General features: G+C 41.6%; 1 protein-coding gene across 4 annotated transcripts; it reads right to left on the minus strand.

Moving 5' to 3' along the window:
• Positions 1 to 22,732: 22,732 nt before the first annotated feature.
• SGCD (sarcoglycan delta) lies at positions 22,733 to 345,544 on the minus strand. Of its 4 annotated transcripts, none has more exons than XM_032702866.1 (9): positions 345,510 to 345,544; positions 223,657 to 223,842; positions 147,663 to 147,848; positions 93,955 to 94,056; positions 73,563 to 73,650; positions 71,199 to 71,318; positions 56,349 to 56,421; positions 27,567 to 27,690; positions 22,733 to 25,935 (listed from the first exon to the last, which is right to left on the minus strand). In XM_032702866.1, exons 3-9 carry the CDS (start codon positions 147,846 to 147,848, stop codon positions 25,762 to 25,764), a joined length of 867 nt encoding a protein of 288 aa, XP_032558757.1. In that variant the 5' UTR covers positions 223,657 to 223,842; positions 345,510 to 345,544; the 3' UTR covers positions 22,733 to 25,761. The 4 variants fall into 4 exon arrangements, with proteins under 4 accessions (XP_032558757.1, XP_032558758.1, XP_032558756.1 ...); XM_032702867.1 differs by lacking the exon at positions 345,510 to 345,544 and adding an exon at positions 338,091 to 338,208; XM_032702865.1 differs by lacking the exon at positions 345,510 to 345,544 and adding an exon at positions 297,515 to 297,736.
• Between the last annotated feature and the right edge of the window lie 195,786 nt (positions 345,545 to 541,330).

Here is a 541,330-nt window from a genome sequence, read left to right on the forward strand (position 1 = left end):
ACCACTTTCTAAGAATTGGCAGGGTGCTTTCCAGGCATTTATCATTAGATTTCTAGGTATTCCCAGCAAACCCACTAAAAACTTCCCCATTGTTTTCTAGGAATTTTCTGCTGTTTCAAAAGGCTTCATCAGTTGCTCTCCAGAAGTTTGAGTGGTGCTTTGGGGGAATTGCCCTGTGCTTTCTAGGAATTTTCTTAAGACTTTCAAGGATTTCCTCTACTGCTTTCTAGGCATTTTCCCACTACTTTCTAGGAATTTGCTCTGCTGCCTCAATTAATATTTGAGGTGAAAACTTTGTAAGCCACTTTCTGCTCTGGTAGCACATCCTGGTGATAATGGGGCCCAAATTAACAGCACATACCACCTGTGGCCAGGTAACACAGACCAACGAGGCAGGGCAATGGTGTGGAGAGAAAAACAGGGCAAGCTTTGCACCTTCACCCATGACTATAACTTGCTTCTGTTATTGCAATTTCTGCCTGTATTACGTCAAAGCTGAGATTTGAGAAGGAAATTCTATGGTTTTGAAAAGAGGATTTTTTTTTTCCCATAGAGTAGCACTTAAAAGAGTTTTGCAATTAAAATTGTTAATGTTCAAGTGTGGTAACAGCCAAGCATGATGCAGCTTTTCTGTTTGGCATAGAAGTGATGAATTGTTAGAAACAGGAACAGATTCACTTTACTAAACTAGAACTGGTGCCACAGGCACTATGAATGTTAACATCCATGTAATTATGCAAAATATTTGTACTTTTATCTGCATTAAGTATGGTACAAGTGTACAAGACATAGAGGCTGTCAGAAAAAACACCCATAACTTACCCAAAAGGAAAGTTTCTTATCACCTACAAAAAAAAAAAAAGGAAAAGAAAGGTGTGGTGACACACTCTTAAAGAGTAAAGCTGCTTTCTATAGTGCATAAAATAAAGCAGAATTCAGGGTTTGTGTTCTTGTTCCACTCATATTCACATACCTGTGGTGATGACACAAACCTTTGCAGCTCTGTAATGCCATTGGTTTTATATTTTTTTTTCTATTTGGGGAAAAAAGTTAAATCTGAGTAGTTTAAAAACTAAATCATCCCACATGTTCAGAGCTGCCAAAGGAACTGTAGAAATAACGAAAATATATGATTTCTCTTTCAGCTGTTTAAAGTTTTAATCGGAATTTAATTACAGCTGAGGGAGTGGAGGTGGTGGTGGTGATGTTACTACAGAACATTGGAGCTTCTGTGATTGCCAGTTTGAAGGTGACTTCTCAAAGGAGAAACTTTCTTAAGAAGGGTTTCAAGGTCAGTCACGCTTATTTTTAACCAAAAAGGCAGCTGTTGAAAAAGATTCTTAGCAGCAAACCCCTTGATCCTTTGCTTTGGTTTCACAGATTCATTTTAGAAGTTTTTGTCATTTTTTTCCTGCTCATTATTTATTGAAGAAGCTTCATACCTATGAGAGATATTTGACCTTTGTATGTTAAAAGTTGTTTAGGTAGCAAGTTCTTTAATAGAACAGGCACTTTCCTTCAACAAGGCAAACCTTGGCTGATGTATGTGTGAAACCATCACTGTCTGGACAGCAAAATCCCCCAGTCCTGTGAGGGATGCTATTTGTCCATCAGGTTTGAGGAATAAATGACTTTTCGTCAATATTAACATATTTATTGACAGCAATAAATTTATTGACAGGCAGTCAATACCCAATACCTGTGCTTACACTCAGGGAGATGGTTTGAGACAGCAGAATATCCCAAGGAAATTCCTCCATGGGTCCACGGTATAAAAACCTGAGCAGTTTGTTCTCCTTTGTACTTTTCTGAGAGCCGTTGGAGAGGGTTGTTATTAGTGAGTCAAAATGACTTAGTTAACCTCAAAATATCTTGAGAGCTCTGTAGGCTGTGAGGTTCTGGGCTGGATCTTGCTGTAGAAAGGGGGTTGCTCTTTCCTTCAGCACAGATTGGGTTTTAATAATATTATTATCTGCAAAATAAGTATCAACACAGTGTTGCACAGGTCAGTCCAGATTCTGCCTTACCAGGTGAGACTTAAGGGGAAGGGATGTCTGCTGCTGCCTGTGACAGAATCAGGATTTAGCTCTCACACATTCTGAGTTTGTTGTTTGTTTGTTTGTTTTTAAAAAGAGAAAGCAAAAAGTCGTGGTTCTGAAGTGCCAGACTGTTGTAAGCCATTAAAGCTGCATCCAGCACATCTCCTAATCCATCTCATTCACAAAACCCATCAGCTAATCCTTTCTATTGCTTGTGATGATCTACAAAGCTTCAAAGCAGTTTCTTTTTCAGATGGCACATTACACAGAATTGGTTCTGCTGTAGGTACTTTACTGCTCAGCAGAAACAGTCATTTTTAAGTGAGAAACTGCAGTAAGGGGGGTGTAACAGTAACAGCCATAGAACATCAGTGGTGTTTGCTGTCTCCCCTCATGAGTGATGGTCTCAGAGCAGGCATTCCCATGGCCATGGTTAATGCCTGAGGCTCTGCAAGTGCAGCTCATGCTGTTAGCAGAATTAACTCTTCTTTTCCTGATATCATCTTTATCATCTTATATGTTATATGAGGGTTTATGATGTGGGACTACTGATAAGTGCTGCCCCAAAGAAGGCACTGAGAACCTGGATTGTGGGATGGTCAGGGATGGATTTTAAATGAGCTCTGTTACAGCAGGAATCATGATTGTACTCTTCCCTGATACTGTCCAGACAACTCACAGTGATCAGCATGAATCTTATGGATTTTATTTGCTGTTCTGCTGAGAGTCTGACTGGAAAACTCTGCAAGCGGTTTCTCATAGGTGGATCTCAGTCCTAGAGGTCCAGTACCAATGTGTGTTTGTGCACATGCATGTACAAAATGCTGGTTTGTCATGGAAAGGCATTTTAATCCTTGGAGAGAGGGAAAAACCTTTTCTTAAAAAAACCCAACCAACCTATGGTTGGTTAGTGGTAATTGCTTGACACAGACCTTTAGCACTTTTACACCTTGTCTTCATAGTCAGGTTACTTTAAGATGCCTTGAATTATGTTCCCCAGATCACATCCATGCCTCACTTGGAGCACTGGTGGAGCATGGGGGAGGCAGCAATGTGTGCTCACCATCAGACAGGGTGTGAGTCAAGGAGAAAGTCTGGTTGCTGCTGGGTGAGGCATTGCTCCTCAGACCTGTTACCTCCTTGTTGGTTCATTTTCTGGAAAACAAGAGCTGAAATGGAACAAGGTGTTTTCCAGCTGCTGCTTTCAAGCTTGACAAGTAACTGCAACTGCTGGTGGGATAGGAGGGTCCACAGTGAAAAGCCTGAAGTGCTGATTAACCCAACCTTAAGCAAGATATCTGATTTTTAAGCTAGAAGATACACCAAGATTTAGCTTGGGAACAGCCTCTGAAGTTGTTTATAATTCTTTCTTGTGCTGTGTCTGGATGAAATATTTTGTCAGTCATGAAATGTATTCCCAATCCCTGAGAACTGCTGGGAAAGAAGCAGTTTGTACGTGATCACAAAACAGCAGTTTCTTCAGACTTGCTGTATATTTACAGCTCTCCTTCTCAGGAGTTTTCAGTTTCAATTAGAAGTCAGGATGCATAAGAAATTGCTTTCTCTGGCTCTTGCATAGATTGGGTCAGCACAGGAGAAGCAAGAAATTCAGCTGAGCAGTGGCTACTGTACATAGGAGGTATTTGATTAGTATTGACTATCATAAATAGCTTGAGCTCTGAGATGTGATTCAGACTGGGGATTGCCAGACTTCTGTGCCAACATCACAGAGGCAACAATAAGAGAAAGGAGGAGAAATAACCACAGGGAGCAAGCTCTGGAAACAATCCTTCACGGTGTAACTTTCTGCGTTGTTAGACAAAGAAGGAGCAATTAATTGGAGCATTATTTTCCTAACAGAAGCTCACGGTTACATGTCAGCAGCTACACTAAAATAATTGGAATAACACCTCCAGCAGCAGTAGTTCAGGTACCATGGTGATGAGAGCTAATAGAGAGACTGGTTAGATAAAGCAGGATGCACAGATGACAGATTGGTTCAGTTAAACGTATTTTACAAGTCAGGAGGATTTGCACCCATGGCTTTCTTTGGAACCAAAAGCTAAACCAGATAGCTTTAGAAGTCTTCTGCCCAGAGAGCTGCTCGTTTGCAGGAATTTTGCATTTGCTGTACTAATGCTTCAGAGATCTGAATTCTGTTTTCTTTGAAGTCAACAGAAATTTTGCAGCTATAAATTGTGATCCTCATTATGAAATCTCACTTATTACTGGAAATCCAGACAATATACATTTCTACCACATCCGCTATATGATTTGAAAGAATTTTTTATATGATACTTCTAAAGATGTGCAGGTCATGAGTTTTCAGAGTAGCCTAATGAGACCTGGATACTAGTTCTGAAACATGGCTAGAAAATCTGTAGGTAAACTGTGCAGCATGTCTATAAATGTTTCATTGCTATGAATATTTGCTGAAGATCTGTTCCCCAGGCATTAATTATAGAGGACAGAAACTGATTTTTAAAATTCCCGTCTATATTTTTACCCAGCTAACAATCAAGTAAGATTAACAAAACCGTTCTTGACTATGATTTTTCTTTTCTTTTTTTTAAATCATCTGAAGGCAGTGATTAGGGAGTTTAAATGATTAAACCTATGATCATTCTATGACAGGCCAAAGTCAATATTAACTTTATTCTCTGAGCTGTATCTCAGGTAAATTACTGTGTCCGTGAGGGAACTGGGCTGACGTGCCCAAAGATGAAATCAAAGTGGTTTTGCAGTAAAGGCAGTCACTCTCTGCCTACCAAAATCTAGATAATCCCCTCAGACTGGGACTTAGACAGTATTCCCAGACAGTCTGTGTGAATCTCTCTTGACAGTTTAAAGGGAGCCAATTTGCACCTCAGACTGCAACATTTCTTCACTGGTGTCCTCAGAAAAAAGGCAGCTCAGCTATCTAGGACAACAACTTCTCAACCTCCTCCCTTCACTCCTACTCTCAGAACCGGGATCTTCCATCTATTATTTACTCAGCACCACCTAAAGCGGCTGACAAAGGTTTGCAGCTTTCACTAACGGGTTACTCCACAGAACAGAGCCTACAAAACTGATGCTTGTGAGAGCATTTGCATACAACTGCTTTTAAGCTGTTCAGCCATTAAAATGCCATTTGCACTGAAATGCAACAGCGTATTGAATTGTGATGATCTTCAGCTGCATTTGTTTAGGAACCTCTGGAGGGAATAATGAAGTGCTTTGGTTTCATAGATCTGCACAGGAGATCAGAAGCTTCGTTCAGTGCAGAGATACTGATGTTCCCGAAAACGGAAGCATTGACCTGTACAATAAAGCAACCTGCATGAGTTTTTAGAAATCAAAGTTCACCTTTATAAGAGGGATCATCTTTTTCTTTTTAGCAGTGTATAGAAGTTAAAGTCACTGCTTGACAATGAAAATGGTATGGTCTGATGAGGTCAGCTTCCATGGTATCAGGAATCATTCCTTTTATAATTGTTCTAGGTAAATATAGGTTTCTTTTGTAAGTTTCAGTGAGACTATAGTATAAAAGCCTGTAGAAAGACATGGTGGGAAGCAGATTGTCACTTCATAGGTGTCTCAAAACTCAATACAAGCTACAAGAATTCAGCAGAAGATAACTGCTACAGGTATCTTCTAGTGATACCATGTGGGCTCTTTTTTATTTCTTCTCTTCTTCAATTTCTGCTTTTCTCACATTTTGTATAAGACTTTTAGATAAACAACTTCTGCATTATGTAGTGCTCAGATAGGATGCAAATGGAAGGGTTCTGTGTTGACCCCTGCAAAAGGGCTGAAAATGTGCATTTCTCCTAATATGACAGATACTGGATTAGAATTAGGAAAGGATTCAGTATTCAGGCTATCTGAAGCTTCTTTGTGCTAATTATTTCATTAAGTGTAAGAGAAGAATCTCCCGAGAATTTTATTAATCCCAGAACAGACATACTAAATGGCTTATATGGAATTGTTCTAAGCACAAGGTTTCCTGGATCCTCGCCTCATGCATTTATCTCCAAGTCAATCTTCCTCAAATAGTTTGCTCTGCCTAATTTTATCCAAAGACTGAAAATTTGCAAGTTTGGCCTGAGTTCCACTTTGCAGTGAGAAGCCAGAAGTAATGGCACTTTGCTGAATATTAATATTTCCCCCTACAAGGAAGCTCCTCCAGGTCTGTGCCAGCCAGTGGCTGCTCTGACAGACGAGTGTGAGGTATTGGCACAGACAGGCAGTTTCAGAGCCCTGAATGGAGAAGTTCAGCTCTTTTGTCCTACCTAACTATATGTCAGATGTTAATTCTGCCTTGGAGGTAACTCAGATCTCTCTAAATTCTTGGGCTAGAGCAAGGTGAACTCACTCAGATGAGCCTCAGGATTAGTATCTGTACAACCAGACGTCATCTCTCTCTGTTGCTCTTCACAGTGGTTTCATGTCTAGCCAGGGGGTGGAAAAATGCTGTTTCCACATTGAATTCATGTTGCTTGCCTTTATCATTTTGGAGAGCAACTGCTTGCATCTCAGAGGTGTCTGACCTGATGGCTGCAGAATCTACTGCAGGGAATGTCAAATCGACATTTCCAAACTTCTGCCAGTTGGAGGGAAAATGATCAGAGGAATACATCTGTCAGTCTTGTGCCAGCTGAACATCTAGGAAATAAAATGTGGCTCCAGAAAAGTTGGTGCACTGAGACATTTTAACAGCTATTTGCTAAGCAAACATTGGTAATTAACAGAGACCTTGAGAACGCTGCCTGTCAGGTGTTCCCTGTGCCTGGCATCTCATTACCCAGTGCAAGGCACAACTGTGTTTGTTACTCAGTGTCAGGCTCCACAACAGGAGGTGCTCCAGGGAGAAACCAGAAGTAGTACAGTAACGTTTGATAAAGAAAGGCGGAACAAAGCATGAGCATCTTCTGCACCAATGATTTCGGACTCATCTCCCCAGACTGTCTTTCTTCTGGGGAAAGTAACAAGTTTCTTGGACACAGGAGCTAAATTCAAACTTGTGTTCAATTCTTCCCAAGAACCATACTAAAAATAGCTGGTTTGTCCTACTGCTGCTCCATTGTGAAGTTATTTTCCTTCCTTTGGAATGAGCCAAGTCGGAATGATGGAGGCCTCCAGCTCTCATTTCTTGAGAGTTGTTATCGCAGGGACAGAACTGTGGTTGATTCTGCTTCCTCACTTCTCCCCAACACAAGGGCACAGGGAATCCTCCATCTGGCCAGAAAGGGAAAGGAAATGAGAGCTAGAGATGGATTGAGGCTTGATGTTGTTCCAACACAGTATTCTATATGTGTTTTGTCTGCTGTGTTCAACTCTTGACTCTCAGTATTAATGAGGAAGGGAAGGAATTGTCTTTTCAGGGAGCCATCCCATACAATTTATCTTTCTGTGCATGAAGGAAGATGGACTAGCCAGACAAAATACCAATTCTCATCACAATGATGATATTTGCTTGTCTTCTAACCCTATTGTCCCATTTTGACACCGTCTTCACATCTGCCATGCAGCAGCAGATGTCCTGGGCTTCAGAGATCAATAATTAGCAGCAGTCAGAGTGTTTCTTCCAAAGGCTCAAAACTGGCTTATCTACAAAGATAAATTCCTGGAAGGCCAGGTCTCCAAGCACTGCCTGTGGCTTTTCCTGTCACAGGACTGAGCCAAGTACCTGGGGTTCACTGAGTGCACGGATGATGAATACCACAAGGCGAGAGAGAAGTTGTGTGAGAATTGTCTTCGTAGCACAGTCTTGCTGTAGTCAGTCTCCCATCCTGGTATTTTTTTACATGAGTGGGAAGTATTCCTGGTCCCCTGGAGATTTGCTCCCTTCAGTGGAGGACACAGATGTCCTTGGCTTTCCAACCCCCTCCCCCTTCCTCCGCAGAATTTACTGCAAGTCCATCAGTTTAGGCTCTGTAAAGCCTTAAATGGACTTTAAATGCAGCATGTGCATAAGGGTTGCTTCAGTCTGCTTTAGCCTCTCGCTTTGCACCTAATCAGCCCTCTCACCTTGAGGGAAACCATTGCAGAGAGATGTCAGGATGTTAGAGGCTTGCTCTGCCAGCTCCCCTGTCCAGCAGAGCCAGAACTAGCTTCCCCTCTCAGGCAAACTGGGACACAATCCATCCCATTTTCCACAATAACTGTAATCCTAGCACTATTTATTCAAGCATGGCCATGCTACAATTAGAGCCAAGGGCTTTAAACATCCAAATGATGCCATTGGCAGAGCTTGTGCTCCAGTGAGTGAATTACCAGCACCTCCTCTATGATTTGTGCAGCCTTTTCCCAACCAATAACTGAAGTGCCTAAGTATGGTCTTGAATCTAAGTGGAAGAAAGGGCTTTTCCAATCTCATCTCTGACTTCCATATGCAACCCTGACTCCTCCAGCATACCTTGTCTTTAAAATAACTGGCATGCCTGAAGGGACCTTCTTTTTCTTCTGACATTTTTAAACTCTCACTCGAGGCAGAACAATCTTCTGTCTGAAAACTGGGTGAAGTCCTGAACAGCAGCTCCAGGGCCAGAAAAGGAAAAGCTTTAATTCCTCCAGGAATTCCTCTCTGTGCAGTGTGTTTAAAATCCACCTCCAAATCTATCCCTTGCTGGTGAACAGAAAACCCATCCTGCTGGCACGGCTGTGTCCCCTGAGAGGGAGCCAGCTGGCAGCCTGCCAGTGGCCGCTGCAGAAGCATCTGCCTCTCCTCAGGTACGTGGATGTTCCCGCTGAAATCAGTCCTATCCTTGGCATTTCTGGACCAGGAAATAAGATTTCATCGCTATTCTTTCAGCCGTCTTTTTCCTTAAGCCTTCCCGTTTGAAGGGATTTTTGCTGAAGTTGTCAGCTTCCTAAGAGGCTCAGACTGAAATGGTGTTCCCTGGAAAATGCAAGTTAAAGCTAGTTGTTAGCAGTCTAACACAGACAGGCCTTTTTTGTTGTCACAACAAACTTCTAGTGCCTGTTAGTTGACCTGTTGTTATATTAAAGACTTGTAGTTCCCTACCCTGGCTCCGAGTTTTCATTACTCACACGGAGGAACAGGGCAGGGCAGGGGTGTCTGTGAGCATCAGCCCAGGGGTGCTGCTGCCTGAGCAAGGCCATGCCAAGAGGGTGCATGTGCCTGAATCACAGCCTGACTTGTGCTGAGCAAGAGGTTTGTCTGCTGGTATTTGAGTGGAGGATGACTGTCTTTCCTGTGCTGTGTTCCTGTGTTTCTGTGCACTTTGTGTAAGCAAGGGATTGTGTTAAACTTCATCCAAGTTTGATGTGTGTGGTTTTTTTTTTTGTTGTTGTTGTTGGTTTTTTGTTTTTTTTTTTTTTTTTTTTGGTAGTGAAAACCATCAGCTTTTAAGTAAACTACCCCAGAAGACTCCACTTGGCTTCTGGGGTTGAGGGAAGCCAGAGAAATTGCCACTAGACCAATGCACCGTGTTTAATTTCTCATGGATATGATTAATTCCAAGAATGAGAAATCTTGAGTCGTGTAGAAAATTCCAAGGTGAGAAATCACTGCCTGCTAGACTTTGTAGTTCAGCAAGGATCATTTAGAATTGGCTATTTATCTAACTGCAACCAACTGAGCATTTTACAACATCATTACATGTTGTAATCTCTGCATAGAACAAACCCAAATAAACCAGGACAGTTCCAGTGTCACTCCATCATGATATCCTCCAAGGACTGTATTCTTTTCTAGATTTGACCAAAGAAGAGTTGCTTCTAGATTTGCCAGAATGTTTCTGGATTTGCAGCCTAGGTATTGACATCATGGTGTCGAATGTTTTTGTTCAGGTGTAGATGTCAACACTCAAATAACAATACCCTGAAGTCCTGACTGCTCTCATAAATTAAGTGAGTAATTATGGTCAGGTCAGATAAAGCTATTTGCTGGAGTCCACGTAATTTTATAACAGCTTGGCAGTGACTTCTGGTGCGCATGACACCGGAGTCATTGCAGCATCAGATCAGCTCTGCATTTGATGGAGGAACTCAGTTTCCCAGTGGTCCCAAGCCTGCTGCATTTTTTTCCTGTTGCATCCAGTTTTCTGCTGCTTTTCCAAAGGGCTGGAAGATGTGCATGACAGCTCTCAGCCTGCTGCCTGCTGGGCTGGTCCGGGCCGTGTGCTCCTCGCTTAATTATTTTTTATGTGGTGAGATGAAAACATAAAAAGACAGGTCCTTCTTTAATATGCAATTAGAGGTCACTTTATATAGGCCATCCAATGTTAATGAAATTTATCAGCTTATAAATGTTCTTTAATTGCGAATAACTCACTGTAATTTATTGAATTGTTTACCCTGAATTGCCTGACATCTCCATTCCTGCACCTTCTAAGGCTTATCTTAAAGTCCTTCTGGCAGTTCTCATACAAAGCAGGAATGGAAATACTATTCTGAGGGCAGTAGCTCTCAGATGGTGATGATACTTATTGTTATTAATAATTCATTTATTTATTTTTAGCCTTCCTCTTTTGGCCCTGGTGGCTGTTTTAGCCTTGTATTTCTCAGGAAGGGATTAGCCCACATCAATTCTCCTGAGCCAAACTGGCCTACAGTTTGGATGACTTTGGATCCGAACTGTCATTCATATCATGCCAAACTTTGGCCCTTTCATTTTAAGGTGGCTGTTCCATCTCTTAGAAATGTGAGTGAAAATCTATATGTTGACAGAACACCTACTGATTTCAGTTGAAATTTCTTGAACTTTCTCTAGAGTTGGAGTGCTTTCAATATTTCTGCTGTCATTTTTGCTCTCTTCCATCATCATCTTGAAGAAAGGAAGAGGTATGGCAGTGAGTATGTCTTAAAATGTCATGGCTAACAGAGGCAGCTCTTACATCAGTAATAAATGACATCCCCAAACCCCAGACAGACACTTGTTAGGTGCTACAAATGTCTTCTTGTGTGAGAGGGGAAAAAGTGACAATTAAGATCCATCAGTCACTGCAGGAAGCTGGTACCTGTGTCTACCTACCTCTCACCTCTGGGACCTGTGAGCCCCATGAGCTTCCATCTGGCTAACCATGTTCCTACCTCTTTGTGATACAAGTTCTATGTGCAGTGTCCTTGTTCTGCAAAATGCAAAAACCCATGTTTTTCCTTGGCACATTGTGCTTATCAGGCTTGTCCCACTCAGTGCTTGATTTAATGGATGTGGAAAAGGATTTGGGTCTAGAAGTCAATAGAGGAAAGAGAAAGGAAGAAAAAGGCAAAATTCAGGAAAATAATTTCATGACTCTGCTGTTCTTGGCTACTCTGCCTGGTCTGCTCACTTTGTGAGGGAAAGATTGACCATCCTCCCAACAGGCAAAGTCTGAGCAGAGTCTGAACTGTGAAGGTGTCTTAAATGTTTCACATGGTTCCTAAGCTCAGATGATGTCAACTTTATCACAGCATCTTTTTGCTTTTGTCTTCAGTCTTGCTGGTGGGAGACAGGACAAAGGGCAGCTTTCCACTTAAGATATCATGGCTTCACCTCATCGTGCAGAGCCTGCACAAGTGAGTCAGACTTACCAGGGAATGTGATGCTGCTCTTCCCACAGAAAAACTGGCTGCCTGGACACAGGGTTTCTGTCATGGCACTGCCAAAAAACCCCCATTCCTCATCTGGCTGGCAGGACTGTGCACTGCCACACTGTGCTTCTGGACAGGGGCACAGCCAAGGCAGCTGAGATTCACATAACTTAGAAAAGTGACCATTACCAAAGTCAGTGTGGGAAGTGAGCTAAACCATGCTCAGAAGAACATGTTTTAAGAGGAGCAGCAATCTCATCCCCTCTCCTGGAACCAGGCAGGACTCTGGTGTTGCTCTGGAAATTAATGAAAAAGAAAAAAGCATTTTAAGCTCTTCAAACTGCAGCAGCCAGAAGCTGTGCTGAGAATTGCCTGCTGCTCTATTTGCACAAGTAACTGTGACCCAGCACAGCTTGTGCCTGGCAATGCCACAGGAGCTGCAGCAGGCTCAGAACAGCCCAGTCCAGGCCAACCTGTCCACTCTGCTTTTGGGTTCTCCCAAGCCTCTCCTAATTCTGTTCTCCTATTGGCTCCAACACGTCCCCTGTCCCAGGAGCTACTGAATGCAATTCAGGAATCCACCCATGTTTGTTTGTGTCAATGTGTTACAGAGGGAAGGTGCACAGCAGTGTGTTAGCCTGAGAGCCTGGCACACAGCACAGTGCCCAGCAGCAGGACTGCACCTTGGCTGCAGCTGCAGACAAATGAGGGATCTCAGCATAGGAGAAGAAAAAAGACCCACAAAGGCATTAACTTAATGCCACTCTAAAGGCCACTGCTGGTGTGGAGCCCTCAGTGCAGAGCCCATTCCAGCATTAGGCAGGGACAGCCCGTTTTACAGCCTGCCTATAAAAAATTAATTTAATAAATGCAGGATATGGCCTTTATATCTCCTGATTTTGTTGTTCCATCATTAACCTTAAGCAGCAGCTGACTGTACTTGTATTTTAGGTTAGCAGAAAACCAGTGTGGTAGGGACAAATTGCCTGTGACCCAGCACTGCCTGAGCGATGGCATGTGCCACTGCAGTGTGCAACTGGGGTCACAGGCTGTGCTGGGATATTAGTGCACCAGTTTGGCGTTTGCAAGGAATTGAATTCTTGTCTTAAACTTTATTAGTGTGCAACTCATCATGCACACTGCTAAATGTCTTCTTGCCACAGGAACAGCACTCCCGTGTCCCCTGCCATCACCCCAGGCAGGGCTGCGCTGCCTGTTTGTGTTTCCTTTGACTGCTAAACTGTTCATTGGAAATTAATTCATAAATAATTCATTGGACGTTGCACTCTGTGCTTAAAAGTTCATCGTGTAGGTGGTAGGTTGTGGGTTTTCTTGGAAGTGCTTTTCTCCTTTCTTTTTTCTGTGTTAATCATGTGTGTGTGTGCAGAGCTTCCACAGCATTTACAGCCTGATGGTTCCACTATAGATGCTTTAATGTCTTTCTAGCAGATAACAGTTATTTTCAAATTTAGTTATTATTGTTCAGGATTATTGTGTTGCAAAAACTCTTTTGAGATTGTAATATCGTAATACCCAAATGTTTTTGGGAGTTGTTACAACTGACACAAAACCAATACATTATTTAGAAATGCGTCTCCTCCCAGAGGAGGATACACACACACACACACACACACACACACAAACACACATTTCACACACTCTCACACTTCCCAGTCAGTCACTTATTATTCCTAAGCTGGGTGATACTGGAAAGCAATGAGAAGTTTTCCATCATCTTGGTTTTCAAAGGCAGGTTATGTTTTTTGGGTGGGTATTACAGTAAACATGGTCCTCTCTGGAATGAGGGTCAGCTTTAACACTGCTTATTTTAGCTCTGGGACCTCTTTGATTTGTTCCCCAAAGAGCATTAAATGTTGTATAAATATGTAAAATACGTAAAAGGGCTTTGTTGTTTCTTTTTTTTTTTTTTTTTGTGTCTTATCTTAGTTGGTTTTCTTGTCTCCCCAGTCTGGCAAAGCAGATGTAACACATGTAAGACCCATATTCAGCAAGTAAAATCCCATCTCAGTTGTGTTCAGCATCCTCTGGCTGACTTGGAGCTCTCAGCTGCTCCATTCGTTGTAGGTAGAGTTTAGGCCAGGTAATATGGATATATTTTTTGTCTGAAAAGGTGCTGAATTGCTGAGCAGCACTGTGGTCTTACTGTCCCCTATGTACTTGTGGGTTATGTTTCACAGTCTGAATCAGGGGGTGGCATGGGAATAGGGCTGTCACAGAATCATTAAGGTTGGAAAAGACCTCTGAAACTGAGTCCAACCATTAACCCAGCGCTGCTGAGTCAAGGCAGTGTGGAGGAAGGAGTGGTGGGAATGGGGGCTCCAAGGGGGAGCCTGGGCTGCTGACAGCTCTACCCTGAAGCTGTGTGCTATGGTGGTGGGAATAGAAAACAAGCTAAAGGAGGTTATTCCAGACATATCAGAGGTGTTTTGTGCCTTCCTGCTCCCTACATGCACCCACTGAATGGAGCAGAGCAGATGGTCATGTGCATTCCTCAGCGAGGAGGCAGCGGGTGCTTTGTGCCTGCATTGCTGTGCTGCTTAGGAGACTGAAAGCAAAGCCTAGAAATAGGGTAAAAAAAATGCCCACGTAGGTGTGAAAGGGAAAATACCAGAGCTGATGATACACAGGCCTGGCTGTGTGATGGCCTGAAGCAGAGCTGTTATGTGAAGGGCTATTCACAAGCCCCAATTTTAATAAGTGCAGATCATATCAGTAATGTATATTACAATAACCTGATAGTGTGAATCAAATATTTAAAGACTACTTACATTCTGCTTTTTATCCTAAAATGACTGCAGAAAAGAGCCAGGTTCTAGCTGCTGCCCTGACTTCTTGCTTTTTCTCTATTAAATGAGGCCATATAATTTTCCTCTGGGATACATTTGGCACTGGAGCTATTTAGGTCTGAATCTTCATCACTAAATTGAGGAGGATTTTTCTGTTCAGCTTAAGGAGAGAAGAATCAAGGTCATAGCACTGGAGAAAAACTGTTAAAAACAGATACTTCTCACTGATTTCTGGTCACTGTTCGTAAAAATAAAAATAATCACCCTGATTTAACAACTGAACTTCAGCAGCAGCAACTTGTCAGTACTGGACTCAGATGAAAAATATGAAAACACAGCTGCACATAAAATTTTACACTGTTGAAGTTGTTTTCATTTTACAGAGTATGAAACGGACTCATTTTATCTTAGTGATTCTTTTCTTGGTAATTCTTCTTTTGCTTGGTTCATCTTTCCTATTTTCTATTTAGGATGAAAAAAAGAAACCATTACCTGTCAGGGTAGAAAGGAAAGCAAGAAAAAATTTGGAATTACTTCTTAAAAAGTGAAAGGGAAGAAATTACATTTTGATAATTCTCCCAGGAGTTGATTTCAAAAGACAATTTTTAATTTTTTTTTAAATTTTTTTATTTTTAAACTACATATTCCCAGGCTTTTAAAATAGTGAGTACCACACTTAGCATTTCCAGCATGGGGGCACTGCAAGTATGTTCCTGTTCAGGCTGTTACAGAACTACTCACTGCTTAAATCACGTCACATTCAGAGGTAGGTGACGAGGAGTTTTCCTGTGCTGGGGAAGGACCTGGGCAGTGGCTGCCATGGCAGTGCTGGTGCTGCCCGTGCAGCTACACAGAGCTGCAGCTCATGTGGATGCTGGGAAGTTCCTGCCAACATGCTTCTTAATGGGGGTTAATTCATGAATTATTTCATTGTCAGTTTACTAGAAATTCCAAATTCAGGCCAAGAACTGCAGCTGATGTTCAGCTGAAAGATGTCTTTTTTATAAAGTGCAAACAGTCCAAAACCCAGTGAGCAACAAAAAGACTGTGCATGTCCACCCAACAGTACTGAGGGAACTTATTTGGAGCCTGGTAAACAGTAGCCCCTGCAAACTGGTAAACAAGCCTGGATTCTGGCTGTGTCCCAGCAGCAAGGACTGGGCTCGTTCTCTCCGTGCACTCGGAAGGCACGCACATCTTTCCAGCAGGACTGAATTCTTGCTGTTTGTTCAGATAATGAGCCTCAATCAATGCTCTCATTTACTGACAAAATCCAGGGCGAACAAATTCAGATTTTAAACCCAGCTCCCGCAAAACACCCTCAGAAGTGATTGTCTGGCATGTGCAGAGTCACCCACGAGCAGCTGATTAGTTGGCCAATTAAAATAAAACTGATGGATCGTTAAAGCAGCCAGAGGTTTCCAAGAGGCTTTCTGTGAATTTGCCCAGGCTGCTAGATTTTTTTTTTTAATAATTATATTTAATATAATTATTATTTTTTTGCAGGCAGACTTGAGCTTGTGCTCCCTACACTGTGTACAGGTGGGGGCTCATTCCCAGATGGGTGCACCTGCACTCTGGTCCCTTCTAGGCTGGAAAACCTTGAGTTCCTGCTGGTTTGGAGCACAAGCAGTACCAGATCCCTTCCACCAGCAAGTGAAGCTCTTTGAGAGGTCTGTGATGCTCAGGTAGGACCTCAATGCCTGCAATGTCTGGGCTCTGAGTCTCTAATGCCAGGATAATTTCTGCAAAACTAAGCAAGACTCAACTTCCCCCAAAGGCAAGATCTTTTGTTTTGTTGTTGACAGGTTTTCCTCAGACAGCCATTCAGAGAGATTCTCATTCCATCCTCTACATCATTTTTGGCATGAATATCCATTTACTTGATCCTGTGAAATGGATTGCTATCGTGATCCAGTCTGTATATCCTATGGATATATAGAACAGATCCTATCCATATCTTACAGACATATGAAAGTTAGAGGTCTAACTCATGTTTGCCACATTAAAACAAACAAACAAAACACCCTCAACAACTCTTTCCTTCTTAACAATCATTATTTTATTAATATATTTTACAAGATTGCAGTTGAAATCATTTAAATACAAACTTTTTTTTTATACAGAAAGTGTAATAAAGTTAAAATAGTTCCTTGTGTAATTCATAGCATTATTGCAATGCTTACAAAATTTTGCATAGAGTGTGCAAGGATTGATGTTATTGATACAAAAAAGCTTTATATTTTCCCACACAACCACACACATACATAAATTAAAAAGAAAAAAGCCAAACAAATCCAAATTTCTTAATGAGAACTGTGATAAGACTTTAAATTCATTTTGTCCTGTTTACATGATCAAGGTCATTGGTGGTTTTCAGAGTAGAGGTCAGACAAAGTGTTTTACCATCACAGATGAAAACTGCTACAGCTTATGGGTCATGCCTTTTATGCTACTGCTGTAGATGAACAGGGGTTTGGTTCAACTCACACTGAATCTTGTTCCTCTGTTGGCTCTACCTACATGGAGCATTTTTTGTGTGAATATTGACAACTCTATTGGCATTTACTCACAAGGAAACTAATTCAAATAAGGGGTGGGCAAAAAAAAAGAAAACCCTAAACCAAAACCTAAATGGATCTGAATCAGATCCAGCATGTCAATCCCTTCCCTGCTCCCAGACTACTGCACAGTGAAGATCCAGACCAAGACCTGGGTCACAGCTCAGGAAAAGCTCTGACCTAGGGAGGAATCCAGGTGTGAATGCTGTCAACTTAACCCATCTCCAATAAGCACAGGGGACAATAATTGCTCAGATCTGCCCTTTATGAGGTTTCTGGCACATTCTTACTTGGCTGAGCAAGGGTAAGATTTGTTCATCCTAACTTCTGTTCTTGCTCTGACAACCCACAAAAAGGGACAAGAAAGTGAATTCCTCCAGCAGCTCCCACCCTGTGGAAGCCACTCTGCAACCACTGCAACCAGCAGACCCTCAGTGCTTGCCCAGAGAGACCTTCTGCTTCACACATGATCCACCAAATAACCAGCTGAAATCCTGCATGGTTCGTAGTGGTGCCTGGAAGGAAGCTGGGTGACCATGCCTCTGTTGTCAGCCAGCATCTTGAGCTGGCAGTGATGGCAAGACTTGCCACGGCTGTTTATCAGCACCTGTGTGATAAGGAAATCCCAAAGGTACCTGTGTCCCATGCTGCCACCAGGAACACCCAGGCTGTAGGTTAGACAGAGCAGCCACCTTTTCTTTTTGATCTCCCAAAAGGTGCTAAACCCTTAGGTCCAAACCCTCGGGCAGTGTAGGCTACTAGGGAGTTAAATGGAGCCAAATCCACGTGGCATCCCCTTGGATGCTGTACACGTATTCATGGGACAAAGCAGAGGTGGCTTTAAGAGCTACTCGGCTTCACCTTCAGGAGTTACTGCTCTCAGGGTGGCCAAAGGCTTGTTAGAACAGCACCCAATGACTACCAGTGTTATTTATACCTCTCAGACTGCAGACACACATCATTTGTATCATCTCTAAAATCACTAAAAATGCCGAAGTGTTTTATTATCTGTTACATCCATGACAGCACTGATATCAAGCGCACAAGCCCAGAGGAAGACCTAGATGAAGAAAAAAATATCAGGCTGTGGCTTAGTGTAGGAGCTAACTCCCTGCCCTAAGGCAGCCACCCTAGAGAGATCTAGCCATGGTGCTGGGGGGTGGTGGTGTTTGCAGCTAAGTACGTGTGGGAGAAACTCTGATAGCGACATTTTTTTCAACTACAATCCAAGCTTCAACAAAAATAGCACCACCCACAAATAATTATTCTTTTGCTCTCCAGCATGAGCCTGCCTCAAGATATTTCAAGGACTCCATTATGAGGAAATTTTTAAAACACCAAGGAAACTACATTGCTTTAGAAAGCGATAATGCAAATAGCAGTAGCATGTTTCGGAGTGCTTTATCTCCTACTGGCATTTAAGCCTTTGAATGGGGGAAAAATGTGAGAACAATGCAATTTAAAATTCCTGTTACATGCAAAGTTGCACATGGCCTGTGCTTTGCAATGGGCTTGTTCCTATAACGGCAAATATGTTAGAAATGGTAAGACTTTCCATTTGGGTAGGACCCGATGAGAGACTCCAAGGAGTCCTTTTTAATCTCAGAAGAAAAGACTGTTTAACTAAAGCTGCCTGTTTTTATCTGAAGCATTTCGTAGCACAATGTAAATGTAACATTTTCACACAAATTTCTCCTTCTGATATTTTCTCTTCCTGGCAGAAAGTTTTAAACAACTAAATGTGAGGCCACCATACAATCACGTCACTTCACAGTGGACGTATCCTTCCTATTTTTTGCTAGCACTTAAAAGCTAACAAAAGCTCAATCCATGGAGGGGATTTGCCTCAATTGAAATCTGGCTTCCTCTGAACAGGCAGCCCATTACTACTGAATGGTGGCAGAAAATCCCAGCCACCCCGTGGCTTCCAGCTGCAGTAAGGTATTTCCTGGGAGTGGCACCAGTGCTAACTTTCCCACAGGAATTACACTTGTAGCAAATTAATTTTTAAGGGACTTGCACCTAGTTTACAGTGACTTAGATGGGAAATCTCAGTGGTGCACCAAGATTATATTTTCATCTCATTTTGGATAAAAATCCTGCAGCTTTTCCTGTATTCTTTATACAGTGTGTTGCTTTTCACAAGGGCACAATACAATTCAAGTGGCAGGACAGGAGAGGATGAAATGATAAACCCTCAGGGCTGTATGTGCATAACCACGGGCTTCTCAACCCCAGCAGACTTAAAAGCTCTCTAAATACAAGCTATTTGCAATAATTTCCATCCAAGCCCCAAGCCACTGTGGTTATTGTGGACGGAAAAAACACTCCAGCAACCCTGAACAGCCCAAGCTGAAGTGGTTTCAGTGATAGCAATTCCAGCTGTGCATATGATCAAGCATAATTGCTACTGTATTTAGTAAAGTGGATGTTATTAATTTAAAGTATAATAGTGCAAAGAGACAGAGAAGTTGGCTGCATTACTGTATTAGGATGATGTCTCACCATTTCTTCCCTTTCACTCCTACCTGCCTTTGTTTAATTCACTCCACTCTCAGTTGAATAACATCAGCACCACATCAGTGTTTTTAACCTTGCTCCACTCACAGCCGTAAACTTGGCTACATCAGCTATGAAAACAGCAACTGCCACACAGAATTGACCTAAAAGTCCTGAATTTCACCACAGTGCCACCGCTACACACAGGTTTTGGGGTTCTGTGGGACTGAGATGTGACATGATGCGGATTCGGGGACTGCTGGTCACTGCACCCGGGTGCAGGTACAGCAGGACACCAGCTACCAACACATTACACAGCGATTTCAGAACTGAGGAAAAAAGGTTAAAATGGAACTCTTGCCAGGATCATGCTCCTCAACAGCAAGGGCAATAAAAAGGCTGCTATTTTCACGTTCAAAAAGCACCAAAGCAGGGCTTGGCAAAGCTTGGCAGGAACACACCCTGTGCTTGCTGGGGTTGAATTCTGGATGATGACATTTCAAAATTTAAAATGTCAGCCATAAAAAAGAGTACAGCCTCTGACTTTGTTTTTTTTTTTTTTTTTTTTTTTTTTTGGTTTTTTTTTGTTTGGGTTTTTTTTGTTGTTTTTGTTTTGTTTTGTTTTTTTTTGTTTTTACTGTATGTACTTCTAAAATGAAATCATTACAGCAGTTACTCTTCTTCACTGAGCAGCCACTGGAGCTCCTGATCTGCTAATGCTCAAGTGGAGGTAAGTGAACAGCCAGCACCATTTACTCAGTTTATGTATACTTTCAGCCCAGGATTATGTCTTTTGGTTCTGGGCTATTTCTTCACATTTCAGATAACCTTGTTCTCTGAACACATTTCAAGATTTTTCACATTATTTCCTCCTCTCTCCATTAACCAAGTTAGAGACTTCCTGCCACTTTACTCTCTCAAATGCAGCTTTATAATACACCTGTATTTCTCCTGCCCAGTTCAAAAAAAAGCACCATTAAAGTTAATGCATTTCAGGTGTGAGGGCAATCAGAGAGGGATGGATTTCTTGAAATCTTTGGTCTTTGTTTACTCTCTTTTGCAATGTGAAACTTAAAGCCAACAAATATAAAGAAAATTGGCTTTTGTTGTAAACAACTGGATATGAGCGTGTGTGTATTTGTGTGCATATGTGAACATCTTATGCCTACAAAAGCTAACTTTCATTAAAAGCATTTGCATTTGCAAACTAAGTATGATGTGAACTAACCTGACATCTCCCCAAGTTCCACTGGAATCTCTAACCTTGGAGCAATTTCTAGGGAGGGTTTTTTATTGGCCATCACTTTGCCATACTGTATATTGCAGACAGTATTTTTAGTCTTATGCCTTCAACTTTTTTGTTTGTGCAATTTAAAAAGGAGAAAAAGAAACCCTCTTAAAATACAGTTGTTTGACAGCACATGACTGAGATAACCAAATACAAACCACTCTTCCACATACGTAGTTTTTAAAAAATGAATACTTAGGAGAGGCCTCACACATATTCTAGTAGTTACTGGCTTCCTCTTTTTATGACTTCCTTTACTGTTAACAGTTCTTTGTACTCTTTAGCTACCCATTTCACTGACAACTGGGTAATACACCTCAAAAAGCATAAAAACTCCAAACAAACCAACAACCAAAAAAACTCCACAAAGAAACTCGGAGAATGGATACAGATGTATAGTCATTATTAGAACCTCTGCTTTTGCTAATGGCAAAGTCTTTTTGCTTTAGAAGAACCATCCTAACTCAGCTGTGACAGCAGAATGGTCATACACTACATATGGATAAGGTACCAGTCATGGGTGAGTACTCACTGTCATTCTTCTGACCCTTTACATAAAGTGTCACATTTATAGCAAATTGGACAAGGTCCTGAAGTCCTATGAATTTAAGAGCTACAATACATAAATGCATTTATGAATACTGCATGGTTGCCTAAGGTACATTGATATTAGTGTCACAGTCCCTTGATTAGCATTTCGACGGGGTTTTAGTGCTCACAGCTGCAGTGCAGGGTTTGGTTTGGACCTAGAGCAGCCCCAAGGGCTGGCAGTGTTCCCACCGCCCTCAGTGCCCTCAGTTGTCACCTACCCAGCTCCTGTCCCAGCTCAGGCCATGAAGTCATTGACTCAGCCACCAATCTCAGCAGAAATGAATTCACATCCAGCCTTCCCTTAGCACTGGGAGGTAAAATTAAACCAGTTTTGAGATAACCCCTTTCCCAAATAGCTGCAGGCCTCATTCACAACAAAACACTCAAACCCTTGTTTGGTTTTGGCATTTTATCAATGGTAGGTAGAGCATATGGATGAAATTCCAGCAGGGAAGCTCTGATTTAAATGGATTCAGGGAAAAATCAATCCATACAGGTACAGCAACTGTGAGGGATTTCTGGGCAAGGCAGGAGGAAAAGGGACTCATGCATTTGCCTTGTCCAACAGGTGAGTCGGTCACTCCACAACAACCCCCAACAACAAACTGTGGAGCGTGAGATATCTGGGTGTGTTTGAGTGCTGCTTTTTAAACAAAATACCTGTTTTTTCCCTTGGGATCTGAGACAGACAGTCCTGTTTGCTCTGGTTTCATAGAATCATAGAATGGTTTGGATTGGAAGGGACCTTAAAGATCATCTTATTCCAACTCCCTGCCATGGGCAGGGACACCTTCCACTAGATCAGGCTGCTCCAAGCCCCATCCAACCTGGCCTTGAACACTTCCAGGAATGGGGCATACACAACCTGTACCAGGGCTTCAGCACCCTCACAATAAAGAATTCCTTCCTGATATTTAATATAAACATGTCCTCTCTCAGTTTGAAGCCTCCTTGTCCTATTACTCCCCACCCTTTTAAAAGTCCCCCCTCCAGCTCTCTTGTAGCCCCTTTAGACACTGAAAAGAGCTCTAAAATCTTCTCCAGGCTGAACACCCTCAGGTCTCTCAGCCTGTCTCCACAGCAGAGGTGCTTCAGCCCTCTGAGCATCTTTGTAGCCTCCTCTGGACTCGCTCCAGCAGGTCCATGTCCTTCTCATGTTGGGGGGCCCAGAGCTGGGCACAGCACTCCAGCTGGGGTCAAGCAAGAGCTGAGAATCCCCTCCCTTGACCTGCTGGCCTAACACCTTTTGATGCAGCCCAGGACACAGTTGGCTTTCTGGGCTGTGAGTGCACATTGCAGGTCACGTTGAGCTTCCCGTCAACCAAGAACCCAAGTCCTTCTCCTCAGGGCTGCTCTTGATCTATTCTCTGCCCAGCCTGTATTTGAGTTTGCCACTCACTGAAGAGTAGAGACTAATCATGTGGCCAACCCAAGCACAGGCAGCATCACCCAAACCACAGTCTTAAAACTCGATTCAGTCATTCAGTGAGGGTTCAAATGATCTACAGGTCTCTACAAAGGTTCAATCTTTCCAGCAACAACTCCTCATCTGTCAATGCAAAATATAATTTTATGTCTTTTAAGATGAAATGATTTTAAAATATATTGAAACAACTGGAATTCCTTTGAGTAGACATAATTAAGGTACCCTTTGTTCACCTCAGAGAAGCATCTGCAGTGATGGTACAGACGTTAAGGTCGTTTCCTAACAGCTCCCCAGCAGAGATTCATACCACAATAGATGGCTGAGTGTCCTTAGCAGTTTCATGTCCTTTGTGACACGAGAAGGTGATAACCTCATCCAAGAGCCCCAGTTGAGAAAACCAGGCACTCAAAATTAATTTGTTGGGATGTAAATCCTCATCAGAGCAGCCAGAGGGTGCATGGAGATGAGGATTGAGCCAGCGGTGTCTCCGGAATGGAGCACAGAAATCAGGATGCAGCATCCCTGCTGGGTCAGTCCCTGTGCTCAGCCCTGCCTTCCTCACCACCACGAATACTCTCAGGGATGGGAAAGTTAATGCCACTCGTTTTCTGTACAGGGAACTCTTCCTGCAACACATGTCTTCACAACTGCTCACACAGGATTTGTTTATGAATTGGGCCATGCTTGCTATGAGGTTTGTGATCAGTAATGAATGAAATTCTACAGTAAATGTAGGACTATGAATGGGACTTCAGTCGTGGTCCCAGAGGTAACATACACAGTCTTCTGCTATATTTAACATGATAAAAAAAAAAGTCTGTATCATTCTAGGTGCCCCTACAATCTTAATGTATTTCATCAATATCTGTTTTAAGTTGCACAACCAGTTCCCAAGACACCCTCCTGTCCCTCCCCCCCAAATAAACTAGTTTTAACAACAAGATAAATATGATGTGCTTCTCCTTGCTGAGTGCATTGACTTAAGGCATAGGCACAATTCCCCTCTTTGAACAGAGATGGTATAGTCCTGTGTCCCAATACAATTGTTATCCTGGGTGACCCTTTGCATTCAAATGTTGACTCAAGACAAAAGAATTACAGGAATCATTCATTAAAAAATAGTTTGAATTCATTAAGTCATTGGAAAGCATTACTGAAATAAAAGTAAATTATTCAATCCTCTTTTGGGAATAAATTTTACAGGAGTGCTGCTTGGTTAGGCAGCAACATATCTAATCTAAACTCCATAGAAATCTTCTCTTTGAGTCCAATCAGTTTTGGATTAAGCCAGAATTGTTAATTTAAAAAAAAAAAAAATCAAACCCTGGTACTCTCCAGACCACAAGAAACTATGTGAAAAGCTGTAAAAAAGGAATGGGCTAAATTAGTTCTAAAGATTTCTGTCAGCTACATTTTATGTTGGAGATCACTTGAAGAATACCAGCTTTGGTTAGATATCACTAGGGATGGGCACAGATCTGTCTTATTTGCACATGAGGTAATATTTCAAAAGCATCTCAGTGGCTTAGAAACCTTGCTGTCCTCGAGAGATTTACTGCAACTTGGAAATTCTTGCCATAATTAGTATATTTGTTTTTCAAAGATTTTTACATGCTTGTGGATGCAATTATGGGTCAGAATTCAATGATCTGGGCTCTTATTATTTTCTGAAATTTGAACAGTGGAAAGAATGTTACCAGATCAGATTTCATGTTTTATGCTGCCTGTGACTCCTAGACTTATAAAATAAGGAAAAATGCAAACATGAAAAAAATCACAGTTTTGGGGGATCAAATTCTAGAGGAACCAGTATCCAGAGCCCTTGATTTTCAGTCATCTGGCTTTGTCAAAATCTTTATAAGTTCTTTAAAAAAGTCTGTTTCATTCTCAACATCTCTGATATTTGCAGTCTCCACCAAATCTAAGTGGCCTTGGACTGTATATCCTGAAAAGAAAGATGGAAAAAATTCTGGCATATCATCTACATTATACACCTAATTTGTATGATTTTTCTCAGTTTCTAAGGGTAGGATAGGTAACTTTTTCTGTTTCTATAGGTATTTAGGCAATGTCCAAATCTTAAATCTTCACGCCTTCACACCATATATGTTCAGAATTAAAAGTGCTAATGCAGTGTGTGTAGGATGATCCAGGACTGTTAACTAAAGAGGTTCAGGATTTTTCTATGTAGTCCAACTTTCACAATTTTTTTTCTTCCAGTGGCTAAATACAACAGCAGTTTTCTTAGCACAGAGATGACTTTAGGTTTGTGTTTGAGCTGATGCATCACATCTGAATAGCACAAGGCATCCTTGGCCATGCACAGGCAAGTGTTGAACCTCTTCAGAAAATCACATGGATTATTCCAGCAAGATCTGGACTGTCCTACTGGCCAAATGCATCCATCTCTCCCAACAGGAAGCCATGTTTTGGTTGATAATTAAAGAGTGTAATTTAACCTCGTAATTTAACCTCAGGTATCTTGGATCACTGTAGGTGATCAGTACAGCACATCTGCCTATTTTGTTGTTTGGTTTTTAGTTTATTTTTTTCCATGCCACTGATTTAATGGTGCAAAAATAATCAGAGATGCTTCTCTTCCCTTTGTATGTTGGTGGGTCTACATGGGTTCCAGGGTCTTGACCAGCCAGCAATCCCATTGCTCTGAGAACAAGATCAAAAACGAGGGGTGATGATGACACTGCATTAATACAGAAGGGTCCAGGGGAGCATCAGATCCAATTCGGCAGATTGTACCAGTAAATTTTGGTGTGGGGAAGAGAAATGCTACACAAATGTAACAGGGTCACCCTGGGATTCCTTGTAGTGAAACATCATTTTACACAGAGGATATATATATATATATTTTATATATATATTTTTATATATATATTCACACACACGCGCGCGCACACACAAAAAAAGTCTTTGATAGGCTTTCTGTGTTCTAGTAAAAATAGTTGGCAGCTGAGATCTGTGAGACCAGAACTGGCTTTTGTGCTGCCTGCGATGCCCCGCTGCAAATTGTCTCTCAAAGGCAGACGCTTGTATTTATCTGGCAGGTCGAGCTACTGCCTGCCTGAGACAGGAATAACCTCCCATTGGGACACACACAGAGCTCGTAGATTTTTTGCCTGGACCCTGCAGAAGAGGAAGATCCTTGAGGCAAGTTAGGTAGTTTGATTTTTGCAGAATTCAACGTTATCTGAAGCCAGAGGGGGGGAGAGAGAGAGAAAAAGAGAGAGAATTAGCGGAGACCTGTTATTTTTGATGTTGTGTTCAAAGACGCTTCCTTCAGTCAACTCGGCTGCTACAAAATCTTGGTAGGCAAGTGTATTAAGATGGGGAAGTCTGATATAAATCTGAGTAAGCACATCATCTGCCTTTACCATGAGTCACCTGCGACCTCCAGTTTGTTTCTGCTAATCTACCCACTGTGTTTTCTTGGCTTCTGGCTTCCCAGGGCACCTCCACATTTGGGTTCCCCAGCCAGAGGGTGGGGTAACGCCCACTGCAAGGTGGTGAGTGTGTATGGTTCACCTCCAACGACCCCTGCTCCTCCACCAGCATTTCTGTCACTGTGATCCCACCGCCAGTTATGCTTGCACTGACTTTTATGCATATTTTACATTTATGTATATTTAACACTTTTGTGTATATTAAAAATAAATGCTGTAACAGACCTGAATTGCTCCTTATAAAACAACATGAGGTGAATAAGTGGCATGTTTTAGATACATGGCAGCTACAGGGAATTGCTCTGACATCAGCAAGAACACCTGCACACCAGAATAATATAGGGCAACTAACAGTATTTACAATTACAGTTGAATCTCTAGTTCTAATATCCAATCATCTAATCTCCTGAAAGAGACAGGTCAATTTATGTATTCTGAAAGCAACTTAGGGTTAAAAACATTAAGGCAACTGCTTGCAGTTGTGAAATGCCTTGGGTTTCACTTGCAGTGTATTGGATAGTTTGTTTTTTTATATTTTTGAGAGGTTTTTTTGTTAACACATGGTCTGGATTTGGAATGTCTTAAAATGCAAATGTTTAGAAATAACAGCAACCAAAATCCCATTCTATTTTTTCCCCCTGACACTAAGATAGGAAGACATTAGCTTATGTTGGAGCCCTCTTGGTGGGGTTTCCATTTCATGGGTAGCTCCTCCTCATGAGGCTCTCGGTGGGTTCTCCTGTGGGAGCTCCTTAGCCACATACTTTGGTGTCTTCCATCATTGTGGTAGAAGGAGGGAATGACAACCATATGCCCACGTATATTTGTGACACCAGAAGAGTCTTAACTCCACAGCTATTTTACTTTTGCTCTGTGTTATCAGTTTTAGTTTTCTCTTCCCCTTTGGAATTTTCCCCGGTGTAACAACCTGTGTTTCCTAATGTGTCCTTTCTTTCCAAAATGAAACGTCTACTACAAAAGCTTTTCAGATCAATACCAGTGAATTAAGGTCTTCTTATAGAAAAATGTATGATAAAAGATTTAATTATGTTGGCAAAGTAAATCTTGTTTTAAAGTGACAAGGAAACAAAGAATTTAGGTGCACTGTGTATATTACAGCTGCATAAATCTGCTGGAACAACAGATGCTATTATACACGCACTTTAAAAATAATGAATCAGCCCTTGCCACAGAGCGAGTCTCATTTGCATGTGATGTGTTCAATCACAGCAGAAATGAAGTTAGGAAAGCCTGCTGCACCTGGGCTTTCACACCAGCATTTCAAACACAGCGGCTCAGTAACCTAGAAGGCTACAGACACGCAGGACATCTGTGGCTTGGTCTGGTTTTGCTGCAGGGCTTGATGTGCTTTGCTTACCTCTCCATCTTTGGATTCCAGCCTGAGCTCTGTCCTGCACGTGGCTTTCAAGCTGCCGGCCTCGGCGTTGATCTCGATGCCTTTCGGAGCCTCCATCACCAGCGCGCGCGTGGGCGACTCCAGCCTGGAACAGAAAGGGGTTACAGAGCCCGGTGGGTTGAACATTCACGCTCAATCTCAGGCTGTTGCCTCGCAGATCCCGACTGCTGCCGTGCACTACACGGCATCCTAGGATCCACTGGTGTTCAGATCCACGCCTGCTTTAGTCAGAGGAAAGAATTCATGCACGGTGTGGTAAAATACATCACAAATCTGACCTACTCATGTTTTATGTCAACTTTCCTGTGCTGGGTCAAGACGCCAGGTGCAATAAAGCTGCCACCATGATCAGCTTGCTCTTATTTCTGGTGGAGATTTCTAACTAATCAGTGCTAATGGGGGATATCAGCAAAGCTGTCTACACAGAGAGTACAGGTGCTTCTCTTCCTCAAACACCTGTTCAAGCAGGAATAAATTAGTTCTCCTGACTTCCTGTAATGTGAGATTTGAAAGGGTTTAAAGACACAAGGAAATAGATGAAAACAACCAGGCTGAAGACCCTAAATTTTGTGGTGTCCAGTCCTAGGCTCATGACCACGTGCTCTGCAGTGCTTCAGCCCCTCCTAACCATTGATACACTACACAGGGATCTGACAACCCTGTTACAGCACTGTAACACAGCCAAGCCTTTTACTTCAGGCAATTGGGGTTAATGCTATAAGATGAAGAAGTGCAAGGTTCAGTCTTCCTTGTTGATTATCCATTGTTGGGTCTTTTATCATACTTGTCTCTTCTCTTCTTTATAATATAGTCTCATTACTTTCTGTATTGAAAATGATAATAAAAAAACAATTCTCCCTCTTTGGGAATAGCCTCTTAGTTGATTTTATCACCATTTATGTACTGTACCATCACAGACTATGATCTCCTCAGGTGAAGCAGGAACAGAAGCTGCTCTGCTTTGCCTGCTTTGGGTCGCCAGCAGCGACCAAGGCAAAGTAGGGGGCAGCCCACCACCCCCGCCACTTCACTAGGGCAGCTCTCAGGGTTTGCTTGCATCAGCTGTTTCTCTGCTCTTCCTATATATATAATCATTTGTGCAAGTAAGTGTATTCTTAAATGGACTCCTGCTGGTACTGAGACAACATTATGGGAGACTGAGGGAATTCAGCTGTATTTATTGCAGCCAACAGTTCAATAAAGCAAAGGCACACAGTTCCCTCTCTGTGGCACTTTTCAAGTTACAACTTTCCCTCTTTTAGGTGTTTTCATATTGCTGCTTTTTGAACACCTTTCCTCAAGACCCCCAAACTCATGCATAATTTCCTGTCTGACTTAACTAAATCTAAATTTCAGGGAACAACTGAGGCATACACAGCTTAAGGAAAGAGCACGGTCTCATGGTTATCAGCCTCTGCACAATCCTTCTAAGCTGCTTTTTGTTCTCTGCAAGGAAGCTACTTTTTACATAAACCTTCTTCTGATTCCTTCCAGTGGTATCACCCCTTGGCTGGTTCCTGTATGAGGAACTCAAAGTTAAGACCGCTGTTACTTTTTTTCCTGCCTCACTGAATTGCAGATTGCGTGGAGGAGAAAAAGCTTGCAAAGAGTGATTGCCATTAAATAGTGCTACCTGGGATATGATTCCCTCTGACCTCCCAATTGCAATAGCTGCCTTTCCAATATCAGTTAGAATTTCCTCATGGTGAAGAGTCACAGTGCACAGCTGCAGGGCTCTGGCACATGAACTCTGGTGGCTTTTGTTAGGGTGGCTTAACACACTGTCTGACCCACGTTTTCCCTGGAGATTTCTGCCCAGGGGTACAGTATGCTCTCACCCTTAACAGAGAGACACCTCACAGACTGGTGCTTACCCTGAAAAATGAAAGACCCTCTGCTTGCACTAAGCCCCTGGATCTGTGCTGCAGTGGCTGGGATGCAGGCAAACATTCCCTCCTGCCTCCTCTGCCCCACAGCAGGATCCTTAAAAGGAGCAGCAGAGAGCTGGGGCCAGTTATGTCTTAAGTCACTGTAGCTAAATTCACCAGAGGATGTGTCCAAACCCCAAGACAGCTGAGCTAATCTGAGGATAAAATAATTCCTAAGAACACGGCCAGGTGACTCTTCAGCACTCCAACATCTTAGTGATTCTCCAATTTCTTTGATGTCCTGGCTGTCTCAATGTATTTGTTCATGTGTTAATCTTGTAGCTCTTCTACCAACTGAAAAATAAATCTTGTAAGTGCAAAACAGTCAGGCACCACAGCAAAAACACACTCCCTTGCAGCAGCAGCAGCAGCACTCAATTCCTGCTCGTATTGGAGCAGCCTCTCAGTCCTACACCTCCACTGGAGAGTGTGGAGAGCTGGGAAACTGGTGAATGTCTTCCCATGGTGGGGGAGGATAGAAAGACAACCTTCCTATGCATCTTTCCTTATGCACACAGGTCCCCCAAACCTCAAACTGAGTTAAACTTGTGCTTTGAATAAGCTACCAAAGATATGGAGTGTACTAGATAACATCGTCCCAAAGTTTATCCTCTTGTCACATCTAACAAAGTGACAGAGTTATCCTCCCTCCTCCACCCGATGAAAACCCACAGGCAGAATAACAGCACTGATGAAAGCCCATTGATTTCAGACACATTCTAATCTGTGCAGAGCTTCTTGGCTCATGGAGGCACAAAGGACCCTCTCAAGCACCTCTCCACAGTCCATGGTGTGACATGGGACAAATACACAGCTCTGGGTCTTTGCTGCTGCTCCATCACCCACCTCGCTGAGCTGACCCCCACTCCATCATCCTAAATCACTAGCTCAGACAGCTGCAATCTTGCTGACATACTGAATCAACCCAAGCCCAACTCTTTAATATTAAAAACATAATTTTGAAGCTCAAGGAATTTTTTAGAACCTTAAAACTACAGAAACGAGTGCAAGTACTGTAACAGCAAAGTGCAGCTCTTCCAATAATGAAAAATATGGGCTGCAGCCCACATGGTTTTGTATTTGTTTGGGGTGTAAGTCCATCTGTTTGCACGGGACTTTTGTGCCAATTTACACTACTGTAAAGGAGGATGGAAAGGTCTTAAAAATGTGTTTCCTTGGCATTTGAGGGGCATATGATTGTAAGGAATTTAATTTGATTATTTTCTGATATCCCAAATGAATCCCTGAAACACCTGTCCCCAAAACAGGAGCTGCAAAATCTATGCAAAGCCAGAGAAAGCAGCTGAGGAGTTTATGCTCTGGGGCTTTGAGTAATGTTTACCGAATACTTTCATTTGAAGCAAGTGTTTAAGACACATTCTGCTTTTAAACCTAATTCTGCCTTCCAGAGCAGAACCAATTTGGAGACTAATAATGAAAGAAAATGATTTAGCGATGAACAGATAATTTGTTCAAAATCAGCATTTGTTTTCCAGTGTGATCCTCTGGAGCTTTTAGTAGGATTCCCATCTCCCAGTTAGATGTAAGCCCATACTTAGAGCAGTAGGCTGGAAAGGTGGCTGCATGAATATAGATTGTTTCATTATTTGCTCCTGCTCTTGAATTTTCCATCCCAGCAATTGGCACATAAGCCCTTTTTATTGACCATGGGTGCTGCTTATTTTTGCTCCAGTATTTGCAGGACTGGATTTTGACCTCTCGCACAGAGCTGGGCAAGAAGGGTAAATGCACTGTCTATGCACAGACTTACAGCTTCTGGAATTCAGGACTGAGATAAGGTACTGCCATAAAATTTCTCATGTCCCATCTACAGTCTCCTAGTAGGTGGATGAAGAGACATTCCACGGTCTGGGTGACTACTCACAACATAGGGACCACTCCTATGTATCCCAGGGTGCCATGAAAGTCCAAACTTTTAAAAGAAAAGACACAAGTAACAGGATTTTCGGAACTACCAAAGTTCCCAGGTTCCAATTATTACAATGGGTGTTAAGTACTCTTGAAAATCTCACTGAGCACCTAAATGCTATAACAAATCTGACCCTTAATCTCAGTTCTTAGTTCTGCAACAGAGGAAATGGCACTTTCCAACTCCATAGGGAGGGTGAAAAGATAAATATATTATCAGTTGTGAAGCAGTTACGTACTGTAACTGCTGCGGCCAGGGAAGTACCATTGCCAGAGACAGATGGTTGGCATGTGGATAACTGATCTTTTCAAATCTGCAGTATTAGGCTCATACCTTCATGGAAAATACCGTTAGTCCTGTTCCTCCCACTGAGCACATTCAATGAGGGGATGATGTATGCAGGGGAAGCCTTGCTCCAGCTCACCAGGCTTGGTGGACAGTGCTACACATGCCTCTGAAGGCCTTCTACTCAAACCTATCACCAAAGCATCTCACATTTTAAAGAGAGGTGATGGCATGTGTGCACCTTGCAATGAACCCTCTCCTGCTATTCCCTGATAATCTTTGCTCCTGGGAATCAACAAGGGAGAAAAATTTTCAGTGTCATCCCCGCTTTGCTTTGGAAACTTAAGCAGTAATTTAAAGCAGATCAGCACATGAGTTTGTATTGTGGTTCCAGTGGAAGTTATTCACTTGGAAAGACCATTATTTACCCAGACTTCTAGTTTTCATTTCGTTCATCATAAACAGTCACATTAATCACTCCAGTACCGTGGGATCTATTTCCTTCTTGCCCTTCCTCTCACCCCCTCCAGGATAATGCAGCATTTTCCTTATTGTTATGAACAGCCCTTTGAATTTGGGGAGAAAAAAGGGTATTAAAGATGTGAAGGCAATATCAGCAGCTGGGGGCTGCTGATGTGCTTCCAGTAAAGTGGGTATAATTTTGTTAAAAAGTAAAATTTATTGCAAATAAATTTTATTTTATATTTACATTGCAAATAAATTTTATTTTATATTTATATTGCAAATATAAAACATATAATATAATGATAAATATAAAATAAAATATTATATATATATAAATATAATATAAAATTTATATTGCAAATATTTATATTGCAAATACTTCAAGGGGAAAAATTTGCCCAAGTCCAGCATTGATGCAAACTGTGGTTGCAAACTGTACCAAAGGCTGCAGCAGAGGAGGGAGAAGATCCTCAACATGTGAAAGCAGTTAGTGTGCTCAGAATTTCTTGAGCTCACTGGGGGATTTTTCTGTATGGGACACAAACATTGCTCGCAGTATGGAAATAGGTAGAGAAATTTACACTCAGGAGGTGAGGAGCATATGATGCAACAGTGTGGTAACAGGAGCTAATTTAATTTTGCTTAGAAACCTCTGGACTGAGAATAGAGCATGTATTACTGCAGCTGTAGCCCATTACTTCTAATGACTCTAATTATTTCTTATGGTATCCATCTGACCAGCTATAAGATTCACCTTGAGCATAAAATTAACCAATGTTACCACTGTGCCTGCTTACATCTCATACAATTGGTAAATTACGCTGGCAAGTAAACATGGAGCTCCATCAATTTGCTGGTAATGAACCAGTATCTCGGGTTGAAATTTGTTTTCAGATTTAACTCCCTTGTTTCAATGAAATCAATGGGATCGGCCACTCACAGTGACTTACACTTCTGACTTCATTATTTGTGTGTTATCTTATATATGTCTACTCATAGGTAAAAAACACAATGCTTTTCTCACTATTAACTGTAAGTTAATTAGGTTTTACTGAATTGCAAAGAAAGTATGCTTAGTTTCTATTTCTGAAATGCTTTTAAACCTTTTTTTTTTTTTTCCCCAATTTATCTTACCTTTGCTTGTATTGGAACAGAAAAAAGTTTGGGAGGTGGAACAACAGGTTGAGCCTGGACTCATCTGGTAAAAACCTCAGCTAAACATAAGTTCAAGCAAAGTCTTGTCACCTCCCAAAGACCAAAAGGCTCTGTCCTGAGCTCTGCCCTTCATCATTAGATTTTCTTCCTACTGGTACTGCCATTTCATGACAACAACAGAGACTAAAATATGGCAAGAACAGTGAGTCTAATATAAAATAGGAAAAAGAAAAAATAGAGTTGGCCTTGGTACATCAGAATGAGAGGTTAAAATGCTCAATGTCTTTTCCTGAGACACCATGATTTTGAGAAAATATGACCTAAATGGCACAATAAAAAAGCAGCAAGTACTCTGAGAGCTTACAGAAGAGACCATCACTAATAAGAAAATATGTATCCCTGTTATTTATTGCTTAGCACTGACATAAATCTTGTTTTCAATTACATGTTAATGAAGCACGCCAATTACTGTTTGAATTGGGACATCTGATTACAGTCTCAATCAACAGAAATAAATCTTGCTTATGGAAGCTTTCCAGGGTATTTTTTTTAGGAACATTAATTACAGAAGTAAACAAGAATATATTATCATGTCATCCAATTGTAAATCCTGCCTATTGCTGTAAATACTGGTTAGTTTGACACCGTGTATCACCATTCAGTTTCCAGTGTTTATTCTGCAAATCTAATAAGTGACAATTCCTGTGCAGCCATACTCTGAAACAGATTGTTATGGCTGGGGGTCCAAAGCCTCACGTAATTCCCAATTGTGAACAATGAATGAAAATTCTTTCAGCTATCATCCACAAATGATGGTTAATTCCTAAGTAAAATCCAGTTAAATGTGTTAGAGAGCTGACAGGTGCAGAGGTCTAATGATGCTTTATTGGAAATCACAGTTTTCTAATTGAGCTAGAGATAAGTCTGGTTCAAATGCCAAGGGGTTCAACGACTTTTCTTCTCTGCATTTGGGCAGCACAGATGCTGAAGAGATTTTATACAAAGCTTAGTCAAAACAAGGTTAAAAAGGAATTGAGAAAGTAATATGAATAACCCTTGAGAGGGTCTAGATACATGAGGAACCAGAGGAGTTTGTAGGTATGGTACTGGCTTGCAGTACCAAGCAGGTGGGAACCAGCTCTCACTTTACCTCCAAAAAAATGCCATTCCTCAGCAAGAGGAAAAGATCCAACATACGGTTCCTCCCACCACACTGCAAACCCCGTTGTAGACTTCCAGCACCCTTTGCACTAGCTGAGCTTATTCAGAGCACTAAAAAGCACCAAAACTAGGAAAACACAGAAAAGTCAAAATACAATTGATTGCCTACCATGCTATAGCAAGGGAATTACTGAACATGAGGTAATTTGGTAAAGTTGTCCTAAATGTTTGTTTGAGATCAAACAGAAGATATCAAATTAATCTAGGGAGAAAAATGACTGTGTAATACTATTGAGATCTAGTTTCATTATGAACTGGAGGACTGATGAAGGGCAGAGACTGTCTAAGAAAAAGGTACAAGATTAATGTTTAACAAAGTGGAGCTATGGCTGAGAAAATGAAAATCATCTTCATAATTAAAAAATTCTGTTGCTTATAAATCAAGGAAGGAAATTATCATAGAAATTGGGAGATAGTTGAACACTATGTGTGGCAAATACACATGTGGTTAAAGAAGATAATGAGTTTAAGTGCCCAGGGCAGGGATTCAGGGATGCTAAAAGCATGATTCCTATTTCAAGTGTAGAGATGACTGCAACTTCACTCGCCTCAGACCTGGTGGATTGTGAGTAGATTGGTCTTGCTCCAAAACCCTACTGTGCCTGAGACACCTGAGCAGTGAGCTGGTTACAGGATTACCTCCATCCTGAGGTGCTCCATCTTTCAGCCTTAACTTCCCTTCTAACCCAAACCATTCCAGGATGATCTCTGACAGTAAACAGCCATATGAGACACTATATAGGAGCAAAGTAAGCTCTGGCTGGAGGAAACCAAAGGACAGATGCCCCCTCTCTTAGCATGGTCAGAAGTGGGACAGTAAATGACATTATCACAGAGCAGGCTGAGCTCCAGCTTAGTGCTGCTATTGATGCCACTGGCTGGCACTTAAAAGCCAGTAATTAATTTTATTACAGAAACCTCACCACTAAACGTCTCCTATCACCAGTTACATAGTCTGGGGCAAAACTGCTTAAGTAATGGTCTGGAAATTCCCTCATGGCTAAACAGAGAGCTTGGGGCTGCAGAGTGGTTCTGCCTCTGATCCCACCAACCACAGCTTCCCTACACTCCCAACATGGCAAACAAACAGACTTGGAGTAAGACATGCCTGATCTGCTACCTAAATCACCTATTCTTTTGCTTGTCTGATATACTTCGTTATGTGACTTATTGCAATAAATTAAAATAAACAGAGACAAAATAAAATCCTCCTCCTGTTGGGTGCATTAATGACCATCTTCATTTCGCATGTAGTGGTAAATAATTACTTTTCATGTTACCATAACTGCCTAAGCCACAAATGCATTTTTTAAGAAGCAGAGGTTGGGCTGGTGTAAGTTTCTAATTATAGGCTGAAAGCTTCTAATTAAAAGGCATAAATTGGAAGAAACCCTTTCAAGCAGAATTACAGGAGAGGCCGCTAAGATTGGGTATTATCTTGATGCACTGTCACTGTGCCAAGGAGGAGAAGAAGAAATAGAAATCAAGTGTTGCAGCTCTTCCTCGGGGCCACTGACACCATTTGCTAACGAAGTGCTGCTATCGTGAACATGGAGGAGAATAACACAACCCAAGGGAGGTCTGTAGGGCCACCAAATCTAAAGGCAACTCTGAGCCACTGGAGCAGGGAGAGCAATGCTGTCCTGCAGGGAACAGTTCAGGCTTAAATGGGCTTTTTCCTGAAGTTTTACTGGCTTCTGGGTGGTGGCAGGAGGACAAAAGCCACCTGTGTTGGCCTAAAATTATAAAACCCAATGTAAAGATGGATACTTGAGTTAGCTAAAACTTGTTGTATTAACTCATACAGTATTTATTAACTGAGACATTATATGGTGCTCTACCTTGGGGTGAGTGTCATATGCAGTCAGTGGCTGACCACTGGGTCAGTTTGGACCAACTCTCCACTACCTTCATGGTTTGATCTACTGCTCTACTTTGGAAGAAGGCAGAATGATGTAATTTTTTTATCTTATTCTTCTGTTTTTCAGAGTGTTAAATAATCCTGAGGAGCAGACCAGCATGTCATCACTGACAGAGAAATCACTTTCCTGTGATAACCCAGCGTACTTGAATGAGAGGATTACTGGCAGGGGTGCAGTGCTATGCAAATACTGCAGTCATTATCATCAGTACTTTGCATGCAGTCTTCTGCATCAGAACTGCTTGATGAAGAGAAGAAATGTTGGTCTAGATTTTCCTTTTAAAATTCTTTTTGAAGTTTGTCTGTCATGGGATTTTTACCTGCTGTTTGGTCAGCCATAAAGGAAAAGGATCAGGTGGATTAAAATCTCATGTGGATAGCTCACAAGTTCAGCTTACAGCACTATCTGCAGTGATGATTTACTCTTCTCCTGTGATTTATTCTATTCCTTCTAAAAAGACTGGAGTTAATAGTAAATCACTTACAACGAGAAATATAGAGATAACAAAGCTAAAAAGGATTTGAAATGGTAGAATTAAAAACCTGCTGGAAAAAAAAGGTGTGCCTGTATGCATCATATACTCAGTGGTGATACCCTTCAGAAACATGTACACACTTGCCTAAGTGGATTTGAAGAGCTTATTTAGCATGACAAATTGGCTACAACCTGATGGCTATTTCTGAAAACCCATTTATAGACCTTCAGACACTCACACTCCTGTGGCACATCCATTCATTGTACAGTCAATTTATAATGATGCCACCAAATTAAATCTTTATTAACAAACTTATTGACTCTGGCTTTGACTTATTGTCCCCCCTTTTAATTAACTGCAGTAATGAGACAAGCAACATCCAATATAACAACTGACCAAACATTTTGTTTAAAACCTGCCGTTTATTTCAAGCAGCTTCACAAAAAATGAAGGCTGAATTGTTATTTGCTAAATGTCAATTTTCACACTCTGTTGAACCTTTTCTGAAACCTGTCAACCACAAATCTGTAGTCATTTTTCCCCCTCTGATCAGAGCTATATAGACCATATAACAGGTTTGCAGTTATTTTTCATTCTTATGCAGAAGATGTACCATTTTATGTCCCCAGTATACTTTAAGGAATGGTAAATATGCATAAATTGTAAATGTAGAGGGATGCATATGCCGAAGTTGTGGCCTCTTTCACAGTCACAATTTACATCAGCAATATGGTTATATGTCTGCATATGTAAGGTCACAGAAATGATCCAAACCCCTCAAATCCAGCCCATTATCATGCAAAAATACTGCACCATCTTCTTTTCAAATGTGCTGGCTCCTGCTCAGAGTTAGGGATGTGTTTCACCCTACAGGCCATTTGTTCACAGCCTTGCTTTTGGAGTAACACTAAGACAAAGCCAAGGACTGGGCAAGGCCACCAAGGACAGAGACTGTGAGAGGGGCCCAGTGCTACTCCTTGTGACTGGTTACTGTTACTTTTTCAGCATAGAGGAGTTTGAAAGGGCAATGGGAGGGAGGAGGAGTATTTGAAGAAGTCAGACTCAAAGTTCTTTGATAGCGTAGAAATGAAAATCTTACAGCTATTTGAGATTTTCAACTAATTTCTTGCTTTCAAATATGCAAAAGAAAATAGGTTGGGAAATGGTGCAGAGAAGAAAATAAAGGAATTGTGTGGGTGGGTGGAGAGAGGAAAGGAGCAGAGAGAGAGATCAGGAAAAAAAAAAGCCCAACTTGCTGAAAAAGAGAGTATAGAGATGTCTCTCCAAAGGGACTTCTTTAATTCATGGAATAGGATATTTTCAAATTCTTAGCATCAATATATCTTCATCTAAAAACAAAACTGTTTTCTGTTTATCTTTTGCATATAATCACTCCTGAGTAAAACACGCATTTTAAGGTAAGGTTTGGCAATCTTTCGAGAGAGATATGCTAGATGATGTTTTCCTTAACTACAAGAGAGACTGAACCTGGTGTTGACAATTCACCATATGCTGGGAGATGACCCTATTGGCATGAACCCACCTTTACTTAGGTGAGGAACATTCCTGTCCTGTTCACCTGGTGAGAACTGGGAGCTATGAAACGCTGTTGCTCAGAGGTGCATGTCTCAGGAAGCTCTGATTCCCTCATTTGGCTCTCCTTATGCTATTTAACATGTGCCCAGATGCTATTGCTGGCATCCGTGCTGTAGGTGGTTGACCTTAGTTGTTTGAAGGTATAGAAATCAGCTCTCCTGCTCCTTGGGCCAACGACAGTAAAGTGAGAATATGTTCAACATTTCTTGACTTCCATAAGGTTCCTTCCGTTTTTCCTTGGGCAAATCTGTGTTTTGACTGTAATATGTTGACTTTATATGTTTTTTTTAGCAGGTAAGAAAGAGACAATTCTAGTTACTAACGTAAGAAGTCAAATGGAGGTGAAATGAAATGGATTAAAAAAACCCCTGATGTCAGAAATGCCTCTGTACCACTCAGTGGCATAACTCCTTCCTAGAAACAGTTTTTTGCCTGGGATTTTCATTTCATTTTTCTCTATTTTATTTTGATTTCAAAAAGTCAGGCAGGTAGAAGAACTGGCTTTGTGTCTGAAGCACCGGAATTGAATTTCCAGCCACAGGATGAACAGCCTTTGTGACCACAGGTGAGTGCATTCAGTGGTCCCTGGGTTTGTTGCAGTGTAGCAGTGGTGGAGATAGCTCAACACAGCCCAGGAGGAGTAATTCTCCCCAACACAGCAAAGTGACAAAGGCAAAGCTGCAAGGTATATTTTTTTCCCTAGAATTCCTAGCTTTTTCTGAATTGCCTGCACCCCCATGGTATGTCTCAGCAGTCACATTAACACTATTGATTGTCTGCTTGGTAGGTAACAGGAGGAAAAATAAAATAGGCAAGAACTTAACTCTGTTTAGGTTTCTCCAGTGCATGTGGAATCCGGACAATTTTCTATGGACGACCACCACATCTAAATTTCCAGTGAAAATTACTACCATGATCTTCCTCTGTGTCAGTAACCAAAGCCACCATGGAGCTGGGCAGGGAGGGAGTCAGGAGTGTGTGTCTTCCCTGCTCTTTAAAATGCTGGTGTGTTTCTGTTCTTTGAAGCAGAGCGTGAGAGATGTCCTGATTTCTACCATTCAAATCTGCCAACCTGCCAGGTTTGCAAATGTCACCTGCTCCCCATAGCAGAGAAGTGCTGCGTGCCAAGGCTGGCCTGTCACCCCCTAGTACAGAGAACACCAGTCTCAGCATTCCCTGTAACACCCCTGTGTCCCAGCAGCCAGGAGTGGTTAATTCCAGTTCCAGAACAGTGAATCCAGCCCTCACTCTGTGGCTCCAAGGAAATGAGAACATCTGAGTCACCCCCACACACCACACTGAGGAGCCACATTCAACACTGGACGTTCCAGTTCAACCAGTACCACCACCCACTTGCCAGTGTTACCCAGTGCCACTGCTGGGATAAAACAGAGCAATGAGTCAGCCTAACAGATCTCGTTTTGACACTGAATATCAAGCCAACCATATAGAGCTCAGAAAATCTACATATCCGTAGCAGAGAAATACAGCAGAAAATTTCCTTCAGAGAAATTTCCTCAGTAGGGAGGGCCATGTGAAGTGGTTTACTTCCTGTTCCCCCTTTCCAGCATTAATGATACAAATGTTTCCCATGTTTTCTTTCATTTTTCACGATCAGAATTTAAGGTTGTCCAGACATCAAAATTCAACTTTTCAAGTTGGATCCAAACTTGAAGAGTGAAAGGCGAAGAACCCACAACCCCAACGCATGGCTGTACATCAACCTGCCAGGGAACTGTTTAATCCTGCCAGACCAAAGCTTCAAAATGGAAACTGCAGTATTTTTTCAGCTGTTGTTCTAAAACACATTCCCATGCTCATGCATCATTCCAGCATCCCAACGTTTTGTGGCAGTGAATATTTGTATTTCAATGTAATTTAGAGGTGGCAGAGAGGCAGTGGCCTGGGAGTCCACCTGGGTTTTCTCCTGCCTCAGCCCCTGCCCCAATGCACACCACCAGAGAGTCCATTTCAGCACATGGTGCCTGCTCCCCTTTGATTTTCTTGTTTGCTTGGGACACAGGTTTGTCTACACAGCATTATACACAGCAAGAACTTGTTTCATCCATAGCATTTTGGAACTAAGCCTATGTAAGAAAACATCAGCCAAACATACCCTGGTTACCCAAACTCAATTAGCAGTGAATTGGAAGGAACTATATTTAATATAAAAAGACCATTTAAAAAGCCTGGGGTTTGTAAAGATATTTACATGCCTGCTCGCCTGTTTCTAAATTTCTGGTGTTGCATCTTTCTGTGCCCATTGCATGTAAAGGAGGTAACTCACTCTCACTTTCTTGTGGTATCTGCTGCTAGATCTTCTGGCCTAAATGATTTTCATTCCTATGTAACAAACCACATTAACACTCAAGGGAAGGAACCTATTTCATCCCTAGACTCAATAAAACACGGACAATGGGATCATGAGTCCCATCACATAGGTTCCTCAATAGAACATGACCCTGGCTTAGAAAGGAAGAGACAGCTGCCTCTTACAAAACCTAGAAATTGCCAAAGAATTACTTCTCTGTTCCTCAGATATTAAGTTCACTGCAGATCTTCCCTCCATCTCATTTCAATTATTTCTGTGGTCCTCTTTTTTTCCCCTGTGTTCTGCTGTAGAGTGAGTAACCAGGTACAAAAAACACTTGCTGCTACCCTAAAAATGCACATTTGCAATTTTTAGTGTATAGGTGACGACAGTAAAGGAGCACCCAGGGCAAAACCACACAACCCCCCAAACCAGAATAAACATATTCTGCCACTTCAGAAGAGTTCAAACAACTTCATCCCAGCAGCATCCATGGTGGATGAGGTAGGAGCTGCCTTCCTGCAGCCTGCAGAGAGATGGGCTGCTCCAGTGGGCATTTCTGCCCAAGGCTGCTGGGCATGACTGGCTGTGGCAGGGCACAGCTCTGCCAGTTGGAATGAGGATTCAAATCTGGGGTCAGGTTTTATCCAGCGATGCTGACTTCACTCCTAGTATGCTTCCACAGTATCCCGAGTATCTTTACCTCTCTAAAGGACATCTTCTATAAAGCAGCTACGTCCTGCCAGTCATGCTGCTTTAACTTTACTGCTCTAGTTAGAGGTGTAATGTGGGGAGAGCTTAAAGAGATATAACTGGACAGGTCTGTTTTAATTGTTCCCACTAGACCTGTGCTCTGTGACCTTGGACATCTACAGAGCCATAAATATGAGCTTTGATTGCTGTTCCCATAGTGACTGGCAGGAGGAACACAGTGGAGGGTGGTCTAGGTCCGCTTCAAGCAGGCAAGCAGCAACTGGAAATGATTAAGTTCAGAAGCTCTGGGGACACTAATGTCACTGCAGGCCAGCCAACTTGGAAGATAAACATTGCTGGGCACTGCGAAAATGATTTTTCTATTTGCTTTCCACTGAGAGAGCGAACTAGGCTGCACTTTAGGCACCAGGCTTGGCAAGTGAGACCGTGAGCTCTTCTGAGGCAATTTTACCAGTCCTTTCTGCTGCTGGAGATGTCAAAGCTACTACTGGGGCCTGTCACACTTGTGCTGTGAACACTTACTGCTGAGGAGCAGAAATCCAGTCCTTGAGTTCAGTCATACCTGCACAGCTGATTCATGGGGAATGTTTCTACCTGGAGCAACACACAACGTGGGAGGGTAAATCATCCCATGCAAAGCTGCCCATTACCTGGGATGTCCCCCTTCAGTGTCAAAGCCAGTGTTTTCATTTCTATACTGCTCTGTGTTGTTCACCAAGGGGTCTCACAGGGCATAGTGCAGAAATGGGACACCTTTGGCATCCCACTCCAAAAGGGTAAGGACCTGGTGAATGGACTCAGGGAGAGGAACACAGCTTGTCCTGGGACTGTGACATCCAGCTCTCGCTCTCACTGTGCTGTGAATACAGAAATAGAATTCAAATAATTCTCTAAACTCTCCTATTTTGGTAAAAAAAAAAAAAAAAGCAGCATTTCAGGAAAAACGTAGAGACACATGCTAGTGGCCTGAGTATATATAATAGATGAATATATATAATAGCAGCTCCGGAATACTTATATTGGCAGAGGGCAGTACAGGAAAAGCTGGGCTGTGCTAATGGCAAAACTGCCAGAGTGTTTCTGAGCTCAATAGCATGGTGTGGTAGGTGCTCTGCCTGCCCAGTCACATGGAGCTTCATTAACTCCCCAGTAATGAGGGCCTCCCACATCACAAGAGAATGGAATTTACACATGGTCAAATCCAGCATCTCCAAGAGATCACTCAAAGTTATAACCCTCAGAAACACAACAGCTTCACCATCTCCATCAGTATATTCAGGTTTGGAATGGAAAATAGCTCTTCTACCATCCACTGAATCTACCCATCTATACAATTTGTACAGTCTCCAAAGTCTCCAATTTACATAAACTAAACTCTTCAGACTTTGGCATCATGGTAACTTTAATGCCAAAAGAAGGCAGATAAGCCCATCAAAGAACAAGTTCAAGGCATCACTTCTCTTTTACTACATACAGAACTTATGCATATTTGCATAAGTCTGTTAAAAAACCAGGGTAATGCTGACATATCTTGAAGCCAAGATTACATGGTCTTTTATAAGAATTTCAGTGGCACGCCACAGGGAGACACTGCACTATTCTCATGGGATAAATGATTATCCCAGTCTCTTCTCCATGCCTCAGCCTTTCACTGAAAGTAGATCCCATCATTTTTCAAGTAGTTGAGTCAGATTTGCAAAGTCTGCACATTCTTATAGTGACCACAAGTACTTAAAGCATCAGCTATTTTACTTTTTTCTAAGTTTGGTTCCTCTATTTTTCTTTTTCCAATCAAGTAGAAAATGCCAGAATTGTCCAACATTCTGTTTAAAAATGACCAGCTTGTGAACCGCTGATATTTATACAGTATGGACCATCCTACTTCTGAAAAGTCAAGCATTTTAAAAAAAAATATCTCAGGTACTCAAATGTCTTCAGTTACTTTTGGAAATATAGACTAATAATAATTATTGCCTGCTCTGCTTCACTGTTAATCTCTCTTTCAGAAAATGCATTTCTTGAACTGTTGAAAATGACACTTTTAAGAATAATTTTGCATTCTGCAGCAAACCATATGGAGAGTGGCTGACGGGTCCTGATGGATAACACATATACTAGCAGCTTCCCAGAATACTTATCTCTGAAAAGAAAGAAGCTCTGCAGAAGTGGCCTGGATAGCTCCATAAATCAATGCCACACTGTTAATTCCTGACATATACTAAAAATTAAGGGATGGTCAGTTTTAAGTACTGGTCCTACAAAAGTCCTGCAATTGTTCTTTCAAGAGAGCCATAATCTCCATTTGAGGAGCAAGACAACCATTATACCTAAGTATTCAGTGGCTCTGCTGAAATTTCACTCTGGCTCTTGAAGGCTAATTTTGCTATTCATCACTCTTAAGTAAAAGTTCAGCCAGAGATATTGCTTTTGTTTATATCAATATTTTTTTTCCCCCTGGAAATTCAAACCAAAAAAAGCATTTATTTTGCTGTAGAACTGTTTATTGCAGAACAGTCCCACTGGCAGGTCAGTCGGGGCTGTAACCTACCACAGCCTGGCCTAGGAAAGCCAGACTCTGAGGGGATTGAAGGTTCTTTGCTTCACTTAGGGAACTGGCATCCAGCTAGAGGAAATCTTCCTCAAAGAGATGATTATGAAACCAACAATCTCTTTGGTATTTCAGGGACATTTAGACATATTGCATGAGTCAGAGAAACACCTTTAGTGTGTATCTGAGCACCTTTGCCTGCAGAGCTCCCATTCCACTGACAGCGATTCCCTTTCAAGTCACATCAGCTCACAAGGTATGATGCAACATCATTGAAAATGTGCATGTATTTATTAGAGGTTACAGCATAAAATATGCAGGCACCTTGAAATATATTTCAGACGGTGACAGCAAGCAGAGTGACTGAATATATGTCAGAGGTTTATGATGAACTCTGAAGTGTCTTCATTTGAAAGGCAGCATCCTTTTTTTATAGGCATCCTCTATTGCTTGATTTATTCTTTCTATCTGTAAGTAACCTCTAGACTCATAGATTTAGACTCCTGGTGTGATGTTGTTTGAATGCTCTGTACCTCAGAGCTCTGCAAAATGTTCTGACAAATTCATTGCTTGGTCCTCTCTCACTGTTCAGCATAATGCCAATGGATGGAGAGATTAAATGGTGCCCTACTGTTCAACTGAGAACCCATAAAATCAACCTATTTAGTGGGTGTTTTAGAAAATTTGTCACACGCTAAGCAGGAAAGAACAGGAAAGTACTAGGAGAGGTTTAGTGTTCCATTTTTCACCTCTTTAGCAGTATTGTCCTTGATGTTTTCAGTAAGTTTGTTGGTTTTTTTGCAAAGGCTTAGGCATGAACTAATGGTGGGGATGAGGAACTAAGCCTAAGTAAATGACAAATTACTCTCTTCTTCATACAATCAGTTTGATCCCATATAGATAAAACTGAGCATTTATGGAAACATACAGGGCACAAATGGGCCAAGGCCCACTCTAAGGCAGCTGCCAGAACCCGGGGCTGAATTCAGGACCTGGGTTGTATCCAGATGTGCAGTTCCTGCAGAAACATATACAGTGTGATTATGTACATTGAGGTTACCAGTGTGTGTGGTTACAAGCACACATTTTCAATCATTAATTGAGTCATAAGAGAGAGAATTTAATTTCAGAAACCTTAGGAAGCAATAATAATCTTTAATCTCTGGCATTGCAGGAGAAGATACTGCATATTTTCTATCAAAATGAATAGCTTTAATAACCTTCCATTAATATCCATTTATGTTGAAGTGAGTTATACAGTAGTGACCAAGGGACACAATGTGCTGTGTGAGGCCATCGTTATCTTATGACTTCGTGGGATCTGCTCTTGGAATAAAGGCAAAGCACTGCCTGCAGAATTTAGCCTATTAATAGTAACACCAATACCATAATGGTTATCCCACATGGCCAACGTTTCTGTTCTTCAAAAGGTATTAGTGAATTAAGCCACTGCCTGTGGTGGGATATTCACCTACGGGCTCGGATTTGGTGAGAAGCAGAGATGCATTTCCCAAATCTCCTGGCACCATATGGTTGGGGTTGGCTTTTTCCCCTGTGCACAGATCCTTCTGCTGCAGGGGAACAAGAATTGATTATCTGGTAGTGTGAGATTTGGAGGCTTTAGAAAGAAACAAACAGCAGTTACGAAGGACTTAATTTATGTACCCTAAAAGACTCTGTCAGAAATGTCATTTGTAATTAATTAGAAATGCATAAATCAGAAAAAAGTCTGTTAAAGTCAACTAGTTTTTAACCCAGGGAACCATGGGTTTCAACCTCGGGCTGCAAGCTCAGAACCTTTTCAGAAATTGCTGTGTGCTTTCCGGGTGATCCTCCTGGCAGCATTTGAGTTTCCAGAATGGCTTATAAAAAAGCTTCCCCCCTTAGACAGAGTTCCTCATCTGATTCTTGTAAGATATCCTGTTTTTCTAAAGAGACTTTTATTGCAATATGAATTTATTACATACCATTTCACATGCACACATTTTCAATCATACCTTTTGGTTCATAAGAGAAAGAATTTAATTTCAGAAACCTTAGGAGGCAATAATAATCTTTAACCTCTGGCATTGCAGGAGAAGATACTGCATATTTTCTATCAAAATGAACAGCTTTAATAACCTTCCATTAATATCCATTTTTATTTATTACTCCTTCATTAAAGTTAAGACAGCAAATCCTTAATATAAAAAACCCCTAAACTGACATTTTATTTTACTTCTTTCTCTATGTTTTAAAATGTTAACACTTAAGGAAGTGGACAGGACATGACATATTTTTATCACTGCCACACAGTTCAGCACTAGCAGCGCAAACCCTTTGTGTCTTGCTTTTTGCCCTTATTATATCAAATATAAGCAGATTTTCACTGAGTTCACTGGCAGGGAACATCTCCTTAGAGCAGCACATCCCCTCATTATCCAGTCCTCTCAGCTGTTCTCAAACTCACCAGGAGGCCATTTCCCCTCTGCTTTACAACCTCTTTTATGATCCTTGATGGCCTAACTTCGGAGTTTTTTAGTTTACTTTCTTGCCTGATTCTCCTGTGCCACTTTATAACATGTCCTCAGCCAGCTTTCCAACAGCCTTCCTTAATGACATGAAACCAGGCAAAGAGGGAGAAAATGTGTTTTTCTTTCTGTATTGTGAAAAGCAAGAGATAACTCATGAACTGAGGTCTACTCAACATGAGAAACACAGACTGGCAGCTGAGTTTCAGTTGGAGGAACAAGTGCCAGGAGGGTCTCAAGATCCTGACACCCATTCCTGTGACCCTAACCCAGGGCAAAGCTCCTCTCCTTCTGCACCTACTGCCCACACCCTGGGGGATTTTCTCCTCCTCTCTGGAGATCTGAGCTGTATTTCTAGTGTGTTTTTTCGAATTTTCTTGAGGCCACTCACCTGCTTTTGACTATTACTGGGTTAAAATTTCTGGTTCCTCATCTACTTCATGGCCCTGAAGCCACAAGACACCACGTGAAATACATGATTTTAAGTTTGTTTTCTTTCATCCAAGGACACGATGTCCTTGCACAGCTGAAGTGAATCAGGGCATTATTTTACTTGCCAGCAAAGCTGTGTGTATGTACTGGGGTATGTATTTATAGCAGCCACCTCTGCTGACGGATGAAATGGTGGCTGGTATTCAAACCAGCAATGCTTCACCTTTAATACAGTGATTTCACACGTCAGGCCTCAAAAAAATGCTTCTTTTTTTTTAGAGTGAGTCACTCCAATGCCAATTCAGCTGGGAAGCAGAGCAGGGGACTGCCAGCTTCAGAGTGTCAGCAGAACCTGGAAATGAGGCGGTGAAGTCTCAACTTTCCTAAGATGGAGACGAGAAACAGGAACGACCTGCCAGCTTCTGCCTGTGCTGCCAGCACAAGTAGCTTCTGCATTTCTATTTCCTCCCTTCCTGGGACACGAGTGTTCACAAGGTGCAAGATGGGTCACTGACCTTCCCCAGTCCAGCACTGCTGAGACAACTCACTGCTGAGCCCAGAAGGTGCACAGCAGCACACAGCTAATGCTCACACTCTGAGAATATATTCTTATCATTCTAGATGAACTAGAGACTGAGGGACAACTATGGGTTGTGCAGGGGTCTGACTGATGAGTCATTTTTATTAAGGGGCTGTCATGAGCCACGTGCAGAGCTGAGGCCAAACACCACTTGAGAGCTGGGAGTGACATTCCTTTAGTATGAACTCAGTAATGTTACTTGCTCAGAAATTATTACAATTCAAAACACCCAGAGGTGCCACAATAATCCATGGGATAAATTCATACTGCAGAATACAAGAGGAGCAGAGCAGCAGCAATAGCAGCCACCACACATTAAAAAGATGAAATCAATTCATGATGAAAGGACACAGATACTCCTGTTTGGCCTAAGGAAACAACTCTATTCCACATGAAACAAATTCAGAATAAAAATTCCATAGTCACAGTGAATATTTATGATTTCTCTTAATAAGCATACAAAACACTGCTTTCAAAATTAAGGATCCCACTGTAGTTATGAACACATTTTTCTCCTCTCTTTAATAAGGTTATGCAACAGCTATTGATTCCTGACTACAGTCTAAAGTACCATTAATGTATTTGTAAAAATGTCCTTTTTAATCGCAGTGGACTTGTATAGCTCCAAGTACCTCATTCAAACTAACAAATAAGTATTATTGCTGTCATCCAGCCAAACCCTCTGGCACCAGCACAGGGCAGTAGGAAACAAAGCCCTGAGGAATTCCTCACTTGGGCAGGAAAGCATCTAAACTGTCCTTCTCTGTTTTGAACCAGGTTAATGAGAAGTCCATGTTAAATCCTGGGTTTGAAGGAAGCTGGTTTTCTGGGTTTTAACTGCTGCAGTTCAGCAGGAGAAACCCCAGCTGTGGTTCCTGTGCCGGGCTCTGCACGGCGGGAATGTGGAGCTCAGTTTGCCAGACAGTTCCCAGGCTCATGGGTGAAGTCTTAGCAGGGAGATAGTCCTTCTTAAAAGTGGGTATTGAGTGCTGAATAAGGCAAGGATTTTTATTTTGCCTGCTTTGCTCTTCACTTGAGGTTTTAGAAATGTGATACACAGCTGGAGAGACGGATGGAGAGAAATATTAAAGAAAACCACGTATTTTTCTACCAAAAAGCAAACACGGTGCTCAGTGGATTATATTCGTCTCATTTCTTTAAGATAAGAACAGTGTTCAAAGGAAAATCTCCTTCGCTTCGGAGCTATTCAGTCATTTTGAACATGATTACATCCTAAACATCACAGTATTTGCAAAGGATTGGGATCACAGTGATAGGTGGGTAAGGTACTTTCCTTGCCAACTTTCTATTTACTTCTGTATTTCATGCTCAATATCCTTGGTACAAATAGCTCTATCTCAAGTACAAATGTTATGATAAAATAATAGTTTTTGCACCTCTCACAGAGCATGATAAGTGCTGCATCCCAGAGCAGCACAGCAACTTATTCCTGGTGCAGCATCTCCCGACTGCCCTGTGGAACAGCAGCATCAGCCAGACTCTGCAGCAAGGGAAATATGTTGCCCAAGTTGCACTTACTACACCCCCTCAAAACGGTTTGCCTGCCCACCTTTCTGGATAGCTGTGTAATGACTGCTCTTAGGGCACTTACGGTTGCAGTCAGTCAATAACCTGCAGACCTTATTACAGCTGACACCTCAAAAACAGTCCTTAGAGCCTGCAGACCAGGTATTCCTGCCAGGGCACAAGCTGTAAGGTATGTCACTCTGGAACATGGCAGTCCTCCTTAATCATTATCAAAATGTAAATGAAAAGCAACATTTTCTATAAGGCTAAAGGGTACTTTCATCATTTTCTATAAGACCTTCCAAAAATACCATCTCAGACTAACCCACTAGACAGATACATCATGTTAGAGGTGTTACCACATCCTTTTAAGCAGTGCATAGTCAATACTCTGTAGTATATGAATAACTAATTAGTTTCACAACTTATTTCCACAGATGTCATTGCAAAATCTATCTGAGGAATGTCATCTGCACTTGAGAGAAGGACAAGCATCGTAATTAAGTATTAAGCCATTTCACCAATGTGAGTCAGCTGTGGAGTGTGAAATGGCTATAATTCACGTTTTTAAGACCTCACATTTATTAGCATCTATTTTCTACTCAAGGTTAGCGGTGTGCTGCACAGAGAGTTAAAAAAAACAAAACAAGCTCACTTTTTTGTTATTCAAATGGATACATGTGCACGTCTGACTGTACAGATTGGTCACACTGATGGGGTTTCTCTCAGGTCCCAGAGGACTTCTGGCTCACACACCTTTGTGAGCAGCACTCGAAGGTTAGATGAATGCTCTGATTGTGGAGCAAGTGATGTTCTGCCGTTGAAAGCTAATGACAAACCCAGGCACAATGTACCTGGGCAGGATACAGATCTTGTATACAAGAGAGGTATTCAATCTGAGATAACAGCCAGGATTGACGATTAATATCTCCCAGGAAAAGATTTTGTTTGCGTTAGGAAACCCCTACAGAATGAATGCAGAGAGAGAATAATGAACCTGGCTGTTGGGTTTTATTCAGGGCTCAGAAAAAGTTAAACTGGTTTCTGTCTGGAGCCATTGCTCCAGTTGCAATTATGCAGCTTAATTATATGCAGAAGAAGAGGAATCTTGTCTATCTTCCTACATCATGTGGTGTATCAACTAGGAAATGAGAGGGATATTTTCACTGCTCTCTACCTCATAAGCAGTGCTGTTTGGCAGCATTGCCTTTAGAAATCTGTCCTTTTCTTCCCTATTCCTACTCCTGTTCTCACTTGAAGGACCACATAGCTTTGATTGAATATGTAGGCTCTTGCAACCACCCATGCCAGGAGCATAGGGGACAGGAGGGCCTCTGGGAAGACCCACACACACCCTGCAGGCTGCTTGACCACCAATTCCAACTGCTTTGCCTCTTTTCCCAAGCTTGAGACTATCTCATTTTTCACTTCAGCAATATACTGTGTTCAAAACAGCTTCCTGCCAAGCTCCCCTTCCTGCCAAGCTTGCCTTCACTGTCCATTAGTCCTCTGTGAAGAGGATCTGCCTGTCTATGGACAGATGCTATTAGCAGCACTGTGGACAGGGAAGGGCCATGATTTATCCATCTGGGATAAATCAGCAAAGCTCTGTCAACACCTCTACCACTTCCCAGGTGTGTGCCTCCTGAGCAGCTCATCCAAATCTAGGCTTCACTTTCTAAAAACAGGGAAGAAAAGGACACCAAGAGCTAAATCCCCCCTATCTGGTGCTGGGTATGAAAGAGATGAAGGCCATTAAGAGATTTGCTGGAGTAAGAAAAGGGAACGACAATCCCTTCTCTCCTCCTTTTTGCAACAGAAATACCGTAACAAATGTAATGATCCAGCAATCAACTGCCTCCTTAACTCCAAGTCTTACATCCAATAGTGAAATATGTCTTAATGCACCATGAACAAGAAGCCCATAAAAGACTGCCCTTGATTTGGGAGGGCTGTGGCTTGTCTATGTAAGAGGATAGGTAGCAGCTTTGGAGGGATGTGAACAGGATGAAAGACTGAAGCAAGGTGGCTGTAGTGTGCCTTCTGCTGTGAGAAAGTCTCATTCAACAGCAAGAGTTTCAGGAAGTGTTAACTCTCATGGGAAAAGTGTTAGATCAGATGTGGTGTCCTCGATAAGAAAATGGAGTGATGAGGAGCTCTGCCAAACAAAGAAACTTATGACTCATAAGGCCACCCAAATTAGCTTGAAGTTTAGAAACCAGGAGCCTGGTCTCTCATTTTAGTTGTATATAAATAGATATGTGTTGACTTTAATGGAGATAGTTGTATAAATCCAACTCATCTGTATCATATGATAACAGTGCTACAATGTGGGAGGTAAAGCTCGTCCCAAGAAAAAAAGTCTCTTGTTTTTTAAGCTGGTAAGGACTACCAAAATTACTGTGATTGCACTGGTATAACAAAGAAAAAAAATTGCATCCTTCGTGGCAAATCAATCGGAAAATAACACCAGCTAAATACAAAGGTACATTGGTTATTTCCCCCTTGCTGACACCTCACAGGAATCCACAAGTGTTTGTTGTGAACTAAACAGTGTTTCAGTATCACACACTAGTCTTTATAAATTACTTTCATTTCTCACCAATAACTTCCTCTTTCATACCATTCATTTTTTGCATTTGCTCTAATTTTTATTCTCTTAATCTTTATTAATGTAATGGGTTTTAGACAGAAACATTATATATGTTCCTACTTATCTATGCTGCCTTGTGAAACACAGCTGAGAGAAACCTTAATCTGACAAGAATTATTGTTTTTCGAAATGAGTATTGTTACGTTAGCCGAGCACTGTATTTAAATTGTTTTTTGTTTTAATAGGTCTCTCTTGGACTATTTGGGTAGTTCAGTTCTGTACATTGTAAGGTAGAATTGCTCTAATAAAACCAAGCTGCAAGCACATTTCATCTGCCATTTCGTACTTCCAGTGCTTCATAATTAACTTTGGTCAAGAATTACCCCTTTAAGCCCAAGGGATTAATTCTCCCTTAAATGTATTTGTGCATTACAGAAAAAACAGTCATCCCTTGGTTTCCTGGCCTTGGATGAGTGATTTACTGCATTTTTAACCTACGATATCTGTGGATGAATTCCAGGTGTGTGCTTGCCCCCTCATGGAGTGAATTTCACGCTGTCTGATTTCTTTTTATTTAACTCTGGGAACAGAAATACTCTAAAGCAACTTTCTATGCTGTGGGTGCCCCTGCCCAGCATGACCTGGACACTGGGGAGGTGCTTAACACTGGCTCTGAGCTGAGGGATGGGGGTGGATACTCAAACACAGCACTCCTCCCCTCCTTTTAATCCTCTCTCCTCAAACTATTTCCCTTCTTCCTTATTCATTGTCCAGCCTTTATCCCTCACCTTGGAAGAGTGCTGATCTTGTGTTTGATGGACAACTTCTGTTGGCACATATTTGCTTTTTTTGGAAGAAGATAAATAGAAAAAGGCAGGTGATTCCTGCCAGTGTCAAGGAGAGGCTCTCAAGACAGGCTCTTGACAAGTTACTTGGATGCTACTAAAATAATCCAGTGAGAAAAGGTCATATTGAATTCGACTTTTATACACAAGCAATCACATTAACATATGCCGAAGGCACCAACCTGCTTTAAAAAGAGTCAATGCAGATGAGTACAAATATTTCAATGTCCAAACAAATCTCCCAAGCCCTCCCCTTAAACTATTTTGGGATGATACAGGATGGCAAAGTTAAACATTCCAAGCATTTGAAAATAATTTGAAATTGTTCGCTTTCCTTTTTACTGTTTTTGACCAGTTTAGAACCCAATGAACAACAACCAAAACATCTGGGTGTCTAAAATTACTTTAAATAAGTAAAAACATAGAAATGTTCGCAGAAGTATATAAAATAATTTGTCAGCCATCTCTAGTTTTCCGGTCATTATTAAAGAATATTCTAGAGCATGGGTAGGAAAGTTAATTACACCCTCCACTAAACAAGACATTTATGAGCTCTGGCACTTCTACCACAGGGCACACTGAACAGGATTGTTTTAGGACACATTGGTCTGTCTGCAGCAAGGGACAGAACCTCCTGAGAAGACTCAGCAGCAAAGTCCAGACCTGGCTCAAATGAAGCACCAAATCAATTCTTGCAGCCTTGTAATGGGCTTAGCATGCAAGGAAAAGGCTACACACATTTATCCACCAGAACTGTCTCCATCTAATCCACTGCAGTATTTTGAAAAGGACACTGAGAAAAGAGGCCCACCAGGACAGTGACCACCTTCTAGAGCCACTGACTCACTAACAGCTGAATTATGAACCGAAGACCATTTGTCAGCTAAACGAGGACAAAGTCTGCTGAGAACAAGAACTTGGGCTGTGTCAGTTATGGTACATGGGCACAGATGAAGGCCTTTGGGATATGGGAGGAAAAGAAGGAAAGAAACAGAAATGACTGGCACAATAGCATACTGCCTGTCTTGGGAAATTCAGACTGTTAAGGAGAGAGGAGGAAGGGAAGGAAGACATTCAGGTGTCCTGACTCTCAGTGGTGACAGGAGCAGTTGGTCTCCTCACTTTACCATAGCAACAGTGGCTGCCACCTCACTTTGGAGTCTAACAAAAAAGCAGGAATCCGTATGGAGGTGAGAAGAGCGAACGGATAAATCACGTAACTAATCACAACTGTTTGGTCCAGGAAGAGAGAGGGAGGCTGCTGGTGCCTGAAGCAGCTGAATGTGCACTTTCCACCTGAGAACTTCAGCCTAAGGAGTAAAGAAAGTTTGCACTATTTATTACAGAAAAAGGTCTTTTAGAGTCAAGCCAGCTACTGAGTGTGTGTTTTCAATGCTGCTTTCCCAGCACCTTGGGACCCATAGGCTGCCATCTCATCCAGTCCCATGTCACTGCAGCTTCTTTATAAATAGGCAAAAAGGACACCTTATGCACATGCTCTGCTATCAAAATAGGAAGGAACCAAAAAATCTCCCCTCAGAGTAAGATTATTTTCGCTATTAACTCTGTACTGCCCCCAAAAGGCACCACTTTGTCTAAGAAGCAGCCAATGATCCAACATGTTGAGACAGATGGATAGTTCTTGGTTCGGGGAGGAACAGAGGATTTGTTCTTGGGAAAACTTGCTTTCCCAATACAGTGCAACCACTGGCTTTTTCCTTCTCAGGATGGTGGAGAAAACATTTATTTTTGCCAAGATAAAATTGTCAGAAGCACACAAAATATTTTAGGACCCTGTGGGACTTTTTTCCCCAAGGTAAATGTTATTCAATAATTTTCCTTAAAAAACCCCCAAAAAAACCAAAACAAAAACCAAACCAAGATAATCCAATAGATTTTTACAGGACTTTTTTCACCGAGTCCACTAATTTCAAATGAAGTTGGTTACCTAACAGCTCTCTACATAGTGAAATAAAAACATTTTTTAAAGTAGATCAAATATACTGAATCAATCTCTTGCATGGATACTACCATTAATTCATCTCAATTTCATTTAGCTTAATTTTCTTTGGAACAGAAGTATACTCAATAAGATTAAGACCATTTTAATTCACATTTGTCCCCTCTAATATGACACCCTACACTTATTTGTATTATTTTCCCCTCCTATCTTTAGAAAAGTCCTAAGTAACCACAAACTTGGACCTAAATTTTGCATCTCTTTTGCACTACTCAAAATAGGACCTGGTTACAGAGATGCTGCTGGATATTTTAACCACGATCTTGCATTTATTTATTTATTTATTCATTTTCTGAAATTGTCAGTAAACATGGGCTATGCCAAAAAGCCCTTGTCACCCAGACTTCACCTAGAAATCCACCCACTCACTGATGCCTTCATTTGCTTGGTTCTGCCCAGAGAAATGGAGGGTGCATGTGCCCTGTCCCACTGCTCCCTGCCCTCACGGGGCTCCTTCCACCACTTGGAGCTGACCTGGCAGCTGCAGGTCAGGCTGAGCAAAGACCATGTTTCCCCTTTCTTTAAAGGAAGTGTACCAAAACTGGGAAAACCACAAGGCAGGGTTAAAGCCAGTGCATGGAGAAAGAGAACAAACTTTCATATCAAACCGAATCACACCACCCTCGCTCTTGCTGTCGGACCTATGAGCCCCAGAGTGCAAAATGGGAACAATTAGAGGGTTTCCTGAGAGAAACTGAAAGACAGAGATAGACCCAAGGAAAGGCAGATGGGATATTCTTTGTCTTCCACAGTGATCTAGCTGGGCCACAACTATCCCTGGTATCACAGCAGCGAGAGTTCATGAGAGGTGCTCTCCCACCTCTGTGCATCCACAGCAAATCTGCAGCACTCGTGCACAACTTCAGCTGCCTGAAGATTGCTTCATCCCCAGCAGTTTCCAGCAAAGGAGAGTTTGCAACCTAAGATCTAAGGACAAGATGTCCTTCTGGAGAGTTTTTTTCATGTTTCTCTCTCTTTCTTTTTCTAAGGAAGGATAATTAGAGTATTGAGGCAAACCCCTACAGCCCTCTTGGTCAGGAAATATCAGGAGATTCAGTCAATAATTTATTAGGCCATATGGTTAGTCTCTTTTCAGAGACTAGCCATCTAGTCATCCAAACTAGCCTCTAGTGCCACACTTTTTTCTTTTTTTTAATAAAATAAATATAGCACCCAGCATTAGTTTGAGGGCAGAGCTGGTTCCCAAGGGCTGTGCTGTTTATTCCCTCCTGGCACATTGCAAGTGGCACCTCTGCAAGTGTCAGCAGCTTCATACATGCCCAGCTATACCCTGTGTAGGTCAGGGAGGGTTTGCAATTCTGCAAGGCAGATAATACTGGAGAACATTATCCTTTTGCCTGCTGCTATTCCCTGTGATCCAGCACAGATTCCAGTATCTCCCTGCAAAAGCAGGAAAAGATCTGGTTTTTTTCCAAATGCTGAGCCCATGGTACACAGAGCACGTTACAGAGAGGAAACGATGCTCTCATGACCTGTGATTGCCTTTAGCTTGGTCATATCACATGTAAATATGGCAGGTCCCTTCTCTTCCATGGCATCCTCTTCATGATGCCTTTCAAAGCAAATCCCCGAGCGCTTATGCAAAAGCAGAAATGATGCCCAGCAAAATGCACAACTCCAACAAGGCTCCACTGAGTTACCATTAAACCATATTCCAAAGTTTACCTTAGTTCCTTGAAGGGGTCTGCCCTGACATTGGGAGTTTCTATAGATTTAGGGAACACTGTGCCTTCTGCTCCTGAAATCACAAAACAAAACAGAAGACAAATTGTAAACATTATAAGCTGTTATCAGGGGAGTGATTGTCAAATCATACCTACGTGCAATTTAACCCATTACCTGACCCCATTTCTCTCTTGCACATCCCTTCTGTCCCCAGAAAATCCAGACCTTGATCATCTGCAACTGGTTGTCTTGATTACAACTGGGATTTGCCTGTAAGCTGCACTTCTGGCTGGAGAAGCAGCTGCTTGCACCCCGACTGTGGGAAGAGTTTGCTGACCCAAGTGATGCAGGGAGCTTGGAAAAGATACTCCTTGGTAACCAGGCATCTAATCCAGTTACATCCCTCATTAATGAACCTGGATGCATGTCACAACATTATTTCTTTTGCTGGGCTCTTAAAGATACTCAAAGGAGAAAAGAAAATTTTTGGCTCTATTACTGCAGATGCCTCTCGGGTCAGGCTGTGATCCTGCCTGGGCAAAAGGAGGAATGTGTCCACCTGACACAGTGCAGCACAAGCAGACTCTGCTCCAGTCCCAGTCTGGCCACCAGTTTAATGTGTGACCCAGAAGTCATTTAACTTCTGCTCATTTCCCTCTTCTCTCAGAGATGGCAGGGAAGAAGCACTCCCCCCATTTGCTGACTGGCTTTAGATCATGAGCTGTAAACTGCTGGGTACTGTGAACAGCTTGCCTAAGTTTCAGGCCACTGCAATCCTCTGCATGGCCACCTGCATAGCCCAGTTGGGCCATTTCACCAGTCATCCCTGAACTGGATCTGTATTTTGTGATCAAGCCATGCTGTCTTCACTAGAAGGATGTGCTCTCATATCATTGTCTCAAGCCAAAGGCAGCCCCTGCCATCCTCTCATAAGCCTTTCCACTAACTGTTCTCATTTAAAATGTGCATCTAATCTGAACTGGTCTCACTTCATGTTTCAGCCAGTAAATCTTCTCGTGTGTGCCAGCCAATCGACCCCACATGAGCAGAATCTCCACCCTCTGTAGCCAGATACTGCCAGTGACCCAACCGCCCCAACCTGCTCTGGTTCTCTGAAAAGTTTGGGCTTTCTGAATCAATTACTGTGAAGCAAATTCTCTGGAATTCTCATTGCTCTTTTCTGAAGCTGCTCCACTTTTAAAATACTCTGTTGGAACACAGGAGTCCCCAAGTGCTGTCACCAGCACTCTGTGCTGCAGAACATCACGTTCCCGCTCCCACTGAAACTTCCAGCTAAAACACAGCTAAGAATGGTACTAACTGCTTTACACACAGAGTGCACCAGAAATTAATGTTCATGTTCTCCAATATATAGTTGTCAGCCCAGTCAGCAACTATGACCTGTCTTCTTAAATTTAAACCTGTGGTCTTGTCTTCAGATTCATTGTGAACAATTAGTCACTCATTATCTACAGTCATCACAGCCATCTCAGTGTCAGCATGCAGACAGAACCAGTGGCATTTCTTTATTTCTTTAATTCTTTTTTTTCTTGATAAAGCTATTTATGCAAACTACAGATCCCAATGAGAACTTCTACAAATACAATTTGAGACATCTTATAACATGTGCTATTACAACGGTTACCTATGACCAGTCTGGAAGTCACCACTACAGAATAACAAATGTTCTGAGACTATGCAAAACATGTTAAGAAAACATCCTGCTGTAACTCTGCTATAAGTGAGAAACACCTATGGCTCCAATAAGACTACACTTTCTTTGCACTGAAATAAATTAAATAAGCTGTCCCACAGGGTTAAAGAAAAAAAACAACCCAGAATGAAAACAAGCACTCTAACATTTATTAAAGAACTCCAACTCTTGTCAATCTAGAGAAAAACAAAGTAAACTCAAAGATGATAAAAGTTGGAATCTTTATACTTGGAGATTGAAGTTGATCCTGTGGCACAATAGAGATATTTAGCTCTTAACTTTACTATAAACCTTCATCGTTACAAGTTGTCACAAACAGCTGTAACTTGCCAGCCATGAAGGTTATTACTATCAGATCTGTCCTCTCTCAACAGTTTCCAAATGATTTAAGTCTCTGCTTATCCACTCGATCGCCTTGGCTCTTGGCTTTGCACTGAAACGTAGCAAAAGATGGAACCTGCACATTTCTGCATAATAAAACAGTGATTTTTGGGGGAAGGAAGATGAGGAGGTGCAGCTGGAGAGATGCACATAGATATTCTTGTACCCTTTCCACCCATATGGTGACTTTATCACGGGAATTTTAATTCATTTTTACACACCTTAAGTCAGCTACTTAAGTCATGCAAAGCCCAAAATAACGAACTGCATATAACCAGAAGTGCCTGCCAAATAAGGAGAACCTTTAGCTTATTTCTAAACTTGGGGTTTTCCAGGCTTTCATTTTAGTTTAAATGCAGGAAGCAACATTAGAAACAAGGTTAGTGAAACTTCAATGCAGTCATTTCAGCAAGGCTGAAAATAAAAGAGCTGGCTATTCCTTTCCCCCATTTCCTTGTTTTCCTTTCCCTACACAGTTCTTAAACTCCCTTTCCCTGCCTCCTTTATTCCCAGATCCATGAAAGAGTCCCTTATGCGTTGGGAAAAGGAATGAGATTTCCAAACCCTTCTGTTTCTCTGTTTTGATCAGAATTAGAAGTGAACCTGCCTTGATAAGGCTTCCTGCCCTGACAATATAATTTCTTATTATTCTCCTTTAAGAACACAGACTCTCCCAAAGGGCCACCTGTCCCTGTCAAGGAGTAGGACATCAGCTGTGAGGGGATGCTGAGGGACTAGGACTGAGACATCCCTCCCCTGACTCTGGCTGTCAGCAGCTGAGGGACTCCTTGAATTGGCTGTGTCATCCATCCACTGCAGAGACACTGATAAACTCTCCTCACTCCCCTAATTCTCATTTTAAGCATCCCCATTTCCGTAGCAGGGGGCTGATAGATGAATTAAATATTCCGGAGTTCTTCCCTTGGTTTCAACCTGCTGCCTGAGGATTTCAGTAAAGAACCATCCTCTTCTTTTGGTGCTACTGGAAATTTATATTATAGACTTCAAATGTGCCCCCTCCCATCAGACCCCCTTCTCTTCTGTGCTGGAGAATCTTGGTCTCTGCCTGGGGGATTGGTAGCTCCTGAGGGAAACAACTGCCTTGGACTAATTCAATTCCACTGGACATTTGTGTCAAAGTCTGGCTTTTGGCCACTGTGGAAGTCCCCAGCCAGGCTGGGATAACATCAGTGCTGGATGGAGTTGAAAGTGAAGGCTGGAGGAAGTGACCTCGTTTAGTGGTTTTAGAATCATAGAGTCATTTATGTTGGAAAAGACATTTAAGATCATTGAGTCCAACTGTTACTAAAGGCTTTGGCAAAAAAAGAAGGAAAGTTTGAGGGAAATGTGCTGTTGACACTGAATTGGGCTATTCTGTCTCTGCTGAGGAGAACTGGAATGTCATGGAGAAACAAATGACTGAAAATACGAAGTCCAAAGTTATGTGCTTAGAAGTAGTAAAAATTTCTTCTACATGCTTCCAGGATGGGAATATCCCTGGATAAAAGCTGAATGCTACTCATGATTCATGGCAGTGGGACAGAGCCAAAGGGATGGCAAACATGACATTAAATTGAAAGGCGTGAGGAAAGTCTAACGCGAAAAGGAAAAGAAAAGCACATTATTTTAAGAATCATCAGTGAATCCTTGAACTGGGGGTCCTTGTGGCCTTCCAGCTCATTCCTAGGGAAGAAATGACTGCACTAACAGGAAAAGTCTATCCTCCAAAAGAAGCCCGGAAGGACTTTTCTTTGTAGCTTAGCAGCATGATGGCTAGGGAAGGATACTCATGCTGTGTATTAATACATTAGGAGGATAAATAACATGAAGGAAAAAGAGCTACTGGCTCTAGGCCAATGCTGATATGAGAGCAAGTGGCAATAAACTGGTCCCAAATATATTTTGGAAGAAAAGTGTTTTATAGCCTAAAGAGGAGCAAAATGGGAGCAGCTTTTCAGTTAGATGGGACAGACAAGCTAACAGATTTGACAAATTCCTGACTGTAAGATGTGGTGTCTCAAAACTAAGGGACAATATTTGCAGGACCGGCAACTGCCTTCTAGTCTTGCACTCCTGTAGTTTTATTTTCCCTGTCCTCTACCCCAGGTTTTGGCAAGCAGTATTAAAGCACAGCTTCAACAGTTCAAGAATCAGCTGCTACGATCTCCCTTTCCAATCAAAGTACTACCTCCTCCTTTCACTTTTACTGAGTATAAAGCAAATGTAAATTGCATTTATTATTGTACAACACAGCTTCTGCTTCCTGAATTATCTGTTATTAAAATATTTGCTATCTACCATGAAAAATGCCTAACAGAAAATTTCTATTTCTTTGCAAATACTGAAAATATTTTCTCATCATATGAGACTCTCTGCTGTTGCTAAGGGTAACTTATCTGCAAACAGCTGAAGACAGAAGAAAACAATACTATCATTAGTATTTAAACATACTGTACTGGACATCCCTAGGCAATAAATTATTCTTTCTTACAGTGTTATATCAGAGGGACTTCTATTAAAGCCATACCTACTGATTCCCTCTTCTGACACTGTGTAATTTACCACCGATAAATGTTCATAAACAGTTTGACTGAAAAATCCATAAAGCCATTTCAGCTTTATTTTAAGTTCCATTTAATGTCCCTCAAAAATCATTTCATCAATGTGTTTCCATTAGCTGGTTCTCTGCCCAATAACTTAATTCCACACAATCAGTCAGGAACTTACAAAGCATATGATAGGATCTACCTAAAGTATTTTGAATCACCATAAAGATTCACGCAAAGAGTGTTTGGCTTTTGGGCTTTTTTCCCCCCTTTCTAGGGCAAAAGGTGTGGGGGTACAAATGGCAGAGACCTCTGCATGTGTTCACTTCATTCAAGAACAAAAATCAAGAGTCCCATGGCAAGAGAACATTTACAGTTCAATTTCAGGGTTTGGAGATTTCTTTTTTGTTTCTTTCTCTTCTGACATTTGAGATTCAGAACAAACGCTGTGAGAACAGGTCTGTTTGTATTTTCTCTGGCTCTAGTCATTTCCTAGAGCTCTTCTGCCACATCCAGGAGACAAGCCTGGTTGTGGTTGGGATCACTGCAAGTGATCTGCTGGAGCAACATCCAGCTTCTTGATCTTCTCTCTTCCCCTTCTGTTCCCACCACAGGAGCCTCCAGTGCCACTGGTCTGTTGCATCTTATGAACAGCTCCAGCTCTTGCAGAGGAAGACACCATCCTTTCTTCTGTAAAGCTTCTGCCTGGCACAGCAGTCTGCTCTCGCTGCTCCCAACATGGAAGAGCCAACAAAAAGAGCCAGTGGGCTGGGCTTTTGACAATCATCTTGTTCTATAACATGAACCCAAGACGTGGCATAAAATAATGTGGGGTTTTTTATCCCAGTTTTGCATTGAAACAAAGCACAAGCATTATGTTCTGTATGTGTATATTGGTCTGCCAGCCTCCTGTCATAGAGTGCCTTTGGAAGCACCAGCCATTCTTGTCGAAATGTAGAGTTGGTTGATCACTCTCATGAGCTTTGTGAGAAAAGACTGAGAAATTGCTTACACCCCACCAAGGTAAAGGTGATAGTGTGAACTCAATGCTGCCTAGACGCCAGCAACTCCATAGGGAATGGAGGAGCTACAAATGCCACAAGAAGGGAATAAATCTCAGCTGGAATGTGCATCCTAACCAGTAGCAGATCCAACCAGAGGAATGTGGGCATCACATCAATATTTCAGCTTTTCAAAATGCCTCTTGCTTTCCCTGTGTGCTGCATGGCACTGTCCTGGCACCTTCCCTGGTGCAAAGGCAAGGGCCATCCCTGCTCCCTCTGGCCAGAACTGAGCTCCAGCCATCATGGCAGGACACTGTTTACATACCACTCCCTCTGCACAAAACTTGCTTTAGGTTTCCCCTGCTATCAGCTGGAAGAGGGAGAAGAAGAGCTCAAATGCAATGTGATGAGAAGTATTTTTAGACTAATGATTGATGCTCCTGCTGTCAAGGGTAGGTGGCAATCAGCTGAACAGCACTTGGGGGTGAACAGAATGTGAAGAGAAATCAGGTTTCCGCTCAGGTGCAGATGCACCTGGTTGGCTATTCCCCACTTTCCTTTTTCTTTCCAGACAACACATTTTTTTCCAACTCAGTGTATTATTTTAGTAATAATTCCAGACCCACACTACACCTTTAGTGTTGTATATCACCGCTTTCTAATGGAATTGAAGACTCAGAGCCCTGTGACAAACTTGGAGATAAAGTAGGTGTATCTTATGTAGTACTGTGCAAATGAGGGGGGAGGAGAAGGATTTGCTGTGATTTTTTTTCCAGCTCAAGTCAAGAGGCACTGTATAGTGCGGTGGTGATCTCCATAAACTACCTCTATTCCCACTATTATTGATCAGGACACATTCAGAAATTTGTTCATGAAGACACCCATCTGATGAGGTTCTCTCCTCTGTAGGTCTCATCAGGATAATATGTAACACACTCAGAAGGCTGTGTGCAAACAAATGCCCAGGAAGTAAATCCAATCCAATTCAATACAGGTAGAAATTATTTGTGACTGCCTCTTTTAATTCCTCACTTTAAAAGCCTTATTCATCCTTAATTTATGTTTTTAAATGGGTGAACATAGTAATTGCTGTTTCTCCCCTTGAAACCCATCAAATCCGAAATCGATAAGAGCTCCATCTCAGGGCCCAACAGTAATAGCCTGGTTAGGTTAAGCCAGTGAACTGAACAAAAGCCATAAACCTTCATTCATGTTTCTTTCTAAGATTCTATAAAAACAGTTCATTGCAAAGGTCTGTCTGTTTGCCTTTGTTGTCTAAGTGTCAGGGAGTTGTTCTTTTATGGGCAACCAAGAAATCATGAATAATAATGGCAATAATGAAACCATCAACAAAGTGTTTGTAATAAAAATGCAATATAAATTATTTTAAATCTTTCAGATGTTGGTCTTGGCACTGTGTGCACATGGGGAGTGACCCAGCCCGTCAGCTCAACTGGGCTGTGGCTGAGTTAGGCCAGATGGGAAATCCTTGTGACTCCAGTCCCACCAGCCCTGCTGGGTGGAGGAGAAACAATTCTCTGACTCATAGTCCCAAGAAATCGATGGAGCCTGGTTTTAGGCTAGAAAAGTTGCAAACAATAAGATGAGCTGCAAGCTCTAAGGTGAGCATGTGGGTCATTAGTGATGTATGTGCCTGTAGAGACACCATCTTCAGCAGCCTCGCCTCAGAGGTTGAATGTCTGAGAAATATAAAGAGAATAACAGAAAAGAACAGGCAGGTTCACATCCAGACTGAGAAAAGATACATGAAGAAAGGTTCTACAACTTATGCTGACCTCTAGATATTTCCTTCTTGACTAGTTTTTGGGGTCCTTCAACACTTTTTCTGCAGCTCAACAATAGCAATGTCATCCCTGAATTCCTTTGAACCTGTTCTTGGCATTCTTGTACAAAGTTGCAAAGAAACTCAGGAGAGCACCTGAAGTAGGAATACACAGTGGAAATTTATCAAGGAGAATATTATGTGAGCTTCAAACAGATCAGCTGGGGAAGACACTTAGGAAATAAAATATAAATCTGCCACACTTTTAAACTTGATTTCAGTGTTTGGTAAGTGTACAGTATGTTTCTTTCATAATCCTTGTGACATTTAATCAATATTAATCTGATGGTGGATGATTCTTCTTTTTCCTTAAACAGGATTAAGGTAACGCAATATGAACACACATTTCAGCCTGGACTCAAAGCCTATACACTTTACATAAATGCTATCCTTTTTGCTTGGAATGTACTTTGAAGTAAAAGCAAACACCAGGAAAATTCCTCAGTATATCTCCCTCCCAACACAAATTGTTCTCACCAAGAAAAGACAAGTTTGCAATCTGGGTGACTGGATTTTGAAAAAGAGCTTTGTTGGACTTGCCACTAAAAGGAATGGACAAGAGTGTCTACACCTATTTTCCTCAAGGCAGCAGAGCCATCAGAAATATTAATTCAAGAATTGGTAATTTTAATTTCTTCCCTTGCAGAATACGAGGAAAACTTTATTTGGAAGAAAACATCCAAAAAACCCATCTCAACCTCTGGGAAAAAAACCCCCAAACCCACCCAATAAAACCAAATCAGGGGTTTTTTTCTATATAGCTTTTTAGTTATTTGTCACTGCTGATTATAGGCTAAATCACTTTGTGGCACTTGACTTCTATGTGGATGCAGCAATAGCACGATTACTAACTGAGAGCAAAAAAAGAATTTTCTTGTTGCTTTAACCACTGATGAGAAACATATGTTTTTGCCCCCCCTCCCCCAACTCCTTAGTTTTGCTAAACATAATTTTTTTCCATCATCACAGCTCTGCAAGGAGTGCAAAGAAATCTGACAGAACTCTGCTGCCACGACTGAACGCTACAGACAGTGGAGGCTGTTTCCAGTCTTGTTAGTGACAGAGCTAAAACCTGGTATCTTCATTTGTCAGCACATTTCCCTACTTTCCTCGTTTTGTTCCCTGTCCCTTTTGCACAGGACCAATGACTACACGACAGCTTGGCAATTGCTCCGGGACTGCGTTGCTGTTACTGCCTAATTACCCACGGGCACCGCGCGCTGAATATTCGTAGCTGCTTCCTAGAGAAGTTCATACATCTTCAGCTAAAGGTCAAATGCCTGTCCAAGCCTGGCAAGCAGCCGGCTGTGGCACGCTCTTTTCTCTGGCTGAGAGCACAGAAGGGAGCTCTAAAGCACCTGATACCTTTGAAGCAGACTAAGCAAGCAGGAGCTCGTTTGCAGCTGGGTGAACTGGGAAAGGCCGGTGGCCCCCGGCTGATGGAACAGTGTTTGCTTCCAGAAGCAGAGTAAGGTATCCCAGTGAGGTACCCCATACACACTTCAGCAGCACTGAGCCAGCTTTGGGCTAGAGGCACCTTCCCCTCTCCTGCCTTTGTAAAGGAAAAGGATCACAGTAGGAAAATGTCTCACATTCCTAAGCAACAGGTATTGTAGCATCATTTCTCCTTCGAAAAAGCTACGCACAGACCTGTAGTAAGGACATGTTTTTCAGGAAAGCACACAAACCCCACACTACAGAGATTCAAGCTTGGCATTTATCCTCAGGCATAAAGTTGCTGCAGACTCACTGGTGAGACCAGAAAGCTCGGTTTCCTCTCTGGGTCAGGCCTGATTTCAACACCTGGCTACCAAAGTTGTTCCCTCTGCCACAAACACATCAGCAAAATGCCATTTTGAAATTGTAATGGCTGCTGTAAAGGGCAACAGTGCATGTCCTGACTCATAAATAATGGCTTCTGAAGAAGGGTGCATGCTGTAAAAATGGGTGGTAATTCCAGGCAACTGTTAAATTTCTAGCTTACACCACCCTCTGAAATGATCGATATCAGTCAAACAACTTTGGTGGATTATTTTAATGAAATATAACTACTCTTACTGTCATTAAAGTTACTCTTCTGTAACTACTGCAGCAAGCATAAGCTGGAAAGGACATGCCAAGAAGCCACTAAAACTGTAATATGGAGGAAATGTGAGCACAACCCTTTAACCAGGCTGGCACTGCAGCCACAGGGCTCCTCCCAAATCAAGCTAATACAAGGCTCACTGAAAATGTTTGTAGATGTGAAACTTTAGAGACAGGTGGGCCAGCTTACACAGTAGTATTAGTTCAGCACATTCACAAAAAAAATGTTCTCCTCTTGTCCAAAGTGAAGGACACTGCAAATGCTTTTTTAACCCTTCCATGGGTAAGGAAGCCCAGCACTTTGCATTCTGCAAGTGCAGAGCAGGTTACCCCCTCTGCCTCCAACAACAGAAAACTCCAGCCACAACCCTCCCATTTAAAAGAGCTCTCTACAAGACAGTCACAGGATCATAGGAAGATTTGGGTTGGTAGGAACCTTAAAGATCATCTTGTTCCACCCCCCCTCCATGGGCGGGGACATCTTCCACCAGACCAGGTTGCTCAGAGCCCCATTCGGCCTGGCCTTGAACACTTCCAGGGATGGGGCAGCCACAGCTTCTCAGGGCAACCTGTGCCAGGGCCTCATCACACTCACAGGGAAGAATTTCTTCCTAATATCTGATCTAAATCTACTGTCTTCCAGTTTAAAGCCACTCCCCCTTGCCATGTCTACATGCAGCAATCTCATTGATTATAAGCTTGGGCTACGTTGCTTTTATCATTGGTGTTCCCCTACTAAACCCTCTAAAGTCCTTAGTATACAGCTCATAAATAAAATGCTGGAAATGTGCCTTGAATTTAATTACTCCAAACTTATTCATAAATTTGCAATAACATTTCAACAGCTGACTCCTCTTTCCAGGTGCGTTCCCAGGCAGCTGGAGAGAAACTAGAAGAAAAAAATGTTCCCAATCTAACATTCCAGAAAGTCTAACTTGTGGTCAGCATTGACATGCTCCACACGGTTCATTGCCCAGAGGGAACAGGCTACAGTGGAAAAAAGCTACAAGGTAGAAACAGAGCTACTGGCTAATTATTTGAAGGCAGGGCATGGAAGGGTTGGTGAGATCAAAGGTACATTTTAATCAGCCATGGTGCTGGGGAGGGCTGCCATGCCTGGCAGGTGGGTCATGCTGCTCCAGCAGTCTTTATTCTGGGAGATGAAAGGCATCCTACCCCACTCTAAATACAGCTATTTCAGTTAGGGTTTGCCACAGGGAAACACTTCAGCCAAATTTTTATCATTAGGCTCCATTAGCAGAAAAGCTTCTGCTGTGCTAATCTAAATGTCCAAGTGAGAGGCACATTTTCTAGGGACACAGAGTGGGAGCAATCCCTCTATTGTTCTATTACAGAGAAGGGACTTAGTGGGTTTGTGATTAATCCTATCCTTATTGCAAAGCAAAAGGGTAATCTTAATAGTGGCTAAAAAGTGTGGTTGATTTGTAATGGGACACCATCCAGCCCATGCAATCCTACTTCCCACACACACCTTTCTCCACACTAAAACCCAGGGACTTCCATAGCCTGTAAGCTGCAGGGACACACCTTTTGTGGTTTTATCTCAGCTCACTGCAATGCATGTGGATTTCCATCAGTATTTAGTCTTTAAAAATATTGGTTAAATCCATCATAAATATTAAACACCAGAGTATACTGGTAAGTTTCCCTGAAAACAAACTTCAAAAAATAATCTCCAAAAAAGATGTCAAGGCCCTTGGGAGAACTGACACTGGCATGTCATCAGATGTTGTCTTATAAGGCTAAATTAAGCATCTGACCAGAGTTTAATTTCTGTAAAAACTCATGCTAATTTAAATTGCTTTAGATTTAATTAAAAGTGGCTTTCTATAGAGATAATAATGTAACTCTGTTAATTAGTATCAAGTGGCATCTAGAGGGCATATTTAAAAACTAATCTGGAGAATAGAGTTAATTAACAGTCAGAATAATGCTTTATGATTGTCTTTTATTTATAAATGCTATAATGTTCAATAAGCTATTAAATGAAATTGTAATTAATATATATCAAAGTTATTTTTTAATACTCTTTTAACTAAAGAGTATTTCTTACACACCATTTTTCAGGCGATCTGAACATGTTTCGTTTCTGGAGGGAGGAAGGAGGGGGAAGGAGAACTGCTGAACGATGTACATACAAATTCAATTAGCAGCAGCTCATTTATCTGCCCTGTGCAGAATGTCTGTGTTTGTGAGCCCACAGGGCCATCCTGTGAAGCACTGGTTTTGTCTCTGTGGTGTCTGCAGAAGTGCACTGCTGACCATGGCACCGTGGGGCCATGTAGTGGGCAGAGAAGTGGCAGATTTTGCCTTCAAAATCTAAGCCTTACAAAACCATGGCCAAAGGGCTCAAAGGGCTGCCCTTCTCCTCAGATAGAAGTTCCCATTATCTTCCAGTCTCCCCTACAATGACAGGTTGGACTGAATTCACTACATCAAATAAAATCACTGAAGTACTCTAAACTACATCATGTATGAAAATCAGAGGCAACCAACTCTGTCTTTTGTGTCCTTTAATGCTTATAAATCAGAAATAATTCCCCCAAATACAAATCAAATAAAAAACACTTTCATTTGTTATTCTGCACTGTCCATGCTGAGCAATTTTTTGAAGCACCATCAATGGCAGCACACGTACTACTTGCATTTGTTTTTAATCCATAATTCTGTGTATTCCTCCCTTTTTTTATCCCTTGCTAGTGTTGAAAAATCCTCTAGCTACCCACTTCTTTTCTCAGACAAGGATTCAGCATTAGTTTGTAGCACAAACTTTCAGAAGAAACTTTGAAGACCATACAAAGAAAAAAGTTACTGTCACTAGCAAGATTCAAAGCCAACCACAAGAACTGCTGCTCTGACCTGCGTGAGATGACTTTCGTGCCAGATTGCTGACATGCACTTCCCTCTACAACAAATACGTGTTCAGCAACAACGAGAACAAGCTGAGATTATTTACATGGTGTAGGTGGGTGCCAGCAGACACACACCAGCAGCACCTGAGATCCCAAACACCAGAAAAATGATCAAAGGAATTTGTCCGTGTACTACGAGTCGGACTGGCCTCCAGTGCAGACAAAAGCACTGGAAGAAATATGAACATATGGTATAACACTTCCCAGCATGGCAAACAGCCATGGCAAACACTTTTGGAGATAAAATTAGATTGTGGAAGCAAAGCTGGAGAAAAACAAAGCCAAGTATGAACTCCGAAAGCATTTCAGCTCAAGGTCATTGGAATACTTGCCATGTAACATCACCAGTGCTGTTATTCTACCTTTTCTTTTCTGACAGATTTGCAAAAGCCAAAGAAACCTCGAGAAACACTCAGTTGGAGATAAAAATGAAAGTGCACTACAGTGATCAGCAGTATTTTTGATGCTGTTTATTCTGGAGACTAAAACAAGGTAGAAACTCAAAATAGCTATTAAAATTAACTCCTAGTTTCTCAAAAGCACAAAGTAACTAAAAAGCAACATTTTTGTAAGTATGTAATCTGCAAAGCACCTGGTAAGGAAAAGTTTCTGCTTTGGTTTTATTTTTCTTTGTTTGGCTTCTTGTTTGTTTGCTTGTTTGTTGTTTGGTTTTGGTTTTTTTTTGTAAAACAATGATGTAAATCTCTCTTATTTAAAGGTCTCCAAGAAAACACTTAAAAACTGTTCCTTACTGACTCCATCTACCCTGCAGAAAAATTGCACCATGAATTAGCTCTGAATGGTGCAGTGTGAAGGGAGATTTGTGGTAGAACATGGATTGTGACAAATGTCTCTCAGCTCTGTAACCTTGCAAGAATTTTGAATGGACCTTTTCAAAGCTTTAAGCTAAAAAAGATACTGTTAATTTTGTGAAGCTCAACATTTATCCCGTAAAACTCACCCAACTTTTTACATCTGGTGAGTGAACGTGTCCAGTGTGTAATAACAGTGACCTGCAAAGAGCTACAACTGCCCTGTCTATAAACAGGAACCATCCAGAATAACAGGACATCAGGTAACATAAATGTTAAGGATTAGATGCAAAGTCATGTTTAGATTATGCACAGAACACTAATAATATAGTAGTAATAATGTAGAAATAATAATAATTAAAAATACTATATAGATAGTTCTAAGTTCCTTTCTTGATCTGTCTGGTTTTAGGAGCTTACTAGAGAAGTAAGGAACAGTTTGAAATGAACAGATGCATCCAAATCAAGCCACTAGAAAACAGTTATTGGTGCATCCACAGAGACCAGTGGCACTGCTGTGTGACTAACTGCCAGCAACACTAAGATACTCAGTCTAGTCCTATGTGAAAACCTTCCTGAGCAAATCTTAGACAAACCAAAGAGCATGGATTGAACTGAAAAGCATGAAAATTTAAGTTCCAGACAGGTAATTTCATATAACTATCAAATAAGTTTTAAAATTTACAATTACCACAACTGTTTCATTTCTCCAATTAAAAAAAAAAATCCAAACAAACAAGAAAGAACCCCCATGCCCCAAACCCAAAGTGTATTCCCAGTTTTCATTAGGAAATACCTATGTAAAGCCTGGCAGGCAGGACAGCTGGGGAGTCAGATCCTGCACAGGCAAAAGGAGAGCTCAAGCTGCCCTGTGTGTCTGGAAAGGCAGGTAGGGAAGTGGTGGCAGTGGTAACATTGGCCTTTTCTCCTGTGCACAGAACACTTATCCCTTCCCACAACACCTCAGAGACGCACAGTGTGCTCTTGCAGGGGGCTAAGGAAAGACGGCTAATGGAAAGGCCACCAAACTCTTCAGAGAACTAATGTGGGATCCTAATTAATTTTGACCTTTTCACTGCAGGTTTCCCTCTTGGTGTTCATTTCAGAATGAAGGAGGAGCTGGTGACAGTGATGGAACTGAAAACATCAGTTTTCAGTTTTCAGGAAACTGAGGTTTCCCTGTGCACAGTAACTGCAGACATGGACACACCCTTAGAGCCATCCCTCACCCAAGAGATAAAGTTGTTCAGTTTCCAAAACTGGTTTTAAAGCTACTTTGTTGTGCAAGACAAACCACTTCCAGGGGAGTTTTTTTTTCTGGAGGGGAAATAACATATTGTGAAAGTTAAGAAACCCCTCAGATAGAAACTCCTGGCCACTGTCTGCTTGGAGAAGATTCACAGCAATAAAGACAGCACAAGGTTTTATCTCCAAAAGTAGCTTTCAGTAAGTATGAAGGAAAGTCAGGCAAAACTATACTAAAATTTGAAGAGGTGCATATTAAAACTGTGATTTAATGAACAAACTCTTACCTAAAACTCTCAATCTCTCTGCTCCAACCACCACTTCGTTGTCATCTGCAGAAAACAGCAATTTTCCAGAGAGGGTTTTCACCTCAAATTTTTGGCTGTGTGCTTCCACTGCTTGGGGACCTAAGAGGAGGATCACAACCTTTTAGTGAAAAATACAAGAAAATAATACATTTCACAAACCCACTTGCTGAGACTGTCCTAATAGCTCTGCAGATACAACTTGCATTTGAGACACTAAACAGGAGGTCTGTGCTTTTATATCTCATTAGAAAAGGGCAGTTTTCTACCCAAATAAGAACCTCTCAACTATTTCTATCTGTGAGGGTTTTTTTTAATGCTTATGTGTGCCATAAAATCATCATTAAAACTCGATACAGCTGGGAAATTTTTACAAAAGGACAGCAATGTGAAACAGTAATGAATATACCCAGCCTTGCTTTGAGAGTATTGGTGCAGCAGTAAGAGGCATCAAAAGCTTCAGAGTCCATTTTGCTTAGACTGATACTGCAGCGTAAAAGATTCCTATTTTTCTGCCTGTTAAATATATCTGGTTTAAAATTCTATCAGTGTCATGCACAGCCCAATTAAAAAAAAAAAAAAAAAGAAAAAAGACAAAGACAAACGCCACCACAGGAGCAAATGTTTTCTTTTAGAACACTTCAATCATGTGCAGGCCAAGAAAAATGGCAGCCTCTCACATTGCACAAAGTTTTTAGACAAGTAAAACTTTCCTTCGTAGATCTTATTTCAATTCTGGTGCTTTTCCTGGGAGCTGCTGTGCCCTGCAGTGCTGGAAAGCCTCTGGCAATACATTTTGTTGTGGAGTCTAATAAACATCAGCTGCCTGAACAGCAATTCTGTGCAGGTTTGTGGCTCAAAGGCTGCAAAGAGCAGAGCCCTCAGTTACTGACCTAGGCTAAACTTCGGACAAATCACCTTCTAAAAGCCCAGCCAACTCTATTCAAGCCACAGCCTCCCTGGAATATTACCCTGCACCACTGAGCTTTGCATTAATTCTGGCCATTTTCATGACTAGTCTCATTTCTCAAAAGACAAGAGAAAGGAGACCTGAAAGCCAGTATTTTCTTATAGGCAGCTTCAAAGTCCATCTCTACCCAGCGTTTCCCTGCACAGGCCATCTGTGTTGGCATCAGGGCACACAGAATCATGCACATGGTTCTGACAACAGAGAAGTGTGGTCATGCTGAGATCCCTGGAAACACTCAAGAACTGTTGCAGCCTTTTTGAGAAAATCCATTACTTTAAGTTTGTACTCGTATCTTGCTTATTAACCACCTCCCTGCTCATCACTGAAGCAGGAGCTACATGGGACATCTTTGCTTCACTCCAAAACCAAACCTGCTGCCAAATGCAGAAAAAGATCAATAACCAGAACATCACACCAGGAAATATCACTGAGTGTGTCCTCCCAAGCGCTCATGACATGGAGGTGCTTTATATGAACCAAACAGCCTCTTGAAAATATATGGAGAAACAACAAACTCAACATGTTCATTCTGAATGTGAGAATCAGGGAGCTTGGGGTTGAATTTATTTCCTTCCTCCAGGCAATTTTCACGCATTCTGCCTAAATAATTGCTCACTGAAGTTGCATATTTAATTATTTAATACTGTGACTAGAGGCCAAGATGTTATATAAGCAAACCAAACAACCCAGCCTCAATGTAGAAACATGTTTATGAATTACTGGCTCTGCCATTCAGCAATACTTCTCCCAGTCCATGGATAAATCTCAATAAATATATACCTATCCTTTATCATATATATATTATATTACCAAATATAATGCATTAGTCTCTTTCAACCCAAATTACACATGCAATCATTCAAAGGCTGCTGTGCATTGGCGATTTATGAAACACCCATTCTTCTATCAAAGATATTCATGTTTGGGAGCACAAGGGAATTCTTCATCAGCAGAAGGACTCTAAATTGCAAAGCGTCACAACTCAGCCACAGATGATCTCCAGAGTCCCCAAGATTTCAGGCAAGTTGTAAGTGTCTTAGGAAAAACCTGTGCTTGTTACAGAAATGTCAGCCTGCATATGTTCTTCTTGACCCTGAAGTCGTACAACTAACATTTCTGTCTCTGCATTGGCTTTCAAATGAAAACAATGGTCTGCTTCGTTATCAGACAGCACCAGCCAGTTGCCTCTCCAGCACAGCTTTCATGTCTCCAGCTTTGTTTCCACAAAGTAGAGCGAAGTTTTCATTTGTACTTCACAAGACACCTGGGCTCCCCTCCTGAGCGCTGTCTGAAGCCTGCACAGCATCCCACAACACATCCGCTTTCATCCCTCCTTAATCCTTCCAAGCAGGAATCCTTCCTTTTCCCCTCCTTACCTGTTACAAGGCGAGTGAGGACTTTCGTCTTCTCATTGAGGATGTTCACTGTCACATTTCTGGCGGACTGGAAGTACAGTGGGTTGCCCTGGAACAAGACCACGAGAACAAGGATGTGAGATGGAAATGGTTGCCCGGGACCAGGTTGCTTGAGACACCTGGAGCTTTGCCCAGCACTGGGGTAATGGCCCCAAGGTTGGGTGTGTGGCTGGGGTGCAGTATTTCAGGTTACCCTGCAGTAATTCTTATTGTCCAGGATAAAACCAGAGTGCACAACCACACCTTTGGCCCAGGCAGTGTCCAAGAGACCAGCCTTGTTTTAGGGATTGTTGGCTTTATTGCTGGTATAACCCAACCAATCTGCTCTTTTAAAATGTGCAGATGATATGGGGACCTGACCTAAGCTTCGTTTTGGGAGGGTGGCTGAGTGCAGCAGTGCATTTCAGAGTCAAACCTGCAATATTACTTCTGATGACTCCAGTGGGTGACTCTGTCTACCACAGGGCCACATGAGCAGGCCATGCCCAAGAGCTGGGAAGGAGAAAACCTGGTGAACTTGTAGAGAGTGCTTTTCATCTCAAAGCACTTATGAACCATCTGGCATCAATCACCATCAGACTGGGGTGGGATGCCAGCTTTGAACCAGACCCATCCCACTGGGTCTAACAGAACACAAGACATGAAGTCTTCCCCAGTCCCCACTTGACCATAGAGATTTCTACCAATTTTTCATTTTTATGCTTTCAATACACCTCTGAGAGAAGAGACAAAGCAGCTGTAAACACACAGGAGCCACACAGCTACCTGGCCACATCCATCTCAGGTATTTCTCCTGCAGAGCAAAGCCAAAGAAAACCCACAGCTATAACCATCTGGCTCCTTCTGTGTGCAAACACATCCAAGACACCGGGGAACTCGTGTTTTCTTCAGGCAGCTCCAGTCTGCACAGCTGGTTTCTCAGGGGCTATTAGCCACCTACAGCACTAGCACAGGGTGACCCCAACTTAAATCAGCCAAAAATCTGACGTGCGAGGTGGAAATTCACTGCCAGTATCTCTTTGCAATGTCTAAAGCAGGCAGTTGATCAAATTCATCAACTGACTAAGCCACAGGATAGGTAGAGGGGATAAAATAGCAAGAAAATCAGCAAGGAGTTGAAAATTTTATGTCTGTGTGCTTCTTCGACCAATGTCTTTTTTCAGCGTTTCAAAATCTTTCCACTAGGAACGAACAATCAGGATGGGGACAGGGAATCGTGTAGGTCAGGCATGTTCTCCTTGCCTCCTGGATTTGTAAGAAACACAGTTAATATTTTCTTAGATGCCATTTTTGGGGGATCATGGTAGAAGGTTGTTTGCATATAAAACAGAACAGGAGCATGGAAATTACTTATAGGAGTCCTATGATGGACTGGAGCTTCAAGCAACACTCTAGTGACAGACAAATGATTCCCAGTGGTGTTTGTAGAAGACAAACACCAAAAAACTAAAGTAAAACTGGCCCCACGTATTCACAACAACTACATTTCCTGCTTTAACTTTTTTTGCAGCACGTGCCCATGGGATCAGCCCTTCAGTAAGAAAGGGGGGAAATGGGATTTATTTGATCAGTTATAACTAGACCCTTATGACTACATTCAGACTATTTACAACTAAATAAAAATAACAAAAGGAAAGAATTCCACTTAATCATTTCCAGACCTTGGAGAAGTTTCAGAAGCTCTTGTTGTCTCTGTGTCCTCATACACTAAATGAGGACAATTCATCCTTCTACACCTCTCCAATGTTTTTGATAACTTAAGTAATATAGTATATGAAATTGAATTATGATTAATAAGTTAGAAGCCAGGATCACTGGTAATGACTTGTAATGATTTTCCTCTTCTTTAATTTTTATTTGTGATCTTCTACAATTCCTAGAAATTAATGCCGATTTTTATTATTTTATGGTTAACAGCATAGGAAAAAAGGATGGTTTCACTTGAATATCCATTGCACAGGATTTGAACACCCCTAGTGATAGCAGTTTACTGCTACATATTCATTTCAGTTTTAAAGGTAGGTAGCTAAAATCTGCATAATGTATAGTCATAGGTGAGACTATAACTACTATAAACATGCCATATGAAGCACAGAAAGTCTCACTTTTGACTTGCACTATTTGACTTTTGTTTATGGAGTTATGCAAATAGCTACAGCGTTTTGAAAAGGCCAGGAAACCTTCTAGTCCAAATTCAGGCAGGAAAAATCATTCAATCCCCATGGCTTTGAAACTGTTACTGCTCTGCATAAGAGGAGATTGCACTACAGAAGTATTACAAGATAAGTCAAGTGGTTAACAGGAAGAGAGTCATAGAGAAAGTTGCTCTAAAGAAGACTTACAAGACAAGAGCTGGTATCCACCTACAAAAGACTTAAAATACATCATCAGACCTTGAAATGCTTACCCCAGCATAGTCATCTCATTCACTGATTCAGAATTCAGATTCATGCAGCCTTCAAAAAACTAAATTTCCCTAATGGAAGAGTTATGTTTTTATTGGTCTGCAGGGAAGGAACATTTCAAGCACTTAACGCAATGCCTGGTCTCATTTCCATAATTCTTTTCCCATTAAGGAATGAAAAAGAATTGAAAAAATTACTCCCTTTTGCTAAAAATTCTGCAGATTTTCTGTCCATCATATTCTGTTTACAAAGGAAATAACACTGACATCTTTTAAATACTGAACATTAAAAAAAATGTTTCCTCTGTTGCAAGCTTGAGGATGATGCAGCTTCTTTCAATCACACAGAAAAAAAATAATTAAAACATTAAAAACCAGTTAGGAATCAAAACTGAAAAGACAAAACCTTTCCCTTCTCTTATACTTTAATCTTATCATGACACAAAATGAAATATTCTAACGCACACGAGCAAGTGGAAAACTAGATCAGTATGGCTTCATCACCACAATGAAAATAGTTATGCAGTGAAGCAATATTTTCATAAACTGCCATAACCCTTGACAGACCTACAGTTAGAATATCAGCAGGAAATAAACAAGTACATCTTTTAAGAACTCTTCAGGCTGGTTACCTACTTCCAGCCCCCCATGAACCTACTATTCATGTCTGCAGGAAATCCTACAGAGTAAATACATCACTTTGCTTCTTACTTGAGTCCCTCATTACCAGACGCAATGCCTTAACAATAATGCAAATGTTTGTAGAGACAGAAAGGCATTTGCCACAGCTACTCAATACATTAAAACACTGGACACATGCTGCAGAATAAAGACTATGAAAAGTGCGAAAATATGTCAAAACTGTATAGCTTGGTTCCTCACTAAGCAGTGAGGTATCCAGTAAAACATGGAAGACTTCACAAAAGGTATCAACTCACTGTTTGCTAGGTTAAACTCATGGCAACACAAGCCTAAACAGCTCACTAGCTGTCTTTCTTTGGCTCACTTTGGAAGAGATGCTAAAATCTCCCAGATCCGAGACCGAAACAGAAAAAAAGCATTTTGACTGACAACCTTAATTTGCAGCTGAAGCAATCCCAACCAGTGCTGACTTTAGGAAAATTCAGTACTTTAACAGATGTCCTTAAGACTGTTATAGGGAATTATTAAAGATATTTGGAAATCCTTTTAAATTTTAACAGGCAATTTAAAAATAATGCTTCACAGTCAGCGTGTTTGCAATTTGGATGGTCAAAAGGAGTAGCTTTGATTTGAGCCTATGAATTCAAAGACTTCACAGAGTGCAAGTGAAGCTTGTGGTAATAATGGAAATGGTGAATTTCCTGCAGGCTGACAAAGTAATGGGAAAAATAAAATATTAAAGCATAATCCAGGTTGGCAAGGAGCAGTCTACGGAGAAGTCACTCAGAGCACCATTTTCCTGCTCAATTCTACTTCTCACTGACATTACAGAAAGCAAACACTGCTCTATACACAGGTGGACTGTCAGAGGGTAAAAGCTTGTTTTCTGTAAAGCAAACAGCCAGCAAAAGCTCTCCCTCACTTGGCCTACTGCCACATTCACCTGCCTGCACCCCTGAGTGTCGTTCTAAGGAGCAGCAAAAAGAGGGGAAGTATTTATGTGGGTTATAACAAATATATTCCTTTCTTTGAGTCCAACCAATCCTACTATACCACCAGCTAAATGTGATGACAGTAATACAGCAGTGATACTCCCCTGAAATGCATTTTTCATTGGTAGGGACAACTCAGAGCTGCACAAGGTAACGTCTCAGTTTTGTCTAGTTTGGAGTGGCAAGTAATCCTCGCCCAATAACCGAGAGACAAAGCAATAATTTTAGGGTAGCTGAAATGTTCTTCATCAAGACTGATAAACCTCTAATGAAAAGCCACAAAGGCATCACCTCTTAGTCCTTTCTCAGCATCACACACTGCTGGGGACAAAGCACTGTACGTTGCCTGGTAGCGCAAGTGTCAGGCATGTCCCCTCACCTACAAGAAAAGCTGACTTGGTAACCTTTACTGTGTCATTTTTTTGTCTGTTGACACAGATATGCTTAAATTAGTATCCCTGACCCAGTTTTGCATGTTCCCATATGACTTGTTCATCTTTCAAAGGGAAGCACCAGTAATACCTCACTCAGTGAGGTTTCCTAACCACAAAGGTCTCCAGAAGATGCTGTGAGCACATGTCAAAAAAACCAAGACCTGACCCTGAGTGTGCATTTCTTCCCCTCAATTCCTGCCTTAAGAATAGAAACTCCTCTGGAGAGTTGTCTGATGCTGGAAAAGCTCAGAGCTGCCCCATAAAATGGAGAGTTGTGAGGAAAAAAATGAGTAAAACCCCTTCAGAATTGATAACAGATGCTGCAGGGATCAAGCAACTGGCACCACCACGAATTTCAGCAAACCTCACCAGAACATTGTACAGACATCCTGAAGAGCAAACATGAACCACTGGACAGCATCTACCTTTGTCTGTGAAGAAGACAAACTTGGGAGTATCTAGAGAACTCCCAGCCTTAAGATCGTGCTTGGATTCTGGTCTTCAGCTACATTAACAGAAAAATCTTGACTTCAGGCTTGCAAGCCAAGCATTACTGTTTCCGATCAAGCTCCCCACAGCAAGAACAGGATTCTGCCCAGAAGCCTCCTGGCACAAAAATTTAAGGCATGTAGCTAAATCCCTAGGTGTTAGATCGAAAATAGCCCTTAATATGATTTAAACATACTTTTTGTTGTTTAATCCCTGAGTCTCTTTTGATCTTGATTTTGTCCTTCAAACAGTTGAACATAATGTTCATGTAACTAAATCCCTTTTCTAGTAAAACTTCTGATTTGACAGTGTAAGCTTTTCACAGCAGAATGAAAGCCAACTGTGAATGGAATTGGTAACAAACAGATTAAAACAAATGCTACAAAATGCCCCAGCTATATTTGTGTCTATAAATGGTTGCTTTTATGAAGGAGGCAATAGGTCCAGTGCAGATATAACAAAATGTAGTCTGCATCCTCTTCTTCCAGGAAACAAACTCTTGTCATACTGGTAATGAGACCAGGTCATGTAACCTAGATCAGTAACAGAGCTGATACAGCCCTGACCTGCCACGGGCATTCAAAGGCATAAATGTAGTAATATGAGTGTTCTGACTTCTGATGCTTTATTAAGCTTTCAAATGCTTAAAAAAAATAAATTCAAGTTTCTTCTTGTATGCAAACAAGGTACAGTCACCTTCACAGAACGATACCTTTTACAGTACAGTGAAGATGAGAAAATATTGTGGTCCCACCCACTGTGACATATTTTAATAGCATAGATTGAGCATGTTGGAGTTTTATGTCCAATACCACAGACCCCCCTCTTTAACAGCACTTCTTGAAGTTCATTTTAATAACAACAGAAACAAAAGATAAATTTCCCTTTGCTCCATTAAAGCAATTATATCTCTGACTCTTCTTTTTAAAGTGCAAAGAAGGCAGGTTTGTGATGTGAGACATAAATGACTGGGTTCTGCTTTTGCAAGGCTACCCAAGGGGGTTTGTATCCTTCAAAGTGATTTATTTCTGGCAATCTAGGGGTTTCTCTCTTTAGAAGAATACCTGTCATAATCTCATGAACACAGCGCTTTGAGAGAGTGGCTCCTTCTTCAAGATGCCCAATCAGCTGCTTTGCAACTGAGACTCTTCTGAAAATAAATTACACTGTGACTGCTGACATTAAAAACAACACTGAAAAAATCTCCAAGACATTACATCTGCCTTGACTTTTTTGCTGTTTTTTTTTTTTCTTTTTTACTTCATTGACTTATAATACAAGGAAAATCACAGATGACATGATGAAACCGACAGACATACACATAAAAATAACATGCAGTTGTGCATGCTGGAGTTCCATTCAGCATCCATGGGAGTGGGAAATCTGGATTTGTAACATTTGAAGGCTGCTGCACATTCACAAAACTTTCTCTGTTGGTAGGACTGAACTAATCATTACTGGCTTTGGAAAAAAGTCCAACGCATTAAAGCATTCTCAGCTCCAGCAGTCCTCTCACAAGACACCCTCAGACAGCTGAAATGAAGAGAACAGCACAACTTGTAAAATGACCAAATAATTCCAAAAATGCTTCAAGCACTTCACTGCACTCAGAGTTCACCCAAAGGTGTTACACCAGAGTCAATCAAATGTGTGCTGATGATTAACTCAGCATCAGTGGGGAACAGCTCTCCCTTGCACAAACAAAGCTGGACTCAAGCAACTCTAATAGCTCTAAAACAGGAGAAGAGCAGTTCTGGGTTCACAGCACATTGATCACCCCTTCCAGTATAAAATCAACCAAGCATTCACTAACCATTTCAGTTTACTCAAACTCTTCTGCAGAAATGCCAAACTGCAGCTGCTGCTCAGTGGCAGCTCGCTCCAGTCTGATCCTCGTCTACAGGAGGTGTTGTAGCAGCGGGACTATGGATTTGTGCTAAGTTATAGCCTATTTTCTGCCTTGGGCTGTCCTAGTTATGATCACAGTCCAGTGGTGACAAATCTCCTGTTGAAGTAAACACACTGTAGGCAGGCACAGGAGAGAGGGAGAGAACAGAAGAGAGGTCTGCTGAGGCTTCAAGTATTCTAAATCATCCAACTATATAGCTACTCCACTGCTCGTAACTTTTACTCCAGTCAAGCGTGGAAACCTCCATTTGTGTGTTTTCATTTTTATGGCCTTTCTGGTACCCCTACTGCTGCTTTAAACATCTTTTAAAACTGCTGGTAAATCATACTTCACTATCTACAAAAGACATTAGAAGACAATATCATAATTATACAGAAGGACTAATTTCTGAGTAACTTTCCCTTATGATCAGCTTTACTTGGACCATACTACAACCACAAACAACTAGGATCTTTGTCAGTCAGTGAGGTGAATACACATTTCAGAGCACATACTGTTAAAATTAAGAAGAGCACACCAATACATTCCAGAAGTCGGATTCAGCAGAGACACTTGGGTTCTGCAATGTTCACAGCTCCTTTTAGGCATTCTGTTACTGCACTGCATAACACCAACTTATATATCCAGATATTTTTCTCCAAGAAGACTAATAACATGGCTATCTCTGAACATCGCTTTGAAATTATAGCTTTCCTTTGCTGCATGTCATGGATCGCTTACTTCTTGTATTAGATTATAAATGGCCGTGCCAACTTACGTATGCATGTACAGCACAAAACACAGGCAAAGATCCCAGCAGAGGCCCCTGGTGTTACTGAAATTCAGCTGCTGCTAATAAGAAGAAGGGAAAACATTTCCATATGTCTGGATTGGGAAAAAGAATTCACGAGTCTCTGATTCATCTGCATCCATATGCTGATATGTAGACAATACTTATGGACACATAGACATATGTGAGGTAGCCAGCAACAGGAATCAAATCAATCACAGATCACAGCATGTGATTTGCCTAATTATGAGTAACACCTCACATTTTTTATCTACGCAAAAAGCACTTTGTGAGCGAGCAGATGGCACTGCTATGGGATGGCACCAGCCTCGACAGTTGCAGATGCAGAGCATTTACACAGTATGCTGAAAAAATGACACAACACAAGCTGCTTCCTGGGAAAAAGATTCAAATTGAACAAGTGTCACCAAACAAAATACACGTATTTATTGATGTTCTGAACTTATCTGATCCAGCCTCTCTTTTCCAATCAAATATATATGTGCAGGCCAGGGAGTGATGCTATCCAGACATCACTGAAGTCTCTCAGAACTGCCACGTGAGCTGCCTAGTACAGAGGAGAGGAGTTGCAGACCAACTTGAGTCTAGTTACAACCCGTAAACCATTTAAATCCACACAAGCAGAATCAATAGGAAGAAGCCCTGCAGAGAAAGCAATTACACTGCAAAGGCAACTATATTACAGCACGGTGAGGGATGGAGGCAGGACGCAGGCAGCCATCCTCACTTCTGTGATTACCCAGTGGAGTTCTCTCCAAAGCATCTGGCCTGTGAAATGACAAGGTTCAGCCCGGACATGTTCTTGAAATCAAAGAGTCTCTGTTTCTGGGCTCCTGTTGCAATTATAAGCCTCTTCTTTACGAGCCCTATCCTTCAGGTTTGCTGTGCACCGTAGGCAAATGCAGGGCTGTGCATCAGGAAGCAGGTTTGAAGGGCACAGAGTGCTCTCCTTTCCAACAGCTTCATGGGAGTAATAATCTCATTTCCTGGATCTGTAGTTATTTATTCATTGGAGACTGAGCACTTGCCACTGTACAAGACACAAAGAAAGATCATCTGACCATTCCTGGTGACAGAAAATTCAGCTTTTCTATTCCAATTCTTGGTTTTATTTGTGGTTTTTCTGCTTTTTTTTTTTTTTTTCCTGAGCTGCTGTAAATGCATGACAGGTTTGAACCAGCTATAAAATGATTGATGAAAACCATATTTAGGCCTTGTTGTGGGAATATTTATTGTAGAAATATACTCAGTTAACCTTGCAGGGGGATATCTGGGAAAACGGGAAGGATGGAAAAGAAAGGCTGGGCCCATGACTGTACCTCTGATACCAAAGTAACTTGATCTGCTTTAATTATGATACAGGGTTATGGGGTCACAGAAACATTAGCACAAACTGGTTTTGAATTGCTCTTATCTAACCACTCTGTTTCTTCTGCTGAAAGGATCAATACTTTAAGAAGGATGCTCTGTTGGTCTACATGACTAGACAGAGTCTTCCTTACAAGAACAAGCAGACGAGCCAAGCTCTGACCTGCAGTGACGGAAGAGTTCATGTGTGAGTTACTGTCAGACAGGAACTGTCTCAAAGAGGGAGACAACTCAACTGTGCACCAACTGCAAACCCCCCTGTGCCTCAGAGAGGCTGAATGTCCAACAGCCAAGGCGATGGCACACTTGAACAGGTAAAATGACAGATGCAGCTAAGCGTGTGACATGGAATTGGACCGATCCAGAGCTAAATCATGCTGGACTTCGCTACACTGAACACACACACCTACAGAGAGAGCACAGGAGCAAAGTTCTGATCAGCGGGACAACTGCAGGAGCAGGATGTTTTGTGTTGGGATTTGATTGTATCTTGCAGCTGCCAGTCAACAGACACTCCTGAGTATCTGCTTCAGGGTGAAGAGAGGAGAGAACACAGAGTATTGCTGTGGTACAGGGCTGATGAGCAAAAAACACATCTCTAACCAACATCACCGGGGAGCCAGGGAGGGGTATTTCAAGAGATGTCAGGCTCACAGAAAAAGCAGCAGATGCTTTTTTCCATGCCTGGAAGAAGACAGGAAAGTTGTTTGGGGAAATGGTGAGTAATGGCAAAAGCAGCCAAAGAGACTGGGATGTGTGAAGGTAACACAGAGCACAGGGAGGCATGCAAAAGCCAAGGACCCAAATTACTCGAGCAGGGCAGCTCGTCCTCTTGTGGTTGTCTCCTGTTTTTAACAGAAGGCATTTGCCTCCCGGTGTTTTTATTCCTGAAGTTCTTTCAAAACTCTGGAGGAACAAAACTGATCAGTGAAAACACCCATTGAGTGGTTCCTACTAGCAAAGGGTACAGGAAGGGTCCTGCCTGCATCTTCCTTTTCCTTCTACTTCACCTAAGCTATGCTTCCAAGAGTGCTGCATAATAGATAATGTTGCAGACAGAAACAAAAAGCCTCCTTCTTTGCCAGCTTGTACCAACATCAGGGCTCATAATTTATAAATAACAGTCGGGATCTTGAGAAAACATATAGCAAAGGTCAGTTTGCAGTAGGAGTTGGGGATTTCAAGAGGTAGCAGAATACAGATAGAATATTTTGGCATGAAGCAACAGTGCAATCAAAGGTGCTTCTCAAGCCAGCACCAGTGACAACATACATGCCATTGCCCAATGTGGCCTTTACTTCATCTAAAGAGTGAAGGATGTTCTGTAAAAAACTGGAGGATACAGGCTCTGAACATGCAACCACAGAAAGCATCAGAGGAAACGTGGTCAGGCTCATGCCACCAACTTGCTGCCTTCCAGTTATGGACACCAAGACCCTAAATCAGCTTCAACTGAACACATACTGTTGACCTTTTACAGCAATTAGTGTGTGTTTGGATTATGGATTATTTGGCGATTCATTGCATGGCTTCACCTGTGTGTACAACACGACAGTGAATCTGCCTAAAGGAAAATATCAACTGCTCTAGGGTAATGAACAGCTGTGCCCACTTGGTACTTCTAACCTGCAATATATACTTAGAAAAAAATCAAGATTTCAACAAAAATAATGAAATGTTCACACTCTTACTGATCAACCCAATCAAAAGAAAGAAAACAGCTTTTGGCTAAAGAACTGAAAGCCTTGCTGGAGATCGATGCTTGTTCTGTCAGACAAGTGACCTCTCTTCTCCCCTCAATGAACCCACTGTCTGAAATTTTATTTGTTTCTCTGCTTTTAAATACTGATATCCTACAAAGCTTCTCATTGGAAAAACACATATTACTGTTCAGCTGTGCTGCCTTGGGCTGCAGTACTATCAGATTACATCCAAGAAGGCTCAGTTTGCACTAGTACTTGGAAAAGAAGACTTTCCAGGCACTGTGAAGAGGAATATGAATAATTCAGTGAACAGCAAGCCTCTCCCTGAATCCATAACCACCCATTCATGGGGCCACAGGTAATCTTTTGCAGCTGCTGCTGGTTTCTTAGAAGAGAAACAGAACTCAGACGTTCATCACTTTTATTCATTAGATGCCCCATGACAAATCAACCCCTTGTCTAAATCAATAGAGAAACAAGAATATCAAGCTGCAGCTGAAAAGAAAAAGAGAGGAAAAATCCTAGGTCAAAAAAGCAATTTTAATTGCCTAGTTTTAGATTACTAATTAAGAATCCAACAAAGTAACCCCCCACCGACTAAGAAGATACTGTGAAAATCTTGGCATGTATTTACTCACCATTTTCATAAACAGACAATGATTTAGAAATCAAATTTTAGCACTGCTGCATTTGAAATAAATGTTAAATGAAACCTTCCCTTGTAGACCATAAAGAATAACTTTCCAAAGGAAGATGTGTCTCTGTCCTTAGGAGGGATGTTTCTGGGGGAAGTTGGATGAAAGCAGCACTGTAAAGATGATGCACTTTGGGGAACCTCAGAGGTGTGAAGGCAAAAGCCATGGAGGCTTCAGCTCCACTCCTGCTCGGGAAAAAAAATTAGGGCTTGAAAGTGAGGAATCTCCTGCTGTTTTATGTAAGGATGGCAAACAAGGATTGTGCTTTAAGGATGAACAAGGAAGACATACTGTGAGCTGAAACACCTTGAGTTTTCTTTCTGTTCCATGTTTGTACAGAGATGAGCAGGATGAACTCCCACCAGTGGCTTTGCTCTGCCACACACATGCACTACATGTAGACATATAGACATGCAGACATTATAGACATATGCAGCAAAGAACCAACTCTAGGCATGGGAATAGCCTTACTCATGTCAGTGAAACTACTTATGTCTAAATTAGGCACATAATTAAATATCTGGTTGAACAGTCAATGCCAATCAATGATTTACTGACAAGTCAGAATGCCTAACTCTGTGACTAGTTATAGCCATTTTTATCACACATGGACAGCAGCGTTCTGCACTCCAACACTGTGCCACTAACATTGGTGTGGGACTGCCCCTTCCTGCACCTGGGAGTTGATGGCCAAACAGAAACAGAGATAAGAAACAAAGATGTTGCAACCAGGAAGATGTTAACAGCTAAAGAAACAATAATTTTTTCTTTCAAAAGCAGCAAGTCAGTTTTCCCAAGACTCTCAACCAACTTGTCCTAAAAGAAAAAGGAGCAAATTTAGAGTTGTCCTGGTTTTTCCCTGTGATCTTCTTTCTCCAAAGACAACATCTGTCATTTAGAAACCAAACAGTCAGAGAAACTCTTATTACTGGCATAGCAACTGGCAAATGAAACCTGGAAATCCTTACTTTCCTTTCGTATTGCAAATCAAAGAACACACAACCTGAGCCGTCTGTAAAACCGGTTGTGTGCCTGCACTTGCTAATGACAGCACAGCTTGTCTTGTCAACTCATGCCTCATAAAATACATAACTTTCCTGCCAAATTAATTTTGATCAGTAGAAGAGTTGCAGAAGTGTTTGCTGTCCTGTAGTAAAAAGACACAAAGCTCTGCTTTGAGGCTTCTTGGAAACATGAGAAAAACATTCTTTTTCTTTATAATTGGATCATTCTATTTGTGTTTTAGTGTTTCCTTTGTCCACTTGCCTCTATCTTCCCTCTACCCATACTGTATAAAGTTTCATTTCTTTTTCATTTTTAGTATTAGCAAGTTGCTTTTGTATTTCAGATTTTCCAAAGCAGCCAGAATCCTGATTGTCAGAAGCAATGTTTAGAAATGGTAAATCCTTAAACTTTGAACTTGAGGGAGACAAATTCAGCCTACACAATCACACGTTTTTCGTGCCCCACTGTCCTCCTTTTCACAGCTGAAATACAAGCAATTTCTGGGATCATGGCAAAAATGCAATGCAAAAGCTTAGAGCCCACAAAGCCCCCAGCCCTAACCCAGAGCTCACTTTGAGCTGTGATGCTCATCACTTGTTTTTAATGACCACAGAGTCCAGCTGCAAAAGTTTAAAATGGAGAGGAGGTGGGAATCAGATCAAAACAGCAAAACAAACACATGATCTGGGCAGTTTCCCTTTCCATACACAACCAGTTCAAGCAGAGAAATTCTACCTGTCAAAGGGAAAAAGTAAAACACATTGAGAGACCATTTTAGCTCAGGAGCTGTTAACTCGTCCACCTCCATGGCCCAAACTCCCTCAACAAGAAGGTGAAAACTGCTGACTATAACGTGGTTATTCAGCTTATGGGTTCAGATAGTTCTGCAATGACCATATGGGGTTTTCTGGACACAAAATCTCCACTGATGTCAGGATAAGAAAGCATAAACATGTTGCTTCCAGGGTTAGTTCAGAGATGTAGCCATAATGCAAATATAGACAAAAGCTGAGGTAGGTAGCCCACTTGGCACAGCTGATTGGCTTTAATAGGTGTTGATTACACTGTTCATATTGCATGAAATTAAAAAGCTTACAAATGTTATAAGCCATTACCCTTCCATTTAAGAGAGCTTATGACAAGTTAGCAACATTTAATGAAATCCTTTTTTAAATGCCATAGGCAGCCTCCATGAGATTTTACTTTGAAATGCAACTTGTGGAGTTATTTCAGAAAGTTTACAGCAGAGCTTCCTTTCTTGAACTTCTTTGGGATACTCTGATTTGGCAGCCAGTGGGATACTTCAGTTCCCTGTTGCAGTCTCAGTGTGTGGCTCCTTGCACAACCAACCAGGAAGAAGCACAGCAAGGTTTAACTCTGGTGTTATTGGACACACCCCTTCAGCCAGCCTACACAATTCCCTTCAAACGCTGAGACTTCTGACCAATTTCACTACGAAGGTAAAGGGAAATGTTTTCACAGTTGCTGTAAAATTTACTTAACTTCCACCTTTTCAGCACACTGGAAATATCACAGAGCCACTAACTGCCCCCAAAGTGCTGGGGCAGCCAAAGTTCAGTCTGAAGTAGGCTCCCTGGATTTCATTGCTTAGGAATGAAATTTATTATAGGAGAGTGTATCAATTTTATAAACCCCACTGGACCCTCACAGCCTACTGCTGTATGCAGAGTCCAATCTGCTTTGGATGGTGATGGCAAAAATATCTGTACATGAGGTGAGGACACTTCTGCCAAAATGATGCCTTTTGCAACTTGCTCTTTCACTGCATCCCCCTCTGACTGCCAGGTCTCCTCTCTGCTGATCACTGTCAGGCAAGCAAGACTCAAACTGACCAAACTGAGACACATCTATAGCAAAAGCACACTGGCATGGAATCTAACAAGCTATCTGGAGTGGTGCCACAAGGAATGCTCAACAAACCTTACAGGGAATAGAGGAGATGGCCAGGCATGGCTGCAAGAAACTTGTTTCTGTTGGCTCTGCCATCACGAGAAACCTTGTTCTTCCCCCCCCCCCCAACCCCCCCAGGTTATTAGGGCAATATCTTAACATCTGAACCAAAAGTCAATCAAGAAGGAGCAAGCTATGAAGATTCAGTCAGGATCTATCCTGACTGCAGCTATTGTGCTTCAGGGGTCGACCTCAGGTAGTGAGAGATTTTCTACCTGAAGCTACAGTGGCAGCTGAACTGCCCCAGAGGCCAATGCCAGGAGACCAACACCTCCATGAGCTGACAGGAGATCTCCCTGGCTTGTATGCAGCATAATATGCAAAGAAGATTCCTCTCTTCTATAAGATCCATTCTCTAAGGGAATAGTGAAATGCTGGGAGGAACAATGGCCTAAGAGGGGGTGGGAGCACCCAGGGACTGCTGACTGATGGCAGCATGGTGAGACAAACTTCATTTCCACCCTGTGATGGTTTCAGTGAGCATGCTGAAACACTTAAGCACTTTGCTAGACCAAATCATCAGGAACTAATTCAATATCCATTTATTTCCCTGTAAACTTTGACAAAGGAAGGAAAGAAATTATTCTGTCTTCTTTTACAAAAAAATAGCAGCCTTCTTTCATGCTATCTATCTGAAAGCTACATTTCTACTACACAGTTTGAACCTCATACAAAGTTGCAATTATCTTGCCATCTGCATTGCCTTTTTATCTAAATTAGTATGTTATATTGCTTATAAATATGTATTTATGGCTATGAGGCAGGTATGCCCCACTGTGGGCACATGTCATTGTTTAATCCAAATACATGGTTTATTGTTTTTCAGGGCGTATTTTTAGCTTGGAGGCAGGCAGACCTGCAGAGCAAATAATACAAAAGAATAGGTCCATTACAGAAGTGCTTCTGTGCTTTAAAATTATAGCATGCTTCCTCCAGATCCGAACATAGTGAGGCAAAATACATTGGCAAAATAATTACTTATCACTCTTAAAAGCTTCCTTTAAATTTTCTATCATTCAAATACTGGCTAGGGAAAATGTAAAGGACAGAGAAGCATATTTTATGCACTCGCTAGTCTAGCTTGTACGCTGATGAGAACTTACTAAACACCAGTAAAGGGAATAGCAGCTATCAGCCCTAATTCACAACTGTGAATTTTTTAGACCAAACAGATGCCCTTGCAGAATCCCAGCCAAGTGTTAATGACAGCCCCAGTTCCACTGGAGTCACTAGTTATTTTGTATGGCTTCAAATGAGGGCAGGTTTGCTCCAGTGATCTGAGCAAGCATGCTGCTTTCAGAGAGACACTCACTGCTACAGTGAGTAGGACAGGGTCCTCTAACATTACCCAAAGAAAGGAAAATAACCAAAAGACATAGTCCTTTGCCTCAGGGTTTTTTTTTTCCTTTGACGTATAGGATTTTTCTTCTAAACTCTTTTTTTTCCCCAGTTGATTAAAAATAACGGGGAGCAGGCCTTCAGCATGAGACCATCTAAATACAATAAGAGATCTCTTCTAAAACACACTTAAAGATCTCCTCAAAATCTGTTCAGTGAATTTTGCCATCTCTCTGTTCAACAACAGAGCTTGGAACTCCCCCAGGTAGAAGAGACCAAACAGGAAAGGTTGGTGCCCACGTTTAGTTCTGTGTTCCCAGAGCCATCAATAGAAGAGCCTGCAAGAGAGCTGAACAGGGAGGACCTCAGTCAAGTGCTTTCTTCAGAAGCAAAGTCAAAGTTGTCAGGGAAATCCATATTCTTGTCTTTAAAAGGACTCGGGATAAGAAAAATTAAGTCCAGGTGTAAACATTTGCAAACCGAGGTTTATTTTTTTCTATCTATGCACTTGAAATGAACATTGAAAGGGCAAACCCTTCCTAATCCTATCATGGCAATGTCTTTCTCTGCTTCCTAAAGCTGAGATTATCATCTCATTGGTTGTCACACAGCTCCTGAGAGAAGTAATTCACTGGATTTTCCTGTGTTATCACAGCACAGGATTTTATTTCTCTTGTTATCGGAATGGAAAATGCACATAGCTTGTTCTCTGTCTTGCTCCTTTTAAGTTACTTGCAGACCTGGATGTGGCAAGCTTCCAAACACCCCAACTGCACTAAGAAAGCTAAATCTGGGCAACCTGCTTCTTAGCAGCTCATCTCAACACAGGCAGGAAAATTTCCAGTTTTAAATTTCTATTCCAATTAAGGCAATGAAGACTGAAGACCCCTAAACCGTTGCCATTGCTTTCCAGCACATAAAATTAACAATTTGTGCTGCTGTGTGCAACTTTCAGTCAAAGTTGGTCTGATTTATAAGCAAGCAGATGGTTCACACGATAGTCTACAATAAATTACCACAGTTAGAAAGACAGCTACATTTTGAGAGTGACAGTGCAGCTGAGCTACAGATGGGTTTATAGATGACCCTTCCAATTTTTAATAATCTCCATAATTTATCTGCAAGCAAAGAAATGTGAGAATTCCTAATGCACCTTCTTGACTAAGTACAAATCACTTTTATTTACACAAGTAATACTTCATGGTCCAGTTAACTTCTTAATTAAAGGCAGCAAGATGCTCATGTTCCATGCAAGTGGCATGGAAAATACTGTTCAGTGTACAATATGTTCTGCTGGGAGTTTAAGATGCTCTGAACACTCCTGGAAAAGGGAACTCATCTATCTCATTTCTTTAAAACTAAGCATTAAGATTACAAGGGTGCAAACACTGCTACCACCAGTTACTTTTCATTAACCTCCAGATAAACTTTAGGCTCATGCAAAGCCTTAAGTTTATCTAAAGGTTATCTGCAAGATCTGATTCTTGAAAACAGACTTCTAATCCATACCATAAACCCAGTATTACTGAGCCAGGACTAGGATGGGGAAACAGCAGGAGCAGAGCCCCTCATCTCTGTGTAGAGACAGAGGGGTTTGGAGAGATCACTCTTGAGTGGGTGAGGGAAAATGAAAGCAAGCCTGGGGGGTGTCAGCTGTGGCGCAGAAAGAATTTAAAAGCCAGTTCATCTCAGTGATTTCAATGGCCACTTCTCTGGCCTGGAACCAAACCACATCAGTCCAATCCTTCTGCTAATCCTTCTTCCCCTTTTGAAGGGACTTACAGAAAGATACCTTTGTTGGGTTGTTATTGATTGCATGTCATGGTACAACAGATTCAGTCCTTCATGGCTGCAGTCTCAGTTGCAATGAGAAGCAGATCTAAGTGCAAGTACTCTGTCTGTAGGGTGGTGAAAGCAGCAGAACCTACTAGGGCTCTTTAAGGCACGAACTACAGAAATTCAGAGGGTTTTCCACAGCCAGTCTCATGGAATGACATTTAAGGGCTTTTCCTCCTCTCTAAACCTTGATCTTCCCTTCCAGCCAAATTAATTTGAAAAGGGATCCACTTTTAAGAGGAAATCCAAACCCATTGTTAAAACAGAAGGCACGGCTCCCAGGAAAGCAAGCCTGTGTATTATTGTAATTACTGCCTTCCTGGGAATTCAGAGATGCAGCAGAGAACAGGTAGCAGTGACAAATTCAGGCCTTCAATAATAATCAATATTCACGTTTTGCAGATATTTTGGCAGGGATTGCCCAGCTCTGCCCACAGCAGGGCAGCGTGGGGAGCAGCACCACAGAGACACACGAGTGGGAAAACTCACTGCACAGAGGTGATGGGACTTCAGCCATTAATACAAAAAGTGATTCTTCTGCTTCCCTTCCCTGGCAGCACCAACACCCCTCCATCCACAACACAGAAAAATACTGAGTTAAATCTGTTGTGTTTTTTTAAAAAAATTAAAATTAAATTCTTCTATAAATAACCAGCGTCTGAAAGTCTTTGGAACTTATATGAAACCATTATTTATTACTGTACACAACTCTTAGGTTGTTTCATCAAACATATGAAAAATTGTCTATGTCAGATTATTTCTGGGATGCTCTTTGCTGTTATTTGTCATGTTGTTTCTGTTATGCTTCACATATTTAAAGCTGCATTATGCACTTCTGAAAACCCAGAGAAGATCACTATGGAATTAGTATGGATGTTCAGCTGTTACTGAGTGCTGAGTTTGGCACTTTATTTTAACAATATTCATCAGGTTCAGGAGCTGCAGGCACACTTCCCTCCAAGACAACACTGGGTCATACTACTGTTCTTTGAAAAAATATAGTGTTGAATATTTAATAGTATTTTAAAATATTCTATAACTACAATACTTCGATTGACTGCAACACTTTGCTTTCAGAAAGCTAAATTCACATACAGCACAATAAATCAGTTGTCTGAAAGCAAGAGGATCACTCTTGTTGCCCCCAGCCCAACAGTAATTCCAGAGTTATCACGAGCAGCCGGAAAGCCAGCACAGGCTAATCCAGTTTATTCCAGTGAAAAGTCAGAGAAACTATACATATGGTTTGTGTAACTATATAATTAATACAGTTCCCAGGACTCATCCACTGAAGCCTGCAGGGATGCTCCAGCTCACTAGACTGTAGATCAAACCTTCTCCACTAACAGTAAAAATAATCCTGGATAGGGGATAAAGCAAGGAACACACACAGGCATTACCTTCTACTTCTTGTTCCATGTATTCAGTAATCTGTCAGTGGTGTGGAAATTATTTTCACAACCTTAGGAACGGGGCACCTTTTGTACTGCCTGATGTATGAAAATGCAGATCAATATGGTAATAAGAAAACAGTAAACTCCCCAGTAGCAAGTAGTTCTCAGTTCTCCTAATAATCAAATATTATTTCCATCAACATAAGTAGAGAAAAAGAAATGTAAGTAGCAATTTGTCAGTCTATTTATCAAACCAAGTGCTGCACCTGGTTCCCACACATTGTATGTTGAAAAGCATCTGACATGTAAGGTTTTATGGTTCAGTTTTAATTCAGGGATGAAAACATTTAGAGATAGGAAGGTTTTCTTACTAAGTTTTCTTCCTAAATGATTATGCTTGTTCAAATCAATTCCTAGCCATCATGCAGAGGTTACAACCTTCAATAATTAAATCAGATATTGTATTGGCTGTTGTGTTCATTATGCTACAAGTTCCAATTTCTACAAGAGCACTGAAATGCTAAGATAAAAGGATGTTAAGTTTATTTAATTAGCTATCTGCCATTGTTATCAAAATGGAAGGTTGGTATCTGACTCAACACTTTAGATCAGGAAATAAGACAGATGATATCTTCTGAAGAAGATCCTGGAAACTCTCTGTAGTCATTTCAGTTATTTTAAAGCTGCTCAGGACAAACAGGATTGCACTAGAAAGAGCAAAAGTCACCGACAGTAAATGAAGTGCTGCTATGAAAATGCCATTTCAATCACACTTGGTTTTTTTCTCATTTTCAGTTGTTAACATTCTTGCCACTTTTGTCGCACAGTCACTTCTAAGCAGCACTGAATTTTAACTGCACATAATTTTAAAACAACATGAAATAGGACTGAGCACATAATACAGGTTCATTGAGTCAACAAACAACAGGTCAGGCCCTTGTGCCAAGGCATCAGCTCTCTGCTCTCTGCAGAAAAGGCATAACTAGTAAAAAGAGAGCTGGATTTCAAAACTACCTGCCAGCCCTCTGCCTCTAATATCTCCTTTCTTACCTAATAGAAATATTAGGTCCTTCAGTGGAGGTTTGTTTATGATATATCTCAAAAGAAGGCAAAAGACAGTGTGAAACCTCAGAGGTCCTAGAAATGTTTAAACTGTGGCTTACACAAACCAAACCCATGAGTATCAACTTTGCAACTGCCCAGAGGATACAGTACCTGAATGAAATCTTCAAAGGACACCCACTGCCTCACTCCCCAAATTGCATTTGTATAAAGTGGCCAGTGGCCAAAGTAATTTATCCAATAATGACATCACCCTGCCACTTCTTGGTTTCTTTCTGTTAGGGCTACAGAAACATGCTGATTCCCTTCCCAAAAACTTACTGGTCTTGACCGGATTTCTTTGGCGTAAAGAGGTTTCAAGAATTCTGAATCTCCTTCAAGCTTCAGACCCTTTTCCGTGATTCTCAGGTTCCCCATTCCATCCTAAAAGACAGACAAAAAGAAACAACCCCATTAGTTACAATTACTAAATTCACCAGGTTGCCAATAGCTGATTTTTTTCCATAGAAGATAACACATATAGCACTGGAAGGCACTAGAGAATGCAATTACTTCTGTTATCCTTGTCGCTCGGTTTCTGTGAAAAAAAAAATAAATTCTATTCAGAGCAATCTGCAGTGCCCCCCAGTAAACCATTTACACAGATGAAAGATGTTCCTTTAAGCTAAATCATTCTCTACTCACAGAGATACAGCAATGCTCTGTGTTAACAGGAAACTATTCACTGTAATATCCACCATCTGCCTGTATATTAATATACCTTCTCATTCATAGCAAATCATATAAAGACTGTGTGATTAATTCTGCCAAACTCCATACAGAGAATATGTGATTCCACTGAATCAAGAAAATAAGGTTTGGCTGCATAGCAGTATTGCAATAAAATGTGGTAGGGAACTTGACCCCTGTTATTTGGGGAAATCTATGCAAAACATGGAATCTTTGGTGAGATTTCTTTAGGGCTATCAGCCTTTACAATAAAAAGATGTGGAATCACACTGATTATTTTCAAGTGTCACAGTCTTTTCTGTGCTTTCAATACTGTTAAGATGCTGCACAGCTTTACTGGAATATACATTTATGCAAATATTCCCTCTGGAAGAAGTAATGATACAAAAGGAATAAGGCTGCTCTCCTGTCTTGGGCTAATTTCTGGCTTTTCTCTCCCTCAGTGATCAGCTCAGGATGGGAGCCCTCACTTTGCTCCTTGCACATCCCAAGTACATCCCAGCAATCTGAACCTCTGCATTCAAATATTTGGGTCTTCTGAGTCATTCCCATGCCCTTCAACCAACCACTGCAAAGACCATTGGCCAGGCATTAAGTGACTGATGGTTTCTGTTGAGTCCTAGTTCCACAGTTGTAGCTCTCAGTCCCCACCCTCTCCCCAGCCCTCCCAGGCTCCACATTCTACTGCATCCTGTACTTCCATGGCAAAAATCTTCTTGGCCTCCAAGAGATGACTGCAAATGGCCCCTTTAGAAATTGTTTAGCTATGTTTGTGCAAGATGTAATGAAAGATCTGAAAAAACATAAGAGCAAAGAAAATATGTCAAATTTTTATGAGTTTTTCTTATTTTGTTGTTGTTTTTGTTGTTGTTGTTTGGTTGTTTTTTTTTTTTTAGTGCAATAAGACAGGTATATGGATACACTGGCACAGAGCAGAACTGTACCAAAATATATTTTACCTTTGACACATAAAAGCTCTAACTTCTACTAAGATGATGGATTTAGCTACATTTAGGCTATAATTGCTTAGAAAGGGGTGTGTGTGACAGAAGCATGGTGTGGGTAGAGAATTGCACAGGTACATCCATAATCAAAACCACATCAAATGCAACGTACTGTTTCTAAGATTCAGGGTGATTTTCAAAGTTTGCAAGGATTGAGGTAAATTGGTTGTTTTTCTGAGAAAAAGATGGTCTGAAGAATACCTTTTAGCACAAAAATTGCCTGAAGTCACTAGGATTGGAGAGTAACACTAGCACCTCAGTTGTTTCAGGGATTTTTTAGGAAAGAGGAATGCACTTGAGTAGAAGCCCTAAGAAGACCAAGAGGAGACCTGGAAAATCCAGGGAAACTGCATGTATTTGGATATACATCTTGCATGCTTTCTAATTCACCTGCCAAACCCCTTCCCACCTCTCTACTCCCTCTCCCTCCCATTGCGAGTGCACCTCCAGCACTAGAAGAGGAATCACCGTCATTACAAGTGAATGGAGAACCCAGAAAGACTTCCATGAACTACTGCCAAAAGGCATGAATTTGGAGGGATAAAAATCAAAGACATGTCACAGCTCAGCAGTGACACTGGTCACTTGCCAGAGGTTCTCCTGTTCCAAGAAGTACCATTCTCCCAGGTAGTTCTCTGCCAAGTTAAAATCCTTCTTGCCAGAGCGTGGTGTCTTATGAACAAAGGTGATGCTGGGTGATAAAGTGACCGCTGTCATCTGCTTTTGAACTGAAAGCTGTAGGCAAACTTGAGAGACATATGCTGAAAATGCTACGGATCATTGAAGGGAGGGGATGAGAGATGCCTCATAAAACACCACTTGCTACATTCCTTGGCCTGGGTGGAAAATATTGGCTCGTGAATTCTGGGTTGGTGGTGGCACAGAAGGGGTTCATTTATTTCAAACAAAAGGATGGAGAAAAATGAGTGAAATGTGATTATGCACCAAAAACCTCAGATTAAATTTTAATAGCAGTGTGCTTTGCGATTCGAGTGAGCAGGAATTATTACAGCTATCTGCAGACCCTCACATGTTTTGGGCTGCTAAAAAGAAACCTATTTTTTTTTTCTCAAGACAGACATTTCAGTAAGGTTACAAGCTTTGAGGGCTTCTTTCACATAGCAGTGTCTTCTCTCGTTTTATTAAGAAAAGTTGCAGGTCAGGCGAGCTGGTATGTGCCACATACAGCTGCAAGAATGACCACCTGTGTGGATATGCAATGCTGACCATTTCCAGGGCTTGCTCCTGAGCTGAAGTGGGGCAATACTTTACCAGTAATGTGGACCTATGGCCAAAAAGGGACTTGTCAAGTCACCACCAAGCTGTGGCAAACCAGAAATTTTGATGGCTCACAACTATGTTCTATCATAATGATACATATGATTATATTAAAAACACACATTTAGCTCACAGCCAGCAGGTCCTATATATCCCAAAGGAGGTATCAGGCCTATGGGATAACATACTACAACCAAAACATCACAAACACATTTGATTAATTAAAGCAGGTGTATTCTCTTACAAAGCCACTGGGTTGGAGAAAAAGAGGTGCTTCCCCATGTTTTCTTCTCAATCTCCAATCCCCACTCACCTTTCCTTCCTCCAGTGGTTGCCAGAATCAATAAAAGCTACCCCCACCAGATGTCCTGTCTTGACCTCCCTGGTGTTTGGGAGCAGATGCAATGCTTAGCACTGACTTATGACTAACTCGCTGCTGCTCAAGTTTCTCATGATTAAAGCTGACAGTCTGGGTCAGCAGGTGAAAAAACAAGGAAAGGTTGTAACCTGAGTTTAACAAGTATCGTGGCCTCTTATCGTATAGTCATTATAAAATAATATACATCTATTATTTCCCATTAAAAAAAATAAGAAGAAGCTTGCAGAATTATATAAAGGTCCCAAAATACAGACACATTAGAGAGATATCACTGTGTGAAAGACTACTTCACAAGTTGTTTTGGATAAAGTATCTTCATCCTCCCTAAATTATATGGTTTAATAACAAATAAATGTCATATTCTGCTACAGAGAATATATATGAAAGTTCCTATGAAATTTCATGGACTGTGACCTATAAAATGTAGCAGAAAACTGCCTAGAGTGACAAAGACCAAAATGTTTTATTAAACATTGTGTCTGTGATTGGTATATATCCTTTTCTGCCACTCTACTGCTTGTGAATAAGGATAAAAAACCACCAGTATTGATTATTTGATACTCTAACATCTGACAATCATTGTTTCTCTCCTTTTTATTAATAGACTCCTCGGCAGAGTGAATTACTTTATTGTGCAGGCACAAGCCAGCTTTGTAGGAGCTCCTAGGAGGAAAGCTCCAAACAGGAAGCACAGAGTCAGGAACTTTACATTACCACCTTGTCTGAATTATTCCGCTTCTTGGTAGGACATGGCAAAAACTTTCACATCAATTATATCATCTATGCCCTCTCTCTTTTTATGCAATGCCTTGCCTTGGACAACCATAAAAATGTATGTGCTATTGCTGACTGCTCTGGGTTGAAAGTGGAGAACAATCCTGAATAACATAAATGTCATTTTGGTGATGCTCAATGAGAAGGGAATTTGTTTTTTTTTTTAGTAGCCTGAGAAGCAATTCAATTTTACAGCCAATTATGAATGACGGTATAAGTGTTAGGGGAACAGCCCAGCATTGATGCCATCTGATCACCAAGGCTCCTCTCTGCCTTTTGGGTAGCAATGTGGCCATACAAGTGGCTAAAACCCCGTTTGGTTTACTTTTTAACAGTTGTGGGTTACTTTAATTTTTTTTTTAAGTGTATGGCTGGTAGCAGGGAGATTCAGTTATCAGAATAAGAAAAAACAGCCAACCTAACCAAAGAGATGTAACTGCTGTGGTAGAGTCTTTAAACTGAGAGATATTAGGTTTAGATTAGATTTTAGGAAGACATTCTTCCCTGTGAGGCAGTGAGGCCCTGGCACATATTGTCCAGAGAAGCTGTGGCTGCTCCAACCCTGGAAGTGTTCAAGGTCATCTTTGAGCAACCTGGTCTAGTGGAAGGTGTCCCTGCCCATGGCATGGGGGGTTGGAATTAGATGATCTTTAAGGTCCCTCCCAACCCAAACATTTCTACAATTCTATGATAAATACCTGGAAGTGGGACTGACCACACCAACCTGTACTGCTTACACATAGGGACGGGGGTAACTTTCGGTGCTCTCTGCCATTCATGGGCAGCTTTATTAGACCAGGCTGGACTCACACTGCAGCCTAACCCAGTCAAGAACCAAGGTGGTGGTGACACGTATTCACTGTGTCCCAGGATGCTTTGTCTGTCACAAACAATAAATTCAGCCTCAAACTCTTCCGTGCTTCCTCTGTTGTCCTGAAATTTCTGAACATCGAGGCAAATTTGCTGTTTATTGAGGTCTTTGTCAGGATTTTAAGGACACCAGTGATGGGGAACAGAGATTGCTCCAGCTGCCTGCTGGCCACCACCAGCACCAGCAGGTGTTTCCCCATGGTTTTTCCTGCACCTCCATTCCTTTCCAGTTTTCAGGAGGAAAAATGTTGTCAAGGTTTCTCTGCACAGCAGGTAAGCATTCACTTTTTTGCTAGGAATAAACTGAAGTTATGTTCAGCAATGTCCTGTGGGAGAGAATTATCTTTGGAGACTGCTCATGTCAGATGGCTGAAACACCTGATTATCGTTGCTTGTATTATTGATTGCTGTGCTCTGCATTGCTTCCAGATATGTGCAAGTTATTACACAGCTCAATACATCCAAAGTTAGGAAAAAAACCCCAGCAAATGCAAGTGACCTGGTTTTTCTCTTCCCTTCCTAGGAAGATTTCTGAGCTGTTGTTCTCTCTCTGACTTGACATTAAATGTTTCCAGATTCCACGGATTGAAGGAAGGTCTGTACAGAACGCATTGTTGCCAGTGCTTCAGAGCTATACCTCAGCTCGAACACCTACTTGCTCTAATTGGATCTTCCCTCCCTCCTTCTCATTTGCTTCAGTTAATTTGCCATCTTTATAAGAATCCCAGCATCCAGCTGTGGACTGGCAGCAATATTTTCCTGTGGAAGCCAGAAGAGCCTAACCCCCTAACAGCAGCACCAGTACTATACAGTTAAATCTGGTTACACAGCACAGTCCAGAGCAACATACACTCCAACATAAGGAGACAACGTGTGACAGCTTCTTCCTCTGGCATAAGACCTTGCTTTGAGACCTCATGTACGGACTCAGGTTTGTGTGGACAGCAGAGAGAAAAACAAGCCAACGTAGTTTTACACAGCCTATATGATCATATCCCTGTGTGCACAGATCCAGGCTTATGCTGTGAATTGCACTATGAGGTCTCACATCCACAACTGGCATTCATCTCCCTCTTCCTCTGCTTATTGACCTGAGATGTCCCTGTCAGATATCTTACCGGTAGCATTTGAATTTAAAGGTGACAGGCACAGCGCAGGATCACTGTGCTGAGACCTTGGTGGGTGAGGGAAGGTGACCCCAAGCGCTTTGCATCACTGTGAGACAGTATATATACCCTCTCCAGGGAAGGAGGGGGACACAGATGAAGCACAGCTAAAATCTTTGCAGCTACTCGGTGCACTAAAACAACATTATAAATTGCAAGATTAGCAAGCAGCTCCCTGCTGAAGGCTCCATCCAGAACCTTGAGAACAGCCTGTGAGAAGACACCTCTAAATAATCTCTAGTGCTGCAGTTATCAGTCACAGGGAGACATGGAGTTGAATGAACAAAAACCAGCTGTGGGAGTCACCCAATGGAAAAAGACCTCTGGTGTATAAGTTATGTAGGCACGTTTAAGTTCCTTCCACAGGTATGAAGTCATTTGTGACAGCCACAGGAGAGTCAGGTGGCTTCTAGCTTATGAAGGAATTTTGTGCAAGTGGAGGAAATGCAGACCATTATGGTTTATGTGAAATGCAGCCCAAACGAAGCCCATGAGAAGCTCAGAGCCCTTCCTTTCCAGTGGTAACTTCTGGTTTTGTGAGTTCCTCTGCACAACTGCACAAGAGGCAGATGATGAGGATACAATGAGAAGAGGACAAGAACTAAAAATACATCCATTTACAGCAATAAACTGTGATACAGAAGATCCTGACTTTATTCCCATTGGGCTTGCATGCTATGTTGGCATTAGGGATGTCTTCCAGGTGCATGTTCCTGTAGCACCTTTTCCCTCTATCTGTTCCTTCCACAATGACCGTGTGCTCACCAGAGCCAACACCACTCATGATGAAGGTTACTCAAAGAGCCCTATGAAATTCTCATGAAAGGCAAAAGCCACTGATGAATTCGCTTTAGTGGAAGTTAAGGAGAAAACTCTTAATGGGCAGAAAGAACAGAATCAAATGTGGTTTTCCAATTACTGTTTCAAATAAGTTACAACTGACCAAAGCAACTAAATGTCATCCCTTGAAACAATTCCAAACTAGTCTTGGAACAATTTCTAAACAAATCCTTCCGCCAAAGCTTGAAGAAAGCTCTGCTCTGGATTTACTGCATATTGCTGAAATTACTTTAGGCAGGAGGTATTTCTTTCCAAAGCAAAGTGCTGGTGAGTTTACTCAAAGTATGATCACGTGTGACACAACAAAAGCAGGATTTCTATGAAATAAGCACCCCTCTGAGAATATATATATTTTTTGCAGGGAAAAAGATTAGCAGACCTTTTGGGGAGATGATTATGAATGCCAGTATTGTTACTACAACTCAACCATCACATGCAGAATTCCTCTCTAGGGTAACAATTTCCCTCTCCATCGGTACAGCAGGGAAGAGATCGAAACTTGGCTTTCACGCCTCCAGCTCCTTGTTACAGAGCACTTTGGCACTGAAGCATTATAAAATGAGCCGTGTTCTCTTGAGCACTTTTCCGCTTTTTTGCTCCAATGCAAATAGTAAGGTTTCACATCTTATCATCAACATATATTCCAAACGTGTCCCTCGAATTCTCCATCTTTTTTAGTCTACCTCATTACCATAATTATGCTAACTAGAAGGGAAAAGTCCCATCCTGCAGAAATTTGTGCTCATTCAGAAGTGGAAAAAAAGATTCTTATACTCATAGGAACAAGTAGTCTTCTAATGCAGTGATTTAATAATAAAATCAGCACATAAATCCACTGATGCAGAGGTTGCAGAAACAGGTTTTATAAATTATGGCCTAATACTCCTTAATTATGATAGTCTGTCAATCACCAAATGAAGGATAGAACAAACACTTCTATTTTCAAACTACAAGGATCTTGGACACAATGTCCTCTGTGGCATCACTTCTCCAAATTACACCAGGGCTGATTGGACTCGTTCAGCCTGACAGTGATGGAAGAAATTTTGAGGGAGAAGGAGGTATTTTTTTTTCTTTTCTCTGTCTTAGTGGATCCCTTCTGTGTTCTGTACTTACTCTGAAGTAAGATTTTTCTGACTAATCCAGTATTTAGCAGTTCCCCCAGCCAGCAATGAAGTTGCAGCTTAAGGCCTGACACTGTGAAAAGGAAAGTACCAAGTCTCCCGTGGCATTTCTGAAGGTGAGCTCTTGAAAATGGGGCCAATTATTGGGTCATTTGTGTCTGATGTGAACATGCCAAAAGAACTCAAGGGCATTATTAATTAGAGTGTAACACCAGGTCTGTGCCAAGAAATAGGGCTCACGCAAACATGATCTTGTTTCAGTCCTGGTCAAGATCCACATCAACACTCAACATAACACAAAGCACAGGAGGAAAGAGACCCAGCAGGGCTGTGACCCCTCTCCCAAGTCCCATCCTTTAGGCACATATGATGATTCCATCTCAGCAGATGGATTTACAGCCTATGGGGAAACTCAGGGGAGGCACCTGTTGCACTGACCTTCTCCAAACCCACCGCACCCGTGAGACAAACTCGCTGCTATGGCAACATCAGCCTCTGAAGGCAGGGGAGTCACGATGCGAATCTGTATTTTAGCTGGTTCATTCACGCTCCCCCACTATTCTCTCCTCTACTTCCAAAAGCCAGGAGAAAACAGAGTGGACGGGGAGAAATATTTTCAATGCACCTCAATTAATCACTTCTGAGCCCCGACTCAGCTGATCCCAGGCATTTAACTGATGAGCCTGCACTTGAAGATAATCACCCCGTGCTACTTTTGCAGTCAGGGGAGAGAAAATGGCAACAGAGTCCACAGAGCATCCAAATCATTCCCTGGAAGTGCTTCTTACCAGCTGCTGTGGAGCTCCTCCAAGGTGACAGGCACCTTTTCTGGCTGCCTATAGATTGTTGCAATAAACCTAGGCTTCAGTGGTGTGCAACAGGATTCAAACAGAAAACAAACGGGTTTCCAAGCAAACCAATAAAAGGATACCATGAAATAAAGTATGCCTAAATAATGTGATTCCAACTATATCCACACAGAGTGACTTCAGGGATTATTTTAATGATTTCTTTTTTGTTTTAATCAAGACTCATACTTTCAATATGAAATAGGAGATTGAACACATTCAATTTATTTGCACAGGTAGGTAAAAAGAAATTTACTTTAAAATCAAATTCTCTGTGCTAAGAGGAATCCATAGTCCCATTGTTAAGAAACTGCCCTCATGGCCAAAGAACCACCACTGAATTTTTATAGCTGTATTTGTCGCAAAAATATATGATTTTGCTCTTTCACTATCAGAACATACTGAAAAATAATTTAAACTGTCTTCCAGACTTATCTACAGTGTGTCTATGACATTGTTGTTAGGAAGGGAGGCTCTGGGGATGGCAAAGAAATGAGAGAACTGAAAGCGCTGCTCCCAGAGAGGCTGAAATAAGTATATTGCTTCTATTGCTTTTTGAACAATTGGCAGCAAATAATTATTCATAGAGGAAAATATATGGGTATGTTCAGGATCTCTTGCCATCACAAATGGTGGGCAAAGAATGAGATCTGATCTGTGGAGTACATCTATTTATGTGAAATAGCTCCATCAATTTACACCTACCTGGTACTTGGTCCTGGAGCAGGGGGAGGAAAACACAGAATAAAATAATGGTTTGGGCTGGAAGGGATCTTAAAGATCATCTCATTTCAGGGACACATCCCACTAGACCAGGTTGCTCTCACATCTATACAAGACAGGTGCTGCACTGTGTGCACAGTCACACGCACAAACACCCTCAAAGGGGAAACTGAGGCACAAAGGCAGACATCCACCAGCAGTCACATGAGAAAGCTGTACTGAGGGAAGGACTACCAATTCTCTCTAGCACCCTGTTGCGTCACAGCACTGCTTCAGAAACTATAAATATCCTGCTCATAAGAAACAACAGGTTAATTTTAGTAACTTTCAATTGCCAACAATTCAGACTCCAGATACTCTCTCATCTCCCTGCAGTTTGCATTCCTCTGCCTCCTTGCCAGAAGGTGCATTATGCTTAATGCCCCTTGTCTTCCTCACAACCTTTTAATGCAAATTCAAAAGTGTTTACCAGAATAAAAACAATGATGATTATACAGCAAGGGAAGTAGGAGCTTGCTGGTCATCAACCCAAATCCAGAAGCCTCCTGCAAGACAGCGTTTCCTGATGCAATATCCAGAATTATCATCATGGTAGTTTATACATTTGAGCTCAAAGTAACTGGAAAACATTGAGATAATCTTCCTACTGTTTAGTTTTTGAGAAAAATAAAGGTAATAAGGCATTTTTTTTTTGTATCCAGTACTCATGCGTGGGGTGTTTTCAATTTCAAATTATTTATTGAGTGGGTGTTTACTGAGTCATAAGGGACTTTTGCCAGATGCCAAGAGATTCTCTTGGAAGTCAGGAGTACAATATTATGCATGTGAAAGTCAGGCAGTTACCTGAAATAGAGACGAATCGCATGCAAAAATATACAGCTGGCATCAGCAAGTGACAACAGAGCAAGACACAGCAGCTTTTTAAAATACTTTTTAAAACAGAGTCTCAAATCCACAGGGAAGTGATTGCTCCTACCATGCTTTGGCCTTTAGAGAACACAGCTCTGTGTGTCCCTTCATTACAGAAATATGCCTTATTTGGGGATATTAGCATTTCTTTCTTCTTCTGCTCCTTTTTAAAACATGACACCAGCTGAAATCAGTGACTCACAACCTGCACAGTTATTTATTTATTTATCTGCTGTGTGTAACCTCAAGTCAGCTTTTTAAATTTTTTTCACTAGCACCAAGGTCATCTAAATAATGAAATCTTTCAAAATAAATACTAAGTGTCTCAGATCTGAATTTCCTTTGTCATGAAACACCTTTGAACCTTCTTCCAGGCCACATGCATTTCAGATGTGAGCTGCTCCTGGGCACAGTTTTGCAGCTACACCAGCATGAGTCAGAGGCGATGCTCACTCCCTCCAGGCCTGGCACACCAAGCAAGGGGTGAGCAGAGCATGTGATGCTGTCAGTTTAAACATGTTATATTCTCAAGGGAGTGTCTGCAAGCTTTGGCAGAAGCCCCAGTTTATGCTCCCTAGGACCTTTGCAAAGAAAATAAACAAACCAGTCACAGGAGGAGGATGCAACTCTTGCAGGGAGCAGCTGCCTGGTCCCACAGGGCAGCCCTGGCTGGCTCTCAGCACACTTACAGGGAGGGAGATGGGAGAAACATCAGGCTACATTAAAATAATATAAAAATAATATTAAAATAACGAACTTGGTGAAATTATTTCCACCAGTGAGTGCCAGTGTCTGGGAGTGCACTGGGATTCTTCTCCACACAGCTCTCTGCAGGCAGAGTCGGGCTGGCTCAGAGGCAGCAAGAGGCAACTCAGCTCTTCACCATGATCCAGACAGGGCTCTAAGGACAACCTAGACTTTTCTTACAGCTTTTTGGCCATTTTGGCAGTCTGTGCTTGTTACTGCCTGGATAAGATTTTTCTTTCCAAAAAGAGAACTGCTAGGGGATAACGACACGCAGTCGCCAACAGTTGCACTTGGTTAGTGACCAAAATTGCCAGAGAAGGAATTTCTGTTCATTAAAAGAACAAAAAGCACAGAGAAAAAACTGCCAAGGCTAACATTTATGTTTCCTTTTGTCTGTCCTTTGGTGAGCATCCAGATCCTGCCTTCAGTCTGAAGCCACGAGATTTCGGTCCCTCCCTGCACTGAGGCCGCGCATCAGCAGCTTTGTCTGGGACACGGCTGTGACAACAGGGTAGGAGCTCTGCAGCACTGTTACTTCCTCCCCTTCCCATCCACCTGAATCCTAAACAAGATTTCTCTCTCTTGTTTTGGCTTTCATCACTGACCTACTTGACAACATTAGTAAATTTAATCTCAAAACACTCAGGGATATAGGGCAAAAAATATTTTTCCCAGGCTACTGATAAAGAATGTAGTTCCTGGGAGCTTAAATGGCTCAATAGGACATTTTGGTGACCAAAGGAAATTTAGAACCTTATGATAAATTTGGGGTATTAATGTAAGAATAAACTCAAACTGCTAGAAGCAATATCTTATTGATAAAACTGCTAGAAAGTTGCAAAGGTAATAAACCAGGAATTGAGATGGATTACTAGGGATATGCTTTTGAATGCATTACTCAATGCCAGCTGTCAGATACCTTGTGAAGTCCTTGTGTACTTGAGTAAAATACTGCACCTACAAATATCTCCCTTGATTGGGACTACTGATGAGAATAACTATGCTAAGTGTGGTCAGTGACTTGTTATCAAGGCAGAGGTACTAGTGCAAGTGTTACAGTTAATTATTTTAATTGGTTATTTCAAGTCTGTCTTTGCTGACACTGTAAGAAATTTATATCTATGGCTACATATCATGGCTAATTAAAGGTTTAATAAAGAAAAAAAATCCAATTTCTTCCTTTCAGTTATTGGTGGGGCCCTAAAGACTTGAGCAGTATTGGCAATCAGTGCAATACACTGCGTATCTCTAGGAAATACTGGAAAAATATCTAAAATTCTAACATGGGGAATGGGACCACCTCACCATGGCTGCTGCTTTATCAAACAATTTCTAAGTCATGAAATATCTGACAAAAATTTCTTACTTTAACTAGTGTTCCAAGTTTCTGTAGGCTGTAGGAGACATTCCTGAGAAAACCATGTTTATTCCTCAAATGCTTACAGATTATGTCATAATGTTTATTTCCAACATTTGCTACCAAATGCAAGCAGCAAATGCTGCAGGTCAAAATGTTGCATGACTTTGTCAGAAGTCCCAGAATTTGTTAAAATAAAAAACATTGCCTAAGTACAGGATATTTTTATTAAATGAAAAACTATTTAAGTATTTCCTCATGGTCAAAAACATCCTTTCCAAAATAAAAAAAAAAAAAAAAAGAAGAAAAAACTCCCACAGTTCTTATGAAGTAGCAGTAAAGTCTTTTAACTTTACAGACCTTTTTTAAGAGTAAGCTTGAAAAGATCTGTTTGGAAGCTGAAAATCCTCTGTATATAACTTATGGATAGTTTGAGTTATTCTGGGTAGAATTTTAATTTCTGTGAAATGATGAAAGAACTAAAAGAATATCTCAAAAGGCAGACTCAACTGAAAGAAAACAAACATTAAAACACTAATTATATAAACACAGGGAGTATTTCTGCTACTCAAAAAAACAAATAAAAAGAAAACTGGGATTCAGCTGCAAACTCATTAACAACCTGTACTTTCAAAGCTTCCTGATATGTCTGGGGCAAATATTCCATAGACGTATTGAAATTTATAGTAAAGCTACGGAAAGGCAAAAATAAAATCTCTCTGACTCAAACCCATCCCTCAATCAGCATTTCTCTGATCTCAATATTTTTGTTTTGTCTCAGCTTGGTCAACTCTTCCACATCTACTAAGAAACTCTGCAATGAGTTTGTTAAAGTCCTGCTAAAGGCTTGTGGTTCTTTTGTCTGGTTTTTTTTTTTCCATCCTCCTCAATCTCAACAATGGAGGAGGAAAATCTTATGTAATTTAAGATAATAATAGCTTCATTTGTTAAATATCAGACTTAAGTATTTCTGGAAAAGTGATGGAAAGTAACATTAGTAAATAGAGAAAATAGCAGGGTATAAAATTCTAATTAGTAATTAATGTGTCTCTTTCAAGACAGCTCCCTGAGTGATGTGCCGGTAGCTGATACGAAACACATTAATTGCATTAATTTATTGCAGAATTTCATTCGGAGCCTTTGCCTTTGCCTGTTTTTAACAGGTTAAAATACTAAGGGTATGCAAAGAGGACCCAAGTCACCTTCAGCAGAACTTTGTCACCTCCAAACTGCTTTGTTTACTCTGACACAAAAGAGGGCTGCTAATACATTTTTTTCCCCCCACCATAATTCATTGCTCAAGATGAAGAGAGTCCAAACTTCTGGACTTTTGGATGGATCCTTGTGTCTGGAATTTGTCACAGCAGCTCTGCAGAGGTGTTGAAAGGTGTGTGCCCAAGATGGTCCTCTCATGGACCACAGGCACACCTGCCCTACAGCCCCGCAGGACTCTCAGCTATCCAGGATGTATTTGGAGGACACATCCCAAGGGCTTGGGCAACGGGCATTGGAGGGTGGGATAGGGCCCAGTGCCACACACAGATACGCAGAGTACAGGAGCTGGCAGAGGCAGCACTGAAACTCCATTACTGCCACACTTCACTGAGCTCTAAATAAGTGACCTTGTGGCTCCCTACACAAAACTGCATCGTACAGTACAAATTTACCCATATGAGCCTTCAGCTATTTCATTTCCCACAGGTCTCTTGTCATCGTTTCATTACCCGCCGTCCTTTTCCAGTGAAACTACATTTTACTTAAAAAAGGCTATGAAGGGTAAATGCAGCTGCCATTGAACAAACAAGCCCGGTCTCTGGGTGCACCTGACTTTCAGAGGAATCTTGTGGCAGTTTCTCATTTACACTAAACCAATTGAACTCTACTATATCATCAAAAGTAATTTTTTTTGCCTGCATGGCATCTAATTTTTAAAATTTCTTTTTTTTTTCTGTTGGATCTTATGCTGGTTTCTAAAAAACTTCTTGTTTGTTAGAGTAAGGCAGAGATTCTGAAATCACTGAAAAATACAATACAAAAATACAAGTACAATTTACTTAACTTTTGGATAGTGCAAACAACTTACTTATACATTTACTTTTTAAGTTTTCCTCTCAATTTGTATACTATTAGTGTCTTTTTAAGCTTTCTATAAATCTTTCAAAAAAGTCACTTAAATCTGTAAGCTCTCCATGTTTTGGCTCCTAGCTGCATTTGGGACCACATTCAAATATTTGTGTTCTTCAAGTTCCAAGAAACATCTTATCTGTCCTTACAATCACTCAAGGAATTTTGGCATAAAACTGGCTTTTATTTTCTGAACAAAGAGAAAATATCTGACAACCAAGTTCTCTTTCAGCCATTAAAGGCACTGACTTAGTGGTTAGTTGCTGCTTGTATCCAAGTATTCACCTCTGGAACAAGCTGACACCATGGGAAAGGTGAGCACAGGCATGGCATTGCTGAAATGGCCTTTCTCCTCCATTGCCTGCAATTTTGGTGAAAGTCAGTCTCCACAACAGTTCAGTTGGTTCCCTAATGTAACATGAATTCCAGCTCACTGACTTCCAAGTCCTGTTTATTGCTCACATTGTTTTAAGGACCCGTAGTTAACAAAAGCTTGTGCCATGGTTAATAGGGGCAATATCTGTAATAGGCAGAGCCATGAAACATCAACAGCTGTCCTTGGATTATCTGCAGAATCTTTCAGTTGGAATGGGAGTAGAGATGAATGCCTCTTAATTCAAATTAATTAATGGCCTTATGTATGTGTGGACATTCAGTAGATGCTTGTTCAGCAAAACAAACGGGTGTGTGTTTAATTGTGGTTCATTTCAGGCTGATCCATTAACTGTTGTATGTCTTCCCAAGAATGCATGTTCATTAACTCAAGTTAATTGCTATTCAATTACCTTGAGTTATAGTATGTCCCTGAACACCAGTGCAGACAGACCCCCTAGAGATTTCATGTGCTTCAGCCCTTAATTAAGCTGTACTGAGTATTGTTGGTAACTGATTACATCTAGTTTTCAAATAATAACTTCACAGCTACACTTAAATTGTTTTCTATTAGGATTTTTGCAAATCTCCTATATGGGTAATTGGAGTGATAACATTTCCTCCTTGCAATAAAGCACACTTGGTTATTATTATTATTATTGTTATTATTATTATTATTGTTATTATTATTAATATCATTATTACTACTACTGCACTTGGCCAAAGGTGTTCCGTGTCATCTTCTTTTTTATATAACCTCTTTGTTTAAATGGAAAGAACAGCCTATATTTGACCTGATTATCTCAGAATGATGCTCATCAAAACAGATGTTTTGTAAATTTTAGGGTTCTTTCTCTTCTAACTTTTGAAGTTGTTATATCCAACCAACACTCTAAATCTTCTGCTGTGAGCAGGGGATGTGAGGAGGGAATCCCACCCCCGCAGTTCCCCATCGAACATTCACCCCATGAAAAGCTCTTCGCCCCAGAGGAGAACTTCATCACACCACCACCAAAGCAGAGATATCATAAGCACCGATTTCCTCCCAATATTCTTTAGTCCATGCTAAGAGAGAAGCTTTGCAAATTTTGCAAACCTGTTAAAGGTCTCAGCTTCTAAGAAAGTGAAACTGGGTTTTGGATGTGTATGTGTGGAAGTAAACCCAACTTCTGGTAGAGCAGCTTGCAGAACTCCTGGTTTGGTTCTTGTCAATCTGAGAAAAAACCCACATTCTAGTTGTGGTCTCCTCTATGTTAACTGGGACATGGGCAGAGGTGGCACTACTGGCTCTGAATGCACCTCAGCAGACCAAGGGTTGTCTGATGGGCAATGGGAATAGAGGAGTCAGAAGAAAAACAAGCGAAGGATAAAGGAAGCATTAGAATACACAGTTTTGCTGGGAGTATATTTAAAACAAAACATATATAAATGTAGCAGTAGATTTCTTTGTTTCTGAATCACAGACTCACAGAACCGTTAGATCAGTTGCTCTGATAACAGTCATTAAACCATGGAAAAATGAACTCTCTGCTTCTGCTCACTGGAGAGACAGAAATCACAAGAAAAGCACTGCTCTTCCCTTCCCTGGGCCATGGTGCAGAGAAGCTGTAGAGAGGTGGGGTAGGACTGCAGGAACGAGATGAAGACACTGAGGCAGAAGATAACCCTGAACTCTGCAGAATGGGCTCTAGCCCCTGCTAGTCTGCCTCCCTTGCAGGGCATCTCTCTGCAGGGAGCACAGAGAGATGCTTCAGTGAGCTCCAGGGGCTGGAGAAGTCCTGATTTAGAGCTGGGATGAGCATCAGTCATGAAGGCCATGTTTTATCCTTTACATGCACTGACTTCCCGATGTCATTGATCCCTTTTGCCGACATACTTTCTTCCCCCCAGTACAGTAATGAATTATGGCACCTCCAGTGCCAAGTGGAAGAGCCAGGCCAAGGAGTGGCTGTAACAGGGCTGTGCTGAGCTGCAGAACATCTGACTAGCATTACTGAAGCAGCCAAAAAGCAATAGCAACTCACTGTGAATCTAACACAAGACTCCCATCACGATCAGATCTTGCCAAGCTCTAATATCAGCATAAAAGAAAGGAAAAATTTCCAGCTGTACATGGCCAATGAGCACCCTCTGTGCTCCATGACAGAACCTTGGAAAGCAGGTGCTAAGTGACATCTGTCTTCTGAAAATCTTTTCAACGTCTCTGATCCCCTAAAACAGAAAGGAAAACCCAATCCCCTCTGCCAGAGCCCCAGAGCCATTCATTACACATCTTCCCCCACAGTGTAGAAGACCTCCTGGTGCAGTTCCCAGAGGAACAAATTTCCATTAACTTCCCCCAGGTGAGACAGAGGAGTTTGTCCCAATACCACAGACTCAGCTCCCACGTGCGACATATGGCATGTAGATGAACCTTCAAAGCATCAGGAGATACAGCCAAGTTCTTTAGGTGCCTTTAGCTAAAAATCCAATAATTATTTAATATTCCCTTTCTCAAAATGATGCTTCTTATTAATCTGAAAAGGCCCACATGCCACGGTCAGTTCAAAACATTTCTATATTCCACTATATGAAGCAAGAACCCAGTTTGGATTCCTTCAGACATCTCTTCAGGACTGCTTTGCCCACATGTTGCAATTACATGGGCTCTGTTAACACCTCACAGTACAGCTGCAGAATTTATTCACAATAATTAAAAAAAAAAAAAAATTTCCAAAGTCACACATGCTGCTGATTCCCTCATCTCAAATTAAAAAGCTTCATCTTCATTTCTCTTTCCCAAATTTAACTTTCAGCATTTTAATTGTGTCTTCCTTCATTGTTAGATCAGTATCAATCATCATCTTCAGTTACCAGAACTTGCACGCTCCTGAAAATTATGTTAAATTTAGATGCTAATGAAAACTGTTTATGCTGTTTAACCACAGAAATGAAACCTCTATTGCAATCCATAAAAACTGTTAGTGATAACAAGAAACCTTAATTTGTACCTCAATCTCCTTTCTACCATCTGCTGTCCTAGAAGACCAATCCCAGAAACCACGGACTAAACAAACAAACAAACAATAAAACAGATAATTGTTAACTTGCCTTCACAGCACAACAGACATTAAAAGAATTAAAATAGTCCCATTAACCATTATATTGAATATTATGATATAAAGAAAACTAACCCATGAATGCCAGCACGTGCTGATATTCCTTCTCTGCAGACATTTTCCCAACCAACCAACCAACAAATCAACCACACATTCTATGCAGAAATATATAATTGACCCATAACACCCACTGAACAGTCTCCATTCTTTTAGAAGGAATAAGACGAAAAACTTCCAGCCATTAAAAGAAATACCACAAATACAACCTACCACAGTAATAGGTGATAATTATTCTTTCATTTAAAGCACTATACAGTTAATTATATAAAATAATTTTAAATATGTATGTCTTAAATAATATTTGCTCTGGCTGATCCATCAGAACTGTCTGTGTGAAACGCTGAGACTGCACCTACATCTGTTGTTCCCAGATGTTTTCCTCATGGGTCATCATGTGTCGTTGTACAATTACAGACACTATCATGTTCTGGGAAATGCTGCATCAATCAGCATCAACTTCTCTGCGTGGTGGGATGGAGAGAGCTAAAGGCAGACAGTGGGTTTCAGGATAAGGACCATATTCAAAAGGCACCAAAATGGTCTAAATCTCCAAACATGCACTGTCATTCATATTTCTTATCTAAATCCAAAATCTAAATAGTGCGTGGGGTGGGAGAAGGTTAAAATATAAAAACACTCTAACAAAATATTTTAATTATTTTCTGTGCTGCAGTATCCAAGCAATCTTAGGGAGTCATCTTTACTTTTTTATTGGATTTAGATGAGATACAATCTGATAAGGAAAGACACTCTGCACTGTATTTTACTTCTTAATGGTTGAAAATCTTTATTTCTTCCTTTTTCATTATTTGCCCCAAGAGAACACTCAACACACCTCCCTCAGGGTTACAGTATGAACAAAATTGTTCCATTTGTGACTTGCACATCAGTCACGTTCCAAGGAAGACCAAGCAAAATCAAACACAGCCACACTACACAACTTCTCAATATGTCCCGTGAAGTAAGAAGGCAATGATCTCATTTGAGCAATAATGTGACAGTGTGTTTTATGCCATCTGGAATGCACAATGAACATCTCATGCACTCCCTGCTTTCTCTTTCTGAGTCCTAAACTACCCGCCCGCTTCCCCTGCCCAAGATACATGACTACAGGGTGATAGTTTTGATTCCTGGTGTAAATCCACTGACATAGAGGAAAAAAAGCATGCATTTGTACCTTTTTTTTTAAAGAAAATAAAAGAAATAAATTGTACATAAATACATAATTCTTTTTATAATCTGGACAATTCAGTCAGGAGCTACAGTCTACCTCTTGACTGAGCTAATTCTCCACTTCAGTTATCTTCTGCACCTTCTTTAATGAATACCTGTTCCTTTGATTAAATTAACATTTTTGTGTACCTAATTAGCCCGAAAAACCTGTGCTGAACCAATCTAAAAGTGACTTCATTAATGCTCATTGGTGCATGTTTGCTACCCATCACTGTCAACTCAACAGGCGAAGGATTAGGAGAACATTAACTCTGGCTTATTTGGCTTTCCACAGCAATCGTCGCGCTCGGAGCGCGGAGCCAATCCAAGCTTTCAATCGACCCGACAGGACAGTGACAGATGTTTTAATTATGTGGCTTCATTCATTAATGCTCATTTGCCTGGTTGGCCAGGTTTGTGGTTCTGAGAGACAGTTGAAACAAAAAATAATTAAAGTAACCAGTTTAATTACCTTCTTACATTTATCCTTCAGCTGGTACTGCTCACCAAGTAATGACAAACTGAAAACGTACATAAAAACCAGTTTATCCAGACCAATGAGCAGTAAGTGTGCTCACCAGAAGATGCATCACTGCTTGTCTAGGAACATAAGCACAAGTCGCTTAACAGGCACTTAATGTGCATCAGTTAATGAAACCATAGCAGAGCTAATGAATATATATAATTGGGTAGGCAGCTGCCACTAAAAAACCAAAAACGCAGTGAAACCATCTTGCTAATTCAGTTTGCAGAGATAATTAGAGAAGGCCCTTGAAGACAATTCAATAGACCCTGCTAATACTGTGACTACTATTGATTATTTGCATGATGATATCACATTGCTTCTTTCCTGTCTGGCCGCTCATACAGACAACCCCCATCCACCTCTAAAATACTAAGTAAATAAATAAATTCAAATAATTTTTAAAGAAAAAATGAAATAATTTTAAAATATACTATACTAAAAAACATCTAAACCAGTGACTGACACAATTCAATTAACTTGCCAAAATTGCACTCGTCAATCATCAGTTCTGATTCCACCTAATGTAGAGGTAAAAATGTGACTGAAATAATTTTTTTACTGAATAAGCCCAAGGAAGATCTACAGCTCAAATCTTTGGTGATAATTATTGAAGTCTGCACTGCAAATCTGGTATGTGAGACCTTGGGAAACCTGTGCCACTGAAGACACTATAAAACAATATTTATTACAAACTCTCCAGCTGTTTTAACTTTTTGATTTCATCTGCTTTGTTCTCTCACTATTAGAACTTGCATCACTAAATGTCATTCTTCAATGAAAATGTCTCTTCCTCTATCCTTTTCTAGAAACCCTTCAAAATATTAAAAAGCTTCCACATTATTTTATGTTTTGCATTATAAGAAATCCAACATCTGCAGAGGGTCAGAAAGTGCCTCTGAGGATTTTTATTAAAGGTTCATTTGATTTTTTCAGCATCACCACAGAATATTTTTTTCCCCCAGCTCCCAGTAACTGAATGAATATGAGAGAGAACTGAGGCAGAAAGGTTAGAGCACCTTTTTTCAAGGCCACCCTTGACTAAATCAAGACAGGATACTCCAGCAAGCAGGACTTGTCTCTCTGGCATGGCTGACAGCCCAAGACAGGGTCTGTGAGGTGAAGCAGAGGCAGTCCCATGGACATCCCCAGCCAGACATCACCCCCCTGCAGCAGACAAGAAACACTCCCCTCCAAACCCGCAAGAAATCAGGAGATGCAAAAGCATGATAACATGGTCTTCCCTCCCATCATTTATCCTTCTGACTACCGAAGAACCTAAAGTAAAATTCGAGGCTTCTGCAGCAAAATTTAGCAGTCTACAACTACTTGATTTTTTAGAAAGTTCTGGATAAATAATAAATATCAATAGTTGCATTTTATCCCAGTCATGGTTTGTTCTTACCCTTTCAAAGAGATTTTTTTCACAAAATATCCTGTGGAGACCATTTGGAGTTTGTTTTCATTTTCAGGCTCTGCTGAGCTAAGCATTTGATTCAGAGAAAATAACAGGTTTGAAAGAAAGGCTTTGGGAAACTTAAATGTAACAGATGCTTATTTGCAGACATCTGATTTAACTGAACTGAAAACCACAGCCTAAATCCTGAAACCCATAAATGTCAGCCAGCTAGAACAGAATAATAACCACTTATCGATATGGATGCACCTAGCAGATAACAGAGTTCCGGGATCATAATATTCATATAACTGTGTTCAGTTTGCTGCTTCCGAGCTCTCAAATTACAACTGGCAATCCCATAGTTCATTTCTCAGGGCTGTGCAAATGGTTCATGGTGAAGGGATCAGTTTGCTACCAGCTGGTAGGGGTTTTTTCCAAATCAGGTGTAAATTATTTAATCTGGAATTAATGTCCAAGGAAGCTCATCCGGGACATTCCCAGCAATATAAATGGCCAACTGTAGGCACCTCCGTGGTTTTCAGAAGAGCCCATTGAATGCAAGCTGACAACTCCCACCTCATAAATCTAAATCTCTTAATCTTTGAAATCACAGAATCTGTGTGATCAAAGTAAAGTCACTGGCAAAACCACTGTGAAGAGTCAAAGCAGCCTGGATTGGGATTTGGCTTTTCTGTGTGTCCATAATGAGGTAAAACTAAACACTCAAATAGCACTGAAGTTTGCAAAAATTTGTTGAAAATCTGAAAATTTAGGACTGTTTGAAACACAGCTCTTGGCATCATAAATCAACCTGAATGCACAGAGCAGAGAAGACACCAGCATTTTAATGACGATTGTGAAATTTCAGCTTAGAAACCAGGTTTCTATTGAGTACTTTCTTATGCTTTACTCTTTACCTGGGTAAGGAATAGGACACTCACAGCCCAAATCACTTGGATGGCATTTTGCCCTTAGCCTGGGAGTTACATTTTGTTTCCTGTGCTCTTATCCTTTCAAACTCAGAACCACGTTATACCTTCATGAGTCACTGAAGCATTAGGTGCACCACCCTGGTGAGGTGCTCAAGTTAAATCTCTAGCCAAGGAAAACAGAAAGCAGTTACCAAAGAGCAATTCATCCTGCCAAAACCAGATGCCTATTGTGGGATGTGGTAACTGAACCCTCTCTTTGGATACCTGAAAATTGGCAAAGGAAATTTCTCATCAGATGTGTAATGTTCTTGATTCTTAAGCCAATGGTCTATCCCAGCAGTCATAATACCACTGCATTTTCTGTTTGTACCTCTAATTATTTGTCATTATATCTTTCAACTTGTCTGAGACATATTTTGAGAAATGTTGGCAGTTTGATTCCCCCATGACTTCTTAAAATAACAGCTAAAAGCCGGATATGACATTAATATATTTTAATTAAATTCATTAAACTGTTAATTCAAAGTAATCTGAGGCGGTCTAGAACATTGTTGCAGATCTCAGTGGGAATTTGGGTGAACATCTTTGACACATATGAGCTGACAGACACGGGGGTGGCTGGGTAAGGTTGACTGGAGATACAGTTTATGTTAGGGGCTGTGGTTTTGGGTGGTATATATGCACCACATCTATTTTGTTGGGCAATGAAGTGTTCTCCAAAATCTGATGAACGTATACAGTAGCCTCACTGAGACTTTATGCAAATCTCTCAAGAGGAAAAATGGATGCTGCATGTCATTAAAAATGAGTACAAACTTTGTTTATTAAATACTCTGTGATCGCTGAGGTGACCAGCTCCAGTTCAGGTGTGTTCTGTAGTGGAATAGGGGATTGTGGTGTATGGGGGAGTTTCCTCAGCAGAGGGAACTCCAGAGGGGCATTGAGAACCTCCAGGAGCCATCATCTCACACAAGAGCAGCTGAGGAGATGTGGGGGCTGGGCAAGAGTTACAGAGACCACCCCCATTCCCACAAAGGGCCCAGGGAATATGGGCCATCTAAGGAACCTGAAGGTGCACAAGGCCATGTAAATGTTAAATCTGGGAAAAGCTAAGACTCCAGCATCAGTCACCAGAAAGAGAAAAATCAATTTTGTATAAAAAGTAGCTTATTCAAGTTAGTTTTGAAACAAGAATTTAATTTCATCGCTACATATTGTGAAAGGGTTGTTCTATTGTGTTGATTTTGGCAGGTCAGGCCACCATGAAGAGAGGGAGTTATGGAATGAGACAACAGTAAGAAAAAAAAGGAAGGACAGTAACATGAAAAGAAAAAGATAGGGAGACAAGGAGCTAATAATAACACGCTCTGCGAGTGGTCAGGAAAGCAAGAGAAGACAAATCACTGTATGGTCAGAGAAGTCAAGAGAAGAGATCAATAATATATACCATGGGGCATAAGTCAAGCTGAAATGTAATGTATAATGAAGGGAAGCATCGTTAAAAACTTGGGTCAGGACTCACTGGGTGCTGTAAACTCTCAGACCTGCTCTGGCAGCCTGGAGGGATTTAAGCTGTCAGTGGGATGCAGCTGTGCCAACACAGCTGATTCTTGGCCTGGGGCAACATGTCCCTGAAAGTCACTGTGGAGCTGCCCACAGCCAACTGAACACAGCTCAGACTGATGCTCCAGTCAAGCCTGGCCAAGGGTATTTACTGCCAAATGCAAAGCAGAGAAAAGCAGGGAGCAGCAATGGAAAGGGGCCCTGGGCAGCACAGCTCAGTCATGAGCCCTGCAGGAGGTGCAGGATTTCGCCACGTTCTTGATGGGGCTCAATGTTATCTTCACTCAAGTATGTTCATAAAGAACAGAAGGCAAAAAAGGTCACATGAATGCAATATGAAAATGAACTCACAGCTTAAATATTACATGCACTGCTGCAACTACAATAATGTCACTGCATCTAACACAGCTTTCTCTCGCATCCATGCTCCTCCTGAGTACACAAAAATCATTATTCTTCTTTCTCCAATGGCCTTTAGCAGAAAAAAAACCCCTCACATCCCTAACAGAGCTGAGCACTCCAGCACACACCATTTCTGGCAGTGCCACCCCACTGAACACAAAGCCTTATGCTCTATGCTCATAGCTGATAAGCAACTGTGCTTGAGAGCAACAGGGCAAAGCCCCACGTGCACAGCTGATGTGCTGGCTTCCTTGTATCAAGGCATGTATCAGAAATGTAGGGCTAAAAAAGCACTTCAATATTATTTTGGCTGTTCTGTGACATTGATATTCATTTTTCCTCGCATTATAGCCACACTTCTGAAGTTAAGAGTAGTAAAAGTAATATCTCTTTGCCACAGGGCAAAAACTTTCATTACACACTTATGTAATGTACATTTCTATAGCAAAGAAAGTTAGTGAAAAACGAGCTTGTAGAAGGGACTCCTCTTAAAGTTAATGTTCCAAACTTTTTTTAATATGATGTGTATAAGTGAAATTTTACATCCAGAATTTATTAAGTAAGAGGAGCTGGGCCTTAAACGTACTGTCAAAACCCTGAGGACACTGCAAGAACATAGTCCAACCTTTTAAATTAGATACTATCTTTTCTTCTTTCTTTCTTATTCATGGACTGCTTGAGGTAAATGGCTATGTGAAGAGTAAAAAGGAGAGGCTGACAGATATCACTGAAAAACACATCCAAATATTTCACTACCAATACTGACATGGGGAAGAGCTAAATCTCACGTCATCTGGAGAGTCCATTTAATCTGCCAAAACTCCATTAGTAATTACTTTCATTATTATCCCTGTCCCCAAAAGGCTTTTATCTTTATTAAATAATTGATAGTTCTGACTGTCCCTTTTCAAAGGTTGCAGTCTAAAATTTTTGAGAGGAAATCAGACAGGAAGCCTAAGTGCTGGGTGTTTGCAACCAGATAAATCCATGTCTATGTCTGTGCAATAAAGACCTGGGCACACAGGTAGGTCACGACAGCCAAATGCACTGGTGAGGGTCTACTGAGCCATTTTATCATGCCTGTTCACATTTGTAATGTGTAGTAATAGTTGGGTAACTATAACAAGTATTCTGCATTTAAACAGGGTTAACATAACAGGAATTATCTTGTATTTGTGGCGGACAAGTGCTATCCAGCTGCACAGCCTATTGTTTGGGCTTGGTAACTCTTGAAGATACGTCTGAAGGCTTTGCTGAGACTTGTCTCAGCTGGGCTTTACCAGCAGTGGGGCACCAAAAGAAAGTATTGCCTTCACCCTTCACTAGTTCACCATAATTCACAGTGGCTGGGAAGAGACTCATTCACCCACGCCCAATCTCTGACAAGAGGAATGTTAAATATGTTGTAAATATGCCCATTTCTCCTCTCTTTTCACAACCAACCAAAACCATTTCACCTTGGAATTCACTTGCTTTTATGCTGTACACTGCAAAAATGTTCCTGTGTTTACAGTTGATCTGGATGACCAACAGTAATAGTTATGTTTTGTTTCAGCACTTGCACCTAGGCAGCAGTGATAACATCACAAAACCCACCAAAAAGATGGCAACACTGAACTTTTAAAGATATTTAAACTGAGGATCTACTTTTGCTCCTGGTTGAAGTTTCAGAAACAAGTACAATTTATGACTAGGTAGTCCCAAATCTGCCTGGGCCCTCTGAATGCAACATCTGCAACTCTGGGGAGGGATGCTGTGACCTGCAAGCAGAGCCTGGGGCAGGCAGGCTGGGGAAGGGGACACATGGACACTGTTGCCTTGCTGAGAGCCTCAAATTGCCCAAAGTCTTATTGCCAAATCCACCAAATGTGTAAGCCATATTTTACAGTTCAAAATGTTGAGTCCTTAATCAAGTTCAGTCATAAACACACTTATTTAGAATAGGGTTTTGCTGGGCTAGATTTTGACTCCTATCGTATAAAAGAAGATCTCCTAGGCTACACAAAAGCACAGTGTTGCACACTAGACTGCAGTTCTTCCTTTAAGGCTACTTAACAAAGAAGTCTGTCCTCCTTCCTTTCTGAAAGAAAAATCTTTCATAGTTTTCAAAAAGCAGTTGAGGGTATTCAACAATTACCCATCTCCAAAGGCATGTTTAAGTTCCCTCGTTTATAAAGCTGCTGGATAATATTTAGATGTTCTCAGCTCTCACGGGTGACCTCTCCTTCCCCACTACCAGTACTCCTCAGTTCCCATACTTCCAAAAGTAAATATTTTTACTTTCTTTCTTTATAAGCACATTGGAGCCATTAATCCCTTTAGAATTTAGTGTATTCATATCTCTGGGTATAAAAGATCTCATCTTCAGCTCTACAGAATATTTTCAATTCACTCTGAATTGCAGGAAGGCTCAGAGTTTGCAGAAAGCATTCAGCACCAAAGTGTGCCTGGCCCTTCCCTCGCCTCTTCCTCCTGCTGTTTGCAATTCAAGCTTCTCCCTTTTGTGCTTCCCACAATAGTCAGAGAGATCAGACAATTTGTGGGACTAACTAATAATCCCTCAACATGGTGATGGGTCATATAATAGAGACACATGTTTTTGGAACCTGATAATGAATCCTTTTGTGATTCACACAGAGAGATGAGCACTTAAACACAGGGACCACACGTATAAAACGAGAAAGATCCACGTCCAAACTTGTATCATACATTTTAACAAACAATTAGAAAGAAAAGATGTCTAAGATTGAAAAAAAAAATAAAGAAAAAAATGGGCACAAGAGTGCAAAATTGTGATTTGTTCTCAAGTTTCACTTCAGGTACTTAAGATTGCACCAAAGGATGATGACTATTTTTGCCTGTTTTTTAACATTGCTAAGCTCATTTAACGTGGCAGAACATTTCCTAAAGGCTGCCAAAATCTCAAATCAACATGTGGAAGAAACAATAATCAGCCATTAATTGATTTTTGATTCCCTATACATCCCAATCAAATTCATCGATGTGCTCTTATAAATCCATGACTACTTATCAGAGTCACTTTATCATCTTTCGCCTTCCTTGCAGGATGGAGCACAGAAACCTGTCAAGGAAAAGCCACTGTAACTCTATGGGATGCCACCAGCCAGATACTACATGAACTGACACCCCATGGGGTTTCCTTTTATTTTTGCATGCAGTTTGATTTAAGGATTTCACAACAAAAATGTGCATATCTGTTCAAAGCTGTGTCTGTAACTGGAGCTGCTGTATTTGCATGCTTGGCTGCAGATGAGGCAAACTTACCCCCTTCTTGAAAGTCACAGTTCAAAATCTAAGGAACAAGTAAACCCAATGTTGACCTTAGACAGGAATACAACACATACAAAACACCCCACACATACATTAATTTTACTTTCTTCCTTAGCAACCTCTGTAAGGTAAATTTTCATGTTTTGGTTGCAATATTAAAAAAAAACAAACCAAAACAACTCCCCAAAAAAGCTTAGACTGTGCCTTCCTTCAAGTATTTTTCTGATAAAAATTCATCAAACCTCATTTTCATGTCACTAGCTGAAAAACTGAACTCATACATCTTTTTCATACCTGATGTTTAACTCACTCCATTTAAAAAATACACAAATCAAGAAAGAAAAGCATTTCAGAGACAGCAGCGGAGCAAGAAGAACGATTTCAGCAGTGAGATTCACTCTGCAGTCCAGATTTGAGCATAAACCAGGATCTCTTGTGCTCAGACCCACAATTTGGCTGTGCTCTGGTGGAGAATAACCCATAGCCATAACCAAAGTCCAGCTTGTCACAGTTCAGTGCATGCCATGATTCCCAAACATGTTCTGCTGCATGCTGTGTGCAGGGGGAGATGGGACAGACTCACTCTCAGAAAGATAAGAACCATTTGACTTTTTTTTTTTTTTAATTTGACATAGGCAATGGTTTGACAAGATGTTCTGCAAAGGGTCCATGGTTTGCTCAGGAGCCAACTCCTGGTTAGCATTCAGAACAGTATATTCACTTAGGAGTATTTCTCCAGAGCCACTCACTCTTTGGTCATTAGAAGGGTCTGAGCTGCTGCCACATTTGCAGGGGAAGCTCATTCAATGTCTTCCCAATAACTAACCAAACCTACCTGAAATATAAGCTTCAGTCTCAAGCACTGCTGAGGCTGTGGGCAGCACAACACCCAGCACTGCCAAGAAAAAGAAAGAAAATCCTATTTCAAACCCTTCAACCATATCATATTCTTTTCCTTTCTCTAGTTCATAATGAACTATTACATTTACTTTCATTCTGCTCTGGAAGCCTTTCGGAGTTTACACAAATAAAAAACCCCAAACCCACTTTTCTGAAGAAATACTAAGCACCAAATTCTAATTCTTCATCTGTTTAAAGAGAGTTAGAAAAGAGATTTTACAGCTTCAGCAGGGCTACATCTATATTTCACGACTGCTTTGAGGGGCAAGTATATCATGTTGGAGGGCCCCTTGGCACACTGTAACCTCCCATGCATATATAGCTTGAGTTAGAAAGGCAAAGACATATTTATACTACAATTAAAAGCATGTTTAGCATTCCCTCAAGGAAAACCACCTTTTCTAATTATTTTCTGCTAAAGGTGCGTTAACCTGCCATCACAGCCCACCACGATGAAGACAACAGTTGTTCTCGTTGCTGAAGTTTAAATACTGAGTGTGAAAACCAATTCTGGATTTTCATAACCTTGAAATGTCACCACACATGGATTATACTTATGCTTAACCACAGCCTGCTCTTTTAAATAGAGCCTTTAGAAGTCCTCACACACAAACAGGGCTTCATGCTCTTTGACAGAAACACACTTCACCGAGAAGTGTGTGATTCCATTTGCTGTGGGAATGCAATAAACAAAAGGCAAATGTGTAATCATGCAGCCAGGAGAAAAAGTAATACAAAGGCAAGGAAAAGAAAACCCAAACAAACAAAAACAGCAGGGACAAGGAGGAAGGAGCAAAGCAAAACAGATAAAGTCCTTTCACGCTCATCTTTTTATTATACTAAAAGAAATTACATAAAATAAGTTCTGCTGCACTGCAGCGAGGCCATTTCAACTCACTTCTGCCCTGGACAACTTTTCTCCAAACTCTGCTACAGCACAGATCCCACACCACCACAGGTGAGCAGCCAGCTGCTGGAGTACCCACCAAGCATCCCAGACCAGGGACCACGTATTCCTGACATGTTCTGGAATCTGCAGCATCCATAAATCACACTTCTGCAGAAACTAACGTTGCCTTTTGCAGCTTTTCTGCATGGAGTGCCTAACACTTTCCAAAGGTATAACAAGGCTCCAGACCAAGGCATGATGACAACTCGCTACATCACTCTGAAGTTGGTTTCTGTGTGCAGCTATTACTATTATCTTGTACCAAACTACAACAGCTCAGCCGATATTTGAGAGCGAACAGAAGCTGCACAATGACAGCTTGGCTGGTGATCTGCTCCACAAATTGCTCCGACTGGCTCGAGCTTATCGAAATCCGTCTTCTCCAGAACAACCTCCAAAACATGACTAATAGGCTGATTCTCCTCCAACAATATCTATCTTGGTTCCTGCTGTAAAATAATCAATTACACTAAATGGAATTATTTATACAGAATACGAAAGCAGTTCAGCTTTGGTGGAAGTAATATGCTTATCAGATGGATTAAGATCTAATAGGCTTTTCTCTCTCAAAGTATTGCCGTTCCCGATAGTCTATCAACCCTCTTATGTAAATTACTTTGCTCTTGACAACATAAATTAGATAAAAGAACTGCATTTTGTTTACAGATCTCAAGTAACAGGATTTTAAATGTATTTTAAAGCCGTGCCAATAGAATCAAAAACTGTGTTTATTAATTAAAATTGCCTTAGCTTGTTACAACTAATGAAACAGAAGTGAACTCCGCATCATTTCTGTTAATATGGTGACTCCATGAAAATCAAATATTTATGTCTTTGGTCTAGACAAATTAATATACAATTTCTCTATCACAGGAAAAAGAAGCCAATGGCTTCCTTAATGTGTTCTTTAATGGAGTATCTTATTTCTCTAGGATCAGCTCAGAAGAGCTGAGGGCTGCACAACGGGGTTCAGGGCGATGGCTGAGGAAAGCAAGAGATGATGACCGAAGCCAGCCCAGGGAACAGCACCAGCACATCAGGATGACAAATGTTGCCTGTTCTCAGATTTCTAGAGGCTGTGCTTTGACTTTTCTTACCACTTCCCTTCAGGAAGATGGTAGAGGAGCCCCTGTACTGCAGTTGGAATAAGAGGAAACGTGTTTCTCCTGTCTTTGGAGTTGCGTTAAAAGTCCTAAAAGCATTCTTTGTAATACCTTTATTATACATAGGACTAAAAAAAATTTCTTAAAATGTATGCAATAAGTAAAGGCAATGGCTAAATTAATATACTTAGTATATTTAGCAATAAGGAAATGATATACAAAACTTTGGACTTGGATTAACCTGAAATACAAGACAAGAGAGATATTTGGGCATTTCTAGATTAATTTTTTAAAACTGGGTAATACAGCACAAAAGCAGTTTGGCTCAGTATGCCGATTTCACAGCTCTGGACTAATTAATATCAAGTAAATTACACTTGGCCCAGAGCTTGGATAAGCAAAACATAACAACACACGCTAAAACAAGTCTTAAATAATTTCTCCAAAGCCCAGATGATTTTCGCTATGAGATGCAAATAAGCATTTTTGCCAAAAGAGAACAAATAATTTATGATGCTGTATAAAAGCTGGTAACTGCTTCTCTTACCTGAAAAAAAATAATAAAAAAAAAGGTAAAAAATGAGTCTCTGGCTTGATTGTGATTCACTGTGTATGTCAGTCCTCTGCATCATGGGACTAGAGCGGCCTTTTATCTGTGTTATTCGTCAGGACAGATTGAATAATGACAAGTGGAGTGCCGAGCCGGAGTTTACTCACAGATTGGTTAACACCATTTTGTTCCCAGAACAAGTCTCATCGGCCCTTATCAGGAGTCTCCCAGAATTGTTTGAAAGTTACAGGCAGCACACCAAGAAAATTAATTTCCCTGTCTCCCTCCCAGTGTTGTCCAAATCCCGTTACCCTTATTCACACACTAATTCAACGATCTGAGCACGCAGTGCCTCTGCATTTTTGCTTAGTTTTACAAAACCCAGTAACATATAATTTCTAGGGACCCATGCAGGGTTCATTTTCCATTAGGTTTGCAGATGAAATTTTCTTTTATACACACATATTTTATTGCTGTTTACTCTAAGTTTACTTGCATCAATTATGAACTTTGCTCACCAACAAACTACAACATTAGGAGGGTCTTAAGAGGAACAAGGTTCATCCTGCAACTGCTGTTTGGACCCAAGAGTGGAGCCCACTCCACCACCAAAGAAACCACACCAGCACAGAGATGCCACTTCTGATTTACAGCAAGATACACACCAGGGATGTTTTTATGCCTCAGGAAACCCAACGCTCTGTATTTTCAAAGAATATAGATTTTCTGAGCTCGCTACCAGAATTAGGAAAAATATATGCGAATCAGGCTATGTATTATTCTTTCAAGTCTACCCTGAGATTTCAGCTTTATGAATGAATCCAATAGAAATGACACAATAGGAAGCTGCTTGTACAATGGACTGACTAGGAAGATGAATTCAGGGAGCAAGTTTATGGATAAAAAAACCCCACCAAGATCTTCTAATTCAAACAAGGATGGATGCAACTTTTAGTGCTCGTTTCCTACAACAAATATAGGCTGTCTGATTGCACTCTGCATGTCTGCATGAGCAACTGTGGGTCTGTGCTATGAATTTTTAAACATATATTACCTTTTTAATCAAATTCAGCAGAGATTATGTTGATGGTTTCATTTACCTTCTGCTTTTGTGGAGACTTCAGCATGCAGCAATGTACTAAAGAAAACAAATCTATGGTTTGAGCTTTACGCTTGTTTTCAAACAAATTTCTAGTGTTTTATCTCATCACATCAACATCTGTGGAAGATGCCCAAAACTATTCACAGCAGCATGTATGAAAGTGAGAGGTGCTTCCCACCCATCTAAGTAGTCTTAGTCCTGGGATTTGTTTAGAGATCCTGCCTGTGGCTGTTTCTAGCCATTTTAATCCTCAGGGAAGTTCTGCACTGAAGCTTTACATTTCAAGTGACCGTGTTCTGATTCAGACACACAGGTACTGTTGCACGGGGAGTCACAGGGCAATCGCTAGATTAGGTTTCTGTTTCAAGCCCAGCAAACCCAAATATATTCCTCAAGCAGGCACCGTGGTCAGATGTGCTGCTCTGCACAAAGCCGAGCGACTGCGAAGTCGTCACCTCACACCCACACCCTGCAGTTCCCGAGTCCACCCCCACGCAGGGTACCCAGCCAGCCCTCGACCCAGTTCTGTCAAACCAGCCAGGATTTCCAAAGCCTGCTATTCAAAGTGGTCGAGCCAGTTTGGGTCTTCACGACGGAACCGAGAGAAGGGAGCTTGATGTGTACATTTATGCCAGTGGGTGAGAGACAAGCAAGAAATCTTCAAAGGATGAACTTCTCCCAAATCTGCTCATCACTCCTGACCACTGTGCACCCTCTTCCCTAGGACCAGTCTCCTTGTGGATCCATGCTCCACATCAGCCCACAGCTTATCATGAACTAATTCAATCCTCAGTTTTACCTTCATCACGTTTGAAGACCTGCTTTTTTTTTTAATTTATAGGCTGGAGGCAGTCATATTAAATAAAATTTACAGTACTTTACTGAGGACAAGGGAAAAACACTGAGGTTGCAGACCTCTCCAGTACTGATGTTAAACAGATGTTTTCAATGTCTATTTGCATTTTGAACTGAAATTACAGGGCACAAATCTCAATGGCTTTAAGATCTCTGCCAGCAACTCGTGAATACCAACAAATGGCACCTAATGATGCATCGAAATGGGTGATTTTTCTAATTCTCCTTTCTGGGAAGTAAAGATTTAACCAACTAATCAAAATAAAAAAGAGAGAAGTGAAAAAATATCAAATAATAAAATCAAGAACTTAAAACAGGATCTTAAAGCCCCAGCTACAAAGCCTGACAGCCATGCAGAAGTCTGACAGCAGAGATAGGGTTTAATATTCTCTTATGTGAGAGAGCTTTGAATCTCATTTAATTTTATCAGATTTAGAATCATTTGCTAGGGTCCAGACAGCCAACTAGTGTAAATCAGTTGAGGTCCATTAACTTCTACGGAATTACAGTTTCCAATTTACATCAGCTGAGAACCTTGCTGTTATGCTACTATTATTAGCTGCTATTTATAATGCAATAATACCTAAAGCACTCATCTTAAACATGTGGCTCAACAGGCTCTCTGACATCGCCTGCAGACACTGGAAGGCTCTGTTACTCCAGGCCACGTTGCCCAGAAGAGTAAAGTTTTCTGTATTGCATTACTTGTTCCACAGCCAGTCAATAGTCTACCAAGGATGAAGTCCACTGTTTAATATTGAAGTCTGAGCCTAGGCTTGCTATGATATATAAATATTACAACTCATAAAATAATGTGGATTATTACACAAAAGCTGTCCCTTCCAAAAAGATCTCACAGTGGCAATCTGCAAGGGATTAGGAAGGAGAAAAAAGGGTCAGAGAATGACATGAGGTTACACAAAAGGACAGCTGTGGAGCTGCAGGGAGAACAGGAAGCCCAGCACTATCCAGTGTGATAGCTGGGCCACTTGCTTCTCAGGGAGTCAAAAATCATCCACATAAAAGCCGTAGAGTACGAGGATTACAGAGGTCCAAATCTCTCATTTCCTAGTTTTAAACAGAAGTTTCTGAAGTTGATGCATTGGCAATATTCACACTAACTAAATTCAGGACCTAACTTATGTGCTTGAATTAGGTGGCTAGAGACATTCTACCCTCTGCCATTCAGTACAGAAGCTTAACTTAGATGCCCTGAATTATTTTCTGAAGGATCTTAATTCTCTCTCTTGGCTATTCAGAAGACACTAAGGAACTCCCCTCCTCCTTGCTATTAGACATGAAAACAGATCAGTAACAGAAACAGCTCCCCCACATCCATCTTGGGAACACAGACAGGTTTGATACCTTCTTGTGTCTCACTCTTGAGTGTTCATTTATTATGGCTGTACATCCTACACTGCCACTGTCCAAAGAAAGACCTATCTGTGCCCACAAAGCCCACTCAAGTCACAGTCCTTCACAATATGTCAGGAATGTTTTCTCCCTGACTCTGTAGAGCAGACAGAATCAAAGGAGGACAAGTCATGGTTTTGATCCACTTCCACCATTTGCTTACTTGACCTTCACACAAAATTGGGAAGAGCTTTCCCTCACACCTGCTAGATTACTTGCAGATCCTGTTTCATGCTCAGATTAATTTGTCTCCTCTTCTGCAACACAAAGTGAAGGCAGACCCCAAACACAAAGCTGAAACCCCCTTCAGAGACAAACCAGGTTTTTCTCTGAGGTTTGGCACTGTCCTGTTCCAACATCCAGGCAATGTGGGAGGATGGAAACTGAGATGCACAGATCTGCTGGGACTAGGAGGAGATAGAGAAAAGACATCAAAGAAATGATCATTCCCATTACAAAATGCAGCATGAGGCCCATATCTCATGGGACGATCAAAACTTAGCAGCATTCTTAAAGTAGCCTGTGTTCATTCCCTGGTTGGCTCCCTGTTTTGAAGCTGAACCTCCCTTAAGTTCAAGGGCTCTGAAAGAGAAATCTACTGCAGATCTTTCTCTTTTTATTTATGAACTCCTACTCAGTAGACTTCAGTCTCACAAAGTGCTTAAGATTATGCAAAGTCTCTCTGAAGCAAAATGGGAGTGTTCACTGTCCTGAAGTGCAGCCCTTTGCTGGAGCAGTGTGGCAGCTCACTCCTTGTCAGTGTTCTGAGCTCTAAGGGTTACTGTTAAATATAGCAAGTCCTCTGTTCTGTGGGGGTTTTTTTCCAAGACCGTCACTCGCTGCTGGGTGCTACAGCAGCGCTGTCCACAGCTCTGCAGGCATAAAGCTGCCACTGCTTGTCCCCCATGAGGGAAATGATGGGTGCTGGGAGAGTAATATAGATCATCTCTGAACTTATAAATATTAAGAGAAAGTTTTCCATTGGCACCCAATAACTGTTACTTGCTTATAGTAAATACCACATTAGAACATCTTATTCTGCCCTTGTCAATAATTTGTCTGACCACAAATCCTGAGCTGTTTGCTGGGTTTGTGCTGCTCTCTAGGAGGATGATTGAGAGCTCTGTATAGGCTGATCAAGCAACCCATTAATATTTCACAGTTGGGCTCGGACTGAGTGGCAGCAATTATTCCACAGATTACTTTTTCATTTGAAGTGCAGCTGGTCATCCATTACTTTCTCCATGGCTTTGAAGGTCCAATAATTCCAATTATTTTTATCAACAGGAGACAGGTAAACTGGCTCTATGGAAATCTTCCCTGACACGGGCACTGAGTAGGTGACGCAGCCCACCTCCATTACAAATCCATTCCTGAGAGCTGAGATGTTTCTGTACACTGGCAAACTCCCTGATTTTCCAATCTAGAACACAGTATGTATTACTGCTGTAAAAGCCTGTAGCTTTGGCTTATGCTTAAAGTTGGCAGTCACTAAGCTCTCCTTGTGTGCTCAATTACCTTAAATGGGGCTGGGCCATCAGCTGGTTTCCATTAATGAAGATACTGGCCAAATCTGTGAGATTCAAAAATAAAGCCTTGCAGTGCCACGGGTCACCAACAGCCAAACTCATCCCTGAAGGCCATGTAGGGTTGTCTTCACTAATCAGCTGCCCGCAAAACATAGGTCTGGTAGGACCACTGGGCTTGGGATGCTGGAGAGCTGGATGTGGCTGAAGGGGCACAAAGGCAACTGTCTCACCTTGAGGGCATCTGGCTTTCACCAGGCATCACAGTGGGAATTGTCTGCATTGCTCAGAACAAGGGACTTTCAAGCTCTCCCACATTTCTTGCCAGTTTTCTCTTTGCATACACCACCATAACAGGGAGCTCGAAACCTGCAGCAGCCTAAGCACTGAGAATTGTAAGGACAGAAAGGGTTCACCACAAAATTGGCCATCAGATCTAGTCTGCAAGCAAGAATTTAATCTTGGAAACATTAGCTGGATTGGACCTGACTGCTGATGAGTTATTCTCCCTTGCTTGACTGGAAGGTCATAAACATCCCTGATATTAACAGCCTGGCAGAAGTCAAGGCTCCACACGGATGGACTGTTCTCTCCCCATTCCTCATCTGCTGAGAACTTTCTGCTCCACTTGCTCAGCAAGTGGGCACTTTGAATAATGTGGGAAAATGCCACTTATCTATTCATAGGGTTCCTCTGTCTCACTGCTGCAGTGCTGCCAACTTTGCTTCAGGACAGAATTTTATTCTGCACCTATTTTTCTTAATCTGAAGGTCCGTTTAAGAGGTCTGCTCTACAAAATGATAGTTCTGGTGTTCACTGCTCTGCTCTAATAGCATCTACATTTATTTCATTTCAGTGGGAGTGAGATTGCTGCTCTTTGACTCAGTAGGAGGGAAACTTGTGTGATTTTTTCATGCCATTACTTGAGCATGTGCATTGCAGCAGCTTGTCTTACACCAGGACCAGGTCAATAGGATTAACAAAGTGAAGCTGCAGGGCTTTTCCTTTCCCCATTATTCTGATCAAGGTCTTTCTTCTCTCCAGTGCCACCCACCAGCAAACTGACTGAAATGTGTGTGAAGTGCATGCTACTATCTGCGTTTCTTGGTGTTCCTCTGTACACTACTCCTAACACAACCCCATGCTGCACTAGAAACACAGAGGCAGTGAGACTTCAGAGGAACAGCAAGCCCAAAGGCAGATGTAGAGAGGTACATTTGGGATATTCTCCTCCACAGACTGCACTGCAGCTACTGCCTCAAGCCTACACTGCTGACAATCCTCAAGACTGTTCATGCTTTGCCACAATGTGAGACTCTGCACACTCCTACGCAGCACCGTGTGGAGCGATACCTCCCCAAAGCGTGGAGGCATCGACAACCAGCAAGTCCCAGCTTTCCACGAGCATTTATTGCATGTTTGTGAATGCTGAACTGGATTTCTCCTCTCAAGGAGCCACCTTCAAGGCTGAAGACCCAACTCTGCCCAGGGGCTATGCCAGGAACAGCCTCACCTGGAAGCCAGGCTTCCTTATGCAAGACACAGAGGTAGTCCCTATATGGTGCATTCATCTAAAATACTTGGAAAACACTATTAAAAGTGCCCTTATTTCAGCTCACTGAGTATGAAATACATGCATAATATTCAGGATAGATACCAGAAGATAATTTTATTGCCATAATAGCCCATCTTACTGAGTCCCTGAAGGCACACTCCACAATCCAGCAAGCACAGGAGTATCCCAGTGGGTATGTCTACATTGCTTCTTTAAAAGAAGAGGGAAAAAAGAGTTCTGGGAGCAGCTGAGAGCAGAGCTTACAGCCACACTTGCCTCCTGGCCATGCAGGGGCCTCCCAGATGACGTGCAGAATCTCCTGCAGCAAGTCTTGCCATTCCAAACTGCCTCCCAGCAGCCTGAGCCACCTGGCCTGCTTGGATCCCTGTGGCCCCTCCAGGCTCCAGACAATGCTTCCCAGGCATGTCCTCAGGCTGAGCTCCCAAGCTCACAGTCTGGAAGGGCAGCAGGCTTTGTGTCGGGAGTTGTAAATCCCTCCTGTGTGCCCTGCTCTATCTGGAGACCTGGGGCAATCAAATATTTAACCTACTGAATAAGAGAACTCCCTGCTAAGAGGAACAGCAATTAAAGACCTGCTGACTCATCAAAGGGGAAGCAACACAATGGGGAATAGAAACATTCTGAAGGGGCCAGAAATCTGCAATGCACTGGGCCAGGAATTCCCTTTAACAGCATCCCAAACAAGCTGGGAACAACATTTGTTTAAAATCCCCGGTGAGGAGCTGCATCATCAAGAGAGAAAAAAACAAAGGAAAAAAGGGTATTTTGAAATTTATGAAAAATATGTCCTTTATTCTACAATAAAAATGACGGAAGATGGCAGTGGATGCCCGGAAGCTGACTGTACAGCCAAGGAGCAGCGTAGATATTTTGGAAAACACAGCTTTTTCTGCAAGCCCACTTGCATGTGCATGGACATATGTTTTATTATGGGGCCAATCCTGTTATTTCTGCTTGGTATCTCCTCCTGTTTGTGCTGCTTTTTGGCCCTGAAACAATGCCTTGGCTGAAAGAAGGTGTGTGTGATCACAGGTACTGCATCATCAGGTCACATCTGATTTTGCCTGAGCAGAAGGCAGTGTGTGTAATTGCTGAATCTGTGTGCCAATAACACTTAAGGAAAAGGATTAGAAGGCAAACCTCAATTCCAATAACTCATCCATGAGCCTAATGAAAGCCAAACTGGACCTACAGACACTAACAGCCACCTGAGCATGGCTGCTGTGAGTACCCAGGTCCCATAAAGGCCAATACTATGTGAAGTGACTTGGAATCTTCTGTGATTTACTGTCAGGAGACATTAAAAATCTAGGAAATTGAGAAATTCCTACAGCTGACAAAGCTGAAGGGATATTTACGACATAATTCCACACCCTTACAGATAAGCATGTGGCATCACTTACTGGTCAGCAGCACAGCACTGGAGTCCAAACCTTTTTGATTACTAGACAGACTTGAGCACCTTCATTGCTGCAAAATCATGCTTAAAACCAAGTAACTGCACAAGTCATTACAGGATTGGTGACTTACAACCTGCCAGCTGTTCCTTTGGGAAAACACCCTTGATATCACCATATGGTTTACTTCCCCAAATGTCATAACGAAAGACAAATAAACTTTCTCTCTGCAATATCAGAAGTGCAATTTAAAAGCCACCAGGGCAAGCCAAAGCTGCTGTTTCTCTCCACTCCAAAATGTTCCTCTGCTTCCTTTTCCACACACCTTGCTGGTGTCCTGCAAATATTCCCACAAAATTACCCACTTGTGGAGACAATATTCTATTCCTCCACCTGAAGGTCACTCAAGCAAATTCTGTATACCTCAGTTCAGGTGCTCAGTTTGGCTAACCTTAAGGCAAAGTGTCCTTTAAGTGCATATCACTTTGGCCCTAAAACACTTAATCATTAACAATTTAAAGCCAAAAGGAATTTAAGTGAGTTAGACATCCTGTAATAGGCCTTTTGACTAGGGCCATTAGGAACATTTTGGTTCAGTTCAGACATAATTTATCATCCTGAGTGGAATTTACCTGAAAGGCAGGCAGTGCCTTCTGCTCTTGGAGCTATTCTTTTAAAAAAGAAAAAAAAAAAAAAAGGAAGAAGAAAAAAAAGAAAAAAATCCATTCAGCTTTTCTGATTTTCTAAATACCTTAAGGTTATGAATACCAGATAGCTTCCAGCTAGGCATTTACTGTGTTTGTAATAGCCAAAACCTATCCGAAATCTCCTGAGGCTAAATACAGAGGAGAGAGGAAAAAAGTAATAATTTTATATTCCAATCCCTGGTAGGAGAAACCTGCTGAAATAAGGTTAAAGCAGTGTAAATTGATTGGTCTCTGCTTACCTCCCCAGTTAATTATCACAGTTTGGCCAGTTCCTGAGCCAACATACAGCTTTGCTGATCAGGGTACCCACAAAAGCAGCAGAGCTACCCCAGGACCTCTGCGGCAGCATCCCCTGACAACAAGGTACTTCTGGATAGCAACAGTAAATTAAGAAAAGGGCACAGCTTAGCTATTAAATAGCAACAGGGCCATAAAATAAGACATTTCAGCAACTATGCGTGATTTTTAGGCTGGTGTCAACTTACAGTGATGCTCCAGTTATTCTGTGGAATAGAAAGTCTGACAGCCTCTATAAGAATGGCTCATTTTTATATGGGAAACATATAAAAATGCTGATGTGTTATTCTGTTGTATATAAACATGAAAAATAGCAAGGGTAAGCCAGAAAAGGTTTAAGTCCTTCAGAATTTAATAGAAAAAATATCCAGCCATCTTTCTGAGTGATTACAGAAATTTACATCCCTATCACAGAACTGTGAGAGATAACAGAAAACTGCTGGGATGAACATGTTCTCTGCTTAATTTAGTAGATTTTGAATGTCATTTCTACCAAACCATAGTGATTTCATTACTGTTAAGTTTTAAAGATTTCTTTTTCTATACAGACAAGACTAGAAAGGATATGAAATACCTGAAATACATATCAAAATACCAGAATATAAAAATACCATATTCTCATCTTACACTGCTAATAATGACATGTGTTACCTCTCTCTGCTCCCCATAATTTGAAAATAGCCATGCCATCACATTTCTTTATGGTATGGACCATCCTGACACCTCAGCTGTAGAAATTTGGGTACAGCTGGGCTGGCAGGTGTCAGCACAGAAAAAAAGACTGTACTGAACAGAAAGGTTCATTCCTTTGATTATAACAAGATGATGCTGGATGCCTGACTTGGCATGGTTTTTAATGGGACTAAGGTCAAGAAAGATGGGAACTTATTAAAAATAAATACATCATATTGCTTGTTGCTTTTAGTAGCAAATATGGATGGGTGATGAGGAAGGGAATATGTACACTCTGACACTACCTTCGACTGCAGATTTTAAAAAAAAAATAATTTTCTCATTAAATCTCAATGGAGACACCTCTGATTGGACTCCTTATCCACAGGATAAAAAGGATGTGCAGAAAAACAGTGATGGAGCAAGTCTACAGTAAGGAAGACCACATCACATCCATCAAAGTCATCTGTCCCTCATCCCCACGACACAGACACAGTGACTGGTTACTGCCATGTGACTGCAGCCTGAAAGTGTGGGCAACTGCTCTGCTTCCACCCTCCATCGTTTTAAAGGATTTTCACAGGAAGCTGGCAGCTTTGGTAACTGATTAGTGTATATTACTAAGACAATTTGCAGGGATTCTATAAGCCAGAAGGAGCCATGCTGGGAGATCTGCTTTCTGTCCTAAATATAGCAGCACGAGAAACGAAATGCAAGTGCCAGATTTCAGTGGGATTTCCCAGGGTGAAATGCATTGCACACATGGCTCATTAGAGACCTTTAAAACAGAAACAAGAACTACAGATTGCACCAGTGTATTCCCTTCCCAGTGCTGTTACTGAAAACATTTTGGATGAATGGTGGTCATTTCCCCACCATGGATCTCATCATCTCTCTACACTTGTTCTCAGTGAGCATTTCAACCAGCTCCTCCAATATGAGCATCTCTGACAATTGTGACTGAGCAGTGAGTTCACCCATTGAACTTCACATTTCTTACTGGATGGAATAATTTTAAGAACCGGAAAACATGCATTGAGGAAAAGGAAGGAAAGAAATGAGTACAACAGATCAGTTTACTCTCATTTACTGGGGTATAATTATCCACTATTTCCAGGTTCCTGTGTCATGTTTCCCAAGCTGGAAGCCTGCTTCAGCAAGACTTCAGAGCATGGATTTGTAGTTGTTTCCAGCTATTTCTGTCCACAGAGCTCTCTTGGGTCCTTGAATGTGTTTTGTACTGCATAAATCCTCACAGCACCTATGTATTTGTTTTAAACTGACAAACTTAATAGGTGAGTGAAATCCATTTAACATGTCACCCTGCAGATTATTACCAACCTGAAGCAAGAGTCTCTTCTGCTGCTTATGAGGGGGGAAAAAAAAATCCAAAAAAACTTCAAACCAGGACAGACTCTTCCTTCCAATTGCCCAGATATTGTCTGTATCTCAGAGTTTACAGCCCTGTCCTTTGCAGCCTGCCTTCTGGAGCTGTACACTGCCAACCTGTTCTCTCCTCTATATCTGTGTAATCCCAAAGCGATGCCACACATTTACATCCCTGTAAGAGGAGAACTGAGTCATGCATTAAATGACAGGCTCCATGTCTGTTCAGCATACTCTACAGGCAAAAGTGGAATTAACTACCTTCCCAACCTCAGGTTTTGACCCCACCTGCAGCACAGATTTCTGCCCTCAAGTGGGAAGCCGTTCCTTCGTGCAGACTGCCCCTGTAGGGAAATCTCTTAATGCCATTTTGGTGAGTTCAAGTTTGTTATGAGTTACAGTGAGCTGCTCTCGCTGGTATCTGGGAGGATGGGAAATGACTGTGGTGGCTGGTGCTCCTGTGAGAAGGGAGCAGAGGATGCCCCAGCTCCTGTTGCTTTGCAGGAGTTCCAACACTGCAAGAACAACAGGGTCTTTACTGGCCTCAGCCTCCCTATACACAGAATTGTTATTCTAGCCCTGAATATGTAAAAGCTCCTCATTCTCAGGTCAATATAAAAAGGGCTGACAAGGCAAACTCTTCTGCAGAAAAGCTTCCTAATTGAAGAAAGGTGTAACAGCAGCAAATGCAGCTCCACTGGGAAGAAGAAAAGAATTACATCAGCCTTCTAACATACAGCCTTCCTCTTGGGTCACAAAACTGAATCCTGTATCATACTAACAAATATCTTTGGTCAGTAGGTCTTGAAATGCAACTTCAAATAAAGATGAATTTTGTCTTTTAATCTATACCTGCTGGTGAACTGAATCATTCTCCCTTCCAGACAAAGCAGTTTTCTGTAAAACCACAGCAGAACTGCTGGGATCCATCTGATCTTCCCATAACCCAGCCATCAGCTGCTCAGGCTGAAGTTCCTCCCCTTCACAAAGCTCAAGGTTTTGCTGCAAACCTTCCATCAGTCTCTGTTGATATCTCCCTGTAAATAAGTGCTTGATTCAGAAGTGGTGTGTGTGTACAAATATGTAATTAGCAGGAATTCCCTTTCCAGTATACAGAGAAAATTCAGATTAGAAAAGGCATTTGATCTTCTAGTTTCCTAGAAAAAAATTCCTTAATGTGTTGTTTTGAAAGATTAAATATTTGTTGTCAGAAACAATACCACCCTACTAAATAATCTGAATCAAAATCAGCACCTACACACGTCTTCATATATGACTTGCACCTACACGAAGTACAAAAGTGCTTCAGGACTCTGCATAAGGAATCAAAGCAATTTTTTTCTTTTTTTTTTTTTTTTTTTCCCCAAAATGAAGATGTGCACTTTTCCAAGAATCTTTGCTTGCTAAGAATTAACAGAGGCAGGTCACAAGTGTTTTCGTGTTTTTACCTGCAGCTGCAACTTCAAAAAATATAAGAAATCTACTGCTGATGAACAACGATGTTTCCATTTCTGACAATTCACCCATAGCCCTTTCGGAGGTCACTCTGAAATATTTCAGTCCATCTAGAGATTTTATGTGTTTCAGTGTACATTAAAGAGAACCTTCAGGATAATAAAGAGCAGAATCAGATGCACATTCCTGCTAACTTGTGTGACACAAGGCGGTAACAAACATGGTAAGAACACAGGAAAGCAGAACACTCTCATGTTTTTCAACATTGGTATCTTCAGTGCAAAGAATGAACAGCAGAAAATGGCCATGTCTGCTGCCACAACATACACCCTTTTATTTTTGTCATGCCTGTGTTCAGATCTGTAATACAAGGAGGGATTTTAACAGACCCGAAGGGTGCAAGCAGAGAGACATCACTTGCAGAAGCTGCACAGAAATGCTGACAGTTGTAATTAGGCAAAACGTGTAACTAAGCTGCCACACGCTGGAGTTGGAGGTGGTGTCTTTATCATGAGGTGCCACACTCCTCCCCATGTCACTCCAGACCTCTCCAGCATCACTCAGCTCTGCACCACCTGGGCACCGCGGCCCCTCGGTCAGAGGAACAGGGCTGGTTCCAAACACCTGTGCCATGGATGGGTGGTTCATAAAATGTCACCCCTGCTGTAGGAACGCACTCCATGCACTGGGATTACTGGGAATGGTGCTGGCATGACAAGGATACATTTTTTGCAGCAACAAAACTGTTGCCTTGAAGCCTGGACAGGTAGAGGTGCAGGGAGATATCTGAGGTGTTCCCAACCCCAGAGGCTGTACTGCTGCTCAACCCCAAACACCTCCAGCTGGCAAAGCTCCTCTCCTGTGTTTCACAGAACACACTAAGCCAAAGGTTTAGCTAATAATAAGCAAAATACCATTGGAGGTCAAGAAGAACTGTACAAAACCAGAAACCTGTGAATGGAAATGAAACCATCAGGAGGACTTAGGCACCTGCACCCCTGCATCCATCTGTGAGGGACAGTGCCACACAGCACAGCAGCTCAGGAGTATGGGATGTGCCCCTGGACTTCTCCTAAATACACCACAAACCAGTAATTAAACTTTAATTTTAGCTGGTTAACCCACACTGAAGAATCATTAGTGAGGACCCTCAGTCACCTTAATTGTATGAGGATAAAATAATTTTCAGGGACCCTCTGTGTGGGAGTAAACTTTTCAGGTTTGGCTTTTTTTTTTTCCTTTTCCTGTGGTGGGGTAGATACTCTAAAGACCTCAATTAGAAGCAATTACTGGAGCTGTAGAGGCTTCTCTGAGGTTAAGCTGCCCTTCATTTTCCCAAGAGAAGCCTTTAATTAAATGCAAATAATCACAAACTTCATATAGCAGATTGCCATAATTTCTCAGTTAGTTACTGGATCTCATTTAAAAAGCAAAGAGGTGGGCAGTAGTGCCGGGCGGATGCGAAGTAATGAGAACTCAAGAGGTCAAGGCTGAATTACCTGCATAAATCTGTTCCTCTTCTTTAAGTCTGTCTGCAACCACATCATTTCAGTGTTAACAGGTTGTCCTTCATGCAAGTGCACTGGAGTGTAATCCCATAGAAAGTCAGGCCTCAATACAAATAATTACCTCCGTTCATCTTGCTGTTGACCATGGTAGCAGCAGCAGGATGGGTAATGGGGAAGGCGCAATTGAAGTGGAAATGACCAGAACTAAAACTCAAGCTATGATGAATTCAAATGATATATTCAAGTTCATCTCCACTGCAGAGCTCTGGAAGAACAGGCACAGGAAATGGCAGCATGTATTTTAAATACATCTGTCAAATCAGGCATAGCAGTGGATGAGTGGGGAAGGGATAATACAGTGTCTGCAGGAGGGGAAAGACAGACCCCACACAAAACCTCAAAACTCTCAGTCATCACAGCAGGTTCTGACAGTTGCAGAAGGTAAACAGAGTAAATGCACAAGTGTGGGGAGAATAGGGCACTTCTCTCTTATTCTTTTTATTTAGCCAAACACGAGCTCATCCCAGCAAACAGGCAGCACTGGGGCTTCACCCAAGGCAGATGAAGGTTTCTGCTGCTCAGCACTTCACAGTTTCCTCAGTAATTTACAGTTTAAGAGAGAGCCACCTCCTTCCCCTTTCCACGGATCGTGCTCCAACGCAGGGTGCAAACAGCAGGGGTTTGGGACCAAATGCCAGGAAACATTTTCTGAAAAGCTGATGGCTTTGCAGTTCCAGGACAAGTGGAAGGAGACATGGAGGCTACTCCAAACAGCACCTCAGCCTGAAGGCAACCACGCAGAAGAGGTGCTTCAGAAGAATTATATTTTTGTTACAGCAACGGCTGCTGGGTTTTGAAAGCCTAGAAGGTCATTGCTCTCTGCTGTGCAGAGAGTTCAGGAGGGATGTTGGGAAGCTTAGAAGGAAAAAAGGAGCTTAAGGAACAAGAGAAGCAGCAGCGGAAAACTTACTCTGTGGCTCAGCATGGCATGTCATTTCTGTGTGGATTCCCAAATTAAATCATTTCTCCTACTGTACTGTGAGAATATGGGGAGGGATCAGTTTGTAAGCTATTCAGAGGAGTCACTGATTATCGACATTTTAGAAGCAAGCTTGTTTTTGTTCTTTCGCACATTTATAATAATACCTTTTACATGTTCTCTAAGAGACAAATCTATCTCTGCTTCAGAACTGCTAGTCTGAAGATCTTTTGTTGGCACTGAGATGAATGTTAATAGGAAATATCTTATTTCTTTAGATGAGAGAGAAGCTGAGAACAATCCCCTCTGGAGGGAGGTGACAGGAGGCAGGATGTGGGATCAAGAGTTTATGACTCACCCGTTGCACAGCCCACCAATGCCCTCATTGCTGTTCCCTATCACCCTGTGAGCAGCGTTAACCTCTCCTGGGCTGTTAACCCTTCCCATCATGCTCCCCACATCACAGGATGTGGGGCCCCAGCAGACAGGACCCTCTCTGCTCACAGGCAGAAATGCCTGGAAACGAAACATTATGCCAGAGACCAAATGATTAACCTCACATTGCAAACCACCCAAATCCCTGCCACTCTCCCCCCTTCTCCATCTTTTTGTATCCCTCTGTTCTTGGACAGATCAAAGCAAGCCATCTTGTATTTTGAATGCAATGAGGTGTTTTCCTGCTGTGGATATACACAAGACCAGTTATTGAGGCTCAAGAGTCTGGCCCATACAGCATCTGCCAGATGGTGGTTTGCCTGTACTCATGCACTGAACTGCAAGTATGAGGAGATGGGTATTGCTGAGTTTTCAAAAGCTTCCTTCAAATCAGAAGTAGTAATAACCAAGAGATGCTGGATCCTGAGGTACCTGGATGTCAGGGCTAAATTCTCTGATGTCCAGTAGGAAAATAGCACCGATAAAAACTTTTTCTGGAATGGGGACATTTATAATCTCTCTCACTTCTGATGAGTAGTAAGTACAGAGCTTATGCAGCAGCTTCTTTCACAGTAGAGATACTAATAAATAAGACTGCTTTGTTCTGCCTCTGAAAAATTCAGAAACTAAGTATGTTTGAGATACTCCTTTCTCCTGGATGCATAGTTCTGTTCAGATGGCTATGAACAGTGGCAGAAACATCTTAGAACTGAGAGCTGGAAGCCTGTCCATTGAGATGGAAGCACATGAAACTCAGCCCAAAATGTTTGAGGGGAAAGGGCCATCTGCCATCATAACACTGTACAACACAGACTGCCTTCTGCCACTGTCAAAGAAAAAAACCAAAGAATTACCTACGTGATTGCAGTGCAGCATATGCAGCTCGATTTAGTGGTACTAGTACAAGACTTACTTTTTTTTTTTTGCCCCCATGGCATAATCTGTCAGTGTATCCCATGCCATGGCAGGCCTCTGAAAAACTCAATGGTTCAGCAGAGAGTAGAGACAATGAGGTAAAAATATGGGGAGCTTTCATCACTTTTCATTAACAAGGAAGAAGAAAGTTTATGTGCTTGTGCTGGCTGAGGAAATGTGGTTATTAGGATAATAAAAATGAAATATTACCAGAGACTGAGGTTTCAAAGGTGTAGCACTAGAAGAAACTGATGCACTATAACTCAACAAGTCACCAGTACCAAATGATTAACAGCATGGGGGATGCAGCAATGCACGGGTCAAACTTCTAATAGCTTCACACAATAACCTATTTAAATGACTATAATATGACTATATTATTCTAAACTCCAAATGAGTGAAGGCAAAAACAGTACTATATGTATCTTTAAAAAAAGATAAGTAATCCCAGTTGCTTTTCATGCAGAAACACAAAACCCACCGGGAATGAAATTCGGATCTCTAAAAAAGAGTAAAAGAAAAGCATAACACTTTTTTCCCCTGAATCTAGAGGAAAGAAATTAGAAATTACTGTAAAAAACCCTGCAACTAAAAAGCATTACAGTGAAGAGCTTAATCCACTGATGTCAGTGCCAAGATTCCAGCTAAATTCCAGTCAGTAAGGATTTCACCTGTAGGAACTTCCTCACTTGATAGTACAATCACTCATAGTATTGCTGGTGTTGTCAGACCACTACAAGATTAACATCTTTATATCAGAAGATGCAGTCCATGTGAATGAGGAAAGAAGGGAAATACACAAAGCTCTTGGGTCATGCAGGCAGTCCCAGAACAATTACTTGCTTTACAGAAAGAGCAACATGAATTAGGATGGGAAAGTGCACAATTTTGTATGTGTGTGTGTGTGTGTGTGTGCGAGGGGGAGAGTGAGAGAGAGAAGAGCTTCACTCTTAATAAAGATATAGTAATATTAATTCTAACTCAAACCAGTTTTAGCTGACTGATTACAGTTGCCCTGCAAAGCTTGAAAAGCCGAAAAGATTTCTTTCCCATGTTGGTCTTACCATTGCAACTAAAGAGACCCCAGAGAAATCATGTAAAGGGAATATAAACAGCACGGCCTTTTTCTTCTGAGGCAATCTCTAATTTAAAAAAAAAAAAATAAATTAGAAGAAAGTCTACTCCTTTAAATCTTTAATAGAAGAATCCTGCCTGTTAGGGCAATGAGCTTTCCTAACTCTAATCCATCTTTACTGCTGTGTTATTACCCCACTGTTTTCCTGTAATTGAAATGTGGCAGGTAGTTTACACACAAGAGGGAGTAATTGTACTGGAAATAACCGTTCATAACCAAATTTTAAAAGCTCATTTTTCATATAAACTTTTAATAAAGAATGCAAGATAATAATGATATTTAGCATTTGTGCCACCTACAGCAGCATTTTGTCTCTCTAAATTGCCAACATTTCATTCAACAATGCTAAAACAGACCCCTTCAGCAATGAACACAGCCTGAGGCAAAAAAAGGAAAAATCTGAACAATTGCAGTCATTTGTTCCCGTTCAATTAAAATAATAAAATATGGCTCAACCTCATGCTGAAGTGTGTAAACCTTCAAAAAAACCTCGTGTGGTTATGGAAGGAGAACACAGAGTTGGCACATGCTGTGGTTTGGGACTCTCCAGCCTCAGCCTGACTAGGCCAGGGGGAAAAGATTCCCCTCTCTACACCCAAAGGAGAGTGGAATGAGAGGGGGTCATTGCCTGCCCATTTCCACTCTGCATTTCCTTGAACACACACACACAGATGGCACAAGCCGTCTGTACAGACTTGCACAGACCTGGAAGCAGCACATGGAGTTACAGAATCATTTAGGTCAGTAAGACCTCTAAGATCACTGAGTCCAACTGTTACCCCAGCACTGCCAAGTCCACCCTAAACCCTGTCTGTAAATACCACATTTACATGTCTTGTAAATACCCCCAGGGATGGTGCTCTCCCAGTCTGGAGGAAGATGTTAAGTTTGGCTCACAAAGGGACTCCTGAATACCAAGTTGCAGAATATTTTCCTTACAAAAACTAATCTGAAGCCTTCACTTTATATGATCCTTAGAAGACAGTTCTCCAGGAATTTCAAGCCTTGCAGGCTGATTAGGGGGAAAATATTATTTTTCCATTTATTACAGTTAACAGTCTAGTAGAACCTGCCACTATATAGGACTACAGGACGCCATATGCAAACAGCTTCTGTCCCAAAACAATACAATCCAAAACAGGCTAACAGGAGTTATGGATAGAAATACCAGCAAAGGGCAAAGGAAAAGCAAAGGGTCTGAAGTAGTTTGATGGGTGACAAGTAGGTGGGTGTCTGACATTTAAATACAGCCACAACAGGACACAGTTTTCATCTCTCCTGTTTAGAGCTCTGCCTGCTGCCTAACAGACTATAAAGGAGTACTAATGGATAGTGCTTCAGATTCCTAACACCATTTAAAATACCAAGCATTGTGTGCTACCCTTGTGGAAAGAGGTCAGTGAACTGTCATTGCCCATTATCTGAGCTTTCTAGCCTCGTACTGCTTAAAATAAGGATATTGGTTTGCTGTGTTTATGTAAGCACATCTTTTCTCGTGATATTCAGAAGCTAATACAAGAGAAAGCTTTCAAAAAATGTTTTAAGCTCACTAGTAACAGCTGAAACAGATCCCCAGCACATCATCAGTGGGCAGCATAAAATATGCCTGTGCTAATATGCACAGTTATGGGCAATCCCGCTGCTAAGGAGCTACATTACGATTAAGAGGAAGGGTTTTAAGAGCTCTGGTTCGAGCCTTAGAATTATGTTGGCACATAAGAACCCTTGTAGGGGCTGTGCCCACCTCAGCTGAGCTCTGTCGAGCTCGAGGTTGAGCCCACCACAGCTGGAGGTTGACACAGCTGGAGGCTGAGCCCTCCACCCCACCAGTGGCACAGCAGGACACAGTCACAGCCTTCAGACTTAGTAGCTCAGTCACACACACAGCCCACAGGCATTAACATATTCTCCCCAAAACCAATATATGCAAACCATGCAGTACTCCCAGGCTTGTCCAAGACCTGAATGGAGTTCTTTCTACCAATATATCATCGGAAAGTTGAGCACTGGATGGTGGTTTCTACCTCAATTAGGTTAGGCCACCTTCGTGGTACATTTGGGTTTCAACCCAAATCGGTGGTTCTAATCCAGATTCATTCCGTGGTTTGGCTTAAAATCCAAGCAAGGTTTAGAGGTAGCAGCCTTCCCAGAGCTTCCCACAGTCCCAGAGCAGCACAGCCAAGATGTAAACGAACAGGGTAAATGGAACTGTGTGTGGGAACCAGCTGTGGGACAGGCAGATGACATCTGAGGTCCCCTCTAGGCCTGTTTTTCATAGGGCCTGAGACTGATAAGGGCATTTAAAACAAATTGAGTATCAAATAACACAGGAGAAATGAAGGATTGTGCCAGAGGACAGAGCAGGCAGTGACCAGCTGTCCCCACACAAGCATGATACTGCCTTGACAGCATCATGTAAAAGGCAATAGCCACACATAAATTTATTTAAGCCTTGAATGTTCAGATAAAAGCAAAACCTAGAATAAATAGTGATGTCTTGCTTGTTAAAAGCCACTGACTGGAAGCTTATAGCTTGATTTCACAGGAGTTGTCTCCTGAACCACAAGCCAGTGGGGCACATAGAGGACAGAGAAGTCAGGGCTGGACCGGGAAGTGGAGTGCATGGATACTGCTAGAACATGCATGAGAAGGTTTGGTTTTTTTCCCTGAGATTGTCTTGCTTCATCTCCTCCCCCCTTCTCTACTCCCCACTATCAGCATTTAAAACACCCCCGAGTTTTCTTGAGCAGGTTTGCTGTGCTCATTAAAATACTGTGAGCACTTATTGGCTATAATGAGCATTATTAAATTCTGGTAAGTGCCAGGACTGTTCTGTGGAGTTGAACAGACTCAGATTCTGGAAGGAGAGGTGGGAAGATACTGGAAACACTATATTTTCTAGAAGAATAGAAACACAAATTTTCCCCTTCTTTTTGCTCTGCAAGCACTGGGGTAACTCAGACCTCTTAAGCAGCAGCTATTGCTTACTCACTGCTCAGATCATTTCCCTGCCTCAGAAGGACTCTCAGCTCCTCTTATCAGAACAGGAACAAATTAAAGATTTTTCCATATTTGCATCTGCTCATTTGATAATTCTGCTACATTTGTTACTTAGAGATAAAAGTCTGCCTCTAAAAATTCACTTAGCAAAGTGCTTTTCTCAGCCTTAGGGAACGGTGCAGGACGGATTGGAGAGCAGGATCCAAAGCAGCTGGCGAGGCTGCGGGAGCAGCAGGAGATCAGGAGATGAATGGATGCATACTGGGGCAAGGATCACATTTTACATGCCCAGTTCTTATATTTATTTCCAATTGGCTGTGTCAGAGACACGCACCCTGACTAGTGTGGCCTTGCCTACAGCCATAAAGCTGTTCCCACTGCAGGACTCAGCATGACTGTCTGTGTTTTACCACCAAAGGCCATCACCTACCAACATTAGTAGACATGAATTAACTAAAACCATATACAAATATACTTTACCCTGGAATAATCCCCAGTAATCAGAGGACAACTAAGGAAACAGAATCAGACAAGAAATTGAAGATCAGTGCATCCCCTAAAAAGCCAGTGTAAATCCTAGTAGGGTGGAGAGAGCTGCTGGAAGTGGGAGGTCTCTGTACACATCCCTGGGAGATGGCACTTCAGCACGTGGCCTGCAAAATGAAATGCATCACGAGAGGGCAGTGAGGGAGAAAACAGCAGCAAAGTTCACCTGATTTCCCAAGCAATCTGCAGAGAGCTGACTGACCACCAACACAGAGCAAAAAAAGCACAGGACTGACATACTGAAGTTACATTATTACAAATAAATAAACTTGTATTCCTGAAAAGTGATAACTTGAAATTCTGTTATTTTGCTCTTGGGTTGATACCTACACCACTCCTGTGTGACAAGCATATGACCAACTCTTCCATCACCTCAGAAGTACCTATTTTTCAAATACAATAATCTAAAGACCACAGTTCAGCATGAAATGGGTATCAAAATCAATTTCACAAGATTAAATAACTGGTTTGGTTAAGTATTAATTGCTCCAGTTTGGTCACTCTTTGCCCACTCACAGGAGCTTTTTGTGGATTACTGCTTTAAATTGCTTGCTCCCTAAGCACACATGCATTGCAATTTTCTGCACACCTTGACAGCTTCCTGGTTACAGAAAATGAATGCTACATGTTCCCCTGACACAGCATTTTATCTGCTGGATACAGTAAACCAGAGATTGTTTATTCAACTTCTCATGGCCCATTAATGACATAATGTAGGACACAGCTGTTCAGGACTGCACAAGACCAAGGCAGAGAAGGAAATGCTGTGAGACTCCAAACATGCTGCTCAAACTAGAGCTTGACTGGGAAGGTCCTTGGAAATTATCTAGGGGAATTTAGCCTTACAGCTCTCGCATGAAGTAAATCCAGGATTAAATCTGAAAACTTAGTTTCTCCTGAAGACTCAAATAATCTTAAGATATCCCCATCTGGGCAAGGTGGCAATGACTGCTTTGAAGAAGGGACCAACCATTTCATTTTCACTCTCCTTGGCCAAATTATCTACTGAAAAACTAAGACTTGTCATACATAAAGGCTCACAAGCCCTGGAAGTGGGGTGTGCCTGGTTTGTCATGTCCTGACTTTCAGTGTGTGTGAGCAGGAGAGGTAAAGCTCACTCTGTAAAAACACAATTCAAGGTCAAGGCACGTCTTGAGATCTCAAAAGGAGTTTGAACAGACCTCAAGTGATGCACAGAGTGCTCTGGGCCCGGAAGGCACCATCTGCCCCACTGCAATCTACCTCCCAGTACAGCTGCCCAACATTTTACCAGGGACTTCTGGAAGGCTAACCCTGGCCAAGGAGCAGGAGGCAGCAAGGTAGAGCTGCTGGCAGGACTGATGTGCACCGAGCACAGCATGGCAAGGACAAAGACAAGGACGTGTTCCAGCTAAGTACCACACCTAGGCAGCTACCCTGTGAATTTTATTTCTCTTCATGAAGCTTCCAGAAGCACACCATTATGGAACAACATGAATTTTCCCCCAAAAAACGCAAATCCAGTTTCTAATCTTCCCAGTCATGGAGAAAAGCAGGAAAAGTCTGAGAGAAATCCATCCTGGTTTCCACACCCCAGTTCAAAATAACCAATTTCAATAATCTTAAAACACTTTATGATTGAAATTTAGGTAGGGTTGGTATACTGTTTACATATATGCATATATAGCAAGTAAGAGGAATGTGATTTTCAATGCTGAACTGATTCCTAGGCTTGGCAATACTGCAGACATTTCCAGCAGAAAGAGAGGATCACTGGGTAAATTTGCTCTTCCCTGTAATAAGGATTATCCATGGCTAATAAACACCCCATAATGGAAGCTGTGTCTGAAGTCATGCTCAGAGAAAAGACCATCACCCCCCCTCATCGTCCCCAGACCTTTCAGGGTAACCCCTACTTACAATTGTGAAGTTCATAACCTTCAGAATCCAGATGGTCATAGCAAGGTTCACCAGGATTAAAATCATTAGGAGCAGCACAAAGAAATAGAGGCATCTCTTCCTCCAGCCATAAATCCCCACTTTGTATACCTGGGGTCCTTCTGAGGTCTGCATGGTGCTCCGGTGCGCGTACTGTTCCTGAGGCATCTGAAACGATCACAGAGAAATCACCACGTGTATTCAGTGGCAAGAGAAAGTTGATGATAAAAGCTGCTTGTGTCTGTGCCTCCTAGAGGGTTTTGTTTTTTCTTTTTCAGAGTTTACCGGCTGGGCAGCAGCTCTTTGGATACCTTGGTTCTGCGTTATTTTTCCTTCTGCTTGCTGCATGCAGAAACATAACCAAAGAGAATTTTATGTGTGAAATGTGTATATCTATATTTATAAATACACATAAGCACGCTGTCTAAAGGTATCCTACAGAAATCACTCTGGAGTGACTCTGTTCACTGCCCCAGGTTTTGCAAGGCAGGCACTCCAGGGCCTCTAAGGATCCTGAGGGGAAAATTTTGCACGCGTTTTGTAAAAGCAGTTGAGTTCAGCAGTTTGTTTGGAAGATGCAATATGACTTCTCAGAGGTTTAATTTAAAAAAAAAAATCATCTCAAGCAAAATCATTCCTTCCAGCCAAAGAAAAAAGTCAAAGGGGAAATGTCTGCCTTTCCCCTTACTGCACTCTAACTTTGCCTAAACAAGTTAACATGAAGCACCAGTTTCTCCAGTTGCCACATCCCTAACAAATTATCCCCAAGTATCTATGCTGGTTTAACAAGGACTCTGATATCCTGAGAGGGTGAGCCTGCTTAGACAACATCAGAGGCCAGAACTATGGAAAGAAGGAAAGAAGGAAAGCCGGTGCTGAGGAAAGCAGTGCCGCAGCATCCCCAGGAAGAACTGCTTTACAGCTCCCCATGGTGAACAACCTCCCCCTCCTACAGCCTGGTACCTGGCTGGCTCCAGGCAGTCAGGGATCTGGCTGCCCTCACCAAGGATGCAAAAATATGGATGCTTTTAAAGGGCATCACAACGAGCTGGGACAGGGGCCCAGATCACAGCCACCTCCCAGTGGCTCTGTGCCACCAGCTGTGTGTGCACGGGAGGGGGTCATGGAGGTATTTGGTGCCACTTGAATGAAAGTATTCATGTTCTCACCCTTCACATTGAGGTTCTGGAAAGCCACTTTCACAGCCTTCACCAGGGATTGGTTTCTTATGTTTTCAGACTTTTTTTGATGCACAGGCTGAGGATATAATCTCTAGTAACACACAGCTTGCTGAATTTTTTGCATTTTAGACTCTAGACAGATAAGAACCCTCCAAAGACGTTCTTGCACTACTAATTCCACACCATGAGCACCTTCCTCAGTATCTGGCAGTCACATTTCTAAGCAGTGAGTTACAAAATTTACATCACAGGAGGGAACAAGGTGAGTTCCTCTGTGGGAGTGTGATCTGTGAGGTGAGAATGAGGCAATGGTAGAAATGAGATGCTCATGGGGGAGAGGAGCCGGGTCACCAACAAACACACAGACTTGGAGAGAAACAGACCTTTTTACACTGCTACAGCCACTCTGATCTGTACAAAGGGAAAACTTACACAACAATAAATTACAGAGTTTCCACTACCTGGGGGAAATTATAACTGCAACTACTGTACAGTCGAGGATTTTATTGCCTAATATTTTAACAGGGTATCCTGGAGAGCACATATTAAATGCAGCTTCTCCCTCGGAGAAAATGAATAAATTGCATTGCTAACCCTCTCAAACCATGGAAGAGGTTTGACCAAGGAGAAACAATATGAAATATCCAGCTAAAAATACCTCTTTATTGCAAAACTTGTTTATTCACTTTATCTCTTGCCTGCTCTCGCTCCTTTTTTTCCTTAGTTGCAGTCTCTAGGACGGAGAAAATAGCATATCCAGCTGGGGCAAAACTTTACAGACATCAAAAGAATTTACAGCAACAGAACACAACCACAAAGAGCAACTTGCATCCATGCAGAAGCCTGGTGTTGAGAATTTCTCCAGTTCTGATAAAATATTTAGCTCACAGCTGCCCTAGCAGAGACAGAGCAACTAAAGTACTACAACACTCATGACGAGCAAGACTTAGTAACACAGAATCAATTTAAAACAAGAAAATAACTCAGCAATTGTAGATACCACGTTCTTTCTATACAGACTCTCACATAGCCACATTTAAAGCAATATATGATTTCTAGCTAGTGTTTCCTCCCTGAATTGTAACTGCTACCAAAAAAAAAAAAAAAGCTCATGTCTGTAGTTTTTCCAGGAAGACAAAATGATGGACACAGAGTGCTGAGGTGTGTTAAACCAACGAGGAGAATAAGAAGGTCTGCAAGGCAACTACACGTGGAACCAGCTATATCGGCTATCAATAATCTGTGCTGCGTGGGAGGGAGAAGTATGCTAGTCATAATTTACATTTTGGCAACTTTTCCTGACTCAAACACTAAAAAGAATTAAGGCAGCAGAAGAAAACAGTATTGCTGTGAAAGAATATCCAGTGTCTGCACTCTGCACTTGCTAGGTGATATTCCCCCTTTCAATTACTGAATTAAGGGGAAAGGTGGCAGCTGCTGCTCACTAGGATTCTTTTCTTCTTCTTCAGGAAAATACTAGGAACCACCACTTAATTATGTAACAGGAGAGAAAAGATAATACTGAAATAAATATACAAATTGGAAAGGAGAATGACATCTTCCAGAAGTCAAACCTAAAAGTGTCTGCTTGATCTGAGAGGGGTTAAAGACACACGTGCACACCACTGGACCACTACCAGTGCACGGACAATCCCATCTACAATACAAAAAATGTAGTATGCCAAATCTTTGCAATTTAGCCACAGACAACACAGCTATGACTACAGAAGTGTAGCCTGGAACCTGGGTAATTTTCCAAAGTGTTCTTGGTGCTGCACAAAAAAAAGTAAAATAAAAAGGTTTTGTACAAGAGCTGTACTCTGAGTCCTTATATATGAACGCCGCAAACAGGGCCTGAGATAAAATCCAGTCCACTTAGAAAAACTATTCATCCTTTTGCTTTAGGATACCTTAGAGATATGGCCCACGACAAGACAGATATATATGGTTTTTTAAGGCCACTGCAAGTGTCTCGTCACCACATATGCTGATCTGCACAGGCTGCTTGCCGAGTACTTCTGCAGAGAAGCTTCAGCACTTTCCTTCAGTAAAGTTGAAACCAGGCTCAGTCAGCTGAGGCACCAGAAACCAGAACTGGCACTGAGCTTCCAAAAATCCCACCTGCCCTCACCAGTTAAGACAAATCTTTGTTCCATGCCTCTCTCCCTCCTCCCACCATGTCCTCCTGCCCTGGCAGAAAGTTTCTCACTCAGGATGTGCAACCCACAGTAATGATTCACCAGGCAGAAAAGTGTTTTACATGCCCAGGAATGAATAAATACCTTTCCCATACAAACACCGGTGCTGTAACATTCCCTGGGCATGATGGCTCTGCAGGCTTAGTGAGGGCCATGAGCAAGGTGACGTACAGCACAGAGAATCAATAACGTTTCTCTGCCATGGGGGTTTCTTTGATCAGCACTTAAATGATGTATGTTTAGTAACAGAACAATTTTAAGCTTAAAGGGGATGCAATCTGGGAAGGTGGCTTTTCTCTTACGAACCCTCTTGAAATTTGCTGCTGAAAATGTCCTAGAGCTCATGGGAACAGCTCACTGCAGCAGGGACTGAACACCCCTGAGCCTTGCACAGCCGACAGTCTCCCCTCCCGCCTGCTTGCATATAACTGAGGTGTAACACCTTCATCAGAAAAATGAAGAGCATCTGACCCCAGGTTAACCTGAAGCATGGTGATAGGAACATGTTTCTAGAGATGAGAGAAGGGTTCAAATTCCCTCAGGTCTTGGACCTACATCTCCCACATTCGCCCTCTCTTTGTGTCCGTATCACCAACATCCTCTTCTCTTTCTCTTTGTTTTCTGAAACAGAAACCTTTTCTTTTGGGTTGAAATAAGCTAAAAAAAAAAACCCCTAAAAACCTTCAGAGGTGCTCTCTGTCATATCACCGGAAGGCAATGTACTTGTATTCACTAGCTGTAAATGCTCCACAGATTCATCCTCTTTAATTTCTCTGTCTTTTAAGTGCACAGTATCCACCAGGTTCAAAAGAACAGACATTTCTGGAGTGTGACTGAGAACAAAACGTGGCATGAAGAAGAGTGTTTTGAGCCATCTATCAACGAGACATTTTGCGTCTCTGCTCCCCATAAAACTCTCTCAAGTTTGACACCCTCAGGTCTCTTAATCCACCAGTTTCATGGCTCAAATTTGATTTATGGCCCTGCACGTGGGTCAGACCACAGACCAGATCTCCATATAAAAGACCAGGCTTTGGAAAATCACGTCTAACTTGCAGCTTGGCCAGCAAGGGCTGAGTACTGCAGAACAGCCCAAGGGATGAAACATTTGCTGGGAAAGTGTAATCTCACAGCACTTTTCTCCAGGACCATCTAAGCCATGAAACTGGCCTCTTCTACACTGATAGGTGTGCCAGTGTGGACTCTGTCACTGCCATTGGTGCCTCCAAAGCTGAAATCTTCATTCTCTGCTTGTCCCTCTGCTTCTGTCAACAATTCCCATCCCTCCACATGGGGAGCAGTTCTTCCATGAGTTGGGAAGACCATCATCACTCAATGCCCACTTCTCAGGTATCACCGCTATGTGATATGTGTCCAGAGAGACAAAAAGTAAAAGGAAAGATCCTAAGGAATGATCTCATCTTTTATAACTTGTCTCTATCAGTGGGGTACATCACACGTAGTGTTCTTCAAATATCCAGATTCTGGCAAACATAAGCATATGAACAAGCTCTTTCTGGTCTGCACAGTCCATTGGGGCATGCTCTGTCTAGTCCACTGGAAAATACCTCTTTTCCCATCTCCACCCCTTGTATCTTATGGAAGTTGGACTCACTCAGCACAGGCAGCTGGGGAGACCTTGGGGATTCATCTCCTGGTACAGTATTTCTCATCCAGATCCCTCAGTGCTCCAGGCTACCCCCTACCTCTAACATCTTGAAAGCTCATGTGATTTCCCCACTTGCCAAGGCTGACAGCATTTCAGCAACAAATGTGCTTGAGGATAAGTGCAGTGCAAAAACCTCAGCTTATAAACCAGTAGCTCTGAGCAGATGGACTAAACCAATAAGCTGAACATAGGACTTCTGCTCTGCCCTGTCACTTCTCTGCATTCAAGGAGCACTTACAGTAAAACTCTAAACCTATTAGTTTGCCAGCACAAACCAAAGCAACAGGCAGCTCCATCCCTGAATAATATTCCCTAAACCAAAAGTGGTATTTTATTATGCTGCAAGAGTCTGTGAGCAATGTGATGTTACTTTTGCTTCTCTTCTCTGAGAAGGAGAGAAACATGTCTGCTTTCTTATTTATGAGTCTCTTCCAAATTTTAGACTTTCTTCTTGATAGTTACCCTGTCTCAATACTTTTTCAGAATTAAGAAGAAAATGGAAAGTTAGCAAGGAAGAAAAAAATTTCTGCCGTGAGTTCTTTTATGTATCAAGCCAGTCAACAGGGAATGTCTTTCACAGGATGCCCCACAATTTGTCACGATACGTTCACGCCGCATGCAAACACCACAGCAGCCTTGCTGCATTCACACGCCGGTTCCTCTGCACCACTCAGAGCATGTGAAGCAATCACAAGCCTCTGTCCATCGTGCCAAGTTTACAAAAGCTCTTTCCCACTGGAGTGTCTCAAAGCAGGGTGAACAAATATGAGAACTACACAAAAATAGCCAGCAGCAGGTGTGACTGCAGGAGGCTCTGTGAACAGAAAGAGGAATATAATCAACTGAGAATCTCGAATCACAGAGCAAGCTACAGGAGGTGATACTTTGCAGACTTCTGCCCCAACACACTCACCCCAAGTACCAAGAAAAAAGTTATGGCTTGTAGAAATGTGCAAAGCAGGATCATAATATGGATTTATATGGTTGGAATCCAACCAGCATGGCACAAATTGAGAGCCGTGGGCTTGAGCATGTACCAGGATCCAGAGTACAGTCTCTGCAGTGATCCTATTCACACAAGTTAAAACTTGTTCTGTGTATCTTCCCTCCAGCATCTTCCCTTCACATGATGTACCTTCCGTGCTTATCTGTTTGTTCTTTTGCATAGACACATTTGCTTCCTGGTTTTCTCCTGGGAAGAACCAGGAGAAGGAATACATGTATTAGGGTGGGCTAATGGCTCTCTTATCTACACGCTTCCAAGATCAAGAGACTCTCTGCACTCTGTCCACACATGCACACACCCTTCAGTCCTCCCAGATTCAAAGCAAAGCTTGAATAATTGACCCAGGTGGAGCTGCAGAAAGGTCACTTCTGGCAGGGGGAGGCTCAGGAGCAGCTGCCAGATTTAGGGAGGAAACACCAACTCCCTTGATCAAACCCAGCCCAGGGCATTGCAAAGAGCCTCTCCTGCCCTTCCCAGACTCACACCCACACACCAGTATCTCCACTGGGATTCCATCAGGAATGTGTACAGCAAACAGCTCAGCTGGACAATTGGGACATCCCATGATCCAGACTGATCCCATACCTGATGAAAATCTGCACTGTGTGTCTCATACACATGTGGGTCTGGAGCACCTCCACAGCCAGGCACATCAGTGCAGCCCTGGCTGCTGCTGGCTAAAACAGACATATTCCAGTCTTTTCATCTCTCTGGCTCTTCAGTGCTGATGATCAGATCTGGGAGGTGAGATGCTGCACGATCAGAGGCAGGAACCTGAATTTTATCTTTTTTTAAAGAAGCTTACAACTAACTTCTTTTTTAAAGAAGAAGATAATAGGCTGACTGGGTGCCTAAATTAACAGCTGTTGAGAAAACCAATAAAGCTCCAAATCTGCACGGTAAGATGGCAGCCTGCGAAGGCTAAAGTAGTCCAGATCATATGAAACCTTCATTTAACACAGCATTTTCACTGCAGGTTTATTTTATGCAAAGCAAACTTTGAGCTTATCAAGCCTCTTAGTTTTCATCATATGCCTACCCCTTCCACAGCTCATGTCTGTCCTTCCTCTCATTCCCTTTGCCCCCGTCAGCTTTCAGGAAGCCATAGTACATTCATGTCTCTTGTAGGATGCCCTTTCTGCACTCCAAACCCACGAAGTCCTCACTTGGTTCAAACCAACTTAACACATTTCAGCAGCGTTACTGGGAGAAAGCTCTGGCCCTGCCACATACTCAGTCTGATGCCTTTTGGTGGAGAACCTCTCCTTGTCGCTAAAGTTTTTGGATTGCCAAGATGAATGACTGCTTGAGCCCTGTAGGTGCAGTCCTGCTGGATGCAGGAAAAGTAAACCGTGGGTCTACTCCCATGAACCAACCAGAAACGCTTCGCACTGTCCCACTGTATAATTTAATGTCCTTAATTCATTCCTTGTTGAAAGGAAAAATCTCAACTCCACCAAAAAACATAGCTGAAAAGCAATTTCAACACATCAAAAAACATTGCTCTGAAAATCCAAGGAAGAGGCACTAGCAGAGGCAAGGAAGTTTGTGAAGTGACGCGAGGCGGACTCCTCCTGACACCTCCATCCCCTGACGAACGCACGTTCCCAAACTCCCGAGCCCAAGCCTGCCATATAAGGTGCTGATATCTCTGCAAAGGCAAGACAAGCTTTAATGCTGCAACTAAAAGGATGAGAGAACATTGCCTAAATCTGGCAGGCTTCTAAAGAGAGAGCTTTTCATCATAAATGTTTCTTAAGTTATTTGGGGAAAGAAACGCAAATCAGAAGAGAAGTTGCAGATAGAAGAGTCCCTAAATTAATGTTTTCCCGTCTAATCTGCTCTATGTGGTTTCTGACCGTGCTGTCTGTTGCAGTTTGCTCATGCTTTATAAAATACAGGAAAGAAATATGCAGAGAAATCACAAGGCAATGATTATTACTGAGTTACTGCCTCTCTTCACAAGCTCACTGTACTAGGAATTGCCAAACAACCCCCAGACAAACATGCTTTCAACTCATTAAACAACTACAGTCCAATGTACTTATAAATGTATTTACCGTGGCCAAATCACATTTTTCATCCAAATCTATGAGTGACACATGATACAGAGCCAACCTTTCGGTGGCTTCAGGTTATATACACACTTATTGCCCAAAATGAAAAAGTTTGGGATTATTTGGGTGTAGCGTTCCTTCAGTCAGAGACGCAGCGCGGGCGTTGCTTTGCCTGCAGCATTACTATCGACACAAATTTAGCCAGAAACCACCACCCAACCTCAAGCTGCTCCCAACCCTTCACAATCATGCCACAGCTTCCCGTTCTTGACTTTTTTTTTTGCTCTGAACAGCAGTCTGAAAGCGAGAAGCCTCTCTGCACGAGCACAAAAGAACGGCAAAATCCCCCCAGCCGCAGCAGGACGGAGCACTGCAGCTCTTACCTCTCCCTCGGTGGTGGATGAACACACGGAGGGTGCGGGAGGCTGGTGAAGATGCAGCGCAGCGTTCGGAGCAGCACGAGGCCTGGCCTGTGCTCATGAGCTGCCCCTGTCAGATTTTCCAACTGCAGAATTGCAGCCAAGTCCCTGCCCATGCCTGAAGAATTTCCTGAACAGCATTCCCGTTCTTTTTGCAACTGCTTTGAAACCACACTGTCTGTACTTCAATAAGGCTTTGTCAGGCCAAGTTACAGCTACTGGGCTGGCTCCAGAGAGCAATTGAAAACACATGTGTTTTGCATTAAAAGCCCCCTTCTCTGCGCACACAGTCAGACACAGACACCCACACCCCCGTCCGCACTCAGCCCCAGAGTCTGCCTGTCTTGCCTTCACAGCTATAGAGCCAGCCATTTCAGTCAAAAAGAATAAAAGGATTATGTCGGTGGAGATTTTCTTTGGGAAAAGGAAAAAGGGGGTGGGAGGGATCCCATTCCCATGGATAACACCTTGCCCTGCCTCCTGTGTTTTGCTGGGATCAGTGGGTCACGGGTGCCCAGGTTAACAGCCGACTTCACCGAACCCCAACAAGCAACGAAGCAGAGGATTAAAATTTCAGTTCACCACTACTCTCCTCTTACCTTTGCCTCTGTCTCTTCTTAAACTATGAGAAAAGAAAGCATATTTTTAGCATCTCTAGACTCAGTTCAGCACATCAGAACTGTATCCTAATCTTGACACATACTCCTGTATCTGCTTATACTAAAAATAATACAACTATTTTTGAGTACTTTCATCCCTCTCTGCTTTCCAGCTGTCCAAACCCTTAAAAATATTTTAAGCACCTTGCATCTCTTTCTGAAGAGCATTAACATTGCTCTGGCATTGGTTTATGGAAAAGAAATAGAAGATATAATGTTATACCTTTAATCAGAACGGGTCCCAGTTCTTAAAATCTGTAATCATTTCCAGACAGCACCATGGGTCAAGGCAGCGAACGAGGGCTCTGCAGCTCGGGATGCCCTGCCTGTGGCATGTGCCCGGGAAGCGGAGCTGGAGTAGATGTGGAAACGCACATGGATGTCCCCCTTATTCCACCACGGCTAAGTCCCACCAAAGATGAAACACAGCAGCAGAGTTGTCAAGGTAACAATATAGAAAAGAGACAGTTTAAAGAGAGAGAGAGATATTTTTCCCTCCTAACATTCCTTTTCAAAACTGTGTACTCCACTTCTCTCGGATTATTCTGTTCTGTGATTTACAGAGGTGTGGTGGCCAGGTGAAGTGTTCACAAGGGATAAACGCAGTGGTGATTAGAAGTAACTGAGAGCCCTAAGATCCAGCACTCTTTGAAGGCAGTAGGAATCCTGCTGCCTTCCATGGGCTGTGGGTTTGGTCCATAGCAAGGACTCATTTACCCACAGGAAGGTGAGATCTGCCTTTCACCCACCAGCAACGAGAACTTACAAAACCCACATGGGTTTCCTGTATTGAAAGCCTGCAGTTTTCATCCATCCAACCTGTTTTGAGGGCTGCTGTGGTTACATCACACGTGGCTCTCTCCTGCACTCTGCCCTACTACTGACATGCCCTTTTCTTACTCCTGCCCAGAGCCACACGCTGGTCAGCAATACTGCCCATGTGTCCTGGCAGAGTGCACAGGCCAGATGTGGGCAACCTGGACCAGCCCCCCAGCTGGCCTCAGTGGGGATAGATGTGGACTATGATGTTATTTTGCAGAAGACAGGATGGTATGAAACCACATGGTTATTTTGCCTCAGTTTTCCAGACTGTCAAAGAAAAAGCACGCACACAAGCCGCACACACAAAAACCAGTGGTGATAGCATTTCGCATATATTTGCACAGCTTGTGAGGAGTCAGTTTGTGCCAGAACAGAAACCACAGACTTTTGGATTACAAATCAGGACAGCTATGCATGCAGCTAAGAGAGAGTCTCCTAAACGAGCTGCCACATCAGTGATATTACTCTTTGGGTTGGCAACCGGTAACGGCTGAAACCACAACGGTGCCTAAAACCTTTGGAGTCTCTTGGTATAAATAAACTGAAACAGAAAAATATGAACTGCAGATTCACATAATTAGATTTTCAGTTGTACAAGACAATCAGGCATCTGCAGAGCTGTTTGCAAGATGATAGCAGTCCATGCCTTCTGTCTTAAATTTCCCCATGGTCTTTATTCAGCAAAGCAGTTACATATGAGATAGGCAGTTAACTTCAGTGGATTGACGTGTGTTTTGAGTTAAGCACATGCTTTAGTGCTTTGTGGGCCAGGACTTCTCATGGCAGCCTGGCTGCAGCAGGACCAGTAGTCAAATGATTTAAAACATGGCAGTACAGTACTTTGAAATTACTCAGTTCTTTACACAAATATGGTAAATCAGTGGTTTTCCAATTTTTCTCACTGTGTGAACCCCTAAATATTTGACAAAGGTGGTGCCTACCCCTGTGATCATTTCATAGAGAGATTTCTATGTACCTTACAAAAAACTGTCTTTACCTGTCATTTTTCACAGTTCCCTTGGGAATAGTCCCCAGGCCTCCTGTACGTCTGTGGACCACAGGCTGGAAACCGCCACTGGAGATAACTTAATCCTTTATTAAAAATCTAAGTGATCTCTTCTGTTTATGTGATGTACTTTCTATCTTCAGAATATTCATGTGAGCTAGTAGCATGCTGGCAGGTAGAGACATGAGGAGGTGACAGCATTAATATTGCATTTTTTCCATTGGCATAATTACTAGGCCAAGTCTATAAATATTTACATTAAATCTGTCAGGCATCACACCAACCTCACTGATAACTTCAGGGGTGTCTTCCTGTAAACTGCATTAATGCCTCACTATTTTGTCATCAAGTAACACATAAAATGCTCCTTCAAGCTAAGCCACTTTGTGAAGGTTGTTTTTATCTCTTTCTCATTTGGGTACAGGGTTTAAAGATGCTTCAAGCATCAGAACTGTGGCTCAGGGACTGTTCTATTTTTCTGTTATTGAGTTATCATTCATATTAGTGCCAGTATGACCAAAAATATATGAACCTTGCAAGCATAAACCTTAAGTTGATGTGGACATAACTATCTGCGTAACTGCTATTATTTCTCAGAACTGGCAGGGTTATGAGGATTAAAAAAACCTAGTAGAGCTCTTTAGGAAGATGAAAACAAATTAACCCCCCTCAAAGCCTCAATATCTTTGCAGCTGGAGATTGCAACATGTAGGGACTTCCATTTTGTGCAGGAGATCCAACCCACCTGGATCCATGAATTTCTACAAAAGATAGCAAAGTTGTTCCTTCTTTACCATTTATACCTGTCCTACATTTTGACATCCAGCATTTTCTAGAAGCAGCTCCAATTTATTTGGTATTCACTACTGAATTATCAATATTCATAACTAATTCCATTTAACAAACAATATCTATTTGCATAAAAATGCAACTTGGGAATTTTATGCTGTGCAGATTTCCAGGGACTCATTCAAATATTCCCCAAACCTTCCTAAAGAAATCAGCACAAACCAAATATGCAGAAAGAATCAGCATGTAAATGGAGGTGTGTGTGCACCTGGAGTGGAGGAAGAAGTCAAAATGAAAATTTTAATATCTGAATGAGATAATTAAGCAATTCCTTGTTTGAGCCTTCCCTCCAAATGACTTTTTGTAAATTGCTTGAAATATCACAACAGAATACATATAAATGTTTAAGTATTTTTAAAATCTCAACTGAAAGAAATCATCTGCCTAATTATTATTATTTTAAATCTCTCCCAGACTTGGACTCTTTTAAGAGATCTCTCGAGTACCCACGTGTAAAGAGAGAAGTCAAGATTCATTTCAGCTCCATCTCCTTAAATACAGAATTAAGGGAGCTGATAGATTAGAAAGTTAAGTATTTTGGGTCAGGAACAGCAAGTGGAGAGAAGGCAGCTACTGGCATTCCTGATGGATTCACACAGCCTTGAGCATCCAGAGAGGATAGAGGGCAATGTAATGAGAAAAGGAGGAGAGGAGGGATTCCCCAAACTCGGGGAGCTAGTGACAGCAGTTGTAGGAGTGGAATGCTTCACCAAAGGGAGAAAACCCATCCCTCTGTGTGTGTGTGTGTGTGTGTGTGCAGGGAGCAAAGGCCTGATTTGATGGCAGGGAGCAAAATCCTATTTAAGTGCTGCAGCTGCAAATGCTGAAGGCACACAGGTCATCAGGTAATCACACACAGGGCTGAGATGGGCTTGTTGGACAAGTGAAAAGGAAATGGGAGAAAATGAAAAAGAACGTGTATGTGTGTTTGTGTGTGTGTACACGACCATGTGCTGAAAGCAGCCAGACCTGCAGTGCTTACATCTTCACCCACTGCTCTAGTTTCTCCAGAAGAGATAAATATGGCTACACTTTAGTAAGCATAAATATAGGCCTGGTTATGAGATGCAAGATCTGCTAATGCTTGGAAACTAAAGAGAAAGAGGGGCAGAGCTAACGCTGTTGTGGCTGCTCTCACAGACGGGCATCCAAGGATGCTCTGAATTTCATGCAGATGAGAAGCTCCACTAACAGCAGAGGTGACCCTGAAGTGGAGGCCTCGAATCACGTGACACTGAGTTATTTAGATCTGAATACTAAATTTCCCCTTTTATTCATCTGGAGTTAGCAAATAGTATGACAGCATAAACAAATCAACAGAAACACATCAAAAAATCCTGGTTTCATGGCAATGGTACAGATCAGCTGGGCAATGGCAGGTCATGGCAGGTGTCGGTGTCACTTGCACAAGGCTGAAAACACAGTGTGAGGTGAAGGACTGATCTTTTATGAGAGACCAGAGCCAGAGAGCTGCTGCTCAGGGTCTGGACTTCAGAAACATCCACATCTCTGCTGCTGCTATGAGACGAGGATCAAAGTGGTAAAAAGTCATCACCAAAGGCAGAGACCTTCCATTGCACAGGCTCAGGAGAGCTGGAGACAAGGAAGGGTGGAGGATGGAAGTATTCAGCATGTGAGAACAACAACAGGCTCATGCTTAACTTTGCACACATCAATGTCTAACACCTACATTCAGAGCAACCTTCTCCTAATGGTTCTTTTCTCCTTAGGGTCCAAACCTGCAGACTCCCTGAGCCCTTTTGCAGACTGCAGTGTTTCTAATCTGAAAGTTCTGTGCCATGCTCCTTTTCCCACAAAAGCTGCAGTAGTATTTACCCATCAGCCAAAGAGCCACAGCTAAGACTTAATCCAGCCCACCCCTCCACCCCAGCCACTGCTTTGTAATTACTCTGATGATTTCAGCCATTTTCAAGCTCTTCTCAGAAATAATTTAAGGCCAGCAGAGCTTGTTAATAGGTAAAATGGAAAGTGTTCCTTTTCATTTCTCCAGCAACATTAATGTAATTATCCTGAATAATTCTCAAACTACGTGGGCTGTAATTTCAAGGCAATATTACTATTACAGAGCCCTGTTCTTCCAGCCAGCACATATCATACTCCCCATCCAGAGGTTATTTATCAATAATCGGAAAGGTCTTCATTTGCAAACAGCAGAGCCTCTTCATCTGCAGCATGACAAGGGAGCAGGATGGGTGTCATCAGGCAAAGATGTGCCACATCCCTGGCTTCTAATCCTCTGGCATGAGAAATGCAAGAAAATAAAAATAACTGTGAAGACTAATTCTACATGGATATAAGAGCAAATATTCAGTTGGCCAGGCCAATAATTGTTCTTCTATTAAAGACTCAATGGTATCCAAATTTATTACTCTTATCTGAGCAGCTCCACCCTTTGTTCTTTCGGAAATCAGGTTCAAGGCACAGAGCTGCTCTCTAAACTTCAGTTAGATATATACCCCAGCACACAGACATCATCACCTCAGCCTGCAATAATCATCTTCTGGGAAAGCATTTCAGTTTCTGTGCTAGGTCTGTTGTGGTGGAGATTCTTTGAGTACAGATATACCACGCTGCTCACATCTGATGCAGAGCACAGTCGCTGGTCAGGCAGAGCTGTTCAGCAGCCTGTGTTCATCACAGCCTTTCGCTTTCCACTCCCAGCTATTTTTATTCTGCCAAGAAAGAAGCTCTGCTTGTTCTTACACTTAGGTATCCTATTATATCACAAAGTTTAACACCACTCGATGCACCCAAATCTGGCTCCACAGAACAATTTTCGTGGGCAGCAGATCTGTGTTTTCACAAAGCAATTAGCAGGACTCTTGCAGAACACTAACAAGGCAGACTGTCAGTCCATCAGCAGTCCCGGACACTGCCATCTGTTTTAACAAGCTCTGGACAGTAAGACTTTTGCATGATCCTGTTAAGACTCCTGAGATGAGCAGCAGTGACCTTCATCCATAATATCTGATCCAAAGGAGAACTGTTGCCCTCCTCTTCCCATGACAACACTAGCTGCTCACCATCAGGCTACAACTAGATATACCTAGATCAGGCTAGATATAGTTGAAGACATTTTTACAGTGAGGGTGGAGAGGCACTGGAACAGCTTGCCCAGTGAGGTGGTGGAATGGAAACACTTAAGGCCAGGTTGGACAGGGCTTTGAGCAACCTGATATAGCTGAAGATGTCCCTGATCATTGCAGGGGTGTTGGACCAGATGACCTTTAAAGGTCTCTCCCAATGCAAAAGATTCAGTGATTTTAAAACCTGATGTACAAATCTGCTCAAGAACAAGCAGCAAGGAGACAGCAGTTCTGGTAATCAGAATGGTGAGCAATCTTTGGCCAAATTTTGCAAATTCCTTCTCTCTGGTTATATTCTGCAAGAGGTGGTGAGATACATGCTGTTCATAAAGCAGCTCCTCCTGACAGTATGCAGACACTTGGAGCTGTATCAGAATAAAGAATGATTATGCTTATATATAAACAAATGCATACATGCACAGATACTCACATATTTTCAGTTTCAACAGAGAATGAGGGGGAAGGATTAAAAAGCAAGTTGATAGGAAAATTAAGCTACACTGAGATTGTGTGAGCCAGAGGGAAGGGAAAAAGATGCAATGGTTTGAAAAAGAAATACGTGTTTGTATGTCAGCAGTCACGCCTGACCTTTGCTAGAGAACTCAATATGGCACAGGCATATTGGTGAGGATATTTACTCCAAGGACCATGAAAAGGCCATTGTGCAAAAATTCCAGACTTGGATTTATCTGCAGGGATATACTCAAGGGCCTCTCAATCTCAGCATCTCTGCTTATTTTATTGGCCGGATGTCGCAAAGGGTAAAAAACTCTTTATTTGGGAAACCCCTTTATTTCTGTAGCTGTTACCCCTCCATTTCTGAGAGGATTCCTTGTGCTTTCCCATATCTAACCAGTTTTTGGAGCCTGGGCTAGAGGGTTTTCCTGTGTGTTTAACAGCATCCATAAGGGCTACAATGTCCAAGAAAGCTGATGAGACCATTTGCACTTGGTCTGCTGTCCTCTTCCAAATACTCACCTCATTCAGCAGCTGGTAAGGCTTACCCTCACTGCACTGTCAGAGAAGGCTGCTGCTGCTTTCAAATCTCTCTATGAGCCAAAGATTCATGCTAAAGATTTCTGTAAAAATGTTTGGTCCCATAAGAGTATGAAAGAAAGAAACAAATGTCCTGTCCCTTCCTCCACAGAATGGAGAGCCAACATGCTATTTGGTTCTTGGCACCATGTTTTTATCCTATAACCTTATAGTTATGTTCTTGAATTACTTGTGAGCACCGTGACCCCAACAGCCTCCACTAGCACTACACTGCAGGAATCTTCACTGCAGAATTAGAGGAATGGACTTAAGTTTTGGCAGTATTTGTTTCTACATGGCAGAAAAATGAGAGGCTCATTGCACGACTCCTCTGTGTGAGCGAACATATCCTGTGGTTTGGCAGCCACAGGATCTTTTCTTCATTAGTAGGACACAGGGAAAACCTTGCCACATTTGTATATTTTGAAGTGAAATTTCATCACTGCGTGATTAATGTTAACGTCATTTCTGCCCTAAATTCTCCACTCGCTCAGGCTAAAAATAACCTCCTGGATTTCCTGATATTGTCCAATGAGAATCACAAAGGGAGAGAGGGCAAGGAGAGGAAAGGAGAGAGAGGTGCTCTGTGTCTTTTCATCCAGACTTTCTTTTTGAGCACAGTAGCGGTCGGGAAGGTAAGAGAGATGTTCCATTCTAAAATGTGAGGGATTTTACCTGCCCACTTTTCTCTCCTAATGACAACAAAAGTTTATGTGCATGATTTTCAAAGAGTAGCACAGTTTTCATATATTTTCAATTACAGTTTAATTCTATGAAATCACTAGCTGGTAATTAAATTAATTAAAGAAAGGTTATTTACTTTTTCTTTTTTTTTCTGAAGTGCCCATGTGGCTTATTCTCATCATCCAGACCAGACCTGCCTTCTCCGTTTCTGTGGATTAGGGGCAATCTAATCCTACTCAAGCTCGAGTAAATTCTCCTTCCACAATAGCAGAACACATGCAAAGTGAAAAATTAAATCCTTTTCCCACAAAACTTGTTTTCAAATGCAAAGATGAGGGTCTAGAGGGGAAGCCATACAAGGGGAGGTTGAGGTCACTTGGTTCAGCCTGGAGAAGAGGAGACTGAGGTGAGACCTCATCACAGTCTATAGCTTCCTCAGGAAGGGAAGAGGAGGGGTTCTTATCTCTTCTCCCTGGTGACCAGTGACAGGATTCAAGGGAATGGCCTGAAGTTCTCTCAGGGGAGGTTTAGGTTGGATACTGGAAAAAAAGTTCTTTACCCAGAGGGTGGTTGGACCCTGGAACAGGCTCCCCAGGGTTTGTAGTCATGGCACCAAGCCTGACAGAGCTCAAGAAGTATTTAGACAACACTCTCAGGCACATGGTGGGATTCTTGGGGATGTCCTTTGCAGGGCCAGGATTTGGACCTCAATGATCTTTGTGGGTCATCCAATTCAGGATACTCTAGGATTCTATGGTTCTAATAAACAGCTTGGTGTCTTTCTAACCCCCTGCCTTAGAGAAGATCAGCATGAGAGAAATCAATGCAGAGCATTTACTCTCAATTGTCTGTGAAAACTTACATATATATTGAAGCAGAGTGCTATTTAAGTAAGAAGGAATGTCTTGTAACAGTGGGATTAGGTGTGAATTCTATAGCAACTGTTTCTCAACATGCTGCTCTACCGGAGCAGCTCTGCGCTGTGTTTGCATCACCCTCCTCCTCTCACCCCTGCAGCTATTTATCATCATCACAGAAAACTGGGAGGAACTTAGCAAGGTGGTACAGAAGTTTCCATCCTGACTACCACACAGAGGTTAAACAGATCTCTCTGCAGCACAACAGCAAAGTCAGTGCCTTTCTTTTAACCTAAATCACCCAGGCAGTTATTAGGCTTTAAAGGGGAGCAGGTGTGGGAACACGTGTTGGGAGCGGAGTCTGGAACAGTCCCAGGGTTTTATGGGTTCATCATCCCAACACATAAACTTTCTCCCAGTAGGGCTCCATTTTACTTACCTGTTTTTATTATTGTACAGCAAGATCTCCATAGCAAATCTCTCAAAGGTTAACAGGCCTGTCCAGAAAGTGCAAGAAACAGCCAGGCTACAGTCTATGAATTTTAATCCTCTACATTATAACGACATCCTATTTTTATACTGGATAGCAGTCCACAATCAGCACTATTTTGCTAACTGTAAGGTATGACAGAGGCCAAGGAAGGGTGCAATAACAGTTTTAAGACAACTCCAAATAATAGTGGAAGACCACCATAAAGATGGAACAGAGGAGAGAAGGGAAATAACGCACCAAGAAGACTCAGAGAAACCTCCATCTGCTACAGTCTGGGAAACCAAGGAAATGTTGCTGTGCTACAGCAGGTCAGAATGTGTTTCAGACAGATGGAGATCCCGATGTGAAATTAGTCCATCTTTGAGAGGTTTCAGAAGCCCTGCTGCTGTCTGCCTAAGAGAAATGACACCTTAATGCTCAAAGTTACAGGTTGTCGCGGGCAAAAGGACAGAAATACACCCACACAATTTCCCCATCTGCTGTACACTCAAGCTGGCCATGTGTTTTGCAGCAAGGAATGCTTGCAGACACTGAAACATCTCTCAGACACGTGCTCTCCAAACCAACATGCTTTAAAAACCATTTAAAAAAAAAAAAAGAAGAAAGCTGGCTACCAGAATACATGTGTTCATCTCTTCAGTCACTGCAGTGCAGTGAGCAGCAAATCTTTAACTGATACTTAAGCTTCACACATCTCTGTAAAGGATTTCTGAGCCACTTATGATGAGAGATTGTCACTGGGCCATAAACAGGCCCCATCAATTCTCTGGTAGTGCAGTGAGCCCTGAACTTGCTTCAGCACTGGGGAAAAGGTACTTGCCATACCAACCTTATAAAGGTTGAGCAAATCTTGACCCTTGCCAAGGGGCAGATGACCACATCAGCCTGTGCAGGATCAGTGCAGCTCTGGTTGGGATGCCCAGCTGCACTGAGCTGCTGAAGATGTAACAAGAGGGTTCAGGGTCTGAGGATACACCCAGCAGGCTGCAGACCTCCTCATGTAAACAAAGCACTTGAGCACAGGTCATGTTTTAAGTATTTTCTGTAATAGATGCTTACATGAGCATCTGACATAACTCAAATTACATCCAATTCTATCCACAGACAACTGGAGTAACCCATGAATAAAATATTTCAATAAAATCCTGCTTCGGTGACTTCATGAAATGAGCACCAGGAGCACATCAGTCTTGTAATTTCTCCTTCTTTTTATCGACTTTCAAAACTAAGTAAGCCAGGTTGCCCATTAATCTTCTTCCAGCCTCAAATCCATGAGAGTAAGGACCAGACCCTTTAGCTGGAGAACACAGCACAAGGTGTGAACAGTCAGTCCAGGGATAAAGTCTGTAATCATGCTTGGAGAGTAAGGACAGGCAAATCTGCACCACAATAAAGCCTCTTACACCAGGACCCAGAGAGAGCTCATCCCTGTCTATCCTAAAATATTTGCATTTTTATATAAAGACAAACCCAAGGATTCATTAAAGATAAAATTTATCACAATTACGTGTTGGCATGTCTTTATAATTGCCTTAAATACTTCAATCTGAAGAAAAAGTGGTTGAAAATGCAAGAAAATTATGCTGATCATTTGCTCATAATTACACAGATTCAATAAAACCTGGTGCTTAACATGTTTTGCATCTGTATACTCTTTATACAAAATTAATCTCAAGATATCTCTATCACTTTTTAATCCTTTGCCTTCAAGCACATCTGATCTGGAAAGGATGATCTTCATAAACAGAAATCTCTTGAGGATTATTTAAAATCATTACTTTGCCCACAAAACTGTTCCCTAGCACTCCACTTTTCCCTTCCGCTACTGTAATGCAAAGCTTGGAGAACTATGGGCTTTGGCTTGTTCTGAGAAGAAACCAATTATGAAACTGGTGATTTTTGTTGGAAGCCTGGTTATTTATGAAGGAAATAAGTCTTGTTTCCATGGTGGGAAGAAAGTCTGGGGGGGGGAGGAAAGTAGTAGCCCACTGCTCCAAATGTCTTTCAATCAGCATTCAGCCAAATGTTTGCTCAAAATGTTATCTGCTTTTTGAAGCTAAAAGCAAGGATGAATATGTACATCTCAGCACAAAAGATGTCTTACCCGGGGAACACTGATGAAGCTAAAGCTACTGGTAGACTCATAAATTCTGCTGCCAAAGTTTACTTGTGGCTGAAACTTCCATCTCCTGGTCCAGATAAACAAAACCCCTAGGAGCTGATAAGCAATTGATTGTTTTCCTATGCAAAATGGCTCCTGTGTCATGGAAGTTCTATTAATTTTCTTGAGAGCAGATAAAATTAGCTAAAAATGCTTATGTGTACTAAAAAAGATAAAAGATATTTATGGAGCTCCTTTCTACCATCTCTCCAGAGCAGTTCAATATGTCTTCAGCCCTATATATAAGCACCTCTATTCACTACTCTGAGTATCTGATCATCTTTTCTCTCTGTGTGAGAAATTTTCTTCTTCTTCAGAATACTGTCCTCACTTCTAAGCCTGAAGAATATGAAATAAATATGGTACTGCATATAAACAGTGCATAATATAACTGAGCTTCTAAATTCAGAATCAGCTGAAGATATTAAGTTTTTCTTTCTCAGTGATTGATGCCCTCTAGAAGAAATAATAATTATATGGCACAAGGAAGAGGAAAAAAGGCATGTTGAATAATATAAGCATTTAGTCAAAACATAACTGAAACATTGAGGGGAAAAAATGCTTTAAAACTGCTTAGCCAGAAAAAGACAGCATTATAGAAATAGATGAAAAATAAACCCCCTCCAATAAGAAAAGAACTTCAGAAATTTGTTATACACTAATGCCATCTACCAGACATCAGTGGAAGTAGCAGAAAGAACTGTCAAAGAAACAACAAACACAATAAGGATTCAGTAAACAGGTATGCACAGCCCTAAGTCTTTATTTTTTTAACAAGTAGTGAATTCAAAATCTTGTTCTGCCTTTTTTTTTTCTCAAAGAAAGGATTTCAGGGCATCCATGAATGCAAATATTTATCACTCCTTTTAATTGGCAAGGCTGCAGAAAAGTCTTTTAAATTCCCCCTCCAACACAACTTTGAGGCACAACATTGAACTATCATTATTCTTCTCCTGCAAGCTGATGCTCTCTTATGCAAGGAATAAAACCCCTTATTGTGTGTCAAATTCCACATTGTCTCAGGGCCTCTTCAATCTGCCCTGACTCTTGATCAGAGTCCAAACTCAGTGAGCTTTGCAAGTGGCTACACTGTCAACTTTACCCCCGCCCTTACCTGTTATATGGAGACCAGTTTCCAAGATTCCCTGATAACTGTAAAGGGGTTGCTACTTTTCTTCTTGTCTCAAGTGGCCCCAGATTTATAGCCAGCTTCAAAACACACCCAGAGGACTTGGTGCCGAGCCTTAACAACACAGTTGCTTTTCTAGGAGAGAGATTTCCATTGCCACTGTGGATGAGCTCCCTGAGTTCCCTCCTCCTAGAGCTCTTTCTCCCTTACGTCTTCCCAACTGTGCCTTTTGTGCTAAGACACAGAACTGAAACAAATGAACCCCAAAGGCAGCATTGAGAGCGTTTCTGTGTTATTTCAGAGAACCAAGAACATCTGTGTATTGTCATCTTTTGAATACTGCAAATGGGAGAGAAAACTACTACTGCATCCTGTCACATCAAGACTTGCATGGCCAGCACTGCTTTGATTTCTCTCTGTGCCCTTCCCCTGGCAGTTCACCTTTGTTATCCCCAGGGCACTCAGGCTTGGAGTCACACTCCACCTTCATCTTGCAAATACAGATCATTGCAGCAGGACCACTTTGACAAAACCTCTTAAATTGCCGATTCAACCTTTGCTTCATTCTTTAACTCCTGCAAGGAAGTTTCTAAATGTGATCTGAATTCTGTCCTGCAATTACCAGTTGTTGTCTCAGAGTTCATTTCCTTTTGCAAAGTTCACAGCCTCTTGGAATACTATTTTCAGTCTGCTTGTGAAGGTTGTGTAGATTTTTGTGGATTCCCAAACACCCTTTATGTGGAAGCAGAAAGTCATGAAATAGGTGGGACATCATGCACATGAAATTCTATTTGTGCTGTAGCCTGGGCATAACAAAATACACAAAAATAAATGAAGGTATCATTTTACAGCAGAAGTCTACAAGCAGCTGAGGACCCTAAAACTTGTGTCACTGAGACAAGAAAGAGGAAACAGTGGCCATGACTCTGTCCTTAGCCCGTGCACTTAACAACCCCAAAGCTAGGTTGTTCCTGGCATCCTTCAATGTTCCTTTGGGACACCCACCAGAAATAAATGGCAGATGCCTGTTCAGTCTCAAAACAGTGAGAAATAGATGCAGCTGCAAAATCTGCCACTGTTGTGCCATGGACACAGTGCCCATCTGCTGATGCAGAAAGGGGGAGACAGACAAAGCAATATCTGAAATCAGCAGAGCACAATGTAGACCTGAATCATGTTGAGGGCCTAGAGAATACTTCCATTTCAAAAGGAACATCATATATCAATGTGTTTGTCCTTTCAGACACAACCTCATTTCTTCCAATAACTAAATTTACCCCAAACTAACAAAATCTGTTAGACTTTTAGTCCCTAAAAGTTCCCTTTGGGAAAATATTCCAGAAATTCTCACCATTGGAAAGAATCTAATTTTCCATATAAATGTATTCAGATCAACAACACCTCTTTACACCAACTTTACCTTTTCCCCCCCCTCAAAACAATCCCATGGCTTTCAGAATTATTTACAGATACCAACTAAGAGAGGCACTCTCCAAAAATTCTGCCAGTATTTGTCTCTTTCTGTTCTTCCAGAAGGACGGAAACAAAACCTATTTAGCTGCCACACTGTCTGTCTCTACAATGGAAAAGTTCAAATGATGAAGCCAAACTGAATAGCCACTGATTAAGAAATTGCAGCAGTGCTGGGAGCTGCTGTTGATTCAAGGTGAGAGGAATTGCACTGAGCTGGAGTTAGTTGGCAATGCACAAAGAGAAATTTCCATGTTGTCAAAAATCTTCTGCTGTGTCTGATTCTGGCATTATTTCCTACTGCCTCGTTAAGAAAAAAAGAGCCCTCATCACGCTCCCCTGGTGCTACCTTTGCTCCTTGGATGAATATTCTGTGAGTGCAAATAAAATGTTCAACAGCAGTAATTTATTTTCGTTTCTCACAAAAAGGATTGCAGGCAGCCAGGCTTTTGTAGCAGGAGTTGGAAGTAAGAGTGTTAAAGCAAACCCTCCCTGCCATCCCCGAGTTCCCCTCCTTCTGTCCTTTGCTTTCTGTGAGACAACAGCCATAAGGTACCACAAGGGCCACACTAATGTGGTGCTGGTTCTCAGTCTCATTTCTATTGCTCCAAGTCACAGTCTGATACTAGCAGGATGTAGCCACTCATGGAATTTAGTCATGAAGATCCAAAAACACGTTCTTGAACTGCAGAGAGAGGATGCACAGGCAGTCCCAAACTGGGCAGAGAATCAATATCAGGGAGGAATATCTTATTATTACTGCAGTACAAGTCTAGGACTTAAATAGCCCAGGTGAGAAGAGCTGAGACATGGCATCACAGAATTTTGATTAGCTATCCATTAGTTTCCAGCTTCCCAGAGCAACAGCTATGCTTCAAACTGTAAACTTTTTTTTCCTCTGCCTCCAAAATTGCAAACACACCATGCAACAATGCTTAAACCTGTTGGCTCTCCTCTCTTTTACAGAACAGTCACTGCCTCTGTTTTGCTTCTATTTTCTTTCTCAGGGTTCTGGCAGCACACGGGTTAATGAGACAGGCATTTCCAATAAATCAGGAGATAGCAAAAGGGAAATAGCACTAGAGTAATTTCTCCTGCTCACAATTTCATTATGCTCTTGGCTTTGAGCCATTATAAGGTAAATCAGTCAAGTCATGTTGCACAGACATTTCTGAAAGAACAGTTATTTAAATCACTTTGTAAGCTATAGTCCTTGTTTTGAATGGAGAATCCCGCTTATTTTGTATGGCATTTTGTGCCCATTTAAAAGTTTTAAAAAGGAGAGCTGCAGTCAAAGCTAGAGCTGTAATTTGGCTGCAAAGAGTACCTCACGGCACTGGCCTCAGGTGTGTCCCTATAGCTCACATTCTCCTTTCCCTGATGCACCAGACCTGATGACAGCATCCCAACAAATAGACTTACAGCCCCCCTCCTATTCCCTTTTAGCAATAAACCTCAGAGTAATGCTGACCAAAGAAGGGATCACTGCTTGTATTACCTTGGCCTGGGAAAGTCCACTGAGCTGGAGACACTCACTAAACCTCTCCCCAAGTTTTCACATCCATCAGTCTCTGGTATTCTCTCACCAGCCCTCAGCAAACATGGAAAACTGTAAAAATGTCCCGCTTTCACCACTAGGAAGACTGTCCTGGAATGAGACTCCCAGAGAAAGGAAATGGCGACTGCTGGCAAAAATATTTCAGTTCTGACAGTCTCTTCGTTCTGCTTCTCCCTCACAACACTGGTGAGATCAAGAGGAGACAGAACAGTGATGCAACAGCAGAATATTGTGGACAAAGAAGATGGAAGATGAAGACAGGGCAAATACCACATTGCTGCACATGGCCTTGAAAGCAACAGCTTGTCCCTGCTCAAAGTGTTTCCCAGTCATTTTTAATGGCTTCTAGCTTCACACACTATCATTAATGTTCAGTATTTTTCTTTTTATAGCTCATAGCTTTCAACTAAATGTGTTCATCGTTCTTCCCCCCCTTCTCCAACCATCCCCACCCCCCTGAAGTCCCTGAAAGTGCCTTTATCTTCATGATTTGGAGTCTTGCACAATTTACAGAAATACTGAGCATCAGTTATAAAAGCTACACATAAAAGCCAAAGACACGATGAGAATCTCAACACAGTAAAAGCATCCTCACAGGCACTCCAGCAGAGAGAAATCCCAATTAATGCCTTACACAGAAACACAAGCTCTTCATGCTTAACCCTCAGATTTTGAGTAGAAGCCTGGTGTTTGCTGAAAGTAGCTGTGGCACTGTTTAAACATCTGATTTCTGACTATTCAATACAGGGTGATGGCTGCCTGCTTTTGCTCTCCATCCATCTACCAACCTCTCACGTGGTCTGGGTTAGCACAGCAAGCAGCTACTACAGGAGGCAGAGATTCCTCACCAGTTTCTGAACTAGCTGACAGATATTTCCAGCTGATTTTCAATGCACATTCCACTGTCAGTCAAAATTACAGGGTATAATTAAGCAGCCAACAGCTAAGCAATGTCTGTCTTCTACCCAAGAACCCAATGAACAGATTACTTTACAAGTGAAATAGACTAAGATGAATTCCTCTAAATATAAAACCCTGGCAGAGTTAAGGACCCATCAATTTATTTCCTGTCTAGTAGCAGGTTAAATATTGTTTTTTTCAGCAAAGTAGAGTTTTAAAAGTTGCCAAGAACTCAAAGTTTTCTGTATCATTCCATATTAATACTGGTGATCTCAGTTCAACTTGCAAATTCAGCTCCTGAAGACATCAGTGTGTCCTTTGGCCTCATAACCAGGATAACAATATTTTCTACCAGATAAGTTCCACTTTGGTGTCCCATGAAAATGGCATTTTCTGCTCTGCACAGGGAACCCACCAACACTGGTCATGCCAAACATGGAGCAGTGCTGTGTCCCACTACCCAGAATCATCTCCCAGAGCCAAGACACAGAACTGACCCAGGGAAATGACCCAGAAAGATTAAATCACCTTCATCTCCCTCTTTTCCTTTCTGTGCCCCTCTGTCCCTCCAGCACACTCCCACTGTGCACCTTCATACAGACCTGCAGAAGCATTTTGGGGACCACAGACCTCACCAGGCACCCCCTGTGCCGCCTTACAGCTATTCATAAATGGTATCAGATATCAGAAGGATGATGAGGTGACACACAAACCATTGTAGGGTTGACAGAACCTGCCCCAAGATGTTGTAGGCTCCTGAGACCTTCTAAATACCTCGCCCTATCTGACATTTCTTTGTGCAGTATCTATTATATTCACTTTGCATCACTGAACTTTAATTACTTTAACAACTTGCAGGGGACTTTTTAAATAATATTTTATTTAATCAACAGGTTTTTTTCCATTGTAATGTTCAGTAGCAGCACGAGATCGTGCTAAGATAATGAAAAGCATTGGAGCAGCTGAAACTTAATTAAAACACGTAAAAATTAATTATACTGCTCATCATTGATTTTGTCTGAAAAAGCTGATATTGCAAATAGGAAATCAAAAGCAAGGAGGTCATGTAGAGAATCGCTGATGCAAAAGTGATATATTACAGACAAAACACGTTCACGCTGAGAGGAACCATTCACTCCCGGTCGACGATCCAGTGCTGAGCTAAATTCCATCCCACATCACAAAATTGCCAATCAAGCACCAATAAGGAGCCTGATTGGGGTGAAGCAGGAAGAACAGAGTACATAGAATACAACTATTATGTAGACAATTTTATGTGAGATTAGAATCACACGATTAATAAAGTCAGCTTTTACAGAACCTTTTTCTGCCTTTGTACAGAAAAAAAAGGAGTTTAGTAGCGTAACCATGAAATGTCATTTCCTCACACTCTCCAGATATGTCTGGATAGGACTACACTACTTGGTATTGCAAAAAGGGATTATAACATCATTTAATGCCCATAACTAACCAGGATCCTGCTCATGCTTGCATTCAACCCCAGTGTTAGGCAGGTAAAGGGAGCAGAGAGATGTTCTTACCCTTTCTGCTTTATCCTGGAAAAAAATTAGGTACTGCCTTCTAGTTTAAATAATAATTTTCTCTCCCTCCTGTCAGTTCCTGAACTTGTATATCAAGCACATTAATCCTATTTTAACTTGGAATCAGTAGAGCCAGTTAATACATCCTTTGAATAAAATACCACAGTACAGAGAGGCCAAACTTGTATCAGCATAAATTTTATCCAGAGCTCTACTACAGACTCCTTTGGGCAAGTCACTTAACTACCCCAGGCCTGAAGTGTGGGATGAAGGAAATATTGTTTTATCAAATTCAGCAGAAAGATTATTTAATACTATCTAATATTTATAAAGCACTTTCAGATCCTCAAGTAAAGACCATGGAAATGTAAAGAAGTACTGACCCAGATAAGGGTGAAGAGCAAAATCTTTTTCCCAGTGAGAGCTCTCAAAATGACCTTGTAATGTTAGGATTTACTTTCAAGGCAAAGGAAGATCTGTCAGGTCTAGGAGCCATGTTTTGCTCTAACTGCAGATGACTTGCTATCAACAAGAAACAAGTTTAGTCACTGATCCAAATGTCAAGAGCTGCCAAATCAGTGCTTTGATGAAATGTCAGGAATACTAACATGGTTTCAGGGCTGCACTGATTTAACAGCCAAAATGGAATCTGGTCACACTCTTTTATTTCCCCCAGGAAAATAACAAATAACCAGCAATATATACATTATATACACTGCTTCAATTTCTTTGAAGCAAAGTTGAACAAGCTCAAAAAAACACCTAAACCCATAAATATCTAAATCCATAAATATTTCCACTTCTGTGTTTTAAAGGAGTCTGATCTCCACATGCTGCAACTTCAGGAGTACAAAGATCCCATTTAATGAGAGAATTGAAAAATTCAAGGATTTTTCCACACCTGTCACTGTACCTTGTACAGAAAGATACCCTGCAAAGGGAGTCTACCAGACATAAGGCTGCTCACAGGAATCAAAACACAGTATTTTACATGAATGAATGTTCAAAAGACAGAAAGCACAAAGCAGGCACATTCACAAAAGATGATTGTATACTTTAAGACTATTTTCTTAGCCAACAAAAAACCAAAACCAAAACACTACAGCTAATAGCTTTTACTTAAATTAATGAAACTAATCCCAAAGGGATGCCTCTTTTGTTTACAATAAAATGTTTCTAAATAAAATATTTTAAATATTCTTATGCCGTTGTCAGAAAAGCTCTGTGGGAAAAGAATGGCCATCAAATGCTTGTAATAGCAAGAAAAGCACTGAAGAATTTCAGTACTGGGAGAAACTGCAGATGTCTCACATTCTGGGCAACTGTAAGAAGTTCTGTCCCAACTATTAAACACAACCTTACAAAAACCTGTATAAGAACAATTTCACACTTAATACTCCTGCTCATCTCATTGACCACACAGAAATCATAACTAAAAAGAAACAAAACCATCTCCTTTGCTAAGAAAGAAGTGTGCTGCACTTTCCCTTTCTGCATCCAATGACTGGTAAGGAGACACCTGTAAAGGAGCAGCACGTGCAGCCAGGGGGTTGCACTAGCAGGGGGTTCCCCCACTTTACCTGAGCAGCAGAGAGGTTTGCTGCTGAGGAACAGGGATGATATTTCCCATGGGATATGTGATGATAAAAGCTGGCTGAGTTCTTGCAAAAATACAGCTCTCACAACTGACACTACGACTCATGAGCTCCAGACGATACCCTGCAATACATTTATCCGGTATTGACACATATTTGAGTGTTTCTCACACAAAGGAGCCTTTTTGTGCAGCATATAATTGGTCTCAAGTTTTGGCACATACTTTAAGTTAATTATCTATCCAGCACTACACACTGAGGAAGTCATACTGTGGAACTTGAAAACCCAAATAACATCCCATTGCCAGCATGGCATTGATTCATTTTATAATTCAACCTGGACAGCACTTCCACAGGAGCGAACATAAAAGTATTTCCTGCCAGGAGAGCACTGCCAGGTCTTTTATAAGTACTACAGAAGTTTCCTGAGCAGGTGGCCCATCAAACTCATATAATTGATCTATGTCAGTTAGACCTGGAAACTCAATAGTACAGCACATCATTACAGCAGTCAACATAAGAGGAAAGTCTTTGTGGTTTCCCCTCCAGCCAGCACTTGAAAGGAAACTGAAAAGCTCTGCTCTCTTTTCAGCTTAGCACATATCTCCTTTGAGGTATTCAGGGGAACAGCAAATACAAATAATTCCTGCAACAGGCCCCTCCTCTAAGACTTGCCTGCTTTTCTGAAACATAACTTCATTATAATATTTGCTTTTTCATTATTGGAAACAGTTCAATGTGGGTAAAAATAAATACACACACTTGGCAGGTTCAAGCAGTGCTGTTAAATGTTGCATTTCCTTATGGAATGTGCAATTTTAATGGGCAACTTTCCTCCCATCCAACCACAACCCACTTCTCTTGGCGACACTGCCATGACAGTGGCAGGTAGCGAAGGGCACCAGTTGATCTCCACAGGTAGATTTAGCAGTTGCAGCTGAAATCACTACTGCCTCACACCGACCTGCTGGAGGGGATGGGCATCTCGGTGCATGGGACCACCACCGCTCACAGCCTGACCCCTCCATGCCAAGGGAAACACTCTCAGTTACAGTGGTTCTCCCTGGTTACGCATGGACGTGATTCTGGATCTCCTCCATCACTGCACTTTCTTGGGTCAGTAACAGCTTGATTAAGTTGGTTATAAGTTTTGCTTAAGCATCCAAGCCTTAAATTTCCTGCAGTTTGGCTTCCTGTGAAGAAGTGAAGTCCCTCACTAACTGTGTGTTAGGACTTAGAAAAGATGAAAGTGGTGTCTGAATCATCGCAAGCACCAAAGAAAGCTCTATCAGTCTCAATCACTTAATGAATTATTTACTGAATTTGTACAGGAAAGTCAGAGGAAATACAGCTATTGAGGCAGCAGCCCACGACCTGTACGTTGCTATTAAGATCTTTCAGGAGCCACAGAAAATCTAGGTGTTTCCACCAAAACAGTACAAAGGGCAAAGGCTGGTGCTGCCTGTGGTGTTTGCTCCTTCAATATCACACGTCTGTGGCCCTTAAAAGGTTACAGACCACTCCATTAAGGAGACATCACCACAAACTATGATGTACCAAACATATTTCTTTTCTTATGATAAGCATTTCTGTTCCTAGAGTTTTTTTTTTTACTCATTTGGAAGCTCCGTCAGTAACTGCACACATAACACTTCCACAGATGCTTACACGAGTTGTTTCAAAACACGGCAAACAAGCTGGTTGTGGCAGGCGCTGCCTTCCAGGCAGGAGGAGGAGGCTTAGAGATACTTCTCCCTGCCAAAATTTTGTGCCACCAAATACATGCCACAGCATCGACTGAGATTCCTGGCTGAAAATGAGCTGCTCCACACAAAACCAAATCTGCCCAGGGACTGCAGTATGAACAAGCCCTAATGGTGCCTGTAGAGATCCTTTGCCAGATCCCGGCTGACAGGCATAGAAACACCAGCACTTCTGAAAGCAAGGAGTGAGAGAGTTCTCTTTTCCCATTTCCTCATTCCACTACATGTAAGGACTCAAGATGCAACCCTAAAATGCTGCAGGTGAATGAGGAATCCTGCCACGGGCCTCTGAAAAGCCCTTGTGTGTTATGGCTTCATTCCCAAGACCCAGCAGATCACCTGCAATGTGAGTGGATCCTACAGGTATTGGGACCTTTTCCAACTGAGAAGGATGCTGAAGACACCTTGGACAATGGACCACTGCTAGAAACAAGTATGGGAGCTTTACTGATTTGAGTTTGGGATTTTTGACCCCCTCAAATTTTAGGCAGTGGTGATAGTGAGCTCAGACCTAACGTTCCAGTGTTCCAATGGGTGATCCCAGGACAGCTCTGAACAGAGCTCAGGTGGGTTAAATCAAGTTCTGGAGATCCCTGCTCCCTCTGCTACCTAAAGAGGAATTCTGGGTGCCTGTGCTCTCACCTAAACCCTCCGGTCAATCTAATCAATGTCGAAAGGTCAGGGAAGGCCAAAGAACATTAGATAAAATGACATAAAGCCTTTATTTTTCAGTTTCCACCTCCACAAAATAGGTATAATCATACTTACTTACTTTCAGAGAGAATTGTAAGGCTTAATTAAATAATTATCATGAAAGTGCCTCTAAAAAGGCTATGTACACACAAAGCACTACTGTATTATTAGTGTAGGCAGGCATGGGGAGCTCTTAGAGATTTTCTAGTAGGTTATTTGTTATTCTGTGAGAAGTCTTTAGCTGCATACAGCAGTGGTATAATTATTATCATCAGATTCACTTCCTAAAGATATTTATGAAACACTGTATGAAAAAAAAAGCATCAATTTAAGTAGCACTGAGCTGAGCTTCTGTTTTGTTACACATGCTGATTAGGAATGCTGTTAAAGTGTTGTTTTGCTGTAGTGAAAATGCTGGTGCCCAAAATAGTTACATGTTTCTTACTAGAATCATCATTATTTAGATATAATTGGTAGGTATCACTGATTTGCACTCCTTTTTGTTTTTATTTGTATTTCTTTGCAGCTGGATTATTTTCTGGAGTTTACTGGATCATTACAAGAACATGTAGAAAGTCATGAACTTGACTTGCACTGTTGCACAGCTGGTTTTGACTGTACCATACATTCAGGAATTTCTCTCTTCTGTGCATTGCATAAGTATGGGACATATATTAAAAATCATTGAATTGTGACCATGAAAGCAAGGATTTCCACCAGGCAATAACTGTACTATTCTGCCTTCATTAAAATATACAAATTGCAAGTACTCCACCTCAACTGTAGTACTAGATATGGGAATAAGCAGGCCAAATTTACTCACTTCTGTCATATAAATACTTCTGAAGTTCATAAAATTTCCCTTAAGAGCCTTGTGAGGAGGATTCCACCCTACAACTCTATGTCTTTGGTTCTATTTCAATCAAATGTCATGGTAAACTGTACTGTGATCAGGTTCACATGAGGGTCATACATCTACCTGAAGTAAAATCAGATATAGTCTTACTGCAGGTATGTCTGCACAGTTCAGGACTGTGACTTCAAACATTTCATCAGATATGCTTTTTCAGAAGTTTCAGGACAGCCCAACTGTTGGACCCATCAAGGATGCTCTTCAGTATCTAAAAATAAGGCAAATCCAAGATTGCTTTTCCATTAAAAAAACCCAAAAATTCTTTAGAGAGTATTTTGTACTGTCCCTTCTGTTATGGCTTAAGGAATGAAGATTTCCTCTCACCCATCAGGGTACAGAGGCTTTCATTTTTACTTTGTATCAGCAAGAAATAGAATTAGCTGAACAAATTCTTTTCAGAGTGATGGAATAATAAAATTGAGAGGAATTGGATTCAGCACCTTACAGCTTCTAATAGTCCATATCATTATTCGTTATTTTGAAGAAATCAATAAAAGCAACATAGTCTCCAAAGACACAAGATCTATAAACCTCATTTGCAATAACAAATTTAATTTTTAAATCTGTTCATTTTGATCATTCTGCAAGATTCTGGTACAAAACTGGGCAGAAAATGTGTTTCCACCCAACTCTAATTGAGTAGAAAACCCTCCACACAAGAACAGGAAAGGAATCTAAACAACATCAAATATTTATATCATGGGAAAACATCAAGAGATCTTTTTTGCAGCTTGTACTGTATATATTTTACATGTAAATGAGGCTGAGTGGTTCCTCTTCATAGCTTCAAGCTGCTGCTAATGCTTCATAGATTTTTCAGGCAGACAAATATTGGTGAAAAGAGTTTTATAACCTTCATACTGAAGATTTATGACTATACATGACCTAGAACCCTAACGCACTGACATGCGGCCTTGGCTCAGTCTCATTATAAAGTAATCTGTATCCCCAGTTTAATTGCTGTTCTTTGATTGTAAATCATCCCTCCTTCCAAGCTCTGCCACTTTGGATGTTAGTGGGACACACCAGATCTGCTGGGGTTAGCACAGCTTACACTAGAATTAGTGTCAGCTTGCTCTAAAACTGTTGCAGCTTGGGAAAAAGTTCAAATCCCCCTGTTTTCTCTCTTTCCCAATGCAAGCTGGCATGGCTTCTTCCTGCTGTGGCTCCACTCATAAAAATATTCTGTTTGCTATTTTTAAATATGTGCTTAGACACATTGCTTCAGTTCAGCCCTCGTACTGCTCCTACAAGAACAGCACAGCCACACGACACGAGGTGAATTGCAGCACTTCCAGCAGCTGGCAAATCTCACGTCAGCAATTCATTGAGATTTCCAAACAGCATTACCCTAAATTAATGCTTGGGATGGAAATCGGCCAATGCAATTAGAACATGGTACTTACACTATGACATTTTCTATTAGCAGAAAATGTACGCCAGTACCGCCAGGTATCGCGCCTGCTACGAGGGGCCATTACTGCAATGGACGGCCATTTACCCAAAACAACAGACTTCAGCATGAGCAGATGGCAAACTCCTGCATTTCTCCTACCTGCTTTCAGCCTCAAATCTCTGGCTGGCTACAAAAGCAGCTGCACCGCTTTAAAATGTTGCAACTACTGTAATTAGCAAAACCATCATCCCAGCGGATATTTTTCAAGCTCATGAACTATTGAAGAGTTTAAATGGTTTTCAAAGGGACTTAAACACATTCTTAGAGGGCAGGTCCATGGTGGTCTAAATACAATTGCTGGCTCAGAAAGTCTTTGCAAACTACAAACTGCCAGAAATGAGGAGCATATGGCCTGGGATGGATCACTTCATCCATCCTGCTTATTGCTGGTATGTTAGCATCCACTACCAGTGATAGATGAAGTAAAAACATTTTGTACTTTATCCAGACTGGCACAATGTTTCTTATGCATTTCATAACTCAGGACCTCCAGGAATAACCCCTCCAGAACACAGCAAGTTAGTGGGTGTTCCATAGAGCCAAAGAGCCAAGGATGGGAGACAGTTCTGCAAGGCAAACCCAGCACATCCACAGTGTCTGAGAAGAGAGATCTGCCTGAGAGACATTTTGTACTAACCTCAGAGGAGAAGAGGGAGAAGGCCCTTTAACCTGGACCCAAAAAGCCACATCTGCTTCATGAGATGTATGCTTAAGGCTCATTAATGTGCCCAATGGCAAAGTCGTGTTTAAGTGCCTTATCAAATTTACATGAATTTATAGAAGTAACACAATAATTTATGGAACTAAAGCCTAAAAGCAAGAGTTTCTCTTGTTTAACCCAAAGGTGTAATTTTTGGCTAGCAGCTGTAGAAGGCTGATTGTCTTTTATAGCTCAGACACCAGGGAAGGCAAAAGACACATTCTCATTGCATTACACCCAATAGGTACATACAATTTCTCTCCCTACAGCTTCAACCAAGTAATGACCTTCACCTGTGTTTGACACAGATAAGCTCGTGAAAAGATATAAATATAGAGAAGATAGCCTTTTCTTTAAGAGCCAGCTATGCTGCCTTCAGCTGGGATTTGTTTCCCTCTTGAGGATTCTTGGTCCAGTTGCATTTTCTCATAGTTCTCTCTGCATAAATCTCTCAAACACACTGATCTTGCTGCCTTTCCTCTGGAAGATGCTGCACTGGGATGGACTGTGCCATTAATGCAGTATAACCTCAAGGAATTTTTGCTGCACATGCGGATTGTACTGTGTTTTCTACAAGGTATCTTCAGAGAAAAAACACCGACACGTTTCTCCAAGGATTTTTGGCAAGTTTATGGCAGAATTCTGAATTGAGGACAGAGGAGCCTCAAAAAAAACCCCAAAAGTAGAACTAGGCTTATTTGAAGCATGGCTGCAATTCTGAGATGATGCTACAGGCGACTGCAGGCACAGGGCATATTTTGGCAGCTCTCTTCCTCCTCAAACTGTGTTAAATGCTAGTTAACTCTGGGCATCCAGCACTAGCTTTCCTGAAATTTTTTGTCATTTTATCCCATGACAAATGCCAGAGAGGGAGACCTGACCTGTTCCCTCTCTGGCTCAGTCATCACATTCACACTGAACTATCGAGTCTAGAATGACAACAATGCAGGGCTACACCAACTTGCACTCTGTGAAGATCAAACCCGTGGTTTTCTTACCCTACTGGAACTCAAACCATTAAAGAAGAAAATCACCTATTATCACAATAGCCTCATTATGGCTATACAAATTGATTTTACTGGAATATATATTTACTGTAGAGAACATATGTATACACGCACTCAGAAAGCTATTATGTATGGAAATACATTTGAGCATCTTTGAACTGTGATAATTTCTTTAGCTATAACATCTATCTCTTAAAAATGAATCATACATTTGCAGGATGCTTTTTATTTTAAAAGCAGGAATACTGTGCTTTTCTTCTGACTAAGAGGAAGCAACAGGGATTGCACCTGATCTGTCCCCAGAGAGTAATCGCTGTTCTGATGTTAAATCCTGCAGATGGGAAAAGCAAAAAAAACCCCCTGATTTCACATCACCTGCAGTGATGGCTTTCCTAGAACTTTCCAGTTAACTAGTAGGTCCAACTTGCTCCATGTTATCTGACAAAACCACAACTCACTCTCCTTGGTTACAGTCTCTAAGGTAACTAAAATATATTGGAAGGTGGCCCTGGACAGCTTTATCCTGCACTGTGCTTTTCCCATACCAATTATTTGTACTGAGCAACTGGAGCACATGGAAGATCCAACACAAGAGGCAGGTGGATGCCAACAGCAGCAGGATGAAGAAAGAAGGGGAGCAAAAGAAAGTTTATTCCACGTGAGTTGGAGGTCCTGGGGGAACTGCATGCTCAGAGATGCCAGGAGCACATATTCAGTGACAGAACATTTTCTTGGTTTTCCAATTTTTTTCCTGCTTCCCTGAAGAAAGAGCTTTGCAGAACACCATGTTTACCCCAGACCACAACTTTGCCACAAGAAACTCCTCCTTCACTCTCCCAGAATGGCAGTTTTTTGACTTTCCTGTTGTTGCATGGGGGATGCCAGTCAGTGAAAGCAGTCTGGAAAATATTCCTGTCTTTTTCCCCCTCCAGTTAGGTCAAAACCCTTCAAAGGAACAAAATCCCCATCAGCTTTGCAGCCTGAGGACTAACAGCATTCTTTCCTTGTGTGCTTGGTCAAGTGGAAAAGGAGAGGAAAACCCCATATGAGAATCAACCCAAACTGCCACAAACTCAAGTTTGGTGGGAAGAGCTGGGAAAAATTATGTGTGATTTTTTAAATACTTAACTACGGATTTTATCTTCCCTTTCCAAAGCTCTGTGTTTCTTCTGTGGTCTAAGCATCTGTGCAAAGAACAGCCTGAGGGAAGGACCACAAGCTGGGAGTCCAGGAAAATACTTCACTCTCTTCCTTTTAGCATCACCATTATCCCTTCAGCAGAGTTTCCACCACTGGGTACATCATCCTGAGTACAATCAATGCTTAAAACATTTGAAAACAGGACTGTCACAGCCCATGAAATGTACAGGATTTAATGTCTGCAGAAGCACAAAAGCACTGTCTCCAGAGCACTTAACATATTGACAAGCTGTGTGAAAAGGGAATGTTTTTCTCCAAGTTGCCAGTTATTTTGGTTCCTCCGAGGAAAGCATCTCTATCACAATATCCCATGCAGACAGAGCCCCTTGCTGCCTCTATAGCCCCAGATGCTGTAAGTTGCCTCTGCACTTTATATCAAAATAATCATAGCAATTAATCTAAACTGTGCAAGGAAATTTAAACTTTAGGCAGGGAAGTCTGTAAAATATGTCAGAATATTTTCCAAGGAAGTGCTTATAAACAACGAAGAATTTCACTTTTAAGATTTGGCTTTAATAATTTGATAATGAAAAAAGCAATCACGCAACCAAGTAGCACTCTCCTTAATTAAGGAAGTCAATTCAGAATCAATAAAAGGGCAATTAATCTGTGGGTGTCACTGGCTCTGAATTATGCTGATAGCCCCAAAGAGGGGACCCTGTGACCTCCAACACTTCTCCCAGGGTCTGAAGGTTTTCACTCCCTGATCTGTTATTTTATGACAGACACACTGTTAGAAAATACACTGATAGATGTCAGGAAATGCTGAAGGAGAAGCGAACTGAAAAGCCTGAGTCTTTTGCAAAATTATTATCATTAAATTTAGTCTTGCTTTGGATCCTTTTAAAGACATAAAAGCTCATTGAAGGGAAAAGGGGGATTCAGTGGAGGGACCCCCACGCAGTTGGCAGCAGGAGTCAGTGTCACTCTGGGCAACCTTCTCTTCCTAAGGGTTTTCTGAAGGGTCACTGGCAGGGTTTGGAGAGGAGGACGACACAATTTAGCACACTCTCTCTGTCCCTTCCTTTCCATTCTCTGGAGAAACAGGGCAGTGCAGGTTTTTCACAGGGAAAAAGCAGAGCACTACACATTATCAATCCCTTGGCTCACTCCCTCCCACATCTGGGCACAGATCACTGTGGCACATGAGGATTTATGTTATCAGTGACACACACAGACTGGCACAAAGAGAGATTACTTGGCTTGTTTAGGGCCAGAGTTTAACAGCTGATGAGACATCTCAGTGCTATGGAAGGGAAATGCAATGAAATCCAACAGAAGAAAAGAGCCAATTGTGTGGAGCGACTCCCTCCTTAAAAGACAATTCCTCTGACTTCACTGGCACTTCGTTACTTATGGAATATGGGGCTACTGGAGCATGCTAAACTATCACACTGAGCCCTTGTAGAAGTATTTTACTAAAGAATATGTAGAAGCCAGATCCAGGGTAAGCAGAGGTGCAACTAAGCTGCCATCCAGAGGTGACTTAAGAAGCTTATCTGCATTATGCTGTACCACTCTCCACTGACAACTTTAACAGTCACTCTAAAAAACATCTTATTTCCTCCACTGTGTCCCATGCATCTCTAGCTAATACCACATCCAGCAGAGACTTCATTACAGGTGTTTTTTCCTAGCCCATACCGCAGGAAGTGCAGCCTTGACTGGAATAGCCCCATATCTGAGAATTCAGACTTGATCTGTCTCTTCATTTCTATTCTTTTCCTGGTTCAGGGCTTAAGCTCATCTTTTGGTGCCTCCCTTTCCCTCTTCTTTATTACCAATCCCCTGTCATCAATTCTGAGTTAGACATTTCACCTCCTCTGGCAGGAGTTCTCCAGTGTGAGATGACTAACAGACATTAAATTGTTAGTCTTATGTTCTCTTTAAAATGTGCTCAGAGCAAATGCTAATAGCAGCACATCTCAAAAGACTCCTACCAGCATTTGTCTTGATCTTTCATTACCCATCTGTCAAAACCCTGGTGACAGTTACAAGTTTAAATCAAAGTTCAGAGGCACCTGTTAGTTTCAAAAAACTTTTGCCTCTAAGGCCTACATTTTAAGAAGCTGGGTGTGCTCGCCAAGTCCCAGCATTTGAAATGTTGGCAGAAGATGAAGTACGTGGGCATTGTACATGGAGGGAAGAGTGAGGCAATTTTCCATTTAATAAACACACAGGGACAAATAAATCACAGCCCCTGGGCAGAGCATCCAACAAGTTTACTCTGCAGCTCCTCAGAGGGGCTCACATAGCTTCAACTTGACAAACCATGCAGGGTAAGGTGACAAAGAACAAAAGAAAAGAGGCACCAGCTAAACAGATGGTATGACCAAAAGTCAGGCAGCTGCCTGTTTTGAGGCACTGGAGAACATTAGCCTGTGCTAATCTGACCAGAGAGGGAGCTACAGATGCACGCCCCTGCTCACGGAGCAGAAAACAGAAGTTGTGTTTAGATGTGAGAGAGGATCATTGAGAAAGACAACCCAAGAAAGCTCTCAATCCTCTTCAGAAACTCCCTCTTCTCTACTGGAGTCCCAGCTCTTTCAATCTGACCTGCAGTTTTAGGCTTTGATGTATGAATTTAGCTCTCCGGACTGTTTTGAACTGAAATCAGGGTGAAAAAAAATTCAGAACCAAGTAAGAAAACCCTCCCCAAAGCTCTGGCAGACTTTGGTGGAAAAGTGACCTTTGTTCAAACAACTGGCAACTGTTAATCACAAAATCATCAGCCACAGTTTATTTTGCCAACTCTTTGTAGTGCCTGCTGCAGACTATTACTCTCATACATTTCCAACAGTTGCAGCACATTTGCCACTTGTTTGAATGGCTTATTTTAATTTGAATGTCACACATCTATTGAAAAACACTTGAAAACAGACTACTGTCAACATCTTCCTGGTAATTTCTGGATGCTGATCAATGCCAGTTCACGCCACAGTGTGTCCTTTAGAAAGGACAGAATCGGACTGATGCTTTACCAGATATCCTAGAAGTTTGTTGGACTAGGCAAAATTTACTTTTACTTATAAGCAGAATTTCTACATAAAGACATTAGCTTTGGATTTCTATTTCTGTTTTCCTATTTTTCAGAAAACTCCTACCTATACCAAACAAAATAATTCATGGTCATCACATCCCAGCTGTATATTGAAACAGGTGTGGAAAATAGTTTGCAACACAGCCAAGCAGTATGTTCCTGTGCAGAAATCATTTTGCAGCTCCATTATTTGCAATCAACTTGCAATACTATGCTTCAAGGGTTGATTTTGTTACTCTGAGTAGAAATGCTGTTTCCACTTCTCTGTCTTGTTACAGGAGACTTGGCAGCTCAGCTTGTGCCTTGTTACTAATCCCGTGGTTTCATTCACAGCACTTGGAGGTCACATCAGAGTTGAAGCTCCCAGCTTCAGTGCACTGTGCATATCTATATCCCAGTCAACCCTTCCTTGGCTTAACCTTCCTCTTGCCTGCACACTCCAAGCAGCTTTAAAAAACAACCTGGAAGTTTGTTCCGAACAAGAAGAAGAACACAAAAAAAAGCACATGCAGCTTAAAGGTACCACTGCCTCTGCAACAGGTCCTGCAGGAATCTGACTCACTTTCTGTACCAGTCTCTGAAATTAGACCTAATAAATCAAGATCAGGCTATAAGCCAAGCAATGTGTCTTTTTCAGTGGATGGCAGAATACAAATGCAATAATTCGTTCTGATTATAGTGTTTGATTACTGAGTGTGAGAAAAGGCTCAAATAGAATGTAACTTTTAATTACACCATTTTATGGCAGTTCATTGCAAAGCCAGGAGCTCTTTCAGGGCCGTGCAAATGTTTCCTCATCCCTGATAAAGCCTGAAATATGTCTCAGTGCCTTCCACAGCCTCTGGGCATAGTCTGTATTCGTTCTTGCAGATCTCACTGTTGATTTGCTATATTTTGCTACTGCTACCCTGGCAACCCTATGAAACAGAAAAAGCTGATTCTGTGTCTCTCATTAATATAAAAAAAATGTGTTTAGATACTTCTAAGTAAACAAAACCTGCTATCTAATGCAAAACCATGCAAGAGTGTAATATGGTTGTCATTATGCAAATTATGGTTGACCAAAAGTCGCAAATAAATGCACCCCAAAAGCTCTGCATTTCCTCTGCAGGCATTACACTGAGCATGGTGCATATTTCTCTCTGGGAAATCCTTTACATAAAAATGGTCGCCTAAGGCTGTAGGAATAAGGTGGGATTTGAATTGAATGTACTATGGTTATTTGAATATGTCTTATGTGTGTAATTGAAGGCAGAAATACTCCCAGCTGAATTTTTTTTTTACTTAAATATCTCAAAGATTAATTGATTCATTTACACAAACCTTTCAAGCACCCCCAGCAATATCTATTCGTGAATTTCAGACAAACTAAGAGCAACTCACTTTCCCTAATCTCCTATATTCTGTTAAAAAACCAACCAACTTAGCAGTGTCTATCACTGAAGTGAAACAAAAGCATGAAGAACTCAAGAAATCTCATGTTTGTATTAACACAAAAGCCTGTGCTCCTCTGGGCATAACAAGGAAAGCACTTTTGTCTTCTGAAATTAAAATAATTTCCCTTTTTCCTTACTGGTTGTTTGTCCCCTCACCCAGCACCAGTTCACGGTGTGGGGAAGTGTGGAAAGGGAAGGGAAACGCAGGTTGTAGTAGATCCTCCCAAATTTACATATGGAGAGACAGTACAAAGAGTTCAAAAAGCCCCAGAGGTGGATGCTATAGTTAGTGCCAGTTGCAGAAGCAAAGGAGAGAAAATACATCCAAGAGATGCTGCACAGAAAGCAGAAGCATTTCACAAAACCTCGGAGATGGGAAAGAGTGAGAAGTGACACCACTGCTGTGAGCCTGTGGGACACGGCATGGTGTGGAGCTGTCAGCATCAATGAAAAAAGGAGGAGGGTGGGAGGATTTTGAAGGATAGATAAAGAGCTTGGGGCTGTTGGGCTTCAGTTGTCAACAGGACATCCTGGATCTGCCAAAGGAAAAGGGAATGGAAAGAGAGAAGCCTATGAATCATCAGCTCTGGGTGGCAATTAAAACTTTCATGTCATGAGCTGCTCTGTTAGCAAGCCCCGCTCCTGCAGCATGGGTGGAAGCTGCTCAACACCTGGCATTCTACCCAATCTCCTAGAGGAATACATGCAATCCATTATTCAGGGCCACCTCCTAATTATGCTCACATGAAAATTAAGCATATACAGGTTAGAGGTTGACCTGTGCTATCCCAACAAGCCAACATTGTCTCCTGATTTTGGTTCACCACACACTAGAGAGCAGCTGCCAAAAGAGATAGATACAAACTTAAGAAGCAGTTTTTAGACAGTCACTCCTTGCATGGTAATTAGAAAGAGCTCATTGATTAGGCTCATGGTTAAATTAGCCAGCCTGCCTTTGAGGCTTGCTGGGGCAGCTCTCCTCCCAGAGCAGTCTGAAGCTTATCACTCTATTTAGCTCTGATTTGTTAGGACCATACCATGTTATTACATTTCCAACATCTGCTTTGATCATTTTCTTGCTTTTTCATCTCCGAATGGCCATAGACTTGGAACTTCAACACCCATGTCAAAAGAGGAAAATTCAGGATAGGGGGGGTGTGTCTCTGTACGTGTGCACGTGTCTGTGTGTAACTTCCCACCTGAGATGCTTCACGTGATCACTCACAGTGAACATCCGTTCAACTGAACCCCCTCACCAGGTTCAGGCTGCCCTCACAGCTTTGTTCAAGGCAGACATATTTGTTACAGGGGCTTGAAGCAGGTGTTGTCCCCACCTCTCTGCCTTTCTGACTGCCAGAAGCCCCAAGGCAACCACTCTCCACTGCCCCTACCAAGTCCTGAACCTGCCTGTGCTCCATGTTTTCTAGGGGCCTCTGCCATACAGCAGGACCATGTCCAGTCTTTATCAGAGCTGCCAGTAAATATATTACTTTGGACTGGTTTTGCATTGCACAGCAGGGTCAGAAGAAAGCCTCAGTGCCCTGAATAGAACATTGAGTCACCATGTCAGCAACTGCAGGACACTTTATTTTAGTGTATGATTCACTCTTACATCTTAAGGGATTCTTGTGCCATTTTACTTATCTTTAATTTCAAATTTTGTTAAAAGATTTAAATGCAAACATTTTATTCTCAAATGTCAATCAAAGCACCTCTAATGAGGTAATAAATTAGGCATTTATGTCCCTTCCCACTAGACAAATGGCATCACCTTAAAGTATAACAGAACGTGCAGTCCACATCCCCTGCCCAGGGAAGTCTCTCTGTCCCACTTTCCAGTACCCAGGTAAGAAGGATACACAAAGTTTCCCCCATAATTGCCCTGCTTAGGCCCAGTTGAGCAGCCTGGCCTGGATGGGGATGAGCATAATCTATCCCCAAAACATCTTTGTACCTGCCAAGGTGGTAGAGATTCTGAGAGAGACCTCCAGAAAGAAATCAGAACTATACACAGGGCTTCCAAAATCCCTGAGAAAGCCCCACTCCTAAGCTTTCCTCCAGAAATCCTCACTGTAATCACTTCACACTCACAGCTGTCCATGTAAGATGGGCTTGAGAAGCAGCTCAGGCTGCATCAAGCTTTCCTGCTTGTAAAAGCACTCTCCTGTTTGCAGTCATACAAAGTGGGTCATCCTCCCTCCCCAGTCACAGCTTTTCTCACAGGGAGAGGAATGCCCCTGAGGCAGTGTTGGCCAATTTTTCAACTTTATTTATTTTTTTTTTGGGTTCTCAGAAACATCTTCCTACAGCCTAGCCAAGGAATACCCTCAGGGAGAGCCACATCTGGGCTAGTACATAAAGTTAAGTCAGCTCCTCTGAAGTATAAAACAAGCAAACAGCCCCTCAATGTGCAACTGTGCATTGTGGGTGCAGATTTTAGATGGAAGTCAGAATTCAAAGCAAAGTTTAATGGTATTTACTGTTCAGAAACAAGCCTGTCTTATTATTATTTTCAATACATTTCTCAGACTTGTCATTATGTACTTCTGATTTACAGTTTTAATGCCAGGCAACTGTGTTACCTTTATTCTTCCCTGCAGGATTACGTGAGAATATTCTTTAGAGAGAACATCACAGTGGGCTAAGGTTAAAAAACAATCAAGACATGCAGCAAGCTCCAAGGTGCCTTCCCGTATCTCTGAAATATAAACGATTCCCTGGCATAAAAGATTCTGAAATACATACCCATAAAGTCAAAGCTCTGCTAAGCAAATAACAAATACAAGAAGCAGCTCTGCTTCCAAAGGCTCTGAATCACACTGACAGCTACTGTATGTGTGAACCTAAAATATTTCCAAAAAAGCCAAAAGCTGTCACCAGAAGGTAGCAAAATACTGGCCAGTTCCTAGACTTTGATTATAATTCACACAGAAATACACACTGGGGGGATGGACCTACAGCCCAGGCAAAGTGCAGCCAGTGTTTCTTTGAGACTTTTATATCCAGGTAAAGACTGAGGGTCTTGCACTCTTCTGCAATGACACTCAGTAACTAACTGGTAACAGCTAAATACTAACCCATACCAGAATGCCAACTGGCTTGGGAATTTCTTCCTGCCTCCTGAGAGCAAATACCACTACTGGATACAATCAATCAAAACACACAATCTCACTTTGCTTTAAAAAAAATTCCGTCCATTAACAACTGAAGAGTAAAATCAATGTACATTGAAGAAGTTACAGAAGCTGGTCACTGTCTGTATTCATGACATCATCACTTGTGTTTTAGGAGTCAGAATGAGACCATGAGCCTTTTTTTTTTTTTTTGACAAAAAACATTTTTTTTTAAAAACCCAGTTGGACAAACCATCTCCTGAAGATTCCACAAAGCTTCTCCCACTGACACACAGCACCTAAACATAACAGGTTCTGGTGTTCAGGATGAGTCTTTCAAATACACCTCCAGCCACAGTTCAAACCCAGCAATTTGTATTTCTCAGTGTAGATGTGAATTCCTTCATCCCCAAACAAGACCCACAGTGGGCAGTTACCAGCTCAAGGAGAGTGGATAAATTCAGTGTCTTTGGTCCAAGGTAGCACATTTCCCTGGCTGCTGTAAAGGAAAATTAGGGAGCGCAGAAAATTACTCCAGCAGATAACAAAATAAAAGCCCCAGAGTTAAAAAAACAACAAAAAAACCCAAACCAAACCAACAAACAAACAAACAAACAAAACCCAAACAAACAAACAAAAACCCCACAACAAACCCCCCCCCCCAAACCAAACAGTAAGATCAGGGGCAAGGCTCAAGTTCTTTGCGGGCAAATTCATGCTGGTTTTTTGCCCATCTCAGCTGCATCTCTACCCAAAGCTGCAGGAAGGAGCAGTCTCTCAACCAGGTTTATTGTAAATACACTTCCACACCTTCTCTAAACCATAGCCTCTATTAGTTTAACCTGTGTCACTGCAATTATCTTTTTTTCTTGTTCTTTCTCTTTTTTTTCCCCCTAGGCATATAAGCCTTCTTGAATGTGAATTACTTGCCAGGAGACATAAAGGATTAATGTCAGAGGCCTGACATACAGCATGAAAGACAATGAGCCAGACTTTTCCTAAATTCTGAAACACAGCCTGCAAGGTATGTCCAACAATTTTTCTTCTTATTCCAGATTCCAGAAGGAGTCATTAAATTTTTTATCACAGTGAATTTTTATTTTTTTTTAATGACTGAGAATACAGAGAATTATGTGTTGAGTAATTCAAGCTAAAGGTGCATGGCTGTATCTCTGCTAAGGCGTATATATAAGATTATGCAGATCATTAGTCAGCTAACTTCAAGCACTGTAACATGCTACACGCTGAAATACCCTGTAATCTGTTCTACAAAAGAAGTCACAGTCAGTAGCGATCAACCTGATTTGCCTGACAAAACCCTAGAATATTTCCAAAGAAAGTGCAGACCAAAGGACTGTATTCAAAAATCCTGTCAGAAGCCCTGTTTTTGCTACTTACTTTCTGTAATCTCCTTTAAGTGAACATAAGCTGCTGGAGGTCCAGGTGCACAAGGCTGAAAGGCACTTCCACCACCCCAGCCCAGATCCATGGCACACTGGCTGCTCACATCCCATAGGTAATCATCCATCAAAGCCCAGGATAAAAATCTGGCAAGTTTCATATTAAAAATGCCAGAACGAAATAAGTAATATCCTGAATGCACATGCAAGTGTTTCAGTGCAAAGCAAGTGAAAAACCTGAAAAACAAAAGGAACCCTGTCTGCAGGACTAACCCTTATAATCATGCAGCCTCAAAAGATTAAGTAAGAACACACAGGCACCAGGTTCATTTATCACCAGCAAGTCTAGTAGCTCATGGTTATATTGCACAGAAAATTAATGTTATATATAACTCTAAATTCAAGTTTGCTTTCCTATCTCCTATTTATGACAAAGACAGAGCAGTGGGAAACAAAGATGAAAATATCCTTCTTAAGTAAGATCCCTGTTCAGCAGAGTGCTGGAGCACTGAGGCACTTCAAATTTGCCTGGTATTGTTCAGGCACACAAACTGCAAGCAAAACCCACCAAAATCTTCAGAATGCAAGACCAGCTTTCCCTAAACAAGTAATCCTAGTGTAGATGTATCTTTTCAATTCAATTTCCAAGCAAAGCAATGTTTTGTGATTTAGTCCCACTAAACCTTAACAAAACAGCACAAGGAATGCATCTTCATCTCAACTGTTGATACGGTCTATCAATATTAAAATAATCTGGCATGGACTGGCTTGCTAATAAGCCAGCTTTTCAGAGATATTGCAAAACAAAACTGTCTTAAATGTGTGATTTGTGGAGGATAAAAACCATAAAAAATACGAAGAAAAAAAATGCTGTCATTGGCACAGCAAGATTAAAAAAAACAATTACAAGGCTGAGTACATTAAATTAAACTTGGTGCAGTCATTCCTGACAGAAGTCCTACTGTCAGTAATTGCACATATTTGGACTTGTAATTGTTAACAATATCACACTGCAAGTGTTTGATGCATCTGAGATTCTGCTGCTGAAAAGCCATACAAAATTCCCAACAGAAATCTCAGGTTTTGTTTTAACAGGCGCTTCTGTAATATTTGATTCTTTGCTGCTTGCTCTTTTACTGTTTATTGCCTTGGGATCAAGGATCTGTTTTGTAGCGGAAATAAATTCCAAATCATTGTTTGCGTGCTCCTTTACCACAAGGGACATAAGAGCTAGTGCCAGAGTGATTGAATCCCATCCGTCTCCCCAGACTCCTGGTCCTCCAGGGATTCCAGAGCCACAATGTCAGATTGCAATGGTTTAATAGGGCTGCTGTTGTCTAACTGCCACGGCCTTTGTTTCTAGTCACCAAAACCCAAACTCAACAAATTTGCCCAGCGAAGGCCAGCAGACAGATCCCAGGTGAGGCCTGAATTCTCTCCCAGCAGATTCTATGTTAAATTACACCTGTAAAGGGATGTGGTGTTGAAGTGCTCCAAAGCAACTGTCACGAAATTCCGAAACAAAGCCATGCACCACCATTGAGTTAATCAACCTGCAAGAAACTCTGTTTTACACAATAAAACAGAATCTAGTCATACTTGTGTACTTCAGATCATGCTAACTTCCCTGAAGTAAGACAGCACAGATCAAGCAGGGGGGCACAAAGAGAGGGGGGTGCCCAACTATTTAGTTAGTAAAAATATTCTCACTGTTTTATGTGCAGTTCACTGGTATTTACATATTTTTGTCTTACAGTGCAATCTCCAGACATTTTAATACATCTAGCAAGAGTTACTTGACCACTGTCATGTTTCCCAAGCTCATGTTTGTGAGACATAAACCCATTTGCTTTGCTGTTTCCCAGAGCAAATCTCCTGTCTAAAACACACCTATGCCTTCCACAGCAAGCGCTCAGGGAAGTCCTGCTTTCTCTTGGGGAAAATACAGTTTAGTAACAGAGTTTGACACCTGCCATTTCCAAAATCACTGAAGAACATGAGCACTCAATTTCTAGGCAGGTTAAAGTGGCATTCTGGATCGATAGAAAAATCATTTCCTAGTCTGTACATCTGAATTGCATTATTGTAGAGGACCCTTTACTCTTCGTTCAAACACAGGCTTCTTCTTCTGAGCTTCTCTAGATCAGTAGAGACAGATGTTGGCAGAGGTTCAGGCAGTATCATGTCTGCAGGACATTGGTGTCCTCACTGACCACAATTCAGCCCCAAATCCTTTAAGCAGATAAATTAAAGCACATGTGAAGTTTTCTTGAACTCGAGGGAATTATATGTATGCCAAGTTAAGACTTGGGTTTCTGTATGCTGTTGAACCAGGAAACTGCTTGGCCCTTTCACAGCTGTAGGGTGGAGGAAAGAAACTAGTCATCAATATATGCCTATGGTATACCAGGAAAAACTTACTATCTTTGTTCAATACCTTCAACAAAATAGTTTTGCCAGACTCCAATGCAAATCAGTTATCCAGGCATGTGAATGGCAGCTGGTGGGATCTCCTGTAACAACTCTCCTGTTTCTCTTAAACAGACTGTGGAAATTTTTTATCACGGCTCTTAAAAAAGCACATTCCTTAGTGAGCATTAAAAGAGTTGCATGCTTATGAAATTTCAAAAGAAGTTGTCCAGAACAACGTACCAAATCTCATCTGACTTCAGACACTTCACTTTTTTGGTGTCTGCTGATGTGGGATGTTCCCCACGCCGCATCGCTTATGTGGCTAAACATGGATTAAAACCTCCACAAGGCTAACAAAGCTATTGGCACAGCTGCCAATCCCTACATGGCCCCTCCAGACGCCTTTCTCTGGTTATCTCACCCTGCTCTGATGAAGTCTGGATGCAGTAGACAGGTCGTACCACCAACACATGGGCTTAGTCCAACAAGACCTCAAGACATCACCTGAGAGTCAGGACAGAAAGGGGTAACCACAACTCTGCTACACACCAAAAAAAACCTCCACCTGCGCAAACGTTGCCAAGAGCGATGGGAATACAAAACATTATTATTATTAATTATGGTTGGCAGTTGTTTTGCCATCACATGTCAGGCTCCTTCTCCCTCCCCAGCAGGCGTGGTGAGCGCAGGGCTCAGCACGGCAGGGCCACCACGCCGGGGCTGCTCGGCAGCCGCTCTCCGGTGGCCTCATTAGCCGAGCTCTTGCAAGTGCAGCAGCCAAGAGCCGTCCCAGATTTTCACTCACCAGCTCTGACATTTTATAAAGTACTTTCAGTCGTGGCAAGATCAAAACCTCAGCATTCTTTCAAATCTCACAATAACTCTCAAACACCCTCAGCACAAGGATGGGGGAAAGAAAAAAAAAACAACCAACAACCCACAGCTGAAAGTGATAAAGCTCTTATGAGATAAAACTGGAGGAATTATGGGATTTGTCCCCCACCTCCACCTCACTCCAGGCTTCATTTAATTTCTGCAACATACTTTACTCTTAGAGAACACTAATCACATTACCTCCTGGTCAGGCCTCATTTGCAATCACTTCAAGTCCTTCCCATCATCTCTTCTGCCAGCAACTTACTCAGTCGCTTGTGGCTCTTGTTGGACTCTCAACCATCTATTCCTATGATTATATTTAAATTTCAATGTGATACAACTCCACTTGTTTAGAGCCTCATCCTCCAGCCAAGCTTAAACAGAAGCTGTGTCAGTGCTATAGTCTAAATTATTTGTTCTGAGTTGTATAAAGGGACTGTTTTCTTTTATAGATTTTGCCATAAAAACTATTGATCAAAACTAGGTTTTTCATGCGCTTGCACTTAAGAATTGCTAAAAGTGACTGGGGTGGAAGGGAGTGTAAAAGGTTGGGAGTACAGTAGAAAGGATATCTCTTGGACACAGCACATTGTCTAAAAGGTACCTGTACAGAAAGACACATCAGAAATTGTGTACGTGTTTACTTAGAATTCTTAAGCTGTTCTTCATTAATAATTCTCTATAAGCAACATAATGACCTATGGCACTCTCCCTTCCCTGTAACCACACATTCCTGTTCCTATGGCGTGTTTGGACTCTCCTTGCACCACCAGCATCAGCAATAATTGAGGACACCTTGTGCTCTCATAACATTATTAATCCAGAAGGACAGCACAGAGTTCAATCTACCTTTTCTCCTACTTCAAAGTCAAGAGCTTGGCCAACACACATGTTTCAGCAAAAGCATGTTGTACACTGAAGGCTGCAGTTGTGCTTGACAAAGCAAGGGCACTCAGCTAACATCTCAGCTAACAGTGTAAGTCATGTGGTGCAGAAGGGAGGAAATGCTGAAGGCATCAGGTCCCTGGGAAAGCCTCTTCCTAACTTACAGTGTTAAAGTAATTCTCTAAAAGTGAAATATTCCTATCTTTTTTAATTTTCGTTGCTGTAAGTATTGCTTTTGCAACCCAAGATGTTCCTTAATCTATACTAATACTCATCTTTATTAAATCTGGGTAACTTTATGCCCAAGTAACATGCTGCAGCTTATCTATTGGCAATATTTTAGAAAAAAACAAACCGCCATCGAATACTTCAGACAGACTGTGTTTCTTCTGTCTTGTTGTAATAGCTCTACTGATAGTTCCACCTAGAGTAAGCATGAGAGTCCCTGAAGGACACATGAATCAAAGCAAAATAATAACATGAGTGTACACATGGACAAAAGGATTGATGAATTTTCTGGGTTAGAAGGTATACAGTTTTGTTACTTATTTCTCTAAAGACTTTGTTTTTATTTTCCTTTTGTTGATTCATGGCCCTTAACTTTTCTTTTCACTTGTTTATTCCAAACACAAACCAGCTATTAAATTCAAGCTGTTCAAAAAATATACAATTGAGAACATTTCAACTATAAACAATACTTGCAGATTTACTCTATGAAAACCATAAATGAAAAGCAAAGAGTGACTCTTCAACACAGTGAAATCAGAGACAAAATAGGCAGGAAAAAATTTTAAGGAAAAACAATAAACCACACACCACCATTCCAGACCTGCTTAATAGCATTCCAGGGCTTCATAAAAAGAAATGAGCATCAACCATAAGAGTAGACTTTTAATTAGTAAACTGATGTATTCTATAGAACAGAGAGTCATGTTACATTGTTTTCAGAGTCTCAGGTGTGTTTATATGACTTACTATAATGAAATCTTTCATTCAACCTCAGCTGGGCAACTGTATGCAGCATAAAATACAAGTTTGTGTTTACATCGCTAAATTATGATTAATGTGCTCCATATGGAAGCAGGGGCCAGTCCCAGTGAACAGTTGTGTCCACACAGAAACTTGGAATGGGTTTGTAAAAGAGGCGACCTGGAGCTTGCTAGGGAATGGCAAAAAGGATTAAAACAGGATATCCACCAATGGGTTAGCAACTTCTAAAATAGCAACACTAGCAATTAGAATAAATATGAAATCAAACATTAACCAGGCAAAAATAATTCTGCAAGCAGCACTTATGAATGCAGTAGATAATCGGGACAGGTACTTAGGGCATGGGGATTATTCGTGGGTTTTCATTAATAGAGAGAATGCAACTGATATTTCATGGAGCAAATTGCATAACCAATCTGAAGGATTAAGCTCGTAAATTAATCTGAGCCAGGAATGCACAGGAATGTATAGTTAACGACTTGTTCAGGCAGCTCCTGGCATGACACAGAATTCCGGTAAGCAGATCCCCAGGAGGTGTCTATAACCCAGCACAGCTCCAGGCAGCTACAACAACCCACAGGGCTGAAAGTATTCTCCCTACTGCCCCAAATTAAGGCAGCTGGCATGTAAGCACACTCCTACTGGCCACATAGTTGGTACAGGTAACAGGGGAGTGGAAATAAAGGTATTCCCTGAACACAGTAAGGTCATTTAACCAACACTATCCAGACTCTTGGTAGCCCTTGTGTTTCTGATCCATTTTCGACTATGTTAGCCCTGATGCTGGAGCAGATGAAAATTTCTGGATTCCTGCTAAGTCTCTCTAATTTGAAATAAATGATGTATGAACAGGATTGAAACAACAGAGCCACAGACCACAGAATCTCTCTCTGTGGTGTGCATCACAGAAAGGAGAACAACTCCAGTTTAATATCTCAAAAATACTCTTTTTTTTTTTTTTAATTAGAGTTGTTAGACAGAGAAGAGACCATAAAGTTGTCACTTGCCAGAAAAATGGAAGCTCTCCTGCATAACACCACCACACAGGTCTTCCCTGAACCCTTCTATACAATGCTATCATAATTTGCAGTTGCTTACTTCAAGACTGAATATATCCTACTGTATGTGCCCAAAGCAACTGTTTTTGGTAGGTTTTTTTGTGCATTTGGGGTGTTGGGGTTTTCTGTGGGGGTTTTTTTGTTATTTTTTAATAAGATAGGCAGAATAAAAGATAACTACGAAGAACTAAATATTAAATAACTTTTCTAGCACTTCACATGAAAAAATCATAAGTATATTAATCCCAAAAGAAGAGGAAAGTCCATGGCTTGCAGTTCTGAAAAGTTTATGTTTGTAAGATCCCAGCCCCAAGGGCTGTAAGTGAATCCTGTTCTGTGGGGCCAAGTTTGGATTTTTGTAAAACTACAAGAATTTTAACTTTCCTGTCTCTTTCATAGCACTAATCACAGGTGCAGAGCTGCAAGAATCTGGATCAAAACCACAGTATCTGACACAAGATCACTCAGCTTTTGGAGCTTGAAAACCTCCTTGACCTGAGACTGAACAGCTCCTTGTCCTGCAGAGCATTCAATTTGTGCCAAACTTGGCCACTTGAAAGGGTGTTACACACAAATGTTGCACACATTAAATGTTTATTCATACAACACTTAAAAAACCACCACAAAACCACCAAGAACAAGATGCAAGCTTTAGCAGATATGCTTAAACAGCTGACATTAATCTTGAAGGAATTTGCTTCTGCTTATAAATCTCAACATAATCTTCAAAACCGGCTAAATTTCTAGAAGCTCAAACAGCCTGATGGGTGATGCCCCAGCCTGATTTTCTGTGCAGTAGCTAAAGACTTATTTTCAAGTACTGGTACCTGTGAAGGACTGGGTACCTGAAGCATAAGTGCACACCTGGGGAGCACTGATGTCCCCCGTCCCTGTTTGTGGCACACAGAGCTTCCCCATGATGCCCCAGTACCTGTGTCAGGTTTGATCATCAGTCAGTTCCTCTTCCAAGGGAGCTGCACCGAGCTGAAACACGGGCCTGGCTGACACATCCTGCCCACCCTGGATCTGAATTACTCTTCCTGGACAAAACAGGAGCTCTGTGCAAAGGGATTGCTGGAAGTTTCTGCTGTGGGCTACTCTTTGCCACCTAGACATAGAGAATTGGGGCCAGAAGGGCTCTGGAAATGGAAGAGACCTGGCAGTTAAAGCCCATGGGAAGGTGGGGCTTGTAAAAGCCCTTTGATGACAGAAGCCATGAAGACCACCTGAATTGCATCAACAACAGAAAACTCACTCATTTTGTCAGCACTTCTGTTTCAAACCAGCCTGGCAATTTCTTATGCCCCTGTAAACTCTCAGAGCAAAAATATAAAGCTCTCTTTTCTCTAAACGTCAGTTTTGGGCCAGAAGCTAAATTATGGCAAATAATGCCTTGAGACTCCCTTGGAAACAACACCCGTGGGGAGTGGGGCAGGTCTTGTATTACTCAAGCACATTATTCCAGTGTAGAGAGGAAATAACTGGGAAAGAGGAATTGCCCCCAGCAGAAACAGTATTTTCTCATCTTCATTCAGGTCTTCACAGAAGGAAACAGAGCCCATTTTTAGGGCAAGTCATGGTGAATGTGTTGAGTGGAGTTTTGGGACAGACCACAGCGTTCTTGAGCCTGTGCAAATGGTTTCACTCTGCAGACCATGGATTTGAGCTCGGAGCTGAGCACATCGCTCGCTTGGCTGCTGCTGCCTCCTCCACAGCCCTTTGGAAAGCGGGCAGGGAACAAGGCATCCAACACGGTTCCCCTTTCAGGTCCTGAACCACCTTCTGCTCAGTCCCACAGCTCCTTTCAGGTCCTGCTGCCAAGCAGATTCACCCGACACGGTGCTCACAGGACTGTACAGTAATGAGAGCAAAACAGGCTCTTCATTTCAGGGATGTTTGTATGCTAAGAAGGGTGTAAAAGCATAAATCAGGCCAACAGACCTGCAAAAGCCTGCTCTGTATTCCTTCAATTCTCCTCGCCTCATTTTCTTCTCTTGCATATTTTTACCTTCTTTTCCCTGCTCTGTTTGGAGCTCATCTAATTGTCACTTGAGATGACAAATGTCCTTTGCCTCAATGCCCCTTCCTCAGTAACGGATGTTTCCTTTCTGTATCACTCTGCTTGTAGAATTAATTTTCTTCATTAAATGATGTCTGCATTTATCACTTCCTAATTTTTTATTCTGCATTTTTCTGCTTCTCTTTCCTTGGCAAATGTGTTTAAAAACCACTGCTCGTGCTCTTTTTTTAATATAAATCAAGGTTTAAACCTCATAAATCCTCCCCTTAAAAAAGCACCAAATACTGGTGCTGTTGCTAGCTTCTACTTTAACTTGCTGGTTTTGCTACTTCCCATAAAATATAAACATCCATCCAGTTCAGTTCTGGAAGAAAAATGAAGCATCTGTATTGATCAAAAAGGTCTGAGGCCAAAAAATGCTATTCTGATCATTAGTTTGACAGCCCATGCAACACAAAACAAACATTTGTCCCTGGGATTCCTGGCACATGCTAAATTCCATTTAAGAGCCAGTTGGTTGCTTTTACGTATGGATTTTCAGTCTGTTGACCTGAAGTTGCCCAAGTTAGAACTAAAAGAAACCAGCAAATATTACATTCTTCACTGTCTTTTGATCTGTTCTTTTTGTTCTCACTGCACCACTGTACTACTTCAGTCAACCAAGAAAAACACCTAGTTCTCAGCAATGATTGTGATTTATTCTTTTACTTTTGTTATCAAAACTGTAACCAAACATTTCATCCGCAATTTGATTTTAAAAGAGGCCAAAGGCAACAAGCTGCCTCCTACAGCAAAAAGTGGTGAAGGTGAAGTCTTTTTATCTGAATTGGGAAAAAACAATATTCTAGGGTTCAATAGTATCCACCAAAGGTTTTACACCACTACCTCCTATGACCTCTAAATATGACTTTCTTCTGAAGCAAGAAAACATTTACCTAAGATATGAAAATAATTTGCTTTTTTAATTGTTTTAAGTATCTTCCTCTCTTTCCTTCCTTTCCTTCTCCAGTTTTCATCCATCCAAACAGCAATGGCAGCAAAGCAGGAGAAAGCAAACACATTTCAGTGGCATGATATTTGATGTGGAGTGAGCAAATTGCCATTTGCATTGATGGTATTTGGGATTTCTTGGCAACCTCCCATATAAAAAGCTATCCAGGGTCAACACTACTTAACCTACAGATTCAAATGAAATGAAATACATTCAATCCATTCGATCTACAGACCTTATAATATCTGACATCATCCCTGTTACAAAAGGTGTCTAATAAAATTAAGATGGTGATTGTTTTGACTTAAGTCTGAACAATTAGCAACACATACTCTGGGAAAATGGCAAAAAATGGAGACAGAGCACTTTCTCTGCAGAGAGCAGACCCCTCAGGTTCACCCCCTACATGTTTCACAGCACTCAGCTGGGAGAGTTCCCTGGAGCTCCTCCAAGTCCAGGAGGGTGGGACCATGGACAGCTCCCTTGTTGGTCTCCCACCCCACCCCATGGTGGGACAGAAATGGACAGACCTGTGACAGTGGAAATTATTTAAGACTCATCTTGCAACTCATCTCACTCTACATGTATAATGAAAACATCTCTATTTGGACAAGTTATATAAATATCTGTTACAGTTAATGGAGACAGAGAAGCCCTTCTAGGAGATGAGTCATGTATCCACTGAGATTTATACTTTGAAATAGAAGGATTGTGCCTAAGGGAAGGATCTGTTTTCATCCCCTGATTACGACAGGGATCTCTGTGATTACGTCAAATACCGATATCCATAACTTCATGAGATACCTAAATTAATAAAATGAATCCAGGTCAGTGTCCAAGCTGGCCACGTATATGCAAACCAAACTGCTGAATAGCCCCAGAGTAACAGTAAAATATGATTCCATACATACTCCTATAGCCTCAGTGTCTGGTGGGCCCCTCTGCTAACAGGGTAGGTCATGGTACACCCAAAATGTCACAGCAATGAGGGAATTACATGGGTCACAGAAGAAAAAAGCCAAGAAAGGAATTTTATACCTGTCACTCCCTGTATAAAAACTTCAGACAGTCAGAGCAGACACTGTGCTACACACTCAGAAAAGACAAGGAAATGAAAGGGAAAGGAGGGAAGAGGAAGCAAAGGGAGATTGTTAGTCTTCTATGAAATACAAGATGATTAAATACTGCCAGGCTTTAATCCCTGCTGACAAGCAGAGCAGGATGAGAGATATGGGTTGATTAATTATATGGAAAAAAGGCTGTGACACAGGCATATGAAGCAAAAAGACCAAAAAGGAGGGATTTGTTATTTATTTATTTATTGCTAAATAAAAGGCATTAGCTAATGAAAGGAGAGCTGCTCGTCTGGATCTAAAACTTTCCACCCTGCTTCTAAATCCTAATGCACACTCCCAGCACACACCAGGGAAAAAAGGATCTCACGGTTGAATTTGCTTTTCATACCAGAACTGAAAGTAGGCCCTGTGTAAACCTTTCTAGTTTGTACACTGGGATTTATTGCCAGCAAAGAACAACTCTGGAAAGGTTGGATCAATGCAGTGCAATGGCAAGCGGACAGATGGCCAAAGGGACTGATGTAGGACAGCCCTCAGAGCCTGGAGATGAAAGAATTCAGGGAGATGCAAGTGGAGACTTTGACAAGCCAAAGTGTCAGGTGGGATGCAGCTCAGCGAGTATCATCAAGGAACAAACAACTACGGTTGTTTTCTCCTTTTTACATGACTATTCAGTATTCAGGGCTTTTATGGATTATTTGCTGTATGAAGAGAATTTGATCACAGTATTATTTTTCTTTTTTTTTTTGGTGTAGCCACCTTCCCTCCACATATAAAGCATAGCTTTTTTTTTTTTCTAAAAATAGAAAAAGTATTAATCAGAAACCTGTTGCTTTGCTTGCAATCCTAAGCCATGTGCTCTGGCCACAGCTCCCCCAACAATCCTCTCCAGAGGGCTTTCTCACTGGGCTCTGCTCTGTTTGAGGCACTAGGTTGTCTGAGATGTGACTGTTATTTCACCCAGACAAATCCTTGTCCCAACATCCATAACTGATCTGCTGTTTGGAAAGCAGTTTCTGTTGGTTTAGCAGTTGCTAAATAAATGGGGATTTAATTCTGGGCTTCCTGGAAATCAGTCAGCCTAGGTCTTTTATGGCACTGCTAAGGTAAGCTTTTGGGTTGTGACTTTGGAAAGACATGAGAGAACAGACAAAAGAAAAAGGAACAAACAACCAAAATAAAAAGGAAAACACAGTTTTGTTCAATGGTACATTTCCCAGATATTCTAGCAAGGGGAATAACTCATTTGAAGTAATTTGAAGTTATAGCTGAAAAGATGTAGGACACATTCCCACACTTTGGAGTGAAGAAAAACCGACTGAGACAGGTTACTTCATCCTAATTTAGCCAGCAGAGATGACCAGGGCACCAAGATGTAAAAAATTCAAAATAGATTAAAAGTCCAGATTCTCCTTGATCACAATTTCAGTTTTCCTCACTAAACCACTCTACGTTTTCAGATACCGATTCCAACACCAAGAAATAAAAGAAGGAAAAGAAAAGAGGAAAAAGACACAAGAGAGGGAAGAGAAAGGAAAACAGAGACAATCTATTATAGTTCCATAATTTCATCCTGCAGAATTTCAGTCTGCATGCACCACTGATTCAATTACTGTACACAGCTCTACCCTTCAGGAGAACTAGAGTTACAGAAAAAACCATTTTTGAAGGTTAGTGAGAGAGTTTTTCATTGGAAGTGACCTGCCTCAGTAGGGGCACACAACGTAAGGTAGGAATTGCATTTGCCTTTCTCCTCCAAAACAGATATTTAAACTTGTTTTGGGCTTCGACTGAAATACGTCTGATGATCTTAATCTACTCCCCATAGAGAGCAAAGCCAAGGAACAAACTCACTTGATCACCAGGTTCTGTGCAAAATACTGAAACGGGTATTAAAAAGCACATTTTCCTGTACAGAGAAGCTGATCCCTATGGCATGTTTAGGAGTAGATAAAAAATACGAGTCACAGCTACAGGGTTGGCAGATCAGAAGGGGCAAGGTTTAAAGCTCCCAGCATCGGGAACTCAGCTCCTCATCTCACGATGACCTCACAAACCATTTCTCCCAGTACACCTTCATTGTTATTTTGGCAAATTGTATTTACTTAGAAGGTAAGCATTCCAGGCTATGTGGGACAACCCTGGTGCTGGATGCAAGAGGAGACTTGACATCAAAGCTGCAGCTCCTCAGTGTTTTCACAAGTGCAATTTAAAGCATTTCCCTAATGTTGTTCTAACGTGCTCAAAAGCATAAGGGCAAAAGGGCTATTTTGATGAGAAATAAGTGGGGTTATTGCTTCAGTATAATTTTTAATTACCTAAACAATGGTAAGTGTGTTGCCAGCACTTGTCAGACAAGGTAGAAACATGATTTTCTCTTTTTTTTCTCTCAAAACATTGTATTTCTCCAGCATGCTTCATTTACGAAGGCTATAACCACAAGCACACAGACCTTTCTCTACAGTTTAGACTCTCAAAAACCAACCAATAAATAATGTCTCTTTGCAATCCAGGAAGAGCATGCCTACACCTTGGAATCATAGAATCTTTTGGGTTGAAAAAGACCTTTAAGATCATCAAGTCCAACTGTCTACCCAGCACTGCCAAGTGCACCGTTAAACCATGTCCCCAAGTGCCACACCTACACATCTTTTAGATACCCCCAGGGATGGTGACTGGGCAGCCTGTTCCAGTGCTTGACAACGCTTCTGGTGAACAAATTCTTCCAAATTTCCATCCTGAATCTCCCCTCATGCAACTTGAGGCCCTTTCCTCTCATCCTATCACTTGTTATCTAGAACGGACCGACCCTCCAACCTCAGCCTCCTTTTCTCCAGGATAAATATCCCCAGTTCCCCCAGCTGCTCCTCGGCAGACTTGTGCTCTAGTAAATACATTCAAGTCTCTGTTAGTTATGGAAACAGTTCTGAAAGACTGAAATGCTAGAGAAGAGCTCTCCAAAGGGAGCAGCAAAAGCATGTATGGTAAAATAGCAGCCATGTGGCTTCACTGAACCTGGAGAAGGACTGAGCTCATGGGATGCCAGTGATGCTAAGATAGAATTATTATAACCATTTATATAATCAGCCACATTAAGACAAGATACAGTAAAGGCAGCAAAAGCACTACTAATTACATTATTCTTAACTTGGTGTTCTCAACCCAACATGGAGGTCTCCAGGGTAATTTTCTTGATTATTTGTCTTAAATCAGCTAAATTATAGCCTTCCAAAAAACTGGGCAAATGAAAGTTTATTCTTCAAGAAGACTACTGTACAATTGGATGGGTGAAATATCAAGATCATTTCCATGGAATATATTCCCATTTCCCATCCTAATTACTGGTGCATTAGTTAGTGTCACTGGAATTATAATAATTTGCCTAAGTAGCCGGTTTTTAAATAATGATGGAAATTGTATTCAGAAGCTGCTCTTCCACACATTATTTATACATACTGTGTGTCTGTTTACTCTCCATGCATGAGTGGCTATTTTGTCCCTAAAGACCCAAGATAACACGATAACAAGGATCCTACAAGCACATACACACATTCATCTTTTCTCACTTGCAAACATTTCCATTTACAGGACTATCACCACGTCTGCCAGCTGGCGCCCTGCTGCATTTCACACTCCCTCTCCCCCTGCATATGCACCTGTAAGACTCATGCAGGGGGTTGCTCATTCCAACAGTGACCAATTCCCTCTTCCTCTTCAGAAAAGATAGGAAAATTTCCTTTCAACCTTCCAGCTTCAATGAAGGTGGGCTAGTTGGTTGAAGACCAATTCTGATCCCCAAGTAAACCCCTCTTCTGACTCCCTGCAAGTGACTGAGTCCCCCTGGGGTGACACCATGCACCATTTCAGCCATTTTGGGGTATTTTCCTCCTTCCCTCTTTGGTTTTTTCAGTCTCAGCATGGCTTCCAAAAGACTATGAGCTGTTTTCTTTTTTAGTAATTCATTTGCACAAACAGAAACACTTTGTACTACACACAAGGAAGCCTTCTGGAATAGGCTAGGCATCACCAACTTGTCATCACTACGCTGTTTTTAGCTTGTTGATTGCTTTTTCCCCTTCAAAAATAAACATAAATTATTTGGAGGAGAGAGGAAGCTTTGTTTTCAAACTAAACCAATCTCTACAAATCTTTGCCATCTGCAATCTCCCACTGCACCAGGGTAAGAAAGCAATGCTCAGGCTGCGCCCAGCAGGCTCCAAAAGCTGGGTGAGTACAGATCCAGATGAGACCTTGTGCTTTCTGCACATCCCCTCATGTCCACCAACCCTGGACCAGACTGTGAGGCCAAAGTCCTGCAACAACACTAACTCTCATCCTGCCCTCAACTGACCCCTGCCAGCCATATCTTCTATATGCTAAGCAGCAAGATGATCCAGAAAGTATTTGACCAAATACTTGGCCTTTTGAAGCTTTTCCAAAGTTCTGAAGTGTTCACTTTTACATCCGTTTTGCTCATCGTAAAAATCTCATTTCAACTCTGTTGTGTAGAATGACAACTGAACCTAAAATTGAGCCATTTCCCCCCCTCGTCCACTAAAAAACCTCAAGTGTAACAGTCCTGATCAGCCCAGAATGGTTCACTGAGCTTTAATACCACAGGGGTACCATAGCTGGGGCTATCCACAGCCACCACGCTCAGGCTGCATGTGTAGCACATGTGTCTGCTTGGGAGATGAAGTCAAGGAAAGGTTAATAGTAAAGCCACAAAGAGAAATCAGCTGCTGAACTCTTACCAAAAGCCACAGGGAACTGGGTGATTAATGTCCTGAAAATCCTCCTTATCAATCAGTGGCTATTCTGAGGACCAAGATAAGTTCAAAACATCTCCCATTAAAGGGAGAACTATATTCGGTTATTTGGAAAGTGAGTCTGTACTTGTTAAAAGCTCAGAAAATAATCTATTTTTACTATTCTTGTACTACTTTCTTTCTTTTCTTGGAAAATGGGCCCATTTTGAACAGCAGCAACACAGTGTTCCAGGATGCAGAACTCAGCACATATAATATGAAAGAACACCACCACTGCTCCCATTTACAGGGGGCACAACAGGAGGCAGTGAGGGCTCCAAGGACACCTTTTCTGCATTGAGAGGGAGAATTACATCCTGGGAACACAGAATCCCTTCTCCAGCCACACTAATAAATGATACTTTTACATATGAAGGCAGCAAGTACAAAATACTGGCAGGAGTCCTGATGTGGTAATGCCCAAGTCTGACAGGAAACCTGAATAATCACTTAACTTGGGATATAGAAACAACAGGTCCCCAGTTCAGTGCAATATTCCAACAAGTTTGGAAAACACACTAGAAACTGCTTGAAAATAATTTTGTCTCTTCCCAGAAAAAAAATCCCAACAACCAGACCTTTTGAAGTTTGTGCATGTGATATCAGTTCATTTTTTCAAAGGGGCAACATGACAGCTGTGTTGGAGATAATCAAGAAACCCAGAGGCAATTAGGTTTTAATGCTGCAACAGTAAGGACATTCATCAACTCCCCTCTTACAGCCACAAGTTTCTTGTGTTCTATAGTAACATACATGGGACATCATCACTTCTTTGGAGAATATTATTGTGATTTTTTTTCCTGTTCTTTGAACCCATTTGTGATGTTTTTTGTGTTCTTTGATTATTGGCAGATGCCAATCATAGCTACAGCACCCTATTTCACTTGAAGTAAATGTTATTGCAATTATAATCTACATTAGGTAGAGAAAAGGAAGTTTTGCAGACATTGTTGTCTTATAAAAACTGAAGAAAAAATATGACAGCAGGCAGTGCTACAGAGGGCACTAGTCTTCCCCAAATCCCAGGTAAGACTGAGGGAGTACCCCTGGAAAGATGGAAAATCTGAAGCAGAGAAGCCAGTGAATTTTTCACAGAAAAATATGTTCCATAACAGATACTCAACCTGGGATTAGTTTTTTCTACTCTGTTACTTTCTTTTGTTGGCACACTGCAACTCTCTGTTTGCTCACAAACACTTATGAGCATGTCCTCTGTGAAAAATGAACATTCAAGGTCTGTTTGGAGTACAGTCTTTTCCTGATGCAACAGTGTACCTTGGGCTGCTATATCATCAAGAATGAAATGGACTTCACTATGTCACAGCAATCTCACCTGTAAACTACTCTCTGAGCCTAAAAGCCCATCTAATATTCATTAAAGAAAGTCGTAAAAAAATACTTATTTTCATTATTTCCCAGAGTAGTTCAGCAGAGGAAAGGTTTGGGGACTCCCAACCTGCCACAGGCTCCTGACGTGCTGCTCATGGGAACAATGCAGCTGAGGGCAGAACTGCCATCCATCCTCTCCCTGCACACTTCTGCTCCTGGTGCAAAACGTGGCTGATCTTACCCTCCTCCTTGCATTTTCCCTTCTCCAGTTCTATGCAAGCTATTTGAATCATTTCATCTCTTATCGTGTTCTTGCAGAGAGAGGAAAGGGAAGAAACGTGAGTTAGAGGTCAGGGGGATCGTGCTTAAGTGATGTGCTGGGAAACTAGGAGGGGAGAGGACCCAGCCCTGCCCCACTGTAACCCCCTTTCCTCCCCACCCCTCTCAGCTGTTTGAGTTCAAAATCAGCTTCAGCAAGTCTGCGCTGTGGAATATAAAGCAGAGCAGCATCAGCTTCAGCAAAAGGTCTACAGAACCCAGCAAAGCACCAAATATACAGAATCCTACCAGCGCACCTCACCTGCCAGGGCAGAGCACCCTGGTGGGACATGATGTTCAAATGGCCTCTGACTTCCAGATCTAGAGGCCCAGCCAGCTCTCTCCCCTTCTCCCTGAAGGGCCCCCCCAGCAGCATCAAATGCAAGCTCTCAGTCAGTGTTGTTTTACATTCAATTTGCACAGGTGTAAATTGACTACTCAAGGCAGAGGAGAATCAGCTTTCTTTGGCAGCCAAAGGTGAAGTGATGCTGTTTTCAGGTGTGCAGTCTCCTTCTCTCAAAGCTCCCCATGCCATACAAGCCTGCTGCTGTTTGTCTTCCCTTCCCATGAAGGAGATTATACATTCCCACACCACAACCTGCGCTGCTGCCACACAGAAAGCATCAGATCGCCACCAACAGAGAGAAGGGGAGCAAAATAAGGACCTCATGGTGAAAAGCTCATGTTCTCAGTCTTCTCTCCTGGTTCTGTGCTCAGACTTTGTGCCTGACAGAGTTTGGTTTTATATGCAGGTCACTCAGTCATTCTTCTCACATATCCATGAGGCGCTGCTGGAAAATGTGGCCATTATCCATCAAGTCCTTAGCTTTAGTCAGCTTCCAGCAGAAGAGTAATAGATGCACTTGTGTTGTCACATCATTGTCCAAAATGTCAGGGTAAGAAGCCCTGAACATTAACAACTCCCTAAGGAAATCAGTTCTTAAAAAAATAGAATAGGGAAAATCAGAGTGAGAGGGACAGAAAGATGCAGAGCTTCCCTTTTCATCAGGGATAAGTTATGCAGGTGCCCTGACCTGTTCTACGTACCCACACTGTGGTCTGATTTCCACTGAAGTTTACATTTTTTGTGGATAAAATAACATATGCACATGTTGGTTTTAATTTCCATGATCCAGAAACAGTCTTCTCTTTGGACAGCATACACTAAAAGAGACGTATCAGTTTGAAGGGTGAGTGTCATCTCGTCTCAGGGCACTTGCATTAAGATTCAAACAGCATGGTGAGGTGATAATATCGGGCAGTGCAAATCTTCATAGACAGTACAGGGAAAGGGAGGAAAACAGAAAAGAAAAAGATGAGATCAAAGGTTACAAGAAGCAGTAGTCAAAGTCAGGAGGAAGAGGAGGTCGAGCACACAAACTAATCAAGGTGAGACAGTGATATTTTCCTGGTGTGGTCAGCCTTTATGATCTGCTTTTAAAAGATTTGTTCAAGTTAAGGGAGAACTACACAGAGCTTTGAAGCTTTTAAAGCCAGGTAAAATGTAGGCATGAACAAAGATATTTCTTTGCTGAGATGGGAGGAAGAACAGGAAAGTGAAATGGGAGGGAAAGCATACCCTGTCCTGAAGAGCCTGAAGGTGAATTTTGGAGATCTCTACTAACGAATTCCTAAAAAAACCTGGCCTGGGACTACAAACCCTGTAGAGGAGCTGCTGCCAGTGCTGGAAGGCTTATGAAACCAGAACATACTTTTCCACTTGCAGGTGCAAGTACACAATATCAGAACCTCAAATGAGAAAGACAAGATGCAGTACATCCAAGAGCACTTTGCCCACTCTGTTTTCATTGAGTGTCCCTTTAACACAACCTCTCACTGCAGCATAGTCAACACGTCCAAGAAAAAATGCTCATAAAAAATAGGAAATTAGGCCAAAGTTAGACCAGACTGCAGGAATCTGTCTCAGAGATAAGTGACACCACCAGTTCGGTCACCTGCACCAGATACATCCCTTCCCTCCCCAAACTGAGAGAAGCACAGCCACACTCTCAGCATTACATCCCACCTCCAGTTCCTTAATTGGGCTTGTGGATTACTAATAAGTAATTGATACACAGGAAATGAATGCGAAGCCACCACCGCCTCTGCTCCTGCATACAAATACCGGCAGCTGAAAGCGCATCAGCAGCAAACACTGCAGCCCTGCCAGTCCTGTGGCATTTCCCGTATGAACGTGCTTAAAATATCTCAACATAAAAGTGTTTCACTTTGTACAAATGATGCTGGTGTGACTGCTCAATGCCTTTTCAGAGGGGAAACTGTGGAGGGCTGAGAGGGGTCAGATAAAAACCAAAGATAATGTGTTATGCAGACACTACTCCCGATGAGTATCGGGAGGAGAGAGACTTTAAGGGGCAACACAATAAGAAATCAAGATAAAGATATACTTTGTGGCGCACAAAGGTGGATATATGGTTCTCCACACATTCAGCCTTTAGGGACAATCTTCCTATTTTTCCCCTGGGAGCCAAATAAAGCCCCAAAATTAATCTCTGTGCACAGCCTAAATTTGTACTTAGTGCCAACTTTGCATCTGTATCAAATTTCTCCACAGCGTAAGGCGCAACACTGTAAATAGGCTCATTTTTGTTATTTTATCAAATTACATTAACTTTCTCTCTGCAGCGTTCTCCGAGGCTGGCAACACAGAGACGTGCAGGAAATGTAAATCACTCCCCTTTTGATATGATAACCGGAGCAGTGAATTGCATCCCAGAAATCAGCTCAGGATTATAGCCGAGAACTCGCTGAAAGGCACTTAGCTGTGGCGTGGTGCCAGGAGGGGAAACTTCAGCTGGCAGGTCAGTGTGAAGCAGGCTCAGGTCTTAGGAAAGAAGAACAATATGGAACATGCAGCTACCTGCGGCTGCACAAACCCTAAAGCCAACAGCCTCAGGGTCAATCTATAATTAAAAGATGCAAACAGGTGTTAAAAAGAAAAAGTGTGTATTTATGTATGCAAATACATGGGAGGGCTATATTAAACATGAATAAGCACCTAGGAAAGCAACAGCCAGAGGCTGTAGGATAAAATCTATCTGCCAGACAAATGCAGACGTTTATATAAGCAACCACACACCAAAAACAAATTGCATTTCCTGAATGGAACTATTTGTGGTATAGAACATTATCATCATCATTTTAATCATGTATTTTAATTTAAATAATTTTTTCAGTTTCAAAGATTCAGAGGATGTTGCAATACAAATAAAGATAATCAGAACGTGAAAATAATTGTTTTCCTAATGCCCTATTTTCATGTGTAAATGCCACTGCTAACAGCTACCAGCATTAACTCTGGGCCAGAACTCCACTGAATTCGGTACTGCACAAACAGTAAAAGAAAAAGCTGTCTGAACCCTAAGGAATTTGCAGCTCTAACAGCAAAGAGGCAGCAGATGGATATAGACAGAAATAATCAAGAAGTAGTAGTTAACAAGGCAGGAGTTAGTCTCAGCAAACCAAATCCCTGATTGCTGTGAGCCTTGTACAGGCACCACAACAAAGAGGAGTTTTGATCATCAATGCCCCAAAACACATGAAGCTCTGCACATCCTTCATCTCCACTGCTGTGCTCCATCTGTTGCCTCCACACTTGCTGGCAATCGTGTCTCATTCTCCCACTATACTTATATTTTTAACACAAAAGCTCTTTGGGCCAAGGACTGTCATGTATGACCTCGCTCTCCAGCACTGAGCATAGCAGGTTCTCAAACTAGGGTCATTAAGGCAGATAAAACCATTTATGAACAAAATGGCTCATTAGTAATAACGTTTATTAATAACTAGTCCAACAGAGGATGAGCATGCATGCACACAAGCTTAGTCAAAATTAACACACACAAACTCCATCAATATCTGAGCAACAGTGCCTTCTGATGGCTTTTATCGAGTCCACACACCTCTTGCTCTAAATATGAACCATGTAGAGGAGAGGAAGAGCAGCTGGTACATAATCATCTTGTGAAACATGGACATGTCATCTGTAAATGCACATACGGTGCCCAATCTCTGCTGGAATCTCCAGAGCTACCACACTACATACCTAGTACAGGAATCAAAACCAGCCCAACAGATAGATAGCTGGACAAATGAATCCCATAAAAATATTTAAAATGTCCTAAACAAGTTTTTTGTAACAGAGATACCATCTGCAGGATAGAGCATTCCTGCCAGAAGGTTTATTTCATTACATTTGACTCAGTGATCTACTTATTACAAGACCTCTCAGACTAACTTTAAGGCAATCATAGAACATAGAATTAGCTGGGTTGGAAGGGACCTCTGAGATCATCAAGTCCAACCCTTGATCCACTACCACCGTGGTTCCCAGACCATGGCACTGATCCAGTCTCATCTTAAAATCCTCCAGGGGCAGAGAATCCACCACTTCCCTGGGCAGCCCATTCCTATGCCTGATTACCCTTTCTGTAAAGAATTTCTTCCTAATATCTAACCTAAACCTCCCCTGGCAGAGCTTAAGACCATGACTTCTTGATTTACTGATAGCTGCCTGGGAGAAGAGACCAACCCCCACCTGGCTACAACCTCCTTTCAGGTAGTTGTATAACCAAACCTGCCTTTCTTGATGCAAGACTATTCCACATCGTTTTCAGGTTCTTAAATTGAATGCTTAGAAGCGATTAGATGGGGAAATAAAAGACTACTCTACAGCATCAATCTGGCCCTTCCTTGCACCCAGACAGACCTGCATTGAGGGGAAGTGTTGCTCTTCCAGCCTCCACTTCCACACCATCCTCAAAGGGTTAAACAACAGATATATTTTTAAATTATTCTTCAGTGTCTCTTTGTTTCTTTTTTTATTGTACGTTCCTTTTTTTCCCCTAAAGACCAAAAGTAACAAATAGAAAATACTGTTTAGAGTCCAAGTTCACGGACGTTTCACTCTGCACAGTTAGACTTGTTCCACATCTATTAATTACATTATGTTTCCAGTAAGGTATAGTGAAATGCAGGGTACGAAGGCAACTCCTTCACAAAGACATGTTCAATAAAGTGTTAGCTGCCATGCTTCAACATGCAATATGACAGATTTTCCGATGCAATTCAAACGTCAAAAGTGGAAAAGAAGTGGCATGTAAATGGATCTCACTTGCCCTTAAATCACTGTTAGCAAATCTTAGTCTCTTTAAGGCCGGTAGTTTCAAATCAGGCCTATTTAGCTTGCAAAGGTAGGTCAGGTTTTATTGATCACTCCTAATGCTTATAAATGCACTCTTAAAAAAAATGAGAGCAGTCAGATACACAGCTGGGTTGATAAAGGCTTGCTGGAAAACTATCTGATAATATTCCCAGCCTTCAAGCTATGCTGTTGTAAGTGCAATTTCTATATGAACCAGAATGCAGATTACAGGCTTGCCAGTTCACACTGGAAAGGGAAAAGAAGAGCCCTACCACAGTAGAGGTGGATTACTCTTTGCATTTACTAAAAGCACAACTATAAATTTCTAGAATACAGTCACAGCAGCCCGAGCCCATTTACTTCTCAGTTATCCCTCAACCTTTTTTCAGTGCAATATTTGGTGCCTGGATTTCCTACTCAGAGTCCGTGCTATGCCCTGAATTTTGAACTGTGAACAACTGATGACATTATTCCAGTTGTTATAGAAATAAGGTGGGTTATTGTTATTTACATTATGGTATCATCTAGAGGTGCTCATAATTAATCAGAGTTCCTTCTACAGTTGTCAGATAGGGACCAGAGGAGAAGCAAGTTTGTAATATTGATGAGGTTTTTAAATACACAAGGGCTGATCACTTGAAGAACCTATTTCTAAAGAAAGAGATGACAAATAAAGGAAACAAATATATGTGACCTGACTGAAGCCCAGTGATCCAGGGAACATCTAAATAAAAAGTGCAGTGTTTTCCACCCACATAGGTAAGCTCAGATCAAACACATTGCAGAATCTCAATAGTCTAACTTGGTACAGCTTTTTTGCTCCTCACTCAGAAAAATAAAAAGTATTTTTCCATGCAAAGCTAAACATGATTTTCACTTTGTTATTTTTCATGCCATGCCAAAATAAAGCCCCAGTGGTTTTCCAGTTGATACCTGATTTATCACTCCCATTCCAACTATTAAATACTCATTTTTTGGCCTGAAAGAGATTCTAAATGGAGTATTTAGAGACACATAAACACATAAAAAACCCCACTGCAGTATATATACAAGATCAAACACAGGGTTTCTGGGTTTTATTCTACTGAAGACTTCTTGTGCATTTCAGACAAGTTCCTTAATCAACATTTACACAAGGCTTCCTCCTCCACCTAATGAACAGGTGAGCTGCAGAAATGGATCACTGCCTAGGACATGCTCTGGAGCTATTCTGTCAAACAGAGAAGAGCTTAATAGTATAAATCCCCATCAACGACTTCTGGCAATTATCAAATGTTTATTAGCCTCCAAAGTGAAGGCTAATAAACCTGCTTATTTTAGCGGATAAAGTCAAATTACCTTGACTGAAGTTGGTAAGTGTTCGAAGATTAACAGCTCTGGCCTCATATGCTTTTAGTCATTGGTGATGAAATGTCAGCTCAAAAAACTGAAAGATACTTCCTAGTTATTTAGGCAATGTGAAAACTGGGCAGTTATTTTCCAGGAAACATCCCTGTTTGACAGGTTTTAAATGAAGAAAAGTGATATTATTACAATTATCATTAGAAGAAGATGTCCCTCATCAAAATGTGTCTGGATTTTAATTGACAAGGTGCAGGTTAATGCTGTGAAAATGCCAATGAAAGCAAAGCCTGTGGCTCAAACTAATTGTCAGCACTGAGCAACCTCCACCTCTAACCCACCACAGATTTATCACTCTGTGCACACTGTACTCATGACAAGAAACATTTGAATTAACCATTAACAACTAGAAATTCCTCCCAGAGAGAAAGCAAGCAGAGTGCAGGGCTGCCCAACCCCCTTTCCCGTGCTCCCAAGCCAATGAGAGGTTGCGGACAAGGAGAAAGACTTTTTTTATTGTTGTTTTGCCACATTTTTCTTTAAAGAGCATTCTGGGGAAGCTTTCAGTGATCCTCTGTGTTTTGTTGTCACCCCTAGGGGTAGGACAAAAGTGAAGAGAAAGACTTACAACCCCCCTACTGGAGTCATAAACTCGGTAACACTTTGGAAGTTGTTACCCATCAGCTGCAGTGGCAGTCAGCACCCAATTTGATATATAAAATCCAAAGAGTCTGCAAAAAACTTCCTGAATTCTCTTTATTTATATTTCCTCTACCCCAGCATGCTGGCACAGACCCACCAGAGTATCACTGGGCAGAAGGAGAGAAGCTGAGAACCTCCAGTACCTGACAGAGGCATGAGATCTGCCAGGGAAACGGCACAGTCCCAGGCCTCACGTTGCCTTTTACAGTTTTTACTGAGAATGCTTTGGTTCTGTGCAGGTGATGGCATCATCACAACACAGACTGAGCACACATCAGCTTGGGGGTTCCCCCAGTCCAAGTCTTTATATCACATCAAATGCAAAACCGAAGTGTTCCTTCCCTCACAGCATTGAGATTGGAAAGCACAACAGCACTGTGAAGAAAGGAAGAGGGGAATCTCTACAAAGGTAAGGGGCCACTTCCACAAGTGGATGAAAACGCATCTGGCCACTAATGCCAAAAGCACCAAGCTTGTCTGGCAAGATATAACTGGAGCTCTACTTACACCATATAGTAGAGAGAGAAAAAATTAAAAATTCTCCATGTTATCAACTGGCCAGTCAGGAGAAAACACCGGATGGCATTTGCTGTAGTGAAGGAATAAGACCTTCCTTAGAGGAGGCCAGTGCCAGCAGGGTCTCTGCCAGCTCCTTCCCACCAACCTGGAGGCAAAGACTGAGGGGGGTGTCAGCCCATCATCAGAACTGGGCTCACTTCATCAGAAATGCTGCTCACTTCACTGTCCCTTTTGTCCCAGAGGTGAAAGGCAGCCATTTCCCTGCCCATTCACCTCCAGTGACCCTGCCTTTCTAGTTCTTGCTGTTTTCTATATATTCACCACAGAAACTACAGGCTGGAGAGTTCCCATTAAACGACGCCAACAAGAACTCTCCATTCACAGCTAACACTTGGCTGCACACATTCTCTCTTATTTCCAAACACTTTCAGTATGTTTTAATTTCCCTTCATCAGACATGCATAATTATTTGCATCACATCTAAACACGTACAACAGGTTTATGCTTCCAAATACAGTCCCCTAGCTGCAAAAAATCAGCATGACAGCATTAGAAAGAAAGTAGCATTTGTGTCGATCAGGAGGTAGAGCTCAGGAAGAGGAAAACAAAAGCCACACCATCATGATTTGAGTCCATGACTTTCACCAGGCACAAGTTTGGACCTTTACAAAATCCTAGGTATTTCTTAGAGCATCACCCCTCAGTTAACCACCAAATTAGTCAGCAACTGTGACAATAAATTTCATAACAAAAATCTATGAAGTGGAGACTTTTGATACCTTAACTGGAAACTTGTAGAGTCAAAAGGATTTTTTTGGTCTCAAGAGACACCATTACAGAGCAAAGTATCTCTGCAACACTTCACACCTGTTACTGTTGTGGCTTTACAAGGTTCTTTCCATCGCACCCTTCAATACCCTTTGGACTAAGAAAAGGCTTCAATCAGAAAAGTCACAGCAAATGCTCACTTCTTTAGCTCAGCCCCGAATAGTCACTTAGAAATTTGTCAGGGCTTTCCAAAACCCTACCTCTTTCAGGCTCTTTTATGCATCCTACAGAGCTCCCTAAGGAAGGGCCTCTTTGGGACTTAGATTGGTCTGTGCTGGCTCCGCAGTGCTCAGCTCAAGTTAGTAGTTCCCAGTCTTCAATTATCACACCAGAACAGCTCCTGAAGTACACACAGTGCTGGGACTTCCAGCAATTACTTCTGTGATCCTTAAGACAGGGGCTGTCCAGGGACAGAACTGCTCCTTTAGGTAATTATATTCCCAGTGCTACCCAGTGCCTGTCAAACTCTCCCCCCACCACACAAGAGGCCAGTTTTTGAAGATCATTATGAAATAAATATGTCATCCTGAAGGATGAAAATATAACCAGCTGCAGCTCATCTGAACCTGAACATTACCGAGTCACCACTATTTCCACATTTTGAAACACAAAATGTTGCTCTCTGACTGCATGTGGGACACGGGTGATTTCCCCATCACACACACAAGTCTTTATCAGCTTGGATGCGCAATTAAGCTAATATTTGTCCAACAAAAGGTAAAAACTACTCTCTGGGTGGTGTCACAGCTGCAGGCAGAGCAGTAAAAGCTCTAGAGCATCCTGAGTGATCAGTCTCATATGAGACATTCTCCACTAAGCTCTGTTCTGGCAACATTCCCGCTATTTGAGGAAGGAAATGCAGTATTCTCCTTTATTTTCTGCACAGCTGGATGTAAAGCTTGGAATGCAGAACTGCCTTAACTACATGGCAGGAGGATGGCAGTTCATAATTAATTTTCCACATCAACTGTTGGCCACCCTTCTCTTCCTCTCTGCGAGGCCGTAAACTGTCAGTGGATACTTATCCAAAGAGCAGACATGCCACAGAGCAAAAAGCAAGATTATTATTAGCTAGTATTTTACAGTGTGTGCTAGCCAAAAATCAGAGGTAAGCAAGCCTGGGCATAGTGAGAGTAGCACCAGTGCAAAGGCAGCCCTGCCTGAAGCTGCTTGTCATCCAGGAGATGCAAACCCAAAGGGGATAGAAAAACAGGATGAGGAGAGTAAGACAGATAGGAGAAGGTTGCAAGGAGACAGAAAAAATGTGTTCTCAGACAAAGGTTTTGAGCCAACTAATTTCAAAACATCTGCAGCCCAGAGAAACACGTGCCCTCTTCCACCCCAACTGGACTCTGCCCAACACGTGGTCCATGGGCTGCCAAGCAGCAGCTCGGCACAGGACAAGGGGTTTCAAACTGCTTTCTCTTCCAAGAGAAAGAAGGTGTGCTCCACTCAGAGCCAGCATTTTCCACTCCTCAGTCTCCAAATCTCTCAAAGACCAGAGTGCAAAGTAATTACAAGGAGGTTGTTGGTCCTCACAGGCAAAAGGTCTCCAGAAGAAAATAAATGATGTTACTTCATCAAGCTCTCTGAAGCACCACTACAAACATCAGAGTCCAAAAGGCAGAGCCACAGGCTGACAGCCCAGGGGCAAGGCCATTTGTACAACTTCAGGCAAACCCATTGACTTCTCAGTACTTCAAGAGCACAGGTAAAGGACTATTATATTACTGGTCTGTGATTGATATCTTAAGAATTTCATTATAGTTTTGGAGTTTCTTATTTCCCTTCAGAAATTCAACTCAGTTCTGCCACTGCTATCACCTTTTTAATTCATTTTACAACAAGATATTTGTTATCAGAAATTGTGCTTTGATATGTGTCAGGTTGATGGATTCAATAAAAGCCCTGTCAGGAGAAGCTGAGTGAATAGGGTTGCAGAAGTGGTGTCATCAAGGGAATTGATACGTTAACAGTCAGTCTGCTGATCTTGCAACAAGACATGCAAACATAATGGGTGTTTATTTCATCACCCTGGCAAAATAGTCCAGAGAAACACTAGAAAACATTTGCATAAATGTTAATCAGCCAAACAAGCTCAGCGTGCTCACTGATCAAAGAACATCTGTAAAACGTGACCCTGCACACTGTCCTGTTTCCCTGTTTGGTGTGCAAAATTCAATCAAGAAGAATAAAGGCTTTATTCAAAATAAAGCTTTGATTTTAACTTTTGGAATTCAAGCAGACATCCTGTGATGCTCCAACTGAGCTTCTCCCTCAGTAATGTTGGAGGGCAATTCTACTGACACATTTTCAGGTACAACCAGTAGACCTGCACCCCTCAGCAAGTCATTGAAAAGTTGCACCAGGGTCTTACTTTGGACAGCCTAACCCACAGGCATATAAAATCAGTATTTGTTTCTGATTTAATAAACGAAATCACACAAGAAACAAGAAAAAGGTGAAGAGAGAAATAATAACTTTTTATCAGATCACATAATACAGGAAGTGAGACAAGGACACCCGTCCACTGCTCTGCTATAGGTCAAGCAGAAAAACAGTCTCTGCTTCACCTGATTAGAGCACCACATCTGCAACATCACCTCTGCACTGTCCTGTAACGCAAAGAGATTTTGTTAACTGGAACTGACTTATAGAACATCTGGAAAAAATGTGATGCTGAGATCCAACATTTAGAAAAAAGAAATAATACTACAGTCTAAACAAAGCAAAGGGAAAATTTCCACAGCAATTAATTGGAAAAAGGTGAATTACATTGAGGATTTATGTTCATGTAATGAAGACAATTAATTGCTACGAGAGCCATAAAACACATTAAATGAACAGGGGTTTTTCCAATTCTACTTGCAAGATAAATTTTATTAACTATGTTTAATGGCTACTTAAAATTTTTCCCTTACATATTTATTAAATGTGTCTTTTCAGCAGAACAGAGCATTTTACTAACCTGATTCTGCTAATCTAAAAATGAGCAATTTCAGAAAAAAATATTATTCTGCATGTTATCTGAAGATCCATTTAAAATAATTCCTCATACAATAAGACTGCCATCACCACAAATGTGTAAGTGCTGCTAAAAGGGAATCTGCTTGTCTCACATGAGCAAACACTCTGCTGCAACTGAGTTCAGTTCACATTATTTGAACAGATGTTTCAGTTTCCAGTAGAGATATGGAGCAAACGTTGAGTCCTGATGTCATTTGATGTTACTGTAATCACTTCATTAAAAATCCCTCTACTTGGGAGAGCAGGACACATGGAAAACACTGGCTTAGATTGGGGCAGTGACCTCAAACAGATCCACATCAAATCTTGTGCTTTGCACTATAGACTCAGCTGTTCAGCCAAGGCTATCTGTGTGCCTCCAGCTGTGGGTACTGGATGCACCTTCTGCACTTGGATTGCATGCAAATCAGAGACAGATGATTACCACCTAAAAGTGACCTAGAACTGACTCTGTTTCTAATTCACCATTTATAAAATGGGGATAAGTAGCACTTCTGTCTAACAAGGGTGCCATGGGAACAGATAAAAGTTGATGGTAGTCAAATATTCTGGTAATCATGAGTCCTCAAGATGAAGAGAATCGATAAAGAAGGGTCGCAGTTACTTCAGTGAACAACGGTTGGCCAAATCTTTACACTTAAGCACAACCTTCTCAATCTGTAATGATCTTCCTTAAAGATGAAGTTGCTACAAATGTGAGCTTCCCTTAAATAAAAAACAAGTTTTTAGATCTGATGGTCACAAAGTAAAATGCAAAACTATGACCGAAGTCCAACCTAGCGTTTAATGCCTAAATAATAGTAAATCAATTGTATAGAAAATGCTCTTTGTCCTCTGAAACTGTGAGGTTCTGCAAAGTTCTGCACAACCTCATGCTGCAGACTGACATGTGAATCTTAGACTGAGAGCTAGACTGACTCTGATGGAAAGGATGTGGTGAGCTCATCTAACCACCATCCTGTCCAAAGTAAGGGCACCACCACAATCACACCACAACCAACATCTCTGGAGCAGATCCTCACCTGCCCTGGCACTCCTTGAGTACCCAGTAGAACACACATCCTCATTACCAGGAAGATTTACATGTTTCAACTTAAAAATCTCAAATCTGAACAAAGAATAAACAAAACTGCTGTGATTTCTACATTAGTGCAGTGAAAATTTTTCTCTGAAAGAGTCAAGTAGCTCTCTTAATTATGAAATACCTCTTCTACAACCTTCCCTTTTAAGTGTTTTAATCACAGGAACAGCAGCTTGGAAATAAACAAAAGTGAAGAGGATAATGAAGGCAAGAGCAACGTTTAACAGCCTCCTCTTCTAGAAACCAGGTGCTGCTGGAACAGAGAGACAACTGGAGCCAGCAGTGCCATGGGTTAATGATGGGAATCTCTCCCTGACAACTGTGTTGTTTTCCTGAAATGCCTGTACAAATTAACAGCATATGCTGTGGTTGGAACAGACCTTTCTTGACCCTCAACATTTAAAAGTTAAGCACCTAATTTAAGCTATTCCCTCCAACTTTTCCTTGCAATCACTGGAGACAGTCAGAGCTCTGCTGAAGCGTGAGAGTTTGAGCCTACAATTTTCAGAGGTAACATGACTGGTGCAACCAGATGAAAAGCAGGAGAACTAACGCACACTCACTTGGATGCATCATGTTTTCATAGAGGCTTTTAAGAAAGTCTTGACTTGTTCTCCCTCCTACTCCACTGACACCAAGTGCAGGTGTTACATTGCTGCTGTACTTTTCTCAACAAGATTATACTGCTGGATCAGTCATATAAGAGAAGTCAATACCCATGTGTTAAATGAAAAAGGATAGTATCATCTGATACCATTCTTTTAAGATCTAGGAGTCATTGCTTTAAATTTGTTTTTTTTTTTTTAAATCAGGAAACTTTGCCTTCACAGAAATAACTTGATCTAGAAAAAAAGAAGCTGTAGAACCAGAGACTACATTACCGTAAGAGCTTATATAGCACCATCTTCATCAGCAATACATTCCCAAAGTCCTGGTCTTCAATTTATTGTTAAGACAGTTGCTTATTGTCTTGCTACAGTTCCAGCACAGCCAAGGCAATTTTTGTGTGAGTATGAGAACCTCCACACTGGCAAAACTCTTGAGTGCCCCACGAAAAAGGGGGCATACAATTATACAAGAAGTTGGTAGTGGTATTTCACTACAACTGTGTGAAACACAACCAGTAGGACTTTCAAAACATGGATGCCTATCACCAAGTATACTCCACCAACAGTAACACACATCCATCAGCAAGCATTTTGTTCCATAGGGCACTTAATATAAACATGCACGCCCCCAAGCCCAAGATTATAAAAACACTTCAATCCTGATGAACACTTTCCAAATTCAGGGAGAGCAAAGGTTATTTACAGATGCAGTGCAAGCATGGCATGTGTACAGCAATACACACAAAGGCTGCTAATGTTCTGTTTTCCGCATATGTAGTCATTCAGAAAAGAGCAAAAATAAAAAAGTAGGGGAAAAAATACATACCTTACCAAACCTGAATGTTGGACACAACTTGTTTCAGAGCAACATTGGTGTGAAGGTAAGCTCCTCAGGCGACCACCAACTGCAATTCCTTTTCGAGCCCCCCAGAGGCTCCAGCTCTCCCTCGTCTGTGTCCCTGAGGAAGATGCGGTGTCCTCCAGTATTTCAGAGCCTCAGCTGCAGAAGACGCTGCTCAGAAAAAGGGGAAGAGAAGAAGGTGTGGCATTTAATTCTAGGGTCAGTTGTTTGGCAGATTCAGAGCAGAACACAAGACAACACTGGATAGGAATGAAATGTCAAGGCAGCACAGAAAGCCTGTGACAATCCATCATGTGTGGCACCTTCAGAGGGCAATCGTTGAATTCAAGAACTGTGGTGCAAAGTTATTCTTGCTTTACAGTACTTTTACAGTGTCCCTTGACCAGGAAATGAATGACAGCCTGACTGCTTTTTATTCCAGTCCAATATCATAATACAAAAGTAAGTAATGTACTTCTCCCATAGGGAATATTTTAATTCATAATAGCATTTCTGAAGAATAACAGGACTTTCATATTAAAAGCAGAGACATCACCTCAGTCTTAATACTTTGCACATTAAAACGGTTCTCAGTCAAGGAATTCAAAGTTTAGGAGTTTACAGCAGATGGGAAGTGGGGAGTGTCCACCCAACACACAGCAGTTCCCAGTGTTCTGCCTCCAGTGCAATTGTCAAGACAGGTGAATGTCCTGGGGTTTTCTGGGCCCAGGGGGCTCAGCATCACCATGTTTTCTAGCTCACTGTCACTGCTAGATGTGCTCAGTGTTTTCAAGAGGTCAGATCCTGGCACTGAACACAGATGTGGGGGCCTCATTGCAGACACCCAGGTGAGAAGAAAGCAATGGAGATGATCACCTGGCAGCAGTGCTGCCCCAGAGAGGCACTGAGAAGTTCGAATGTTCATCCCTAATCCTTGGCATATTGGAAAACAGTCAAAGGAGAATCCTTTCCCCAGCCAGATAACACAGCCTGTGAAGCAAAACCAGGCACAGCACCACAAAACAGGTGAGGATTGAAGGAAGAACAGGATCTGACCACCCTCGGTCAGGTACACCCGGACTATGTGGTTTGTGCCCTTAAATCGAGCTCAGAGATGCCTTCCTAAGATTAACTCAGCAGCCATGAACACACTCATGAACTTTGCCTAGGAATGCAAAAAAAAAGCACAGGGAATAAAAGAAGAGATATACAGGAAAAAGCCCGTGGTAGCTCAAAATACCACAAAATCCCATTCCATCTCCACAAAAAATCCTGAACCCATGAACAGGTTATACCTATCTGGAAAAGACATTAGCTTTTGGGCTTGCAAGAAGGAAGACTTCAATAATCAGCACGTGAAACTGTGCATACCGAAAGTTATCATCATATAAATCGTACTATATAAAGTTGCCTTTATATACATACACACAAACACACATTTTTTTTTTCTTTTTTTTTTACCAAAAATCCACATAGCAAGTATGGTCACACAGATCAGAACCATCAAATATATTCGCTTTAATTACCACTAATTACTTTAATGGACCTCATATAAGTGGTTTATGTTACATACACACCCAAAGGCTCTACAAGTGGAACAGCTTGTGAGACACCCACAACAGCAGTCAGGGTGGCAGACCCCAGTCCTGCATTTCTTGGTACACATTTGCAGACTTTCTGCCTCTCCTGAATTCAGATATGAAGGACAAAAGTGGACCTTCACAGTTCCTGTCCTCTTCTAGGCTAACCATGAAAAATCAGACTGCCAACTGAAAAGGCTGCTGAATGACTTATGGGTACAGAAATGGCTGATGCTGCAGTAGTTTGATCTGCAGGCAGCAGCAAGACCTAATTCTACTGCTTTTAAGGGATTTTATCTCTGGAGACGACAGCTACAATTACTTTTTCATTTCAACTCATAAATTGTAACGCAGAATAGTCACAAAGAAAATCAGTACTACATTTTTGTGCATTAACCACAGCATCAGCTGAGCTGAGTAGTAGAAGTAACAGTAATAGGACTACATCATTACAGTAAGCTGAGTGCAGGAGCCTGGTCTCAGGTTGGAAAAGACATGGTCTTGGAAGTACAGCTGGCCAATGCTCACTGGAGGCAAATCTCTATGGTAAGAGTTGGCAAGTTGCCTTAAAATGCTGCTATCTATGCACATAGATTTCCTGTACCTTCCCTACTCCTGCACTGCTGAGTGCACCATAAATTCCAGCACAGGCAGGAGCACGCACTTCCAGCTCTTGGAGAAGACAAAAACAAAGCTACCCTCTTCCTTGGTGCTGTCAAGCGGTTGCCTGATCCAGACTGAAAGCTCAGAGTGCTACGAACATGCAGTAATGTGAAGGATGAGAAGTAATGGGAGCTGTGGACATGGAGGGGAAAACAACTTTAATCATGACAAAACGCACCATTCCCATCTTTCATGGTACAACGGAGATGGGGGTAACATAATAAAATTAAATTATCGGCCAGGTTTCCAGCGAGCAGTGCAGATGCTCCAGCCTGAATGCAACGTGCTTCCTGTACGTTGATGGTGTGCATCACAGAAATACAGAGGAAGGGAGGCAGGCCAGGGACCATCCTAGTCAGCTACAGAGTAAAGTAAAAGGCCACAAAATATTAATGCAAGAAAACCCTCATGAGCTATAATTTGTGTTGGCTCAGAATTTTCCAATGGAAAAAATGAGACCAAAAAAAAAAAAAGTATACCAGTTCTGTTGCCCAAACTTGCATGATTTTGCAGAAAAAACCCTTCACACTCAGTGAGCCACTACTGAATTGGTGGTTACTGTCCAACTGGTTTTCCTCTCACAGGCAAGGAACCTGGAGAACCCTTCACAGAGCCCCTGAGATGCTTCTCAGACCTCCTTGACTCTGGGCAGCTCTAGCGAGCAGCCATCCTGAAAGGTGAAAAAGGCCCAGGTCATGGTGGGCTGATGAAGCAGCTCCCCATGCTCAGAGCCCCAGGACTGCCCCAGAACTGCAGTGAGAACAGGCAGCCTGGAGAGCTTGTGGATGCCCCATTCCTGGAAGTGTTCAAGGCCAGGTTGGATGGGTCTAGTGAAAGGTGCCGGGAGGTTGGAACTACATGATCTTTAAGGTCACTTCCAACTCAAACCAGTCTATGATTCTATGATCCCTGATAAAACCCCATCCATTTCAGTTGGCAGCTGCTATAGGAGCCAGCACTGTTTTTATCTGAAACAAAACCAAGTCTGAACTTACAGAAATGCCCCATTCATGAGAAAATCCACAATTTTGTTGTGATGTTTCTGAGTTGTGCTCCCACTAGTCTTCGATCAGACACATGGAGGGAATCGATGACAAACTGCAAATTACTTTCATTATCCCACTTCAGATTTTTACGTTCAGTTAACATAGTTAAGTAGTATCAGATCAGTCTTCCGGTCACAAAAGCTGGCATATGAACGTTCTCATTAATCAGAAAAGGCAGGCAAGATATTTTTCCAGTAAAAAGAGGGTATTTCCCTTGGAGGAGTCTCAGTCCTTTACTGATGGAAAGCATGAATTATACAAAATAACTATATACTTTTGATGTAACAAATAAGATCAAATATTAAATCTGAAGACACCATCTCTATCTTGAGATGTTTCCAGACCACAAATCAATGAAGTCTGGGAGGCTCTCTCCCAGGAAGCCTTGCTATATCTTTGTTTTCATACTTGTCTTTAGGCATCAGCCATTAATCACTGTTGGGGTGAGGACAGGAGCCATCTGGACCTGGTCCTCTCTGACCCAACACACTCATCCTCATATTGGTGTGTCACACAGCTTGAGGGGCAGCTTGGACCTTGTGACTACATATGACAATATTGGTGAGCACATGCAACTTCATCAAGGGCAAAAAGAGGTATCTAGAAGCTAAACAACATATTTGCAAGCAAATATTGCAGTGTAGTAGATATTCAAATTAGTATTAACTTGTCTCATCAAAAATTAATTACAACGTACCTAACTGCAATTGAATAAATTAGTTGGGCACAGAAAAGATTAAATATTTAAAGAGGCTGATGACTTAAAAATAATTGAAACCGTAACTCCTTGCCTAAATATTAAATTTCTTTTATTTTTACTCCCAGTGTGGCCCTTAAGAAATCAGAATTCCACATGTGTGTGCATTCATGTAGATGTGTATGACACATTCAGGTATATGGAACATGTTCATGTCTCCTAAGTTCCCTCTTTCCCTAAAACTAAACTTGGGTAAGTATTTTCAGCTAATAGAGAGGAGGTCCATTGGTAGAGCCAGAAGAAAGGCTGTGAAACAGGCACGGGAAAACACATTTTTCTGCTAAGTATTTAACAAGGTCACCCGCCTCTGCAAGTGCAGGAAAAGATTCCACAGCAGGCTCTGAACACAGCAAGGGATTATACCAATTCATTAGCAGGTATATTTTCTAATTACAGTCTCGGACACGGGTCCCCTTACAGCTGAGAAGGGAACAACTGCTGCTTTTTGCCATATCCTCTGGGTCAAGCTCGCTGTTTCCTACTGAGCTCGGGGACAGGATGGCTTAGCACAGTCCCACCACAAAAAGCAGGGGTACTCTGTTACCTCAGAGGATGCCCCTGGCTCCTCACAGCCCTGTTCCCGAGGGAAGCCAGCTTCTGCAGTTCATACAATCTGTTCCTCTGCTCCTGCCACATCAAGAATGCTGTGGGATCAACAGCTCATCCTGTCAGCTCCATCTCTGGTAAACATCTCACATTAATTTAGTGTAAAGGTGACACTGGTGAAGAAGGGAACAAAATGAGACTTCGAATCCCTTCTTCCGAAAGGCTAATGGTAAAAAATTGGAAGCAATGCAACTTTGGCACCTTTCCAACTATAACACTTAGAGTGTTGCCCACAGCCGTGTCCCAGACATGCTTCATCATTCACGATGGCTCAGTACAAAACATAAATAAAACAGAAATCTCCAGCACTACTGACACTCAGCTGTTTCGAGGCTTTTTTTTTTTTCCCCTTCCCTGCCAACAAAACAAATAGTGAAACAGAACTACAATTCAAATTATAACATCCACGATCAGACACTTGGTGGGGGCTTGTGGTGGGATGGGAAATTAACTCAGGCAATAATAAAATAAAGAATACATTGACTGAAATTAATAGAATGGAATACTGTGATGTCGCTGAAGATCAGCGCTGTTTTTTGTCATCCAAGTACAAACTAACAGTATCCAGGAGAAAGGAAATAAGTGGTTAATCATGCTTGTTGTAGGAAATATTCCCATCATAATAGTATCAATGTTACATTATGAGGTTCAAGAGTGTAATTAATGTCTTGGTGGGTTAGAAAATGCTGCACAGGTTTTGCTGCTGTTGCACACGAGTAAATACTTTCTGAAAATGAATCCAAGAAGTGCAGTGGAAATACACCCAATTTCAAATAACATAAGCTCCTTTCTTCAGCAGGCATGTTTTAACCAAAGCTGCTTCTCAAGTTCAAAAGCATTAAGTTGCAGGCTACTGTCTAACTCTCCAGCTGCCAAGACTGCATTATACTATTAAGTGTTTTTATTATTATTACTCTTACTACTACAGTCTGGTTAGACTATAAAATAAGATCTCTTGGGCTCCTTAGACTCAGACGTTTACATCTGCCCTTGTACTGAAGCTCTTTCATGAGATTATTGTTTCTTCTGCCAGTTCAATTGAAAGCAATGATGAAGTTATTGCAATGCATATGTCCTTGTCAAATAATGCTTTCAAAGGGTTGGAAGCACATTTCGGGGTGGGGGGGTGGGGGAAGGCAATGCTCAACTCACTTCCCAGATTTAGGAGAGAGTGAATAGCAAACAGCTTGCACGTAACTGGTCAGATCATCAAAACAATCAAGTAAAGAAATTAACACATTTCTCCCAACAAGAGCTGACAGGTTTGTACCAGAGGCAGCTGTGTGATACAACCTTTGCTGATAGAACAATATCTAACTGGATTTCCTCTTACTCGAACTCAAAATAGGAATCTAACTAGAAAACAATCCCATCACTCATCTTAGTACCACAGTCAGGCTACAAGCCTTACTTTCACACTGAGTGGGGAATAACTGGCTCTGTCAGGTTTCTTCTTTGCAAATTTGAAGCGTGTTCCTCCGGCCCCAAGTGCATTGCATCAGCAGTAACTTGTTTCCCAGCTCATTAAAAAGCTTCATTTCCAAATTTAGGATGGCAGAGTCCTTAACTCAGGGGTAAGGCAAAGTCCGTGCCTTTCTTTTCCCTTATCTTGTTATCCCCTTTTCACTGAGCCAGGGTCAGCTGTTTTGCAGAAGTTGGGACAGATTATCTCTTTTCCAGCCTCACTTCTACTCCTGTGATTCACACATTTTTACACCTCTGCCAGGGTGTTCCCAAGGCTAGGGCTCCACTCTGCAACCACAGCATCACAGAGGTGGAATGTGCTATGAAAATCCCAGCACAAGGAAAAGAAAATTTATCAGTATGTGTAACAATGCATAATAAATTATACTAACTAGAGAAAAAACATTTTTTGAGCCATCCCACAATAAACTTCTACTCATGCAAAGCAAGCGCACTTAGACTATTCTGGGATGTATTTTCTATATGCTATAACTCAGATACATTCCAGGATGAAGAACACTATTACTGGAAGGTTCAAATACCTTTGGATCTCTTTACCATAGCTGATAGCACATAAATGGATCCTATTACAGGATCAGGACATTAGAGCATAAGTTTTTTATACATATACTGTACTTCTCTTTCTCTGTATAAAAGGTATTAACTTGACCACTATTAACTGTAATCTCATTTGAACTCAGTGCATTTTTATTTTGTCACCCAAAACTGGCTTCTCCGAATCTTCTTCAGATATGCTTTTACCTTCCTTTTGCCCTTCTCTTTTTTTTTAATTTAACTTTCTGTTAGTTTGTTTATTTTGGTTCAGTGACTCTCTCTTTTGAACACTTCAGCTAAAACTTCCCAATATTTCTTGCACTGGCTGCACTCTACTCTCACTGGAATCAGTGAGCTTTATGACTGGCCTGCATTAAGACAGGTCAAAATGCCTTTCCTGCCCTTATCTGCCACTGTTCACAGATACTCTGCTTTGTGTTACTGCCACTTGTAACTTATTTTCTGTTGGAAAATTAATAACTAAATGCATATACACCTCCATCTATTGTTAAATGTCATTGCTAAGCAAGCCTTTTGTCCTTTGCTTAAGTTACTTATCTCTAAAGTTATTTAACTATGTAATGTTATTGTTTATCTTTGTGGAACATATTGGGATAAGCTGGTATACCCAATGCTAGAGAAAATACAAGTATATTGGATTCTCTGGCACCAGGAGGACACACAGCTGTCAGTCAACTGTCAAGCCAGAATCTTAGCAGGGTTTTCCATTATAAATTCAGGTTATTATTTTCAAACTTTTGATTTTAAAAGCCATGCATAGCTTCAATCTCTGTTGCGTTTCCTAAGAGTCTAAAACATGATTCTCCTATGATGCTTTAACCCAGCTTTAGTTGTATTTGGAAAAACAATTGGGTTTAGTAATTTTGCAAGCTTCAAAAAGTTTGGATAAATTATATACATTGTGCTGTCACTCTGGAATTCACACCCACATCTCTACTTTTACACTCTTACAACCCAGGGGAAAAGTAGGAGTCAACAAAGCCCGTGAATGACACAGAAAGGCATCGCTCTCGGTGCAGACACCTGATACATTAGCCTGGAAAGTATATCAAATTCAATGACATCTGAAAAACACCAACCTCTGAAATGTCATTTTTCCTACATGGATCATATATTTGAAGAAAAATAAACTGAACTTGAGCTGGTAACCAGCATAAAAGTCTGGTAAAACTCTAGAGCCATTAAGTGCTTTAATTTCAGTCACCAGTACACAAAGGACAGAGCAGGAGAACACAGAAGAGATCATGCTGGGGCCTGGCATAGCATCAGGGAGGAGCTTCCTAGGAGAAGTGTCAGGAGTTTGGAGGAAGCTGAAACAAATTAAAAAGGACCATAATAATAATAAAAAGCCCCAGAAGTTTGCCTTTTGGTCCACAGCCACCAATGCATTTGCAAATCACAAATCAGGACTTCCCTAATGTCTTCTCCCCTTTCCGAGCACACACACACACATCCCTTTTCAGATTCCACATGAGCAAGATCTTGAGTTCACCCACGCAAAACACCTCCTGCTGTCTGCTCTCGGAGAGAGCAGGTTTGCTGGACTTTTACAGAAAGTCAGCAAACTATCTGAAATACTCCACCCATAAAATAAAGCAGCGTCACACTGTTCCTGTCAGCAAAGGCTGCTTTCCTTGGTGTGCTGTAAATCCTAAGGAACAGAGCAGAAATACAGCACCCAGCAGAGCCAGCCTGAACAACAAGTGTCTGAACTGCCTTCAGTCTCGGGTGCTCAGAGCAATCTTTCGACTTGTGCTGAAAAGCAAAGCAGCTAAAAGGGGACCATCAAATGCAAGGGAGTTTAGAATAACCCTGTTACAAGACAAGCTGATTCTTGTCAGACACGGCTCAAGACTGCCAACTCCACTTGGAGCCCATGATTAGTAGACCCCAGCCAGAAATATGTCACTAAGCCCAGGTAGAGCTTGGCATGAGATGAAAAGGCTCATTTAGCCATCATGGGCAAAGAAAACACAAGGTTCACGGACCCCACCTAAATCTAGACACGGCCAAAGTGCAATAATGAAATACAGATTAAAACTATTCCTAAAAGGGCAGCATTTGAAATAGAAATTTGCCTTATCACTGATCTTTTACAGATGCACACTGACACACAGAGCAGTGCTCATATGACAACTGCCTGTGCCACCAGGTGGTTGGATCCCCCCTCTCCCACTCACAGTTCATCATGACAGCAAGCAATTGTGTTCAATTAAAATCTTTTTGGAAATATGAACCCACAAATACCATGCATAAAAGTTTAGAGTGCTTTGACTCTTTCTAAAGTCCTTCTAAAACTCAAAATAATATCTTTGGCAAAACTGTACTGCAGTTCCGCATGTATTTGGCCAACTAGCAAAAATTCAGCTCAAAGGTTGGTTGGTTGTTGCTTTTTTTTTAACCACTAAACCTTAAACAATTGGATACTGGAAAAAAAGCCTATAGCTATCTATCTGCATTGAACACCACCAAAATAAAATTCATTAACCTGAATTTATTTCTGGTGTAACTTCACTGATTTCAGCAGGCTTTTACCAGGGATAAATTTGCCCATGGGTTTCAGGGACATGAAAGGACTGTGAAATCACAGCTTGTAGAAATGTCAATGAGCAGGTTTGGATGTGTGCATCGAGGAACTCTTCTCATTCCAAATCTGTAAACCTTTGGCAGTTTGTAAAACACTGCTCTTAGAAACATTTTGAAGAGCTATAAATAGACTGCTCAGCCCATGATAAATTATAATCTGTGAAGGCTGCAAGACTAGAAATGTCTACAGCTCTGCGTTTTCAGTAGGAGCTTTCAGGACTTCTCTGACCAGACCCAAATTTTCACACTTTGAGTTTCTATCTGTGTGTCTGTACATGAACATTTAGAGTCATGTACAGAGTTCTTCTGAGTTCTTCCCATTTCTAATGAAGAGTAGTCTTTTTAAGAGTCACAAACTGACAACACTCGTACAAACTGAAATGCTCTTGTGAAATTCCCAGTTAAAAAATAATAGAGAAAGGTCCAAGTTTATATAGCCTGGTGTTCCTGAAGCTTCTGAGCTTCAGAAGTCATATGGTTTCAGACACCCCTTAACTGTCTCTCACAAGCAAATCAAGAAATTTTGATGCAACCTCCTGAAGTCTTGATCCAACCTCAAGTTACAGCCACATGCTCTGCTCTTCAGGAACACCTACTGAAAGGGCTGAATTTCACCAGCTCTGACCTGCATTCAGAGTGCAAATAGCTACATGTTTCCACTAAGTCATCTGTTTTTATGAAGAAAAGCACTACTGCTCTGATTGCTCACTAAGCTTGAAGGTTGACATGGGAGGATGGCATATGCCCATCACAAAAAATCTGAAACGGTAAGTAGAAAAGGAAAGCGGATGATCAAATTCTCAGCTTGTGTAAGTCAGACTGGAGTCTGCAAAAGTTAATGACTACAGAGTAATTTTTACCTTTTCAGATCCATACTGTGCATTGTGGTTATCCAATCAATACAACAAAGAGATGTCACAACCATTTTACAGTGGCCATTACAATTATACACAGGCAATTACTGCAGCGTCAGAGACTGATGCTTTTCCCTTCCTAATTCACTGTGGAAGTACAACAAAAAGTAGTTAAAGTATATATTAATGGTTGTTCAAATAATACACTTGATTACATCCACTACAGAATATTTTCCTTCATGTTTTTATAATGAATCTGACCATGAAAAACAAATTTATGCCCACAGTTTGTATCATTATAAACTCAACTCATTTGATGTGAAAAACCTACAGTTTAATTGCTTGATTTAGATTTGGTTGGTTAAATGCGTACTGAAACATTACTATTTTAATTATGTTAATTTATAACTGAAAAGCTAAATTTACAAAGGCAATAACATTAATTATTTACTTGCCCATTAAAGTTGAATATTTATTACCAGGGTAATTGGCTTCGTAAGTCTGCCAAAAAATTAAAAACGAGTTTATGAACTGATTTATACAGAAGTGATACTGAAGTATCTCCCAGCAGGTTGCGTGTGTTTAATGGATTCCTCTGATATACAACTAAATTTCTGCCATTTATAGTCTGTTACATATAATACTTTCAAAAGATTTTATTTTTTCCTTTATAAATACGCCAGTTGTGACTCAGAGCAAGTTCCTTTACTGTTCTGCACCCAAAATCCTTTATGCAGAATAATGAACTTTCACTGGTCTGTAATAATTTATGAAGATTGCATCTTGCCTGGTCATCCAAACTCTCCCTGAATGTAGGATTACACTGGGTTAAATCAATTGAAAAGGGAAACAGTAACTCAAAATAATCCAGCTCACAGCCACAGTAGCAGAGCTGTTATGAAACACATATTAGTGAGGAATCTCCACCCTCGCTAATATTTTAGCTTCATTTCCATTTGCAAGATAACAAATATATTCAGTGTTTATTTATGCATGCATCCTCAAAGTAATACAATTAAGTTACTAATGCTTACAGAACAATTTGTGTATTACCTTGATGTATGATGAAGGGCTAATTTTCACTGCTGTCTAGACACAAATTATAATTCCATTTGGCAATGTCTTTCAACCCCAGCACCAAGCAGATACCATCCTTTCCTGCTTATGTTCCTTAAATACGTGACTTTCCCAGCAGGTGACAGGATTACTAAAGAGCTGCAGCAACATGGCCATTAGCAGGAGACAGGAAGCACTGCTGTCACCTTCAGTTTTCCTCAGGCTTGGGTGAAAGTCCTCTTCAACTGAGGTCTACTACTAACTGGTCTGCAGAGTGCACAAGATAATCCAAATAAAAGAGCCAGCCCTGAGACAGTGCTCACAGAGACACTAACTAGGATGTTCAGTATTTATTTACGTGGGTGTCCTCAAAACAGGATGGTTAGGTACAGATTACAGTCTAAAAATCCAATCATGCTGTAATAATACTGCAAAGGAAGGACAGAGGCATCCATGAAAGAGAGGTAGTAGGTCAGTGGATTTTGTATCTCATCTTATGTGAGAAGGAAGGGGTTGAACCACAGTTTAAAACTTTGCTGTCCTTAATTTTTTTCCTGCAAATCCTCTGCTCCTGTCTGAAGCCCAGCAACGTGGAAGGTGTGAACCTCTGTCTTGGGGAAAAAATCATCTGGCTTTAAATATCAACATCTCAGAAGATGAGATGCAGAAGGCTGCATGCAGGACATACAGTTGTTTTAATTATTATTGCTGTTGTTCTTGATATTATTATTATAAAATTGATGAAGAGGAAGGGGAAAAAAAACAAACCCCAAAACTTCTAATTGAAAACCTGGGATTTCTTTGTCCACGTGCAGCTCCCATCACAATACAGCAGACCTTTGCCTTTTCTAAAATTATGCAGGACATTGATCCTTTTGCTAACAGAGCAGACATACCAGTATCTCTCAGTGCCACTTTTCTCTAAATACAAAAGAAACACAGCACAGTATAGGTACAAGAAACAGAAGTGGCAAGAGCCAGAAGAATTTACTAACACCCACATTCAACCTGTGATGTTGAAGACAGATTTTTCGACAGTTTAATTCAATGCCCCCAAAATGACATGGGCTGATATTTCATGTGAGATGGTTAAATCAGGTTGAAGCTGGAGCTATTCCATATACACATGCAAAACACCATGGAGGCTGCATGGCAGGTTGCTGCAGGCTGGACATGAAGGCTGGCTCCATGTCCAGACTTCCACAGGGGCACCTGCACAGAGGGCAAGACTCCCCATTAATTTTTGGATCTAAATTAGAATTGGAGTTTGCCCTGCTGCCTGTTGTGCTCAGGGCTGCAACCACCTTACACACATTAAACAGTCATGGAAGGAATCACATCCCATGCTTTGGGTTATCATGTATCCAGGAGTTTGGTGCAATACACTTCTCTGTGGGCTGTCACTGACACCCTGAACAGATCAGAAAGGGATCCGTACACAGCGACATTCACTGAGACACAATGACACCACTTTCAAGGCTTCGTCTCAGAAATATCTGACTTCCCTAAATTGCATCTTCCTTTCAACAAAGCACAGCCCAATGAGATAATAGCAAAGATTCACTAAGCAGGGCAGAGGAGGAAGTTTTTCTAACTTTAAAAATTTGTTACTTAGTCCGAAGGTCAAACTGTCAGAAATATTAATAATTCAGAAAGCTATTATGAGTTCAAGTCTATATAAAACTCATTTATTTGTACAATGCTTCACCCAAAGTTAAAATTTTTTAGAACTTTATTAACTCCAATGCATGAAATATTTCAAACTGAAACCACAGTCTTTTTATTTAAAATGCTACAGAATAAGCTAATTTTAACTCCAGAAGTTTTGTGCTGTTCCATTTTGCTTTCAGCCCAGTGTATGCTGAACCTGGCCTCTCCCTTGCTATTATCAAGGTATTTATGGTTTGGCACCAACCAGTGCCAACACATCAGACTGCAAATTCCAGATGAGGTCTGGCACGAAGCAGCAAACCTCACCCTGGTATGAGGCAGGGGTGGTAAACAAGGATAATACTGTGTGACAGACAACTAGCAGGAGAGAGGAGGGCAAACAGAAGATAATTGTCAAGCATGTGGTATTTTTAGCAACAATCAACCAAAATGCCTTAGACATCAATTTCAAGCCACTTAATCCTCTTAATGACATGCTATGGCATTTGTTTGTGATTAGGGTTTCTCTTTGTTTTCTATAGAAGATTCCCCTTAGACTCTCACATTCAATGTGCTTCATAAATAGTTCTGCCAGGATGCTGAGTATTAGGTTAGAGTTTAGTTATCACAGTGCTAAATTATTCCAGCTGGGTTATTATTAATTCTCCTAATTTTACTGTCATTCACTATGATTACAACAATGCAGCACCCTATGGATACATTTATTACAGAGCATAAATCCCGTGCTTGCCTAAAGTGCTGGAATGCCTACTCTGCAATCCCTATGCAAAAGCCTGAGGAATGTTTAAAAAGAATTATTTTTAAGAAAACTTTTTAAAGGTTTACCTCTACCTTCCCACCCTCCACCCACCTATCACACTTTTGCATGATGTTAGATAAGGTTTCCATATGTGATACTCCACTGCAGTACAGGCTATTGCCCACGGCAAAGCTCTTTCATAGTAAATACACTGGGGAAAGGGATGGTGGAGAGAGAGCAAAGAGGAGTATGCTGCCATATACACATTTTTTATTCAGAGAAAGCATTTATAAAAATAGGCATTTAAAAATATCCTAATGTATATTCCCCACCCCCTTCAGAGAATTTATGCACTGCATATATCCTTTTCCTAACACAAGCATATGCTTGATTGGGTCTTGATTCAGCAAAGCAATTCATTCAGGGAAGAGCTTTTAGCACCTGTAAAACCTGTCAGAAAAAGTTAAGCAGATGCTTCACTGTTTTTCTAAATCAGGACCATAACTGGATTTACCAGTGCACAAATCCCTCCACATCATACAGATTTTGAAATTTTGCTTCTGTTATCAATGCAACTCTCTCCCTGCTTGCACACCTTTGAGTCTGGTAGCAAGAAGCCATAACTCAGTTTTAAGCAGCTGCTCTGAAATAGTCCCCAACGTGCCAGTACTGTCTGTCTGACCTTCCCAGGTTACTTCCAAGCTGCAGCATTTTCTCAGCACAGTAAACCCCAGACTAACATTAGTGGTACTAGTCCTGGGTTTGTTGCTTCCCTCCAGTGTCTCTGTGGGAACACCAGGTCACTGCAGCTTCTGTTTGACACCTCCCAGTTCAGGGTCCACAGCAACATCCCCTGAGCTCTCCTGAATCAGTGGTCCCCATACAGCAATTCTGTATGTACAGCTGGTTTTGGTTTTTAATGACTGTGGCTCATCCACACTTGGGAAATGTACTTTCTGGTCCACCATTCAAACAACTAATCAAATTCATTAATGCAGATATTTCCCACACCCCATGGCTAAAATGTCCAATAACATTTGAGTTAAATATTAATAAACTGCTCTCAGATTTCATTAAAGCCAGGTGTATAGCCAGTGCTAGTAGTTGGGCAGTGAAATCCTTGCTACCTGGGAATATGCAGGTCTGCTAAAACAGATCTACTGATCCACTGATCAAAGATTTTGACAGCCACAAGTCTGAGCTCAGCTTTCTCTCAGATGTGAGAACATGGTGCTTACACAAGCATCAGACTCCTGGCTCCAGACAAAGTGCTTCTGTTTTCCTCCTCTCTTTTGTATTAGTCAAACAGAGAAGGAAATTAGGTTAGTTTGGGCTTAAAGCATGTCAGTTATTATGTGCTGCTCATAGGTATGTGCTCAGAGGTCAGTTCAATAATTTGCTCTCTATCTTTCTGGGTAACTAAAAACCTCTGTTTCCCTTGTAGTGTTCTCTTCGATGACAGGCGCTGTGTTTGCCTTCTTCCGGAATTCTGACAATTGCCCTATTCTCCATAAGCTTCTGAGAGTTGTAAATACTTTGGTGGCTACGTTTTATAAGGCCATGCTGACCCAAATATATCACACTTACCTAAATACTCCTTATCTTGTTCTTGCTTTTGCTCGTAACCCCTTGTTAAAGGGAATGCTGTTACAGATCTGACACAGTTATTAACCTTTCTGTGAAGTGCAGCACAAAATAATGGCATTTGGTATTTCTGTCTTCTCTGTCTAGTCCATTTATTTGCTTCCCTTTCTTCCTGATGGACTTTTCCCTTCCTCTTACTTTCAGTCCTTTTGTAAGTCATCTCAAAACACTTTATAGCTCTAACTGACTTTGCCTCTAGGTCCTTCTGATTTTAGCCTGTGTAGCTGCACAACTGGTGGTGTTCTTGGCCACACATCTTTGTTTTGTCAGGTTTGTACTATTACACATTACTGAAAAGCTCCTGGTGCTGTCCTGGTAGTGGGAAACGGGCACACAGAATAAAGAACTAATCAGAGGTCTTGTTCCTTTGCTGTGCTACTGCCCCAAAATTATCTCGTCTTTGTGCAGTACAGTCCCCAAAAGCCTCAGCTCTGCAGCACTGTTTTTTAAATAATAAGTTCGCACAAAGCATCTTCGATATGAAAGTGTGGGGCTTTTCGTCTCCCAACATTTTGCACTCCAGCTTATATCCCAAAAAAGCTCAAAAGGTCAATCTTTCTGTTAATCCAGTACCCTCTGCCCAAACCCAACCTGCTCAGACACTTAAAAAAGAAGATACATGATGTATCCTATACTTCTGACCATCAGTGTATCTGTGTCCTAAGTTGTCTCCCTATAGCCCACTGATAAGCATGAGTTATTTTCCTCACCAAGAGCAATACCCTTGCAAAAATGTCCCACAACCAATTCCAATCAAAATTTCAGCTGCTCTCCACTTACCCCATCTTCACAGTTTCTCTCTTGAATATTCTGGTGGCATCATGTTGCCTTCAATACCTTTTGGATTTTGTACACCTTAGTCATGACCCCTCTTAATCTCTTCTATTCTAACGAATATAAAAATAATTTTCTTAACCTCACCTCCTGTTTTATAACCCCTGAGGCCCTTTATCATCCTTGTCAAGACTGTATTCATAATTAGGGTATCTAAAAAGATCAAAAGGAAGGAACAAGAAAGTGCTTACTTAACACAAACTGTTACATGAATAACCAACATCTCCCCCCCAGACTCACCCTTCCCATCACAACCCAGCTCTCAGTGTCGGAGGGCAAGTGGTTGATGATTTCTGCACATCAGGTGGTGTAGCCAGGACAGGTTTTGTCACTGCAGGATGCACCACTCCCCCAAAGGGCATTCTGTAATATCACCTTTCTGCAGTTTGTGCTAACTCATTACAGCTACACACACAAGACTCATGCATTGATATTCCCCACAGATAACTGAAAATTCACACTTGCCCATGTCACATATCAAACTGGCCTCCATCTGTGCACACAGACAGCAGACTGTTCCCTGCATGTACACACCTGTACACGTTCACACAGATCTAGGGACATGTTTAATATTGCTGCTACCAAGAGAACACAGACTGTGACCACTTTTAATACAAGAATTATGGATGAAGATAACACACTGACTGGTTTCAGTGCTCACTGTAGCCAGTATTCCTTAGTTGCACAGATCCTTGAATACTCCACTGACAAGCAGTACAGAAGTCTCAAAGGGATGCAAGTAAAACTACAAAAATGCCCAGGGCCTGGAAGTCAAACACCTTAAAGGGGATATCACCGTGTCCTCATGGATTATGCTATATGATATTTAGAATTTGTAATTTGCCATAGCAGATCAGACAAGTGCTCTGTTTAGACCATAAACTGGAATCAGACAGTAGCAAAAGCAGATGCTTCAGGGAAGGGTTTGACAAACCTTTGCAAACAGTTGCACAACTACTAAACCACCTGGGGTATTTTCTTCCTCATCTTGATTCACCAGATAACCTGAAAGGGAAGAATTTCTGTACCTCTCTCAAGCATCTCCCTTTCAGTCCTTACCATTGCATGTTGAATGGACTCAGTGCTGTGAAATCAGGTCCAGCCCTTTGGACTTCAGCTCTTGAGTTTTCGTCCCTAGTGGCACCTTGTCACAGTTTGTCCCCCTGCCTTGGCAACTCCACAGCTTCTCCCACACCCACAAAATATCACAAGATTACGACCAGCGTGCTGCTCTTCTAAAAGGTTCCTTGCAAAATTTGCTGGCACATTAGTGAATCACTTCCAATCTGTTTTGCATAAGCAAATTTAAGGTGTTTCATTATGGAAATGTATGCCAAAACATCTTCCCACAGAGCTTCATCCTGTCATGGTGTGACGCAGTTACGTAGGGTCGACACTGCAGTGTGTTTTACAGAACATAAGGCTGCAACCTGTTTGTAAGGGGGTAACAATCTATGCAAGCATAAAAGGTGAAAATGCATTTATTTGTCCTTGGCATGCTTTGTAATTATCTATCTTCTACTCAGCAGGTATAGCCAGTAGTAACAACCTGCAGAAGGAAACAGTACTAAAACTGCAGCCCGCACCAAACTTACGACTCTGTTTTTCTTTGCCATTATTAGATATCAGATGGTTACTATGAAACATTATCTGCATATTTTATCATGCCTACATTTATGCTACAGGAGCAAATCAGCAGCTGAAAATAGCTTTGCACTCCACCAAGAAATCTCACTGCCTTTACGAGATCTTAAGTTGGTAGTTCTTTATCACCATCTTATTTATCGAGGCAATTTCCGCGCTGCTGGGCTCCATCGTTACCAAGGGTGGGAGACATGCACTGCTGTTAATGCTACTGGCCTTTGCAATGAAAATGCAGCTCCAGCTTTGAAGAGCAAGGGCACTCAGCTGCTTGACTGGGTTGGGGCTGCAGGATGCAACAAACATTTACAATGCTCTATTTAGTGCCACAGTATCGTCCATCAGCTTTGATACAGTAACAGAATTATTCAATAGCATTTTCTTTGTGCATTTCTTTGTTTTATTTGATTTTCAAAAAGGGTTTTAAGTCCCCTCGGAAAAGGAACAACTTGATCTTTCCTTCCTACCAACTAACTGCAAATTTTGATTTTAAATCAACTCTTTGTGAACAACTTCGAGCAGCTGTCACATACATACTTCCCATTACAGTACTCTGGATGAGATTTTCATATTGGTAGGAGCTTAAAATAATGATGAAGTTTGTATTTCTTCACCGGGTACATGTTTGTATGCGAGTTTAGGAGTTCTGCTGGTAATTTTACTCTCCTCCTGTAGATGCAAGGTACAGGAGCTCATACCTAGTTCTCATCTACTATCTGGGCAACTGTGGTGATAGAGCTCAGACTACAGAAGACTATTACTAAGCTAAAGCATATCCACCATGTTCTGGCCTTTAAACTAAGCAAATAATTCCATAAGCTGTCCTCTAGCTCTTGAGCCACAAGTAATAGGTGGGGGAAAGAAGCAGTTCACAGAGTTCCTGTCAGAAACATGGCAAACATTGAGTAAAGATCAACATGTGCTCTAATTCTTGCCTTTAGGATATAAGTGGTTAGGGAAAGTCTACATACAGGTGTAACTGGGCAATTAAATAATTATGAAAAGTATGAATGTTATTAAAAGTCCAGCTTATAAAAGAGAACTGCAAAGTACAGGTCTGTGAAAAGAAAAACACACACACACAAAAAAAAAGGTAAGAGCTTTTTTTTAGACTTGGTTGTTGGTTAAAAAAAGAAAAAGAAGAAATATGTTATTACTTCTTACTGGCAAAGGTGCTGGTTTGACAGCCCTGAAGAGAGATCTATTTATTCAAAGTAATGCTGGCAGCAGTGGCACATTTCTTCCAATGTGCCCAACCCTGTATCTATTTTCAGCTCCATCAGTAAGCTAAAGGTTAAAGCTATTTATTTAAACCCACACCCACATGCCATTTAAATTGACCCAAATTATTGTCTGAGTTGTAACCTCTCTGTATTAAAGTCCCCTTAGGGGTTGCTGCTTCATTTCAGGCTCAAAAAATTCCTCCCTCGCAGGATAAAAGTGGGTAAGGAGCAACTCCAAATAGAAATGGAGAAGGAAATGGAGAGGAGTTCAACTTCAAAGAATGCCTCTTGCTGTTGTGGACACCTCAGAAAGCTTCAGTTTTATTAGATAAATAACTAGAGAGGTTAGCTCCAGTCTCAGTAAATAATGACAAAAGATATTGCCATTCCTGTTTTAAGGATTTCTTATAAAATATTATTAAAAAAAGGAAAATAAAAGAAAAAATACTATATATATTCTGCCTGCCTTTGTAATGTAACTGGAATGAAGTTCACCAAAAGATATCCAAATTAAAAAGGAAAGGTGGTCCCACACAGTCAGCACACAGAGGAAACAATCCTCTGCAACAGTCCTCCCTGTGCCAGAGGACCAGGAGGACCAAGGAGGAGTAGGAGCCTCTTGCAGTCATGCACCAGTTAACACGAGCAAAGAGCCATCCCAGGAGTGAAATTACTCTCTAGGCTGATAAAAGGCAAAGGGAAAGCAGCATCTGGCCTACAATATTTAGCCTTTTCTACACAGTTTAATGCTGTGTGAAGCATGGTAAAGGCAAAGCTTCCTCAGCCCCGGGAAGACAGCTGGCGATGAAACGCAGCAGGGACACCATATGATGGAAGGCTCCTAATTACAAAATCTCTGTCTTGCCTGTCAGAGCAACTGCACAGTAGTACAGCATAGCTTATGGAGGAGTTGGGAAAAAAAATCAAGCATAGATAAGACTTGAAATCCACCTCCAGATGCAAACTTTCCCTGCCTTTGAATACAGCTGGCTCCTGGAGCTTGCTCCAGCCAAAAAGATGTGGTTCAGCAAGGGCAAGATATTCCCAAAGCTCAGGGATTGTCCAACTTTGGCTTCTGATGGTAAGCCAGCTTTACAAAGAGATATTCAGTGGAGAATTTCTGCACTGACGCATCACAGACACCCAATTCCATCAGCATGAGTGATAACCCCTGGACACCAAGATTCACTCACTCCAAGACAAAGTACAAGAGTGGGGGGGAAAAACAGTAACCCAAGAGGTTTGAATTTTATTTGATGTTATTTAGACACATAACTGGAAAAGACGGACTTTCAACCAATATAGAGTACCTCATTACATACTGATACTGTTAATTGCTATTCAAGTGCCCAGAGGCAAAGACACAGTACAGTTCTAACAAGCTGGAAAGTATTGTTAAATACATCAGTATTATAGAACCATAGAATCCGAGAATGGTTTGAGTTGGAAAGGACCAACCTTAAAGATCACCTAGTTCCAAGTCCCCTGCTGTGGGTAGGGACATCTAACACTAGACCAGGTTGCTCAAGCCCCATTCAACCTGGCCTTGCACACTTCCAGGGATGGGGCAGCCACAGCTTCTCTGGGCAACCTGTGCCAGAGCCTCACCACCCTAACAGTAAAGATCAAAATCAGTAAAATAATACAGAGCAAGGTAAATGCCACCAACACCATGAAAACAAACCTGCAGAGAGCCAAGGGAGGTGACTCCACGCTGATGGACAGACTGGCACTGGTATCCACTAAAGCTGATTTAACGTGCTACACTTCAGTCACCATTGTGACTACACAAACCCTCCAAGTCCCCAGCCAGCAGTACCTCACCGAGATCACTGCAGTGACACGAAAGGCCACAGGTCAGTGAACTCCTAAACTTGGGCTTTCCCTCCTCCCCTCTTCTTTGGTCACTAAAGCTTTATTATATTAGTGCATTGGCACCATCGTAATTATAAGGGCACATTGTCTGCTAGGAAGGAACTGAGCAGTGATATTTTCAGCTGCACTGCCACCATGTTTCTGCAGTGCCATGAGGGGAAAAAAGCACTGGAAGAGCTGACTGAACTTGTCAATAAATATAATTAAGCTCCTGCTAAAACATATGACTTTTGCTAAATTTGAAGCACAAAAAAACCCAAATCTGTTTTAACAGCCTTCTGCTGAGTAAGAAAGGGATAAAGAATTAGATTTTTACAATTCAGTATGAGGCAACCACAGCCCTGCAGAATCTGCATCATCCGGACTGCGCGCGGGTGGCAGAGCTGCGTGCTTAATTTTTGAGACAACAGTAGATGGATATTTAAAGCTATTGCTCAAAGGGCTTAAATAATGAGTTGTAAATGAATTCATTACCATTTGCTGTATAGTTGATGAAAAACAAGTCAGATCTCATATGCTGCACAAGTTTTGGTGAAATCTGACAGGTGATGCATTTGGCTAAGAAGCAGAAGCACCTAATGCTAAAGGCTTAATTTATGACCATGCTTCAAATTCAACAAGCATTTGTTTCCCACAGGAGTCAAGTTTTCATGAACTGGGGGTAAATTTGACTAATCTTAGTTAAAGTTTCAAAGTTAGTAAGTATGTGCCTAGAAGAGAGCCTGTCAAAGCCTTCTGGGATCAGGAGATCCTTAATTATGCTGAAGCATCATAAGATCCAAACAGCTCAAACTCAAAACAAGTAAAAACCAGTGCTGCTGTTTCAAAAAGAGCAAAGAGAAACTGTTAAGAAATGGTAACATAATGGACTAGCAAACACAAAGTCAGTCAGAACAGTATGTATACTTTCATTTCAAAGAATAAAAATGGTCACTGAAATTGTCAAATAGCAAAACAAGACTGATAAGCATTAACTCTCCAAAAAATTAAATTACAGCAAAAAAAAAAAAAAAGGAAAAAAAAAAAGAGGAGCAGTGAGCTCTGGTAGGAAAAATGACTGGATTAACATATCAAAGGAAGGAGATAGGAGAGTAATCCAGAGGGTAACACAAAAGAAAAGTTTAAGGGACACCTTGGGATAAGTTTTCTTTGAAGTACTGCACTTCCTAAAATAATAGGAGGGTTATCTAAACACGCCCATCATGCATCACAATTATTGTACTACACTTTTACTTACAGAAAATTCATTGCCTAAGTAGAGAGTAAGCGCTCCTGTGGAACAGGCCTAATTAAGAAGTTTTCATTATGTGTGGAATTAGTATCAGGGACACAGAAGCCAAATCTGTATTTCAGACCCTGGGAGCGCATCCCAGGCACACAGGATCCTCCAAAAGCAGAGCAGCCTGGCAGTGACTGAAATCTTTACAGTCAGTGTGTTTTATTAAGCTAAAAATGATGTCATTATCCTGTATCTCACCTCTTTCCCCCCCATCTTCCACCTCCACAGATTGTGCCGGGCTCCAACGCCAGACACAACAGCTGCAAGTTCATCAACAATTGTTACATCACATGCAACTGGCAATGTTTCATTTTCCATTTTTTGTGGAACAAAAAGTCTTTTATCATTAAAACAGCATAAACCAACGTAGAATGTGAAGATAATTAATCAACCATCACACTGCAGCAGATGCTGCAGGGGCAACTCCTTTGTGGAGACATCCCATTTGTCTGCCACGTGAAGAACTGGACTTCTTGAGTCATTTACATCACACCTAGTTTTCAAGGAATAATTTATTTATTGGGAAGACTAGAAGTGGCACCACCTGAAGAGATGTCCACTTTCTACAGAGCAAGAGACTACTCGTGGCTGTACAAGGCCAAAGGGTTGACCACAGCAAAACCCTACCAAAGAGGTTCCTTTGTTGTTTTTTTGAATTGTGGGAAATGTAGGGATTGTACAGTTTACAGAGAAACACAGAGAGAGTGTATTGCCTGAGGAACTCCTTGGGCAAGGCCTTTAGAAAGGATAATCCTTCTTGCTTTCCTAAGACCATCCATGTCTTATCACAATGAAGTATGACTTAGGCACATGCTTTTATTTTTGGAGATTTAAGATCTAGAAATACTTTATCCTTTATCCTACGTAATTGTCTTTAACTTTAATGGAATTAATTTTGCCTAAAACCACTACCCCTTCCCAGTCCAGCTCCATGATCACAGAGCAGTGGGACATACAGGGAGGATTTGCTCACCTGAGTTGTATTGCATCCAAATGGGATAACTCCAAATGAGGAGTAGCAGATACTAATTTCTGAATGTCATTTTCCAACATATGAGACAGATGATACAAATATCTCCATATGATTGATCTACATCCAATAATCAAATGCATGGTAGATACGATCTTTAGATGAAAATCAGTCTGGAAGTTTAAAAGGAAAAGGAAATCAGATAATTAAAACCCTGCCCTTAGTAGTACATTTTTTAAAGTGACAAAATCTATAAAAACCTAAGGCAGAAACATAAAGTGCAGCTGAAAGAGAATAATTGAAAACCAAATTAATATTTTAATTCTGTCAACATGGAAAAAGGCCTCTAAATGAGATGAAGTTCAGATTGAGTACCAAACACAGTGATTTATTACCTTTCTTCCATAATTTAAATTACGGTTTCTTTAATGTTCACTAAATTCCTCCCATAGAGTTTCAGCCATAAGTTTCTCACAAAAGAAAAAAAAAAAGTTGAAGGAATAGTGAATTAAGAAAAAGCCAGTGGTTTTCCAGCAGCCATGTCAAAAATCAATGAGGCTGAAGGGCCAGAGGTGAGATTAATAAAGCTTTCTTCAATTCTGTAGCTCTGCACTTACTCCCTAAGCAGTAGGAATGGGTTTGTTTACCATACAGTCTCTGGGAACAAGAAGTTTCAGAGAATAAAACTAAAGACACTCGTGTACTTGTAATGCAGCACGATGCTTTCAGAGCCAGATCAGTTGGCTGGGGCAATATTTAATTACACACAGACTTTAAATGATTTATCCAGCTTTTGCCTTATAAGGTGCTTCCTTGAAACATATCCTCTTGAAAAGCAGTGAAAATAAATTAATTAATTAATCACAAGCATTTGGTTTGCTTCAAAGAGTCTACAGCAATCACTAAACGAAAGGTTGTCAAAACTGCAGTCTTAATTAAATGAAGATTAATTGTTAAATATACTAAAATTTAATACAATTACGTGATGTATCATGTTTATATAAATTAATAAAAAGCAGTTAGCAGCTTGCACTGATCCATATTTAATAATATGATTTTAATGTTCAGTTGACACCACACAACCACTTTTATTAAATATATACAGTGATTAGCATGGCACTGTCAGGCCTTTCCAACATTCTGTCATCAAACAAATGAGAATTTACAGATGCTATTCCCTACCATCAAATATCCATACTTTGATATAATTACACCAGTACATAAAGCATCCTGGCAAGGGGATAAGGGAGAGTCATGCTTCTAAAATAACACAGCTGTCAGCTGTGAGCTCCCTTGAGTTGAGGGGTAATGGCTGGAATGCAAAGCTCCAGTGGGCTGAGCCTGCAACCAGCAGTCCTGGCCCCTGTGGAGCAGGGATGCTCACTGTGCCATCCCACAACAGCCACCAGCAGCTCCACCATTTCCCAACTACACAATGCTCCCAGTGGCACATTGAAAATGAGCACCCAGGACCCCTGACTGAACTAGAAAGGGCCCCATGAAGGAGACAGACAGCAGCAGAAGGACAAAGTCAGATGAAAATGCCCAAATGATCCCAGAAGACAGCAGGTCCTATGCAGAAAAGGAAAACAAAAGGAAACCTGAAAACAGCTCTTGCCTTTGATCTAAAGAAAAACTTCTTCTTCACCTTAAGCCTTGCAAGTAAATTAATTCTGGTTAATCTCCTGTATGTTTTTTTTACAGCAGTGCCTCTGCCAGGCAGCTGAGATTCCCAGTAGAACCAGAAGCAGTTCCAAACACCACGTACCATCTTGCCAGGCAATCTCATTAACAATGTGATGTTTCTAAATAAGGCTAAAGGATAAGCAGAATGGAAATTGTGCACTAATGTGAGCAAATGAGTAACAGTCCCGAGGCACCACAGAATATATGACCAACAAAATGGCAATTCCAGTAGGCACTAAAAGGCATCCAGAGTCTTAATGGCCAGTGACAAGCTTGATTTTGCTCATTAGAGCCAGATATCTTATGATGAAACCCTCCACTCCCAATATCATCTGTAGCCTCTAACACAATGCCTTTTATCAAAGATTATTTGTCACCATCTTTAAAATAATATACAAAAATAAAATAGTCTTTCATAGGTTTGTCTTCACAAATAAGAAAATGTTTCTGAACATCATGCTTTAGATAAAATTTAGGTTCTTTCTGCTGAAAAAACTCAGTGCAAGGTAACAAAGCATTCCCATACAATGGAAAACCAATTCTGGCGACTTCAGCAAGGGTTTTATTAAACAGAAACATTTCATAGACTCATGCTGTTGTTCCACGTAAAAGTAATTTCTATTCCATCCACAAATCTCAGGTCTTAGCCTCAGTGTAACAATTGCATCCCATTAATTTTATTCTGACAGGCAACATATTTAGAAAACTACTTAATAATTCAGTATTTTCTCTTAGTCAACATACAGCATCCCTTTCCAGAAACAATCAACATTGTGGGATTCATTCTGATGTGCCAACTCATGCACAACTGGATTACAAGAATATGGGAATAAGATGAACAAAAAGAGCCACTCCATATTCCTAAAGCAGGAATTTAATTTTATCTGTCACTGGCTTGAAAGTTATACTGAAATTAGCTTAAAATTTTAAGAATCCCTTAAGGGCTGGATCTCAGCTCCTGTTAATTACATCACACCACTGAAGGTAACAAATCCATGAGGATTTCTACTACCTCAAAACTGCAGAAGCAGAACTTCAGCAAGAAGCCACAAGTATATCTGAAGGCAGCATTTAAATCTTGTAAGGAAATGAAGTAGCTTTCATGTCAAATCCCCAGAAGAGCAGCACTGGAGCCTTTCAAACTGTATGAGGAGAACTGACTGCACGTACGTGTTTCTGCCCCTCCCAGACAGGTGAATCACTGAGTGCAAATAACTGTGGGCTCCAATTACCTAAAAGTGAGCTCTTAACTGGTCAAAATTGGGGTCTTTGAGTAATAGCAAAAAAAAAAAAAAAATAATTTAGGGCTTTATTGAAATATTTATGTGTCACATCTCACAGCTCCTCAATAATCTTTTGTCCCTTCCTTACTAGCTTTCAGTCATGTCCTAATCCACATACTCTTCATTTTTTCTCATTTAAATGCTCTCCAAAGAGTTGTTTTGTTTGGATATTCATGTAAATTCTTTCTACACCTCAAACAGATGCATTATTATGCCAGGCACCAGGATTTGAGAAGAAGCACCACAGCAGTGCCGTGGGACTCACTAACTAAACAATAACCCACTTCATTTGCAACCAGTCGACGAGAGCTGTGTTTGTCTCTGTGTGTGTCCTGCTGGCTCTGCCGTTGGCTTCTCTGCCTCTCACCAGCCCAGACACTGCTGGGCTTTGATCTACCAACCAGCTCCAGCTCACACTTCATTTTCAGGATGTGAATTGTTCCAAAGATCACATTACGGATCTGATTTTCGGTATTAACAGTCACTCTTTAGCACCAGTAAAAACAGATCAATAAATTTAAGAAATCAGCTTGGTTTAGAATAGAAGAAACATTCTGACAGCTGGATTTTGCCTTTGGGATATGCTCCACTGTGCCTCTCTCAAGCAGCGCTCGGTGTTTGCCCGGCAGTCATCCCACCACCTGTATCTCACAGCAGCAGCAAAAGCTATTGGTATTCAAAGCACACCCCAAGCTAAGACTACCACCATATGCTGACAAAATATCTCATATTAGATCCCAGGACAGCTGTTTTGCTACCACCTCATATGACATAAGGTGAGAGCAAGAGGAAATTATAGGGAGGAGGAGAATTAAAAAACCCGAACAACTCAGCTCAGACATCAATCACTTGTATTATCCTGCTCAGGCGTAGGGAAACTTTGTGCAGAAAACTGGATCCTGCTCTCAAAAAGTGCCTCTGTTGCACAGATTTACTTCCACAGACGTTTAGGAAAAATTGTTTCTAATTTAAGTCATTAACAATGGTGATTCAGAACTGCCAGGGGAAATACGAGGCACCCTCTCATCTTGTAAGAATAATGCAGCAATCTGGAAATATTACAGCAATGTGGCACTTTCACTTGTTCTAAATAAAAAGAGAGAAATAAAAATCAACTATCATTAAGCACAAATGCAATTTCATTCTAGATTTCTGAAGGGCATCAATTTTAGAGTGTAGTGCATCTAGACATCTCATTATTTAAAAAAATTAATTTAGCTGTGCATTAATATTAATTTCCTTAGTGAAATTTGATCTCACAGCTTTTCTAACTTCATTAGAAACCTCTTAGTGAAATGTGAACTGCCACACGCTGTCCTTCTGCAAACTGGGCAACAATATCCATCAGGGATCCACTAGAAAGAGAAAGGGAAGACAGGGAAAGTGTCACTAGCAAAATACCTGAGAGTGTTTAAACTGTTGTTTTCATGTAGTGAGCAGTGCTGGCTGCTTCCTCTTCCATTGTTCCTTATACAATACAGTGCCTTGCAAATAAAATTACAATCTGAATGCACTGCTAAACTGGTAGGTGAAAACTATTACATGCATAATCTTTGCACAAAGAAAATCTAGACTCCCCAATTATTTGTTTAAAAGGATTATTCTATTTATATACAAATATTTACACAGAGTTAAACAGCACTATGTTGATCTGTTTTTGCAAAGAATATGTTATATTTTAAAAACAGAACTATTTCACTGCTTTCAATGACTTTCACGAGTATCTATCACAAAAATATCCTTTGCATTAGGAACATAAAGACTAAAAGACACTTAATTTGGTGTTTATATCCTACTGACACAACGCAATGGAGATCTAAAACAGTTCCATAAACATGAAGCTAGTTGGCCTAGAAAAACTTGATATTAAAAATATATTTGTGATTACAAATATTTTCATTAACCGAAGTTAAGCAGCCTTGAGGTACCTCATATTTACCCTTGTGCATCTACTGTGGATTAAGTGGGATACAGCAGCTTGTTATGCCAGAGCCCACACATACATGCTGACCCCAGAGTAGCTTAGCCTTAAGATGTGAATCAATAGGGTAGATCTCTAAGATGTCATCCCTAAAGAATATAGAAAGGTCTTCCTAGATTCAAGCAGCAGAGTTAATGATATTCTCATGGCACAGGTACTAATTTCTCACACATCTCGTGTCTGTCAGGTAAGAGAGATCCTCATGTGGCATGGACAACCATACTCAAGAAATCCTCCTGGGAGTCAGGCAAGCACCAGGAATTCCAAGTGAGACTTAGTAATAAAACCACTCATTTTTTCTAAAGTGGAAAATATCACAAGAAAATGATGGAATTTTTAGCCCACCTTACTTTTCTTCTCCCCAATGACTTAAACAGAAAAGAATACTGAAAGCACAGTCAGCAGTCTTCCCTTACCATGAAGTCACTTTTTTTCCAGTCAATCCAATTTCTAACACCCATTTGCAAAACAGTTTAGAAACGTTTTGGAGAAAAACAACAGTCAGAAATACTGGGGGCAGGGGGGAAGAGGAGGTCTAATTTCAAATAAAAGAAATAAAAAATTACTAACCAGGTTTACATTTAGCAAACAAACATGTTCAATACACCCAGTCAATACCTGACCCACACTTCCCATCAACCCACTGATATTAAGGGACCAGACACACCATCACGAGGCAAGATTATCAGCTTTACAAAAGGGGGGGAAATAAAGAAAAAATAAAGTGCCAACCCAGGGGGTATTGTCACAGAAACAGGCAGCCACCATTGCATGTCAGACCATCACTGGAGGCATCTGCAGGGGAAAGCAGCCGTGTGAAATGGATCTGCCCTGGCTCACACCTCTGCCCCGGGAGGCTGCGGAGAGGCAAGGAATTCAAACATGAATGAAGTGTTTTCCTTGCACTGTCCAGTGTAACTCCCCAGCATGCCTGACTGGCGTTACGAAATTGTCTGCTTCAGCACAACACTTGCCAGAAATTATTAACACTCAGATTTCTCACAGAGAAAGATTGGCTCCTCTGCTCGGGCGAGGCGGCGGGTGGAGGAGTGAGCGGCAGCACGAGGCAGGGGGCAAACTTCAACACTTGATTTTACCATGAGACACAGGGGAGTGCTGAAGAAGCTGTTTGATTCTGCTTCACTTGCCATATGCAGGCAAAATTTAGGCAGGTGAGATGGGCAGTGATTTTGGACTCATTGTGTGGGTACAAACTTCCTCAATGCAAATTTCAGCTCCTTAAGAAAAAAGTCACTTTCCAGGCCCTGCTCCCAACCCCTTCTCGCTTCACTGGCTGAAGAGCCTTGTTTGGCCCTGTATCCATAAGCATCTCATCAGCAACAGATGTATTCTCACAAATCCCTGGGAGGCAGAGAATCCCAGTTGTGCCATTCTTGCAGTTTGCTGTTATGTGCCACTTTCCCAGGCATTGGATCCAAGTCACACAGCAATGCTGGCAGGGCAAGGGAAGGACTGGTACCCACCCCACTTGGATGCAGCTGCATCCCCTCACCAATCACTCTGTCCTCAACAAAAATAACCTGTCCTTTCCCTTAATTCCTCCTGCCGCTTTTCAGCATCTTGAGTATTATCTAAAATACCAGATTATATCACCTACTTACATCTCATTAAACATTTGGGACTTGAACTGCAGTGAACTCCTGACTATGGCAGGTTCAGAACAGCCCATACACAACTGGCACATCAGTCTGCAGGCTGAAGTCCCAGTTGCTGTTGCCTTATACTGATAACAAGCTGGTAAAACAGAATTAAATGGCAGATCTACAGCCAACACATCAGCCAGCCAATGCCAAGCCCAGAGCAAGAGTTTCCAAGAGCCACCTTTGCTCCCTACCCAGCTCCGGATGAGTGTACAGGGAAAGGATGATTGTTGCCTCTCCAGATACAAATGAATTCCCCTTCTATGCCCATTCAGCTACAAGGTATGATATTATAAGCACCATGATTCACTTGTCTCCAGTTTTCCAATTAAAGAACTACTGTGTTATTGACAAGGTTTACTAAGATATTACCTACTACTCTTAACAAAGACACTGTTGAAATCCACAATTTTAAATCCAGAATACATCTTTTTAAAAAACTCTTGTACTAAAAGTGTGCTTTTCTTTCTCTCCAAAACTGTCATAACTATTGTTCTCCAGGTAAATACAACTGCACAGATCATTCAGAAGAGGATCTGAAATCCATACAGGGCCTTTAGAGACCATCATGTTAATTTGGCTGCCAGTCATTCACCCTCAGGGTTGAATTCAGCTAAAAAATAAAGACAAGCTCCAAACTGCATCAAGCTGCATGAGATGCCTCTCAAGTCTCTGGTGGAAACAAGTTTCTCTTTGCTTTAGTTCATTTCAGTTACAACACCAGACCTCAATGTCCCATGTTTACAGAATCAGACAATATTTTAATGTACATGGACAAATGTTTATCTGCCCACATGTGGCTCTACCCTGTGTTAGCTGGAACCCACCTGTGCACCTCAGTATGCTCAAAGAAGGAAAACAGGTTATACTAATTTATTTAATCGTTAAATACATTGAAATAAGTGCTTTATGGAGAACATCAGAATACTCTGGACCAAAAGGTTTGCCAAAGGACAAACCAGGAAAAAAAAAAAATTAAGAAAAAGCACATTAAACAAAGCTTTGAATAAAGACACAGGAATATATTTAACTTTCTTTTGAGTCTACTGAAAGGCATAGTCAGCTTGGGCCAAAACTGGAGGAAAACTAAGAGTGTTTTGCTGAATTGGTCCTAAAAAGGACTAAAAAGGAAAATAAGTATTTCAGACGTGGAGATGTGCTGCTGCTTTTTTCGTTTCACACTTTTGATGAGGAACTGAACACAATCACTTACTTTTTTTTCCAAATTTACAATTTTTAAATCACTTTTCTAACTCGACAAAACACTTTTAACCTAATCTTCAGATTTCACAGGTTATTTTTCAGTAAAGCAGAGAAACACACAGATTTTCTAATCCTCTGGGAGTCCCAGTGTAGGCTGCAAAATCCCCCACAGGTTATAAACCCCTCCCTCTCCTCTCTAGTTCTGTTCCCAGCTCCTGCCCAGCCTCCCACTGGCATCTTAGTGGATACTGGAATCATCAACTCACTGTCAAAGCTACCTTGAAACAGTACAGCTAAATATCCAAACCGTCTCTGTATGGTTTGTTCTGAAAGCAAATGCTGCAAATTACAGCTCCCAACTGTGTCATTATGTCACCAAAACAACAAAAACCAGCAATAAGGAGCAATTCTTTGAAGAAAACTAGGAACCAATACGATACACAAAGTACCAACTGTTATTTGAATTGCAGAAAGCTCCTCTTTTTCTTCAAACTAAAGACTTTTTGGCATGCTTTCACATGCATAAAATGTGTTCAGACCACACATCTAACAAGATCCAGTGTTAACTCAGAGACAATCCTAATGTAATTTACATCTTAGGCAGGTGAAATGATTTTAAAGTCTCCATTTTTCAGGGTACAGTAACAACTAATGGGCTGGGTAAGAAAAACGAAGATGCAATGAAACTCAAAACATGCAGGTATGTTAAGCCACGCAAAGTCAGGAAAGTCACTCACTGAGCTGCATGGGAAGGAACATGCTCATGGATTGACCCAGAGCAGCTCAGCAAGCTTGCTGTGTTAAAAGAACAAATAAAGATTTGTTGTTCTTGTTGTTGTTTGGGGTTCTTTTTTGAGGGGACACAGCGGAGAAATAGAAAAGCCGCATTCATGATATATGAAAGTAGACGTCTTACTATAGTGCACCTGCCTATTATTCTGGTCACCCTGAGGCAAAAGTTTGGTGTGATTTGTAGCCAGCTCCGAATATGCAAAATATGACCTGTGCAAAGCACCCCAATGCTGTCAGGCCACAGCACACTGCTCTGGCCAAATGCTGTCTAATGAGGAAGGGAAACAAAAGCCCAAATGCAGTGTTTTTCAGCAAAGGATAAACTTCAGCTAATTACACACTTTTCTGGGAATGAAGAGAAATTTAAACCATGCTTGCTCCCTCATAGCTAATATTTATGCTAAAAAAGAAGAAAACATCTACTAGAATGCACCTAGAACTGAAGAGCAGCCCATTATATACTCTTTAAAGGATTACAGTGGTATTAAACATAATAAATACGAGTGTGGATGCTACCAGTTGAGACATGCTCTGAATAGGACTCCATGCTGGATTTTTCTTTTTTATTATATAACATTTTAACCAATTAATTATCCTACTCTCATGGGGTTTTCTTCCTTTTTCACCCCTCGGTAGGTCACTGGATAGTGATGCTAATTTGTGAAAGCTTTCATGCGATTTTCTGCTTATTAAAAAGTGAGGAATCACACACTGCAGTTTCAAAATCTATACCACATGAGGCAACTCCAGTGCCAAGGTCTCAGAGTGACCTCTCCCTGCTAAGAGAGGAAAAAATAAGTCTCCTTCATTTATATTAGAGATTAAAGTCTTTATCCCTTGCTGTATCAGACACTACAACTTCCTTTGCAGGTATATCTTGTTTGTGGTTTTGTTTTGTTTTTTTTAAGTATGTAGACAGAAAGAAGAGGGAATAACACACCAGGTTTGTTATTCCAATCCAATTTCCTTCTGACCACAAAATTTAATTACATAAAGATGGAAAATCAATTTTATTTTAAAACAGCATTCAAATGTGTTGAAATGAAAATTCTTTATTTACCAAGAAAGGATGGAAATTATCATTCAAACACATATGTAAAATGAGAAGAATTAGAAAAGAAAGTGCAGTTCTTTGCTGTGAAGGATTCAGCCATAAGGGAGAAAACTAAACAGTCAAAACAATAAAAAAGAGAGAGGAAGAAAATTTTACTGCTCTAATTTCATACATCCTTTTCAGTACATGGTATTTTGGGATGCTTAAATGCCCCCCAAAAACAAGCAAAAAAAAGCCTCAACATTTTGACCACTTCAGGCTCCCCAAGGAATCCATTTGAGTTGCTAAAAAAAGACCTTAAGCTCAGATGCAGTGAGCTGGCCCAACACACAACAGCATGCTCAGCACTTGCTAGAGCTGCCCATAAATCTTCACATGCTCCAAAAAAGAGGCTTCAGACAGAGGCTGCTGGCTACCATCCCAGCAATAATTCACTTCTACAAAATCATTTTCTACCACTCATAAGGAGCCAGTGGCCAGCTTGGTCTTTGAAACAAGAGAGGCAAATTCAGTAGGAGGCACAAGGCACAGGTTTGGGTTGTTGTTTTGTTTGTTTTTTGTTGTTTTTTTTTTTTTTTTTTTTTTTGGGGGGGGGGGGTTGTTGTTTGTTTGGTTTGGTTTTGGGTTGGGTTTTTTTGCTAGAAAGGCAAAGGAGGAGGTCCCGGACTGGCAGAGGCCAGGACTGGATTTGGAGGAAGGGTGGAATACTGAGAAACAACAGTTCTTCCCACCCATGATCCAGGTTTCATATTTCCTGGAGAACAGAAGCCCTAAATGTAAGAGTCTAAAATTATCAAAAAATTACATTTTGATGGGAGAGCGGGGACTGCTCGTGGTGTGCCCTGGAGAGAAACTGGAAGGCAGAAAGACAAATCTGCTCAAGGCAGACTGGGTTAAATGGAGCTTGGCAAGAACAGATAAGAGGGTCTGTCAAGAAGATTAAAATAAAGTAGATGGTTGCAATGGAAGGACAGAGGGAAGATCGGAAACCAAGCAGTGTGAAATGGGAGGAAACCACAAAACACGACGGACAGCCTGAAAGGTGAGTCCACCTGGAAGACAGTGATGGGAAACTGCTGCCCTGATTTATGCCTGTTCCATCAGGTCAAAATGAAGCCCTTACACAAAGAGAAAAGGTGAAAGCCTTGGGATCTGTTCTAGGCATAATATTTAAATTCGTGGCAGTTTGGGGGGGAAATTACCTTCCCAGCCAAGAGAAGGAACATAGAAAGACTAAATTTTTCAGACCTAATTCCCAAGCCCATTCAGTGTCATGGTGTGCTAAATATTACAAAGGTTCAAACTGACAGTAGCAGGTTATATGGATACTGGATTATATTTCCATCTCTTTAAAAGTTATTAGTTTGAACAGGTTTGAACCAAGAACTCAGATCCAAGCCACATTAAACTTAGAAACAGTTCAGAAATATATTTTATGCATAATTATTGTCCTTAACACAAGTGAAATCCAAATCCTAACATGATCTGAGAGGGTGAATCACAGCTTCCAGAGTCTTCATATTACCCAGTATTTTGCCATGCCTCTCACAAGACAGGAATACCAAGCGACCCCCTAAACCAGCAGCCATCACATCTTCAAAGGCAAAAGAAACTAAACTGGAAACAAACTGAGAAGAGAAATTAACACCTAAATCACAGCTGTGATTAATGAATCAACTATCTAACACAACGACAAATACTGCACTTCACTGAATTTAACTGCATTTTACCTGGCAAAGCTAATTATAAAAGCATGAGATAACTTGCAATTACGCACTAAAACCATCGCATTTTTCAAATGGCATACAAATGTGATAGTGCCCATAGATCAACGTTCCATCCTGATCTTTGGGTTTACCCCAGTGAGTGTGCCAGGCCAACTGAAGCAATAAACTACATCCCCTACGCTCGGAATACCAAACGCTTTACCAAGCGCTCCTTCTCCCTTCCCAAACTTGCAAAGGGCTGAAAGCATCAAGCTTGACAATGAAACACAAGGCTCTGCAAACTGTGTTTGTGGGACATTGTTCACACACCACTTTCAATGAAATACACTGGAGTAGGAGTCCTTCAGTATTCTCAAAAAATCCCATCACGCTCCAATTCCAGGAAATTGAGACGTACCATTACATTAATCCATACATTTCTAAGCTACGTGGGAGAGAGAAGCACCTACCTCCTCTTCACCTCTGATAAATTAATTCCCCAATATCATAGAGCAGTACAGCAAAATTGAGCTTTATGTTGTACTTAAGCTTAACTCTGAATTCCTTGGTTTTGCAATGTTTCTTTTGGTAAAATTGTTACATGCCTGTAAAACTGCGGAAAGGCTGGGAAAAGCTGCACATAAATGGTAGTCTCAGATCGAGCTTGGATGAGCACAGGGTTATTTTTGGAGACTATGTGTAATAACAGCCAGAGCTTCTCTGAAGGCTGAACCTGCCTTGAACAATGTCACTGCAGAAAATACAAAGTTAGCAACCACGGTGATGAGACAGAGCAGGATGATCTGTTATGTCCCTGGGATGCAGGTCCAGCAGACGTAGCTCGCTGCTCCATTCCGCTGCTTCCCACATCATATCCTTATCCACAACCCCACAGGGATGGAAGAGGGGTGAAGGAATTCTGGAAGAAGCTGCAGCTGCTTTGCCTCTCTTCTGTATTTGCATCTCCAACTCTACTCCTCTCTCTCTCCCAAATTTCTCTCTCCCCAGTTATTTTCCATCACTGAAGATGCCACCAAGTTTTCTCATCAGCATGAAATGTTCACTGGAAAGAGTAAAGTTTATTTTGTTCAATGTGGTTTTGCTAGATAAGCATTTGGGAACTGTTATTTGTCTTGCAGAAGTCCTGTTTCCTCTCGATACAGACCAGTACCCTGCAAGCCCTTTTCTGTAGTATTCTACTGAATTGTGAGTGCTGTGTCTTCAGTCAAGTCTTCATGATTATTCTCAAGTACTGCTCTGTCCTGATACGAATGCCATTGTAACTTTTGTCAGATGTATGTATATTCAAATATTACAGGTCTTTGTTGGGAGCAATTTCATTTTTCCTCTGCAAGAACAGGGATGTGTTATGCTGGTGGTTGGTGCTGAAACAGTCCCCAAGGGCTATTTCTGCAGGAACAGAAAGGAGGCTTGGAATACACAGTGAATCCTGAACAGAGGTCAGGAGCATGCTGTATTTTCAGGCTTATCATCCTGATACTAACTGACCAGTGGTGGTGAGAAAATAAGTGCTCCTTGTCAAGTAGTCACGAGGTGATGGTTTGTCTCCTCGCAGAAATAACGCACCCGCCAGCGACGGGCACGGCTCCAGACAGACAGATTGAAGCAAAACACACATCAGCTCAACCTGTGTCAAAACTCATTTGTTCAGTGTTTCCCAACAACTTCTGTACTTTGAAACACATTACAGTAGCATAAAAAGGGAGGATCACTCCCTTAATGGTCTGTCCATGCCCTTGCTATAGAAGGACCTCATGGTGCCTCACAGTACTCAAGAAAATTCCCACTGATTTAAATTAGTCTTCCGATAAAAGCAAGCCAGAAGACAGGACAGAGTTTTTAATGCTAGAAAACCACCCTCCTGATGGAACTACTTCCTCTGAACCATATGGCTGGAAGGACAAAAGCCCAAAGCCATTGCACCCAAGAGCAAAACAGAGCAGCATCACCCAGCATGACCCTACAGGCACCACAGGTGGGTGCTGCACCTCAGTGCCTCCAGGAAACAGGAACACGGGGCAGATGCCTTTGCAGCAAAGCTTGCAAGATAGCAGTGAAAGAAACAGAAAGGGAAATGCATTAACAGGCTCAAGGCAGCCCTTCCCCTGAGCACTGTGGTTTCTGTTGAGTCAGAGCTGTCATCTGCCCTGCAACAAACTTATCTTCACTGGCCATTTTGCAAGTAAGATTCAATCAGGGTTCCCTGGCTCCTCAGGGAACCAGTACTTTAGCATGAACTGCTTCCACTCAAACGTAATGGAGTGAGACTGCTCATGCCATTATTTTAAATGGTTTGAGGCCACACGGTCCCCAATTTCATTAGCTCCATTTATAAACAGACCTTACACTTGATACTGTGGAACACAGAGACATGTATACATGACTTCCCACCACACACACACACATAAAAAAAAAAAGTTAAATCCAAAGAAATTAAAACACGTCTCGAAATCAGCAAAGGATCAGCATAAACCAGAACACCACTTTAAGTGTCTCCATATGACACATCATCTATGTGGAGAGGATATTTCTGCAGATATGTATAAGCAATAACTGACTGAAATATTCAATTAACTGTTTGCAAGTGGAAGATACAGAATGAGTCTCCTCCTATTCTGCTTCACAAATTAGAAAAAGTTCAGTCAGTCAGATCAGCAGGCAGTGCAGAAACATGGGAGCCCCAGACCTCACCTGCACACAGGAGTACATCAAAGTTCAGGTTTTATATTTAAACTAATTAGCTAAATTACTGCCAGAGGCTCTGTGGGCACTTAAGAGATGAGTCAGATCCATGAGCTTGCAATGATGCCCTTCCACAGCAGGGCAAGGGGTCTGGGAATGTGCCTGAGGAGTGATCTTGGTCATTCATTTAAGCCAGTTTACCTTAGGCCAGTTTACACTGAATTGAAACAGATTTAAGCCTAAACTCAGGGGTTGATATGTTACTGAACTGCAGTAACTCCCAGAGCATATGTCTGCATATGGGGCAATACCTCTGGGTCTCTATAGCCACATGCAAGCAGGAAATAAGAAAATAATACACAGATTCTAAGCTGAACAGCCTGACAGGAGTGAGAGATGGAGAATTCAAACACAAAACCAAGAGCAATTCAGCTTTAGTGGCTAAACGGGTGAGTCTAATCAGTGCTCATATGCCTTTTTCCTGGAAGTCTTATAATTTTGAATCAACTTGTTTACTTTAAAAAATAATTATAGAACTCTGATAGACTTCGCAAAGGCCTATAATAAGCTTATATATTTGCCTATTCATTTATTAAGTATTATTAGTGTCTTTTGTACTTTTGCAAAACCCACTTGAAAGAATAATAAAGTAATATTAAAAAAAAAGAAATAAAAGCAATGGAGTTGAATGCTGATATGTTATTATGGTTTGTTGTTAATTGCAACATGGATACAGTTAAACAACAGATGCTGTGAATAGTTTTTAGCTACTGGTAATTTTTGTTTTGTTCTGTTTTTCTCACAAAACAGATTTTTCATTTAAACAGCTGTTGGGTGATTTTCAGCATGGAAAATTAAAACCTTCTCCATCACCTAAGAAAGAAACAGTGATTTCCTATTAATCCAAAGAATAATTAAAAAAAGAAGTAATAAGCACATTTGTATCCAAACTCAAGGTATTAGAAAAAGAAAGGGCATAATCAGCTGGAATACAAAGTTACCCTGCAAACAATGTCACAGGCAAAACCTATTGCAATAAACAGGCCAAGTATGACAAGACAAATCTGGCTCATCCACCTCAGTAACTGCTTTATGGAGGCAATTTGCTTTATATTCTTCCTTTCCTCACCCCAGCACCTCCTGCTCTGCAACAAGGATACTGTAACACTGCATTACACAGGGCTCTGGGAATATTCAGCTGAGCGAGCTTGTTACAGGATGAACTTGCAGGTTTAAATTTAATCTGTATTTTGCCCCGTACTTTGTGTTAGAAAAGGTGAAGCCTGGAAGGGGAGAGTAGGGACCCCTTGGTGTTGGAGTTGTTTCCCCAGTTGCAGTATTACAGCCAGTACTTTAGTCCTACCCAAAAGTGAGAAGAGACACGGTGTTCAGCAGACACAGAATCTGCAACCACCTCTGCCCACTCATCGTACAGGGCCCCTACAAGTAGTGTAGGCTGGAGTATTAAGTCTTACACAGTTAAGTCCACAGAACAGCAGCAGGATCCACACTGGCTCACCACTTGGCTCCCAAAACAGAGGGCATTGCCCAAGATGGTAGGACCCAAATGTCTCCAGACACCTCTCAATGACAGGCTCCAGGTATTTCTGGAAGGGCACTGGGAAGCACAAAGGGCCTTTTAGAGGCAAATAGAGACCATTAGAGCACCGGGAATGAGTAACACCATCAGAGGGGAAAAAAAGAAGCAACTTTGTGTGGTTTTGCCTCACAACAATATTAGAACTATCCTGGAATACAAGTATTATAAACAATGAAAAAGGTCAGGACACAATCACCTAGGCAGGTCCAGAACAACAGTGATCTGAGATGGAAAGTGCAGGCACTGAGGCCATAAATTTATGGGATGAGAAGAGAAGTCTCTGAAGTACAATATTTACTGCCTACTCAGTATTCCTTTTTATTTTCTTATGTTTGTTTGTCCTTGGGCGCTCCCTGTTTGGTATTCTCTGAGCAGTGCAGGGCTCCCTTTCAATACCCACAAGCCTTGGCCCTTCCAGGCTCACAGGGTGGGGTATTTTACCCTGCTAACATCAGACACCAAACACAGGAGCTGCCTTCTCTCCCTAATGCCCAAGATAAGGCTGCAGTGACAGGCTATAAAGCCCTACACACACACACACACACACACACACACACACAGAGCTGATGAATATTCATTAAAAGTCAAAACATAACATTTATATCATTCCAGCCACACATGGAGGATGAAGTGCCTCCCCCAGGTAGCAACACCTCACTCAATTCACGATGGGCCACTTTGTACAGTGTTAGATAAAACCCACGGCCGCTCACATCCTTTGCATTTCAAGCCAGTTTTTCTCCTTCATAAACAACATTTAGAAAGGAGACTGAGGCATGCAGGGTGACCCTGCCTGCACTGCAGAACACATCACCTTTTTCACACGCATACCCCAAGGTATTTTTCCATAAGATAATAGTTTTCAGGCTTTTTTGGACTTGGAGAAAAAGGGCTTCAGTGAAATAAAAACATCTCTTATTATAAATCAACTGTCAGTTTAGGAAACAACTGAGCAGCATATCCTGGGTACGTACATTGTTTTATATGAAGGTACTCCTTAAAACAGAATCCCAGAAGTCCAATTAGTTTGTGAGCATATACCTTCCACTGACCTCTCCTTGCACCATAAATATGTATCCTAGGCTGTTCTCATGCTTTCCAAGATTGCATCTGGGCTAGAAACACTGTATAATTATCTTTAACACAGCAGCCATGAGCATTCCAGGCCTTTTAGGATTTCTGTACATTCATCATATTCAGCATGGAGAGCCCTCCAGATTAATACAGAGATACTGCAATGGTGATGGGGAGATAAATGGCTGAGACTGAACAAACTGTAGATTAGAAGGCTTTTAGGCACATTCCTGCTTCATCCTTATGGCCCCCATCACCTCGTTGTGCATGTGTACTTAATCATCTCTTGTACACTGCACAGATGAAGTCACGTGGACGGATCCTCAACCTTAGTTATACTGAACTGCACCAGTTTACAACAGCTGAGAATTGAGCCCTGTAGCTTTGGAGAGACTCCATCAGCTTTCTTTCACCTCCTGGATTAAGACCAAACTCTGTCTCATCCTCCCCCTCTGCTTCGCTCAGAGTTCATGACCTCTGACCATTCAAACTGGATGCATGGCAGCTTCCTCACAGTATGTTCTGGGAAGGGGAAGAACAAATTCCAGAAAACTCTGGCTGAATGTTGCTGTGACAGCATTTATCTGAAGCCTCTTCAGCACACTATTGAGGAAGACTATGACAAAGACCACTGGTACCTGGGAAGGACCAGCACACCTCATGCCATCCAACACCTGCCCTTCAGCTCCTGCTACAGAAAGCACCACCATGATGGATGGCAGCACAGCTCCCTCATTGCTTCAGGCAACCTGACCTGAAAATATTAAGTAATACAATCTCAGGAACATTGCATGGTGTCCAAAGCAATCACTGGATGTGATTGCATCCCTACCCCTATGTGTGAGAATGACTGCAGTGCTCTCTGGAGCCCATGAAGGAGACGTGTCCTCCTCTGTCCTTCCTGATCCTTCCTCAAGCCCCCTAGGTAGAAGCTGGCTGCTGGGGTTGAGCCCGGGGGTCCCAAGAGACAAACACACACATTTCACAGATATTCACACCCTGAGCTCTAAAGTACCAGCTGTTATAGAAACATAAAAACAGATTACAATTAAAATCTGAACATTTGTCAATTTTCAAAGGTGATCAGACATCCCAAACTGACTCACTGAAACTCAGATTTTACAATCCCAGCTGCTAAGCAGCTTGCACCAGGCTGCTCATTTGTCATATGTCTCCTCACCCTGTGATTCTTGAATTGTTAAATGTTATAGAGTAGTCATACGGTATTGTTCCATTGCTTATGAAAGCTGTGCAGGAAAAAAAAAAAAAAATCCAAAATAATCTAGGCCAGTTCATTTGAAGTGTAAATGACTTTTGCATGCAATACAAAACGCAACAAGTACCTTTCAAGCTGTCTCATTTATGATAACACTGCAGTTGCTGATGGAATGAGAATTCCCAGGTAGTTATCAGGGAATTGTGCATATCATTTGTACTTCATACTGCATTAGCAACTCTCACATCATGTCAGCAGCCTGAAAAAAATAAAACAATGAATAACATCTCTCCCAGTTTTTATTCTGCTTTGATTGAGTAATCTCATCACTTATCTCAAATGATCTTCCATTCAATGCAAAATGCTTTGTTCTTTCTGAAAGGAAAAAAAGAAACCTAACACTTCCCCTGAATTATCCCAGTTTACTCAGATGAGCAGTCAGCCATCAGCAGAAGAAATATCTGGTTATCGCATCTCCAAGGTACACAAGCAGCGTAAGACTATCGGGTATCTCACTATTAGCAAAATTGATAGAAGCAGAGCTAAGGCTGTGTTTCATCCTTGACCTGTACAAGCAAAAGAAGGAACAAGCAGCATCCCAAAGGTAAGACAGCCATGGTCATATGGATGAATTTTAGGAATAGAAAGTGACACCAGTGAAAAAAAAATACATTTTTACACTTTCACTTGAATTCTTCACAAAAGCCAAGGAAAAAACCCAAATGTTCTTCAGTTTTTTTGTTTTAGTTCATTGCCCTGGCTAGAGTTGTGTTAACATTTTATCAGCTTAACACCACAGTTGGCAGCTTGTACGGGTCAGGAAGAACAGGCAGTAAGAAAGTAAACACTCCTCTGTAAAACTGCATTTTTACCTTTCCAGTATCTCCAACCCCTGGGCTCTGGGTTTTCTGTCCCGCCAAACGCCACTTTACCAAGGTTAGAACACTTACCCTGCACGGCAGCAGCTGCTCTAAACACTTCCCTGGCTGCAGGCAGGAGCCCAGACAGCATCTCCCTCACATACTGGGGAAGCTGAAGCCATACCATCACTTAGGCACCAGTTTGACCCCAGCAGCAGAGAGTCAAGAGGCTGCTGGGCAAGGGAACCTGTATCTCTGGGATTACACCACACCACTTCTTTCTCCATCATGTCACAAGTCTATTCCCTGGGTTCCCCACAGCAACTTCATCCAGCAGCAAAGTTCAGAGCCTGAAAAGGTTTATATCAGCACATGGTACCAACTCATCATGTGCCACCACTGGCTGGAGTCAAACAGAGGCTTTGTGGATGCTGTGACTGGCACCAGACACATGACACTGCCAGCACAACTGAATCCTGGTCTGACACTGCAGCTCTGGAGAGTGCTAAAAGCAGAGCTGGATGCAAGGGACAGAGCTTTGTAATTTGTGCAATTTGCAATTTTGCATCGTTAGGCTTATGTCCCCTCGTTAGGCTGCGCAGTCTATGCCCCTCATTTCTGCTGTCATTTCTTTTAGTACCAGCAGCACTTCGGTGAATTTCTGAAATAGTCCTTACTAGATATTTGGTTTCTCTTAAAATAAAATCTGCAGAAAACAAAAGCATAACATTTAACTGCCCTTCAGTGATCCATCTTCTAAATTACAGTACACATTAATTTTTCACAGACCTTTGTGAAGCAGTTTTATTTTCTCATATCATACTTCACATGACAAGAGGAAAGGATTTAGCAAAAGCACCGATGTAAGGTTTATCAGCAAAAAATATGCATTCAAAAAAATTCACTCTAAAAATTGCCTCCTGTTTTGGTTTTTTTTTTTCCTTTTCTTAAAGATTGCCATGAAATTGCAATTTCTGAAATAAGGGGACTTTCATAATACCTCCAGACAAGTGTGCAGGGCATCAGAGGCCTGACACATACACTGAATAAAGGCAAATGTTGAAAAAATCACGCTTCAAACCAGGAGAGGGGAAAATAAAACAAAATAAAAACACACACAAGCAAAAAGCCTGTAGAAAAACCCAAACAAACAAACAAACAAAAGGAAACCAACCAAATGGAAACAAGCAAGAAAACTGATCCTAATTGTTAATGGAACATGGGCAAAATCAGACCATTCAGGCAGATTTAATTGCCTTTCCACAAATGACACTTCAAAGCAAGTAAGCAAATCTCGATGCTGAGGAATTTTAAGGACACCTTAGACAGCCATCTGTCAAGGATAAAGCAAGACCTAGATGAACAGGTCCTGCCTTCAGGCAAGAGGATGGACAAACTGACCTCTCACTATCCTTCCTAGCCTCATTTTCTCTGTGAAACTGGAGCAATACGCATATGTAACACCTTAGCAAATATTTAGACTAGTAACAGGTTGGAACAGAGGATACCAATAAAGCTTGTTCTAAGCCCTATGATACACCAGGTTTTCTTTCCAAATTTCAGAATAAAGCGCTTTTTGTAGCATAATATAGACCTGGATAGGTAGCAGGGGAAGCAAGGTTAATTTTCGAGTCCAACATCCCTGCAGGCATCCCTTTTCTGTTGGAATTACAGCGTCTCCAAGCCAACTGTGGCAATTCACACACATTAAGCTCCAGGGTAAACTGCTAAGCACATACCAGAAAAGGCGACTGCGCCAGGTGGGCAGGAGAAAGGAGCACGTGGTGTGCACACACAGAGCAGCAATCATGAACCTAAACCTAGACAAAATGGTTCTAAATTCTGGCCTAAATTTATAATTGTTTTCTGCACTGAGAGTTATTTTTTTTTAAATTTCCTGAAGGATCTTTTAGAACCGTATTCCGTGAAAACCTGGTAAGTTTTATGTTGAGCAAACATGAATTTAATTCCAGCAAACTGAAAGTGAATGCAGTGAAATACCTGACTACATCCAGTGCCACAATTTGATGTATCGGAGCTGTATCCAAGTTACATATGAATGCCCACATTGCCTTGAGTAGTCTAAAAACCTACAGGGGTTTGTTTCACACATTGAAAAATATAAAAACAAACTTGGGAAAAAGATGCCATGAGGAAATAGTTTACCTTTTTCATTCACTGCACATGCATTTTTACAGAGACAACACTCACTAGATGGATAAGAACAATTTTCCATCATTAAGGAAGCCTTAAACAACCCTTGACTGCTAATACCATCATCTCTTAGGTTCCTACTAAATTGCAGTTATTTGTTCAAAACAAAATGATGAGGCCTGTGATACAATACAGCAATTTCAGCAATGAAGAATACAACACCTGTAATTCAATTTCATGGCAACTGCTTTCACAACATGTTTCTATAACACTATTACAATACAGGAAACTTCTCTCAGTGTAGCAATTCTTTTTTTAAGGAAGCCAGGCTCTCAAGAGAGAACTGAGCTTTAAGTAGACAAATACTGTAAACAATAAGCAATTTGTATGTCCATGCCAGTCCTTTCAGGTCTACCTCCAGTTAGTTGCAACTCTTATAGTTCAGTTTATATTTCATTTTGAGAGGCTGTTGTCAGAAAAGGTAACAATAAAAGTCACCTGAGATTCCTAACCTTGAGAAAGTTTCCAGGCAGAGGAACATATGGGAGCTTCCCTTCCCATTCATCTTTGCTACAACAGTCACCAAAAAAAGCTGTAAATCCCAGGCATACGACCTTCCCAAAAAGTCAAGGAGGGAGCAGGGGGAAGATGGAGATATCAATAATGACTAGTCAGTGCAAGATATACAGCAAGCACATTCTCCCAAAAGGAGAATTCTAGTATTAGCTCAAAGCCCCACAGTTGAACTGCATCCAACAGCAGATCTTTCTCATTCTTCATGGCAAATGATGAGACCACTTGCTATCCTAGTGGAAAGTTCTTTAGAGTACAAATTCATACAGATATAAAAATTGAGGTTTGGAAGGAGTAACACTGATGTTCTCCTTCATTCACTATTGAATCATGCCACCATGTTCACTTTATATACTGAAATTAGAAAGAAATCCTACACCCAATTAGAGATTTCCTTCTGGGTTCGATGGTTGGAACAAATACCAAAGCAATAGTTTCAGGAAGTCTTTGCAACGGTATAGACTAGCCCTGATAATTAAAATCTTTCCATCTCTTCTCCCCAGCTTTCTGTTCCATTCTATGCTACTCTCTCCACCCTTAAAGTAGAAAACCAGTGTAACCAGAATGTTTTAGTAGCTCCTGTCTGCATTTAGTATTTGTTCATACTTATATTATAAATAGAAAAGCTACTGCCTTGAGCATGAACTATCCAATTCTGAAATTCTTCATCAACAACTATTACACCTACATTGATATTCCCAATATGAAAGGAAAACAGCTAAAAATATTTGAACTCTATTACTACTAAGAACCCCATTTGAGAATGGCTCTTCAGTTCTCCCTGCTTAATTTTTACATTGCAAGGCATCAAAACAGGCTGATATGCTGAAAATACAAGAAGGTCCCAACCTGTTCATCCACTTCAGGAAAACCTTGAATGAGATAATAAAAGTTGTTGTACCAAGCTCTATAATTAGAGAGTGAAAAATTAAGCACCTCTGTATAATGATTTCTGGAAGTGTATACACAGAAAATAAGAGTCAACTGAACTAATTTCATCCCCTCTAACCCTTGATTTGGTTGCTTCTGCATGCTGCATCTGGTTGCACATCAAAGGTTCAGTGGGGCTGTTCTTTAAACTCAACAGGAAACCCGTAGCTTTTTTATATGAAGATATTCAGTCTGTACTCATCAGTGACTTCTTCCTGTAGCCCATTAATTAGCTCTGCATGCTGCCTGCCATTAGAAACATGAAGGCAACTACAAATGAACATGTGCACTGCTTCTAACAAAATGAGACCAACACAACTGGCACCCTTCTATGCTGCAGATTCAAAATACTGAGTAGGACTAAAACTGGGTGTTTTGGGGATGAAAATATGACTTCAAAGAGGTAAGACTTCAGAAGTTCCAACAACACACCTGGTGTTTAAATAATTTTGATAATGAAATGTGCAGGTTGTTACACTATCAGAGCACAGAAAAGGAATGTGATATTCACCAGGAACTCACAAGGAAACTCGATTCCCTTCTCCATTCTCCTTGAGATGGGGCTTTTACCCACCTACGAGAAAGTCATAGAATCATAGAATGCCCTGGCTTGCAAGGGACCTTAAAGATCATCCAGTTCCAATGCCCCTGCTGTAGGTAGGAACACCTTCCACTCGATGAGGCTTCTCAGCTCCATCCAAAGTGATTATTGAGGCTCCTTCTGGAGTCAGTGAAGAAAGACCACCATGTCTAGCATGCATTTCATTATATCCTAAGACAGAAGATAAAAAGATTCAACTGCATCTGGAGATGCCTTTATTTTCAACATCTACAGAGAGAATATTAAAAAAAAAGAAAAAGACTAGGCAGCTTTTGTTGGCTAAAACTAAGCCAAGTTTGGTTCTACTGTAAACACCTCAGTAAACCTGTGCTGGCCATGGACATCTCTGCCTCTCAAATCTGCAGGTAGAAAGCACAGACGACACATATCCCTTCATAATTCACAATGACCACAGTCACATTGGATTAAAATATGGAAAAGGGACAGCCTTCAACAGTGCACAGCATAACAAAGATTTAATTTCAAGTAAGGTTTCATATTACTGATGAAATAATAAAAAAAATTCTATAACTCCTGATGTTGTTTTTAGCAACCAAGCCTCTCATGTAAGCACAGTGATTTAAAGGAAGTCACCAAGCAGCCCCATCATTTCTGAGCACTATGACAAAAGCATATCAAAAGGCCAGAATAGGACAAGGCATTACTGATCTTGGTTGAGAAAGAAGAGGAAAGCCACAACCTCAGCAACTGCTACAGCACTACACAAAATACAGCATTTACTGAATATTTCACCATTTCAGGACTCTCAATCATCCAGCTGGTTGTGTTGTTAGTTCTCTGTCAAGCCTGATGCTGATTAAAAATCCCTATGCCAATCCAATTCCCCTCATCACACTCCTATGGCATATTTGTCTTTTACAGGGGACCTTGATGTCAACAGTTAACAGAGTTTATCCCTTCTTCTAGCAGGTGAAGGACCTGACCTGACTGAGATATGAGTTTGGAGTTACCTTCTATTTCCTCACCAGCTTCTTTAGCTGAAAGAGGGTTTGCTGGGAGCAAAAAAATCTCAGGCACCCTAAATTTTGAATGTTTTAAAAGGACCTCTCAGGGTTTCATCTTTCAGTTGTCACATCAGCTTCTCTTTGCCCAGAGAACTTGTGGTTGCCCCATCCCTGGAAGTGTTCAAGGCCAGGCTGGATGGAGCTCTGAGCAACCTGGTCTAGTGAAAGATGTCCCTGCCCATGGCAGAGGGGTAGTAACAAGATGATCTTTAAGATCCCTTCCAACCCAAACCATTCCATGATTCTCTTTAAGGAAAAGTATGAGACAAAACTCCCCCCAAAGGCTAGCAAAGCTCTGCCAGTAGTCTACAAGGAGGTGGGCAAAAACCAGTATCTTTCACAATTAATTCAGTAGAAGCAGAAAAATATTTACAACTGTTGCCTTTGCTGAAGAAATCACAGGCAGAATTTTGCTCTCATTGAAAACACAAAGAGATGGGTTAGGCTTCTACTAAACAAGCACAGATTTCAAATGATGAGCTTATACAGTTACTTTTTGTTCACTTAAAGCATTCCTAATTTATAAATTACAAAAGAGATTACTTGTCACAAACTCTGATCTTAATAACAGTAACAGTCTTGGCCTAATATTAAAAAGGAGTGGGGGTGTATTTTTTGGGCTTGGGTGTCAGTTAAAGGTAGAAGGCTGGTAGCATGAAGATAGAGACTGTTGTAGTGTGCATTTCACAGTATCTACCTCAGCTGGCCTTTCTTCATAAAGTCAACATTTCTCTAGCTGTAACACATAAAATAGACAAAGATTTGGAAAGGTTTAGCACATTCATTTTAGAGATGGAGAACCAAAGGCCAGGGAAGTTAAAGCACATGCCAGGGCTTTCCAGTAAGTACATGCTGGAGGTCTATAACAAGAGGACCTGAGCATCCAGGACCTGAGCAGGATACAGGTCACAGGGCTATCTTTCTTCTTCAAGGTAATTTCTCAATTCTCTTTTCTTACATTTTATGAAAACATATTGAAAATTAACTCTCTGAATTCCCATACTGAAAGAAATCTCATGCAACGTCTACTTTGAGCTTCAGTTCAGGCAGTTTCCTCCCCCTCCTGCTGAGGTTCCTCACACAAAGGACTTTATACCTATTGACTTGATAACTTTCACAAATGCTTCATTATTATGAACCAACCATGGCCAGAGAAAGTGTGCTACAGTTCAGGCAGGGTCTGTGTTACATATTCAAATTCATTAGCTCTATCAGCCTTTTAAACCTCTTATGTTTGATTAAGTCTCATCTCCCAAAAACTGATTAAATCTAGCCAGCCTCTTTAAATTATTATCCCTCATTGGTCCAACTGTGCTAAATGTTTCTAAATGTGACAGTAATCTAGTTTTAAACAAACCAGCTGCAGAGTCTATAAAATCATCTTTAGCTGGTAATCGCTGTGATGGATTCACCAGCAACAGCGAGTGCAACGCGAGTCATGTCCGTGAACCTGCCCCAGCACAGCTGGGCCATGGAAGGCTGGAACTGCTCAGGCTGCCACTGAGAGCAAATGCACCAGTATTTCAACAAATTTTTGCACTGTACACAAAAAAATAAAAGACCCAGAAGACAAGACCTAAAGGTCAAATGTTAAAAGGAAGGCAGCACGTCAGAAATACAGAAATTCGTGCAAAGATACTGGGCCTGCAAATCAGGGGCTGCTGACCCAAACGTACTGTACGTGTGTCTCAGCTTCAGCTGTTCTACTTGTAGCTGCACACCTCTAAAAATCTTTATTTTTAGATTGTTAACTTCTTTCTTCAAATACTACGCAAGATCCGAGCTGCTTTTTTAACACACACAAAAAAAAAAAAAAAATCCCTCCATAATCACTCGCCTGGCAGTGGGAGGAAGCCAACACGCCACTGCCTGCAATGCAGTTTAAGGATAAAAGACAGTCAAGTCTGATGTTATCTAAGGACCTTGGACCCCAAATTCATTTTTAGAAACATGATCATTCTTAGGCAGGTGAGTTTGCATCCACTTGCACCGAGCCGTTAGCACAAACGGAAGAGCCCCTGCCTCTGTCTTCCCTACGTGCACGGTCTCTCTTAGGAAACATTTTGATCATTTTGGCAAATTAATGAGAACCAGATGGATTTTTCTCTTTTTCAGCCATTGCTCCGCAACTTGTACAGGGCCACTCACACTTCTAAGTAGTTCCACAACAAACATCAGGACTATAGAGAGATATTTCAGTGCTGTGTCGAGCTGGGGTGATAAATGTGAGAGAAATCTCTTGAAAAGGAAATGTCTTCCACTGGTCAAATTATGAATGACTTTGCAGCAAAGAAAACTCCTGATATGAAGTGTTCTTTTGCAAATTTAGCCCCAAACACCATTTTTCTGGTCTGACCTATTGTAACAGATATATAAACACACTTATGGGCAGAGACAAGTTTTTTCTCCAGGAGTTTGTGCCCCTCAGCAACTGGGGAGTCTTTGGGGAAAAAACAATTATTATTAGGTCACAGGAGATTGCTCTGTGCGCTGCTCAGCTGAGCTTTCTGTCTTCCAAAGGTAAACAGCCCTTTCAACCCCAGCAGTAACACGATGCAAGCAATCACCAGTCATGTTGAATTGCCATCAAACCACTGACGTTTAGTAAATTAAAGTCCCTATGCCATCAGCTGTGCTCAGGGCCCGTTTCAACCTGAGGATGTTCCATTACGTTTCTTACAAAGAACTTCATTTTTTTCAACCCGGGAAATTGCAAGTGATTGGATTCAGCAAGAAAATAATAGAAAACTCATACATGCTGGAGAATAGGAATGAGCAGCCTAGAAAGCATCAAGTGAGGACAAGGATCTGATGATGGTAATAGCAGAGGAAAACTTGATATAGACGTATGAGGGCAAACTGCTACACTCAGAACCACTGCACCCAGAACAGCAGTAGACTCCCTTTGTGAAAACAGTTTAAATCACCACCTGTGTATCTGTATACTGACTGTAGTCTGGGGGCTACAGCAACAGTACCTTTTTTTTTTGCCTTGAAACACAAATTTCTATTGTAAAAAGCCTGACTGCACATACCTTCCTCCTGCCCAAGCCTCTTATAGCTACAGGCTCCTCAGCCTGACAAGCTCAAGATCTGGAGCTCTGGAGTCCTCAAGACTTAAGGATGCAGAAGTATGGAGCTGCATGGATCTGAAAACCACTAGTTCACCCCTTTTTGGTAGGCCTGTCATACACAGAGACTTTCCAGGTATGCAGCTGGGACTCACAGCCACACTCTCCACATCTGGACAGTTCTCTTTCACACTGGAAATGACTGAAAGAAAGCAAATTCGCTTATAGAACATTCTAATGAGCACGGTCATAAGGTATTTTCTCATAAAATGGAGTCTTTCTCTTCTTGTCCTCTTTGACACACCCAACAAACATCAACAGAAGCAACAGAAATTCTCAGTGGGCTGGTGGATTCACAAACCACAGACTTCTCTGTTAGGTTACAAGTTTCAGTCAAACCAAGCACAAGTCAACTGCATCCTCAGCAACATCTCCTGCTGTCACAGGCACTTATGGTGGTGTCTGACAATGGATCTACACCTGGTAAGTGTGAAGCTCTAAGCTTGGATTTCTTGCTATAGATGTGCTGCTTTATTATTAGGCTATAATTTGTTTATTCTCCTTTTCTAAACTGAAACTCAGAAGGGACTGTCAAGACGGAAAATCCAATCTAAACAGGTTCCCTAAATACACCCATCCTGGGGCAGGTGCAGTGGTTATTTGAGGATGGCAGCTGGCACCTGTGGCCTTCGGCGCGGCACTTTCGGACAGTGATGGAAGAGGACAGCTGGCTGGGCTGGCACGAGGTGCCACCTTTGATTGATCGAGTGATCCAAGTGTCACAGGCTCGTAGCCCGTCATTAACGCTCTGCGCTTCCTCCGAGCGGGAGGCACGCACCGTGCGGCAAAGCCAGGGCTGCTCCAAGAGCCTGTGTGCCACTGTGCTTCCCAAACACACCCAGCTTCATTAAAGTTATTCTCTACTTATAGAAATATACATATTTTTTACAGACAAGGGGTATAGGGCATCGCGGCACACAAGTACCGAAAAGTCACTCCCTTTTACTTGAAAAATTCAGCCATTTTTATGGATAAACGAGTCGTAAAACATTTTGTTCAGGCTATTTAATTCATCAGCTAGCTGGACAGAAAATATGCTAGGATGTTAATTTAACAGAATTATTCCCCTCTCAATAAGGTAAATGTTAGATGAAGATCATTAGGCAGGCTGGCAGCCCTGTCATCTTCCTTCTGCCAGATAAACCCACCAAGCAAAGTAGCCGCTAAAGAGGCTCTGGCAACGTGAAGGGTTATAATCTTCCCTGAGTGGACCCTCCTGCTGCCACATTTCCTATATTTTTGAAGCTGGTTTAAGGTTGTTCTTTTAGCCCACAGTTTCATTTGTCTTTTAGAATACCAAAGCTATGATTTCAAAAGTCAAACATCCACATGAAAATCCATCAATATATTCACAGGAAAAACAAAGCCTTCTGCCTAAATGCTGTTCTGTGTGTCACATCACAGTCAGATATCCTATTCCTGATGCGCTATCGAGTTTATTTGACCATCAAATAAAATAACTTTCACAAATCGGGTTAGTGTTTTTCCCCACGGGAAGTGCTATTATTTATAAGTAGATCTTGACCTTAAAAATGAACTCCATCCTGCCTTAGATAGTTTAAAAATGGGCCAGAGTTTCTGGCAGTTCTGTGATTGAAGGCTGCATTCCCCTCTGGAAAAAAAAAAATAAATAAATAAAGCAATTTCACTACTGGTTCAGATCTTTAAACTGAAAAATCGTTATGATAAAAATATTTAAGTTTTTTTCCACTCTCAACTCACTGCAATGCCACAAGGCAAAGAAAAGCCTAAACAGAGGAGAGCAAATACTCCAAATTGCAACAAGGAAAGTGCAAGAGGCCCCTTGCATGGAGCACCCAAAAATGATTTTGGCCTGCTCCTGGCTGCAGAAAAATATAGACACAGCTTTAATAAGAAAACGACCTGAATTTTGAGGGGTTTTCACAGAAACTATAAAACCATTCAGAACTGTTAATGAACCTAATGAACCTTGTGATAACGCAAGAGTGCACTATTTTTGCCTGTCCTAGCAGCAGAAGATGATAGTTGTTGAAAAGCACAAGAGGCTTCCAGGCTGGAAACACTGTAATTCAACTGAATTGGATCTCATTTCTTATGTCTCAGTCCCTTATTTCCAGATGTTTCCCTTTGTCTTCACTTTCTACAGTTTGGTAAATTCTTGTAGCAGGGATTATAGTTTCCTGGGCATTTGTACAGCGCCAGCACAGCAGAGCCTCCAGCACCAACACACACCCAGTCAGTGTGTGAGAACAGGGTGAAAGATCAAAGGATACGCTAAATTTACTGCCTTTTCCTATCATTTTTTCCCATTCAAATCTCTGTAGGTTCTCAAGTCGCTCTCATGGCCATCAGATTCATTCCTAAGTGCACATAAAACAATATGACTAACATCTGGGTTGTTATTCATCTATGTTCTTCCCCAACATTAGGAATTCTTCTATCTAATGTGGCAAAGTTGAAGCCAATAAAGCTCCCTTGTGTTTACTTATCTTCATGAAAAAGCTTTTGAAGCATCAAAACTCTCACCCCTCTGGGTCCTGAACAGGCTGACACACATCTCGTTTCTATTCCGTTTCTGTTCAATTGGAGCTGCATTACGTGGTTATTGTTTCACTTCTGAGCCCAGGACTGTTCAAAGCCTCTCTCTTCCATGTGGATAGTGCTTTTGTAGGATAGATAATAAAATTTATTCAGCAGCTCTTAAAAGTCTCCTCACATAGAAAGGCATGTGGGGAAAACAGCCTTTCAAAGCTTTGAAGCTATATACCAAAACATCTGTTTGGGTTTCAAGGAGTTTACAGCCCAGTTCCCAGAGCTCCTATCAGTAGGTTGAAGAATCCTTCAGAGCTCCAGTACAGTTTTTTTCAAGCATCTTCCTGCGATCAAACACAGAGGTTTGAGCTTAAATACAAAATGTAATACTTCTTCCCCTCTCCATGTTTTCAGGGCTCTTTATCTAATTCCTCCAGTAGTTTTTTCCCATAAAACCTTTTATGACTTCTCAGCAAGAAAGGTTTGGATTTCTTTGTTATTGAAGTTTCCAATTGAAAAGATGAGGTCCAACTTGCACGTCAGACAACGTATCACATAGCAGCATTTAAACAGACAGATTGATCAACATAATCATCCTAATATTTACCAGTTGTTGTGAAGATGAAAACTTTATAAGACACAGAAGAACATACAATATGTACAAACCCACCAATTTTGAGAAGCTAGATCTGACGAGCCAAATAAATCAATTGACATAAACCACAGAACTAAAACAACTATTGTTTGACCTGGGACAAAGAGAACAAGATACAAACACCATACTCTTCCAAAATAATACCAACTTGTGGCCCAAGGGCTTCCTGTGTCAGCAGAGGTTATCTCTGCATATGAGAACCACAAATGCTTTTTCTTGCATCCAGGACTTGAACTCACAGAAAATTTCAGCTATCAGAGTATCCTGCATGGAGACTTCTAGAACCAGGTTCTGTGTGAAGAATAATCTCCTTCTGTATATGTTTAAGTCACTTGAAGTTTCTATATGATGCTTTCTGATTCTCCTACTATAAAGGAAAATAAACAGTATCCCCTATTAGTTTTTTTCCATCTCATGATTAGCAGACCTGCACCGTTATCTCCTTAGTCTGTCATCTCTTTTCCAGTTGTTTTTCCATGTCTTAAATTGTTCACTCATTTCATCATTTTCTTTAAATTTAAAGCTATTATCACCTGCCTCGCAGAAAATGGTTTGAAATTTGACTTCTCATTGACCAGGAGAAAGAAATATGCAGCTACGGCATATCTGCAGGACAGCTTCCTTCTTTAAGGTGATATATTCTTGAACAGAAGTGATAAAGAGAGAGCACAGATTGTTTTGGATCACACCAAAATACCAAAAACCCTTTTCACAAGGAACATGTCTGCCACAAGGACTACAATGACACCACCATATCCTGCAGTATTTTCCAAAAGTTATCTGTGCTACATGACAAACAGTTTCCCAATTCACTCCTCTTTAACTTTTTTCCTTAAGGAACCTCTAGGATAAAAAAAAAAAAAAAAGCCCATAGCTCTCATATTGCTCAGTTATCAGCAGCCACAGCTTCAACGAAACAAAAAACATTCTTTACAAAGACCTCAAAACAGAAGCTTAAAAGATTCTCAGTTTAGCCATCCCTTAAAGCTTTCTCTGCCTTTTTCTCTTCAGAGTATTAGCAATCACTGAGAAGAATTTCTCATGTGGGTAATTTGATTTTTATCTCTGGAGTGGGTGGAAAGGACTAAGAGGATGATCATTGCTGGCCTGCCCAAAGAGGGGTTGGGAAAGGTTTAACTTCTGTTTCTGGGTACACCAGATAAGGAAACTCTCAGGGGGCAAAAGCCTATTTACACTGAAAGACAGTGCTGGCATAAAAACAAGGGGTTGCAAACCAGCTGTGAGTAAATACCTGCTGGACATCAGACAATGAGGATCTATACCAGTCTTCCAGTGGAAGTAGTGGGGGCCAAAAGTGTTTGTACCTCTAAAATAGAGTTTGATCAGTTAATGAAAGGGCTCATGTGATATGATTGCTTATGATGGCAGGAAAATGCACCTAATGACCCAGGAGGTCTCTTCCCAGACATATATTCTCCTGGTGAGGGGTCAGCCAGCACGAGTACAAAGAACAGGTAATAGCAGACCCTGTGTAAAATTCCGGTGAATTTTCCGAGTTTTGCCCAGGACTGCAGGAAAGCTGGATTTTTAGTCTAGGTACACAAGTGAGGGTACTACAGCTTCATATAAAACCCTACCAAGATACTCTTTTCTACACCATTTGAAAGCAATCAACTCAGTGCAGCTGAAAAGCACATCAGTACTAAAAAAAAAAAAGAAAAAAAACCCCCCACACCAGAAATTGGATTCCTACTGAAGTGGGAGAGACAGTAAGCTTTCAGCATTAATCTTCAATAAATACAATTTTGCCCCTTTAAGCTTCTACTAACCCTCCTGGCTCCAGGTGCTCAGCAGCCAATCAGGGCACTTTGTTACTGAGTTGCCCTTGAGGAAAATTTAAAATTCTTCAGAAAAAAAACCAAGATCAGTTGTTCAAAATGGTATCAAGCAAACAGTACGTGGAGAGCACACACAGCAATGCCCCCAGTCTCCTGCACAGGCAGGAACAGTTGCCATAGGCAGTTCTGGCCATCATGAACAAACATCAGCTACAGGAAGGAACATCAACATCCCCTTTTACAGCCAGGGGATGCCCTGCTTTTGTATTTTCCATACATCATATATAGAACCCCCTCTATTTAGCTTTAACGCAAATACAGCATCTTTTTCACAAAACCTAGATTTCTCTTACAGTGTGGAACTACATTTTTTAAAGGACTGCATAAACCATCCTAGATCCCCTGCTTGTGAAAGGGTTTGGAATATTACACCAGCAGCAGCATGGCATCTTGCACTGGATATCAGAGATTTTTAAGACCAGAACAAACCATTAGCTGATTTAATCTGATCAGTCACACAAGCCAGTTTCTCACAATCCCCTCAGTATTAAGCTCATACGTTCAGTCCAGCCAGAAGTCTCAAAGTCATTCTGTCATGATCTGAGAACGTCAATAGTAGTTTGGTCTTCCACTATCCAGCAGAGCCTCTATCTTTCAGTTTTAATTTGCCTGGCCTTAATTTGGAGCTGTGGAAATTCATATGCCTTTTCCCACTAAATTAAATGCCTGTTATCTACCACAGTGATATGCAGAATGGAGCAAGGCCCAGTTCTGCAATTCAGTCTGACAAAGAGAGATAACTTTTCCTTGTCCAACTGGAGCAGCTTCCAAGGCTAGTGAAAATTCATCATGCTTCTAATTCAGCTACACTGATTTATACTGAGGAAATACGACCTCCATAGCCTCAGCAGCAGTTTACAATAAGATGCTAAGGAAAATGCCATTTCCAAGAATACTTATTAATAAAATGTAAATTATAACAAAGCTGATGTCTAGCACTTATCTCACATTCCTTTTTCCCACCTATCCAGACTACACTCACACTAATGAAACAAATGTTCATTCTCCTGTTTATGCGCTCTGTTCAAACTTTTTGTGCTTCCCTACACCTCTAGTCAGCTGTGTGTGAATGATGGCAACAAGATAAAGATAACATGATTATGAAAATAAATCAAAACAGTACAGAAATGCTCCTTTGGGTTTTTTTTAGTCTACAAAATGACAGTCTATTCCCTTTGCTTCATCGCCAGTCATCACAGTTGATAAACTGTGCTCTCTCATAAGCAAAGCGATTTTTCTCAGTAGAGAAAGTAGACTATTTCTGCTTTAAATAGAAAATATTTACACAATCCTCATGGCTCCTAGGATTCCTCACACCACAAGCTTCCTATTTAGAAATCTCCTCCCACTTACACACCCCAACAGGCTGTGTCGGTGGAATGGCTTAAAATACAGATTAGTTCCTTCTCTATACAGTTCTGCCCTACCCTTTGCACTCTTCTAAGAGACTGAAGAAATCAGGATGGCTATTTAAACTACACAGCACACAACACACTCCCTAGACGTTTGTTTTTAACAGGTTTTCCATCAGATACTGTAAGTTGGGAATTTTAGCCTTAAGAGGTGATAGAGACTTCCTGCAAAGGTGTGAGGTTTAACTCTCTGTGGGTGCATCCCATGAGGAAAATGGAGAGCACAGATAAGTCTCTGTTTAGTCACTTTAGAGAAAATTAGAACCCCAACACAACTTTGAAATCAAACAGTGGTCTGAGGAAAGCCGTCCTTACATCAGGACACCAGAAACACTGGGACAATTCAGCACACAGACTCTGACCAGCACCTTCTGGACAGTGAGGTCCATTTTCACCGCTGTAAGAATATTTAACCCTCGAGCAGCTGAAGCTGGTATTTGCAACAACAATTAAAAGATCATTAATTATGAAGGCACTCCTAATAACTGAGGGGTTTACAGACCATACAGCAGCACCTCAGGCCAGATGCCTGAGCAGCCAGAGCCGAGTGTGATATTTCTCTCAGCGACTGTGGGATAAGAACATTAAATGCGGCAGTGCAGCAAACATCAGTGTATTAAAACTTCCTGCTGCAACAGAAATGAACAATTGCAAAGAGCCTTTGTCAAGCCATGTGGAGCACTTCCTAACACTCTAACTGCGTCAGAGGAGCTGACCTGCTTGCATTCCAGCAGGAGTTTTGAGCTGACTTCAAGTCACACGCAGGAGTTAAGAGAATGAAGAACTGCGCTGGAGTTGTTTTACAAAAGCAGCCAACAGCGAGGTCCGCTTTTGTTAATGTAATCATTATATGAAAAAGATGTCAAATGCTAGCTTTTATGCCAGCTGAAACTTCGTCTTGGGAAAAATGCTCTTTGAAAGTTGCAATCACTCTGGCTGTGTTCAAACCAAGCATTTAGACCAGAAGAATCATTTTAGTTTCTTTTTTTTTCCCCCCTTCACACAAAGCCCAACCATTTCCTTGCTATAATATGAGGGTTCCACCTCCCCATTTGCCAGCGGATGTCCAGCCCACCAATACCCACTGTTCTCACCAGACACCCAACCAGTACTTCAATTTCCATACAAACCCGTTCTTGAATTACCTTCCCTCCCAAACTCACAGCAAGGATTTCCTGCCCAATATCCAGTTCCCACCTCAGTTCCCCCCATATTCTAAAATCCCGTCCCTCTACAGCCTCAATTCTCCCTCCTGCTCCCAGTAAGGTTCCTGCCTCACAAATTACTCTCCTAGACCAATCTCACACAGAAAGCCTTTAAGTCCAAACTCACCTAAAGCATTTTGATAATAGAAAAGCATCTAGGTGTGGATTATTTTATACCCAAGTGAAATGCACAGGGAGATATGGCCAGACTACCCCAAGCATAACTTGTCTTTAGGCCAGTATGACAATCAGAAGCAACAGCACAATCAGAATCCCCCGTGGCTCCTCCATTAATGTGACACTTTGCCTACAGTGACTTCAGCAGCCATGGAAAATTGCATTGAGGTTTGTATGGTATTTCATATAAACTGTGGGAGCAATACTGAAGGTCAGAGCAAGAGCACTGCATTTGCCTGAAGTTTTACCTGTAGCAGCCGAAGCAGCCAAGAAGTTTGTCCAGAAAAGTTTGAAGAAAGCTGCAAGGGATGGAAGAGATCTCTGGAGGTACTGGAGCAGACTTTAAGCAAGCTGAGGTGTGTATGGCAATAAACCTACAGCTCAAATATCGCTCACAGGCATAAGCACTCAGCTCCTCTTTCCCCTCCATTAAATCACATTTCCCTCCCACAGATGAGAGCTGTCGGGAGAGCTCTGCGCCAGCCAGAGGAACAGACTGAGATGAGCAGGGAAAGATTAATTGAAAACTGAGAAAGAGGAGGATGCTCAAGATAGCAAAGCAGCAGCTCTGCAGGGCAAACAGGGAAGAGAAACTGTGTTCAAAAAGCAGATTTAGAGAACTGGGTGGCAAATGTCTAGAGTCACTGGGGCTTGGGACCGCAAACAGACTTCCTAATGAAGGAAGCAATAAGACAATTCATTTTTTACCTATACTAGCCATGCTTCTGGGGTGATTAGTTCCCTTCCCCTGAAGCCTCTGGCTCCCTCAACCCTGAAAACTAGAGTGTTCTCTGGGCTTCATTTCTCATCCATAAATTAGGGTAATGATTGCCGTGTCTAACTCCTGGGTTCTTCATGCAAGCAATACTTTCACTATTGTGACGAACTATGCAAATATCACTCACATTAACACAGAGGATACCAAGACAGTCACAACAACAGGCAGTTCTGGTTTTAGTATCCTCCAGAAGAAAGTAAGTCATTTGATACTGAGAATCAAGCACTTCTTTCTTTTTCTTCTTATTCAGACTAAGATAGTCAAATTACTTCAAATCTGTGCCAACAGAAGAGTTCTCATAGGTTAGGGGGGGAAAAAAAAAGTAAATATCCTTAACTGACCAAATTTTCATCCTAAATTCTCAAGTATCTTATTTTTCAGCGCAGGTGATGAGACACATCAGCTGTGTCAGGTCATGTACCAGGAGATGGGTGTCAGTGCCAGTCACAGTGAGCCAACCACAGACCTACAGGGACTCCCCTTTGTGGCAGTCAGAAGCTCCCAGGGAGGTTATTCAGTCAGAATCTCCTAAACCTCCTGCCAGCAGCCCATATTCTGCCTCCTCTCAGTCCCCAAAGGCATTTGCTGGTGCCAGCCCAGACAGAGCCAGACCTGCTTCTGTGTTTGCTCTGCCCTGAGAGGTGGAACTGCAAGTCACTGCCACTCCATGCACAGTGGCCAGCACCCTTGTCCCCACATAAGGGACTGCAGCAGCAGAACCATGGTTTGCACCTGAATTGGCATCTTCAGTTGCTAACCCCAGTCTTACCTGTCTTTCATGAACTTTATGATTTGTTCTCCTCTCGGTTTTGCTGAGTTTGGTTTCACATATTGACAGATGTTGATAAAATATTGTGTTAATATCAATTACTTCAGAGACTGCAGAGGCATGTGAACTAAGAGATATAAGGAAAAGGCCTAGAGCAAATGCCTACTGACTCTTGAATCAGTTTTGTCAGCAACTGGTATCTTAACTAATGATATTCAACTCAAACCAGTCTCAACTGAAATAAGAGGGATGCTCTCTAACATACAAATGCAACTAGAAACTACACCAGCAACAGCATTACAAAGTCTCCCATCCTGCTAATGTTCTAAAAGAAAAGTCCTCTTGTCCCACACAAATTCTGATTTTGCTATATGGAGTTGCATGTAAAAAGGAGAGCTGGTGACAGATTGACAGTACTGGAAATAGAAGTCACCTAGTTTCCTAGTACTTCTGTTACATAGTTTCTTCCTTTAGGAAAAACAAAAACAAACAAACAAAAACACAAAAAAAAGAAGGAAAAGGAGAAAAATGGGGAAAAAAATGGGAAAAAAAAGAACAAAAAAAAAACTTGTTCATGAATGTCACAGGTCTAAGAAACAGGAACATGCAATGCCCATTGCGTCTCTGCTTTAAAACTGTTCATCCAGTTTAACCCAGAAGGGTCTTCACGCACCATTTGAAACAACTCATGAGTCTTTACAGTAGATAATTCTTGTCTTTTAAAGAGGGAAGTAAATTAAACTTTGAACTCTAATCACATTATTAGCCCTGCCTGACACCATAAATCACTGATGTAGCGTTTTGTTCATGCCCATAAATTACTGACACTGTATCCTCCTGAAGAAGATTCCTTCTCCGTAAGAGCATATTAATACATTTGCACCCCCTCTCCTTTTCAAACACACTGGCTCACACTGCCAGCTTTCCTAGTGCTCTAGGCACTGATTTCAGGTTTCATAATCAATTATATCATTTTCCTTCGCAGCAGTAATTTGATTACTGCTTTTGGGTGTGACAGGCATTTGTGACCATTTCTGCCCATCTTCACCTGAAATTGCTAATCTTCCTTCCTTCCCTCCTCCCTGCAAAACCTGTGCAAAATTGATAAAATAACATCAATAAATCAAGGCACTTGCAATTTCCCTGAAGTGACTGTATTTCAGATTTCTTCTCTGAAACACAAACAAGGACATAGTTCATCTAGCTCAACAGCATGACCAAAAGCAGTATAAAATGATGATGATGTTTTGTGGCAGTTATTGCCAGTTTTGTTAATATGACTGACTGCTTTTCCTGTGCAAGCTGTCTCTTCTAGATTACCTTATCTTTGAAATAATCACCACTACCACCTAACATTTAGTAATAATTTACTCCACAGCAATTGGTATGACAGAGCCCACATCGGCAGAAACAAAACTGCAACATTCAAGGAAAAAAAAAAATAATTCACATTTGTTTCTGTCAAGTTCAGAATCCCTGTTGACCAACCTGTACACTGCACTGTTGAAATACGGTACATTTAGAACTGTTCATATGCAGCATCGAAGGAATGAAGTTCAAACAAAAGCTGCCACCTTCTTCCCACTAATTTCAGAAGTTTTAATGAGAGTGAGAAAAGGAGGGAAGAAATCTGTGTATTAATGGGCTGCAGAAAGATACATGCCCATCCCTGAATCTGGCTGATTTCATCAACCTCACTGTTTCTTAAGGACACTTAAATCCACTTACATTTCCACAAACATCTGTAGAGGTTCTAAGTGGGATGTGGCCCGATAGCATCTACTGAGTTTTCTTTCAGGGCAAGTGGGTTTTTTTCAAGGTTAAGCCACTGATTACTTTCTTCCTCAAGCCCCCATTAATACAAAGCCTTCCAAAGGCAGGCTGGGGATCATACACACATTCTCTTAGCCAGGGTCGAGTAAAACAGATCTTTTATTTTTTCCCCTCACCCATAATTTTTGGGGACAATAAAATACTGCATGTGTGATACACAGATTTAGACCACGGAATCCTAGAGTAAATGGCTTAATTCAAAAGTAATATTTTCATTAGGTACACAATTCAATATTTTTTCTCCTAACTGCCTTTTTTAAGATATTTAAAAGTAAGTTGTGACCCCAGATTCCATAAAATATTCTGTTTTCCCCTGAACTATCTCACAGCAATCCAATTTTTCTCTGTTGGAAAACCACACAGACATAAAATTTTCATTAAACTTTTATCTGGAAATATGATGCAATGTGCTAATTTACAACTGCATAACAGAAAGTCCATACCTGAGCCAAAAGTAAATGGAGCAGAATGAAAGAATTTTCAAGTTTAAGTCAACTGTTGCGTTAGGGCAAAAACAATTGTCCAAACAGTCATATTTAACCTGTGGGAATTATTTATCCCATGAGAGAAAAACATGTCAAGAGCTTGTCTGGTAGAAGGAACCACTACCATGAGAAACCCTCATAAGTCAGATGCATTTTTTTATGCAGAAGAGTTGTTAATCTTCTCCAGGAGTTAAAGCCCAAATGCTCACACAGGCACTTTGAAAAGGGTAAAGCAGCAGAACATAACTGAACAAAAAAATGTCTTTGAAAAGAGCAATTCCTGAAATGAAGAATTTCTTCTAGTCCGTTTTATTAATTCTTTCTCCTTGACATTCATATTTCTGTCATAAATTATCTGCAATTTTCTTTTCCTACAAAATGAAACCTACGCTACTAGACAAGCACAGTTTTCATATTCATATTCACTGTGAATTACTGAAACATCCATGTAACTTTTTTTTCTTGCAGGTTATTTTCACAGAAATTCCTTTTAACCAAGTTAGAAACAAGCTCTTTTATGATGTCACAGCAGCAATTTGTTTTGCTCTTGAAGGTTCCATTTACTGAGCTAATAAAGACATTCATAAATTAAACACTAAAAGTGATTTTAAATTTAAAATTAACATTCTGACTTCAAGCTACATATATGAAGCTAACATGTTGCTTCTGCTCCCAGATGGATATTCGTGGCTGAAAAGAAATAGCAGACCTGACCTATGTCACAGAGCTGCTTTGAGGAAGTTTAGCAGAAGAGTCACTTCACATTTTGCTGCTTTCAAATAACATCTCTTTGTTCACGGTCTTTTTCACACTGAAAAGATTTTACCATTTGTCTTAAGGCCGTGTAAGGAATTTAAAAAAATAAAAAAAAATAATATTTCAAAGAGTGGTTGAATAGATACCATTGTAAAAAAATCTATATCCACACATCCCTGTTTGCCAGCGTTACAGTTTGTGGAACAGAGAACAATTCAGTATTTCAAAGGAAGCCAATAACCATCACAAGAGCACCCATGGGTGACATTACTTAATCTGCAGTTTCATCTTCCAGAGGAAAAGGGAAACTACAAGGAAAAACTATTTTCATAAAACAAGGGACTTAACAGCCAAAGAGAAAAAATGTTTTGTGTAAGTGTGAAAATTCAGGCAGTTCTGTCTTACAACCCTGATCATCCCCTTCCTCCCCTCAAAGCTGAGGAATACTAGAAAAGCAATGGAAGCTTGAGACTTTGGAAGATGCAGATCTTGGGGAACAGGATATCAAAAGGGGCCAGTGCAAAGAAGGAACTTCGTTTCTGCATCAGGCTCCCTGCAGCTCTACCTAAGCAGCAGCAATAACACAGTTACATCTTCCAGAGTATGTGCCCCACAACACACCTGACTTGAGTGCCTCCATCCCTGCAAGGAATGTTAGAGCAGTTTGTTATTTCTCATCCTCCTCTTTCATCATTTTAAAGCTTTGAGCAGTGAGCAGTAGCAGGCTGCTGAAGAGAGCTACCAACACCAAGAGGGAGAGAGTATCTGCTACAGCTGATACGTGGCGCACAAAGACAGCGTGCAAGGGATTTCCAGGGGAGGAGAAGCAGAAGGAATAGCAGGCACTTCATCCTACAAGCATCAAAAAATCCCACAGACAGACTGCAACTACGTGAAATTGTTTTGCAAAGGGAAATATGAGAGGAACAGAAGTTACCTGCGATTTTAGAGTTCTCACTGAAATGCAACCTACATTTTTGGGAGACCAAGGAGAAGGGACATTATTTATGTCAATTTGGAGGACATAGGGAAATCAAGAAGGGAAAGGAGGAGGATTCCCTTCTACCACTTTCAAGACCAGACAAGTGACTTAGCTAAATAAAGGTCTTCACAAGTATACAGATAATAATTTAAAACTTTATAAGCAAAATATGCATTCCACTGGCAAAGCTGCAAAACTTGTCTGGAGATTACACATCATGCTCTAACCACACTGGCTCCTCAAAGCTGACCCATAAAAGCAAAAGCAATGACTGAGAGATGCAATAAAAGTTTCCGACATGCTTTTTGGGGAACAAGCCACTGATTTGTATTTGGAAGCTGTTCCAAACTGTGCAGAGAATCCTGTAGAATAAACAGCCTTTTGCTCAGCTGCCAACATACCAGCCCGAAAGCTCCACGAGGTGACTTCAGACGGAAACAAAAAGCCTCTGTGCTTCTACCTACTACAGCTTGCACTAAATTCCCCTCTTCTGACACGGAGGATCTCGGTGCCAGGGAGCAACAATGAATTCCCAAGGGCAAAGGCTCACATCTGCTGCTTCGCTTTGAAATCCTTCCTCGCTTTTACAAACTTAACTGGAAAGGAAGCCAGAGCCCAGTGCCACGTGGAGGACCCCACTGACAGCACTGTGGCCACACAGCACAAGCCTGGAGACCCGTATCTCTCGACAGCTCTAGGTTGTGAAGCATTGTTTCCCATATGTGGTTACATCGCTGATTCAAGACTTGAGTTACCAGGAATCTCTCTTGCTGGTTGGTGCACAGTTGGTGGAATAGAAGGTTCGAGGTGTCTCCAAATGTTAATCAGGAAAACAGGAAGAAGTAACGGTCTAATAAAGCTATCATGATCCCAGCTATGGGGGCAAAAACTGGAATACATTTATTGAACACACAAACCGCTATTTAAGGGTCTGGGGAGCTTAACATGCTAATAAGGAGGCAGGGTTATGTCAAATAGGGGATTCCACAATCTATTAGCATTTCCAGTAACAGGGGTGACATAAGGGGAAAAATGGATTTACATTTCTCGGATACAGTATTTACATTTTGGGGGAAAAGGTTTGATATTTCCAGTAAGCAAGGTTATACTGGGGAAGTGTGATCAGCTTTACCCGAAAGAAGGATTTACACAGGGAGGGAGAAAACAATGGGATATATGATAGCATCATGAAAAGTCTACCTACATCCTGCTGGGGGAGATCAGGACAATGGTTCTTGTCTGGTCTTTTAGATGGTGGTTTTTTTCCCCAGTCCCTGTGGTCCAAGGTTTCCTGTTTAATCCTAGCAGTTCCTTTTTTATTGGTATTGGAATCCCAGACTGCAACTATGGGTCCTTCCACAATCCACAAACACAGAATCATATGAACCCTAGAATGGTCTGGGTTAGTAGGGACCATAAAGATCATCTGGTTACAAACCACCTGCCATGGGCAGAGAATCCTTTCACTAGACCAGGCTGCTCAGAGCTCCATCCAGCTTGGCCTTGAACACTCTGGGATTGGACAACATGCTGATTTTCTTATTGGAAAGGAGATTAAAGACAAAACTGTTGCCTGTGTAAGTCTGTCCAGACATTTCTGACAGAAATGTGTTTCAGCCTTGGTCATTGCTTCACCAAACTAAGCACCAGCCTTTACAGCTGAGAGCTCATCCTTCTCCACAGACTGTAGAGGAGCTCCCTCTGAAATTTAACCACCAATTGTAAGGTCTCCCCTCTGCACCCAGAATTCAGGACCAGGAAAGCTTAGTTAGCCAATAAAACACTACCTGTGAGCAAACATAACAGCCTTTCAGCTATGACAGAAAACCAGATATAGGGTAATTCTTGTCTTTATTCACACATCCTAGACTAACTGCAGTGATTTCAAACACTTGCCTGCTTTTCTCTGCAATGCATACCATATCATTACCCCCCGAGAGGCCACTTTACACTTTGCTCTCCTGCCTCCTCACTCCTGCTTTGTTGTATAAAGTTATATGGAAAATAATACCTAAGTGGCTCAGCATCCTGCAGGGAAGTTGCTTAAAACATCACTCAGTTTTTCTGAAAATTTTCATGCCACTGCAAACAAAAAAAAAAAAAGTCAGTCATTATACCTCAAACTTGACAGCTTTTTTCGGCATGAAAACCATAAATTAAGTAAAAAATATTTATTTATTCAAACGCATGGGTTTGCTTTCCACCAAAACACTTCTGACAGTTGCAAAGATGACAGTAACCTGTGATACCTGCTCTGCATCACCCTTGTGGCTGTCTTGTTATTTCAGGAGACCCAAAAGGTACCCTCTGAAAAATCAAATCACTCTGTCCTAATTAGAATCTTCTGAAGACAAACTTCAATTGGGATGTACACTTCCCACACATTAAATACTAATTCAGAAAGCAGGAAGCCCTTCTCACTATGTCCTTCAGATGAGAGGTTGCAGGCTCAAAAACACCAGGTTTAAAACTCAAGCTGAAAACTCTGCTGTTTAATAATGAAACACAGCAGTTGCATTTGAGATGTTAGAGTTTCTCTAGTAATAAATAAAACCCTGACTGCAGCAAGACAGGTTTTGAGAAGCTTGCTCACAATCACTGAGTTTTACAGAACAGGAATTTGCCTTCTTGATGCAAATGCGGAGGTGATCAACACTTTTCCCTCACATAGCTGCTTTTGCAGGAAGGGGGTATAACTGCATTAAAGGCATCACACTCCATTTCCAAGCATGACACTGTCTTCTAGTGAAGAAGACTGGTGATCAAACACACAGTTTGTGAGCAATCAGGTCAAAATACCTCAAGTACCACATTGTCCCCCATGCTCATTTTTGTTGCTACTACAGGAATATTAACTGGGCTGATTTAGCTTTCCTGCAGCAAACTCTCAGCACTTAAAAACACCTCACAGTCAAGGTCATTCCAAATAATGCAAGTGTCACTGTTGGACAAGCAGAAATGGATGGAGAGGAAATGAGCCCTCCAGAGTCTGTTATTCCTCTCTGATCATCTAATGCTGCACATAACGCTAATCTAACCATTTTTATGGATGTGAGATAGTTTAATGCCCATTCTTCCTGGGCAAGGCAGGGATTAACAGCAGCCAAAACATAAATTTAAGGACTATTAGTAACCTCACTTCCAAAGCCAGTTAGTATTTTCATTTGTGGTGAAAATTCAGTTGCTTTGTACACTTTTCTGCAAAAACAGAACTTGCCTGCAGTAGGCTAGGAATTCGATATGACCCCATTTGAGATTCTAAATTATTGATGCAAACTTTTCAGGGCAGGTATCCAATGATTCAAGATTAACAATCTGACATTATTTTTGCCTGTATGCTTCTGAAAGCCAAAACACACTCTGGGATTTTCTGGCAGCATGTGTGGTTTAGGCAGCAAAGTGCCGTGCCGGGAAACAAACACCACCAGCAGTTAAATCACATAAGTGCTTCCTGAAAAACACTTGAACTCTCAATTTTTACCTACTTACAGGTTTGTCACTTTCCTTTAAGTCTCACAATAAAAGTACTGGTTCATCTCACAAGGACAATTTATTTTTTACCTTCTATACAAGGTAAAAAATGCTAACACCTATTTTTATTTAATTAAATATAATCTATTAGCAACAAAACATAAGACCTCTTTGGAACAATCTGTGTTGCTTCTAGCAGTGTGCATCTGAAGTAATTCAAATTACTGCTACTTTCTGACATGATGTAAATTGGCATAATTCTACTGAGGTCCTGTTGACCTACACCAATGGGTTTTGTGGTTGGCTGAGCCACATAATTTCAAGCTCTCAAAAACATATTTGACATACCTCACCTGAATAACATCAGAGGCCAACTATTGTCATTTGAGCAGCATATCCCCTCCCAGTCCCCTCTCCCTGCCTACTAGACAAGGCCAGCACTAGATGGTTCCCTCCAGACACCTAAGCCATGTTTCAGGGGAAGCAATAAGTACTTAATTAAGGGCTTTAATCACTTACAAGTTGCTAGTGAAGTTGGAAAGGAGGAAACCATTTAAGTCCCTCTCTTAAATGTAATCAACCTGTGATGTTCTACTTTTGACTAGAACAATTGCAAAGGTAGGACTTGAATTGTCATTTCAAGTCTGCTCCTCCTCCTGATGCCTCAGAGCATTCTAGCTGAATTACTGTTGTTTACTCTTTAACTTTTAGCTGAAAGGTATGGCCCTGAAATATAATCAATGCTCACTTCTGAAACCCTACGATTTTAATTACCATTTCCAGACACCCTCTATCACATGTTTTATGTACAATCAATGCTGACACATAAAAGAAAAGCACTCTCACATTTTGGAATACAAGAAGTTTGTTCTTTGAGAAGAAAACAATCAATTACTGATCATCTAACTACCTCTGTGTGCATATCTATCGCTCTTCTGTTATTGCAGATTAGACATGATTATGTCCCAAGAAAGCAAAAATGCTATAAAATTCCACTTCTGATTTGTTTAGTATAAGAATTTATTTATGTTCTTACTTCTGGTGATAGGATTTATTTTTTTTAAATCTACACAAAGCATTGTTTCCTGTATAGGGGAATAATTAAATTTCGAAACACAAAAATTTGATCCATGTGTTTTGACACTGCTTCCTTCCAAATCATTCTTAATATGCTGAGATCCGAATGCGTGTTGAGACATCAAGATACCACTGTGTGAGAGTTGTCATGCACTGAAAGAAAGCTCCTCATATATGTACTCTTGTTTTAGCATGTTGTAGGAGGCCATGCCATAAATAGCTTGTCATTCCCAGATTTTGGGCTTGAGCATTTCTTTTTGTCCTGTCAGGGGTGGGGGATCAGCCTGTAATTTTTTCAAAGATGCATTATAAAGTGTCAGTAAGAAAATTACTGGCTTCAAACATGCAAGGACAATGCTTTCCTTATTAGTACACATAAATAAGAGGCGTAAAAAGCCTCTTGACAGACACTTAGAGAAAAGATGTGCCAGAACATCCACGTTCCTTAGTTCAAATGGAATAGGTCGATAGAATGCTTTAAAAAAAAAAAAAAAAAAAAAAAGCCTACCTTAAATTTCTGTTCAAAATCATTAGTTAAGGTAGGTAAGGTAGGTGTACTTTTAGGTCAGTTGGTGTATCAGGTGCACTGAACTCAGCCAACCTGCTGAAATCAATAGCATTTACACTGGCCACTCAAAGGTTATGAGCTAACAGGTGTATATTTGGGGCTAGTAGTAAGAACAAGCTCAGTTTCTTCTTACTCCTCCTTCAAAGGACCTAAAAATGCACATCATATGCACACACGCCTCTGACAGCACGATAAAGAACAGCAACCCCCCAGTTCCATGCAAACCAGAGATTTGCACAAATGGGGGCAGCTAAACTTAGAAACAGAAGGGATGTGTAAGGATATAATATACATCCTATGAAACACTAAATTGAGCACAAAAGTTGCATAAATCTTATTACTTAAAAAAAATCAGGTCACAAATGTCAGTTTTTTCTCAGAAACAAGGACTGCAGCACAGAATTAGCAGATAGGCAACTCAGGGTTACAAAAGATGGGTGAGAGAGCTCTGCTTATGCTAAAATCTTTTGAGTCAGCTTGGTCAAACAAAATACGTTTCTACAGTCAATGAACCTTCAGGAATCCAATTTACTTCCATCTTCACAACTGAAGCCGTAGATACAGCCACCAATATCCCCACAGCTAATCAGTTTAGTAATTTAGGAACTTCTCTCTCAGTGCCAACAAGGCAGACAAAAGTCATCTTGCTTCTCCTGCTGAAGTTATTCACCACACACCTTGAGCTTTTACTGAACTCATTTATTTATTAATCTTAAAGAAAAACTGTCATTACATGCAGGTCTGGAGGAAAGTGGCAACCACAGCAGCCTGTCTTGGCTGTGCAGTAATATTCCACTCCTTACCTTCTCCTCTTGCTACAGCAGTGAACCTTGCATGTTAATCCCTAGAATCCTCCTTATTTAATAAATGCATTAAAGTTTATTGATTTTTAGTGACTATGAAAGGTCAAGTCAAAACAAAGCAGGAACATTTTCTAATGCACAGGGCTGTAAAGAGGAAAAAGATTCGTAATGAGAGTAAGTGGTTACTGTGCAGACTGAAGAGAAACTTCAACCAGTCAAGTTCATCTCTAGTTGCATGGATGTAAGCAGATAATAATTCCACTTGGGCCAAAACTTGGGCTAAGACCACTCCCTGTGGTCTTATCCTGAATTTATATTTGCGTGCCCTTGAGACAAATTTTAATCTCAAAACCTCAGACATTATTAGTATTTGTTTAAAGGCCAGGAGAAGCTTTTCTAATCTTTCATTGGGACCTCCTATTCCATACAGACTAAAAGACTGTAGCCAAAAACTTCACCAGCCATCTCACTGGAGAAGGAGGAGAGCCCATGTCCCTCCACATACTCAGGGTATTCCAGGTCAAGAGAGGCAATGGGCAGGCAAATGAGAAGCAAGTATATTCTTCATTTTTAATATCTGTGATATGAGATCTCTCATGCAAAGTAAATTACTGAATAGTCACATTTTCTTTTTCCAGACTTTCTCATTCTACCCAAACCTATCCACAATGAAAAATGATGCTGTGATTAGAGGCATGCTTAATTACTTTTCAGCAATAAAAGTTTATGAACCCAAATTTTATCCTAGCCTGTGTATTGTCTTATTTATTTTTATATTGTCATAAATATGTAAAACCATTAAGATGATTATTAATTGCAGCAGAATACAATTAGGTGGTTTTCTACAATAGAAGCCTTTGAAACTGTATTGTGTATTCACTGCTTTTACAGCACCTGCCTTCAATTATTTAGCTTTTTGAGGATCTCTGTTATCATGATATAATGAATGTTCTACTTAAGTAGCATCACTGCCTAAAAGAAAGAACACTGATCTATTACTACATTAAGCTCAGCCATGTAGTGAGTTGTGTCATATTTTAAAACCTTCTCAAAACTGATTACCTGTAGAGCCTCACACTGTTCACAATGTTAGCAAGTCACACACTTTTTGGACGCAAATTATCATCTTTCCCTTTCCCCAAATAATTCCTCTTTAATATTTTCATAGACTTTTACACAATTGCTACTTAATTTCCAAGTTAATATATTTTAAAACATTCTGATCCAAGTCTCCCATGCAGATTGGATGGAAACAGTTATGTTGTGCCTGCAGCAGGGAGAGACTGTTTATAAGATTATAGACATCGCACACTATAAAACAACAAAAATCTAGTTAGCAGAATGCCTTTACAGGAGTTACTCCTCCAGAAAGGAAAACTCTTTTTGAAGGTCAGCAGCCTGACCTCACTGATGTTTACTGCACTGACATCCCCAGTAGCCACTTAAAAGATGGTTTCAGCATCTCACTTTGGTAAGTGGTGGCAGCCTTCATAGAAGGCAAGATATTGTTACAGCTTGCAAGAACTGACATTAACTTTTACCCTAAGTGGTAGATTTTTACCTCCAAAGTGATCATTTGCTTTTGATTGCATACCCTTACATCATTTTAGTCCACCCTGATCTTACTCCCGTTCTGTGCTCCTCTCTGCCACACGCTCCCGCAGGTGTCAGCGCCCGTTCCCCCCTTACAAGCCTATTAGGAGAACTGAAATACCAATTTAGAAATATTTTACGCAATTATCCTGTTATCCTCTTCATCCAACTTGCTAATAGAGAGACAACTCAAGGTGAAGAAGAAAGCAAAAACAGAGTTACAGGGCAACACCGAGGCTGCTGACGTTAATGCTGAACAAGTCAGCACGCGGAGGCTGATGGCTCCCAGGAGGGGACTGTAAGAAAGGCAGTTGCCAGCCGTGCATCAACCCAGCAGCAGCAGCGAGGCACACACTATTAGCCTGCACCATTCTGCCAAAGCGACTGTGTGGGAGACATGAAATGTGGCAAGTGCTCCCAGAAATCTCCTCAAGTCTCTCTTGGGATTCGGCGGAGTTTTATTAGTTGCTGCTTTGATAACAGTAAATCCAGCTGAAGGCACTAGGCGGTGGTGAGCATTGGACTTCAAAACTTTAGAACATCAGGCACGGTGCTGCTCCCTGCATGCAAAACACAACTCGTATTTCTTCCAGAAATTCTCACATTTTTCAGCCTCAGCTGCATACAAAGCCCTTCTAAGCAGCCAACCCACCACTGGTTTTCCCTCTGTGAAAAACTGAGATGTTCCTAAAATAGTATCATGTTATACCACAATACTATTCAACCCTGATCCTATAATTCCCTCTAAGAAGGGGGGACCCTGGGACCAGTGCACAGAGCCCACTGGCAGCATAGGAGCCACCCACAAAAGTGCAATTTCAGGATGAAGGATTTAAGGAGGTGGTTTGAGGAGCCCTGTACATGTCCAGCAGGAGAGGGACTTGTAGCTGCCCTGGTGTGGTAGTTCACTCTGACTTGGGATCTAATTACGTGTTTTCCTTGTTGTTCAGTCAAAATATAAGATACAGACCCGCTACCTCATCTGAGACTACACTTTAAATTTAGGGTTGCATAACAGTATATTAAAAAAAAATAAAAAAAAAAAAATCACATTCCAGTCAACCTTTTACTTATTACCGCTCCTTGCAAAGAAGAAAAGAAAAAGGAGAAAGAAATTAAATGAGAAAATTAAAGAATAAGAGAAAGAAATTCATAGTCCTATCTGCTTTTCCTAAAGGTTTATTTACTCATCTGCCTCTTGTTCAGGACAAATACCTGTTCCACTGAAACTTCAGAAGAGGAAAAAGAACTCATCATTCACATGGGACAGTCACACGTGCCAGCTACACCGCACAACCTATTTCTAGAAGGCATCCAAAGCTACTGAAACTGAGGAGGTGCAAGATGATGGAAAGGTGTCAGCACTGTTTCTATCTGTGTAAGGCTGGGAAAAGGGCTGGAGCTGACACCAGCAAACAACCTCCTTACTTTGATCTCTTTAACCACTGATTTACAGCACGGGAGCAGCACCCACCACACCACCCTACTTGTTTCCAGTCATTATCACATCAAGCTGGAGCTCATCCAGCCAAAATACATGACATGAATAAAAGCAGTGATTAGCTAACAGGAGGTAAGTGAATTATCAGACAGCATCCCTACTGTAACTGCTATTTTTTTGCCACGTAATACCAAGATAGCAAATTTACTTTCCAATTTTATTTAATTCAATTCAAAATTAATACAGCAATTAACTACAAAATTGACAACTATGTTTTACTAGCAGCCAAGGTTTTAATTAAAAGAACTTAACACAAAGTTCTCAAAATACTTTGAGAAATAAAGATCTATTAAGAGGTTAATGTGCTAAAACTTTTCACGTTGGCATAGGAAAATTTGATGTATTAGGAAAGAACTAAGCTGAAACTGAATGTTTTAATCAGATCCTAGTGACATCATTTTTACAGAAGCAATTTGGAAAATCGGAGAGATTAAAGCTGAGATCCGTTAGTAAGATGGCAAGTGAATATAAACATAATTTTTGCAATTTCTCCTGATTCAATTTTAAAAACCTACAAGATTAAAACTAAGACCTATTTAAAAGATGGCAAGTGAGCACAAACTTATTACTCTTCAGACCACAGAACTTTTATATGAAAATAATCAATGAGGAATCACATTAAAGCTACTTTTCACATTCATCAGGTTATTTGGTAAAGAAGCTAACAAAATTAAACCTCTCCTGATATGATAATATGAACAAATATAACATTTTCCAGATCACAAAAAACTACATTCCAAGGTACCAGTCAAAACCCAGAATCAAACTTGCAACACAAATCAACAAAATATTATTAAATTAGACCCAAATATGGAACAAGAGACTCTGTCCTGGGTTCTGGCTGTTCTGTACCCCAGCAGGTCAAGATGCTGCTGGGAAATCAGCCAGACCGATTACTGTTATAAGAAATCTTTTATTTGGCTCTTCAAACCACTGATGTCAGCTCCTCTTGATTTTAAAAGAACACGTTACATTACAAATAAAAGCACAAACTGAAGGATTATAAGTAGGAATAAAGAAGAAATAAACCTATTACTCTAGTAGGCATCCGCACAAATATTTTCACTAGGGTACATCAGATGATATAAAGCAAGATTAAGCTGGGTACCTTCCTTCAGGGTCATCAGCAGAGGATGGGAACAAGCCACGGTGGCATCAAGTTCAGGTTCTCCTCCTGCCCACCAGCCACAGCCAACAGTGCAATAATCCCTAATCAAGACCCAAAAGCCACACACAGCTGCTGCTTCCCCTTGGCTCTGGTACAGAGCAAAAGCTGTGGGGAGCCTAAACAGCCAGATCCAGCTCACCTCAGAAAGGTACAGCACCTAACACCTAAGGTAAATTAAGGAACATAATCCTGACCTCTCAGCAACCAAAGGAAAGCAGCTACTTTAGGCCCCAGACCAGCAATCATATCCCCACTGGTGGTGCCCAAAGACTATAGCAGCACCTGAGCAACCTTCCTAGTGCTCAGGGATCCTTCTGCTTGCTTCCGATTGTAGCAGCAGTTTGTAATGAGAGCATATTCTGCAGTTTATAAAGTGTCTGATACTTCATTGCTCCCTGCCCTCCAGCCTGAGATTGGAGATTTTATTTTTCTGTGATTCTAATAGCACTGAATTAAGATACAGGTTCTGGCTGGCAGCCCTGAGTGACCTTTTTAAAGTCCTGAAATAGATTTAAACTCAAAGTCCCTGGCAAAGGAAGCCTGGCAGGCTGCTTTTACGTGGCCAAACAAGGCTCAGTCGCAGCAACACTCCCCCACAGACCAGATAGGATGAAAAGGGCAAGTCTCTTAAAATATGGTTCTGACTTTGAAATTCAGATGACAGGGCTTCTGTACATACGGTACCTGACAGCTCTCTAACACAGCAGCTCTGGTCACCCCTTGAAAAAAATTAATCAAAGTTTCCATAAAGACAAACCTTTCCAGTTCTGCCTTCGTAACTTCGCTGAAAGGGTCCGTGGTTTCCAGCAAACAGATCCTTTAGAGGGAGCAGGCAGATTGAAGCAGACATGGCAACTCCTGCAGCCTGGAGCTACCAAAGTGCATTTTCTCCTCCTTTTTTAAGTTTAAATAGCATAATTAAATACAACTCATCAAATTCTACTATGAAGCAAATAGCACTCAGAACATATCGTTGAACGTAGAATAATTAGTTATAAAAAAGTCGGCTCCTCAGAAAAATAACATAACCGGGTTAGTCAACTTTTTTTAAAAGTTCAGAGGAGGGAGGGATGATAATTTCCCAATTTAAATATTATTATCCAAATTAAACTTCAAAATCCTGCAAATACACTGCCCCATGTAGCAGAGGTAAGCAGTGACCAGCAGAGGTTTCACAATGCAGTACCATGCCCATCAGACCTCCACGTGGCATTCCACCTCTGCTCCATCACTACTCCACTTCTACTCCATCACTCTCATCCTCTGCTCCACTGCTGCAAATGCACAGCTATTTACTGAACATAAAATATTCAGGGGAACATAAAACATCTAAGTGAATCACTGCACTGTGCAGCCCTGTGCAAAACGCCTCCAGGGATTTCTCATCTTCTGACTGTCACTTTAAACCATGGATGGAAAAGCAAGAAGGCCAACAAGAAGGCCAAGAAAGTCATGGGCAGTTGCTGAAATGAGCACGATGGTGCTCCTCTCCAAACACAGACTGCAGGAGCAGGGCAGTCACCACAGCAGGGACTGTTCCTCTCCACAACTTTGACTGTAGCAATTACGTTCAGACACGTGGAAAATTAGCACAGCTATTTCACAGACCAAGGCATCCTGGAGCTGAACTGGAAAACTACTATGCAATAAAACAGGACGTTTGTTTACCTCCAGCCTGACACCTCGCTTTTATTGTGCAATCTTCCACTTTACTAACCCAAATTGAGAGCTGGGGAAGCCCTAAAGCAATCCTGCAAGGAGACCACTTAAAAACCATCACACACCAATAACGGAACAAATTTAATTTCGTGTCAGGAAGAGATGAGAAAGGGCAAATATAATGGGAACCTATTGTTTCACACCAGCCTGTGATACTCTCAGTTGTGTCAGGGAGAGAGGACTGTGAGGCTGTGTGGGGCACTTACTGCCACTATTACATCTGAATAAAAACCCATCAATTCCAATATCACACTGTCTTGGTTATCTTTTAATTTACAGTGGTTTTTTTTAATCATCCCTAAATCACCGTGTTATGACTTCAAAGCACAAACCTTAGTTCTTTTGTACCTTACAGCAATGGTCCCTCGTGTGCCTCCCATTGTAAGTAAGGTTATTACAGTAGCTCTTACAGCTCAGGGCCACACTGTACCAAAGTCCTGTACAAACAAGCAAAATAGTCTCTGTTCTGGACAGCTCCCCTTCTCATCATCTGCTCCTGTCCACATTTATCTTTTTTTAACAAGGCAAAACCAGTTCCTATTCCTGTACCTGTTGAAGCACTGAATATGACACTGGTACTTAACAGCAACTCTAACTCATTTTGTCTAATTTGAAATTTCTATTTCCATAAAATAAAAAGTTTTGAGTGACTTTTGCTTTCAAAAAGTTTTGAAGTGAGTAGGATACATTTAAAAAAACAGAGAGAAAAGGCCTAGAGGGGATGGACTGAAAAAAAAATAATAAATACAGGCTATAAAAGAATCATATGACAAATGTAATTGAAGCCAGTCTCTCCGAATGAATAAAAACCATCCAGCAAAAAAAACTGTGTAAGGGTAAAAATGAAGTGTGATAGTCCCAACACCTTTGGGGCTTCAAGGGATGAGTAATGAAAAGTCCTGGATTAGAGTTCATAGAAAACAGGGCTGAGAGGGACCTCCAGAGGTCATCTAGTCCATCTCCGTGCCCCAAGGCAGGAGCAGCTCTATAGATATCATTCCTGACAGATGTTTTTCTAACATATTCTTAAAGATTTGCAATGATGGAGTTGCCACAACCCCCATAAGCAATTTAATGGAGTATTTCATCCTACAAAGTTTTTGTCACAAAAGTAAATCTTACTTGCTGCAGTTGAAGCCCATTATTTCGTGCCTCATCCCCCATGGACAAGGAGTCTGTTCCCTTCCCTGTGTAGTAGAAGAACAAGGCAGCAGTTTCCTGAGGGACCCAACCTCGGTGTTTTAATCTTTGCCACTGCTGCTCCCTCTACTCTATTTGGTTTGTAATACTGATTTTTCGGACTGCATATCGAAGGTAACATTGTGGTAACAGGATAGAAATTTTAACTGATCTGTCCTGTCTCCAAATGGTTACTGTTGAACATAGGAGGACATGGACCTGTTGGAGTTAGTCCAGGAAAGGACACGAAGACGATTAGAGGTCTGGAACAACTCTGCTATGAAAACAGGCCAAGAGAGTTGAGGTTGTTCAGCCTGGAAAAGAAAAGGCTCTGGGGAGACCTTGTAGCACATTCCAGTACATAAAGGGACCCCAAGAGAGTTGGAGAAGGACTTCGGACGAGGACAGATAGTGACAGGATAAGGAGGAATGGCTTTCAATTGAAAGAGGGCAGGTTTGAAGGAGGGCAAGATACGAAGACATTCTTCTCTGTGGGGGTGGTGAGGCACTGGCACAGGTTGCCCAGAGAAGCTGTGGCTGCCCCATCCCTGGAAGTGTCAAAGGATGGGTTGGACAGTGCTTGGAGCAATCTGGGCTAGTGTGAGATGCCCCTGCCCATGGCAGAGGGGTTAGAATGAGATGAGCTCCAAGGTCCTTCAAACAAAAACCATATGGTTCTATTGTTGATCCTCTCTTCTCTCTAAATATGAAGGGAGGGTCACAACTCTTCCTCTCATGACCACAGTGCTGGTATTTCCATGAGGATATTAAGGCTATTATGTCCAGCATTGCTCATCTCTCTGAACTTTTCCCTTGCAATTAACATCTCTTGACTGTGACAATGTTAAAAAACGGGAGGTAAAAAAACAGAAGCAGCTGCTGAGCTCAGTTTCAAGGGCCAGCCTCCAGGTAAAGACAGGAAAAAAGCCAACTTCTCCAGTCAACTAAAAGCTGTTGGCTTGATGCAAATACTTCTCGAGAAACTACAATGGATTGTATTACATAAGATCTCTTGTTTGACCTGTAATATTATGGCATTAAGAGTGAGTCAAGCGGGCTTTAGAGAGCAAGGAAGCAGGAGGTAGTGAAAGATATATTCTCTTAATAAACACAAAATTATAAACCAGTTATTTCTGGGTATTTATACAAGACAGTAACACCATGGGAATGAAAGCTGCGGGGGTTCTTTTATTTGTTTGGTGGTTGGGTTTTTTTCACATTCAAATCCAAAGCTGTCACATCTTCAAGCTGTTCTCCCCAAATATGCAGGCAAACATCTTTTCTATCATCTTTTTTGCTTTATCACATCACTCTGACAGCAAAGGTATTTCTAAAAACCACTAAATATCTTTGAATTCATAACATCAGTGCAAATAGGAGACTTCCTAGGGGTATCTCCAACTCAAACAGTCCTTTTTTTGTTCATTAGTCCAATGACCTGCTCTGTTTCCTAATGCCAATTAAATATCTACGAAAAGAGAAGAAGGGGGGACGTCAAAATCATTACACTTCTCTTATGCCTTCCAGCCAAAAGCTTGTCCCCTTTTCTGAGCCTTTTATAGTCTAGGCAGGTCTCACCAGCACCAACAGCCAAGGGAGAGCTCTTGCCTAAGGAACTGTCTGTCTCAACTCCTCAGTTTATTAGAGCCCACAGACAACAGGGAGAAAATAGGTGCAGTCAGCACAGATGAGTTGCAGAAAAACTAAAATAAAAAACATTCATCCATACACAACCCTTGACTGCAGAACTGAAAACGAAGCGTAATGAAGTGCCCTGATTAATCATTAATTATACCACATATCTCTTAAAAGCTACACATTCACTTCACCAATCTGAAGGTCACAGCCAAGACGATGTGGTCACTCAATCCCACAGCTTCAAAGCACACAATACCAAGTTTTCCCTCTTCTGGATCAGTTCCTTCCTCTGATCTCTTTATGGACATTGACTTAGTGCAATTAGGAACACGCATTCAGCAGGATCGAAATTAATGGACCTACATAAAAGAATTGCTTGGCTCCATAATCAATCCCAATGCTGAAGTCCTTAGTAAGGAAAAATTCCCATTCAAAGTAACGGGAATACAAAATACTTAAGTCTTGGCCCCTTGGAATGGATTTTTAGAAGAAAGCTGCTTCTATTTCAGTACCAAAGCAAGTAGCCAGACTTCCCTAAGCAGTAACTTCACTTACATGCTCACCAGGTGCTAAGCCCTTACAAAAAGTGTAACAAAAAGTGGGTTTAAATGTGCTGCCATACCTGTGGTGTTTAATGACTGATCTTGAGTCTTCTGGAGAAAAAAAGGGTAAGGAGGAAACAAAACACTGTACTTGTAGTCTGCTTTCCTTGCTTCCTAGTGGACTTCTTTCACTCATCCAAAAATTAAATCTGCCCTAGTGTTCCACTGTTTCAGCTAAGAAAAACAGAGATAAAATGCCGTTGCCATGAAGACATCTATAAGAGTTTGCATCCCCCTCTACTTATCAACATTTTAACTGGATATTGACATGCTCAAAATTAGATGTTGTTTAAAAAAAAATAATAAAAAAAAACCCAAAACACAAGACTCCTGCCATGTTCTTCAAGTTCTTTTCAGTCAAGACTTGCCCTTGAGTCAATTATGGCTCTTAATTAACAGCTAGTCTTTTGAAAATTAACAAAGGAAAGCAGTACTAAAAGCTATGGATGTTACGAAAAGAAACAAGAATAATGTTGTTAGGTTTTTGCTATGCTGGATGAGACATTAGTGTGCCAGAGGCACAAGTAATGGAAATGTACTTTTACATAAATCTCCTTTCTGTGCTTGGATTATTTTAAATGACTCCACTACAGTGTACATTAACCTAGCCACCAACCTTCCTGCAGTCAGCTTCCTTTTTACAGTTTATTAGGAACACAACCACTATGGAATCACCAAAGGAGGGTTAATATCATCATGTTCTCCCTTTGTTTGTTAAAGACACAGAATGTTCATGCTAGAAATTGAACAAAAACAAATTCTGGGAAGCAAATCTTCTGCCCTTGCCATCATATATTCCATTTTTGTGTCAGATATGACATATGAACAGACCTGATTTATTTTCAGCATAACAGCTTAGCCTTGGCCAGAGGTTACACCGCCAAACAGCGAACAAGCACGGGCAAACCGGAGCTGTTTTCTCCCCCTTTTCTTGCTGGCTTGACTTCTAAATGCATTTTCTCAGAGGCTGGTGTTCACACTGTTACTGGTTAGCCCACAACAGATCAGGGACAGCCAGGAACACACTCCATACTTACTCAAAAATACCTATGACTGTTCCTTCGTTATTTTACCCATTTGTTCCTGCTCTATCACAAAGCTGTGCTTGACCAAACCCGCAGTCATGCTGCTACACGGGTAAATATTGCCCTTCATTTGCCACATTAAAGATATATGTTGTAAGTAGAAAAGATTCCTCTCTCCCAGAAGAGTATGACTGTGTGAATATACAACAATATTCAAAACCAAGCGTTCAATATCTTGCCACTTTATCTTCCAAACAGTATGTTGCATTCAACACTTTTCCTAATTCTCCTACCCTACAGCACAGATAGAAGCATCCTACTTACTCTGGGAGGGTACAGGGGAAGTTCAGCTTTTAGCAATGGTGAGAAAATTGGTTTAGATCCCTGAGGGAAGGTGCTAGAGAAGTGCATTCAATAGAGTTGTAATTCAATCCAGTTTGTTGGAGCTGAAAGCAAACAAAACACTTTCAAAGTTAAAGTGAAAGCCAACATTTATTTTATTTTTATGTGTATGTGTACATATATATATATATATATATACAGACACATAAAATAGTTTTATATATACATTTATATAAATATAATTGTGCATGTTTTTATGTGTGTTAATATACATATATATATGTACACATCTATACATATAAACACACACAGCCTTAAAACTTTAGGAATTGAAATCTCTAAGGAGGACACTGGAAGGACAAGGTCAGCATGAGGAAAGTTGTACAAGATATACAGATGCATACACTATATGAAAAAGAGTAGTTAAAGGGATTTTCTTCTCCTGTCATCATTCTTTTGTCCCCCTGGGATATGAACAAAAGAAAAATCAAAGCAATTAAATCATTACCTTGAGAAGAAAAAAAAATAAATTTAATTGTGCATAATCCTCTGAGTTGCTATAATGAACATACCTACTTTACTTTGACTAAGAGAAAATGTGTATTTTTTTTTCCTCCAACATATGCCCTGGAAAAGGATGCTGGTAAAGTCTGAATTCAGAGAAACCAAAGCAACTCTCTTAGTACTTCCCTTAAAAGAGGAGGGGGAAAAATAGCCCATGCTGTGTAATTATATGAAAGTAAACAACCAGGAAGGCTCATGGCAAGGTGTACCATAATCCAGGTGATTTGTCATGCTGACGAGCTTCCAAAGGGGAGAGCCTGCAACAAGAGCTCTCCCCCTCTATCTCACACTTCTGCATAATGCAAATTGCAGAGCAGGGAGCTCAGTTTTCCCATTTAAATTCTGCAGTATCAGTATTTTGTCTCTGGAAGTTTGGCGCGCAGTGTGAGAACTCCCCGGTTATACAAAACAAGGCAGAAGAACTGCTTCAAACAAGCAAATTACATATCTGCTCCTCTCTGACCTCCAGCACCTCGGAAAAATTGTGTGGATGAAAGAGCCACTGGCGCTGTTGCCAGCAGATCTCCCCAAGCTCCTCAGCCTTGGCAGAATTATAGGGGGCAACTTTACGCATGGATGAACTGTTCCGGAACGATCTTTCTAATGCAGCTGACACAAACAGGCTTTCCTCCAACTCTAGGAAAGCATGTCCCACATGTTTGTTCCTTTTGAACAGTATTCCTGCCGACAACCCAGCCACATTTCTGGAGGGGAGTTTCTGTCTGATAGTGGTGCAGGGGTCAGTTAAGTCGTGGGGAAGGAAACAGGAGTGGGTGGGGAGTCTCCAGCATCCATTTCCAGACCAGGCTCTGTCAGGTGTAATCCTGTAGAAACATGGGCACATTTCTATGGGGTCCCAAAGAACTGAGGAAGAAACATTTGTTCATCTCTGGGTCAGAGTTCAAAATCAAGAGAGACAAATACTGGCCATACCCATGGCCAAAGAACCATGGAATCTTAGACTATCATGAGCTGGAAGGGACCCACAAGGATCATTGAAGTCCAGCTCCTGGCCCAGCACACGACAACCCCACAAATCACACCATGTGCCTGAGAGTGTTGTCCAAATGCTCCTTGAGCTCTGCCAGGCTTGGTGCTGTGACCACCACCCTAGGGACCCTGTTTCAGCATCTGATCACTCTCTGGGTGAAGAATCTTCCCCTAATATCCAACCTAAACCTCCCATGACACAGTTTCGTGCCATTCCCTGTGGTCCTATTGCCAGCCATCAGAAAGAAAAGATCACTGCCTGCCCCTCTGCTTCCTCCTATTAGGAAGCTGTAGAACACAATGATGGATCACTCACAGAAATAAGATTACCTTAGTGGAGAAAGTTGTGGACATCACCTACAAAAATTACATCGCCCTGCATCACGATGCCACAGCTGTAAAGGTGAGCACATAACGAGTATGGAAACTCCAGCTCCCATAGGAAGCCCCTTCATCCACAGGAGTGATTCTTAAAGGTGTTTGTGCAGAAAACACTTTTTCCTCCTGCTCTGTCCATTACCAGCACAGGGAAAGCAACTCAAATGGCAGCAGTTCCCAGCCCGACACATTAACACCGCTACTCTTTGGTAGAGATGTACAGCATGAATAAAACCAGCCTTGCCTTGAATAATTGTCCTACCCCAAAACAACCCAAAGGTGAATGCAAGACCTCAAAGATTGCTGGGTTAGAACACTTCCAGGATTCTCAGTTTAACATTTCAACACTTAGTGGTGTACACTTCCTCAGTGATAGAAATAAAGATAAGTATCTTCATCATTTTTGACACAGACCAACACATGTCAAACACATATATTCCCCATTTTCAGAGCAAAGCTGCATCACTGTTTATCCCCAGGAATTCAGGAAAGGACAGGGTGGATGAAAAGTAAGGGCAGAGGCTGACAAAGGTTAACCTCTGAGATCAGAGGGAATGGTGCCATAGGGAGCATCTCTGCTCAATCCCTGAAATCTCAGCACTTTGCACTGAGATTTAGTGCCATATGTACTCAGCAGTACATACAGTGTTGACAAAATTTTTATTTTTAACTAAATAAAGGCCAGAAAGTACAAATTTCCTTAACTCTCCAGTGGCTTCAATTATGCAGTGCTGCATGCTCCATGTAAGCAGTATTTCCAGAGCTTTAGCACTTGACATTTTGAGATAAAATGTCATGAATAGTATTTGTGAACCTCTCTCCATCTTTGCCCATCCACATGCCCAATTTTGACTTTAAATCCTTAAAGGCATCAGACCACTGCTTCAAATTATCCCCTTCCTCTTCTTCCCTCAAATTCAGGATTGAAGACCAGATAGACTTTAATGGTATCTTGTAAACAGTTTGCTCTGTCTTATTTCAAGACCTCTTCTCCTCCAGTTTGCCCACTACTAAGCTAATCAATGATTTTTCTGCTCATTAAGAACTGCTGGTGGAATCACTCTTGCCTATCACTAAGACTCTCTGCTGGCTGGTTGCTTCTCCTACCTTCCCTCTTCCCAGCCCAGGACCACAACAGTCTCTTTGAAAGAAATCCATGCTGCCTGCTCATCTCAGAGTATTTTGGCCTTCTGCATTATTCCAAACCTCAGAGTCTTTCAAACCGTGACTCCAACTTAGAGCTTCCTGTGCCTTTACTCCTACCTTCTCATGCTCATCCTCCTCAAATCTACCCTCATTTGCTATGCCCTGAGTAAGAACTGACAGGCAAATAGAAGGCACAAAACTAAGTAACAACTTCTAGTGAATTTCTGTGAACTTCTAGACTGCCCCACATGTGAAGCAGGGACATAGGAAACCGTTTTGCCAAGTTAAGCCAGTCAGCACAAGGAGCTTAATGGTGTCATGTGTGTGACTGGTTTCCCCATTGGCACGTGGATTTATCATCAAACTGAAGGAGGACAGTCATTAATTTTATCAGACTCCTCAGGAGGTGGGTTCACCACAACTCTGCGCTCAGAAAAGTAGATTTTGGATGCATTTTCTCTGCCTGAAGATGGAGACAATCTAAGCCCCAGCATCCTCTTGCTCTTATCTGATGCAAATACGCTGCTTTCCAATTCCACTCTACCTTGTCTGCTACTTTATCTAGTTTGCTTCTAATTATACAGCTTTTCCTGAAAGGTCAATTGTTCCTCATATAACTGATGGCCTCCCAGTGGAGTCTGAACTGATTATTACCCTCTGCCTACTTATATAAGCTATGGTGAAGATGACGTTTGGCATTATTAAGATGTGATGTCCTGTGAAGGATGCCTTCACAACTGGAAGAGTGATTGTGGCAGCTCTGAGCTGGGAGAAAAAAAAAGAAAGAAGAAAAAAAAAAAAAGTTGCTTTTCTTCTTCTCCACTATTTGCCCTGTGCTGTCAGGCTGCACGAGGGGGCCATGCTGGCATGTGTTATCCAGGCCCCTGAAGGAGTCCTTCACAAGACTGACTCTGCCCGCAAAGGAAACAGGAGGATTTTGAAGATGGCATGTGAAAAGTTGTCACAGGTCTTCCAGAAATCTTTTCTGTTAAATCTCCTAAGAGCTGACCTGGGGCACACGAAACCACAGCACTGGTGAAATACAAAGCCATCACACTGAACTCTCTTTCAGCCATTTGCATTTTCAACAATTTCTCTTCAGAGCGATGCCCTGTGCCTACGGGAATATTTGCCTCTATTCACAGTCGACTTTTAATCTAAGTTGGAATCTGTTGAATCTTCTTTTGTAGTTGACAGTGAAGTTGTGGCTCTGTTAGATAAGTGTTCTTTTCTGTTGCCTCTTGTATAAAATTCCTGGAAGATGTGCCCTCGAACAAATCTCCCAGAACACCAGGGCAGAAATAAAGTAGCATCGCTATTACTGAAAGTGCTCAGCAAATCCCACACTGACAGAAGTTGTTGAATAAAGATGCTCAGTCTGGCCAGAAAAAAAGTACCAAATAACCAACATATGTTGAATTATAAAGCTTGAAATTTAGAAATATCTATTAATCCTTCAGATTTGTAACACTGATGTCTAGGATTAGTTGCTTGAGTTGTTGTTTTGGGGTTTGGTTTTTTTTTTATGTCAAAATGTGGGAACTTTCTTAAACTGATGAATTTTAAATACAAAAAGTATCTTAGGACATGCCTAAAAGTATAGTAAAGGGAACATATTCTATAAATCAAAGGCAAAGCTTTGTGATTTTGGTGGGGCTCATGAGATTTGTACTTGAGCTTCTTCTGTGTATTTAAGTTCATAAATACTACTGGAAATATCAACAACCTCAATGCTGCCGGCCCCCTGAAGTGATGTCATTAACCACTGCAAGTCTTCACAATGCTGTCACAAATTAAATTAGTTTGTGTCAAATAGAGTTCACAGGTGAAGGAGTCAAACCTCAAAAAAGCTGATCTGTCCTCTCTAACTGAGGTGTAACTGAGCACTTGTTTCCATATGAGGATGTTGTTTAATAATAGATTTACATCCCACTGTTTCACTGAAAGGAATACTTCCAACACACAAGAACAGATATACTTCCCATGTTTGTAGGTTCAGCTGAAGAGCATCCTGCATACCCTGAGGAACACAAGAAAGATGCCAGCTAAAGACAATTCTTTCTATGGAAGAATAGCAGGATAATGAAGAGGAAGAATTTCCCATGGAAATGGCATCATTCAGAGAGGAACTTTGGCTAATCCTAGGGGACCACTAGCTACGTATGAAAAATGGGGCAGTGGAAAATTCCACAAGGACCCTCAGCCCTCACATCCTACAAGGCTGTGTGGAACATGAAAAGCCATTTGGAACTTCACCTAAAAGCCTCCTGTGTTATCACCACTCCAATCACCACAGCAAAATACTTCTCAAACATCTCAGCAGATGAAAGTTAAATACAGATGAAGGGATTACACAATACTGGAAGAGCATTGCTAATAAAGTTGTTTCTCACAATAGGGAAGTTTGCATCAAAATGGGTATTTAGGGGAAAATAGCTACCCTAGAGAGTACTGGCATCTGTAACAGTTTGTCTCCCAACATCACCTGTATCAGAGAAGCAGTTCATCTCAGTGCATGCTAAAAAACCACATTGTTAACCACAAGTGTAACCCTTTCAATTACTCTTCCCACTTCTGTGCTGTGGGATCAGTAGATCTGAAGTGTGTGTAAACAGCATTTAAGCCCAGAGCCTCCTTAGGTAGTGTCTGCTGCCAGCATGATGAGAGCTGACAGAGCTCTCTGCTAAGTGATTTCACCCAGCAGAAAACATCCTATATTTGAAGGAAGCTCTTAGAGAGTAAAAGAAGAGTTCAAAGTCAGAAAGAACAAAAAGGAGAATTGAGGTGGCCTGCAAAGTAACAGTATCTCAGCTAAAGGAATTTATACCAAGTCACAGAAAGAAAACCAAACTAAATTCTGCTTTCAAGAAGAAAAATCTCACTTGCTACTTCATAGTACTGGGTTGTCCCACTGCAAACTGTGAGGATGAGTGAGAGGAGTCTGGACTCCTTCACTTGACTCTGCCACCCCTGCAGATGGGAGCTTGAGAAAATTCAACATCTCTAGCAGACACACTGAATTAGTCAAAAAATTAAGTGCTAGATTTGAGTCAAGAAAACAGAACCACAGGCCAGGTCTCAGCACTGTGATTAGCAGAGCACAGAACAGCGACAGCCACAGCAGTGCCTGCAGTGTAGACATTGAACAAGGCTTCAGAAATCAGGGCATAGTGTTTCCAGAGAAACAAATGGGATTAGGACCCAATTCCCCTGAATGAATTGCATTTCTAAACCCAGAAATGGGTTTTTTTGCGTATCTTTCATGTTCATCCCAAATGTAAGTTGCACCCAAACACCCACCCTCTTTGCTGAAGCAGTTATTTCTTTCTACAGAAATATATCACAATAAGAAAAAAAAAATTCCAAACCAACAGTTGATGCAATTTGTTAATTAGTTAGACAGCTTCTCACTGTGTGGTATTTTTAACTTTGTACAGGAGGAGCTCTTCAAACTAAGCACTCTGTGCAGGTATTAGCAAGAATGTGTACTCTGTTAGTCTCCCAGTCAAGAAAGTCTGCCCAACTCAAATGATGACTTAGTGTCATGGGAATCATATTTCTTTTTAGCTGTTTCATAGCCACTCGTCTTGAGCTGACATTGTACAGGCTCTTCACTGCTGGTGTCAGATGCTATATCAGCATCCAGAGCAGCCTCAGCAGCTTCTGGATGAGGAGTTTCTATGATTAACTTTAAAAATGTCAATCGTTCGCCACGTTCAGTATTCAGGCTTGTTCATCAGTTAGTAATAACATTCCCAGCTGAACTGCAAACATGTTCTGAGTGAGGGCTGGAAAAAGAAAAGTTTAAACATCTGACAGCAGTTAGAAATGAAGCAGACTACACTTTTCATTTCTGAAATGAGCATGCAGTGATTCCAGTAGGCTTCTGCAACAGAAGAAGCCAAAAGATTATGGAAACAGACCTTTTCTTCTAGTTTTATGACAACTACAATTCTACATTCCTCAGCTGTGTCCTGCAATTAAAAGGGGAAGATACCAGAAATAGCTGAAGAAGCAAGAAACAAGAAAGGAAAAATAAGCTGATTCCAGCTACTCCTCTCTTCTCCCTGTGTGCCATACACATTTCATTATTAGATTAGAAGCATCTTCCAGCACCATCTCCACAGGCTTTGAAATTGCCACCATAAAAGTACATCACAGAAGTTATTTTTAAACTGTGGATTTTGTTACAGAGAGAATCTCATTTTAAAAAATTTAATGGAGGAAAAGCATTTATTAGAAGACTATGAAAGCTGAAGGAAAAAATATTCATCATATTCAGAGGATACAGAAGAGAAAAACAACTTGGAATGTGTTCTTGCTCTCTCAGCCTGAATACCTCTCTCTTTCCTGACTGGTGTCAAATATGATCAATCAAATTAATTCTGCACATACTAAAAATGAGCTTCTCCAACTCATTCAGCTCTAAAGTCACAGTCTCCCTTCATCTGCACTGAATTTAAATTACCATCTAAATGAAAAAGGGTTGGTTCCACATGCTGGAATGGAGGTGGATCTCCAAGCAAATAAAGCAATCCAGTGTTCAGAGGATTACCAGTGTCTGCAACATGCATTGGTTATGAGACCAAAAAGAAAGTGATAACAGATCTCTGACCCTTGTGGAGGCAGTGCTTGTAGCCATAGTTCTCTCCCATGGACCTCTGATTAGCTTTCACTGGTTAGATGGTCCTCAACCATTCCCATTCCCCAGTGGGGACTCCCCCTGGGGGGACATCTGCTCCCCCTGTGCTGCTCCACACCACTGCAGTGTTTCAACGCCCTCAACAACAGCTGAAGATGAGAAATTATGTTTCAAGCCCAACTCAGAAGTGAGTGAAACACCGAACTTGAAAAATCCCCCTGACTGGCAAAGGGAAGTGAATTCATGTCCTGCTCCAATGCTCAAAGGAGAGGACAAGAAAAAAAAGGTCACGTACAAGAGAAAGGACAAGACCAACGTTGAATGGGAAGTGAAGATTTCTCCCCCACACAAGCAAATAAACTTCTCATGCATTATTCATGGACTGTGCAGCCAGGGACTGGTACACCTCTTCTAGAAAGGAAAAAACATTCAGTGTTCTCATAGCTTCAAAACTGCAGCATGGCCCCAGGGAAAAGATCCAGGGAAGAAGCTGAGGGGTGAGGCCAGTTTACAAATCAAACAGCACAAGATGGGTTTGGGGTTTTATTTTTTTCATTTTAGATGTCGGATAGTTATCCAAGGAAACGTCAGACTGCACTGGTCCAAGTTTGAAAATTGTGTTCAGTATCTATAAGTGAAGAAGAGAGGCAGAGGGGTAAAGAATTCTTATTATAACAAGGTACCACAGCCACATTTGAAAGAAAGCACATCCACAATTCAAGCATTATTCCATTTTTCAATTCTGTCCCAATAAACCAAACCTTTGCAGGACTCTTTCTTACTACAACTTCTTAATCCCACCCCCCTCAAAGGACACACTGCAGTTTCTTCATGCACAACCCAAGCAACACCAAGCAAGCCTGCAAGGGTCAGGAGAAATCCCTGAGCCAGAATTTTGGCAGAAATCCAAGCTGGAATAGACACTGACTACGCACAACAGCAAGTGGAGACAGACAGCTTTTCCCCAAAGTGATACTTTAATTCAGAAAAGAACCTTCACTAATCTCAGGGTTTATTATTATCTGTGTAGCAAATGGGACTGCAGTTGGTCTACGTAAAGCATTAGTTTCCTACAGGGCATTTTAGACTGTAAATTATGAGGGACCAGACCTAAACCAGAAGTCTGTTGGAACTCTGCTCTTACCTCTAATTTGATTTAAGCGTGCCAAAAGGCAGGGAATGAAAGTGCAGCATTCACAAAAAGACCCTGGTAGAACACAGGACATGGGAGGGATCCCCTCAGGCTGGGATCTACACACGAACCTACATCTGCAGCAGACCTCCCTCCCTGGGACCGAGCCCTGCAGAGGGCTGTGAGTGCAGAGCAGTGACTGGGACAGAGGGAGATGCAGCAGTTGCACCTTCACCAAGCTGAAAACACAATATGTTGTCAGTGGAGCTGTCGAGCTGAAGGACAGCTGTGCATGCAACACATCTCATGGGAAATCAGTGACCTCACTCACTAAAGGCACTTTGCTATCTGGCCATGATGGTTTTCAAAGTATTTCCATAGTTACGTGAGTGAATTCCCTAAAGGTTTTTGCCAATGACCAGCTTTGCACAAGACTTGTGCTTCACAACTCCTTCCATGTACATTATAAAAGGAGAGAGCATCTCTCAGTGTGCACCAGGACAAGAGTTAGCACAAGGGAACAAAAATCATGGTCATGGATGCCAGTATGACAGAAAGAGCAGTAACTGCACTGGAAAAAAATGTTTCACCATAAAATCATAAATAAGTATAACCAGTAATGACATGACCTTTCAGCACAGAATTTCCAACCTCTCACATGCTGAGCCATTAAACACAAGGATGATGTCCATGCACACCAACCTCTGAAACCTAGTAACTCACAGGATTAAAAATGATTGTGAGGTTGTTATAAACCCAGAGTTGATCCTCCACTATGGCACACATCCCACACCACTTCACTCCCAGCCCTTCGGCCTGAAGATCTACATTACAAAAGAGATTTCCTCCAAAGCTCTTCCTGTGATGAGCTTTACTGAAGAAAAGAGGAGAATCTAAAAGAAAGATAAAAGCACAAGGATGTGGGTTAGAAAAGGTCAAAACTAGACACCACCGTACTGTTAGCTGGTTCACAGGAATGTTTCATTATTAGGTATTTTTCTTCTCTTCCCAATCTGCACTACAGATAAAGTCTTTTTCCAGAATGCTTGAAGGTACCAATAATCCATTTAAGACATATGAAATACAATAAAAATGCATTTTTTGAGCTGTATGCATTTTGGAACAGAAAGCAGAGAGCCATAGAGTAGCCATCATTAGGAAAATGGTCTGCTTAAAGAAATTTTCTCACATATGAAGAGGACTGTCAAGTCTTTAAGAGTCTAAAAATATTTTTATAGAACTTGTCGTGTAGGAAGAGCTAGGTGGGAATTTTTCAAAAGCTGCTCTTTTAACCTGAAACGTGTGAATTGTACCTACAGGTTCTTCAGTTATCTAATGTTCTCATCAACTGAACTACAATTAAATCCATGCACTGATACCTACTGGCTGAAGTGGAGAGGAACTGCAAAAATGTTTCCCCTCTGAGCTGATGATGGCTAACCAAAAGCTGATTATCCTTTCTAAAGATTACCACTGCCCTCAGGGTCTGCAATTCTCCTTTCTTCAGGACAGTACAGTTGTTCTGTTTGGGATTCCAGTACATAAGCAGTTTACTTCTATTTTTTTAATGATGGGCCAAAACAGCAGCAAACTGCCTGAGCATTCAGCACTCTTCCCAGTGAGGGAAACTTTGCCAGGATTCAGTCCTCTTGTTCTGGAGGAGATCCAGCCAGGTGTCTCATCCTCATGCAATCTTCTCAGTTCCACTGACTCATGGAGCAAGCTCACTCAAAATTTTGCACAAAAATACACCCAGAGAAACTGGTGGAACTCAGAGCTTCACAGAATCACTGTGAATTTGGAAACAGATTTAAGCAGCAGTTTGCAGCCAAGGTTTCAGCTTGTGACACATGTGTCATGACTGCAGTTGCCTTCCAGATAATCACAGACTCACATCCCTCAACCAGCCTGCAAGTGCTCTGCTCAGAAACACCCTCCAACACTGGGGATGTACAAGTTCTCCACCAGCAGTAGGTCTTGCCATGCCCCTTCATCTGGACAACATAGCACACTGAAAGCATGTCATCACCCCCTCTTTACTTGTCACTGTGCAGACCTGCATTAACCATAACCAAGTGCAAATTATTAACAAAACATAAGAATAAAAATCTACAACATGACTCCAATCTTTGATAAATGAGCTACTACACAAATTCTGTCCATCTGACATGTCCAGACATTTAACCAGTAGTTCAAAAATTAATCCATGTTTTTATTTTAGGAAAATGATACACTGGAAGAAGATATCATAACATATAATGTATGCCAGGAAAATATTCTGAAAGATCAAAGATGGATACAAAACAGTTAACATTCAAATTACACAAATGATGAGGAGGAGCACAATGTACTTACTGAAATTAAATGTACCTGCTCTCTGGATATAAATCCAGCACCAGCTATTCCAAGCTCCCTATATTAAATTTTATTCATGAAGTTGAAACTAAGATTACGCTGATAAAATGCCAGACTGCATCTGTACTCCCCGGCAACAATACCAGTGATAATTCCTGTTGCTCCTTTGCTAAATTCAGTATCCTTATGTTTTATTGCAGCCGCACCAGACCCTTCACCTAGCCAAGTTTGTGCTGCCAGTTGGCATGACGATCCTTCTGAAAATAAACCTACTTGTAGTTCTGCTATCTTGGCTCAAAAATGTCCATTTCTCTTCAGCTGATGATCAGACTAGTTGCTAACACACTACTGACTGTCCTGAGACAACCCATGGGATACAGGCAGGCACAGAATAACTCCTGCGATCGGGATGCCTCCTCCTGCACTTTTTTAAATGCTCTTTTTGGAAATGTTTCTTCATAGCATAGGTTTGAACAGTGAGTGGATGTGTTTTAAAACACCATGTTCTGGCTCAAGCAGAAATTATGCACCCAATAGCAGAATTTGCCTGTTAAGTTTTGTTGGTCTGTGTGGTATAAAAGACATGGGTGTTTGGATTTTAGGTTTCTGTATACTCTATCCTGCCAAGAGGATGTGCAATACTGCACCTTTGGACTACTACAGCTCAAATTCTTAGCAGCGCTTAGAATCACATTTTTTTAAGTGCTACTACCACAAATATTACATAGGAGCCATATAAGCCATCAAAACATCTCCTTAGCACTGAGGCAACTCTGGGTGGCAGACTGTTCAGTTTTACATACTGCTCATTAAACAGACAGAGTCAAATGAAGAAAAGCATAGTAGAAGGCACTCCAAACACACCAACATGTTAAATGAAACATTCATGTTAAATGAAACAAATAACCAAACAAGCGGTGTAGAAAAGAGAAGACCAGGAAAGCATGAAACAACCACCATCAAATGGGTAAAGTGATTAAGATGAGGAGGAAGAACAGCTGGTCCCTCTGTGCACCAACGATCAGACAAGAATGACTAGTTTAATTTATAGCAATGGAGACACAAGTTCACTGATAAAGAGAAGAAGGAATAGTTTCATCTACTTGATTTGGCATTAAGTACAGACATCCTAAGGCTTTTGTTATTCTGACTCAGACTTCAATATATTCAAGGAAAGGGTTTTTTTTTAAGCAAACTTTACTTCCCAGAAATGTTGACCGCTCAGTCTAAGTGCAATGATGATGATGATAAATAGCCATTTATTTTGAACCAACTTCACATTTCAGCTGAAGATTATGAAATATGCTTCTATACAGGAAAGAAGTATGGCTTGAAGACAAAATGGATAACCTGCAGCACTCTTCTCCCAGACTTCTGCAGGCAGCAAATCCATTTAAGCCATCCATACTGCTGAGGTTTTTAATGTTGGTCCTATGCTAGAGGCTCCCTCCCAATCGCACAGTGAGACCTCTGCACACACACCACTGCACGGCACACCCAGACAACACTCACTCGAGCAGATGCCTCTTCAAAGAGAGGTCCAGCCTGAGGAGCAAGCACACACACAGCACAAGAAAAAATTCTTTTTTTCAGGTTTGATGGTGCTAGTGCAAACTCCAAAATTACCTTCCATTGCATTTCCTTTCTCCCAACACACCTAACGCATCTTCCATCCTCTCACGTTCCAAGGCTTCTCAGAGGTGAGACATACACTTATTTCTTCTTCCCACCAAAGTCTTATTGCCCAGACATAACTGCATAGGTATGTTCACATGCAAAAAGGTACAAGATGCTGATGCTTAGCTTGCAGGCAACAAGGAAGGATTTATTTTTTTTTTTTTTTTTCAGAAAAGGAGCATGAGAGACTGGGCCTGATGCTTCCCCAAATCTACTGCTGTTTATCTTCAGTCTTACATGAAAGCCATTTAAAGGAGGTCTCATTTGAAACAGATACACATAGAATCCTTTAGATGGGAAAAGACCCTTAGGATGATTGAGTCCAACCACTAACCCAGCACTGCCAACTTATTTCATGATTTGTTCATCACAGATTCCAAGGTAAAAATCATTTTGTGTTGATATGATACGTGGCACCTAGTGTTAATAAAATTCAGGGAACCCAAGTGTGCCAAAACATTTCTCTGGGTTGTTGGATTACTTTCTGCCTTTTAATGACCCATATTTCCAAACACAGCTTCTTCAAACAGATTACAGAACAGCAACATCACTTTAATTTGCTGTGGTAGGTAGGTAATATATGATAATATCATAATACCTGAATTAACATTTTATGTCTCTTATTTAATAAGAAAAAAGGCAGCATATTAAGGATGCAAATACCATATGCATTTGCACCTCCTTTCCTTCCTCTGTATCCAGCTCCTCACAGGAGTTTCAAGTCTTGAAGAAAAGATCCAGTAACACATTTTGTTGCCACTGTTCTTCCCAGAAACAGATATTACGTTTTTATATGGTTGCAGAATTCAGTCTGAGTGTGACCCTTAAGTAATAAAGCACATATTTAAGAGAAATGATTTATTGGTGACTTCAAGGGACTCACAACCCAGCACTGAATAGAGGTTTTATCACTGAAATACAGACAGTAAAGGGAATTACTCAGAAAAAACTTCCTCTCCACTATTACATGATACTTTAAAAAAAAAAAAATAAAAAAACAAAACCAAAAAAACACCAAATCACAAGCACAAAGTGTTTTTGTCTGGATTGGGGAGGGACAGAGATGTTTAATGCAGAAGCTTTCAAACAGACCTCAACTTTTTCCTTGCGTTCTGACTTCATACCATGCCTTGCATATATTTCCTGTACCTATTTACCTCATCTGCAAATCAACTGTTGACTAAACTATACAAACTATTCAAGTTTTAATGGAATACACTATTTGATGCGGAAATATCTCAAAGGACAAAAACCTGTCAAAACATAGAGTGTTACACAGAATGAAAGGCCAAAAATAATTTATATGAGACAAGTGCAGCTCAGAACGACAAATCACATTAGCTGTTGGTTTTTCAGCCAAAGAACACCTGAGTTACCAGTATTCTTAGCCTTAATCCTCTTAGATTTTTTAAATAATTTAAGAGTTATGCTTGATCTAAGTTAATTAAGCAATAATCCCTGACAAATCACATTTCTGTGTAAAGGAATGACCAGTGTGCTAGATAATTTGAGGCTGGCATTTTCCAGAACCGTAACTCCTCCATCATTTTCCAAGCCTTTCCTCAAGCAACACCTCTGCTTCACGAAGCCCTCACCAGATATGAAATAGTTCGAGGAGAGATGGCTTCAGGGCAGCAGGAAAAGTTATTTGGAGTTCAGTCCCACACATCAGCAGTGTGAAGTTTCAGCCAGTGCATCACTCACGAGTCAGACGCTCCTTTGATGTGGCAGAGGATAAATAATATGGAATCTCTTTGTAAGGCACACATGACACAGGACACCCCAAATGCATTCAGGTCTTCAGCCCAAACAGGAGTCACAGCCAGAGCACCAACATAGCCCAGCAGTATAAAAATCTATTCATGAACACAGAAGCACTCACATGCTTGCTCAGAAAAGCCGAAAATACCCATTTGAATCGCTGAGCAGCAGTTTCAATTAATAGGACCATTTTCCCCATCTATGCACAGAGGATTTGCTTGCTTAACTCTCATTAATGCTAACAGAGTTGGACCCACAAATCCCTACCTGAAGTGGAATACTGACATTACTACTGCTGCACATTTTCCCAAAGTTAAGGCAGAGCAATTCACTTTATTTTAACCTCTGCCCATTTTGCTCACTTTCAGGAGCTTTAAATGTAAACTTAAAAAATGATAAGCATTACTTTGAGAAGAAAATATATCATTTAGCTTTTTTTGGTGTTTAATCAACAAGCACAGTCATCCCAATAGACCAATTATAAACCAATTCAAATAAGAAAACAAATCTTAATACTAAAGTATACAGATAGGTCAAATACAGCTTAAAGGTTAAATTTTGAGATGAAGCCTTTTCCACTCTAAATAGAACAAACATCCCACTGGTTTCTGTGCTTACTCCCTACCAGCTCTAATGCAAAAAAATAAGCCGATGCTTCTGAAAGGTAGATTAAGCAATAAGAGATATGAGCAACACTTGGGAAAAAATAGAGGAAAAAAAATAACTACTAAAGGATTCTGGTTCAGGTCAAACAAGTCAGCACAGGCAACTTTCAGACTGCAGTTTCAACTGTGGTCCAGTTCCCTCTGAAGTTTGCTATGGGCTGGGTGATCAAGTCCCTGGTACACAGACACTGACATACAAATGAACAGTAAAGGCAAAATCCCAAAGACTACTTTATCCTCATCAAAAGCTTCCATTGGAACATGTCTAGTGGAAGTCTGTGGACTCATATCACTCAAACAAAAAGCAAAGAAGTGTGGACACTGGGATGGGCAAAAATTGGTATCAACGCCATCGCATTGGGAAAAGCTTCCCCTGAGCATCAACACAATGAGCTGTGAACTTGGTCACTGGGCATATTAAGAGTCCAGAATAGATGAGATACCATGTGAATTGAGCCACAGCCTGAAGTTCATCAGGGCTCTGCCTGCAGCAGACGTTGTACAGTGGGTGCGAGAGGCAGCTGCCTTCCCATCGGGATCAGGAGTGACATGCTGTTCACTGACAGCTTGTCATAACACTGTCTAGAACATTTGGGACTTCCATTTTCAAAAATCTTTTCTATGCTAATGACTTCCTACAGATGTTTTGAAATGTTTTAACTGTTCTGGTTTGATTCAGTGAGGCACTGATACTGTGATTTCAGAGAAATGCAGCAGGACGTGCAGCAGCGAACCCATCCAGGATCTTCCTGGATATACAGGAGCAGCATATGGAGAAGCAAATTTCTGTCTTCCCCAGGAAAACAAGATATGATGAAAGATGAGACCACTGTACTGGTGGGACAAGAGCACCTGTTTTGGTTGTACCTGTTTCCCACAGAAAAGGGAATTTCCATTCTGTACGAAACCTTGCCATTTTGAACTGACTTTTCAAACCAAGCAAGAAGAAAAGGTCAACATTTCTATATACCAGAACATTTTTAATGTTGATTCAGAAGTATTGACATCTCCCTAACAATATCAAAATCTCAAACATAAATATGGCACCAAATAATAAATCCAAAAGTCAAAGTGAAGTCAAGCATAAAAGCAACACACACGTACAAACATCCCCCTCTAGCAAAGCAAGGGCTGAGCATGACATGTGCCCCCAAAATGCTTGGCTGCCCACAAAGCTGCATTTTCATCACAGGCTCCCACTTGTATCTTCTCCATTTCCTCCCTCACCCTGCAATTTTTCCATGGTTTGGCCTTAGATTTTGTTTCTAATGCAGTGATGCTCAGCCTTTAAAACCCAACTGTCCTATTACAGAAAAGTAATACTCTCCTCCAGAATAATTTAAAACTCTTCTTCCAGTTTTACTATTTCCTTATGAAAATTAAGTGTCAAAGTTGTTGCAGCGCAAAGGTGGTCAGAGAACACCAGACAGTGGGAAAGCCAGCCATCCTCCTCCTCCCCATTCCACTTTTAACATGAGTGACATGCAATGGGCTAAATGCAACACAATTTCTCTCTACAACTAATTCAGCTGGGAAGAAACAACCAGGCTTTTGGGTTCTGCATCCCTTCACCAGGCATTTCAGTTGAATATGCTTAGACCCCATGGTTCTTAATAAAGGGCAATTAAGTTAATCAATTAAAAAATTTAAAAAACAGTGCAAGACTGAATGAGATCAATAAGACTGAAGGGCAATGCCATAACACCTGGGCAACAGCTGATGAACAGCAGAAACTCCTGAGACCAGTGATACCATGGGTTTTCACCTACATATGTGTCAAGGTGACTTGTGGCCCACCAGGTCTGAGAATTACAAACTAAGTAAAAATTTCTAAAAGTCTCAGAACCTTTTCTTTCAGGTGTGCCAAGTGCAGGTGATAAATATGCTCAGGTGCATTCAAAGTGCAGCAGAACCCAGTTGGCCAAACACTGCCAAGAACTACAGAAGATATTTTAGACTTTTCACATAAAGCAACATTTTTGTTCCCCAATTAAACCTTCCAATAGGTCCAATTAAAAATTTGAAATAAGACAAGGATTTTTTTTTTCCCTTCACAAATACAACTCACCTGAAGCTGAGGAAGAAACCAATCACAAGCTTTACTGCCTGTGTTTCAGCACAGGTGATCTTTCATGCTACATTTACACTATTGCTTTCTCTACAGGGACATCACTGCTGTCTGACTTCCTACCTTCTCTCCACACCTCTAGAGGTTAATGAATCAGTCGCATGGTGAGATTTTCTGGAAAGGTTTAGTAAGAAATCTTCTGGGTAGAGGAAATAAGTTGTTACACTAACAAGTAATTTACTATCTGAATGCTATGCACACTGTATCATCTTATTTGTATTTCACAGTTAATCTCCCAGTGCACAAAAGTTTTATCGGATTGGAGGCATGTGCTGTATTCCCCTTTATAAAATTTTACCATCCCTTGCTATTCTCAGGGCTTGTTTTATAGGCACAATTTGCTGCTTTAATCTCACCCAATTGTCATATTCTAAATCACGGTGTATAAAAATGTCTTAAAAGGAGAGATGCGCTGAAGGGTAGTACTTAATTACACTTACTGCCTGATTTAAATGTTATCTGTGCTTTGCCAAGTGCCAAGCACAGAGTAACCCAGCAGTGCAAATCTGCATAAACCAATACAAGTCATTATTGGGTTTTTAATAGCAACCCTGTTCTCCTGTGCAGCATTCCGATGAAGGTGTGTTCCTCCTCCTCCTCTCACTCAGCTTGTGAGAAAATTAAGTAAGGAGGTAGGAGAGCTGGTAATTGGTAGGGTCTTTCCAGTCACTCTTTGCTAACTTATATATTTTTATCTCCGTGCAGAAATCTTTGTCAAGACAATTTCACTGGTCACCTTCATAAGTCTAAAGTGTTGCAATGGAATTGAAAAGCTGGGTGTATAGAGCAAACAGAAAATCCAGTGGTTCAATGGTTTCCTATTGCTTTTGTAGCACTTCCACTCCAGAAAACCTTCTCTTTACACCCTCTCCCCCTAAATCCCAGAAATCAAACAAACAAAAAAAAATGAAATTGAAAATACTACCAAAATTTCAGGCAATTCATGTTTCAATTTCTGACTTCCTCCTCCCTCACCCAAGTGAGCAAAGCAAGGCACTGATTTGCCTCTGCACTAACTACATTAGACACGCAATTAAATTCTCTGGCTCAGGGGAGCAGAAATGCAGCTTAGAATACATCATATCTAAGTACTTTCTACTTCATGCTCCAATCCCTGCTCCAACCACATGCCCGAGAGATCATCACAGGACCACTTTAGTCAGATCGCTCTGAACTTAAGAGAAAGTAAGAGAGCAACCTTCTTTCTTAGGTTCATCATATTTAATGAGCCAGTGGAGGTAGATTAAGCACTACAACTCCAGCTAATCTATCCAGCAGCTTTATTTCTGGGCCATACCACCAGCATAAATTCAATTCACTACTTCTTTTTGTTGTTATGCCCTTGAGCATGTTGTGCACATGGTCCAGAACTGCCAAAGCCTGGAAGGGACTAAACCACACTATTTTGTGCCAAGTACCCAGCAAGTCAACGTGAAAGAACACCATGGAGTCAATCCCAAATACTCAGCAGCTTTCTATTCAAATGAAATTTCTAGCTTTGCACACATTTCAAACAATGCCACGGCAGTCACAGTTATGCACTACTACTCCTTATCCATCTATGTAGCATGGTTCCAATCACGAGATGTCAGCATTGTTTCATGCAAGATAAACTCCAACATTGTCCCTTATGGGTCTATGAAATACATATGTGCTACTGTTACCAGTCACAACTGTGCTTACACTTGCCCTTATTTCTCCCTTGGCAAATAAGCAACTGCTTTAAGCACTCTTGTGGCTAAAGCATGGCATGGGGAATAAAAGGAGGGGGAAGAAACCCAACTCAGAATGATTAGACATTTTATCATCTGATTTTAAGCATCTTCTAAATCCAAGAGGTGTGGAATACTAACCGTCCCTCAGCTTCACAGAGAGCTGAAGCCACAGAACATCTCACATGGCAGAAGCTGAACCTCTCAGCAAAAATTGGCCTTAGAAGAGATGGGTACAGAGCAGCTTTCCCAGCTCAAGGTCAGTGCAATCCTAGCAAGAGCCTGGCAGGATGACTGTGCTGTAAGCAGTTCCCAAAGTCCAGCCACCAGATCCCTGGCAACGTGCCTTCATTTGGGCAGAACAAGAAGAAGGATATGAGGTAGCAAAAAAGCCACGGTGTTGGGAAAATGCTGCTCCCAAGAACCTCATTCACTCATTTTCTCTTACAATGAAAAGCAATATTTTCCAGACCACTGGTATCTGAAGCCATGTGAAGAACTTCACATCTGTCTCAGGGGATCCCATCACACTTCAGGAGTCATTATAATGCAAATTCTGATGACAGAAGCATGTGGTCCTCTGCAAGTAATTTAGAGAGTTAAAGATGACACATAACTCTAAAGGGCCTGAGACTAAGTTATAAAACTACAGGCTTAGAAGTAATGAGTTGCTGGCTTCAGTTTGTTTCACAATTACAAAACACTCCCCCATGTAAAATCTCATTTGAGTGGCCGTAGACTAAAATTTCTCTGGTGGCTTCCAGGAGCAGTCACTCCTTCAGAGGTAAAGCACATTAGAGGAATGGTGCAACAAAAACATCACTTCTCATGGTGGTCATATTGCCTTCCCAGGAAGACTGGCTCCTCTGGTGGATCTCACCACACATCCCTTTCCAACACACATAACAAGTTTGGCAACTTCGGGGCTTCTTCTCATCTCCCACAAACCTAGATTTTTTTTTTTTCCATTTTCTGAAGTAATAATATTACAGGATTAATTACTTAGCTAAGTCTCTATAAACTCATCTGCCTTTGAAAGGTCTACAAAAATACCAGTGAAATTCCAGAGAGAAACAAACACAAACTCCCCTTTAATTAAGCACTATGCCTCTCTGTAGGGGGTGACAGAGTGAGCAGATGCAGGGGGATTGCCAATTAAGATACAACTTCTTTGATAGGAAGGGTACAGCCATACACAGGAGGAAAAAGGAGAGGAACTTGCCATCCAAGTCATTATTTTAATTGGCTGCTCAGAAAGATTATGCATTCCCCACATTCGATGCTGCCAAAAATGTATTACTGATCCAAAATACTAAAGAGCCATCAAAACATGTTCTAAGCTGCTTGTGCCCTGTTAGTACCAAAGCTACCTGTGCTCCTCACTCATCCTGTTTGAGACAGCTGTAATATAGGGAACTAATTCTCAGGGTTAATTAGACAAAGAAACAGAGAAGTCTTGGATTTAATTTTCTGTTATTGATCATTATTATTCACTAAACACCAGGCATTCTTAGCAAACACTACTTGAAGGGAATGCACAGTATTTCTAGTCTAAATCAGTTTAAAAAAAAGCAAGAAAAAAAACCTAAAAACCATGTGAACAGCTAAAATAAACACTTGGAAATTGCAGGAATTGGGATGCACACAGAAAGTCAACCAGAGGATGGACTGGTCATCTTCTGTGTAACTTCCACTGATTTGATATCCAAATATTTTCTGTGTGCTGACCTTTACTTTCTGTGATCCTGACGGCAATACTGTCATACGCTCTTAAAAAGCTGCATATTAGCATTCACTTCTGTTTTTATCAGGTTTTAATGGCAATGCAAATCAGTTTCCGCATGGCTTGTTCCATGCCTTTGTATCCTTTGGGGAGGAAAAAAAAAAAAGGCAGGAAACTAAGAAATAGATTGTTCAATTTGCAGCCTGCTCAGGAATCTTGATTTTGCCTCCTTACACACTGTGTCTTGACCACAGAGGACAGAGCACTGGGCAGGGGGGAATTCAGGCACAGGAACCCTGAGCTGCTTTATCTGAGCCTTCTTCTTTATTCTTCCCCTGAACATGACGGCTCTGTCATCCAGTCTGAACAACACACAAAAGAAGATTGGGATTTCACTGTTTGTACTCAAAATAAATGAATGTGACAGAAAAGGAACCCTTGTCTTTGCAAACAAAAGAAGAGCTCAGCTCTTATTGAGAATGGGATAACCAGAAATGTATTCCTGCCTCAGGAAGAGACCCCAGGCTGCAGAGGTGGGCTGGGGCAGAGAAGCTACTCCCTTCTGGTTCTCTCCAGCTGGCAAGTTAAAAACAACATCATTACTGAATCTCACAGTTGTACACAGCAAAAACAATTCTGGCCTTTTTGGATGGACAAGAAAAGACTGTAAAAAAAGAAACCAATCCGTATCTTTCCCCATTTCTTTCTTCTCTCTGGGAAGTGCCTCAATGCCACTGACAAGACAGAAAAGACAAAAGGTAAGAAGAAACCCCTATGATGCTCTCCCTCCCTCCAATTGCTTATGGCACTGGGGAGTTCTCTCCAATGCACAATCAATATTGAATGTCCACCAACCCCCAGCCCCTCTCTCAAACCATGACACTACAGGGAGTCCTGAGGGCCAGACCCTACCCCAAAAGCTTCCCCCATCTCTCCCACGTTTTCTAGGTACACCACTAGTGCACAGCACTGGCACAATACTGCTAAAATACAGTAAGCTGGAACAGCTTAATAGTATTACCATACTTGGTTATTAATCAAAATGAAGTGCCTGAAAAAAAATAAAGGAATTAAGCATATTTAATTTATGAGTGAAAAGGTGAAAAAGTAACCTAATTACAGCTAGTTAATTCCTGCACATGGAAAGTACATCTCCTGCTTTGGGGTTCCCTCAGCTAGAAGAGTTCCAGCATCTGGAAATCAAAGCCAGATCCACCAAGGCTCAAAATGGAAACAAGATGCAATTTTTCAATAAAGAGGAAAGTGCTTCTATCTTCAGTTTCCTTAGGTTCCATCACTTGAATCCACTATCCATATCCATTATCACTAAACTAATCATAGCTAATTTTCAAAAAGAAAACAAAGATGAGAGGAAGGAAGCAGGAAACTGTTTTCAAAGATGCAACAGGCAAGCAGAGAGAAGTGGAGAATTGATTCAATCTAGGCAGCTAATTTAAACATCAAGTTGAGAAACTCAATTCTTCACATAGTCAAGAGAAGAGAATCAGGCTCTAAATTCAGAGCTTTGAATCACCCTGTGATGGCTCTGTGACTGTATGTGGCCTTGAGGACCCCAAATTAGACAACTAAACTTGGATGTGCCTACAGCTATTAGCCACCTAATTTTCAGTTCATTAATTAATGTTACAGGGATTTAAACACCTAATATTGCTTTTAATTCTTGCTTAACTGTAGTGACAACAGTCTCAAGAGTTCTCTCATTTTTTAAGAAGTGCTGTAAAGTACATGATACTCTGAACCACCCATAAGCACACAGTATACACATTCTATTTGCAGCACTTTATATTCATATACTTGATATTTCAGCCTCTAAAAATAATACTGGTAGAAATACATATTTGCCATAAACATGGGCAAAACAAACTTCATGCTGAAGGATGTGCACAAACAAAACCAGAAAACTTACTTTAAAGAGATCATCGATGCAAATCACACTGATGACTGTTTTTTACAATCAGATTTTGTAATTCCTTGTTTCTGTCCTTGGCATGTCTATCCTTTGAAACATCTCTTATATTACTGTACAACTTAAAAGCAGCAAATATCAAATTCTCACCTGTCCCCGACTAAAAAACTCTTTCAGCTCTTGAAAAAAAGTATTAAAGTGACTGAACTTGCACATAACTCTCACTGGACTTTATCTGGTACAGTATATTGTCAAAACCACAAAATGTAGGTTGGTCTCACATTATCTGTAATAAGACAGGCAGTCCTTCATTTTCACAAGGTACCACTGCCAATACCAGCCCTGCTGTGTAAAAAACCTGAGGCAACGATTTTTTATTTATACAAGTGCAGTGAAACCCAGGGAGACCAGATGTGATCGAAGGCACCTTCCAGCACCTGGCACACAGTGAATATTCATGCAGGACCTTTGAGAAGCATCTTACATCCCACACACTTCATGGCAAGGCAGCTACCAGGGCACTCCCCCACCCTGCCAACAGCTGGGAAGGGCAGCCTGGAACAAGCAAGGACACACACACAGAGAGAGGTAAATCAAGCCATTACAACAATGAGAATGAGTTCAGTGATTTCTCCCCAGTAAAATGTTTAAATTTTTCCATGTGCCAGATCCAGTAAAGCTGGATGGTTTCTTCACACAAAGAGATGCTGATGCTTCTGGGACCTGTCACCCTTCCAAGTCACTGCAGCACCAGCAAGGCTTGAGCACCATGAACTGACTGGGCAAGTAACCCTGCTAACCCAAAATGTGACCAGAGGCACCTCTGTCAGTTTTGGGGGCACAGCACAAGGGCAGCAGCACAGATAGTTTGCATTTGGAAACTCTACTCCTGCCACCAAGAGCAACATCAAAGAAAATGTCGAGCTACTGTCACATTCAGGGCTCTGCCTTCTTGGGACCAAGTGACTGGAACTGTGGAAATTTTATTTCTTTCAGGTGCCACCACCCTAAGATGGCTCAGAACTGAGAGTGCAGCTGCTCTGTGAATGATAAAAGCTCTTTCACTTTTAACTGTAAGTGAGGCGCAGCAAATCCCAGATACAATGGAAAGGAGAACAACAAAATTAAGTGGAATTATCATTTAATTTTATGTCCAAGTCAACCATTGATTGTTTTGATTTTATCAAGAGATTTTGAGGCTATTATGTGAGTCTCAAAATCTGCTCACCGCCAAAACAGGTAGCCCAGGTTTCATCTTTAAGAGGATAGTACATTCTTCTACAATAAATGACTTTTTTAAATTACAAGGTCACCATCATGGACCAGAGAGAAAATTCTTGATGAGACGAAATTTGGAGACGCTGCTGACCTACACCCAATAGTCCTGTAACCCCTGCACAAGACTTTTCCCCAACCTTCAGTGAACAAGATGACAATTTAGTGAGTAAATGCTTTCTGCTGCTACAGTGGAGAGCACTGATAGCTCTATTAGCCTTGGCACATAAGGTCACAGGTACATGTACCCACCACGACCTGGTGCTTCAGGAGAGACCAACAGTGCAAAACAGAAAGGATTGGGAATTGCCAGCCCCTCCCAAGGTGGGTATTTATGAGGACTGTAGCTTTCTCCCACTGTTTTTCATTACAAGACTTCATATATATATTTCAGATTCTCCTGCTGAGAACATAGATAAGCTTCTAACATTAAATTTTCCATAAAACAGAGTTACAACACAAGGCTAGTGACAAATGCTGGCGTCAGAAGCTTGCAGTACTGGTATTCTGTTAGAGTTTTGGAGAGCAATGAACAAAGATGTAGAGAGTAAAACAAAAGCATCTTCCTAACTTGTAAATTTATTTCTGGAATCTTTAAAATGTGACATTAAAGTTGCTTTTCTGGGCATGCAGACAGCCCTATGTCTTGATAATTGTATGTACAAGAATGGCTTAAAACTGTAATACAATATTTGGTTTCAGTCAACATTAGTTCTAGCGTTCAATTTATTCCTTGCAATAAATAGATTAAAGCTTATTACCATTGATAAAGTCTATCTTGTAAACCCCAGGGCACCGCTTTGAAAATTTTCATGGTGAAATTTAGCAGTGTCATGCAGAGTTGCATGATAACACCACGGTGACGTATCAGTGATGCTGATGCATTATTTCCATGATTTCTGATTCTGACCCCACAACTCTGAACAAAACTGTAACATTACAGTCAGGAGAGGGACAAAGAAACCCCCCAAAATGCCACAATACCCATAAAATATTATGCAAACCATATTTGACTTCTTTCATTGTCTTTCCACAGTTGGAACATTTCATAAAAAAGCCAAATGTTCAAAGATACAGACCACTGAGTTTAACTTCAATACAAAAAGAGTTGATAGAAAATATAATAAAGAATTGAATGAGTGGGAGCATTATATACCCAGAAAGGGTCAGATATTTTGCAGAGAGCAGTAATGCACAATAAATCTGTTACACTTCCCTGAAGGAGTTAATGAGCATGTGAATAAGGTGACATGGTCTGCAGGGATATGCAGGTGGCTGATGCAGTACACAGGGCTTTTCCCAAACCCTTCAGCAAAGAGTCTCAAAGAATCTTAAGAAAAGCCTTAAAAAAGGTAGACTATGTGGGGATAGAAAGAAAAGGCATCTTATGGATCATCAACTAGGAAAAAAAAACTGAAGTAAAGGAAAGAATAAAGAATCATTTGTCACAACCATGGGAGGCTGTTAACACATCACCTCAGCATCTGTGCTGAGACCTGTACTGGTCCAAATATCCATTAATGGTCTGAGAAGGGGCAGGGGGGGTAATGAACTACACTGACAAACAGAACAATAAGAGTAGGCAAAATTACAACCGACATGAAAGCTATAGAAGAGTCTCAAGACACTGTGACTGGACAGCAAAATGAGGCATAAACTAAATGTTAATAAATGCAAAGATATTGCACTGAAATAAAAAAGTTTGATTGTCCACACAGACTGACAGGCTCCAAATTACCTGTTATAACGCAGAAAAGAGATGTAGTCACTACAGGCAGTTTTCTGGAAACATCAGCTCAACAGCAACCAAAAAATAGTAAATAATTTTAGAACTTTTTGGGAAACATATCAAGACTGAAATATAAAATACCATGCAGATAAATCATGATTTTCTGACATTATAAAAATGCATTTATTTCTGGTTATCTTTAAAAGACAACATACAAAGACATGCTACTGAGATGGATCAGAAGACCAAAATTATTTCTGAACACTGAAAATCCTTACATGTCAAGAATGCATCAGTAGGAATACTGGGACTCTACAGCTTGAAGAATCAAACCAACATATCACCAACAGGATGCTGGCCTATGTGAGCCTTTCGTCTGACCACCTGCACTGTTCTTACTTTCTTGTGAGGTAGAAGACACAGTAAGGACAATTTCTACTTTCTTGTGAAGTGTTAGTAGGATAAGCCAGAGCATGTTTAGATAAATTGTATTAATTGGGCTGAGATCTGCAAGAGACACTTTTCTCATTTCCATCTGCCCTGGAAGCAAAGATATCAAATAAGACATTAACCATTCGGCTCACAATGTGCTATAAAATTTTACCTTTGGTCTTATTAGGGTAACAAATGGGAAATATCATATAAGGCTTGAAATTATGAGTAGAATAGATTCAAATTGCTTCATAAGTAGAAAAGAAAAAACACCCTCCAGAGCCATCTTCCATCCCAAAAAGGACAGGTCTAAGTTCAGCTGGACACTGAATTTTCTATTTCATCCGAAAAGCTGCACATGCTGCCTTTTTCCCCTCTACAAGCTGAGGGAAAAAGCAACTTTGTGTCTAAAGAGTACACATAGGGAGTACTAAGCACAGCACTGAACAGACAGACATTTAAAATACCAGATAATATGCTCAGGTTAGGTTAGAGTATCCTGGGTCTGTTAAACAACTTATGCTGTTGTAGCTCAAAGATTCATGTCCAGGCTGGATGCAAAGCCAAATTCAAGCAGATCAGAAGCTTCCCATAAGTGTAGGAAAATGGAAGGGCCAAAAAAGAAGTATTTTGATCCGTAAGAACACCCTTGCATAGCACAAGAAGCACATGAAGACCAAGGGGGTTTGTGCCATTAATCATAAAACAGCCTTTTCCCACCTTAAAACCAAATCTTCTTTTCCTGGCAAAACAATAGGTAAGGATGAACCAGTCACTTGAAGCAGCTATTCTATTACATCAGCAACACATCCATCTTTTGGGTCACTCTCTGAAAGCATAATTTCCATCCCCACCATAGGTTTTTCCACCATGTTCGTAATTACCAACTGCCCAGATTGCAAAATTTGGAGAAATCATTTCTGATTTCTTGAATCTCCCCCAATCTCTCTTAATTCCTCTTCTTCTCTATGAACAAACTAAAATACAATAGAATGACGCAAGTCCTGGCACACTGTACATTCTGATGCTGAGAACACTCCTACACAGAAACTATTAATTCACAAAATCATGTAAGAAACCCTTCTGCTATTTACAAACTTCTGTGCTGTATTATTTTTCAAAAGATTTGACTGAACACACACAGTTTCATGGTAGTCAAATAAGGGGCCACAGCCAAGGTTTTTAGAGCGATCCCAGGATCGGTCTCCAACTCATTTTTAAACCAGTTCTCATTTTCTACATTAGACACCTTCATTCTTCAAGACAGAGCAGAGACTACTGGCAATACACTCCAGCACTGCAACTATTCATGATGTGCCACATAGGCATCAAAATAATGGACTCTTCAGCTGTAAAGATACACTGAGAGTAACACACACGAGTTTAACAACATTATAATTCTGGTTTGGAAATTGTTGCAATATGTTGGGGGGGAACCAGGGACAAATGACATGCAGCTCCCCCCGATGTAACAAAGAGAGCACTCTGAGAAAAGTAAAGGTGGCTACTCCCAAAGGTTCAGTTCTTGTCTCAGATAGGCCATGGTTTCATTATGCCATGCTTTTCCCTTTACTATTCCCACAAATACCAGCTCAGCCTCACAGGTACTATTCTCCTTCAACTTTTCAGTGAAGACATTTCACAACAGTGTAGCTGAAAATAAGAACAATGGAGTTAAGTGCACCATTTTTTCTATTTCTGATTCAACTATAATAACTATAATATCCTCCATGTCAGTAATAAGACAACTGTTAAATGTGATACTTAAAGTCATTCACCTCTGGCTTCACAAAGCTCTTTCAGAAATACCTGTTTCCAGAAAACATCATTACTGTAACACTCAGTAATTAGTGTGTAGGTGCTTTTTTATCTAAACCAATAAAATGCCCACCTTCAAGATTATTTTCAAAGTGTGAAATTAAAGCATGTAACAGCATATAACATCAGCCTGCATAAGGGCCCATGCCACAACTGTCAGATACTCCAGCCTGAGCAGAGGAATGTGGAAGTGCCTGTTGCTCGGCAGCCAACGAGCTCTTCTGCTGAAGTCAGATAGAAAGAAGAGGAACAAAGAAAACAGGGTGAAAAAAGGAAAAATATCTAACAGATTTATTTTTAAGACAATTCAAACAATACATAAAATCTTTTATTCACAGCTTCAAAAACCATCATCTGTAGGTAATTAATTACTGCATGCCTGACTTCATTCTCAGTATTTTCACTGATGCCAGTGGCAGTAGAGCTGGCCTCTTCCCTATTAGCTAACTCAAACCTATAACTTGCTCTTGAATATGTCATTCAGATCTAATATCTTCTTTAAGTATCCATTTCTGGCATAGTGTAAAGTACTCAACCTATCAAAGCACTGCAGTTTCATCATTACCCCCCCCAAAATTAATCATGTTTCAGTACACGCAAGGCAAGTCTTTTGCGGCACACTGCTAAGAAGGAACAGATAAAAGTGGATTTCCCAGTGCCCATACTGACACAGTAATACAGCTAATGATTTCCTGCAAGCTCTGTGAACAAAAACTGCAAAATAACTCAGCTCTTCAGAAGCACAATGTAAGCAGAAAACTGAGCTGTTCTCTGTAAGGGCTTTGATTCTTCTGTGATCTCACTGAAACAAAATAAAAATAGTCAGGTTAAATAGGTAAATCCTTGCTTTAAAGTTTATTTTGGATTCATTTCTTTGAGAAGTCACATATACTAAAAAATAAAATTTCAAGTTGGAGTATATGTGAGCTTGATAATGTAAAACCACTAAAACTCAGTCTTACTGTTTTACCTGAGCGTTGACAGTAACAGCGAATTTTATCCTCCTTCAGACAGATAGAACAAGGCAGAAAATCCAGTTACATCCCATTTATATCCATAAAATAAGTGCAAGAGGAGGAGGCTGCCCATGCTGACACTCAAGAAAAGTTCATGCTTTCTGCATAAACGATTTTGTAATTCAATACAAGCAGAGATTTGCAGGTTATTTTTTAAGTCATGGAAAGGCTCTCATAGTCCACACCATGGCTATGCATTTTGTACATGAACAACTCTCAGCACAGCTGAAGCTCACTCCCCAGCTCCACTCTCAGATGTCACACTTGCAACTGCCTAAAAGTCAGAATAAAAGCTGGGCGTTACTGGCAACGCACAGTTTTTGAAAGACTTCAAGAAGTTACTGGAGCAAGACAAACTGCACAAGATTCTTCTACAGGAAGCCAGTCTAGCAGCAGCCCAACAGCTTAGAAAGTCTCTCATTTAATTAGCTGTTTGCTATGTAGAAGAGGCTGCAGAAGTGCCCAGTGCTGCATCCTCATTTGTGCTTCGCCGTGATCCCTAAGGCAGCAGTTCAGTCCCAAGTGAAACAGAGCTTCATTATCAGCAGAGACAACCCTCCTCAGGAGAGAGGTGTTTCTCGTGCCGTTAATAGCATCAGCTCGGTCTGATCGCCCCTACCGCCTGCTCTGAGCAGAGCACAGCCGTACAGGCAGACTGTGAGCTGGGAAAGGACCTGGCAGAGCTTAGCTGGAAGCAAAGATAGAGACCTGGTCCTCTGACAGGAAAGGAACACAGACCCTTCATAGCCGGTTTGGAGGAACGGTAAGACATTTAAAGTAAACTCGGAAGCTGGCCTTGGTTTGCATTGGTTTACAGGAAAGTGCAGATGATGGGAAAGCCGTCACCAATTCTCCCCCCTGGCTCACGGGCACCTCTCAACAATGCTCCTTTTGCTTTCTGAGTAGCACATCCCACATTTGCCTATTGGGCACATTTCCCTGTTTAAAAGAGGGCTAAGACCCCTATCATCAGCCTCTGCGGACTCTTGGCTCATGCTTCAAAAGAACACATTTACTTGGGAACTGCCCGATGAAGAGTCACGTCACAACCTCTGATCACACAGGTGAGAATTTGGAGCCTGCTCCACTTCAGCTGGCCCCTGCTACCAGGCAAACAGCCAATCTGCCCTACCTACTAAACCCCATCAGCAACGGCACCTCACTGATTTAAGGAGGTGTAAGAGCACTAATACTCCCTGCTCTGAAAACACCGCCCTGTGAAACCAGCCACATCCACCCGCTGGGCTGTGGCAGATGGGGAAAGAGCCAGGTCTCCACAACGCTGATTCAATTTAATTGAGTGGAATTTCCTACATTTTTCCCCCCCATTCATACTTATCATCTTGCTTTTATCTGGCAGCATTTTAACAGCTGTTTTCTTTATCACATTAAACCGACATTTCTGACAACAAACAAATGCCTAATTCTCCTGGATTTCCACACAGTGTGCTACAGGGGAGCAAATCTATACTGAACCATGCTGTCCTATTAGCCTGAGCACAGGTTTTCCTCTTTAAAACAAATATCTGTCCCATCCTCAAAAAAAAAAAAAAATTAAAAAGCCTTCAGTGACAATCTTCTGCTCAAACTTTACCCCCCAAATATAGCAGGCCATTCCTCCAGCCAGTGGCACAACTGACACAGCACTGGGGAAGGTAATGGAGCTATGCTGATTTACAACAGTTAAAGATCTGACCTGGAAATGAGTCATGGGCATTACTTGCTGCTTGAATTGCAACTGATTCAAGGGGTTTGTTTTGTTATCTTTGGATGTGTTGTAAAGCTTCAGTCACTAAAGGTCAACTCCAACATTTCTTCATAAATATTTAGGAAAGCTCCTGAATATTTAGGAAATGCTTGGACGTGTGAGATTTTTCAAGCATGCTGCTTCTGGATTTGGACTCATCTTTTCTATCACCTACTCTGCCATCTGAAATAGTCCATTAACCTACAGATTGAGGTAGCTACTTTTGGTGAAGGGGTGAAAAATCACAGCTTAGCTCTGAGCATCAAAACAAGAAGGGAAGAGAAAAAAAAAAAATCATATAGGGATGGAGGCTTCGGGACTCTTCTCCCTGCTGTCTGTCAGAGAGATGTGGCTCTGGCTGGTTTTAGGTGCCTTCTGCGTTATGGTCTGTTCTCCCTCTGCTGAGCAATCCAAGCACTACAGAGAGTAACACAGCTGCCTGAAGCAAGAGGTTCTTCAGTCGTGTCAGGATTGCACGGGAACAAACTTTATTTCTCAGGCTAACGCCAGAAAAAAGGAAGAAACAGGCACGGGGACATGCTCAGCCTCACGCTCCCACCTCACCCACAGAGACTGCGCTGAGCCAGGCTGGAGCTGCCAACCCCCACGGCTCGGCTGAGGGCTGAGCAAGCTGGTGCAAAGACCTGCTGAGGTGAGGAAAGCTGTACCTCAGCTACAGACCAGGGACACCTCCAGAGAAGGCACAAAAGATCTTAGGCTAGATGGTTTGCTCTCGCTGCCACACCTGCAAAGAAGAAATGAGACTAACTGCTCACATGTCTTCCATACAAGGAACAGATAAAAAGACTACACCAGCACTTCATGTGCTGGGGTGATCCTAGCAAATCTTGGCTCATCCCAACAGTGGACAACATAATGCTGGATGTGGTCCCAGCACTGCTCTTCTGCATTCACAGTAATTCTCCAGCACCCAACCTGACACACCCTACAGTTTCCTTGGGACAAAGAAGGGAAGTAATAGGTATATGCAATACTACCAGCTTACCACTCTACAGTGCATTAGATTCAGGGAGCTCCCTGTGCAGCAGCTCAATTTTAAAACCATAATTAAATTAAAAATAATAAAAATATAAAACCCCAATGTCCATATCAGATTCTGTGGTTGACTGAGTGGTGATGCTGAGACTTTGCGAAGTTTTCACCTCCATGAGGAACCAGTACCTTTTCTTGCTAAGCAGAGGAGCAGATGAATCACCCTAGGGCTCCATCTTAGCAAAAAATAAAAACCCCTATTTCTCAAAGGAAAAAAAAAACAACCACCAACCCAATCCACATCCATTTTCACTAGCTCTATTCAAATTCAACAGAACAGCAGCTAAAAATACATCAGGAATCAAGGTGGGGACGAAGAAAAGGAAAAAAAGGTTTGATGCCAGAATGGCAGGATTTCAAGGGTGACCCACTGCCTGGTAATGTCAGTGGGATCCTTTTGAACCGCTTCCAAACAAGTCAGACACAGCTCACCTGGAAGTGGCTTGTTATTGAGCACAGCTGATTGAGGCAGAGGGGAAAAAAGCATAGAATTCACAAGGAAAATGCACAGATACGCTACTCATACCAGCCCCTGATCAGTGGGCAGGGGAAAGCTTTCTTTTAAATATTTAGCCCCAAACTGGAAAAAATACCAGCCTTCCCATAGGATCCATTTTAAACCCAGGAGTGGGAAAACATAAAATGTAGCTAAAACCTAAGATTTTTCAAGGTTATATAAACGAAGTTCTTTACTGTGTTTAGTAACCTACTGCCCCCAGAAAAGTTAATATGTTTTAAAACAACTCCAGGTATATTCAGCAGAAGTCTATTATTAAAATCAATGAGAGACAAGCTGTTAGCTGTACATTGTGCTAGAAAAGCTGCAGATGAAATGCAAAAAGCTCCTATGCTTTCACTCCACATCCAAAAATCCAAACATTTTCATTAAGCTGCATCTAAAGTGCTACCTTGCCAAAACTTCTAGAAAAGCACCAAGGTAGCTGTCAATAATTTTTTTTTACAACTACCCAGGAAACATTTCAAAGGTGAGGAACTGTGGGCTGGTGCAAATCCTGCCTCTGTTACTGTTCTGGGCTGACAGGATCAAGGTGTCTGCTGGTGGCCAGAGACAAATGGACTCAAGAGAGTGATAGTGTGCATGAGCTTTTAGGCTGAGATACTTTCCACTTCAAGCACACCTAAGGGACTCGATGTAAACTCGTAACAGAGCCTGGGATTCACACAAATTAAATAAAAGCAGGAGTAGACAATGAAGAAAGTTAATTTTTCACCTAGAGAACTGCAGTGTTAGAAGATTGCCCTGGAGGATTCAATCATGCAGTGAATCTTGTATATTTTCCTCCAGTATTCCCAAATAAGTCAGATGCCAGCAACTTTCTCAGCATACAGTGACCATTTCCCAGCAAGCTTGAGTTCAAGTCTTTATCAAAAGAACTAAAGAAATACATTATGATTTCAGAGAAAAATAGCAAGCAAGGAAACAGAAGCAGCAGGATAACCTTACAAGGCACAGTAGGTTTTCAGAAAAACTTTTTTACTTCTTCTATTCTTCAGGGCTATTGGAAGCAATGAAAACTACTAAAACCAGACATTGCTGGCACACAAAAGTACCTGCAGCTACCCTGGCCTTTAAGAATAGCAAAGCATCCGAAAAATGTTCCACACCACCATCAGGCACTAAGTAAAGGTATTTCCAGATCCAGAACCTCCTCTCCCGTGAGCAAGCACACCTACTTGTCCATCTGCTTCATCACAGATGATAAAGCTCCCTATGCCTTCAAGCAACTTCTATTGCACCCACCTACTAACCCATCACCTAAAGGCTCTGTGCAAGTGTGGTGGGTCCACACATCACTTGAAATAAAGAGCTACAGACCACATTACGTAACACACTTCTATTAATTATAAACACCTGAATAAATGGCCCTGCTTGTCTGAAGATTTGCACACAGGCTCTCTCTCTTGGCCAAATGACATGTAGGCAGGGAGCTTTCTCAAGCTGTAAGTCAATTTACAACCCCACGTTCAGCTGGAGCCTGGATAATCTGTTTCTCGGAGCATTAAAAATCAAAATCTTCATAATTTCCCCTTTGTAATACTCAGTTTGCATGCACAAAACAAAAGAGCTGTCAAGTCCTCAGTTTTAAAAGCTTTAAGCAAAATTAGCTATTCTAAGTTACCTGCAAAGCAAAGAGGTGCAGCTGAAAAACACCAGGGGCATATGATCCACGACTCTTCAAACAAAGTGTCAGAAGTTTCCAGAAGGCATGATAAGGATAGAGCCAACATCCTCAGTGCATTCCAACAAAAGAATTTCAAGGACTTCAAGGAGCAAAAACATAGGTAATTTTTCAGGGGCAACAAGAATATTGCAAAAGTTGTACCTATGCTAATCAAAGGGTTTGGAAGCAAAGCTCACACTGCATTGCTCAGAAGTAATGCTCTGAGAAAAGCTTCTACTACAAGGAATCTTTTCTGCTTTGTTTCAAAATGATGACTCTTACTTTTCCATTTATCAGTACAATTTCTTCCTCAAACTGGCATTCAAATATACAGCTCTTCCTCAGGGGAGGAAGAAAACAAAAACACAGTTTGAAATACAAGAGTGGATTCTCAACAGATATACATCAACGTGAGAAGTCAACAAAATTATGTTAATTGCTGCCACATGAAACATAACCAAGACTTCTCTCCTTCGAGATGAAGCTGGGATGATTATGGTCATTTAGAGCAGATGCTGCTACTCATCACAGAGGGCAGGAGAGCTTGTTCCCATGCCTGTGTAATGTCACTGAGCAAATACATCTGTTAGCAGGAGGAGGACTCAGTTCAGCACACTGATGTAGCAACGTCACTGGCTGACCTATTCTGCCCAGCACACAATGGAGAGTTGTTCATTTTTCTTTTCAATGAGACACTATGCAAGTGTTGATTTAATGGTTCATTTATCAACCTCTCTGAATATTAAGCAATTCATTTTGACTTAATTTGAGCAATTCACTTTCACCCATCCTTTCTCCCCTTGAAAAATGTGAATTGCTGTCTAGGGAGAAGCTGTTTTAAAAGTTGACTTAACAGGAAGCACTTGGCTCCATGGGTTTTATACCCTTTCATATTCTGATATATATTTATAGCTGACTTTTTATTCGCCTTTTACATATTATACCTGAAATTCGCAAATGCTAAAGCAAAGACATTTCCACGAACGTTCTTAACACTGCAAACCAAAAGGCATCTTCTGCAGTAGTAGCTACTCCCCAAGAAGACCACCAGAAAACGAAGGCATTGTCAACAAAACCAAAAGCCTATGAAATTCTGTAATACTCAGGAGCTTCTCATTGAAAATCCGTTACTTAGAAACTTTTTGCTACTGGATACATTTTCCCCATAGGTACAGAACAGCAATGCAGGAAACGCTCGAGCTTTAGTCTCACCTGTAAGCAGCACCTCATACCCCCAAGTTCGCATCTCGCGGAGCTCCCAGTGCCACGCACCAGCCCCGCTCCGCAGTCGAGCTCAGCTCGGCCGGTCCGGGACCCGCCCGCGGCACCGACCCACGGCAGCGGCTCGACGGGACAGCCCGGGGTCGGGGCAGCCTCTCCCGGCACCAGAGCGACCGCGACCGCTGCCCCTGGTGGTACCCGTCGCATTCCCCGCGGCTCCCACAGCTTTTTTTGATTCAGCCTGATTTGTACCCGTTTTCACCTGCTGCTCCCAGGTGCCGAAGCCCCTCTCCGCAGCCCCCCCAGCACGCACGCCGTTAACGTTCAGCCCGGCAGCTCCATCCAGCCGCGCACCCCCGCAGCCTCATCCCAGCGGGTCACTTCCAGGAGTCCCTTCCCCGCGGGAGCCTCGCCCCCCGCAGACACAGAGCATCCCCCGCAAACCTCGGCCGAGCCTTCCGGAGGGCCGGGCAGCGCCCGCCCGCTGCCAGGAGCCACTTTTCCCTCTCGGAATACGAATACGGAGGGAGGGATGCGAAGGAGCGATGCGAGGCAGGGATGCGCGGGGGGCACCGCGACGGCGACCCGCGGAGCACCCGAAGGGCCGCGGCTCCCCGCGAAGGGCAGCGCTGGCCAAGCGCCGAAACTCCGCCAAGTCCGAGCGCGGGGCTGGGGCAGCGCCGCCCGGGCACCCCCTCGGCACTCACCGGGGGGGGGGGTGGCGGGCAGGCTCGCCCCTCAGGAGATCATGCCGGCGGGAGCGCGGGGCCGGCGGCGGAGCGGCTCCTCCGGCAGCGGGGCGCGGCGCTGCCTATCGCCGCGGCGCAGAGCCGCGCCGCCTCCGACACGCGGCCGCGGCGCCCGGCCCCGCGGGGGGGCGGCCGGGGCGGGTCCGCACCCGGCTCTGCCCGCCCGGCCCTGCCCGCCCGCGCTCCGGCCGCACCCACCGCCACCGGCACCGCCGCTGCCTCCTCTGATGTCTTTTTTTTTTTTTTATTTTTAATTCCCTCCTCCCTCCCCCCCCCCTTTTATTCCTTTTCTCTTTCACCCCACTTTCTTCTTTTTCGCCCTTTTCACCCTACTGTTCTCCCTTTCCTCGTTCTCCCCTTCTCGCCGTTTCTCCCGCTTTCCCATGCCCTTTTTTTTCCCTCCACTTCCTCCCCCACATCTCATAGAATCACAGAACCACTCCTGTTGGAAAAGGATTTAAAATCAAGAACATCAAATCCAACTCTTAAGCCAGCACTACCAAGCCCTCCACTAAACCATGTCCCTAAGTACCACATCTGCATATCACACCAGGGATGGTGACCCCACCACTTCCCTGGGCAGCCTGTTCCACTGCTTGACAACCCTTTGCGTGAAGAATTTTTTCGTAATATCCGATCTAAACCTTCCCTGGTGCAACTTCAGGCTGTTTCCTCTTGTTGCTTTTACTTGGGCAGATGCCAACCCCCACCTGTCTACAGCCTCTTAATGTAGTTGTGGAAAGCAACAATGTCCCCTGAGCCTTCTTTTCTCCAGACCGAACACCCCAGCTCTCTCAGCTCCTCCTCATAAGACTTGTGCTCCAGATCATTCATCAGCTTTGTTGCCCATCACTGGACAATTCTTGTTTTTTCCTTTTCTTTTTTTTTTTTTTTTTTTTTTTACTTCTGCTTTTCCCCATCCTCTCCCTGCCAAAGCCTTTAGCAAAGGAGACTGTGCCCAGCAGGCACTCGGCTGCCCAGTGTGGGACAAAGGCTCCAGGTGATTTTCCCTTTGAGTTCCATGTGTGGAGAGGAGATCAGTGGAAATGGGTTTTTCTACTTTAAAAAGTGGTTGTTTTGCAACTATATGCAAATACTTTGATTTTAGCAGATGGCAATGAATGCTTCTTTCCACGTTTTATTTTGGAGCTAAGAATCAACGTAGAAAATTTTGTTTGCAATAAGCTCAGTAGCTACTGACTGCTGGTGTAGGGTCAGGTTATACTTGTGTTCGTGGAGAATTTGTCCATCACATGCCCACTTGCTGTTCTACCCTCCTCTATCGGCCCGGACCCTCACTTTGCCCTTTAAGTTCCAATGAAGTGTCAGGTTTGGTTCATCAGAGGTCTGTAAAATCAATTCCTAACTAAAGGACAGGGAATGCACCATATAACCCTACACTGATGCCTCTACACATGCCCTCCTTCTACCTGCTGTAGGTATAGCAAAATACTGAAGAAAACTGTCAGGGCAAAAGAAAAGCACATCAGCAAAACTGGGAAGTATCAAGCACCATAACTTTTATCAAGTTAGTCCAGTAAGAAATTTGACCTATGGCTCTTCATTTTATTTTCTGTTATTCTTTTAATTTTTAGTACTTCCCTTTTTTCATTACTCCAATAAGTGTTGTTGTCCTTCGTTTGCACTGATTTGCACTGTGCATGGATCCAGTTGGCCAGCAATGGCAGGGAATGCTAATTCCATTTAGTTACCGGAAAAAAAAAAAAAAAAAAAAAGAAAAAAGAAATAAAAAAAAGCAATAAAGAAATATGTTTCCCTGAGGGCCCGGCCCAGAGTGATGAAAAATCCAGACCAACAAATATTTGTCAAATCAGTCTGAAGTGTCCTCTCTTTTCCCATTGAAAATAAAAGTAGGAAAGTAGCGCACTAGGCAAACAGCAATATAAATGATGGACCCTTCCCAGCTCTAGTAGTTGCATCCCAAATATATCCCCAAGCTGAGAAAAGAGTGACAGTCTGTACCCCAGAACTGGGCAAGCCCTAATCACATTTCAGATGTGCCACGGACAGCCATAGCTAAGATTATTTAAAGTTATGGGGTCAGTGACAGCAGCAGCTGCTGCTGCCTGACCTCAAGGGAATCACAGTCCTGGTTAACACAAAGTCTTGTCCTCCCATTCCTCACTGGGACTTACTGGGAGGTGAGTGGTCCTTTGAGCTGCTGCAATGGGTTCCCAGTGCCGTGCTGACCCACTGGCAGTGGGCTGAAGGGGCAGAGAAAAAGGCAGCACAAGCAAAGCTAAAATAACTGTTCCTATTAGAGACTCTACTTATTTTCCCTGCTTTTAGAAAGGAACAGCTGCTTCTCAGGTTTGCCAGCACCCAGAACTCAAAAAACTGAGAGTGAGAGATTCAGAAATAGGATGATTGTCTGTAAAATAGTCTGATGTCAAGGGTGGTGGTGGGGGGGAAGCCTCTTTATTTAGCCTGTGATTACTAAGTCTTCAGAGATCCTTTTTTTCAGCTTTTCCCTTAGTTCTGGAGGAGCAGAGATCCACTTTCTTTTTTCTTTTTTTTTTAATGAATGCTGGGATTCTAACATAATCAACTAATTCCAGGAGCTGAGGCTTCAAGATAAAAAGAAAAGTATACCATGTTGCAAAGCTCTCAATGCAATCTCATTGCATTGGCTTTGGCAGCGGTTCACTTGGCTCTGGAAATAATAAAGGGGAGACTGAAATGACAAACAAACCGGAGATCCAAACTGAAGTACCACCAGGGAATGCAAAGCAGATGGCCAGCAAAAGAAGACCAGCCCAAAGAATTGCTATGGTCTTTGCAGGAAGATTACTGACAGCACCCACCGTGGTGGCCTCCTTTCTGTGAGCTTGCCTGGCATTCTTTGCATCTCAATGTCCTTGTAATTAATTATTATTGAGAGGAATAAACAAGCTAGAATGACCTCTCAATAGCAAATCATTTGTGCACCCTCTCATAGCAAACAGGGAGACCCAAGGGCACTGGAGAGCCCATGAAAGGGTCAGAACCAACAGTACATTTCTATGGCATCTTGGGGCTACCTTGTTTTAATTGGTCATTGGGCTATCACCAAGATAACGCTGGTGTGTGCATTTAGGAACAATGCTCTTAGCAGGCTCCTATTGAAATGTCTGCTTTGTTTCAATATGCCACAATATTATTTTGTCAAGAGAATTTATTTAAAAGTTGCAAAATTAAGTCTGTGCTAAACAGGAGCTGGCACAATGGAGATGAGATTTTTGGGACCCCCCATAAATATGTGTAAGCAAATGAAATTTCATGTAGCAATTCATTTTCAGAAAGAGAAAAAAGCCCTAAATTACATTCTCTGCTGTCATATCCAGTTAGCTCAGGAGAGAAAAACACATGAATATCAACTGTGACCCTTTGAACTAAGTAGTGTGGTAAAACACCCTGAAGATCTCCATTGAGACTGATCCTTTCTGCTTATCCTAATCAATACATTGGTTTACTGAAGAAAGAAACAGTTATTGTGGAGCAGGTTTCAGACTGCAACCCCAGCAGATTCTCTGTGCTGCCAAATAGGATTTCTCTTTAGTCTATGTCCATCTCTAGCACTTAGCAGAGCTGACCTGTCCTCTTGTGTTTCTCAGCTGTTTTCTTCAATTTTCACTTTTCTTACCAGTATAAAACACAATGTTTAATGCTTACTAAACCTTACATGCTCTCCTCTGTGGCCGTTCACAGGGACCAGGATTTGAACTTTGGACTCAATAGGAAAAGTTTTCAACAAGCACCTGGAGCTAAATCCTACCCACCATTTTGTGGGTGTTGCTCCATTACCTGCTGGTTTGAAATAAGCAGGATTTAATCATTTGGGGATGACAGTGAATTACAGCCCCTCATGCAGGGATACAACACTCCTGTCCCACTCTCCCAACCCGTCTGCTCACAGGCTGGTGCATCACTGGAGCACAGCCAGGCAGCCACAGAAATGCATTGAGTGAATAAGGTCTTCCTTCCCTATCAGCCAATAAAGATAATTACAAAGGCCAGCATATATTAATTTGGGTTCAATCCTTTTCCCACTCAAATTAATGTTGGTTTTGCCGTTGATGCTGATTTTAGTAGAAGCTGGCCCAACATCAGGGAGCTAAAATTAGATTCTGCCATCTCCCCTGTACCAGCCAAGGGAGTTACTGGCCCAGCCAGGAACTGATACTAACTCAAGGAACAGCCCAGATATCCCAGGCATGCTGCTGATGGGCTCCAACACCTACTGCAGGAGCTCAGGCAGACAGACACCCACAGTGATCAAAATCATGACACCTCCTCCCCACACCACAGCCAGGTCCCTGGGCACGCTCACCCCTCTCTAACTCATTTGCCAAAACCAGCACTAACTGAGGGCGGAGAAGGAGGCACACACAGAAATTCCTTATCCACTGGGGCTCAGAGTCAGGGGATGGCAGGTCTCGGTGAAGATGCCTACACGTGCTCACACAAGTGTGTGACACACACTGCTGTTCTCAGGGACTCCCTGCATGGGGCTGTCGGATTTTTATCTGGTTTCCACAACACCAAAGTTGCTCATTGTCAATATTGGTGATGCCACTCGAAAAGGTCAGGGGAAATCCATCATGGCCCGTGAGGTTATTGTGGTGTAACGAGCAGCCCTTGTATCTCATTTTTCAGCAGTGCAACTCAGCCCTTACAACTCCATTTCTGTCCTGCACAAAGCCATGGAGGTGGTGGCTCAGTGCAAAGCTTGTGGGGCTTTGCTTGGGATCTCCCTGCATCGGTGCAGATGTGGATGCACGCAGATGTGCACACACAAAAATCATACACATACAATTATCCTCCACGTTTTCCCCTGAAAAACAATGTTTTCCTTTTAGGCAGTCTGCCCATTGGCGTGTCTGAGTATATAGATACATGGGCATTTAGCAACAAGGGTGAAAAGCCACACTTCCATGGAGCTCATGTAGCACCCTGATTTGCACATACCTCAGAAATACAAACAGTTCCTCTCTTCTCATATTCTGCTGCTACAATAACTTTGCAGACACCTTTGCTTACTGGACTTGTTTCATGGTGGGAGTAACTACCAGCAATATCTTGCCTGCTACTCGGAGCAGAGTCACATGCTGAGATTGCTCATGTGCCATTCAGATTCTCTAACAACTGAGAGAGAGAAAAAAGGGAGGTGAAAGAAAAAGACACATTGCTCTGTTGTTTCTGCCTCGGCTGCGAATGCTGTTACACTGATTTCCTTTAATTGGTCAATCCCCACCCTGTTTCCACAAAACACGGAAGACGACTGTTTGTAATTCCAAACTCCCAGCCTTGTGCCAGATAACATTTGCCAATCAGCTGCCAAGGAAAAAAAGAAGAAGAAGAAAAAAGGAAGGAATGGCAGATTAAACAGATCAGTTCTGATTCTTACCTTCAGAAGCAGACTTCGTTCAAAGCCCACAAATACTTTTACTTTGCTGTAAGTCTGAGCTATTTTTAACTTCCCTCGGGGATGCCATATAGGGAGAGCAGCCCCCTCCCTATCATTACTAATCTGCCTAACATAACAGCAGGACACCTGCTGCTGGTGAGTCATATTTTGTGTGAAGCTAATGGTATATATATAGGCAAAATGTAAAGACAATTGCTTATTTCCCTGCCTACCCCATGTGGTGTTTGTTGCTCTAAGCAAATCAAATCGTTGTAATGAAAACACCGGAAAGAAGACAAATACATAGGAAAATTCATGTTCTCTTCAGACCAGAAGCTCTATGAATGCCTAGCAGAATTATTCTTGTTTGTATTTTTGGTGTGTGTACCTGTGTGTGTACATATATCTGTACTTCTGCATATGCACAAAGTGTTTGTGCTCTTAGAAGCTCCTGCTCTGGTACATGCAAACTAGTGTTTTCACTGCAAACTTGAATGGAAATTTAATGACTACAAATCTAAAGCTCCATCCTGAACCTATCTTCCCTACTCACTCACAGTAAGAAAGAACAAGCATGGAAAATGAGCATGTGTAGGGGAAACTCAGGTTTACAACCTGCTAGCACAGAGAAACCTATAATGTGCTCCCCATACAAGCTTCCAGATATGAGACAGAGGTATCTTTGTGGCTGTAGAGTGGCTGTTAAACATCAGCTGTTCCCTTTTGTTTGCTTCACAGCCCTTACTTCCAATGACAAACATACCTATAGAGTGGCCCTTGCTCTGTGTTGAGAGCCTGATTTAGCTCTGGCCCTCAAGCCATGCATTTCATCGTTATGGGCTTCACTTCTACACTTTTGAGAGCTGCAATAAAGCGCTGGTAGGTTTGGCTTTGTGATCCCTGGAAGATCTCTCTTTATTCCTCCCCCCCCCCCCCCCCCGCTCCTTTATTATTTTTTTTTTTTTCAAAATGTGAAATTTTGGTTATTTCTATCTTTGCAGAAAGGCATTGTCCTGATCTTCTGCCTCAGGCAATACTTCCATTCATGGTGGATATTGGCACTCACTATTCTTAACCTTAACTCACCCTGCTGTCCCTAAATTCTACAATATAGTCCTTCTTATTACAGACAGTGGCAAAATGTCCACTAACATCAGTGGAAATAGGATGGACACTTACAGGAGGTGCTAGAACATCTCACAGTAACTTTAACAGTCGCTTTCAGAATAAGTCATTGGGCATTGCAACATGTGAAGCCATACCCTGACTGATATAAGCACATAAACTTTTATCTTCCTCTTATAGGAAAATATCTGAAGTATTCAATAGATAATGAAAAACTTCCTGTAGGTTTATAAAACCATCATTTTGAATGTACCACAGGAGAGTGATTTTAAAATATATATGAAGAAGGTGTCTCTGTTCCCAGAGAACTATGTAGATTTTCAAATATATTTCTTTAGAGCCTTGCTTCCCCCCACCCCATCTTCTTCTCCTGTTGAACTGGATGAGGGATGGTAGAAACTAAGAAACTCTTCCAGCCTATCTAGTTACCCTTCTCCAAGAGGGATTGGACAAGGGAGCAGCAATTGGCCAAATTTTACTTCTTTGAGCAATGTAGGGACATATACTGCCTAAAACCCCTCAAAAGATGAATGAAGATCCTAAAAAGTTAGGATGTGGCGCTTTCACCGCCGTGGCCCGGGTTCGATTCCCGGTCAGAGGAGTCCCCCGGGCAGATGGAGCTCGTTAGCCCTGTAAGGCCATCCATCTAAGAGAAGGTCACTCTAAACAAACCTACGTCTTGAGGACCTCACTGCCACTGTCCAAGCTTGCTCGGCCCCGGCAGATGAACCTCAGGATTAAAGGGTGGGCTCAGCTCAGCGCACACTGTGTCTCACCTAAAAAAATCCACTGCGCAGGCTCGAAGGGTAAAGACCTTCGTTCGCGAAGACTGGCCATACAATACAGGCTCTCTGCACAGAGTTCAGAAGCATATTTCAAGCCAAGTAATTTAAAATAAGCTCTGGCAGATCAACATCTTACCACTTAAAATGACCATTAATCAAATCCTGAATGTTTGGGGTAAGACAACATGCCCCAGATATCAACACGGGGTGTTCTCCACCAAATAAGGCACAAAGAAAGCGAACCTTTCCTTTCTGTATCCAGCTGCTTCTCCCAGTTCTACTGTAGCAGAAGCAGCAGGATCTCAGGCAGACAGATCTTGCAGCATTTCCAGTTTTCATGAGGAGTGTGTCTGTGACCCACAGGCTCTGTGATCCTCTATCCTCCCCTAGTGACCAGAACACACTGAGGGTATTGAACCAACTGGAGCCTTCGAGCTCAGCAGAGCTGCTGCATCTCGTCTGGCTTTGTGCTTCAGCAGTCCTGCTGTCCTCTCTGGTGCCAAAACCCAACCAAACCCCCTCTTCACCCCTGCCTTCATCTCAGAAGGACAGAAGTAACCACCTGTGTGTTATGGACTGAGCGTGGGGGTCAGTTCTCCCCTGCTATTTCTCCAATGGCAGCCTGAGTGTGCCATCCACCTATCAACTAACACAGCACCTTTAAATGTCTGCTAAACAAAAAAGTAGAAACATAAGGGGGAAAAAAAAAAAAACCAAAGCCCCTCGGCACGTCTGCCTTGAATCCCAATTAGAAAAGAATTGTTTGCCTTAATTCTAAATGTATTTAGAATATGGAGCATGTATTTCCAAAGGATGTTTTGTATTTACAACATGTCTGTCTGGTTATACTGCTGCAATGTAATTGTTTTCCTGCTGAGAATTATAGCAGGGAAGTTACTCTGGGTATGATTACAGCTCATTATAGTTTCGCCTTGGAATTTAAAGGCTCCCCTGCACCACTCCTTCCTCCCTGCTTAGAGGCACTGGCCTTGGAGTATGCTGGGACTGCTGCCTGTGATTGCAGTAACCAAGGTCCCTGAGGTCACCGACAGCTACACGAGATGTGAATTCATTTGAGGTTTAGTTGCAAGAAACGGGTAAGTCATTACAAAAATGGTAAGAAAGGAAACCTATAATGAATCCCCTATGCTGAGGCTGGAGCTGGGACAATCTAAACCAAAACTTTGCTTGGTCCGGATGGGGGTGGGGAGAGAAGGTGGCAATTCCCGCCTGGCAGGGCTTTGGGAATGAGAGCACTGCATAATTTGTACCCATATGAGGATTTTTTTGACAAAGAGAGTTATGCTTGGGGTGGGTAACAGCCAAAGAGCAGAGAGACATTCGCTCCTGTGCAGAGGCTCAGCACAAGGTCAGCTTTAATACTGGAGACAGAGCCCTGCAACATGGGTAGATACAGACACAGCTGGGCCAAGCTGTGGTGAGTTCATTCACTGCTTCCTGATAGGAAACACTCCTTGACATATTTCATAACTGTAGTTGTTCCTTTTGCCTCTAAATCTTTAAAGCTTGATGCTGGAATCAGGTTTGCGCCATAAATCTCTTCCTTCTATCATACCATTGCCTGCCACTGCTGATACTTCGGAGCAGAGAGCTGAGCCCCGGCTGCGCTGGAGCTGCCCAAAACAGCCTCGACATTAGCTGAGCACAAACCGTGGTGATGGCAGTGGAGCAATTCCAGCACCTGAGGAATCCTGCCCAAGCCTCTGGGGCCGCTTGGGCAGAGCAGTCCTGGGCAGCCCCCTCACTCTCCTGCCCAGATGGTGCAGCTGCAGGAACAAATGTACTCCGCTGCGGAGCGGCACCGTGTGTTTCAAAACAAAATGTCAACGAGCTTTCCAGATTAAAACATTAAAAATGTATGAGCAACAACTGTCACACACAAGGAAGTTAATAACGCTGGTAGAGTTTTTCCTTCTGAAATCGGGAGAGGCTGTTTTTAATATCACTGTGTTCACGTGCAGTTACAGCGTCAACAAGATGAAGACCAGGAAGACTCGTTAGATCTTCATTTGACCTTATAACAGGCCACTGTATTTTACCCAGCCATTCCTAATTGAACAGAGCTGTAAGTCCCAAGAAAGTCAATAGTGGAGAAAAACACCAAGTCTTGCTCTGGAGCCATCAAAAAGCAAAGAATACTTTTTTTTTTTTTTTCTCTTGATAAATTACTCTAATGACTAAAATGACTTCCCAGTTAAAATAAAATAAGCCCCCCAAAAACTCGCTAAAACCCACATCGCATTTAATAATATCCTCTTCAGCTTTCAGGTATGGGCTCTTCCTTCATTTTCTCTCCTTTTAAGACAGTTATTTTCTTGCCAGAAACAGACTCATGCACCAAAAAATCACCTCAGACTATTTTTTTGGTCTGTGAAACACATTGAGCCTTTCAGGCCTCTATTGTAAAACATTTCCTCATACCCTCAGATAATTTTCACCTTTCTTTCCCATCCACTTTCCAACTTTTCCATATCCTTGCAAAGTTTCAACATAATATTTTGCTGTTTGGGACCTGGTTTTAGCGATGCTGCGATAAAAGTAAAATGACCTGTTTTCCTGTTATTCAGTACTCCCTTGTTTATATACTTATAGGCCACATAAATTCCCTTTGTCAGGTCATCACAGTAAGATCAATGTGCAGAGGCTTCTTGGATCACTGCTCCCTTCATCCCGTGAGTGCTCCCCGTGCTCCAGCCTGCAGGGCCGTGCCCTTGCACAGGCCAACACAGAGTGTGATGAATTCCTCATCCTCTTTACCAAAAGGTTCACCTTCCCCAATGCCAATCTCCGTTCTTCTTCACTGGGTACCATTCTCTTTGTGCTTTACAAGTATTTTTCATCTTGTGTTTTGCTACAGACCATTGATATAACCGACAGAGAGCTTTGGTACTTAACCCTCATGTGCCCCAGAAACCACCGGTCCATTTAGCCCTGATTCCCCATCAACAGCTACTTCTTGAGCCCTGTCAGGCACTTTGTTATCCTTTTAATGCATATTCTAATGTTACTGAATGGTGCTAATGTTTAATCAGCATGCCATTCACTGCCAAGTCAAACACCTCACATAAGTCTAAATGCACTAAATTTGTTCAATCATTTTTGTCAACCAGACTTGTAATATAATCAGAGAGCAAAAATTAGGTTTCTTTGATAAAGTTTGCCATAAACGTATGTTGTTTAGACTACTTACTAATTTACTTTTGCAACAGCTTTTGAATTATTTAACACAAAATGATTGCGTACTAACTAGCCTGCTTGAGTCTTAGCAAATACTTACTCACAACAACCTTCTCTCTGAAATCCATGTAGACATGTTCCATACTATCCTGTGAGCATTAGCTCATTCACTCCCAGGGAGACTGAACTGAATTTAGGAAGGTTTCACAGGTAAACAGGGCTTTGATGGGACCACATGCCTAAAGTAGGGGCACAGAATCTGGTTCCTCTCAGTACTCCTCCACATCTACCCTGCTTACAAAGCCTCACTAGCACTCATTAGATAATCAGACAAACAAACCCAAAAATCTTCAGTAGAAATTTCTTTGCAAAAGCTCAGAAACAACTTTACCAAAATGGAACAAATGTGACTTGGGTCATTTGTGTACGTGCCTGGCAGCACACAGCCATTGCTGCACATGAGCTTCTGATTTAGGGCCCCAGAAAAATCTGCTCTTTAACTACCTTAGTACAAAGCTAGAGCCATAACTTTATGGGTTGAAGGGTGATAATATTTAGGAAGGGATCCAGCTGCTGAGAGAATTTTTATGCTGGTTTCTACGTAAGGTCCATTCACAAAGACGAAAATATCTTTGTAGCAAAATCCACCTCTTTTTGTTCAGCCCATGTTATTTGAAGGAGTGTAAAGGTATCTGGGTATCTGGGAACATGATTTCCTTTGCCCATTCCCTACTCTGCTCCTTTAAACAAGTTCAATTTGTCCTGCTGGAACCACTGTTGCCTATCTCATCAAGTTACAAGGCAACCTCAAAGAATTCAGTGGAGAGCTGTATGTTTTGTACATAAAGACATGACGGCTTCTCAGTGCTCCTGCTGTTATTCAGAAATCATGCAAAATGAAGCTGAGGCAGAGAGCAAAGCCCAGTACAAACTTGAAGCATTCATACCTCCTGAGCATAACTCATTTGCTCTGCTGTCAGTAACTCAAAGCCCCAATGAAAAGAGGAGGGGAAAAAAGAGACATAAGAACATAAAAGAAAGGAGTAATTAGATGCAAGTCACTAGACTTATCACTTTGCTTTTGGCAAAATATTGACTTCTGAATGATCTTTGTCAAATCCTATAAAAAACCAGCCTCCAGGTGATGAATCTTGCCACAGGCATTAAGTGGGGTACTGCTGGAAAAGGAAGAGAAGGAAAATGGAAAAGAAGGCTTAATTTTAATTAAGTAAACTACCTGTGTCTGTATTTGGTCAGAGCTCTCACAATTTGGAAAAGCAGGATGCTTTAGGGCTTGACTTTTGTTTGGTTTAAATATTCATGGCATTTAAAATATCTTCTGTGCTGGGCTTGGCAGTCCTGAGGGGCTGAAGCAGCCCTGGCGTTCCGTGCCATGAGCCTGCTCTGCAGCAGCACCTCAGGACATTTAGCCAAAACCATAGAGCAGAGCAGAAAACTTACAGTGAAGGCTCTGCTGGGACCCCTCGTACAGGGAGCTGAGAACACTTATTGATTTCAGGAGGGAGGGATGAAATGCAGCATGTCTGTATCAGCAATCCAGACATTCTGGACTGGTTTTGCGTGCTGACATTTCACTGTGACCTGGGTTTTCACACAGGCTTTAACGACTATTGAAGCCAGGAAGGACAGCACTATGAACAAGTGCTAACCAGTGGGGAGGAAGAAGAAGAAAGTGTTTGTTATCTACAGCAATAATTTGTCATTTCCAGACAGTACAGCAGGATAAAAAATAGTCTCATGGATAAAGAATTAATTTGAGACTGGAAGAAACAGGTCTGTCCCAACCTTGACAAGCTCCCTGGCAGATCTTGGACCTGCCAAATAGAGACATATAAGAAGAAATGCTCCTTGCCCACGCGTGGTCAGTGTGGTGGTCCATGCCATAGTCCATGCCATATTGACAAGAGCCCCAGTTAAAATACCAAGGAAGAAATTATTGTTATGTAAAGTAACCTGGATTTTCCATTAAAAAGGTGCCATAAGCAATGCTAAGATATTCTACTCGCAGTCTGCCATTTCCAGTTTCACTCTAATCACTTATCAACATTAATTCAACATTAACTTAGGACTCAATTTCTTCACCCCACTCATGCTGGCATCAGGCAATACACCCATAATCTCTCCCTCAGACTCCTTTTTTTGGAAGTGATTTTAAAAATCACTTAAAATGATTTAAGAATACTCCTAAATGTCAGCTGCAGGCAGGAGGAGAGTTATTGGTCTAGTTTTAGAGAGAATTTTTGGCTCAGTTTCCTTCCTACCCTGCTCATCACTGATGTATTTTTAAATGAATCCTAAAATACACACCAGGAAACTCTATTAAATAAAAATCATGAATGGCATGCAGACTGTGCTATTACTGTGCATAAGAAGATAACAAGACTCAAGAGACTGCCCTTTACATTCTGCTGCTCTTGCTAACTAGAGATCTGGCCCAGCAAATGCACATGTTCCATGAAGAAGTGAGAGTGCCACAAACCCTAAACAGTTATGCTTGGAAAGAAACTGGAGGAATAAGAGATTGGAGAGATAATGGGGATGCCATGAGCTGCATCTCCCTGTGTTCTCAATTAACTAAGTGATTGGACATGCACAATCAGAGATCCTGAATGCATTGTTTGTAGGTTATCAGCAATATCGGACATCAGATGGAGCGGTGCTGGACTCCCCCTGCCAACAAACCAGAGGGAAGAATTAGAATTCTGAAAGCTTTTTAAAGCCAGGCTCTCACTTCAAGACACAATAAAAGAAAAGCTTTTAGATCATTCCTGGCAGAGGAGTTGGAAAGCTGCCATGCTCAGACAGAGTAACTATGGTAATCCATATCAGGTTGCAGAAATCATCTTTAGCATACAGTCTTTTAAGCTCTCCAAGAAGCTTTCTTCCTAATCTACTTAAAAATAAAAAATAAAGGGTGTTTCAAGGTCAGACACTACCAATAATGGGATCAAAGACACTGAAGGGGAAACAGGTCGAGGGTACAGGGCCCTGAGCACCAACTGATGTCTCCGCAAGGAAGGAGAACTCCTAACCAGGATACAGGAGCTGAACAGGAGATGGACTTCCCTGTCCTGAGCTCTGCATTGCCATGTGAGGTTGATCATCTATGCTCTGCAGGGAAGGCTGCACAATTAAGATGCACTGCCGAAACCCCACACTTAATTGCTTTGATGCTTAGGTGATTGGGAGCTGAATACATTAGTATGTCAAAATTACTGAACACAAAGGCCTTGATTCTGTTCTCTTCTGTGCCCATATAAGTGATGCCCAGACTTCGCCTCCATGGCACTTGAGGATCACTGGAACTTTACATAGGCAGGCTCAGCCCTCAGTGACACTTCAACTCTGCTTAAATGTTTGGGGTTGCAGTGTGCTTGGTCTGAAGGAATTTGATTATATTGTTCACTTAGGCAGAATTAGGAGCATAGGAAATCAAATTCCGTTATTTTAAAATTAGTTCAAAACTAAACTCTGCTACTTATATCCCCATGCTACGTGTTGCACAGACTTTTGCTCTGCTTCACCCCATTGTGTGCGCAGAGCCTACACAATCATCCATCCATCCTCATGACTATTCCTCAAGTATTTGAGAGATCCCTGCATCTCTCAAAACACCCCTGAAATTAAAGGCAAATGAGTACTATTTGGAGCTGGTCCCAAAAACAATCAAGAAGAGTAAACGTGGCACAAGAGGTATTTGAGGGAAAAGGCAACGTGTGATCAGTAGAAAGTATTGCAGATAGAAATCCCAAATGGCTGTACTGTAAGAAAGGCATATCAGACCTCCTCGAGTCTCTGCTGCTTTCCTTTGCTGCCTGCTGAGCCAGACACCAGCTTTCTCTCCTTGCAAAAATGGCAGCATCTCTGATGAGTCCAACACAATGTCAAAACTGAAAACTGTTCCACATCAATCTCACACTAAAGGGCCAACATCAGAGATCAGGCATCTATCAGGGAATGCATGTTTACATGCATCCTTTTTTTTTCTTTTTTCTGATGGTTCAGCTGACAGTTTCATTGGTTATGGGCCTGTTTTTTTGCTTTTCTTACGTGCAAAATGATTTTACTTACATGCACACAGTAGCTGAATGCTTATTTGGCTGATCTGTTCATATGAATACAATACAGGCTAAACATCTGTGTTTTATGGGAAAAAAATAAATAGATATATAAAAAAAGCATGCAGGCAAAAAGCCTCAATAGTAATACCTACAGGTTTGGAGATGATTGGAAGATCAGGGCTAATATCTCAGTATCTCTTTTTCTCTGTTACAATGACAAGATGCTGAATTGCTGTGATTTCAGTACTCCATAACTTAATGGAGACACTTTTATTATGTTTGATCTAACAGTGCTAAGAATATTTCTTGGGTATGTGCTAAACATTATACTCATTATACATTAAGGTGGTTTTAGGTCTATTACTTGTCTGTAATTTGATACTAGAATTTAGATCATTCTCCTCAATTGTCAGGTGCAGAAGCCGGGGGAATCCCTAAACTGCAATTTAGAAAGGAAAAAAGTAATTATTTGCCAACAAAATCTCCAAGAAGAGGATCTTTATGTGGCACTGCAGAGTTACAGGTGAAGGACCCTCAGTTATGTCCTCCAAACAGTTCTGAAAAGGTTCCCAACAGCACCCAGCATATAGCAGGGGACAATAATTTGAAGCTCAAGACATGTTGTGCACAATGTAATTTTTTTCCTGATCTTTTTTATTTCTGCTACAATCTCAGACTGTTTTCGGGAGCACCATTCCAGTTCCTCATGCTGTGTCTCTGGCCCTGCTCCCTGGGAGGCAGTGGAGAGCAAGGGATGTTGGGCAGGGTCATGGTGAGGGAGCAGCAGGAGTTTGGAGTGGGGAGCATCTCCTGTGGCTGAGCTGCCATGTAGCAGAGAGCAATGCCAAGCTCTGCTGTGGGTGCCATGGGAGAGGGTTTCACTCTCAACTGCAGTGCCTACTTTTTTTTTGGCCTCTTTCTTCTGGGTACAAAACATCAAGTGGAACCAGTTTCAAACTGGTATTTGCAAACAATGATTTTGCACATGCAAAGTGGTGCCAGGCTTTGGGTCATTTGCCCTTCATTTTTTTGCCTTCTCCTTGGACACAGCTATTGACAGAGGAAGAAGTAGGATATGCAGTAATTCATTCAATAAAAAGACCAAATAAATCTAGTTCATAAATTAAGCCTGCAATGAAGGCAGATCATTGCTCTTCAGACATTTGCATAGCACCCTGCTGGCCTGCCTGGCTGGGTTTTTCTTTAGGGAGAATATTCACAACAGTCACCCAGTGTGCATATGTTGATTTTAAGACACTGAACTATATCTTTAGGGGAGGTGCTGGCATTTATGTATCTTCTGTAAATATTCCTGAGGATTATTTATTAGATTCAAAACACTTTTTTTTTTTACCAGGGAGAAACCATCTAGACAGATCGCAGTGAACTTCAAGATTTGTGGATACAAAAGAGAAAACTTGTAGCTCTCTTTTGGCAGGTAAAACTAGCAATGATGAAAGGTATATCCTCTCCTTTGTACTACAAGCGCTTTGCAGAGCAGCAGCACATCCAGGGTCTGTTGACAGCAAGCCACACTTCCCATGGGAGGGGATGAAGAATAACACCTTCCCATTAGCGAATGGTGCGTGTTTCAGTCACGTGGATGTTCTTTAGCATCCACATTGGTGGGATGTGCTTGTTAAGGCAACTCTGCTGGTGGCTGCTGGGCAGACCACTCACAGGAAGACCTGTGCAACCTCTCCATCTATTCCTTCCCAGGTCTGGGAGCACTTTGGGGCATGGCTGTACAACAGTGCAGTGCCTTGCTGCCCAAAGTCTTCCTAAAGCCACCTCCAGTCCAGTCTCTACACAGGTTTCTGAGGAATGGAGCAACACAGGCAGGAGCACAGCTATCCCATGCAGCAAGAAGTCAAGCACAATCGCAATCACTGTGCCCTCAAGCAGTCTTTGTACACACCCACAAAAAATGGCAGGCATGGACCGTCAATGAGTATTTAATTAACAAGTTGTTATATAACTACTTTGCTAAACCGAGCATCCTTTGAGGAAACAACATCTAGGGATTAAAAGCACAAATGAGACACTAACTGCCAGCTTTACAAATGTCTACTGTTGGGATATGGCTCCTTCAGCAGTGATGGAAGGAGCTTATGCTTTGGGAAACAGATATAGGAGCTGATGCACAGGCTTCTTGTGTGCACATTTTCCACCTGGAAAATGTCTGTGAAGATACGGTCTGTTACACCGTGTGTCTGGCACAGGAGGGAGAAACAGATGGAGAGATCATCTAAAACCTTTTGTTCTCCATAGCTAATAACCTGGAGCTCTTCTGATGTCTAATATGTGTAGGTTGGCTTCACCTCCATGTGCATGCTCTTCAGAGGAAAACCAACTGCATTCATTGGTTGGCTGATAGGAAAATGTGTGGCTGTTTTATGAAGAGAAACGGATAAGCTCTTAAAACCACGTCCTTTACAAAATGCTGTTTACAGCAGATCTGTCATGAACATCAGTAACTCACCAGCCCATCTTAGCACAATATGACATTTTAGTGCCAGCGAAACTGGGAATGAAACCAGTCACGTTTTGACACAAGTTTAGAAATTAGGAAAACCTTTCTTTTCTTTTATCGTCTTTTCCTTTTTTTTTTCTTTTTTTTTTTTTAACTCAAATGTTGTTCTGTTCTAGTGGAACACTGTGGTGCTTCTGAACAATGATTTTTCAGCACAGCATCTCATGCTCAAAATATAGCACTGGGCTCATTGGGACTTAAATAAAATTTTGAAATTCTTATTTTCTTCATGCAAGAAATGTCCATTTCAGTCTAGCTAAACAACAATTCAATACTGTTGGTGGAAGAAATTTCCTTCCTAACCCCTGCAGAGTTTGTTGTACACTCTGAAATACCTGATTTTATTATCCTTAATTTACCATGCAAAGCTACAAACAGCAGTGGCCATAAAATTATCCATCCCTTGTTAAAATGCAGCTGAAATACACACCCTCCTTTGATATTGAATTCCAGAGCAGGACTTCACACTGTGTGAGGAATCACACTCTTACTCCCATCCATGGAAAGCTGGTAACACTGACTGACAGGAGGCAAGCAGAGCATCTTCCCAGCTCTTGCCAAAATACACCCTTTGACAACCAAAACAAAAGTCTTTAGCTCCTAAAAAGCCCTTATCTGACATGGATGCCTGTGCCTCATGGCAGTGAGACTTAGGCACCTGTTAGGAGTTGCCATGGGAAGCCAATGTTGCTCATTCAGCCTGTATCTCACAATTTCCTGTTCATAAGTCAACTGCTTCTCTATGACTTAGGGGGAATACAGATTTTTCTTGGGACACCAGTGCTCAAGGGAATTACCTGTAGTTAAACATCTGATTAATGGCTCATTAAGAATCAGCAACAGTGTTTATTCAGTCCCTGTTTGAATGTGGTTTTGCAATTATGTGCTTTTGAGACTGCAGGTGTGTGTTATATTCATAACCCAAATGGAAATATGATGGAAGTGCAGTTTACGCTTACTCAAGGGCTAGCTGTTCTGGATTATGAATATAAAACAGAAAAGCAAAAGGGCAATTAATAGTCTGCCCAGGAAGTATCCAGACACTCACTAGATTCTTTACAAAGATATTAAGCACTAAATTTCTGTCCCAAATAATTTATACTAAGTGGCAGAGCCTTCTATTCCCCTCATGCCACCTCTAGCACATGCTACAACAAGGCACAAGGCTTACTTGTAAAAGCAACATTCATCATCAGATTACTTCTGTAGTAACCACTGCACCCTGAAGGATCTGTGCTTCTCTGGGGGAACATCAGGGGAAGAGAGAGGAGAAAGAGAGACTGACAGCCCTTGGCTGGATCTGTCTGCTAGTTTGTGGCCATATATTAAACCTCAGTAGTGGAGCTTTAATTCTGTTAAATGGTGAATCATTCCTTACACTCATCCCTTACCTGTCCCCAGAAGGACATAGGATTTGGCCACTGACTCCTGTATATGATGCACTTCTACAGTTTTGTCCATCAGCTCCAGAGCTGGGCAACAGCAACAGATTACCAGTAATTTTAAAAAACTAAATATTTTAAAATATGCAACCATAGTGCTCTAGTTTTGAAGGTGAAACAAGAGATTGGTACCTGAGCAAATACTGAAACTCAAGAAGTTTCCCCATCCACTTCAGATGGGGAAAAACCTCTCTGAAACAGTTAACTTCTCTTCTCTGTAGCTGCTGCTCTAAGCACCAAGCCTTCTCAAAAGCTGCTTCCTTTTTCTAATTTATTTTATGCTGTTGTTTTTTTAAAAAGGTCGTTTCAGAATTCCTCCGAGTCCCATATATACCATGCTACCACATTGCAGAGGCTCCCAGTGGTACTGTACAACTAAATATTAGTCACAGGAGAACAGGAACAGATAGCCAGGCAGAAGCAAATCTAAAAGCAGTGAACCATCAAATGTGAGGAATGCAGGAGGAAGCTGACAGATGAAGGACTGTGCAGAGTCCCTAAATCCAAAGAGCATTTCTGAAAGGGCACTTCCTTTCACGAGAAGTACTTCTAATAGTTTCTCTCCACTGCGAAAGGGAAGGACTTATCTACTTGCCATCGCTGATTGCTTGGTGTAAAGTGCTTTACATTAGCCTAAAAGAACACAGTCGAGTGCTTCCAGATGGTGGGAGGCAGGAGGCAGGATGGCCATGGCCAGGCAGTGCCTGGTGTCTGTTCCCCACCTGCGGCAGGTGTGGGGCAGGTTGGGGGTGCAGCCTGGCCCTGGAGGCTCCCCAGGCAGCAGCTGCATCTTCCCCCACTTTGCCTTCTCTTCCCCAGGCTGAACAAGCCCACAAATGTGCTTTCTTCTTTTGGCTCATGAGTGGGAGTAGCCTGAGAGAGACAATATGTATGGGAATCCACAGCATGAGACAAGAGTTCCAGAGGAACCCCCCAGGCAGTGACCATACTGAAGACTCCACCACTTTGGACTGAACGCTGCTTTAAGTTTTAGAAAGATGCTCAAACCCATTTAAAAACGTATTTAATGTTGGGAAATCCACCATGGTGTGTGGTAAGCTGTTGATTATAGAAATCATTTTGCCTATTTTCTATTCTGAGTGTTTCTCAGCCCAGTAGTGGGCTCAGATCATGCTGTGACATTCTCCATGACGTGTCTTCTGCTGCCTCAGTGTGAGTACTTGTAAGACCCTTCCCAACTCCTCTCAAAGAAACTAATGAGATGGAGCCACTCTTAGCCTGTAAGCCAGGACTTCTAGAACACAAACCATTCTTGTAATTTTTTTTTTTCAGAAGCATTTTCAAATTTGTGACATAATGTCTGAAAAATGCTCTGCCTTTATTTCTCTGGGTAGTGGTAATATCTGCATGAACTCATTCTTTTCCAGTTCACACATTCAAGGTTCCTGTTTAATTTTTCAGCCACTGCAGACAGCTCACATTGAGGTGTTTATCATTTCAAAAATACAGTCACCTCAGCCAGTGAGCATGACCTATTTTCTTGGTTCCTGGACCTCATATTTTCTGTCTTGTTCAAAGGACTCTGGTTGTTCATTGGATCCAGATCACTCTCAAAAACTGATTTATTATTTACTAATTTGGCAGGTTTTCTGTCGTCTGTGATTTTTGTCTTAGAATTTGGATAGATCATTGATAATGATGCTCTACGACACTGAACCAAAAATAGATTGCTGGGCAACTGAAGAGAAGCAGCCACACTGAACGTGGGTTCCCTGCTCCCAGTTACTAAAATACCTGTAAAAGTGAAAGCCATTTTGAAGGCACATTTAAAAAACTTTTGGAGACCCTCCAAAATAGAAAAAGGGAGGCTTCTGCACTGTTGCCAGAAGAAACAAGCTTAAATCTGTTGTGGTTTGTTGGTTTGTTTCTTTGTTGTTTTTTTTTTTTTTTAACAACCTCTTTTTCATGAGAAAATACTTTTTAACTATGTCAGGGCTTTTAAGTTCTGAAGGATAAGGACATACCAGGGGAGCCATCCCATTATTGTCCTGTTAACTCTTTCCTCCTTCTGGTATACTTGCAGAATGTCAAGGTGAAAACTTTCCTTGTTAAAATGTCTCTCATCTTTTCAAATTTGTGGAGAGCCACTGTTTACTCTCAGCTGTCATTTCTAGCAAAATAAAGGAGAAAGTCTGGCAAAAAAAAAAAAATCCCCTCCTAACCTTCCATCATATTCTCTGTTTGAAGTTATATGCTCGATAAGTTCTAGCAATATGAAGCTTCAAAAAGCCATTTCCTTTAAGTTTGAACTAGAATAGTTTCCTATTATAATTTGAATACTGGTCAGGCTTTTCTGTCTACTGCAGAGAGGCTTTCAAGTATGTGCCAAATGTTAAATGTTGGCATTACTTATTGTAGTATTGTCAGCACATCTTTCCTTTTCAAAATAGATCAATACACAACGTTAGTCCCCAACCCATAGAGCTGCAATGAAGCAGCAATCCCAGAAGAGGCTTCAGGGCACCAGATTAGTGGCAAAAATATCAAACAACCTGCAATTATTAACTAGCCTTGCACTATAATGTTTTCTGCCACCTGGCTGGAATATTTGTGATGTACTTCTAGGAAAGGCAAGCTTTGAAACAGCTTCAGAAGAAAGTAAGACCTGAGAGAAGGATGTGTTCACACATTTGCTTTTAAGTATTTTATCTTTGCAGGGATGAAATGCAGGCACAGAGAACCAAATTGTGAGCAGTCTTAGGGAAGCCACGTATTTAACTTTAGGTGTGCACTTGTACACAGATACGGGGTTCCTAGTGGCTTCTCTAACTCTATTTGCTATGGGGGCTTGAGTTGCTCAGCCATTTGCAGTTTTCTTGTTGGCAGACAGCTTCTTAATACATGAGATCTTTCTAAGATGGATACAGAGAAGGTCATATGCTTTTCCTCAGCTGTGTGATTAATAGCATTCAAGGCTTTAAAAAATATGTAGCGAGAGACAATAATTGTCAAGGTTTAGGTGTATGTCTAGTGAATTCATTGCTTCCTTCAGGAGACAATTTGCCATACCTCTGATGGAGTAAGACAGTATTGTAAACAAAAGGAACTCTAATGAATATAACAGGAAAAGAAAGAGGTTTTTGTCCCCACTGTCACAAAATATCTCCCTCTCTCCCCAATGTAGTATAGAATAATAAGTAAGAATACTTATCGATACTGTGTTTGAATTACCTATTAATAGCAGAAAATAGAATAGTTTTGCAGGACTAAGACCTTTCTAAAAAGCAGGAGAGGTTCAGTCTGAGAATTCACTAATAGCATCATTAGAGTACAGTTCTGAGTTTCCAGCCTGTAGTCCCCCAGGGCAAGGACAGCACTGCCCTCAGTGTCATCCTCAAGTTGTTGAAGGCTCGTTCGCTCCATGGTCAGGGGAGTCTGTCCCTGGGAAGCCCTTTTCCATTTGTTTCATCTAAAAGCCTTCGCCAGGAACCTGAGGTCTCGTCTTTGTCACAATGTGCAGAGCAGACCTGCCCTTCATTTCAGGGTTTAAAGCCAAAAAGATGCAACCAGTGCTCCAATTAGCAGCTCTGCTGACTTCTTCTGGACTGCGAAGGATTGAGGAATCACAGCCAACCTTTGATTTAAAATCAAGAGAGTTACAGCCTGGTCTTGCTTTGAGAAGCAGTGATTTGCGCACTCCGGGACTCATTAGGGAGGAAGCTTTTACTGCCATACATTTACTTTGTTAAAAGGCTGAACATTTTAATAGATGAGACGTTACACCCAGATGTTCAATTCTACCCCTTCTCTCTCTGTGCCCTCTGGAGATCTGTGGGAATGGGGCTGCAGTGCCTCTGATGCAGCATTTCCCTGGTTCATTCCAGGGGGTTTTTGCACAGGGAAAAGCTGATGCTGCAGTGAAGGTTACTTTACTGGTTATATAAGGGCTTGGGGTGGGGATTTTTTGGACTCCTCTGTTACCAAGGCTTTTCAAAAATCCACAATAGGACCAATTTAGCCCAACCCTACCGAGTGCCTTGCAGCGTCTGTGAGAGCAATTAAGCAGCACTATTCCCTAAGCTGTCTTCTCCTCAATTATGTCGGCAAACAAAGAGGCGTGACTGGGTAAGACCCTCTCTATTAAACAAACCAGCCCTACTTATTTTCGCTTTGATCAGGGGAACGAAGTCAGCAGGGAACAGGGAAGGCAAAGCAGCACGTTCTCTCCTGCACTTCTGAAGTTTACAAATAAAAAATAAAAAGAGAGAAAGAAAATAATGATGATATGAAACTGGAAACTTAACCCATCCTTTCTGCTGAGCACCAGGTACACCAAGAATGGCAGTGGGACCTCAGGTTCCTGGGACTGGAACATGAGGGACTGTTACAGTTACCTTTAAAAAAAAAATCAAAGAAAAATTTCCATTGGAAATCTATCTTTCAAAATCCCTTCTTTTTTTCAGAGGAGCTCATAACAGGATGATATATGTTTTGTATCCCTTTCTGTTTCAGATGTGGCAAGAGATACCATTAATTGCTGTGCCTCTGCCTCATCTCTTGAGAAAGTAAATAAAACCCAAGGAATTATGATACCTTGAACTATGCTATTATTTTTATCAGTATAGTTAGTCTGCTGGATATAAAACAGCAGTGTATTCCATAAACTAACAGTATATTCTTTTCTTTCTTTCAGATTTCAATAACTACCACTTTGTTTGGGTTAGGTTTCTTTAACTGGGCTTTTTTTGGGTGAAGGTTTTTGGCCGAGCTTTTGTGTTGAGACAGAATAATTGTTGTCCCACATCACAGACCCCCCGTCACCTCTGCAGTCTCAGCTGGAAAAGCCAGCTTTGCATTTCTCAGCTAATGAAACATTCAGCAGTGTTTGGGCAAGGAGGGTTACTATCAAACTCTTCCTACTGTGAGGTAAAGTGTATCACAGTGTTTCTTAAGTATGTGTTACCTATTTTGACATCACTCTTCAAACATTCTTGGTCTTGCTTGTAACATACTAAAGAGGAGAGCTGTGCTAGTTCCTCAGGGTCTCTAGGAAGCAGCCTGGGGAGTTACAGTAGCTCCAGCAAAGCTGCACCACATGGGAAATCTGCACATATCACTTGGCCAATTCCTCAGCAATATCTCCAGGATATGTGAGCAGGGGCCTTGTTCAAGGGATTCTTTTTTATGCATTAATTTAGTGTTTGCAACAGCAGTGGATGCAGAACAATAGAAAGAGAAGCCAATTCCTCATCCATAGACCTGTGTCTTGAAGCATAAGAGCTACTGATGGCTGAGGAGAGCAAGAGCAAGATGAGATTAGAGTCTTTATGTAAAAACTTTCTCGACCATTACTTCATTTTAATCTCTTATTTATTACTGCTTGCATCTGCTTATAAATTAAGACAGTAAGTTGTCTGGAGCTCTTAATAGCACATTTCACTGCTGCTTTGAAAGATCATCTGTACAGTCAACAAAATAATATTAATGGGTCATTACTCCAGTAAAGCAAACCACAGAATGATAACAGCAGTATAATGGTGATAATGAACTCTTGGAACTTCTCTAGTGCCTGGTATTAAAACACTTTCCAAATGAGGTCAGTATTTTTACCCCATTTTACACCTGGAGAAACTGAGAGAAGGAGCAATATCTGGAGTGTTGGAAAGTAACACAAGCAGATGCTTGAAGCTCAGAAAGTGAAACTGATATTTCTTACAGGCTGTACTCTAGAGTTTTAATTTTAATTTACTGTCACTTTCTCTCTTTGAGTCTGAGCCTCTGCTAGCTCAGGGGAAAGCTTTTCTGAAGGAGAGGGAAAGGCTGTGGCTGCCCATTGCCACCTCTGTGTCACCCCCTTTTGCTGTAGAGTTTCAGCTCTCTAGAGGTACCCTTCATCCCTAGAAGACCTCATTTCCTGAAGTTATGCTGTGTATGCTGCTGGTTCTTTTAGGGCTTGCCTGAATGGAGATATATGGGAAAACTAATATAAAAATCCTCTGTGAACTTGCTTAGAATCAAAGTAGCCTGAAGTGATTTAAGCTAAACTAATGAAGGCCTGACTGAGCCTCTCTGCACAAAGCTTTCAGTGCCATTCTAATCATCCACTTTATCACACCCTTAATTTGGATCAACTGCATTACAGACAAACTCTCTCAAAATAAAGGAGAAGCAAGAAAGGATAATGGGATGTGAGTAACTATCAGAAGTATTTTCATAGTTGACTACTCTACAAAAGCCAAATCTTATAGTTCTGACCAGGAAAGACAAGAGGACTCTGCATCAGAGACTTATGAAAAATGAAACCAGGATTTTAGTGGTTCAGAAATGCACCAGAATCTCCTCTGAGTCTTAATTCTGAGGAAGAACTGAAGAGGGAGTGATCAATGCAGAAACTGCTTAGCATAGGGACCTGACTTGGTCAGAGTGCCGAGGGGAGAGGATGTGGGGAAAACAGCAGTGAGAAAAATAGAGTTCCAATAAGTTGCCCACCAAATTTGCACCACTCTCTTGGTGCAAGTGCAAACTTTGCAGTATCTAGTTGAGATCCTAAACTCCCGGGGTCGCTGTGATGCAGTGTAAAATTATGTTACATGTACTTTTGACCATCAGTTCTGTAACTGCTATTAATTTGAGGAGTCTGCACTTGCAAACTTAGTCTGAGAATTACTTTTTGGAAAAAATATTTCGGATGCACACCTTCCACTGAAAAACACCTCTGACCCTTATGGCTGGAGAGGAAAACCTGAAATGTAACTTCCCAAGACCAAACATACAAGACAAATAAACTCAGATTTAAACCCTTTACTTTTGACCTTTTCTCAATTTCCCATGAATTTCAGGCCAGCCTCAGCATGGTTATTCAGGCCCCAGTTCTTCTTTCCTGGTGCCAGAGGATGAGGTCCAATTAGCACATTCCCAGAAGTGAGCCCACCAGCCTTCCTCTCCCAGAAGGAGGGAACTGAGCTTGCAGCAACCATACTTAAATACTTTAAAAGACAGGTTTTCTGCTAATCTGTTCCAGTTGAACAGTCAGTGGTGGAAGGAGACCAAGGCCTTGGAAAAAATCTTCAATTTCTCCCAGCTTTGGAACCTAGGTATCATTTTTGATCTGCCCTGTATACTCTCACTAGATCAATGTATCATCACAGCAGTTCCCTCTGCTGAAACAGGGTCATCCTTCTCCCCTGCACATCTAAGTGTCTCATCATCTTATACCACAGATCAACTCTAATTTTCTTCTCTCTAACACAGAAAACTGCCATTTTGCCCTGCTTGTATCCTCTGAGAACAACACTGTAAATAGAATTTTCTTACCTTCCCTTCAGACTATGTTTTTCCGCTCTACACAGCCCTTCTCTCACCTCTCTTCAGCAGCCACATCAAACCTAAGCTGCTTTGGTCTGTATTTTCAAGGCTCTCACAACTTATATCTGCCTTACCCATCGCTTTTTCACTGAATTTCAAGAGATGAGCTCTCACCTTCAATCAGCCCAGTGCCAGATGGAAGCAACCCCAAATCCTTCCCCCACCCTGCTCAATACAGCTAACTAACATGAAAACAGCAACTCCTCCCTTCTGTGCCAGAGACTGTGGCAGATGGCACCACCCTGTTTATTACAGGATAATCCTTTTTTAAAAAGAAGATAAGGAAAAAGAAATACACAGAAAGTTAATGAGGAATTTGAAATGGAGTCCCTGCACATTACACAGACTGGAAGTCCATCCCTGAGGTCACCAAGTGCAGTCCCTGCTATCTATGCACTACATTGTATTATCTCTCCATAAACTTACTGAGTTGTGGCTTGAAAGTAGTTTGGATTCTGTTCATTGCCATTACCTCCAAAAAGCTTCCAGCCTCCCTGTCTTAACGGCTGGAAAACTTATTTTGATTTCCATGGGTTTTATTGTTCTCCAGTGCAAAGAGTCCTTTCTCCTCCCTTAAGTTTTACAGGCAGAAATGATACCCTGCTAAGCCTTTGTTTTGCTATGATCAACAAGCCATGCTCCTTTAACTTTCTCTTGTAAATCAGGCTCTCCATTCTCCTGATCTCTGTAATACCTCCATCTGCATGTGTCCCTGTTTAATTCACATTTTTTTTAGAACGAATATTCCACAAATGGCTATATCAGCAGGGCACTAAAAGCTCCTTATCTATACAGCCAATACTTTCCTGATGTAATCTATGTCCTTTTCACAACTTATCACAAAGTGGACATAAAAATTTTGTCCAAAGAATTTTGATTCTGTAGAGCTGATGTCAGACTAAAAGGCCTGTACACACTTCTCTCCCAGTTTCTCTCCCTTTCTTAAATACAGACACTGTGTTTGCTATTCTTCAGTCACACAGTGCCACCCTTGAGTTGATAGATTATTAAAAACTCATACTACCAGATTTGCAATTTCACACATCAATTCTTCCAGAACTTTAGGAGCAAAGTTTCCACTCCACAACTCCCCACTCCCCTGCAACCTTGTGGTATGGGAGAGTTTCAGCTTTTATTCCACTTGTGTTGAGGCAAACTCTGTTCCCACATGCTCCTTCCCATTAGCCACTGCACTTTGACCCCTGTTCAAACTGGTTACCTTGAATTTCTGCATACACATGTTGAGATATGATCCCCAATAAAACACTGATGGTTTCTATGCCTACGTGAAAGTAGAATATTGGATTTGTGCTGAATGTTTAGAAACCATAGGATATATTAAGCATTTCAGAAAACTTACAGGGGCATTAAGATGAACAAGTATGTTTTAAAAATCTCATGTAATGCTGAGGTGGAATAAGCATCATGTATTGACTGGGCCGTTAAAACAAAATCTCTCCCAGGATTTGAGTGCATTTCTGCAATAAAGTGAACAATGCCTGCAGCAACCACAGCCCCAGTAATTGCCTGGGGACCTCATGAGAAACTGAAGCCCAAAAATGAAGGAAAGAGGGAATAGCACAAAAAAAAAAAAAAAAAAAAAAAAAGACAAACCCAAATATTGCAAGACACCTGAACAGTTATTTCACTGCTACAAAAAAAAAAAAAAAAAAGCCATGTGCTTTCCTTAGGAAAAGCATCCTAACACTCTTCCTTTCCACAAAATCAATGGAGAGCACCAGAGGAGTCCATTAGCATCACAGTCAGCTGCTGAGCTATAGATCTGCTCTCTGATATCCATGGGAGCCTTCAAATTCTTCTCTTTAAGTCTATCTGACATGGAAATGGGGCCCACAGCTGGAACACTCCAGCTCCCTCCAGATAAGGCTTAACTCAAGCTCAGGAGCTGGAGAAAATCACTGGGCTCTGGGGCTGTGGGGAGTGGGATGCCTGCTCTGCTGTGTGTATTGGTGACAGTCCTGGAGGCAGCTGGCACTCATGGAACAACACAAGCAGACACAAGGAAAGGGCAGTGGCAACGAAGCATTTAAAATGCAAGTGGGTGAGCATGTGGGGTACTAAGAGGATCACTGCAGCTTCTTGTTATTTCTCCCTGGGCAAATCACTTCATAAGCTAACACCCGGTTAGGGGCAAAACACAGATTGCATCTTTTCCTCGCCTCTCCTTGGAGGCATAAATACAGGAAGCTAAGGGGGCCCAGCAGGTCCTAGTGGCAGGCAGGAGGAGCAGCCCGGTCCTGGAGCCAGCTGCCCTGCTGCTGCTAAGCAACGTGCAGGCACAGCCCGCAGCCTGTGTCGGAAAACCAATCAAGGAAGTATCGCGCTCCCCTTACATTAAATGTCAGTTTACAAATGGAAGTGACAGATCACAAACCATTCCCCTCTGTAGCGATGTGGTCTCATCATGAACCCGTCTCCCCGTGCTCGGCTGGTGCAAGGCGATTCCACCTCTGCTAAATGACTCCCAGAGTCTCCAAAGTACAATTTTGTTTTATAGTCGCTGTCAAACCAAAACGTTTCATGTTATAGTCTTACAACCTTCTCCGCTGTCTGCTTTGCTCCTATTTGATATTTATCCCCTGTCAAACGTGCATTTTATTTGCTGACATTTTTATAATTAGACTGCAATAAATCTGTCTGCGTTTATGTTTATATCCCTTCATGCAAAGGACCCCGAAGTAAGTTCCATACATTAAGTGCATGGACAAATGCTCATAAACATTTTGCAGAGGGTAAATAAAGTCAAAGTACTGGTAATCAAAAATGATAAGGACTCAATCTGGCCAGGCTGGGAGGGGACCAGTGGAAGCAGTGTTTTTGGTGAAGAGGGCAATCTTCTCTCTTCTCAGCAGAGAGGGAAGATTCTGGGAACAGCCCCACTTCCAGATTGTGAAAATTCACACTTTTTATTTTCTTTTAGACAGGACAGAGAATTTCTTGAGCCCCAGTGTTAGCAGGTTTTTTTCAGAGTGAAAAATAGCTTTTAAATGCTGTAAGTTGCAAAATGTTGCCGTAAGATACATTATAAATGAAATTCCAGCATGCAGTTAGTGGTCAAATGCTCCCCAGCTCTCAACAAAGCATTTAAAAACCTCCTTAGCTCACCAAGCTCTGTGTAAATACGGTTGTGCACGGTAAAAGTGAGGGACAGGGGGGTGGGATTTTCTTGATGTCACCCATTAAGCCCTCACCAGTCAGGACTAAAGATCAGAGCAGCTAAATGCTGTCTGGAAAAAATACAGAGGAGCTGCCTCACATTTCTGTCATTTGAAGCTTCTCCCCAAAACTTCCATGCAAAAGACTATCGTCGTGTGAAGTATCTTTTTATCATAGTCACAACAGGGAGAAGAGCAAGTTAAGAATTCACAACAGCAAGGTCACTCAAGGTTGAGCCTTTTCCTCAGCTCTCTCCTGCTGTCCCTTGTATCAGTCGTGCCTGATATTATGCAGCACACGTGCCCTGCAATTCCTGGGCGTCACAGGGCAGTGCTAAAGAGGGTCCTCACGCCTTATTTCTCCCTCCATGCCATTTACACCAAACTCGATAAAAGGAATGCAGAGGAATTCAGAGCAGCTCCTCCAACTTCAGAGGACTCTGAACACAGGAAATTTTTTGCTAAATTACAATGTCTTGAAATTGGCAACAGCACACTGATTATGTCTCATTGTGACTGTGATGTCCTTGGTGATGGAGCTGGGAGACCGCAAAGTGAATATAATGCTCCTATATGTGACTCTAATGACTGATGATGCTCTGCTGTGGGTAGCAATTTTGAAATAACTGAGAATGACGACAAAGAATATTGCCTTTGTCTTTTTGCTTCAGAAGAATTTTACGTGTAACTAAGGAGTACAACACAGCATTACCAGCCACACACGCTGCTAATAGGGAAATTTGCAGACCCATCAAGCAGTTTGTGCTAATCTGCCCCATATAGAGTCCTGCAGGGCAGGTTGAGCATACAAAATAGAGAAAGGTGGGTCCTCACTCCTAGACAGGATCTTTTCACGTGGAGGATGAAATCTCAGGACACAGGGAGAGCCAACAAATGCTGCAGACCACAAGATCAAATTAATAAATTAAATTAAGTGTAGCATTTTTTAAATTGGGCACCAGATGCTTTCCTCACTCTAGTTCCTTCCTGTCATTCTGATAGCTCAGAGGAACCATCTCACTGAATAAAACAAGTGCTGATCCCGCAGAGGGATGAATTGAATGCTTTGATGACATGCAGAGAATGCAGTTATGTTGTCTCTAAGACCTGACCTAGTATTGCTGTTTGCCAGCCCTTTGTGCCACAGAGAAGTGCCAGTGTGCTCAGGAGTGCATCTTGTGCTTCGTGACCCTTCTCAGAGTCAGCATATGCACAGGGGACACACAAAGAGTGTCCCACATTAGACAGGGATGACGGAGTTTCGCTCCTGCCTTAACAACCATCTGACAGAGCATGAAGGACTTCGGTACAGACAAATGTCACTGTCAGTCAAATGGAAAACACCGTGTGTCAGCAATCATCATGTGGATGGGAGAGGTGAAGAACAACTCACAGAGGGAAACACAGAGGAAGGCTGAATGCGGATCCCACTGCCCGGGTATTCTGTGGGAAACTCCAGATCTCCTCTGAGCCTCACCCAGGAACTTGTGTCCATCCCAGCTCTCTACAAAGGAGACCCACAGACTTTAGCCATCCCTAGCCAGAGCAGTCTGCAGATCCAACCTGGCTGAGGGACCACAGAGCACCTCAGGAGGTGGCACCAAATGCACTGACCATCACACATGAACTGGCTGCTTTAATTTTTACACACTGTCTGAACAAGCTAATTTACACTTGTGCAGGTCAGTCTCCAGAGATTGAAGACTGACATAAGAGGGGCACAGAAATCTATTTCTGATCTGCCAGAACAGCAGGTCCTGAGAAGTCCAAGTGCTGTGCTGGCAGAGCAGTACTGTTTGCCTTTGAGGGATGGGAAAATCAGAAAAGAAGAGGTCAGCTAACTTCAAGATAACACAGCTGATATGGAGGAGTGTCACCATGAAGCCTTTGCTTTGATGGTCATTAGGGTTCCTGAAGACACTGGACTGAGCAAATTTTGTTTTAATCTATTCTGAAGGATTATAAATTTGAGATATTGTTGGGGAAATGAGCTCCTCATTCAACCCCCTGTGCAGACTTGATTTGCCATGGTGGCCTTTCTGTTCCACAGTCACAGTTTATTTATCTTCCCGCCCCCCATTATTGCAGGAGCCAATGGAGAATAGAAATGTCACTACAGGTCTAAGTAGATCTGTGTGAAAATCTTTCTCTGTGAAGAGAGCAAGTCAGTGCCCACAGTATTTAATCTCATCCTGCTTGTGAGCTCACAGAGGAAATGATGCAGAGAAGGTGATGTTTTCCTCACACCTCAGGAACAACTTAGGTGGGGCACGTAAATCTGTGTCCTATTCTACTCAACAACAATCCAGAGGGTCTTTTTGAACCAGAAGAGACTGATCACACCTAAAGGCTGTTCCAATTAGCTGTTAAGGCAGAACATGAGTAGTTTTCTGTGCACTATAAGCCTGTCTCTTTGCCCCTGCCTTGTATTTCCTTCCAAATGGGAACCATTCTGAAGCACAGTTGATGTGCCCTCAGCATTGCAGCCTTCTGGGCAAAATCCATTCCTTGTATGGGGCAGAGGCCCATACAAGTGCCCAAGACCCAGTTCCACCTCAGTCTGGAGGACTGGGCTTTTCACAACTCTAAATGGTGACGACAGCTCTGGCAGTCAAGCTCTGAGGAATCTAGCTGAGGCAAATTAAGAAGTTGGTGCTCCCAGCTCCACTGTCCCCAGAACAATTAGAGGCAAACATGTGCCTGCATTTCAATGCCTTCAGCATGGAGGTTGGCATATCAATGTGAGCCCACCCTCAGCCAAAGCACTGAACTGGTGCTGAAGGGGCAGCGTGGGTCTGGCTCCTGGCAGTAGCCAGGGACAGATGTCTGCTAGCCCCATCCCTCAAGCCCATCTCTTCATGCTCTCAGCCTCCTGTCATCCTCCAAGCACACAGCCTATTTGCATTCCTGCTTCTGCAGGATTTCTTGACCAGGCTATTTTGAGAGGGGTTTGGTGCTGGTGCAAATGGTGGGCTGGGCACTGCTGTGGTTCCAGGTGCCTCCCAACCAGCAGCTGCAGCCTCCCACCTGCAGAAAAGGAGCCAGGACACACAGCAGCAGTGTGGGGGAGTCTCTGTGGGTGCCTGCAAACCATCACACAGGGAAGCCCAGCCAAAGGGATGATTTTTTTGTGTGGAAATTTGCATCTACCAAAGTGAATGACTGTCCCAGCTTCTCCTTACTCAGACCTGCTCTGGTGTTCCAAATGAGTGAGTTTTGCCTCCCTTCCTGCAGCTGAACATTGCTTTTCCTCAGAAACACTGGGGAACAATTAGAGCAATGAGAAAATGGTAAAAATAACACAAACCCATCACATTCCTCGTGACACTGACAGCCAGAATACTGTGTAGTATGGCAGAGAGCAGAAACTTTAACACATTTAAAAATCAAACAGGTGAGCATGATCTGTACTTTAAAGCACTAATAACCACACTCTCTTTGCTAGAAATATTTTTAGGAAGCTGGAACACCTCCTGTGAGCACATCGAACAGTAATTGGTAATTTGGCACTTGGCACTGTTGAGCTGGTTTTGGCTGCAGTAGAGTTAATTTTCTTTATAGTAGTTGGTATGGGCCTGTGCTTTGGATTTGTATTGGGAACAATGTTGATAATTCAGGGATGTTTAGTTGTTGCCATGCAGGACTTACACAGAGTCAAGGCCTTTTTTGCTCCTCACCCCCCTGATGAGGAGGCTGGGGGTGCACAAGGAGCTGGGAGGGGACAGAGCTGGAACAGCTGAGCCCGAGTGACCCAGGTCATGTGGCATCATGCTTAGCATTTAAAGCCAGGGGAACAGGAAGGAATGAGGGGACTTCTGGAGTGATGGCATTTGTCTTCCTAAGTCCCCTTTATGTGTGATGGAGCCTGGCTTTCCTGGGGATAGCTGAACACCTGCCTGCCCATGGGAAGTGCTGAAAGGATTCCCTGTTTCGCTTTGCTTCTGTGTGTGGCTTTTGCTTTGCTTGTTAAACTGTCTTTATCTCAGCCCGTGAGTTTCCTCTCTTTCACCCTTCTGATTCTCTCCCCCCTCCCACTGCAGGGGTGAGCAAGCAGGACTGAGTTGACAGCTGGGGTTAAACCACGACAACAGTATAAAATATTTTTTATACTGTTTCATTTGTGGCAGCACTGCAGTACAAAAACATTCAAACATTGCTAGGTTAAAATACGTGTTTTCCCAATGGTAATTAGTATGAGAAAATCAGACTAAATGTATTAATTCGAGTTGGCTTTTTCATTCTCTTCCTGTAGTTTTACACTTCACAGTTGCAATAATTGTAGCCCTTATGAACAATTATGTAAAATTATGTAAAATGCAATATGATCAAGGTGTTAGACTATTATTATCCCAGCTGTAAGTGCATGAATCATTACTACAGAGTACCTAAACCCCTCCGAATTTTCTGTCAGTTTGAGTTTAGGGGACTTTTTTTGTCATTTGGATGTTGATGACAATTAAATCATACCTTGATAAATATAAAAGGAAAAAATCCAGCATAGTTATTAGGAGTCCTCATTAGAAAACAAAACAGTGGGTTTCATGTTTTGTCACTTAGTTAACTGCCTGGCTTATAACTTAGCTGGAGAGCCCTTTCTGAAGCAGGAATCCAGGCAGGACCAGGACAGATGTGAGCAGAGTCTTTGGGGATCAGCCTGATGGGGAGAAAACATTTGGCAGGCTGGCTGGACTTGATGTTTATTGAGTGACCTGTTGAATGCATGACAGTTACAGAGAGCTCACACATGACAGAAGGATCCTGGAGGACTTTAGATATGAATGAAGACAGAAATTTCCCTCTGTTGAGCCTGTTGCTTCGTACCTTGGGGTGCAGCAATGCAGGTTTTCTCTTGGGCATAAAAATAGAAATTATTTCTTAACTATATTTTTATTATGTGTGTGTCTCTAAAAAACCCCATCATATAAAAATGGGTCTCATTTTTTTAGAAAGGTCAACAGACATTATATTAATGCAAAGCTTCATCCTAGTCCTTCAGCCTGACCTCGAAATCAATGGGACCATAGACAGATGAGGATAGATAGATCCCAGGATGTGTATTAATTTTCCTCTGTGCTGAAGGATAGCTATTCCCACTGATTTTGAAGGAGTTAAATTAGTATGCTGGGGGAAAGAACACCACGACCCATTTCTTTCCTTTCTGTTTCCTATAGATGTGTATGATGATTTGAATGTAAGACAAAACTCTGGAGATTGCTCAGGAAATTCTCATATAATCCACTCTCTCCTGAAGCTTACAAGAATCATGAAGATCATATTACAGTGTTACAGAAAATAACAGAGCCCTGAAATTAGGTGAAAAAGTTATAGAAAGAAATGTGGCTGAGCCAGGTACTATGGAAATTATGCACCACTGGTTCTTTTTTCCTGAAAAGAGGAGGAAACAGAACAGAGATAAACCACTAACAAATATGGGAAGAAGCATCTAGCGTATTGAAAGTTGAATAACCACTATGAATTGGTCAAAAAAATAAGACAATTATTTATATACAGGTCCAGAATAGAGAAATTCTTGCCTTGGATGGTAAAGCTAGTGAGCTAGATTCATCTTGCAGCCAATTGCTCCTATAACCCATCCCTCTTCTTCCTCCTGATCAGACCTGCAGTAATACATACTGATTTCCTGACACTACGCATCCATCCAACACCTGTGTCACAAAAACTGGAGAATTACTTCATTTAAGAAGAAGAAACTGGACCCAAAATAGCAACAGATTGGGTATTTATCTTACCTGTGAGGGTGGTGAGGCCCTGGCACAGGTTGCCCAGAGAAGCTGTGGCTGCTCCATCCCTGGAAGTGTCCAAGGTCACGTTGGACAGGGTTTGGAGCAACCTGGGATAGTAGAAGGTGTCTCTGCCCACGGCAGGGAGATTGGAACAAGATAATTTTTAAGATCCCTTCCAATCTAAACTATTCTGTGATTCCATGAAGTGGCAAAGAGGGAAAAGAGACAATGATTCCTCAAGGAAAAGACACCACAAATGTTCCCCTTCTCTAGGTCAAAATACAACAGTCACTCCCTAACAAATTGTTATGGAGAGCTGGGGCTTTTAAGGAAATTACAGGGAAAAGCTAATGCCTCCTTCCCATTCACAGAATCACAGGCCCTGCCATTAAGCCTTTCAGTGATGAACAGGTGCTGACAGCAGGACCCAAATAATTCTCTAATCTAAAGGGAGAGGACCCAATATCTTCATTTGGAGCCAGCCCCCTCCTGTTCAGGTTATCGCCTACAGGGAACAGCAATAAGACTTTGTATCTGGAGTCGGGCTGCAGATGCCCAAGTTTGCAGTAATTATGTAACTGGTAAAGCCAAGCCAGTTAAACTTTAGATCAGCATTAAAAAATGCAAGAGAAAACTATCTACCTAATTGTCTGGAAAAAACTATGCCCTCCATTAGAAAGAATGAGACAATATTAATTGTCGCTCAATAACACAAGATTGTTGTGTAAGAGCCTTGCTGTGCTTTATTTTTTCCTTAAAAAGGAGAAAAAAATAAACAAAATAAAGAAGAGTGTGCAAGGAGAGAAGCTGATATAACTAGAAGTGAAATGTTAATGTTATTTCATTAAATGATTTGTGGAGAATGAGATAAGAGATCGACATTCTCAGAGAATAATTTCTTTAAATACCTTGTGCTCAAGATTCCCCTCTAGGCGACTTTTCATCTTTCTTCATTAAAAAAATAGCATTAAATTTTATTAAAGAGTCCTAATTAAGCTGGTAACTTGCTTCAAAGAGCATCCAGGCTTGGGGGGATACGTTAAACGTTAACAGTGATGGGAAGATTCACCCGCAAAGCTGATTTTAAAAACAGCATCTTTCTGACTGGTACAATTTGGCTTGGACACCCTTAAGGCATTCTCCCAGACCCAACTGATACTTATTTTGGGAAGCAGCACATAAATTCTTGGCTTTAAGGTCAAGTAGGTGTCAAAGTTGGCTGTAACAAATGCAAACTTTTCCTGATAGCTTTGGAAGATGTCAAAAAACAATTTCTAAAATTAACATTTTTCTTGGATACCAAATTGATCTGATTTGAGGGTGGCACCACACACACCTGAAGCAAACCCTGTGAATTTAGCTTGCCTTGCTGTTTAAGTGTAATTTGCAATAAACACATCAGCTCAAAAATAAATATACAATGTTGAAGGGAGACAGGTCAGAGGAAGAAAGATGTCTGTCCCATCTGCTCTAATTCTCATGGTCAAAACCAATAGGACAGTGAACACACTATATTGTTTTCTGAGTAATATTCAGAGTATGAATTTAGGAGAAAAAAAAAAAAAGACAGGTATGACCAATGACCCTCATAGTCTGGTGCATGGAAAGGGACTAAATGGGTGCAGGGTGCTCCCAAACATGGCAGCAACCCCTGGGAGAGGGGAGAAGTTGTCTGGTGACAGCAGCAAAGCTGTAGAACATCAAATGCTGATGAGGATGGAAAACTGCCTTCAGATTGTAAATGGCATGAACTGACTGCATGGCCTGGCCAAATGCTCTTTTGCTGATGCCTGCCTGTGGGAAAGGGATGAGCAACACTCCACCTTCATCACTTTGTGTTCTGGGGAGGAAGAGCAAGATATAAACACAAATATCCCAAACCCATTCAGAAGATTTAGTAAGCTACGGTCTGAACTCTATGGGAAACCTGAGAGAAAAAATGGAAGGGGAAAAATTCAGAGAAAACCACTTGCTATGAATCTTGTACAATGACAATAGATAAATAGGACAGGGAGAAAAAACTGCAGTGCTCCCAGGTCACTGCTGATGCCCAGGGGAGAAAGAGAATGGGAAGAGAAGTGAAGGACAGGTCTTCCACTTGAGAAAACCACCTTAAATCCAGACTTCTCCTACCCTCTGTTGTTCCTGTGGCAGATCTCTCTGAACGATGCTGCACAAGGAGACTATTTATGCAGCCATACAAATGTCACATTCATATTTAGACATTGATATAGTTCTTTGATTTACATTCACATCCTGCATTTCCTTCAATTCTAATCGAATGCTAATTTCACATTCATTCTTCATAGCCAGGTTTAGACAAGGCACCCAGTGGTGCATACTTAGGAGGGTTTATTATTATTATTATTATTTATTTTTTATCAGAGTATGTCATTCCCAGGTAAAGGATGTGCTGCCTGCAATGTAATTATGTATGCTGGATAAGGCTTGCATTGACTGGGAGGCACACAAGTCAATTGCATATTGTATTGCGTATTATTTTATATTTATTATTTGCTGTCAAAGTGGTTTGAAAACCAATTCCTATGAGCTGTGTGTACTTTACTATAAATAGGGGGGCTCCTGGAGAAGGTACAGGGATCAGGATAAATTTAATTTGACAATTCTGTCAGAGGTAACCTCCACTTCTTTCCAATCTGCCATTTGCAACAAACAAGCCAAACTGGTGTTGAATGCAGAGAAAAAGAGCTGGAGGGACTCAGTAGTAAATATCACAGTGGGAAGATACAGGAAGGCTTGCTTCAGGAGGTCAGTAAGGTGCACAGCAAGACTACATTTTCCTAAGAAAAAGATTAATAGCACCCCTGAGATAATGCCTCCTCTTTTTCAACTCTTTTTTTTCCCTCTGTTTAATTCCTTTAATACAGGAGTAAGGTTTAAAATTATACTTTTCTCCCTCTTTCAATGAGACAGCACCTCTCACAAGGGAAAAATCAATTTTAAGCGGGAATTGTGTATATCTCAACATTTATATACAATAATTCTCCATTGTAGACATCTCCACCAGTGACAGATAACGGAGCCAATTTGCAGTGGGTGCCATGTGGCAGCAGCTCTGCCTATTCCGCCCCAAGGCTGGCTGAGCAAATTTTCCTCATCCTAGGCAACAGAAGGCTGTTGAGAAGTTCTTATCAGTCCAGGATGTACAGGGGCTTATAAGTGGAAGGAGAGAAGAACAATATTCCCTGGAAGTTGTCTAAAATGTTTTACTAGTGCAATTATGGCTGATGTTACGGCTTTTCCCATTATGTTACTTCTTTTCCTAGGGACTTCTCACTCCCCTCACAGAGAGCTGGCACTACCATCCAAGTGGCTATGGGCTGCACCAGAGCCTCTGCACTGAGCCTGATGGATCTGAGCTGATCAGTAACCACGGAGGACTTGCTTCTTCAGCTTCACTTCCTCACCCTTCCATACTTATACATGTACATTTTTTAAATGGGAAAAAAAAAAATTGAACAGGTATTTAAAAGTTAGATGCCATGAGCACACATGCTCTGGATGGAGAAGGCAGGAGATTGTATTTGATGGGGACTTAAAAGCCCGGGAACACCCTTTTATCTTCTCCTTCTTCAGAATTGTTCCTGCTACAGCTCATCTATCCTGGTTCAGAGACTGACAGGGACTAGGACATACCCTGTGTGAAAGCACAGCTTCTGGCAGGGGGTGGCTGGAGGAAAAAGCAATTATATTTTATGGTCTATCTTCCCCTCTGCTTTCGTTTCATTATCCTATAAACCTTCACAGGGAATAATCAAGAGAGGTTCACTGGCTGTACTGCAAGTTTACTGAGGTCAAAGCTGCTTGAACTTGCAACTTTACCTTAACTATCCTGTCAAGACAACACATTGACCTGCTCTCCAAATTGATCACATAAATCTTAAACACAGCTGTTAATCACACTCCTTATTCCAGCTTATCTTTCACTAAAGATAAAACATAGTTGCTTAGCTGTTTATCATAGTGTTGGCGTGGTATTACCTGCCTTCAAACTTCAAACTCCTCTTGCTCAGAGATGTGACAATTAATAGGAATCAGAACCACGTTTTTATATATAAAGTAGGATTTTACTGAAGAAACTTTCTAAGCAGAAAAAAAAGAGCACTATTATGCACAGATCTCTTGTCAGCAGTTGCTTGTTACATCCTCTTTTTCAGGTAATGCTTTTGTTGAATGATCAGGACTCAATTTCTAGAGACATGAACAATTACAAGTTATCTCCATTTCTCATTTGTGGGGAATCCTCTGCATTAAAGCCAAGTTGACTACCCAAAATCCTTCAAAGCTTTTGTCTGTAAAAGGGAGGAAAAGGGAATTTAAGAATTAAAAACTAGCCATTTTTTCTAGCCACAGTAATAGGTGTCCTTTTAATGCTCCCAGAAAACTTAACAACAAAAAAAAATCACTTTTGGGAAGGACATGGTCACAGAAGAAAATGAAAATTATGTGGACCTTCGGTGCCTAGGGAATGAAATATAATATTAAAGAAGTAGGCATCTACCTCACATGGTGAAATGTGCTTTATATTTATCAACTTCTGCCTGTTGTTGGCCTCGAAGGATGAACCCACCATTAACCTCAAGAAGTGTCTTTTGATTCTGCTGAGGTCCCAACATGGCTCCTGGATGCTTTCATAATGATCCTTAGCAAGACCTGTTCTAGAAAGCAAAGCCATGAAAAGATGTGATGTTTCTGCCTGAAGGCCCTTGGGGTGCTGGAGGGGAAGGCAAAGCAGGTGGTGGTGTCAGTAATGCTCCGAAGCCTGAAGAAAACCTTGCAGCAGAAACATTACCTTTCGTGCCAATCCCCTCCCTTCACAGCACCCCTGGTTTTCTAATCTGAATTTCCTTACTGTATTCTTATTTTGCTTTCTGCATAAGGGTGAAAACACAGGGCTGGGTTTGCAATTATCTCTTTTTTTAATGGATATCTATAATGGACTTGTGGAGCACAATGGCATTCACTGAGTGAATTGATCTAAAATTGCTGTAATAATACTGCAAAATTCCTTTATTAGTGCTGGAGTACGTCGAGAAGAATCAGTGAGATTGAGTTTATTATCAGCTTATAAGTTGATAAACACTTATAAACAAGTGCAAGCAGCCCACAAAAAGTATCAATTTTGCAACTGCTTTTCTCTTTCATTCTGTTTCTCCAAGAGTCACTAGCCTATCATCACCACAAATTAGCTGATACCTACAAGAGCCATCTGAAAGGATCTGTTTTTCATATATACGGTATTTTAAGAATATGAGGGAGAGAAGAGATGAAAGCAAACAGTACCACCAACACGATGAACTGAGCTCGTAATTCCTCATTATGTGCTAATGTTGGGAAGAAGGGATTGATTCGCCCTCTGTTTATATCAACATAAATACAGAATCACTCTGATGACTCAGGGAGCAAGTCTGGATGCTGAGCTGAATGGTCAAGCCTTAAATCCCTTTTTCAGGACCCAATCCAAGAGATCCTTTCAAATAATCCCAGGCCATTATTGCACTGACTTCAAAGGGATTTGGACTGGACCTATTTTCCCATGAAGCAGGAGGAACAAGGCTTAGAGGCCTCCCATGGTGTGTATGCAGGCAGTCCTGCCTGGCTGATCTGCTGAGATCAGCCCACAGACTATTTAAAAACAAAACATCCATTCCCTGAAGACTGTGTGCCACAATTGCTGTGTGAACCAATAAACAAAGCTGGCACCAGGAAACAGTTATTATTATAAGCCATATTATATAAGTGTTTCTTATGCTTTAATTTTTCATTTCCAGATGAAACATTTCAAGGATATTTTATTGAATCTTTTCCATGAGAATTAAAGTCGGGTATAGTTGTGCTATTTGAATGCCCTCCTTGGTCCAGACTGTTTGCAGAGCTATCACAGAGGCTCTGCAAGACACTGTGTTTTGCTGAGCTTCCAAATTAAATTACAACACATCACACTCACCTAAATTACATATCCCATACTATGATCATACACAACTGAAAAAATTACTCGTTAGCATAATTAATGCAATTATAGTCAGCAAATTTCTGATTCACTGGTGACTCAAACTTCAAACAAAGAAGTATTTTTAGAAATCTATAAATCCTGTGGGTTCCATTTACTCCTAGAATTCAGGGTTTATCCATACCTCTCACATCCCTGGTAAGTAAACCATATCAAGTACCTCCATTGCAGTGATAACTGGTGGGAGTATGTCTAAGGAGGGCTGCCCTATCTCATTCACTAAGGGAGGCTTATTGCTATAGCAACAACTGCATCCTGTGATTTACTTGCTACAAACACCCGCAAAAAATATTCTGAAATGATCCATGCAAAAAACAACTGGTACTTTGACCTGACACAATTTATGTGTTCAAATCTGAATTATTTCTGTACAGGTTAAGCATTCTGAATTCAGATGACCTATATGCAAAGAAGAAGAAGAAGTCCCTCTGTGCTTTGGATTAAGGAGGGGAACCCTTATTCTGAGCTCTGTGACACGTCTGAACTTCCCCAGAGTCAGAAATAGGAAACAGAGTGACACCTTGCTCTGGGTGGTGGGAGAGACCACTCAGACAGAGGAAAGAGCAGGGCTTTTCCACTCAGGCCTCAAGGGCAGAGCACAGCCATCCATTCCTGACTTTTCCTTGTCCAAGGGTTAGAAGTCACAGGGACAAGATGTGACCCTTCTGTTTGGAAGGGGTAGGTAATTCCATAGGATCACTTGCTGCTCTCGTACTCAAAATTTAAAAATAATAATAATTAAAAAAAAAATGACACTGTCCAAATGACCAGCAGCCCAGTCCCAACATGTGAGTGACTCTGAGTGGGGTTGCTCAGCTTAAGCACTGCATTCCCTTTTTTGCATTCCCAGACAGTTTTGCTGTCTGTGTTATCATGCAGGAGTCATCCAAACAGGAAAGCAGCCTTAAGCTAGATATTAGTGTGTGCCATAAAAGTGTTTGTCAAAGGATCTTGAGGAGAAAAATGAAAAGATATAACTCCTCTTTCTGCCTCTTCCCTCTCTTCTGTAGGGTATCCCAGTGCAAGGAAATAACAAAGTAAAGTTTGGGAGAAGATATGGGCAGGACTGGATGTTCCACTTTGGGATGGCATATTACATTCCTCCCCTCTCAGGAGGGAGAGAACAGACCCTTTGCAATGCAGAGTAATGAAATTTCACTTTATTTTTAAGCTTCCCTGTGAGTTAAGAAAGGAAGGAAGGTAGGGGAGCCTGTTGAGCAAAGTTGAGAAGAAAGATCTGTGCTATGGAAGATATTTTATCTTTTTATCATTTTCTCTTGATATTGCAGATCTCTCTTGTTAAGTGCTTCCTTTTCATGTCTCCTCACATCTACTGACAACTGAGGTGAATAAACCAACAACCATTTGTTCTACTCCTACAGGAGTGGCAATAATGAAATTCAAGGAGCAAAAGACAGCAGCACTGCCAATTCTGGCCTCAGCAGAAGCAGCATCTCCCAGTGACCAGGAAAGCTCTTTTAGAAGCAGCCTGTAATGGGGAATGTGCCAGTAGCCTGGTGATCCCATGGAAATTTCCTCTTTCCTATGTAAATATTACTTCTTAATCCACACTTTTAGCATCAGAGTACTCAAGTAACATTGTCCCTGTCTCAGCTGAGAAACTTGGTGTGTGTTTCCCAATCGAAGTTTTTGTGTTTCTGAGAATTTGCATTTGAGGCAACTACCAAGAGTGAGGCAGAATGCACTGGTAGTGTCCCTGTGGAAGGATTCATAACCAAACTCTACAAACTGTTTCTGAATGAAGAACTGTCTCTATCCTCCCACTAAAAGCCTTTTTCCTAACTGAGCATCTTTCAAACTGTTTAAAAATGGAATTGTAATTTCAGCAGAGAAACTAAAAATGTCTTACAGCCTTGCTTTCCTTCCACACAAATAAACATTTAACAAGGGAAGCAACTTCACATGTTAAAGTCTGAAAGTTGTCAACTGCTTCAAGAATTCCCCTCTTGTAGGAACAGCTATTTAAAACCACATGGCACCAATTTGGGATATGAATGATCTATTGTAGAGAATCTGATTCAGTGCCTCATAAAGGCAAATGCATCACTCTGACCCATCTGTTCTATGGACATAATCTTAATTGCAAACATAGGGTCACATCCCAATAAATCAACCATGCTGCAGTGAGGGTGCCTACATTTATGCCAGCTGAACATTTACCCAGGACTTCCTACAATCATTGCTCAGTAAAATTTAGGGACAAAAAGAACAAGGAGATTGCTTTCAACCCCATTTTTCTTTACAGTGACTCATATTTATTTAACCTAACGCTCTTCATGGGTGAAATCCAAGTCTTACTCCTATAAAACTCAAAACTTCCATGGACCACAGCTTTACCCCATACATATGGCATAAGACAACAAAGATGTTTGGGATGAATGGCAGCCATGTAAACACTAAGGAGAAATATATATCAAGTCACAGAAGAAACACCGTAGGATCTGTTCCAGTCTTGCAGAGCTGAGCGTGCAGAATCTGAGCATCGTTAGTCTCAAAATAAAGGTAAATGATTAGATAGGATAGAAAGGAGAAAGCATCTCCATGTCTCCCTCTTCCCCAAATGGCACAGGCACAGATGATCTCATTAACTCATCTGTGTAATTTACACTTCTAATATGGCTGAGGAATAAAACAAATATGCAGAAATAAGCAACAGGATGGGGACAGAAGAGGGGGAAACCTCACAGCCCTCTCTCATTTAAGCTCCTTCTTTCCTTGCCAAATATTATATTCCCTTCCTGGGAACTCCTCCAAGTTTGTGTCTCCAGATGCCACATTGCAGTAGGCTGTCTGGAATCTCTCCTACCCACCTCCACATCGCTCACACTGAACAGGCAGGGCAAACACAGGGTGGAGGGAGTGTTTTATCCTTATTTATTTCCAGATGGAAAATCGAGCTGTGGAAAGAGCCAAGAAAGAAAAAAAAAAACCAAACAAAACAAACAAGCAAAAAAACTCCCTAACCATCTTGGTAACAGACTCTGGTAAAAAAAAGGGAAATGCATATCATGGGTTGAAATTTAGAAGTATTGACACCTGAGATTTGTTTTCTTCTGTTAATTTGGGGTTTTGGCAGGTGACTTATAGTAGAGGCATGAGGGAAACCCCCATTACAAGCAAATAGAAAAGCAATTATTAAAACCATGTACAACTGAAGCCCAGTGGGATTCACTTTTTACTGACTGTTTGGGCATCCTGGTTAACTGTGAGCATTCACTTGAGCCAGAACCATGTAACTGTAGGCTCCTATCAGGGCATGAATCTTAAATATATAACTTCTGCTGAAGGAATCTCTTACTGGAAGTACCTTACTGTCTATGGAGGAAGTTTAGGTAGAGATCTAAGAGCTGGTGCCCAACACATAGCTGGGTAAAGTTAAATGAGGTGAACCCCTCTCCTCCCCAGGAGCAAGAGCTGAACCATCAGTGCATCACTCTCCATCTCTCTTTTCCTAATCTTTGGAGGAAACCTAAAATGACTCTTGCTCTGTTTGGGGCCTGAACTTACACGGGTGGGAGATGAGCCTAGGAGCTGGTGGCTTCCTAGAAGCAAAGTAATGGGATTCACAGTTAACAAAGAAACATGTTGATCTTTAGTATTTTTGACACTTAAAAATGCACCTGATTTAAATACAGGTGCATGGTTGAATCTGGTTGAAGAAGTAAATGTAATCAGAGCTAAGTAGGTAAGTGAACTGGTCTAACACAGGCTCCTTTCATTCTCTTCCTACATATCTCTGAAGACCACTGCTATCCCATCTATGTCTCTCTACCTAATTTTCATTTTAGAATGTGCTTTAATGACTGCAAGTAGGTCTGTAGTCCAGAAATAGAAGTCTCGAAGTGCAGAGGGCATTATGTTCTCATACACCTCACAGGGCAGGTTGGAACAGAGTCCACACCCAAATTACCTGAGTATTAGAGGTGACCCTACGCCACTATGCATTTCAATTTAGTCCCCTTTCGGGTGCTATCTTACAGCACCCAGCTGGCTGTCAGTCCCAGTAAGAAACACACTTATATCTGATTCTCTCCATTCTTCTATATTTTTCTCTCCCCTCTCCTTCCCTTGCACAAGGAGTGGTTGGTAAAAATTTATTGTGGGTGGGATTTTGAGGCACACATCCCATCAAATTTAATGGGAACTGAGCATCTAAATCCCTTAGGCAGCTTGAAAATTTCAGCCTCTATTACTAATGTTCTTCTCATTATAACAAGATCTGTACATGACAGCTCGAGAGCTCTGACTCTGCTTTTAGTGATGTGGTTCCGTGTGGTGCCACTGACGGCACCCGGCACAGGCTGGAGCCTTGCTCACAGCTCATCTCGTCACAAGCTCTGCTGCTAACACGAGCCCAGAGAGCAGCCTGTAATTCTGTTGTGATTGGGGAACTTTCCTGTAGGGGATCTTTCCATGAGACAAAAATAATACCTTTGTTGTGATTATTTGAGAACCGTTTAAATGTAATCGCAGTCATCAACTTCTGATGTGCAGCATATGGTAGGATGGATGTGGATGTGTTGCACAGCTGCATCATGGTATCAAGAGTTTTTTGAGGGTCATTGTAGACTTTGCTGGACTGTCAAAATTGCCAGATTCCACCATATTAAATTTTTCATCAGCATTCTGCTTAATTTACTGAAATTATAATTTACCAAGAGAACATGACTGGAAAGAGAATGGCTTTTTAAAATGTCATGCACATCCTGCAGGTCTTTGTTGGTAAGGTGTTTAACCATGTTGGTGTTAATCACACCTGACAGGACAGCCATTCTCATTCTCAGTAGAGACTTTCCCGTCCCTTTTCATGTCACTCTGGTCCACTTGTGCTGTGGGATAAAAAGGGCTCAAAAACCTCCAGGAAACCTGGGGAAAAGCGAAGATCAATTGGAATGTCAAGATAAAACCTTACTAGCTTGTGCATGCAGTGAGGAGAATGGGACTCTAGGAAAGGTATCATTTCTCCATATAACCTTTGGTTGCCTATCACCTTGGATTTTGCTACTGTCATTCTTCTAAGGTGTCATATGTACCCATCTCCTGCTCACAGGATGCTACCTGCAACTGGGCTCTGAACTCCAACCATCAGATCTTTGAAGTTATGCTAGTGCCTCCTCTTGAAGGTCTAAATTTTCAGAGAAGTAAGTTGAAACTCTCCTCAGGGATATCTGAGGCTGTATTCACAGTGTGAGGGACAGATTTATAATTGACTTTTCTTTTCCTTTACCCATTACTGCTACAGCTGATATTGGAGCCAAGGACTTTGGGATCTCTTTGTGCAGTTATGAAATTATTGGGATAAATTGTATCAGGACCTTTGGCCATGTACCTGTGGCAGATGTTACAACAAAGGGCTGGGTGTGTATTTGGATGGATTCTGTGTCCTGTTTTAGGTAACAGCTTGCCTCCCCTTGCCTAGATAATCAGTGCACAACCCATCATTGTTTCCCTTATAGCTTGTGTAGTTTTAATAGTTCTTCCCATAATTCAGGAATAAGGAAAGGGCACCCTCGCACCAGCTCAGGTGTATAAAGAAAAATAGGGCCTATACATTAAGACAACCCTGCCTCTGCCTCCTCAACTTCTGGGGGAAAAGAAAAAAAAAAAAAAAAAAGAGGAAAATGATGTCTCTGTCTTCTCTGTGCTACAGCTACAGATCTAGGCAGTGAGCTTGCTGGGCTTTCTGTACAGAGAAACAGAATATACACACTTCAGTACTTCTCACATAAACCTCAGTCTTCTGCCCTTGAACTAGGACATACCTTTCTTTGAATTTATTTTTCAGTTTCCAAGGAAGGCTCCTGGGGAAACAGGAACTCTATAACTCTGCTGTTCCCATGAAAAAAAAAGGAGCCATCCTTCAAGGGAAGTCAATCCTTTTTCCAGGGGTCTTCTGGAGCTGCTGCTGCAAGAGGCTACAGAAAGAAGTAGGCAGGTTTGCTCCACTGCTGCAGCACATCTGAGTTGTAAGATAAGGCAGTAGGAAGGCTGGGAGAGGGCTGAGACAAAAATTAGCCAGACCCTTTGAAAACACACTCGCTAACCCCAGTGATGAAAATACACCAACACTTCATCTTTCCATCATTAAAACACAGGTAGGAGAGAGCACCAACTCTAGCTGGTACCTTCACATTCACTATACAAAGCTGAGTAAAGTCAGCTGAGGATCCCTATGAGAGGGCTGTGCTGCTCCGGCTCCTCGCCAGGATAACAAACCTGCACCTCTTCAGTGCTGCCTGGCTGCCCCCCAGCAGAGCTTCTCCATGATCATCACTCAAGGAAGAGCTAAGCAAACTGCTTCAATTAACAGCCTCTAGAACCAAATGAAACCATCCTGCATGAGAGCTGAAAACATTTAGACACTTTGCATTGCAGGCCATCCTTGCCCCTGGTTGTTGGCTGAATTATTCCTTCTGTTGATGACAGAGGGACACCCCATACCCACTGCAATCTCTGCAGGTCTCAGCTGTGCTGGTTGGGAGCTGTGGGTCTCACTATGAGGCCAGAGTTGTGCTGACCTCTCTGCTCCAATTCACTGGTTTTCCTGCACTGAAGTACCAGATAAGGATAATAAAGCACTTCCAGATGTTTCTGCCATGCAGGAAAACTCAGAACTTTAAACAAAACTGGATTAGGTTGTTTAACATGAGTTAAACTTTGCTTTTCTAGCAAGAGTGAGCTCAGAATCCCATAAAATCCCTGCTTACATCTTTCACTTTAACTAGACAGATGATTATTTTTATCTGGAGCTACCATACACCATTTATTTAGGCAAAACCATCCATGGAGTTCAGATGGGAGTTTTGTCTCCAATAAACAACAAAATGGCTCTCCACCTCCATTAATATTAGACTGTCACTAGTTAGATAAGGCTGATACATTGGCACTTCCATACCAGCAAGGGACAATCTCTGGCTGCAACTGTTTGGTTTAAAATGCAGAAACTTTTAGTCCCCCAGTTTTCATCAGAAAATATATGAGCAGTGGGTTGGGGGAATGGAGCCCAGAGAAAGTTATAAGGTTAAAGGTAAGAAAGGCAAGCAAAGATGTTAAAGCACATTCAGGTGCACATTAAGGCAGGAAAAGATATCCTAAGCATACAAAAGTCTAGGATTCTCTGCTAGCATACTGCAGAAAGCTGGGAGGCACTTCAGGAGAGTTAACCAAGGTCAAATGGATCTCAAGCTTGGTGTTTCCTTGGGTCCGAAGACCCACACAGCATCTTAGGACAGACCAAATTCTTTGTGTGCCAAACTCTCCCCCAGGGCTGTGCCTGGGAACACAGCAGCAGGTCATCTGAAGCAGCTTTCTGTGCAAAATCCCTTTTTGCTTTACCAGCTTGAGGGAAAGTCAAAATCTTCTCCATGATGTGTACATGGCTTCACAGACTGCATGACAAAATTCCAAGTAATTAAAGAGCTGATAAAAATGGTGTTAAAAGAGCCAGCATCTCTTCAGGACACTTCAGATAAGCCCATCATTGCATCTTCAGAACAATGATGTCTTCTTTGAAGACAGAGATGAAAAACAAGATGAGTTGCTGCTATATCTGATATGATATGAACAGAAATCTGTACGATGTTATTAGAGATACGAATGACACCACAGTTATGGTTACAGGAATTGTAGTAGGAAGGCTTTAATGTTCCAGATGGAAATCAGAAAAGGAATGCTACTTATAGGGAGCCTTAGATATTTGACTGTGGTTACCAAACCATTTCTTTGCTGCATGGCCTCTGGGTAAAGAAAATGTTTAATACTTGGCTTTAGGGGAGCAATAAATTCAGGTAGAAAACCTACTTATGAGAAATTATTTTGTTATAAGTGAATTCACATGAGCCTATTTTCTTCAAATTAAAAGCAAATTTAAAGAAAAAAAATCTATAAGTAATGTTTTTCCAAAAGGGAAAATCGAACTTTTCCAAGAGTACTACTTAGTGGAATTATCTGAAATGAAAAGCTTAGTGACCAAACTGTAGCAGCACAGAATAACTTTAAGTTATAGATTCAGCCATCACCTGGAAATGAAATATGAAATAATTCTTCTCTGTTTCCCAGTGCTGGGGGCAACACTGACAGATTTAGCCTGAGCATACCGTGAAAGTTTACAGGCCAAAAAGTCCAATGGAGAACCACAAGACCAGCAAAAGTTCTCAAAAAGCATGAGAAAAGCATGAGAATAAGTCTCAAGGGGCTTAAATAAAAGCAGAGGAGATTTTAGTCAGAGATTAAGGAAAATTCTCTAGCATGAAACTAGTGAAATGCTGGGCTAAACTCTCCAGTGATGAAAATCCCCATGCAGTAGGGTTTGAAGAACAGATCAGACAGATAGACCCCAGGAGCAGTTAATTACACGTTCACCTCCTTTGAGGCAGAGAGATGGATTAGATGATCTCCCAAGGTCCTTCCCACTCTTATAATTCCTGTTTCATCTCTGCAGCATCTCCTGCTTTTTCACTTCTTTAATGAAGCAGAGGAAGGAGACAGTGCAAAGGAGTATTTCAGGTGTTTATCCAGCAGGATGAAGGACACAGCAAGCAGAACTAACTGAAATCTGAAGTCCAGAGGAAAATTAAATTATGACTGACATCTTGGGCAGGAGAAGAGAGAATATACATTGCATCCTGTCCTGACTGGTCTTAACATTTCCCCTGAGCTGGGTAACTCTCAGCCCATCTTTGAGGAAAGGAATCCATAGCCTACAGGCAATCTGGAGCTGTTTGAACCACCATATAAATAAAACACCCCCATATTTAAGTCTTTTCTATCCTTCTGCTCTTTACATTTTTTCCCTGATTCTTAAAGACTGGTATTTTCTCTACTGTATCCCACATAAGAAACACTCCTCATGAAAACAGGAACAAAAAAAATATAGGGCAGTTGGTATAATCTACATCCTTAAAATTAGTAATTACCGTGGAGAATATAGTGCATTTCCAAGGCAGTCTCTGGTGTTACTAGACTAATTCATTCGCTTCATGCTATTATTGGACCTTAAATTTCTGTTTTTCAGGCTGTTTGGTAAAAATAAAGTGCTTCAGCATAAAAGGGAGTGAAACAACTGGGATGATTCAGCCCACTCAGGGTGCTATATATTTCTTCTCTGCTCCACCAGTACCTCTGAATTGTAGTTCCCAAAGCAACCAAGCCTCAGTTTTCAACCCCAATGTTACATCTGTCAAGGAAAGGGATAAGAAGAGCTTTACACTGATTTGTGTACTTGATAATCCTTATTCTGCAGCTGCTTGTTTCTACAAGAGAGCAGAGGATGAATTCTGGGGTGTGTTCCCTCCTACAGTGTTATATATATGACTGCACAGCAACTGTTTGCCATAAAGTAGCATCAGCCATGTATTATTCCCCTATATCACCACAGTGTTCTTTACCTACAGTGTTATGATGATATACAGCATGTTGGATCACTCCTCTGGCTGGTGAGCTGTATATTGCAGCCCCCAGCCTGGCACTTGCAACACTACTCTGTGCTACTTGACTCTCTGAACTGAGGTCCAGACTGTCTGGAATGGAAATACCAAGCAGTAAAACACTTACTAGAGTTTTGTGCAGTCATCACTTCCCCTCTTCCTGCTCCACATCTACTAGTGCATGCAGCAAAATATGAGCTAACAGCTGGATTTTGTTATGAAATGCTTTGTTACTTATTCCCCCAAAATAAATAAAAATAAAATGTAAGCAATCCTACTTTCAGTAAGAGAAGAAGCTGCTGTCATGCTGATATACAATGGAATACAGTTGCACTGCATTTCATTACGATTCAGTGTGTTTTCATGTCAGTTGCCAAGGATTCAACAGCTTAACATGAATTCTAAATTAAGATTAGCATTCCAAATAAAACATTTTTGAAATATGTTTATTTCCCATTTCATTAATACGAGCTTCAGCAAATGCATAGTACTTCTCCTGGGTGTAATTTGAACTCAGGAGGGACACAGCAAAATGGAGCCCTTTGGGACCATCTGGGCACATAAAAACAAGGTGCACAGATGTCTGGGTCAGCAAACCTGCTAAGCATGGGCTCCACAGCCATCAGAGCCACAACATAGGAGGTCTGGCTAAAGAAAGGCAGCAGAGCTGCAGGTTTCCTCTGTCCTTCTGGAAGTCTACAGGACTTCCCAGGACAAGAGTTTGCACATGATTCTCTGTCTCACATAAGGAGTGGTGTAAAATGGGGTAATGTCCCCCCACCACCTGCTCAGTAGCACAAAGTAGGGAGAAACCACACATCCAAGCTTCATTGTAGCCACTCAACTTGGTAGGTTTTAAACAGTCTTTAAGAAAATGAACAGAATCAGTTTATTCCACACTCTGGAGCACTGACCTCTCCATCATTCAAACATCACCAGCAGCCTCAACATTGCTCTTTGTTCATTCATCTGAGTTACTGCAGCAGCTAATCAGGGCAACATCATTCGCCTTTTTCTACGTTAAGATTTATCTTATCAGTCCACAGCAGCCTTCACAGCACCCCCACAAAGTGACAAACTTCTCCTTTACCCCTGCTCCAAGCCCAGCTGTATCGCCCTCCCCTCAGCATGGTCAGGGCTTCCCAGAAGGCACCAACACAACCACAGGAATGAGCAGGCTCTGAGGTCTGTGAAAAAGATCCTTTTCACAGCACAGTGGCATGAGCATCTGCAGGTCTCACCTCTCCTCCAGCGCTCCACAGTGTCACATCTTTGCTGAACAGCAAGAAAAAACATTTGGAATTCAGTCCATAGCGGGACCACCCACGGTAAGAAAAATGACTAATGCCCAGAGTTTTGAAGTAGCCGTGACTTTCTGAAAACCTTATTCCTAGAGGATCCTTTTTGTATTCCTCTGCTGTTTTCTTTTTCTCTCCTCATTTCTTAAGACTGTATAAAATGCTTACTGAGTGGACTCGAGGCCCAGAGCTGAAGGATGATGTATTTCTAGCTAACGGCCTTTTTAAAGAACTAGCTAGAAAAGAGGTGGTAGCATGAAGCAGCAAGATAGCTCTGTAATTAGTGGGAGTCATATGGGAACAGAAGACTGATATACTGGGGCCAGGAAAATGCTGGAAGGAGAGCAAGTGGGGAAGACAACATGCAAAGGAAAAACAGAAGTAGCATGGAAGCTGGTGGGTGAACAAAAAGGCTCTGGAGAGATCTCAGTGATGTGCAATCTCCAGGAACCAGTGAAGGATGATAGCGTGTGCAGTCTGTGGTGATGTAGGTGTGGCCAGTAAGGAAGGAGAGAAAGGGCCAGACTAGCTGTGACTTCTGGAAATGGGGCATATTCATAAAAAACCAGGCATCTCTGGTGCCCTTCCACAGCTCAGTTAGTCACTCACCCCTTACACGAGGGGACAATAAATTGAAGTGCCTTATCACTGAGCTTATGATAGGGCAAAATATCCTGTGACATTAATTCCATTAACCACTTACAGCATGGAGTAAAAATCCAGGCATCACTTCATAGCTGCTGTGGAGTTCCTGGACTGTGATAAGCTTATGAGTTAACTCAAGAAAACTTCAATGAGGGACTTAAGAACAACTATTACATAGATGAGTCCTGGTATAAATAAGAGCAGGATTTTGACCTGTATATTTTGGAAACAGTATCCATGACATCTCCATGACTCTCCACACTCCCTGACAGATCTCTGGCCAAACAGAAAACAAGCATTTTCCTTGCTTCATGAAATAACATCTGCTCCAAACATCACTCCATATTCGTAACAATGTTGGACCTGTATAGGGTAAGAAACCAGCCTGGCTGTAGTCAGACATTCTGACACACTATGCTCCCATTTGGCTCTCTGGCCGCACTATGCAATGGAAAATGTTTAATTAGAATTACATTGACTCATCCTACAGTACTGAAAAAATTACAAACTCGTCTAGTTTACTGTAGGTAGGCACCCAGACATGAGATAACTAGGCTGCTGTAAGACACTCCACTACATGTTCCAGACTGTTTTGCCACTAGTCTCTTGTCACCCAAGGACACACAGACATCAACCCTGAGATCTGCATTCCCTCCAAAACAGCCTCACCCAAGTTGTCGTAGAGGCAGCCTGGAAAAAAATGAATGCACCTAAATTCTTAGTATGAGAAGTTATTAAAACAAATGCTGAGAGAGAAAACAAACTTGTTTTATAAGAAGACACTATATTTTAGCACAGCAAGTTATTCCATGAGCCTATAGAACAGATCCAGTTGATCCAATGACAGGGTGTCAATACTCTGTTATTTTGTGCTGTAATAATTATGTTTCCCTCTGTGTTAGCCCACCACACTAATGGAAACTTACAGATTCTGGGCAAAAGTGAGTTCAGATTAGTCTGATTTCTACTTTCTGGTCATTTTAAAATGTTTTCTTACAGTGCTTGCTGAAAAACACTGATTTGAGCAGCTAAAAATATTTTCTCAAAACAGTCTTTTTTCAGAAACTGAAATGGTTCATTGTAATAAATTGGAATCTAATGTCTTCAGGGTGTTTATAACTACAAAGCCTAAACCTAATCTGTCTTTTTACAGATTGTTTTTAAGTTAAGCATTAAAAAGAATTAACTAGAAACTTGAGAATAGTTATCAGTTTTCACTCATTTTTTCTGGGGAGCTCTCAGAAAATTAAAAAATTTTCATTCTTATTATTTTTCTCATTAATACTTAAAAAATATCTTTGAAATACACTGCAAAACTTTTCTCCTTTTATTTTTGGTGGAAAACAAAACTTTCAGCCACCTCTGGGGAAACAAACTATCTTGTTCAGTGTAAGGCATGGACAGGAGGAGGAAGACAAGCGGAACTTTTATCATATGGTGAGTTCTATGTGTCCATTCTTTAGCCTTCCATAGTATCCATAGACTGCTTGAACTAATTAAATGGTAACATAATTTATCCATGGCATAACTTCACTGGCATTATATCAGGGATTGTATTTAGCCCAACTGTGCAATAAAAAGATGCACATTACCTTGCTCAGATTTGGTATGAGAAAGATATATGCTTATAACACCGACAGATAAACTTTTATTATACTAACAGAAACTCCAACTTCTTTTCTTCCTAGAACAACTATAATATTCCAAAGCTGTCACCTCTCATTTGGAGATACGTGCTCCCAAAATATGGCATTTCTATGGTTATGAGAATTAAAGGGTAATTTTCCAGTTGACTATAGCAAAAGGAGTGACAGAACTTCCAGCCTGGAAGTGGCCAGGGTGCCATTCTCTCTCTGCTATCTAACCACGTTTCCTTCAGTTTTCTCAGGTGTATGTGGCATTCTCCCTCTTTTCTGTTACATTTTATAATGATGTACTACAGCACTGAAGGATTTGAATACTGCACACCAAATCTGGCTGCTGGAAATGTTCTTTAAAATGTTTTTAGGTAATGTGCATTATTCAAGCAAAAGGCACTTCAATATTTTACTTCATGTGAAAACGTCTTGGTTTAGCCAGAACAAGCAGAACTCCCTAGTTTCCATTATTATGTAAGCAATTACCAAGGTGGAACTTTGGAGCACAATTACTAGGATGTGAGCTGTGGTACCTGTTATTTTGCAGGTGTAAAACAGCCCCTCACAGATTTTATAATCTGTTATTCTGAATCAAAACCCAGGAATACACGAAGATCAAAAGCCTCTGAGTCCATCTTCAGTTTAAATAGGAGTCTGAATATTCAACATTTGAGTATCTGTTGCTGTACCAAGTTTGTACAGTTCTTTGGAAAATCTAATGACCAAAAATCTTTAGATCTAGCTATTTTGTACTTGTATTGAACAGTTCTTCTACCAAACCTGCTTTGGCTGCTGTGCTCAAACCCGAAGATTGAGAAACAGCATAAGCAGAATATGTGCTGCTCTGTCTTCAGCTGTTTTTAAGAATGCGGAGGAAATAAGTAATTCCTGGAGCTGGAGAAGATTCAGTACTTTGTTCCTTTACAAACACTACCAAAAGAGTTACAGTGAGTGTCCAAGCCTGGCTTGTTTGATTGCTCAGCCAGGGTCCAGAGAGGTGCTTTCAAAACAATGCTGCTCTCACCTTCTCCTCAGACCTTGCTGGTGAGTCTTTTGGAGACAGAGTCTGTGTTGGCTTTTCCTCTTAGTTTTCTCTGTATATTGGTTTATGCACCTGCTGCTAAGGCCTCCCTTGTTCTTTTGCTGGAGAATCCTTGACTCTGAAGGACAAGAAAAACACCCTGCTACGAAGGACACCGAAGAAATCCACGGTGCTTTTCTGGGGCTTTGGTAGTTGTGACTGACCTAGATATCACAAACAGCAGGAGGAGGAAAATGCAAATAACTCTCTCTCCCTCTATATAAAATTATTCAACACAACAGAAAACTAAGGGATTTGAAAGGTGAGGGATGATTTATAAGGGAAGATGTGGGAATATTCTCTTTCCACTTGCCCAGCTGTGGATTTGTGGTATGCACAGCTGTGTCCTCTTTTTCACTGTTTGAACTGCTGTTTCTATAGCACAAGCCTCCTGCCTTTTTTTTTCTCCTAAAATCCTTGCTTCAACTGGCTGTTTCTTATTAAGCTTACCCCAGAGATATATGTATTTTGAAGATATTAAAATAAAGAAAAACTAAAAAAGGCCATGTGTCTGTGCACAGGCATGTGTATGTGCCAAAGTCTGTCTCAAAAATATTCTTTCCTTTCCTCTTTTGTTTTTTAATGTTTGCATAGAGGTAAAAAAACCCTTTTCTCTTTCAGAGGCTTGTAGCTCTGAACAAATGTTGCAATTGTTTTTTAAAAGCAGACAAATGACAGGTGAAAAAAATTAAACTCACTTAGACAAAGCAGGTTCAGAATATCTGTAATCAGTCAAAATTACTTCAGTGAGTCCCCTTTTGGTTGGAAAACCCAGCAATCACGATGATTTGAGCTTTTTTAACGCATTGTAATTAAGTTCCAATCCGTGACATCTCTCAAGTCAGCTAGATTTATAACTTACAGGTCTGCTAAAAGGATGCAGCCAGTGCTGTACAGCCAGTCCGTGAGATATTCACTCACACCTTTGCATCATTGGTACTAGTCAGCTAAAACATATAAAAAACCGCTCAAGAATACCTGGGATACTCTGGATTGCTCTCAAGGCCAGCACCAACACATCCAGCATAGGCTCAAATCTCTGCAATACCTTGAAGTGCTTCAATGCCATGCACAAAAGGTGTTTCCTGGCCACTGCTGGGACAATTACAGCAGCTCCAAGCAAATATTTCAGTCATCCCCATCCCCATATACACAAGCTTTGCAGGGGCTATGTCAAGTCCATAGAGGCAGCATGAACAGCCAGGCTCCCCAGCACGGTGCTGCTGTGCCCCAACCAACAGTTCTGAGGATGCAGTGAAGGTCCCTCCACCTTTTCTGTGACTCCCTTCAAAAGCAACCCCAGAAGGGCCAAGACACTACGCTGCAAACCCTGCCAGACCTTTACAAGGGGCTGCTGTGTGAAGGGAGAGTATGTATTGCTGCCAAAGCATCAGCATCAGTGGGTAGAGTTTGCTCTTAAAGGGACAAAAGCAGTTCTGATGAGCCTGTACCAGTTCCCTCTCCTGCTCCTTTTTGTGGTAAGTCTCTGAGAGTAAACATGGTAAAGCAGTTTAAAATAGCCCTTAATTATCTCTCAAGCACTTCCATCATGCAATTTAGCCAAGGCACTGTGATTCTGCCCATTTTGTTTTCCCATAGTTGATTACACATGAGTCCAGAGAAATTCTTTTTCTTTCTTCCCTCCATCCCTGTTCCTCTTTCCCTCTTAGGTCCTCTATAATGAAAATTCCCAGAGGACTGTGACTATGCAAGACCTCTGGGAGTTGCATTCCCAAGAGTTCAAGGCAACACTGCATCCCCTCAAGTCCAGCACTGGAGAATTTTAAGCTCTATTAATGGGTCAAGTGACTGATAAGCTCAATTTGCCATCCCAGCAGACAGGTTTGTGCCCTAAGCTAACATCACAGGAAAAGCCATAATTCAGCTCTCAGACTCTGCTTCCACCTGTGAACTGAGATACACTGTCAGAGCTGTTACAGCAGGAAAAGTTTGGCAGGCAGTTTTACATCCTCGGTATAAAGTATTAAGTATTTGAAACAAACCTATATATTTATAAACTTAATTAGTCCTCCATCAACTTGTAAAAGTTTTAAAGTTAACTACAGATGATATATATTTGATGCAAACCATTGAAACTTGATAATAAAAAGATTAGTTATAGTGCTATAAAAATGTTATGTCAGGTTTTTACAGCTGATCATTAATACTGTAAAATGTAGTTATGTTTTTATGTTTTGTTGGCTGACAAAAACAACCAGAATCTGAAGGAGACCAGGAACTTTCTTTTATCTCTATTAATGGGTCTTAAATTGTAGCATTCAGAGAAACATCTTCTTAAAGGCTATAAAATACTCCTGCAGTCCATAGTACTCCTTATGAATAGGTTAGGAGTCAGCAGAGATCTCAAAGTCAAAATGCAGTATGTGCATTGGGTAGGTACTTGCTATGGTTCAAAAGAAAATAAGATCTGGCATCAGGAGCAAAAGAAAGATATTTTGTATGGGTTTTTTTGGAATAAATTTTAAATGGCATTCAATAGTCAGAAGTAAAACACAGCAAGCTCACTGGGTGGAAGAGGGATAGGTAGGTACCATATTTACTAATCAGCAGCGGGACATGTAAGCAGACAGGAAATTATGACTTTTTTAAGGTTGTGTGGACATACTGACAGGCATCAGGATTTCCACACGCAGGAGCCCTCAGGAGACCAAACACAAATTAAATGTTGAAACCGATCCCCTCAATTCGTTAACCAGAATTGTGGCCAGTTTAATTTCTGGTTAGGAATGGCTGTATTGGAATTCATCTTATTGTCTTGGGAGGTGAATTACAGCAAATTTATTCAAAGCCACTCACAGTCACGAACTGGAAAACCCATGTAGAGCTTTACTGAGTTTAGGTAAATCACAGGTGTAACTATTTCTGACAAAATCTGAGCATCTCCATGTTGCCCAGGGCTCATCAGTGTGTTGTGGGCTTCCCACACTGCCCACCCTGGCCTCTCTTCCATTTTGCTACTGCACATCTAACCTGCATTTTACTTTTCCTGGAATATCCATAAGAAACTCATGGAGCCCCCAAGACTACAATCTGCATTTTTCTGCACTATTAATAACAATGTGCTGAAACAATAAAAGACCTATTGATGCCCTGATGGATTGTGAGAAAATGAAAAGTGATTTTTTTTTAAAGCTGCATTTTAAATCGGCTCATTACACATATTGTTTTAGTTTATTTTGCACTGCATGACATCAGCGTTCTCTATTTGCTATTCATTGGAGGTTAAAACATCCAAATGTACCCTGCTTCCAGGACTACGGTCCAAGTTGTGATTTGGTTAAGCAAGACTGGCCAGATTTTCTCCTGGAAAAAATCCATTCAAAATCAGGAAAATTATTCATTCCAACAGATAATTTTACTTGGAAATTATATTTTCTTTTAAAGTGATTTAGCAGTGGCCTGTGCAAATCCAAGCAAATTTACACTGACCATGAGAGTTCTAATGTAAAATCAAAACAAAACCTGTATATTTCCCAAGAGGGTCCTCATTTGCACTTGCACCAAACTACTAAAGATATTTGTTGCAGGTAGCCTTGTGGATGGTTATTTTCCCTTTCTTTAATTTTGCAGGATTTTTTTTCCCCCCAAAGAAGTCTAAGACTGGGAAATGGGCAGATTCAGGCCTGGAAATGACATTTTCCTAATAATTTTATCTTGTCCAGTTTAGAAAGAGGATTTTGGGATTCAGAGAAGCCCAAATTTGAGAGCGGGGAGCCTGCACTAGGTGTCTAGCTGGGGTGGGCTGGAGAAGGAATAGGTCTGGGATTGCACCAATCTTGTCAGACCAGCATTGACGTGGGTGCAGAGCTCTCAGGGAGGAGGACAAGGGGAAGTGCAGAATTTAATGACTTGGAAAGTCTTTGTATTAAGAAAGGATAGGCTCAGGGTATTGTGGAATCAAATCCTGAAGCTATGTCAGGAAGCTGTTATAGTTGGAGAAAATCCTTCCAGTCTCTTAAGTCAGAATATCCTCTGTTTTATTTTGCCCTTTGATTTTGAGCTAGTTCAAGGTTTCAGATGGAGGAAATTGTGGGAACTGGATTAAGTACCACACTTGGCTTCTATTCTTAAACCACAAGCATTAGATGGTCAACTTACAAATGCTTTCTAGTCTGAGCTATCTGCAGGTTCAAAACTCTGTCAATTGGTGAGTCTAAACTATTGATAACAAATAAACATACACTTTGGAAAAAAGAACCAAGAAGTCTGTGTCTTGAGGAGTCCAGGAATAGAACCACACGGATTAATAAATTTCACAAAGCAGCCCCACCGAGGAATGAGAAGTTATTAACCTGAATTATCACACAAAGAACTCCGGTTATAGTTTCAATTAGAAAAACCTCACAAACCAGGGGATAGTTGATGTGTCTTCAATCATGGGGACTGCAAACACCTACCTCTGTGCATGGTACACCTAATGGGAGAAGTCAAGCCTGCAATCAGAAGGGAAAAATCTTCTTTCAGTCACCAACCATCCTGCCACGTGCACCTCAAACGCTGAACACGACAGGACTCCACACCTGCTGCCACCATCAGCTGGCATTTGCCACAGATGAGATCTGAAGACAGAAGATCCAAAATGCAGTTGAATGCCAGAGGATCTCAGCCATCAGGACAAGGTTACAAAGCAGGAAGGCGTCTGTGATGCACAGTCAGAAGATGCGCTGATCAGTGCCAAGACTGGCCATGCACATCATGAGCATCGTGTACATGAACACACAAACCTCTGGTCATTTCAGAAAAAAACAATAACCTTAAGATTTCACCCTACTTTATCTGCCTTTACAGTTAGGGGTGTGGGTTAAAAACACAACAGCACAAGAGAAAAACTGCAACATACTCGACAGAGAGTGATTACTGGTGATTTCACAGAACATATCCTAATGGCACTAATAAGGTCACTATATTTCTTCTCCTGATGCTACAGTCTGGTTGCAGTAGTTCTCCACGGGGCTATCCAGAATAATACATCCAAACTAGAAACTTAAATATTTCCATTTCTTATACAGCTAAGCTTGTGAGAAAAGCTCTGATAGTTCATATTTTATGTCCTGCTGCCTTTTCTTCTTTCCAGCCTTCATGTTTCTTGAGATAAGTGTTTTTTGTCACTCTCCTTAAAGTGAATTACACGTGGTAAATATAGTCAGTGTGCTCTGATCTTGGCTTGGAGAAAGCTTCTTGGCCTGGTTAAAACCCCCACAACATTTAAAAGCTTACACTTTAAGATTTAAGGTGAGTATAAACAGCAGGCTGGCTGCTAGTCTTGGGCTTTATTGCAGTGCAGACATGACTGAAATTATCTTTAGAAATGAGATTTCTGTTCCTGAGCTTCTTTTAAAAATGTGACTTCCTTGCCCGTGTGCAGTATATCTGCTTTAGTGATGGAGATGTTTTAAATCTGTGTGAAGGAATGGAGCTGTTTGGGAGGCTGAGGCTGGGCTGGTTCTCTTCAGGACTAATCAGGGAAGGAAGATGCTGGGAACTGTGTGCTCAGGGCATCCCAGAAGTGAAATCCTAAAAAAACACTTTGTGCTTGTAAATGAGGTGTTTACAAACAATAATGAAAATTTGGGCTGTTTACCCAGCTCCTTTTGCAGAGCAGTGGCTCAGGTGCTGGAGGGCTGTCACTTCTCATTACCCAGGAAGGGCCACGGAAGCTTTGGCTTCTCTCACCTGCTCTAACCATCTCAACCAGGCTGCAGACAGTCTAACATGAGCAAAAAAAGGGATGTATCTGCTCCTTTCGTTCCTGGCACTATGCAAAAGGAGCAGCACTGGTTTTCCATATTCCTCCCATTACACTAGTGGAAAATACCTTCATAAATCTTTTCAAGATCAGTCTTTGTTAACTGCTGTCCCTTTTATTCAGCATTTCTGAAGCATTTAGTTTCACCTTTTCATAGTCTGCTTTATTTTAATGCTAATTAGGTACACTAGGTATAAATCTCCCTTCCTCCAACTTTTTCTTTTTCTTTCTTTATTGTTTTCCAAGACACCAGTCTTCCCTCCCCTTGGATTTTCATAAAACACAAAATCATCTGCATGAATGAACTTCCAGTATTTCACTGGGAAAAAAAAGCTATTTACCATTGTACCCAAGAGTGACAGTTTCTTATTCTCAAAACACATGCATGAAATGCCCCTGAGCCTGCCTCTGCCACAGCAGAACATATGCCACTTATAATCAAACTAACTGCCTGTTTATTAATCTAAACTCCCAAACCAATATGAGGATGAGAGGAAGGAAAATAAAAAAAAGAATGAAACAAAAATTTGACAACAAGTCTACTGTGTCACCTAATAAATTTTCAGTAAGCTGCCCAAATGTCTGGAAAAAAGCAATCACTTAGAGTTCAGCAGGGAAGATGACCTCTGCCTCCTGCCTCTGAAAGACACCTAGTGACATTGGGTCTGTGGCTCTCTGAAGAGGGAGGTGGCTCCTTTCAGATTTTGCTTCACACTGTTATTTCTACCTCTTTGGCTCACAAAGTTGCTTTCAGCAGTTTCCTCTAAAGCTGCTTCTCAATTCGACTTGCAGGTGAAGGTAGCTGGGTTTTCAGATAGAGAACAAGCACTTCAAGGAGCCTTGGGAGGAGCTGTACAGAGCATGTGGGAGAAACCTACTGACAGTGAGCCAAGTTACTTGTTCAAATATTACATGCAGTTCCAGAGTCCTTACTGCAATTATATGCATGTATTAAAGACATGGGCTCGAGTTCACAAAATGTCTTCTGCAATTTGTGCGGTTTCAACAACTCCCTTACGTCCTTTCCAAGCTTCAATCACAACCACATTCTCCAGGCACAGGGTAGAAAAGTGGTGGGACTCTACAATGCCCGAAAGTTGTGATTGATCTTCCCTCTCCACGTCCGCTTGGTTCCCGCAATGATTCAGGATGGTAAAGGCAGAGGCATTAACAGCTGTAAGTGTTCATTAAAAGCACTGGGCCCCATGCTGGAACCAACATAAGGGAACAGCGTGTGGCACCACATCAACACCTATTTAGTTTTACAGTCCTATCAGACCTACCCAGCACAATGGTGCAGCTCAGCAGAAGGAACTGAAATGTCTCATTGAGTTAATGCTTATCTCTGTGCTCTGAGCTCACCTGTCAGGAAATCACCATCCAACCCACAGAGCCAGGCTGCTCTGCAGGCAAACACACTCTGTTACTCAACATGTCACTCTGGAGAGGTGGTACACAGCTGGTTTCATGGAGGCAGCTGCCAGGAAACTTTGCTTTGAAGAGAAGGGTTTGCAGTGGCCCTGGAACTGGGGATGGAAGGAGAATAAAGCGCCCTGAGCATCCCTTGGAAAGCACAGGGAGCTCCTCAGCCCCCAGGCAATGAGGGATTGAAGTGATCAGCAGAGACATCCCTGCACTTTGCAGCCTGTGAGCAGCAAGAGATTGCAATGAGCAACAAGGACATTGGAGCTGTTCATAGGCTGAACTCACACCCTCGGACAGTGAGAAATTATTGTGATTAGCTAGTCAGAATGATTAACATTTCACAGGGCGAACTGAGATCCATGGACAGGGAGATGTAATGATTAAGTGGGTCATGTCCACCACCTCATCAGGGGGAGGCTCAGATTCATGGGCAGCAAGACGGTTATTAACGTGGCGACATCAATAGTTATTAACCTGGCTGCATCAGCGTTGTTCACAGAATGAACTTCACTTCACGGGGGGAGACAGGGAGAAAACAATTAACAAAAGAACTTAGCAGTGCTCTCAGGGTGAATTAAGATGTGTGGACAGAAACAGGATTAATGCAGATGCATCAGTGTTGGCCGCAATGTGACCAGCCTCACAGGCAGAAGACTCAGATTAACACGGTCTTGTCATGTCAACTTGCTGGATGGCTCCTCGTTAGGAAGGCTTGGACAGTGGCTATGCCTCCAGAATTCAAGGTTAAATGTTACCCAACTTGGCAACCGGTGAAATCAAGCCAAAAGGGGAAGCAATTATCTAGTCTAGACAGAGCCTCACATCTGTACAAATGCTTTGATGTCAGTTGGCTGGTGCCAGATACATCAATTAATTTGCAGAGAAGCAACATTAGAAACCATGTCTTCTGTCTGGTCTCCAACACAGGAGGCCTATGGGTTTTCACAAAGGGTTAATGACACTCAGAATTCAAGATGAGTTTCAGTACTTTGTAAGCTTCCTGTGTTAGCACAGAGGCAACAAGTAAGAGTCAAATGTAAACAGTCTTTACCCTCTCCTATGGTACAGTGTGGCATAAAATGTCCAGCAGCTATCAGGGTAGTGCCAGACACACAAAATACAATTTCAGCTACTGATAAAACTGATTAAACTGATAACCTTGCAACCTAAACCTCTCTTTTCACAGGACAGAAACAGCAGCATAACTGATTACCAGAGGCGCTGGTACAGCTGGGATTTTGGGAGAGGAGTCAGGGAAAGAGTAACTCTCTCTGAGACTGCAATACTTCCCTTTATGGGGGAACCTTGGATCTGTTCCCCAGTTTCCGAAAAGCTGAGGTCCAGTTCAGATCAGTCAATGCCAGTATGTCCTAACTGTCTGGTCTGCATTACACTTCTCTGAGCCCTTGGGTGTACTTAAGAAATTGGTAATGTCAGAAACAGCAAGGCAGAGAGCAAGAGCTGCTATGAAATACTCAGAAGTAGATTTTCCTAGACAATTCTTTTGACCACCGTGATGACTGGTCAAACTCTTACTTCAGTATTTCAGCCAGTTACATACCAAATTGCTTCCTAAGGCCTGCAAATGGCCAACCTTTAGTTAGGAATAGAGGACAATGATCTCAGAGGTGACAAACTATTTCATGGTCCTATTTTGAGACCAGAAGGAAAGCTTAGAAAACATAGTCAGCAGGGGATCAAAGTGTCAGAAAAAGCTGTCTCCTAGGGGTTAGGTACAATGCAATTTTGTGTACAAACAGCTAGCTAATTATTTCTTACTGCATATCAGCTAAGGCTGACCTGATTAAAATCATAAATCAGCCAATGGCTCAGTTTTTATGCTGTGAGAATCCACGTCTGTGTTTGCATATTAATTAAGATATGCTAAGTAATCAAAAATGTTTGCTAGGAAAAAGAAAATGGATTGTAACCTGAAAGAAGCAAACACAGGAGCATAGAACATGAACTTTTCCAAAAACATCCTCTGTTTACACTTCGAAATTATGCAGTTTCCAACTACCTGTGAATTCCTTCCATCAGGTTTTAAGGGAAAATGTCTCTGTCATTTGTATCCCACGACTTGTTTCCACTTGGAGACTGCTGTCAGGCTAGAAAGCTGCAAACTTTATAAGTGCCAGCATATTTTTTGGCTGTTCTTCCCCATGTGCTATGCAGTATCAGATTAATGTCACTGTTCAGCAAAGCCTGAAGCATTGATGTTGAAACATTAAAGCTATTTCATCAATACCAGGTTTGGAGAGAGGTCATTTATGGTCATTAGAATAGAAGAGCATTTATTCTGGACATCAGAGGAATCCCCATGAGTCCTAGAGATCATGCTACAATCCCCATAATGCCATTAATATAATGGCCTCTTTCTTCTTTATTAGAATTTTACAGCTAAGTAGGATGTAAGGAAACCCATCAAACCAGTGGAGTCCAGCACCCTACAGTCACTCCTGTCACAGAGTCCATATGCTGCTCTCTGTTGGTTTTCCTGTGTGAGAAACAACATCCATTAACCAGCATTGCTGATCCTTTCCTCTTAGCAGCTACAGGATGCTACAGGGCTGATATCTCCAGCAGGATGCTAAAATACCCTGCCCCAGATACAGTGTACAGAGCAGCTGCAAATGATCTACTTTATTTTATCCTCCCATTATGCTAATTCAACAAGAAGTACTTCAGGTTTGGGGCATTTTTCCCCACATTGTTCCGAGTCAGAGCTCATCAGAGGGCTGAACCCGGGGTCAACACTTTATTGGAGCAGTTCCTGCAGCCCCAACACAAGGTGGGAAAATGTTTCTCATCAGCAATTTAAAAGCATCTTTCACCAGTCCATAGTGATGGGGTGATAGACCTGCTGCCACCCACCCACACCCCAAATGTGGACACTTCGTTCTCCCACTTTTTTTGCCCCATTTTTAATTAACCCAGAGGCATCACTAAAACCTGCAGCCTCTTGGCCTCTTTCTCTTCTCTCCCGGCACAGCAACAGGTGAAATCAGTGTCACACAGGCCACACAGAGCTGCCAGTCAGCTGGGTTGTGCTCCAGGGCCCACTCACAGTGATATCCCCAAAAGAGATTTATGCAAAATGTTCTGCTAATGTAGGCAGGAGGCAAATATGCTGCATCTGTCTGTCTGCAAGGAAGGGGAGCTGCTGCATTCGGATGATGTTGCTGCAAAAGCAACACCACAAAGACAGATGGGCTGAGCCGGCAGCGAGTATCAAATCCCAAAAAGTGATGATTTCCCAACTAAAAGACAAGCACCCACCGTCATGATGGAAGAACCTGCCGAGGCTCGGCTGGCTGTCCTTGCAACACACAGTTACTGGGATAACAGTGTCCTGCAGGGCAATTTTGGACTGAGTAATGACATTGCCTCTGCACAGGGTGAGATTCTTTGTTTAGCGATGGGCTTGATTCTGCCTGGGGAATTCAGATCGAAAAAGGCCCATAAAGATCAAAAAGAATATGTTTCAGGTTTGGAATACAGATGTTACACTTTACAAAACACCCAGCTCTCTGGTACGACACTGCAAACCGTGTCTTATGAGACAAGTCCAAACCAAAGGACTTCACCAAAGGAAATACCACTCACTGCCTGTTAGGTACAGACATAAAATTAGCACCTTGAAGAGAGCTTTACACATAAAAAAGTGTTTAAATCCTAAAATTCCTTAATGCTTTCCCCCCTAGCATGGGTGCTTAAATTGCCCTGCAGAGAGCACTATTTCTATTCTTTAGCTCCTGCCTTGAAAAGTAAGGCAAGCAGGGAACCCATTCGAAACAACCCAATAAAAATGGCAGATAAAATATCAGACACACTCCTGTAGGAAGTTAAGAAACCTGCAATCTGTTCAAGGACGTTTTGTGCACAGGAAAAAAAATAAGTTTGAGGAAGAAAAAGAGACAGGCTAAATCCATCAGTTAATTATTCACTGTGAATTATTTACTCGGATGCAGTTAATTAAAAAACACTTTTAACTTGAACATTTTTCTGTCCCCTGAAAATGCAGCTATATTTAAAATCTTCACAAAGGCATAATTCTGAGGCAGATGTTGGAGGACTTAAGCCCCCCAGCTGATGTTTCCATCCAGCCAGATGTGAGCCAGCTCTGGGATATAACCAACAACTCCAATGGTGTTGCAATGGGGCTGAGGTAAAGTGGTCAGATTCCCAAGTCCAGGAGCAAACCTGGATACAGTCCTACCCCAGTGAATCTTGCCGTATTCAAGGTTAGAACCCACTTATAGCTGAGCAGGTCTAACCTTAGGCAGGGAGATACAGATGAATCTGATGGGGTAAAGGCACACAAAGTTTCTTGGAAGAGGAAACGCCTTGTTATACCCAGTGCATAAGACCTGGGACAGCTATTCCTTACTTAGAGCTGGGAATTGCTCCTGCAGCACAGATGAACTGCAGCCACAGCAGCTGAGAATGTAAACGAAAGGCAATTATACCAAATGAGTGCACGTTTTAAGAATAAGCCTCTTCTTACTTCCCATCCATGGTTTGTATCACTTTCCTTAGTCTTCTCCTTGAAAACATTTTGCATTTTCTCTTGCTTAATTTTAAGCAACTATCTGACCTCAGTATCTTTTCTCACTGGGAAGACAAAGCAAGAAAAGCTCATGAGCAAGGATAATTCTGCCTGTGGAAACAGCAGAGTTTTCAGGGTGGGGCTTTTCCCACAGTGACAGATGGAAAACATCCATGTGCCCTGGTACACGTGCAAGCACTGCAGCAGCACAAGGACTGTGCTCGCAGGCATTAATCCAGCTGTGTACAGAGCCCAGGGAATGCACCCACAGCCATGAGAAAGCAAGACTCCTGGGTCATAATTTTGCTCTCTTTGCCTACACTTTGGTGCAGTAATTTAACTTCCTGGTAGGAATGACATTTGCAGAATGCGATAAGACGGCATCATTTTTAAATTATGGATTGTTGCTTCTGCCAAGTTTTGTCCTCCTTATGCTTTTCCACCATGTGTTTCCTCTACAGCAATTGTACTTTATCATTTAGAGAACAACATTGTAAGGTTTCTTTGAAAGCTTCTCTGCAAAAAGGAAAACACGTTATTTTGTTAAGTTATCCTGAAAATATGATTTTAAGCTGAGCATGTCTCATGGCTGCAGTACGGGTCCTATTGATCTCCATCTTTCCCAGGCAGATAACATGCACTAAGGACTTCATACACATGAAAAAGAGCAGCACTCTTAAACCTTTGGAGCAAGATCCAAAAACCTCTGCCCCTCTACTACAAAGAGAACACCAGTTTATTCTGATTTGTCTGGGGAGTGGATGCCTTTAGTTTTCCTCACAAGCCAGAAGCTCACTGCAAATGTTGTGGATGATAAGCTCTATGGTCTGTATTTTACAACTGGTGAGAATAGATGAACATCATAGTCCCTTCTGAAATGAAAAAAATTAAATCTGTTTAAGGATGAAAAGTTGCATTTTTTGGTAACATTTTGCTTTTTAGCTTCACCAGTCACTGAAGAAGGTTGTATGGCTGATATCTGAATTAGCTTTAAAGACATCCAAAACCCAATCTTTGAACATTTTCTCTCAGTGGCCATCCAGTCACCTTGGTATATCTGCTCAGCCCATCAGTAGCAAATAATCTTGGTTGGCAGATTAATTGAATAATGTACATTGCAATCAATTTTTCATAATTCCTCATTTATACTGTAATTTATATAAATGTTGTATGACTCCCTGGGACTTTCAGCTTGCATTTTGGATTGCAACAGTCACAACAGTACAAATTGACAATGCCAAAAATTATTATGGATTTCACAATCTGATTTTGGTGACTGTTTTAGATAAATATCTACTTTCTGGATGTCATTTCATTAGTAAAGCTTCAGCACAGAAATATTTACAGAAAACAAACACAAAAGAGTGACAATGACAGCTGAATCAAAATCAACCATGGATTTCAAATAAACATGAAATGATATTTTCTATTCTTAGAGCTTCTTCTGCTCTAATATTGAGTTGCAGCTCTTCATAGCTGTGTCACACACACAGATTAACACAGGGTCAAGCTGACAGTTTAATTCCTAGCATAATTTATATTCATTCATAATCTTTGCAAAATGTTTGCTTTTCTCATCTCTTTTGAAGACAAGAGGCCAGAAGAAATTACTTGTGTCTGGTAAAAAATAGTTTGTCTTAGCAGGGATGCTGTTAATCGCTAGATAGCATAATACCTTTCATAACTTTCAAATTAAATATTAAGCATTTTAACAACAGTTTGGCTTCTCTGCCAGAACCACCCTACTGTAGGTCATAGTAGGGCATCTGTCTTCAAATATTGCATGCTGTTTATTGCTGATCATCCTCTAAAAGACTGATTACTGCATTAAACTTGAATATAAAACTACTAGTATTGCTCTCCAATCTACACAGCTGGATAAATTAATCTATTCTGGTTTATGATGAAGGGAAACTAAGAGCTACAACAGAGCCATAAAGAGACTTAGGGGTGGACAATGCAAAAAAGCAAGCATTTTTTTTGTTTGCTTTTGTTTCCACCTAAATGTGCTAGTGCTGAACTCACATCCTGTTCTACCTTTTGTCCCAAGGTTCCCTTCATGGCATATGAAATACACAGGAAAGATGAGCTGTCTGAGCAGGTGGCACCAGCTAGAAGATGCCAAACAGCTTCTTCTGGTTGTTTGCTATTCCCTTGCAGCTCCTATTTTGCCCTTATCGTTCCACTATTTAAATACCAAACAACAACACACAAACTAATAGAAATCAATTCACATACAGTTATTGCATGCTGTCCAGTGCTAAACACACCAATGCAAAGGTTTCTAGTGAAGCTGCTCATGCTAAGTTTCTAATTTATCATTGCAACAGGTGGTATCTGTTACATGTTTTCCTTTTCCTTCAGGCTCCTATTTAAGGGATGAAGTCCTGGTGTGGAGACAGTCTACACCTTATGTTTCCGTCTGATGAAACTGCGAGCCAGAATTTGCTGAGTGATGGGTCCTATCTGATAGAAAGTTTTCTTCTACTTATTTCAGGAAAACACCAAAACATGCACAGGCTCACATATTGCCTGTTTATCTTTTTTTTTTTTTTTTTAATTACTGATTTGCACATGTTGCGTTGTTCTACATGGTCACGGCAATAACGGTACTTATTCATTTCTTCAAATTAGCAACAACTGCTCCACTGGACTCAAATTCTCTTCTGGTCTAAACTCTGGCACCAAAGTATAAGCAACTCATCCTTTCTCCATGCTCTCTATTTACACTATATGTTTACCAAAGGCTGCTGCTGCTGGTCTTTAAAACCATCCTGAATTTAAGCTGCAGTCTATGTCAGTAAGTATTATGCACACCAAACACTCTTGGAGCAAAATGAAGAATTCTTTACCAACATCATGCCTGTGTTCAGTGACTGTGACACAGGAAGCATAAATCTACCAGGGCCACAGGAGATCTTGTTCAAGTTTCTTTTATTTAGATTTACTAAAGATAACAGTAAGTAGGCAAATTACTTTGAGTCCCCTAAGAAATAATAATAAAAAATGTGTATTAGGAATAAAAACCCTAACTGCCAAAATTTACAAGGACTTCTTTTGTGGGAGTAAATGGCTCTGTCTTATTGCCTTAAAAATAAATGCACAAATTGTTAAGCATTTGAAGTTACTATTAGATGTCATGCCACAGGAAAGAAGAGTAAAAAATTATTTCTCTCTGCTGGCTATACACTAGACACAAATTTAAGAAATGGTGCTTATGTCTCGAAGGAGTGTTAAAAATTGTATTTTCTTTTACTCATATGCTTACAGAATGCTTAAATGCTTGCAGAAGCTGAAGTGAGTATTGGCCAGCGCAAAAAGACAACACGTGAATTTACCCTGCATCTTACTGTCTTGCAGAACCTCAGTCCTGAACACCACAAGTCTTTTCTGTTTCAATTCCAAACCACCACGCGTTTTTAAGAACACACCTTTGGTCTGCCTGGAGTAAATTTATGTAACCTGAACCTGGCTTCCCACTTTCCTCTTGCCCGACTGCAGCGTTCAGGGGCTGCCTGGTGCTCAGGGGTGGTGGCTGGAGAGAGAACTGATCCACAGGACCCGGCCTGGGTTTGCATCCAGCATTTGCTGGGAGAAGACTCTGGTGGAAAAGGTTCTTGAAGGACACTGCAGAAACGTTCTCATCCCTTTCTCCTCCCAGGCAGACCACCGCCCAACTGCTTGGGCACACTCACAGAGCCTTCTCCATCCGCAGTGGAGACAGACTGCAAGAGCTGGAGGTGCTTACGGCCAGTTGGCAATTAATTTCAAACAGATCCTGTAAATCTGTTGTTGGAAAGTTTGGTAGCTAATTTGCATCCAGAGGCTATAATATCCCTGATCACAGTATTGTGACAGTTTCCTCTAAAAATTCCTGAAGCTTTAATTGAAAATAATCAGCGGTGGAAGTTGCTCTAACAGTCCACATTCACTGACGTAAACAAACACCAGACTTGAAAGCTGTGAACGCTTCTGTTTGCATCTGCGGCTCTTTCACCAAAAGGCATGTTGTTGATTCCATTTATTCCAAACACAGCATAAATGAATGCTTAATTTGGGAGCCTATAAATAATGAGCATGCTCAATTACAGCAGCAGCATCTAGAAGCAGGCTTGGAATGGTGTTCCTGAGTCACTAATGCCACTAAGAACTTCCATGTGCTAAGTCCCAGACATGTACACTCTGAACTTCACAGGCAAGTGTGTTCCACCCACTTTGGGACTTTTTGGATGTAGTTCAGGCACTAATATCTCTGAACAGCACAAGGCCCCTTTATGAATTATCCTCATTACTGCAATACTCCTTCACTGGCTCCCAGCAATGATGTTAAACACAAGGTGAGTTTAGTGCAATAGGAAGCAACAATTTTCTTAATAAAGAACAGGACATGGTAGAGATCTGGGGGGTATTTGGCTAATTTAAAGCAATTTTCCTGATCGATAACAGTGAGAGATGCACAGCTTGTTACTGCTGTTCTGAGTGACAGGCACCTGAAACACATCCCTTTCCTGATGTCTTTCTCAGTAAGAGACAAGTGATTCTGGCAAACTGTCTGAGAGAGGCAGGCATGTAGCTGAGATGAGATTCACATTCTTTTCTCTTTACAATCTCTCTGGATCTGTGGGATGACAGAATGTCACATCCAGAAACCAAGAAGCCTTGATGTACAGGACAGGACCAACATGCTCATGGTCTCCCTCTGATTTCTAACAGATTAACTTTTCCTTATTGCAAAATTGCACACTTAGATATGACTCCTCATCAGAGATGAATGTACCACCAGCTCATTTTCCTATGGTCTAGGATCTGACAATATGCTTGGAGGTTGACCTCGTGCTACTGAGTTTGACTGATCGCTTTTTCACCCAAGCCAGTCGCTGTCACCCCACTCACCAAAAAGAGACTGGCACTGAAGAGAGGAATAGGATGAACTCCCAGCAAGCTACAACGGCATCAGCTGTCTCCAAATCCTGCTGTGATCAGGCAAGTAAGTTCTCAAAAAGTATTTTATGCTTAACTCAGCCATGTTGAGGAGGTGACAGGCACAGGGAATAAGACAACAGCAGAGCTCAGCATCTTCAAAGATGGAAATTCCTCTATTATTGATAATTACTTGGTTCACTGAGAGGCTTCTACTGAAAATCTTCAGGGACTTGGAGTGGAAGTTGTCACAATTCTGTGAACAGCAGTATTAACTGTGCACACTGAGGTAAGAGAGGGAGGATGAGACATCCTGTGCCCTAACAGGTCCTTCTCCTGCAGGTATAATTTCTATGCCACCATCTTCTAAATTTAATCTACAAATACTTCCAGTTAACAGGCCAGCAGTGTTTCCCCTGCCCTTGCCACAAGTCCAGCCAGCTGCTGCAGACAGGACAGCTGCTGTGTTTGAGCCAGGTCTGGCTCTCTTTGCTCCCAAGAGATTGGCATTAGCACAAGGGAGGGGCTGGTGAGGCTGTCTCTTTGCTTCCCCATGCCCTTACTCCGAAAAGCAGGTCAGTCATTACTTCTGCCAAAGTCTTAATTGTACTTTCTCAGGACTGGACGCATTTTAGGCCCCCCAGTACCTTCACTGCTTGCTTTGTGACTAAAGCTAAATACAAATCTTTCCTTCTTATTTGCCTTTCCCTCATTTCTTGACATCTTATCTGATTTTTTTCTGCAACCTATTTTTAACACACAGATCATCAGAAGTTTAGAATTATTTAAGGAATGACATAAAGATACTTCCTTTCTCTCTTCTGGACCCACGCAACCACCTACTGCTGCTCAGATGCCCAAGTACAGCAGATGCCAGATGGCACCCAGGCCTTCAACAAAAGATGTGGACTTTAAGGAGACAAAACTAATGACTTCCCCTTGACATTTGAATACCATCATGGGGACATGGCAGAGGACAAAGTGATAAAGCGCAGTCGGTCTGTGGCCTGCCTTAGCACACATAAATAAATAAATATGTATTAAAGGATACCTACAAGGGATTTCCTGTTGCAGCCTGGTACAGCTTACACATCCCTTCAGGAGCTGAAGGGCAGAGATGAAAATCTTTCTTCTCTCCAATACCTTATCTGTTTCGGCTGAGTGCCTTTGCATTTCAAGATACAGCGGGTGAAGACAGGTAAAAATCAAATTTATTATCTGGGGCAGATAGGAAGGCAGACAGAGAAACAACAGGGAGGAGAGGCAAGACCAAGGAGTTGAATGAGGTCTTTCTTGTCCCAAAATTGCCCCAAGGTGGGCAGCAGTGGAGAGAAAGTGTGGAGAGTGAGGATCCAAAAGTCAAAGGGAATGACCAGGAACGACTGACGACTCTGCCTAACTGAAGTAATCACAGTAGACAGAGCTGTCATATTTTATCTGTGCAGAGACTCTTAATTTTGAGAGATCTCTTGCCAGTCATGTTTTTAAAGGCATTCCAAAAAAACACTCCAAGCAGTGACCTTGGAGCTCGCTTACATGGTGCTCTCTCAAAGCACCTTAGAGTAAACCAAAACCTCAATTTTTTGTAGTTTTGTGAAATTGCCACATAAGAGGCAAGTCTAGGTTAAAAATGGTTACAGGTCTTCAAGCAGTCTTTCAACTAAAATTTAATAGGACATTAATAGTCTCTAACAGGAAATTAATGAAATGGCTTAAAATGTAATTCCTGCATGGTAAAAATTCCTCAACATTTGTGTCTCTGGATCTGCTAGCCTGAACACAATGAAAATATTTTTAATCATCTATACAGGTTTATCTAAGAAATAAATAATAATTTTTAAAATTCAAGGGTATTTATTACAGAAATTAACAGAGCTCTAACAGATTCTTCATACTTAATAAAGACTTTAAACTATGTTGGTTTAGTTCCACTAGATTTCCAAATTCCTTAGACTGAGCTCTGACACCAGATGTCCTTTCTGTAGTAAGGATCAGTTGCTGACCCCAGAGTTGTAGTCTGAGGACAATGAAGCTCAAAAGAGATTTGGAAAATTCCTACACAGTCCCAGTAACATGACAGATTCTGAGAAGGGGTTTTGCAATCTTGGGGGCGGTGTGGGAAGCCACACACACACACACAGTGTAAAAGCCTCTAGTAACAGGGTGTTCCTCTGAGCGTATTGAGGACGCACAAATAAATGAGACAAAAATGTATATAGATTTTGAATATTTCTGTACAGGCAAGATGTTGTATCCAGCAAGCTGAACACTAAGATCTGGTATCCTGGCAGCATTAAAAACAACAACAAAATTCCCTTTCACTGGTTCTCCTTTGGTGTGCAGATCATGTAAGCAGGACCCAAACTGCTTATCAGTATCAAAGAAAATGAAGGAAAATTGCAATTCCAGGAGGATATTGTGTGGTGCCACTCTTCAGCTGTGAACTGAGCACTCATAACTTTCATTGCCAACAACCCATAAAACTCCCTGTCAAGCACTCAGTGTCCAGGAGGCTTAAGAAGTGTCAAGAAATGCTTTATGCTGTTGCTAACACACTACAAAAGGCTTGATCACTAGATTAAACCAGAGAACAGGCTGGCACTCTCCAGAAAGAAATTTGGATGAGACCATAATGACAGCAAGAAAAAAGAGCTTTGATTTGTGTAAAATAGGATGTATTAAAAGGCGACCACAGGCTGTGGTTCTCACAATCAAGGGATCCAGACAGACGGACTGAGCAGGAGCTTCGACTGACTGCTTCCAGCCAGTTGCCTGATGGAAGGGCTCTCTCTGGCTGTCAAAAATAGAGAGAGATAACAAAGGTCATGTTTCCCAGCACTGTTCCAGCCTTGTCCCTCAATTAGATGCAGTGGGCTGAAGTGCTTTTCCTCGCTGATCTGTGATTTGAACAAGAATAGCCTCAGGACAACTTCAGCTCTTGCTTGGGTGCCCATAAGCCCAAGAAACTGTGAGGGCAGACAGAAACTGCTGGAGGATGGATGTGTGCATTCCCTACAACTCTGTCCTTTGCTCCTTCCCTATCTGGGAAGAAGGGAGAATGCACAGCCCTACATCACACAGGGTTTCCCTCTGGTGCAAGGAAATCCTAGAAGCACATCAGCTTCGTGCTACAGGAATGGCATCAAAGATCTGCAATGCAATGGAGAACGAGGCCTCCAGCTGGGAAGGATGTGTCCCTAGGCAAGTCAGCCAGGATGGAGTGCTCTCACTGTGGAGGATTTTAAGGAAACTGGTAAAATGAGGACAGAATCACTGGGACAATGCCGACAACATTTTAGTGTTTTGCAAAGGCTCCGAGGGGAGATGAGAGAATCCTTACGATGAAACAAGAACTTTAAAATATGAACAAAATAAAGTGATCCATCTTTGGAGGCTACAAATATCTTAGTCTCTCAAACTAGCTCTGGTTAGAACCAGAAAAACACTGAGCTAGAACCAGAAAACATTGCACATCTTTCAGGAACCATTACCTTGATGTATCCAGAATAGATTGAAGAAACACAATTAAATCTGAAAAATCTGAAACTCTCAGATAAAATATTTTTGAATGCTAAATGGAATTTGTGAAGCTTCATTGCCTTAACCTCTGCTAATAAGCTGCTCAATAAACTTCATGAAAACATATTTTACGTACTGATAACATCTCAAAGTGTGAAAGGTTTTGCAGTTGTTTAGCAATCAGTTACCAGCTGGATTATGGTCCACTAATGCTGTTAGATTTCTGCAAGACAGAAGGCAGCTTTTCAACCATTTGTTATTTTAATGATGAGGAATCTCACCATAAGCCTTGTTAAAACTTCATTTAATCTGTTACAGAAGAAACAAAGACATTTAGAAGTGAACATAAAAAAATTTTCAATCTATCAGAGCAGAAATTATAGGGTCTAGGGAAGCTCTTAAGGAGCATCCATGGAATAAAATGACTCTGCTAATTAAAGAGCTCTATCTTTTCAGGTTTGACATTTAGGGACTGTCTTCAATAGGGACTCAACTACTCTGCATGATAGCACAGGTAATGACAAAGTGAAAAAGGGAGAACCTTTACAAAGTTGTAACCAAATCGCTCCATCTATTCTAAATATCACCCAAACATTTGCAAGGGTGTTTTTCATTGAGTTTTATTCCAAAAAATGTCAAAGAGAGAACAGAGGGTGCAACCTCCCCACCCCTAGATCATGGGGAAATTCTTCCTTGAAGAGATGACTTTGGTTCAGCAGCAGTCCTAGGACAGAACCCAGTGAGAGGTAAATGTGCTTCAGGGTCTTGTCTTACTAGGAAAGGTGGGATGTGAAATCAGTTCAATGAATTTCATCATGCACATCCCATGTAACTATGATTGTCTAATCTTTTGCTAAGCCTAAGAATGTGCCATCTGAGGTAGGAGACAACTGAAGTAGGAGACAACTCTGCTCCTTTGTTCTCTTAATGTGCAAAGTACTCTTGCAGATCTGGAAGAGGTATTTCCATGGGGCCCTCAAAAGAGAAGTATCATGCTCTGGACTCCCTGGTTCTTCTTTAGGATGTCCCAGTCCATATCTGCCCCATTGCCTCCTATACACCAACTGAGAAAATACACACAGTGCTAGAATAATCCGGTTTTATAATCTCCAGAAAATATCAATGCAATATGTTACCTGAATGAACATTTATGTCTAATACACTAGAGGTAGAAAATGGCCATTTCTGAGTGCACAAAAAAATGCATTTTCCAAAGGACTGAACACTAACTTCAGTCCTTCAATTACCCTTAAAATTCTCTACATGCTGAGCAGCATGCCAAAAAATTTGCAATCATCAGTTCAACAAACAAGTTTAAATTTGCACTATCAGGTGCAGATAAAAAGTTTATCCTCAAAAAGTGAGGCTACTGACTGAAAAACACACTGAAATGCTGTAGTGTCAATTCTCCAAGATTTCCTGGAGCAGTAATGTCATTTACAGCACAGCTTCTCGTAGCCCTGAGGGAAGGACATACTATTCCAAGTCCTGTGATTACTACCACCTTTACCAGCTCTAATGAAGTTCCCAATTGCTATTGTAAGAGTTAGACAAAGCTCCCCCCGAGAGTATATTTCCTGCAAGGATTTCCCCTGAAATGAGCTTATAAGACAAACCATCTACTAAACCAGGAGAAAATTCAGGGCTTTCTGTCAGATCTTGATCCCATGTAAATTAATGATAAGGAAGAAGGCATGATCTATAATATCCATCTGCTTTCTTCTCTTTGTTTATAGGAGATGGAAAACATTGGACAAAGTTATATCTATCTTGAAAGTCTAAGTACCAAGAAATTATAAATAAATAAATACGGTTTTAATTTTGAATACAGACCATTATATGTTAAACATCCCAATTCTATGGATAAAAAGGGAATTGTGCTGCTTTGGGTTCTTCTGGTATGTTTGTTGTAAAATTATTCTCCAGCTCCCACACTCTTCCATAGCAAGCCAAAAGTTTACCAGTTGTCCAGTTGGTTTGAGACCTCTGTCTTCAGCTGGGTTTCCTAAAGAAATAAGGCTTGTGCAAACATGTTGTTTGTCTGTCTCCTTCCAGCAACTTTTGAAACAAGTTGCATAAGCTGTTTCTCAAAGAATTACTTTTTAAAGTTTCTTTCCCCCCAAGCTTGCAAAATATTAACATTTGAAATCATTTTACATAATATCGCTCTTGCAAGAAACTGCTGAAATGGTAAATTAAGTGCCATCTAGACTGGCTAAGGAGTTTTTGATAAGGGAGTGATTTTGAATGAAAAAATGGATACTTAATTCAAAGTCAATTAAAAATGGAATTATAAAGTATCTAGATGAGAATCACATAATGGATATCAGCAGCACAAAGTCTATAAAAGAAAATCAACCCTGAAATTCTTCCAAAGGGTCAGCAAAGTCTTGAATACCAACTTCACCAAAAACTTCAACTTTTAAAACCTTTCCTGAAGCTTTTCATAAGTCTTCATTAATTAAACTAAGCAGTCATAGACTCAGAAACAGGAATGAGTTCTGAATCTTAACTAAGATTCTAGTTTCTTAACTAAAGTACAAGGTTTAAGAAGTGGTCATTTTTCATTGTAGCATAATATTAATAGGAGTTGTCTCAATAATATTAGCTGGATATAATTTCTAGAATACATAATTTTACAGATCACATTCTGCTCTTTGTTAACTATAATAAAAGGAAATAATTTTTAAGGAACTAAATCTGTTTACTCCCCAAATAATCATGAATAAAATTTAACCCAGAGAGTCCAGCTGACCAAGAAAGAGAAGTTGAAAGTCAGAAGCTCTTGTGAAACCATGACTTTCAGAAAGACAGAGCACTCAGGGTGACTGCAAAATCATGTGTGTATGTGAAAATATTTTCTTTGAAACTGCCAAAATCCATCTCAAAAAGCAATGGAAGTTAATAACTGACCATTTGCCTTTCCCCAAGACTGCATACCTGAAGAATCTTCTTGAAGATTTTTCTTGAAGAATCCCATCATTACAGTCAATTAAGCATGTCCAAAGATGCCCACCAACACAGACCACCAATTAGGGATTGCAAAGGGCTAAAAACACACAGATCCTCTCTGTTACTTAACTGATCTACAAATGTCAGACCAAGCCCTTGTTCTTCCAGCTGATGGGAAGAAAAATGGTCTAAACTAATTTTCATTTAAATTCCTTAATGCACTGCACCAGTTGTTTGTCACATCCTGACACGCTGTCATGTTGTTTTACAACATGATGTATCGTAACATGATATGAAATGAACATATTTCATTTAGACGAATGCACTAATGCTTTTAGACTCTCGAGGAGCAGACAGGTAGCTGCATCATTCCTTAGCACCTGATCTAGATTTATTAGAACAGGTGAAAACAGAGTAAACTACCTACTCTGCTTTCAAATGATTCGAGGAAGCATCACTGCATTTACCTGGTGCACTATGGTCAGACCCATCCTACCAAATGCAAAAGGTGCTTGACCATGCCAGGAATTGCATCAATGAAGAGCCAATTTCTGTTTAAAAGAATCAAAAAATAAGGTCTACTAAAGACTTTGTAAGTTTTCTAACTCGCTTTCCTTCCTGGAACACAAGAATGATTATTTTACTCGCGTAAGCCTTTTTATGTGTATGTAGTGGAAGGAGTTGCTCATATTTATGACAGAAATATATTATACTACAGAAGTTGTCATATTTTCATTTAAAAAAAAACCTCCAAGACAAGTCCCTAAACTTCAAAGAAAGAGGCCCATATTTTTCCAAGAATCCCCAAATAAATCCTTGAAGTTCAGGTGAAACTCCGCATTTGATTATCTACAATCTGTGTGATGACCAGAAGGGGCTGCCCTGTCTCTCTCCCTTTTCGCTCTCAGCAACAAACAGCTCATATCCTTCCCTTCTCCGGGGTTAGCTGCACAATGACTGAAAGCTAAATTTTTTTGCAGAGCTAATTTTCAGTTATATAAGACAGATACAACTCACTGTGAGACTGCACAAATGTTAAAACTATAGGGAAAGAGGGAGGAAATACCTGGCTGGCAGCACGGGAAGGCAGGGAGACTAAACTCTCTTTGCTGTTTGCTGCAGAAACTGAAATTCACAAGCAGAGATTGAAATTACACATATTTTATCCCCAAGTACTACCAAGGGAAAATACATGCATTATGTGCATTGACTACAACTTTAAAGAGTACATTTGTGAATGAAAATTTGAACTTCAGCCCTTCTCAGGTCCTGTGATTCAGTAGCTGGACTCATCTCTCATGGGTGCTGTTGCTGTTAAGCAGAAAGCTGATAGATAATGAAAGAATATTCTTTTACTCTTTCCACAAATAATATTTAAGATTTAAAAATTATATTCTTAAAACACCCACTGAGCCTTGAGTAGTCTGAGAAGAGCCCTAATATAAACAACACTCCTTAATTTGTATAGCTCACAACAGGACTTCCCTTTTAATCCAGGAAGATTAATTATCATAAGAGCTAATTGATTAACTAGATCAGTTACACTTGGTCCAGGGTATCTCTGGATCTATAAGGTTCACGATTTCACTGAAATAGGAAATGACTAGATATCAAAACGATTTGCTTTAATGACCACCCCCAGCCCTGCCAGTAGCAATATTTATGAAGGTGGCCAGCCAGTGGAAAGCTTCCTGAGCTGGAGAAAACATCCCATCACTCTCCTATTCCTAAAAATGTCACAATGTAATCCAAAACCAGTGAATTATTTGTGCTGACTGATATAACTCTATATCTTGGAAACACTGAAAGAGACACTCCCCATGATTAATGAGCCACGATCTAATCAGTATGTGCTGCTGGGTGGGGGATCAGCAGGAGATGCTACAGGAGGACCTCCAAATGCCTTCTGCATTAACTTCACAGAGAAGCTAAAGTCATAGAATCAGGTAGGTTGGAAAAGTTCTTTAAGATCATCAAGTCCAACCATTAAGCCAGCACTGCCAAGTCCACCAGTAAACCCAGGAGATCCCTTTGCGAGAAGGGAGGATTTCAGAGTCAAGAGCCATGGAATCACAGAACTGTTTTGGTTGCGGAGTAAAAGGTCAAATACAGCAAAACTTCTCCAGCAGAATGCATTTGAGTTTTATTCACACAAATAACGCTAGAGATGGGCTCTGGAAGGAGCATGAAACAATGTCATGCCCCAAGCCAATGCTCTAAGCATGCACCCTATGGATTGACATTCACTCAGCCTCACACCTGCCGTGTGCTTACTGAGCTGCATAGCCCTATTCCGTGACCTTTCAGATCAGTGTCTTCCTGGGGCTCTCCGAAAAGTGTAACAGCATAACTAGAAAAGTTAACTGCATCTCTGAGACACAAAACAAAGAATAATTCTGTCTCCCCCTCAGCTGCTCTCTCCCACGGCTGTCCCTTCCAATCCAGAAAGGCAGATTTCTCCGGCTGAGAGCACTTGAAGCACTTGACAGCGCCAGCCACCCTGGCCACGCAGAGTACTAGTTTGGTGACATATTCTTGCCATCACCTGCAGAAATGCCCTGTTTCCCCAGCAGCTGCTGGATATGACTGTAGCTGACAGTAAACTGCAACATCTAATGAACTTGCGTGGAGCGTCTGAACGCCCGAGGAATTCTGTCATGTGTCAGTGCCGCTCATGTGAAGAGATCCATTAGGAGTGCAGTGATCTGAGGAAAGGTCAGCTGTCACAACTAGTGCCAGAAGTGTCACCTTTGTTTAAAGGATTTTGCACCAAACTCCCCAGCTACCTAGATGGCGCTGGTATCCTTGTCTTAAAGCCACAGACGTCAGACTGGCACACATGTACCGACATCATTTGCTGCACAAACATGAGTGCTAAGCCTTTTTCCAATGAGCCAGATCAAAGTCCGGTGGCACTGTCAACATCCCTGACACTTGTTTTGGGAGATGCTTGGACTTCAGCTGTGCACCAGAGAGCTCTGCGCTGAACCAGCAAAGCACCACAGGAGGTATTTTGTCAGTTTTTTGATAGAAAACAAGAAATTCCACTTCCCTCTCTCCCATTGCTGCCTCTCTGATACGAAACAATAGCTCTGCCCACACTCAGGACAGGGGAACAGGATGCAATAAGCATAGCGAATTAAATCAGAAATAACTGCAAAGAAAGATAGCTGAGTTACAGAATGGAAAACAGGATTAGAGGCAAGGCAGAATCACCACGGTGTAATTACTGTTCTGGTGGATGGACTCGCATGCGGCCTGTAATCCGATTCAGCCTCAAGTTTGCTTCTCCAGGACTACGCCTCCCCAGAAAACTTCTCTGAGGTTTGGAAAGAGCTAATGCAGAACTGATTCATCCTCAGCTGATGGAGCCAAGGTGTTAATGACAAAACACAACTACTGTGTTAAACTTGCAGGGTAAAATTCCAGCTTGACTGCTCTCAGCACAAAAAATGCCACTGCCCTCAGTGAGGCAGCTGTCCCTTGGTCATTAGCTCTTACACCATTATGAAAGCATTCATGTTTCAGAGTCATCTTGCAACTATTTGCTACTCTGAAAACCTGTTTTTTGAATACCTGACATACACTAAAATTATCGGCTTCAGGAGAGGTGAAGTGATTGTTTGTGTCTAGTTACTGCTTTCCTTGGATTCTTTAGGCAGCAGCACTTGCATAAAAGCTAATGTAGCTCATCTATTCGAGTAACAGTAAATGAAGCTTTAAATAAGCTGTTTTAAACCACAATAGTGGATTGTTAAGTAGCCAGGCTATGCTGACATACCACTTTTATATTTTCAGTCCTTTGAACTAATTCTGTAAATTATAAAAATAAATTCAGGACTTGGGTGCCTTGTCACAACAGACTGTGTCTGTATCGAACTGCTTTGTAATAGGGATTGAATATGGTTTAATCTTGTCAAAGTAGGTTTTATTATGGTGCACTCTAGACAAGCGACCTTGACACTCTTGAAATAAACATGGCATTAACTGTGATCATCCCCCAGCTGCTGAATGACACCAGAACTCAAGTTTTCTTTGTAGGAGAGTCAAAGTGGGAAGCTGACCTGTAGTTTGTCTATAATGGTATTGGACAAAAGTTTAAAAAGAATTGTGGTTCTCAGGCACGGGGAAGAAACGTGTACTGTGCCAAAACTGAAAATCTGGTTGGAACAAGGGTACAGGATCAGAAATTAATGAAGGAAGCACAAGAAACGGCCCCTTGTTACTTTGTAGATGTCTGAATAAATCCAGGCTGATTTTCAGGACTCTTTCACAAGATTCTTTAGCCCTTGTTTTCCTCTTTTGTTATCCACAATGAAGGTAAATTGCAATTCAGGATGATTACATCTAATAGGAAATATATGTAAGTAATGAAGGATTTGGGGCCTTAAGCCCTGACTTGGTGGCTTCAAGACTCAGATTCTGCAGTGTCATGGCCATGGACACCTGAAGAGGGATCCGAGTCTTGGCTCACACCTAGAAAGATGGTGAATGACCACATCCTCCCTGGAGCAATAGGCTCAGGTGCAAGAAAATAAACTCAAAACAATTTTATCCCAAAGGAAATGACTATTTTGGCCAGAAATTTTGTACCTTCTGCTCCAAACTGGGCATTTAGACAGTATGTTTTAGTAGAGCTGGACAGCTCAGTAAAACCAGCTGCTCAGTAAAACCAGCTGCTTGTTTCTGCCAAGCTTAGGGACTGAGGTTTCACTGCTTTGAGAGAGAGCATAGGTCTGTCAAAGTGAATGCAAAAAAAAAAAAATCCCTCTAACATAAAGAAAAATAAACATACAGGTGAAAAGGTTTGTGGTTCTAAATTTTTGGCTGTTTTCCTACCACCAGGGGTTGGGAAGTTAAAACAAAATAAAAATCTCTACACTTTTATGTAGTCACTTTTATTCACCACTGAACGCATTCAATATCAACCTCTTCCACACATACAGCTCTTCTCTATCAAAAAAATTATAGGGCAGTTGCTCAGAAGTGATGGTATTTGATGATTTTTGCTACTGAATATATGTATTTCATGAAACAGCCCCAAAAGGATTCTGTGAAGGTTCTCAATTCTCATTGAATTCTGTAATGCTTTTTCAAAAGGCAAATTTCAGAGGCAGAAATCAATGTTTCTGAAGGTGGATCATTACAGACTAGAAAATGTACACTTCTATTCACAAATGATCCGGAAAAAGAGATGAATAGTGAAAAGACAAAGTTTGCAGGTGATATAAAATCATTCAGGATAATCAAATCTAAAGGAGACCACAAACTGTTGCATAAGGAACTTGCAGTACTCAGGAACTGGATGGTAACATGGAAGATGAAATCCTGTTTTGCTAATGAAAGGACTTCATGCTGGGAAAAGTGTCTATACATGCAAATCAATAGGCTCTACATTACCTATTGCCAGTCAACATATGGATGGTGGAGTCTTTCCCAGTGACACTCAGTTCCATCCTCAAAAGTAAACACAATGGCTAGAAAAATACCAGGAACTGTTAGGAAAGCTTAAATAAAAAAAATGTAGGGCATCATTAATGCACCTGGTTGAGGCGAAAGAGGACATAGAAATTTCCAAAAGCGTGCAAGTGCCAGTATGGAAGAGAGGTCTAGCAGGGCCAATAAAGACAATGATCCAAAAGCACCAAACTTGGGTCCTAGGCAGCAAGAGATGGAAGGAGGATTGCTCTACCCATGCCCTGCTGCCTATATTCCTTTCCTAAAGGAAATATATTGTTATTCTCTTCGGTGTTGTGGAGAGAATCTGTAGCCACATGGACCCTTCCCTCCCAAATATGGCCAATGTCACAACATGAGAGAAACCTCAAAATGTGCCAGCAAAATGTGGAAAGTAGAAAACTGTTAGTTAACTGTAGGTCACAGTCATTCAAGAAGCCCTTTCTGAACTGAGCAGAATGTGCTGGTGCTTAGAACTTCTGAAATAAACCCATCACTTCTCTATTGCTCCCAAAGTGTGTTTTGTTGGAGAGGTGGGACAGGAGCAGTTTGTCTTTTCGGCTCTTCAGAGATACACATTCACATACATTTGGGGTTACTGGAACTGGAAAACCAATTTTCATTCTTGATTGATTTTTTCTGTAGATGGAAATGCTCATCTAACTGTTTTTTAGTGTTTGACCTTTCTATTTCGTTTGGTTAATCTTCTTGATGATGAAATAGCTTTCATGATATTCACACAGGGTAACTGTTGAAGGCTAGAGCATGAATACTAATTTTTTACAATGTTCTGCTGCTGTGGACACCATAGAAACAAAATCAGATTGAAATAAGAACTTCAGCTTTTGGTGCTTCTGAGAGACTGATTAAATTTAGTTTCTTTGTAGCTCATGATTAGTCAGGGGGTGTCTATACAGGGTATCTGTGGAAATCCATCTTTTGGACCACACCAGCACCACTGAATCTGAAAACAAAATGGAAAACCCTCAAAATAATAATTTCTTTGGCAAATGTTATAAAATCTTTCAAGTTTGAACTCTCCCAACAACATGAAAGTTTCATGAACATCCTCACGGGACAAGGTATGAAGATTAGAACCTTCACTGCAGTAGGGGTGGGACTGAGCCAGGTCCCCCACACTCTGCCTAACAGCTCATGAAGAATTTTTTTACCTGGTCTCACACTCACTCCACACATGTGGCTGAACACACTGTCTGTCTTGGCCTACTGTCTGTGTCTTCAGGTCATTCTTGGTGCCTTTGAAGGTTAAAGGACATGTCCTATCTCAAACTTGGGAAGATTTCAACCTGAAAAACAGCAAATATTTTGCTTTACGTGAAAAATCTCCCACTGTGTAATAGGAAGCATTTGACAGGAATCATATGTGCTAAAAGAGACACCTCTCTTAAAAACTGCTTTGTAGCAGATGCAGATTCTAACAGAAGTTCTCAATTTTGCAGGCAGCAGCATCACTGGACAATCTTATCAATAGGCAGTTACACAGCACTGAGAAGAGCCATCAGCCCTACTGGCTGTGTGGGTCTGCATATCCCTGACCATGGGACCTGGTTTGTCCCATGGTCCAAAGATTTCCTTCATGACTACAAGCTTTAGAGACTTTACATCAAACAGAAATTTGCCCCATGTAGTATAGGTCATCTGCATGAAAAGAAAGAGGCAAAATAGCAGCCACTCCAGTCTGATTTGGGCTAAGAGTTTCCTCACTGGTTATCAGACAACTTCTGGTATCCCACAGTGATAGAATTTCCAGTTCTAAAGATCTTGTGCCATTTTTTAGGCTTTCCTGCAGCCTTTTGTGAAGAAATCAGCTTGATTTCAGAGGAAGCAATCCTCTTTGCTGCCTCTGCCCACAGAGAGGACAAAAACCAGGCTGCAGTCATTTGGCACCTTCACTACTCCTTTGTGCAAAAGGTCAAAAATTCTGCAGAAACATCAGTTGTCTGTTCTGGCCCTCAGAACCACCTTGCTGGGATGAATAATGCTCTCAGTTGAGCAATATCAAGCACAGTGCCTGAACCTCCATGCAAACTTTCAGCTCATTGCCTGGAACAATTGGGGTGCAGTCATCTCCTGTCCATTTACTCTGCTGCAGCTTGCTCAGGGTATGCGACAGGGTGGAGCTCCCACCTCAGGCACATGCCATGAGGAGATCAAGCCCTCCCACTCACCTTTGACTCCTGGAACAACAGAGCTCTGGGATTTGTTAAACCACACTTGCTGAGTGGTTTGGCCCCATTATGCAAGGCAGAGGCATAACAACAAAAAAGAGGGAGAGAGAGGCAGATTTCCTTAGGGATCAGCATGTTCAATGATCCCTTCAAACCACCACAAAGCTCATTTACTAAGCCCCATAGGCTCTCATTAAATTTCTTTGTCAAAATATTTGCCTTTATAAACTCACCCAGGAGCATGTCATTCTGCATTCCAGCCAGGCAGAACGCTCGTGGAGCATTGAGCAACTGCTGAGATTTCACGGGCACCCACTTTTAAGCTCCTTTTGGTCAGCAGCTCTGCTCTGTTTCCGTGAATAACCACCATATAGCATCTAATTTAACCTACTAAGGCTAGATTTCTCCAGTTCCTTTTTTTCTCAGCTACTTAACAAACCAATTCTTTCCGAGAGACCTCAGTTTATTCACAAGCGGATAACAATTACGCGCCACCGTGGTTTGGCAGAACAGAGTCAGTCACGGTTGAGGTGGGAAATTCCTTTCTGCACTTTCAAAACGTGAGAAAGACACGAGAGAAATGCGGGAAAAGAGAACATGTAGGAAAGCCTGCAGCTTTGAAACCTGACAAGGAAATGCTAAGTGTGTGAGTTGGCTGGAGTCCCTTGTCTAATCCAGCCGGAGTAGACAAGAAGGGCATCTAAACCACGTGCTTCTCTTCTCTGGGAAATGGGCAATACTGACGGGGCAAAAGCATGCCAAAAGGCATTTCCTTTTGTCTTCATTTTCTTCTCATTTTGTCCTGAAAAGGTGTAGAGGCTACACAGGAAGAGAAATAAAGAGAGGAGAAAGTCAGGCTTTACTTTCAGTTTCTTCTCCTTTATGGAGGCAGCAGCTCCACAGTTTTCAGCAAACTCACTCTCAATTTATGCCGGGGTAACAGAACAATGTGGGAAGCTGGATGGAAGTTACTTCTGGGTAAAAAAGCAACTCCCCTGAGCAGAAGCAGCTGTAACATGTGATATGCAGTGCTGAGCCCCCAGGTTTCCCCTCAAGTCCCACCAGCATCTCTGACACTTGGTACAGCCGAGAGGGAAGGCAGTGATACACAGCTGCCACAGAGAGGCAGGCAGGGATTCCCACAGCATTTGGGAGCCTGAAGGAAAAGGTTGAGTAGTTCCCTTGCCATACGGAAATGACGTTATCCGGCATTGAGAAGGCACATGGCACAGACACACAGTGCTCTGGTGACCTCCAACCTCTGGAGTTGCTCTTACATGAGCCATTTCTGCTGGAGCAACAGAGATCAAAGTGCCAGAAAACTGCACCATCTTGTCTCAGAAGGAGCCTTATGTCCTGCTTTTCCCAAATTTGTCAGAGGTGCAGAAATATCACAGGTATTAAGTTCCTCTAAATGAGGAAAAAAGCATCCTGCTACTGGAATGAAATACAGAGGCTCAGCAGAGAGAAGAGGCATCAGTGATGCAGCCCTCAGGCACCCTTAGTTTTTTGTGTGTATTTGCACAATACCAGAAATTAAACAGGAAGGAATGTTTTAGCTCTGTCTAGTGCACTAGAAAAACTGTTAATGAAGTTTTTAAGTACAAAAAAGAAAAACTATCTTGCCGTCTTCTGATGTTTTCTCCCTTCCCTGTTCTCTTCTATATGCATCCCCTCTCCCCAGCACACTTATCTAATCAATCCTGCTCTGCCAGTCTAATGCATGTAATTTTGTCTTAGGGTGCATTCCTATCACTCAGGCATCAGAGGCTCATATATATATATATATATATATATATATATATATATATATATATATATATAAAACAAGCCATGTGTTTCAAAAAAAAATCCCTTCACACACTTCTTCAAAAGCTCAAGATACTAAAATGCAAAAAAAATTGATAGAGTACCAAAAATCAACTCTAATATGCTTGACTCATCTGTTGATTTTAATTGAATGGTCGGTGTCTTCAGGCAATTTCATTATTCTTCCCAGAGCTGGGGAGCTAAATGAAAGACAAACCTCGTTAACCTCTGACCATGAAAATCAATAATTTTCAATAAAATTTAGGCTCATTTGTTTCCAAAGGATCCCACATCTTGACATCATGTGCTCCAGAGCTAATCAGCTATGGAATATTATATTTTTGCAGATAATTTTTGCCAACTTAGCTACAAAACCTTTAACTTTACCCAAAAATACAGGAATCCTTGCATTTATATGGAACAGCTTCTCTCCAGGTCATGTGGTAGTATAAGCAAACAGTATCCAACCTGTCCTGTATTCATAGCTACTCCACAGTGACAGTGTAAACACTTCAAAGAGCACTACCCTTATTTTTAGTTCTGTTTAGGGTCATTGATTCTTCTTCAACCACAGAATTGATTCCTACAAGTTCATGTTACACACTCTGTCTCACTGAATTCTGCAACCACTGAATGCAGAAGTACATTCCTCTTTAAATACAAATGCCAGCCTTCCCAGCACAGCACTGGAAAAAGCTGAATATGGGCTTGTTTCTGTGGATGCACCAAAAGCAAAGGGTGAAAAAAAATGCTTAATATTTCTTCTAGTTCCCCTTTTGCCAACAGGAAACATTAGAAACTGTGGGAGTCTGCTAATGAAGTGCTTAAGCTATTAGATTCCTCCAAGCGGCAGTGAGAGGATGTTTGTATAGATCCCAGCTATACAACATGAGGAAATCCATTCCCTACCTCAGTGGAGCATAAAATACAGAAATTTCAGACCAGAAGTTGGTGTTCTGCAGAAAGAGCAAATATAACATTGCTGGAGCGTGACGAATATTGATAAGAAAAACAGATCAGTGAAGGGAAGAACCAAGCAGTCCCCCCAAATACAATGCACAAATCCCCACTGGAATTCTACCAATGTTATAGTAACAACACCAGCTTACAACAGAGCTATCACACAAACACAAAAATTGATGTTTCTAATTCCTGGGCTAGGTTGAACACTAGATTATAAGGCTTCAAAAACAACTTTTATGAAGAAAACATTAGCAATAAGAATATTTCCAGGTCATTGGTGAGCAGGACTCTCCAATGGCTTTCTTTGAGAAGGAAGCCCCTAGAAACTGGCCAAGTGCATCAAGAAAAGGGAATAATTAGGGAGAAGAAAAAATGGCTCAGTGGAAGATAATATCCATTCTCAGAGAACACATTGCATGTGCACAGCCAGTCTAGGAGACTGGATGACTGAGTATTCCAAGCCCACCCTCAAGATTTTCAGATGCTGGCAGATCTGAAAGCAGGAAACCCAAAATGCACCCACAGGACACTTTCACATCACACAGTCAGACATAGAGCCACAGCATCCCCAAAGCAATAACTCCTCTGGATGGACTAAAATCTTTGTAAAGGGACTGAATAAGTTAAAGAAGCAAACAGAAAATTCAATTTCACAAGAATAGATATTAATGGAAAGGACAGCATTGATATCCTTTAAGTTTTGTTCCTCTGTGAGCAAAAACTCCCACCACCATGCTGAGAGCTCTTGCAGGTCAAGGCATCCAGCCCCAGCCTTTCTTTCTTGGAGGATCCCCTCCTCTGGGTGGAAAACCAGTTCTTGTGGACCACTTTGGTTTTGACTGCACTGTGGAGAGCTCAGGCAGAGACACTGAATGTGATAATGTGGCAAAGGAGATGTTTTGCCACAGACATTGGACCAAAATGCCCATTCCCATGTAATCTCATTTCACACCAACCAGCCTTTACCACACGGCTCCTTCACCTCTGCTGAATTCCTGCTACCAGAGAAATCCCACACCTAACTCACACCCTTGGCTAAGGGAGACACTTCCTCACGTTAATCAGCCCAGTAAGAATAGTTCTTTTGCTGACTGAGAACCTTGGTGGAAGAAAACCAAATAAATTATATTAAAGGTCAGGCCAAGTTGCAGCCACCTTACAGCAAATTCCTTCAAACACAGCTGAGCATTTTGCAGAACCTTAATGAGGTACAATCAGCTCACTCGTCTGACAGCTCAGTTTAGGGAGTAAAACAATGACTATCATATAGGCTGGTAATGTAGACAGCAAAAGGTACATGATGAGATCCTGCTTTTGGTGACTCGGCACAAATGCTCGGGAAAGCACAGTTTGCAGAACATCAGGGAAATCACAGCACTGCTCAACTTTATAAATGTTATAAAAGCAGCTGACAATTGATCGCTTTTCTCACTGCTTTCAAGTGAAAGTCATCAAAAAAGTTATATCACGCATGCTAAAAATTATGACAAAGGGGTATCCTACAGGGAAGGATCAAAGATATTCCAAGCAAAGAGCTAATATTTATCACTAGAGAGAAGAAAACAATGAACTCTCAGAACTAAGGTTAAATACTATTAGACACTTTTCAATATTAGATAAGAAAAATAAAAAATATTAGACATTGGATTTAGATTAGATATAACGTTTTTCTAGTTTAGGTGAAAAGTCTAAGAAAAGTTAGTTGGATTTGCCATCAGGAATCTAATTTCCACAGACAAAAATAAAAGGCTGCATCTTTCAAGTAAAAGAAAACAATGTTCATCAAAAATCTGCCATGTACCAGGAAAACAACCTACCAGTATTTTGTACTTGAATTTTTTGTCTGTTTTCCAAAAGAGCACAGCACCCAGAGTCACCCAAAGGACAACAGGTTCTTGTTTCTTTCTAGATACCAGGAATACTGGTAATTGCATTCCATCTTTCCACTCGTTTTTCATCTGAGAGGCTTCCCACTTTTCAGATTTGAAATGAAAAAGCTCTCAACACCAGGCAGTGCATTCTATTGAACACCCATATCAAGTCAAATCAAACTGACTGACCTCACATCATTTTCCCAAACACTTGTGATGTTTTCATTGCACTGTCCCTAATAGGATTTTTACTGCAAGATTCATAGCAACTGACTGGAATCTTTGGCAGTGGAGCAGTGATTGCATGGCAATTACTTTACAAATATTATCCATAACTGCTCTGTATTACAGGAAGCACTTCACTTATGCTGTGCTTGAGACACTCAGGTGATACCAAATAACGTTTCCCACTGACGGCTGTACCCGCTGCCTGGCACAACACAACTTTCAGTTTGGAAAGCAGCACCATTTGTCCTCCTGATCACCATAAATCAAGTAGATCTCTGGCTTTCCTTCCAAAACTTTTGCTCAAGGCACCCTATTGGCAAAACAAAATACTGTGAAAACATAAATTGGAATTTTCAGAACCGGATTTACCTGTGCAAAACCTTTACCAAACCAAATATTCCCGAGAGTGCTCATCACAAACTAAGGCTTTTAAAACAGCTTCTGCCCTCAGTGACAGTTTCTACACTCAGAGACAAGAGGTGCTGAGGCTTGTAAAGCTGAGTTTGGGCAGCCAAACACCAGAAACTTCCAGACATTACCCAGGAAAGACTGGGAGTATAAGACATGTGAAATGAACCTTCATTTAGCAGCATGGCCCTTACTGACCTTGTTAGAAACTAAGCCCAGCACATTCAGGCATTTCCTTAAATACCCTAAACATTTTCCAATGATGTAAACTGATTTCTTATCACATCCTCTGAGCTTTAGAATGCCCTATTGAAATTTTGCTTGCTTTATTTATTTATTTATTTCAAGACTACCAGGGCAGCTCACAGAGGCTTTCCATGTGCCTTAACTCCTTTTCAATATTAGGAGAGCTGTCAAAATTCATAGTTTGAAAATTGTGGTAATTTCATGTGAATTGTATTAACAAAGGGGTTCATCTGCGTGCTCCCCATACCCCCTTGGAAAACTGACTGGTTTAGTGGTGATTGTTTTATTATAGGAGTATTGATGAAGAAAATCTATGGTGCTAAATATACACCTGTGGTTGTGTAGCACAGCACAGCAAAATTATGTGTTAGTGTCAGCACGGCTCAGTAGCAGCTCTTCCCAAATTAGATTAATTTAATTTTAAAGAACAAAGCAGCTGGGCATTCATTTTATGACACCAGTCTTCCTTCCTTCATGCAAAGAGTCTACTCTGCTTACTGTCAGCTTATTAGCTTTAAAAAAAAAAAAAATTATACATAGAATTTTGTGAGGGTGTATAGGGAAAAAAAGCCCTAAATATAATTCTACTCATGTCACCAATTTCTAAAACACAAGAGGGTTGTTTTTACAAGAGGGCAGCAACTCAGGAAAGTACCAACATGTGCTTAAGTGAAATCCCTTCTAGTATAGCAATTAAGGTGTTAAAGTGATTTGTTCAATAGGGATGGACATTCAATTAGAACACAAGTGTGTAGATCACGGGAGTTGTGATTTTCAATTGAAAATGAAATCAACAGCAAAGGGATTTTTCCTTCTAAACTTCACATAAAAATACAAATTTATTAGATCTCGTTTAAAGTTATTGAAGACTATCAAAAGAACATTATTCCAGCATTGATTCAAAACCATGGGGTGCACTATCAGCATAATTAAAATGAAAGTATATTGAGCTATTTTCCTCTCCTGCTTCCATATTATCGTCTAATTGTTCAGAATGTCTGTTTGTTACAGAGGCAAAGTAATTAAGCACAGCACGTTGCAACAAGGGGGATCATAAAGCCAGAGCTGGCTGCATTACCAACACAGATATCAGCAAAGGAAAACATTAAGGAAAGGATCGGAATTGTAATTGAAAATAATTGGATGATCCAGTTCATTTGGCTGACATCAGGACCATTTGTGCACTCCAGCATTCTTTAGCCCTGTATGCTCCCTGTTCACCTGTGCTCTTAAAGTGGATCTGTTCAGAGGAAACTCTGGAGGAAAGTTAAAGATCTTCTTGCAGTAACTATGGCTTGGGAGAAGGCCTGAGCATCCCATTCCCTGTGAATGGTCACTGGGCTGATATTTAGGTTGCTTCCTACAAAAGAGGTCAGACTAAAAGTGCATGAAATACAAGAGATTCTTGTGAAGCCAAATCCAATATCTCTTGAAATCAACGTATGTATTTCCTTTCCCACTAGCAGATGAAGACAGAAATATCTCCGGGGAGAGCTACTCTCCTTAGAAGGGGATTGTTACTCACTCATTTAAAAGAATTTGTGGTTCCATGTTTTGTTAACAGAGCAATTAAGCTGAGGCCTGTTGTAAGCAGGTTTAAGAGTATAAACAGAAAAACTTTATCGCTGTCCCTCAGAACCCCAAGCACCACAGATCTCTCCAGTTCTCAGCAAGTCTTGGCTGCACAGCTCGCTATTTTTTGTAGGTCACAACTTGGTAAAATAAAAATTTATCACTCAGCAAAACCCAAATTTACAACTCAGCAATATGGAAACAGCCAAGTCACAATTCCAAAATTACTGAGTCGTACAACCTCCAGAAGAGACTATCACTTCCTAATAATAATCTCACAAAATTGATGGCTTAACATGGAGAGACACATACCTGCTTGTACAAAACCCTTCACAGTTCTGAAAAAATGGAGCTCCATCATTCTCAAACTACTGCCACCAGCCAAAAGCCCAGGAAACATGCATCTAAAATGCAAATTTAATTAAAAGAATTGGACACACGGGAAATTTGGAGCACTGTGCAAATCTGTTCAGGATTGCAAATAATTGTGTCCATAATTGACATTTTCAGTCAAAATATAACAAAAGGCCAGAGAGACAACAGCAGGTGTGAAATTACTAGTCTGGGACTACATCAGGATGATAGCGTCAACTCAGGGAGTAGCGGGGGAAAAGGTAAAATAGGAAGGGAAGGAGGAAAAGGCAAAGAGAGTTTTCAAATGAATTAGCTTTACAACCTGGACTTGTGCTCCACAGGACCTGCACAAGGATTGTTTGAGGGTCTTTTAGATTCAGATGACAACTTGAGGACTGTTGGGTGACCAGGTTTGAAGACTGAACCTGGCATCTCTTGTTATAACAGCATCAGCTTGTCTGCCCTCAAAAAATGCCGCTCTTGTGTCACCAGCTCTGCTCGCACCGAAGTGCTCCCTGCCAGCACGTACTGCAGCACAGGGCTCAAGGGAGAGATCTTGAGTGGGGAACCTTGAGCAACTCAGTCACAGCTGCTGACCTCTCCAGAGTCAGCTTATCAATGTGCAGTGCTCTCCTCAAATCACAAGTACTGCTTCTTGCTAAATAATTTACATAGTTTCCAAGCAAACTGCCTGCTCAGTTTAGATTTATAAAATGAACTCTTCCATGCAGACAGCTTTAACATCCCCCTGGTGTCTCTTCACACCGACAGCCTCTACACAGTCATGCAAAGGTTAAAATAAGGTTAAGTCAGAGCAGTTGCATTGAATGAAATTCACTGATTTGAACATCCTTGCCTGAAATTCTGCATCAGCCATGAGAGTGGCAGCCTCCTCTCCCGGGCAGACTGGGACCAGCAGGCTCCCAGCTTTAAAGCTCTGTCAAACCTCTTTCAGTCCTTTCTATATAACTACATTTCCTTGTGCTCATAACTTTGTTGCTTTTTTTCTGAGCTCTTTGTCAAGAATATACCAATGAACATGGAGGGAGACGTCTGAAATTAGAGGTGCTCTCCACGTAACAATGGTAGTGTGCAGTAAAACTTAAAAAGCAATGAGAATTTCGAATAAAGGGAGCTGAAAGGAATTCATTTTTAATATAACAGGACAGTGGGCTTTTTATTAGAAGCCTTTGATTCAAAATTTCTTGGAGATGAATCGGTTTAGACAAGCCCTTAATTAAGAAAGATTTCTCATGTCCTGTAAGGAGTCTGAGGTCAAGTCAGACAGATTTAACCACCCCAAAATAGCCAAAAGCTGGTTTCCCACATTTAAAAACCTGCTTCAGAGCAGAAGTCCACTTAAATGAGACATGACATTTATACAACCTAAAAAAAAAAAAGAGACATCTCTGTCTTCTAACTTTTTTTTTTTAATTTACTTTAAATAAGTAAGTATTTCTTGATCTAGCAGAGAGGTAACCCAGCCCAACACGCTGTCCAGCCAAGGCGATACCTGAATTAATTTCTCTGTTCTGAATCAAACAGACCCACTGCCAGAACACAAATATCAAAGGAGTGTCTTCGCCACCTGGACTACTGGCTAATCTGGGGTGAGGTTTGGTGTACAGCAAAACTGTGCAAGTTAAACAATGATACCGAGCCCAAAACAGAGAGAGCCCCTGCTGCTGAGTGCTGGCTGCATCTGGAGTTGTGTGAATAATGGCAGAGGGAGACTGCTCCTAAAGCAGAAATTAATAGACTGCTCCTCTAAAGAGCCCATAGTGCTGTTGTCTCCCCAAAAGCTGTTGGAATTAACGTAAGATTGCAAGACATTTTTAATAACAGCATCAGCAAATTCTTCCTGAGGGCCTTTTTCTGTTAATTCAACCATCACTGGTCATGAGTGTTTCCTTAAGAGGAAGTCTGCAATTAGCAAAAATAACCTCAAATCCCTTGTTTATTTGTTGTTCATTTTTAGCTGACCAAGGTGCAGAAATGATAACATATGTCTTCAGAGAATAATTGCCAAAAATAGCAAGCAAATTGAATATTTAAAAACACCCTGTAAGCCACTGGCAAATACTTTATGATAATAAACCCTGAAAAGCCATAAATAGATAGTGATAAGTTCTCCCCTCCCCAGGAAAAATTGCTGAAACCTCTGCAACTAATTCAGCAATGTCTGCTCTGAATCCTGCAGTTTTCAAAAAGCAGAATATTTTTTTTCTTCACTTAATTTTTTTTCAGTCTCTTGCCTTCAACTCATGTGATGGCCCACACCATCACAGCTACTTTAGCTACATTAGCTCACTCATGCAATGTCACCTCCTGTTAGTACCAGGCAGTGGGGAAAAAAGCCAACATGATATGATATAGTACTACATGGTCCTGCTGAATGTAATGCAGGTTGTCAGTGGATTGTAATACTAGGCTTTAAAGGGAAGAAGGAAGATCTCTTTGTGAATGCAGGTAGTGAGGACCATGCCTTAAATGCCACAGAAGTTGTCCTTCAATAGTCTCCAAGGAACCAGACTCTTCATTGCCTGTGTGAAACTTTCACAGTCTTCATTCTTTCCATCTCCCATATTTCTCTTTTACTCTGAGCAAACCAAATAGTTTTTTCCTAATTTCATCCGTATCCATTAAGGATATGGATAAGGAAATCCAGTCTCTAACATCAAGGTCCAGAGTACGAGGGGTTCAAACTAGACACTTTCATAGTGTCTCCCATTTAGGGCACTCAGCTCAGCCATTTCTAATAAGGAAGGCTTGTGACACTGAGTCTCAACCACAGCTACTCTTCACAAGGCAACACCTATTTCACCCTGCAGCAAAGCTACATAACAGGAAATGAAACTAAAGCAATCTAAGGAGCAGCTTCTCTGCCTCTTTCCACAGGGTTACTGTTGCTCCCATGACACCTCATTTGGAGTAAGGTACTACCCAAGAAGGGAAATGGTCAAGTCTTACTGCTTTCTAATTTGAGGCTTTATGTTGTACTGATCACCTGTAGGAAGGTTTGTTTATCCCATGGTAAGGAAACATGCTGAAGTGTATCCACAGAAGAGAAAGGAAGATGTTTTAATAAACTGGAGACTTCTCTAAGCTAATCAAAATCTTGAAAGTACTATCTGTGATGGTAGGTTAACAAGGTGAGTTGGGAAAATAGTTCCGTTAAATGCTAAGTCTCTTGGCAATGTAACACTGTTCTTCATGGCCAGTCTGTTAAGAGCCATGAAAATATTTCACCTACTTCTCATCCCAAGACTTTGGAAGCAAAATAACAGCAAGTGAATTTGGAGTAAAAGTTGGAAAGATTGAAAAATGTTCTTGAAAAAAGATTCAGAAAAAAACATTTCAATGACAGGCTTAGTTGTGCATTTGCAGACCTTTTAAAAATCTGATCCCAAATATATAAGAAAGGACTCTCATCTATCACTTTTGCAGAGGATGCAGGGTACCCCTCATCAGGGCTGATGTGCTCTGTTCCTCGAGTGCAAACCCAGAGAAGTCACCTGGCAGTGGTTGGGAGCAACTAAAACACAAACCTTTTAAGTTCACTTGAGAGTGTGGTATCCTGCAGCTTCAGAGAGTCTCAACCAGACTCAGACTCCTGATTTTGACCCTGATCCCCTGGCCCATCCAATCCATTGTTCACACTTCGTGCTGGTCTGCAGAAGTGTAGAGGACAAATGGGAAAGGAGATGAAACAGCTGCTCAGTTCTGAAATGGCTTTGTGTTGGAAAAGTGTTCAAGAGGGAAAATGATGATTAAATACTTTCTAAGTTCTTCACCCAAATTTCACAACCTGTAGAATAAAGGGCAAATAAGTTTCTGTGCTGTGGCCCAGGAGGTCTTCTCACTATCAAAAGGGCTTTTATACGTGTAAGAGCTTCAAGAGCTGTCTGAGGAACAGCCCTTTCAAAATACAGTATTTTGCACCATGATCATCAGGCCATAACAACACCACCTATTTTATGTGGACAATGCTGTAACTGAAAGCCAGGTAATGTTTGTAGGAGTGGATTATGTAACTTTTAGGACAGCTCATGCAGTTGGAAGTTACACACACACTCTTCTTCAGAGTAAGCAAGTCAAAGGCAATTTGTCTGACTAGAAATATTGATTAGACCAAAAGAGAGAAGGTAGTTGGGTAACTGAGGAGTAGGGGCAAGAGGTTAGCATGGGAAGAGATGTCTCCCAATGAAAGGAAGTGAGAGGTAATTTATCATCTATGGAACATGGAGAGGTTAGTGTAGCGAAGAAGTTGTTACTGATGGGTGTTTGCCTCCCTCCCTTTTAACTAATTTGGCTTTTATGCAAAAGTTCCATCCTGTCACTTCACCACGTTCGTCTTCTTGCCAACCACAACTAAAAGGTTCATTTGTGTAACTAACAAACAAACAGCAAATAGAAGTAGGTAGCACTCCAGCTAATGGCAACAGACTGGCTGGTACCTACTCCTACCACACACAGTCTGGGCTTTAAATTAAATAGTTCTCACATCACTGATAAAGGTGATAGTAACTGAAATGCTACTTTTTTAGGCCTTTTGTATTCATATTTCATAACCCTGTTGCTGAGATCAGATGTTAGCTGGTGATCTGTCTTAATACAAACTCAAATAGACTAGAGTGCTTTTATGAGAATAAATTAGAGGCAAACAAAATTTTAAGTAGCTAACATCAGCTGTGACTCTTCCTAGATCTGTTAAAAACAGCTTATGGATATCTGACATCAACTGCAGCCTGGCCAGGTCACACAGAGGGATTGGGGCAATTGGAAACACAAATACAGGCTGGGCAGAGAACGGATTCAGAGCAGTGCTGTGGAGAAGGACTTGGTGGCATTGGTTGATAAGAAACTCAACATGACCCAAGCTGTGGATGTTCCATTCCTGGAAGTGTTTAAGGCCAGGCTGGATGGGCTTCTGAGCAACCTAGTCTAGTGAAAGATGTCCCTGACCAAGGCAGGGGATGGAACTAGATGATCTTTAAGGTCCCTTCCTACCCAAATTACTCTATGATAATATTAGCTTTGTCAAAATGATGCTAAATGTTGTCTTTTCCAGTATAGCACCCAACAGCCCCTCAGTTTGGACAGAAAAAGGGTTGTCAGTGGCTAAAATGTACAACAGGTATCCCTGCCCTGTCCCTTCTTGCTCCTATGTGCATCTCATATTCATTTTCAAGTGTTATTTCAGGTTGCTGGCAGTCACACCAGTGTACGAGGCAGCTGCTGCCCCAGGGTTGTGTGATGCAGGTATTTTCAAGACTTCTGCAGACTGCAGGCTGGACTAACCCTCAGACTGCAGTATGCTGCCTCATGCAATAACAGGAATTTGAAATAGTAATGAATGTGTGAAAGTAGAACTATTTAAATGCTCACATCCCACTGCAATTACACAAATACCCACCAATAGCTCATAAAAGTTTATCTGTAAAGGATACTACATACTGTGGTTTCCAATAAAGCAATACTCATCTTATAAGCTTAATTATAAAACATAAATGATAGATTTAAATGCTCTCTACGTTTATCTGGCCACTCCCCATTTCCTGTGTTAAATACCTCAGCAATCCCGATGTCAGAAGTGGATATGATTTCTGAAGACTAACAGTGATTTCGGGTGCCTGTCAGGAGTCCCTGAGAGGTGAACGACTTTCATGTGATGCAGTTCCCTCCTCTCTGCAATTTGAGTCTATTAAGCAAAACACTTCGGGTCACCAATCACCCTTCAAAATCCTGGCAGTTCGTCACCACAGCACTCATTTCCACAGAGGGAGGAGAAGCTATAGCATCAAAAATATGTAAATAGGCCCAATAAATTTGGTCCTCAGATTTGTTTTTTAAAGTCAGAAAACTAACTATTACTGCCAGCCTCTTTGCAGGGGCTGTAAGGGATGATCATTTTCCCTTGTAATGGTTCTGACATAAAGTGTGTATCAAAAACTGCATACGCTTCATATCCATCCAGCTGTGTTGAGCAATAAACATGATAATTATGCAGATAAGGCTTAAATAAATTTCTATACCTAAGGGCAGCTGAATGCTTTTTTAAGCAAAACAGTAATTAACCCTCCATAGGGCTGAATGAGCATAGACCTTTGTTCCCTTCCCAAGGTGGGAAACCTGCATCTTGGCACCTGCCAGGCATCTGTCATGGATATAAATGGGTCAGTGTACTTCAGAGGAAACAGCTTCAGGGCTGTTCCTCGTGAGGTCCCGAAAAAGGTCAAGAACAACAAGATCTGGAGTTTGGGGTGTGTTTTGGACAAATGTCAAAGGAATTGTTGGTAAAGGAAGAGAAGAGCACAAAACACAAGTGGAATTGCTTGGTGAAAGACAAAGAGGGGTTAAGAGCTTGGCAATGAGTGAAGTCCCTTGCAGTAAACTGAGAAGCTCAAGGGCTCAGTAGTACCAACCAAGCTGTTGCAGTGTAATGAACACATTGGTTGATCTGCAGTAACTGCTCATATGCACACACTTAGCTCACAGCAAAATGAAGATGTTTATCTTAACCTCCTTGAGGTTGAGGCTAATGTGTTTTACTTTGGATCTCTAACAAGCCAAGCATCTCTACAAACTGCTACTGTTTGAAGAAGCCTGTGAACCATGTTGATAGTGTCTCTGGGCTGATAGGATAAAGAAGGCCAGCTCCCCATCTTCTTACATGGTCAGTCACTAGCATGTTCAAATGTGTTTGTGGCTGTCCCCACCATCATGTGTGACTACTTCAGTTTTAAAATCTTTCAATACAGAGATTTCATGGTCACACAAATGCTATTTTACAAACTGAGTGCTAAACTGAATGGTTTGCCAGGCTGTTTCATAGCAAATGATGATAATAAATCCTACATGCATATACTGCCCCTTCTTTCTGCATTCTTCTTGGCCACTTTTTTGATCTGAGACTGAGTATCAAAAGGAGTCTAAAATCATCTCAATCCACAAAGCTTCTTGCTTTAGAGCCAGCATAAGAAACATGGGAATTGTCATACTGGTTTTTGTGCACTTGAGTTCTAACTCAGTACCTGTCAGCCATTGGCTGCAGGTGTGCAGAGAGAAGATCTAAAGACACCCTTCCATTGTGAGGAACTGGGAGAAGTTACCAGCCTCTGACTTTTCTGCATCACTGTGATTACCAGTCAGTGCATTTCCTTCCATAATGGCTTTTGGAATTCATCCAAACTTTTTATCCCCACCAAATCACATGGTAACACACTCCACAGTTCAGTTCTGCACAGTGTGGAAATAATACTTCTTCTGAGTTTTTAACCTGCTGTGAGATTCAGATGCTCCCTAGTTCCCTTATTGTGAAAAGCAGTGAATAATCATCCTTCTGCATTGCTTCTCCACTCACAGCTCTACAGCTGGCTGCTGCAGCACTGTCCCACCACAGCTCTGCCTGGAGGGACAGTGCTGGTGACAAGTGACAGATGGTAGGAGCTCTAACTGAGTCTGCTCTTGAATCGCTGAGAATACAGAGCAGTTGCTCACATTTAACAAACCTCCATGATCAGTCTTACAGGGGGTGCAAGAATCAAGAATTTCTCTCTGCTCTATAGAAAAAGAAAAAAAGAAAAAAAAAAGAAGCCAAGCCTGGCTCTGGTCACCTCAGCCTCTCTGAGGTTCACCCAAGGCAGCTCTGTTGTGTTCTGGTGCTCTCATTTTTGTTTGTGATACTCTGACAGAGCTGAGCAGAGAAGGACAGAGATTTGACCAGACCCTCTCTCTGCATTTTAGAGCCTTACTTATAAAGTTAGGTAGACTCCAGAAAGGCAGGTTTGAAACCATACGGAAAGTCTCCTGTTCCCCCTTGTATTCACTGACTTTCAAAAGCCCATTTCTGCAGACCCCTATCGACTTCATCTGTTCTAAGAAAGGACATCTCTAAAGCTATGTCACTCTGCACGAGGAGCCCAGACCCCAGAGGAGGCTGGAAACCCAGCACAGCCTCCTCTAAGAAGCACATTTATGATGATTTCAGAGGGCTGACTGTCCTGAAGTGTGCCGTGTTGAGACAGCAAGTGAAATCCCCTTGAAATCCATTTTTCAGTGCCTGATGGTTCTGTCTCAGACATCCCAGCTGGATCTTGGAAGCATAAAGTAAGAAGTGTCTCAGGTTGTCCAGGTTCCAGTCAGTCTATACCGGTAACTACCTGCCAAAGAAGTGTTTAGGTGATCTTTACAGTTATTCTGGTTTTTCCCTTAGGCAAGTGTCCTGAGGCTTGATGGTTCTCCCCAGACAGGTCTCTGAGGTTTCACTTAGATAAGAATCTAGAATTTGGACAATTCAGCTTGTGAGAGAACTAGGGTGTCCAGAAAAAATCCACATTGTCAGTCTTTTAACAGGTCCCCAACAAGCAGAGAAGAGCATTTCACTTGCCTGGACAAATCCATGGAAATATCTTCAGTGGGAATAGGACACCTATGGACTTCATCAGAAGCAGAGCAGAAGCAGCTCTATGAACTCATAAAAAAGACCATACCACTGGTCCAGGACTCATTTCAGGAGGAAAAGGAAAGATTGAATGGAAAAATAGCTCCAGGTAGAAGAACTCAGACTAGACAACACACTGTCAAGGTCTCACCTCCAGCTGCATTGGGATCTACCAAAATTGCCCAGCTCTGGCAAGCAGCACATAGAGTTTATCTCCACACCTGGAAACTGTTAAATTATATAAACCAGAAGCTTAACCAAAGGACACTTTTTTTTTTTTTGTAGACTCATTGGTTTCATGCATCTCTCGCTGGGTTTCAATCCTCTGCTATAGAGCATCCCTTACCCTCTCACTGCCCCGTATGACTTCATGGCACTTGCACAGAGAACTTGCTGCCAGAGCACATTACTTAGCAATTTTCTGCATTAAGCTACCCTGTGCTCATCTCCCTGGACTCAGGCCATCCTCCAATGTCTCCCAACAGCTTTGAGTCATATGCTCCCACCATCTGACCCCCTGGACTCCTCTCCTCCACTAGAGAGGCAGGTTAAGCCTGAAGCCAAGTGGAGTTGAACTCCAGCCCTTCCAAAGACCTTACGTTGCCCAGCAACAGATGGTGGAGTGTAACTTCTAACCAGTGGGAAAATGATGTTTTCCTCTCACCAACTGGAATACCAATAAAAATCTGTATGTATTTTCCAATTTCAGTTCAGAGCTTCAGCCTTTCTAATGCCACCAGAGCAACTGAACCCTAAGTAATACCACTCAATTTCCTTTTTGGTGCCTCAGAAGAAGGAGTAGTGAGGGCCACTCCAGGTGACTTCACAGCGAGTACAGAATTCTCACTCAGAGAAGTGGGTGTTACTGCTTATCTTCATAGTGGTAATAATGAAATCACTGTTGCAAAATGAGGAATAAAAACTTTTAACCAGTGATACAAAGAACTAAGTTTTCAGTAAGGAAATATAATCTATTCTGGGAATATTGTCTTCAGGGAGGTTAATATGTAAGTTTTTATTTCTAGTCACTCTCAGAAAATCATAGAGTGGTTTGGTTTGGAAGGGACCTTCAAGATCATCTAGTTTCAACCCATGGGCAGGGATGCCATGGGCAGGGATGCCACGCTCTAGTCCAAGTTGCTCAAAGCACCACCCAACCTGGTCTTGAACACTTCCAGGGATGGAGCACCCACAACTTCTCTAGGCAACCTCTTCCAGTGCCTCACCACCCTCCCAAGGAAGAATTTCTTCCTAACATCTAATCTAAATATCCCCTCTTCTAGTTTAAAACCATTTCTCCTTGTCCTATCACTGTCTGCTTGTGCTAAAAGTCGCTGTCCCTCTTATTTATAAGCCCCCTTTAGGCACTAGAAGGGGCTCTAAGGTCTCTCTGCAGCTTTCTCTTCTCCAGGCTGAACACCTCCAGCACTCTCAGCCTGTCTCCATAATAGAGTTGTTCAAGCCTTCTGAGCATCTTTGTGGCCTCCTCTGGACCTGCTCCAACAGGTCCACATCCCTCTGGTGCGGAGGACTCCAGATCTGGACTATACTCTGAGAGTGATGGGCAGGCACCACCCAATCCAGCAGCTAATTGCTGCTTGCTATTTTTAAGGCATTTGATAAAAATTAAATAATATGCACACCTTTGTAATTGAAATGCAATGGTAGGAACTGGTTTTGTGTGAGACCAGTGTTTTTTAGGGCTGGCCTTTAGTCAGCATTCACTATCCCTCCTGCATTCCAGCTACTTCCAGAACAGTTTTGGGAGTGCCTGGTACTGTGTTCATTATACATTTAAAAATAACTTCTACTCTCTAAAGCAGAAGCCAGAAGCTACTGTAACTTAGCAACATGACAAAGTACCAACAGTGCAAAAGAACCCCTTAAGACTCACCTGCTCCCTTGGTGCTTTTATTTATTTGCCAAAAGTTTGTTATTTACTGATAAGCAAAGCAAACAATATATTACTGTGAGACGTATGTTCCACATTTACCCACCAAATTTATTGTTGACAAAGAAGTTCATAAGCAAACAAGAAATTAATAAAGCCCTGTATACACAAGTGAAAGTTGATAAGATCAGTAATATCGTCTGTCAGGAAAGTTAATATAACCAACTTGCTAATTGCATGAGAAATACTGAGAAGTACAAGAAGGCCATTTGCTTTGAAGAAACTTAATTCCCTATGATCAAATCTGAGTATGGCCATACCAGTCCAAACATTTCCTTTTATGTGGTAACTATCAAAACATATGACCTGTTTTCTTCTGATTATTTGATCTGCAAAAATACAACATAAGATAACTTGTTCAGGGTTGTATCTAAAGTCCAGAAGAAATCAATGATAACTACGAGAAAAAGACAGAGCTTTTTGCACACCAAATCTTTTTCTTGTACATTAATTAGTAATTATGCCTCGGATTTTTTTCAAGTGAGCTATTTCTCCTGCTGACTCTTGCATTTTAGGCTATGGGAAACTGCATCCTCATTCTCAGGGGCAACATTGTTAAAAAATATGAACACAAAGATGGAATTCTTAAATGAGGTTTCATTTTTTCTGATTTTTAAATGGGAACTACTAAAAGCTTACATTCAAGAAAGAATTAAAAACATCATACAGTCAGTAAAGCACAGAACTGGAAGTTGAGTTTTTGGCTCCTTACCTTATTTCTTTTCTTTCTTTGCCCCCCCCTTTTTTTTGGTAAAACTTTCCCTTTAAAAATGCCAATCTTGTACACAATTCCACCTACCAACCAAGAGGCCATGGAAGGCTGAAAAAAGCAATCAAAGCTTCAGTAAGTGATAAATTGTCTTTTACACTGGTAATTAGGTTGGAGACAGCACTGACTTATTTCTCAAGAGACCAAAACAAAAGACCAGTAAATGGTTTCTGTAGAAAAGGTTTCTGCTGAGAAGGTGGAAGGCTCTTCCACCTTGTGCTCTCTCTGACAAATCTACCCATATGTGCCATAGTTGTGCATAATGCTGGTTATGCTCCTGGCCCCCATTTTTCAGAGCCTTTCACTTAAAGGCTGACCTTTCTCAGCTCTGGGCTGCCCTATTCAGATGGCATCAGCACAGCAAGAGCCAGAGCTACAGACCCCTCCAGCGTGTGGGACCCTCATCTGGCACACATCTAATGGTTTTGGCTGCCAGCCTGCCCTCCTTGCTCTGAATAATCCAAATCAGGGGAGAGATTAATTAGAGCAGCCCAGAGGCTGCCTAGATCAGTGCACAACCTCAAGAGCAAACGCCATCCCTTTCCTGTTTGGGTCTTGGGCTCAGTAATGCTAAAGAATCCGTCTTAGGTCTGGAAATCAAATCAGTCTTGCATGCACTTGGCAATATTGCCTTTCAGAAACGTTTTGCTTCGTTTGATAACACACAATAACTCTACATGAGCTTATTCTGGTCTCACAGGATCTCAATCAAGTCTGTGGCGTATTTAGTCTCCTCTTGAAGCAAAACATGATGGGCAGTGCTGGGTCTATATGCCATCTGTCACAGTACAGGATCAGACACCTTTTAAGACCAGCTCCTGCACAATGAACACTGCAAGGTACGATGGGTTCCTTTATCTCCAACCTAACAGGCATCTTTATCTAAGCCGAGCTGACAGTGGTCTCAAGGCAGGCTTTTAGAAAAACCTCACCATTATCTTTCAGTCACTCACTGTTTTGGCATGAGCAAGTCCAGCTGCTTCTGAGAGAGAGAAAGAAGAAGCAGCAGCATCTGTAGCTCAGCCTTCTCCCTGGGCACCAGGAGGCCCTCTGGTGTCCCCAGTCAGGTTGTGTCCCTTCCACTTGATATCAGCCAATTCATGGAGGTTTCCTTGCTGCTGAGCTGATGACCTCATTAGAAAACTAGAAAATATGTGGAAATGAGCTGCAGCTCTATGAGGAGCTCTGCCTGTGCAGCACCTTCCTTGTCCCTCCTGACATTCTCCAGCAACAAACCTTGTTGATCTCTAAACACGACAATCTCCATACCCTTCAGAGAGAGGGAATGCTACAGCAGTTGGGAAAGGAATTCACAGCAAAACATCTTTCCTCAGACTTTTCCATGCATGACCTTATCTTCTTTCAGCTTTTAAGTTACTCCCTCTGAGAAGCAAGTGGTAACCCTTTTTCAGAGTGACCAGACTGATGGAGGCTCTTAAAAAACCCTGCCTCTACGAGTCACTGCTAACCTCCCACCTCAAAACATACTCCTGTATCCCATGGGAGTGCTCACATATATATGCTGTGTAGCCAAAGGTCAGTCATTTAACCCCTTGAAAGAGGTTAAAAACCTCAAGTTTAAAAAAAACAACCCAATTCGAGTAGTTAAATGACTGGCCTGCGGCTGCACAGCAAAGGTGAGTATCAGATGTGCATCTTCTATAGAAGCCTGCTAACAGAGAAAAGTGATTTTTAATAATTAAAACATGTAAATATGCTTCATGGATCCACTGGTTCATGACCAGGAAACACAAATAACTCACTACTATGGCCAGTTTTTAATTAAAATAAGCCATGTTTTTCCTGTGCATAGAAAAATACAGTCTCATACACAGATTATATTGCAGCTTTCTTGTTCTAGTTTTGCTCTTTCTTACCCTTCCTGAATAAGACACTTTAATAATGTGCAGAAAAAAGGACCTTAAACCTCCAGCAGAGAAGACACCTTTATCTTGCCTTAATTTGTACTGCTTGTATCAGAATGGCATTTTTAAGATTAAGACGAAGAGATATAAATGTAATCTCTCTGGAGTTAAACCAAGCTACCTGTGGGCCTGATGTTCCCATGATTTGCCTCAGGAAAACAAATCTTTCATCCTTATCTATGTATTTCTTTGCTAATTAAAATGCATGGACTGCTTTAAACACTATTTACCCAAGAGGCCCTCAGCAGTGCTCTTTCACCATTTAAAAAAAATATTAAAAAAGAACATACCAGTAGTGGAAGGTTTTAAAGATGCCACATACAAAAGCCACTCATTAATATTCCTGAAGAGTAATATTATCAAAGCAGGATATTAACACTACAGGTCTAGCTATACAAAACAATTGCCAATCTAAACACATGGCAACAAGTGAAATCAGAAGCAGCCAGAGAGAGACACGGGGAATGTTCTCAGATCTTGTCGGCTGTTGAGGAGAGCTAAGTAATTCAGTGTCACAATTTGCATTTTTCCCTGGGTATTCCCAACACGACGCAGAAAACCTTGCAGCAGTGAGACAAAATTATCCAAAGCAAATTGGGGGAGGTTTGCAGTGCTGCTAGCAATGATTCTGTTATATTCTAAATTCAATTAGAAAGGGAGGCAGCTAAAATAGCAGCACCTTGCTGATGAAGCAAATCTTTCCCAGAGTGAAGGATAAAGTGGTATTTCTGAAGTCTGCTCATGCAAGAGACTTTACAAAGCCTGACAACAACAAACCCAAGTACAACAAGTTCTCCTAATATCCTTTGCTTCTGCTGGCTTCAGGTCAGCCCAGAAACATTAATTATGGGTGTGGACTTGCAATTACAAACAAATGAGGGACAAGGATTTCTGATTTTCTGTTTATCAGCCAGCTTGCCTTTATCTGTCTCAAGACGATGCATTTCAGACTGTGTTTGTAAAAGATGAGGGTCGTGCCCGTGGCCAGTTCAGCAGCACAGCAACAAGCAGGAAATCATGAAGCACAGGAGCTCACATACTTGGAATAACAGCAACTCTGTAAAATGGAGAGTGCCATGAAAAAGTCAGCTTCTGCCACAGATTGCCCTTCATTATTCTTACCTTTACCCATCTACCCATTTTACCAATGGCAGATTGAGATGACAACACGTTACTGAATCAAGGTTATGCAGCAAATCAGCAGAGAGGTAGAGACTACAAAACTGTATTCTTGCTATTTTCTCCTGGGCTTTTCCCTGTAAACAGAAACACTCCCACTTCTTTTAGCAGAAAGTGTTTTTAGCAGACCTGCTTTGCATTTGACCAATCAGGAATTCTTCCATGTTAAGCCACCTTCAGAGATGGATAAGCTTGAAACTAAGATGCTGGTTAATTCTGAAGGGTCTATATTTAAGTGAGAAGAATGGAGTATAATTATTTCTGAAATAATTTTTGAAGATGAGGTTCCTCTGGGATAGATACCCACTAGAAGTGTGGCTGTAAAATCATTGGTATCATCCTCATTTTGATATATCATCCTAACTACATTGTAGTGCCCTTCTGCCTAGTATTCACATACCATTTAGGAAAACGTTCTTCACCTAGAGGGTGGTGGGGTACTGAACAGGCTCCCCAGGGCAGTGGTCACAGCCCCAAGCCTGACAGAGCTCAAGGAACATTTGGACAATGCTCTCAGAAATATGGTGTGATTCTTGAGGTGCCCTGTGCAGGGCCAGCAGCTGGACCTCAAAGATTCTTGTGGGTCCCTTCCAACTCAGGATATACTATGATTCTCTCAGGCACCGAACAAACCCATCTCAGAAAGACAAGTCCTGCCCCCAGACCTCCTGTTCAAGGGTGCTACACAAACTGAGGGAATATGTCCAAATTTTAATACCCTACTTCTGTCTTGTGTCATGTTCTCCTTCTGAAAAGAAAGCTACCTTGGACCACCTCGGGATCCTGCAAAACTGAGAGCAAACCAACCGGCAACCGAAACCTTCTGCCTAGACATGGGGAATGTTAAAACATTAGAATCAAAATCATCCTATGTGCAATAAGGGGAGAGCAGAGATCTGATAGGACTTTCAAAAACTGGAATCCATTTTAGCAGCCAGAATTAACTGACAGCATAAATTCTACCACTTCAGCTGTTTACCAAGTGACTGGCGCATACAAATCAAGGGTGTTCAGTGTCTAAATGCTAATACCTTCGTAGACTATGCAAGCACAAATTTGCACCTACAAGAACTGAAAGCCACTTCCTTTAAACTTTAACAAACGTGACTGAGAGAAAGGAAAATGAGAAAGGCAACATGAATATTTCAGGGTCTGAATCCTGAAAGCTTTGGTGCAGCTGCACAGCTCCAATTAAATTCAATAGAAGACTCACATCTAAAAACCCTGAGCAATGCTTTGAAAAGTCCAAAGGTTTGATGTCAGAGTATGACTTTCAGAGTCAATTGCTTTTGTTCAGCAGAAGCCTTCACAGAAGAATGAAGCACAGTCTCTCTCCTCTGACAGAAAGAGGAGGCTGAAGAGAGCAGGAAGGGAGGAAGGAAGTTCAGAGTAGCTATTGGCATAAAGATTTGTCCAACACCATGTCTAAGGAATTGCACTCAAACTATTTGTAATGGAAACAATACTAAGAGGTCAGGCTTTGGCTCTTCCATTACCGAGTATCAGAGATGACTCAAAAACAATTTCCATTTTGTTTGAACCAGTAAAGCCCAATTGGATGAAGGAAGCTCCTGGATAAAAGGATCAACCACTGATCCAATTCTAATCAGCACAATGATAATTCTCTTACCTCCGGCAGGATTAATCTGGTTGTTTGAATAAACAATTTGGTTCATCTTTTGGAAGCACTCAGAGAGCCCAGATGTCTTTGGACATGCATGTGTAAGTGCCTCACTGTGGACCAGGGTGTGCTTTGGAAGATGCTCTCATGATTTTCTCCTTTTTCTGGGCTTTGGAGTACAAACAGCCTGTGCTTGGTGTGCCCCATTTTATTTTGGGATAAAATTAGATTGGAAGATACACTCCAGGAGCTCACCTACTGCTCTCCAGCCAACCAGTCAGGCTACAGCTACCTGAAATGTGTGTAGAGTGGGGGCTGGAGCTTCAGCACCGTTTTGCTCTACAGATGTGTCCCTGTTGAGATGCACTACCATTAATACGGGCAGGGCCTTCATGGCCTCTTGAGTGTGGCCACATATATGTCCATAGTCAGAAAGAGCTTATACTAAAAAGCCTTGCAGATGCTGGAAAACCATCTTTCTTTTGTATATGACAAGTTGGAGTCTACTAATGACTGTGTTGATTTGCTAAATTCCAATTATAAAGGACCATTTAAACCAAACTGTTTCCAGTAGGAATCACATAAACTGGCATATTCCCCTCAAACTCAGATGTGATAAGTGACAATTTTTTGTCTCAATATTTTTGCTCTGAAGATGTTTTCTCTTTCCATAATTTTTAGTAATTTGTGTTATTTCATGACAGGTCTGTGGCATCGTATCTACATATCACATATTTCAAGTTGTCATGTCACATTCCGCAAGACTACTGCTGCCATGTCAAATCATCACAGAGCAGAGCAGTTGCTTTTCTTTATCATTAAGGGCAGCTGCTACTCTGTACAAATTGAAACATCAATATACTGCAGAAAGGTTCCAGGCTGCTGAAAACAGTTGCTCCTGAAATTAGTACACCAAATGCTTTTCTTTTTTGCTTGTTCAAAGTGTTAACCTGTATCACTCCAGCACAGACAGGAGGCATTTTGTTCAAAGAAACAAAGTGAAGGAGGTTCAAATATCCAGTCTGTTTTTGAATGTCTAAAAAGACAAAGAGAATGTGAGGAAAGGTCATATTTTTAGATACCTTTTGTATCTAAAAGTACACACAGAGATCACAGAACTATTAATTGTAGTCATGGAGGAAGCCTTTGACATATCTGGAAATTTAAGCTTGCATCATTTGGATCCCACTGCAGTGCTTTAACCATAAACCATTCATCCTGGCACAGCAACGAATTAGATGAAGATAAAAGAGGAAAAGAGAGAAGTCAGTAAGATTACACACACTGAAGTAATTGTTTATATTTCAATTTTTCCCTGTCAATTGCTCAAGTGGAGTTGAATAAAATAGGATTCAGAAAATAAATCTCTTCACAGATATTGTCAAAAGGGTCATAAATTCCAATTCCCTTTGAAACCTTAGTCTTGGGGCCTTAATTCAGGTCTAGGAGAATTGCAGACACCAAACATTGTAGATTATCCCCAGTTCAACTTTTCAGTGAATAAAGATGTAAGAAGAGATCAAATACATCATATTATGCTGTAGAGGCAAGACAAAGGCTAAGAGTCACTGTGCAAAATCATCAGTGCAGGGACTGCGTGAGTACAAGTCCCATTCGACAGGGACATGCTTCAGTGTGCACACAACTTCTCCTGAAGTGTTACAGGCTTCAGAGTGACTAAAGGATGGAGGAAGGGCTATAATACCCTCTATGCACAACCCACTCAAAAGCAGAGCAACGGTAGCATCCGTGACTGGAAGACAAGACTTTCCAAAAGCTGCAGACATAAGAAAAAGGAGAAAAAAATGAAGTTTCTTTGGTTTACAGAAGCAAAGAGGCTACGAATACATAGCTTAAATTTATGTTTGCCCTCTTACTTTTCCATGCCAAACATATGCAAAGGATGGAGGGTGGGGGAAACCAAGTTTATGGCCACAGTCTCCTACCAACATCTTCTCAAAACAATTCAAATTTAGTTTTACATTAAGTACACTGCAGTACTTGGATCACAAGTTCACAAGGGCATTGAAGTAGTTTGCATATAAAAGAAACAAGCAAACAAAGCAGAGGGAAACTCATGAAAAGAGAAATTTGCAAAAGAAAAAAAAAAAAGCAGCAATCAGATGGTGGAAAAGCATTTTTCACAAATAGCTTGACCACTCCCTTTTTCTTCTCCCTTTCCATGTTCAATATATGGGCCAAACACCATCAGTGTAACAGATACTAATCCATTATTAGATATTCCTCCTGAATACTGGTAGGAAAAAATGGGACCTGCAGCTTTCCTCTCCCAAGAGGATTCAAACCCAGTCCTCCAAAGGAGCTGTTGCACAAAGCAGGCATTGCTTCCCATCAGGGGTCTCTGGGTTTCAACTCTCCTTTGCCCAGGGGCTGAGACATCCCAGTGGCACCCAGTTTGGATGCAGCCATTCTCAAATGGGGACACATGTCAACCTTTTTCAGCCCCAAAACTACTGGAAAATATTTTTGGAACATCAGCAACAATACCAGGAGTTTCGTCTCCCAGCAAAAACATTCAAGAGCTGCACAGTCTGGGTAGTGAGACAACTCTGCTTCAGCTTTTTTTTGCTGGATTAGAAAAACACTGATTAAAAGTCAGACTTATACGTCAGTGTAAGGTAACCTTCTTTTGCACTCCCTTTCTCAGCAGACAGCAACTCTACCTTTGAAGATAACCATTCATGCATAAAATTACTAATAGAGACCATCTATCTGACAAATGTCTGTTCCTTAATAATTTATATCACTTGATCTATTTTCAAAGGTTAGTCTTACATTTAAAATTACAGTTCTGAATAGGTCAGCCTGTTTCTTAAAGATAAATTACTCCACCTCTTCATGTTACAGTGTTGTGTTTTGATAATGACAGGCTTTTTATTCCCATGCTTTCCTCTTCCTTCTCAGAAGCAACACAGCAAAGTACTAGCACAACCTACCTTGCCTATACCTCCCTGTAGTCTCATTTTGATCCTTTTTGACTAAGGCAGTCTGAACATCACCAGCTTACAGTCCTTTACCCGCTTTTGGCAAAGACTTAGGAAGGATTCAGTGCTCCAGGATGAAAAGATGAATCAATGATGCGTGATAGGACTAAGCTTAGTCATGCTGTGTGTGAACTAAAATGCTGCATAACCAATACCATTAAATTCATTGTAATTAAAGGATAATTTCTGCTCTCCTCTAGATAGATAAAGCAATAAAATGACAATGTTTAAAGAGGAAATGCCAGCGTAATGTTCACGCGTTTAACAGCTACCCAGGAGATATGCATTGTAAATATACTTGTAACAGAGAAGTTCCTACTGTTTTATGTACAGAAGCATTTTGTGGTGGTAATTTCATACCACTGAGTAGTCTGGAAAGTTACTGGACCACAGAATACTCACTTCTTTCTTTTTTAAACACATGGTATTGATATTTTTCTATGATTGTGAAGAACTGTCAGGTTATAACAGTTTGTCACATATCTTATTAGAAATACATCTCTGAATTACTGAGGGTGAAAAGCCCTTCTCAGGCAGCCCAGACATCTGCACACCAGATTAGTGCACCCGTCTGTTAGTTCTGCAGCAGCAGGATGAAAGGAAAAAGCAGTGTCTGGAGCCTGTGGATCTTCTGTATCAGCTGCCTGAGTTCAGGTCTCCAGGAAGAGCTTCCAGCAGTGAGAGCGCCAGGAGAGCAGTGACATCCCTCCCAGCACAGAGCTGCTCTCAAGTATGATATGGCCTGAGACAGGACTGAGTCCCATCCTGCACAGAGACCATCTGGACAGGGAAATTGAGACAGAAAGCAGTCATCCAGAGGAACTGTTGGGTCTCACGTTGCATGTAGCAATCCTGAGGGTTTTCTCCAAATTGTACTCCTTATGCAATAACTCAAGTGGAATAACTAGCCTTTGCTTTGCAGATAAAAATGAAATGAGAATCTACATTTCCCATTGAAAACAGACTCAGAGGTCCACTCTGTCTCTCATGAAGCCAGTGCAGTTAATGAAATTGCCTCTATTGTTCCTGGCCTATGTACCACATTCTCCCCAGAGTTGACCAGGACAAGCTTAGGAATAATACATCCATTTCAAATACAATTTCCTGAGGAGCCTTCTGAAGTAATACACGTATACAATATATGTATGTGAAGAGTAAGAAGTCAGTAATTCCAACACAGATACTACACAAACAAGCATCCCCACCATCAGGTTCCAGGAACAAATATCAGCAGTTATCCAGGGACAAATTGTTCACAACATTTGGTGATAAACAAGTTCTACATAAAGAGACCAACCAACCTCAGCTACAAAGGCTCCAAATCCCTTTTGCTGATGTTAGCCAGGAGAGAAGAACCCAGTCCAGCATCTGAACAACTATCAGGTTGTGTCCTTTACCTACACAAGGTGTAAGTGCTGACTTTCCTGAACCATTTGGGTTTTGTGTGACTCCTCCTCTGCAGATAAAGTAGGTTTCAGGTAGCCCTTAGGGAGACTACTGAAGGTAAACTAAGAGAAAGAATGGACTAAATGCATACTCCATATTTTTTAAGCTAACTAGATATGAAAAGCTGCAAAAATTGATATATCTCATTGCCAGCCAGCACATCAGCTCTTCCATGTATCAACTGAGACAAAAAAGCCTCTATCTGCTGTAGAGATACTACCCCAATGTAGAGATTCAGGAGAGGCAAGAGTGATGTAGGGAGCTGCAGCCCACAAGGCAGAATTGCATTAGTGCGAGAGATATTTTTACTCCATTGGCAAATTTGAATTGTCATATTCCGTCCACCCATTATTATCTCCTTGAAAACGGCTGTGATATATAGTTCTTTGAGGGCTTGTAAAGCGTAGAAACCCACACATCTCCACCATAATTTAAAACATTTAAAATGTTTTAAATTATATGGGTTTCTCCAGATCGCCTTCCCCAGCAGTAAACTAATTTAGACTGCCTTAAGTGCAGCCCTTTCAGCAAACTGCAACTAATGTCTCCACCTTTCTTACTTCAGCATTTAGTCCCATTCTTGCCATGGAAAGATATAGTAGCCACAATTTTAAAAACCAACCAAACAAACAAAACAACCCAAAACACACAAACAAACAAAACTCCAAACAAACAAACAAAACAGAAAAACAAAAAAAAAACCTTACCAAACCAAACAAAAGAAAAATCTAAACTAACATATCATAAGAGCATCTCCAGCCCACGCTCCAGTTTCTCCTTGCTAATCTATTTTAGTAAGAACTGGACAAGACAAAGCCTGATACCTGCAATCCTCCCAGTCCAGGTGGAGTCCCATTTTTTAGCCAGCAATCCCATATTTCCTGTATCTAGAGCCTATTCTGATTCTCCCAGCTTGAGGCCTCGTTGGCCTTTCCTTTGCCATGGCTCTCACTGTGCAATTATCTACATTTGCTCACTTGTTCTGTGATCATCCAGAGGCCACACTGTACGATCTTTGCTGCTTTACCATGCACCAAATCCCATCAGTTCCAGTGCTGGGGCTGGCAGGGCAGGCTCTCATTCCTTAGTCACCCCCTCAAATGCCAAGGCACTGAGATGCCAGCGCTGTCTGCTCGCACCCAGAGCCAATTACATCAGCCTCCTGCCAACCTGGGGCCTTATCTGCTCTCAGGAATTAATTTTTGTTTTGCTGCAATGCACAACCAAAGTTTTAGGTTCCTTGGCCAATTTATTACAATTAGGCTTTCTGCAATGCATTTGGTCTTCTTTATAATTATCCCTCAGAGGCTGTGGTTCTGGGAATTGCTCTGTGTACTGCTCTGCTTCCCCAGTTCCCACACTTTGATGCAGAGGCAAATACCTACTTTTTCACCCCCATTTCCTCCTGTTCATGTAAATCAATCAAATTGAAGCAATTGAAGCAGCACTCAGGCATGGGGTGGTGGGAGATGAACTGACAGGCTGACAAACATGCAGCTCAGGTGGTTTCTCCACTTTGGGAAGTTTATTCACAAAAGATTTCATTTGATCAAATCACCATTACTTGGTTTGTCTGTTCATTTTGTTTGTCATCTCAAGCAACTGAACAGCCCAGCACTATTCTACTCTGAAGAGCAGTTAGAAAAACAACTATACAAGGTATTTTCTCACAGAACTTTCTAGAGTGCCCCTGCACAAGTAATCCTCTCCAAGGAGGAAGTAATTCACTGAACTCTTCCATTCACATCTATTAGCATGGAGATATACCTTAATGAAAAATGGTGGGCAGTGTTAGGGTATCAGACATGTAGAAAGGATGATTTTAAGGTGTTTAGAGAAGGAAGGGAAAAGACTTTAAGAGATGCCTCTCGAGGCTGACAGTCGGGGTGGGCTGACTCAGGGTGGCAAGTTAAGGATTTGTGAAAACCAAGGTCCCATTAGTTCACAGGTAAACAATCCCTTTTTCTTTCTCTGCAGAAGACAAAAACCTGAATAAACTCTGAGGTGATTGTCAGCAGGACCTCCCTCGTAGACAGCAAGGCCAATTGCCCTGAGGAGAAGATTGTGGAGTCTAGTTTTTCCCTGAAATATCACCAAAACATGATGGGCTGAACCATGCAAAATCCTGATGCTGACCCAATTTACCAAGAACAAATTTCATTGCCTCTGGTACAGAAGCACTATTGCCTATATTACTAAAGTCAACATATATCGAGTACTCAAAATGCTCTGAGGGACTGCTAAGCGTTAAATTTAATTAAGCATAAATTACACATGGTCAGGGTATTTTGGCTGTACCTATTCCCCCTCCCAATCCTTTTCTCAACCTTAGAACAAACTAGGGTTTTGGTTCCTAGCCTCCCCAAGAAGTTATGTGGCAAGCTCATCAATCATAAGAGTTATTAACTCCTACAGAGTTGCAGACCTAACTGGAGTTGCAGACCTAATTCTATTAAGTCCATAGTCACCCCAAGCATTTTCATAGAGAACCATATGGTCATGACAGGCAGGTGTTCCTCAAAGCCCTCAAACAAGCATCAGTGTGCATCATGTCATAGTGCTTTTATTTCCTGGAATGTTTCATTTCATGGCTGCACATCCCATATGAGTTATTGGGGAGAGGACCATGTTCACATTCAGGAACTGTTTGTTTCTCTGAGGATGTTTTGATGCAACTGTCTCAGCCATTTCACCTTCAACTGGCCCTCTTTCCACAGATGACCACTCATCCAAAACACCAGAGAGATTTAAAATCTTCTTGATCTAAGGGAAGCAGATGAAAAAAGACATGATGCAGGCAAATGTCACATTTGTGTCACTGACTGAAACACTGCTGCCAGGATACATTATTCAGTACCTAACAGACCTACTGATATAACTCTGAGCTGAACTCTCCTCAAAAGATCAACCATCTGTGACTTTCGCACAGCAGGTGGAAAGATTTACTGCCACAACCCTGGGGTCAGGGAAAGGAATACCCACCTACCCTTGTGTGCCACACAGCCCATGGAAATGCATTATATTGCAAGTAACATGTCCAGTTTTTGTCTTCGTGGAGAATTTTCCATTGTGATTCTAAATCTATAGATAAGGGAATCCTGACTCCAGCCACTGAAATGAGGTTGGCTTCCTACTTTACTTGGAAGTCTATGCTATATGCCAATAGCATATAGCATAGCATTGGCAAAAACATTAGAACATACCATTTGTTTTCCCACAAACATGTTATTATGGGTAAAATCCTTGTTACCAAGAAGGAGAGAGCAGAAGCAATGCTGCTAGCTCATATGTTCAATCCTGGTCTTACTCCACATCATTACATGGAATTGGAGAGAGCACCAGGGCAGTGGCTGTTCCCTGAGTAGCCCTTTCCTGTGTTCTGAATCTGTGAGTACAGATAGAGTTGGACACAATCATCTCCTGTCACGTGCACAGCTTCACCTCCCATCTGACCGAGAGAAAAGACACTGGCAGGTTCTGATCAGGTTTTGCCCTCCTTGTTCCTCTTAACTGGCTTTTTGCTAGAATCCATTTTGGGGGTAATGGAAAGGAAAATTGAGTTAGACCTTTTTAAAGGGTTTGCTAATGAATTTATTCATGAAAGGTTTCAAGGCCTGAGTTTTCCATCAAACACCAGCACAGGCTTTGTTAACCAATACTACCTTAGAAAAGCCAAGATGCTGCTTTCCTATTGCTTCAGTACCATTTTATATCTAACATGTCTTAGCCATGCACTGCCCCTGGAGAGTACCAGACCATCTCCCCCAGTGATGAGATCAGCAGCAGTGAAGACCCTGGCACAGGGTAAATCATAAGCATCTCATGCTCCAAGACATCTGCTTTGCAACTGCCAGACACCATATGCCAAAAGCCTAAGCTCTCCATTCCATTCTCTTACAGTTTTCAAGAATGTCTAGAAATAGAGAAATATTCAATGTTGATTGTTCTTTTTGAAATTTAAATTAAAAACTATGCCAGCCAATCTGTATTAGGCATAAGAAAAATCTTTCTTATGCCAGAACAAAGCCTGGTAACTTTGGGAATGCCAGACCACACAGTCTGTTATAGAGACCTGTGGGAACTGCAGACTCAATCCCTGTGTCATGGTGAGGCCAAAAGGCAAAAACCAGGTCATAAAGGCACAGAAAGCCATACAACAGACATGTGGCTTCCAAGATCACAGCCAGCATCCCTTTTACTTAAACATCTCTTATAATGTTACAACTGGAGCTCCCACCACACAAAAAGCTGTATTACCAAATCCTCAGCCCAAACCCTCTGGATGTGCTCTGACCACAAAGTGCTGGAAAGTTTTATTTTCTGTTATTTGTGTATTGCATCTGTCCTGATACAAAAAGACAGGGTGCTGGCCAGGCACAGCCCAGAGGTGCTTCTGCTCCAGCTAGACAGCCCAGCACAAACTCTAAGGCCACCAGAGAGAGCATAAAGCACACTATTTAAGCAACAAGATTGTAAAACTGTGATGAGTTGACCCTGGCTGGACACTGGGTGCCCACCAAAGCCGTTGGATCACTCCCTTCCTCAGCTGGACAAGGGAGAGAAAATGCAATGAAAGCCTCATGGGTTGAGCCTTTGTCTTACTCCTCTCCCCCCGTTGCAACTGCACAGGTCTTTCCCCCTCTTCTTTGCTGTTATCTCAGAGGGGATAACACTACCATTGTCACTGACAGGCTCAACCTTGGCCAGTGGTGGGTCCATCTTGGAACCACCTGGCATTGGCTCCATAATTTCTAGCAGCTCCTCACAGAAGCCATTTCTGTGGTCTCTTCTTACTACAAAAACCTTGCCATGCAAACCCAATACAAAATAGGTTAAAAAAAAAAAAGGTGAAGAAAACCAAATCAGACCTCTGTGGCTGAGGGAATTAGCACTGAGCAGCTCTGCAGAAGGAGTCTCCTAATGAGGGATTTGTCTCACCCAGAGTCCCCTGTGCCTTTCTGGAAGTGAATGTGTCAGCAGAAGTCCCGCAGTGCTCGGTGCTGCCCAGCTCAGCACAGCACTTACTCATTATTTAGGCTTCACACAAGCATGTGCTCATCATAAAGCACATAAAGTTGCTCCTGGGAGTTGGATGATAGAAGATATGATCTCTGATACCACAATAACAAGGGGATGTGGGAATTGGAGAGGAGTCCTCTCCATTGCCTTAAGGCTGGCAGGAAAAAAGGTGCCCTTCTCCCACTACCCCCATCAAGTACTGGTACTGGTATCACTGGTGTGCTCGATTCACATATTCTGCCTATACAGGAGAGACAAGTAGCTCAAGGAGCAGATGCAGCAGCCAAGAGCACTTAGAGGACAGTCTCACATGAGTCCTCCACCATCTGACACTGGCTTCTGAGAGGTGGGGATTTTGCATCCTGTCACCCAGAGGAGGTTCAGATACAGAGTGGGCTGGCATCTGTGAGTACCAGGGAAGTCAAAGACAGAAAATAAAGGGGAAACTCATCTTCCCCTTGCAGCAGCCTAAGGGTTACAGGTGTAGCAGGAGGTTATGTTTGGAACTCTGACCAGCAGAGCTGGCCAGATCAAAACACAGAGCCAGACACAGCCTTTCTAGGTTACCTTTCCTGCCATACGACTTATCCACCATGTGATCAGAACAGAGTGTATGACACATGCAGGTGATTAATGACAGCAGTAATTAAGAAGGTGGCTGACTTTCACATGTAAAGTCCTTGCTGCTCCCCTCTGGACCTCAGCTTCTCCTGCAGTCAGGTAACTCCTGATGATCCCTGCAGCAGTGATTTATCTTTTTATCAGTGAATGCATTGGATGTCTCTTTTCCTACTGCCTGGGGATTGCAGCCCTCCATCCTAATCAAGAACTTGCAGGGCAGATAAGGTGCTCAGATTTAATGTCTGAAACTCGAGTTGTTGGGAAAAAGGTTTGGTACAGGGGGTAGAAACATCAGGGTAGGATGAAGCAAGATGAACTTTCACAAACTTTTGCTTAAGAGATAGAAAGAATATTCTAAATAGATATGGTTTTGGTCAACCCAAACCATCATCTTTAACAAATTTCTTGTATTATCTTATTTGTCTGTTATTAAACCCTTTTTTGTTTGGCCTTTAAATTAAAATATAATAGTTCAAGAAACAGCTGAGATTTACACAAATCTTGTTAGAAATAAAGTAAATTTCAGAAAGTTTTTGAAACCAACAGTGAAGTCACATAGTAGTCCAGGCGGTTGCAAAGCCCAGAGCAACAGAGCAAGCAGCAGGGAATGGCAAGAGGTCTGTGGAGAGTGAGATAGTGCTTGCTCCTCAAGAGCTCTTCAGGTGGATTCTGCTGTGCTCTCCCAATGCTATTCTCAGACCACTGGCAGAACCAAACCTGGAATGAGGTACCAAGCAATGAGCCGATGCCTCAAAGTCATCCAAGTCTGAAAAAGGTTGGATAGGACGCAAGATTTCATGGCATGTAGAACACAACCATAACGAAGAGATGTGAAAGATGCAAAAAGACAAATCTGAAAGCTTTGGCAATATTTCCTCCATCAGGCAAACAGGTATTGGCATCTATGTCTGCTCAGGCTTTACCTGGTGAATAATTGATGCATTTCCATGTGTTTTTATTCAAAACTGACTTTGAAATTCCAATCTCCAATTTATCCTGATATTCTTAAGGATTAGAAGCTGTTAATTGTGATTTATAATCAACAAAGAATCTACATTAACAGAGACTTGGGGGGAAAAACGTGAGCAAGTAAAAGAAAGAATGAAAGGGGAAAAAAAAGGCATCTGGAATAACCATGGCAGGAACTAGACAGACATTTCCTTCACACTGAGCTGTCAGTAAGTAAAAACATATTGTGGCAGGCTGTAGTTTACCTATGCTTGTGTGCAGGCATCTGAGGCTCAGTGGGACTAATTACGAAAATATGATTATAATGGATTAGTAATTCTGTCAATCAGACACATGCATACGGTAACAAAAAAGCAATGGATGAAAATGCCACAGGACAGAGGAATTTAATGCTGTGGGTTAGTACCAAATATATGGCTCATGGGAGAAAAAGATTTGAGTTATGCTGGGGGAGAATTGCTGGGATTATATATTAATAAGAAAACACGCATCAGATCTATGGCTCAAAAAAGCACTAAAACCAGCTGTAAAGCCATTTTTACCCCTTCTCTCTAAAGGTGATTTTGACTTGCTTGGAAAGGGTATGATATCAAGCTGCGTTGAAAGTTTGCAAGCAGAATTGGTAAACCTCAGTATCAGATGGGCCTGCTCAGTCAAAAGAAAGGGTGACATCTCAACCAAAAAGGGCATTTCGTTTATCTTTGATATAATACCCTAGAACCAAAGAACAAGAAAACCTGAGGAAAACATTGCAATTTAAAATTGAAGAAGAAGAAAAAGAAGGTATCTTTGAATGTTTCATTAATGGATATCCCTCCCTTTCCTCCCTCATCCATATCTGGTTTGCTATCCAGAACTCTACAGGACTATGGTCAGCATGTCTCAGGGAAGGCAGCTGAGGACCTGTCCCCTGTCTCCTTTTCTGTAAAAAAACCCCATAAAGTAATTTATTTTGCAACACAACGTAATGTTTGTAAATAACTGCAAGCACTTTGAACTTCATTCTCTGCTTTACAGCTCTGCCAACATGCACCCCAGTGGTCTGGCCAACTCTTGGCACATTAATATGTTTTATTATAACTTTTGTTCCTCATTAGTTCGGGAGGTCTGAGGCAGCTCCCGTGTTTATGACCACTCTGAAAGGCACATGTTCCTCCAGAGGAAGGAGCCATCTCCTGGCTCAGCCTCTGCAAACTGAGAGGAGCCAAACACAGCTGGGATCAGATCTGTCTGCAGCTCCCTGGGAGCCTTGGGAGCAGTGTCATCTGGAAAATTAGGATGCTTCAGCTTCCCCAGCTTTCTCCTTTGCACTGGGGAGGGGGGGATGGAGGGGGCTGGGAGACTAATGGGAACCAGCTTGTCAGTCTGTAGCACTAGATAACTGCCAGAGCATTGTTGCTGGCCTGATGATAAAAATATCATCTTTCTTAAGCTGATATAAAACCAGCCAATTAAAGTCCTTCTCCTAATCCCAGGCGTTTGCCTCAGGTACTGGCACCAAAATTGAAGAATGAAGAATTTGTACAGAAAAATGGACTGGAAACATTGACCATAGAGCAAGGCTCTGACAAGACACTGAAATAGATCAAATGAAGACAAAAATATCTGTATATTCTTGGCCTTTGCTTTGACCTGCCACTTCACAGGTGCTTCAGGAGGCACTGTACCACTAACTGATGGGACAGAAAAGGAAAACACAAAACTGAAATACAGAGAATAACTCAGAATAGTTTTGCACTCTCTTGTTCCATCTCCTTGGTTTTCCTCAAATAAAAGTGCTTTCTATGCATTAAAATTACTCTGAAATGATTGCTAAGTCTGCATTCAGGTGTTGGGTATGAGCCTGCCAGTGGCACCTCTGCTAGGATGGAGAAGAAAGAAAGGAAGCAAGCTAACACAAACAGTTATCAGCTAAATACATAATAAAAAAGTACCTATTCAAATGGAAGACTAGCTTAATTTTTAATATAATTTATATCCTACAGCCTAGTAGGTAGAAAGACAGACTTTATGCTGGTAAAGGCTCAATGAAAAATCCCAGCAACATCCAAATGTCCAACCATAAAGATGTGCTCCTGGTCCCAGTCTAAACCACTGACAAGCAAGAAGTGCCATCAGGAAAAGAAAAAGATTATAAAAAGGCAATAAAGAGATAAATCTCAAATAGGTGGGAATAAAATCCACCTGGTTGGACTGGGACTTGTCTCCCCCTTCAGACAAGGGACTGAGAACAACTTTTGTTCAACAAAAAGTGATGCAGACAGTTCCCTGCAACAACCTCACTGAAAACCTACTTGAAAATGAAGACTATGGAGAGAGAAGAGGAACCAAGGCACAGTGAAATGAACCCTGAGCACATGGGCCTCTCCTTGCTGAGAACACCTTCTTTCACCACCTTGTGTACAACATTCCCATTGTTTCAACAGCAACAGACTGAGCACCAGCTCAAGGGCTCCCTTGTGAGTTCCTTCCCTACTGGCACAAATGAATGGATTTTCAAAAGCAAGAATATATGGAACTCTAGCATCTAAAGGTTTGAGCAGATTCTTGAGGCATCAGTTCCAATTTGGACTTGTTTTTATGTAAAAACAGGTGAACAGTAAGCACAGGTGTGCTGTCACTCTTCTAGAATAACTTCCTTCCACAAACAAGTTTCTCCCTGCTGAGCATTTTCAGAACCTGCTACTTACTATTTGCCCCTAAATGAGCAGCTGAGGGCCCCTACGTGACCTGTGCTGTGATTTCAAGGACTTTCCCTGAGCTTTTGCTTCAGATTAAGTAATTCACAAAATGGAATTTTTCTGCAGAAGTGGAATGGTTGTTGCCAGATGGGGAAAAAAAATTAATTCAGCTCATTTTGAAACATCACTGTTGTTCAGGGGAAGAGCCAACAAAAGGACCACACAAGCAAGTACAAGCTGTGGTAAAACTTACTAAATACGATTGTTTGGTAAAATGCCATCGTGCTGATAAGGGCATTTTGGATAATACTGAATCCAGTTCATGCATGGTGCCCCCTCAGTCCACTATATTTTATGTCAGAGACAAACTTCAAACATCCTTGGTAGCTTTTTGAGGCCATGGTAGGATGTTTGTCCCTTTGGTTGCTCAATGTGTGTTAACACTGCCCTCAAGTCCCAGCCTGTCAATAGCCCAGCACTGATCTGGTTTCCAAAATCATGTTTCCCTGCAAGTCACCCAAATAGACCCAGTAAAGTGATTTGGACTTGGAACAGCCTGTGTTACAAGTGGATGCACCTGCAATAGCTGCTGAGGAGTTGTTGTAACCATTGAACAAGTAATTCTGAAGACAGCAGATTTACAGTTGATTTTAATAACCTGTATGGTTTAAAGCCTTGCCATTTTTGTGCACCATGCAAAAATGCTCATTCCTAATACAAGCAGACAAAGTAATTAAGTCCTGGTGGTAGCTGATGAGGCAGATCCATGAAAGGAATGGGATGATATTCCTGGTTAGGAATCTTCCTCTCCTGGAGGTGCAGGGACCTCCTAAGTGGGTAACTAAGGGTTAATCTCTGATATTAGGATCACTTTAAGATGCACCATCTTAAGGTCTAAATTTTAGACAGCAAAGTTTAAACCAGTTTTCATGAAACTTTCAGAAAAAAGGACTCTCAACATTTCAGCTTTCCTTTTTACACTGTCAATATGCTTGTGTGCACTTTAAATTGGATTATTTAGCCCAATCCAGTACTCTAGCAATGATGGAGCAGTAGGATGCAAATAGTTCAGATGTTGATAATATCACATCCTTCTTTGTCCTGCTGAAAAGATAAATTCAGCATGCTACTTGCACAGGCCCTCTCATGTGTCTAATGAGACTATTTTCATGTACTCGGTGGCAGACACAAGTGAGGTGATGGAAGGAGCCAATTTTGGGAAGGACATTTGAGATTAATCAGCAGGTGCTCTCCCTCCATGGACACATTCTTCGCTGAAAGGCACAAGCCCACTCAGAGACCTGCTTCACAAAATCCCTGCAGCTACTGCGAAGTGCAAGCCAGAGGCCAGTTGATTAGAAAGGCACTACAGCAGGATTGATTTCGGGTCTACATCTTACATTTCAACTGAGCAGTATTTGAAACCAAGCTTTAAAGGGAAACCAGCTAAGACAGCAGAGAGCAGATGTGAGGCAGCAACCACGTACCAGTGGATGCTGCTGTAGAGCTGGGGTTGTGCTCTGCCAGCTCCCATGGGACATTCACCAGATGTGCTCAGAAACTGCAGGTACGTGCCCCAGCTATGGGCCAGCACTTCCATCAGATCTGAAGTCCAAGCTGGGAATATGATGCTGTATCCCAGGGTTTGATAGGAAAGGTAACACTTGCCACCCCTCCAGAATTTCCCCCATGGAAGTCCATGAGGAATTCCCATCAATGTGAAAGGGTTCTTGAATGAGTCCCAAAGATGTTGTCTCCATTTTTTGTTCGCATCTGACTCTGTGTCAGAAAAGAACCTGGTAGCAGCATTCTCCATGAGTCCAATTTACCAGACACAAGGATAAAAATGCACCTAAGGGCAACGGAGCTTGTCTGGCAAGCACAGAACTTCTGAAGAATTCCACTACATCAGGAATGTTGGTGTTCACAGCTACAGTGACAGTCCAACTACTTCCATGTTTTTTAGGAAACATCAGTCTTAACAACATTTGATCTTGAATTTCCTAATGGAAAATGGCAATAGCAAAAAATAAATATTCTAGTGCAGAGACAATGTAGAAAACATTATAAGGAAAAATCATTGGAAATCAAGAACTAAACCCCAACCTTTCACAATACTATTTTCTCTGAAACTATGTCACCGTACTTCAACTATTTTCCTATATATCACATTTCTTTATCTCAGCAAACTGGAGCTTTTCTGATATTTCATTACCCCATGAACACGGCTACTGCTACATTAATAACAACAATACTGTTTCTCAAGGACAAATAAATGTATTTTGATGATATCTGAAAAAGAAGAGGGGAAATAACCTTTAGTCTGAGATAAAGGAAAGAAAGTAGTATAAAAGAAAGGTGCATAATTAGCTAATATATGAGCAAATGAAAGAGGTTTTATTACAAACAGGCTTTTCTTGAAGAAGAGTTTGTGTGCCCAAATCAATCAGTCTAGTTTTCCAGTGCTGTGCAGTCTGATCAAACATATCCCTTCCTCTATAACCTCCTCCTCTATAACCTCTCCTACCCCATTCTGAGGGCTGCCAACATTTACCTCCCTACTGTGTTGTTCTCAGATTCCAGCAATCCCATTAAAAGGTAAGGTTTCCAATTGCTCATATTCATAAGTCTCATTCTCAGGAGGTAGAATCTGTCACATCCTCTCTCTACCTATTTCCTGTGTAACTAATTCCTGCAGAGCTTACAGGGACTCTTCAGTTCAGGCGTCGACTCTGCCAAGGTCAGAGCCCTCCTACGCTCAGCAGTGCCGGGTGCTGATTCTTTTTCATTCCCTCCTCTCTCCCAAGAAACAAGAATCAGGAAAAAACTATTCTCTCTCATTTTTAAAACAGTTTTTTTTCAGCTAGAGCTCTGCTACCGCCTTTCAAATGATGGCAACTGCTGGTAATTGAAAAAAAAGTGGAGGAGTTTATGACACCAGTTGAGAGCAATAGTCCCTTATTTACAGGGCTACAGATTCTGCTATATCCTTACATACCATGAGCAGCATTCCCCTCTCCCCTTTTCTCCAGGAAAATGGGACCACTCACAGACTAGAGGAGAACCCTTCATAAGATGCACGGCAGAGTGTGCCTGCAGTTTGTCAAGGCAAAGTAAGAAAAAGATTTTATTGGTATCATTTTATTTCCAGTTAAGTTCCATAAAATCAGTCTCTAGGAAGTTCCAGTAGTTGATGTCTGCATTTACAGGCTAATGCAGCAAGCGGGCATAGCTGGAAATAGATAGCTGTAAAAAGAGATAGCAGCAATGCAAATTGAACTGAATAAGAAAATTATACCCTGAATCGTATGACTGTAAAAACAGCAAAGGCAGAGCAAGTAAAACTGAGATATCCCTCCTTAAACTATGGTTTGTAAATATTGTGGAAGCAGGTAAAGTGACAGTGCAGCACTGGAGAAGAAGCAGCCTTTCCTCTGGGAACTTGTTACATGCTTTTATAACTTAATTTGTATCCAGAGACAACATAAGCCTCAAACTATACAAAAATGCTTATGTATGCAAAGCTCTAACTGCACGTAAAAACTCTAAACTTACATTTTTATAGATGAGTTTGCTGGATTTTTGAAGTCTCATTTAAAAAAAAAAAAAAAATCAGGTCTTTTCAAGTCTCCAGGTATAATTTACTATGCATTCCACAAATTCACTCACTCATTTCAAATTGGACCTCAATCCTTTTGGTTTCTTTGTGGATAGAGAACGGGATCCAAGCATCCTGCAACTTTCAGTGTACCATCCCTGCTGAGCAGGCATCACTACAAAGCATTGATAACTCAACCTTTCTCTTTAAACATGAAACAGCGTTTTGTGCCAGGACCTGTGGGCTTTTTCTTAGTTTGGATCCCATTTAAGCTGCTGCCTAAAGCAGAATGCCTGGAGCATAAATGAGAGGGCAAAAATTTAAGTCAGAGGTATTCTGCTAACTCTAATTGTATTTATATTTCAACTAACTAAAATCAAAACACAGGGAATTTGAAATAAAAGCTATGATTCTCAGGACAGCCCGTGGCCCAAAAAGGAGATGTAGCAGGTAGGCTGTGTCTGCTGCTGCCGTGGGGCTGAGTGGAACCATAAGTGAGACTGCATGCGAGAGGAGCACGTGTTTGACCTTTGAAGCAATTCCCTCCTTGTGAAAGCAAAACACCGACTTAATACCCACAAAAAGTGCTCTTCCGAAAAGATAATGACCAATTTCAGGAGCAGTAATTGGAAGCAGCCATGTAAATTACAGCAGGGTAGGTTTCACCCACAAAACCAGCCATTGTTCTGATATTCTTTCTCTCAAGCCCTTTCCCACCCAAGAGGGCTTGGCGCCCTACTCCAAATGTGCTTTGAGCTAAGCTCTGTCCTGACCCCAGACCTCATCCCTCCACAAGGATCCCAGCTCAGAAGGTCCCCGGGTCCCCAACCCTAACACTCCTCCTTGTGAAAAATCCCCACAAAGCCAAGTGCATGCAGCTCCCAGCAGAGACAGGGAGTAGAGCATAATGGATTTGGGAAGAAGGGAGTGTGGATGTGGGTGCAGCCATATGTCTGTCCCACATGGGCTGTCTTTAACTGGCTTTCTGTGCTCTGTCTTCTCCCAGGGGTTCATGGCCCTTTCTCATCCCAAGCTCTTATCACCACCAGGAGGCCTCAGAAACAGGGACAAGAAAGGGTGTCAGGAAGGGACTGTATGTGCTACAGAAGATACGAGGTGCCTGCACATGTCACACGTGGCATCACAGGAGGAAAATCCTTGGCTTATGTATAGATATGTCCCTTCCTAACAGTGGAAGATCACACCACATAATTCCTGATTCTTAGGGAATCTCAATCCAGGATGCTAGTCTTTCCTGAACACAGCACAAATTACAGGCAAGTGTCACCAACTTTATATATCAGAGCATGCTCCATGCAGTTCTTGAGTTATTCTTCTTCAGTCCCTTAATGTCTTTCTCTTTAGCCCCTTATTCCACTTAGCAGCTACCTCTTTTTCAACAGAAATAACATAATTTTCAAAAAGCTCCATTTTTTATCCTACTCCCAATTATACTGACCACCACTGGTTTTATTTATTTCTCTAATATCTCCCCACTACTGTAGCATGCAGAATTACAAACTTTACTTCAGCTCTTTCTACAGTGCCACATTAATCTCCCTCAAAACTTACTACACCGTCCAAATAGATTCTTTAAAGAAATTTCAGTTAAAGGAATGACTCTGAAGTTTTTTTTAATATTGGAGACATAATTTCATTACTTGGTTTTTAAATTGTAACAGTTTTTTAGAAGCATCTGGCAGAGGAGGATACACCAGCGAACATCTGTACTCAAAATGCAGCAAACATTGATAGTGCCATTGACTTTGAGTATATGACTGTACTGCCAGCAAGTGTAGAATATAGTGGAATAAATGCCACTTGTTACAGTTTTATATGTCAATCTATACATGTATTTTTGTGAACAAGACAGACGGGCTTTCCACCTTTGATGTTGCACCTCGTACAAGCCATCAAGACAGGCAGAACGACATGCTGGGAGGTGACTGAGGTTGAGACTGGGATGTTCCCACTGTGCTGATACAGCTGTTTTGCCTTTCCAGCTAAAACAACAACAACAAAAGCAAATCAATATTCTGACTGAGCTTGCATAAAGCTGGGCTAAGCTTTTTCTAAGGCAGAGACCAACTGCTATTGCCCAGCATATACTTTCTTTCAAAACACTTCCATAAAAGCTTAGATCCTGCTCGAAGTTCTGCTGCTCTTAACGTGGTGACTTAAGCATTCCAAGTGCACAGCTGCCCGTGACAGGCTGGGAAAGGCAAAAAGAGATGGAAGATGTATCTTAGCCCACTGTGGTATTCATTTGTCATAAAGTTGGGAAAAGTTGAGAACTTGTGGCTATTGGATGTTCCAAGTTTGTCAATGTATCTTCCCTTGCAATATTCAGCAGGATGAATTTTTAACCATGGAAAACTCTCCCTACAAAATGAGCCTATCCCTCACAGCTTGCAGAGGTGAGCAAAGAACAAACCTTTACCAGTGAAATTTTACCATTCCTTTGGGGGATTCACAACAAATTGTTTTCCAGGTCAATGCAGGCCCCCAATCTATCTAACCTGTAAAGAGTCACGCTGCTAACAGATGACTGCAATAGAATTACCTTTCTAATCAGGTCAGAGAAGGCAAAATAATCCCTTTAAAAACGACCGTGACCAAAAAACACCTCACAAATCTGCCAAGAGCTTCTAAACAACCTCGAGGAAGAAAGTGCCTGGAGAATATCAGAATAAAAATATTCTGAGAAACTTTGGAGTACTGTGGAAGAAAACCACACTTTCCTTCTCCCCAAAGGCAAGGACTTCCCATAACATCAGTTTGCAATGGGACCTGTCTTTTATACTCAAAGCATACAAAAGAAAGGACAGTTAAATGACCACTGGATGTCTCTAATAATTTGCATTTAGGTAGACGGTATCTTCTAGCAGTTTCTTTTTTCTTGGGCACATGAGGAAGGAGTGAATCAAGAAAATAGAAAAGGAATAGCAAATACATTTGTTTGTTTGATGTTTTTTCTGAATATTCATAATGCAGAGTCATGCAAAATTTCTGCACCAACAGTTGCAAATAAATCCAAGGAGATTTTCCAAAGCACCAGTGCAGCTGCCTTCAGTCTTCACAGGGTACAAAGCACTCAGAATGCACCTTGCTTCAGGCTTCTTAGAGCAAATATGCGTCATGAAATAATAGATCAGCTTCTAAGAAAGTAAATGCACACATCTTTAAAGCAACCCATTTGTTTTTGTACCAGCTGAAAAAAAATGGCATCACATCCTGTCTGGGCTAAATCAGAGCATATAATATATGCACGGAGAGGGTTTGTGTAAACAACGTGACAAATAAATATATATATATAGATATATAGAGAGACATATAAGTATATAAAGATAACATCATTCTGAGGTTTAACAGGAGAAATAAAAGTAGGTTTTAAACACTTTTGGAAAATAATTAGCTCATCAGTTTGCTTGGGTCCCTGTGTCTTTTCACAAGTCTGCAGTTAACTGAAGTAACTTCACCTCAAGCTAGTTTTGATTTTCTATCACTCTGAGAAACTGAATTTGTTAATATTTATATTCCTGCATTGAGTAGCAGCTCCATTATGGAGCTAGGCTCCATTGGGCTGGCTGATCTCCACATACACACCCATGAAAGGAACAGTGCTTGAAGTGCTGATCTTGATTTATTTACGGCTATTTTTTATGGTCAGAAGGGGAAACAATTGTCTGAGCTGAATGCATGGTCAGCAAGCAGCAACTCTTAGTCACATTAAGATGTTTCTGCTCCTCAGCTAAATGTTCAAAGGGCATGTTTGAAAGGAAACAGCGAATGTTGCTGCTGAAACTACAGGAGCAGTAGAGGTACCAAAGGTGACAGCAAACTCTTGGGAAAAGGGGTCTATCAGATCTGCAGCTCAAGCAAACACATCCTGCTCTGAGAGAGATGTTCCCATACAGCCCAGTTACTCAAGTAAGAGCTCACAAACCCTGGACATTGAATGTATGTGTATCCCTCTTTTAGCCAAGCCAGAGCCACTGCCAGCTGGAAAATGCTTTTTTACAGACTAAACAGCCATAGCATATATCATTAAATGCTCCTCCATTAACAAACTTCATTTCAGTCACTCTGCTGCAATGGATTTTTATTCCATTAAGCTCAGTGTACTCTACCCACCCCTGGAAAGAAGAGCATGTGATAATGTTTAGTAGAGCAGCCATTAATCTACATTTCTGGCCCTGCTCTGGAGGTCTGAACAGCAGGGATCACAGTCATACATATACAGTGATTTCCTAAAGCCTCCAACACAGCCAGTTGCAGCTGGGTTTTGGCTGGGCTAACTCTTACTTGCTGTCCCTACTGTTCCCTTTCCTGACTTCTAAAACTGCCATTGTAAGCAACCAAAGAAGCAACAGGGTCCAAATGATAAACAGACTTCGTCTGCTCTCTTGTCTCTGCAAAGGCATTACACTGTGAAGCCTCAGGCACAGAAATATTGCACTGCTAAGTCTGAGACAGTCCTTCATTGGCTGCAAGCAAGGATTACCAAATCTCAGATGGAAGGATCAGACTTTGATTCTCAGTCTACGCACAAGAGACAAATCGATGTGTGAACAAATGAAGAAGCAAACCAACTGGGATGATGTTAGACAGGTGACTCATCCAACCAACAGCCCTCTAGCAAGGCAGAAGACCTCCCTGTAAAATGAATTCCCATCTGGATTATTTCCTCCCAAAGCAATAACATAAATCCATCTAACATTTAAGCACAGGGATATTGGATTTGACAGATCAACAATGATCATGTTTGTCTATGGAGTTATAAGGTCACTGCTGAAGACCCAGCTGAGAAAAGCAGGTGCACGTGGAAAGGGGCCAGATATCACAGGGTAGCTAAAAGAGATTAACCTTTGAAGGAAACAAAAGATATTAAGAAATCATCAAGGCAGAAGCAGACCCACAGGAACCAACAGTTAGTTCACTTTCCATTGCTAATAAGAGATACAGTAAAACCTATGTCATTCTGCAGTCATTTGTTGGGATTTGGTTTTCTGGATTTTTTTCTCAAGGTGAAGATCAACTGACAGATCACACATGAAGCAGTCACTGTGCAGAACAAACCCTCCTTTGAAGCAGAAATCAAGCAAACAGTCCTGGTTCAAGGACCTCCAAACCCCATTCTCCAATCCCACTCATGGCCAAGCAATTTCTGATGCAATTGATTTGTTTGTTTAAATTCCTTTGCATCTTTAGAAGTATATTTTTTTGCCTGTGGAGTATCATATTGTTTTTTGAATTCCATATTAAGGGGGAATGTGGCTATAGTAAATAAGTGTAAGTACATTTTATATATTTATATATTTTATGTCTAAACCAAAACATCTCCATGTGCTCACAGTGCCTCCTGTGCCTTGGAGCACAGTGCCCTGCTCTTCACAGAAGCAGACAGAGGCAAAGTTTTGAGTAATGCAAATGCTAGAAACACATGACAACAGGCCATGTCCTCTGCTGCTTTCACTTTCAGCACTCCAGGTTTGGAGGTTTAGAGAAGATCATCCTCTGAGCTGCAGCTCTGCCACCACAATGGTCCTGCTGCAGTGGCTAATCCCAAACTAATGCTGTCAGCGTCACTCAGCACCTTACAAGCCTCATGCAAACATTGCTTCACCTTCTCAGAGACAGGTAACTGCAGGACCTCCAGCACCAAGTTGAAAAAACAAATTGTCTGGCACTGTGCAGACCTGGGAGCAAAGCTTAGGGAATTCCTCCACCACTGACTGCTGTTCAGACTCTTTTTTCCCCTCCTCCAGCCTGGAAGGACTGAATTAAGAACTGCAATAGAACCCGCAGTTTTCTCAAAGATGCTCTGAGAAAAAAAAAATTGAACAGGCATTAAGTAGGCAAGCGAGGATTAGTTACGCTCATTTGGGGAGACTTAATCCTGAGAAGAGGTAGCAGAGCCGCACAAAGAAGCAGACGAAAAGCTCAGTGTGCAATTCTAATGGATAAATAAAGGCCACCTCTTACCTACCTGCAACCTCAGCCCATTCCAACGTGATTTCAGTAAACTCTTTTCCACTTAAATTCTACTTTTCTCCTCTCTTTAGTCATGTTCCTTTTATACCTTGTTGGCTGCCTTCATTTTTTATTTATTGTACCTCACCTCCATTATGATTTTTCTCAGCAAAGTTTTTGCCGATTGCAGTAATCTCACATCTCTCCTGACTTGCTGCTAGGAATTGATGGACAGCGGTGCTCATTATTTCACAGGTGCCCTCCTTTTGGAGAAGCTACACCATTTACAATACAAGGGAGAGCACAGTGGTGGCAAAGGAACTTTTCTGTCTGAGTCAGAGTCTACTGCTAGAATTTTCAGTATTTAATCCGTGCCTTCCTGTGGTCAGGAGTGATCTCCTCATATAACATGCCTACATCCATGCAAAAGGAGTTAGACCACGGTGTCTGCTGGTGTGAGCAGATGTAGGTCCCTCATGTCCATAGTTTCTGCTCCAGGATCATCTTTGATTGTATCAGACAGCCACTGCATTAGGGTTACAGCAGTGCTGAATTGAAGTCCGCAGTGTTACACCTGGGAAGCATCTAGCCCAATTGGCTGCATTTTCAAAGAGGTTTTGAGCCAGTTTCTAAAGCTCTGAGCTTTATTCTTTCCATCTGTACGTATTTTGCTCATGCCACGGTATTTCACGCTTCCCTTCCTGAAAAAACCTGCACTTGAGAGCACAAACTGCACCCACATACACGAAATGGGGGGCACAGCCACTGGAACAGAGCCTGGCAGGGCAGGAACCTGGGCACACATCACAGCAGAAAGGACTACGGAGGTGTGCAGCACCAGGATAACATTGTTGCCACAATGCTGTAGGATTTCAATAACAAATTCGATATGTTTCAGAGCTGAAAGCAAAGCACGAATGAAAAGACCAGTCAGACCTGTTTTACTGGGAGCTTGGCATCCACTGAAGAGGACAGCAACAAAGGTAAAGAGAGAAATAGAGAAAGACAGATCTCCAGAGACTGGAAAGACTAGAGGAAATAATGAGGCCTTTGCTTTGCAGCCTGAAAATTTTATGATAAAATATTTCCTTAAATGAGCAGATTGGAAGTAAAATACATTCACATGCAGCAGGGGCTTTCGGGTGACTCCTGCCTGCCTTCAGCTGGTCACAAGCAGAAGAAGCAGTGGCAGATAATTTTAGAATAATAAAAAGGGTAAATAAAGAGGAGTCCAGCTGCACTGTACAAAGCAGCACAGTGAGATACCCATTAGAGAGTATAAATCTTCCCCCAGACAGAAGCAAAACATGACATCACACACGAATGTTTCAGAACTATTTCGTACTACCCCCCCAGTTAGGGCATTAAATAAACATTTCTGTGTCACAGCAGAAACAGACACAAATGGGAGTGTGGCAATACTTCAGCAAGGTGTTCCAAGCTTAAAAGTCACTTACAGTAGAATGGAACCTATTCAGTATTTATTTTCCACAGGTTCAAGTCAACAATCCTAAGCAGATGGCTGCCTTTAGCATAAAATGAGCACCTGAGGAGGGAAGGGGAAGCAAGTAACTCCAACCAGCCATCTGTTTCTTAATTTTAAAGCAAAGGGCACACAGAACTATGAGGCACTACCAACTATACCCACTCTGTGCCATACCCTCCCAATTACTGAATTGTCAGCATCAGTTAATTCCCCCATTGTTGTGATGTGATGCACTCCCATGCAATGCCTGAGAGCCATAAATGATTGTTCCATGTGTCACCGGTAGCTTCTCCAGAGAAAGTGTTCCCCCCAGCCAAAATACTTCATTTGCAAATCACACCTGAGCAGAAGTTGATAGGAAAAGCTGGCTCCATCTGTACTTACAGTATCTCTTTGGCTTCAGTGGGACATAAGCAAGTACTTAAACGCTTCACAAACCAAACCCTTGGAGCAACATGTACCTTTCTTCCAAACAAATATATGTATTAATCTTGTTCCAGACGGTAAATGTTTATACATTACCAGTTATTTATGAAAGCTTTTGCACTGCATAATTTACAAATGACAGAACAAAACTGTCTACTTCCAAGCCCCAGACACTTGTTTTTCCTTTTCGGATATTCATGTTTGCTTTGGCAGGAAATCACACTTGACTTTGTATATGGGTGCTCTGACCTCAAGCACCCACAGCCTACTGCAGCCCAAAACTGCTGACAGAAAGACAAAGAATGATTTGGAAAGTTTATAAATAAGATATGCAATCTGTTCACAGTAAGTGTTAAAAAGTTAGTGAAACCTAAAGGACAAGATATTATGGCATTGATTGAGACTAATAAAAGAACAAGGAAAAGGAGAAATTTTTAAATTTCTTTTTAAGTAAATAAAATAGTAAGACTTGAAACCTCACGACTAAAAATGTGAAATCAAAATAAGATACATATCAATTTTTTAAGAGGAAGGTCATCCCAGGTAGCCTGAAAAATACCGAGTGCTAATTTGTAACAAGGGAAGACACACGTTGTGTATGTGAAATTCATAAAAAAGTGACAGCAGAGATCAAACATGCAACAATTTGAATGACAGAGATTCCCTTGCTCAACTCTCCACAGTCCTGTTGTCATTGCCTACCTGACAAGATCATAAAGGAGGACAATGGTGACCACGGGGGGCCTGGTTTTGCCTCCTGTCAAGGTAAATGTTCCTCAGAGAATACATCATAACTAAATTAATTTTTAATCTTTTAAGGGGGAAAAAACCCCAACCCTGTCAAGAAGTAAAACAAGCAAACAAGTTAAAATTCAACTAAGTAATTTCTTGTCTTATCCAGCAAAGACCCAGCTGTCCATGGATTATTTAAGTTAACTGACAGATAGTTTTATCAAAGCCTTGTCTACAGGAAAAAGAAAAGAATAATGCAACTTTAAATGCTACTAACTGCTAGAAGGTCATAAAGATTTATGGTTTACCCTCCTGTAAATACCATTCTTTATAACTGATTCCCATGAGATTTACTGAATGCTCAATAACCTTTCTCTGGTGGATGCAAGCAAAATCATCAGCACCATCTCAAAACTCAGTTTATTCAGCAAGCCAAGAGCACTGTGCCTGCAAATCGACCTCAACAGTGCTGCTCCTTCTCTCCCTCCTTCTGCAGGTTGGTAGTAATGAAGATGCTGTTGTGATGGAGACTTCTCACAGTCAAGGTTGAACTTTAAATGTACTTGGAAAGAATTCTCCAAGCCAAATGTCACCAAACTGGCCTTGTGGGCTCAGCACGGGAGATGAAGTGTGTACACTAGGCTCTGCAGGATTACTGCTGGAGAGACTCCTTCACCTGCAGCTAAAAGAAAAACTAAATGTTTGCACTGAACTAGGCAGTGACTTGGCAAATGGAAATGGGAGCCACATCTGCTATTACATCATTTGTGGTTTTCCTGACTTCCCTATGTTAACAGGGATCCCATTACTAGAAAAAAAACAGGTGAGGAAATGGGAGAATGTTTGAGTTAGGTCAGATTTCTAAGTATGTTAGCAGGAGCCTGCTTAAAGGGACCTGACAAAATTATCCCAAATCCTGTGCATAGTAGGTTCAAGAAAAGTTGGGACAATGTACAAGGCAAGATATCTTTTCCATCAGTCATGAGAGTTTTATATCCCTGTGTAGTCTCAGACACCACCATGACTGCCCAGTCCAGATCCCCAATAACAGGAAATTTCTGCCTCCAAAGATACACTCCCATATCTTTATTGGCTTCCAGGAAAACAGGGCATGGTCTTTCACAATACATGGTACAATGGAAACGTTATTTGGCACAGGGCAGGGCAGTTCTCAACTTCAGCAGGTTTAGCTTTGCAACAAGAATGGGTGAGCACTGTGGCCACAGCCCAGATCACCTGAAGAGCCTCTGCCTCCACAGCAGGTCCAGGTTCCAGACACTGCTGCAAGCTGTTCTCCTCCTGTTTAGAAATATACTGGAGTAACCTAGTCCCATTAGCTGGGATTTCCAATTTGAAATTTACTTAAAACTAGTGGGTTGACTGCTGGATGCAGGTCTACATCTCTATAGAGTTTTATTAATGCAAGAAACATGGGATTCTCTTCTTGCCCCATGGAATCCCTCCTTATGACTTAATCTCAGCCTGCAGCAGCTCTCCCTGCAGGGGAGCTGTGCAGAGAGCACGAGCCTCCTGGCAGAGGATCTCGATCCCTTTCCTTCCACTCCTCTTTTCCCGCATGAAAAGAGAAAGCATTAGCAGGGCTGACAGACAACGAGGATATCATGTGCACATCTGGCTCTTAGAAGTGTTTGCAGCCAGGGTCCAGCCTTATCTCCCTGTGTGTAGAAAGGCTGACTTGCACGCAGTGCCAGGAGGAGCTGGGTGGTGTGTGAGTGAGCTCTGACCTATCTGACTTGGCCCCCCCTTTTACTCTCCAGATTTATTATTTTCAATAAGCTTTTAAAAAAGGCAGAAATTGCATCTCCACCCACACTATCTAAAGACTTTCACAGCAGTTTCAAGCAGAAGGTTGGGAACATTCCCCCAACCCTGGACCTCAGTGTCCCAGTGTTGAAGATGATTCTGATCTGGAGTTACAGCTGTTAACCCCCTAATGCAAGTCTCATGCCTCACAAAGTTCCCAAGACAGATGCAAATAGATCCAAAGTTTTAAGGGGCTAAGATCTGGTATACTGGTTTCTAACCCATTGCTAACTTTGAGCAAAATTAAATCCCTACTGTAAGCAGCCATCTGTTATTTCCAGTCACCCAGCACAAAATAGAATATTTAAGAAGTGATTTATGATTCCATTTATTTTACGTACCTCGAAATGAAGCATGCAAATAGCTAAATATTTTAAGCCAACCAGTGAGCAGTTCCCAAGTGTCTGAAAACATCTGCATCTCCCTCACCCACACACAAGAGATTCCAAGTTTGTAAGTAAGAAAATTAGGTTTTAAATTATTCTATTTTCAGAGAAATTATGTCTTGAATGAGATAACTTGGCCTTTGCGAAAAAAACCAACTCCCCTGGGTGACTCTTGGAAAGACTGGAAGAAGAGTTCTTCTTACGCTTACCCTCCAAAGAACATTAAATCACACAGATAAAAAAACCAAGAAGGTCAAAATTGTTTGAAGTTTGGTCAAACAAATACCCTCTATGATAAGCAGTGGCCCTTGGGAGGGGGATACCACTGACCTTTTGCAGCACAAGAGTCAATAAACGGCATCTAATGCCAGGGGAGATATTACAAAGGTCTCCAAGCATGAAAATATATGTGTATACACTAATCAGCCTGAACATTCACTCTCACCTGTTCATTCTTTCCACTGATCTCTCCACCACAGGACAGGGGGAAATCCCTAGTGTTGCTAATGATCTACTTCATGCACTGAATAAGTCAATCTAGATGAGGGCAGCAAAGATTAACGGAGTCTTTGCTGTGGGAGTTCTGCTTTTGTTCAAAAGAAGTATTGAAAACATTCCCAACAGTGAGTTCATACAGACAAAAATTGTTCCTATCATCCTGAGAGGAGGTGACAAAAAAATAAAAAAATTCCTAGTTTGATTCACACCCATGACAAAGAAAGCCAGAAGAGTACAAAAATCTCTTTCTTTGCCAATTATGAATACTCACACTGGATCTCTTAACGAGAGGAAAATGTTTCGTCCTTTGAGGATTCTTTTCTTATTTCTATCTTCCCAAGAAAGAATACACTGGCAGGTCAGTGGAGAACCAGAGGGTCTGTGTTCTTTGAGCTGGCAGAAAAGGTCAGAGCAGTACATAAATGCCTACCCTGATGGACTCCAGGAAGTAATAAGGAAGGCCATAAGAAGACCTATAAATAACTGGAATGTTTGCCCTTTCTTGACATAATTTCTGGAATAAGGTGTTGAAAGCACTCTCAGGACTTGATGGAAAGGAGCCCAGTGAGCAGTGCTGCTCCCCTCCTGCAGCATCTTGCACAGACAGACACTTCAGCTGCCACAGACTCCCAAAATCTGGGGTTTAACGTTCTGATCATGTAGCTGGAATTCCTGGGTCCTGTGTTTCCAGCTGACCCTAGAGGTCATCATGCTCCTTGGCACAACCCCATACCCAGGCTTTGGGAAGCCCTGTGTCCTTGTGGTTTTGGTCAGATTTTACATCCTCCAAACAATTGTTACATCCTCTTGTTGCATCCCAGGAGGGAGTTACGAGACATGCATCATGGGTGAAGCTTTTTAAAAACTACAGTATGGAGCATCAGACTTTCCCGCCTCTGTTGGCCATAATTTCCTAGGTTTTTTTAATTCCTGAAGATGTCAGCAATGCCAGTGCAGCCTGTTGCTTGAGGGGCTTTGTTAGCTTCAAAGGTGAGACTTGACCCAGAGAGCACCATCCGAGTTCCTCTTAATGCAGCAGCACTACCTCCAAGTGCTGTAACCACATACACAGCCCTGTGTGTTGTGACCTGGTAGGTAAGCAACAAATCCCACACAGCAAAGCTGCTAGGGGTCTCGAGGTTTCACTCCTTGCTTGTGATCTGTGCTGCATCCTGGTGCCCCAGCAGAGATGTTCTCTTGCAGAGGAGTCACACTATGCCCTGAGGCTACTTGATCCCAACTCAAGAGCACCAACAGTGAAAGAGTGTGACCTGATGTGCTTTGTTATGCCCAGTACCACATCTGCAGGTGACAAAATCTGAGAGGAGAATGCTCAGCCCAGCTCTGCTGTGTACCCTGAGATGATCAACAGAACTTGAAGAAAAAATTATTGATTCCATGTTTAGAAAAAAAAAAAAAGGAAATACAATAATAAAAGGACTTTTGTTAGGAAGCAGACAGAGATAGAGAAGTGAGTACAAGGAGAGAGCACAACTTGTTTTCTTCCTTTTGTTGAAACTTTCCTGAGCTCCAGAGAAATGAGAGGAACCACTTTGCATTCTACCACGGTCAGGACTTCATAAAGCTAAATTATATCACTCAGCTACACTGGTTCTTACTAAAGAAAGATGATAAACAAATAACATCCTGAGAGAGCTCAAGAATAGAGAGGCTGGTGCTATTGTACAGAGAGATGGAAAGAAAACGTGAGAGAGGCATCAAGGAGAGAAGCCATTATTCTGTGAGAACCCTGTGAATGCCTAAAAAAAAATGGCATTTGCATTTGCTCAAACAGTTTGTCCAGTGTCAACACACTGAGTTTCAGAGGGTCAGTTCTGATCTTCCTGAAATGCAGCAAATTGTAACCATTTGTATAGATCAAGACAGGCTTTAAGAAGGCTAATTGATACCTTCATCTTCATAATGTCAACAACAGATAAAGTCTAGATGTCTATGCACTGTGTTTGGCTTGCATCACTCCATAGATGCTACCACTTAGAAAGAAAGACAATACAGCAGAAGACTGTGTTTCAGTCTGAATCAAGCCTGTCACTGTTAAGTGGGAAATCTGGGTCTGGGGTGGATTCTCAGGATAGCCATCTGGAGCACACATCTGGAAAGAAGTTAACCAGTGGCTGCATGCCACTATAATCACTCCTCTCTCAAAGCACTGCAAATGGAGCATCAAAGCAGAAAGCAGGTGGTTCTTCCAGGAGGTAAATGAACCACAAAGAAGGGTCAGAAAGTGTGACATGCATTTGATGAGGGTTTTCTTTCATGCTCATAAAAATTGTCAGAACAAATTATCCATTGGATGTTATACCAGGTTATTACATGACCAACATCTCCACGCTTGCTGCTTTGCAGAGTCTGGAAGTTCGGTGAAAAGTTTCCTCAAACAGGCATTGATCTAGATGTACAAAACAGGTTTTAGTTTCTTACATGATTGGAGATCTACCATTCTCCAATATTGAGAGACTTCTTCTCATGCCATGGACACTACTGCTAATTTGGGAACATAAAATTCAGGAACTTGTGAAATCTCTCAAGGATTTAAAAAGTTTTCCCATTCTGCACCAGAGTAATCCTAAAATACCCAATATAAAGGGAGAACACCTGCATGGGATGCAAGAAATGTGAAGAAGAAACACTGTTTTGCTTTCTTGGCAGGCTCACAATGACTCCCTATTTACAGATTGACAACGAGTTTTGTCTGGCCAGGGCCAGACTGATTCCTGCTCCCAACAAGGCTGCTGAAAAACTGCTACTGTTTTTGTGCTATATTGCTGTTTTTATGCTATATCTTTCACTTTTAGCCCGATACCAACTACCTAGGTGTTTCTAAGAGGCTCCTTCACATTATGTGCTGTGCAAGTCAATGCTTTTATTAAAGGAGTACACATTGTCCAGCAAATAAAATTGGAAGAGAAAGGAGAGGAGAGGATGGCAGCTCAAATCTCCCCCTTGCAGTGAGATCTGCGCTATTATAACAAGGCATTTGGATTTATTTATCTCAGACTGAGTCACTTGCACTAACCTAAGTTAAGCATAATACTAGTGACTGAGTATTAAGGTCTTTGAGTTTTCTTTTCATTTTCTCCCATTTCTTTAAATCCACTTAAAAAAAAAAGACTTTATCTTCTGAAATTGTTTAAGAATTGAAATGTAAAAGGGATTAAGAGACACAGGTCTCCTGCCTGCACTGACTCACCAAGCCCACACAAACACAACTAATGACTAAAGCAGGTTCTCCCAGACACACTCCTTGAGAGACAGAAGCCAGTAGAGGTAGGAAACAGCTCCTGCTGCAGTACCTTCACTGTCTTTAAACTGAAACTCTTCTGTTCAAGCTCTTCTTTTTTTCTTCCTTTCTTCCTCTCCCCCTCTCAGCAAAGAGCAACAGAAACACCCACAGTTACCAGGTGCAGATCACCCAGCCTTTAAACTACCTGGTCCACTCAGGCAGTCATGCTATTTGATGCCCAGTTATTATTCTATAACCCTTGCACCCCAGAAATTGTATACCTGGATCTCTCAAGTCATGTCCTTTTGGACATAGCCATCTTTTAGCTCCAGTAAGACACAGAAATTCCAGTTATGTCACTGCACAATCAGGTCAACAGAACATTCAAATCACAGCCAACATTCCTCAGTCACATGTGAGTAAATGTACATGGGTTTTACCTGCCACTTGTTCTTGTATTTTCACATTTTTTCCTGAAGAAAACACAGAATTATTAAACTCATGTCTCATTTGGGTTACCCAAGCCTGTTATGAAAAACCATCCACTTCAGGAAGCTGTATAAACAGGAGGTGAGTTTGAGAGAAACTCTGGCCTTGCAATGTTTACACGAGGTCCTACAGAGAAGCAAATTCAGCTCTGACTTGTGAGAGCTAAACTCAACTCTCCAGAGCCCTTTCCTCCTAGCCAGTAAAACAACAACTCTTTTCCTGAAGTTCTCCTTTCAAAATCAGTTCCCTAAGGCATCTGCTACCACACATAAACCATCCTGACAAATGCCATCAATTTAATTCATATTAATGGTAATGAAAGTTAAATAATAGATGTTGCCCACAGTGTTTGCACGTCTCCAAGTTCTGCCACATCGCTAGGGGAAAAAAAAAATATTCAAAACAAAACCCTCTGAATTTCTTACACAGAAGAGATGGACAATTAGCTCTTTAAGGCAAAAACCTCTCTTCATTAACTGGAGATCGAGTCATGTGTTGACATTTATCTAGTGCAATTCTCTGGAGCAGAATGATGAAGGTACCAGAACACAGGCTGCTCATGCCCAGCCATGTTCCTGCGAGGCCCAGCAGACCCACAGTGTGATGGGTGGATCTGCCAGCAGCTCCTGGGGGCTGGGCCATGGACAGGAGCCCCCCTGCCTTGCCAAGGAACAGGTCAGACCATCACACCGCTGTGCTTTATGATAGCACCTGCTGTGTGCTACACTGACAGGCCAGAGAGAGCCAGGACAAAGCATTCCCTGCCCTACACAGAGCAGATGGCAGGACTGGCACTTACACAGCCAGGATCCAGCCAAGGCAGCACCGAGCATCGCACTGGGCATCCGCGGTGCTGAGGTGCTCTGAGGGGGACCGAAGGCAGCACAGCAGCACCAAAACCAACACCATGGGCCAGCAAGAACCTTAAAACCTGGTGGCACAGCCAAGAAAACAAGTCATATCTGGAACTGGGTGCTGGATTGAGAGAGAAGGGGACAGCCCTTGGGAGAGACAGGCTGACTTGCAGCAGGCAAAGTCGCACCCCCTGGTTGTCAGCACTGGCTGGAAAGCACCTGTTGCCGTGGGAGCTGGGAAAGTTTATCTCCTTTTTCAGAGGCAAAGAAGCTACTTGTGGAAGGTAGAAAGAAAAGTAAGCCTTCCAGTGCTGCAGCTCCCCCTCCTTTTCTTCGTTCCCAGATTTCAGGCTTTTGCAGGTGGTACCTGGACAGGCAGGGTATTAAGATCATAGAGCTGCACAACATCTTTTCCACTTTCCAGAGAGTGGCTGTTGAGCGAAGAGCCAACGTCAATTCATCACTTCGGAGCTGCTCCAATCCTCCCCTCCCCGCTGCCAGCTGGGGCTGAGCGCTCTGGGTAAAATGCCAGCAGTCGAAAGGTTAATAGCAATGGGACTGCAATTCAAGCTTGCCGAGATAAATGAAGGTAGAGCACAAGGAAAAGAGGGGGGGAGGATCCTTGTTGTGGTTTCATGGCAGTCTTTTTCTTCTATCATCATCATCTGCAAAGCATGCTCATCGAATTCCCTCTCCTGCAGGTCCATTGGACAGGAGACAAAATGTCCCCGAAACTCACCCAGGCAAAGCAACGTGGCGAAAAGCAGCACCTTGTCTGGGGCTGTAACACATCAGCAGCACCAAATACATCCTTAGCTGGGTCTCATGGCACTGAAATGGCTTTGATGGAAAAGTTTAACAATTCATTGCATGGCACAGACCATGTAAGTCATCTTGGTCTTAGATGAGGGGAAACACCACTGTGGACTCAATACAGAAATAAATTACTCGCCTGCAGAGCTGCAGAGGCACAGCTTGTTGCTGCAGAGTACGGAGGGTTCAGGCTGCATCCAGATGCTCCAAAATCCCCAAACCTGTAGCTTCCTATCTCTAACACAGATATGAGTTACTCTAAGTAACCTCAAAGCTGCAAGCACAAGGAGATGCTGCAGAACTTGCTCATAACAGCTAATTAGGGACATTTTAATACAAACTCAACAGGCAGTTTAAGACTCAGTGAAATAAAGAAAATCCTGAATCTCACTCTAGTTGCTGATGTTCAAGGAGGTATTTTTCACTCCTGTTTTCATTTAATCATTTCACAGCTCATGTCCACATTTATCTCAAAAAAACATTTTTTATTTTGATAAACTCCTGTGCCCGAGCTGAGCAGTCAAAACTGGCAATGAGGAATAAGAGAGAAATGGGAGAAAAATGCAATGCCAAAAAGAACAAGAAAGATGGTCTTTGAATGCAATACTTGTATAATTCAGAAAGCTGTTAACATACGTATTTTTCTGAACAAAGTATTTTATTGAATTATGATCAGTTTTATTTCATTTATTAAAGAATAAATCTAGAAAAAATGTATTTAGACCCTCATCACTCAATATTGTGTTATTTGAGTTGCAATTCAACAAAATATTTAAAAGAATAATATGACCCGCGTGACTAATTCTATTAATTTCAGGTCAGAATATTTTCTTTTTTTGTCAGATGCTTTTGGCTTTTCTTCTATCAGTTTCTCGTTTTTGCATGGGGAGGCAGAGATGGCCTCAGCCATGCAAAGAAATAGTATCAGCAGATCTGACTCTCCAGGTACTTAAAATTAAGGATGCAGTTCCTAGAAACTGCTGGAAAAGTTTTTTTGAAAACAAATACGTGAAACTTAATTTTTTATTTGTAAGTAATGATAAATTACAACACTAAATGAATTATTTATGGTATCCTAGGTATAAGAAATCAGCTTTGTTGCTTCACTGATTTCAAAACCAGTCCTGTACTCTATATCCCGTAAAAAACGTTTATTCCCACAGTCCTTGCAAAGGATTTATATATCAAGTTTCTATTTTTTTCTGCAATGAAATTCATTTTTAAAGCATATTTCTCATCTATAACAGGAAAGTCAAGGCAACACCAAAATGGCATTTGGGAATATAAAATTTTTTAAGACGAGAGATTTAAATTAAACAAAACAAATTAACAAAAAGGAGTGTGTGTATATAAAGAGGTCTGCAGACTCAGTCACATGTTATTGCATGCCACAAGCCAACCAGAAATGTTCTTTTCTTCCATTCTTCCTGTTGTTTCTTTTCAAAAAATTTTCATTTACTACCCCATGAGCATCAGTTTGCATTATTTATGACATCAACTTGCAACCACAAATGAGGGCACATAATTCATTTATATTTCACACCATTAAGAGGAGTATTATAACTGCAAACAGTAAATAGGAAATATAATAGCATTCAGCTTCTTCATGCCCTGTGAACTAACAGGTATTAAAACTCGGTGAAAGTCTAAGTAAATGAGAAACTTTTCTTTCTGTGTTATGGTGGATTTGAAGCGTGAGGAAAACATGAGTTACACAAACCAAAAAGAATTGGAAAAGGATACATGCACTGAGCACATCAATTCTGTTTAAATGTTCCCCAACGAGCTAATTTTTTTAAAAATTGACATAAATTTGGAGTTTCACAAAAGAAAGTTAAGTGCCTGAACTTCAGCCTAAGCTATGCAGGGTAGATCACCCCCATGAAGGCAAAAACCCTTCAAGAAATAACCATCTCTACTTGAAGTCAGAGATGTGGGAGCTCAGCATTGGGCTGGATCAGGCCCACCTTTGCTATAGTGAGTGGCTGCAAAATTTGGTTTATAAGTATCTCCACTCTGTGTAAAAGTTTTAGAGAATGCTGGCCTCAAATCCTGCAGGCAGCTCCCCCAAATACTGATAGACTCCCATTTACACAAGTATAACAATAACAAGTATCAGCCTTTTATCTTGGATTAGGCAAAATCTGATAGTCCAAGAGCTAAGGAGACCCATCCAGATAAAAAACCATTTAATTCCATCTATTTCAAATCTCTATCTGCTTCTAGAGGGGTCAGCAGCTGTAACTTTGCAGCTGAGAAGGAAGAGAAAACATTAGTTCTCTGTCATGTTTCATTACCCAAAACTGGAGAACACACACCAGAGTTCACATCAGGAAACCCCAAACCAGCCAAATCCACCAGATTCAGTGATGTGTAGATACCACAGCAACATCTGCCCAGCCCAGAGGGAACTGGCTTTTCAAAGGCTTAGAAGGCAACAAAACATTTAGTAATCACTGAATTCTTTGGAAGACCTCTGGGGAAATGGAGAAGCAGCCTGTGAAAAGACAACAGTCTTCAGGAAGTCCCAAAGAACTGAAGTAATTTGACTAAGGCTCCCATGTATGTATTTATGCACAGAGCAACAGCGACACAAAAAAAAATATCAGGAGGTACCAAGAGGACAATAAAGACACATGAGAAATTACTACAGAAAGTCACCCCATCTAGCTTGGCACAGATGGTTTTGCTGAGATTAAAAACTGTCAGATCACAAACCAAGTTTTATTATAAATAGTAAACAGAAAGGGGGAGGCATATCTTGGGCTCTGTAGAAATCAGTTGTTTCTGGTTTTCACCAGACAGTCACAGCACCAAAAGCATCACCAAGGCACAGTTTTACAATGATGCCAAAATCCAGGAAACCTCTTAGGACTTGGGTGCCTAATTCCAAACTGTCACTTCAAAAGGCTCAGCCTAAGCTTGGATGCATTGCAGACATCAAGGAGAAGAGCCATGAGACAACCTTGGCAGCAAATAAACTAACGAGTACGTCAGGACATGCAGCAGAGACAGCAGTGAGGGTGCAAAAGAGGAGAGCAGAATGGCCTCTGCTCCATCAGAGACACCACAGGCCACAGCTGGGACAAAAAGCCAGCCCTGGAAAGGGACAGGGGTTCCACCCTTCAGAAACAGTTCCCTTCAACAGCATATGGGCAAAGAAAAGAAATACTGATGGAGAACATGGCAGCACGTTCACAGACAAGTGTGACTCACTCAATGAACTGAGTCACACTTTAAAGCCTGGCTTTAGCTTTTGGGGCTGAACACTTAAATTCTTCATGCCTCGATTTACCCATTGTGTAACCCATCAGCACTGTAGCAGAGATGGGCAGAGTCCTTGGCAGTCCTACTTCCAAGTTGAGTCCCACCGCAAGGCTCTTCTGATCTCAAAGTAGGTTTTCTGCTTAGTTGCTAGAAACCAAGCAAAGGAAACAGTCACAGTAGTGCTATAGCTCTGAGGACCTCTGTGCCAAGGAAGAAAAGCTCACTTATTTCAGAGCCATTTGTATGCAGATGCTTTTTCTGATTTGCCTTTGAAGGGTGGATCCTGAATCCAGCACTCCTATTTGCAGGGGAAGCATGAAGGGAGAGGAAATGCAGGGAGAGGGAATGCAGCTGACCACAGCGATACCACAATTATACTGCAAGAAGAGATCAGAGGAAATGCATCTACACTGCAGTGTTAACACAGCAATTAGTCCTGAAATCCAAGTCCTGACAAAAACACTGGTTTCTTTAAGCAATTGTTGAAGGAGTCAAAATCCATTACACTTCATATTTCTCTTTTTTGTACTTATTTTCCAATGCATTAAAGGAGGACGCTACACTTGGTTTCAAGCATCCTTGATCTTTACTTCACTGCTTGTCTCATTCATTCTAAAAGCCATTTCTGTTTTCCCCAAGACAGTCACAGTGTCTGGGAGAAAGCAACAAAAAGCAGGAAAGGACTAAAGGCTTTACACTGATTTTCAGGGTACACTCCTGTCTTCTACACAAGCTGCAGTTGTGATATACAAGACAGTTTATTCTCAAGATGGGTAGCACACACTTCTGTGATTAAGCCTGAAGCAGTTTAGATTCCTGTAAAGCTTACAGCCTAAGCCTGTGGCAGACAAAGAGAGTCTAAACCCCTTCTTGTGGGCTACCTGCTTCGGAAACACAAAGTACTGAAAACTCATAGAGCACTGGAAACCTTGTTACCAGGTAAACCTTGTTACTTTTTCCTAAAGGTGTAGGATGAACCATGCCAAGAGTTTGGGAATAGGTCAGGAAATCAGGACTTTAAAGTCATGCTGTTTTATACACATTTTTGTCACAGAAAAGAAATACATTCAGTATGCTCTTTTTGTTGCTTGGTGTTTGAATTTTAAGGACCACATGGCAATGCTTTGCTCTTGAAATGCCTTTTTTTTCCCCTTTGCAGAGGTACAGTCTTGCATAATCACAGGACTCAAATACTCCAAAACATTTGGTAAAATCACGAGTGTTAGTAACCCTGATTACAGGTCACTTCAACCTGCCTCCCTGATATTTTTTTCTTTCATCCATTAGATGTTGAGTATATGAGGTATATCACACATTTCAACAGCTGCTAAATCAATCCAGTTGCCTATTTTCTAAGTGACCACACTAAATCCCCCTGATGAGGAAGAAGCACTTCGAGCAGCACTGAAATTTCCTGCTGTCTTCAACCTTGCCTCTGCCCAGCCACGACTGTAGGATGTCTTTGCACAGAGCAGCTCACGGGGATGGAAAGGATTGCAAAAATGGCACAAGCTCTGTGCTTCTGTACTCTCCTAATCCTATCCTGGGTGCCCAGGACCTGTTCTTTTGGGATGACTAGTGAAGTCTGAAGGCTGCTGTCTTATTTGTGCTGCAACATCCAAAAGCTGCTGCCAGGGATTAGCCTTGTATTAGCTGTACTGGTTGGTTACATTTTTTTTTTCCTTTCACCATACCTATTTTTCCCTGTTTCATATGTAGGAGGGAAAAATATCACTCACAAAAGTTGATACTTAACTCTGACACCCGAGAGACACTTGGGAGTGACTTACCACCATCATTTGGGCCAAATTGCATCTGCAATGCAGGTAACAACAGCTGTACCATCTGGCCCATAGCACACACAGTAGCATATAAACATTCATATAATCAAAAATAATTATAAGCTGAAGCTTTCAAAGCCAACTAGCAGTGCCTGGAAATGCTCTATAGAAATGAATTCTTGGGTTCCTCTCTGCAACACAGGTTTTCTGAGTCATGAATCTTAGTACTGGATGCTAAAGAGGACTTGTACAAGGGTAGGATGTTTTCAAGGGATGTCTGCATGAAAACACCCTCAGAGCAGAGCACTGACTTCCCAACAAGCCTGGGAAACAGTGCTCCCAGCTGCCTCCAAGATTACCTGGCAGATTAGCATGTTTGCCTCCCAAGTCTTTCATGCTCCACTCATCTCTACTTGTTAACAAAACAACCTTGGACTCACCTCTGCTTCTCGTATATATGGGAAAGGGCTGGCTGCAAAACCATTACCAGGCAAAAAATGACCACAATTTATACTGAGACAAGGAGCACAGATCTGCCCCATTGTCAGTTTTTCTATTTGGTGTAACTGGCAGCTGGAGCAGAAGTCATACAAAGAAGACCAAATCACAGACAGTTTTCTAGTGATTTACTGGAAAACCCACGAGCCAAATTCATCCATGTAGAAAATAAAAAAAAAAAGCCCCTATTGACTCAACTGTTTTGGCAGACTGACACAAAGCACTGAGCTTTCTCTTTAGTAGTGTGCAAAAGTGCTGTTAGGAGATGCTAACCACTGCATGAGTCTCCTTGCTTTCCTCATCCATAATACACTGCACACAGCCTAGCAGGACAGAGCAGCCATTGACTTGAGCTGTAAGTCTGTTTCTAAGATGTACCTGACATTTTTTTTGTCTTTAAAACTTTAAGGGAGGTTTTATTTTCAGTATTATCAGTAGGCATCAGGAACAGAGGTAGGATGAGCAGAGGAAGGAATAAACGAATTGAAATCTTGCAGAGTCCCAGAGAATATATCTAACCCTGGGTTCAAATGTAAGAAATATCTAGAGGGCCAAATTTGTTACTGCCTCATACCCGGTAGAGTAAGAGACGTAAACACATGTCCCAGTGCCAAGTGGATGTGAAATGCTGCCAAATCAGTTGCAAAAGAACATTTTGAGCCTGCTGGCTTTGGTGTGAATGATAAACCAAGGTGCAAAACAGCATAAAAAAAATCAGACTCTGGGAGCCTTTCTTAGATGCACGAAGAATTCACCAGAAGGGAAAAGATTTAAAACTTTAAGCACAGAACTCCTGGGAATGTAGTTGTTTAGTCTATAGAAGAACAGAGCTGTCAGAAGTTAATATGTTTTCAATTTGTGAAATCCAAGCTATTGGAGCAATCCTCACCGGATACCTTTTATTTACTTCTTCCTTGGCAAAGTCCAATTACTGAGATGCTCCAAGAGTGATGCTCCTGGCCATCCCAGCTGACAGTCTGCTCTGCTGGTGAAAGCAGCAGCTTTGGGGGCTTTTGTGGATGGATCCATTTTACCCTTCTATGTTTGCCCAAAGAAAAGAAAAACACTAGATATCCTGGGAGAAATCATTCTTAGTAAGCTTTCTACATAGACAAACTGCAACAAAGTTATTAATTAGAAACATTTCCTTAACGATATGCCCACAAACAACATTGAGATTGCTAATGTGCCCCAGGATGGCTCATGGTCTCAGGTTTTCCAGGAGATTCCTGCCCTTTCAGTTTCTCCTCTCTCTCTCTTTGCTTATACAGAAAAAATGACTGACACAGAAAGGGACTCACATCACTTAGAGCTGCTCAGAGCCTTAGTGGTTTGGCAAAGAGAAGCACAGTGCCTCCTTGACCCCTGTGGCAATAGTCAGGCTATTTCGGCATTAACAGCCTCATTTTGTAATTTGAGTTGTTCAGAAAAATGACTTAAAAAAAAAAAAATTCTCTGCCTTCCCAGCCCACTGAGCTGACTCCCTTTCCTCCCAAGCACCTTGTTTTGTTCACAGCTCATTCTACCAAGGGAGATGTGTTCAGAAACAGAATCGAGTCTCGGAGGCGCACATAATTCTCAACTGCTGAGCAGAAACTTCTCCTACCACAGCTCCTGTGATCTCAGTGAGGTCATGTCAGCACTGTGTTTGCAAACTGTTCAACATGAGGATTGCTGGTACAGAGCATTTGCACTTGTCCTGTTGTGACGTGGGGCACATCTACAAGTTCTCCCTGACCTGAGGTTTCTGCTGAGGAGATGCACAGGGGTCAGGCCGAGTGCATTAGTCAGCTGGAGGGAATTGGGCAGATCCTGTCCTGCTAAAATGGGGAACAGAAAGAAAAAAAAGAAGTCCTTGGTGAGACTGAAATGGGCTGCCAAGCTCCAGCATTGATCTGGGACCGCAGAGACTAATCTGACTCCCCCTGCAGCCCTGAGCCTTACCCTATCACGCAGACAGCTCTTCAAAGACAACTTTATGCAGGAAACCCTGTCAGTCCCTCAACTCCTTAAACTGGAGTGCCTGTGCAGGTATCAGCAGAACAGTAGGATGGGGAGAGCTGGCTGAGTGTCACTTTTTCCTTCTCTCTTGGCAGACCTGGAGATCTGCTCAGCAGGGGAGGTTCATTGCCTCAAGCACCTGTGAAGGGATCCCGCTGCACAAGAAAAAGCAACCCCAAGCCATAGCAGATGCTAAAGGCATCTCCCCTTCACTTGAGAAGGAGAAAGGCTAATGCTGAGAAACTTGTGGTTTAAAGTGTCTGTTGACCACTATCCAAAGGTAATCTGGCCCAAAGATCAATGAGGTGAAATGTTCCTCCTCTCCCTGACAAGAAATACAAACAAAGGGGAGCATTTGGTCTTCAGCTCATCATCTACCTGCCCTGAATCCCCTTCTTTAGAGATAACCATCTTTATCTCTTCCCTCTAGTCAAAGCTATATTAAAAACACACACACAACATCTGGCACCTTTTTGGAGCACTTACACTTCAGAAGGGTGCTTTCTGAGAAATCACAACATTGGCTTTATTCCCAGCTATCACTCTTTTATCCCCTTTTTACTTTTAATAGCCCTGTCATATACACAGGATTTTTTGATCTCTAGATGCAAGAAGAGCTGCATGCTAACAGGGACCAGCCAGAAACAAGGGTGAGGAAAAAAAAAAAAATCTCCTGGAATGAAAGGGAACCATGATGAACTCCAGTATACCACAGAGGTTTAAAACTGAACTGTGGTTGAACCCAAATATTTGATTTTTCCAGAAACAGTGTGGCATATCAAAGACTACTCCTCAAAGCCCAATTCAATCAGCACATCAATCATTTCTGTGGCAGCAGCTTGCTTAGAAATGTCCTCCCCACACAGCTCTCCACAACCTTCCATCTGGACACAGGCAAGACCTGGTCAATGCTTCTCACCCTGAGTATCTGCCACCATCACCCCTGCTCTCCAGATCTCACTGCTGCTTTCCCCCCACTGCTGTTGTGTCCCTTTCTCAGCTGTGTAGTGATAAGAATCCTGATGAGGGTAGCACAGGAAATGCAACTCTGTGGCCCCAGTCCTGTCCCCTTTCATACCTGCACACATGCAGTTCACTTCTGTTGAACTCCCCAGGGAGATACATGGTATTACTTAATAACTCCTACTTACCCATTTGATTAAAACATAAATGAGATTATTTCAGATGCTATTTGATGCAAGTGAAATTTGAATCAAGAGGGAAATGTTTATGCTGAAATTTCTCTTTTGAGGACTATCTCCTGTGGTCTGAGGACAGAGAGGATAGCATGGGACCTATAAATGTATGGGAAATGAGTCAATATGACTGACATGGTGAATAGAAAACACATCTTGCAGCTGATGAGACTTTATTTCAAGGCACTATTTGAAGCCAGGTTTTGCTGTGGTGGCATTCAGAAGCAGTAGCTTATTTTGGGGATCGTCCCACTGCCATCACAGACATAAACTAAGGATTGAACCACAGATTGCATCTTCAAATCTAAAATATATCTACATATTTAAACATACATCTTTTAAATGTAGAGCAGAGTAAAAGTCCTGAAATCCTTTACTAGAGCTTGCAATAAGCTCATCCTGAGCATCAGCAATTCAAACCTCATCAAGTTGAAATGCCAGTGTGATTGCAACGGCTCCAGGGCAGTCACTCCCGGAATAGAGGTGGGGGACTAGAGATGACACAGCATCATACTGTTCCCAACTCCCACTTGTCCTTGCCATTAAAGGTAGTTAGTGCTATTTCTGTTGGAACTGCGTTTAAAAAACCTAAATTGATGGCTGTCTTACGCTAGCAACTGCACAGGAATTATTAGTTTGGTTATTATTTGCTAACTGGAAGCAGGTGGGACTGTCAACCACTGACCAGAGATGGACCAGTGCTGCCAAAGTTCATTCCAGCATCAGGCACAAGCCACATCCAAAACCTTCAACCTGCATTTCATATACGTGCAACAATCCATCTACTTAAGAAAAAAAATTATGGGTTTTATATAAAAAACCATAATTCTTCTAATACTGTTTAGTGAAACGAAGACAGCGATGTATTTACAATTTAATATTTAAAATTTCAGATATTTTTTGTTGCATAGGTGGATGGGAGAGCCATTAACAATTCTGCATACACTTTATTATAAAGGCTGCCCACATCTCAGCTCAGACAGAGCATAGTCTGATAAAAAGGCTTAATACATAAACGCTTGTTTGTGTTTGGAAAGTTCCTGGAGTTTAGCCAAACATTCAGTGTGCTGAGGAAATACAGAGAGACAAGGGCCTGCTTTTAGAGCAATGCTTGTCTGCAGCTCTGTATTATCCTGAGTGACATTTAGTCCAAATACAGTAATAACACACATCCTTGCCTGCTGCTGAAAGCAAAAGCCAGATTTTAATACCCGATGGAAACACTCTTGCTTTTGGGAGCATCCAGAACTGGGAAAAAAAAAATGCCAAACCAACATTCTGCTTATAAAAATATTGATTTCTTCACATACAAATGAGCCAGTTTCAAACAACAAAAGCTTCTCAGATGGTGGGTGTAACCTCCAAGTTGCTGCCATGACAGTCTTTTAGTAACACCTATAACCTATACAGAGAAGCTTCACCAGAGATTGCAAGGAGCTTATTGCTCCAAATGACAACCAGGGAGCCTGGAAGCACAAAACACTGACTTTTCCCCCAGGTCACCCAGCAGGTCAGGACCAGGAAGACCAGGGTTACAGTCAAGCCACCTTCTATGAGCCCTCTCTCATCCTGATCCAGGGAGAAACCACAGGCACATGGTTTGCATGTGTTTGGTTTTTACTGAAGTCAGTGAGATGCCAGCACAGGAGCAAGGCTTGACCGACCTGCTGAGCCAAGTTCCCTTGCACATCTAAATGATGTACCAGGCAATCTCACTGAAATACGGCACCTATTTTTCATCCTGCTTCCTTTGCTCCTCTGGTCAAAGGATGCTGAGTTCAGGGAGAGGTCAAGAGATAAGCCATCAAGAGGCAAGTCTCAGGAGAAACCCAGAGCTGGAATTATTTATCAGACAGAGCCCTGCCATCAACAACCCGCCCCCCAAAATTATTTTCTCCCTAGGATGATGGGCAGGTGTTTCTGCCAAGTGACAGCAAACTCGCTGTTTCCAGTGGTAACAAAGTTACCCTAAAATCATGCTTATGCCTACCTGAATAGTTGTATGGGTAGGTCCTTTTGGTATCGTGGGTGAGTTCTACATTCATTGCTAGAGTGCTCCCTTTGAGGGCTGGAGCATTGCTTGATGAATCTGAGCCCAGGGAGCAGCTCCAAGCTGGCCTCTCCCATTTAACAGATCTGAATTCCCTAAAGGACTCTCTCTAGAGAACAGTAGGAGAGCTGTGGAGGGGGGATTAACATATCTGCAAAATCCAGAGTGGAAAGGTAATGAGAGGGCACCCATTCCCAACTTAATAAATGGGAGTGAGGGGTGGAATTTGATGAAATGATCAGGCAGCCTGTCTACCACAAATTAAATAAAGTGCTTTTTTACACAGTTAATTTATGGAACTTCTTGACACAAGTTATTGCAGAAGACGAAGGGTTTTAAAAGGATTTAATAAAGGACTAGACAAAGTCATGAAGACTTAGTACATAAAGGTATGGTTTGAAAGCCTCTAAGCCAATGATTACCAAAAACTGGAAAGGTTTGCCTGCGATGGGTTCAACGTCTCTTTATTTCTCATGCCTTTTTCTACACATCTGCCACCAGACAGGCTTTGGCTGACCAGGTGATGGCTTATTCCATGTCACATTTAGCAGTGAGCAGGGGCAGAGGACACTATGGAATAAGCCACTGCAAGGCCAGAGTGCAGGAGTTGGCCCTTCAAGCACAGCATTGCTCTCCAGACACCAGGACCATAGACATATTTTCTCCTCGGTCACTACTGAGGAGTTTTCTTTGCTTTTCAAAGAGAGGGGCTTTAATTTTGCCTGCCCAGGGAGTCACTTTCTCACATGTACCTGCCCAAAAGCCAGTCCCATCATGGCTTGCAACGCGATCAGCAGACAGGTCAGAGCTGTCCTCCAGTGGTTTTCATACCACTGCTCAGATTATCCTTATTAAATGAAAGGAGATATTTTAAGGTCTTTTTCTCTTCTCATTAAAGCCTCTGTCACAGGAATTACTTGTTGCCACAGGTTTAATCTTCTGCAGAGTCCAGTTTCCACGTGTTTGCATTCATGAAATGAGGGACAGAACATGAGGAGGAAATTGGACCAAATTAACCTGCTCCCATGACAATCCACAATAATAACAAAAGTGGAAAATGGCAGAGAATTAAACTGTTCTTGACAAAAACTGTAATGACCTCCAAGAATGCCTCTAAAGTAACTGTCCAAGTAATAGTTTCCAAGTGTAATTTCAAAGATATGCTATGCAAACTCCCCTTGCAGAATTTCAAGCTACTCGTTAACGAGTCCAAAAAAAAAAAAAAAAGAATGAAGGGAGGAGGTAATCAATACTAAAATTAACATCGTGGTCATCCAAAACAGGGTGATTGGGTTAAATAAGTACAGGTAGATTGGATCATGGAAAACTCTAAAGTAAAGAGAAGAGTTTAAATCTGATTTGGTTTTAGCACTGGGAAAGAAAACACTTTAAAAGAAGTTGTACAACAGGGTACCCTGTTCCATTTCAAACTCCAAGTAGCTGAGTGGAAAAAACCCCACCAAAACAAAAAAAACAACAAGGAAAGCAAACTGATTTTAGATAGCATAGTCTTAATTAGCCAATCCCCAAATAGAGAGATAGCATCAATCAAAGTCAGGGCAGAATTGGACCGAAAGGCCATCTGAGATTGAGCCAATCTGCTGAATTAAAAGGATGTCCAAAATAAAACCATTTCCACTGAGTGAAAACCAGAGGCTGCATGCCGCATTTTCCCTCTTAAAGCTGGCTGAGGTAGCCAGAGCTATGTTTTCCAGGGATTAACGAAGGAGAGAGAAAGAAAAACCTTGTTATTCTCCTTGTAACAATGGCTGTGGCACTATCTAAATGCTCCTGTTCAGAATCAATATTTCTGAAAATAGTGTCAGTTGCAATCATGTCAAAGAAGAAATTCAAGAGTTTGTCCCTGAATCATAAAAAGAGACTGAAACATCATCTTTGGAATAATGCTGTGTTCTGACACACCAGCCACAGGCCACATCTAGGTGCCATAAAAGGAACCTGACCATATCAATGCTCAACTGATGACGGTTCAGGGACAGTAGAAACGTAACTTACTCCTTCAGATAAAACCCAGTACGGATACAGCACTGTCATTATACACCTCCTTAATCTAGTCAAACTCTACAAGAAGAAAGAAAGTAATCCTTAGAGGATTTCCACTAAGTATAAACAATAATATATTACCTAAGGGCTTAATACTGCTATACTGACAAAAACCCTCTGAAATGTAGTGAAGCTGAGACTCCCAAATTCCAGTTCAGTACAGTGAGCACTTCATTTGGGATTCATCTGTCCAACTTCAAATACCTGCAACATTAATATTTACATATGAAAATTCATTTAGACTCCATACATGAGGAGTTAGGTATTCCTGGAGTCCATTACTGATGGATAAACACAAGCAGCGTTGCAGATAACTAATGCTAAAAATAAATTCTATTTCTTCGGTCTAAAATATCTGAAAACTAGCTCTGTGGCCAAGACAGAGTTTTCTTCAATTTTGTATAAAACAAAAAAAAACTAAGAATGCCTCAGTACTGATTCAAAATAAATACAGCATTGAGTTAGTCACCAAGTCACTCTTGTCACACACTGTGAGCCAAATCCTTCTTTCAGGCAATATCCTCCAACATCATAAAAAGTGAGACCAAGGGCATTGTGTAGAATAATACTGGCCAAGCTTCTGCTTCTTTCTTTAGCTACATTTCAGTCCCCCGCATGGACAATTAATCTCTGCTTTAGGAGTCAGTCTATGGAGCACAGTTGCAGTCAAAGTTATCATTGCCAAATGAAAGCAGCAGGTAGATGACTTTGTGTTAGATCTCTGGTTTTTTTACCGTTCCTTTGATAAAAGTTGGCTTTGAGGCAAAAAACTACTTGGTATGAAGACACACAAGCAAGCAAAGGTCTGAAAGGCACTTGGATCTTGGTGTTACCATCCCAAGATGAACTCTTGGATCAAAACCATGTCAGACCATACCATAAAGCAAAGAAAAGGGAGAGGCACAATTGCAGTTAGGACTTGGGAATTGTTCAAAAATTGTCTGTGGATGGGTTCAGTGTCTGGTTCTATATACTCTTCCCAATTTGTTGAAGCAGATTTTGGTAAGGGTGCAAGGGAGAAAAACCCTGCAATTTGAATAGACCTTCCTGACTGTCAGTTAGATTGATTACAGTTTTCTGCAAACAATACATTTTTAAATAGTTCTCTATAGAGTTTATTTTACTCCCAACATTTTCCCTATTATACAAACCCCATAACGAATGCAATCACATTTCTATTCACTGCCTTTCCAAAGTCTTCCTCCCTCCCTTTTCTCTGGCCACCTGTTAGCTCTTTCTTTTCTAAATTTAACTCCCTTAGCTTTGTTTGGTAACCTTTTCCTCATGCCCTCATTATCTGAATTCTGCTCCTGCTGTGGTAAAGCTGGTGGGGGGCTGGATCTGGGTTGTTATTTTTGAATTGGGCGGGGGAGGAGATAATGAATCAGTCCATCAGTAGAGGTTTATTTGTGGATGTTTTTCCTCAATAAATAAATATTTTAAAATAAATCAAGGTCTCTACCACCTTGTACAAGAAGTTGTACAAGCATAAGCACGGGAATGTATTTAGAATATATCAAAATATGTCTCATTTTTGGTTATTATATTGCCAGGGTAGTAAAAAGGCACTAGATAGTCCTTTACAGTTTTGAAAGGTAAATATTAGCTGGAATTCTAACTCATTTGTTCAATACTCAGTGTTAGCACAAGTGACCCTGGAGAAACTATGGACAGCACAGAGGGACAGACTCACAGCTGCCCAAGGCTGCTCCACAGAGCAGGGAACACAGTCCCATCCTCAACCAGCTGCTGCTGCTTGTCCCCACCTCTCTCTCAGTGCAAGTGGCACATTCAGCAGCAATTTTTCCCCTTGTCATGATATGGTATTTAGGAAGCTGGGTCCTTGAGGATGCAGGTAACTGCCCTCTTCCTCTTTCACTGACCACCACTGTTCCTCACCCATCCTTGGCCAGACCTGAATGGTGCCTTAAGAGTCTCTCCATGAATTGGTGATGATACCTGTTCACCCACCAGCAAGCAAAAGTATGGAAACATATTGTTCAGAGGAAAAAAGGGAAGACTTGCAGAATGAAAAGGCAGGGAAGCAAGGACAAGGCTGGTCTAACTTGTGACCTTTGTCATTGGTCACTTCCCAAAGAGGATAACAAATAGAGTAAATCCACATCATTGAGCAGAGAATATATTGCCCTGAATATTACAGTTTGTCTCGTGCTTCGTTCACAGCATTTTTGCCCAAACTTTAATGCATAAACTGCAGCTCTCTTTGGAATTTCCCATTGACTCATTACACACAAAAACCCCACAACTCTTTGGAGATGGAGATAAGCTCCAGGCCATCCTGATCATCAGGGTTGCAGGAGAAAACTGTAGGTAGCACAATTCCAGCAGGAGGAAAAATTGCAGTCTTTTCCCATGTCGTGTTCCATGTATCCTGCCTGACACAATCTTCAACAAACTCCTCAACTGCCCCAATAAATCTAACCTTGAGCTAGTACAATATAAAGACTCTATGGAAAGAAGCTTATGCACATAAAAACCACACAGCTAATGCACAGTGAGGTTACTAAAGGAAGGATTTGGATGCAAGTAGGAAAATAAAAGCTATGTTTCACCTACAGAGAGAGCCTGGAAACCCCTGATTCCACAAAGCACATACTGATTTTGAAAATACAGTGAGCTTGTGTTGGGACACAGAGGGGAGATATTTTTAAAATGCCAAAGTCACTGGCATGGCACCAGGCATTGGTTTAATTTCATTCTCATGCTTGCTCAGAGCCAAAATGAGTCATCTTCCCCATGAAATACGAATCTGTACACAACGCTGGCTGTTAATTACCTTTCCTGTCTCCATTAAAGAGCGAAGTGACAGTTTCAACCTCTCCCTGGGCGAGCATTGTGTTCTCTCGCTGTCTCCATCGCTCGCCAACAAATCTGCTGCTACAACTCAAGTGGCACTTGAGATATCCAGTCTAGCACTTCAACAACAGTATAATAACTGATAATTTGACAACAAGAAGCCATCTTTAGGAAACTCAAGCCACTTATAGCCCCAGTAGAAACAAACAGAGGTATTTCTTCCCCAGACCTGCCCACAGAGCAGCTTCTTTGGCCCCAGCCAGCATTGAGCACTCCAAGGCTTGACTTGGGAGCAGTCATCTCCAAAATACTGCTGGTTTAGCACGTTGACTCCATCAAATCAGGTGGGTTATACTTCATTTATTTGTGTGGTTACACTATTGCGTACATAATGCTTTGAGAGTAGCAGGACTCAAAAGAGACAGTATCTGGCTACAGGGTGATTGCTCCCAGCATTCACAACCCACTCTCCAGCTCTGAGGAAGTCACCTCTGTAGCTACACTGTCACCTCAGGATATGCTCCTTCTGTCACTTGTGTCTCCCAACTCCATTGACATCAGGTAGTCCACCAAAATATCACGAGTTGCTTAGATGCCTTTTTACTTTTGCACAGTGCATTAACTGAAGGAATGCAAGTGTTATTGCCACCAATAAACTATCAAAAAACCTGAATCTGCCACATTCCAAAAATTACATAGGCAAGATATGAAAAGAAAGATCTTAGTCTTGCTTGCTCCCTGGGCTTTCAGTTATATGAGAGACTCTCCGACTGTGCTCTCAAGACTTCTTGGGTAACCACGAAAGACAGAAACAAAATTATTCAGCACAAAAGAATGCATTTTTTAAGCACCCTTTTAGACAGCTTGGTTTATAAAGTGAAATAACATAAGATTTGGAATGTAACCATATGAAAAAAAATTGAAAGAAAAAAAAGGCAACACTGAATTTGCTGTTCATTTACAGTTGTAACAAAAAGTCACTCCTATTCAAAGGTGAATCAAGATCCGTACAAGACTTCTCTCAGTGAGCCCTTGGGATTCAAATAGATTAATGTACTTGCGTTGAGCTTCTCAAAAAGACAAACCTCACCTCTGTGTGCATTGCAGCAGCTAAAGAAACAAAAACTTGCAGAAACTGAAAGCATTGGAATTTGTAAACCTTCAAAGGCAGCAGAAAAAAAGAGTCAGAGTCACTTCCACTTCTATTCATAAGCACAATATTTTACCCAGACAAAACAACCTCCAGTCAAAATCTCAGAGCACCCTGCTAACCCTCCTCAGGTCTCACTGGACACCTCAACATTAGATAACACCACTAACGAGCCTTTGATACTTTGTGTCACTACAGAAGATCAATGTGTTCACAGCAAGGTGCAAGCACCATGCCACAGGTCATTTTCCTAGCTCAGCCTGAAGGCCACTGTAACTAATTTATTTATTTTCTTAAACCAGTTGCTTCTGATTTATTTACTTATTTATCTGAGTAAGTAAACACAAACACCAGGGTTGATATCTTTATAGCATCTTTCCCACTGAGGAAGCAGGTTCTCGCTATGTCAGGATACCCACTACCATGATAAACCCTTTCTGTTGTGAATTTATTACTTTGTCACAGCATGTTCTATGTTGAGTAAAACAGTTCCAAGAGAAACCAGTTCATTACTCATCTACTCTGTGACTTATGGGGGAAAGCCCTGGAATTACTAAAAATAAATATGCACAAGGACTAGCACTATTTCTCAGAGGCAAGGAAATTCCAGTTACCAGACACCTTATCTGAGAAGCTAAAGAATACAGGAAAATAATAAAGGAAATTCTTGATTATTAATTTCATAAGAGTATCTAAAGACCAAAGCACAAGACTGAATTTCAGCCTTGCAAGGTTAATCACAGAAAAATCATCTACATGAAACACACTGCCTGGTTTACTGCTACCTTTTTTCTTTTTTTTTCCCCCCCATAAAATAGTTTAAAGCTAGTTATTCATTTCATTGAACTTTTCATGGGGCTGTTCATCACATTTTACCATCGTGGCAAGTGACTAATGACCTTGAAAAAAATAAAAAGTAGCCATACAAGCATTAGCAGAATAATATATACTGCAGATAAAGGAGGAATGTTCAGCTTTTGCTCAGTGAGGTATGTAGCTTGTTCGACAAAGAACGATTTATAGGGAAAGCAACAGGAAAACTCATGATGGTTCTGAGATACAGAGTAGGCATAAGCAAAGCTGTGACTCAGTGCAAGCAGAATCCCAGCCAGCCACCATGGAAATATTAATATGCTTTTGTGCTTGAGCTCACATAGCCTGTACCTATCTTATTTAATTCCTTGAATTGAGAGTCACCATGAATAACAGACTCTGTTGTGGTTTCTTCCCACAGACTAGGAAGAAATGGAAACAGACTTACAGCTAAACAGGGTAAGACCAGGGTCTACTATTTCCCTTCCAAATGCAGGAGAAATTATTCCACAGAAAGCAGCTGAAGGTGCAAGATTCATTGCTATGTGCTCCCAGTGCTGTGGCCTGTTCATGGACAGCTGGTTCAGAACTCTCATTGTTTAGCATTTTTCCTCCTTTGAAATGTGGGTCATCTCTCAATCTCTTTAAAAGCCTTAATGCTTCTAATACTAGTTATTTAATTCCAGGTATTCTTATTCACATAAATAGCAACGTTTCCTTCCTGAAACCTTCAAGGTGTACAGGGGGGAGCTGTGTGCAGGAAAGGAAAAAAAAAAAAGAAAAGAAAAAAACCACCAGAAGGAATGATAGAAGGGCTCTGTTTTCATTCTGTTGAGCCTCATCTTGGTCAGGCTTTAAAGCAATTGAAATGTTGCCCCCTTTGATTCTTTATGAAGCCCCAGCAGATGACAACATGAAAACCTGAGGCACCACATACAGCTGGAAGTGCCCAAGCAGATTTGCTCCAGACAGACCCTGGGCAGGAGAACCCACTGGTTGGAAGCAGGGAAACCGAACAGAAACAGAAAGAAACAGAATCTTTAAGGATACCTCTTTTAATCATGTTTCTATTCACTAAAATATAGAAGCAAGAACTACTTTCTCTTTTAATTTTAACAAGGTTTCATAGACAGATTAAAGTTTCTCTGTAGTTATTCCCTCTGCATCTGATCTGTCTTATTTCTTTTAATATCAATAGAGTTAAAAGAGGATGAACGTCATCTGTTTTATTTGGCTTAGTTTTTCCCACTGTTACTTTTTGCAATAGCAATCAGCTAAAAGGTAACACTACTGTTCTGATCTGGGAGAATTTCACATCTACTTAGCAATCCTAGAGGTTATTTCAGTTGCAGACACCAGTTTCAGCCAGACTCCTGCTTTCTGATTGCAACCAAAAAAAATGCCACATGCAAAAGGAATCTTTCCAGGTAAAAGTGTTTTGATGGACACACATGTAACTGTTGCACCCTGAAATGCCTTTGGAAACGTAAGACACTGTGCTGAGATTTTGGCCACATATAGATTACTGAGCTGGAAAATTATTTTGGACTTAAAGTCTCTGTACTTCAATTTTATGGGTAATTAAACCTAATGTGTTGTCATTCAGAAAGCAATTAAGTCCGATATCTAGAATGCAGTGTCCCCTTCCAGTGAGTGATGGGGAGGAAGTGACAGGATTCACTGTGCTGATTGATCATTTCTGGGAACCCCCCTCGTGACCTTTGGTCCTTTCCTAAAAGAGAAATTGAGCAAAACATGGAGGTGGAGCAAGAAGATGCCCCTTGGGCTACATCTTGCACACATTAGCAACTGCATGTCCACGGACAGTGCATTAGCTGACACGAGGAGGACCTGGAAAGGAGATTTCCCAAGCAATTGAACAGCTTTATCTGGATATTGCTGTACTAAAGAGGCAGAAACGGCCAAAGGTAAGAGAGACCAGAGATGCAGCAGTGACTTCTGTCCTTTGTGAATTTCAGATCAAACGTACTGGGCACACTAGAGGTCTTTTCACTATTTCTGTTGGCAGAAGACTACAATTCAATCTGATTAAAGGCATCAAAATCATCAACAGAGGTAATACAGACACGGTGAAATCCCCTTGGCCAAGAGTTGTGTTCAGTGTGAGACTCTTAATTCTTACACACCAGGAACTGCCCAACCCTGAGCAGCAGCACACCTGGATGGATGTGAACCAAAGCATTCCATGACAGAGAATGTTGGAGCCCTCTGTGCACCCCGTGCAGCCCATTTGCACCAACACAGCAGGAGTTGTGATGTCCCATCCAAGCAGAGGCATTGGTTTGGGTTCCCTCAACCCCATGTGTTGCACATTACCCATAGTCCTTGACCATATGAGGGCCTGAGCTTGGTCCACACAAACAAGAAAAGTGATATGAAGCAACCCAATAGCTCAAAAGATAAAGGTAGGCTGCCCTCAAGCTCAGTGAAAGCCCTGAGTTGAGATCTTCGGAAAAAAAAAAGAGAGGCAGTAACCATTAATATCACAATATTTGTTTTAAATTCTATGTTTAAATATAATTAAATTTAATAACAATGGTGCACTGAGACATAATTGTGATCAAAAGGTTCACCCAAGGTTAGAAAGAAAGTTGGTTGCAAAGTCACAAAAAACAATCTAGTCTCCTGCTATGCAGTCCTGTACTTTGAGAGGAAGATAATTGTTACTAAAGCTCACCAGTGGGTAGTCACCATAAATAAAAGCTTAATAATTTAGAGTGCGTATAATGCCTATTTTTTCAGCATAACTACAGAACGGAAAGGAGATCAGGAGGGAAAAACTAAAATAAACTTACCAAACAATATCCCCACAAATATTGCATCAAAACTCATCTTCCAGATGTTGTCACAATCATGGCGACCTGGCCAAAACATTGGTCTTTTTGACAGGAAAAGCTAGAACCATGCAGGGATTTATTAAAACATTCTTCTTTTCCTCTGTTATTTTTTATACTATTATTTGAATGCACAAGCTTGCTGCTTCTTTCACGACTGGGCAGCTTAGTGATAAGCCAGAGTATTACAAATGTTTTCTCCATCTTTGAGAGCAATGTGTAATATCATTAGATTTACACGGTTTGCTTTGGCAGTGGCATGTTCAATGGACAAGCTGGTCTCCCCACTGCAGAGACAGGGCCAGCTCTGAGTAAGCAAGATAGAAGAGGAGCATTAGAAGAAACCTATTATCTCTGTTCAGTTTTCCCAAAAAGTAACCAAAGCCTCTTCTGCAACAGAGAATAAATGAAAACATTTATTGTCTGATAAAAATTACTAAGCGGCTCTAACACATGCCCATTCTGGCACGTTTTCTCACCAATTACAGTGCAACAAGGTGGCTTCAGGCGATGAGCAGTGAAGGAAGGGTGACAGCCTCAGCAACCCGCTCCCACCACCTGAAGACTTGGCCTGGAGAGCCTGGGGTGAAGCTACAAACCTTGGCATTGCTACTGAAGGATTCAACTTCTGATGTACAACTCACATGTCCACAAGAAAAAAAAGAAAAATCTCAGTCTTATTCCTCTGCCTGCCTACACACTCATCTCTTCCTTTCGAGCTGGCCACCCCACATCATTACCGCCCAAGCTGCTTTTGGGCCACCAGTTGCTGTACCAGAATGGCAGTGCATTCAAACATCACATCATCCTGGACACTTCTGGAAGATGAACTTTCCCAAGGTACCAGGCTTGTTCTCTGTTGTACAGCCTGGCTAGTTTTATACCCTGGCCCATCCCTGAGAATACTGACAACATATGAGATCTACTAATGGGTCATATTTCTGCATCAGATCCTCCTGAGCTGCTCCACAGCCTGGCAGTGATGTGTGACTCGTCAGGAATTTCCCAGTTTGTTGACTGTCACAGGGTTACTTTCACCTTCCCAGAAAATCAGTCCCAGGAGTCAAAAGCCAGATTTTCACTCTCTACTTCAATGCCTCTGTTCAGCATGTGCCTGTTAACGAGAATGTGTAATAATCAATAAACAGCTTTTGGCTTTCAGCCGATGGTGCATTACTGGCAGATCAGAAGGGAAAGGTGAGCTGTGCAATTGCTGCTCACAGGGGAAGGCTCTCTCTGGGCATATACAACCCCTCACAGCTCTCTCACAGCTCCCATACTTGTCCTGCTGATTTTATTACCACTCTCCTCGCTCGCTTCTGTCAGCATGTTGCTGTGTTCTGGAATTAAAAGACTGACAGTCGTGGTGTTTTTTGACAGACAGCATTTTGATGATTTCCAATAACTATGTCCCAGCACAGAAGCTGCAATGAGGGTGATGGAAGCAGGTTATCCCAGCAAGTTTTATGCTTACAAAACCCAGGACCAAGTTGGAGGCTGTGGCGGGAGAGTACTGCTTTGTATAGCACGGGTCTGTGGTGTTCGTGATGTAGGAGAGGCCCAGGGTTCGGCAGTTGTTTTCTGCTTGCCTCCTGCCAACCTCATTTGACCTGCTAATACCAAAGGTTAAGAAGTGGGGAAGGAATCATAGAATATGCTGAGTTGGAAGGGACCCACAAGGATCATCAAGTCCAAGTCTTAACCCACACAGGACCATCCTCGAGAGTCACACCATGTGCCTGAGAGCATTGTCTAAATGCTTCTTGAACTCAGTCAGGCTTGGTGCTGTGACCACTTCCCCGGGGAGCAATGAAAAGGGAGAAAAGAAGCTGGGGTGGTACAGATTGGTTTTATTTTACACCCTTGCCCATTGAGAGAGGGTCCAGCTACCACAAAGACTGACCAACCATCTCCTTGGAAAGAACCAGGTGGAGGAGCAGCCAGGTCTGCAAACCACACTCCAGCCTGGATCAAACAACTGCAGGAGGTCTTTGCTGCAGGGTGCAGCTCCAAGAGAGGCACAGGAAACACCCATCCAAGTTTGCTACTTGTCTGCTTTGTACTCCAGGTATTTTCATTCTTACTGAGGACACATTGTCTTGAAGAGCAACACCGTGATTGAAGTCATCCTTCTATTATAAGTCAAAATGTCAGTATTCAGTATGTCAGTGGGCTGAGTTTTTTCCTTTTTTTTAAAATGAAAACAAATAAAACCAAAACAAAAACCCAAGCAAACAAGCAAAAACCCCCCACAAAATCACACTGTACAGAATCACAGCTTCTGACAAGCTTTGTGGATCAGATGATGTGATGCAACTGGAGAAGGTGAGGGGACAGAGAGGTTCCCATGCTGTTTACTCTCACACAATAAGGAACAATCACTGCAACTCAGTAGCTAAAATAAAATTAATTTCACACCTCAGATCAGCATGGAGTCAATAGTTGTTCCCAGCTCTCTCACACCAGGGTAGCAAACCTGGGATGAAGATGCATCACTGAGTTACATGGAGAAAAGGGGAATTTTTTTTGCAGTTTCTGCTAAAAAAAAAAAATATAGCAGATACGGCCTGGGAATGCTGCATAATAAGGCTAGCATTTCCTGCATTTATTTTACTCTCAGGAAAATAAAAATACAAGAAGTTGACAAAACAACAATCCAACTGAAACACAGTTCAACATTTCCTCTCTTACTATGGCTTCTTCTCCAAACTAGATTAAGCAAGTGGCATTAAACCCATTTCAGAGTTGCTAACTGCACTACAAACCATTAACCTGGAGGTGAGAAAAGCCATAGCCCATTCCAATGGGCCATTAGGTGCCCCGTGCTGAACACTTCCACAGTGATTAAAGTGTTACATTATGGAACATACAATATTCTCCTACAGGAGTTATGCCATGTCATGTTTCTTTAAAATACCAGAGAAAGCCACACCAAAAAAGGCAGACTCCATCCCTGGAGGGGAATACAGACTCCAGGGGAGAAGTAAAGCTAGCAGCAAACCACCTTTCTGATCACTACTTCTTGATTAGATTTCTATTTGGCATTTGTGGAAGTGGCTCTCCAGTCTATCTTGTCACCACCAGCAGTTGTTTTTCGCTGAAGTGAAGAATTCAGAGAAGATGTTAAAATGGTTTTTAAAAGGGCACAGCAAAAACTGAACTGCTGCCAGTTCCTACAGCAGACACAGGGACCAACCTCTACTCTGCACCTGCCAGTTGACAAGGGGGAGCCTGATGTACTTCATTGACTTAGCAATCAGGATCCCATCACCCTATGGAATACCCTGAGCCTTTGCTGCAGCTAGAAAGGCATCATTTAAAGCCCCAGGGCACGGGATTACTCAATTTTAGTGTTCATGATTCCAAACTCAGCTCATGAGATCCACCACAGGGTCTGTGTGCAGATGTGCCGGTTATGGTGGATTTGAACATGGATGGAAGGATGCAAGCCCTGACTTATTAATAGGGCTAAAGTGATCAAAACAGGGCTCTGCAACCAGCACTCCACAGAAGAAATACTCTCCAAAGAGCTTGTTATATCCTCTCTTCCACCAGCAGAAATCCCTGCTAGCAAAGCTTCCATCTGAGAAAGACTTCCAAAAGATAGAAATGGGTGTTCTCTCCCAAATACTCAGACCTTCCCTGCCCTGGATAACCACTTAAAAGCATTAGGTGACAAATGTTTTGTTGACAAGCGCTGCAGAGGCCCCATGGAACTTGTCTTCTGACACCTTTGCTGGTAAACAAACCAGTGGCATAATAACATGACAAGGGATTTAAAAAATTAAGTCTCCCCAGACACTCCCTGGGGGTGCTTTTGCTCTGATATGCAGGCTGGCAGTGCTGCTGCTCCCGAGATGCCACGTTCCTACATTTTCTTGTTTTACAAGAAATGGATTTCTCTGCTTAGTGAAACTTTAATGTGACAAAAGGAAGGGACACTGTAATAGCGCTGGGATGCTTTTCTTGGACACCACCATGCAGAAGGCTGCCTGTGGAACAGCACTGACATTGCTCCTGGACTTGCCTTTGCATGACTGATCATTCAGATCAGAAAAAAATAAAATCCCTTTCAAAAGCAATAGACAGAGTGTGAACTTTTCACTCTGGGAAGTGCTAGGAGGGGAAACAAAGTTAGAGGGGATAGACAAGACAGCTCATATGGGCAGGAAGGGGCAGGTCTCTCCCCTCTGAGCTGTTAAAAACATGGCAACACTTTGCTCAAGAACATGTAGGAGCCCTTCAGTGACAGTCCACAGCTCTGAGCCTCTGCCAGCTGAAGGTGTGTTATCAATGGCTGTCTCCTCACTTCCAGTACCTGCCACTGTAAATCATATCCCAGAGCAACGCTTAAGAGAAAACATCTAAATCACAAAATAAAACAGGTCAGAGCTGCAATTATGATCAGTGAAGCAGGCATCAGTATGTTGTGCATAATTAAAATGACTGTAGGACTTCTCTATAAATATCAGCCAGAAAAGTGTCTCTTTGTGTGTGGGCATAAAAATGAGATGCAGGAAACAGCCTGCTCTGATGTGACAACATGACCTTGGAACAACTTTGTTGCCTCCACACCAGAGTAATTACACTGTTGAAATGTCTGATTGTGTCCCTCTTGCCATCAGCACCAACCAAGCCTTTGCAGCAATAAATGTGGAGCGACTAACAGTTCGATAAAGATCCAGAGATAGACTAATTTTGCAGTGGCTGCTGCTCCTTGAGGTTCTCTAAAGCTGCAATTCCAAGAGCAAAGGCTCTTGTTTTCTCCTTTAAAAGTCTGAACTCAGCCTGGAGATGAAATCTACTCAAGATGATAAATGGATACCATGCAAAGCTTGTCTTACACACGTCTTTAAATATTTTACTTACTGCTCATCAATCTTCCCCATCTATGCAGCATTCTTAACTACTTTGCAGGAAGAAATCCAATCCCTCCAGGGAATTTGGGAAGCAAAATACATTCCCACTCTTCTCAATGCTATGATAACAGTAAGTACAGAAATGTTAAATGAAGAGTGGTGCTAAAGCAGAGAGATGCTCCAGACCACTGTGTTACTGCCAGACTGAGCTGTGGGGCAAGGACTGGCCCTGGCTGGACCCACAGGTCATGGGCAAATCCACAGGGTGCATTTTGGACCCTGTGAATCCCAGTATTCACACAGTTTCATTGGCAAGAACTCAGAGCTACAAATCAAGCCTGAAATGCTGTGGGCAGGCTCCACAACTGAACAGGTGAATAACATCACTATTAATGGGCAACACAAAAGGACTATTTCTATTATCAGAGACAACCCAAAAGTTTGGCAAGTGACAATATGTATGGTGTGTTTTTATTCAAAGCTATTTCAAAACACAAATACTCCAATCAATAATCACTCACCTCCCATTCAATATCCCAGTAATCCCCTTCTGTCCAGCATAATGCCTAGACACAATTTTATTGACCCAGTAGTATTCTCATAGGATGTACCATTCTGTGACTACTAATGACCAACGGGGTATATTTCTCCCTGCAGTCAAGTATTTATCAGGCAGAAGGCAAATATGTGATTCACTGATTCATAAAACATTACAGATAAATAATAATGAAAGACCTATGCATCATTCTTGTAAATGTGCTGAAAAGACTTGCTAAATGCACAGAGGTTGGGGGGAAGCAAAAAAAAATAATCAAAACTGTTTATCTGCAAGAACAGGAGATAGATATTGAGGCAAAAGCTCACTCAGGGGCTAAAGGGACTCTGCCACCAAGACCAGACTATTAGCACTGGACAATACACAGACTGATCTGGTGTCCAAAAATGTAGCATCATCATATGCTCCAAAAGAAGTGCTCTAAACCATCTCACAACACAAGGAGTGGTCATGAAATATATATTGAGTGGGGGGAAAAATGATGGAATTTAAGAAATTAAAGGAAATTTTTGTGAATATTTCACAAGATGAATGAGGAAAAGAGTACTGAATAAATTAATTCATAGAAATTATTTTCCATATGAAATATTAATATGCTGGACAGCATTCAAAAGTCACAAATTAACATCAAATTAACAAAACAAAATAAAAGCCTGCAGTGAAACAAACTGGAACACTGTGAAAACCAGGAAAATAAGTAGAGAGGAAACAGTTGTCATTCTCAAATCATTCAAAGATAGATCTTCCTTATAAAGAATAATGGTGCATCCAAAATGGTAATTTCCTTAAAATAAGCTATATAAAGCACTAAAAGGAGAAGCACATAATACATGACATTGTTGCAGCTCTGTCAGGTCACCATTTTCTTTTTAAGGTGTTTTACTGCCTGAGCTTCTGTTGGGAATTCTCCCTAATAAATTTCCTTTATGTCACTTTTCAGGACTGACATTTAAAGGATGCTATGAAAAGATTTGGAGATCTTCTGAAATAACTACGTGGAGCTGGTAACCCTCAGCAAAAAGGAGCACAGCAGCTTTCTGACAGTTCCCCACTTGAACAATAACTAGTTTTGGTGCAGGAAAGGAGTCAGGGAGTCTCATGAGCCATTCGGACACGAAAGAACTTCAGGTTCAGCTCCTTAGTGCTCTGGGAAACCCAAGGTGTGACTGGGAGAGACTTCTATAGCAGGTAGGATTTGGGCAAACTAGAGAGACAGAAGGACTTCAGCCTGCTGCAGTGGAAACCGTGTTGATGGGGCAAAGTTGTCTTGGAGAGTTTGTCCCCTATAGAGGAAAGGATCCCTCTTAAACCATTCCCACTGCCTTAAATTTAGATCTGAAGGAACCCTATAGCAAAGCAGGGTATATTCTGTTAAATTCAGGAATTAACACTGTGTTTGAATTTGTTCTTCTCAGATACATGTGTTGTGTATGAAGTTAACATGTCCAGATCTACATCCACACTCATGTGCACACATCCTGCATACCTTGACCCCTTTGTAAGCCTGGTCACACACTGACCCTTCACTTAGGGCAGCACTGGATGCTCCTCTCATGCACACACACAGAGGAGGCAGCCAGTTCTGGCACAACACCTGTGCAGCACCTCTACCCCTGTCATGGTGGGAATGGACATAGCACAGGGAAAAAAAACATGCAACTCTGCAAAACACCAGGTCAAAGCCATTGTAACCTAGTGCTGTGCTAAATAAAGTGGAAGGAGTGCTCTCAAGTCCCAGCCTTGGCATGGTTTGGGCACAGCTCACACAGCAGACTGGCCCAGCCTGGCTGGTTGGCAGCACTTTCTGCCTTTTACCAGGTCACCCATCTCCCTTTGCTCAAACTCAGAGAAAAATGAGATCTGTCTGCTAATACATTCCTCTGTCAAAGCCTGTTAACTCCCCATCTGCCCTTCTCCATATCCCTCACCCTTGCAGGAGACAAACTCCATTCAAGGCAAGTAACATAAAGAAAGCTCATTTCCTTTGAACTTATTTACAAGTTTTACCATTAAACTTGCCCACATTATGCAAGCAGCTTGCAATCTTCCCTAATTCTCTGACTTTAATTATATAATTGAACAACCTAAAAACTCATTTTTTCCAGGAAACATTAAACATTACCATCTTAATGAAATTCTTAATGAAACCGTCCTCTCTGCATGCAAATGACTGGCACTGGATTTGCTTATCACACTGATAGACAAAAGGACAAATGCCCTTCCTTTTGTCAATCATCAAGAGTGACAACCCTTTCTAACACTCCTCCTCGATGGATGGATAAGGTTGACAGAATCACAGACAGGAGTAAGACATCACAGGAAAGGGTGAGGAAGCAGCCAGGAAAGGTCAGTAAGTGGGAATAAACCAAAAGCAGATGCACAGTCAATTCAAACTTTTTCGTTAAGCTCAGGTGAGTTCTAAGTGGCTGTAACTGAACTGTAACACATGGGATGGGAAGAACTGGAGGGGTGAGTCAGTGGTCTCAGCAGGGTCCTGTTGCAGCCATGTACTGTACTACAGCCCAGCATCAGGAAAAAACTGTTGGACATTTTAGACACTTGACTGTTATAAATTGTTTTAAGACACATGGCTCAGTCTCCCCTGCCTCAAACACCCTCCTTGTGATGCCTTTGTCTCAGGGAGACTCTTGTCTCCAGGCCTTGCTGCTGCAGACGTTACATTCACCAAGAAACAAGAAGCCACAGCAGATCCCCACCCTGAAGGAGCCCTGCCAGGGGCATGTCCCCAGCAGCAGCCCTGTGCTGGGAGCACTTGTCCTTCCCCTTGCAGCTGGACGGATGCCCATCGTGACACAGCACAGAGGGATGCTGCTGTATCAAGCAGCTCTACAGGGACCCAGAAGGTCTGCAGGGGTGAAAACCCCAGCAAAAGCTGCAAAAGAGCAGGGGGAAGATAGAAACCAGCTCTAAACTTCTTGTGTAACTCCTGTTGCCTCTCTCATCTCGCTTACTAACTTGCCAGTCCTTTGTATTCTACCAGCTGCAGGGGAGAGGAGCATCTGTCCCCTACCAAGGGTGTGGAGGTATCTCTCTGGTCTCAGGTCCTGTTTTGGTATCTGGTTGCTGCCTTTGAAGCACCAGCCCAGCCAACACTCCAAACAATTTGATTTACACACTGCAGCACTCTTTTCCCAATACAAGCCCATGCTGCTCCCTTCGAGCATTTTCTTGCAGGGTATTTTTACGCAGTTAATTTCTTGTGCAGTGCCAAGCTCTGCCCAGCTGAAGACATTTTTGACACAAATATTTCAGGTGCATCCATTCCCTCTCTGTCACTTTGTGACCTCCAATTCTCATTTTTGATACCAGTTCAAAGACACCACTAACGTCTTTCATTTTTATTCCCATCAAAAACATGTGTAGTTCAAAGACATGACCTTGGTGTCTGCCTCAGCAAACAACACCGGCCTCAGTGCTACACCAAAATCCATGTCACTGAATCAGCTTGCTCAAGCCTCTTCTAAATCTAATTCTTTCTAAATCTAATTCCCACAGATAAAGAGCAGAATAGTTTTATTCAATAAGCATTAATTAGTTCTTTTTTCTCCACCCTCCTGATTCACTGCACTTATAGCATCCTACCCCTTTGGTCCACAGGTACTCCTCACCATGCTGCAGCTCCCAAATTCTCTTGATTTCTTGACAATAAAACTCAAGCCCCAGGCACTTTTTCCCAATTTACACTCAGATCTGCAGTTATGTGGTACATGGTCACAGTAAACTTTAAAATAACCAGAGACAGTTGGGGTCAGTAATTTAGAGGGAGAGAAGAAAAATGCAAAGTGGTGTCAGTGTCCTGGGACTACTCTAACCAGAAGGTCTGGGAGGGAATAATGCAAGAGTTAAAGATCCAGCAGTGCTTTGGAGATGGGGATCCGAATCTGACCCCTGGATGGCCTCCACTAAGGGCATTCTGCTACCTCAGATTGCTACTGCTGTCAGCTGAATGTCTGACAGTTTCAAAGATATAAAGGCAAAATTGTCTTTTATATTTTCAGTCTAAAAAAATAGAAATATTTTTGAGTCAGCGACGAATATTTAACAGGCTAATTGCTTGGTATCATTAGCAGATAAAAGAATTATGTTACTTAGGTCATGTGATTAATCCAGGTGAATTTCTTACACTGGTTTGAAGAAAAGGTTAGAGAGCCTTGATTTGACAAGTTCCCACCACCAGTCTTGATTCTCAGCTAAAAAGAAAATCTTCTGAGTGCTCCTCACAATTGCAAATAGGTTCTGCTTTCTAGCTCTTCGTCTTTCCTTAAAGTATTACTCCCCCAGTTACAGCCCTACAAGTGCTGCACTGGAACATTATCTGTGTTGGGAACAGAAATGCTTCTAAAAGCTCTGGTTCGCAAGGAAGTTCTTGATCCCCTGACAGCTCACAATCCTAAACAACAACAGGGATATCCTAACTCACAATTAACACAGACTTGGTGCTCAAACAGTCCAGCTGAAATGAACTGATATATTGCCCAGTAGAGTAAGAAAACATCCATAAAGCACAGAGGATCAAAACATGGCCATTGATGCCCAAATCAACTCATTAAAAAAAATAAATGGGAGCAATTCCATTGGCCTCGGTGGGAATTCAATCCAGTGTACAGCTTATAAAGCACTTTCACCAAGTGCCTTTTATTTGAGGCTCTTTACAGCAGAGGTGCATCATTATTTGCTATAACCCCAGAACCTTCCTCTGTTCTGCTTTGTTTTTCACTCTATGATTCATTCCACTCTCTCAGAGTATTCCCTAGTTGTACATTTTTGTCCTTGGCATTGTTTCCTGTCCTGTGCATTCTGTGTGCTGTATTCCTCAGCAATTATTTATAGAACGGACTCATCCACCCCCAAATCCATGCCCCCAACCATGTGTCAGTGCAGCTTCAGCTGTTTGTCTCCCAGGAATTCAATCACCTTTCTGTTCCCAGGTTGCAGCTCACCACTCATGACAGCTCATCCTCCCTGCAAAAGCAGAGCTCCATCCTACCCCACAGTAGATTTCTATTTAGCCTCCACAGCAGTCATTTGCACTTGGAGTTATGCACTTTAAATGGGTAAAAGGGGGGGGTCCCTAAAAATCTATTTTTCAGGCTATTAAACATAGCCCAACATTTAAATCCTACCTTGCTCTAATATAAAATTTAGCTCTTCGTTCATCCCAGCAGAAAGCCTTATTATTTTTATCATGGTAGCACTTGTGATGACAAAAAGCATCTCAAAGTGCTCAAAAATCACACATGCTTGAACACACGGACAGACTGCGTCCCTCTTGCTACATAAACTTCTGTCTAGCTTGATTTTCTCTGTTACCTCTTCTTTTTCCTTTCCCCTCTATTCTTCTCTATCTCTAAAAGAAGAAATAATTTCTGCCTCTCCCAGCAGGAAGTCTACAGTGACAGGGTGGGGAAGGAAACCCTTCAGCAATGGGAAGGGGAGGACGGCCAAGTGCCTTGGGAATGCACCAGAAGTGCTGACTCTGCTCCTGAGAGCCAGGAACAGCCTCCTGGTCACGCTCCATGGCTCTGACCAAGAAGGATGCCCTTTCCCAAGAAGGCATATTGATTGCAGACGACCGTCCCACCACCACCCCCCTCAGCAAGAGGTCACTGCAAAACTTGCTCTCCTCTCACTCGCATCTGTCTTGTTGACTCTGTGGAGATTCTGCTGATTGCAGCAGAGCAACTGTATTATTCAGGCTAATGAGAATGTAATGTTTCATTGCCGACTTCCACAGTTGCTTAAATTTATCCTTATCTAATTAATTTTGCAAAACAAAAAGTGACTGGCCAAATAAACTCCACAACCTGACAGCCATAAAATTGTAAGAGTTACCGTTTGGTCAGCTAACAGACCAAGAAAGTGCAAGGGGGCAAGAGAGGGAAGGATGAATAAACTACCCAATACATGATTGACTTTAAATCAGTGCAAAATCTGGGGAGGGCAAGAAAACTCCACAACTGACCCACTTTAGCTCTGTGAAAGTGTTACCACTGTCATCCTGCCGTTGAGAGGCACAGAGGCTTACGGATGGCAAACTGATAGAGTTGAGCTACATAGAGCTAAGGCAGCCAGAGCACATCTCAGAAAAGCAAAATTAAACACATTAGCAATGACCCATTTCTTCACTCAGCGGGGACCGGCGGAGATAATCTGGCACTGGAGGAAACACGCTGAGGGTTTTCCCACACTGAGAGATCACTCTCTGCCAGCACATACAACACTTGCACTAATCCACCTCGCCCCAAAATGGTTGACCATTTCTGTTTAAAGAAATAAGTGGGGATTAAGAGGAGGAAGCCTGAAATCCAACTGTATCGAAATTAAACTGGCAGGGAAGGTGAGCTGCTGAGAAGAGCAATTTGCTCTGGAAAGAAAGGCAGAGCTGCTGCAGGACTGGTGGTTGTACAGGGGGTGTAGCAGTCACAGTCCAATGACGTCCTCACCACCATGGGGGGGGTGTGCTCATTTCTGGGGGTTTATTTTTGCCTTTTTGTTGTTTTTTAAGTAGAAAAAGGAATTCACCTCCAAGGGAACAAGTTACTTTATCCACACAGATCTTTCACTTGTGCTGCAGGTAAATGTTTTCACTTAAATAATCTAAACTGCAGTGATAGCAAGGTTGGACTCGATGATCTTAAAGGTCTTTTCCAACCTAAATGATTCTATGATTCTATGACAGCTGCTTCAAGTGTTTGCTCTCATCCTCTCCCCCTCACTCCCTCCTACCAGACTTTTACTTGCCTCAGTTTACAGCCATTTGTATTCTCTGCTAGCAGTTTCATTTGCCCACTTGTTCCCTTAAAAACCAGAAGCCAGACCCTCAGCCGATGCTGCCTGGCAGAGATCTTTGACTGCAATCACAGCAATCCTCATTTATTCCAGCTGAGGATCTGACCACAGGACTTCCAGTGCTTGAGCTCTAATAGAAGTAGAATCAGACCAGGCCAATACATGTTTGGGAGGTGTCCAAGGGACTTTCAGGTGCTACAGAAAGCAGTGCCAGCAATTCTGCAGTTCAGAAGGGAGTTTTTCCCCCCCCCCTCTCAATCACACAGGGATGATCAGTGCAAGGGGTATGGCACAAAGGGATCTTATCCAGACACTCTTTTGATTATCAAAACGTGCCAAGATCTACCACAAGGTTTAGTTGAAGGGTGAGGAGTCATGGGCATGCACCAGCCCAATTTTATTGTTCAAGGCTTACTTATATTCAGGTGTTTTGTTTTCAGTCTTAAAAGTAAGAGAGATCCCATAAATCAGATGGTCTGTTGTGGTACTGCTGCATGGGCCAAGACACTCAATATGTGCCACTTCTGGCAAACAGAGGCATCTTTAGATCCAAACTGGGACAATACGTTTGAAAGGAGGTTCAAACTACCAAGAAAATCCAACCAAAGCAAACAACTGAAACAAAGGACAGGACACATTTTACACCCAAGCATCCAAAGAAAGGGGAGGTTTCATTCTCCCATTTTTTTCCCTTCAGACTGCACAATTTTATCACGGTTTTTGCTATTTCTCTGTGGGAAAGACTGCCCTAGATGAGATGAAGGATGGACACCAGACACCACCTGGTCATACCTTGAACATTTCCAACAAGAACAGGTAGCAACTACATTCAATACTCTGAAGGGCTGCCTTCTTCAATACACATGGTCCAGTCCACAGGAGACTAATTCCACAACTATGTGGGGATAATAATGATAATCTTCCCCAAATACAGTTATGCCTGGCTAAGAGACACAGCATATTCTGCCTAACACCACCTACACAGAAGTCATAAAAGCCTCCCGGAATACCGAAACAAAACTGCCACTTCCAGTCTACCTGACTGCTCCCACTAGAACAGGCCACTACCATTTGCTTAATAAGGTGTTTTGCAAGACAAACAAAGAGCAGAGCAGGATGACAGCAACACAGAAACCTCAGAGCAGAGACCTGTATCAATATGTCACCGCATGCACGAACCAGCAAAGAGCCTGACCCTGCAGACACTGACAGCAGTTTTCCTTTATAGGAAGAGAATCAGTCAAAACCCGACAAATATGATTAATAGGTGAGGAAAAAGACATGTCCAAGAACAAGCCTGTTTATTTGTATGGTTATTTTTCCACTAGGGCGATGTATTCTGGCATAACTTGCCATGTCCACTGTTTCTGTCCCTTTAACACCTCTGTGAGTCTCCCTGCTAGACCAGGAACAGGAATACAGCTCTTTTTCGAAGCAATCTCATTTCTTTCTTAGTTTGTCTATCGCTACTAATGTCTTAGGTTAACTAATTGAATTCAAGTTGCTTAATTGAAACATCTTGGGTTAACTAATTGAATTCAAGTTGAAACCTGTTAAGTGCAGTGCCTTTTTCTAATGCAGTAGGAGAGGGGAAAAAAGCCCATAAAACAATGAGTTTCAGAGCTCTCTGCATTTGTTGGCAGCATTTTTTTTTTTACCTTGATGTGGAACAGGATCATCAAAACAATATTACGGACACTATTCAGATTTCTACCAAAGAATGAGAGAAAAGAGGTTCCTTTCGTACAACAACATTTCTGTAAATTTTGTTTAGCTTGCGTGGGATACAGTTAATTACAGTAATTTATCAAACTGGCACAAGGTAGTATTCACACACAAAGTTTTTCCTGCAGTCAGAATCCTTAGTTTTATATGAGACTGGTTTGTGCTAATTGAATTTTCACTTGGGTAGATAAAATCTTTAACAACTCTGGAATAACTAAGTGCTCTTTGTTCAATGATGTGGATCAGAATGATTTACAGCACCTTTCACATAATCATGCTAATTTTGCTTTCATATGATTAATTAAAACAATATGTTCTTTCTTTGTAAAATAGAATTAGTGCACCCAAGGAGACAGGTTTTATTGCAAACTTCTTTTTCTGGTAATAAAACCAATTTTCACGCACCACCTTTTTGGCAAAGCTAAGTAAACACGCTTAAGTGGGCAAGGAAACTGCAGCTGGGGTCAGATCCCTCCATGGAGTGTCACCAACAGGATTAGCAGGTTGCACTAAGGATGGTTGAGCCCCAGTGCTGTGAAGCAGAGCACAGCCAGCAGGAAGCTGCTTTGGGGATATCCAGGTCAAGCCCCTTTCCACTGCTGCAGTTTCCTGTGTCTCTCTCATCACATCTAAAGCCAAACTGTGAAAACCAGAACCCAACCAAATATTTAAACAAGAATTGGGATTTAAGCAGTAAATTCAAGCAGCAACAGGGACAGAACAGTTCGTGTGCAGTCAGTCATCACTGCCCTGGACAGTTCAGGAGCTCCCCAGCAGCAATGGACCAACATGGAGTCAATGGACCACTTCACAACAAAGCCACTGACTGCTACAAAAGTGGGAATTTTGGACAGGCTGGAGATCACGGGATAGTGTGGGTTGGAAGGGACCTTTAAAGATCATTTAGTCCAACCCCTCAGCCATGGGCAGGGACATCTTTCACTAGAGATACCCCCAGGCAACTCCTGCCATGCACAGATCAAATGATGGACACACCATTCTTCATCTCAGATACACAGATTAACCCCCTGGGTGGAGAGACTGGCAGTTCCTGCTGCTGAAGAGACAAAATTGTAGGTGGGTAACTAAACTGTCAGTAGAAACTGCTCCTGCAGGTACAGCAGTGGTCACTTAGGACACATGAGAAGGATGAGAGTGAACTTGACAGGGCTCTGCTCTGTGTATTGGATGCCAAAGAAGAAACTATTTTATTGTCACTTGGTACTGTCCCTTCCAGTTTTTATTACTGGGGCTTGGCAGGACTATTTAGATCTTCTCCTTAAGGTAAATACTGATGAAATACAGCAAATAATGAGACCTGTTACAGGAGAGTGGTGAGGTGGATCACACAGGGGGGCCCTGGAGGAGAGGTAGGTGCTCTGGCTGATGGCAAAAAGTGAAGAGGCAGCCTCAAGAGATACTCTGATAGCACCAAAGGGGTAATTGTGCAACCTGATGCATGAGAATGTAGATTCACAACCATCATTATAATTAATAGCAACCATGTGGATGGATAAACTCCACATACAGAGCACTGAGTATTGGCCTCCAAATGTTCCCTCCTGTCTTATTTCACTTCAAGTCTGCAAATACCAGAAAGGTTACCCAAGTCAAAGTTTCAAACACACTAACATCATGGTATCACAACTCTGACTACCTGCCTGGATCTAAGACTTTTTTCAGTGCATGAAACAGTAAAGGAAAGCCTATAGTGCTGGGTTTCTCTAACCATTAAAAAATATTCAAAATGAGAAGTTTATTTTCATCTGTCAAGCCAAGATCTCAAGTCACTTTGCCTAAAGTATCCATGTGTACCAGTAAAAAGAAATCCCTCAACTGTCAAATGTCACATTTCAAGCAGTTAACCCACCACCATATCATACAGAGAAACCTGCACAGAGGCATAAATAGGAGAGTGAAGATCAGTCAAAGTAGCAATTTGGGGGGGTTGAAATAAAAAAAATCAACACTGGACAGATCAAAAGAGAATATTACTAGTACTTGAAACTACAACCAATGCTAAAATGCAGCTGAAAATGCTAGGCAGAAAAAAAATACCTTTTGGAAAAAACCTGAAAAATTTAGGCATCAAATAAAGACAGTCCATCAGCAGGTAAAGGAACTCAAGAAATCAATCAAGTTTAGGACAAGCTGAGTATAGATGGAACAAGCACATCCACTGATGCAAGGAAACACAAGCACTCCCAGAAAGTCTAGAAAAGGCATCCTCTCAGGAAGTCATGCAGTTCACAGGGATACTGGAATGGAAATATTTAAACCTAATTCTTATTTCTATAAGAGACTCAGATGCAGAACAAGCTGGCAAAAAAAAAAAAAAAAACACAAACAAAAGAAAACAAAAGAAAAAAAAAGAAAAAAAAGAAAAAGTTTTGCATACATGTTTTTCTCTATCTATCAAAGAATTTCCAAGGATTGTCTGACTAATGGACCATCACTACCCTCTCTGCTGTAACCCTCTCCACATCTCAGCTTGCTTGCTCTAACAGGCAGAAGGGTGTAGGGTTATTTGAAAAATTCCTACCACTGCAAATAACTCCTTGTGCACACAGTCACCTCCAGGACAGAGGATGAGCAGAAAGCAAACTGCATGTGACAGGCCACTTAATGCACTTCATGGCGATGCTCAGTACATAGTTTGACTACAGTCCTACCAGACTCTAATTTAGGTGTCATGACTACTTCTCTTCAGTGGCTGATGTGCAAGTTGCTGTCCGGGAGCCTTGGCCAGTTCCTGGTCTTAACCTCTCCGTGCTCTCTGGAGCTCATGGGATTCAGCAGCTGTGTCAGCCAAGGAAGGTGCCCTTTGGTTATGTGTCTCCAATGCTACTGCATGAAATAAAAACTCCAGCTAGAAAAGCAAGGAGAGAACAGACTAACGGGCTGCTTCTGGCTCAGAGTGGTCTGGACAAAAAACAGCGGTCAGACAGCGTGGTTGGTCTGTCTGTCCTCTCACTGTACAGTCCTCTTGGAGCCAGAGCAGGCTGTGCCACACGCTGCTGCCACCTCCTCCAGTGATTGGCATTTTCTGCTCCTGTAAAATTAGTTTGATGACTGAATTAAACTAATAATTGCTTAATTTCCAAATACAGTCTCTGGGTGCACTTGAGTTAAAATGTGTTTCTCTTGTGAGGTACCAGGGAAATCTGGTTGTATTACTTATGGAATCTGGGCTAATTTAATTAATTTTTGATGGAAAGTGCTTGATTTTGCAGACGGTAGCTGTCCGCAGGGCCACACAGTTGCTGATATCTTTCCACTTCCCTCTGTGATGCAAGAGATGATAAAGGGCCCAATTAATAAAGTCACCTTGAGAGGGGGACCTTCTGTTAATGGGAGAACCAGAAGCTATTCATTTGGGAAAATTCTGCGTGCCTTATTTCTATCCTATCAGCCATTCACCCACTCACAATATGCCTCTTGAAAACAACTGAATGCTGAGGGAGTCCATATGTCCAGACTTTCACAAAGCCTTTCAAAGCAAGGTAACAATTAGAAGCATATTTATAAATGACATCCTGAAATTGTGCCCTTTCCCTCTTTCGCTGGGCATCACCTCCAGTTCCATGTGCTCCCACTGGACTGCCAGCCCCATATGCAGGAACAGGCTGTTGTTCATATCCCAGGTCAAAAGTCTAGGAATGCAAGTGCTGAAAATGGAGAAACAGCACCAGGGTAAGTGATAATAAACAGTTGTTTCAAAAGTAAGCCTGTACTGTTCAGACAATTAAATTTCATTTTCCACTCTCCCACAGCCAAGGGAAGAGTCACAGACCTCCATCCAGGAGCATCCCATATGCTTCCCGTGCTGCCACATCTAGAGTAGCCTCAAAGTCATTGCTAGGGTTTCTCTAGCAAGCTCCATAGGGAAGGTTGCTCCTCTTCTCTCTCTGCCTTTAATTCCCTATGGAAAAGGGAAAATATTCTTGTTTCTTGCCCTCCTCCAAGTGATCTTGGTGACCCAGATTACTTTTTCTGCAGGTCCAACCACTGCTCACCACAAGTGGAGACAGAATCCAGTCCTGTGAAATGAATGGGGTCTCTTATTTCACAGGGTTTGAGATACCAATGACACAAGCAAACTGAAATTGAACCAGTCAGCATGTAATGGTAAGTGCCCTGTCAGCAAGCTGAAGGGAGATGGAGAGTATCAACTCATCCCCACAGCTCACAGGAAATCCTGACAGGCACTTGAGTCCACAGAGCATGAAACACAACGGTAAAGATGCATCTTGGAATTTGAGATTTACTCTCAAGGGCAAATTGGTTGAGTTCTGCTGAAGCATGCCCAGCTTTAAACAGCACACAGAGAATAAGGAGCACCAGCTCAGCTGCTTTCTCCAAAAATGATGCACAAGATCTAGGTCATTGTCTGTCAGCAATGAGGAGGAAACCTCCCCAGAGAAAAATCAGCCAGATGAGGAGGAGGAGGAAGTAAGGAAGTAAAGGTAGAATAGTTCTGCAAAAGATGAAGAAGTAAGAAAGAGATTTCCAGAGCTTTGATGAAGGAATGGTGAATTTTGGTGGTAATGTGAGATGTTGAGTGGTCTTAACCCCACTCCTCAGTGTGGGTCATTTTCTATAATTTTTGATAAAACTATCATTTCCATTTAAATATCTATTGGTGCCAAACCAAGAGTTTTAAGGTTTTATCCTTCAAACTCTCCCAAAGCACTGAACGGAGGAGTAGACACAAAGCAAATGGTACACACAGAACCATGCCTAAGTCTGGCCTTGGAAACTCAGGTGTCCTCTCCTGAGGCACTGGATGCAGCCTGCTGTGATCTGCCAGGAGCTGCATCACACCAACGGAGGGAGTTAAGGATATCTCCATGGGTTTTGATGCCTTCACAGCAGAGAAACTCACCACATAAACCCTGGCAGTAACAGATGATTTTTACACACAGTTCTTTCCTCTTTATTACAGAATCATAGAACAGTTTGGGCCAGAAGGGACATTTAAACGTCACCTAGTCCAATCCTCCCCCCTCAGATTCTTGAAATAAGTGTTCACTCTGGACACTCGTTTCTGTTAATGAGGCTCAGGACCCAAAAAATCCAAAACCAGCAGGATGAACACACACATCCAGCAGCATCCACACACACTGACAACAGCCAGCCTGGTACCTCGTGACTCCCCTTGGGACAGGGGAGGGCTCGAAAGAGAAAAGCTCGATTCAGCAGCACTGACGTTATAAGGCCTCTAGTACAATATTAAATTAGAGGCTTGGTACTCCCTCTAGGACCACATACTGCTATTTGTAATACAGTTGAGCTGCACTTAAAATGACGACTTGTGAAAGGAATAGACTACCATAAAAAGAATTAATTCTCTGTACTCCAGATCAGAGCTGCAGCACTGTAGTGAGGCCTTTGGAAACAAATAATCAAAGAGCAATAAACCTATTAAAAAATAAACTTTTACTGCACCAAAAGGGTGAAATAACGACCTGTCAAAGGAATGGTTCAGTTAAATGAATAGGGTTTCTATTTTGCAAATCAAAGCAAATTTCCTAGAGAAGGGGATCTTTTTTAAACAAATGCTTCCTCTATGATTAGGTATGTTGGAACTGCAGCTCGACTTGACAACATGGCTGTGCATTAAGCAGATTTTTACTAGAGCAAAGAAGTTATGGATGTAGTTAGTCAGCAAAAAATCAAAAGAGGATAATCACAATAGTTAGGCATTAAAGACCAAGAGACACTATTTGACATGTTAAATGCTCTGGAGCTGCAGCTTTCAGTGCGTGGCAGTGACCATGTCTGGTACCCAGTGCCTCAAGTGGACCCTGTTTAAAGACAAGTTCCCCTTTTCCCAGTGACTGTGTTGCTCCCATCTATTCTCTGCCAGTGACAGCTATGGTTTGCACCTATGGTAGGTTGCAGCAAGGGCATGTCCAGTTTATTCAAACCTCTGTCCCCCATTCCCCAAATTTCACAGCAGGGACCAACTGCTTTCATGTCCTGTCATAGGGACTTCCATCAAGTTACACAGCATCAGCTATTCTCAGTCCCATCACTCCAAAAACACATGTACTTTGTCCTAGGGTTTCATGACAAAAAAAAGTTTGGCTTTTCTCCCAGCCTGATGCAGACGGGTCAGACATTCATGATTCACCTATGTAGATGATGGTAGGAGGTTCATGCCTTTGAAAACAAACAAATCAGGCATTTCTAGGAGCTGCAGTCTTCAAAAAGATATCAGGCAAGGACTCAAAATTAAAATGACAGAACCAGCAATGGTTATGTGTACCCAAAACACCCTCAGGGTGGTGAGAGGGAAATTGCCTCACCCACAGCCCTGGCAAAAACGCATCCAGTACCTCCACTTTTCCATAGTGACAAGGTTTTATTTACCTAAAAAAGATGTATCCTGATTTTGATGAGCTCTTGCTACTTTTTAATCTATCACTCAGGGAGTTGCTCTTGCAGAAAGTATTTGACACTGAGTGAGAGGCAGCAGCGCCTGGCAAAACCTGACTTGCCTGTGTTTATGGAGGCTGTGTCTGAGCATCCATCAGGTGTGCTGTTCACACAGCCCAGCCAGACACTGCTCTCTGGCAAGTTTGGCAGATATCACAGCACTGTCTCTCACTCAGAGAGAATGTTTTTATTTCTCTCACTACCCAGATGAAGGAGAAACTCGAGGAGACAGTCGTCTTTCCTCCTCACACCGCTTTTGCGCTTCACAGTAACAGCACTGCTGAGCTCTACAAAGTCTACATCTTTTTCTTGCTCTGAATGTGGTAAGATGCAGCAATTTTATTCCACCTCTAATAACATGGAAACTGGCATTTAATTTTTAATGTTAGCTTAAAACCCAGGAGGTTGCTAGGCTTTACACATCAGCAAAATCAATCTCCTCTTGGGTCATTTAGAGAGTTCAGAAGTCCGACACTACTGCTGGCAACTAATCCTTTCCTCCCCCTCTTCCCTCCCCTTTCAAACACCCTTTCAATTTTGCTGGACTAAAGGCAGGGGTAAGGTCAGATGACTGGTCGGGCTCCTGGGGTACTGCAGGGGCCATAAACCAACAGGAATTAAAGCAGGATATACATGCCAGGTTCTCAAGCCCGTTTCCTGGCCAGTGCAGTTTAGTAGCCCACGACACATTCTCTTGTGCTTTATCTACAGCTCTTGAACAGAGCTTGCTGCTATTCATTTCTGGTCACTAGGACTTCGCAGCTCTTACAATGACCTGCAGGCTGGTTTGATCCTACCTGCAAAGGCTGTCTTGTCTAAGGAAAAAAAAAAAATTCAGTGTATAAAGGAACAGATAAGAACATATTCCTGCAGAGATGAGTCCCTGAGGTTTTAGGTTTTCATGCACTACCAGCAAGTTCACTGTACTTGTGAGAAATGTCCATACCACCAGTGTTTTAAAACCTACTTTAGAGAACACACTGTTTTTTCTTCTCTTTGGATTTTCTAAAGGGAAAGTTCAAGAGACTGGAATGCAAGAGGGGGGGGAGAAAAAGCCAAAATAGGATCAGTTCCAAGAATATCAGCTACTTGTCAGCTCTGCAAAATAGCTGTTAATTTATAGAGCAGAAGTGTGCAGGTTCTTTCAGAGCCATACATCAAAGCTTTCTCACTATGATATCTGGCTTTATTTGGTCTTCATATTATGGACCAAATTGGATTTCTCTGGTTCTGGATAAACCGCACAAGGGTGATGTACACTGTGATTTATTGCTGCAAATGCTTAAAACACCTCCCACTAAATTTGTAGTGACCTTATCACACTATTAAAACCTGAACTAAATAAGTGCACTGAGTAAAGGTTAACAACACCTCAAATAAAACAAACAGCAAACAGAGGGGAGAGGAGTTTCTTGCTCCCATTGCTGGCACATTCCAGAGAATAAATTTGCTGCGTGGTCTGGCAGCACAAGAGAAGAGCCCAGAGGATGCAAAGCCATGCAGAGATAACAAATGGGGTTTAACTCCCCAGACCAGCCCCCAACCCTGCAGCCCTCTGAGCAGAACAGTTTTGTGTGTGGTTTGCTCTGACATGTTTTCACCTCCAGAAGCCCCTGGATCAGGCCTTGTAAAGAACAGCATCCCTCAAGCTCCAGCCCAGGCTGGGTGACGACAGCAGCACAGAGGTTCACAGGACTCCCTCTGTGCAGGGAGCCTGCATCTAGGATCAAAGCCCAAAAACCACTGAAGATGACCCTTTACAAAATCACTAAGGGTTACATGTACTGCCAGGGGTTAAGAAACCAGCAGCTTTCCTGTTGTGCCTGAAAGGGACTGTGCAACTCGTTTGCCTGCATTAGTCAGATCCCTTCGCGCGGTGTGAGATGTTCCCCTCTCAGGCCACGACACCCAGCCCAGGCAGGTTTGTGAAAACCCAGGCAGGTACCACAGAGATCTCTGCCACTTCTCAAACAAGATCCCCTGAGCTAGAGATTCCCTGTCCCCACACCCTCCTGTAGCCACAGCAAGACCCCAAGGGCTGAACGCCTCACAAGCCAGAGGTGAGAGGGCAGCTGCCCATTCCTGGAGCAGATTTAAACCATCAGATGCTGAATCAGTAACACAAAGTTATCACCGTCCACCTTTTCAATGCACCAGTCAGTTCCCCTCTCCAGACAGAGTAGTAACTTAAGCAATAGCTCTACAGCCAAAGGAAGATCCTCTAGAGAAAGAAATTTTACACTGACAAGAGTCATCATCAAATCTAGCCCAGAGTTTTAAACAAAGGCTGTTTTCCCTATACTAATTGTTTTAGGCTTATTTTTAAAACACCATGCATAGACCATGCTTTCTACTGTCTCCCACTAAGATTTATAAATTATCTTATATCTGAATAAAAATAGTATCAGGAAGTAGAGAAGCCCTTACAGAAACATGGACAAAGTGAACAAATACAGACACTGACCCAGAGAAAGAAAAAAAACATTTAAACCACTGATTTAAACAGGCTCCTTACTGTTTTGTAGAGGGAGATATTCTCATCTCCAGGTGCTCAGTGTTACAGTCAGATAACAATAATGCCTTGTGCAAATGAGAGCAATGGAATACACCTTCCTCAAGTCAAAGCTTGCTTAAATGAAAAGCAAAATTTAGGGGGGAAAAGGCATTTTTCACTAAAGAACCTCAAAAAAGAATGTTCAAAGTCCTCAAAAAAACCCAAACAAGAAAAAACCAAACAAAAACAAACAAACAAACAAACAAACCCAACCAGATGATTGCTGAACAAAAGCTGAAGCAGGTTTTATTCGTTTGGCCTCTGCATTTAGAATTATTTTTTTTATTCCAAAGTAAATATTCATTTCCCATTTCAGATAAGTGAAAAGTTCTAAAAGTTTCTCCCCAGACATTAATCTGTTTGCATATAACATTTAGTACTCCCAGCCTCATTTTCGCTCTGATACATCACCAAAGGTGAATCAGGTCATTAGAATCTCCTTCCTTCTTATTCCAACATCAGTTGTGATAATAAATTCATTATTTTCATAATTGCTTTATTATAATTTAGTAATAGATTCACATTAATTTCAAAAGTCTTACTATGAGGCATTATCCAAATAAAATAAGAAACAATTAAAATTAAATTTATCTAAAATCCTATTTAGAAGGCATTATCCAAACAAAATAAGTAATATGTAGCATGAAATTTATCTAACATCCTATTAAAAATTATAACTTTGAGGCCAAAAAGAAATACTTTACATAAAGGCATACAAAATAATTGACTTTTTATGCTGTGCTTTTGAAGTGAGAGCAGATAGCCAGTAATAGTGATAAAACAAACAGAAGTGCTGGGCAATCACAAAGGCTTCAAGCCCTCAGGGCTGATCCCAGCAGCCCACCCAAGCCCTCTCCTCTCATCCAGTCTTCCATTTTCCCTTAGAAATTCAGAGATGTTATTACACCAGTGACTCACTTTTGCCGGGGCAGCCAGAACTCCTTGGGAAGCCTCTTCCTGCTGCTGTGAAGCCTTCAGGTTAAAAAATTCCTCTTCTCTGGCTGCAGGGAGGCTCCATGGCTGATGTATCCTCCCTGCCAGCCCCAGCAAGTAATCAGAGCCTCACCTGAGCATCTTCCCACCCCCACAGAATCCGTTACCCCAAACCATGGGCAGCTGTGGGGAGCAGCTCTCAGCCCCTGATCACAAACCCCTTTTCACCTGGTCTGGCCTGGGTTGGGTCACTTACTCAGAATCAGAGTGTTTCAAGGAGAAAAGGCTTTGAAACCAAGGATACCTGATGCCCCTGTCTTTGTCCAGCCTTCATGCACTTTCCTTGCAGAAATCACAGCAGATTGCTGTTTGTTCCCTAAGGCTCCTGAGATCTTTGTGGCACCATCTACAATCTTGAGTTATAAACTGCTTTGTTTGCTGCTTTGGGGAGTGTGTAGCTAAGTCCTGCCTCAGATTGCTCTCTTGAATCTCCCTCCATTAGGCTGTAGCCATTTTTAAATTACAACCTTCATAATTTTTTTGTTCTAAGATGTGTTGAACTGTTCTTCCTGGAGAGATGTATTTTCTCTGCAGTAATGGAACATGTATTAATGTAAATAAGCCTTCTGTGTAACAAATACATGGTAACCATAACACATTTCTATAGTATGTCTCAATAACTAGGTCATATACAGCATTAAGAAAAAATGCTACAGACCACATTGCCATCTGTGATGCCCCACATGACAAACAGTAACATTTTAGTTGAGTAACTTGATCTCAGCATCCAGTTTTACATTCGAGAATGTATGTCCATGTTCAGAAATATATTAAAGCAAACACTTAACTCCACCCGTCAGTTATCTCCTGTCTCAGCCTTCCTGAAACGAGTCATTAGTTGTATTTCATCTGCTCAGTTCCAAAATCCTCAAATTCAGCTGCAAAAATGGAACCCCTTTGATCTTAGATTGCCACTAATTCATAATTGATAACCCAGTCTGGAAGGAAAGGAAAAGCTTCGTCCCCATTAGTCGTTCCACTTAATATGTTCTGGCGCTTCAATTATGCAAAACCCAACTCTCAGGGTCTGATTGCCTTCCAAAATGTGAGTCAATGGGGGGAAGAGAAAAACCCAGATTGAATTATTCCAGCTGTAAATCTTTGTAATAGCACTGATGTCACAAGAGCGATACTCAACACCGAACAATTCTGTTTGTTTTCCGAGCTGTTGCTTTGTAGAATTCCCAAGGCATCCATTAATGACTTCAGAGAGCTCAGAGTGGAGAAGGACTTGTTCTCCCTCACTTATATTTTTTTGGTCAGGTCATTAGGCTCTGTGTTGTAATGACCCTTTTTGGCCCAAAGCATTAAAAGCCTTGGAGTAAAATACGACCTGGTAAGTAAGTAAGCGAGGACGAATAATTAACACAAGTAATTATGCTCTTTATTTTGCAGAAGAGAAACTGTCGCTTCTTTCTGAAGACATTTGAATTATAAATGTTAAAAATATGAGAACTGTGAAAAAAAGAGCAACGTGCAAACATCAGTGGGCCAAAGCATGTTTTTCTTCTGGGAGACTGACAGAAGCAGGACTACACAGCAGGGAACTCAGCTGCAAAGGCAGATATGCCTGCAGCACCTCATGAATAACCAGCAATCAAAAATATGGATATGACTGCACCTGTGTTCTGTCACCCAGCAAGTTGTTGGGCTTAAAGAAGAATCTTTGAACTTTCTTTTAGACAAAACTGTACAACCACACAGCAAACTCCCAGGAATCAAGGGAAATTAAAGCCTGCAATTGCACAGGTGCTGTTCAAGATGAGAAGTATCACCTGTTCGGGACATTTTGGTTCCATAGCTCTCCAGAATTCAGACACATTAGAACAAAAAGAAAAAATTCAGATTGGTTTTCTACTGGCTTGTGTGAAGTGTGTGATGTACTCCACATTCTCAGAAGTTGTGAACTGCAGGTGGAAGTTCTCCCGGAACAGGACCAGGATGAGGCCTCTTTACTGGAGGGCATCACATATTTTCTTCTGCATATAGGATCTCCACTCTACCTATCACTGATTTTTTATAAACTTCAATCTCTCCCACACTTGTCCTCAACTGTCAAACTTGGTCAACAGGTCCTGACACTGCTGGGAAGTCTGGGAGATTTACAGTGCAAAGGCATAACCTTCCTTTCTGTGTTAAACTATGCTAAACACAAATATTTTGGAGCAGAAATTCACATCCACTCTTTTAAGTACAATGAGTTTCCCACAGTGACAGAGTAAAGTCAAAGGCTTAGAGCAAATGGAGGGAACATCTTCACATAGCAGTTATTGCCAGAATGTGTCAAAGCCATCACATAAACCTACTTGCATTTTCTGGTACATTTTAAGGGCCAAGCCATTAACCTCTTACAAGGCTAAATCTATCGAGTTCTCCAGGCTTCCCTTGCTCTGTAATTACTTCCCTGTCGAAACCTTTCTGGTACTTGGAAATTGCGGGGTACACCATGCTTTTTATAAACAGACAGATGCTACTTGTCCTCACAGACCATTCCCTTTTCCCTCTTTCCTCTTTGTCACATGCTGCAACACACTTGCTGTTACTTTTGCATTCTTGGTATTCTCATTCTCTCCCACATTTCCTCTTATTTCTCAAGGGAAACACATACCTCAGCCTTACACAAGTCTGTGAGAGCAGTAGACTGTCAGATGGTTTCCTTGGGCAGTGCAGACTCCTCCCCACATCCCAGGGTAGGGGCTGTCCTGCAGGTGACACGGGCTCAAAGCTCTGGCTTTGCAGGCAGACTTTGGGAATCCAGTCTTGTGGATTCTTTGGGAATCCAGTCTCGTGGCCAGCAGGACTGGGACCATTGATCCTGAGCCAGTTCTTGCCTTATACTTTGCCTCTTCTGCTGCATGTTCGCCTGTTGTTTTTATTTTTCACAGACACCTGGCAAAAGAAAAACAACTCTGCACCTCACAGACATTTTAATAATTCATATTCAACTTCAGTCACTGCAAGTTTAATAAACAAGTACTTATTAGAATACAATCACTTCTTCTTAAAGCGGGCACTTTTTAGGGATGAAATCACAATAATTATCTGTAAGAATATGTATGAATAACAAATATTCAGTCCTCTTGTTTTCATTATTTTGTTCATTTGCATGAAATCCTTCCCTACTGTTCTCCTTGCCTCTGTTTTAGCAAAGACTTTGCTTTTAATTGGACTGAATATTCAGCTGGGTTCAAACCTGAATTTGTAAGTAAAAAAGCTATACATAGCAACCTGCTCATCCTGGAATCCATTAAAAATAACAGGAGGGATTGAAATGAGATTATTTCAAGAGCTCTCTTGCATTCATAGGAAAACAGATTTATTGCACTTGCAGCAAAGCTCTCCCAGGCAAGGGAGATGTGGGTGATAACATTGAATCCTCCTGGTTTTTCCTCTTGTTCACAAAGCAGAACCATGAGAATTTCTGAGCTAATTTCATACCTGAAAACCATCTTTGCATGTACTGAGAGCCTGCTCTCTGCACCTCTGCTCAGAGTCTGATCTTACTGTAAGCACAGCAACACACCAACCCTGTCCCGTTCTGCAGCCTTCTTCCCTCAGCCCTCCCTCAGGGATGCACTGCAGGTCCCTGTGAAATTCAACTTGGCACTAAATGGAAGCAGTGGAGAATACTGTACAAAACTAAAATAAACCAGACACTGTAAAGTGGTAACTACAATAAAAACATCTGCAAGAGCCAGGAAAGCAGGTTGAAAAGCTGATAAATCCTCAGAGAAGGCAAGCCCAGCTACCTCAGCATCACGTTGCCAGAGGAGGGTTGACCACAGCCTTACCATGCACCCCTGAGCCTAGCCACCCTCCCACAGGGCTCCAATGAAATTTGGGCTCACGGCATAAAAAGCAGCATGTTGCCCAAAGAACAGACCAAATTGCAGCCTGCCATCTCAGCTGCCACCCCTCTGGCAGGATGCAGGCTGTGTTTTCGTTCCAGGGGAGGTTTCTTATTTCTCTCACTTAAAAAATAGCTATTTTCATTAAGAGCATCTTTTCTGCACTCCCACTCACAGCAAGAAAATGGAAAGTGATCCAAAGACTTTAGATTTCTCCTTCCAGCACTTGACAGGGGAAGCTTCCAGGAAGAAAAAGAAACCCCACCTTAACAAGATAATTAATTGTTTTGGGGGATGTGTTGTGGAACTGCTTTATGGAAGAGAACACAGGGGGAGGACAATTTTGACTTTCTCAGCAAGGAAAAATAACAGCTTCATAAGTCAGAGGCACATACACCCTAAGGCTGTAGCTGAATTTTTGAAGGGCAAGTCCTCTACTAAGACTTGCCTTACTGGTTGCCCTGCAGTGACCTCATGCAGCAGTCCCAGAAGAGGCGTTGAAGTTGCCATCTCCAAAGGCACAGGCTCGGATGTTCCTCCTGAAGAGGATGCACATTTAACTCCAGGGCTACAAAGAGAGGCCAGGTGAAGGAGCAGCATGTTCTCCTGTGTCAGGTAACACATGGCCTTTCAAGCTGCTCTTCATAGCAGAACATCTTCCCTTGCACCACAGAGCCACATGCAGCTCTAGCTTAGGGTCCTGGTGAAAGGTCTGTGCTCAGAAGGGCTGTGATTAGAAGCCAAATGAAACAGAGTAAACTTGTAGAGGTTTCGAGAGTGTGTTTTACTGACTGCCACACACCCCTTTAGTGTTGAAAGTCTGTTGATCCCAAAAGGTTCAGGCTGCTTAACAGAAGTCACAGGAGCCAAGGTGGTTTTCTTTGAAGTCTTGCTTCCAGTTGCTTACAACTTCCAGCTCCCACAGTAAATGAGCTGCAGCTTGGCACTCTGTAGATAAAGGTCTTACATTTGCACTATACCAAAAGAGCTCCCAGAGCTCAGAATCATTCCTCTGCAACATGCAGATTCCTGTAAAGCACAGTAGGGTCTTTTTCGTCCCATTTTTTTTCCCTACAGATCACAAGTTCCCACATCACAAGTTTGTTTGTTGTTTGTTTTTTTCTAGGAGCAAACTGAAATAAACTGAACATTAGTGTGGCTGAGGTCTCTAGCAGATCTTTAGTTGATATAAATTAACAGAGCTCTGACCCATATTCCTAATTCACACCTCTTGCCAAGCCAGGAATGGGTGGTGAAAAAAACTCAGGGAGAATATAGTTAACTGTATGAGCCTTGGCTTCAACAAGGTCTAGGACTCATCATTTACCTTCATTTTTATAGTCCTCATGCCAAAACTAGAAGAGGAAAGAGGTATTTGTTTCAGTGTCCTGGAGTTCATCTACACTCACATTTTATAAGAGCCTGTAACTCGTGTCTTCTGCCAACTCATTTTCCCTGGTGCACTGGCAGAGAAGAATGCTGGGCAAACACAAAAAATCACCCCAAAAAATACTGACCATGTTTGGATCTAACCTAGTTTGGGAGTCTCTGGGATGCAGAGGAAGTTGAACTGGCTACCCAGTTCCGGCTGTGTAAAAGCACCCTGCCTTCTTTTTAAGCTTATTTATGTACAGATCAAACAAACAGACTTCCCAGTGCTTTCATTTAACTTTGATGCCAAACTTTGATGTTTTCACCATTTACAGTAATCATTTTTATGTGCATTTAATATTATTTTTTAGTCCAAAACACTACACATAAAAAGACCAACTTCATTTAAAATATGCAGCATTTTTGCTATTTGAAAACTCTGCATTTTTAATTTGTTTCTTATCAGCAGACTACTTCTGGGGTAAAGAGAACATCAAGTTTTTAATGCCTTTCAGTTGATTTAAATTAATATTTTATGTTTCTATTCAAAAGAGCTGGCTAATAGAAGGGTTCTGACATTTTTTCACACTCTTTTTCTGGCATGTGTTATATGCAAAGTAATGGTTATTTCTCAAATGTTTGGTGCTTTATTCCATGATAAGTACCCAAAAGATGACATTTCCACACAGTTTAATGTACTTGGATCACTGCTCAAATGCCCTGTGCCCAGGCTGGGGAGGACAGGGACCCCAGCCTCTCAAGATTAAGATTTACATCATAATACATCAACCCTTTGCTTTAGAGGCAAACACCTGCCACCTACCTTTGTGTGCTTTAAAGCCCCGTCCCCCCAAAACAACCAAATGGGGAAGTATTTCTCTCCCTAGTTCTGCCTCTGCCAAGCTCTTTCCTAAGAACATAGAAAGCCACAATAAGAGTGAAGCTTTTAATCAAAAGGGGCCTGAATGATTTCTATTGCATTTAATAACCACTTCATCACTGTCTCTAGATGAAAGTGCTGTATTGGATTCCATAGCTGACAACAGTGGTGAGGGAGAGGATACTCTTCAATTAGGAAGCTGCACCCCTCTCCTTTGAAATTTGATGGATTCAGTATCTGAATTTCCTTTTCACTGCTGAACGCTCCACCTGCCTTTAATCCAGGTAGCTCAGGGGCTGGTAGCAATGTAGTACCAGCAGGATGGAGCTCAGTTTGCATTGTATCACAGTATTTATCAGAATTAAGGTCAGAATGATGCCATGGTCATAATGCCCAGAAACCATCCAAGATTCTGCTAAGAAGACAGTCCTAGTTGACTGCTAAGGAAGCTGAGAATCATTTCCAGTAGGCATCTGCTACACAGAAACAGTGTTAACCTAGGACAACTCATATTTAACCTACAGGATTCACTAAACAGAGATGAACCTTGGGCTTCTGAAAGCAAACACAGCTTTTTAAGCTGGGAATCCTGCTTTGCTGCTCAAAAGCAGTTGTGCTCTTCTTAGAGCACAACTAACCTTCAGCTCACTGAATCAAGAATGTCCCTGCAAGCAGGAAAAACTACCCCTCTGTTCTTGACATACCCACATATTGTACCAAACATTTGCTTCCTTTGTGTTGGTGTATATATGTTCTTACAGCCCTCAGCTTCCCCATGGGCCAGACTACTCTGAGAATTTAATGGGCACACAAACCATTATGTTCCTCAGTTGAAAGTACTGGAGTCAGCCACTATCAGCTGTACAAATGAAGCAGCAGCAGGTCACCACCCACATATGCAAAGCCCTCATTGAGCATCTCATGAGGAGGATTTTAGACACCTCTGGAAGCACAAACTCTTCTAGCACTTTGGTTAATGGGAAGCAGTTGAACTGCAGCAGAATCACTGGGGATGCAGGCTCTCACAACTATCTCTTCTTACAGCCACCACAGCTACAGACAGATCTACAAATAACATCTGGAAAATGAGGGAACATAGGAGAGGACCATAATTACTCAGCCAAGTCCCACGCAGCACAGGCTACTGCAGTTAGACAGCATTTTTACAGAAAGAAACCATTATTGCCATTATCCAGGAGGACAGAGTACAGGGGAGAAAATTTTCCTCTCTAGGGCAGATGAAGGAGTAGGAGAGCAGTGAGAAGCAATCATTAGTAAAATAATTGGCTGCCTGCTTTGCACAGTTGCCACAAAATGTTTACGCTATCAGTGCCATGAGTGTGTTGACTTGCCAAAGTCACAGCTGTGCCAAGGAACTGTCAGCTGCAGGGGCTGCTGTTGCATTTCACCTTGTCAGTATACGATGAACCCCCTGGTCATCACCCCTATCCCCCTGCTTTCCCAGAGCCATATTAGAAAGATTTATTATTAGCCTCCTTCTGAAACCTAGAATTTTGGCACCCGTGATTACTATCACGACCAAATGTAACATCTGAAACCTGTTTCTGAAAAATGAAGATAGGATGCTGACTGATAAAGGATCTGAATTAATTTTTTTTTTTAAAGTGAGTAATAAGTTCGAAGCTTCTGTGTAGACCTGTTGTTTTTCCTTGCTGTAGATAGAAAGAAATGTTAACATCTTAGATTCAGGCACAATGATACTGAGTTTACTCCAGGGCTGTGCTGGAGTGGAGTGGAAATGTCATTTCATGAAAGTATTTTTGTTTGCTTCCCCCCCTCGTTTTCCAACTAACTTTAACAAAACACACCTTGAAGAAGGAAGGATGCTTCTGTTTTGTTTTAAAGACAACGGACATAAAAAAAGAACTCCTAAGAGATGCAAAAGTGGTTAACTGAGCACAGGCAGTCATTGCAAAAATTCCATCAAGAAGTCTCACTTATCACTGAGAAATCATATTAAAGAAAGGTACAGTCTAGGAAGGAAAGACATGCACTACACAGTAACTTATTCATAGACTACATGTGCAAGGAAAGCTTCTAAGAACACAATCCTGAAGGCAGCTGCAGATCCCTGCAAGTCACTGCTGCTCTCAGTTCTGGGGGTGGTGAGCACACTCAGCACACTGCAGGATTTGCCTCTAATGGCTATCTGAGCCCAAAGCCAAACTGTTAAATTAATAAAATCCCTGCATGCTAGATCAGGACATGAGAAGATTGCTCGCGTTGCTGAGAGATTATCAAGTGAATAAATCTAGCATGTGATAGATAAAACAAATACCCATTAAAAATACAAATCTCTCAACACTGGGAAGAGAAATGCATTCCCAGCACAGACTCTGAAAGCCTTCAAAAAGACAGGCATATCCAGCATCAGAACAGATGGAGAAGATGAACAATAATTCCTTTCCAAGCATCCATGCCCACAAAAGCAGTGAGCACAGGCCCCCTAAAGAGACAGATAATAAGAGCAAAAGAAAAATGAAGAGTATCTTCAAACACCTCAGACTTGATGAGAACAGCTGGGAATCTCTGCTTTGAAGTGTGACATACTAGAGACAAACTCAGACATTTCTGGCTACTTAGCCAACAGTTCAGTTGGCATTGCCTTAATCTCAGAAATTTTCACTGACTTTTGTAGGTAAGAGAGGTATAACTGCACCAGACTTTTGACCCTTATTCTTGGCTCCAGTCAGCCCAAGGTAAATCCAAGTTTGAAATAATTTTACCCCTTCCCTTCAGTGACTTTGGAATCCACCTCCCCCTCCTAAGGGCACCTCAGTTCTGGTTGTTTCACACTCAGATTTCTCTGGATATGCCTTGATCAAGAAGACGCCATTTGTTTTCCCTCATCAACCTGCCTGCAACCCCATTTCTACATTTACCTAAGGCCCTGGGCACACTAAGGGTGAAACTCATAACCAGTGTTATTTAAGAGGTTGCTACCAACGGGTATCCTGGGCAGCTTCCCAATTCATATGGACAGGGCAGACAAAACCCAGCTGGAGCATATGTGTGGATATACTATCCCCTACTAGAAGCTCTTTGTCTCTGTTGCTGTTTGAGCCTTTCCAGCTCAAGGTTCAGTATCTCCAGCTTGTCTTTACTCACAAGAACCATGTTACAGGCTCCAACTTGGGCACCTCTGTCACAGCACAAATTGTTGCTTCAGCCTGTGCTCTGAGCTGACAGAATACAAACCCTCCAGGCAGCCTTCAGCCTCAGTACCAACCCCAGTAAAACCCCAAATGTTATAGAGCAAATACAAAATGAGCTCTGCGTTTGCTGACTATTCCCAGAAGATATCTTGCTCCTTACTTCAGTCTAAGTATTCAAAAGTCAGTTCCTGAAACTTTCCCCTCCTTTCAAGTAATTTTGCCAAGGTAAGGCTCCCCCCAAGTCCAGCCCTGCTGGGAAGAGCCTGTCTCCTAACTCAGCACTGCCTTCTCCCACTTATACAGGCAGGTTCTTCTTTAGACCTCACTGAACTAGTGACACATTTCAGGCCTGAAAGAAATAGAAAAGGACTTAATAAGCCTGCGATGAGAATCAGAATAATGAATAGCTGAAAGTGAAAGCTACGCAAGTTATGATAAGTTATGCAAATTATGACAAAAGGCATTTAGTTGCTGTAAGAACTAGCACAAGGCAGATGTCCCACCTCCATTCTGCACCACAATGGGGTTCAGCTACACCCACTTTCTGGTGAAAACTTCTGTCTTTTCCAATTTTCAGCTCTTTTAAGAGTTTTTCAGTACAGCAAGGTGAATGATTCAGGAAATTCAAACTCCAGAAGAGAGGGCAGCAGCACGAGGCTCATTATTAGTTATTTAATCAGCCATTTGTGGGGGTTTCTGGACTTGTGCCAGCTCTACCTTCAGAGTTTTTGGACACACACTGTGTGAGGGGAAGGACTCCCGTGCACTCTCTCAAGCTGTTCCATTACATCTGATTTATAGCATGACACTGCTTGTTCTAGCCCATAACCTTGAGCTTGTAAACTACACAGGGGAAAATTTACTAACCACTGAGTTCATCTTAATGCACTATTGGGACTCTTAAGTGGGGAAAAAAGAAGGCAAAGAATCGGGGGCATCCAGAGGAGCTGGTTTTGAACAGCAATCCTTTCCTGGCCCAATCCAGTGCATCTCACAGTCCACTCTGTTTTCACTTAAATAAAGTTTTAATTTACATGGCCAGCACAGAGTAAGGACCTATGTTTGTCCTGCTTTGAAGGTGATAATCAATAGGAGAGTTGTAGATACATTTCACTTACTAGCTGCACACATGGTTGGAGTTTACCTCAACAGCCTTTACTCCACTCTTCACTGGCATCAGTTTGATTAATAACAGAAGCCAGAAAACTGTTTTGTAACTTTTCTATTAGGAAAGAAAGTTGTCACCCACGCAGCAGAACAATTTCCTAGCAGTAAAGGAGTCCCCATCAATGTAAACAGAAAAGCACTGAGAGCTGGAATACAGGTGTTACATGTCCTTAGTGCAACTCTGATGAGCAACCTAACACAGACCTGGGACTTGCATGAACATCAGAGCCAACAACACGCTCTCATCAGAGGCTGCAAACTGCATCCTTGGTTCCACTAGAAGTGTGGCCAGATGACCAAAGGAAGTTATCTCCCTTTCATCAGTGCTGGTGAAGCTGTACCTGGAACACCAAGTCTGGTTTTAGGTTCTACACTGCAACAGAAATGGGGAAACTGGAGAGGGGACAGCACAAGGGCTGGAGAACAGGATTTATGAGGAAAGGCTGAAGCTGGGCTTGTTCATCCTGCCCAAGAGGTGGGTTAGCAGGGTGATCTGACAGCAACAAGGAGTTACAAGTGATGGGGTCAACCACTTCTCAGTAGCACCAGGGAACAGAATAAAGGACAAGGACAACAGAGCTTGGGAAACTCAGGCTGGCTTGGCAAGAAGTTTTCACAGGGAGACAAGCGTAGCACTAGTACAGACCAGAGGTGGCTGGGCCTCCCATAGTGTTAGAGACACAGGTGACTTGGTGCAGCGTTGACAAAGGTCCCAACTCTGAGCAATTTAAAATAAAGATTTCATACGAATACAAATACAGTTTCAGCCTCCACTTCATTATTTTTGGAGCAAAGAAAAAGGGAGTCTATCTAGGTTCATCTTTGACAAGTTCATTTTACCACACAAAACTTGATGGCTGCACTACTGTGAGATACACAGAAGCAGCACCCACAAATGCAGTAGTTATTCAGATGCTCTGCCCCACCACGTTTTGTCTTCATTTTCAAGGATGCTCAGTTCAAGTGTATTACAGACTTTCAGATTAATTTCCTCAGCTAATACTCTGAGGTGAACGTCTAATTTGCCCAAGGTAAAGTTACACTCTCCTTGGTTTGTTCCCTTCAATGGCAGCCTGCCCTCCATACCAGCATACAACTTCCTTGAAACACGAAGAGAGTGTTGATGTTATAGAGCAAATACAAAATGAGCTCTGCGTTTGCTGACTATTCCCAGAAGATATCTTGCTCCTTACTTCAGCCTAAGTATTCAAAAGTCAGTTCCTGAAACTTTCCCCTCCTTTCAAGTAATTTTGCCTAGGTAAGGCTCCAGCAAACAGTAGCCTGTGTGAGTATTTATGCTGTTACAGTCTCTTATTTTGTTTAATTTTTAATTATTTTAAATTACACAGCTGAAGTGCAACTGGATATATAGCAGTGGACAGATGTCATTCAGCAAAAAGGCTTGTTCTTTGAAGAGCCTGAACTAGGGGCCTCTCTAGCAGGAGGACTGTAGCTCATATGCTGAGGAATGTCACACTGCTTCTATGGTTCGTTGAGGACATTAGGGGTAACCTTATTACTATTTAAAGGAGAATACTGTTTGTAAATGACTTCCCAGCACCCCAGCAGTGGATTTTCATAGGGACTGGCAGAGAGCAGCAACTCCTATTGTTCCTTCACTCCAGTGACTGGTTTCCCAAGCAGGAGCAGCAGTGCTGTGACACAGCTCCTGTTTGTGCATCAGGTAATCACACAATTTCCACTGAATGACCTTGGTCGTGTCAAGTCCATACCAGGTACAGCAACACAGCTGGAGCATTGGGCAGAACACACTGTCAGTGCCCAGGTACCCCCCAAGCCCTAACATCTCAACCAGAGCAATTCCCAGGACAGACCTGGCCAGAGCCAGAGGTACCCACCCAGCTGTCCAGTCATTGTCTATCACACTCTCATTTATTTTCCACATTTTAAAAGAGGCTGATGAACTTTATATTCATGAGCCTTTCCTTACTCTGTTTTTGATGAACTACCTCCTTAATAAGTGCCTAGGAGTTTTAAAAAGGAAAAAAAAGCAAACAAACAAACTACACACACCCAAAAACACATCAGGCTGCCTGACAGAAGTACTTCTACTTTCTCAATGGATACTTTAAAATGTTTATGAACAAGCCCAACAGCAGGTTTGGAAGTTTTTCTCAATTAAATCTCACATTGCTGAGCACAGCTCACAGTTCTGCTCTCCTCAGATTTCCCTGAAGCCTCACTGCACCTTCACACTTACTTGCTCCCTCTCCAGTTTTTGTAACATCAGCACATACACAAGTGGTGAGTTTACAGTGCCCCCAGATGTTACTCATGAATTCAGCACCAAGTAGAGGCCTTGGTGTTTCTCCTTCCCTTCCCTTCCCTTCTCATTTAAGAACACTCTTTTATCAGAGGTCACAGCAATAAATGATGTTTTGCTAAAACTTTGTTGCAGTTAGCACGGAATTTCATGTCTGAATCCATATCAGACACCAAACTAAAGTGCAGATGTACTAATTACCAAGAAAGTACAGTAGAACCAAACCCCTCAAATTTCATGTATATATAGAACTTGCCAGTAAAAAGCTTTATCGCTACATCTCAGGCAGGTTCCCTTACCAGGGTTTTGATGCAACTATGACAGAAACCACTTCACTCTTACCATCCTACCAAGGAAAGGCAGGGACCGAGCCAGTTCAAGCCCCTCACCTCACCCAACTTCCCTGTTACAAACACACCTGTAGAGCTTCCTTAGCCAATACCATAAAGATCCACACTGGGTTATGCATCTTTAAGATGGCAGAAAAGGCTACTCAGGAATAAGAATACTAAAAGCATGTCAAAAAGGAGTTTTCTCACTTACTATTTTGAGGAAGAAAACAAGAATGACAAGCAAAAACCATACCTTTTGACTGAAAATTTTTGAAAGCCCCAGGTCTGTTTGCTTAAAGGAGTTTCAGGGCCACCTGCTGCATCACAAAGAAGCTGGAAAAGACATCAGTCGTATTCTCACTTCTCTCCCTCTCTGTAGATTCATAACCAGAGCAATGTTATCTCTAAGGATATAGCCTTCTCTGGAGGTTCAAAAAGGATCCAAAGCAAAATCTACAGCATGCAGGAGAAATAGGTACTGGAATAAAACACCTAGAAGCCAGGGTTTAGATATTTATATGTATGTAAGTGTAATGTGTGTGAGCGCTTAATAAACTTGAATTATTTTGCAATTCTTTAGTCTTCTCCCAGATCGCTGATCCC

This window comes from Chiroxiphia lanceolata, chromosome 15 (assembly GCF_009829145.1).
Source record: "Chiroxiphia lanceolata isolate bChiLan1 chromosome 15, bChiLan1.pri, whole genome shotgun sequence".
Lineage (NCBI taxonomy): Eukaryota > Metazoa > Chordata > Aves > Passeriformes > Pipridae > Chiroxiphia > Chiroxiphia lanceolata.

Excerpts from the sequence above, each read along its gene's own strand:
- SGCD (XM_032702866.1), bottom strand. The coding sequence starts at position 147,848 with ATGCCTCAGGAACAGTACGCGCACCGGAGCACCATGCAGACCTCAGAA. Across the intron at positions 73,651-93,954 it reads AAGAAATCCGGTCAAGACCA|GGCAACCCACTGTACTTCCA; the intron begins GTAAGTTTTTGG and ends GTCTTGTTCCAG. Across the intron at positions 71,319-73,562 it reads CCTCACTCGCCTTGTAACAG|GTCCCCAAGCAGTGGAAGCA; the intron begins GTAAGGAGGGGA and ends TCCTCCTCTTAG.